Source organism: Macaca fascicularis, chromosome 6 (genome assembly GCF_037993035.2).
Source record: "Macaca fascicularis isolate 582-1 chromosome 6, T2T-MFA8v1.1".
Lineage (NCBI taxonomy): Eukaryota > Metazoa > Chordata > Mammalia > Primates > Cercopithecidae > Macaca > Macaca fascicularis.
In genome coordinates, this window is record NC_088380.1 from 70,739,261 (window position 1) to 71,202,646 (window position 463,386).

Sequence of the window (463,386 nt, forward strand, 5' to 3'; positions counted from 1 at the left end):
GTGCTCTGATCTTTGTTATTTCTTTTCTTCTGCTAATTTGGGGTTGGGTTTGTTCTTGTTTTTCTGGCTGCTTGAGGTGCATTGTTAGACTGTTTATTTGTAATCTTTCTCCTTTTCTGATATAAGCATTTATTGCTATAAACTTCCCTGTTAGCACTGTTTTTGTAACCCACAGGTTTTTGCGTGTTCTGTTTCCATTTTCAGTCATTTTAAGACCTTTTTTGATTTTCATCTTAATTTATTTGTTGACTCAGTGGTCATTCGGTAGTACGTTGTTTAATTTCCGTGTATTTGCGTAGTTTCCAAAGCTCCTCTTGGTATCGATTTCTAGTTCTACTCCATTATGATCTGAGGACATATTTGATATGATTTTGACATTTAAAAAATTGTTGAGGCTTGTTTCGTGGCCTAACATATGGTGTATCTTGGAGAATGATCTATGGGCTGATGAAAAGAATGTATATTCTGCAGTTGTTGGATAGAAATTTCTGTAAATGTCTGTTAGGTTCATTTTGGTCTAAAATGCAGTTTAAATCCAATGTTTCTTTGTTGATTTTCTGTCTATGATCAATCTAATGCTGAGAGTGCAATATACTATAGAAGTTCCCCACTATTATTGCATTGCAGTCAGTCTCCCTATTTAGATCTAGCAATATTTGCTTTATGAATCTGGGTGCTCTGGTGTTGGGTGCATATACATTTAGAATTGTATCTTCTTGCTGGATTGATACCTTTGTCATGATATAATGATCTTCTTTGTTTTTGTTTTTTTTTTTTTAACTGTTATTGATATAAAGTCTGTTTATCTGATATAAGTGTAGCTATTCCTGCTCCCTTTTGGTTTCTGTTTACATGGATTTTTTTTTTTTTTTTTCATTTCTTTACTTTCACTCTAATTGTGTGTTTGCTAGTAAGGTGAGTTACTTGTAAGCAGCATATAATTAGATCATGTGGGTTTTTTTTTTTTTTTTAATTTCATTTAGCTATTCTACATGTTTTTGTTTTGCTGTGTTTTATAACTTTCAATTTAAGGACTACGTGTGCATGTTTGTTATATAGGTAAATTCATGTCACAGGTGTTTGTTGTACAGATTATTTCATCACCCAGGTATTAAGTCTAGTTCCCATTAGTTATTTTTCCTGATCCTCTGCCTCCTTCCACCCTACCTCCTCCAGTAGGCTGCAGTGTTTATTGTTCCCCTCTATGTGTCCATGTGTTCTCATCATTTAGCTCGCACTTACAAGTGAAAACATACAGTATTTGGTTTTCTGTTCCTGTGCTAGTTTCCTAAGGATAATGGCCTCTAGCTCCATCCATGTTCCTTATAGGACATGTTCCTTATAGGGACATGATCTCATTCATTTGACATGTTTTCAGTAGAAATTTTAATTCATGTTTCTGTAATATTGTTCATTGTTTTCTGGTTGTTTTATATATTCTTTGTTCCTTTCCATTTATTTTATTGATTGTTTTTGTGGTTTGGTGAATTTTGGTACTGATACCATTTGAGCCCTTTCCTTTCCTGTTTTGTGTGATTGCTTTACCAGTAAGTTTTGTATTTTCATGTGTTTTCATGATGGTGGAGGGATTCAAGAACCTTTTCACCTTCCCAGCCCACTGTGGTCACTACCAGCATCCATGAAAGCTACCTGGAGGCCCAAAAATTGACCTACCAACATACACCAGCATATACCACCCTAGAACACAAAGATAAGCATACTCCATCCACTGTTGCCACCAATGGGGTCTGAAGAATGGCTGATACAGTTTGGATCTGTGTCCCCCCAAAATCTCATGTTCAATTGTAATCCCCAGTGTTGGAGGTGGGACCTACTTGGGGGATGACTGGATCACGTGGTGGTTTTACATGAATGGTTTAGCACCATTTCCTTGCTGCTGTTCTCATGATAGTGAGTGAATTCTCATGAGATCTGGTTGTTTGAAAGTGTGTGTAGCACCTCCCCCTTCTCTCTTGCTCCCAGTCCCACCATGTGAGATGCCTCACTTCCCTTTGCATTCCACCATGATTGTAAGTTTCCTGAGGCCTCCTCAGAAGCCAAGCAAATGTCAGAGTCATGCTTCCTCTATAGCCTGTGGAACTGTGAGTCAATTAAACCTCTTCTCTTTATAAATTATCCAGTCTCAGGTATTTCTTTATAGCAGTGCAAGAACTGACTAAAACAGAGATTTTGTCTCACAACTGGGGTAGAGCTATAAAGATACCTGAAAATGTGGAAGCAGCTTTGAGATTAGGTAACAGAGGTTGGAAGACTGTAAAATGCTTAGAAGAAGACAGGAGGATGAAAATGTTTGGAACAGCCTAGAAACTTGCTAAATGTTTGTGACCAAAATGCTGATAGAAACGTAAACAGTGAAGTCCAGGCTGAGAAGGTCTCAGGTGGAAATGAGAAATTTATTGGGAACTGGAGCAAAAGTCACTTCTGTTATGTCCTAGCAAAGAACTTGGCTGCATTGTGCCCTTGCCTTAGGGATCTGTGGAACTTTGAACTTGAACATGATGATTTAAGATATCTGGTAGAAGAAATTTCTAAGCAGTAAAGCAGTCAAGATGTAGCCTCGCTGCTACTAATAACATACTTTTCAACATAGTCATATACATGAGCAAAAAAATGACCTAAAGTTGGAGCTTATATTTATATTTATATATATATATATATATATATTTTTTTTTTTTTTTTTTTTTTTTTTTTTGAGAAAGAGTCTCACTCTTGCCCAGACTGCAGTGCATTGGAACAATCTCTGCTCATTGCAACCTCCATCTTCCAGGTTCAAGTGATTCTTGAACCTGAGTAGCTGGGATTACAGGTGCCTGCCATCACACCTGGCTAATTTTTGTATTTTTAGTAGAGATGGGGTTTCACCATGTTGGTCAGGCTGACCAACCCAAACTCCTGATCTCAAGTGATATACTCGCCTCAGCCTCCCAAAGTGCTGGGATAACAGGCATGAACCACCACGCTCAGCCCAGAACTTATATTCAAAGGGAAAGTAAAGCATAAAACTTCGGGAATTTGCAGCTGGCCATGTGGTAGAAAAGAAAAGCCTATTTTCAGGAAAGGAATTCAAGCAGGCTGCAGAAATTTGCATAAATGAAAAGGAGCCAAGTGCTGATAGCCAAGACAATAGAGAAGAGGCCTCCAAGGCATTTCAGAGATCTTTGTGTGGCAGCCCCTCCCATCATAGACCCAGAGGCCTAGTAGGACTGAATGGTTTCATGGGCCAGGCCCATGGCCATGTTGCCCTGCACAGCCTTACTGCATTCTAGACACTTGAGCTCTGCCATGATTGTATGTTTCCTGAGGCCTTTCACGATGCTTCCTGTACAGCCTGTGGAACTGTGAGTCAATTAAACCTCTCTCTTCATAAATTACCCAGTCTCAGGTAGTTCTTTATAGCAGTGTGAGAACAGACTCATACAGAGGGTTTCCTGACGTAAGTCATGTCTAAGATGAGGCCAAAGGCTGGCAGGGAGAATGAGTCTACAATGTTTCACACACAGAAACCACCTGCAGAATAGCCCAGGTTTTGAGAGGAAGGGTCACAAGAGACAAGGCTGGAAGGTGGGCAAGAGAAGACAGGAAAAGCGCTTATCAGTGTCTAAAGATATTGCAATTCTGTTTAGAGTATATTAGGGAGCACTGGAAGTTTTTAAGGAGAGTTTATTTGGAAAAATTGCTCTGGCTACATTATGGGGAATGGATTGCAGGAGGAAATGAGGTAATGGTGGCCTGTGGGGACTGAAAAATATTTAGGAGATAGGGCTTTGAATCCAGACTGCCTGGGTTCCAATCCCAGCTCCATCACTTTTTAGCTGTGTGATTTCAGGCAAATTACTCACCCTCTTTTGCTTCAATTGCCTCATCTGTATACTATGAGAGACTCCACCTTTTGGGTTGTTGTGAGGCTGAAATGAGTTAACACGTACCATATAGTACTTTTCATAATGCCTAAAGCATATTAAGTTCTGAGTCTTATTGTTATTTAAATACACAGGATTCAGTGGATCATTAAATAAAGGAGGCAGGGGAGAGAGAAAAGAGTCAAAGATGGTTGATAGGGTTGAATGATAAAGATGCCAGGTAAAGGCACAGTTAATTTAGTATGAGGAGCCAGTGAAACATCCATGTAGAGATGTCTAATTCACAGCCATATGTCCTCACTTTCTTGTTCACCGAGTATCCCTGAAGCTTAGGACATTAAGAGCTAGAGAATGATGATAAAAAAAATTCAGTCCCTGCTTTTGAGGAGCGAAATAAGCAGAATGGTAAGGGTGCACCAGGTGCACATGGGATGGCTCCTGCCTAAGCTCAGGTTGGCAGGGAAGACCTTCCAGGGGAGAGGTACTGACCTCAGTTGTGAAAGACAAGGAGGAGCTCCTCAGCTGATGGGAGCAGGGAGAGGAATGAAGCAGGAGCTGTGCTGGGAGAGGGGACAGATATGCAAGGGCAGAGCAGCAGGAGAACAGTGTGGTTGGAACGAATGCTGCAGAGAACAGTGGGAGATAGAACAAGGAAAAGGCAGGGGCTGATCTTATAAATGGTGCTTTGGAGTTCAGACTTTACTCCCTCTTCTCAACACAGTGTGAAGTTGACTTTTCTTTTTTTTCTCACTCACTTTTTCTAGGAAATGCTGGCTTTTAAAAATGTCTCCAACACACAAAATGCTCTTGCCTCATTAGGAAAATAGTTCATAGTGGATCTATTTTATCAATGTGGTAGGTCGTTACACAGTCTTTTGTGGTCCTGGACTCCTCTGTAATGCTGCATCTAAGGGTTTGTTCAGGGTGGAGGCCTGGCTACCTTTCTCTCTGCAGGACGCCCAAGGCAATTTGATGACAGTCTGATGGTAACAAGGAAGCTTCTCTGCTCCTCTTCATGTGTTAAGTTCATGGCAAAAAGCCAGCTAGCACCCAGACCTTGTTTCCTGTCAAAGCGCCTGTCTCTCTCAACATGATTTTTTCTTTCTGCCTTTGAGGCTTGGTAAAGCCACCCAAAATTTCAGCCAGAAATGTAGCTGCAGGCAAACGCGACAAAACATCCTTGTGATTTTCCACCATCAGGAGCCCAGGTGTTCCGCTCGTGACTTCATGCCCTTCCCCCTCACACTCCACAGACCTCAGTTACTGTTGACTGCCTGCAGCAGCACAGGCCACCGAATCCGGCCTGAGGAGACACAGGCTGCTGATTTTCCATCCCCAGTGAAATTTCTTGAAATCCTTCACATTCGCCGTGCATGCAGAGCAGCCTTCCAGGAGTGATGGTCAGTACCGGTCACAGCCTTCCCAGAGTGGCTAATGTTTCCCCAAGGCATACTTTCTCCTGGCCCCTGGGGTTCATTGGAGATAGGAGAGGCAGCAGGTTCATTGGAAAGTTCTGTGACTCTGCAGGAAGTCAGATCTGGGTTCAAATCCTGGCTTAGCTATTCACTAGTTGTGTGATCTCAGAAAAGCTAAACGTTTATTTCCTTATCAATAAAATCTTCTGTAAAACATGAGGATAATAATGACTACTTTGAAGAGTTGTTGAATGAATTAGAAACAGTTATATAAAGAGCCTAGTATGAGGTAAGCATTTAGAAACTGACAGCTACCATTAATAGTAGCATTTTGTAGCATTAGAACCTTCGGGTATTGGACTGCAAGATTTCAGTTTCTGAGAGCAGAGGGTGGACATGCACAGTTTCCTGCTAGGTCAGACAATGAAGTAGGTTAGTGGCAGGGAGGTGATCATACCCTGGCCTCCAGGGATTAAGAGCCTGTCCCTGACTATTGACCTGTTCCCCATGAGGCAGTAGGGAGGTTAAAGGGTGTGTCTTTTTCAGTAATTCACCTCTTCTCTGGGCAAGGGCAATAGATTCCCTAGCTTCAGGGGCTCCTCTGTCTTCTTTAGAAACCTCTTTTACAATTTCCCCAGTGCTAATACTTAATACATAATTTTATAATTAGCACTTCCTGGTCACCATCTCCAACTGGTCTACAACACCCTCTGGAACTTCAATGTGATGGAACCTGTAATGCTCCCCTGTCCTCCCTCTGCATTGTTTGCTGCGGGAGTCTCTCTTCTCATTCTTATTAGGTCTATTCCAGGCATATCCTCACTCACTGCAGGTTGGTATCTCAATCCAGATGCATTCTTTGTTCTGGAATCATTCCAGACAAGGAAGGTCAGATATAATGCACATACAACCTACGTTTCAGGCATATAAACTTGAAATCCCCTCTACAACTGTGCCTGAGCTGTAGGCGTGGCAGAAAAAAGCAGAATGCTGCAAGGCTCCTCAAGGCAAATCCTTTGGGATTTGAGCAATCTTCCTAGCCAGACGTTACAATATGCTAACACCCTTGTGAGTCATGAAGTCACTCATGGTCAATTCTGTTTGGAGAACAGGATGAATAATTGAAAGTAACTGGGTGTTTGCCTGAATCCAGGCCTAACCCAGTATTTATTCTGTTTTTTTGTCTCTTTTTGCCGAAAACAAACATGTCTGGTTTCTCATTTTCCCCCACATACCCTGCCTACCCCTTCACTGGATCTTAGAGGAAAGTTCAAAGCCTTTCGCACAGTTAGACCCTATAGGGTGGCCCTATCTCCTTCTCCAGCATTTCTGTGCTTACCTAGAAAGACCAGACGTGAGGGCAGCCACATCCTTGGGGCGCAGGCTGAAAAGCCATAAACTTAATTTTCTTTAACTTTTTCTGTTGGAATAGTTTAAGACTTACAGACAAGTTGGAAAAATAAAACAGACCATTCCTCTATTTCCTTAAACTATCTTCCCTTGTTAACATCTTATGTAACCATAGTACAGTGATCAAAACCAGGAAAATAACATTGGTACAATACTATTAACTACACTACAGTCTTTATTCAAATTTCAGCAGTTTTTTCACTAATATCTTTTTTCTGTTTTAATAGTATCCAATCTGGGTTCCCATGTTGCATTTAATTATCATAGCTTTTTAATTTCCTTCAATCTGTAATCATTTCTTAGTCATTAATTATTGTTCATGACCTTAACATTTTTTTTTTTTGAGACAGAGTCTCTCTCTGTCACCCAGGCTAGAGTGCAGTGGCGTGATCCCTGCTCACTGCAACCTCCACCTCCTGGGTTCAAGCGATTCTCCTGCCTTAGCCTCCTGAGTATCTGGGATTACAGGCATGTGCCACCACGCCCGCCTAATTTTTGTATTTTTAGTAGAGATAGGGTTTCACCATGTTGGTCAGGCTGGTCACAAACTCCTGACCTCAAGTGATCTGCCCCCCTCGGCCTCCCAAAGTGCTGGGATTACTGGCATGAGCCACCAGGCCCAGCAGACCTTGACTCTTTTAAAGAGTACTCGTCAGTTATTTTGTATAACATGCCTACATTTGGGCTTGTCTGATATTTTCTCATGGTTAAATGGAGATTATATGGTATTTTTTAGCAAAATTACCACAGACATAACAGTGTGTCCTTCTCAATGCATCATATCGGGGTGAATGCTGTTGATAGGTCTTATTACTAGTGATGATAACCTTGAACATTATTGATTAGAATAATATTCTTTATGCTCAGCTCCTAAACATTTGTTCCTCTTCTCTAATTATCTTTACTCCCTTGGTGAACTCATCCTTTCTCATGGGTTGTAGTATCTTCTATCTAATCTCCACAGATACCCAAATTTATATGTTTTTTCTGGATCTCTCCTCTGAACTTTAGTCCATATATCCAACAGCCTACTCAATCTTTCCACTTGTTTATCAAATAGGGGCCTCAAGCCTAATTCAAAATCAAACCCATGGCTGGGTACGGTGGCTCACTCCTGTAATCCCAGCACTTTGGGAGGCCAAGGTGGTGGATCACCTGAGGTCAGGAGTTCAAGACCAGCCTGACCAACATGGAAAAACACTGTCTCTACTAAAAATACAAAACTTAGCTGGGTGTGGTGGTGCATGCCTGTAATCCCAGCTACTTGGGAGGCTGAGGCATGAGAGTAGCTTGAACCCAGGAGGCAGAGGTTGCTGTGAGCTGAAATCGCACCACTGCGCTCCATCCTAGGCAGCAGAGAGAGATTCTGTCTCAAATAAATAAATAAATAAATAAAATTAAAATAAAAAAATAAAACCACTGAATTTCCAGGAGTCTTCTACAGTATAGTAAATGGCAATCCATCTTTCCAGTAGCTCAAACCAAAAGTCTTGGTGTCATCCTATTCCTCTCTTTCATTCTCACTACAACAAATTCATCATAACATGCTGCCAGTTCTATATTCAGAATCTATCCAGGACCTAGCCACTTCTCACCACCTTCTCAGCCACCACCTTCATCTAAGCCGCCACCACCGTCTTCTACCTGGATTATGGTAATTGTAACCCAACTGGTCTTGTTGATTTTGCACTTGTCCTCCTAGAGTCTTTTCTTCATAGTGCAACCACAGTAATCTTCAAAAAATGTAAATCAGATCATGTAATTCTTCTACTGAAAATCTTCCAATAGCTCCCCATGTCACTAAGTTAAAAACTAAAACCCTTTTATAGTGACCTGCAAGGTCCTACAGGACAGACTCTGCCTCCCTCTCCAATCATACCTTTGTGACTTTAACACCTACTATGCTCCCCTTGCTCTTCCTTGAAAACATCAAGCATGCTTCTGCTTCAAGGCTTTGCTCATTATTTTCTCCCAAAATTTAGTTCCTTTTTTCAGTATTCCCTTGCTCACTAAATGTGCAAACAATCCAGTTGCACAAATTGGAGTCTTGCAATTCTCCTTGATGATTCCCTCTGCCCTATTCCTCTTGTTCAATCCCATCATCAAACCTTGTGGTTTTTTCCCCGACATAAACAATGCTCAAACTTGTCTACTTCTCATTTCCACTGCTGACACTCAGCTTTGCCATTATCCTCCTATCTGATCTCTTTGGCCCCTGCTAATTGGTCCTCTCCACTGCAGCACAAGTTGTCTTTTCAAAATGCAAATCTGATCAAATCACAGCCCTACTTAAGCACTCTTTAATGGCTCATTTTAATAGTGAATTGAGAATATAGTCCTCAATTCTTAACATGAGCTACATAACCTTCCCAGTGTGGCCCTCGCTGTCTGTACTTCCAGCCACGCCAACAGTCTCTTCATTCCTCGAATGGCATCATACTTCTCCCAGCTGTGGCCTTTCCCCTGATTGGAAAGCACTCTACCCACCCAACCCTGTCTCTCCTCCCCAGCCCCTTTTTTGCCAAGTTGAGACCTGTGCATCTTCACACTGCAACTTAGTTATCATTGCCTTGGTGGAACCTCCCCTGACTCCTCAGTCTAGATGAGATTCCTTTGTTTCACACTACCAAAGAATCTTGCTTCTTTCCTACAGTACACTCTTTTGCAATAATTCGCCCCTTCTCTGGGCAAGGGCATAGACTCCCCAGCTTCAGGGAACTCCTCTGTCTTCTTTGTAAATTCCTTTACAATTTCCCCAATGCTAATACCAAATATATAATTTTATAATTAGCACTTCCCAGTTACTAGCTTCAACTGGTCTGTAACACCCTCTGGAACTCTGATGTGATAGAACCTTTAATACTTTCCCCTTCCCCCTCAGCAGAGTTGGCTGAGAAGGAGGTTGCTGAAGAAGGGGTTGAAAAAGGTGTTGAGGAAGGAGGTGAGTTATTGAAAAAGAGTCTTCTGTAGGCAGGAAGCAAGATTATAATTTCTTATAATTGTATGTCCAGTAGTATGATTATTTGTCAAACATCTGTTTCCTCACTAGACTGTAAATTTTATTTATTACAGCAGAGAGCAAAGTGCTTGATACACAGTTGGCATTCAACAAATATTTGTTGAACAAATGGATACATAAATGGATTGATGAAAATCATGCTTTTGAAAGACAAATCTAGCAAATCAATAGAAGGAAGAGAAAGTGAAGGGAAGGAATTCTGAATAATTAGGAGGCCAGTAGAACAACACAGGCCAAAAAAGAGGACATGAAATCCTAAACTAGGGTGTTAAGAGAGGGAATGGAAAGTAACTGTCTTTGGGGAGACTGTATTGTGCTACTGATATTACCAGGTCAACCACAAATAGCCCAGCAATACCCAAGACTCTGCTCTGTGCCAGTTGCTTACCCCACATGTGGGCAGGGAAATCAACAAACTCTTGGCCTGACCAGCAGTCTCAACACTGAAGGAAGTTCTGTGGCAAGGACAAAAGGCACTTTCTAGGACATCTTGTCTTTTAAAAAGACAAAGCCATTTGAACAACAAAGAAATTCCAGCACTGTTTTCTCATCCTCTGGACCTTGGGGGCTCATAAATAAGCTGGTTCTTGTGCTTTTAACAGCCTCTGATGTATTTGATTACATTTTCAATTCAGATGATTCCATTACTACAAGAAGCAACTTCATTACCAGGAGGGCCCAGAGCCCAGACTATACTAGCTCCCTGTCATATAATTTAGCCTCAGTCATACCTCAGACAATATTTATTCAAGGTCACTTCTTCAAACCATGTCTAGCCTTCCCAAATGACAATATTATTTATGCCAAATGCTTCTCCTAAGGGATGGAAAACTGCCAACTCTGGTTTAATAGGCTATACGGACAGGCTAGAAAAACATCATTTGTAGCACACACAGTTTATGTATTTAGTATATAACTAGGAGTACAGACTGATCATTGGAAACATAGCCGAAAACTGGCCCCAGGAAAAAAAAAAAAAGCCACAAAAGCACTAAGGTTTGGATCTTTCCTCCCTGATATTAGTTTTGGAAGCCCTAGGTTTAGCCAGAATTATGAATGCACAAGAGAGAGCTGCCTCAGACTTTAGTGGCTACCTGAATATCCAAAATAGGGAGAAAACCTGCAAAAGGAAATTTAACTTGGGCATATGTGCCCAGCAGCCATCCTCCTGTGGTTGCAAATTAATGTGACCATCCAGTGGAACAGGCAGCCCAGGGGACTTTGGTAACAAAGAACAGTCTAACCCATTGATATTAATTTACCAAATTATTCACATCCCACAATCTGGAATAGAAATCAGCGGCCAAAAAAATGCCTCCTCTACACCTCAGTCAAAACACCTATAAAAATCTAGATACCAGGAGGCAAAGTCTGGAACATAAACTACTTCATAATGTTGCCAATGAGTTATTAAAGTACAGAGTGATGGAGCTGCCAGAGGCGTCTGGGCTACCCTTGCTTCCAAGCTCCATTCTTGGTGGTGTCTTTAATAAGGCATTTGGTCAAAATATATTGGTGACAACTCCTTTCTCTTAAAATCTAGAGAAAGATACAAGTCATACATTCCACTTAATCCTTTATAGACCACTGGAACTTAAAAATCTCTCTAGTAGAGAATGAAGAAACTTCAAGTACTGAGCTTTCAAATAAAGTGCAGAATGCCTGTTCATACTTGCATGATTTAATGATGATGAATATCACTAATAATTTATATATTAATGTCCTTTAAATAGATGCTTACAATTCCTACATTTGAATACTATACCTACTTTAAATTTTAGGAAGCAAAAATGTCAGATTATAGAGTGGTTTCGAAATTCAAAATTGCTCCATCGTATTGATAAATTTGGTGTGGTTTTTGTTCCTTAAGATGCATTTTTAAAAAAAGCTGTAAGTATCTTTTTGTTTTTAAATGCTCTCTCCAGAGGAACTGCCACCCATTAACCCATATTTAGTAGTACTTGATATCCTTATCATTATTTATTTATAATAATAGCATTTACTTCTTGTAATTAGCATAACCTATGGCCAAGCAATTTCATGCCCAAGGATTTATTTCAGGCCAATAATTTGAGATATATGCAAAGATGTATAAGCAAAGACTTTCACCACAAGGTTATTTTTTATTGGAAATAAATGTACAACAATAGAGGACTGTTTAAACAAATTATCCATGTGATATAAACATAAACAATCATGTTATGGAAAAAATATCTAACTCATTGGAGAAAGTTCATAGTAAACTACAAGTGAAAAAGAAGATGACAAAGCGATATGCATCAAATGTATGTTCATATGGAATGACATCAAAATATTAACCCAGGCTGGACAGTCTTGGGGACACCTGGAAATAATATAGGTAGGCTTTGAGAAGGGGCTAAGGAACTGATACTGATGTGACCTCATTGACAGCTGTAGGCAGGTGATACTTAGGGGCATTTGAATATTATAATTTTTACATGCACGTTTATTATGGAAGTAAGTAGCTTTCTATGTGTTATCACCCAGCTGAGGAAGGGATAGCATTAACATTTTTTGCTGCTCCTAGCCCAGGGGTGGTTTGGACAGGGTCTGTATAAGACTCCGTCTTATCCTCCATTTGAATCTCCTTAAGTCAGGTGAGAGAAACTTGACTTCAGTATCATGCAGTGAGGTCCCTGAGTCCTCAACAGTAAGGCATTGCCATATGCTTCCTAATATTACAATACTCCTGGTTAACCCCTGAAACTGTCTACATGTCCGTACGATCCTGCAACATAGAGATTTATTAGGATACTGTAAATAAAACTTGGATAAACAGAAGCAAGAAATGAGAGACCCCACGGGCAAAAAAAGAAAGAAAGAAAGAAAGAAACAACGTAAGAAAAATAGACCTGCTTCATCAGCTTCTCTGTCAAACAGATATGGCCCATGATTTATTAAAATAGGAGCTTTCTCAAGGCATGATTACAGGCAAGAGAAACCTGAATAAAGCTTTTACTTAACAGTGTCTTTGTGTGCACTGGGGGAAATGTTTCTGTTGGACTTTTCTATTTGGACATCCTGTGGGCTCCCCAAGCTCAATGCTTTTGAAGTAGGGATCATTCACTTCTTTTTCTGAGCATTACTCTTTAGACAGCACCTAAATAGAAGTGACAGGTCAAACAATATGGATGACTAAAATCTTTGCAGTGAGGAGAGACTGGGGAAGAAGACCAAGCATAGACCTTTGGGACAGGCCCACATTTGAGGGAGAGGAAGAAAGAAAGAAAATACAAAGAGATTCCAAGAAGTCAGAGTATGAATGAGTCTTTTCTGTATCAAACAGTATAAACATCATTTGCTTTAAGGTGAAAATTTTAGTCAAAAATATAGTTTGAAGACAACATAGTTTTGTGTGATGCTAATGGATCTTTGCCTAGGGCTAAAATAATCCAGATGTACTAGATAAAACAAAGCAGAACTATACTTAAATATTTCCAAGAGCTCAACTATTTCACTCTCCTGAAAACCTTAAAAAAATCCTTTTCAAGGAGGTAAGTAAATAATTACAGGCATGTAAAAGAGAGCCAAAATCTTGAAAGTATCAAGAAAAATTTACAAATGAGTATACCTTAGAAGGGTCCTACTTGCTTTATAAACCAAAAAATTCTCATTCTTAAAGGTTACATTGATATTTTTGCTTCAAAATACAGTATTAAAAGGTGGGTGCTAATGTGGGTTGACTTTTGTTTCCTAGGACTAAGGGTTTTCTGGCTCACTCTGCACCGAAGTAACCAAAGGGCTGGCTTATTCAGCAGCAATGCTGGGAGCATCCTTGGGACTAGAAGATTGAAAACTGTTACCTCTGTGGTCTCTGAGGCTGGGTTCAGACTAGAGCAATTGTGCAGTGAATTTGGCCCATCTTGGGGACTTTGGCTCTCAAATGGCAGGGACTGTTCAGACTAAACGAGAGGTTATTTTACAAGGACCATCAAAATTCTCATTTGCATGTGTGAAATTCCTGTGGAGAGGCTGGCTTTTTGAATCAAGCTGGTTGGGCCAGATTACAAGTGGAGTCTGCTAGAGTGCATGTGAATAGCATCAGACAGCTCTCAGCCCTTCCAGTTGGTCTTTCCCTTCTCTGGTGCAAATCCCCAACAGTTCAGTGATCCCTAGCACCTTCTCTTCCCAAGTGGAGAAGTGGTCTTCTAGCTAACAGGAACACATCAGGCTTTCTTAAAACAATTTTTATCAGCAGCTACCACCACCACAATGATGTTCATTGAGCATTTACACTGTGCTGAGTGTATTACATCTGTCATCTCTTTAGAGCCTCACAGTCCTCCTGTGAAGTTTGATATTTTATTTATTTATTTAGAGATGGAGTCTTGCTCTGTTGCCCAGGCTGGAGTGCAGTGGCACAATCTCAGCTCACCACAACCTCCGCATCCTGGGTTCACGCGATTCTCATGCCTCAGCCTCCCAAGTAACTGGGATTAGAGTCACCTGCCACCACGCCTAGCTAATTTTTGTATTTTTAGTAGAGACAGGGTTTCACTGTGTTGGCCAGGCTGGTCTCGAACTCCGGACTTCAAGTGATCCACCTGCCTCAGCCACCATGCCTGGCCGATATTTTCATTACTTCTATTTTTTTTTAAGGGGGAAAGCTTAGTCTCCACTAAGGTTAACTTCTCCCAGGTCACACAGGTTGAAGGAAATGGATGTGAATGCAGATAGCTTAACTTGCACATCCATACCTTTTAAGCCTTTTTACATGATGCCATGTTGCTTCTCTATTAGTAGGCTGGCCTCCACTGGCAATTAATAGTGACAGTGAACACTGGGCTCAAACCCAAAAGGCCGGGTGATATGGATCAAACCATAAATTTGATTAGAAATCAGTTACCTGTGTCATTTTTGTCTTATAATGGAGTTGTGTGGCTCACAGGAGCCCTACCACTTCTGGATGGTGTCATAATTCTCACAAAATCTGGACCTCATGGCAGAAGCCCTGCCCCATCCCTTTATTTTGCATGGCATTCCTTTGTTCAATTCCAGCTGCTCTGGGATTCAGCTTTCTCCAAAGAGGCTTGGGAGGGGGAAAGAAAGCAACCTATAAACAAACTCCGAATTCAGGCTGTCGGGGGCAGTGCACATAGCGTTGCAGGTGCACAGTCCACCCCCGACCACTGTTTCTGGTGCAACTCTAGGGATTGTGAAGAAAATAGGCCAATTATTCTTCATCTTGGACAATCTTCTGAGTCATCAGGACACCCTTGGTCTGGGAGCTGTGTGATTCAGATCCCTAATGTCTTTTTCAGGGAGGCATGCAGCACAGTAGTTAAAAATTTCCCAGCTCTCAGTCCCTCCAGATCATCTTCCACATGTGGAGGGGGGCGTGTTCTGTACTCATCACCTGGACAGCAGTCTGGCAACTGCTGGCCAGAGTGGTTTATAACATCTGGATTATTGCTTCCAGATGTGGCATTGAAATACTTGATTAAAAGTTTCACACACAGCATCTTGTAATAACTGACATATGCACACAGAGCTTCTATCATCTGGACCCAGGGTGGAAGCAGCAGGGTCACTCAGAAGATGAGAGAGAGCACGGACAGTTTCTAGGACCTAAGCAGCCTGAGAAAACTGTGAGGCTGAGTTTCTACTGGGTCCTCATTAAAGTCAAACAAATGGAGCTGAGCCTGGTGGAAGTCAAGTAGACTGGGCAGAGCAAGCACTTTGGCCTCAGACAGATGTGCATTCAAACCCCAACTCCACCAATCACCAGCTGGGATTTCTGTGAGATACCTAACCTCCTGCCTCAGATTTCTCCTCTGCACCATGGAAATGGCCACACCTACCTCAGAGGAGGATTGTGAAGGGTCTGGCACATAGCAGGCACTTAAACAGTTGTTTCTCTTTTTTTTTATTATTAGTCAAGTCTATAAACACAATTCACTATTATACTGATTACAAAACTGTTAGCAAAGCACACAGGACTAGAAGTTCCTTTTTATTCTTTATACAGAACAATAACATTTTTAAAGGACAAACAATAGTAGCAGCTGTTTATAATGTACCCCTTTGAGGAAGAGCTCAAACAATTTTCCACCAAGTACAAAAAGCCCTGCATTTGTCTTATAAACAGATTCAGACCAATCCTGACCGTCAGACTAAAATCCTGAAGTCCCTCACATCTTCTGGAGTGAGACATCTTGATGTCACAGGGAAAAGGGAGCTCAGCTACAGCGAATGTTAAGATTCACAAGATCTGAGAGTGGGTCAGACAAAGCAATCCTCATTTAATAGGTGTGGGGAGACTGAAGAATTAATCCAAATGAGTAAACTACTTTTATTTATTCCACAGCATTTTCTTTTTTAGTTTGAAAGTTATTGTCAACATAATAATGGCTATAATTAAGGGAGCATCTGCAATACTCACGGGTGGTGATAGGCACTTTACTTGCACCGTTCCCCTGTCATCTTCTCTATAACTTGCCTGTAAAGCAGACATTATTATCACCCTCATTTTCCACATGAGGAAAGTGTAGCTCAAAGTTAAATAGTTTACCACAAATCATGAAGTCAACCAGCAGCAGACCTGGAGTTTGAACCTATCAATCTAACTCCAAGGGCGTCTCCCAACAGCCCTGAAACAACTTCACCTTACCATTTGGTGAGCAGAAGACTAGTGAAAATGATTTTTCTGCCCATCACCTAAAATCATCATGACAGTTACACCTGTGGTGTCTCTTGTTTAGCATGTCCACAACCAGGACTCTGTCCGTTGTACCACATGGCCTCTAGAACACTTCAGTTTTTCGGTCCTGGTGGCTGGACAGGTGTTCAGTACAATAGCTCCCTTTTCTCCCCATCTGCTTCTGCATGCACGGCGGGACCCCGAGCCGTCACGGGCGGATGCTTCCCACATGTGCTTGCAGCCCCGGTGATGAGAAACGGCAGAAGCAGGTATTAAAGGTGGAGGTTATGGCTTATTACTCTGAATGCATTAAAAACCATTCCCAGACTCCACATAAAGAGTTTTACACACACAGCACATATGATACAAGGGAGACAGAGAAGCAGACATGGGGATAACCACAGTGAGACGTGTAACCACAACAGAAGTCTGGAGAGATGGGCTCAAGGAAAGCTACTTTCACAGACTGGGTGATGGATCGTCTCCTCAGCAGACAGACAGACAGCTAGAGGTACTTATTTTTATAAAAAGTTGACAGAAGGAACTCCAGACATCCAGGCCTGCTGTCTTCTAATTCTCATGTCCAGAGCTGACTCAGCCCTGTCTGTTTCCCTTTGCAGGATGGTGAGTTATTCCATGCGCTCGTGCTAATTATCCACAACCCGCTCCTTTCTTTTCTCACAGGTCGTTTAAATGTCTATTTGTCTGGGTTAGAACTTGGATGGATGTTGAATTCCCCTCTGTAGTCCTCCACAGTGATGAATTTCTCATACCTAGGGTATTGTTTGTAGGGAAATTCTTTCAATTTAAAGGCCCTTGAGATGGTTATCCAAAGAATTTTTTTTACTAGGCTCTTAAAGAAGGTACTTACCATTTATTGAGTACATAGCAAGTGCCAAATATTTCCATAAACTATCTCCTTTAATGCTCCTAGTAACCATAAGAGGTAGGTATTTGTCCCATTGTACAGATCAATAGTATATAGGACACACACAATAAATGAAAGGGAGAATAAAACCAGATTGCATACGAATTTCCTCAGGGTTTCCTTAGTATCCAAGAGGCAGAGTGGCACGGGAAGGAGCTGCACCTAGTCCAGGAGACCTGCATTTCTTTCCTGGCATTACCACCAAACAGCGCTATGATCTGGGCAAGACACTTACCTCTGGGCACTTCTGCCTATCTAAAAAATATGTATAGGTAGCTGGACTCGGTGATTTCCTCTACGAGATCCCTTTCCTCTAACTTGCTATGACTGTTGCCTATTTTCATACCCAGTTAGTGTTAATAATGTCAGACTCTCCAAGAATAAATTACTAGAACATAGCTAATCTATCAGCAATGAATTGGTGTCCACCATCACCCACCTCTGGAGAATAGCACCTCCAAGCCACATCTGGATAGCAAATTAAAGTAGCTACTTTACCCTTTCCAGAGTAATTTAGCATGCCATATCTATTAAAGGCAAGTAGAAACAGAACTTCAAACCCTGTGGCAGAGCCACAGATGACATTGCTTTACTACCTTGGATCTGAAAGGTTTTCTTACAAAAAATAGGTATTTGGTATTCCAGTTATCTATTGCTGTACACCAAACCATACCCAAAAGTAAATGATTTACAGCAATAATTTACTATTATATTTCAGCTGGGTGAGGTGACTCATGCCTGTAATCCCAGCACTTTGGGAGGCTGAGGCGGGCAGATCACCTAAGGTCAGGAGTTTGAGACCAGCCTGACCAACATGGTGAAACCCTGTCTCTACTAAAAATACAAAATTTAGTCATGCATGGTGGCCGGCACCTGTAGTCCCAGCTACACGGGTGGCTGAGTCAGGAGAATTGCTTGAATCTGGGAGGTGGAGGTTGTAGTGAGCCGAGATTGCGCCACTGCACTCCAGCCTGTGCGACAGAGCGAGACTCCGTCTCAAAAAAAAAAAAAAAAAAAAAAAATTATATTTCATGGTTCTGGGGGCTTAGGGGCTCAGCTGGGTGGTTCTTTTCTGAACTCCCTCATGTAATTGCAGTTGGATGGAAGCAGAGGCTGGAGTCTTTAAAGGTTTCTTCCCTTGTATGTCTGGCATGTGGGCTGGGATGGCCGAGGGCTTGTTGGTCATGTTTCTGTTCATGTGGCTTATCCATGTGACCATGTTGGGCTTCTTCACAGCATGGTAGTCTCAGGGAAGTCTGATTTCTTTTATTGTGGCTGGATTTTCCTGGAGTCAGAATTCCAAGAGAGCCATGAAGAAGCTACAAGCTTCTATATTCTGTTTATCATGGTATTCACAGACCAGCCCAGACTCAAAGAAGTGGAGGCATAAATTCTACCCTCGATGGGAGAAGGAATACAATAAAGGAAGGACTCGATGGCTGCCATTTTGGAGACAAGCTACTCTACTTTACCTATCTCAGAGCAAAATGAACTATAGGTAAAGGTCAGCTAGTGTCTCTCTCTCTCTCTCTCTCTCTCTCTCTGTCTCTGTGTCGCTCTGTCTCGCTCTCTTTCCCTGTCACACACACACACACACACACACACTTACACAAACTGTTCCAAATGGTGCTTATTATAGTACCATGCTCAAATACAAAACTTGTCTACCTAAACATAAAGGGCGACTTACAGGTTGAATCCCATATGGAATAATAGGGGAGAGAAAGCACACTTCCATTTCTACATGAGATAGCATTAAACTCTGTCACTGATGGAAAGGAGAGGGCAACTTAATTGGAGAATATCTGTTCAGAAAAAATTGTAAAGGCATGTAGGTAATCTGGTCAAGTCTGTCAGGATGGATACTGATATTCCACCAATTTTAAGACAACCAGATGCCATTTGCAATCATCCCTGAATGAAGGTAAAACCAAAGGGATGAAGTTGCCAGACTCTCTTCCAGACATCCACACAGATAAGCAGGCCTGACATGCAGCAGCTTTGACAGGCAGGCTTAAGAAACACTAAGAAACAAACTGAGGATCTGGACAACATCACTATCAAGAAAGCATATCATAAACTTCAGAATGTGGCATTGTCCCCCACCGAAAAAAAAAACAGCAACTGAGAAGCCAGCTGAAAAACTGGAGATGCTGGAGGAGAAGAGCAGGTCAGCTGTGAAAGCAGCGGGGAGCAGAGAAAAGTCTGGACATGTTGGAACCCAAGGAGAACGGCATAAGCACTGGAATCACAGACCCCTACAGGGCGGAGATTATCTGTGAAAGAAAATATCTGCAGCTCCTAGGGAGGAAAGGAGACTTAGGGAACCATCAAGGAAGCAGCACAGTGATCCTTTGGGTTATAATTGCCAGAACAAAGCTAGAATTACTGTGGCTTGGAAGGTGAATCTAAAGGCCCCCGAAAGAAGCATTTCTTTTTCTTCATGACTCAGAGAAAGTCAGGAATGAATTCCCTAGACATGTAATTTAAGGAGGTTTCTGGCCTGTATCTGGAATATTTAGGAGTTGTCAGCTTTGCAATCTGATGGGCACTGCGAGAAGCTCTGTGAGTCTACAGGGCAGGGAGACGGAACAGAAAGTTATTTTCCTCTCTGTCCGTGCCTCCAGATGAGGCTTGCTCTTCAAATTACAAGACGTTTAAAGGCAGAGGGCCCCAATAGATCAATTATAATTCCCTCTCTACAGGGGGCACTAACTGGACCAATCCTCAGGTTATATAGCCTTTGGCCACACCCACCCCTCTGGCTCTTGAAGTACCCTCCTGAAATTCTGGCAAGCATACAAATCTGCAAATTCTCAGAACTCATAATCTCACTTCTGGGAATGGAATACAACGAAACCATCCCCAAGCAGGGGAAATACATGTGCATGAAGATGTTCACAGCAGTGTAAGTTGTAAGGAGACTCTCATTGCTTCTCAAACTTTGATGTGCATCACTTGCAGATCTTAAAGACAGGTTCAGTAGGTCTGGGGTGGGGCTTACAACTCTGCATTTCTAGCATACTCCCAGGTAATACCCATGCTAGTGGTCTGCAGGCTGTACTTTGAGAAAGAATGGTTTACTTTATATGCTGCAAAAATAAAAATAAAAAATAAAAAAATCAAACACTGGTAAGACATGACTAAATAAATGGTAAAGACATCTCCTTGGAATTATACTGAGATAGATGTTAACATGATCCTAAAGACTAGCCTGAATTCTTTGATGAATTCCATGGCCATGTTAGATAGGACATGTCTGGAGGCCACTTGGGTACTTTCTCTGTCACTTTGAAGCATTTGAGAAGCTGAACTGAAGTGCCTACAGGGAGGGTTCCGGGGTGGGGAGAGGTCATCTGGTGTGCCCGTTGTCTTTTGAAGGTACGTTTGGATTGTGGTATGAGGCCTTAACAGTGTATGCATAGAAAACATCCAACAAGGCCGGGCGCGGTGGCTCACGCCTGTAATCCCAGCACTTTGGGAGGCCGAGACGGGCGGATCACGAGGTCAGGAGATTGAGACCATCCTGGCTAACACGGTGAAACCCCGTCTCTACTAAAAAAATACAAAAAACTAGCCGGGCGAGGTGGCGGGCGCCTATAGTCCCAGCTACTCGGGAGGCTGAGGCAGGAGAATGGTGTAAACCTGGGAGGCGGAGCTTGCAGTGAGCTGAGATCCGGCCACTGCACTCCAGCCTGGGTGACAGAGCGAGACTCCGTCTCAAAAAAAAAAAAAAAAAAAAAAGAAAACATCCAACAAAATCATGAAAGCTAGAAATTCTGAAACGAGGGGAAATCAGGTAAACCTTTGCTATACTTTAAAAACTCTCTTTTTTAGGTAGCCCTTTTTTGACCTTTTCTCATTACTGTATACTACAAATAATCTTGTAAGACAATGTCCCAGACGTTTCAGGGCAACACATTTTTCTTCTACTGCTGCTGATTCTCTAGTAGGGTAATGTTTGCATCAGTTGAATTTTTTTAAGGTATTATTTAAGGGAAAAACTTTAAAACATCAACTGAATTAACTAACTACAAACCAAATTTGTACTTAGTTAATTTTACAAATTCCAAAGCACTATTCCAATTCCTCTTTTGACTTGGAATTTTCTTATATTAAATACTGTTTTAAAAATATGAGCCATAAACTACAACTTGGAAAATCTCTTGCAAATATAACTTCTGCTGTGTTTTATTAAAATTGAATTTAACTTGCAAAGTTATTTCTTTTGTCCATGACATTCATCAATTTTTCTTTGTTCTTACAGAAATTATCTATACACACACACACACACACGCACACACGCATCTTGGTGTGAAACACTTGAGTCCTAGACCTGGGGTGTTGTGCTGAGTCCTTGTTTGCTAATGATTACATAGGTGGGAACCCAGAGAATGAGGGAATCTTTGTTCTTTTGTTCTCCCTGGCATATATTCTATTTCATCTGGACAGAGCTAAGCTTACACCCCAAAGGACAATTGAGCTAGGTGGGTGACAAGAGAAGATTCTAATTTGAGAATAGCTATTCAGTACGAATGTAAATTCTGATTGGTAGTGCTTTTAGAAACAAAAAATTCGGGGCCCTTGGGATGAGTATTGGACTTCACCTTTTGGGTCATTTTAAATAGCAGTGAAAGAAAGACAGGGGAGAGACAGAAAGAGAAAGGGAGAGAAACAATAGTTTGCTATTCCAAGGAAATAGAAAAAGAAAAAAAGGCAGTGGATAGAGCTGAAAAGCCATGCCTTCTTAAAATACATGTGAAAAAAGGAAGAAACAAAATAAGTAAAATGGAGTGTCAACAAATGCAAGGAAAAGTGAAAAAACATTTAGGAGACAAAGTGTTACTAAAGAAAGGAAATCCTAGCTTGTGAGACTTAACTTGAAACAGGAAGATAAGAATCCTTTATACAATCAGCAAACAAAAGCAAGGAAATATAAATTTTCAAATCCCATGGAGAGCCTGGAAGGGAAGTTACCGAGACAATGCAGAGCATACAGTTGAGAAGATAAATCATTTCTTTACCTCACTCTATGCAAAAAGAAGATAACAGACCAGGGATGAGATGCATTTTCCAGCATAAGCATAGGGAATTGTTGAAATGCTTTTCTCTTACCACAAAAAGCTAACAGAACACCCAATTCAAATGAACAGTATTCTCACAGAGAGACAACATTCTTTTCTGTTGTTCACATGGGTGAGGTACTTGAGTATGGAGGAGAAAGAGATGGTCCCCTTTGATACCACATGAAACACTTGTTGATTCACTGTTAAAGGAAGATCAGTGAGGACATTAGAAGTCTCTGGGGCAGCCTCTCTTAAGGGAAGATTTTGGGGCTTCCCAGGGGTGCAATCCTTGAGCGCTTGGAAACTTGGATCATTGAAGCACTAAGACCATGAAATTCTCACCCATACCTACATTTGTGAGAGGGAAATTTTCTTAAACATCTACTTAAAATAACACTTACATGTTTCAATGTTTACTTAAACAACACACACACGCACACATGTGCGCACACACACACACACCCTCCAAGACACTACATTCCAGAAGTAGAAGTCCACTAAGATCTTACAAACTTAAGAAAAAAATGTCTGGCACAAAATCGAACCAAACATATTTTATCTTGGCCAAAAAGCATTTAAAGTTTATTTTGCTGATAAAACACAAGACTGAGGAAGAGTTCAGCACATATATGGAATGTTTGTTTTTGAAAATGCTTGGAAAAATAGGTAACCAAAGCGTGAAACATCAATGAACTTGTATATCAATTGTCTGGGATCGGAGATGGCGGTAGATCAAAACCAGTGACATGAGTGGCATGTGTAATTAGATAAGAGCATGCTTGTAGTTGGATTTTAGAACCACTGGTAATTCTTTTTTTTTTTTTTTTTTTTTTTTGAGACTGAGTCTGGCTCTGTCGCCCAGGCTGGAGTGCAGTGGCCGGATCTCAGCTCACTGCAAGCTCCGCCTCCCGGGTTTACGCCATTCTCCTGCCTCAGCCTCCGGAGTAGCTGGGACCACAGGCGCCCGCCACCTCGCCCGGCTAGTTTTTTGTATTTTTTAGTAGAGACGGGGTTTCACCGTGTTAGCCAGGATGGTCTCGATCTCCTGACCTTGTGATCCGCCCGTCTCAGCCTCCCAAAGTGCTGGGATTACAGGCTTGAGCCACCGTGCCCGGCTCCACTGGTAATTCTTGACTCTGACATACTCTCACGTTCACCTGCAAAAGTGGGCTCTGTGATAATACTGGCTTTTCTCCACACTGGCTTTTTATTAAAACTTCTGTTCAAATCTATTTTTAAACACTCAGGAAAAGATCTAAGCTTCTTTGAGAAGCAGTTTTAAAAACAACTAGTAGCTTAGAAATTCAATACAAATTAATTTTTATACAAAATTGGGCTTCAATGCTGTAGAAAGAGGAGGGAGTTTACAAAAAGAGTGCTTTCTCCTGCGAAATCTTTTCTAGTTAGAAAGAAACCATCATGGAGTTTTTACAGGCTATGGAAAGTCTCATTGACATCTTGATCATCCCGCTTTTCCCCCTTGTTTTCTTATTTAGAAACTTCCAATTTGGAAAGGAAACATACAGTATAGGCAAATATAAGTTACATTTTCTCTAGGAGAATGTAGGTTTCTCTTCCACAGCTTGGAAGCAATCTAGATCCTTTTGGGGCACAAATAGATAGTTAAACCCTTTTGATGTGTACGAGCAGCAAGTTTAAAGGAGATTATTGTGAGAGAATTTCCTGCTCTTTGAAGCACCGTGGGGAAATAGCATTTTCTTTAAATCAAAATACAAAAAATAAGGTTGGTAAAACAGTGGTTAAAAATGACTGAAGTTTAAGAAAGCACTTAATTTGCACCTAGGTAGTCATGTTTCTTTAAGAATTTGCTTAGATTGTGTGAGCATACATCTTACAAAAACATACTTCCTTCCTTTCTTTCCTTCTTCCTTTCTTTTTTCTTTCTTTCTCTTCCTCCTACCCTCCCTCCCTTCCTTTCTTCCTTCTCTTTTCTTTCTGTTAGTACTATTGTTGCCAAAGGAATGGCCTATAATTTTTCTACATGATAAACCAAAGCTAACTATTTTACATTCATAATATTTTATGAAGGCTTTTGCCTAATACATGTGGTTCTGGCTGGTAAGCTGTAGATATCTTTAAACACATATTCTTCTTTGTGTGTTTAGCTCTAACTGCAACATATAAGCCTATTTCATTACTTATAAAAACTTTTTGAAACAAGAAAAAAATTGCACTATTGCAAGAGAATAAAAGGTAAGAAAAGATAAAAGGTAGGAAAAGAAATATTAAAGGAAAGATATGTTTGAAGCACAGTTTTCTTGTTTTTACTAATGATGATTATTTTGTAATGAGAAGCTTCTGTTAAACCAGGAAAGCCTACTAGAACTGAGAAATTTGTTGGATTATCTGAGGTCAATGTACTTTTATTAGGTCGGTGCAAAAGTATTCACAGTTTTTGCCATTAATTACGTTTTTTGTTGTTGTTGTTTGTTTGTTTGTTTTGAGACGGAGTCTCACTGTGTCACGCAGGCTGGACTGCAGTAGTGCAGTCTCGGCTTACCGCAATCTCGGCCTCCCAGGCTCAGGCAATTCTCCTGCCTCAGCCTTCCGAGTAGCTGGGCTTACAGATATGCGCCACCATGGCTAATTTTGTATTTTTATTAGAGACGGGGTTTCACCATGTTGGCCAGGCTGGTCTTGAACTCCTGATCTCAGGTGATTCTCTCACCTTAGCCTCCCAAAGTGATGGGATTAGAGGTGTGAGCCACAACACCTGCCATTACTTTCAATGTAGTGAAAGTACAATAGTTTGTAGTGAATCTATTCTAAGCTACTGGGAATGAAAGCCAGGGTCTAGAAAATAATCTTTATGGTTTGTTTGCATGTTTGAAATAACTAATTTGTGGATATTGATCTCTTTCAAATTCTGGGTTTTTTTTTTAGATGAACAAAAGAGTCATTTGTGAATAATAATAAGGAAGAGGCTGCCTCCAGGCTATGCATTCCATTCATTACCAGGCCTTCCCTGCAGGACCTGTTCTCTGGCCTCCAGCCTGCCTTATGGCATCACTTTGAATTTTGATTTACTTTTTTCCTTTTCATCTTTGCTTGTTCTTCCTTTTTCCCTTTCTCATTTTTCCAAAATGAGAAACTGTAGTATATAATTTTAAAAGTATGGATAAAATTACTCTTCGAGTTTAAACTACTTCCAAAGGTAGAGAAAAATCTTAAATTTTTCTGAAATTGTTTAAATTGTGAAATGTCAAAGGGTCATGGAGATGACTCTTTAGCAGTTAAATATTTTATATGAAAATTATATATATTTGAAATATATGTATGAAAATTAGACTTTACTAATTAGGGATAATTCAACCTGGTGAAGACTAAAGATAAGTTTTTTACTATTTAGAAATGACTTAACAGGGAAGCAATACTATACATATGATTATAGAACTAAGTTTAAATTACTTAAGACAAAGTATTTGAATATATGTTTAGAGCCAAAAGATATTGTTATCTATTAGACAGAATACATCCAACAAGAAGTCTTAGTACATTTTCTTAGCAGATAATTGGAGTCACTTTTTTTATTTTGAAAGTAAGAATCCCAAGGCCCAGTTGGTCTCAAATTCCTGGCCTCAAGCAATCCTCCCGCCTTGGCCTCCCTAAGTGCTAGGATTATAGGCATGAGCCACCATGCCAGGCAAAAATGACTGTAAATGAGATTTTAAAAAATTAATTCAGAATATCTTCTTTTTTGAGTTGTTTCATGTTAGTGAGGTTTTGCTGTAATTAGCTGTTCTGTAGGCAACAGGAACCCTTTAGAGGAGGTAACTATGTGCCTTGTACTGACCTCCAGGAAAAAAGCTAATATACTATATAGCAACATTACACTTTTATAGGGGTCATTTTCCAGATGATCTCAACTTCAGAATATAATGTTCAGAGCCAGGACATGAGCATAAGTCTCTGAGCAGTCAAAAACAACTATTAAAAAGCACAAAATCTCATACCTTAACTCTGAAAAAGATCTCTTAGATGCTCAACTCATATCCTACTCATTTTCACTTTGCATATATTTCTAACAAGCTTCCCTATCAGTTCCCCCCCCCTTGAGAATGAAATTAACACATTAGATGTAACACAATGTTAGACAGCATTGTCTGCTTTCATTGACAGCAGCAAAAAGGAAGAACTGATAGTCTTTAGATTAAAGGAGGAATTGAAAAAGAACTGTAAGAGCAGAAATATTTTCTCAAAAAATCTGAGACCATTTAATGTAGGAACACACAGTTCAATATTTCAATAATACCTGACAATATGAATGAATTTCACCATCATTCTGGAATTGACAATCCATGACAGTGGCCCTGAATCATCAAGAAAAGATAGAACTAATTTAAGGTAGCAAAGTAAGTACACTATATTTTAGAATTCTATCCAGAATTATTATAATAATTTTTAAAATTTAAAGGCAAGAATCATAGTTATCTGGAAAATGTTTATATTAAAGATTATGTTTCTTGAAAATGCCAGAAAAATGAGGCATCTCTGTGACTGTCAGATTTGGAATATTTTAGAGAGCAGCTGGGTAATTGCCTCTGACCTATAATCTCTACTGCTTTTGAATTTTCTACTGGGAGGAAAGAGGAAAGCAGCACAGGTGTCTCAACTGTGTGGCCAGTTAGACCATTAGTCTCTCTTTTTCAACATTCTCTGTGTGATGGAAAGGGCACAGGCATTGACGTTCAATCTGTTTGACTGCTGGTTCTGCCACTCAATAGTTTGATAACATTGGACAAACTACTTTAAACCTCAAATTTCTATCTGCAACTAGGGATTATGTTACCTACTCATGGAGCTGTTTTACATGTACAGTGCCAGAGTCCAATTCTGAGCTTAATCTTGTACATATCTTTCCTGTTGTTTTGCTCTCAGTGACCAGCTTCTGGGCACTTACACAGAGAGTAGAAGTGGAGAAGAGTCAGAGGAAAGAGGTGGCTTTTGCAAGGCAGTGTTAAAGAATTGGTTCAAATACACTTAACACAGAAAGATTAGCCCATTCAGCTTCCTACCATCACTGTGATGTTCCAGAATGTCTTTCTTCAAATGCATGATGTGGAGTTTCTTTTCCTTTCCAAGAAGAATTTTAAATGCATAAAAATGATGAAGCATGGGAAAGCTAAGAGGCCCTTCACAGTGCAATTACTGTATGCCCGATATATCTTGGGAATGATTATGAACCGTTCAATACCAAAGCCATAATCCTAAGAGCATAGATTCATTCATTCCTCATCCATCAACCATTCAACCAACATTTGTTATGTGCCTGTCATGTTCCCAGCACTGCTGCAAGCACTGGGTATTCAAAGGCATAGTCTTTGACCCCAGGCATATTATAGCCTTGTAGGCAGACAAGTGCTCTAAAGTCTTGGCACTCAAAGTGTGACCTTTGGACCAGCAGTATCAGCATCACCTGGTAGCTTGCTAGAAATTCAGAACCTCATGTCACAACTCAGGCCTAATGAATCAGCATCTGCATTGTAACAAGATTACCAGGTAATTCATGTGCATATTATAATTTGAAAACCACAGCTTTATCATATTACACCTGTTGGGATTGGGAGATATTCTTGGGACAAGCTAGGGTTCAACAGTAGGCTATTCATTTTGATGTTATGTGGCTCAAGAAAGGTTGTACACCAAAAGTTACATGTATTAGTTTGCTAGAGCTGCTGTAAGAAAATATTACCAACTTGCTGGCTCAAACAATAGAACGTTATTGTCTCACAGTTCTGAAGGCAGGAAGTCTCAAATCCAGGTGTTGGCAGTGTTGGTTCCCTTTGAAGGCTAGGAGAGAGAATCAGTTCGATGATTCTTTCCCAGCTTCTGGTGGTCTGAGTCATTTCTTGGCTTATGGATGGCCATCTTCTCCCTATGTCTTATTTTCTTCCTTCTATGCATGTCTGTCTCTGTGTCCAAATTTCCCCTTTATGTAAGGACAACAGTCATTTTGGATTAGGGCCTATTTTAATGACCCCATTCTTGACTTGATCATCTGCAAACACCCTATTTCCAAATAAGGTTACATTCACAGGTACTGGGGTTTAGAACTTGAACATATTTCAGGGAGATATATTTCAACCCTTAACATGACCCATGATTTCAACTTGAAAGATGATTAGTAGGCCAGGTGCCGTGGCTCATGCCTATAATCCCAGCATGTTGGGAGGCCGAGGCAGGCTGATCACCTGAGGTCAAGAGTTCGAGACCAGCCTGGACAATATGGTGAAACCCTGTCTCTACTAAAATATACAAAAATTAGCTGGGCGTGGTGGCAGGTGATTAAATCCCAGCTACTTGGGAGGCAGAGGCAGGAGAATCATTTGAACCCGGAAGGCAGAGGTTGCAATGAGCCAAGATGAAGCCATTGCACTCAAACCTGGGGGATAAGAGTGAGATTTCTCTCTCAAAAAAAAAAAAAAAAGAAAGAAAGAAAAAAAGAAAGATAATTAGTAAAGCAAACTGGGGAAAAAGCAAAGGATGGCATTTTAGGAGGTGGTGGGACCAGCATGATGAGTAAAGGCAGGAGTGAAGCAGTCTGCTTAAGAAACTGCCTGCCTCTCAGTAACCATGGCTGAAGGACAAGAGGTGGGGTAAGGAAGGAGGCAGATCTATTAGGGAAGTAGGCCGATCTTAAAATACTGCGGCAGGGTTGAACTTTTATTTTGTAGGCAATGGGGAACCAAAAGAAAGGTTCTAACTTTTGGTGATATGGCTAGGTTTTCAGTTTCCTGGAAATAGGGTGTAGGGTAGACTGAGTTTACTTTGGGGATTAGAGTCATCTCTGAAGAGGTCACCCCTCTGGTCTCAGTGATTGATGACGAGGGCCTGAGTTGGGGTAACATCAAAGAAGAGTAGAGGAAATGATTGAAAGAAATGGTACTGTATGTCAGCCCTGGAGTTTGTTTAAATCCCAGGTTGTCACCCAGTCCGCAGGTGTGGGGGGTGCTTAGCCTCAGGGGGCAGGGATTACCCTACCCACATAAGCCCTGGAATTTGTGTTGGCCCAAAAAGAAAGCAAGACAAAGGATGCTCCCTGCTCCATCTCCCCGACTCTCAGCCCTCTGTAGTCAGCCTAGGGGTACATCAGCACACTGAAGATTTTCCTTCAAGATACCAGCAATATTTAGACAAAGCTGCAGCAGCAGAAACATTCATGACTCTCCTGGGATCCAGATCAAAGAACAAAGAAGAACCTGGACTGAAAGGCAGTCTCTATCTAACTAGAGAATTTAGGAATTAATTTAGAATCTTATCTTTCCAAAACTTTGGAGGGGAGCCAGCTCTTAAAGAAGAGTATTAGAGGAAAAAAACCAAAGTATTAAATGACTCCAAAGATCTGATGAACATATGTACTTGCTGAAAGGCTGGCTGTACTGGAAGCCCTGTTATGGTCTGGGGAATTAGAGGGGATCTTTCTAATTCATGTTCAGTGTAATTTCTGTAAGTCCTTGGTTCTCCATCTAATTACCTGCTGAACACAAACATAAAGCAGTGTTACGTTATATTAAGGCCTACCTGAAAGTGGTGCAGGAAACCCCAAAACTACACGTGGTTCTCATGGAGTCCCTTAAGTCAAAGTCAAAGTCCTCTCCTGGGTCCACTGACAATTCAGGTGGACTCTGAGGAAGACAGAGAAGTGGTATGGCAGCTAGAAATGAGAAACATATCTTCATTATTGCACCCTATTGCTTAGACATTTTTACATGAAAGATCAGATAGTAAATACTTCAGGGTTCGTGGTCCACATACAGTCTCTGTCCCATATTCTCTGCTTTGGGGATTTTTTTTTTTTTTTAAAAAAACAGTGCTTTAAAAACATTTTTAGTTTGTGGGCCATACAAAAACAGGCTAAAGGCCTTCATTAGCAAACCTTGGCTTAGAGCAGGCTCATGATGCCTAGAAAACAATAGATAAGCGACCTGTTTTACTTAATCATTTGGAGACATTTGGGTTTTTCTTTTTTTTTTTTTTTGACAATTGTTACTTAGTTTTTATTTCATAATCATAAACTTAACTCTGCAATCCAGCTAGGCATGGGAGAGAACAAGGAAAACATGGAACCCAAAGGGAACTGCAGCGAGAGCACAAAGATTCTAGGATACTGCGAGCAAATGGGGTGGAGGGGTGCTCTCCTGAGCTACAGAAGGAATGGTCTGGTGGTTAAGATAAAACACAAGTCAAACTTATTCGAGTTGTCCACAGTCAGCAATGGTGATCTTCTTGCTGGTCTTGCCATTCCTGGACCCAAAGCGCTCCATGGCCTCCACAATATTCATGCCTTCTTTCACTTTGCCAAAGACCACATGCTTGCCATCCAACCACTCAGTCTTGGCAGTGCAGATGAAAAACTGGGAACCATTTGTCTTGGGTCCAGCATTTGCCATGGACAAGATGCCAGGACCTGTATGCTTTAGGATGAAGTTCTCATCTTCAAATTTCTCCCCATAGATGGACTTGCCACCAGTGCCATTACGGCGTGTGAAGTCACCACCCTGACACATAAACCCTGGAATAACTCTGTGAAAGCAGGAACCCTTATAACCAAACCCTTTCTCTCCAGTGCTCAGAGCACGAAAATTTTCTGCTGTCTTTGGAAACTTGTTTGCAAACAGCTCGAAGGAGACGCAGCCCAAGGGCTCGCCGTCGACAGCAATGTCGAAGAACACGGTAGGGTTGACCATGGCTAGTAGTACAGGACTTTCCTCGGTGGCAGCGTCTGCAAAGCCGACATTTGGGTTTTTCTTCACACCTCTTCCGACCATAAAGTCTGATTCACTGGAGTCTTGTAGTTAGCTGTCTTGTTTGAATGCTCTCCAAGAATTCAGGAGTGAGGCTGTGTGGCCTGCTTTCTGCTGAACATATCCTGAGGCCTCAGGACCAGAAGTGATTGATTGATGTGCAAGAAGCAAACGGCCTCTTGTCTTCCACTGACTGCAATAAAACCATCAGCACTAATAAGAAAACAAGCTCCCCACTGAGAAGCCAAAGGAATGGGCCTGCTTCTAGGATGGTATGATTTTGCCTTCCCCAGTCATGGATTATACTTCCAATTAGCTCCAACCCTCATGGCATCCTGTACAGCATCTCTTGGGGAGATGTCTGGCCAGTTCACACATGTCAGGTGTTATATTAGTAACACACCTCCTGGTATCAATACAACAGACCTGGTGTTTGCTTTCTGACTCATAGACATGGTTTCCATGGAACTGAAGTACATACCACCAACAATGCCCAGTCTGTTCCACATACAGGCCCTTTCGGGGTGTCTGCCCTAAAGCAGACTAGAAAAAAGGAAATAATCTGAGAAAGAATTTTTTTTTTTTTTTGAGGTGGAGTCTTGCTCTGTCGCCCAGGCTGGAGTGCAGTGGCCGGATCTCAGCTCACTGCAAGCTCCGCCTCCTGGGTTTACGCCATTCTCCTGCCTCAGCCACCCGAGTAGCTGGGACTACAGGCGCCCGCCACCTCGCCCGGCTAATTTTTTGTATTTCTTAGTAGAGACGGGGTTTCACAGTGTTAGCCAGGATGGTCTCGATCTCCTGACCTCGTGATCGGCCGTTTCGGCCTCCCAAAGTGCTGGGATTACAGGCTTGAGCCACTGCACCCGGCGAGAAAGAATTTTTTAAAAACAAACTAACAAACAACTCAATATAGGTGTATCTCAATTGCAAAATCAAATCTCTATTCCAACATCATAAAATGCAGACAACTATGTACAATGATATAGATAAATACCATATACAATGATATACATAGACACAATGGAATGAATTAGCTCTAACATATATGCAAAAACAAAAATATATGATGTGTGTCTGTGACCCCAAACAGTGGTAGTATTTTATTCCAGCAGCATCATTAAAGAAGTTGATTAACATCTACATAAAGATAGTTAGGTACTGACTATAGGGGAAATAAACTTCTGATGTGTACTCCTCATGCTGGGGGAAAGAAGAAAAATTGTTTAGGCACTTTGTTATCTTCTCGTTTCCTTCTTACCCTCCAATTCTACTTAGCATGCAAACTCCTATGGGTTTATAGTGGACAACCTGCCAACAAACAGAAAGAAAAAGATGTGTCTATCATTCAAGTGTGAGTTTTTTGTCACGTGAGTCCAGAAGAAAGTCATTGTCTTCCTAGCAGATAAAGTTGTTCCCTGGCTATATACATGGATGTTTCCCTGTGTGCCTTGAAATCCACACAGAGTGAGCTTGCAACTGTGTTTTCCAGAAAGGTGTAAGGTGAAAAATAAAAGCCCACTTCTCAGCTATTGCATTGCTGGCTTATTTTATGTGCAGAATATTCTATTTAAGTAGAGCACTTGTAGAAAATTTTATATAACTTGAAAAATTCTCACTAGAATTTCTACAATATCAATGTAAATCTCATGTTGGCTTAAGATTTAAACATACACATGAGCTACTATTGAACTGCACAAGTTTAAAACTGTCTACAAAGAAATATAATTGACCAATATGGTAGGAATATACAGCAGTACAAATAATGTAAAGTAAATTGCCCTTTAAATTATATGTACTTTAATAACTCAAAACATTGTAGTGCATATAAGGGATTTTACAAGTCATAGCATTTTAACTGCTGTTTCTTAAGACATCATCCTATCTGTTTCATCTCCTTCTAAAATGCCACAACCCAATGTCCTGCAAATGCTAAGACGTGACAGATTTTGAGTTATAATGTTGGGTTCTGCCATGCACAGCTGCCTTCTTAGAATAGTACAACCCACTGCCAAAATAAATGAACAGCATCTTTTTGTGGGACTTAACTGTCAGAAATGCTCTAGTCTCATGTCTGCAAGTTTGGTAACAGAAGCAACCCAAGGAAAAACGTGTGATGCCTGCACCCTGCTAATGGTGCTGTCTGTGCATTTGTTATTTCGGATCTAGCTTTTCATAGCAACCACTGAATACGCAAAATGAATTTAGGGGTGCCAGAGTTAATTACACCAGCTCTATCTGATGGACAAGTTTTGTAAACAATCAGGATTTTAACTTCTCTAGACTTGAATTTGAGAGCCTGGCCATTTGTATCCCTTTATGGAGCTAGAAATTTTGAATAAAGTATAGACAGATGAGTTCAGGTCACATTTACTTGTCCAAAGATGGAACACAGATTGGTAAAGATGCTTGCACATCTATAGGGTACTGAATGTAAAAGGATTTTCACTTTCTTTCCTTTTTTTTTTTTTTTTTTTGGGACAGGGTCCCGCTCTGTCACCTAGGCTGGAGTGCAGTGGTGCATCACGGCTCACTGCAGCCTCAAATTCCTGGGCTCAAATGATCTTCCCACCTCAGCCTCCTGAGTAGCTGGGGCTAGAGGCCTGTACCATCACATACAGCTATTTTTTTTTTTTTTTCATAGAGATAGGGTCTATCTATGCTGCTCAGGCTGGTCTTGAACTCCTGGGCTCAAGTGGTCCTACCTCTTTGACCTCCTAAAGTGCTGGGATTACAGACATGAGCCACTGCACCCAGCCCAGTTTTCACATTTAATCACTAGCAGTAATATTTTCATTTAAATGTGGAGAGATACCCAGGCTTTCCCTCCATGGAAAGGCAATAATAAAGTTTAGTTCTTGGGCAGGCTTTTCAGAACTCCTAGGTTGTAACTAACTTTTGTTAAATTTTCTTCTACACATCTTCAACAATAACTACCACTTTGTTGTCCTCGAAGTGACAAGGTAGTTAGTTGGATGCAACATAAGAAAGTTTAATTTTTTTCCATGTAATACATAGTACCCTAAATATATTTAGCATCATTGTATCTTGCCAAAACCAAATATTCTTCATATTCCCCTCAAGTTACTTACAACCAGCTCCATACACATCATCCCCCCACACAAATTCATCCATGTTGCCACAAAAATACTCATCTCACACTGGACACCTAGCAATGCACACTCAACACTCAGAAGTTACAAAACCAGGCAGGTGCTCCTCTCCTAGATGACAGTAGACTCCAGTGAGTTTCCATTTTCTAGGAGTCAAATGTCCAGGTTGCCACTCTTCCTTTGGCCACTTGCCTCCTGGCCCTTCATTACCCATTCACACCTTCACCAGAGCCTATGCAAGAGAACTAAGTGAAGTTAAAATTCAGATCTGCCAATCTTGGTTCTTCTTAGATAATGCCTGGTAAAGGAGTTGACCATGAAGAATGCTGAAATGTCTCAATCATTAAAAAATATGTCATCTATGGATTGCAGGCATTTGTGTTAGTGACTACAAAAAGTTACACTTTTTGTAAATGAGCAACTTATTCCTACAACCTAGGAGGAATGTTGCAGTCAGGATTCAAAGACAATTAATCAAGAACCAGAATGTGGAGGAAGTTGAAAACTGTGTTACTGCATCTAGAAAAGAAAAGGCTCAATGTTGTTTCTTGATCTGCAATATGAAGGAGTCGTATTGGATGACAGCCACAGTTCCCTCCAGTTGTGACTTTCTATACTTTTAATGGCTAAATATATGATTGATTATTATTTGTTCTGTTATGGAGTGGTAATTATGAGAAAAGAACCTGGACATCAAGGGCAGGACTATCTTACTGTTTTCCTCTGCCAGGAAACTGCTCTTTCTAAGATTGCCAAAAATATCCTAGTAGTCACTGTGAATCCATCAACCTCTATTTACAGGAGCACCTACTATGTACCAGGCACTATTTCAGGAGTCCAGGATATAAAGATGAATAAGACCCAGTCTCTGCCACCTAGGATCCCAGAATCTGGCAAGGGAGACACATGTAAAACCCATCCCAGTAAGAGCTCTGCTTGAGATGATGTGTGAGATGCTATGAGTTGCATGAGAGTGCAACTAACTCTAAGAGGGATCTGAAAAGGTTTCTCCTGACATTTTTGTCAGGTCTTAAGGAATAAGGTCAGGGTGTTCTAGGCAGAGAAAAGGAAGAAAGGGCCTTCCTGGGAAAAGTGATGAGTGAGGAACAGCAGAAAGAGGGGCAGCTTGTGTGGCTGCCGTTGAGTGAGAAGGTGAGGAGAGCAAAGTGACCAGAAGGTGAGGAGAGAAAAGTGAAACATTGGTTTCAAGAGTTTAAAGCATCTTTCATAGCCCACTAATTAATCTGATGTCATCTCTAAAGCCATGGGTCTCAATTGGTGGTGAGTAGTCATTGCAAGGCATTCACCAATCCACCAATCATTGTCTCCAGATTGAATACATGTTATCTTTCCAAATATATGTCACTATTGATTCAATGTATGTAAATTCCATGCTTATTAATCACAAAAAAATTTTAAATTGTTGCTGGATTCAGAGTAGCTTTTGGTTTACATAATTTCTCAATTAATAGATATGTGGGCATCCACAATGTTTCTTGACGTGAAAAAAAACAATGAACCGTTGTTTTGGGTAACAGCAAATGGTTACACATTTTAAAACAGAGATGTAGAATGATCAAATTGTTATTTTACGATGATCACTCTAAAAAGATGTTGGCGATGGATCTGAGGGGAATGAAAGGAAAAGCAAGGATATTGGTTAGAAAGCTGATCAACATGAACAATAATTAGGACCTCTGACAGTGAAGGGGAGTGAGAGAGGAGACAATCAACACAGGAGGTATGTAGAAAGTAAAAACAAAAAGAGTTTCAACCAATTTAACATGAAAGAGAGAGAAGAAAGGGGGAGTGAGGACCACCCCCAAGTTTCAAGTTTAGACTGTGAAATGGGAATGGAAATAGAATATATAGGAAGTAGGATTGTTGGAGAAGATAATAAATTTGATTTGAGATATATTCATTTAGGGTTCCTGAGGGACAGAGAAGATGAATCCCTAGTAAGAGATAGGAAATGTGAATTGGAACCCCAGGAAAGAGGCAGAGGTCACAGATAAAGATACACTAGAGTAATAGCTGTGATCTGTGGCATATACATGGAAGATGCACGAATCTTTTTTTGAAACAACTAGCACTTTCCTTTTGCTCCCTTTTCTTCACCCCCTTTTCCATTCTACTGCCTAGCATTCTAATGGTTACTTTGGATTCTGATAATGAGTGCCACACCCTAGGGATGTGGAGCAGAAGGCTGGGGAGAGCCTGGGTTCCAAGGACTTTGGGGAACAGAGCTGTCATCCTAACCTTGGATGTCTTTGGACTCTTTTTTGAGAAAGAAAGAAATGTCTCTTTTGTAAGTTGCTGTGATTTTTTTCTTTATTTCATGCATTGAACCAAATCCTAATTAATTCATAGTATGTGCTGGGAATTATATTTTTCATGTATCATATGTTCTCAGAATCAAGGAATCAGAGAGGAGATAAGAGTGTAACATTTCAACATTCTAGAAAACTGGACTACAAAGTATACTGATATGGTTCGGCTCTGTGTCCCCACCCAAACCTCATCTCTAATTGTAATCCCCATAATCCCCATGTGTTGAGGAAGGGACCTAGTGGGAGGTGATTGGATCATGGGGGTGGTTTCCCCCCATGCTCTTCTCTTGATAATGAGTGAGTTCTCACCAGAACTGATGGTTTTATAAGTGTCTGACAGTTCCTCCTTCACATGCTCTCTCTTGCCTGCTGCCATGTAAGACGTGCCATAATTATGTTTCCTGAGGCCTTCCAGCCATACAGACCTGTGAGTCAATTAAACCTCTTTCCTTTATAAATTTTCCAGTCTGAGGTATTTCTTTATAGCAGTATGAGAACAGACTATTCTCCTACTGGAATCCATCTGCTGAAGAAGATAGTGAAAGGGACAAGGCAATCACCACCCAGTCTGTTGGCCAATACTGGATCTGGATCTATCTCTTCCTATTTCAGAATAACTGAAAAGGTAAAATAAATGAAATCAGGCAAAACTAATAGATGGTGACAGCAGTCAGGATATAGTGATTACTTTAGGAGTGGTAACTGGGAGGGTGTGTGAGCTGTGTTTCTCTCATGCTCATACTGTGCTCTTTCATGATTTGAGTGGTAGTTATATTTTGAGAAAATTCATGGAGCAGTCCATTTATATGTTATATAGTTTTATATATGTAAGTTATTAAGCAACACAACATTTATAAAAATAAATATAAAATAAGAGAAAGAATGAGAGAAAATTTTTCGTTGAAACAGACACCTGAAAACAATGAATATTTGATAAAGCTATTTGGCATCATCAATAAGGCATAAGAGGATATGTACTTTATGAAACAAGACCAGAAAACTATGAGTAGCAATCAGGCTGGGATGAAAAGAAAGTTGCTTGAGATTTTAAAACATTTTAAAATAAAAAACATAATAGTAGACGTGACATATGCATCACAGCCCCAAAAGTGTACGATTGACATTCCTGATAACAGAGTGGTGGCAGAGCAAGATGGCAGAATAGGAGACCCCCAGTGATCATCTCCCCTGCAGGAACATCAAATTCAACAACTGTTTACACACAAAAAAAGCACCTTCATTAGAACCAAAAATCAGGTGAGCACTCACAGTACTTGGTTTTAACTTCATATCACTGTAAGAGGCACTGAAGAGGGTAGGAAAGAGAGTCTTCAATCACCAACATCACCCCTCCCCACCCCCTACCCCAACAGTGGCAGCGTTGCATGGAGAGAGGCTCTGCACTTGGGAGAGGGAAGTGCAGTGGATTGTGAGGCTTTGCACTGAACTCAGTGCTGCCCTATTACGGTGGAAAGCAAAACTGGGCTTAACTCTGCTAATACCTGCTCATGGAGGAAGTACTCAGACCAGCCTAAGTCAGAGGAGAATTGCCCATTCCAGTGGTCAGAACTTCAGTTCTGGCAAGCCCTGCCACTGTAGGCTGCAGTGCCCAGGGGCCCTAAGTAAATTTGAAAGGCACTCTAGGTCACAAAGACTGTAAGTCCTGGTGCTGAGCTGGGTTGAGAGCCAGTGGAGTTGGGAGGCATGAGACTTACTGAGACACCAGCTAGAGAAGCTAAGGGAGTACTTGCACCACTCCTCATCCAACCCCGGGCAACACAGCTAGCAGCTCCAAAAGAGACGCATTGCTTCCACCTGAGGAGAGGAGAGGGAAGAGTAAAGAGGACTTTTGACTTACGTCTTGGATACCAGCTCAGCTACACTAGGATAGGGCAACAGTCAGAATCCTGAGGCCCCTATTCCAGGCCCTAGCTCCTGGACAGCATGTCTAGATACACCCTAAACCACAAGGGAAACTGTTGCCTTGAAGGGAAGGACCAAGTTTTAGCAGGATCCATTACCTACTGACTAAAAAGCCCTTGGGCCTGAATAACAAGCAGCAATACTAAGTAGTATGACATAGGCCTTAGGTGAGGCTCTGAGATGTGCTATCTTCAGGCACCAGCTCAGCCATAGTGGGGTAGAGAACCAGGCAGGCTTTTGGGGCCCCTGATCCCAAGACTTGGCTACTGGATGGCATTTCTAGACCTTCCCTGAGCCAAAAGGCAGCCCACTGCACTGAAGGGTGAGTCCCAGGCCTGGCAGCATTTACCACAAGCTGCCTGAAGAGTCCTTGGGCCTTAAGGGAGCATCAGTGGTTACCTGGCATTACTCTCAGTGGGCCTGTGGTGGTAGTGGCCACGGGGTGAGGCTCCTCTGCCTGTGCAACGGGGAGGGAAGAGTGAGAAGGACTGTGTCTAGTGGTTTGAGGGCCAGCTCAGTCACTAAGGTTTTTAACCCCAGTTTCTAGCTCCTGGATAGCATCACTGGACCTGCCTGGGACCTGGGGGAACTTGACATCCTGAAGGGAAGGACACAAGTCTGGCTGGCTTCAATATCTGCTGATTGTAGAGCCCCAGGGCCTTGAACAAACATAGGCAATAGCCAGGTATTGGTTACAGCAGACCTTGGGCAAGACTCAGTGCTGCGCTGGCTTCATGTCTGATCCAACACAGTCCCAGTGGAGGCCACAGGGTGCTTGTGTCACCCCAACCCCTGTCCGAAGCAGCTCAGCACAAAGAAAAAGACTCCATTTGCTTGGAAGAAAGTAAGGGAAAAGAACAAGACTCTGCCTGGTAATCCAGAGAACTCTTCCAGATCTTATCCAAGACCACCAAGACAGTACCTCTGAGTCTGCAAGAACCACAGCATTACTGGTCATGGGGTGCCTCCTAATGTAGTTATGGCTTAGACCACAATGCCCAAGCCCTTTCAAATACCTGGAAAGCCTTTCCAAGGAGGACAGGTACAAACAAGCCCAGACTGCGAAGACTACAATAAATACCTAACTCTTCAATGCTCAGGCACCAGTGAACATCAACAAGCATCAACACCATCCAGGAAAACATGACCTTACCAAATGAACTAAATAAGGAACCAGGGGCCAATCTTGGAGAAACTGAAATATGTGACCTTTCAGAGAAAAGGAAATCTTTATACACTGTTGGTGGGAATTTAAATTAGTACAACCACTATGGAGAACTGAAAACTAAAAAAAGAGCTACCATATTATCCAGCAATCTTTCTGCTAGGTTTATACCCAAAAGAAAAGAAATCATGTTATTGAAGAGATAGCTGCACTCCCATGTTTACTGCACAATAGCTAGTTTGGAAGCAACCTAAGTGTCTACCAACAGATGAATAGATAAAATGAGGTATATATACACAATGGAGTACTATTCAGCTATAAAAAAGAATGAGATCCCATCATTTGCAACAGCCTGGATGGAATTGGAGGTCATTATGTTAAGTGAAATAAGCCAGGCACAGAAAGGAAATCTTCACGTTCTCAGTTATTTGTGGGAGCTAAAAATTAAAATAATTGAACTCACGGAGATAAGAGACTAGAAGGATGTTTACCAGAGGCTGGGAAGGATAGTCGGGGATTGGAGGGAACTGAGGATGGTTAATGGGTACAAAAAGTAGAAAAAATAAATAAGTATTTGCTAGCACAATAGGGTGACTACAGTCAAAAATAATTTAATTGTACACTTAAAAATAACTAAAAGAGTATAATTGGATTGTGTGTAACATAAAGGAGAAATGTTGGAGGTGATGGATACCCCATTTACCCTAATGTGATTACACATTGCATGCCTGTATCAAAATATCTCATGTAACCCATAAATATATGCACCTAGTATGTTTCCACAAAAATTAAAAATAAAAAATTAATTTAAAAAATAAAAACAAGAAAACAGAATGAGAGATATAGAAGATAAAGTTGTAATTTTTTTCAGTTTTGAGAAGGCAAACTAACTAGAAAAAATTTGTTAATTCCTCACCTTATGCCATTTGCTAAAACTCCTTCTAAATATACATTAGGTCAGGCATGGTGGCGCATGCCTGTAATCCCAGCTACTTGGGAGGCTGAGGCAGAATTGCTTGAACCTGGGAGGTGGAGGTTGCGGTGAGCCAAGATCGCACCATTGCACCATTGCACTCCAGCCTGGGCAATAAGAGTGAAACTCTGTTTCAAAAAAAAAAAAAAAAAAAAAAAAAAAAAATTAAAGGGGCAAACTGACAAAAATTAATGATTGATATAAAGGAAGAACCTGGGATCCAATCTCAAAACTAGTCATGTTTCTGAAAATGGATCCAGAACAACTGTACAAAACAGACAAATATATATCAGAAAAAAACTTTCCTGAATTTAAGAGTGACTTAAATTTGTAGATTAAGAATGTCTCATTTTTTTTTTCCAGGTAAAACCAATATAAAGAAACCAAAACATAGACGTATCCTGGCAAAATGTTTAAATGTAAAAAAAAGACTAAATAATTAAGTTTGTTGGAAAAAGAGAGAGACCCAAGACCATTATTCAGGAGTAAAAAGTACATTTATCACAGAAAAAAAAGTCGTGCTTTTATCACAGAACAGAAGGACATTCTATGATGTGCAAAGGCTTAAATTCTTCATTCATGCATTTATTCAGAAAACACTTATTGACTATAAGATACTTTTTTGAAAATAATTACTTGAAGGCATATATCAGTTATCTGAGTGATATAAAAAATAAAGAACTCAAAAACAGGAGAAAGTGACATATGAAAGGATCAGTGATGAGAACAAAGATCAATTTAGCAGAGTTAAGATTAAATCACAGTTACAAAAATGAATACAAAACTATATGTAAAATGAAATTGAAATGGTTAAAAAAAATTAAAGCTGGGACAATGATCTTCAGTAAATTCAGCCACCAAAACCAGGGGTGACAATATTAATTTCAAACACAGTAGAGTCAAAACAAAAAACACTACAATGAACCAGGAGAATCATACTCTTTTACAAGTATCAACAATCCTCAACTGTTACGCGCTAAATAACACAGCATTGAAATACTTAAGATAGAAACTCTTTAAAACTCTGAGGAGAAATTAATAGACATACAACAATGGTAAGCTTTTTGATAAATCAGGTACACTTTTAAAATAATGTGATAAATTTCAGGATTAAATAACTGCATTACAAATTAAATCATTAAAAAAAATCTAGGAGAGTCAGATTCAGTAGTATATGCCTGCTGTCCCAGCTTCTTGGGAGGCTGAGGCAAGAGGATCACTTGTGGCCAGGAGTTTGAGGCTGAAGTGTGCTGTGATCATGCCTGTGAATAGCCACTGCACTCCAACCTGAGCAACATAGTGAGGCCCTGTCTGTAAAAACAAGGGAGGCGAGGGGAGAAAATATAGGTGAAGAATTAACTATCTGGGAATAGGTAGACCTAAAACAATGGAATAGACAAGAAAGGGAAAGAGTGACAGATTCACCTACATTGTTTGAATATAAGTAAATAAAAAGAATAAACAAAATTAAAAGGTTAATGGCATACTGGAAAAACTACAACAAATAGGATAGACAAAAAGCTAAATATATAAAGTTTCCTTATAAAAAAAATCAAAAGCTCTAGCTCCATGCTCATGCTGTCCAGTTGAACTTTCCACTATGATGGAAATGTTCTGAGTCTGCACTAATATGGTAGCCACTGCTCACAAGAGCACTTGAAATGTAGCTAGTGCCAATGTTGAAATGATAATATTTGGGGTGTATTTAGTTAAATATATTTTATTATTAAGATTGTTATTACTAAAATAGTTTTATTATTAAATTTTATTTTACCTGTTTTTTTTACTTGTTTAACGTGGCCACAAGAAAATTTGAAATTACATACATGGTTTGCATTAGGTATCTATGCAGTACTGTTCTAGAATAATGATCAACGAAACAAAGAGAAAATTCACAAAAGAAGAAATACAAACAGCCAATAAACTATGAAAAAAAGTTCCACCTCACTTATAATCCAAGAAATACAAATTAAAACAAGATACTATATTTTCTCTATCAAATAGACAAAGTTAAAAAAAAATACTCATTGTTGGCAAGGTTTCCACAAAATGGGCATTCTCATACACTGCTGGTGGGGGTAGAAATTGCTTCAACCTTTCTGGAAAGGCATTTGGCAATATGAATCAAGAGCCTTAAAACCTCTTATATTCTTTGACCTAGTGTCTCTGTTTCTAGGAATTCAGCCTAAAGAAATAATTTTTTAATGCGGTTAAAGTTTTATATATATATAAAGACATTCATCACAGTGCTATTTCTAATAGTGAAAGATTGGAAACAACCTCAAAAGCCAGTAATAGAGAAATTGTTAAATTACGGTACTTCTACTTTGTTAATAGTCCGTAGCCTTAAAAAGTTTTTTTCTAATATTACCTAGGTATGAGGAAAATGTTCACAACAAAGAGTGAAAAAAGCAGAGCTTATTATACAGTATAATCATACAGAATATTGTAAGCATATATAATGCATATATAAACACTTTATTTTATAAAATTAGGATCATAATTTCATATTTTCTAGCACATGTCATAGAGTTAGGATCAAGGTTAAGTAATACAAAAAAGGTTATGAGTGGTTATCTCTGGGGGGTGGGATTTTTAATTTTCACCTTTATACTTTTCTGGGCTTTTTTCTCCCAAAGTTCTTATGAGTATATTTTTAGTATAAAAATCAGAAAAGTATTAATAATTTTGTTAAAGTATTTAATGCCACATCAATGCTCACCTTCTCTCTTGGGTTTCAGGTCCTGTATAAACTGGGTCCCTTTTCCCTTCCAAACTTACTTCCCACTGCTCCACATCAGTCACGTCCCAGTTCCCTCTATGGGATATCTGTCCTCACCTCCTTTCCCGAATGTGGTGCCGTCTAACTTCCCACTGAGCACCAGGCAGTGGCTCAATGGAAATGTTCACAGACACTCTCATTTATCCTGACTAACAATCCTGAAAGGTGGAGATTATTATCCACACTTCAAAGACAGAGGAAGGCAAGGAAACAGTGTTTGTTCCACTAAACAATTTTCCACCCACCCTTTCTCTTACTTTCTCCTATACAAATGTTTTTGGCTCAGTTCTGCCATTTTCTTGCAGGGTGACCTCGGGCAAGCTCCTTAACTTTTTTAAGGCTCAGGTTCCTTATATGTAAATGGGGGAAACAATGGTACAAATATCATAGAGCTGGTGTGAAGATGAACAGAAATGATCTACTCAGTCCATTTGGCACACACAGTGCCTGGCCTGCCATATTATCACTACTACCTCAGGTCCCTCCTTGCACTCCAGCCCCTCAGACCTAGACCTTCCTTGTACTTGGCACTTGGTTGTTTTGCGTGTATCAGCTTCAAATCCTCAACTATTCAACAAGTTTCCAACAGGAAGAGACAGTGCCTTCTCCTTCTCCATCTACCACCACATCGAGTGCTATGGAATGTTCTGTCTGGAATCAATAAATATCTAATTGTTTGAATAATCAGTAGCATTATTTCTTATGCCAACTCCTGGACAAACTTTTCCATAAATTATCTTATGGAGTGAGCAGCCAACCATGTGGATTTGATGGGGGTCTCCCAGATATGTTCTTATTTGCCAGCCAAAGACAGAGGAGAGGCCGGTCTACTTTATTCAAGCAAACTTAACGTGCGTGTTGTCCTGAGCTGTATATCCACACTGCATTCCTTAGTAGGCTCCCGATGAATACCAATTTTCTAGCTAACTGCTTTCCTTGCCTTCCCATCCTAAGCCCAAACATCACTTGCTAGATTTCAGTGAGATAGAGCATCTCTGTAAGGAACCTTAGATAAGGCATGTCTGACAAAATCCTTAAGGATTTCCCTTATTCCTTATGGATTCCTTAAGGATTCCATAAGGAATAAGGATCTCCACAAGGAAACTTTTATAAGAGATTTCACGAGAAATACCAAGCCTGCCTTTGGGTCAATGCACACTCACTCTCATCTCCTACAACCTCTGGCTGCAGGACTCACTACCGGTCAGTTGCAATCCAAGATCGGAATGTTGAGTCTGACATGCTGTGACATTTATAACCATCCAAGAAGAAAAATAAGATAAACCAAAAAACAGCTTTGTGACCGGGCATGGTGGCTCAAGCCTGTAATCCCTGGGAGGCTGAGGTGGGCGGATCACGAGGTCAGGAGATGGAGACCATCCTGGCTAACACAGTGAAACACCATCTCTACTAAAAATACAAAAAATTAGCCGGGCGTGGGCACAAGTGCTGCCTGTAGTCCCAGCTACTCGGGAGGCTGAGGCAGGAGAATGGCATGAACCTGGGAGGCGGAGCTTGCAGTGAGCCAAGATTATGAAACTGCACTCCAGCCTAGGTGACAGAGCAAGACTCCATCTCAAAAAAACAAAAACCAAACCAAACCAAACAAACAAAAAAACAGCTTTGTTTAGTACACAACATTACTAAAGTAGTATTGTTGCCAGAAGAATGTATCCTGATCCAGGCCCCAAGAGAGGGTTCTTGAATCTCACACAGGAAAGAATTCAAGGCAAGTTGCAGAGTACAGTGAGAAGAGATAGTTTATTGAAAGCTACTCAGATTCAAAGTAGGGCATCCTCAGAAAGCAAGAGGAGGAATACATCATCTTTGTTGTAAATTCTTCTAGAGGGGTCTTATCTATGTAAAGGGTAAGCTAAGTTATATCTATGTGTGGGTGGGCTGACAATGTGACAAAATGTATCACTTTGTTGATATAATGAAAGTTATCCTTGGCATTTTAGTGTGTGGGCACATCAAAGCATGGCTATAATCATCTTAAAAGTATATATTATCCTGTGATATTGGTGCATCTGGGCATTTTGTCGTCATAGGATTTTGTTCTTGCAGGTATTATTAAGCTGCTTCCTTAGCTGTAAACATCTTAGGACCATGGTCATGACTGTGCCTTGTTAGATTTCAGATGGAGTTGATTTTAAAATGGTGTCACCCTGGCTCTCCTATGCACCTGTTTACCTAACAGTATCGATAAAAGATAATAAGTTGGGGAAAAAAAGTTGGCTTAGGGATAACATAAAGTCACCCAGAATATTTCATCCTTAAAGAGATTTAACAAGTATTTCCTGAGGACACCCACCTCTATCTCCTTTTGAAGGAAGAAACACCATTTGCAGTAGAATGCTTCATTTCCTGAGCATCTGCCTTGTGCCAGCCACAGCGCTAGACATGGGCATAGGGCAGCTTTACTGCTCCTGCGTGTCCGTCCTCTCTCCTTGCCCTTCCCCATCCTCATCACTCCCCACGATGACTCGGAATTCCCCCTTCACCCACAAGCCTGCCTCTCTTGATAGCCTGGTGAAGAGTGGTATGGACATAGCAGGTAATCAACAAATACTTGTTGAAGGAGTGAATTGGAGGAGAATACAAATCTTCAGATTCCTCAGGCTCATGACACACAGAGAAACAGTCACTGGTCCCCTGGGAAGCAGGGTCCTCCAAAGCTGTCCACAACACCACCTGGAAAGCGGGAGGAATTCCTTTCTGGATGAGCCGCACACCGACTTGCACCAGGGGGCAGAGTGAGCAGCACTTTTGGAGTTTGACCTGGAGCCAGGGCCTTTTCAAGGGAGTCCTCCCGGAGCCATTTGAGACCTCCCAGTAAAACAATATGTTTTCTGTGCTTCTCAGCACATTCATGTTTCTAGTCAAAGTGCTATTGGGAAATGTTAACTTTTTCTACCCCTGAAGGAACAGTGGCCGCTGAGAGACAGTGTGACAGAATTGTGCTGTCTGAGGGGTCTTCCACTCAGTCTGAAAGGCCAGTTCCAGGAAGCCTACAGTGGGAAGTAAAGGCCAGTTACAGTAATCCCATCAGTGGGAGGTATTCTTAGTTTTGTGTACCAAGAAGACAGTGTAATATTTAGAGGACAGTAAACCCCAGACCCACACTGTTCCACTAGACTCTTCCTCACTTGGTCATAGGCAGCACTCAGGCACTATAAGCCTAGCTTTATCGAAACATAATTCAGAAATGCAAACAGAAGAAATTTTACTGCAAATGGTATTTCTTACTTCAAAAGAGAGAACTGTTTTCCCTTTTACGGTATCTTAGATATCCATTTTTTGAAAATGTTTTCCCAGCACATTACAAATTACTTCAGAGTTGAGAAATGCTCCTGCTAGGAAGAGGTTGAGTGCTCGGAGGGTTGGTCCCGAGTCCCGATCAAAAGATTGTTTATTTGGGCAACTACATTCTTCTGTCAGTAAGGCCTGGGGAGTTTACTATTAATCCCAAAAGTAAACCTCAGTTTGAGTTGCTTACAAAAGGCGACTACTATTTAACTCTTATGTTCACAGCACGTCTTGTTAATTCCTCCAATAAAGGAGAATTCAGCTCTTGCATTTGAAATTTCCAATTTTTGGTTAAGTGACCTTAAACTACTTCACCCCTGATCTCTACTCCCATCTTTATTCTCTCCACTTCTGTTGGGACTTCCCCAGAAAACACCTGAAGGTTTAGCCTGCAGCTGAATGTGTACCAGCTTTAGAGGGGACCGAGGGAGAGGCAGGAAATGGTGCCTGGTGAGAGCACACTCCCTTCCTGTCTCAGAGGGTTGCTGTCTGGACGGGAATTGAAGAAGAACCAGAAATACATACTGAATTAGGATTGCTAGAGTTAATAAAACAAACGAACGCACGCGAATTTTTGTGTGGGACATACTTATGCTCAAAATTTGTCGTTGTCTATCTGATATTCATATGGAACCAAGTGTGCTGTATTTTATCTGGCAAGCCTTTAGTGAATGGATAAGCCAGACTTGGACGAAACAGTGGCTGGAAGGTGGAGGCCCTCAAAGTCTCGAAGAGAGAGGTCCTCAAGATTTCTTTTCTTGGGCATCCTCTAGTACTCAGAGTAGAAACACAGAGTCTGTGGTGGCTTGGGGGGCAAAGACGAACCTCTAAGGCTGGCCCACCATGGGGGAGGAATCCGTGTTGAACGGAGACAAAGAGAAGGTGGAAGGAAGCAGCACTGGCGTCCTGCTTCCTCTCCCTATGGGTTCCCTCTGCCTTTCTCCCTCGTCTCTCTCGGAGGGCTCGCTCGCTCCTCTCCACACGCCTCCTCCCCACACGCCTCCTCCCCAAGAAACCAACATAAGATAACTCTCTTCACTAGTTCTCCTGTGCCTGGGTGTCGATGAGAATAAAGCGATGAACCTACGGGACAAGCGGTGGGCAAAGCTTCCGGTGCATTTGCAGCTCAGCAGTCGAGCGTCAACCCCAAGCTGCATTAACTTGGGTGCCCGCGCCTCCGGCAACCCCGGAGCCTCAGCGCTCCCGACCCTGCTCTGCCGCCCCTCGCCTCGGCGCCCGGCGGGAGCGGCTGTCGGGTGCGTGGGTTGCCCCGGGCCTGAGCCGGAGGAGAGTCCCGCCCCGCCGCGCCCCGCCTCCGGGCGCCCGGACGCTGCCGGCGCGGACGCCATTGCCGCGGCCGCTGTTTGTTATTAAACTGCCCACAGACAGGGCTTCGAGTAAAAATACCAACTTTCCAGTCGGGGCGGCGCACGTCCCGGGGCCCTGGAAAGTTCTGGGACGGCCGAGGTCTCCTCGGACACCCGCACCCACGCCGCCGTCGTGCCCTTTCTGACTTTTGGCTTCCGCTCCTCGACTTCCCTTTTGTGCGGCCCCGGGCAGCTTCCTCAGGCCGCGCGGGCCCCACCTGCCGCCCTGGGAGCTGTTCCTCCCCCAGTAGCAGCAGCATCCAGCTCGGGTTTTATTTCCTCCCGAGACACCCGAGGAAGCCTCAGGTGGGTTTCCATGTCAACCTTCACTGAAATCCAAACATTTGGCTTTCTCAAAGGCAGTTTAACCTCTGCCACCATTTTTTTTTCAAAGCTTAAAAAAAAAACAAACGTAGAGCTTTCAAAAGCCGCAGGCTTCTGGGGGTTTCTAGTCAGAAGGTGATAACACATCTTGAGACAGGATATGTATAATTTGGTTTCGCGTTTATCCTCACAAAGCTAAACAGTAATGGCTGAGAGCTATGAAAACACTTAGGTAAGGAGAGGGGCTACAGCAGAGATAAAAGGGATAATTGGAAACAGAGGCTAAGCCTCCAAGTTGCACCTTCTTGAATGCTGTCACAGCCGGGCAGGCCGGGGAGCTCATGGCAGGCAGCGGCATCTCTTAATTCTGGGCATTCCGCAGCCTCTCCTCTTCCAAGGTTTACTTACGCAATCTTAGCTGCAATTTTCCACAGATACTCGTCCTGGTTCCGGGCCACCTTCCCCAGTAAGAGACCTCCGGAGACGGGAGCTGGGGGTTGAACGTGTGGTGAACACAGGTTCCAAGTTTTGGAGCAGGCCAACTGGAAATGGGAGATAACCTGTTGAGATAAGGGATTTACCGAGGCCAGGGCGTACTGTGGGGAGCGGGGAGCAGAAGGGGTGCGGCTCCACATGTCCAGTCGTGGGATGCAACTGGGAGGTAATATATGAGTCTAGTGAGACCACACGGGGAATACTATGTTCCTCATTGCCTCCCAAGGAAGATGCACATAATGAGCTGGCTGCCGTTCAGAGAAGAGCAATTAGGATGCTTAAGGGGCCAGAGGGAGTGACTTAGGGGGAGAGATTAAAAGAATTAAGTATGTATACCTTGGCTGAGCTCAAAGCACAGGGAATGTGGAAACTCTATAAGCATCCTCCGAATATAAACATAAGGAGAAGTGGAATTGTTTCTCATGCTCCCTGAGGGATGGAACTGGAAGTAATAGGATAGAAGAAAAGAAAACTTAACTACCTGTTAGAGAAAGCTTCTGAATAGTCCCAGATACCCAAAGTGTCAGAGTCACACCTAATATTTTTTAAAATAAAGTCAACAAAGGAAGACACGACATGATAGGAGAGAAATAAGTTTAGATAACAGGGACTGGTCTGACAGGGATGCTTTGAAGTTTCTTTTAGGGAGTATCTGAAACCTTTGAAGGCTTCCTACTAACTAAAGTTTATTACCAGGTGTTTCTGCTTGGCATTCAAGGCCCTCTCCATCTGGCCCAGCTTACCCTCCTAAAATAATCTGTCATCAATCCCCAACATCAGCACATCTCCTGAGTGTTCCTGGTGGAGGAACTAGTGTAGTTCCTCCTTTGTGCATGAAATTGCTCCAACTTGAAATTCCTCTAACCTGAAATTCCTCTCTCCAATCCCAGTGTCCAGCTATTCAAGTCTTACCCACTTTTAAGGGTCTACTTATATCCTACTTCCCCTGGCTACCCAAATCCATAATGCTCCTGCTCTTTTCCTCCTCCTAGAACTCATGTTGGTACCTGTCATACATTACTTGCATTGTTAGCTGATATATTCTGATCTGATCTGGTTTTACAGATTGTGAGCTTCTTAGAAACTAGAGGGCATGTAGTGTCCCACTTCCCACCACTTTTTAATTCTCCGTGCCAGTTCTCATAACCATTATGAACCATCATTCACACAATAATGGGATTCTTTCCTGGTTTCTTCCTCTGTCTTGCTGTTTCGTAGTTTTCTCTGTTCCTCCTTTAGATGTTGGTGCCCCCAGAGTTCCTCCTCTTTTCTCCATTCTTCCTGGAAGATCACATCCAATCTCAGGGCTGCAGTGACCCTTCCAGTGCTGATGATCCCCAAATCTCTGTCCAGCTTGGCTGTTTCTTCTGTGCATCAGGCCTTTATTGGGCATCTCAAATTGGCCGTCCCATCTGCTCTTCAGCATTCCCAGGGTACAAGTCTGAACTCATTTTCTCTTTCAAACTATTGCTTTCTATTCTTGTGTTTCCTGTTTCAGAGAATGGGTCCTACATCCTTCCATTTGCCCGAGGCTAGAAATCTAAGTGTCATCCTTGGCTCATTGCTGCCCTTCCCCAACAATCAGTCACCAAATTCGGTTGATTCTACCACCAGAATATCTGAAGTGCTTTTGTGTCAATTCTATCACCTGAATATCTGGATTGCTTTTGTGTCTGCCTGAGATTGCCGGCATCTTCACAGCCTTCCTGGTATCAGACCTTACTTCCTTGACCATTGGGGTGACCATGTCCCTTAGATAATGCTCTTACCTCTCCAAGGGGAGAGGTACTTTGGCCACAGAATTGAGTCCAGACATTAGCACATGATCTGAGCCCAGCCAATTCCAGCTTTTCCTGGGACCTTATATTCTGAATCTATTCTGAATCGGGAGAAAAGGTCTCCTTTAGTTAGAAGCTGTAGAGATGTGATCTCAGAACCACCAACAGGCCATGTACCCTACCAGGCCTGAAAGATGAACAGCAAACTTTCCAAGATGAGCAGAGATGAGTGCAAAAGTAGAAAAGGTGTCCTGGCAGCACTCCATTCCCCCATCCATCCCTTGCTGGCCAGCAGCTCCCTTGCCTTTCTGTGATTCGGTTACTGAAGCCAAGAAGTTCCTCACTTTTAATTGAACTTTTTGAGGTGGTTTCTGTCTCCTTGAAACAATTCTGATTAATTAATCAAATCTGCTATTTTCTTCATTCCTGCTGCCATCAGTCTCATCTAGGCCACTGAAAGCCTTCTAACTGATTTCTGCAAACAACCTCACACCCTTCTCTGTCATTCTCTGGTGTGGCACCATGACCTTTCTAGAACTCAGTCTTATCAAGATACTCCCAACCCAAACACCCAGATTTATTTCCAAGGCTTATGAGGCCCCTCACACCCTCACTCCTGCTTGTTGCTTTTCCCCATCTCTTGCATTCCCTGCTCTAGTATTCCTGAATGTCCTTCATGTCCTCAGTGGGCAGTGCTCTCTTTTCTTTAGGCCTTTGTACATAGTATTCATTCTGCCTAGTTTCTCTTCTCCAGCTAATTGCAACTTGCCCTTAAAGTCCAAGTGGAAATGTTACATTGTCAGAGAGGCTTCCTCTGACTCCTAATCTGGGTGAGCTATTCTGTATTTCATTGATTACAACACTGCTTTTCACACCTCTTAATGTATCTACTTGTGAAATATCTTACCTATCCCCACTAGTCTATAAACTCCTAAGAGCAAGTCCATGTCATAGCATCACAGAACTTAATACCTTGCTGGACATAATGAATTAATGATACCAGCTACCACCTATTCTCAAATGTGTATCTCCCCATTGGGTTCCAAATATATACAGGTGTCCTTCTGTATCTGTGGGGGATTGGTTCCAGGACCTCCTGTGGATATCAAAATCTGTAAATGCTCAAGTTTCTAATGTAAAATGGTATACCATTTGAATATAACCCACGTACATACTCCCATACGCTTTGAATCATCTCTAGATTACTTATAATACCTAATACAATCTAAATGCTATGTAAGTAGTCGTTATACTATATTGTTTAGGGAATAATGACAAGGAAAAAAGTCTAAACATGTTCAGTACAGATGCAATTTTTTTCTAATATTTTCAACCTATGGTTGGTGAATCCAGGGATGTGGAACCTATGGATACAGAGAGCTGATTATATTTCTGACTGTATCCCAAACTGCTCCTCTTTCTGTGGTCCTTATCCTCCAAGAAGGACAGTCTAGAAGCCTAGAGTCACTTTTTTTAGACAGTCTTGTTCTGTTGCCCAGGCTGAAGTGCAGTGGTGCCATCTCAGCTCACTGCAATCTCCGCCTTCTGGGTTCAAGCAATTCTCCTGCCTCAGCCTCCTGAGTAGCTGGGATTACAGGTGTGTGCCACCACCCCCAGCTAATTTTTGTATTTTTATTAGAGACGGGGCTTCCCCATGTTGGACAGGCTGGTCTCAAACTTCTGACCTCAAATGATCCTCCTGCCTCAGCCTCCCAAAGTGCTAAGATTAGAGGTGTGAGCCACCACGCCCAGCCCTAGAGTTACTTTTTGATGCCTCCTGTCCTCCAATACCCATTCAGTCAACATTTGTGGATTATCACTTCTAGTCTTCATCTATGCCAATCCTGCTGGTATAGAAGAACTGGCCTCCCAACTGTTTACCTTGATGAACTGCCTCTCACTGCATTCCATTCTGCCCATTCAGCCAGTTATCTTTCTAGAAATGCAAAGCTGACTGCATTCCTCTTCTTAAAGTTCTTAAGTGATATACTCAAGATGGAGTACTCTGTAATGACCTGGCCCCAACTAACATTTTCCAGCTCACCTTCTGCCCCTTCTGGACCTGTGCTGCCCAAGTTACCTCAGTGTTGTGTTCCTGATAAAATATTGTGTCATTATCTTCCATATTTTTGTCTCTTTGCATATGTAATTCCTTTTGCACAGAACGTTCTTTTTCCCTTGTCAGCCTAGCCAGCTTAAGACAATTGAGATCTGGGAAATTTGCCATAACTTCCTTTAGGAGGTTTAAGGTAGCTTTCTCTTATTTTCCCATACTGGCTAATCTATAGAAATTATAATAATGTATTACATGTATACTACACGCTAGTCCCTCTGAGGCTAATTATTAGTCTAGGTAGATTGGCATCTCAATAAAGAAATTAGGAATTGAGCTGAAGAGAGGTTAAGTGACTTCCTGAAGTCTTCATGGTTAATCCCTTTCCAGTGTCAGGAATCAAACCTAGGTCTCATCGCCCAATGGTGCGATCTTGGCTCACTGCAACCTCTGCCTCCTGGGTTCAAGCGATTCTCCTGCCTCAGCCTCCTGAGTAGCTGGGATTTCAGGCATGCACTGCCACGCCCAGCTAATTTTGTATTTTTAGTAGAAACAGGGTTTCTCCATGTTGGTCAGGCTTGTCTCGAACTCCCGACCTCAGGTGATCTGCCCGCCTCGGTCTCCCAAAGTGCTGGGATTACAGGCGTGAGCCACCACACCCAGCCTAATCATCTATGTCTTTTTCCCAATTTACCTTCATTCTGGGACACACTTTTAATGAATAGAAAGTCAGGTGGAATAACCAACTGTTGTAATTTTAAGTATACTATTTGTCTAGCCTTTTTTTGTTTACCATATAATGAATCACTTTTATTGAAAATAATACAATTAAGTAAAATCAGATTGTTTCAATAATTTTGGAATACACAGTTTCTATACCTGTGTAAGTCACCCTAATTTGATTTGCAGTAAAATCTTCCTTTAAGTTTGCAAGGTCAATTTTATAATGTATAACAATAGGCATTGAGGTTAAAAATATCATTCTTATCTTTTAATTTCCTTTCTGAATCTGGATTTTAGCTTCCCCTCCCCCCCCCCAAAAAAAATCACCATTTTAACCATTTAAAAGAGTGCAATTCAGTGACTTTTAGTGCATTCACAAGATTTTGTAACTATCATCATGATCTAATTCCGGAATTTTCATCACCCACAAAAGAAACTCTGTACCTATTAATCAGTTACTCCCCATTCTACCCTCCTTCCAGCCTGGCAACCACTAATCTGCTTTCTGTCTCTATTGCTTTGCCTATTCTGAACATTTCATATAAATGGAATCATACAATATGTGGCCCTTGTGTCTGGCTTCTTTCACTTAGCATAATATTTTCAAGTTTCATCCATATTTTATTCTTTTGTATGGCTGAACAATATTCCATCGTATGGATATACTACATTTTGGGTATTCATTCATTTGTTGATGAACACTAAGGTAGTTTCCACTTTGTGGCTATCACGAGTAATGCTGTTATAAACAAGCATGCACAAGTTTTTGTTTCAACACCTGTTTTTAATTATCTTAGGTATGTACCTAGGAGTGGAATTGCTGGGTCATATAATTCCATGTTTAACTTTTTGAGGAACTGCCAAACTATTTTCCATAGCAGCTGTATCATTTTACATTCCCACCAGTGATGTATGAGGATTCCAATTTTTCCACATCTTCATCAACACTCAATTTCCATTTTGTTATTATTGCCATCTTAGTAAGTGTGAAGTGGTGTCTCATTTTGTGTGTGTGCGTTTCATTTCCCTAATGACTAAGAATGTTGAGCATCTTTTCATGTGCTTATTGATCATTTCTATATTTTGTTTGGAGAAATATCTATTAAATCTTTGCCAGTTCTTTAATTGGATCACTTATCTTTTTGTTGTTGAGTTGTAAGTGTTTATATATTCTAAATACTAGACTCTTATCAGATATGTAATTGCATATCAGTAATGGGATGGCTGGGTCATATGGTATTTCTAGTTCTAGATCCTTGAGGAATCACCACACTGTCTTCCACAATGGTTGAACTAGTTTACAGTCCTACTAACAGTGTAAAAGTGTTCCTATTTCTCCACATCCTCTCCAGCACCTGTTGTTTCCTGACTTTTTAATGATCGCCATTCTAACTGGTGTGAGATGGTATCTCATTGTGGTTTTGATTTGCATTTCTCTGATGGCCAGTGATGACGAGCATTTTTTCATGTGTCTGTTGGCTGCATAAATGTCTTCTTTTGCCATTAAGTATGATGTTAGCTGTGGGTTTTTTCCATATGTGGCTTTTATCTTGTTAAGGAAGTTTTCCTTTATTCCTAGTTTTTAAACTGTTTTTATCATAAAAGTGTGTTACATTTTGTGAAATGCTTTTTCTATATCAATTAAGGTAATCATGTGGGTTTTCCCCCTTAATATGGCATAGTACATTGATTTTCATATGTTGAAATACTTCTGCATCCTGGGATAATTAGAAATCAATGTTGATGGGCATAAAATATAGGGAGATGTAATTTGTGATAATAACAGCATAAGCAAGGTGAGAGAGGAGTGGAACTCTATAGGAGCAAAGTTTTTATGTGCTGTTGATATTCATTCAAAGTAGATTTTTATAAATTAAGATGTTAATTGTAATCTTCAGGGCAACTACTAAGAAAATATTTAAGAAATATATAGTAAAAGAAATGAGAAAGAAATCAAAATGGTACACTAGAAAAAATCTAACACAAAGAAGACAGCAGTAGAGGAACTGAGAAACAAAACAAAGTTATAAGACACAGAAAACAAATAGAAAAACAGCAGAAGTAACTCCTTATAAATAACTACATTAGATGTAGATGGATTAAACTCTCCAATTAAGATGCAGAGATTGGTAGAATGGGTGCTGTCTTTTAAATTATATAGAGAAAAAGAAAGTTATGAGCCAAAAGTAATTTAAAACTGAGTCTTCACCTATGTAGTTACCTTCACTGGTATCTTTGATTTCTTTGTGTGGAATAGAGTTTCTTTCTGGTGTCCTTTCATTTCAGCCTGAAGGATTTCTTGTAGGGCAGGTCTACCAGTGATAAACTATCACAGTTTTTGTTAATTTGGGAAAGTCTTGATTTTTCCCTTATTTGTGAAGCATAGTTTTGCCAACTATAGAATTCTTATTGACAGTTTGTTTTCTTTTTTCTTTTGGTACTTTGGGTATGTTGTCCCAAGACCCTTTAGCTTCACTGATTTCTGACTAGAAAGCTGTTTATCTTGTTGAGAATCCCTTGTCCATGATAAGTCACTTCTCTCACACTGCTTTCAGGATTCTCCTATCAAGTTTGGGAAGTTTTCAGCCATTATGTCTTCAAATCAACATTTTCAGTATAGTCAATGTGCTAAAGAAAGCCGTGTACACAGAACTAAAGGAAAGTATCAGAATGATGTCTCACCAAATAAAGAATATCAATAGATAGACTTATAAATTATAGAAAACAGAAATTGTAGTGTTGAAATTTATAATAACCAAAATTTAAAAAAAATTGATTAGAGAGGTTTAACAGCAGAATTGAGCAGGCAAGAGAAAGACATTGAACTTGAAGACAGGTCATTTGAGATGACCCAACTCAAGAAGCAGTAGAAAAGAAAGAATTAAAGAAAAAAATTATCAGAGCCTGAGACTTGTGGACACTATCTCTTCCTTTTTCTCTGTCTCTTTCTGGGACTCCTATTCAACAGAACAAATACTTGAAGAATCAATAGAGCAAGGAGTTGATGGCAAACAATAGGCAAACCAAAACACTTAAGAGGAAAGGCTGGGAGTGAGATGCTTTGAGGAATAAGAGCTTTGCAAAGCTCCCACATATTCCTAGATATCCAGAATGCCATGTATATTGCCAGGGCTTGGCGATCGTGCAGAAAAGACCTGAGAAACTCCTAAGCTCTCACCTCTGATTAACCTTCAGGCTTTGTTACAAACAGGAAGTGAAGGCTAAGACAGTGTTGTAAACTGCCTGGCTGAGTGTTGAAGGCATGCCCCAATATACACGCACAGCCTATTTACAAAGACTGGGAATTTGGTTTTTGTTTTTGGCTCCAGTTATTTGTCCCATCTTCAACAAAAAAAATTATAAGTCAGGAAAAGAAACAAGAAATTATGGCCCATACACAGGGAAAAAATTAATGGAAACTGTTCCCAAGGAAGCCCAAGCATTGGACTTACTAGACAAAGACTTGCTCCAGCTGGCAATGGTTAATACATTTGCCTTTCAGTATTTTCAGCAAATGCCCCCTGGGTAGCCACCTCAGTCCTGGGAGAGTTCCTAGTCCTGGGAGAGTTCCAGATTAGGTTACATAAAGATAAATCCTTTGAACTGGTCCTTCAGAGAACCCTGAGAGAGGTCAAAACAACCACAAATCTTTGAGAATAAGATCTGTTCTGCTTCCTTCAGTATTAGAAACCTATACCAGAAATGTGGGCTGTTGTCTTCAATTTTGCCAACAAGCTGAGGTGTGGTGTCAAGGTTAAGATAAAATGCCACAAAGCTCTCTTATCGAGATTCAGGGCGGGGCACAGTGGCTCACGCCTGTAACCCCAGCACTTTGGAAGGCGGAGGCAGGCGGATCAAGAGGTCAGGAGTTCGTGAACAGTCTGGTCAACATGTCGAAACCCCGTCTCTACTAAAAATACAAAAATTAGCCTGGCGTGGAGGGGTGCTCCTGTAGTCCCAGCTACTCAGGAGGCGGAGACAGGAGAATCACTTGAACCCGGGAGGCGGAGGTTGCAGTGAGCCAAGATCATGCCACTGCACTCCAGCCCGGGCAACAGAGGGAAACTCCGTCTCAAAAAAAAAAAAAAAATTCAGCTGGGATTTTTTTTTCTTAGCATTCAACTGCTTGCTGTAAAATTTTGATTCATTTCCAGAGTTCCAGTAAAGTTGATTCTGACAGTTTTTGCTAGTTTATTTGCTGCTTTTAGGAAGGAACAAAACTTTGACTTTCTCTACTCCACCATTTTCATTGATGTCACTCTCTTATCTAGTCTTTTGATAGCTGAATTCATGGGAATTACATTCAGAATGATGTGACTGCAACAAATTAAGTGCATTTCAAAGGGGAAAAGGAAAGAGTTTACCAAGTTCTCTTTGAGAGTGCCTAAGGAGTGGTTAATAACAGCTTAATTGGGCTGGGCACAGTTGTTCAAGCCTGTAATCCCAGCACTTTGGGAGGCCGAGGCGGGCAGATCACAAGGTCAGGAGATTGAGACCATCCTGGCCAACATGGTGAAACCGGGTCTCTACTAAAATACCAAAAAATTAGCTGGGCGTGGTAGCGCGTGCCTGTAGTCCAGCTACTCGGGAGGCTGAGGCAAGAGAATCGCTTGAACCCGAGAGGCGGAGGTTGCACTGAGCTGAGATCGCGCCACTGCACTGCAGCCTGGCGACAGAGGAACACTCCGTCTAAAAAATAAAAATAAAATAATAATAATAATGGCTTAATTGTTAACAATCTACTGTAGGGCAGTAAGGTAATGGCTACGTAACGGGTGACCCTAGAAGGTTTACAAGGAAAAGTTCTGTGGAAGTTACCAGGAACTGCGTGAAGAAGGGTGAGCTAAGGATTGCTTGCTTATATTGAGGAAACTGCCCTAGGGATCTTACATTTAAGGACTCTGATTCCTACTTAGCATAGTCCCTACGTGTGTTCACTACAGATGCAGGCTGGTCTCTCTGCTGATGGAAGCCAAAAGGCTCAAGAGGCACGGGCCTGTTCTCGAGCATACTAGAGAGGATGATGATTTTCTTGCAGAATGGAAGAAATCTAGAAAGTCAAAAAATAAATAAATTAAATAAAAATAAAAATTAAAAAAAAAGATGAAAAAGACATATAAGAAACAATGTAAAGGAATGAATTAAATAATATGATCTTGTAGAAAACCATAAGGAAAAGAAACTGTGCTTTCGTAGTTACTAGTGGCTAGTCAACTAAAAATAACCTTTGCTTCAGTTTGATTTTGAAGCCTGGAATACTAAGGCTTCCCACATATCATCACATCAGAAAGCTCCTGGCATTTGTTTGGGAAGAGCACAGGGGTAATACTGGCTGATGACTCCCACTCTAAAGATTGTGGAATCAACCTTAGCTGTAAGCTCTGGAACTTGTACTTGAGCCTGTTCATGTCTACTGATTCACATGTATAGAACTAGATAGAGTCAGAAAAAGTGTGGAATGTATTTGTAATGACAGAGACGGTGGGTAGAAGATGGAATGATTTAGGAATCGATTTTTTTTTTTTTTTTTTGAGACAGTCTCACTCTGTCACCCAGGCTAGAGTGCAGTGGCGTGATCTTGGCTCACTGCAACCTCCACCCCCTGAGTTCAAGCAATTCTCCTGCCTCAGCCTCCCAAGTAGTTGGGATTACAGGCACCTGCTACCACGCCCGGCTAATTTTTGTATTTTTAGTAGAGACCGGGTTTCACCATCTTGGCCAGGCTGGTCTTGAACTCCTGACTTCATGATCCACCCACCTTGGCCTCCCAAAGTGCTGGGATTACAGGCATGAGCCATCGTGCCCGGCCAGGAATAGATTTTTGTTTGTTTGTTTGTTTGTTTGTTTTTTGAGACGGGGTCTTGCTCCTCACCCAGGCTGGAGTGTGGTGGCGAGATCTCGGCTCACTGCAAGCTCCGCCTCCCGGGTTCACTCCATTCTCCTGCCTCAGCCTCCCGAGTAGCTGGGACTACAGATGCCCACCACCACGCCCTGCTAATTTTTTTGTATTTTTAGTAGAGACGGGGTTTCACCGTGTTAGCCAGGATGGTCTCAATCTCCTGACCTCGTGATCCGCCTGCCTCAGCCTCCCAAAGTGCTGGGATTACAGGCGTGAGCCACCATGCCCGGCCAGGAATAGATTTTTTTTAAAAAAACTTTTCTGTTATTTTATGATTCTGACTTTGAAAAGTAAACAAACAGCTTTGTCAGTGATGTCAAGAAGTTGTTGAGTTTCCTGGCTGTGAGCCAGAGATCACGGGACAGAATATGCCACAAGAAGTCTTGCAAGAATGTATTTGACAGAAGACTCACCAAAGAAATCAAAAGGGTTATAAATTGAATTTCAAGGGCAAATCATTTTAATAAAAGCTAATTTGTATTAAGCTCTATGTACACTGACCTCAACATTTTAGATGTATTCACTCATTTAATTTTTACAACTTTATCATATAGGTACTATTATCCTTATTTTATAGATGAGGAAACTGAAGCACAGAAAGGTAAAGTACTTGCTCAAGAAAGCAAAGCTCTTAAGAAGTAGAATCAGGGTGAAAATGGACTTTAAAAGGATCTAGGCCAGGCATGGTGCCTCACGCCTGTAATCCTAGGACTTTGGGAGGCTGAGGCGGGTAGATTACCTGAGGTTGGAAGTTCGAGACCAGCCTGGCCAACGTGGTGAAACCCCCTTTCTACAAAAATTAGCTGGCGTGGTGGCGCACATCTGTAATCCCAGCTACTCGGGAGGCTGAGGCAGGAGAATCACTTGAACCCGGGAAGTGGAGGTTGCAGTGAGCCAAGATCGCACCACTGCACTCCAGCCTGGGTAGCAGAGTGAGACTCTGTCTCAAAAAAACAAGTATCTAAATAAAAAATTGTGAAAGTATGTGAGGAATACCAAGGTGCCCGAGGAAGAAGAAACGGTGAAGAAAGTACCAAAAGATTCCCTGTTGAAGAGAAAAATGAAAGGAGGCTGAGAAACAACTTTTGACTTTGTTATTAGTGTACTAATGGACTGCAGGTAGAGACAAACCAGTAAAATACTAACTAAAAATTTTAGAAATGTAAGCTTATACAGATTTACTGAAAGTACAGTGGCTTTATATGAATAAATGGAATACTATACTGAACTAAGAAGATTTGAAAGAGAAGCTTCAGATAGAATAAGGGTTAGGGAAATAGGATTTGAGTAATGAAACTATGTACTTGTATGGGAATCCATAAACCTGAGGGCAGAAGCAAGGCAAAGAACATCTGGATGAAAAATAAAAGTATTCAGAAATGGATATGATAATGTCACAGGAGCATATTGCAGACAGCCTGGCCAGACTGAGCATGTGAGAAATACTTTAGTTTTAAATAATATTTTCTTAATGCAGGTTATTAAACTGATGTAATAGCAATAAAATGTTTTAACCATGTAGACGTGTGTTAGAAGTATTATTCAACCAAAAGCAGAATATTTGATAACATTTTGGCCTTTCCTACCTACAATTTCATCTCTTGAAAGAATGAATAAACAACAGGGAAGCTGCTAGTCTGGACTTCATTTTGGTCAAGAAGAATTTTGTTGACAGTGGGGAAATAAAGTATAAAAACCTTAAAAGAAAGTCATAAAGTCATCTGTGAGGTGATAATACTGAGTATAGTTAAATGTTTCTTTTAGACTTTAGGAAATCAAATTTAAATTTATTATTGATTTCTAATTCTATTGGAGTGTGGTGAGAGGATGGGATCAATGTTATGTCAATTATTTGGCATTTGTTGATGTTTATATTGGGGCTCAGTTTTAAGTATTCCCTTTTTGTCTAAGAAGAGTGTATCTCTATCTTTTGCATGCAGGATTTGATCTATGTCCATTGACATATATTGTGTGGTTAAGTGTGTGGTTCAAATCTTCTCTATCCTACTATTTTTAGTCTGTTTGATCTTATCAGTTTCTAAGTGATAAGATTAATATCTTCCCAATTTCTCCTTGAATGTTTGTCATGTTTTGCTTGTATGTGGTGCTGTTAGGTATGTATATAGGTTCAGGATTGTTATATTGCCCATAGCACTATATTACTCATAGTATTATTGAGTAAAATTTTTATATTTTCTTAAAGCAAGTAAATTATTTATATTCTAATTAAGTAGCTTTTCCATATTATATAGAAGTAAATTATATTATTTGAAAGTTTATATTATTTTGTTCATATAATACTTTTTTCCTTAAAATCTATTTTTTTCAGATAGAATTCTTGCCATACTATCTTTCTTAAATTTAAAATTTGCCTGGTACATAGTTTTTCCATTCTTTTTTTTTTGAAACTTTCTGTGTACCTATGTTTTAATCAGTCTCTTGAAAACATCAAATAGCTGGATTTTGTTATAATAATACAATCTGAGAATTGCTATCTTTCAACAATTAAATTTAAGCTACTTAGTCTTAGATTACCAATATATTTGAACTTATTTTTACCATATGATTTTGTTTCATATTTTCAAAATGCTGTTTCTTTCCTTTGTGACTTCTCTTTTCCTTTCTTTTAGATTGACCCAGATTTGTTTGGTTTTAATTTTTTTATTTATTCCTTTTACTGGTTTCAAAGTGATGATGCCTTTATTACTTTTTTAGTGCTTATCTTCAAATTTTAAATGGATATTATTGAGACTTGTCAACTTCTACAAAAGAGTCTACTGGAATTTTGATTGGGATTATGTTGAATCTCTGGATCAATTTTGGGAGAATTGACAGCTCAACATATTGAGTGTGTAGATTTATACATGTGATATATCTCTCCATGTATTTAGAGTTTTAGTTTATCTCAGCAATCTTTTATAGTTTTAATTAAATAAATTGCACACATATTTTTAAAAATGTATCCCTAGCTGTTTTATTTTTGATGCCATTGTAAATGCTATTGGGTTTTTAAAAATGTTGTTTCAATTTTCTATTGTTTTTGTTAAATGTAAAAATACAAATAATTTGTGTTCATAGACCTTATATCTGGAAACCTTGCTAAATGTATTTTTTTATTCCATTAGCTCTTTTGCTTATTTCTTAGTATTTTCTTTGTAGGCAGTCATGTCATCTACAAATAAACAGTTTACTCCTTTTCAACCTATATAACTTTTATTTCTTTTTCTTGCCTTATTGTACAGGTTAGGACCTCTATTTCTATGTTGAATAAGATTAGGAAAAATGGACACTCTTGTCTTGTTGTTGATATTAAGGGAAAAGCATTCAATCTTTCACCATTAAATATGATGTTAAGTGTAAAGTTTTTTCTCTATTGACTTTATCAGATTGAGGAAGTTCCTTTTTATTCCTTGTTTGCTGAGGGATTTTCTTTGGTTGTTGTGTTTTGTTTTGTTTTCTTCAATCGTGGATGGGTATAGAATTTTGTCAGATGCTTTTTCTGCATCTATTGAAATGATCATGTGATCATCTGGGTTTTCTTTTTTAAGTTTACTAATATAGTGAATTACGCTGATTGGCTTTCAAATATTAAACCAATCTTGCAATCCTGGGATAAACTTCACTTCATCATAATAATGTTTTATCCTTTATATATATAGTTAGATTGGATTTGCTACATTTTTTTCTTCATTATTTCTCTTTCTATGTTCCTGAGAAATATTGGTCTTTAGTTTGCTTTTCTAGTAATATCTTTGTATGATCTAGTATTATAAAATGAGTTAAGAAGTGTATCATTAAATTCTCCTGTTTCTTGATCAACTGAAATGTCTCTTAAGCTTTGATCTTTATGGAAGAGGATCAATTCTGACATGACCAAGGCCATATTTCCTTCCAAAGCCAATAGAGTGTAGCACTGAGGGCCTTTGGGGTGAGTGTCTAGGGTCATTAGAACCTCATTGAAACCCTAGACTCTTACCCCAAAGGGCCCTTAGTGCTACCCTCTGTTGGCTGCCAACACAGCAACTTTTAATTACTGCTATGATACTACATCAATTTTTGATTATCATCTTATAGTTCATATTTCTTTTTATACTGGAAGGGGTCTAATTTATGTCAACTCAATCTGCCATATTGCCTAAAGTTAAGGAAAGAAGATTTCAAAAATGTCAGAGGAAATACAGGCAAGATTTCACAGTTAAGTCCAAAGAAGCCTGTGTATAACTTGAAAAGTATGAGAGGTTATTGAAAATTAAATACACAATCAAAAAGGCCAGGCACAGTGGCTCATGCCTATAATTCCAGCACTTTGGAAGGCCAAGATGGGAGGATCACTTGAGGCTGGCGTTCAAGAACAGTCTGGGCAACATAGCAAGACCCCATCTCTAAAAAAGAAATGTTTTAAAGTAAAATTTTAAAAAAGACTTTTACATAATTGCAAAATCTTGATATTAACTCCTATGGTGACAAGAAAGAAATTGTCCAGCTTCTTGGAGTGCTGTCAGTGGACAGACTTCATTTGAGGGGTCCTGAACTTAATTGATAAGTTCACTGCTAGGGTAGCTCCTAGTAGCATGAAAAAAGTGATGGTTATGCTAAGTGAGGTTGAGATGCCAGAATTGCTGTAGCAGTTGGTGGAGGAGGGATTAAAAGACTTGGAGAGGTGGGCATGCTGAAGTAGATATACTATGTGAGGCTGAAAAACTTACCAATGATTATGTTTCATGGGAAGGTCCAGAGAATTCATCATTGTTATGGTTGGAATGTTTGCATCCCCCCTGAAATTCATTAGTTGAAATCCTGATCCCCAAGATCATAGTATTAGGGGCTGGGGCCTTTGGGAGGTGACTAGGTTATGGGTGCTTTGCCCTCATGAATGGAATTAATATCCTTGTAAAAAAGGTTTGAGGGAGCTTGTTCCCCTCTTCCATCATGTGAGAACACAGCAAAAAGACTGTTGTCTAGAAATGCCTGGCACAGAATCTGTCAGAGCCTTAATCTTGGAATTTCCAGCTTCCAGAACTGTGAGAAACGAATTTGGGTTGTTCATAAGCAACCCAGTTTATGGTATTTTGTTATAGCAGCCCAAATGGATTCAGACAATTGCTATCATTTGGATGTTTGTCCTCTCCAAATCTCGTGTTGAAATATGATACCCATGTTGAAGGTGGAGCCTGGTGGGAGGTATTTGGGTCATGGGGGCAGATCCTTCATTAATGGCTTGGTGTCCTCCCCATGGTAATGAGTGACTTCTCTCTTAGTTCAGGCAAGAGCTCATTGTTTGAAGAGCCTGCCACCTCCTTCCTTCCCTCTTGATTGCCCCCTCACTTGCCATGTGACACGCTGGCTCCCCTTCCCTTCTGCCATGACAAAAACTTCCTGAGGCCTCACCAGAAGCAGATGGTGGCACTGCGCTTTTTGTACAGCCTGCAGAACCCACAGCCAAATCAATCTCCTTTCTCTATAAATTACCCAGCCTTGGCTTTTCCTTTATAATAATGCAAAACGGACTAACACAATAATCATTATTGGCGAGACCAGCAGGGGTGCACTAGTGAGGACGTAGCAACATCATTAATAGACATTTGATAGTGGCCATTACAGAACCAGATTCCCTGATAGCAATGAGGATGCTACAACCTGGAAACAATAGAGTTGAGACAGTTGAGACAATAGAGTAGGGTTGAGTCAGAAGCCAAACAGTAATTATAGATTCAGTTATTTTAATGTGATAAGATGGGAGTGGCAGCCAAGCGGGCCTGACTCTCAGAGTTATGGAGATAGATAATAAAACATGGGTATATTAGTCAGGGTTCCCCAGAGAAACAGAACCAACAGCATGAGTACATATAAAGAAAAATCTGTTTATTTTAGGGAGTTGGTTTACATCATTGTGGAGGCTTGGTCAGAAATCTGCAGGGTAGACTAGCAGGCTGGAGACCCAGGGAAGAGTTGCAGTTTGAGTTCAAAGAACTCTGCAGGAAGAATTTCTTCCTGCTCTGAGGAGGTTAGCTTTGTTCTGTTAAGGCCTTCCCCAGCAGGAGCCAGGGTAGTACACCTCCCCTGAATTCTGAAGGTACTTGATTAAGGAGACTAGAATATACAGTTAGATAAGGGGGAGTTTATTGACTGAGAAAAGAGAGCTTATCAATTAAATCCAGAATGTAATACCTTGGCAAGGACCCCAGGAGGTGAACGTACATCATCATCACCCCTGGGGTCCTTGCCAACATCACCTTCTGGGGTCCTTGCCAAGGTATTAAATGAAGCCTAACCACATTACGAAGGTTAATCTGCTTTACTCAAAGTCCACTGATTCAAATGTTAATCTCATCCAAAAAGACACCTTCATAGAAAAATCCGGAATAATATTTGACCAAATATTTGAGCACTTTGGTCCAGCCAAATTAAAACATAAAATTAACCATCATAGTGGGGCAGAATAGATGAGCAGCCCACAAGAGTAGTGTTCTCCTTGTACTATCAGAAGAACCAAGGATGGATGAATGATCAGGAAGCTGGAGGAAGGTGCCCCAGTAAGAAGCCATTACCTTATCCAATTTCCAGACCTGAGCCAGTTTTTAGGCCTGAAACCACTAAAAGGAAAAATAGAAGGATCCTAAAACACCCTAACAGATGTACATGGTAATGATTCCGCAAATACTCCCTCAAAGGGATCTACAGACACTTAATTGGTTGACTGAACACTGGGGAAAGGGGAATGCCCAATATTTTGAGATTGTTGGACAGAAGGTCTGAGCTGACATTGATTTACCTCATCGATGACATCAAGCCAGAGACCAAAAACATCATCATGACCCCCTATTAGTGTAGGCGTATTTAGGTGTCTTAGACCATTCATGCTGCTGTAACAAAATACCATAGACTGAGTGGCTTATAAACAACAGAAATTTATTTCTTAGAGTTCTGGAGGCTGAGAAGTCCAAGATCAAGTTGGAGGCAGATTTTGGTGTCTGTTGAAGGCCCACATTCTGATTCATTGATGGTGTCTTCTTGCTGGGTCCTCACTTGGCAGAAGGAGCAAGCAAGCTTCTGTGGGCTTCTTTGGTAAGGGCACTAATTTCATTCATGAGGGGTCTGCCCTCATGATCTCATCACCTCCCAAAGGCCCCACCTCTGAATACCATCATTTTGGGGACATAGTTTCAAAACTTGAATTCTGGGGGGACACAAACTTTCCAACCATAGCAATAAGTGAAATAGCAAATAGAATGTAATGGGCCATGGTCCCACTCACAGTGGGTCCACTGAGGCCATGGACATTTCCCCTGTTCCTGAATGCATAATTAGGAAAGATATGCTGGTGATTAGTGTGACCCCAGATTAGCCTGTGGGATAAGGAATTTCATAATGGGGACAGTGAAGTACAAATGTCTGAAACTTCCCCCCAAATAGTGAATCGAAGTCAATATTGAATCCCGAGATGATGGGAGAAATTCCTGGCATGCTGCTGGGCCCTGATCAAGTGTCTGACCGTGGGACCCCATGTGTCCAGAACTGCTCATCATCAGCTTGGTTATGTGACTCACCCAGTCATATGGTCGAGAGGACCCAGCAGCAATCTACCCAGGGTTGAGCACAATTAGGACCAGAATGCACGTGCACACCCATGTGTCATCCACTGCTGTTGCATCAGCTCCCCTCCCACATACCTATTGCTGCATGAGATAGTCCTTAAAACCAGCTCTCAGAGGAGGAGAAAACCCAGGCTTTGTTCACAGGTAGATCTGTTTGGTATGTGAGTGAAAGCTGAACACAGATGCAACTGTACTACAACCTGACTCACAAGTGGTCTAGAAAGAGAATGGTGAAAGAAAATGCTTCCAATAGGCAGGGATTTTAGTGATGTACCTGATCATCTACTTTGTGTAGATAGAGAAGTGGCCTCAAGTTAGAATATAATCTGACTCACAGGCAGTGGTGAATGCCCTGGCCAGCTTGTCGGAAGCTTATCAGAAGAAATATTAGAATGTAGGGACAGGTATTCTGGGATAGAAGCATATGGATAAATATATCGAAGTGGGTGCAAATGGTGAAGATCTTTAATATAGCATGTTTATTCTCACCAGAGAGCATCTTCTACAGTAGAAGCATTAAAAACAGTCAGATACATGCCAATGAGTAAGTGAACAAAGTGGTCTTAGTGGCAGAGATGGACACTGTAAATGGATGCAATACTGTGGGCAACCACTTACCAAGACTGATTTAACTGTGCCTGCTGCTACTGAATGTCCAATCTGACTGCACCAGGGATCAATATTCAGTCATTGATATGGTCCTGTCCATCAAGGAGACCAACCATCTACTTGGTGACAAATTGACTACATTGAGTCCCTTCCACTTAGGAAGGGCTAGTGATTCATTCTGAAAGGAATAGATAGACACATAGTCTGCATATAGATTTGCATCCCATATCCTAAGACCCTTACTCAGCCCCATGACCTGAGAGCTTTTGGGGCATTTGATCTGCTGGCATAAAATCCACATAACATGACATTAGAGCAGGGGCCCACTTTATAGCAAAGGAGATGAGAGAATGGGTTTCTTAATCATGGGATCCACTGGTCATATCACCTACTACAGAAGCTCCCAGCCTGATAGAACATAGAAACTACCTATTTAATACTGAATTGGAGTCCCAGCTCAGGCACTTTAAGAAGATGAGGCCCATCCTCTGTGATGCGATGTTTACTTTGATCAAAGTCTTTTATATGTATGTATTCCCCGAGAGAAAGAATACACGGGTCTGGGAATCAAAGGACGAAAGCAGGAGTTGCCCAGTGGCTCAGTGTTTTTAAAATGTGCCTAGAGGTTGATCTGAAGGTAGCGAATGATCTCAATGAATTGTACAGTTACAGATTGAACTCCTTGTTCTATCCTTTCCCCCTTCTCACTACTGCATTTGACCAGATTTAAAAAATAAAATAGGCTGGGTGTGGTGGCTCACGCCTGTAATCCCAGCACTTTGGGAGGCCGAGGCGGGTGGATCACAAGGTCAGGAGATTGAGACCATCCTGGCTAACACGGTAAAACACTTTCTCTACTAAAAATACAAAAATACCAAAAAAAAAAAAAAAAATAAAATTAGCCGGGCATGGTGGCAGGCACCTGTAGTCCCAGCTACTCAGGAGGCTGAGGCAGGAGAATGGCGTGAACCCAGGAGGCAGAGCTTGCAGTGAGCCAAGATCGCACCACTGCACTCCAGCCTGGGCAACAGAGCAATACTCCATCTCAAAAAATAATAATAATGAAATAAAATAAATTTTGGTGCCTAGAACTGTGCACAATATTCCAGCTCTTGTGTGGAGCACAAGGGACCCCATGTTCTGTACTCCAAACAATAGTTATCTTCACAGAGTCTGCTCTCATGTTGAGCTTGAGGCCAATTTTCTTTCTATGAACTGGTATCAAGACATGTAACCCCATCCTGTACTTATTTTTAATAAAAAAAAAATGTATATTTATCCACAGGAAATTCCTCCTTGATGCTTCAGTCTCTTGTTTGTGACATCTTTTGCGTTTGCTATTCTACTTAGTTTTGTGTTATTCTCGAATGTGACAAACAGGTCTTCCATACATATTTATCAAAAATCATGGCTAATATTGAATAAGATATGAGCAATGCCTAATATTCATGGCATGCCACTGGGGACCCCCCTCCAGAGGTCCCTCTGTGTGCCACAGAACACCTGGAATCTTGTGCTGAGTTTTGACACTCCATTTTAAGAACACTGATCCACTGGAGTAGGTTTGGTAGATGGCAGGTAGGACATGAGGGAACCTGGAAATCACACCATTTAAAGAGAGGTGGAAGGAACAGGGACCAGAACCTAGAGAATACAGAACCAAGGGAAACAGGGTGGTTATCCTTGAATATTTGGAGGCCTTTAGGTAGAAAAGAGAGTAACTTGTATTTTGCTCCAAATGATAGAATTAGGAACAATATCGCTTGGTGATAAAGTGTGATGGAGTACAGTCACATAACCCCAAAATATGGCCCCTTTGCATACTATTTAAAGCTGGAGGAAACTGTAAAAAGCTCAGAAGCAGAAAGGTCTCTCTGAATTTATCCCACTCCCTCTCTTTCAAAGACCCTCATATGACCAGTGTCCTGCCCTATGCACAAAGGGAAGGCATGTTATACAGAGAGGCTGAGAAGCATCTGAACAAACAGACCTGGCTAAGATCCCCCCAGTTTATTACCATTAGGTCAGACCCCCTTTTTTTCCAGTCATACCTCCACATGACTGTCCCTTCCTTGCCAAACCTAAACATAAAAATTCATTATTTTCTTAAGGTCTTTGGGTCTTCGTTTCCAAAGGCTCTTATGTTTTTCATTTTTTAATCTGTCTTTTGTTAAAGGGGTATCAGCCATGAACCTTGTGATGGGCAGGAAAATATATTGCTTTTCTTCCCCTACAAATTCCAAAGAACAACCCTGCCACAGAACTGTCCCATAGACTGGTATTGTTCACAGGCCACTTAGAAAGGTATAATGTAGGAGTAGGACATTGAATTTGATTCCTTCCTTCCTTCCTTCCTTCCTGCCTGCCTGCCTGCCTGCCTGCCTGCCTGCCTGCCTTCCTTCCTTCCTTCCCTCCCTCGCTCCCTCCCTCCCTCCCTCCCTCCCTCCCTCCCTCCCTCCCTCCCTCCTTCCTTCCTTCCTTCCTTCCTTCCTTCCTTCCTTCCTTCCTTCCTTCCTTCCTTCCTTCCTTCCTTCCTTCCACAGAGTCTTGCTGTGTCGCCCAGGCTGGAGTGCAGTCGTGCAATCTTGGCTCACTGCAGCCTTGACTTCCTGGGCTCCAGCAGTCCTCCCACCTCATCCTCCTGTGTAGCTGGAACTGTAGGTGCACACTACCACATCCGGCTAATTTCTCTTATTTATTTATTTATTTATTTTTTGTAGAGACAGAATTTTGCCATGTTTCTCAGGCTGGTCTTGAGCACCTGGGCTCAAGCCATCTGCCTCCCTCAGCCTCCCAAAGTGCTAGACATGAGCCACCGCACCTGGCCTAGATTTGATATTCTTTCTGTAAACTGTTTCCACTCTAACATTCTATGATTTTCTTCTATCAAAATCTGCTCTCAAATCTTTTATTCAGACTCAGGCATAAATAACAGATGATAAATTTGTAGCCTCCCCAGTCCCCTGGTAGCTAAATTTTAAAGAGTTAAAGACATACTGAGGATATAATTTGCTAGCTTGTGGTGTAAGGCATTTTAGCCTATGGTTGGAGTGAGCCTGGGAAGGTCCACAGCCCTTTCCCCTGCCTTGTGTTCACATGGACACAGTGGCTTTCTTTCCCCCATGAAGCTCAGAGCCCTTTGGTTTCCTGGCACAAGGAAAAATTCTGCAAGAATAATGTATTTGTTGTTAAATCCGCTTTTCCGGCAAAGGCTGTCATTGCTTCCCATGGAACATCTTTGCATCACAAAAGCATCAGCCTCCTTTTAAAATGAATGAATGAATGGACCAAAATGTCAATGCTTTCATTTCTTTTGATCAAAAGCCATGCTTACAGTAATAAAAGACAAACCAGGGTAACTGAGTATACATGAAAGAGAAAGGAAGTACCTAGTAAAGCTTACATTATAAAAGCTCCTTTGGCTGACAGATATGCCTGTCTGGATACGAAATTGCCATTTCAGAGCCATACAATTTATGTAAACAGTAGCCACTAACACATTTTATCTTGGTCATGTGCCTAATCTGAAAAGAAAAAACTTGAGATTCTCCTTGAGAAGAACTTCCTGCTGGAGCTTTCTGGAGGATTTCTCATGAGACTGCACATGTGGCCACCTCTTTAGGTGGTGGACACTTTAGATGTAATCATCATGACCACTATCGGAGCGCCACTGGAGTCTGGGTTCAGGACCCCCTCCCTAGCCCCTCGGGCTTGCTGCCACCTCCTGAACAATGGGTCTGACAGCTGTCTCCATGCAGTCTTGCAGCATCCAGCTTGACTGGGAATGATTAGCCCATCCTGACGAAGCTCTTCCCCCACTGAGACACGCTGGCAGTGCTTTCCTTTGGAGACAGCCCGCGTATGCTCCTGGCGTGGCATTTGCTGTTCTCGTAGATGTCTGGGGAGCTTGGCCAGAACCATCCAGGCCAGCAGTTTACAGCAGCGCTTCAGAACAGATGTGTGGTTTTTTGGGAGCTGGGGGGATGGGAGGGGGTTGGGGGTTGTCTATACTTAGTATAATTCCATGCAGGGGTGAGAAAACAGTAGGTGGAGTGAGGAGGTTGGGAAAGAAGTGGGATAAAGATGAATCCCAAGCAGTAAGAGTGTCTGGGGCTCTCTCACTGCTCTCACTGTTCACACCCTCACAGGCCTTCAGAGGACCCGCTAGGGTCAGCTTCACTGCAGTTTCCCAGTGGCCCTTTGACAGTCTACGAGCCAGCTGGAAAGCAAAGACCACCATCAAGAAAAGGCCCTGAGCAGCAAACAGAGCCCCACCATCCATCCAGAGGTCAGCCTGAAGGAAAGCTACTGCCAGAAGCTCCAGCTACCGGGTCTCAGAGCTACAGGCACTTTTACACAGGGGCAGACAGAGATAAGGTGGGAGCTGATGTATTATGCCTGGAAGGTACCAAGGAAATGATAATGATAATGGATGTTTCTATTTGACACTTTGTTGTGTTTTTCTTTTTAAAAGATTTGAAATCATTCGGGACAATTTCTTATTTCTAGCAACAGAGTGATCTGAACCACTGATTTGCTTGGAAATCAAGAGATTCTGTTTATGGATCCGTACTTAGGTCTAACAACTCTGTTTCACACTATGGGCGGGCTTTAGCAGTGCAGTTTCCAGATAGTATCTGAAATTTAAAAAAAAAAAAAAAAGGGAGCAGGGGGAGAGAAAATAATTTGGGAGTAATCTGAGCCTCTCGGAAACAGATAAGATCCAAGAAACCTCAGTCCCAAATGACATGCAGAGCAACTTGTACATTCATTTACTGACTCCAAAATGGTCTCATTCTTACTGAATTGGTTTTTGTACTGTTTCTTTTAAAACCTAACCCCCTTAGCTGTTAGCAATGTATTTTTAAATGACATTAGAGTGCTCTTTTCTAATTGGTAAAAAGCAACCATTATGAGGATGAGTCACACTCCAGGACCCAGACATCCACTCAGTGTCCAGTTTCCTCCAGAAACACTGAGGTACGAAAGTGGGTCAGAAGTGCCCATCATCCCAGGCATATTCCTTCTTGAATGTTTAAACCAACATTGTTTTGTACTTATAAGGAATTGTTATACTAATCATTTTTTTGCCAAATTGGCCATAATATAATCCACCTACCACTGACCAACTACAGAAGAAAAATTAAACAAAAGTTTTGCTGTTGTTATCCTTTTTTTTCCTAGGGGTTGAGCTTCTGAAGCCAGGAGGTCACTTGGATTATGTATACAACCTTGGTAATTGCATTCCTACATTCTACAAAATGCCACAGCTCTCACTACAGTCCAAAATAGCTGTTGCAAACAATGACAATTACTGCCTAGACATTTTCAAACACAGCAGGTTACTGGCTGAAGCTGTGATGGAAACCCTAAAAAATATATAAATATTTTGAAATGCTCTGTAAATCAAACTGATGCCCCAGACACAGAGTGGATTGTCTCGAAGCAAACTGAAGTCATTTGGAGGCTGTGAGGCTTTGTTGAAGGGTGTTGGAAAATGTTGAGCTTGTTAATATTAAGCCCAAATGTCATAATTAAATGATTTTTAAGTTTTCTTTCTCTCCGGAAATAGAGATCTCAGTTTTGTCTGATCACCCTCACCCTATAAAGGCCCTTACTCTATTGGAAAAAAGATGGCAAACCCTTGAATTTCCCCACTGCTTTCATACGTTCAGTAATTCCAGCATCCGATGAGTGCTATTGGGTGACTTTGACAAGTGTTTATGGAAGGGAGATCTGAGGCCACTGCCTGTGGCGATCTGAGAGGCCTTGAGGATAAGCAGCCGGGGCCAGAGAACAGCAATAATGGCTGCCAAGGGGCCAGAGCCACAAGGAATTTCGCTTAAACATTCCAGCAGCTTCTGCCCCTCTAGGCCAGCCTGCAGAGGTTCAGCTTGCAGAGTCACAGGGCTTTCTGTCTGTTCGGGCTGATTTTCCCCTGGTGACTTTTGGAGGGCGGCTTCTGTGTCTATTGGGGTTGAAGGGTAAGGTAAGAAATCTGACACTAATATAATCCCACCGCTAGGGGCCAACCTGCCAGAAGGGCCAGTCTCATCCTGGGACATGAAACAACCTGCTGCAGACACCCACAGAGGGCAGGCCTCCCTCCACTGCCCTAAGCGAATGGGAAATTAGAATTAAATCTGGGACACAGGGCTGTCTCCTCCAGGGAGGAGTGCACCTAGGGTGAGTCTAGGGAGAGTTTCTTGTCCTAATGAGTATACTTGGATTTTAGATAAATCTCTGAATTCAGGTAAGTAATTTCCTTTAAATGCTGCAAATTATTAAAATGAAAACAGTCCACCTATATTCTAATTTATTAAGAAATGTTTGTGCCAGGTGTTGACACAGAGGAGATAGCTATTAAATAAAGATAAGCTGAGTAATAAATTCCCATTGTAATTGAGTATAGCATTAATTTATTTACATGATTTACTGGCTTTTTATTTTTCATATGACAGGTCCAATGCATTGTTTTCAGTTCCCCAGTGAATAAACTGCAGGGAGAATGTCACTATTATGCAGTAATCAGGAGGTGATGGCGGGGTGGGAGGGCACAGTTAGTGCAGATGACATCTTCTTGGTTTTTCACTCTCTTCTTTTTTTTTTTTTTTTTTTTTTGAGATGGAGTCTTGCTCTCTTGCCCAGGCTGGAGTGCAGTGGCACTCCACTCAGCTCACTGCAAGCTCCACCTCCCGGGTTCAAGCGATTCTCCTGCCTCAGCCTCCCAATTAGCTGGGACAACAGCCGTGCACCACCATACCTGGCTATTTTTTTTTTTTTTTTTTTTTTTTGTAGAGATGGGGTTTCACTACGTTGGCCAGGCTGGTCTCAAACTCCTGACCTCAAATGATCTGCCTCCTTGGCCTCCCAAAGTTTGGGAATTACAGGCATGAGCCACTGCCCCAGCCAGTTTTTCAATCTCTGAAGCGACCTCATGAAGCTACTTCTTGGCCCTCTGTGATCATGCCCCATGGTGGGAACTCACTGCTTAGAAACTGCCTGCTTCTTGTCATAGCACTCTTATAAATCCTGGGCAGGACTCTTTCAGTTGCTTGCAACATGGATCCAAGTTGGCTTTGCCAGAAAAATGAAATTCACAGGTCATGTAGCAAACAATAGAAAGGGATAAGGTATACATTCCCTGAGAGGCCCGGCCTCTTGGGTCATAGGCCCACCGTGTGGCACTGCTACTAGAAGAGGTAGAAAACCCATAAGAACTATGTAATGTTGGGCAAAAACAATGTAGTTTGTTTCAGATGAAAAATGTGTCCCTGTGGTTTATCCCTCTGGAATAATATATGACAAGCTTAATTTCTCTCTAACTTGAAAATCTTTAAGATACTTAAAGACAGGTATAAAGATTAAGAAGTTGTCTTAGGACTGCTGTAACAAAATACCATAAACTTGGTGTCTTTAAAGCAACATAAATGTATTTCTCACAGTTCTGGAGGCTGGGAAGTCCAAGATCATCAAGGCACCAACAGATTCTGGCGAGGGCCCTCTTGCTAGATGGCAATCCTTTCTGTGTCCTCACAAGGTGAAAGAGGGCAAATAAACTGCTTCAGGCATTTTTTAAAAGAGCATGAATCCCATCCATGAGAGTGGACCTAATCGCCTCTCAAAGGCTCCACCTCTTAATACCATCACATTGAGGATTAGGTCTCAACACAGGGGCCGGAGCCGTGGATCCATAAGCATTCAGACTGCAGCAAAGACATCTTCATGCCAAATATTCTCTGATCCAAGACCTTATTCTTGAATGTTGTCTCCTTACCATGGTATTTTTATGTGTTCATTCTCTAGTTTATCTGTGTCCATCACTCTGGAGTTTCAAACACAGTCTCCAAATATAGCACAAGGCTGGGCCTGGTGGCTCACACCTATAATCTCAGCACTTTGGGAGGCCAAGGTGGGCAGGTTACTTGAGCTCAGGAGTTCGAAACCAGCCTGGGCAACAATTACAAGACCTTGTCTCTATTAAAAACTAAAAAACAAATTAACCAAGCATGGTGGTACGCACCTGTATTCCCAGCTCCTCAGGAGACTGAGATTGCAGGATTGATTGAACCTGGGAGATCAAGGCTACCGTGAGCTATGATCATGCCATTGCACTCCAGCCTGGCTGACAGAGCAAGACCCTGTTTCAAAACAAACAAGCAAAATCAAATCTAGCATGAGTGAAGAGTCGAGAGGTACTGCATTGCTGGAAAGGAAATGTCTAGGTTTCCTCTCTTAGCATTTTTCTAATATTTATATGTATTTGGAAAATACCTATTCCTGGAAGTATTTTGAAATGTACATCCATCTGTCTGTAATTACCATACAGAAAAAGAAGACCTCATTAACTTTGCCTTTCTTGTGCAATAAACACTATTTTATGACAGAATATATACACATATTCTGAAAAATATACTACTTAGGAGAGATGGAGCCCCCACCATTTCCTGAATAAATAGATTATTTAATTGTCAGTAAGATTAGTGAGAGGTCTCAGCAGTTTGTTTTCATTGTTTTGCTCTCCTTTACTAAACTACAGTATTTGTCCTGCACATGACTTATGACCTATCTTGATTTTTTTTTTTTTTTTTTTGAGACAGAGTCTCGCTCTGTCCCCCAGGCTGGAGTGCAGTGGCCGGATCTCAGTTCACTGCAAGCTCCGCCTCCCGGGTTCCACGCCATTCTCCTGCCTTAGCCTCTCGAGTAGCTGGGACTACAGGCGCCCGCCACCTCACCCGGCTAGTTTTTTTGTATTTTTTTTTTTAGCAGAGACGGGATTTCACCGTGTTTGCCAGGATGGTCTCGATCTCCTGACCTCGTGATCCGCCCGTCTTGGCCTCCCAAAGTGCTGGGATTACAGGCTTGAGCCACCGCGCCTGGCCCTATCTTGATGTTTTAATTCAAGGACCATATACTGAGTGACCACTGTGTGCAAGATATTGTGTCAAACACATTTCAGTGTTGTCTTTAAGTGATAGTTTGAGGAGCTTCTGCTTTACTGGCTGTGAACTGTCCCCACTGCTTATGAAATGAGGGCTAAGATTTTTCATCTGACCTGCAAGGTTCTTGATGGTTAGCTAAGGTTATTAGAATTGCAAATAGAAGTGAACTCAAATCTAGTGTGAGTTTAAAAAAGAGAACGTGGTATAAGAATTTAGGAGGGTCTCATGGAATAGCAGTGAAAGAGCCACGATTCACAAGGGACTGGACTCAGACTCTGATGCTGTCTGCAACAAAGGCAGCCACTCTCTCTGTGGGGTCAGAAAGCCTCTCTTCTTTGGCTGTCTCTCTGTGGCTGCTTTCTTCCTGTTTATTTTTTTATTAATTTTTTTTGAGACAGGGTCTCGCTGTGTTGCTGAGGCTGGAGTGCAGTGGTGTGATCATGCCTCAGTGCAGCCTTGCCCTCCCAGGCTCAAATGATCCTCCCACCTCAGCCTCCCACGTAGCTGGAACCACAGGCACGCACCATCACACCCTGCTAATTTTTTTTTTTTTTTTTTTTTGTAGAGACAGGGTCTTGCTTTGTTGCCTAGGCTGGTCTTGAGCTCCTGGACTCAAGTGATCCTCCCCTCTTGGCCTTCCAAAGTGCTGGGATTACAGGCATGAGCCACTGCATCTGGCCTCCTCTATATTTAGATCAGCATTCTCTGTGCCTCCACACACATGGCAGATGTCCACCCCACAGAGCACAAGTGTATGTGTCCTGCAGGTGCAGCCATACACATAGATGAGCTGCATCCTTGAATCCCAATTCCACATTTCCAGGGAAATTTCACTGGCTCATCTACACCAAGGTTCCACGTGATCAGCTATGGGTGGAGTGGAAGGCCAAGCCCCTACATTGACTAGGATGGTGGGACAGGACCACCTTGAGATCTACAACAAGCCAGGGTAATGGTGGAATAACCCTGGGACACCCACAACCTTACATCTGACACATAGAATGTCATTCGAGCCTCAAGTCAACACACAGGGTAGGGAAGTATGAACTCCACTTTACCTAGAGGGAACTGAAGCCAATGATGTACAGACAGGTTGCAGAAGCAGGGGTGGGACTCAGCTCTTACGATCCCTCATCCAGTGCTCTTTCTGCCAGTTTCACCTTGGCCTTCTGGTTAACCGTGCTTGGAAGATTCTTCTTAAGACAGGGCCATTGTGCTTCCGAGGGGACTGCAGCCAGGTTTCTGAGGCACAGGGCTTGGAATATATTCTTGTGTAATATTCCAAGGAACAGATGTAAACAACTGTGATCATCCCAGAGCAATACCATCCAAACCCATCTCCCTGGAGGACTGTCCCCATCAACAACAATCTTGTCATTTTGGCCAGCTGGTGTGCCACATTCAACATGCCATGTCTCTAAGGACTGGCAACTCCTCCTGGCTTTGTATTTTATCCTCTTTGCTGGCTTCTAGTGAGTTTTTAAAAAACTGAGTATTTTGCCTCTTTGGTTAAACTAGTTGGCTTCCATTTCATTTTTTAAAAAAATAATTCAGCCGGGCGCGGTGGCTCAAGCCTGTAATCCCAGCACTTTGGGAGGCCGAGACAGGCGGATCACTAGGTCAGGAGATCGAGACCATCCTGGCTAACACGGTGAAACCCCGTCTCTACTAAAAAATACAAAAAACTAGCCGGGCGAGGTGGCGGGCGCCTGTAGTCCCAGCTACTCGGGAGGCTGAGGCAGGAGAATGGTGTAAACCTGGGAGGCGGAGCTTGCAGTGAGCTGAGATTCGGCCACTGCACTCCAGCCCGGTCGACAGAGCAAGACTCCATCTCACAAAAAAAAAAAAAAAAAAAAAAAAAAATTCAATGTATCGATTTTTCCTTTTACTGATGATCTCCTTGGCAACCATGCTTGTAGAGAAGCCATTTAGTTTTCTGGTTAAGTTGGACTAGGCGTTTCAAACTGTCCCAGACTAGCAGCCCCTGTGGGCACTTCCAGGGATTCTGAGCCATGCGCTCATTTTCAGAGATTGGGCTGGGCCGAGCCAGCCAAGTGTGGAACCTGTTGTTCACATCTGTGTTAGCCAGTGCCTCAAATGGCCAACAGAGCACTGAGGGGTGAGTCTCTCCCATTGGCAGGCTCGGCATTGTCTGTGGGGCCCACTGGGGACAGCAGAGGTATCTAGTGTCTATCTGCTCCCTCCAGCAGAGGACACTGGGCGAGGGGAGCCACACTCGCCTCCTGCTTGGCTGTTTCCCTGCCCCTTTTTGGAAAGGTCTCCATTTCACATTGCCAATCATTTGCCAACTTAAGTTCCAAGCCAAAGCCATGTTGGGACTTTGAATTTTTTGGATGTTTGGCAGGTGACATTTGTATCAGAAGAATCCTGTGGAAGAGGCAATAGGCCTGAAACATGTGTCCCTTGGTTGCAAGGCAGGAAACCTAGTTCTGGGGCTATTTGCACCCTACAACCATGGAAAAGCTGACTTACACCTCCATAACTCAATCTCTCCTCCTCAAAGATGGGGATGATGTGGTCAGTCGGAACTTTCTGAGGCCACTGGACACATTCAGGAACTGTGTTCAAGAGTACCTTGGCCTGTGGGATAAAAAGCTCTCTGATCATAAACAAGCATGATTACTTATCATTTGGTTACCAGGTTTCTCAACCAGGCCAGACTTGGACTGCTGGCTGAATCCCATTTCTCTCCTCTTGGACCAAGTGTCTGAACTATTGAAATCCAGTGTGTCCTTCCCTCCCAACAGCCTGCCAGGTCTCCAGTGATATTTATTGACCAGCCTGGTGCACGGGGCACACCATTGGCAGCTTAGACTAAAAACTCCCCCAGCACAGATTGTTTCTTACTCTGTGTTCGGCACAGTAACTAGAAATGAGCAATCAAAAATAAGTTGAGATCATCATGTTGGACTGTTTTCTGTCTAGCAAGTGTGTGCATCCTGGTCTCTGCCACAGGCTGTCCTAGGAAAAACCCACTCTCATTCCTCTGTCTGTTCCATAGCCCAGGGGACAGCAGCCTGCATTTTGTGGGTTGCAGCGGCTCTCATGACTGTACCTATTTTGGTCAGACACTGAGGGAACAGGCAAGAATTCCTATAGAGTTACACAGGGGAAGAAGGGATCTGCCCCACATTTAGCAACTTACACATCTCAAGTGAGATGAGGAGAAAAATTCTGAAGATTGGAATAGAAAAGAAAACTAAGAATAATGGAGAATGTATTCACACGAGCTAAAGACAAAAGTTCAGGGACCAGCCTATGGTCAAAGAGTATTCCCCTCCACTCTGAGTCTGGGCACCCTCCCCTATCCGGAGCAATGGCCTGTCCCTTCTGATGCTCTGGCAAGAGTTCCAGGATTTTCCCATAGATTATGGGGATGGACATTTTTCATTTCTCTACACAAATTTGGAAGAAGAAGATTTCACCACAGAATCTCAGAATAGCCACCCTCAGCTAGGACCTTATTCACAAGATAGGGAAGCCAGGCATGTGATGGAAAAGAACACTCTATTTAGGGCAAATGCTTTCCGGAACCATTCCTCCTACGGAGCAAAGTGAGGCTGAGGGTTATGGACAGAAGAGAAGGCAGGGGATGCACTAAAATGAACATCCAAAATGGAAATCATCTAAGCGGTGCCTATTTGGGAGAAGCTGATCTCATGGCAGAGGCAAAAAAGAAAGAGTCAACCACCAATGGCCAGGATACAGAGTATATCACATTTGCTCACATTCCACTGACTGAACACAAGTAGGATGGCCAGGCCAAAGTCAGTGGGGCAGGGAAATAGACTCTTCCATAGCAGGAGCCGCTGTAAAGCACATGGCAATGGGCAAGGATGAGGAAGGCAGGGAGCAGCTGGGAGCAACCATGCATCCCACCGCAGGCCTGTATCATGACTCCATGCCCATATGCAGCTGGGAGATCCCTTTTCTGTGGACATGGAAGCTTTTTCCCAATCTGCACAGTGCCTTTGGAGATGGCAAGTCCTTGTGGCTTGTCTTTCTGTCTTTTTTGTGTGTGGTACCACCTACATAACATAAAATTTACCCTTTTAACCATTTTTTAAAATTTTGAGACAGAGTCTCATTCTGTCACCCAGTCTGGAGGGCAGTGGCTAACCTCCACCCCTTTTCAAGCGATTCTCCTGCCTCAGTCTCCCGAGAAGCTGAGATTACAGGCGTGCACCACCACGCCCAGCTAACTTTTGTATTTTTAATAGAGATGGGGTTTCATGCCATGTTGGCCAGGCTGGTCTTGAACTCCTGACCTCAAGTGACCCACCCGCCTTAGCCTTCCAAAGTGCTGGGATTACAGGTGTGAGCCACCATGACTGGTCATTTTAACCATTTTTAAACATGGAGTTCAGTAACATTAAATACATTCACACTGTTGTACAACCATCATCACCATCCAACACCAGAACTTTTTTATCCTCTCAAACTGTATACCCATTAAGCACTCATGTCCCATTCCCCCTGCCCCCTAGTCCCTGGCAGACACCATTCTACTTTCTGGCTGTATGAATTTGACTGCTCTAGATAGCTCATGTATGTGTTAGCATTTCTTTCCTTTTAAAGACTGAATAACATTCCATTATATATGTTTTATATATATATGCATATTATATATATAATTCTGTTATATATATCACATATATATTATATATACAACATTATGTTTATCCGTTTATCTGTTGATAGACATGGGCTGCCCCACCTTTTGCCCTTGTGAATAATGCTGTGAACACGAACATGTAGATATCTTTTCAGGCCTCTGCTTTCAATTCTCTTGGGTATATACACAGAAGTGGGATTACTGGATCACATGGTAATTCTGTGTTTAATTTTTCATGAGAAAGGCCCTTACTGTTTGTCGTAGATTGTGGCTTTTCTTGTCTCTGAAGCACAGCAGGCAGGGACTTCTGCTTGTGATAATTTTTTCTTGTTTTTGCCAGAGCCACCTATGCAGTCCCTCGGTCTGCTTCTTCCCCCATTTGAGTGCATTAATGAGAATGTTCAGGAATCTGTTGATTCATCTTTCCTAAGTGCCATTTTTTAATACTGACAGCAGAAGGCTATTCTGTGTCTCTTGATTGTTTACTGCTGGTGATTTGGGGTGGGGGGATGTCTTTTTATTCTTTTTGTTTGTTTGTTATATTTTCTTAAGTTGTGGGGAAGATAAATTCTATATTATTGTTTCATTCTGTCATCTTATCCGGGAAATCTGTTTCTTCAGTTTTTGCTTAATATTATAATGTATCTTCTATCCAATTTCAGTGATGGTGCATGTCATGAAAGAGACAGCTACTGAAGGCTAAAATGCCATTATAAAGTCACTGTGGGTTATGGCACTTTCCGCAGCTCTTCAAGATACTAAAAAGTTCCTTTTAATTACACCAATAATTCTAACTAGGAGCTGTTATAATTTCTTTTATGTAGCAAAGGAAGGCTGATACTGAGGGTTTGAATATCTTTGTTTTCATGAATATTCAATAAAACACTTAATAAAGAAAATAATTGTTAATATGCAATTGGGGATGAAATGATAGGAAAATTTTCAAGCTTTTCTCAACAGAGCTGTGATATCATCTGGCTAGGCTTCTTCAGGCTCCCTTGAAATGCAGGAAGACTGATAGTTATTTTTACAAATCTTTGCTCTAAACTTGGATAAGGCTAAATAAAACACGTCTTATGTTGTGGATAGATGCTCAGCAGGCACTGCAGGCCTCCGCATGGGAAGTTCTAATTGATTCACTCCTAAATATTGGGCTTGCTAGCCCCAGATGAGCCTTTTCCAGACCTGATGTGATCTCTTGGTCTCTACTAACAGCCATTCCTGGCTTCTCTTTGCAGAGGCAGCTTCCAGTACAGAGGCAAAAATACTGCAGATCTTCTGAGCCTTCCTCATGCTAGGGTACAGGCATGTGGCTTGGCCCTGGACACTGTGTCCTGAGGGTAAATTTACTGGGGTTTCTGGAAACACTATTTGTCCTGGATAGAAAGTGACACACATGCAGAAACAGCCTCTCATCTTTACTAGCCACAGCCTCTTCTGCATGTGTCCCTGGCATTGCTGCTGCCATTGTGCAGAGGATGGGAGCCAGTGCAGATGAGGGAAACCACACATGGGGGTCAGTGGGGGAGATGGAAGAGGAGCACTTGGCACCTTGCAGAACAGGGACCTGTTTTAGTGTCTAGGTCACTTGTTCAGTCTTCTACTTTTGCAGCTGAAATCCTTATTTGAAAAAGACATTAAATAGAAAAATAAGGGCATTGTAGTAGCTTCTACTAAAACAAAAGTGTATATACTTTGTGATGTTATTATAAGGTACTTTCTTTTAGAAATGTAACTTTTGTGGTAATAATAAACGAAAGATTTTATCTTAAATGCCCTTACTTGGCGGAGCAAAACGTTAGCAACCCTATGTTAGTCTCCAAAGTATTTTTGAAATTTTACTGATCCATGAAATCTGAAAGTCTGGGAACCACTGCTCTAACTCAAGAAAAACTCATTCTTGGACTAGGACTCAGATTGGTTTGTAGCCCAGCAGCTCTCCTGTCTGGCCACTCTTTTACATGAAAAGCTTGTGATTCTGACTCCTGCCCTTCATTCGGTTTCCTGCTTAGAAAGAAGGAAAAAAAGAGGAAAGAGTCGTTCACTGAGCTTTAACTTTTTTGACTGAGATACCAATAAACCCTTGTGTGCCCTCACACACTCTCACACTCTCTCGATACACACAGACACATAGACATGCACACACTTTTCAACTTGCTGACTGTAAGGAAAAATAGAGCTGAGGGCATCTGCATCAACAAAGCAGTTGCACCAAGGCAACACTGTCTTATGTAGCTAAGGCTCCATCCAGCCATGACCCAAAAGGCCAAGGAAGGAAGATTTGTTTTCTTCATGAGCTACTTATTTTTATAACACTCTTCTGGACCCAAGAAGCAGAGGATGATGTTGGATGTTTGTCTTCCTGAGTATGATTTGCGCTGGAAAAACAAGACAGACACTGGTGGTAGAAAGGTTTTCTTGTAAGTCTTGATCCTCTGCAGTCCTGCTGAGCTGGGACTTGCCAGTGGATGAGTGCCTCAATCTCTTAGCCTCAGTTTCCTCTTCTATAAAATAAATAATGATGATGATGATAAGATAATGGACAAAAAGCACCTACTATTCTGCCTGGAATATAGTATATACCAGGTGCTCATTAGGTGGTATATACAACTACTATTACTTTCCCTAAGTTTGGTGACAGTAGTTTAAAAAAGAGCAAACTCAATTCTACAAAAAAATATGAATTAACAGTAGTGTAGTTTAAGAATCCTTAGCTTCTTTGGGAGGCCAAGATGGGCGGATCACGAGGTCAGGAGATTAAGACCATCCTGGCTAACATGGTGAAACGTCGTCTCCACTAAAAAATACAAAAAACTAGCTAGGCAAAGTGGTGGGCGCCTGTAGTCCCAGCTACTCGGGAGGCTGAGGCAGGAGAAAGGTGTGAACCTGGGAGGCAGAACTTGCAGTGAGCTGAGATCCGGCCACTGCACCAAGCCTGGGCGACAGAGCAAGACTCCATCTCAAAAACAAAAAAAAGAATCCTTAGCTTGCAGGAACACATTACAAAGTATTTCATGATGAAATGATATAATGATGGCCTAAATAGTCCAGGGTAAGGCAGTATGGTTGGAAACAAGATTGGTCACGTGTTGATTGCAGACACTGGGTGAAGGAGGAGTAGTCATTAAATGATTCCCTCTATTTTTGCATATGTTTGATAATTTCCAAAATAAATAAAACAAAACAAAAATAAACAAGCAATAGTTGATAAGTTCTTGCCCAAAGCAAAGAACACCAAATTAAATATTTTTGGTGGTGTAGGAAACACCATTTGTTAGCATCCCATTCCCTCATAAAGGATATTGCTTTAATTAAATACATACCCTCTCACTCTTTCCTGCATTAGAACTCCTTGAAGGGACCCCATCTGTCTGTCTCATAGGGCTCTTCTCTTAATCAGTTATTGGCAATTGAATTATTATGAAATTGATGGAAAAGATTGATCTGGGAGGTGGTGCCAAGATGGCCGAATAGGAACAGCTCCAGCCTCCAGCTCCCAGTGTGAGTGACACAGAAGATGGGTGATTTCTGCATTTCCAGCTGAGGTACCAGGTTCATCTTACTGGAGCATGTCAGACAGTGGGTGCAGGACAGTGGGTGCAGTCCAATGAGCGACAGCCAAAGCACCTGGGAAGCGAAAGTGGGAAGGGAATTTCCTTTCCTAGCCAAGGGAAACCATGACACACAACACCTGGAAAATCGGGTCACTCCCACCCTAATACTGCACTTTACCAAGGGTCTTAGCAAATGGCACACCAGGAGATTATATCCCGCAGCTGGCTCAGAGGGTCCCACGCCCACGGAGACTCCCTCATTGCTAGCACAGCAGTCTGAGATCGAACTGCAAGGTGGCAGCGAGGCTGGGGGAGGGGCGCCCGCCATTGCTGAGGCTTAAATAGGTAAACAAAGCAGCTGGGGAGCTCAAACTGGATGGAGCCCACTGCAGCTCAAGGAGGCCTGCCTGCCTCTGTGGACTCCACCTCTGGGGACAGGGCACAGCCAAACAAAAGGCAGCAGAAACCTCTGCGGATGTAAATGTCCCTGTCTGACAGCTTTGAAGAGAGTAGTGGTTCTCCTAGCACAGAGTTTGAGATCTGAGAACAGACAGACTGCCTGTTCAAGTGGGTTCCTGACCCCCAAGTAGCCTAACTGGGAGTCATCCCTCATTAGGGGCAGACTGACACCTCACACTTCACACAGCTGGGTATGCCTCTGAGATGAAGCTTCCAGAAGAACGATCAGACAGCAACATTTGCTGTTCAATAATATTCACTCTTCTGCAGCCTCCACTGCTGATACCCAGGACACAGCATCTGGAATGGACCTCGAGCAAACTCCAACAGACCTGCAGCTGAGCGTCCTGACTGTTAGAAGGAAAACTAACAAACAGAAAGGACATCCACACCAAAACCCCATCTGTATGTCACCATCATCAAAGACCAGAGATAGATAAAACCACAAAGGTGGGGAAAAAGCAGTGCAGAAAAGCTGAAAATTCTAAAAATCAGAGCGCCTCTCCCTCTCCAAAGGAACGCAGCTCCTTGCCAGTAACTGACTCGATCAACTGGAAGAAAGGGTATCAATGATTGAAGATCAAATGAATGAAATGAAGCGAGAAGAGAAGTTTAGAGAAAAAAGAATAAAAAGAAATGAACAAAGCCTCCAAGAAATATGGGACTATGTGAAAAGACTAAATCTACATTTGATTGGTGTACCTGAAAGTGACGGGGAGAATGGACCCAAGTTGGAAAACACTCTGCAGGATATTATCCAGGAGAACTTCCCCAACCTAGCAAGGCAGGCCAACATTCAAATTCAGGAAATACACAAAGATATTCCTTGAGAAGAGCAACTTCAAGACACAAAATTGTCAGATTCACCAAAGTTGAAATGAAGGAAAAAATGTTAAGGGCAGCCAGAGAGAAAGGTCAGGTTACCCACAAAGGGAAGCCCATCAGACTATTAACAGCAGATCTCTCGGCAGAAACTCTCCAAGCGAGAGGAGAGTGGGGCCAATATTCAACATTCTTAAAGAAAATAATTTTCAACCCAGAATTTCATATCCAGCCAAACTAAGCTTCGTAAGTGAAGGAGAAGTAAAATCCTTTACAGACAAGCAAATACTGAGAGATTTTGTCACCACCAGGCCTGCCCTGCAAGAGCTCCTGAAGGAAGCACTAAACATGGAAAGGAACAACCGGTACTAGCCACTGCAAAAACATGCCAAAATGTAAAGACCATCGGTGCTAGGAATAAATTGCATCAACTAATGAGCAAAATAACCAGCTAACATCATAATGACAGGATCAAGTTCACACATAACAATATTAACCTTAAAAGTATATGGGCTAAATGCTCCAATTAAAAGACACCAAAAGATTGCCAAATTGGATAGAGTCAAGACTCATCAGTTTGCTGTATTCAGGAGACCCACCTCATGTGCAGAGACACACATAGGCTCAAAATAAAGGGATGGAGGAAGATCCACCAGCAAATGGAAAACAAAAAAAGGCAGGGGTTGCAATCCTAGTCTCTGATAAAACGGACTATAAACGAACAAAGATCAAAAGACACAAAGAAGGCCATTACATAATGGTAAAGGGATCAATTCAACAAGAAGAGCTAACTATCCTAAATATGTATGCACCCAATACAGGAGCACTCAGATTCATAAAGCAAGTCCTTAGAGACTTACAAAGAGACTTAGATTCCCACACAATAATAATGGGAGACTTTAACACCCCACTGTCAACATCAGACAGATCAACGAGACAGAAAGTTTTAACAAGGATATCCAGAAATTGAACTCAACTCTGCACCAAGCAAACCTAATAGACATCTATAGAACTCTCCACCCCAAATCAACAGAATATACATTCTTTTCAGCACCACATCATACTTATTCAAAATTGACCACATAGTTGGAAGTAAAGCACTCCTCAGCAAATGTAAAAGAACAGAAATTATAACAAACTGTCTCTCAGACCACAGTGCAATCAAACTAGAACTCAGGATTAAGAAACTCACTCAAAACCACTCAACTACATGGAAACCGAACAACTGGCTCCTGAATGACTACTGGGTACATAACGAAATGAAGGTGGAAATAAAGATGTTCTTTGAAACCAATGAGAAGAAAGATACGACATACCAGAATCTCTGGGACACATTTAAAGCAGTGTGTACAGGGAATTTTATAGCACTAAATGCCCACAAGGGAAAGCAGGAAAGATCTAAAATTGACACCCTAACATCACAATTAAAAGAACTAGAGAAGCAAGAGCAAACACATTCAAAAGTTAGCAGAAGGCAAGAAATAACTAAGATCAGAGCAGAATTGAAAGAGAGAGAGACACAAAAAACCCTTCAAAAAATCAGGGAATCCAGGAGCTGGTTTTTTGAAAAGATCAACAAAATTGATAGACTGCTAGCAAGACTAATAAAGAAGAAAAGAGAGAAGAATCAAATAGACACAATAAAAAATGATAAAGGGGATATCACCACTGACCCCACAGAAATATAAACTACCATCAGAGAATACTATAAACACCTCTACGCAAATACACTAGAAAACCTAGAAGAAATGGATAAATTCCTGGACACATACACTCTCCCAAGGCTAAACCAGGAAGAAGTTGAATCCCTGAATAGACCAATAGCAGGCTCTGAAATTGAGGCAATAATTAATAGCCTACAAACCAAAAAAAGTCCAGGACCAGACAGATTCACAGAGGTACAAGGAGGAGCTGGTACCGTTCCATCTGAATTTATTCCAATCAACAGAAAAAGAGGGAATCCCTCCTAACTCATTTTATGAGGCCAGCATCATCCTGATACCAAAGCCTGGCAGAGACACAACAAAAAAGAGAATTTTAGACCAATATCCCTGATGAACATCAATGCAAAATCCTCAATAAAATACTGGCAAACCGAATCCAGCAGCACATCGAAAAGCTTATCCACCACGATCATGTTGGCTTTATCCCTGGGATGCAAGGCTGGTTCGACATATGCAAATCAATAAACATAATCCATCACATAAACGGAACCAATGACAAAAACCACATGATTATCTCAATAGATGCAGAAAAGGCCTTTGACAAAATTCAACAGCCCTTCATGCTAAAAACTCTCAATAAATTCGGTATTGATGGAACATATCTCAAAATAATAAGAGCTGTTTATGACAAACTCACAGCCAATATCATACTGAATGGGCAAAAACTAGAAGCATTCCCCTTGACGACTGGCATAAGACAGGGATGCCCTCTCTCACCACTCCTATTCAACATAGTGTTGGAAGTTCTGGCCAGGGCAATCAAGCAAGAGAAAGAAATAAAGGGTATTCAATTAGGAAAAGAGGAAGTCAAATTGTTCCTGTTTGCAGATGGCATGATTGTATATTTAGAAAACCCCATTGTCTCAGCCCCAAATCTCCTTAAACTGATAAGCAACTTCAGCAAAGTCTCAGGATACAAAATCAATGTGCAAAAAACACAAGCATTCTTTTTTTTTGAGACAGAGTCTCGCTCTGTCGCCCAGGCTGGAGTGCAGTGGCTGGATCTCAGCTCACTGCAAGCTCTGCCTCCCAGGTTCACGCCATTCTCCTGCCTCAGCCTCCTGAGTAGCTGGGACTACAGGCACCCACCACCGCGCCTGGCTAGTTTTTTGTATTTTTTAGTAGAGACGGGGTTTCACTGTGTTAGCCAGGATGGTCTCAATCTCCTGACCTTGTGATCTGCCCGCCTCAGCCTCCCAAAGTGCTGGGATTACAGGCTTGAGCCACCGCACCCGGCCACAAGCATTCTTATACACCAATAACAGACAAACAGAGAGCCAAATCATGAGTGAACTCCCATTCACATTTGTTTCAAAGAGAATAAAATACCTAGGAATCCAAATTACAAGGAATGTGAAGGACCTCTTCAAGGAGAACTACAAACCACTGCTCAGTGAAATAAAAGAGGACACAAACAAATGGAAGAACATTCCATGCTCATGGATAGGAAGAATCAATATCATGAAAATGACCATACTGCCCAAGGTAGTTTATAGATTCAATGCCATCCCCATTAAGCTACCAATGACTTTCTTCACAGAATTGGAAAAAACTACTTTAAAGTTCATATGGAACCAAAAAAGATCCCGCATTGCCAAGACAATCCTAAGCCAAAAGAACAAAGCTGGAGGCATCATGCTACCTGACTTCAAACTATACTACAAGGCTACAGTAACCAAAACAGCATGGTACTGGTACCAAAACAGAGATATAGACCAATGGAACAGAACAGAGTCCTCAGAAATAATACCACACATCTACAGCCATCTGATCTTTGACAAACCTGACAATGGAGAAAGGATTCCCTATTTAATAAATGGTGCTGGGAAAACTGGCTAGCCATAAGTAGAAAGCTGAAACTGGATCCCTTCCTTACACCTTATACAAAAAATTCATGATGGATTAGAGACTTAAATGTTAGACCTACAACCATAAAAACCCTAGAAGAAAGCCTAGGCAATACCATTCAGGACATAGGCATGGGCAAGGATTTCATGTCTAAAACACTAAAAGCAATGGCAACAAAAGCCAGAATTGACAAATGGGATCTAATTAAACTAAAGAGCTTCTGCACAGCAAAAGAAACTACCATCAGAGTGAACAGGCAACCTAGAGAATGGGAGAAAAGTTTTACAATCTACTCATCTGACAAAGGGCTAATATCCAGAACCTACAAAGAACTCAAACACATTTACAAGAAAAATACAAACAACCCCATCAAAAAGTGGGCAAAGGATATGAACAGACACTTCTCAAAAGAAGACATTTATGCAGCCAACAGACACATGAAAAAATGGTCATCATCACTAGCCATCAGAGAAATACAAATCAAAACCACAATGAGATACCATCTCACACCAGTTAGAATGGAGATCATTAAAAAGTCAGGAAAGAACAGGTGCTGGAGAGGATGTGGAGAAACAGGACCACTTTTGCACTGTTGGTGGGACTGTAAACAAGTTCAACCATTGTAGAAGACAATATGGTGATTCCTCAAGGATCTAGAACTAGAAATACCATATGACCCAGCCATCCCATTACTGGGTATAAACCCAAAGGATTATAAATCATGCTGCTATAAAGACACATGCACATGTATGTTTATTGCGGCACTATTCACAATAGCAAAGACTTGGAACCAACCCAAATGGCCATCAATGACAGATTGGATTAAGGAAATGTGGCACATATCCACCATGGAATACTATGCAGTCATAAAAAAGGATGAGTTCATGTCCTTTGTAGGGACATAGATGAATCTGGAAACCATCATTCTCAGCAAACTATCGCAAGAACAAAAAACCAAACACTGCATATTCTCACTCATAGGTGGGAATTGAACAATGAGAACACTTGGACACAGAAAGGGGAACATCACACGCTGGGGCCTGTCGTGGGGTGGGGGGAGTGGGGAGGGATAGCATTAGGAGATATACCTAATGTAAATGACGAGTTAATGGGTGCAGCACACCAACATGGCACATGTATACATATGTAACAAACCTGCATGTTGTGTACATGTACCCTAGAACATAAAGTATAATAAAATAAAAAAATTGATCTGGTTAGAAAATTTTGATGCGGAATTTTTAAAAAAAATTTTTAACTTTCATTTTATTTTATTTTATATTTATTTATTTGTTTATTTATTTGAGCCAGAGTTTTGCTCTTTTCATCCAGGCTGGAGGGCAATGGTGCAATCTCGGGTCACTGCAACTTCTACCTCCCAGGTTCAAGTGATTCTCCTGCTTCAGCCTCCTGAGAAGCTAGGATTATAGGCACCTGCCACCACACCCAGCTAAATTTTGCATTTCTAAAAGAGACAGGATTTCAATATGTTGACCAGGCTGGTCTTGAACTCCTGACCTCAAGTGATCCACCTGCCTTGGCCTCTCAAAGTGCTGGGATTACAGGCATGAGGCACTGTGCCTGGCCCAACTTTCATTTAGATTCCCGGGGCACATGTGCACATGTGTTCCATGGGTGTATTGCATGATGCTGAGGTTTGGGGTATGATTGATCCCATCATCCAGGTAGTGAGCATAATACCCAATATATAGTTTTTCCATTCTTACTCTCCCCTCTCCAGTAGTCCCCAGTGTCTATTGTCCCATCTCTATGGCCATGTATACCCAGTGATTGGCTCCCACTTATGAGACAGGACATGTATTTGGTATTCTGGTTTTGTATTTGGTTTTCTGTTTCTGTGTTAACTCTTTTAGGATAATGGCTTCTAGCTGCAATCATGTTGCTACAAAAGACATGATTTCATTCTTTGTTGTGGCTGGGTAGTATTCCATGGAATATATCTACCACATTTTCTTTCTTTCTTTTTTTTTTTTTTTAAACTTTTAAGTTCACGGGTACATGTGCAGTTTTGTTACATAGGTAAACTTGTGTCATGGGATTTGTTGTATAGATTATTTCATCACCCAGATTAAGCCTAGTACCCATTAGTTATTTTTCCTGATCCTCTCCTTCCTCCCTTCCTCCACCCTTCAGTAGGCCCCACTGTATGTTGTTCCTCACTCTATGTGTCCATGTGTTCTCATCATTTAGCTCCCACTTATGAGTGAGAACATGTGGTAATGGGACTGCTGGGTCAAATGGCATTTCTGTTTTTAGGTCCTTGAGGAATTGCCACACTGCTTTCCGCAATGATTGAACTAAGTTACACTGTCACCAACAGTGTATAAGCATTCCTTTTTCTTCACAACCTTGCCAGCATCTCTTATGTTTTGATTTTTAAATAATAGCTCTTCTGACTGGTGTGAGATGGTATCTCATTGTGGTTTGGATTTGCATTTCTCTAATAGTCAGTGACATTTAGCTTTTTCTCATATGCTTGTTGACTGCATGTATGTCTTTTTTTGAAAAGTGTCTGATCATGTCTTTTGCCTACTTTTTAATTGCGTTATTTGTTTTTTTCTTGTAAATTTGTTTAAGTTCCTTATAGATGCTGGATATTAGACCTTTGTCAGATGCAAATTTTGCAAATATTTTCTCCCATTCTATAGTTTATTTACTCTGTTGATAGTTTCTGTTGCTGTGTAGAAGCTCTTTAGTTTAATTAGATCCCATTTGTCAATTTTTGCTTTAATTGCAATTGCTTTTGGCATCTGCCCATTGCTATGTTCATAATGGCATTGCCTAGATTGTCTTCTAGGGTTTTATAGTTGTGGGTTTTACATTTAAGTCTTTAATCCATCTTGAGTTGATTTTTGTGTATGGTGTAAGGAAGGGGTCCAGTTTCAATCTTCTGCATGTGGTTAGCCAGTTCTCCCAGCACCATTTGTTGAATGGGGAATCATTTCTCCATTGTTTGTTTTTGTCAGCTTTGTTGAAGATCAGATGGGTGTAGGTGTGCGGCCTTATTTTTGGGCTTTTTATTCTGTTCCATTGGTCTTTGTGTCTGTTTTTGTACCAGTACCATGCTGTTTTGGTTACTGTAGCCTTGTGGCATTGTTTGAAGTTGGGTAGTGTGATGCCTCCAGTTTTGTTCTTTTTGCTTGGGATTGCCTTGGCTATTGGGGTCTTTTTTGAATTTTAAAATAGTTTTTTTAAAAACTATTTTAAACATACACATTTTAAAATAGTTTTTTCTAGTTCTGTGAAGAATATCATGGGTAGTTTGATAGGAATAGCATTGAATCTATACATTGCTTTGGGCAACATGTCCATTTTAATGATATTCTTTGTATACATGAGCATGAAGTGTTTTTCCATTTGTTTGTGTCATCTCTGATTTCTGTGAGCAGTATTTTGTAGTTCTCATTCTAGAGATTTTTCACCTCCCCAGTTACTATGTATTAATACCACATTTTCTTTTTCCAGTCCACCATTGATGGGCACCTGGGTTGATTACAAGTCTTTGCTATTGTGAATAGTACTGCAATGAACATATGAGTGCGTATGTCTTTGGCAGAACGATTTATTTTCCTTTGGGTACATACCCTGTTATGGGATTGCTGAGTTGAACGGTAGTTCTATTTTTAGTTCCTTGACAATCTCCAAATTGCTTTCCACAGTGGCTGAACTAATTTACATTCCCACCAGCAGTGTATAATAATTCCCTTTTCTCTGCGGCCTCACAAACACTTGCTATTTTTGTTTATTTTTTAAGAACAGCCATTCTGACTGCTATGAGATGGTATCTCATTGTGATTCTGATTTGCATTTCTGTAATAATCAGTGATGTTGATCTTGTTTTCATATGCTCATCTGCCATTTGTCTGCCTTATTTTGAAAAGTATCTGTTCATGTTCTTTGCCCACTTTCTAATGGGGCTATTGTTTTTTGCTTGTTGAATTGTTTAAATTCCTTATGGATTCTGGATATTAGACCTTTGTCAGATGCATAGTTTGCAAATATTTTCTCTGAGGGTGAGAAATTTAAACATTACTTTTAAGGTTAAGTTTTCATCTTGATTAGGGACATTCTACTCCAACAGTGTCCATAACCATAGCTGTCATTGCTAAATTTGGCAAATAGGAACTCCTGGCCACCCATGGAGCCTTCAAAAGCTGTTTAGAGAGGCTGTGTATTAAAAAGGTTCTTTCAGGGAGAAAAAGATGTAAAGATTGTGGACTTAAAGGCAAGTTTCTGCAGAAATGTTAGGAAAAAATGTTTGTGTCTTGGGATATATATATGTATTTTATTTTTTAAAAAACTCATGATGAGAACTCAAACTTCAAAGTTAAACATAGGAGTAATTATCCTCTCCGAAAGATTCACTCTTGGAATTTCTTAAAATAATAGTGTTCTCCCCATAGGTTTAAGTATTTGTTTACATATCATTAACAACTTCCTTGAAAACTCTGGAAGGAAAGCAGGCTGAGGGAGAAGACACTCAATGCTGGAATGTCAATTGGTGCACACAGTCAATTAAGGTTATCAGTCAAAAGACAGGCTCATTTTGGAATTCTCATATAAGTAAATGGGAAATGATTTGAGCTACGGAAATTGAGCAAACATATAGTAGTGTGAAAAGGGCACATCTGTATGGTCCCATCTCCCTGACTCTGTAGTCAGGAAGCAGAACTCTGGGGCTTGCATGCTCCACAGGGTCTTCATTAACGTTGCTGACAGACTTCCCTTAATTAGTCCCTTGGGAAGGAGACTTTGTACTCTAGGGACTCTGAGAAAGAGAATCCTGTAAGGACAGCTGTTTGCCCATTTCCTGTTTCTGGAGAAGTGGTTTGTTTTCCTGGTTTTAAGGGTTACTCAGTCCTCAAATATGTCAGAGATCTTTCTTTACCCTGACAGACAGATAATGCCATTTAGGTGGTTCAGGTTCCGGCTAATTTTAGAATTGGAAGTAACAGTACATTTAGTGAAATGTATTACATGAATTTTAAGTAGAATAATGAAGACATCCCAATAATTTTTAGAAAAAAAACCAGCATTTTTTTTAATCCAAATGAACAAAATCCTTTAAAGTGGTCACTTATTCAAAGCATATTTGGAATACCTTTCATGGTATCACCTTGGGTCAATTTGTAAGACATATTTGGGGCCAAAATGGTTATATGCAAATTACTTACCAGATTTTATTTTGAATGAGTTTGGGCTTCTATGAAAATCAAATTTATCTTTCCCTGAGAGACAGTCTAAAGAAGCAATTTTAAAACTTTCTTGAATGATGATTTTACTCTTAGAATAAGTATGGAGTGATCTCCAATTGCTACATGGAAGGAGACAACATTCATTTGGATAGTGAAGTACTAATGTGTTGATTTTAGAGGCTGGTATGGGATGGTTTGCACAATTATTTCTGTAATTGGGTTTAAATGTGAGATAAAATGAAACAGTGGGTCCCCCTACTACTTCCCTCTAGTAGGAGCTTTCGACATTGGTGGGGACCTGGACCCTATGTGCATCAGGTGGGGTCCTGGCCCTACCTACGTTGAGATACTCCTCAAAGCTAGATGTGCCTGCAGCTTATTATCTTATTTCGTAGTTTCAACATAGAGTCTCTTTTTTAAATCTCAAAATAAAATATTTAATTTCTCAATTTTGCTTTTTTCCTATTCTAAACTTCATGAATAGAACTATTTCTTATTGCAATTAGCTTGGCTGTGATAACATGGATGTTGCTACCCTTTTTCATTCAGCTCATATTATATTTTAGCCACTCCTGTGGGTGCTTTTTCAGTATATCCAATCGTGCTCCTGTGATAATTATTATCTGGGCACCTAGCATGGTCTCCCAGATAGCATTTTGCTGAAGTTGGGATGTAATCCTTTTTTACCTTCATATTTATTATAGATACATAGCAACAGGAGATTTTTATTCTAACAATAATACAAACAAGAGATGGGAACTAAAGTTCTATTCATTTACATAACATTAATTTGAATTATTAAAAATAAAATACCAAAATTGATGATATTGAAGAAGTAGTCTCTTGTTTATTGCCTTTGGGTCACGAAACAAGTTTATGAATGCATTTAATACACAGTGTATCTACCCTTTGGCTTTCCTACTCCCTAATCCCTGAGTGACCTGGCTCAGGGAGAAGTTGGGGCACAGGGGCAGAAGCACAGGAGGGTCTATCTTGCCAGGCTGAATCAGGCCAACACAGCTGCTGGCCTGGGCACGAGCGTGGGTGGCCACCTGTGTCTCCCCAAACAGCTGTATGGTAGAGGGCCAGCCAAAGCCCTGTTGGTGGGGTGGAGGCAGGCGGCCAGTTGGGCGGCCAATACATTCTGGCATGGGCTGAAAGAACACCTGGTTCCACTCTGTGGACCCACCACAGAAGGTCAAAGAATGTGCTTGCTCGCGGCAACCTGATGGCCCAACTTTTCAAGCCCTGATGGTCTTGCTGTGATTGAAACAGAAAGAAACCCACCTTTACTCCGTATAATGTATCCTAGAGCCAACATGGAAATCATCCGTTCCAGTTATGTTGAAATAGGTCAGCTAGGCCTATTTCCTAGACGTCTGGCACGTCTGGAAATGGTGCAGTAGACTGTCAGGCAGGTATAGGCTCCATGAGTTACGACAAGGTATTTCAGGGGAGATGAGAGCCCCCTACGCTGTGTTTGGCTGCTAACTGCCATTGAGACATCTTCCATCCTAGAATGTTTCTGACCTTTCTTTTCTACCTCTTGCCATTAACTCCTAGAAACCACTTTAGGTCCCCACTTGTAATTCTGTTATCGTTGAGATTCCTGTAGTCAATACCACCACCTACCGAGACGGGAGCCCAAAGTTCCCTGTTCCCTGACTCCTGAGGCCCCTCCCAAGGCCTCAGGACCATTGTTCCTCAGGAAATAGGACGTTATTTCCTGTGGTTTGGTGAATGGGTATCTCTCCAGCCAATGAGCACCCTTCTCAACTTCCCTGCCCCAGATGCAGATCTGGCAGCTGCCCCTCTGTGTGCTGAAGAGGTGATACTTCTCGCATTGGTCCTGTGACCCCTGGCAACTTAACCTCTCTGTGCCTCAGTTTTGGCACTTGTCAATGGGGACTGATAGTACTGTCCTCCTAGTTTTGTTGTAAAACACTCAATGAGACAGCATATGTTAAGTGCTTAGCACAGGACCTGGGTGCAGCAGATGCTCAGCAAATATTAGCTGTATGAATGAATGACCATGGTTGATGCCCCTCTCCATACACAGAGGCTCACACCTGGCCTGGAGTGGCCCTGGACGGGGACTTCCTGCTGCCACCTTCGCTTGGAATTTCAGGGGCCTCATCTCACAATTATTGCTCTGCCAGCAGGAATTTCAAAGTGAGCATAGTTCTGTGGGCCTATAAGGGGACTTGCCACCCCTAACTCCCCTTGCTGGGGGGCACAGACTAGACTCCTCCCAGAATCCTATCCGCCTGGAGCTAGTAGAAGCCACCTAGTGTTGAACCATCGACCTGAGGAAGGCACTCTGACTTCTGGGAGGCCTGAAGTTGGTGGATAACTTGTCCCTCTTACATGCAAACTTTCTGCAATGTAGGGTATCCAAGCCAAGAAGAAATTTTCACAAGCTCTAAGGTCTGGGCAATGAAATCCGATTGGTTAGGCATGATGTCGTGTGCCCCGAGGTGAACGGTAATATTCAGGCTTCCCAGTCCCTGGTGTCAGGGACATCATGTAGTATTGGGCCCTTGTGCAAACCACACGGTGTCATTCTGGTGAAGACAGGACATAGCTGTGGAAATTCACTTCATCACCTATGCAGCTCAAGGCTTTCAATGGGCAAGGGGAGTCATTGATCAAAAGACAACACAGGCATAACCTTGGTTTCCCCACAAAGTGGAGCCAGCTTTTAAACCACAGTTCCATTTCAGGCCTCATATCATCTGTGGATGAAATGGGGGACAATGAATGCTAGAAATAGCCCTCTGAGAAAAAGATGGGAGAAAAGACCATTTTCTTTTTAAGTTCAAGTTTGAGGTTTTGAACTCAGGCACAAAACCATTGTGAACAGCTGTTCTTTTTAAAAATGTATGTTAGTTTATTCCACACATTCTGATGGTATGAATGAGAGAGAATTCCAAACAAAAATTATCTGTGACTTTTTTATTTTTTGAGATAGAGTCTTGCTCTGTTGCCCAGGCTGGAGTGCAGTGAGGTGATCTTGGCTCACTGCAAGCTCTGTCTCCCAGGTTCACGCCATTCTCCTGCCTCAGCCTCCCGAGTAGCTGGGACTACAAGCGCCCACCACCACGCCTGGCTAATGTTTTTGGGTTTTTTTGTTTTTTGTTTTTTGTTTTTTTGTGTATTTTTAGTAGAGACAGGGTTTCACCATGTTAGCCAGGATGGTCTCTATCTCCTGACCTTGTGATCCGCCCACCTTGGCCTCCCAAAGTGCTGGGATTATAGGTGTGAGCCACTGTGCCCGGCCACTTATCTGTCACTTTTAAATGCAGCAACTTTCCTGTGACCACTTAATTAGAATTTTTCAGTTCTCTTGGGCTGTGACTTCTTTTTCTACCTGAACAAGATTTCTTTTTCCTTCTTTAAAAAGTAATGAGTCTTATATTAGCCATGCAAATTCACATGTTTTTGTTCCAAGACCTAACTTTTTCCTGAATTTGCTTGGAAAAACATCGGGCCTTTTGGAGCATAAAGGCTTAAGGATGATCCCCATGCTCCCTGAGGAGTGGCCGAGTCTCCATGGAAGGCAGACTGTCCTTGGAGTCAGTACCCTAAGCAGGATAGTGTCCTTTTGATATGTCAAAGGGAAAAAAGGCATTTAATTGGAAACTTGAAAACAACTGTAGCTGAAAAGATACTAGACTTGATACTTAAGAATCTAAGCTAAAGTAAATCTTGTTTCTTGGTATTCCTCCCTCCCCAACCCCAGCAGAATTATCCTTTGCAACTGCAGTGGGAGGTTAAAATGGTTGGTATCATCCACAGTCTTCTCATGAACTGAGTATTCATAGTTCAGCAGCTTTTGGTTGCTATGGTAACCTTGGAGAAACACTCTTCTAAGACTATCTAATTGTCTCACGTGATGCAACCTGATTTCTTTTAATGAAGAAACAACAGGGTATGGTGTGTATGAGACATCGGAGTGGGTAGAATAAAGCACCATCAAGTCTGAACATTTCACATCTTTTATTTTTGGTGGAGATGATGTCTCACAATGTTGCCCAGGCTGGTCTCCAACTCCTGGCCTCAGGTGATCCACCTGTCTTGGCCTCCTACAGTGTTGAGATTACAGGAATAAGCCACTGCACCCAGCCAGTTCCACTTTTCTTATGTAATTGAAGTTGTCATTATGAAAGTACTCCAATAGCTGGCTGGGAGTGGTGGCTCACGCCTGTAATCCCAGCACATTGTGATGCCGAGGTGGGCAGACCATGAGGCCAAGAGATCGAGACCATCCTGGCCAACATGGTGAAACCCCATCTCTACTAAAAATACAAAAACTAGCTGGGCATGGTAGCGTGCGCCTGTAATCCCAGCTACTCAGGAGGCTGAGGCAGGAGAATCGCTTGAACCTGGGAGGCAGAGGTTGCAGTGAGCCAAGATTGCACCATTGTACTCCAGCCTGGCAACAGAGTGAGACTCCATCTCAACAACAACAAAAAAGAAAAAGAAAAAAAGTACTCAAATAGCTAAGCATGCAAGAGGGTCACCTTCATATTCAAAATTTTTTCTGAGTTCCTTTGCATATCATCGTATTCCTCAACTCAGCAAAGACTGAGTCATTAGTTCATCTTCAGCCCAAAAGGAAATGCTAAAGCTAGAAAGTGAGCTCATCATGTTTCTTTGCCCTGACTAGAAAAATCCCTCAAGTATGAATTCATTTGCTTTAGTGCCCTTGGCACAGTGAACTATCTTGCTATATTAAATAATTTACATGGAAGGCAAGAAAAGGAGAGCAGGGTCGGGTGCGGTGGCTCACACCTGTAATCCCAGCACTTTGGGAGGCCAAGGCAGGTGGATCATGAGGTCAGGAGATCGAGACCATCCTGGCTAACACGGTGAAACCCCGTCTCTACTAAAAACACAAAATATTAGCTGGGCGTGATGACAGGTGCCCGTAGTCCCAGCTACTTGGGAGGCTGAGGCAGTAGAATGGTGTGAACCCGGGTGGTGGAGCTTGCAGTGAGCCAAGATCGCGCCACGGCACTCCAGCCTGGGCGACAGAGCGAGACTCTGTCTCAAAAAAATAAAAAGAAAGAAAGAAAAGAAAAAAGAAAAGGAGAGCAAAAGAGTTGGGCACTAGCAATTGAGGGGGTGTGGCAGCCACCAGTCTGGACTTCTTTGGGGCCTCAGAGGAGTGGCTGATGGTGGCTGGGGATGTAGCCCCACCAGTAATACCTGACACTCTTGCATTTAGACAGGACTAAAACACATAGAAATAGATGCAATCTCTGAGGAGGGTAATAAGGATACAGCAAATCATCCCAATCCTAGATTATACTTGGATAATTTGGATAATGTAAGTGTGGTATCCCAAGGGAATTCATTCTCAGTACTGCAAGTTTAACACAGGCTTTTCAGGGAACAGACAACTTCAATCTGTATCATTATTATAAGCTGAATTTTTATTTTACTAAATTATCTATGTCAAAAAAATTCTGTGCCTGGCGTGGAATTTCACTCCATCAAGTGTTACAATGATTTTTTCATTTTCATTACAAGCAGGAGAATGAATGTAGGACAAGTGTTAGGAAACATGGCAATAAATTAGAATATAATTTACAAAAGCAAAAAAATTAACAGTGTACCACATTATTACTGAGTATAAAATAATAAGCAACAACTAATCACAATAATACAAAGGTAATTTCGTTCTGTGTTACTGAGAATACCTATGTGACATTCATTCAAATAAAAAAGTTCCTAATGAAATGGACTGTTTGGAAATCATATGAATCTCATGGGGTTAATCATTAGGGTACATTTACCTTTCCTTTTTTAGTAGGCCTTTATCCCAGTGGCAGATACTGCTCCCAGGTGTAGGGTACCAGTTTCCCTGGGGTTCCCTAAGTAGTCTACATAGCTCACTACTTTTGAAGGTCTGCCATGGTGGCCCAGCCTCCACTGACAATCGTATTGTTATTATTTAGGAATAGGGCATCATGTAGCCATGGGGGTGGCTACAGAGTAGCAGCAGTATTGTGATGTGCTATGAAATAGAATTGTTTTAACCTACTCAGGTTTAAATTCAAGGCCTACCTGAAACTGCTTCATCCTGTTACATTTTGTGCGTGGCTCCCTCTAGAAAGGCACTCTGATTCTGCCCCTAAGGTGTGCCTGCATTTTGTTCTCACATCCCGGAAGTGACACTGGCTGCCCTCCTCTTCCAGCATCAGCCAAGGTGCTGTGGAGTGCCTGGGGGATGGCCCTCACAATGGTAGTTTCCAGGTGAGGTAAAAAATAGCTTTTATTCGGTAATAAGAAATCTTTTTGAAATAAAAACATGAGCTGATATTTATGTTGGAGAAAATCAGATCTGGATTGCAAACCTATGCCTAAAATGCCACAGAAACCACCCACCTTTTATTTCTTTGTTTTATTTCACTAGGGCACATTAGCACCAAGTTAACTGGTCTTTGAAAAGGCCCAAGGGAATTCAGTGCTCGGGTCATGCTGCCCGTGGGCTGCTTGCCCTTCACTGAATGGCTAAGACGGCACTTGGGCAGGTCTTCTAATGGCATCTTAGACCCGGGCCCTGGTGATTCCTCTTGTATCATCAATAGCTCTTCCTGGAAGGCTCAGGGTTGAGAACTGTGGTGTTGAGACAGAAAGCAGGTAACAAGATACAGGTGGTCATGACTGAGAGTGCAGAAAACATTCCATGCTGATTGTCCACAGCAAATCTGGGAGTTTAGATTGGCTTTTGGTGTCTGAGGGTCTGTCTTTCTTTTGGAAAAAACCTAGTCATCTGCATTAGATCATGATATATGTGATACACTGATATGTAATTTAAGAGCACCATGATGGAATCAAGTCAAACATGCTCTTTAACTGAAAGTGTTAACCTTACAAAATAGTCATTTAGTTTTGAGTTTTAGGTGTTGATGCATGCATGGTGTACACCTGTGTACAATGGGGAGGCATTTTGGACACAAAGCACATTCATCAAGAACCTGCTGCAAGCTACACGTGTTCAAGTAAAAAATATTAATATAAAACAAGTACCCTTTTTCATTCTAAGTCTTGCTGTCAAGTCTTTTGATGAGCAGGATGTGAAACTTGAAGATAGGGAAAATACGAGCTAGTCATTTTAATTTAGGTGGATGTGATTCTAGAATTTGACTTGCCCAAGGAACTGGGTTTCACATTTAATTGCCATTCAGAGAATCCATAAAAAATACAAAATACTTGGTTGAGTGACTATTAATATTATGCTTTATGATGTCTAGTCTTCATGAAATTTTCTTCTTTGGTTATTATCCCTTGCCTACTTTAAAACTCACAGAAATAGCACATTATGTGCAAGCACACTCATCTATCCACACACTTAAAAGCGCCCGCACACACACACACATTTGCTGTCATATAAATAAATGCCCTTCTACCATATCAAAGAAGGGACATCTGGAACCCATCATAATTGTCAGCAAATTGCAAAAGGGTCTGCCTGGTTGTTACCGAGCCAGTCTATCTTTTGCATGGTATCATCTCAGTAAGCTCAACATGCGTGCAGCAATCCAAAGGGCAGAAGCCATGCTGTGGCTGGAGTGGATGTAAACACAAGTGAGTTGGGGGGACTCAAATAAGAACTAAGGCATCCTGTGTGGTGGCAGTAAAGGGCCTGGTCCTTTAGTCTCTACCATACCCCAGGTCTGGTTTCTGCATGAAATTGAAATGTTTTTCTCTTAAAGTTTTAATGGAAATCTCAGCTTTACTTGCACAATGGCAAGTTGGCCACAGTCTTTCAGCACTGAGTTTATAGACTTGCACAGCTGCAGTAACTGATGCACTGCTTTAAACTATGCCCCTCATTATTGTTCAGTTTAATATAGTTTTATATATGGCTCACAGCAGTGTTCAGAACCGGGGGATTATTCCTAAGGAAATTAAGTGGAATGAAGAAAAATAATACAAACTTTCATTACTTTTGATTTATAATTGCTCCTTAAATTATAGTCCAAAGCCCGTTTTATAATTTAAATCGTGGTGCTGTTGTAGTGAGATAAAGTACAGTAAATATTTTTAAGCTATGACTTAAGAATTCTGAACCTTCTTCACTTCCATAGTTGACCAAGTCGTAACAGCTACATTTTAAACAGTTTTAAATACAAATGGATTCAGTGTCATTGCTAAGTCCATAATAAAAATTATCTTAATGGTCCAAGGAGGTAAACAGGCTATTGGATTTACTCGAAAGAACACAAACGCTCCACAGTAAGCAAGTCTCCCTGTGTTGTTTGGATCTCTCCAATCTGGCATTCCCTCCTAATACTGTGTCCAGCACTTTGGATCAATAAATCCCACTTCACAGAAGTTAAAATAATATTGAAATCTTGTCAGCTAGGGCTGACCAGTGGTTACGTTTTCCACAGGGTAATGCATTTGCAAGGACATCAATCCTCTTCCTCTGGGTGTCTCTCTTTGATGGACGCATTTCCATGATGAAATGACAAGGCACTCTCTCTGGCTTTCTGTGGGTCAGTGTCCTTGGCAGGTCTTACAACACATCTGTCTGAAGTATGCTCGACTGCAGAATTTGAACTTCAGCACCAGTGGGCAATAAGCCACTTTATTCACATCTTTGCACTCTAACGAATGGGGGCAGAAAATGGAAAACAATTAGAGGCACATAAACAAGTACATAAACAAGCCGATGCGGCCTGCATGTTCAGCAAGGACCCCCTTTGGGTCAATCCACCTTGGCTTCGACCTCCATGTGGTTTTTGTTTTTGTTTTTAAGCATACCCTGCCTGGTACAGTCTACTAGAAACATTCTTTTGATATATTTTAACACAATTTAAAAAAAATGTTTGCAAGGCTTTCCTTCCAGATTTTTATAAGTATGGTGTATGCCCACTGTGTCTTGAAAGAATTACCATTTGCTGGGATAAGTGATCACTTTAGACAGCTTGGAAACATGAGTCATTTTTCTTACAGAGCTTTTATTGCTTCTTTCTCAAGGGTTATTTTATTCAACAGTGCAAGGTTATCCAAAATCAAACATGAGTTGCACTGTTTGATACCAAAGTACACATGTCTCCAGAGAATCTCTGCATCTGTGAGGCGTGGGGATGGGCCTGGGTGAATCAAAAGGATTGCTGAGAGTGGCCTAGATTCAGCAACTACACTAGACAAAGAAGAAAGCTTTGAGGGGTTGGCCTCAAATGGCAGCAGTCTGTGGGTTATGGAAACATGTAGAAATGTCTTTTTTTAATTTGGAAGTGAGACATGGTCTTCTTTTTTCCTATGTGTATTTTCTCCTCAGTGCTAGAACTGCCACAGTTGCAGTCTGCAGTTCTTGCAGCCAGAAGGTGAATAAATGATTCTTTCTCCATCTCCCCTTGCGGCTGGTTGCAGAAGGTGGGATGAGGGTCCAGTGTAGAGAAAGGGACACGGGCCTTTGATTCTCAGAACTCCCCCTGGCCCCATACAACCCCACCGCTAGTAATAATATTCTTTTCCACTATACTTGTCACTTTTATTTGGAGATTTAGGATACTCTGTAAACCTAGCAACGAAATTTTCACATGCCTGCTAGAACCAAAGTTCCACCCTCATTTTTCCAGGTAGTTATAGTGAAGCATCTGGGTAAATTGTTGAAGGTAATTAGGAATCAGGCTGGGCAGTGGGTAAAGTTCATGTTACAGAACAGTTTTTGTTGTTTGCTTGTTTTTTCCTGGCTTCAAAAACCCACTGAAGTTCTAAGAGATCACATACATTGTAGTTTATCATATGGGCCATATGATAAACATGGAAAATTAAATGCAAAGAAATGGAAAAATTCCCAGTTCTCATTATTGACGATTAAGATAACAGTCTTATTGACCTCACTTTTTAAATGCTCCTTTGGTGAAAGTCTTAAAATTTGAAACTGGAACTCCCAAATCCTCTGAAAACATAACCTCTGCCACCATCTAACTCCCTTACTCAACATTTGACTTACAGAGAGATTTATAGCTAGAAATCTGAATTAAAACTTTTCACGCTAGGATCCTCAGTAAATTTAAGTTTTAGCTGGAAGAAGGTAGAAGGGACAAATCACTTAACCTCTTTGTGCTTAAGTTTTCTCATCTGTAAAATAGAAATGATTAGAGAACCCACACTCACATGTAACATTTAACATGTAACATGTGTATCCTTATGAATGTCAACTAGAGCAGTGCCTGGAACACAGGAAGTATGGGATAAGTGTAGGATACTGAATTGCTATTATTATTACAATTATTAGTTATTAGTATCTTTATTGCCTGACAGAAAGGAAGCAAGGAGCTACACTCCAAATATCTCAATGAGGATGCAATATTTGAATTACTGCTGAGAAAATACTGCCCTAAAGATACGAGTCAGTTTGAAGACAAAACAAACCAGAGTATTTCCTGGGGCACAACTTCATTAGATTTACTACTCCATTTTTGGAAGAGTAGCTGGACCAAGAAAACTCTGGGTTGAGCAAATTATAAGCAAATTCACCAATTTCCCTTTTAGATTTAAACTTTATAATCTGACTAAATTATAATACATAAGAAATGAAATAGAATATTCATAATTGCTTCTCCCTTCACCCGCCTATCCACTCACCAATTAAGGCTATTACAAATATAAATAGTTGGCTGGGCACAGTGGCTCATGTTTGTAATCCCAGCACTTTGGGAGGCTGAGGTGGGTGGATCACGTGAGGTCAGGAGTTCAAGACCAGCCTGGCCAACATGGTGAAACCCCATATCTACTAAAAATACAAAAATTAGCCAGGTGTGGTGGCATGCGCCTGTAGTCACAGCTACTCAGGAGTCTGAGGTACGAGAATCACTTGAATCCGGGAGGTTGCAGTGAGCTAAGATTGTGCCACTTCACTCCAGCCTGGGCCACAGAGCTAGACTCTGTCTCAAAAAACAAACAAACAAAAAACCCAAATATGAACAGTCAGGGATTCTGTTCCTTAGATGAGTGCTAGAAATAAGACTCTTCTCTACATGCAGAGGCCCAGAACACAGCCTTTTGTTCAGAGGCAGCATCTAGCCTGTGGGCAGGCTGGTGGCCGGCTATCAGGATGTTCCTTTCTGAACTTCCCAATACCCTTGTTAAGTTAGTTCCCAACTAACTTGATTGAAAGCAGGAAGTCAGTAGGTCCTGGGAACAGGATCGAGCTTAGGGATGTAGGGATTAGGAGTGTCCCCTGAGTTGCCTTCAGCGGCAACACAACCCAGTAGTTAGGGGCAGGAGATATGGATTCAGGTGGGCCTGGGGGTGAATTCTGGTTCTGCCTCTTCTAGGAGTTGATTGTCCTCTGCCAAGTTACTTCACCTCTCTAAATCTCACTTCATCTCCAAAATAAAGACTATGATAAGGTCTACTCATAGGACGTTGTGAGGTTTGCATGAGGTCATGCAGATAATACATGTGCCATGGCACCTAGCTCAGAGTAAGCACTGTTAATTAGTTCTCATTATTAACAGCAAAACACCTGCCTCTGAGAACAACCATCATGTATTATTTCTCTGGGATCCCTGTCAAAATAAATATAGTATCAGGAAGGGTTACACATTTACACATTTAAGCAAAATAAAAGAAAGCTATTAAACAGAAAGCAAGAAAATTATGATGAGGGCAGGAGTGGGGAAAGACCTGTGGGAGATCTGGAGACTTCCAGGAATCAGACATTAATATGGAGATACCTAGGCTGTATGGAAGATCCAGTTCCTACTTCTTGGTTTTGCCTTCTAGGAACTGGCCTGACTAGAAGAATCAGTTCATTACATCTTTAGATTTGATGAAAATCTATTCACCAACCACGACTCATCTTTTATTCTCTGTCTTTTAACTCCACAAGAGCTTAATTTAGTAGTGACAGCATTAAAAATTATAATTTATCAAGCACATCATTGGTGTAAGGCACAACATAAACATATATATTATAAATATATATATTTTTCAATCCTTGTAAGTTCGGTCATGTGTTGTTCAATGATGGGGATATTCTCTGAGAAATGCATTGTTCGGTGATTTTGTCAATGTGCAAACATCACAGAGTGTACTTTCACAAACCTAGATGGTATAGCCTATTGTACACCTAGGCCACATGGTATAGCCTATTGCTTCCGGGCTACAAACCTGTACAGCATGTTACTGTACTGAATATTGTAGGCAGTTGGAACACAAGTATTTGTGTATACTGGTAAGTATTTGTGTATCTTAATATATCTGAACATAGAAAAGATCCAGTAAAAATATAATATTATAATCTTGTGGGACCACCTTTGTATATTATACAGTGACCGTATATAAAATGTCAGCTTTATATAGACAGTAAAACATAAGCTCAAAAAGATTATGAAACTCATGCTGGGTCTAGTTGGTCTAAGAACAGGTTTATCTGACTCCAGAGCCACTCATATTTCAGCAATATTCTTAGCATCTAAATGCAAGAAGTTTCTACCTGTCTCTGATTCTGTATTCTTGGCTGACACCACTGATAAATCAACTTGGAGCATCTTGGTCAGGTTTTGTTTCTTTAAGAGTTTGCTGTACCACCTTAGAGAAGGGGAAATATGTTTTTTAAAAGGAGATTTCCAGAATAACATCTGAATTATTTAGAATAGACTGAATTATCCATTTATACTTTTTGTCACTATATATTCCTCCTCAAATTTTGTAAAAGTACACAAGTGAAAAGGTGATTTTAGACACATCAAGAAGTTTTAAAGCCCCATTATTAGAGAAAGCTGAATGTAATCTTCAAAATATTAGAACCAGTTTTAAATTATATTGGGGCATTCAACCCATCTACCACTTTTAGCTTAGCCAGAGAGGACTGATTTGTTGTGCTTACTGAAATTATGCTGATGTCATTGACAGGCCTTAATTATAAAACTTATTTCATTAGTCTGCCTCATCCTTAAAGCCCAGTGAAATTATGAAAGCCTTTTCTCTTCTACCCTTGAGCAGTACAACTTACTTTTGTAAAACAAAAACAAAAACAAAAACAAAACAAACAAAAAACAACAACAAAAGCACCAAAAAAACCCAACAACAACAACAAAAATATTCTGGAAAAGTTGTACATAAATTAAATCACATATCCCATTGAAATTAAAATAATAATAAATGTTCTGTTTTAATTTCTGAATGATTTACAGTTGGCATTGCTTTCTAGCTGACACTTAAAATGTTTAAAAATTAAAAATTCCTCTGTACCCAATTAGTGCACAGTGTGCAAATAAATAATACCAAGAGATCCATTAAAAAGAATTACTTAGTTTGAGTTTTTTGGTATTATAATCACTCTGTAGTTAATTTGTTTTGAAGGTTTGAGCTTTACTGTTGTATTTTCTTCATGCAAACACACTTACATCTATCTACTGCTTTCTAAGTAGTGGAATCTGAGCCAGTGGGTCAAGGATTTTCAGATGAAGGAGCCTTATTTTCTCTTCAACTATCATCATGTACCAGTTAAGTACTCTCCTAGGAGAAGAATGACAAGACACTCTTTCTACCCTTTTCTGTGAGGATACTGGAAAGGTAAGAGGTCCTCATCATGTGGTTTCTAGTTAACATTTTGTAAACCCAATTATTCTCCCCTCTTTTTACACCCCACACCACCCTTGAAAGAAAAGTTACACTTTACCCAGGACTAGAGACTTCTGGTGAGAATGGCTTTACGGAGAATCCCCAAATTCTTCTCAGGGAGACTTGGGAATAAATCAAGGGCTGAAAGCCAGCCCCTAGGCCCTGCAATGTGAACTGGATCCATTATTAGAATCTGAAGTAATTTGCCAGGCATGCTGGAGTGGCTCTCATTGGTAATCTGGGTTTTGGTAGAGTTGAATGATAAAATTAGACACCCTGTTTCATAGGTAACACATGAACCTACTTATCATTGATGTGCCAATGGGTTTTCCCCCAGGTGTTTTACATTAATCTTTCAAAACTCTGACCTAAAAGACATGCTTTCAAAATACACTGAACAGAGGTTTATGAATTTAGAATGCAATTAGGTTCAAATTAATTGTTACTTTGAAGGCTTGATTTGGTCCAAGAAATACAAGACCAAGTCCTCAAAGTAGGGCTTTTGCATTTATTTCACTGAATGTTGCAAAGCTTGCCTACTTGTCTCACTGGAGTTGGGAGATATCCTTCATGACCAGGTTGGACCATCAGCATTGCTCTTTGGAGAATGCATGCCCTCTGTTCCTGTAAACTCCTTACGTGGTTCAGAAGAACACAGTAAGTGAAGAATTATGACTTAGGCACCTAAAGGTCTATCTTTTGGATTTAAAAAGTACAAACAGCTGTACTTCTGACAAACTGCCCATGGAAATGCAGGACCTGGTGAGAAGTGAGATAGCAAAGGCTGCGCATGCGTGGCACAGAAGTTGGGGTGGGGAATGTTAACTCAGTATACTTCTCCTAATAAAGTGTACTTGAGCCCTTGACAGTTTAGATATTCAGGCTAGAAAAGGATGAAATGGCAACTTTTGCTTGGGAACCTAACATTATTCATTGTAATAGAACAGTCCACCAGCTTATTTTTATCCTTGAAGCAAGATGGTATCAGCTATTGAACTTTATACTGATTTCAATTTCCCACAGACTAGACCATTCCTTTCTCTCTTTGCTTTCTGTTTCTTTTTATTTAGTCTTATTCCCTAGATGCCACCCACATTCAACCTGGAGGTGGTATAATCTCAACCCAAATCCAGGGTTCCCTCTAGACCAGACAGCCAGGAATGTGAACCCGCATGCTAAGTGACTTATGAACTCTTTGAAGTGGTAAGGAAAAAAACTGGCCTTCCTCACCTCTTTGAAACCAAAGTCTTCAAATGACCTTTATCGTTCCTTTACTGATTTTCATACATCAGGTGCCACATTAAAACCCAAATGCGGTAGCTAGTTTGACCAAAATTCTTGGTTCGAGATTTCTGGAGCTGCCTAAGCTTTCCCAGAGCTATTTACATGAGGGAGTCTGAGAGCCACCAAAGCCACCATTAGACATCCTGGGCTGGTAAACCATTGTACACTAACCACACCTTTCCTGGATTGGTTACCAGCCCCTGGCACACCATGAATCATTACCTGGCAGCAATAAATACTCTGTGACAGAGTGCCTTGTGCTATTGAGAAGCTGAAAAGACTCACTATATAAACTACAAGGGAACTTGAAACTGCATGAAAGATGAATAAAATGGCATTTTGCATAGAATTTCAGGTGAGCTTGAGTAGGTTAGTCCCAACTGACATATGTACTTTTTAAAAAATTACTCTGAGTAGCATTTCAAATTTACTGATACCCAGGGTGTCTATAATTCACTTTTAGCAGCAACATGGTGTTACCCTCATCAGTGGCAGTCTGTCAAGATCATGCCTTTAATCCTTTAACCCTTTGCCAAAGGCTTTCAGAAACAAAAAAACTAAAGCAGATGTTGAACACAGCAAATTGTATCTCCCTTCTTCTTCCTCCCATTTCCCTCTTGCTATTTTAATTTTTTGAAACCCTGCTTCTGATTCCCTTACTATCATTTGTTGCTTGACCTCCCTCCATTTCTTCAATCTCTCTCCATTTATTTTATTTTTAAATCTTATTCAAATTCCATTTCTTATTAAAGCTTCAGGGGACTAATGTGTTTAATTTCCCTACAGATGCCTGAATTCCTTCATGATTAATGATGGTACACAGTTACCTAAATCTGAAATGTAGGAGTCATCCTGAATACCTCCATATCTCTCATCTCCTTGTCTAACTGTTCATCAGGCTCTTTTTATTCTCCTTTCATTTTATTATTTTTCCCCCAGTTCATCACTCTCCTTTTAATCCCTACAATATCTGCCTTAGTTCATGCCTCCATCCTCTCTTGCCTGGACTCTTAGAACAAATCTTTCTCATTCTACTCCCACACAAGGCTGCCCTCCCTCTGCTCCTTTACCCTTCTGTCATCCTGAGCATGTCAAGCCCCAGTTTTTTTTTTTTTTCACTTGTTCCCTAAAACCCAAAGATAGAGTCCTAGCTTCCTTCCACTACATGTGGAGTTTCCAAAACCAAGTCCCTGCTTCTCTCTCTGTAGCCTCATGTGCACTGCCCGCTCATCTGCCAACCCACCGCAGCGATAGTGAACTGCCTCCATGCCCTTGTGACTGTACACACTTGTCCTCTGTCAGGAATGCCCCGCATCTCAATGTCTTCTGGGTAAACTGTTTCCTATCTTCCATGTTCAGCTCAGCTTTCCTTCTCTGTGATGCTTCTGCTGATTACCTGCTCCTCTGTGCACTCATGGTCACTTCTTCCCACCCCTGGAACAGTACTGCTCGTATTGTCAAAATTAATTGTATGTTGCCAACCCTACTAAACCTTTGAGAACAGGGAACCTGTTGTATTGCATTCATAGTCTTGGTGCCTAGTACATGGTAAGTATGTTTGCTAAGTAAATAAATAAATGATTGGATGAATGTAGGATGTTATTGAAAAAATCATAATGGATGGATGGATATATGCACATATATGAAAAAGCATGTTCAGTAAATGATAACACTATGGTTTGGTGCAAAAGTAATTGTAGTTTTTGCCATTAAAAGTAATATAATCTAGATGGTGGATGTTCATTGTAAAATTCTTTCCACTTTGCTGTATGTTTGAAAATTCTAATTTTTTTCATAATGAAATACTGACAGGAGGGAGACCATTACCTAAACCTTGATAGTTAAAACAATTCTCAACATTCTATCTGTGGCCCATTTCATTCATAGAGATTCAACTGAAAAACTCTATTTTAGATCCCAGTACATCTCCCCAAATCCTGCCCTGTCTTGGGGTAGAGCTGAAGTGATTTTTCAGTAGCCTCGTACTATGAGTCATGGCTATTTGACTGTACTGGAGGAAAGGGGATCCTCTTCCGCCTCTTCCACTCTCCTGCATTAACCAGAAACTGCTCCTTCTCCAACTTTCTTCTTAACTTTTCCTTGCTAAAAGGCATTTCTTTCCTCCATTTTTATTTGAGACAGAGTTTTGTTCTTGTTGCCCAGGCTGGAGTGCAATGGCGTGATCTCGGCTCACCACAACCTCCACCTCCCAGGTTCAAGCGATTCTCCTGCCTCAGCCTCCCAAGTAGCTGGGATTACAGGCATTACATACAGGCCCAGATAATTTTGTATTTTTAGTAGAGACAGGGTTTCTCCATGTTGGTCAGGCTGGTCTCGAACTCCTGATCTCAGGTGATCTGCCTGCCTCAGCCTCCCAAACTACTGGGATTACAGGAGTAAGCCACTACGCCCAGCCTCTTTTCTTCCATGATTTGCCTCCTACAAACCATAACAGACCACTTTTGCATTATTTTCACACTAGAACCTCTTCTCTCTCTCTTTTTTTTGAGACAGAGTCTCTACTCTGTCATCCAGGCTGGAGTGCAATGGTGTGATCATGGCTCACTGCAACCTTGACCTCCCAAACTCAAGTGATCTTCCTACCTAAGCCTCCCAAGTAGCTGGACTACAGATGCGTGCCACCATACCCAGCTAGTTTTTAAACTTTTTTGTAGAGAAGGGGTCTCCCTATGTTGTCCAGGCTGGTATCAAACTCCTGGGCTCAAGCAATCCTCTCCCCTTGGCCTCCCAAAATGTTGAGATTGCAGGCGTGAGCCACTGTGCCCGGCCTCCTTGTCTCTTTTGAAATCTATGTTATCTGTCCATTCCATATCTCTATGGATGAAAACTTATAATTCGGTTCATAATGTTTTACTCGCTTTTCCCAAGGTACACACTGGGTTTTTCCAACTATGTGTTATATAGATGGCTTACTGATTCCTTAGTCTATGAAGCCAGCCTTGATGGAAAATGTGAAGTCATTTGTCCTTCATTTGAGCACTTGTGTAAACTGCTCCACATAACACATTCCACCTTCTTTTCTCAAATTTTTTTGAATTAAAAAAATTTTCATTTAAGTATTTGCTCTGAAAGACTATGAACTTATAAATATATTTGAATTTTCCCTAATAAATAGCAGAGGCTGGCCATAGAAAGCATTCAATAATTAGCTGCTGATTAAATGAACAAATAGTTTCAGATATTTAAATGCATTCCATATATGCTATTGGGAAATTAAAGAGAACACAAAACACGTTATGACAGACATATCATTTGTACTTTAAATCTAATTTTGTAAAGAGAGTTATCTTCTTTCTTTTAAATGAGCTGACATCTTTAGATAATAATGATTCTAACATGAATCATACTTAGCAGGATTAATAATTTCCTAAAAATTTCCTCCTTTACTGAGAAGTCTAAATATATTGTTTTTACTGCTTACTTTAGAATAATATTAATAAAAAGCGATTAGCCAGATAGATGAAATAACCATGAGGTGTTTCTCCAAATAACCCAAGAAACCTCAAATTAACACCTATTCATTTTAAGACAATTCCCTTAAGGCAGAAATTAGCACAGGTACAAATGATATTCTGCCTACTCTGAAAATAGTTTTGAAACTTATTATATATAAACTGCAAAGTTTATAATGATTATGCATGATGGAGAAGATTTTAGAGAAATTATTAAAATTGTCTAAAATGAAGCTATGAGCATAACTCCAACAGATACATTGTTTTAGGCATGTCAAAAGGCAGTCTTTCAGCAATGACTTAGGCTTAATCTATTGAATTAGGCTGACAGTCATGCCAGAAATGTTTTACTTCAAAATCAGAAACTCTTGCTTTTATGTCAAAAAACCCTTCTTTAAAGACTAAATTAAGAATAGCCTGCAAATATAGTTGAAATTGACAGGTACTTGGACCCTACCAAATGTGGGTTCAGATCCTGACTCTACTACTTCCTAGTCTTTAAATTGGGCAAATCACTATCTTCCCATGTGCCTCACTTTCCTCATTAGGAATACCAACTCTTAGAAGCTTGTTGTCAGGATTATATAAGATTATATACACACACACACGCATGCACACACACACACAGACTTGCAGAGAGAGATCTATTTGTGTATGTGAGATATATAAGACAGACTATATAAAGGGCCTAACATAATACCCAACATAGACTAATTTAATATGACAGTTATATCCTCTCTCCTACCTTAACCTTGTATCTTCCAATTCTGAAAGAAAAAGAGAACCCTGAATTCATGTGATCTTTTGCTAACTTACAATGGATAAAAGAAATTATTGCTGGAGTCTTACAGAAGAGAGATTTTGTTCCGTTTTGGTTTGGGGAGGTTTTTCTGAGACAGAATCTCAGTCTGTTGCCCTGGCTGGAGTGCAGTGGCATGATCAGGGCTCACTGCAGCCTCAACTTCCTGGGCTCAGGTGATCCTCCTGCCTCAGCCTCCCAAGGAACTACGACTACAGGCACCCACCACCATGCCTAGCTAACTTTTTAATTTTTTTGTAGAGACAGGTTCTCACTATGTTTCCCAGCATGGTCTTGAACTCCTGGGCTCAAGTGATCCTCCCACCTCAACCCTCCCAAAGTGCTGAGATTACAGATGTGAGCCACTGCAGCCGGCTAAGAGATTTTTTTTTTTGAAGATAATTTAAAAGATAATTTTTTTCCAAGAAAAACACTTTATTTGTTATAGATTTTGAGCCCTTCTCAAGAGAGGGAAAGGTAGATTTCCAGAATCCAAAGGGACAAAAAAGAAGTAGCAGTAAAGCCAGAGATTTTGCAAAATTAAAAGTTGTGATTTTGAATTGATGTAGCATAGGGTTATACATTTTGAAAGAGTAATTATGTGTATAATAAGTGCACTGTGTTGAGGCTTAAGTATACAAAACAGACCATCTGCAAAGATGCAAGGTGTCTGGATCTTGCCATACAAGATCACTTTCTTAAAACAAAATTCCCAAGAAAACACTTTTAAATTGTGAATATAATTTTTAAGAATCCTTTGAATTAGACAGAGTTGATCAAAATAAAGCGATCTCTCTTGAAGATGTTTATAAACATACAGTTTTCACTTGAAAAATATTAACAAATTATTTGACTATATATTCATGATAGGTTTTTTTCAGGGCCTTATAATTTAAATTTGTGGCTTTAGATGTTGTTCATGTGCATATATTTGATCCTGCCTGTATTTTCATGTGAGAAGGCAGTCTAAACTTCTGGACTATGCCATGTTTGTCTTCACATTCCTAATAATTTCTGTCACAGTGACTCGCACATAGTAGTATTCGAGAAATTCCTAATGAATGCCTAAATGAATAAAGAAATTACTTTCATTTAAACAACAGATTTTTAAAAGTCAGAATTGTGGTGGGGGGGTGGGGCATCTGCTGTTAATAAAGGGATTTCCCAATGTATAAAAAACAGAAAGAGAAATTCCAGAGCACAAAGACCTTTGTTCTCCTTCATAAACAGCTACATAATTATTTTTCTACTTTTCTACGATAAGAAAATTAGCATTTAAAATGCAAGTAGTTTCAAACATATGCTTTCATTATATGTACAACAATAATGAATTTAAATCTTCAGCATGATAGAGATCCACTGTCATATCCAAAAAGAAACAGAAGTTTGCACTTCAAGAGTAGTTCATTAGGAAACATCTCTAAAGTCTTAATATAAATCAAACATAGAATATGAGGCTGGATGTGATCTTAGAGATTATCTACTCCAATTTCTTATTTCATAGATAAACTCAGCTCCAGAGAGGTTCAGTGACTTAACAAGGTCATAAAGTTAGTTAAAAAGTCAGGAAAAAACTTTGGTTTCCTGATTGCTGTCTGCATAAGCAGCTTTCACAAATGCTCTACTCAAACTACACTACAGTAGTGGGTTTATTGTGCTCTTCAAACCCTGGGAACAGTACAGTAAAGGTGGGTCATTAACAACCACAGGCCCCTCCTCCATGGAAAAACTCACCTTCAGTATTAGAAATGGGGGTACTGTCACATTTGCTTTCACACTGCTGCATTGATGGAGGCCGAACAGTTTCTGGACAGTCACTAGATGCCTGTCCAGTGTAGGAGAGACACTGCACAGTTCTCATCTGCTGTCCAAGGCCACACTGAGCAGAACACTAAATCCAAAGACACAAAGAAACAAAATATTAATCTCAACAATTTTCAGGAGGTAAAAAATATACTATGTCATTTCAAATACAACACAATATGAACTTTTTTTTTTGAGACACAGGGTCTTGCTATATTGGCCAGGCTGGTCTCAAACTCCTGGCCTCAAGCAATCCTCCTGCCTCAGCCTCCCAAAGTGCTGGGAGTACAGGCTTGAGCTACCACACCCAGCCACAATACTAACTTTTAAAGCCCACATGTGGTTCATTTTTGAGAGGTGTATGATTAGGTCATTCTACTATCAAACTGGTTTGGAAAGTCAAACATCATGTTATTACCCTAGCAAATAGACTCAATATACTTCCCAGAAGATAATACATAGAGATTTCTTGCTATCACTGCAACAATTCCCAGCAAGGCTGGTGACCTCTAGCAGGAGTGTCATGAGAAAATCCTTGTGATGAAGTAGAATAATGAGAGATTGTAGGGCTAGGAAATCACTATTGCTCCCTATTTATTATAGGTGTGCAGGTAAATAACCTGGTGGCTTATTGGAGTGTCCTGTATGTGATCAAACTATTAGTTCAATGTAATAGCAGTGACAGCTGTGGAGCCTGGTGATGGGGTCATTAAAAAAAAAAAAAAAACAGCTTAAATAAGTCCCTCAGGTTTTCTAAGGGATTGCAAGCCACACAAACCTGAGAAGCAGTCTTGTGTTCTCAAATGAGCGTGTCTCCCTCTCCTTTTGCATCTACTCTGGGATTCAGTCTCTTCAGGACTGAAGTTACTGTCCGAGGGGCTTAGTTTCATTTGGGACTGATCAGCTGCTGAGGCTGAAGAATGAAGCTGGGTTAGTCTATGGGCCTGCCATCGAGAATACCAGAAAGCCTATGAAATGTGGGATCAAAGGCATGAGGAAGTAACTGGTGCCAACACAGGGGATGGTGATGTTTACAGGGTCAAAAAATTGAAGCCCTGTTGGATTTGTTTGCAAAAACTCTGAAAGTACCCACAGGACTTGTAAGGATATTCATGAAGAGCCTTAAAAAAAATGTTTTCGGACAGGTGTGGATGCTCACACCTGTAATCCCAGCACTTTGGGAGGCTGAGGCGGGCGGATCACGAGGTCAGGATATCGAGACCATCCTGGCTAACACAGTGAAAACCCGTCTCTACTAAAAATACAAAAAATTAGCCGGGCGAGGTGGCGGGCGTCTGCAGTCCCAGCTTCTTGGGAGGCTGAGGCAGGAGAATGGCGTGAACCTGGGAGGTGGAGCTTGCAGTGAGCTGAGATCGTGCCACTGCACTCCAGCCTAGGCGACAGAGTGAGACTCCATCTCAAAAAAAAAAAAAAAAAAACAGTTTTCATACAGAATGAGAAATAAATGTACTCTAATATATTAAAGCATCTTTGAAAATGTATTTTCACTGGTTATTTTGAATTTTAGGAAACTGAATTGAAATTGTAAATGGGAAGAAAAGGACTTGACAACATTTAAAAGAATAATCTCAAATTGACAGTGGTAAATTTGGCAAAATTACTAAAACACAAAAACTTCCAACTGACTTTTATACAGTAGATTGCAACAAAGAATATATAGAGAAGGAAATGCCTGCCTGATTTAAAATAAAAATCATGTAGTAGGTCTGCTCTGATTCTTTAATAGCATCATATCAATCATGTGTTGTGAAGCTGTCACACTTCTATAGTGAAACATAATTTGACACTTAACTGCATACAGTGCTTAACACTGTCATGTGTATTCTACTTGAGCATTTTGTAAATTAAACTAAATACTGCTATAGAGATGCCAAGCATTACTAATTTTATGATTATATTTCTTTTGTCTCCTCAAAGTGCTGAGCACAGAGCAAGTATACTTAATTACCTTCATGGGTACTGAAAATCTTTGCCCTCTCCCAAATGAAATGAAAGAGGTGTCTAGATGTTACTGTACTCTGGCAATACTGAATTTTGGCCAGAGTTTTGGCAGCTACTTATATGAAATGCCATTTTTAATAAGTAAAGGCAGACCCAGAGCACAAACAAAATCATATTGGCATAAATCACAATATGTCATTATGATTTATTTGAGTCTCAAATATTAGAAAATGACTTGCTACAAGGTCAGTTATGAAACTACAGGGTAAGGGCATTGATTGGTTAGATATGTACTTTCTGGGGCATTTTTAAAAATGTAACCTAATAGATTTCCTCTTTGACATTTAGAAGAACAATACTTAATTTTCCTTCTATCTAAATATACCAACTTGGTCTTTTTTATTAAGAATTTTTTTATTTGGCAAAAAAAATTATGTCTGTTTATCATGTATGACATGATATTTTGAAGTATATAACCACTGTGGAGTGACTAAATCTAGCTAATTAACATATTACTTCACAAAATTTTAATATTGTGCTGAGAACCGACTTGTTTTTATAGAATTTAAGGTGGCCTACAGAAAGATAACACAATTTAAAAGCAGATAAGACAGAAAAAAATAAGAATTGGAACTTAAGGTGGAAATGAGTCTAATATAAAAATACATACCAAAATTCCTATATACTTTTTTCCCAATTCATAGCATCCATCAGATAAAAACAAATCAATTAATGAATAAGTATTAATAATATTTCAAGGATTGTCAATCACAGTATCAAACTAATTAAAAACTCCACAACTTTTTTGTGAGTTTAAGAGTAATTATCTCTATTTTGCAAGTGGGAAAATGAAGACACTGGTGTTAACTGATTTATTCCTTTAACAGCTGAGAGAGCCGGGACTAGAATCCAAAGTTTCGGTAGCTTGTTCAAATCTCTACTGGTTATTCTATTTCTCTTTTAATTTTAATCTACAATGGATCTGAAGAATAGAATCTGAAGTTGAAGTGTGTGGGTGTGGGAGAATCACTGGCACACTGTATGTGTCCACATGTGGCGGCTGTGGTTTGTGCAGTTTCACACTCATGCCTCATACCTAGACTTCTACGTGTTAATTCTTACTCATCTCTCAAGCCCTTACAATGATCACACAAGGAACCTCAGGTTTGTGTCTCAAGGTGCTATTTCAGCAGGAGTCCACAGTACAAACGCCTTACCTGGCCCCAGTCTCCTGTGACCCAGCGAGGAGGAGGGCAGCGGCCCAAACTGCAGCGGATGCGGACAGGAGGTTTGCTTTCCTCTGGACATTGTGCAGCTGGGAATGTCTTAGACAGGTCACTGCTCTTGCACAGAACAATCCGATGCTTGAATCCTGGACCACATTTTGGAGTACACTGGAAATAAAATAGTATTGAATCACGACCGTTTAAAGACAGAGGAAAATTTGAGGAAAGTCTTTCTTCAAGTAAATGTGTGTTTTAGTATAGAATATACACATATACTAAGTTCTAGGCAGTCTCTCAGATACAAAGTTCCTTAAAGGTTTTTAAGCAGAGGTACTTTTATCTTTGTCTTAAGGGTTTGAAGAGCTAAATCCAACATTTGCTTTTCTTGGCTAACTCATTTTCTTGCTCTGTTGGGGATAGGTTGATTCCTCTATTCCTCTCTATCCTTGGCCTCATCAGCTGTGATAAGATTCTGCTAATTTTTGGAATGTGGAATCCTTGGTTTCCTACTTGGTGGGTGTGGTCTTCTAAAAGGAATGTGTATGTTATTAGTAGACCACAAGAACTTGTCTCTGTAAAGCAAGTTCAGGGTTGATTTAGATGAACTATTCTTATGCCGAGTCGCTAAGAATACTTGGTCACAGGTGAAGGTTTCTTGCACAGAAAATCTCTTAACTTTTCCCCATACATCAGTTACAAATCTAAGGAAGTTGTTCTTTAGAATTGGTTCTGTTTGTTCTTCATACTGAGGGAAGGATGTTTTTCCCTATGTCACAAATCTTATGTACCTCATCTCCAGGTGTTTCTAGAAGTCACCTATTTAACATAGTAGCTGACTTGAGTCTTCCAGCTTTCTCCCCTGTATATCTGGACCCTTCCTTAAAAATCTGTACTTCAGGCCAGGCACGGTGGCTCAAGCCTGTAATCCCAGCACTTTGGGAGGCTGAGGTGGGCAGATCACGAGGTCAAGAGATCAAGACCATCCTGGCCAACATGGTGAAACCCTGTCTCTACTAAAAATACAAAAATTAGCTGGGTGTGGTGGTGCGTATCTGTAGCCCCAGCTACTTGGGGGGCTGAGGCAGGAGAAGCACTTGAACCAGGAGGTGGAGGTTGCAGTGAGCCAAGATTGCGTCACTGCACTCTAGCCTGCAAACAGAGCAAGACTCTGTCTCAAAAAAAAAAAAAAAAAATCTATACTTCCCCTCAATCAAGGGAGGACCTTCCCCACAACATTTGGAAGCACTGTATATATACCTTTCATGCAAAAAACATTTCCAGATCTCCTACAGGAACTACACTAGACTGGGGAGATACAAAAATGAATGAAACAGGTGCTTGGTTGGAGACGTGAATCTTGCCAAAGGTCCCAGCCGAATAAAGTCCTTCCTTCTTTAACTCCGTGTCTGAGGGGTTTTGTCTGCAGCTTGTTCTGCTACATGTCTTGGTTCCCTGACCAGGAAGTGAGGTGATTAACAGATGGTCAGACGGTTGAGGCAGCCCCTTAAGCAGCTTAGGCCTGCCCTGTGGAGCATCCCTATGGGGGACTCTGGCCAGCTTGAGTGATGCGGATCCTGAGCATGCTCCTGGGTAGGCAATTGCCCGAGTGGAACGCCTCACCAGAGCAGTGTGTGGCAGGCCCCCATGGAGGATCAACACAGTGGCTGAACACCAGGAAGGAACTGGCACTTGGAGTCTGGACATCTGAAACTTGGTAAGACTAGTCTTTGGAAGTTGGCCACTCCATTTGAGGGGAAGCGTGGCCTGATCACCCACAGTGTGCCTGTACTGGCACTTTGGTTTTTGTTTTTGACTTGACTTTGATTGCTTGATACTTTGGTTTTGACCTGGCTTGGATTTCTGGATACTCTGATTTTGGTTTTGATTCTGGTTTTGTGTGAACTATAAAAGTATGTGTGTGCCCTTTTTATCTGTTCTTTGTTTCATGGTGTGCGTGTGGTGTTAGCGTGGTGTTTTGTCTCGAAGAAGCATGGGTCACGCACAAAGTAAGCCCACCCCACTAGGAACTATGTTGAAAAATTTCAAGAAAGGATTTAAGGGAGATTATGGTGTTACTATGACACCAGGAAAACTTAGAACTTTGTGTGAAATACACTGGCCAGCATTAGAGGTGGGTTGGCCATCAGAAGGAAGCCTGGACAGGTCCCTTGTTTCAAGGTATGGCACAAGGTAACCTGTAAGCCAGGGCACCCAGACCAGTTCCCGTACATAAACCCTTGGTTACAGCTGGTTTTAGATCCCACCCCCTGCCCCCCAACCAGTGGTTGAGAGAACAGCAGCATAAGCGGCTGGCAGAGGCAAGGAAAGACCAGCAGAGAGACAGAGAGGAAAGAGAGAGAAAAAGGGGCAAAGAGAGAGAGAGGAAAAGACAGACAGGAAGAGACGGAGAGACAAACAGGGATTCAAGAAGAGAGAGAGAGAGAGAGACAGGCAGACAGAGAGGAAGAGACAAAGGCAAATGCAAAGTCAAAGAGAGAAAGACAGAAAGTCAAAGAGAGAAAGAGAGAAATATACAAGTAGTTAAGAAAAAAAAACCCAGTGTACCCTATTCCTTTAAAAGCCAAGGTAAATTTAAAACCTACAATTGATAATTAAAGGTATTCTCTGTAACCCTGTAACACTCTAATACCACTTTGTTTTCAGTGTAAACAAGGGCTTATCCCGAAAGCACTGAGGCCTTCCTATAAAAAATCCTTAACCCAGTAACCTGTGGATAGCCCAGATGCATTCAATCTCTGGCAGCAACTACTTTGCTAACAGAAGAAAGTAAAAAAAAAAAAAAACTTTTAGAGGAAACCTCATTGTGAGCACACCTCACCAGTTCAGAAGTATCCTAAGGAAAAAAAAAAAGGATGATTTAATATTAACCACTGAAAATTCCCTTAACTCAGCAGGTTTCCTAAGAGGGGATCTAAATCTTAATTACCATACAAAGGTCCGACCAGACCTAGGAGGAACTCCCTTCAGGACAGGAGGATGGATGGTTCCTCCCAGGTAATTGAAGGAGAAAAAAAAAGCCATCTATCCCAATTCTAAGTTAATTTGGATTAAACAAGGTCTTATTAATAGCAAAGGATAATCGAAATCCCAAACTTATAAGGTTTTCAACAAAAGTAAAGTTTGCCAAAAGTTAACAGTGTAACATGTATTATAGTAGCTTCTAATCTTGTGGCCTTAGACAGTCTAGTCCACAGACATAAAAGAAGTTCACTTTGGAAAAGAATGGTTATCATCTTTGAAAAAAAAAGGGGGGGCAGAATTTATGTAAAAAGAGTGTTATATGGTAAATTCTTGTCCTGAAATAAATTAACTGGTTGTTTAAAGAAAGAAATGTTTGTAATAAGTCAGAAAGTTGAGGCATATCGAACAATTGTCTGCGAAAGTCGTGAAAGAAAAAAAGTTATTAAAAAATAGAATTTATGCAAGAAATGTCATATAATTTAAAAGTAACTAGGCCTCCTGAATGTAAAACTATTGGAAAAAAAAACAGTTTATGTGCAAGGTGTATAAGGAAAGTAAAATATACCTTTGGCAAAAGGATTATAAGGAGGCATAAGAATGTAAATTTTTACCTACATTAAAAGGTTAAAAATATATATTGTTTTGAAGGTTTAATCAAGTTTTAAAACATTAATTGTAAATAAAAATCTGTGTGTAAACATACTGGCTAAAGTTAAACGGGTATCAACCAGTTTTTCTGTGAATTGGACATTAAAGTAAAAACATGAGTTTTTCTTAAAGCACTAACCTGCTCTTTAATAAAAATTATAAAAGGTTAAAAAGAGTCTATAAAAATCTTACCTTATGGCCCAACATTAAAAATTGAATAAATGTCTACAAAGTTTTATTAAAACGAAGTTTAACATTAATAGCACACTAATATAAAGGTAAAATTTAGATTATCTGGTATAAAAATCATACAGGAAGCATTGTCAAATATAAAATGGTGTTTGGCTTCTTTTGTCTAAAAACTAATAAAAATAGATGCTAAAGGAAATTTCTCAGTAGAAAGGCACCAAGGACTATAAAGTCCACTGCTGATGTCCCCACATTTAAAACAAAGGTCAGTTTCTTAGAAATTATATACTTGGTTTATCTTCCACTTTCCTTTCCCTCAAAACTAAAAGTCTTTTAGAATAGGTACCACCCCTAGAATTTCCAGTAAACCAGCACCAGCCTGAAGATCACCTTCTCATCAAAGGGTGGAAAGAAGAAAAACTCGAGCCAGCCTAGGAAGGACGCTACCTTGTGCTGCTAACCACCGAGACTGCCATTCATAGAGCAGAAAAGGGATGGACTCATCACACCTGAGACAAAGTGCCACCCCCTACAGAGTCATGGGCCACAGTCCCAGGGGAAAATCCTACCAAATTAAAGCTAAGAAAAATTTAACGCTTTCATCTATTCTATTACTCTTTCTTCTTCCCTTGCTCTATTGCTAACCATTTAGTTATTAACATAACCAAGTCAATTTTGCCTCAAACTATTGCATTTAACGCTTGCCTTGTTATACCCTGTGGGGACTTGCCAAGTCAAAGACAGCGCTCGACTTCAGAAAAGTACCTCTGTCCCTCCTGCCTCTCCTCAGACTGGGCATTAGTAAATTAGGACCATTTAATCTGGGTAAATTTCGATAAAGACTCCAGTGTCAACCAGGAGTCTTGCCCCCCAATGTAGAGCTTTCATGCCATAGTTGGTCCAACGTTCTGTGGACCACTAAAGAGCAAGGATGGACTATCCCAACCAGTTTTTGTAATTTCCTAAAATCATACATTCGTTTTACTAGAGGATCATAAAAGCTAAAGACTTAAAACAAATTTTGGCAATTAAAACAGGATACCAAGATGCAAATGCCTGGTTGGAATGGATCAAATATTCCATCTGCATGTTAAACAAAAGCAATTGTTATGCTTGTGCACATAGCAGGCCAGAGGCCCAGATTGTCCCCTTTCCACTAAGGTGGTCCTTCAGTAGACCAGGCGTGGGCTGCATGGTAGCTCTCTTCCAGGATTCTACAGCCTGGAGTAATAAGTCGTGCCAAGCTCTCTCTGCTATATCCCAAAGTCCGGCACCCTGCGGGTCAGCCCTCGAGGGTCATCCAGCCTCCATCTGCCAACACTAAGTTCACTTCATGTCTCTCACGACAGGGAGGAAACTTAGTGTTCCTTGGAGACCTGAAGGAATGCAGTGAGCTTAAGAATTTTCAAGAGCTTATCAATCAGTCAGCCCTTGTTCATCCTCGAGCAGATGTGTGGTGGTATTGTGGTGGACCTTTACTGGGTGCTCTGCTGAATAACTGGAGTGGCACTTGTACTTTAGTCCAGTTGGCTATCCCTTTCACCCTGGCATTTCATCAACCAGAGGGAGGAAAAATAAGACATTGTAAAGCGAGAGAAGCCTCTTATGGGTCTTTCAACTCTCACGTCTATGGAGTCCCATGGGGAACATCAGATTAATTTAAAGCTTGAAATCAAATAGAGGCAGGATTTGAGTCAATATTTTGGTGGGTGACAGTTAATAAAAATGTAGATTGGATAAACTACATCTATTACAACCAACAGCAACAAGCTTTTCATGAGTTAAAAGAAAAACTCATGTTGGCCCCAGCCCTGGGGCTACCTGACCTGACAAAACCCTTTACACCCTATGTGTCGGAAAGAGAAAAAAATGGCAGTTGGAGTTTTAACCCAGACTGTGGGGCCCTGGCGAAGGCCAGCGGCCTATCTCTCAGAACAACTAGACGGGGTTTCCAAAGGCTGGCCCCCATGTCTAAGGGCCCTGGCAGCAAGGTCCCTGTTAGCACAAGTAAGAAGCAGATAAACGAACCTTTGAGCAAAACCTGAAAACAAAGGCCCCCCATACTGTGGTAACTTTAATGACTACCAAAGGACATCATTGGTTAACAAATGCTAGATTAACCAAGTACCAAAGCTTGCTATGTGAAAATCTCCACATAACCACTGAAGTTTGCAACACCCTAAACCCCACCACCTTGCTCCCAGTATCAGAGAGCCCAGTTGAACATAACTGTGTAGAGGTGTTGAACTCAGTTTATTCTAGCAGGCCCAACCTCTGAGACCATCCTTGAACATCACAGACTGTGAGCTGTACGTGGACGGGAGCACTTTGCCAACCCCTGCAAACTGACTCTGAAAAAGATGACAAGCCCTGCTGCAGTCACACCCGGAAGCTGACTGGTCCACGCATGGCCGAAGCATGAGGAAACTCATCGTGGAACTCATGTTCCTTAAAATTTGGACTTGTAGGGTAAGGACTACAACTGACCTTTCTCAGACTGACGGCTGTTCCCAGAGTATACATCAAGTCACTGAGGTAGGACAAAAAGTTGCTATAGTCCTATTATTTTATGGTTATTATAAGTGTACTGGGATTCTAAAAAGAACTTATTTGTATAATGCTATTCTATACAAGGTATGTAGCCCAGGAAATGACCAACCTGATGTGTGTTATGACCCATCTGAGCCTCCCATGACCACAGTTTTTGAAATAAGATTAAGGACTGAGGACTAGTGGGGGCTCATAAACGATACGAGTAAAATGTTAGCCAAAACAAAAGAAAAAGGGGTGCCCAAACAAGTCACCTTGAAGTTTGATGCCTGTGCTGTCATTAATAGTAATAAGTTAGGAATAGGATGTGGTTCTCTTAATTAGGAAAGAGGCTATACGGCAGAAAACAAGTACATTTGTCATGAATTAGGACTGTGTGGAAATGAATGTGGATACTGGTCTTGTGTCATTTAGGCTACTTGCATAAAAAAGAAAACGAATCCTCTCCATCTTCAGAAAAAAAAATGAATTAAATAGTCTCTACCCTAAAGGAGCTCAGAGTCTTATTTAGGAGACAGACATGGAAACACAAGTTAATGTTAAAAGCATCATATAAGTGGATGTAGAACACATAAATTATCGTGCCCCTAACACCATCAGCCTGCTTTATAATTATGTATTTACATGTCTTTTCATCTCTACTAGACTATAAGCTCCTTAAAATTACTCCATTTGTTTCATCTTTGCATGCTTGTGTGCATGAAAACACACACATGCGTGTGCACACACACATACACACACACCCCAGGAGCCAGCTGAGGGCTCTGAGTAAACGCTTGATAAATATATGCTCTTCTTTATCTGGAAAGGTGACAGTTCTGATTTATCATTAGGTAAATCAAGATGTACTAGTTGTGGATGGGGAGATCTAGGTGAACACCGTACACATGTACACACATGGATTTTGTTAGGGGCAATCTTTGAGCCTGGAATATGTCATAGAAAGAGAGAAAAATATTAATAATTTTTTCAGATGAAAATCAATGATTCAATGCAAACTTTATTACAGTGAATATAATCACAGAATGCATTTCCTCCAACTTAGAAAAGGTTTCATTAAGATGCATTTTTAAGGAGGATAACACAATTTTTTCCAGTGTAGCTCGAGAAGAGGCTTTAGTTAGGGAGGGAAGATCAAGAGAGAAATTCCTGATCCCTTTTATTCCTCTTCACAGCCTAATCAATATCCTCATAACCTGGTGCTGCCTCACTCTACCCTTACAATCCATCACTAGGTCTTATTAATCCAATTCCGAAATCTCTCTCACACCTGTTGATTTCTCTCCATCTCTACTGCCACTAATCTTACTTCAGACAAACATCATTTCCCATATAAAATTTTGTAATGGCTTTCTAGTAGGTCTCCTGTTTCTACCTCTTGCTTCACTCAAATCCACTCCCTAAACTTTAGTCAGAGGGATCTTTCTAAAACACAAATCCAGTTATACTGCATTTTGATTGAAAAAAAATCCCTTAATGGCTTACTATTGCCTTCAAGATAAAAATTCAAACTCTATATATGCTTAGTACACCACAGTAGTAAGGCTCTACTTACCTCTTGAAGTTCATCTCTCTATATGTCAGTCATATAAAATAATTTCCAATATTCTCCAGTACTAGCCCAGTGTCAGGCACAAAGCGAATAGTGTTGCTTTTGCAGCTACAGTAACTACTACTACTACTGCTGCTAATAGCATCTATCATTTAATAAATACTGTATATACCAAGTGTGCTAAATGCTATAATTTATATAGTGCTTACAACTCTCCTATGAGGTGGCAATTATTATTGTTTTTTTTTTTTTTTTTTTTTAAGGTGGAGTCTCGCTCTGTCGCCCAGGCTGGAGTGCAGTGGCCGGATCTTAGCTCACTGCAAGCTCCGCCTCCCGGGTTCACGCCATTCTCCTACCTCAGCCTCCCGAGTAGCTGGGACTACAGGCGCCCGCCACCTCGCCCAGCTAGTTTTTTGTATTTTTTAGTAGAGACAGGGTTTCACCGCGTTAGCCAGGATGGTCTCGATCTCCTGACCTCGTGATCCGCCCGCCTCGGCCTCCCAAAGTGCTGGGATTACAGACTTGAGCCACCGCGCCCGGCCCTATTATTTTGTTTTTAAAATGAGAAAGCAAACTTAGAGTGACTGGTAAAAAGTCACACATATATTAAATGGTGGAGCCATTCTAATACTAATTCTTACTAAGTGTTTTCTGGATGTCAGACACTGTACTATGTGCTTTGTATGTATTGTCTAATTTAATACAACAATCACTTATATTTCAAGAAACCAAGGCATGCAATAATTTCTGTAGAATAAATAAAGCCCTAATCCAAGTCTTTGAGCTTGCCTCACTTGTGTCGAGTCCATTTCTATCTCTTGAACTTGTTCCACTTGTTTTAATCCTCTTCACTTCATGCCAAGTCTCCTCCACTGTTCAAACTGAAGACTTAGAGGATTTCTGCCACTCTCTTAAAGCTTAATATTATCACTGGTAACAGTAACACTACTATACTGCTTTCAATATAATATTAAACATTATTAAACGAATGTTTAGGAATTATTATAGATGAAGAACTTCATTAAGGGTAAACAGCAAATGGTAAAGCTGGAACGAAATCGTAGGCCTTGTGACCTGTACTTTAGGGCCTACTTGTTATCCATTTCTCTGTTATTATTGTATTCACAGGCTGCTCTTAGTGTTGGCAGAAACAAACTCATGACAATACATAGTAAATACAAATTATTATAAGAATAAGTTGAGGTGAGGTATAAGAGGATACAAGGCCACTTCATCCATATGTTATGCAAAAACATACAGGATGTATAGGGAACTCAGTTTTTGTATTTCGAGGCTATGATTAGTTTTCTAATGGGAGCATTCATTGAAAAATGCACTTGTGCCACTCCTCTGACTCCTTCACATTTTAAAATCATGTGTATGTATATTAAATTCTGGGACATACATCTCTTGTTTATTCTAATAACTTTTTCCAGTAGCAAGAAGCTTCTGTTATTAAGAATGTAGTAAAATCTAGCTGCCTTTCCTAAAATCATATGCCAGGTCGTACTTACAATTAGGGGAGACAAAGAATGCGAAGACACACAATTCATTCACCTCCGTCTGAGAAGTCCCAAGGAAACTCAAACCAAAACCAAACCAGATATGATTGATAATAAGAAGGATAAGGCTGGGCGCAGTGCCTTACGCCTGTGAATCCCAGCACTTTGGGAGGCCAAGGTGGGCGGATCATGAGGTCAGGAGTTTGAGACCAGCCTGGCCAACATAGTGAAACTCTGTCTGTACTAAAAATACCAAAAAAAAAAAAAAAAAAATTAGCCAGGTGTGGTGGCACATGCGTGTAGTCCTAGCTATTTGGGAGGAAGAGAACTGCTTGAACCCAGGAGGCAGAGGCTGCAGTGAGCTGAGACTGTGCCACTACACTCCAGCCTGGGTGACAGAGCGAGACTCCGTTTCCAAAAAAAAGGGGAAAAAAGGAGGATAAGAAGACAAAGCAGCACTAATATTTATTGTGTCAAGTAGTGTTCTAAATCCTTGGCATGTAATTACCTAATCCTCATAGAAACTCCATGAATTGAGTACTGTTACAAATCCATTTTATAGGTGAGGAAACTTAAGTGCTAAGAGGTACACACAAATCCTGATGGCAGTTTCCTACTAAAAAGAAAGCTCTGAAAGATACATGCAAAAAGACTAACCTTCTGTAGAACAATGTGCAGTTATGTGTAAAGGTAAACACATAATGACATTTACTTAGGCAAGAAATCATTTTAGAAAAATTACACCTCAAAATTCACTATTTTAGCCAAGGATATTTTATCTTATAGTAACAGAGGTACAGAGATTTTATACAATATTTTCAAGAGAGTGAATGACTGAAAATTAACCAGATTTTCAAGACAGTGAATGACTGAAAACTACATTGCTGTCAAATTTGTTACTCAGTGAATATACCAGGCCTGAACCCTGCAGATCCAGCCACAAATATTACATGTCTACAGCCAGAGTCTCGATTCTGGTCTCTGCAAATATTGTACTTCTTACAGGTGATTATAAAATTAAATGTTGAAAAATTGCTTGTAAAAATAGTAAAGGCACAGGAATGCCACTTAAACCTGGTTCATTTAAGTAGAACCTAGCAAGTCCTTCCGACCTTATGTCAGAGATGTTCAAGCAGAGAAGTCCTCAGTTTGTTTTTATATTTACTTACTCCTTCTGCTTTCTTGAGGCCTAAAAGGCCTCATTTTTCCCTCTTTACCCTACTGATAAATACAGTATCCCTTCCTAATCCGCAGTTTCATTTTCCACAGTTTCAGTTGCCAGTGATCAACTGAAGTCTGAAAATAGATGAGTACAGTACAGTAAGATGTTTAGAAAGAGATGTTACATTCACAGAACTCTTATTACAGTATGCTGTTATAGTATTGTAATTTTATTATTATTGTTAATCTCTTACTGTGCCTAATTTATAAATTTATAAATTAAACTTTATTATAGGTTTGTATAGATAGGAAAAAAGTATATAATATATATAAGGTTCAGTACTATCTGCAGTTTCAGGTATCCACTGGGGGGTCTTGGAACATGTCCCCTGTGGATAAGGGGGGACTACTATCAATGTGTTTGTCCATCTGAAGTCCTCTGTTTTATTTAGCTATGTAAAAAATAAAAATAAAATAAAATAATTAAAAAATAAAATAAAAAAATAAAAATTTCTAGAAAAGCAAGATGAGCCATGGTTATGCATGTATAGACATGTGTGTTATGTAATATATAGACATTAACTTAATTATGAATGCTTTGGAGCATTCTCCAGAGATAATCATTGGCCTATACCCACACAAAGAGTATGTTTTTGCATAACTTTTGAGTGTGCAGTAAAATCTATTAGTAATAATTAGAAATTGGGATACTTAGTTCAATACTATATTTTTCAGATCAAAGAATAGTTATAAATATCAAAATTCATTCTTATAATAAACCTTTAGGTAGCAGGATAGAAGATATTATAAAATTTAGAAGACTAGTGGTCTATTCTTTAGTAAAATTGTTTCTCATTATTTCTCCTTATGTGGGTAAATGCCTATTTTTTCCTCTTTATTCATATAATTAGAATCTCATGATCATTTAAAATCCGACCAGACCTTCTGTTTTTTGTTTTCATCTCAGTGGACTATAAGAGGTGACTTTTATGAGAGATGCATTTGCTTCAGCTTAAGAAGCAAAAATATATTTTGCAGAAAAAGTATTTGAAACTACCCAGGGAAAAAAATTTGGCCCTCACCTGTAAAGGACAGAAACATTAACATTTCGGGGTTACACTGAGTTCTCCCTGGAGAGATGGGTTTAAATTACTTAAGGACTAGAGTAGAACCTAGGAGTATACGAGGTACTGACACAATTGTCTCATCAAACGAAACACAGTCCCTTGTATGTAGATTTTCCCCATCTTTCTTAAGTAATGCTATCTAAACATAAGTACTATAAAGTCAGTTGAGTAAGATGCCAGTTACCCACTTGTCCAAGAGTAAGTACAAGAAATGTATCTTTTTCAATAGGCATTATTCTGTAGGAGTCAAATCAACCATTTTGATACATCAAAAGGATGGGTTAGGGCTGCTGGACCCCATCCACGGTATGCAGCAGTGCTTTCAAGAGCTACTTGCCAAGTGAGGGCAAAAACAGAAAACTATTTGAAGTCCAAATAGCCCAGGTGATCCCAAGCATAGATTATAGGACATGTGAAAGCTGTGGCTTCATTAGTTCTGGAAAAGGCTGCTGATGAGCCATTTTCCACCAAGGTAATTTAACTTTTTTTTTCTTCCTTTTGCCATAAGTACTGGGTGGGTTTCACTGACGCTGGCTTTACAACAATGGAAATTTTATACTAGAAAAGGAAAGGGTCAAAGGGTAAATTCCTCTTGCTGCAATATGTTTTCACCAGTTGAACCTCACCCTTGTGATTAGCAGAGTTCAGACAGCTGAGCGCTGGAAGTGGGGAGGGGGCAGAAAGGGGAGGTTTTCATGGGTGTGTCAAAAAAATTGTGTGAAATATTTGCCAAAGGTTAACTGAAAGAGACTGAATACCGCCTGCTCTTCTGCTGGGACGTTCTCTTTTCATTAGTGGGAGGTGTTCCATTCCTTTGGGAAGAACAGGCTCCTTGTTCTCATTTTGTTCACAATAGCTACTCAGACATCTATTTCATTTAACGTTATTTATTCTTACTTATTGTTAACCCATCTAGGGAAGGGAAGAGGTGGGCTGTCTGGCAAACTAAGGGAATACAAGTGTGAGAGTAAAGACACCCCACATACTCCGCTTGGGGAAATAAATAGGAGAAACAGTATGGGGCAAAAATCATCTTTCCTCTTGAATAAAGGATGACGACAGTGACAAAGATGGTGCACAATTAGAATTTTTGAGACAGTGACAGCAGCAGTTTTCAACCTGTGCTTACCCCAGAATTGTTTCCTGTCTGGGGAAAGACAACAGCAGCTTCCTTGGAGAATGCTTTATCTGAGGTGGTAGTCCCCACATGTGTACTCCAGTCCCTCAGCACCATTTCTTGCCCCTAAGCTTTGACTCAGCCATGTTAAAGAGTATTGCAGAAATGTGATTAAAAGTGTCCTCAGCTTAGATGTACATCTTCAGGCAGCCTCCAAAAATGCCTAAGAGCCTCTTAGAGCCATTTGAGTGAGTCACTTCAAAGAGTGGATAGATAAGAATCAAAATTCTAAGAGAGGGATAAGAGCAACCTATATGAAGTTGAATTCTGAAGGAAACTTTAAAATAGCATTTGGAATGGAAGCATATCAGTTAATATATACAAGCTATCCCTCAAGGTGATTATATCTGGTTGTTTTATTTAAAAACATATAATGATACAGAAGAGTGTAGGTCAGAAGATCAGTTGAAATGAGGCTTACATGAAGTTTTGATATTTTAGTGGTTGGCAGCAATTTCTTCTAGAAATTTCTCAGAAGGCATTCTTTCTGCTTATGAAGGATGATATAGTATAGAGTTCTGTATTCCAACCTTCCTAGTACCTATCACTATCAGTCTTTCATTTACTCTTAAAAACAAACCCTTTTCTCTCACACTGCTTTCATCACCCACTCTGTGTTTCTGTGCAGTCATTTCTCTTTTCAGGCATCCTTTCTCTAACTTCCCTGTTCTCTTCCCTACTCCCAACTCTATACCCCTGAATATTCAGCTTAACTCCCATCAACTAAAAAGCCTTCTGATCATACTCCAGGCTATTCTGCCCTTCTCAGCTCTGAATTTCTATATGAATTTATACATTTATACCTCACAATCCAGTTTTATTACACACTACCTTATATGTAGTATTCTCTAGTTGTTTCATGGGTATTTTTCATTTGCCCATGCTTACAAGATTCTTTCATATTACTCATGGTGCCTATCCCAGTATGTTTAGTAATCACTCAAACTTACTGACTTGACCTGAAGCCCTCAAACTGTGGCAGCCAATCATCAGGTCTCCTATTATGATTTTCCCATAAATTTCTCATACCAATGAATATTTATGGATTTCTATAAGGATCCTGGGCACTAACATGTATACAACTCTCCAGAATGTCTATTCTTTATCAATGGATTTTATCTTTCAAATCAGTTTAGGAGTTAATGCATCCCATTAGGGAATAGAAGAGTCCATACTGTTTTCCATAAACACTGACAGAATAATACCAAGGATATCTCTACATATGACTGAAATATATAACTAAAAAATCTAACTTAGGTAGGCAGAATGTAATTATTGAAGCTGGACTATGGCCAGGAAACTTGGAAGAACACTCCCAATTCCTATCAAAGATTCCATGGATAACCACAACTGGACAGAATCTCTACTTCCATGTACCATCTTAAACACAGTGCTTCTTTTGGTCGTCTGCTCCAGCAAAATAAGGCCACTCAAGCAGTAAGATTCACAGGGGAATAGTTACATCCAAAGGTTCCTAAAGAACAATGTTTAATCTTTTTGTTTGTATTTTGACAAATGTATGAGGTCTACAGGAAATACCCAAAGCAAGTACCACAATGTTTCTGGCAGGATATATTAGAATAGAGTCTGAGATGCATCCTGTTTTGCTAACTTGAAAGAAATGTCTCTGGTTATATAGCAAGGTACTCATTCTTAACACTTAACACACACTATAGAAGGTTTCAGCTCTTCTTCGGGAGATGTGGAAAATGATATAGTATGCAAATGTATATATCTTATGGATACTGAGGAGTCAAAAATTAACTACCTCTTACCTCATTTTTCATAAGGTAATTTTTCTGAGTTGCTCTGGATTTTATTAGGCTATTTTGTATACATCTATGCCAAGAAAACATTATCTTGGTCAGGTCTTCCTCATGTAAGTGAAGGGAATGATCAATTTCAAATTTGACGTTTTCCTATGTTATAACCTTCAGCTCCATATTTCTTCCACAGTTGAAATAGAAGACATAAAATATATAGATATAGATATGTCATAAGTGATAATGAATTGATAACAATTCATACCTAAGAGTTATGTAATTATGCTGCTACATTACTTGAAAAAAGATATTTTAAAAATTGTGCTTTCCAAATGAGATCCTAGAAAAGGTCATTCTAGATCTTCAATAAGTTTTAGGGTAAGAAAGGTTCTTGACTCTCCTTTTGAACTTCAATTTTTAATCACATATCACAAATTCTAAACTTGTGATGTGCTCAATAGTAAGAAGGAGAAAAACCACGTATAAAGAGTACCCACTATAATGTTATTTCAAATTTACTTTAGACTTATTTTTAACCAAATTGATGACAAGTTTCTCGCTGATTTCCCTTACCTACCCAAAAAAACCCTTTACTTCCTGACAAGCAGCAATAAAATATAACATGGTCAAATTCACTATTACGCAGCCCTTACTTGTTGAGTTCTAAGATGCTCAGGTGTCCTTAATATTAACTGATTTGAGATAGATAGTTAAGACTTCAAAACATATACATATGGCCTCAGATTTCCTTACCTCAGACCAGTCCAAAGCCACCCACTGTGGTGGACATGACTGGTTGTTGCAGGGCTCTTTTTCAACAGGCCGGTGTGTTAAACAACCACTGTAGTCCAGTGTCTCCTCCTCAGAAGGTCCAATCTTCCTGATGCAGAGCACTGCCCTTGTGCGCATCCCACCATCACAAGTCTTGCTGCACTCCAACCAATCTCCAATGAACCACCTGCAGCAATACGTGGAAGAAACACAGAAAAGCACTTCCTCAGTGCATCCAGAGATTTTTAGCTAAGTGAAGGCACGTTCACTGATGGACTATGAGCTGACATTTCAGTGTTGGTTGATAAGACAAATAGCAAATGAAAAAGCTGCTAAGGAAAAACCTTTACTGTCATTTGCTTTCTAAAGTGTAGTGTGTGGGCTTTGGAGCAGGCAGAACCCAGATTCAAACAAGTGCACTATGTCTTTAAACCTCTTTTATTTTTCTCCTTTTTAATTACATTCTAAAATGAGGATAACAATGATCAATCTCATAAAATTGTCATGAGGGTTAAATAAGGTCATATATATAAAGCTCCCAGTGGTGTGCTAGTAAATGTTTAACCACTGGCTCCCCATGGCAGCGGGGTCGGGGAGTTCTGATTTGTGGCATTTGCCAATTTTTGTAGCGTAAAAACCTCACTATGGCCAATTTCAAGCTACCAGCTTGATATACTAAAGGTGAACAGGAGAAGATATGCTAATAATAGGGTCCTATGAATCAATACTAGCTAGCTCCAGCACACCACTGAATGCTTCTAACATAGTGTCTGTCATGTAACAAACAAGAAATAGTAGCTATTTTTATTATTATGACATTGAGGCAGGTTCCCCCATAATTAAAAATTTTATGCTAAAACCACTGTAAGGAAATTGGGGATTTGTTTTTCAATTTCCAGAAATAAACCTCTATGAAGATACGACTTGAATGTCCTTACAGGGACAGAGAAGGCCGGTATCCATCCTGAGGACATGGGAGTCTTAAAACACCTTCAGCAAGATCAGAGCTCTGAGCTAGCTCTATGAAAACATGCAGATCTCTTGTTTCAACCTTTTGACTCCTGAAAACAGCTTCTACACAGCTAATGTGGAAAGAAATGCAAATGTCTTAGAAAAAATAACATGTCTCACATTTGTAGGTACACTACACCTTTACCCTAAAGTCATAAACTTTCACATATATAATTTCAGGGGGTTTGTGGTTTGTTTTGTTTTTTTGCAACACTTCTGTAGGACTCACTCTTCTGGACACATTAATTAGTCTAAGGGATGTAACTCATGATCTAAATCAGATCAATGAGAATTCTGGTTTAGAATTTTTATATCTCAACTAGAGCAAAAGGGACCCTTTCCTTTCTGGTCACAAAGGTGCATAAGAAGATGAGTCCAGAGCTGCAATGGCTGGGTTCCCTGTCAAGTGGAATTAGCTGATTTCAAAGAATGCAGAGGAGCTAGAATGTCTGGATGGTGTGTGAGTTCTTGATTCCAGCCATTTCTCAAGCTAGGTCCCCCTTACACTTCCCTCAGCTTTGTTACATAAATCTTATGTGCTGAAGCCAGCTCAAGTTGAAGTTTTGTTATCTGTAACAAGGGTCTTGACTGACATATTGTATTTCATTTATTAAATATTTGCTGAATGTCTACTCTGTTCAAGGCATTGTGCTTTGTTTTATAGAAGAAAGTAAGATCCAGTGTTAGGAAAACAGTTCTCCAAAATCACGAAAAGAGCAATGATGGAACCAGGACTAGATTCCCCATCGACTGCTATTTCAATCAAAATTCATTTTAACATTACTGAATAGTAAAATATAGGTTACAAGCATGGGGTCACAAGGCACTTTCTTCAATCCATAATTATAAATCATGCAGTTATTCTCAATGGACATGCTCATGCTTTTGGGTGGCAGACTCCTGAGAGAGAAGAATATGGAAAGCTTAACAACAAATTTCTCACTATTTCTGTGAGCATAGCACCATTGTGCCAGTTTTGTATATGGAAGATAATACTTTAGTGAAGTCAGAGTACTAGTATCCTAAATTTGAGCCTGCATTAAGCCAATGAAGCAACACTGGCCTTTGTCCATTATTATTCATATTGTCTTTACTTATAAAGAAAACCAGCATTTAGAAATATAGTTAGCCAGTTTTTCAAATTTAAATTGTATTTTATCAACATCTACAAATTTTCAGCCTAAAATTCATTTAAAGAATGATGATTTAATTTTGAATTTTAAAAATCTGACACAAACATTTTTTCTAAGTCATTTTCCAAGGGAGATTTAAAGTAATTTTCATATTCTTTCCTTTCTGTTTTCCACAGATGAACATGATCCCCAGTTGTTAGCACCATTTTTGGTAAGGAAGAAAATGTGTACTGAAAATAATAACTTGCATGCCAACCGTAGTGAAACTCTGATTCAACTTTGCAACAGTGATTTCATCACCAAGATTAGGGGATAAAACAGAAATGTGTATTACAGTCACAAACAGTTCAGTCACACCACCTCCAGCCATGATCTCATTAGTTCTCATAATGTAAGAGGGATGGAGGCCTTCAAATTAAACACAGGTGCCCCGAGTAACCACAATGATTCAGAAGTGTTGCAAAGGGTCAGGGACACCTCTGTCTTTTTATTCTTTGTCCCCTCTTCCATTCCATCTCTCCTCAGAAACTTAACCTAGATGTATCACTCTAGCCTTTAACTTGGAATATATGAAATTAAAAGTATTAATCACCCTCCCAATTTCCTTTCTGACTTTAACTCTGATTTCAGGCTTCACACTCAGTCCCTGTTGCATCTTTATTGCTCATCATACCATCCCGTCCCATGTCTCTCTGAAGGATTAAATCACACTTGAGTTATTTAAATAGTTTTGCAATTCTACCACTGCATCTGCTTGTCTCAGTTTCTCCACTCTGCCACATAGTTTAAGACATACTGCTTCCCTTGTCTTCCTTCTGCATGACCCTTTGATGGCATTTTCTTTCTCTGTCTTCTTTCCCTCCTCTAGATTTGGTGGTAAAAACATGAATACAGAAATTATCTCTGGGAATATAAATTGCTGAATCATTATAGGTGGAACAATTCTGGGGCTATTTCTTTCTGAGCTTTTCCCAATACTCAGTGATCAAATTGTCTTCATCTTCACAAGTCCGTCATAGCCATTAGACTTTACCAATTAGTGGGATTCATGTTCGAGTGTCTGAAATAAGAGTGGCTTGCTGCAGCCTGTGTAATCTGACCTATAGTCCCAATCTTTTATTATTACAAACAATAGTATAATTTGGAGAAGGGAATAAGAGAGATAGTATAAAAAAATTGCCCCAACCATGGTAAACCAGAATATTTTTGAAGAAATAATCATCATAAACCAGAATATTATATTTGCTTTTTAATTTAAAGGAAAATGGCAGAGCATATGAAAATAAAGTGATATTAAATATTTGGATTAAGAGAGAGAGTTCCTAGGCTTTGTCCCGGAGTCAGGGGTCTAATCATCAACGTTTTTATAAACACAACATAGGAAAATTGTAAAAATCTTCAGAACTTGACAATAATATCTTTACTCAAAGAGAGATTCAGTTATATAACCTACTGTCTACTTACAAAGATAAATAACTTTCCTATGTTTTAAAAGAACTTAAAAAAAATTTCACAACAAAAAGTTGGTAAAAATACAAAAAAATTTTTTTCATTTCTCAGCTAATTGGAAAGTGAAACTAATATTAAGCAGAATGCTCTATGCCCTAAACATTATACAGTCAAGGTTTTTGTAAATTTTTAAAAATCAACATGATAAACATCTCTGAAGTTGTAGCAACTGAGAATGCGTCAATGAAGCAAGCAAAATTAGATGTATTAAAGTGCCACCAGACATTTGATTTGTACCTTACAAAGCTGGAGATGTCTGATATAATGGGAAAAACATCATGGATATTAGTATACCTCAGTCTGTGAAATGATGGGAGTTGACCTAAATAATTTCCATGATTCTTCCTAGGTCTTAAATTTTGGAGTTTTATAGATGACTCTGATGAATCTTTTTCTAAACTTAAAATAAGAGATGATAGTTGTCCATGGGTGAGGTCCAATGACTCAAAATAATGGTTATTAAACATTATACTTTAAAATATACCAGTTAAATAAAACCTAGCCACTGGATAAAAATTAATCTCTTCCCACCCTAAGTTTCCTTCAGCACTTTGGCTTATAACTCTCTTATCATACTTAATAGATTTTGTCTTGTACTATAGTTATTTTTATATATATTTGCCCAATTAGATTACCCTCAGGAAAGGGAACCATTTCTCCCCAAAGTACAGTGTCTTCCAACTTGCAGTTGATTAATAAATGTTTTTAAATTCTTGGTCACAATGTTATTAAAATGAATAGTTCTCTTGTTTTCACCTCTCTGATTTTCACAGTTTTAAAAACACGATATCATACAGGAATAATATTTATCACTCAAAGATTCTTCACATGAAGTCATATGCAGAAACACTCTTGCTATTAAAACACGGCATGGTAAAAACTGAACTCAGCCTTTCTCTTTGAACTCCAACTTATTTTTTTTTTCTTATGGTTGGGGACTAGCTTCTTACCCATCATATCCTTTAATATTAATTCCTTTCCTTTCCCGTTCCAGTTATTTAAGGGTATATCATAGATCCCACTACTTTCATTCATAGTCACTTTACTACCTTGACTACTATACTCTTTCTCATAAAAGAGTTGCTGCTATGACCACGCTAACTTTCCTCAGCAAGGCCTCCTCTGGGTCTTCAAAGTCTTCCAAATAAACATATTATTATTTCTCTATCAATTCGTCTTTTGTCTATTCTTCCTAGTCCTCCGTCATTTTCTCTATAAGGACAAATCTTACTGTTCTCCCTTTTTGTACACTGTACTTATAAATTATCTCAATATAATTAAAGACATTTGAAATATTTCATTATTTGAAAAAATACTTTCTGATAAAAAATACCATTTAGAACTTTAAACTAATGGTATAGGGAAAACAATTGTCATTGAAAATAAGTATAGATCCCTTCCTCAAATCAGGCAAAACATTTCAGATAGATCAATGTCTACATTAAAAATAAAAAAAGAAATTTTGAAAGTATAAGAGTGGGGAAGACCTTTCTAAACAGTATACCAATGAAGAAATAAAGGTCTGACAGCTTTCTTAAATAAGATTTTCTAAATTTTATAAGTAAAAATACATCAAAACACTATAAATGACATGGAAAATAGATGACAAACTAGGAAAAAGTATTCAGAACACAGATAAAAGAGTTCATATCCTTAATACATTAAGAGTTCATGCAAATCAATAACAAAATAATAAATACTTCAATAGAAGTATTGATAAAGTAGTTCAATAGGACAGGCCATGTGTAACAAAATAATAAATATTTCAATAGAAGTATTGATAAAGTAGTTCAATAGGACAGGCCATGATGATAAAAGGCAAAAGAGAAGTAGTACAAATGGCCACTAAATATAATTTTTAAGGCCGGGCGCAGTGGCTCAAGCCTGTAATCCCAGCACTCTGGGAGGCCAAGGCGGGCGGATCACGAGGTCAGGAGATCGAGACCATCCTGGCTAACACGGTGAAACCCCGTCTCTACTAAAAAAAATACAAAAAAAAAACTAGCCGGGCGAGGTGGCGGGCGCCTGTAGTCCCAGCTATTCGGGAGGCTGAGGCAGGAGAATGGCGTAAACCCGGGAGGCGGAGCTTGCAGTGAGCTGAGATCCGGCCACTGCACTCCAGCCCGGGCGACAGAGTGAGACTCTGTCTCAAAAAAAAAAAATAAAAGAAAAAAAAAATAAATATAATTTTTAAATGTTCAGCCCCATCAGCAGTCCAATATATGCAAAATAAAACAGCAATTAGATATCAGGGCTTTTCCCCCTATAAAATAATGAAAGATTATTTTTAAAATAATAATACCCATTGTTGTTCACTTCCACGAAATGGCATTCTCATAGACTGTTAATGGGAAAATAGATTCATACAATCTTTCTGGAAAGTCACTGGACAATGTGATAAAGACTAACATGTGCTTCCATTTGAACTATAAATTATTTTCTTCTTTATTTAGCATATATAATTATAAAGAACAGTTTCAGAAGCATAAATGGTTAATGCTGCATTATTGCCAGGGGATCAAAATAAAAAATACAGCCAAAATTGTTCAACAGTGGAATACCAATTTAAATAAACAATCACATATCTCCTAAATGTTGTCAAAGACTTCAAATGTTCAAAATGTTGAGAACTGACTATAAAATGTCATAAATAGTATAGTACAATTTTATTATATATACATGCCTCTGTATACATAGAAAAAATACTGGAAATATATACATCAAAGTATTAACAGTGGTTTATAGGTTTTTTTGTTTTCTTCTTTTTGCTTATCTGCCTATCACATGATCATCTAAAAAAAATCTATCTGCTTTCTTCACACTCATGTAAAGTTTTATTGAATTCAGTGGCCTTTCTATGATTTCTGTCTCTATAATACCAGTGTCATCTGGGAATCTCAGATGATCCCTGATATTTGATGTTTTGACCCAATGATTTTTCAACTTTACAATAGTATGAAAGCAATACACATTTAGTAGAAACTACTTGAATTTTTGAATTTTAACCTTTTCCTACCCTAGCAATATGCAGTACAATAGTCTCTCTAGATGTTGGGCAGCAGCAGCAATCTGCAGCTCCCAGTCAGCTACGCTATCACGAGGGTAAACGTCCAATACTCTACAGCGTACTGTGTTGCCAGATGATTTTGCCCAATGGTAGTGTTCTGAGCACATTTACGGTGCACTGGGCTATGCTATCACGTTCAGCAGGTTAGGTGAAGTAAATGCATTTCAACTTACAATGTTTATCAGGATGTAATCCCACTGCAAGTCAAGAATATACGATAACCATTTTGAAGAATTAAAATTTCCTTTTTCATAGTCTGAATTCAAAAGACTAAAGAAGAAATTAAAAAGCAACTAAGAGAAGTAAGCTAATAATGAGTAATATTTTAAATATCTACATTTAGGTCTTTCAAAAAAAAAAAAAAACCCAGCAGACTAATTTCTATTCTCCCCATATTCTCGGCATCTTTTCTTTCGAATTCCATTATCCATCTCCAAACTTAAATAAGTAACTTCACTTCAGAACTACATAAGGAAAGGAGACAGAAAGCTTAATTTTAATATTGTACATCAATATGTCAATTATCCTTAAACTGTTATAAAAAACAAACCTCCAGTGTAATACTCAAACACACAACATATGGGATGAAATGACCAACAACTGAAATCTCTAAGGACATTGGACATTTAAGCTTTTAAGCTTAAACAAATGAAAAAGCTTAGGCCAAAATGGAATAGGGTGTGACCAGGCTCACTCAGATGCCTTCAAAGGCTGATCAAATGCCAAACGTACTACTTAAGATCCTGAGTGTCAGAGAATTAACGTAACAGGCTGAGACTCACAATGACATGAAAATATGCTGAAGTTACTGGAAACATGGAAAGGGACAAAACTGACCCATGGATTTTGAGCATCCCGTTGCTTTACAGTTTTTCAGTTTCTCTTGAGATAAATTTATAAAAATAATTGGCAGAAAAAAGGAATGTGAAAAAAATTTAATAACTTGTCTTTGTAATACATATGACAGGTCACATTTCCATACTTTCCCATGTCTGGGTTTTAAGAGATTAGTTATATGGTGATAACATTTTGAAAAGAACTCAAAGTAAAATTACAAAAGTCTTAGGACAAAAACTATCATTCTAGATTCCTTGTGCTTCCTATTTGGTTGCCAATACCCTACACCTCTTCAAGGGACTAGTAGTGAGTATCACCTTTAAGATTCAAATGTCCAGGCAGACACTGACTTTAGATAATGGAAGTTCATAAGGCATGATTGCTTTGGAACAAGAAACGCACCTTGAACAAGAAATGCACCTTGGTTTAAACGTTATTTGGTACATGGATTATTCATGTATTGTAAGTTCCATGTTTTTGTAGCTCCACTCTAGTCATTTTTATAAAAGCTTCATTATAAAGTTTTTCTCTCCAGTTGTAGAGAGTTTGGTACATACAAATTAATTTGCTTATTCTCTTTTGCCTTATCAGTTTCCTGTTGGGATAATTAACTAACCAGGCAGGTAACAGTTCATCCAATTTCTCAAACAAGAATGAAATGCCATTCACACGTTTTCTCCTGCAGTTGTCAGTCAGGCAAAATCTCTACAAAGATTACTTTCATCATGATCAACTCAACATCCATTATCTTTTTTCACATAATCATTGCCTTTTGCTCAATCAAGAAACCCTTCTGTTCTTACAGATTATAATGTGTGGCTCATTGAGAGCAGGTCTCATTTCAAACCATCATTAAAATGAATGGGCTCTCTCCTTGTTAATCCCTTTACAGTGAGTTGTAATTGCTGCATTAATCAACAGAAAGAGACTGAAGTATACCTCTATGCCTGTACCCAACACTCAGAAGATAGGATGCCTTACAACAACAGAACTTAAAACTGGGTTAGCAAATTAAAGCCATGATACTCTATTCCAGAGAATTTCTAAACCATTTTAAAAATCCTTAGGGCTTTAGGACAAATATCTAGAAAAGACAGGAGTGTAAATAAATCACTATATTTTATCACATCTAAGACATGTTCTTTTATGTACCATTAAGAAAGGGGGAAAATGTCAATTATTATCATGAGACACCATTCGCTGCATGTTGAATCCTAATTTCAGAGATGTTAAAATGTGAAAAGATGTGTGCTTTAGAATTGATGAAATATGATCATTTCCAGCATTGTATCAGAACAAAATTCATTGAAGTTCCTGCTTTAAAGAAGTTAATAACTGAAATCTGTGGATAAATAGGAACCTTGCTCAGTAAAAGAGACATCAAAATTCCTCCATCTCAGGATGTTTTCTACCTTTTTTCAGTCTAATTTATTCTCATCATATAAATATATTTCCAAACATGAATACATAATGTTTTCCTCTTTGCACCTGAAGAAAATAATTCTCACTTCTTTCCCTTACTTACTCAGGTGGGCAGGGCTCAGTGTTGCAGGCTCTTTGATTTTCAGGTGGCTTACTGTCAGGGTCACAGTAATTGTTCTGGACAATGGAGTTGTCATCCAACCTTTTACAGACCACCTCTTGTCTTTGGACACCTTGAGAAAAGGAGGACATCATTAATTGAAGAGAAGTTTACCTTCCATTAAGTTAGGTATGCATAGCTTTCCTCTGTGGGGAATTGACCTCAGTGGATCGCTGCCGTCTTATCTGTTCCACATTGGACTGCTTCTCTAAAATGGAGAGAAGACCTGGTCATTATACTGAAATTTTAGGCAAAGTTATTGTTCTCATATTTAGAAATATAACTATTTCAGAAAAGAAACTATTGGTAATCTTAAACAATTTTATTCACAATTGTAAATTCTTCTTCGTGCTTCCCTTAAAAAACAAAACAACAGATTACAATTTCCCAAAATAATATTATCAGATAAAATGTACAAATATACATTTCAATGCAAAACAATGATTGTATATTTATTTAAAAATAGAACAATAGGGACAAATTTACTTTTTGATATTTTGTAGAACAAATCCCATCTATTTAGTTTTTGTTAGGAATACATCACATCCACACATTTCATTTTTTCTTCCATTTATGTATTTATCTCTCTAAAAGCCCATTCATTGTTCAGAAATTAGAGATTGCAGTGGGCCTCTTTTGGACTATAGCCAACTAGTCTGTTTATTCCAACAGAGTTGACCCCCTGTTGATTATACCATTGTCAAATAAATACATAGTTCATTCAAATATTAACTTATCTCATTTTTAAAAATTAGTCTATGTGATCTGTTTACCACAGCTAAAAATATTCTCATACAGTTTATAAAATATCAAATATATGTCAATCAATTATTGGCAAAGATATTCACCATAACTTGCTCACATTTCACAAAATACAAAGACACACACAAACACACACTCGTATTTGTAAATGTTCCTGGTGAACAGATTTTATGTATACTCATTTTCTCTTTAGTCAAGGAATCAAAAGAAGCAGATAGGTATATCAAGATATCAAAGAGAAACAAGTCAAACTACAAGACAATGCTAACTGTTTCAGATCATATAGCGGTAACAGGTTATTCCTGGCAACAGAAATAAGAGCACAAACTAAACTATTCCCCCACTCACCCACCCCATCTCTATAAACAGGTAGGCTAAATTACCCAGAAAGAGTTGTAAAAGCAGCATTAGCAGTATCCAGGAAACCACAGCTTCACACCTAGCTAATCCCACACAATCCTTCAGTTGTTTTTCTTCCCTCCCCCCCAGTTGTTTTAAGTAATAATGCCCTAAAAAAACAGTGTGATCACAAATTAGGGAAATATATGTGAAACAGGATCATTCAGTGAAAGAAACTGTCACCTAAAGAGCTAGACACCAAATACTTCCCCCAAGTTCCCCTAAATCATGGCAATTCTGCAGGTGGGAGTGCCTCCGTTATCATGTTATGCACACCTTTAACTAAGCCCTTTAATTTAAAGACTCACAGGGCAAACTATTAAATCCACCAAGCTCATGAGACTTAAATCCTGTAGCTCCATGACAGTGGTGAGCAGTTATAGAAAGTCTTTTTTTATTGCTTGCAGTGATCCCGGGCTCTTGCTGATCACCTTCTGCAGTCATTTTTTATGTTTTCCTAAACTTAGGGGTCTTAAACATAGTCAAACAACTTACTGGCAAAATGTCCTAGAGTATGTATTGTATTCCTTCCCTCCCAACCCCTAAAATAAGCCAAACGACTAAGTTTATGTGACGACAACAGTTTGGAATTTTTTAACTATTAAACTTTAGATTTTTTGAGGGAAGAATGATTCACATCAGGCATAGTTGTGATCCATTCACAGATGTTCCATGATATTCATCGGATATCTCCCCATTGTGTCATTCCAGTGGGCAGATAACTAGGTCCATGTGGTCCACCTAGACAGATACCTCTACCATTAGTCATAGGAGTCAACTACCAACTGCAACTGTGGCTCAGATTATCTATCCATCCTGATTCAATATTTTGCCTCTATCAGGGTAAGCAGGGGACTTTTTTTTATCAGTTTGTGTGATTTTTTTTTTTTAAGTCATTCAAACATGACTGTACTTGAAGCAAGAACATTGGCACTCAATAATATATCTTGGTTATTTCTCAGGAAAGAATAAACATTCTCAACACTACAAAATACAACTGATCTGGTTTTGTTTCAGTGGCAGAAACATTAATTCAGGTTCCTAGGGTTAAGTTAAAGAAAGGAGAAATTTATCTTGACTTGTAGAAACTGAATTAAGTCAAGATAAAATTCTTCTTTCTTTAACTTAACCCTAGAAATGTTGTTTGGCTATAATTACATTTGTTTTCAAAAGTAGCCTTTATTGCAAAATCAGGGACTCTACAGTTTGAATCATAGATGAGATATGAGTTAGTAGAACTGAGATTTATATTTCATTTTAAGGTAAATTCTAACAATGTATGTATCTTGAAAAAAATTTGGTACATAATATTTGTTATCAAAAATTTGGAAAATTACACAAAACCACAAGGAAGAAAATAAAACTGACCCATAGTCCAATATTTTGTTTCAGACCCTTAACTTTCAGGGCTATTTTGCTCTTTAGTGGGATCCAATAATTAGTTTAAAAATTACATATATACCCAAACTAAAACTGTCAGCTAAATGCAGTTGGCAGGTCATTCATTCATTTACTCATTCATTCATTCAACAGAGACAGTTACTAAACCAAAGCGTTGTGTTTATGAGATATAAACACAGTATGTCGTATGAGATACTGGGCTAAGTGCTAAGAATTATGAATTGACTTAATTTTGATTAGGCCTTCCTTCCATACTTCTTAAAAACTGGGAATCAAGAGTACTTGGGGGTTCGTTTTAGCTTCATAATTTCAGAATGCTATTTTTTTATGAAGTAAAAATTAAAGTCCTTGAATAGACAGCTGAAACAGCTCTATATTTTATGAAGATGCATTTTTTTCCTTGCGTTCGTCTTTTATTAATTTTCTTCTAGAATGTTATATTAGACAGTGTGGTATTTCACACTCAAGGGTTGACTATACCAGTAATCTATTCCAAATCTTCCTACAACACTGTACTATCTTCCTCCAACAGCATACAGAGCTCCTTCCAACTATTACTCCCACACTTGGCAGATTTACAGACTTTTTTTTCTTTTTAAGTCAGTAGCAACAGGATAACTCTATAAACCAATGCATCTAAATGAATGGATTCTTAAACACATACTTTTGAATTACAGAAAATGCAGCTTTTAACTTTAGAAAGTAGAAAATACAGATCAACTGGAAATAATCTAAACTAAGTCCACAAGAGAAATGATTGAGTTTAGATTCTTTTTATATGATCAAGCGTCTTGTACATAACTTCTTTTAAAGTAGTCTGTAAAACATTGCTAAGATGTTGATTTTAAACCCGGTTGGGAATAATTACATCCAGTTACACGAAACCACGATGCTTTCAAATCTAAAGACTTATAGTTTATAACAAAAACATAAAATGTCCACATGACCAGTCAGTGTGTACCTAATCAAAAACAAAATTCTAGTGGCTTAGTGTCCAGAGCTCCTGGAGATAAGCAGATGTTCCGCAGAATTTAATAAAAATGCACTAATTATATTTTATTCTTAAACACCTAAAGTTACTGGCATGCAAACTGTATGTATATGTTTTTTAATGCAATCCTTCTTCCATGCTTAAAAAAAGTAATGGCTTCATATTACAAAAGTTAATTATAAAAGATGATATTGCCAATATATATTTACTTAAAACCCTCTACAAAAGGTATATTCTGTTTAAAGACTTTTAATTTGCTTATCTTTTCATTCTTTGATACTAAAGATTCATATATGATGGTCCTTAACATGGAAATGTAACCCTCACTTTTTGTCCATAAGTTTAAATATCAGATCCTATATTTAATTTTCTGCCAATAGTTAAAAGTTAAAGATCTGTCTTCCCATCAAAGGTTCTTTTATACAATGGGAAGAAGGCATACTCCACTTGAATCACTGCTCTAGCTACACATCAAGAAATGGCTTTAATAGTATTTTTATACAGTATATACCAAAGGAAAATGTGCAAGAAGCCCACCAAAGGGCAAGTGAGTCCTGGATGGAAACCATCTGCTGTTCTTACTCTAGGGGGTGGTGATGGTTCAAGTGAGTCCCAGTCTGAGCAAAGATTTCAGAGACCATCGCTCCTCTTCATTTCTTGCCTCCATTCCAATGCCTCTACTCCTCTTATCAGCTGCCCAATGTGTTCCTATCTCTCTCTTCTTTCAGAGAATGAAATAATTTTGTAAACTCATTTGTAACACAGTATTTGGCAATATATTGCTTTTCTCAGGGCAATTTACCATCTTAAAAGTAGAAAGAAGGCACTCAATGCACAGAAATTACAACTTGAATTTAACTTGCAAGGGTGATATGTGTTAAACCGAGAAGGATGGGTCGGGGGTGGTGAAGGGCAGGAGAAAGACCTTCTAAGTCTTCTCAACTCTACTCATCAGTCCCATCATTTCAGTGATAGACCATGTAATGGATAAATGGGCATTCTATAACTACCTGTGAGTGAGTCAATAATAAAAAGAAAGAAGTATAAATGTATTCTTGGAACTGATGGGCTAACCAACATCTAAACAATTTAACTTAGTGGCATAGCACATCATATCTACCCAAGAAACAGTTTTCTGAAGAGAAGGGGGGAACATTAAAAAGTCAGAGTTTGTACTAAAAATGTGTCTGCTGGCTAAGGCAACAATTTGCTTAACCACAGCATCCATAGTAGCTAGCAACCAAGACAACACTATATAACTACAGTATACAGAGCATATGGCCAGCAATATTAATTTAATTTAAATCTTTAATGCAGATAGCATCCAAAGAGTGACAAGTGCCAGGAAAAAAATGTCTCTCTGCTCTGCCTTTCACTGCTGGAATCTGGCTGTTGTGCCGTGTGATTGTTGGCCAGACACAAGCATTTGCAGGGCAGAGCAAAGCCCATCTGCCTTGGATCTAACAGCTGGAACCCAGAGTACCAATCAACTCCACCCATATGGTTCCTTCTTCCGAAGAGCCTCCTGCTAGTTTTTATCTTTCAAAGGCTTCCCTTTTCTTTTCAGTGCCTTACCTTCTGTCCTTTTCAGTGTCTTTCCTTCTGTCCTAAGCAAAACTGGATGTCCTCAGGAAACAGGATGATCAAAAGCAAAATGTAGCTCTAAAATATTGTATTTTTCTAGAACAACTGTGCTTAGTAATGGTAAGGTAGGGTGGAACATACATATACTGAGCTTATCCCTGGAGAGAATTCCTATTACTCCTTAGCTATTAAGAGTAATCTTTTCCATATAAAGTATCTAACTTTTTAACTAATTTAGTTTCTACTATGTCTAATGTATACTTTTTTAGTACTATAAGGGAGAAAGTTACTGAGTAAGACAGTCTTGACCTCAATGGGATTACATTAAAATGGGGATGGGGTGGAATAGGGCAAGTACCATTATAATTATATTACATGATGAAAGATATCTAATAAAATAGTACATTTTCAGGTCTAATATTTTTAGTTTATAGTTTCCCTATGTTGTCTTATTACTGTCTCATTTCTCTTTTCCTGATCCTCACTGATCTGAAGGACTCTTTTCATAGCCAAATTACTATATCATTACTTTTCACTTTATCTTGTTCCTTTGTTTTTCCTCATCCCAAATTCTGCCATGTTTGGTTACCTCTTTTTGACTTCTAAGTGGTTTAGATAAATGACCTAAGGCAAGTTTTCATTCTTCTTTGTAAAATGAGATAATCAAATACATAGAGATAATTTAGAATGTTTCATCCAGATCCAAAATTCTATAAAAGTTGCCTTCTCTTCTCTCCCTCCACATTTCAATTGTTCAACATTTTTTTCCACCAATTCTCTCTCTCTTATGTGTCTGCTTTTCTTCTGTATTCTACAGAGTAAGTCTAGAACACAGGCATGTTTCTTTTCATTTGGTTTTGTAGTCTTGTTTCAGTGCCTAAGTTTGTACCAGTGTAAGGTACATGTCAAAGGGGTTACACATGTCAAGAGGCATAATAGTAACTAGAAATAGGAAATTGTGAAAGGTAAGTTTCCTAATATGAAGAATTAAATCATGCTGGTATACCCAGCATGGGTGTCCATGCTCACGCCTGTAATCTCAGCAACTCGGAAGGCTGAAGCAGGAGGATCACTTGAGGCCAGGAGCTCTAGGCTGCAGTGAGCTATTACTGTGCAACTGCACTCCAGCCTGGGCAACATAGCAAGACCCTGTCTCTAGGAAAAAAAAGGATTAGTTATATTATACTAGAAAGTAATCTCCATGACCTTAAGTAAGAGCTTGTTATTGGTATTTTATTTAAATTTTAGAGGAATATTGTTGAGAGTACAAAGGCCTTGAGCTTCTTCCACACAGTGTGATGTATTTATCATTAATAGACAGGCTTTTCTTTTAAACATATATAAAATCCCTTTCTTGGAACCAAATCTTGAAATATTTCAAATTTGAGTTAAAATAAGGATATAATCATATACTAACTGTATAGCTTTTAAACTAAAATCGTCATTTTCTTCAAGTAAAAATGGAAATAGTAATATCATAAGTTCCCACAAAATCAGGATGATCATGCTTACCAAAATAAAATGCTTTATTTTTAAAAGGCTTTATTTTTTCCAAAAGTATTTTATACATTCAACCTTGTAAAGATGAATAATGTTATGACTGTTAAAAATACTATTTTGGAAAGAATTTTTGTGAAGTGAAACATGACCTGTGATATGTACATCATTAATACAACAGGAATGCACTCAAACTTTGGTTTCACACTCACCCAAGTTTTTCAGTGAGTGAATATGTATCCAAACCCTGCTCATGTTAGGGAAGAATATAATTACTAAAGCAACAGAAATGAAGAAAGAGGACTGATGAAATGATGAAACAGCACTTGGAGAATATTTTGGCTTAGAGATTTCTTGCCTTCAGTTACAAATCTTCACATTAGAGAAAATGCAACCAACAACATGCAGAGGTAAACAGTAAAACATGTCAAGACTATCAAAATAATCCTTCATATGTAAGACTTTAAGCTTAAGTTATATTGAAAATATACAGGAGAATTCAAGGAACTTTTGTAAAAGTAGTTATATAGGGGAAATCATATGCTTAAGGAAAAAAGATAAATGAAAATTATTATAGATAAATAAATGAATACACATATTAGCTTCCAGAAGTGTGAACCAACCACAAACATGAGTTTGTAGAGAAGAGTTACTCTGCAATCTCAAGAGCCAAGTTATACTAGAACTAACTCAACAAGGTTAATGATGACAGAGTCTAGGATCTTGGGGGCTGTGATGTTCACAGGTGCCCTGTTATGATGTCAGGTATAGTTAATCCCAGATTAAAGGACACTCTTCCTTCACAACATTGAAAGTGAACTGAGAGGAGGGAATTGTGGGAGAGATTGAATAGGGGGATGTCATAGTTAATGCAGTGACAGACCATTGTCTAGTCCGATAAATATATTATTTTTCAAAGACGAAAGTGAAAACTAGGGAATAATGATGAACAAAGCTGAATGCAAACCTTTATTCTTTCTAAACTCAAGTCATTTTTTTATAGGGGATTTGTATTATTTTAAAAATCTCAGTGATAGGTTTATATATCTCAGTTTGATATATACAGGACTCAAATGTAAAAAGACCTTCATGATTTCAAAAAATAATAGTACATTGTACAACCCCACACAGAAACTATCTTTCACAGGGAATTTTTCTTTAAAACTAACTGTACAACTATGTTTCTTCAGAGGGAAATGAATGGCATTGAATAAAGTGCTTTTAACTATTTATACTAAAGTTTCTCTCTGTAATCTTTTATTTAACTCTGAAAATAACTTCTGGATTGGTAACTCCTAAGTCAAAGATAAGCACATTTGTTATAGGATTCAACCTTTTTATGTCTTTCACACTTAATTTCAACCAAGTCTATTTTGAATCTTGAAAAAAAACAACTGGACTTTGTTTTCCTATGCTCCATTTGGGGCTCCTCTGCTTTGAGTTTCTGTGAAAGGTACAGTGAATGTGTCCTTTATAAGCTGCAATACAAGTGTTAGTCATTATTTTTGTTATTATGTCTGTAAAACGTAAGTCTCAAAACCCTTGTTTGTTTGAAGCACATTCTGTTAGTTCAATAATAATGTGAATTAACCTCTTAGTGATATTAAATGTGTTAGACATCTTAGAATTGACAAAAAATTAAAAGGACATCTGTGAAAATGTAAAGCATTTGTCTCTGTTTTATCTGGTATTTTGAGAGCTGTTCTCTTTTAATCAGCTATTAGTACTGTCCTAAAGACTGTACTACATATTTTCTAATAATTATTTTTTAAAATAATTTAAAAACTGTCATTTTAGAATGGACTTACTATACTTTTAAGTCTACATTATGCTTGTGTTGTATCATTCCTGAAAACAATAAAATATATAATAGGAACAAACGTTTCCAAGAAACAATGTAGAAATATCCAACTTTTTTAAGGGGCTAAGGCATGATAGATTTGTTAAAAGTAATCTCAAAATTGTGTTATTAATAAATGCAATAGTATAGGTTATCACATAAAATTGTTAGCTGTCAGGAAAGAAGTTGCTAACAATTTCTCCTTTAAATATATAGTTCCTTCTTTCCTTCCTTTCTTTTTTTCCTTTGCTTTAATCACCCACCATTCTTACCCCAAACTAACAGAGATGGAGAAAGGAAACATATTCAGGAGGACACATCAGAAGGAATATAGATATGAGAGAGAAATTTACATATTATGCAAAACCTCTAGTCTCTTAGCTAGAAGTACAGAAGAGTCTCCAGTTTTAAATTCCAAACATCACCAGGGTCCTGAATAATGAGCAGCTTATATGCATTTATTTTCTCTTCTGAAATGAAATTCAACATCTAATGAAAGGAAGTTAGGTGACATTTTTAATCCAAATTTAATAATACTCATTTTACCCTAAATTAGGGGTTCTCAAACTTTTTCAGTTCACAGTATCCTTAGTATCTCCAATTTTTAAAATAACATCCCCAAGACAGAAAAAAATGACTAAGAGTCTTACTTAGTAGTTAGTTCCAAATAACTTATTTATAATGATTTGTATGCTGTAAGATCAATATAGCTATGTTTCCCCTGAAAATGTACAATGTTCTGCAGTGCCCTTGGGCACCTTCGTACACTTTGAAAAACACGGTCCCACATCAGGAAAATTCAAAATAGTAGTTGGAAATCATATAAATCATCTTAAAAATCTCAAAGAGTCGAAACCAGCCACAACATGTATAAGAATCCAGATGACTTGGGGAGGCTGAGGCGGGTGGATTGCCTGAGGTCAGGAGTTTGAGACCAGTCTGGCCAACATGTGAAACCCCGTCTCTACTAAAAATACAAAAAAATCAGCCAGGCATGGTGGCATGTGCCTGTAATTCCAGCTACTCGGGAGGCTGAGGCAGGGGAATTGCTTGAACCAGGAAGGTGGAGGTTGCAGTGAGCCATGATCGTGCCACTGCACTCCAGCCTGGGCAACAGAGCCAGACTTCGTCTCAAAAAAGAAAAAAAAAAAAAAAAGAATCAGGCACAGATTCAAAAAGTAAAATAAAAAGAATTTGTCCTAGCTCAAAAAAAGAAAGACGTAAATATCTTCTATGTTTATATGCTGTTCTCTCTCTCTCTCTCTCTCACACACACACACACACACACGCACATACAAATATACACACACACAGACTCATAAATTAGGCTCAAAATGACATTCAGGGAAGAAAAAGTATAATAAAAGATGCATCAAACACACAAATAAAATTAGACTATGTAAATGTAAAAGAAAAAGTAATAATAGCATTTTAAATAGTCAATGATGACTGATCAGAAACATTCCTGTATAACCATATAGTATACGTAAAATAAAATCTGTGCTCTTTGATCTTCAAACAAAATAAAAAATATCTCTAACAGTAAACCTGTCTCCTTCCTAACTCCTCATTAATCTAAGCATAGCTTTATCTCTTCCTCCAAAGAGCTGCAAAGCAATGTTTAGCAGAGAGATGCTTTTGTGTATTAGCAGAAACTTGACCAAATTAAGTTCTTTGGTATGCAATTTTCATACTTCTATACAAAGAAGAAGAAAGAAAAATCTAGAAAAATATTTGGAGAAAGTAATCAGGAGTGTCAATAGAGCCAATGCAGGACAAAGACTGTATATTTAGAGCATAAATATAAAATTGTAATAAATATAAAATATCATATGTATTTCTGATATTTATTTGTACTGAAAATAAAGTATTCTTAAGGTTTATTTTCTAACAGAACAGGTACAAAGTTAAATACAACACTACAGCATCAATTATCGGTTAATGGGCTTTGGAAGATTTCACTTTAAAGCCTAAGCATTGTATAATATTAAGAAGAGGGGATGGGAGTGAAATGAGAATGGTATGAACAGAAGGAAATGAGAACACACCCAGAAAAGTAGGGTAGAAAATTATCATGAATATTGCTGCATTCCGCAAAGATTCATTCCCTTAAAGAAAGTAATTTCCTAAAAAATAGAAGGCCTTCTCTGATTAGAACTGTAATTTAAAAGAAAACAAATTGTATCAGTGTTCATAATAACTGAGTTCAAACAGGGGCCATATGCCTCTTCTATTCTGACTTGTGCATCTAAATTAAAGTTGGTTGAATACCCAACCATCTACTCATTTTAGCTCTGTTAAGTATCAGATAAACTTGAAATTAGAATAAATTTCTGTTTATTCTAATAAACAGAAATCTGTTTAGCACAATTTCAGTCAGTTTTAAAAGCATTTATTACATTAATTGGATGTTTATATGATCCATCAAGTGAAGGAAGACTGTAAATATATAGGCATGCCCAAGGCCAATGGCCATATTAAACAAAATTATGAAATTAAGTAGCATGCTGCTATCCCTTCTTTCATTCCCTTCTCTGATGCTCCTCTCTACTTTCCCATCCCAGATACCCATTCCTAAGTCTCATAACCTTAGAATTCAACTAGTAGCCACTTAAAAACAGAGATATGTGTTAGTAATGCTCCCAGAAGTATTTGCATCTGAATGTTAATTTTTTGAAGACTAAAACTTTTAATCAGTTTCAAAAGCAGTAAAACTTTTAATCAGTTTCAAAAGCAGTATTTCTCAACCTTGGCTGTACATTAGAATTACCTATGGAACTTTTCAAAATGTGATGCCCAGGCCATACCCCCAGCCAATTAAAGAAGACTCTCTGGGGGTGGGGACAAACTATCATCATTCTTTAAAGTTCTCCTTGGGTATTCCACTGTGCAGCCAAAGTTAAGAATCATTGCTCTAGGGAAAGCATTTGAAAAAATGAAATTTCAAGCTAGTGAAGGAGATCTTTATGGGTGGGGATATATCATATTTCCCTACTGAGGTGGCCAACTGGTGAAAAAGCTCTTTTTATTACAAGAGAATACTGCATTACTAAATTAAAAAGGTCACTAGAGACTAAATTGCTAGGTCTTGATTTCAGCAAATTACTTGAATTCTATCTATAAATTATGACTAATAATTTCAATGCCTATCTTATGTAGCTACTGAGGATGATCAAATGAAATACAGTACCAGAAAATGTTTTAAACTTTACAATTTTATTATTACATAGCTGAGCAGTAGAACCACCTGTCACCAAAAAAGATTAGTGATACTGTGGTTACAACTAAAATATGGATTATTACCTAAAAGACTTGTCAGTCTGTTTAGTGGGCATTTACTTTAGGAAATCTAAGTGTCTACCCTGGAGCCTCAAAGTATAGTTCCTGAGCCAGTGGCACCAGCAACACCTGGAAACTTAGAAATGTAAATTCTTAAAGCTTCCCCTAGACTACTGAATCAGAAATTGTTGGTAGAACATAGCAATCTGTGTCCTAACAAGTCCTTCAGGTAACTCTGATGTGTGCTTAAATTTGAGAACCACACATCTAGCCAAACATCAGTAAAAACAGAATACGTATGAATAAAATCAAAGGATGAATATACAATATTTGTTATTTGAAACTTTAGAAGTTACAGTGCATAAGTATACTGGCATAAATTACTACTTTTAAAAATCTGCTACAGCTTTGTATTTCAAAACAATACAACTTTCCTTACACAGCCAAGATTTATTAATTAGCACCTGATTATAATCACTAATCCAATGGTAGCATATAAATTTGGGAGTCAGTAAATTACAAAGTACAAAATAAGTTTGGGTAAGGAATACAGAAACAAATTCTAGTAGCAATAGTTCTGGAAATAGTCATGATTTTGGGCTTGGATTTCTCTCTGAGGAAGAGTTGCAGCTGTATCTCAAAAATCACACGTATCCTGAAGACAACACCCCATAGCATCTCAATGTTCCTTTTGAGGCAAAGGAAGTGTTTCATCACTGACTCAGAGAAAAGACCATTACTTGGACTGAATCACCAATGTTTCCTGTAGCATTAGATTTGTCACTGGATCTGCTAAGCAACAGAAAAAGTTTCAAGCTCCTTATCTTAAAAGATCTCATAAGATCAAGCTATCATTATTGCTCTCAAACTCAATTAAAGCCCAAAGGTCTGGATATTAATAAAACACATGCAGGACAATAACAAGTGAGAACACTGAAAGATCTTGTGAGACTGCCGCCAAAAGTTCCTTGAGATATTTCTTGTTTTCTCTTTGCCACTTAAAAGAATTTTGACAGCCTCAAGACACGCAGCACCTCCTTGGAGAGATGAACATGGAGTATCCCAGTTAAGAACTGACTTTATCCCTTTTCCCCATCTAGCACTGCTGCGCCTGCAGGTCTCTGTTAAACGGTGGACAATAAATAAATAAAACACACACACACCCAAATATAGGTTGATAGTTCATGTAACAAACAGAGATACCATTTGTCAGATTGCTTATCCCCATATAGAAGGGGATGTGATAGTTTGCACAGCATATGCACATGAACTGCCAAAATATGGTGTGAAGATTGGCCTGACAAATGATGCTGCAGCGTATTATATTGGCCTGCTGCGGGCCCAGGCTTTTCAATAGGTTTGGCATGGATAAGATCTATGAAGGCTAAGCTGAGGTGATTGAAGATGAATGTATAATGTGGAAAGCACTGATGTTCAAAAGGGTGCCTTTATCTGCTATTTGGATGCAGGCCTTGCCAGAACTACCACTGGCAATAAAGTTTTTGGTACCCTGAAGGGAGCTGTGGACGGAGGCTTCTCTATCCCTCACAGTACCAAACAATTCCCTGGTTATGATTCTGGAAGCAAATAATTTAATGTAGAAATACACCAGAAGCACATCATGGGCCAGAATATTTCAGATTACATGTGCTACTTAATGGAGGAAGATGAAGATGCTTACAAGAAACAGTTCTCTCAATACATAAAGAACAGCATAACTCCAGACATGATGGGGAAGATGTGTAAGAAAGCTCATGCTGCCATAGGAGAGAATCCAGTCTATGAGAAGAAGCCCAAGAAAGAAGTTAAAAGGATGAGGTGGAACCATCCCAAAATGTCCCTTATATAGACAATAGACTTATTGACAGCAACAAAAAAACAAACAAACAAACAAAAAATAAAAAACAAAAAAACTGACTTTAGAATTAATCCTTAGTTTCTGAGTGAAAGCTAGGTAGAAATGACTTCTTCTTGAAAGGTTTCTTAACTATAAAATGAAATTTCATTAAGGAGAAGATGACTCTGGCTTTTTCTTGGGTCAAAGTTCCTAAACCCTAAAGGGACTTCACTTCCCTCAATCATAAGCTTCCTATATTTAAAGAACCTGGGGTTAAAAGTGAGGGTATGTGTAAGAAGAGCAACTTCAATAATTGATTCCTGCACTCTATATCCTAGGAAATATTTTCCACCTATTCAAAGTAAGCAAGATGGCTAGGTGTGGTGACTCACGCCTGTAATCCTAGCACTTTGGGAGGCTGACGCAGGTGGATCACTTGAGGTCAGGAGTTCAAGACCACCTGGCCAACATGGTGAAACTCCGTCTCTACCAAAAATACAAAAATTAGCCAGGCGTGGTGGTGTGCACCTGTAGTCCGAGCTACTTGGGAGGCTGAGGTGGGATAGTCGCTTAAACCCGGGAGGCAGAGGTTGCAGTGAGCCAAGATCGCACCACTGCGCTCCAGCCTGGGCGACAGAGTGAGACTGTCTCAAAAAACAAAAAAACTCAAAACAAAACAAAAAACAAAGTAAAAAAGAGAGGAGCTGGGTTTTACTTACCTATGCTAATTAAAATTATACTGTTTTCTCCTTGGCAAAGCTTTGCCCCACTCTATAAGAAAAGTAGCAACTCTAAACTTTCATCTCCCACATTAGAAAGGACAAACACAAATATATAATTGCCAAAATTAATTCCTTTTACTCATTCACTCATCTAGCACTTTGGGAGGCCACCGTTGGCCTCAGTAAGGTGCTCAATAAAGTGCATTTATTGGGTACCTACTATGTTTTGGATATTGTTCTAGGGGCAAAATGAGTCTACAAAGATGCACAGACTTCAGTGATGAGGACATGGATTCCATGTGTCTAGAACACTGGATTTGGTTTCTCTGTCAGCCAAGACCAGTGGTACACAAATTTGAGCGAGCATCCAAATCACCTGCAGGGCTTGTTAAAACACAGATTAATGGGCTCCACTGGAAGAGTTTCTGTTCAGTAGGTCTGAAATGGGGCACTCAAATTAGCATTTCTAACAAGTTTCTAAATGATATTGATGCTGCTGGGGATGGGGGGCAGACTTTAAGAACCACTTACCAAAACAAATGGCAGCTCTTCACACCATGCCCTTCATCTGAAGAAGGCAAGAGCCTCAAGAATGCTCATAATCACCCACAACCAAGCCTAATGTGAGTTCCCAGAACCACCTCCAGTATCTAAGACCAGTAGTTCCAGATCACGGAAAGAAGGATAAATAACAAGGAAGAGAAAGCTCTCCCTCCAGAGGCTTTTCTCTCTCCCTGTCTTTTTTTTTTTTTTAACCCCCTACCACAAGAAATCACTTCTATTTCTCAATACAAGTGTTATGGGAAAAAATGACACTCATCTAGACTTTTTACTTTCCTACTTCAACAAAATTATATTTTTTTCTTCCAAATTCAGTTCTCATGGCCTTTTTCCTCTTCTCCTTCTTTGTTTTTTTGTTGGACTATCTCCTTTCTGAACAAATAAAATCGTAGGATTGAAGGAACATTGAGAATTCATTTAATCCCTTCTTGGTCTCAGACAAGACTGTGTCTAAACCATCCCCAAATATAGCAATTTCAGTACAAAGACGAACCGGCTCTAAGAATTTCCATTCAACCTTCTGTCGCATACTAATACGCATCCCCTTAGCTTTCTTTTCTACAAGCTAATCCACCTCAACTTTAGACTATCCTTATTAGATTTCCTAAACTTTAAATTATTTTAATTCTTCTTTAATAAGTTCATTCCACCTTGCCTCAGGGCCTGAATTACGTACGTACTGTTCTAGAAGACTTTTTGTTGGAATATGCAAAGGGAAAAGTTAATTTATAGAATAAAAAGAATTGAACTGGATAAAAGAAAGATACACGTATAAATGCCACTAAAAAATAATGCAATGGCATATACTTGATCAATTAGTTGCACATATTTATTTATTTAAAAGTGGTAATGCCCTATGGCTTTAAAAACTTTACATTACAAATCACCAGCCATTTTACACATAAAATGGATGGGAACTAGAGATCTTTTAAAATATGTCACAAATTATACATAACCATGTTTCATGATACTTTACACAGTAGAGAACATCAATATATTATTCATCTTTTTTGTTTTTTTCATGTTGTATAGACTTTATATTGAAATTGGAGTTGTAGTTAATCATTGCTTTAATTCTGTATGAGATTAAAAATACTGAATTAGGCTGGGAGTGATGGCCCATGCCTGTAATCCCAGCATTTTGGGACACTGAGGCAGGAGGAATGCTTGAGGCCAGAAGTTCAAGAGAAGCCTAGGCAACACAGTGAGATCCTATCTTTACAAAAATTTTAAAAGTTAGCCAGGTCGTGGTGGCGTGCTCCGGTGGTCCTAGCTACTCAGAAGGCTGAGGTGGGAGGATCACTTGAGCCCCGGAGGTTGAGGTTGCAGTGAACCATGATTGTGCCACTGCACTCCAGCTTGGGCAACAGAGCAAAAATCTATCTCAAAAAAAAAAAATAGTAATAAGTAATAAAATAAAAATACTGACTAGATTGTATGATAATTATTTCTCTAAAAATAACCTCTCCAATTTAAGACTTGAAAATCAGAAGATGCAAATATAAGACAGGATGAAGTCTACATAAAAAGCATATATTTCTGCATAGTTTAAAAAAGGAGTATAGGTAATATATTGGGTGATTTACTTTATTTTAATTTTGCCCATTCTAAATATCACTATTTAAAATTTAATATTTGCTTCTGGAATGGTGAGGTGATATAGTCCAGCCTAGGCCTGAAGGACAGGTTTGTTTCCTTGCCTATCAGGATCAAGGTGTACGGTGGAGGCGATGCATTTAGTCTCCAGAGAGAAGGAAGATGCTGCTTGCACAGCACTTCTACTCACCAGTCCATGCAGCAGCAAGGGTGTTGGCTTTGAAGGAAGCCAACTGTCCTGCTCTCCCAGCCAGAGGTAAAGAATTGCATTGGTGGCCACTAGAGGGAGGAGGATTAGGAATAGAGTAAATTGTAGGGAAAAGGCACCCATGAAAAACGCACATGGGACAACCAACACATCACCAACCACCGCCTAGCAGCTACCTCTGAGGGACTGTAATGGGGTCAGTATACACCATTAACCCAGAACCCAGATACCAGTAATTATTGTAGTATCCCAGTATACAGTCCCTTAACTTTGATGGCAGGAGAAGGGAGTTTGAATAGGATTGTGGCAAACACACAGGCACGCAAACACACACAAGCACATAGCCGTACATTCTCATCTCCCATTACAAGAAGTTGCATCTGTGATGTCTGATTCTTGCTCATTTTCTTTTTTAAAACTTTTGATGTTCTTTACCAAGAATGTGTTCACGAAAGGCAAACAGCCCACCTTCAAGACAGTCTTGGGAGAAGCACCAGCAGAGACACTCATTGTGCCAAGATGTATTTTACCAACAAATCTGCACAAATTACATGAGGTTGAAAACAAATATAATATAATATAATTAAAGCAAAGTTTCTTTTGCTAAATTACAGCTTGAAGCAAACCTGCAAGAAATGTTTCCAATTAGCTTTTTTAACAAACACAAAGCATAGCTCCGAATGTGTTTTGTTCTCCATCTTGCCCTCTGGGTGGGCTGCCTAGTGGGCATCTTACCTCCAGCACAAGTAGCTGAGCATTCTGACCAAGGCTGATGATTCCATGTAAAGCCAACTTCATTATCTCCACTGCCAGTTCGAGTGATGGGAACATTGAACTTATACCTAATTCCCAAATTCTGTTCTTGAAGCAGAACCTGCCATTGAAAACAACTGGTGAAGACAATTAAAATACAATGAGCCTTCATTCAGATATTTATTATTCCTTTTGAAGAAGAAAATTTCAAAACAAGTCTTATAGGAAATTTAAGATAATATAAAACACATGCATTTATATCAAATTTTCACTTCCCATTTTCATGGGTATTTTGGAGCCATTGCTTTCATCTGTCTTGTTTGGTTATAAAAATTCTATTCAAGCAAGAGCACGATGGCCTTAACTTTGTACAGTTCTAACACCCTTCGGTAAATCATTTTACCTTTATTTACCTTAATTTCATCACCTGTAAAACAGAGATAGTAAAACCTGCCCCTTCCTACCTCACAAGGAGGAATTACAAACAGAAGAAATACAATGGCAAAGACGCATTTACCATGATGATGAGATTTTCTGAGGTAGGACCTAGAGCTTCCAAGGATTCTGGTTCATCAGTTGGTCTCTTGTAGTGAAAAGCTGTTCCAGCGACATCAAATTTCCTAGGCCAGTCAATAGTCCAGGCACCATTAATATAGTAATCATCTCCTTCAGATTTTAAAGCTAGAAAACAAATCACAATTCACCTAAAAATGTGAAACTTCATTTACCAAAGTGTCACTGATTAATTACTGCAATAAAGTATACAATGAATGTCGATTTCCACTTAGAGATATGACTCTTGACCATATTCTTAAGTACAAATTAAAATGGTGATTTTTCATGTGAATGGTAAGAAGATATTACTTAAGTATTTATAATGTCATTAATAGAAAGCAATGAAAGGTTAACCTGGAGGAATAAACATGTGGAATTAGCAAGGAAAATTATGAGAAAAGGAATAACTAGAGATGAGAGTTAACATGAGGGTGGGGAGCAGGCTTTCCTTTCCAAATATTGAAATAGTAATTAAATGGATATGGGGTAGGGATGACCTGTTGCACCTGGACACAGACTGATCAACAGAACACAAATCAAACAGATTTAAGAAATATACCCAAGTACATTTGGAATTTTGTTTATGATAAAGGACGTATCTTAAATTAGTAAAGGAAAGATAACAAGAAATGGCGGTAAGGCAAAAGACTATTCTTTTGGCAAAAAAAAATGCTGAATTTATATTTCATTCTTTATATAAGAATAAATGCCACAATTCAACTCCTAGGCACACATCCAGAAGAATTGAAAACAGGTACTCAAATACTTGGACACACATATTCGTAGTAGTACTATTTCCAATAGCCCCAAATCAAAACAATCCAAATGTTCATCAATGGATGAATAAACAAACAAACAGTGGTATTATAATGTAACAGAATGTTATTCAGCCATAACAAGTAATGAAGTATTGATAACAAGCTGTAATGTGATGAACCTCAAAAACATTAAGTGGAAGAGACCAGACAGAAAAGATCACATATAGTATGCTTTCATTTATATAAAATATCCAGAGTAGGTAAAAAGCCACAGAGACAGAATGCAGATGGGCAGTTGCCAGGGGATGGGGAATGGGGAGAATGGGGAGGATGGGGAGTAATCTGCTTAATGGATATGGTTTTTTTTCTGGGGTGATGTAAATGTTTTGGAATGTTCTAAACGCCACTTAATTGTTCACTTCAAATGGTTAATTTTATGTAATGTTAATTTCACCTCAATAAAAACAAAGTTAAAAAAAGAGAGAAAGGATAAATGCCAGATGGGTAAATATTTAAATATAAAAATACTTAAATCTTAAAATGTCAGGAGAAAATATAGAACTTTTTTTTCTCATAATATTAGGGTATGAAAAGTTTTTCTAAGCATGACAAAAAACTCAGAAAAAATGTTAATAGATAAACATGCATACTTTAAAAAAAATCTCTTACAAGAACTATACACACACACACACACACACACACACAGTTTAAAAGTACATGTGGCTGAAAAAGTATTTTTAGTACTAACATACAAAAACTCCTATAAACAAACAAGAAATAAATAAACATGTCAGTTTAATATTTTGTTAGTATGCTAGCTGATTGCAAAAACTGTGATTCATCAGTCCAGATAAACAAGTAGGCCAAAAGGACTAAAGGGTCATGGTACAGAGTCTCTGACTCTCTAGACCTCCAGCTCTTGTCCTTCATACTACAGACCATTGTCATCTCCCAACCCCCATTTGCCTGGCAAAAATATTTGTAGTTTCTTAACTTCAGATATGTTTTCAAGATTCATTTAACTGCCAAAAAATAAATCTAATTAACCTTTTGAGACAGGAACAAGCAAATAGAAGAACTACCTGGCCTTGAACTTTTCCCGAACTTAAAAATTTTTATTTTCAACTCTCACTTGCAGTGGTTTTCTGTCTAGTTTAAAACATTTGGTTTTATAAGGACATCTGAGACTGTCATATATGAAATAGTAAAAATAAAGATAAAAACAACTAAGCACGTTTGAATTCTCCTTCAGGTTGAGCTCTCACTTCCTTGTTTTTTTTTTTTGTTTTTTTTTGTTTTTTTTGTTTTTGTTTTTTTAATACAACTACTAAATGAAGGAATTCTAACACCTCTTGGCTGTTAGGAATATATAACTAATGGTGCCATAATGTAGCTCAGAAAAATGCCAACCATTTAAGAGGCATTAAGTAAGAATGACTAAAGGAAGATGATGTGGCATTATGAAAGAGAATTACCAGAGAGGGAAAAAGCTGAGGCTAGAAATCTTTTTCTTTTGAGTATTATTGATGCAGAAAATAATTCAGAATTATGGTGTAAAAATAAAGGAGTCTTCTTAAATAAAAGAAGAGGCTGATGATACTGGTGTTCTGTCTCAAGACACACTCTGGATGTACCCTTATTTTTAAAAGCTTTCAGAGAAAGGGAATGGTATTTTAACTAAAATAAAAACTCATTTAGGTCTCACTAAGGGTTTCTGGAGAGACTAAAACCATCTCAAAGGATTAAACATCAAATAAATAGAACTTCTACTCACTTTCATGTTGAAATAACTGGTATTAGACTTGCCCTCCCATTGTAAATAATCAGAAAACTCACAAAATATGTGAATCAGCTATTCTCACGCATTGAACAGGACTGTGCAGAGACCATGATCTCCACAACTTTCTGCTTGGAGACACTTTCTTTAGGTGGAGAACCCAAGCAGAACATGGTGGTCTCACCACGTGAAGAGAGGTCAGAAACTGGGAAGGCTGACATAGCTGGAATATGCAGGACCAGAGAACAAGAGCGGAGGGAGAAAATCTGTGGCTGAATATTGATCTGCATATGCATAGGATAAAATTACATAAAGTCAGGCAAAAAACTACTGTGGAGCAGTAAGCAGAACTACTGCATTTCAATCACCAGGCCATTCAATAGACACCCAAGAAGAATCATACTTTTGTAGGAGAGCTGAGCAAGGTCTAGAATAAAGAATATTCTGGATTTACCCAAACAAAGCTCAAAAGCAAGCATCAAAAGGATCAAGCCTATCTACAAGTTACTTAATACCCTTTAAAGAAATAAATCAAAATCCAGGCTCTCAACAAAGAAACATTCACAATGTACAACATCCAATGAGAAATTACTACCAATGTGGAAAAGGAGGAGAATGTGATTCAAACAGGAAGAAGGCAAAGCCAAAGAAACAGACCCAGAAATAACAAAAATTATGGAATTAGCAGAAAATAATTTTCAAGTAGCTATTATATTCAAGAACTTTAAATGAAAACATCAATATAATGAGAAGAAACATGATGACATTACATGTATATACACACATATTTGTAACAGATGGCAACTGAGATCTATACAAAGAAAGGAATAATGGTAAATATGTGGGTAAATGCAAAATAATTTTGCTTGTTTAAAAATTGTTTTTAAAGATAATTGGCTCTTTGAAACAAAAATAATAACCATATATTGTGGGATTTATAACATATAAAGAAGTAAAAAGTATTAAAAAAAAAACAGCACAGAGAATGGAATGGGACAATGGAAGTAAATTGTTGCAAGGGCCTTACACTATATGGTGCAATATTATTTGGAAATGTGCACTTGAGAAGAATGCATATTCTGCTATTTTTGGGTTAGTATACCATTAATGTTCATTAAATTAAAGGATGCAACTATCCTTTGGTTGGATAGTTTTTTCATGTTTTTTATATTCTTACTTGCTGCCTTCTTGTTGAAGAATTACGGAAAGAATTATGTTGATATCTCCCATTAGAATTGTGGATTTGTTTACTGTTCTTATTAATGGCAAAAGCCGCGATTACTTTTGCACCAACCCAATAGTTTGTAAGATTTTTGCTTCATTTATTTTGAAACTATGTTTTAGGTGTGTAGACATTTATGATTGTTACATCTTCTTGATATATTGAGCATTTTATCATTTTCAAACGTTTCTCTATATTCCTGATAATATTCTATGACCTTACAAAATGGTGCAATATTATTTGGAAATGTATTATGATAAATTAAAAATGCATTTTGTAAATCCTAAAGCAACCACTAATTAAACAGAGCAAAGAAGTATAGCTAATAAGCTATTTAGTAGAGATTAAATGGAATACAATAAAACCCATGGTTAATCTAAAAGAAGACATGAAGGGAGAATAAAAGGGAAAAAAACACCCAGGACAAACAGAAAAACAGCAAGATAGTAGGCTTAAACCCAACGATATTGATAATTACATTAAATATAAATGATCTAAACAAGAAGTCACCAAACTTACGACCCACCTCCTGTTTTTGTAGATAAAGTTCTACTGGAACACAGTCACACCCATTTATTTATTACCTATGTCTGCCTACACAGGGCAATGGTAGAAGTGAATAGTTGTAACAGAGACTATAAGATTTACTGTCTGACCCTTAACAGAAATAGTTGCCGACCCCAACCCCCCACCAAACTAAAGACTATAATTTAAAAATGCAATGATTGTTAGACATAATAAAAAACAAAGATCAAACTACATGTGTCCTAAAAGAAACAGATTTTAAAGACAGACGTACCTACATATGAAAAGTGAATAGACAGAAAAAGATTTACCATGCAAACACTGATCAGAAGACAACTGGGGCAGCTAGATTGGTATCAGATAAAACAGACTTTGGGTCAAAGAATACTTTTAAGAGATGGGTATCTCACTATGTTGCCCAGGCTGATCTCAAACTCCTGAGCTCAATGATTCTCTTGCCTCTGCCTCCCGAGTGGCTGGAATTACAGGCATGTGCCACCATGCCAGACTGGTCATAGAATATTATCAGGAATATACAGAAACATTTGAAAATGATAAAATGCTCAATATATCAAGAAGATGTAACAATCACAAATGTCTACACACCTAAAACATAGTATCAAAATAAATGAAGCAAAAATCTTACAAACTATTGGGTTGGTGCAAAAGTAATCACGGCTTTTGCCATTAATAAGAACAGTAAACAAATCCACAATTCTAATGGGAGATATCAACATAATTCTTTCCATAATTCTTCAACAAGAAGGCAGCAAATAATGGTATACTAACCCAAAAATAGTGGAATATGCATTCTTCTCAAGTGCACATGTGCTAGACTATAAAAAAACCTTAACAAAAAAACTAAAATCATATAAGGTGTGTTTTCTGTCCATAATAGAATTAAACTAGAAATCAGTATCAGAAAAGTATTTGTGAGACACCAAAATATTTGGAAATTAAATAATACTTTCTAAGCCATGAGTCACAAGATAAATAAGGAAATATTTAAAACTTCATAAGGAAAATACAATGTATCAAATGTCTGATGAAATTTATAGTAAAAAAATGCTTGTTTTATAGTAGAAAAAAGATTTTTAATCAGTAATTTAAGTTTGTATCTTGAGAAGCTAGAACAAATAAGAACAAATTAAACAAAGTGAATAGAAAAAAGAAACAAACAGAAGAGTGTGAATCAATGTAATGCAAAATAGACAAACAATAGAGAAAATCATTTAAACCATAAGCTTGTTCTTTAAAAAGATCAATACAATTAATAAAGCCCTTGTTAGGATTACCAAGGTAAAGAAAGAAGACACAAATTTTCAATATGGAAAATGAAAAGAAGAGCCATTGTTACAGATCCTACAGATATTAAAAGGATAATAAGAAAATATTATGCATAATTTTATGCCAATAAATTTGAAAACTTTGCTATAAAAATTCCCACATTAAAAACTTCCCACAAAGACAACTCCATTCTAGATGGCTTCACAGTTGAATTCTATCAAGCATTAAAAAATAATAACAATTCTCTCCAGACTCTTCCAGAAAATAGAGGAGAAAGGAACACTTCTCAAGCCATTTCATGAAGCCAGGCTTAACCTAATACAAAAACCAGCAAAGAAATCACAAGAAAAAGACTCTAGAAAAATATCTCTCATGAACATAGGTCCAAATATTCTTAATAAAATATTAGCAAAATTAATTCCAGCAATATATAAGAATAATAATAGATCATGAAAAAGTGGTTTATAGCCCAAGAATATTAGATGGATTTTACATTTGAAAATCAATCAATGCATTTACTGTATTAACAGAAAAAGGGAGGGTAAAACCCAACCTAATCATGTCAATAGATTCAGACATCTTCAATACCTATTCATGACTAAAATCCTTAGAAAACTAGAAATAAAAGGGAACATCCTCAAACTGACAAAGAGTCATTACATAAATCTTCTAGCTAATGTTATATTTAATGGTTAAAAACAACAAGGAATGATTTGCCTTTAAGATTGGTTGAAAACAAAAGGCTACCTAGTTTCCTTATTTATTCAACATTGTACTAAAGGTCATGAACACTACTATAAGGTAAGAAAAAACAAAGGGCATAAAGATTGGAAAGATAGATGTAAAAGTGCCTTTGTTCGAGGATGACATGATAATATATAGAGAAAATCCAAATGAATTTACAAAATAACTGTTAGAAGTAATATGTGAGTGAACCAGGTTTCAGGACATGAGGGCAATATAAAAAGAAATCAACTATATTATTACATAACAACAAAAAACTGGAAATTAAATTAAAATACAGTAGTATTTACAATAGCACCAAAAAGCATGATTAGATTTAACAGAACATGTGTGCAAGACCTATATACTAAAAATGAAACATTGGTGAAAAAATTTTAAAAAGACCTAAATAAATGTAGAGGTAAATCTTTTCACGTATTAGAAAACTTAATATTTTTAAGATGTTAATTCTCCACAATTTAATCTATAGATTCCATATACTCTCTTTTTGTATAAAAAGACTTGTCTCAATTGACAAGTTCATGCTAATATGTATATAGAAATACAAAGACCTAGAAAAGCAAAAGTAATTTTGAGAAAGAGCACATTCAAGGACTAATGCTTCTGGATTTTGAGACCCACTGGGAAGTTTGATTACTCAATACAGTGTGGTGTTGGTTTAAGAACAGAAACCTAGATCAATGGGTGAGAAGAGAAATAGACTCATCCATGTATGCTTAATTGATCTCTCACAAATGTGTCAGGGTAATTCAATGGAAGAAGTGATAGTCTTTTCAACAAACAGTGTTACAGCAATTGAATATTCATATGAAAAAATGGAACATCAACCCTTACTTTATACCTTATATAAAAATTAACTTAAAATGACTACATGTGTTTGTTTTTCAATTTTATTTTTGAATTTCATGCATCTTACATTTCTTATCATAGTTTCAAGTCTTAAGTTCATTACTCTAAGTGTTAAATCAAAGGACAGGGTGTTACTCAAGTAAATAAATAATTGTTCTTCCCCAAATAGATTTGCCTGGTTGTCTCTCCCTCTCGTAGGTATCAGTCGTAGTATGCACAATACATGTCTTTAATGACTGTATTTTGAATTTTATTTTACATTTAATGAATATATTTTATATTTTGTAGACCATATATTTAAACATAAAAATAAAAACTATAGCTTCTTAAATATTGAAAACTATCTTTTCAATCTTGGAGCAGGCAAAATTTCTAAGATAGGACATGAAAGCACAAACTATTAAAAAATTAATAAATTGAATTTCATCAAAATTAAACTACACTTCAAAAAACGAAGAAGCAAGCAGAAACCAGGAGAAAATATCCATAAAATATATCTGACAAAGACTTCTATCCAGAATATATAAAGAACTCATAACTCAAAAAAAGGAAAAAATGTTTAAATGGGTAAAATATTTGTGTAGACACTTCACTAAAAAAATCCATATGGGTAAAATTAAAAAGACTGACAATACCAAGTACTGACAAGGATGTAGAGCAGTGGAACTCTTCTATATTACTGAAGAAATATAAAATAATACATCCATTTTGGGAAACATTTTCATACTTTCTTTTTTCCAGCTTTATTGAGGTATAACTCACAAATAAAATATTGTAAGTTTAAGGTGTGCAATGTGATGATTTGATATACATAAACATTGTGAAATGAATACCACAATCAAGCTAATTTACATATCCATAACTTCCTACAGTTGCCTTTTTTGTATGTGGTGACAATAAGCTCTATTCTCTTAACAAATTTCAAGTATACAATACGTTTTATTAACTTTTAAGTATATTAAGTATATTAGATATGCAGAACTTATTCCTCTTATAACTGAAAGTTTGTACTCTTTGACCAATATCTTCCCATTCCACCTTCTCCCTGCCCCCTCGTAAATACCCTTACACTCTCTGTTTGACTTTTTTAGAATCCACATGTAAGTGAGATCATACAGTATTTGCCTTTCTGTGTCTGGCTTATTTAGCTTAGCATGATGTCCTCCAGGTTCATCCATATTGTTGCAAATGAAAAGTTTCCTTGTTTTTTTAAGGCTGAATAATATTCTATTGCATACGGATAAAACAAGTTTTTGTATCCATTCATCTGTTGACAGATATTTATGTTGCTTCCATATCTTAGCTATTGCGAATAATACTGTAATGATCATGTGAGTGTGGATATCTCTTTGAGATAGTGGTTTATTTTATTTTACTTATTTTTTTGAGACGGAGTCTCGGTCAGTCGCCCAGGCTGGAGTGCAGTGGCGCGATCTCGGCTCACTGCAAGCTGTGCCTCCGGGTTCATGCCATTCTCCTACCTCAGCCCCCCGAGTAGCTGGGACTGCAGATGCCCGCCACCACGCCCAGCTAATTTTTTTGTATTTTTAGTAGAGATGGGGTTTCACTGTGTTAGCCAGGATGGTCTCGATCTCCTGACCTCGTGATCCGCCCACCTTGGCCTCCCAAAGTGCTGGGATTACAGGCATGAGCCACCACACCTGGCCCGATTTTTTTTTTTACATATAAAATAACCCAGTGAAGAATAAGCTATAAATTATAATTTTTCTCTTCAGCATTGTACATGTGGTCCTATAAAACTTGGAGCTTACTTCATTTTTAGCATGAAAGTGATCTACCTCAAAGCAGCATGCATTTTCCTTCATGGTATGGTGCTATTTTTCCTCATCAACTAAAATCTAGCAAACTAACATACCAGTCTAACATACCAATATAGTTCTTTGACATGGCAACTTCTCTGACTTCAATGTGAACAGAGCCTCTTGGTATCTGCACCACTTCCATGTAGCCTGGAACACAGAAGACAGCCAGTATTAAGCAGCCTTGGTCAGGAAATGAGAATTTGGTAACCATTCAATACTAATAGTTTCCTTATTATTCCATTCTTTCTTTGACTTTGCATTTTATGAGTTATGAAATATGGGCAAATTACCCTTTGGGTTCACGAACACATTTTAGAGAAACAGTATTTAACAGTCTTTTTCTCTAAAATCATCTCAAGATATTTTAAAAGCCTCAACACGTATAATAATGGTTCCTTTTCTTCCTCAGCACATGCCCCTCATATCAATGCTCTGTGAGAATGTACACCTTAAAGAAACATGGCTAAATGAAGTTAAGCAGGGAGAATATTTCCTTAAAATATCTTACATGAAGCCACGTTTGACACTAAAATGACTGAAAGCAATTTGGGGAAGAAAATATTGTCTCCCTAAATAAAGAAATTTGAAAAAAGGGGGTAGAGGAAACCAAGGGTTTTGGCTCCTCCCAGTACACCAGAGGTGTGAGGAAGAGTTGTCTCTACATACTCACCTCCCCTGGGCAGTGAATCATTGAAGAACCCTTCAATGGCATCACATGTGCTTCCGTCCCCTCCACAGACTCGACATCTATCTTCCCTAGCGTCAGATCCCAAAATATTATCACAACCTACGTGCTGAAAACACAGAGGAATATTCAGTGTGTCAAGAGAGAAATTATCGGAATCGTAACCAATCAAATACATATAACTTATTTATTTGCTTGTTTTTCCAGTAAAGAAAATAAAAATAAGGTAATCCATGAATAAAAACCATACTTGGGTCTTTGTTATTTGAAAAACTTGGATACTGCCATAAAAATGACTTTTTCTTCAAGAAAATAAAGTACCCCTTGCCCACAGATACATAAACACACACAAATATCATACACAAACTGAATCATTATCAGATATATTTGTAGACAAGTAGCCAGAAGGATAGAAAGTTTTCCAAGAAATTATGAGACTAAGTAAAATGGTGCTTTTTATCTCATCTTTCTCAGTTTGAAGCACTTAATTTGTGCTTCTCTTTAAAGTAAAACAAAACCAGACAAGTAAAAAAATTTATGAAAATAGTGGTTTTTGTGGCTTTTCTTATTATGACACAATCATACACAGATCTAGGAAAATAGCATGGATTTGCTCCTACAATTCCCAACTAGTCTGACTAATTCCCTAAAGCAAATGCTTTAATAAGATAAAGACTAACTCCACAATGAAAACCATTGTAAATGCTTCAAAAGGAGATAAAGTAGGAGAAGCATTACTGTTTCACACTTTGAGGAAAATTTATGCTATGAAATTTATCAAATAATCTTCCAAAAGAACATATGGTAGGCATATGAATAAGAGCTGAATCCTCATTCTCTCTCTTTTTCTATCATTTTGTTTGTAAACAGAACAGAAGAATAACGGAAATTAAAATCCAAAATATTTTCATATTTCTGGCAATTACTGTAAAAATAACTAGAATACCAGAATAAAGCACATTTGTATGGTGCTTGAATATGAATGGGTCATTTTACCTTTATATATTTTATTATTCTTAATGGGAATTGAATTTCTCTAAAATATGGCCCTCTTTTTTTAACAAAATTAAACATAGTGTTAAATAGGAGTTAATGAGAAAAAGACAAAAGTCTCAAAAACCCCAACAGAAAGGAGTAAAATCTGAGCAACCTTGCATTCTCCATTGATGCAGATATCCAGTGAATCCGCATTGCACTGGGTCCCATCGATCACCGCAGGAGCACGTTCAGTGTAGAAATTATAACCTTCAGCCAAGCAGTTTAATGCACAAGGTTTTACCCCACCTGGACAAATACAGTAGAAGATAAATAAGTGGAGTGGTTGTCCTAATGAAGAGTGATTCAGTATTATCCATAGCAAATTTATAATTCACGTAGACATAATTCCCTGCTTACATGCCTGATTGTGTAGGTTTCTTTCCTCCTTTTCTAAAATTTCACCTTTATTTTAATTGGTTGTGCAACTTAAAGGGGGACTTAATCAGCAGTTTTCAGGTTTAAAAGTTTCAGGTATTTCCATTATATATTTGTAATATATATTTAGAATGTATTTTATATTTCTTGTTCCATTATATATTTATAATTTAGGTAAAAAGGGATCATAGTGAAGGTAATTGAATGTTTTTTAAAAAAAAATGAAAGAAAAACAATTTTTTCTGAGATGGAGTCTCCCTCTGTCGCCCAGCCTGGAGTGCAATGGCGCCATCTCGGCTCACTGCAACCTCTGCCTCCTGAATTCAAGAGATTCCCCTGCCTCAGCTTCCTGAGTAGCTGGGATTACAGGCGCCTGCCACTATGCCCATCTAATTTTTGTATTTTTAGTAGAGACAGGGTTTCACCATGTTAGTCAGGCTGGCCTTGAACTCCTAACCTCAGGTGATCCACCTGCTTCAGCCTCCCAAAGTGCTGGAATTATACAGGTGTGAGCCACTGCACCGGCCAAGAAAAACAATTTTTTTAAAAAACCTAAGAAAATAAACTTTAAGGATGCTTGCAAAAAGAACCTTGTCTAACAAATAGAAGTTTCTGCTACATATGTTACTGAAGCTGATACAAAAACTCTGCTACATCAAGCAAGGATGTGGTAGTTATAAAATAAAATAAAACTAAATTTGTACCTGCCTTAAACATATCATAGTCTATGAACCTGGATTTAGCAAGGATATAAATTTTTATGATTAGCAAATCAAAACTAAAATTAACTATAACTTTAAATTTGAATAATTCTCATCAAATTAATCAAAGATAAATATAAAATATAGTATTACATTTGAATAATTAAAACACTAATTTTCTTTGTGAATAAATACATATAGTAATTTGAACATTTTCATTTTGTCATTGAAATTTGTGTTAAGGCTGAAGTTAAAAATAGGCTTAACTAATAGAAATTTTAAAAAAACAGAGTACATATCATAACTACAGGATATTGGAATAATAGCAATAAATGTGGAGTTACTGTATTAAAAGCAGCACATGATAAAGCTACTATTTATAAAAATGTAATTATTGACTAAATCATGACTTAAAATATTTTCTTTTGTACCTCTATTTCATCACTTTGACCATATCTAATTATGCTGCTAAAATTTCTCTTTGAAATAAAGACTACTTTTAATAAAGGAAATAAAGCAGAAAGATGAAATGACGTGCCTGCATCTCAGTGAAGTTTTTAGAAATCATGTTTCTGCAGGTTGACGGTAAGTAAAGAAAAAAAAAATAGACTGGGTGGTAGAGTCAATGATAAATTAGAGAGAGCATATTCCAATAAAGGAGATCACTGCTACAGTTGAATGTTGTTCAACTGTACAGCTGAATGTTGTTATGCAAGAAGATAGTCCAATATTGTCAGTCTGTTTTTTCAAGAAGAGATGAAAACAAGTTTTTTTCCCCATCTAAACTCTTCTTGTTTTTAAATGTAACAACTGATCCAAAGTTTTGTAAAAAAAAAAAAAAATACTGTAGGAGGCTAAAATATGTATGCAGATAAGAACTGGTCGCTAAATTGCCAACTTACAACCTCTGGCCTGAGTCTATATTTTCTTCCATTTTCAATGTTTCTAGGCTATAGAGCTTCTATCTAACTTATAATGTGATTTTTAGCCTTAGGTTAATGATTAATGATTAATTTTGCCATACTGAGCATAGAAATAACAAGTAATAAATAAAATAATTTCTTCCCAAACTGATAACAAAACTACTTATATTTATTTTTATATGATTCTCATGAACTAAATTACCCTAATTGTCCATGAATCTTAACAGAAATTTCTTCATTATTACCTAATACAGTTCTTCTCTTATTTTTTATCGTAATGCTTTGGAATTTAATATGGCATTTTATGCATTAGGCTTTTAAAAGAGAAGCTGAGTCTTCTGTTTATTCCATTTTAACATTAATTATGTAAGGTAATATTTGATAGGCAGGACATATAAATACTACGGTTATAATCCTTAGCCCACTATATTATGTGATGAAAATGGGAATAAGTTTCTTGTTTACTGCTGAAGATGTGTTCAGCTTCTTCTGATATAATGAGCTTTCAGAAAAGGTACTAGAGTGACATCAGCAAGATGGTGGAAGAGGAGCTTTCTATTGTCATCTTCCTGCAGAAAGATCAATTCTGACAGCTACTTATAGACAAGTGTACTTTCATGGGACTCCAGCAGAAAAGTTCCAGCATGCCATTGGAGAAAAAAAAAATCCCCAAACAGATAAATTGAAGAGGTTTAAGACCAGTTTCACTTCACCTGTATCACACCTCCCTCAAGGAAGCACAGCTCAGTGAAAAGAGAGACTCCCTGCCACCCTCCCCAGCCTGTGATTCTCCCACAGGGGAAAGTGAGAGTACAGAGAGTAAGCACCAAGCTCCCCTAGCTGTGTGGGACACTGCCTAAGAGTCCTACTGTTTCCTTGCTTCATCCAGAATACTGAGGTGATCAGCATGGCTAAGTGGTTGGAAGAGCCTGGGAGTAGAGGCGAGAGGCCATAGGCCCAAGTAACCACTCCACGGACTCTGTTGGGAAGCCAACTCATGAGCCATTTAAGATGTTTTGCCTATGGGCCACCTCACAACTAGCCAACAGTTGCGTCAAAAACTCTGCATGCCCCATCCTCCCCAAACTGCTATATGCCAGCTGCCCAAGCATGCTCCCATAGATGAAAGTGTAAGCATTTTATGCAGACAGCCACCACAACTTTGTAGGATTGGGAGAAGTCACGACTTGAGCATTTAGGAAACCACCCTAGAAAAAACAAACAGGAGGCTCTTAGCACCTGGTTCAGCTTTGTGGAATCCAGAGAGGGGAACATTCTTAAGAATTCCTCCCCAAGACAGAATAAGAGGTGTGGAGTAGGCACATCCATAGAAAAGGTCTGAGAGAGCCTCAGAATCTTTAACTGGGCTGTATGGTGAAGATATTTTTCTCTGGAAGCCAATCAGTAAAGACTGCATTCTCCAAATGCAAAGACAGCAACACAATACTTCAAGGAACCAGAATAAAAATCAAGAAAACATGATACCACTGAAGAAACATAGTAATATTCCAATAACCAACCCCAAAGACATGGAGATCAATGAATGGCATGAAAAACAATTCAAAATAATTGTTTCAAGGAAGGGGAGGGAACTATAAGAGAACACAGACAACTTAATGAAATCAGAAAAACAATACATGAACAAAGTGAGAAGTTCAATAAAGAGACACAAATCATTAATCAAAACAGATTCTGGAGGTGAAGAAAACAATGAATAAAATGAAAAAATGCAATAGAGAGCATCAACAGTAGACTTGATCTAGCAGAGGAAAGAATCTATGAACTTGAAGAGGGGTCATTTAAAAATCTGCAGTCAGAGGAAAAAGAATAAAAAGGATTTATGGGACATCACCAAGATAACTACATTTTCACATTATAGGAATCTTACATGGAAAAGAAAGTGGAATAGGCTTATTTAAAGAAATAATGGCTGAAAACTTCCCAAATCTAGAGAGCAATATGGACATTCAAATACATGAAGCTCAAAGATCTCTAATAAGGCTCAACCCAATGAAGACTTCACACACATTATAATTAAACTGTCAAAAATCAAGGACAAAGAATTTTGAAGGCAAGAGAAAAAAGATTCATAACATACAAGGGAACTCCATAGGTCTATCAGCAGATTTCTCAGCAGAATCCCTGCAGGCCAGAAGAGGCTGATAGCTACACTAATTTGTGAATGGACTACAATATAAAAAGATAAGACTATAACATCAAAAATATAAAATAGAAGAGTAAAAGTGTCAAATTTTTGTATATGATTGAAGGTAAGTTGTTAACAGCTTAAAACAGACTATTATAACTATAGATTTTTATATTAGCTTCATGGTAATCACAAAGGAAAATACCTATAGCAGATATATATATATATCTGCTATATATATATATATGAAATCAAAGCATACTACTACAGAAAATCATCAAATTACAAAGGAAGACAGCCAGAGAAAAATAAAGAAACAAAAAAGTCTATAAAACTGCCAGAAACAATTGACAAGATATAAGTAGTAATTATTGAAACATAATTACTATAAATGTAAATGGATTAAATTCTACAATGAAAAACAAAATGAATTTTTTTTAAAAAAACAAGACAACTCTATATTGCCTACAAGTCACTCACTTCAGATTAATAACACACATAGACTAAAAGTGAAGTGATGGGAAAATATATTCCATGGAAACAGAAACCAAAACATAGCTGGGAAAGCTATACTTCTATCAGGCAAAGTAGGCTATTAGTCAAAAACTGTAACAAGAGACAAAGTCAGTATATAATGATAAAGGAGTCAATTCATGAATTCAGTACAATTTACCATTGTAAATATGCACCCAACATTGGAGTACCTAAATATATAATGCAATATTAAAATACAATGAGAGAAATAGACAACAATTCAATAGGAAGATACTTCAGTAGTCTACTTTCAACAATGGATAGATCATCCAGACAGGATCACAATAAGAAAAAGATGCGCTTGAATTATACTTTAGAGCAAACAGAATGAACAGACATACAAAAAATTCCACCCAGAAGCATCAAAATATACTATCTTTTCAAGCCCACACAGAAAATTTTCCAGGATACATATATGTTAGGCCACAAAACAAGTCTTAACAAATTTAAGATTGAAATCATATCAAGCATTTTTCTGACCACAATGGTATAAAACTAGAAATCAGTTACAAAAAGAAAATGGGAAAATTCACAAATATGTGGAAATTAAAGAATGTGCTCCTGAACAATCAATGGGCCAAAGAAGAAATAAAAAAGTAAATTTAAAAGTATCTTATGACAAGCAGCTAGGTGTGGTGGCTCACACCTGTAATCCCAGCACTTTGGGAGGCCAAGGTAGGTGGATCACTTGAGGTCAGAAGTTTGAGATCAGCCAGGTCAACACGTTGAAACCTAGTCTCTACTAAAACTACAAAAAGTTAGCCAGTTATGGTGCTATACATCTGTAATCCCAGGTACTCGGGAGGCTGAGGCAGGAGAATCACGTGACCCTGGGAAGCAGAGGTTGCAGTCAGCCAAGATTGCACCACTGCCCTCCAGCCTGGATGACTAAATGAGATTCTGTCTCAAAAACAAACAAACAACAAAAAAACAAAACCAAAACAAACAAACAAAAAACCTTATGACAGGTAAAAACAGAAACACAACATTCCAAAACTTATGAGATGCTGCAAACGCACTACAAGAAGAAAAGCTTATAGCAATAAATGTCTAACATGAAAAAAGGAGAAAGATTTCAAACAAACAACTTAACTTTACATCTCAAGGAACTAGAAAAGGAAGAATAAACTAACCCCAAAGTTAGAAGAAGGAACAAAATAACAAAGCTCAGGGCAGAAATAAATAGAGAAAAGAAAACGAATTGAAAAGATAAACAAAACTGAGTTGGTTTTTTTGAAGATAAACAAAATTGACATATCTTTAGCTACACTAGGAGAGAAAGAGAAAAGCCTCAAATAAAAATCAGAAATGAAAGAGGAGACATTACAACGGACACCACAGAAATGCAAAGGACCATGAGACTACTATGGACACTTATATGTCAACAATTTAAACTAGAAGAAATGAATAAAGTTCTAGAGACATACAACAAAGACTGAATCATGAAGTCTGAATAGAAAATCTGAACAGAACAATAATAAGAAGAGAGACTGAAACACTAAAAAAAAAAAAAAACAAAACACCTCTCATCAAATAAAAGTGCAATATTATACTTCACCAGTGAATTATACCAAACATTCAAAGAAGAATTAAGACCAATTTTTCTTACACTCTTTCAAAAACATTGCAGAGAAGGAAATACTCCAAATGCATTTTATGAGGGCAGCATTACCCTGATAACAAGCCGGACAATGATACTAACAGAAAAGAAAATTATAGGCCAATATCCCTGATGAACATGGATGTAAAAGTTTTCGACAAAATACTAGCAAATTAAATTAAATAGCAAATTAAAAGGATCATTCAACATGATCAAGCAGGGTTTATCATGATGATGCAAGGATGATTCAACATACACAAATCAGGCACTGTAATACACCATGTTAACAAAATGAAGGAGAAAATCCAAATGATCGTTACAATAGATGCAAAAATAGCATCTGAAAAAATTCAATATTTTTTCATTATAAAAATTAAGGATAGAAAGAATATACCTCAACACAATAAATGTCCTATATGACAAGCCCACAGCTAACATCGTACTCAGTGATGAAAGGCTGACATTTTTTCCTCTAAGATCAGGAACAAGGTAACGATGCCCATTCTCACTATTTCCATTCAATATAGTACTGAAGTCCTAGTCTGAGCAAGTAAGCAAGAAAAAGAAACAAAAGGCATGCAAGATGGAATGGAAGAAGAAAAATTGTCTCTGTTTGCTGACAACATATTCTTATACATAGAAAACCCTAAAGGCTCCACCAAAAGCTGTTAGAACTAATACCAAAATTCAGTAAATACAGACACTAAAATCAACAAACAAAAATCAGTCCATTTCTATAGGCCAACAATGAATTACATAAGACAGAAATTAAGAAAATAATCTTATTTATAATAGCATCAAAAATAGGTATAACACTGATGAAAAAAATTGAAGAACACACAAATAATGGAAAGATGTCATGTGTTCACGGATTGGAAAGATCAATATTGTCAAAATGTCCATACTTCCCAAAGTGATCTATGGATTCAATGCAATCTCTATCAAAATTCCAATGATATTTTTCATAAAAATAGAAAAAAAAATCCTAAAATTCATATGAAACTAAAAAGACTCCAGATAGCCACAGCAATCTTAAGCAAGAACAACAAAGCTAGAGGCATCACAATTCCTGATTTTGAACTATATTACTAACCTGTAGAAATCAGAACAGTATAGTATTTTATTAAAACAGATAAGTAGAGCAATGGAACAAATATTAAGCCTGAAAATAAGCCCATGCATATATAGTCAACTAATCTTTGACAAAGGTGCCAAGAAAATAGAGTGAGGAGAGGATAGTCTCTTCAATAAGTGCTGTTGGGGAAAATAGATGTTCACATGCAAAAAAGGAAAAAAAAAAAGAAAGAAAGAAAAAGAAATTGGATGTTTATACCATACACAAAAATCAACTGAAATGGGATTAAAGAATTAAACATAAGACTACTAGAAGAAAACGTAAGGGCAAAGCTCCAGCACGATGGTCTTGGCAATGATTTCTTGGATATGACACCAAAAGCACAGACAACAAATGCCAAAATAAACAAGCAGGGCTATGTCAAACTAAAAAGTTTCTGCACAGCAAAGGAACCGATCAATATAACGAAAAGGCAATCCACAGAATAGGAGAAAATACCCAAAACATATAAGGAACTCATACAACTCACTAGTTTAAAAAAAACAACTAATTAAAAAATAGGCAAAGAATGTGAATAGACCTTTTTTTTCCCAAAGAAGAGATACAAATGGCCAACAGGTATATGAAAAGGTGTACAAAATCACTAATCATAAGGGAAATGCAAATAAAAACCACCATGAGATATTACCTCACACATGTTAGGATGGCTAGTACAAAAAAGTCACAAGATAATAAGTATAGGTAAGGATGTGGAGAAAAGAAAACTCTTATATACATTATTGGTGGGAATGTAAACTAGCAGTGCCATTATGGAAAATAGTATGCAGGCTTCTCCAAAAATTAAAAATAGAATAACCATATGATCCAGCAATCCCACTTCTGGGTATATATCCAAAGGAAATGAAATCACTATCTTGAAGAGATACCTACACTCCCATGTTCACTGAAGCATTATTCACATTAGTCAAGATATGGAAACAACCCAAGTGTCTGTCAACAGATGAATGGATAAGAAAATTGTTTTATACAGATATATAGAATGAAATATCATTCCATCTTAAATGAGAAAGAAATACAGAAATGCTGGGGCACATCATGCTGAGAGAAATAAGTCAGATACAAATACTGTATGATCTCACTTATATGTGGAATCTAAAAAAGTCAAACTCATAGAGAGAAGGGTGCTTATCAGGGATTAGGTGGAAATAGAGAGATGTTGCTCACAGGGTACAAGCTTTCAGTTATAAGAGGGATCAGTTCTAGAGATCTAATATAGTATAGTTAAGAATAATGTATAGTATATTTTAAATTTGTTGAGAGTAGATCTTAGGTATTCTCATCATACACAGAAAAAAGGTAACTACGTGAGGTGATGGATACATTAGCTTGATTATGGTAATCATTTCACAGTATATATGTATATCAAAACATTACATTATACACCTTAACTGTATACAATTTTTATTTGTCAATTATATGTCAGGGAAACTAGGGAAAAAAAGTAAGGCTGTTGTGATGGTTAATACTGAGTGTCAACTTGATTGGATTGAAGGATACAAAGTACAGATCCTGGGTGTGTCTGTGAGGGTATTGCCAGAGGAGATTAACATCTGAGTCAGTGGGCTGGGAAAGGCAGACCTACCCTTAATCTGGGTGGGCACAATCTACTCAGCTGCTAGCTAGGCTAGAATATAAGCAGGCAGAAAAATGTGAAAAGAGAGACTGGCCTAGCATCCCAGACTACATCTTTCTCCCATGCTGGATGCTTCCTGCCCTCGAACATTTGACTCCAAGCTCTTCAATTTTGAAACTCAGACTGGCTCTCTTTGCTCCTCAGCCTATAGATGGCCTATTGTGGGACCCTGTGATTGTGTGAGCTAATACTTAATGAACTCCCCTTTATATATATTCCATCAGTTCTGTCCCTCTAGAGAACCCTGACTAAGGCCGGGCGCGGTGGCTCAAGCCTGTAATCCCAGCACTTTGGGAGGCCGAGACGGGCAGATCACAAGGTCAGGAGATCGAGATCATCCTGGCTAACGCAATGAAACCCCGTCTCTACTAAAAAAAACAAAAAACAAAAAAACAAAAACAAACTAGCCGGGCGAGGTGGCGGGCGCCTGTAGTCCCAGCTACTCAGGAGGCTCAGGCAGGAGAATGGCCTAAACCTGGGAGGCGGAGCTTGCAGTGAGCTGAGATCCGGCCACTGCACTCCAGCCTGGGCCACAGAGTGAGGCTCCCTCTCAAAAAAAAAAAAAAAAAAAAAAAAGAGAACCCTGACTAATACAGTTGTTAATTCCAGAAAGGAATTAAAATGATTTTCTAAATGAAAGGTCATATTAACCAATTACCTTAATGCTTAGTATGAATTTAGGATTAATTCAATATGCATGAAATTATGTAGATGGTAATTATTAAGTCTGTAAATTATTTCAGACACTTCTCCTATACTATGGTAAAACAATCTCAAAGGTATATGCACCTAATAAAAAAGATTCAAATACATGAAGCAAAATCTTCTTAAAAATGAAAGCAAAGCCATATAATAGTTGGAGATTTTAACACACCACTCTCAATAATTGATACAATAAGGGTAGAAAAAAATCAGAAAGAATATAAAAGATTGAACAACATTCTCAACCAAGTTGATCTCATAGATATCTATAGAACACTATATAGCCAATAACAGAAGAAAACATTACTTTCCAAGTATACATAGAACATTCACCAAGAAAAGAGTATTCTCTAATCTTTTTCTTTCTTTTTTCTAAGACAGGTTCTCACTCTACAGTGGTGTGATCATAGCTCACTGTAGCCTCCACCTCTTGAGCTCAAGTGATTCTCCCACCTCAACCTCCTGAGTAGCTGAGACTACAGGCATGTACCACTACACCCAACTAATTTTTTATTTTTTGTATGGACAAGGTCTCACTATGTTGCCCAGGATGGTCTCCAACTCCTGGGCTAAGGAAATCCTCCCACCTTGGCCTCCCAAAGTGCTGAGATTACAGGCATGATCCACCACACCTGGCCTATTCTCTAATCTTAATGAAATTAAATTATATATGAACAACAAAAAATTCTAGAAAATTTCAAATATTTGGAAATTAAAACAAAATGGTTCTAAGTAACCCAGAGGTCAAAGAACTCACAATGTAAATAAAATAGTTTGAACTAAAAGCTATAAAAATATAACATCAAATTTTGGAAATGTAAAAGAGCAAAAGAAACTGAAAATAAATAAGAAAATAATAACTGTAAGAACAAAAATAAATAAGTTAGAAAAAAAGACAAATTACAGGAAAGAGTACCAAAGCAAAAATGTGGTTCTTTGAAAAGATAAATAAAATTGTTAAATCCCAAACAAGACTGACCAAGAAAAACAGTGAAAACACAAATTATCAATATCAGAAGTGAAAGCATACATCACTACAGATTTTATAAATATTAATATTAAATGGCATAACAAGAGAATGTTATGATCAATTTTATATCAATAAACTGGACCACATGGGTATAACATAAATTTCTTAAAGACACAAAATCAAAAACTGAAAGAAGGCCAGGCATGGTGGCTCACACTATAATCCCAGTACTTTGGCAGGCTGAGATTGAAGAATCCCTTGAGCTTAGGAGTTTGAGACCAGCCTAGACAATATAGCAAGATGTAGTCTCTACTAAAAATAAAAATTAAGTATTAATTAGTCCGGTGTGGTGGCCAGCTACTCAGGAGGCTGAGGAAGAAGGATCTCTTGAGCTCGGGAGATCGAGCCTGCAGTGAGATATGATTGGGCCACTGCACTGCAACCTGGGCGACAGAGGGAGACCTTGTTTCAAAAAAGAAAAAAAAAAAAGCAAGCAAAAAAACCCCACGAGAAATTTTTAAAAAAAGCACACAACAAACCTAAATAGCCCTTTTCTCTTAAGGGAGTTAAATTTTTAATAACAGGTTTTCACAAAGAAAATATCAAGCCTGGCTGGTTTTACTAGTGAAATCTATTCTAAGGAATAAATAATACCAATCCTAAAATTCTTTTGAAAATAAATAAAGATTCTATTTCAGGAAACCAGAATGCATCTGATACCAAAACTTATCAAAGACGTCACAAGAAAAATATTTACAAATTACAAGAAAAATATTTACAAATGTAAACACAGATGCAAATATCCATAATAAAACATTATCAATTAAGTTAAATACAATAATAAATAAAAAATAATACATCATGATTACACGCAGTTTATCCTAGGAATATAAGCTTGGTTTGAGGCTGGGCCCATTGGCTCATGCCTGTAACCCCAGCACTTTGGGAGGCTGAGATGGGTGGATTGCTTGAGCCCAGGCATTGGAGACCAGCCTGGGCAACATGACAAAACCCCATCTGTACAAAAAATACAAAAATTATCCAGGCATGGTGGCACACACCTGCAGTCCCAGCTACTCAGGAGGCTGAGGTGGGAGGATGCTTGAGCCCAGGAGGTTGAGGCTGCAGTGTGCCGTGATCACACCACTGCACTCCAACCTTGGCAACAGAGCAAGACCCTGTCTCAAAAAAAAAAAAAAAAAAAAATCTTGGTTTGAGATTGTCAAATCTATCAGGTCACTCAGCATATTAATAGGATAAAGAATAAAAAATATAATCAGTACATGTAAAAATTATACTCTAGGCCCAATCCAGTGCATTAAGGCAAGAAAATGAAATAAAAGGCATAAAGATTCCAATAGATTGTCTCTATTTCAGGACAACATGACTGTTTATCAAAAAAATCCTGAGCATCTGTAAAACAATTAGAATATGGGAATTTAGGCTGGGTGTGTAATTCCAGCACTTTGGGAGGTTGTGGCATGTGGATCACTTGAGCCCAGGAGTTGGAGACCAACCTGGGCAACATGGCAAAACTCTGTGTCTACAAAAAATACAACTAGCTAGACATGAGAGTGTGCACCTGTAGTCTCAGCTATTCAGGGTGCTGAGGTGGAAGGATCGCTTGAGTCCAGGAGGTGGAGGTTTCAGTGAGCCAACATTGAGCCACTGCTCTCCAGCCTGGACGACAGAACCAGACTCTGTCTCAAAAAAAAAAAAAAAAAAAAAGAAAGAAAAAAATATGAGTATTTAGAAAGGTCACAGAATACAAAGTTAATATACAAATATCAATGGAATTTTCAAAAGTTTAATTAACAATAGTGTCAAAACCATAAATTACTCAGGAATCAATTTAGTAAAGTACATGCAGGACCTTAAACTTAAAAGTACAAGACATAGCTGGGAGAAATTAAAGACATAAATAAATTGAGGGATATACCATGTTCAAAAATTGTAAAATTCAATATGGTTTAATATTCAGTTATCCCTCAATTGATCTATAGATTCAACATAACACCATTCGTAAGTCCAGCAGGTTTCTCTGTGGAGATTAACAATTGAGGCAAAAATTTACATGAAAAAGTAAGTAAGTTAGCATATTGGAAGAACTCTTATAAAAAACATCAAATGTGTTCATGACTATACAGTTACAGTAATCAAGTCAGTATGGTACTGGCACAGGATTGACAGATCAACAAAACAAAACAGAAAATCCATAAATACACTACAGATACAAATCATACCAAAAATTATTTTGAGATAGATCATAGATGTAAATGTAAGGACTAAACAATAAGGCTTTTGGAAGAAAACATAAAAAAATATTTCCTTAAATTGAGGTAGGCGCAAAGAGTTCTTAGGACACAGAACACAATGACCAGAAAGAAAAATTATTTAAAAATTGGAATTAAAAACAGAAAAATTAAAAGCTTATATGCATAAAACCACCATTTAAAAAGCAATGGGAAAGCCACAGAATGTGACAAAACATTTGTAAAACTTATAAATGACTACCACTTGAGAAGGTAAACAACTCAATTAAAAATAGGCAAAAGATTTGAATAGACAGTACAAAAGGAGATATATAATGGCCAATAAATATATGAAAACATGCTTAACATTATCATTAGAAAATGGAAATGGAAATTTCACTGAAATACCACTCTACTCCCTCCAGAAGAAGACTGAAAAGACCAAATATTGACAGAGATGTGCAGCAAATAGAACCCTCAGACATTGTCAGTGGGAGTTAAATATGCTACAATCACTTTGGAAAAACATCTGGCAGTTTCTTTAAAAACTAAACTAAATTCACATCTAATGTATTGCCCAGCAATTCTACTCCTAAGTATTTACCCAAGTAAAATGAAAACATATGCCCACAAAATGACAGTACACAAATGTTCATAGCAGTTTACTCATAATAGCTAAAAACTAGAAACAACCCAGATGTCCATCACAGCAGAATGGAAAAACTGGTTATTATTATGGAATACTGCTCAGCAGTAAAAAAGAATAAACTCCTTTTTTTTTTTTTAAGAGAACTCCTAGACCCAAGTGATTCTCCTGCCTCAGCCTCGCAAGTAGCTGGGCTTACAGGTATCCGCCACTGTGCTTGGCTAGAGTGAGCCACTTCTATGTACAACAATGTAGATAGATCTCAAAAACATTAGGTTTAAAGAAGATTTACAACACAGTATTGTATACAATAGGTTCTGGAACAGGCAAAACTAATCTACGGTGAGAAAAAAAATCAGAATGATGCTTGTCTCTTAGGAGAAGTAGAGAGAGGCAACTATTGACTGCAAAGGACTATAAGGACTTTTACGGACCGAATGTTTGTGTCCCCCCCAAACCCATATGTTGAAATCCTAATCCCCAATTTGAAGATGAGGCCTTTGGAAGGTAACTAGGTCATGACAGTGGAGCCCTCTGAATGGCAGTAGTAGCCTTATAAGAAGGATCCCAGACAGCTCTTTTCCCCACTTTTTCTGCCATGTGAGGATACAATGAGAAAACAACAGTTCACAACCCAGAAGAGGGCCCTCACCAGACTCTAACCTTGCTGACACCTCGATCTCAGATTTCCAGCCTCCAGTACTGAGAAATAATTTTATATTTTAAGATCTCCAGTCTATAGCAACTTGTAATCACAGTCCAAATTGACTAAGGCAAAGACTAGAAGAATTTTGGAGGTAAAGTCAATGTTCCATATTGCAACAGGATTTTTAAAGTGTGTGTATTGGTCAAAAACCAGAGAAAGCATAGTTAAAATTTTGCATGTCACTGTATATAATCTTGCCTTAAGAGAAAAAAGTAAACAAATAACTGAACTGTCGATAATGTTACTATGCTGAAGTACTTAGAGGAAAGTACATTAATGACTGCTATTAAAATTGAAATACATCAAAAAATAAGATGGATTAATAAAGGGATAGAAGAATAGACATGTATGAAGAAAGTATAGTAAAATGTTAATGGTAGAATCTTGGTGGTAAATATAAAGTTGTCACTGTAAAATTCTTTTAATGTAAGATACTGGAAAAGCAAGCAAACAGTAAACTTATCTTAAGAGTATATTTCCTGTTTTTTAAATTTTGAGATGGAGTCTCACTCTGTCGCCTAGGTTGGAGTACAGTGGCGTGATCTTGGCTCTCTGCAACCTCCGCCTCCTGGGTTCAAGTGATTCTCCTGCCTTAGCTTCCCAAATAGCTGGGTCTACAGGTGCACGCCACCACACCTAGCTACTTTTTGTATTTTTAGTAGAGATGGTGTTTTGCCATGTTGCCCAGGCTAGTCTTGAACTCCTGACCTCAGGTGATCCACCTGCCTCGGCCTCCCAAAGTGCTGGGATTACAGGCATGAGCCATTATGCCTGGCCTCCAAGAGAAATTTTCAACAAAATGTAATTTATATTTTGGGAGTGTAAAATACATCTGCTTATTGAACAATCAGTGCTTGATACATGCCCAAATTAAAGAGCAAAAATGTTTCCTAACTCTGAAAAAGAATAACAATAATCTTGGCCTTTGACTAAGCAAGGACACAGTTTCCTGATTTATATTCTTATAACTTGTTTTAGGGTGATAATTGCAAACATTTAAAGATTATAACGTAACTTACATATACCCCAAGGAAGCCTCAAGCAGAACTCAAAAAATACTACATGGTTTTGATATCCAGATATCCTTTCTAGGAATTTTATACCTGTTAAACATAATTAGGTTTTAAAAAATGATTTCTGATCATTTATACTAATATATAAACCTTATTACAGGGCAAATAAACCATGAGACCTTTATAGTACTATAAGCATTTCCCTGCTTTTATTGGCAGACACTAATTTTAACTAGTATGTACATGAATGTATGCATGTTTTTGTTTTTATGTATTTGTATATTCTTTGATATTTGCAAAGTGCTCAAGCATGAATGCTCTGTCAGGTTATACATTACCTCCAGTATAGGGTTTCCAGTTATAATACTTTCCTCGGAAAGGCATATTGTCAAAGTCTGCACACTGTTTCTCTCGAAAATCTCGGGAACCCAAAGGGCATGGCTAAAATAAAATAAAATCATAAATGGTACCATTGTTGGAAAATACCAAAAGCAAGGGACAATGTCCCTAAAATGAACTCCATCAAATTAACTCACTACCTTATTCTGTGGCTATAACTCTGGCATTTGCTTTTCTGTATTACAATCAGTATTCAGAGTGAAATGTGTGAGCTGAAATCTTAGCTATAGAAGATATAACTTAGGTAATTTAAACAAAGTGGTATGCTGTTTCCCTATAAATTTACGGTTGGATACATGTCATAATCCTCTTTGTAGTCCATCAGGTGTCTCCTTATAAAGACACAGAAAACCTAGATGAAGAAATTAAAACACAAAATCCTTTGGGGTAACAGTATTTGAGGTCTAGTTGCCATAGCTACTCCCTGATCTTTATTTTAAAAAAATCAAGAAGCAGGCTTGTAACATGACATTCAGCCCTATTAATTGTGGTTTGGACTCCTACTACTATAGCAATTTACTGTTTAGCCTTGACAAAAACCATATTTTAAATGAGGAATAAAGTAGGCAAAATACTAGACCTCAACTATAAACATCTTGAAATTCAAGGGATTTGGACTTATTAAGATTTACATTTAATTTATTAACATCCCAGAAAATAAAATACAAAATGCCCCAAAACATGTACATTTGTATGAGGTATGGAGAAGGATGTTAAGAGGGTGAAAAAAGGATTATCTGTTTTAAAAGCTGGAAATGTTCCTTCTATTCAGAAACACTTCTGAAGTTTTTTAAAGAGAAAAATCTTGCCAATCCAGCTAGCTCTAGATTCTATATACCACAGGGTCATCCTAAACTCAACCTTTAAGTTCACAAAGAATTATAAAGCTCATCATGTTTGAGTGATATGACTTAATTTGACTTATCTTTTAAAGTTCAACAGCTGTAGTACTTAAAAACTAAAAAATATTGATTTTGAAAGACTGAGAAAACATTCTCCTTAAATATGGAAGAAAAGAATATGTCACTAGAGAAAATTCTGAATTGGGAATAAATGACAAGTGTGTTACAGTCACACTCAGAGATTGTTTTGAGGACTTTTTACTATCCTCCCTTAGATCTCTGTGTTTGCTTTATATAGTTTTCTGAGGACAGTACATTGCAAATGGTCACTCTGAAGCATATGCAGTAATAACAGACCACAATGTGCAAATATTTGCATGGTCATCATTGCTTCCTATATACTACAGTTCAATTTTCACCACATCAAGTCCAAAGCCTCTGATTCTGAAAATAGTGGCAGCAGAGTGTTTTCAGCACATTAAAATATGACATTCCAATGCCAAATCTAGTGATTAATATTGTCAAATTACCTTCTTGCTTGCCTTTAAAAAAAAAAAATGAAAAATATTTACCATAGGCTAAAAGGTGTATCAGGCTGGAAGGATATGGTTTCAGGGTCTTTTGTTTCCTGGTCAGCTAATCTTTGCATCTTCAGAGTGCTCACGGTTAAAGGAATCCTTTACTTTTCAAGCGATTTTTAGTGAATCCCACACAAGGACTAAAGTTGTTAGTGGGTTTTGTCATGCAGCAAGACTACTTTTAAAAGCAAATAACGATTTCAAAAACAAACAATTTGAACTCTAGCTATAAGTTTTCATGCAGCACTTAAGTATTTGTAAAGCACCAATCACCTAAAGTTCATCCAAGCATGACTTTCAACTTTGTTGGAGAAACAAGACACAAATGGAAAAACGACCATGGAAAAAGAACCATCTTGAGCAATACATATAGTATATGACAGCATGTTACAGATTGTCTATATGTGCTGGATACAAGTGAAATATAAATGTGTCCTATGATTAGCTAGGGATATATCAGTTAAGAAAAAAATCTTGAGCATGTACCGAAGTATTACAGAAATTGTTCTAGTTAAGAAAGAAAAAGGACTTGTCAGGGAGCAGGAGACTATTAAGAATGAAGCCAAGAAAAGCCATGGGAATAGGAAGGAAAAGGTCACATATTGGGAATGGTTGGAAAAAGGCCAACCTAGATGAAAGAGATGAACTATATAGAAGCATAAGAGGAAATGATGTTTCACATGTATAAGCACTGGTACATTAAAAAGACCTTGAATTAAGAAACTAAGACATCATGAGGGCCGTTCGCTTAAAGGCAAACAAAACAAAAATGCAATATTTTCGTATCTTCTAACAATTCTCCTAAATAGAAGAAAAGTAAAATGTCCAATATGAGGATATTACTATTTAATGAAGCACTTGATAATGTTTCATGACATTTTTGATCTACTTTTTTCCTGTGATAACCACTCTCAGGGTGAGCATAATAAAAAGATTAACAATAACAAGAGCAAGCTAGTATTTACTAAGTACTTATTATGTGGCACACTGTTCCGGGATCTTTAGATATATTATCTATATACTCCTTCTCAACACTCTTTTGAGGTAGTTATAATTAATAATCCCATTTTACAACGAAGTAAACTGGGGTACAGAAAGGTTGCTCAGTAATAGTTTCAGCGTATAAGGATACTTTCACCATAAGTGTGGGAATCTCCTCTGGACACTCTCCAAATGCTACAATAATAGCATTACAGGTTATAGCTTTCTTAAAATGTACAAAAACCTAATAGGAACAATTTGGGTTCTAGACTTGGCCCTGTCATTAACCAGATGCAAGTTTCTTATCTTTCCATATTACTTTTTTTTCTCATTTGTAAAATAAGAGGGATAAAAGCAAGAGTTTTGGAGTAAGGCAGAACTGGATTATTTCTAACTTAGTCATTTATTTAATTAATGGCCTTGAGCAATTTACTTGTTTAAGCCTCATCTACAATCTGGGGGTAATACTAGTATTTACCTCCTAGTCGACATATTCACGCAAACTGTTTAGCTCTGTACCTGGCCTAAGGTAGCACTTAATAATCATTAGCAGCTATGAAAGGGTCCTTACACTCATTCCTTACCCTTCTGCTCTGCTCTGTATTTTAGGGGAACAAACCCTGAAAGCTCCATTTCCTAGGCTTTTTTGTCAGCTGACTTATGATTGGGTTCAGGTAATGGGAGGCACTAGTTGGAGAAGCTAGAGTATTTTTCTCCTTTCCTCTGTGCCTTGGGCAGCATCTCAGCATAAGGAGAATCTTTTTTGTAGCTCCACCTTCAGGTAACAGTTCCATCCTCCCTACCCTTCTATCCTATGATTCCAGCTTCTGCTGTGTGATTCTAACCTCTGGGCTCTGACAAAACTACCTCCTACGTATCTTTCTGGAAGAAACTAGTCAGACTCTCATCATCCATGTAATCAATTTCCTGCATTAAATTCCCTCTATTTTAATATTCAGACTGGTCTATTATGTTATAGTTAAATCTTAATTGATACAACAGTTATCATCATCATCATCATCATCATCATCATGATGAACGACTTAGAAAACTGAATAAGATAAGTTTCCACACAATATTTTTTCACTTTAGGGCAGAAGTTGTCAAACTTTTACTGTAAAGGTCCACACAGCGAATATTTTAGGCTTTGCAGGCCATGTGTCTCTGTTGCAACTACTCAACTGTGCATTATAGTGTGAGAGAAGCCATAGACAATATGTAAACAAATGGCCATGGCTATGTTCCAATAAAAATACTTAAAAAAGAGTTAACCAATACAATTTGGCCTGAGAGGTACAATTTGTCAACTCCTGGTGTAGGGTGTTAACATAACATAGATATATCTGTTTGCCAGCATTTCACGGAAGAACTCAACTCAACTATTAATTTCTCAGTCAATATAGAACCATACCTTGTAAGAACTCATGTTAGAAGTGATATAATCTAATTTGCATAAGATGCTTGGATTTCCTCTATAATTATCCCCAAAGTGGTCATACAATCTATATAAACATCTACAGAAAAAAAGATCAAACACTTTTCAAACAGCTGCAATTATTAGCAGGTTCTTCCTTACTTTCAGTCAAAACCTGCCTTCCTATAACCCAATTATCTTTCTCCTTTCTTCTGGATCCACACTGAACAAATCTTACCCTCAAGTGAAAGGTATCTGGACCTTGATGGCTTTCCTAGGGGCACATCATAGCTTATCGTTAGTCCTCTTAAAACAAGGCAGCAAGACTGGGCCTTAAGTATCTTTCTTTACATTTTAGCAAGTATTTATAAAATGCTTAATATGTGGCAGATACAATCTAGGCTGCAGGGTTACAGAAAAACAAAACCCAAACAGATTAGAGTTCTGGTTTCATAGAGTTTGCTCTAGTTGGAGACGAGAAAGAAGAAAAATAAAGCAAGATAAGGAGATTGACAGTGAGGTGGGAGGGAAGTTGTTTTAAATACTATGATCAGAGAAATGCTCTCTGATAAGGTGGCATTCAAGCGGAGAGTGAAAAGAAACTGAAGGAATGATTTATGTACATATCCGTGAAAAGAATCCTCCAGAACACAGTAAATCCAAAGGCCCTGAGGCAGGAGTGTATTCAGGGTGTTCACAGAATAGTATAGAGAATGGAAAGGTTTCAGGGAATTGAAGTAGACTTGGGGACTTGATTCCATGCCATTGTTTCTAGAATACATCAGCCAGCATTCTGCTTTCCTGATTTCATTCCATCAGGGAATGCTCTGAATTTGCGCTGATTAAAAATAGGCTCAGTTGCAATTATATATGCTGGTTTGAAAAAATGAGAGCGAAAGAGGATTTCCTTAAGGAAAAATTACGTAAAATACATTTTTGTTTTGTTTAGGAATAGTAGAGAGTTTAAAGAATAATGGTATTGAAATTACTTAAGGATAATAAATGCTGACACTATGCAGAAACCATAACAGAAAGCAGTAATTAAAAAAGCATAAGCAACAGATAATTAAAGTAAAAGCCTGACAGATTTTCAGCCTTCTAGTGCTAACACTCATCAAGCATCTTCTCCTTTAAAAAACAAACTAGTAGGGCCCTACATAAATCTGGATAGCAAAGCCGCAGGTCTCAGCATCTTTAGATCTTAGTATTTTCAAAGAAATAAATTAATATTAGCATCTTTATCACTACTCTCTTCTCCAGAGATCTGTATAAGTTAACAACAGTCTTCCAACTATTTTGTTTAGAAGTTTCTCCTTCTGAGTAAACTTAATACTTTGTATTGGTAGATAAATCTTAAAAAAAAGAATAATTCATTGAGGCCTAAAAGTTGCTACAGAAAGAAATCTAGCTTCTGCTTACAAACTTTTCAGTGGCATTTCTATTACTGGGGTTCTAATCCTGGTTTTGTCCCAAAGAATAGGGTGACATTGGCAAGTCCCCAATCCTTTTTGAGCCTCCTTTTTTTCATTTGCAAAATATACTCCCAAAACTCTTACCTTCAAGAGAAATACACATCAAAATATCTTGCAAATGAGGAAAATTCTAAAAACGATGTATAATTTCTTACTGGTAACATGAAAAAAGAGCCAAGAATGAAAATGCCTTTGTCCCTTTCCCTTTCCTTTCCTCTCCTCTTCTAAAGGAAGATATGCAGGTTGGAAAGATAAAATGACTCCTATGGCCTCAGGGAAAATTGCAAACTAAGCAAAACTGACCTTCTGTTCTTCTGCTTCCTTTCTCTACTCCTTTCCCACCTTCTGCTTCTTCCTTTTTGCTTTCATATCAAATTCACTCTTACATCATCCCTATTACACTACATCAACCTTCAACACTTCCAAAATTTCATTTTCTTTTTCCTCTACAGGAAAACAACATATTCTTAGCAGATTGCACCCTGTTTATTGAGGGAGTTAAAAATCCAACCCCTGCCCTACTTAGCAAGTCATGTACTTCACAAGGGCCTGTGAAGGGATACATTTTTATGTGTTTACCCAGATGGGCATCTTTTTGGAAATTACACAAAGGTACCATACACGCTAACAAAAGCCTTGCTTCTATACCCTCTTTTAAATGTTGCAAACAAATTTCCTGATTCCCTAGTTATCATATACCACTGATAAACTAATTCATTCTAGGGCATTCAAATAAAGTTGAATTTAGTGGTCAATGCCTGTAGTGAAGCATCTCAACCTCAGTTTTTATTCAACTTTCTTCTCTTTTTTCTCCCAAATAGTTTCTGATTTTTTTTCACTATACATTTACTTTTAAAGCAAAAGAAAACAAAAGGCAGATAACCCACATTGTCCAGACAAACTTGAATCCAGTGTCATGCTTGATACCATAATCTTTTATGCAGGTTTTAAAAATTAAAGTTACTTGTGTATGCCTTCAATAGTCTGAATTTAATTAAAACGCCATCTACCTATGGCAAAACTCTTTCCCTGAGCTTATAAACACATTAAATAACAGGTCAGGCATAATGGCTCATTCCTGTAATCCCAGCACTTTGAGAAGCCGAGGCAGGGTGGATCACTCAAGTTCGGGAGTTTGAGAACAGACTGGGCAACATGGCAAAACTCATCTCTACAAAAAATACAAAAATTAGTTGGGTGTGGTGGTGCATGCCTGTAGTCCCAGCTACTTGGGAGGCTGAGGTGGGAGGATTGCTTGAGCCTGGGTAGCAGAGCTTGCAGTGAGTCCAGATCATACCGTTGCACTCCAGCCTGGGCAACAGAGCCTGACCCTGTCTCCAAAAAAAGGTTAAGAAACAAACTTTTACTTTGTAATTTTTAAAAGTATTTTAAAGCACAAAATAAACAAACAAGCTCTACTTTGTGCTTAAAACTTAGTCCTTATTTCTCAAAACATAATACACACTATAAAATTCATATTAACTTAAGAAAGATTACCAAGATATTGTTCCTGTTATTTTTTGCTGTGTGTGTTTTTGTGTGTGTGTGTGTGTGTGTGTGTGTGTGTATGTTACAGGTAGTTAGATAGGCAAGAACAGGGCAGGAAAGGGCTCTCCCCGACCCACTAGGAATGTCAGGTGACAGTTTGGCAATTATCATATTGCCTCTCTAAAAGTGATAAATTGGCAGCTGGCGCCAGGGAGAGGCCATTTCCTGATGGTCCACACCTGTTGCACTAAAGTGTTAATTGAATGCAAGTGCCAGGGAGAAGCAACTTCCTGGGCATGCACATTAAGAGACAAAATGGTGGAGTATGACCTTCCAGGGTCACTCCGCCAGAAAAGGGAAGAAAAGCTTCAGATGGGCATGCGTACAACTTCCTAAACACACTGGGAATGCTCACCTCCCAAGGGCAGGAGGGTACCGCATATGTGGGCAGCCCACCCTAAGGGAAGAATCATGAGAAAGGGGCCAGGCTATTAAGTTCTAGGATGAAAGTTAAACACTGCACTTGACTTCGGTGCCCACTTGAGTCTCTTCCAAGCATCCTTTCCTTTCCTTTCTTTCCTGTTCTAAAACCTTTTAAATAAACTTCTACTCCAGCTCTGAAACTTGCCTCGTTTTCTTTTTCTGCCTTACGCCCCTCAGTTGTATTCTTTCTTCTGAACAGGCAAGAATTGAGGTTGCTGCAGACCTGTAGTGATTTGCCACTGGTAACTCGGCTACCTTCTACCAGTAAAATATATAAAGTATGTTTATAAGAATAAAATGGTTGACACATACTTGTTTTCTAATTATAGTTTAAGACATGATTATAACACTGTTTGTCAATGGATCAACTCTGTCTTCACTTACCCTGCAACTCTCCCTGAGGGCAAGATGTGTAGTTTCAGAATGTTCTCAGCTATCTGGTTCTCAGCTATCTAGTGAGGTTAGACTGGAAGACAATGTCTAAGGTGACCCAATTCTTTCAGAGAAGCTTACCTTGCCACACCCACCTCCCAAGGGCTTCATCTCTTTTAAGAGCACTAGATTAGAAATTCCACACTTTACTGGATCTCTTTCACAGTGCTAGCCAGTTGCTAAGCTTTAGTTTCCTCTTTTTAAAAATACTGGTCTTTCCAAAGACTAAAGATTTGAAGATTTGATGAGGTACTGAATACCAATTAGGTACTAGAAATAGCACCAGATGTTTTATGTATGTTACTTCTTTTAATTGTCAAACAACTCTGTAAGTTTCATAGAGCCTATTTATATAGGAGTCAACTGAAATTTAGAGAGGTTAGGTGATTTGCCAAGGTCAAATAGCAACATGTGTGACATTCACACTCAAGTCAATCAATTTAACTTCCAACTGCATGCTTTTATTTTCACCACAATCCTACTTCCAAATATATAATTTTCCTGTCTGCCACAACCAAAGCAAAAACACTATTTAATGATCTTAAGCAATGCATTGAAAAGGAAAAAAATTGCTGAATAATATACTCCTCTAGCAGAGCTGACTGAGAACACACCCAAGTACTACATAACCTATACTTAAATCTTAGAACAGACCACAGATGACCTGGAAAACCCTTTTCCTCCATACATTTTTTACAGCTTTTACACATAAAGAAGGGAAACCAAATGTTTAAGATGCAAGAATAATGTGCCTTTCCATCCCAGCCAAAGCGGAGCTTATATGGTTCACAAGAAGTTCTATCATAATCGTATTATCAAGTAAACACCAAATCACAAATAATATGGAGTAAGAAAAATACAAAGATAATTTTGGTTTTGGAAAACAACTAAGCACCAGAAAACTCTTTTCAGAAATTTGGGAAAATCCTTTTCATAGTAGCTAATATTTCTTCTTTAGGCTTTGATATAAAATTTGGTTTATAACCTTTATATAGTCATATTTTTGCTCTTTACAAAAATTAAGTTTTCTAGTATTCACAACACTAACCTTGAAATTCTGCTACTTAAAATAGTTATAATACGTACATCAATTTTTATCCTCTTAGAACATTCTGCATGATAGTTTCAAGTCATTTGAATGAAAAATTGTTCAGAAAAACAGAAATGCCTGATTAGTAGTCAGTGTTCTTTATGCCAGTAAAAACAAGATTCCATATACATAATAATCAAAAGTCTACTTTTGAGCAGCTCCTAAGCAAACATTTTTCAGAAGATTGAGCACAGATCTTGGGTCTTCACTTTTCATAACGGCTCTGCCAGAAAATCATGTTAGTTTATACCTTTGCATATTTATAAAATCTGTCAGGACCTAATCAACCATTTATCTCTATGTGCAAAAATGAGAACTGTGTCCTCAACCAATGAACTCTCAAGCATTATGACTTCTATAAAATTCTGCCCTCCAAACCCAGGTTCCACAAGGCCATGTCTATTAGATTAGCTCATGATGCCAAAAACTCTATTGTAGTTCCTGGCTTAACAGAAAGATCAAATTTTATCCATTTCTCCTATATGTCTTTAATAAATGTTCCTGGTTTCTCAGCAGCTTCAAGATGAAAAGTATATTAATTTGTTCCTGCTGCAGCTATTGTCTTTACCTGTTATTCCAGCCTGGAGACCATTATTTGTATATCAAAGAAAGGGTCCTTGTGTAGCTGCTTTTGAAGACTTTCTAGGGCGACAAATGGTGATACAGGAACAAACTGCCCATCCAACACATCCTGATGCAACTAATCAGCCTCAGAGTCTAGTAAACTGAATACCTTTGGCATCTAGGCTGGTTATGTCGTTGTTGAGAGTGGGCAGGCCAATTTTACAGCTTGACATCCTTTTCTGTTCTATTCTTAAATTCTTAGAATGAAAGTTTTGTCTTCATAAGTTTGCTTCTTCTATCTCTGTGGATCTTTTCTTTGAAATCAGGTTAAGAGGGATAGGAGTTAATAGGAACACAGTTCCCTTTCCACCAAAGAGCTCTCTTCTCTTCTTACCATTTCTATACCTTTTAAATGTTTGGGGTAGAAATTAAATCAGCATTAGAAAGAAACTGCAGAGGCCAGGCGCGGTAGATCACGCCTGTAATCCCAGCACTTTGGGAGGCCGAGGCGGGTGGATCAGGAGGTCAGGAGATCGAGACCATCCTGGCTAACACGGTGAAACCCCATCTCTACTAAAAACACAAAAAATTAGCCGGGCGTGGTGGTGGGCGCCTGTAATCCCAGCTGCTCGGGAGACCGAGGCAGGAGAATGGCGTGAACCCGGGAGGCGGAGCTTGTAGTGAGCCGAGATCGCGCCATTGCACTCCAGCCTGGGCGACAGAGCGGGACTCCGTCAAAAAAAAAAAAAAAAGAAAAAAAAAAAGAAAAAAAAGAAACTGCAGATATACTGTTTTTGAGCTTGCTACTTTTTTAGACTACTTGCCCTACGTTGACTCTAGGTTCTAATTTCTCCTCTAACCTAAGCAAAGAGAGTCCTATGAGCCTTGTATGTTTCAATCTGATTCACCAGTGTAGGGCTCCACACAGGAGGAATATCAAAGCTTCAAAATAATAAAGTATTCCTTTTTGGTTGTGGATGTACCTTTTGTCATGACCACAAGACATTATGAATCTTAGAACTGATAATGTTTGTCTCTTTACTTGGGTTACTAGGAAGCTCGGAGCAAAATTTGTGACCCATCTTTTTTTTTTTTTTTTTTGAGATGGAGTTTCGTTGTCGCCCAGGCTGGAGTGCAGTGGCGCGATCTCGGGTCACTGCAACCTCCGCCTCTTGGGTTCACGCCATTCTCCTGCCTCAGTCTCCCGAGTAGCTGGGATTACAGGCGCCCGCCACCACGCCCGGCTAATTTTTTGTATTTTTAGTAGAGACGGGGTCTCACCATCTTGGCCAGGCTAGACTTGAACTCCTGACCTCGTGATCCACCCTCCTTGGCTTCCCAAATGCTGGGATTACAAGCATGAGCCATTGTGCCCGGCCAATTTTATACGTATTTTAAATTATACATATTTATATTATTTTCCTTTTCCTCTGATCTTCTAATGTATTATATTTTTTAGTTTTGATTTTAATGCAGTGCTATAAGCTAACAACTCTAATCAGAGAGTTACAACTAATAACAATTATTATTATTATATGTAAAACCATGAGAACCATGCAGTAAACCATAGTACCAACTACTCAACCACAGAAATGAGAGGATCAAGACTACTATATTACATGGGCTATGTAGAATGGGTTGCAAGGTCCTAAAAGGAATTCAGGTAAAATCTATCAAACACAGTTGAACCAGCCTAATAGTCTGGATTTTCTATTTTCTTTTCTGTTTCTTTTTTTCTATTTTTTTATTTGTTGAGACAGGGTCTCTGTCACCCAGGCTGGAGGGTAGTGAGCATCTCAGCTTACTGTAGCCTCAACCTCCCGGGCTCAGGTGATCCTCTCACTTCAGCCTCCCAAGTAGCTGGGACTACAGGCATGCACCATCATGCCCAGCTAATTTCTGTATTTTTTGTAGAGATGGGCTCTTGCCATGTTGCCCAGGCTGGTCTCAAATTCCTGGGCTCAAGCAATCCACCTGCCCCTGCCTCCCAAAGTGCTGGAATTGATTACAGGCGTGAGCCATGGCACCCAGCCAATTTTCTATTTTCTATTTTAACTTACACTTTGAGCATACTTTAGAAAACATACAGCAAGTCTCAAAGATTCATGGCAATAAATAAAAAACTCTGGTTCTCCAGTTGTTTGACTATCTGACGTTATCTTATTTTTTTGAGCACTGATTAGAAAATTCTTCCAGGATCATTTTAACTTACTCTTTGTATTACTTCTAATTAAGTTTCAAGAAAAGTTTTGGAATTGCAAATGACCAAGCCAAAAACGCTTATGTATTGTTATCTAGTCCTTGACTGTCAAATTAATTTTAACTAATTGGAAAGTTTACTTTCAAATCTTATTTATAAGACCATTCAACGTGATATGTGTAGTATTAAATTATGTAAAATAGGTACTAAGGCAGGAAGCTGGTTTGATAAAAGAAAGGTATATTCTTGTAAATCCTTTAAATTGGGGTGGCTCACACATAACAGACACCTGGGCATCATTGGAAAAAAGAACATTTAAACTATTATACATTTAGAAAAAGCATCAAAGTTAACTTAAAGAACACAGACATAATACCATACTGTTTCAAGAGTAACACCTATTCTTTGTTAACTGGAAAACACTAAACTTTTGCTTACATTACTCAATCTTTTTTTTTTTTTTTTTTTTGAGACAGGATCTCGCTCTATTTCCAGCCCGGGGTGCAGTGATGCAATCTCGGCTCACTGTAACCTCCACCTCCTGGGCTCAAGCGATCCTCCCATGTCAGTCTCCCAAGTAGCTTTGAGCATACTTTAGAAAACATACAGCAACATGCCCAGCTAATTTTTGTATTTTTTCTAGAAAAGGGATTTCGCCATGTTGCCCAGGCTGGTCTCAAACTCCTGACCTCAAGTGATCCGCTCACCTTCCCTCCCAAAGTGCTGGGATTACAGGAGCCAGCCACCACACCCAACCACATTATTCAGTCTTAACTCCGATCACCTCACCTTTTATACTTTATTATTAAATTCTATAGGTTATATAATAGAAGCTCTTAGATTTTTAAAATGTAGACACTTCTGCTCTAATATGACACACGCCTTCATGAAAAATCTCTTTCTGTAAAATTGCACACTAAAAATAGCAGGCATATGGGAAAAATTGGGTTAGAAGCAGACGATTCAAAGACAGGGCATTAAAACAAAAAGAAAAAATTCTAATAAAATACTAGCACAATATTTTAAACACATGGCAAATTCCTAGCAAAGAAATACTGGAGTAAATGTAAGATATTATCTTTTTAAAAACTTGAAAAAGTAAGGAAGGCTTATCAGTTGAGACTGCTGAGTTAGAGAAACAGGAGGCCAGTGTAGGAAGAACAGGCAGAAACACACAATAAGGCTCCTATGATGCTGCATGTGGCCAAACGTTTTGAGCAAAAAGAAGAATGTGGGGTAAATAGTCATCATGTGCAGTACAATTTTCCTTTGTCCCTCAGCTATGCTGATGTTGTTTGACTCTCGCTGCTATATTATTTAATATCACAAAATAACAATCAAATATAAGATAATTAATATTGCAGAAGCAAGCTTGTAACAGAGAAAACTATACCAAAACTTTATATTATAGTTTTTCTAGATTCATGTTGAAAGAATGGAAATGTAAAATACTCCACGAAACCAACTCACTACTGACAAGAAGGAGAACTTCTCTCAGTATGGGAAGAGAATATGATTACAATAATATGTTTGGTACATAGTAGTGCTCAGTAAATGTCAGCAGCAGTTGCTCCTACTACTATCACTACTTCTGTGGCTACTACTTTTACTAGTAAAGATAGAAATTAAAATAGCTCTGAGATAGACACCTGTGGCTTACCCAATATCCGTTACTCTCTGCTTTCTTGCTAATAGAAGTTCAATATTTTGCTTAGGAATCTGTCTTTCAGGAAAGGTGACCCTAACCCCATTTTAGGGGCAAATCACTATTAATCTAAACCAATTCTGGTAATCTCATTCCTTTTGTCAATAGCTGCTTTAAGGGTGTCCACAATGACCTCCTGGCAAATAAAACCTGAGGAAATTTTTTTTTTTAATTTTAATTTTTTTATTTCTATCGATGTTTGGGGAGCAGGTGGTGTTTGGTTACATGCGTAAGTTCTTTAGTGATGATTTCTGAGATTCTACAGTGGACGCTGCACCCAATGTGTAGTATTTTATCCCTCATTCCCTTCCTATCCTTTCCCCTGAGCCCCCAAAGTCCATTGCATCATTCTTATGCCTTTGCATCCTCATAGCTTAGCTCCCACTTATGACTGAGAGCATATGATGTTTGAAAACCTGAAAAAAATTTGCTGAGGATCAGGGAAGGAGATCTGGGAACAACTTTCGTAATACTTAAGAAAACGACAGTGGAGCAGTTTATCTTTTCCTCTCAATATCGTCAGGGCAGAAGTACTTTAGGTGCTTGGATGCTCTACTTATCTTTTTATGTTCCCCTTTCTCACAGAATTTGACCTCCTGACATCCCCTTTGCTATCTTGTCAGTGCCTTGCTAATTTTTAAATGATAAAAAAATCTTACTAATTAAAAAAAAAAATTTTGTCAGAATAACCTAGTCTGTCACGACCAAAAATGGAAGTCTCTCTACATTTATGTTTTTATTTATTTTTAATTTAATTTTTAAAATTTATTTATTTTGAGTCAGGGTCTCACTGTCACCCAGGCTGTAGTGTGGTGGTATGATCATAGCTCACTGCAGCCTCAAACTCCTGGGCTCAAGTGATACTCCGACCTCAACCTCCTGAGTAGTTGGTATTATAGGCGTGAACTCTTTATGAGCTAAGAGTGATTTGTTTGGAGAATTTTACGCATAAAACGTACAATCTTCTTTGTAACAAGAATTTTTCTGTTGCATAGCTAGACTGTCGAGCTCTGTACTGTCCTATATCGTTGCCACCAGCCACATGGGGCTGTTCAAATTAAGATTAATTAAACTCAGAATTTCTGTTCTTCAGCTGCACTAGCAACATTTCAAGTCCTTAATAGCTAATTTGGCTAGTGGCTATTGGTCTGGACAGTGCACACAAAGAATATTTTCATCATTGAAGAAAGTTCTATCGGACAGTGCTAGTGTAGATGAGGTATTTGGGAAATTTTTATATATTAGATTACATTAAAGCAAGCCCCACCTTAAACAAAATTGCATTCAGACAGCTTTATTAACTTGGATAGCATGAAAATATATTTTAGTATGACAGCAGAATTGCCTCAAGTTCTGAGCTAGTAGAGTCAATATTAATGAAGAAAACATAAATATTTATGTATCCATAATATAGTTATGTTTACTGTATCTCCTTATAATTTGCTGAAAGATGAAACAGAAGACAAAGATAGTAATAGAAATCTCAACCCACCAATAGTAAGTTCTACAATCTGAACATCTAACACGTAACTCATGAATAAAATGCAACAAGCTGAGATGTTTGGCACTTTTTTCCTGTTACCATTATTCACATTACAGTATATAATACATACATTATTGGGGCCTGTATGCCCCAACCCTGCGATTATACAATAATGGAATGAGTTGGGAATTGAGAGGAGGGTTTGATTTTCTCACTCCTACCTAAAAGTGTGACATACTGTAGATAGATATTCAGTTCTTCTAACCTTATATAAAACTTCCATTCTTCCGAGATTCATATCATCCAAATCACTATCTGGCTTCACTCCTATCTGGCTTAATAAATAAGGGTCACTTTCGCGCGCGCTCTCTCTCTCTCTCTCTCTCTCTTTTTGTGCTTAAGACAAGTTTTCACCATGTTGCCCAGGCTGGTCTTGAACTCCTGGACTCAAGAGATCTGCCTGCCTCAGCCTCCCAAAGTGCTGGAATTATAGGCCTGAGCCACTGTGCCTCTCTCTCTCATTTATTAAAGAGTCTGATAGCCTGTTCATAGTATGAACTAAATTCTAAGTTTCAGTAGCATCCTAAGTGACTTTCGCATCCCTATGTTAAAGGTCCTCCTCCTCAAGACTTAAGGTTTTTGAACTCCTTTACCTCCAGTCAGGTTAGGCACACACTCCCATGGCCACACTCCAGATTTGTCAGTTTGTCATCATTGAGAATATTCTCACTTGTCATATCTTTAATTGAAATACATGTCATTCTCTGATCTCCTTACCTTCTATCTCTCTCACCCTGTATTTCCCACTACTCTGGTTCTTTGATTTTTATGGCTTTTTAAGTTAGGTCCTTAATTTATTCCCTGTTAGCCCTCTTTGGACTCCACTGTTACTCCTGGCACGGAGCCCATGGCTCAGCACTTCAATCATTCTTACCAATATCCCTACATTTTTCTTGATTTATTGTTCTGTTGTAATCTTGTCTTTCACAAATCCATTCTCATCTAAAGCATCAATCTGAGGCTCTTTCAATGGTTTCTTAATGTCCCAAGATAAAGATCACACTTCTTAACCCTCAGGCCTTACACTTAATTTTCCTTCTGTCTAAGATGCTCTCATTGTCACTTTTTTCTGGTCACCTTAGATTTGCCCTTCATGTCTCTAGCTTCCTGTGGGACAAAGTCCTTAAGTCCCTAATTAGGTTAGGTGCCATTCTATGCACTTTTATAGCATCCCATACTAATCCCATCATATCACTTATCACTCTGTATTATAATTTTCTGTACCTAAGTGATTTCCCAATAAATTTATAAGCTCTTTGGGGGCAGAGATTGTCTTTTCCACCCAAGCAGGGTCTAATATACAACAGGCATTCAATTATTTTTTAAACAAATGAATAAATAACACTGGTAACTCTAAAAGAGCATCATAATTGAAGTTACATGTAATTATTCCAAAATACTCCAAAATACAATTTTAATAGAATTAAATATGACAAATCAATTATATAGGTGATAGAAGGGCAGAAAATAGAGTAGGGTAAGGAAGATTAGGAGTCCTGGAGTTGTATGGAGTGGAGAGGGCTGCAATTTGAAATTCAGTATTCAGAATGATCTCATTGAAAATGTGACAGTTGAGTAAAGGTGATGAGGTGAGAGAGTTAACCACATAGATATTTTGGGAGAAGAGTACACAAGGCAAAGGGAAAAGTTACTGCAAAAGCCCGAAGGTAGAAGCATGTCAGGCACGTTCAAGGAAGGAGGCCTATGTTGCTGGAGTAGAGACAATGATAAAGAAAATAGTAAGAGATGAGTTCAGAGAAGTAATGAAAGCCAGATTGTGTAGACCTTGCAGGTTGTTGTAACGACTTTGGATTTAAGTAAAATGGGGAGCCATTGTGAGGTTTTGAGTAAAAGATAATCTGACTCACTCTGCCTCCTATATTGAGGACTGGATAGTAAAGGGGAATCCTCATAAAAGGCTATTAGAGTAATCCTGTGAAAGATAACAGTAACTTAGACCACAGCAGCAGTAGTGAAGTTAAGAAGCACCTACCATATACTTTGAAGGCAAAACTAATGGGATTTCCTGAGGAATTGGATATAAGCTATGAGACAGAAAAAGGTGTCAAGAAAGACTCCAGTATTTTTGGTGTAAGCAAATGGAGTTGACATCTGAGATGGGAAAACCTGCTGGAAGAACGAGTGGAGAAAATGTTTTGGGGATAACAGTTGGACATGTGAAACATTAAATGTCCATTAAAAGTCTACTCAAATAGTAAGATATGAACCTGAAATTCATGAAAGAAGTACAGGCTGAAGATATAAATTTTTGGGTCAAATGGCAAATAAATGGTACAAAAGCAATGGAACCAGATAAGATCACCAAAGAAAGGAGTACTGGTGAGAGCAGAGACACAGGCCACCGACTAACTCCTGGGTACTCTAACATTGAGGTCAGAGTAAAGAGTAGGAACCGGCCCGGCGCGACGGCTCATGCCTGTAATCTCAGCACTTGGGGAGGCCGAAGCGGGTGGATCACCTGAGGTCAGGAGTTCGAGACCAGCCTGGCCAACATGGTGAAAAAGCCAGTCTCTACTAAAAAGTATATATATATGCTGTCAACTATATGCCAGGCGTGGTGGCACACGCCTGTAATCCCAGCTACTCGGGAGGCTGAGGCAGGAGAATTGCTTGAGTCCAGGAGACAGAGGTTACAGTGAGCCAAGATGGTGCCACCGCACTCCAGCCTGGCCGACAGAGTAAGACTCTTGTCTCAAAAAAATAAAAATAAAATAAAGAGTAGGAACCAGTGAAGGAGGAAGAGGAGTAAGCATTAATGTAAAATAACAACTGCAATGTAGTTTCCTGGAAGCCTATTGAAAGTGAAGTAGTAAGCTGAAGACTCAGAATTGACTATTAGATTTAACAGCATAGAAATCATCTGTGACTTAACAAGAGCATTTCCATAGAATGATCAAGGCAAAAACCTGATAGGAGCCATTTTAGAAAAAAAAAAATGTGAAGAGAGGAAATGGATTCAGTAAGTATAGACAAATCTTTTGAGAAATTTTGTTTCAATGGGAAACAAAGCAATAGGAAAATAACTAGCATGGTTTTTTGGTTTGTTTGTTTACAGATAGGAGCATGTTTGTGTGTTTATGAAAAAATTCAGAAGAGAAGATGTTAGGACAATCATCTGCATATTTATAAAATCACCAAGAATTAAGACAGAAGTAGAGGTGGAGAGCATGAAAATGTTAACAGTCTAATGACATTAATTAAAAGGTATGGTTTTTAGATAGGGGAAGGAAGAGTGATCTGGAGGAGTAATGAGATATAAACACTGTCAATCCACTTTCAGGCTCCGTCATTCAATGGCTAAGAGAGAAAACAAAAGCCTACCAGTTTGAAGACTATAGGAGAAGCATTATCTTCAGAGGAAGAGCTAGTTTTCATTAAAGTAAGAAGGTAAAAGGAAGGAAAATTCAGAGAAGTGATTATTAGGGGTTTTGAATTCCTGAAGGTACAGGAGAAGTTTCAGTAATTGGGCAGGGATAGAAAACAGAACAGAAGAGGAAATATACAGCATCTTGTCTATTGGATGAGGGATGATGTAGGGGTCTGGGACTTCTTGCAGTGGCAAACATAAAATTGAATAAAGGGCATAATAAGATTAATTCTGTGAAGTCAAGAAAGATAGTGGTGTTGAAGTTGTGAGTGTGTGGGACAGGGCAGTTCAGAGTGTGTGGGCCTCTCTTGATATCTCTTGGGGGAAGAATATACTTGTTCCCAGTGCTGGAGCTCCCCCTTGACCCTTATTAATGGAATTGATGGAGCTGAGGCCAGCTCCAATCATTATTAACAATTTAGAAAATTAATGTGACCTTCACACACATGAATTTCTTATCAAATAGTTTAAAATTTAAAAAATTTCCCTACTCTAGGGAAAGAGTAAGCTAATTTTTCATAGAAGAGTTTGGTTTACTTACATCTGTGTTACAGGAGCGATACCGTTTCCTTTCCCCAAGGCAATATTTTCCACCTCCTGAAGGTCTGAAAAAACATTTTGTTTAAAATGTGAATATAATACATCTATCCATACAGAGTATATATATTACTTGATGAAAACATACTAAAGTTTACTTTCAAAAACTGTATCATTTGACATGTTTTAATTATTAATCATGCTGGTGATTGTTAGCAATAATTATGGTTGTTGAACATAAAAATTAAGGCAATTTATTATTAATTTGTATTAATAGTACTATTAATTTTGTATTAATTTACTAGTAATTTATAAGATTTTTAATTGTCATGATTTATATTCTCAAGAAAATCAATTCAGTCAATATACTTTCTAATTATCATAGTAAAAATAACTTATTTATAATTAAAAGATATTTAAATCATATTCAACAAAATCCATAATCTGATGCTACATGTTTACCAACTAGGAAATGGAAAGTTTGTTTTTACTCCTGACAGGAAGCAAGGAAACATGAAATAACTCCCTGGAAATAGCTTTCATTCAAAGTGAATAATGCAAAAACAAATTTCCATCTCATTTCAAAATAGTCCATGAAGTTTAAAAATTTAAATCTAAAAATCAGATGGCATTGCATTATATAAATACTAAATATTTTATATTTCACCAAAATTAATGAAACAGTAAGACATCACATATTTGACCATATAAGTTATCTTTAAAGGATTTAACATTAGGGAAAGCCATTGCTATTATTTGGGCATACTACCATTGAGTGATAAAAACAACTAATTTCTTCTTTTAAAAGAGGTCCAGTTTTTTCCCTTAAGTATCTGCGTATATTATTTATCACAGGGTTTTTAATACTTTTATTAATTTACAGCAGCTTTCAGTTGAACTTAGGTTAGTTAGTCTGTAATTTTAAAAAAATGATCAAGTCTAAATCATAATTTTGGCTCACTGGTATCAATGGGATCATTAAAGCTACCTTTTGAATATATTTTGAATGCCAGTGAATGCTGACTCTAAGTAAGGAAGGGAAATGGCTCAGCTTGAACCAGCTTTGGAGAAATGGGTTGGTCAGATAAAAACAAGATAGTGGGGATGGTGGTAGCATGACTTGTTTATGAATGGGTAACAGGAAGCTCTGTTTAGCAAGAGGGGAATAACTGATAGGAAGTGGCAGAATGGAAACACAGAACTAATATAAAGCAAAACAAGTTAAAAGAGTAAAAGAAAAGACAGTTGGAGATAGGAACCAAAGAGAGGGATCCTGAGTTAAAAATGGAGAAAAACAAAAAATAAAAATAGACCATCTTTTATCTCAGAAGGAGAAAAAAAAGGAAAAGCATTATCATAACATTATTCTCCTTCAAATACTAGCTGGGAAAGAAGGTCCTCAACCAGTGTTCTAGACAAAAATGGGCACTTGACATGTGGCAGCCAAAGAACGGTTTAGTCTTAGGGAGGACAAGAAAATACAACTAGAGGAACCATCCACCTGTAATGGGCATGAAGCACTGGTAGGAGGGAGAAGCAACAGAGCTAGCAAAGAATACTGATGGTGCTGGCCTTGCGCCAGGGGGACTCGGGCTGGAGAAAAGAGTGGTGGGAGAGGAGCAGTCTGACCTGCATAAAACAGTCATGGGGAGAAAAGTGGTGGCAGCTCCGGAAGATGATTAATGGGGGCATATGAATGGAAACTATTTTAACACATGGGCAGTATTCTTTTCATTGTGATTTGTGATGCGAATCAAGGCATTTCAACCCTTGAAGTGCTCTCATTGGTCCTTTTAATACTAATGTAGCAGTAATAATTTTATGTGACATGTGAAAAGACCTTAGGTTTCCTGGGAATAATAGTAATGTAGCTAAGACCAGATTTGGATTCATCCATAATTCAGTAGTTTTTGGAGGAGGAAATCTATCTGATTATTATTAGATTAAAAGTCTGGCTTATCTGGGACAGATATACAATACTTTCTATTTTTTACATTTTATTTTTAGTTACACAATAAGGGGAAAGGAAGAAAAAGAAAGTCTGTTTAACAAAGCTCCTCCACCTTCCTGTGCCTATGGCTTGTTCTGAAGACAAGTACTTGGCTCACTAGTGAAACGTTTTTACAGATAACATGTGAAACCACAGCTTTGAATCATTTCCAACTGTGTCTTTTTGTTGGCTCCGGCTTACTTTAGCTACTTACGCTGGACTGTCACAGTGTCTTAGGGATGAGGAGACGCCTCCCCCGCAGGTCCTGCTGCACTCTCCCCATAGTGACCAGGGACCCCAGCCCCCATCTATGCTCTGGGGCCAAGTGCCAAAAGGAACACAATCTCCCTGATAACACCACTGCAAGATTTCACAGAAAACACAGAATTAGCTGTTAGGCAGATAGAGCTATCAGGACAGAAATACATAAGGGTCAGGTACTGACCAATTATAGGCATTAGCATTCTCCCAATAGATAACAGACAGATTGTTCTCTAACTGTGTTCAGACATTGGTGAAGGTTCATGTGACTTGCAAATGATCTTAGCTAGGCCATGATTTATAAGCCTCTAACATGTATTGGGAGTTCTTAAAAAAAAGTCACATTGCTTCTTTTCCCTTGTTTCTATTCCTCTAGACTTTTAGTGTTTCTCATTATAGAGCTAGCTATAGACCTCAAAGTCTTTTTTAGATATTTTAGTATTTTCTTTAAAATTTTTCTTTATATTCCACTATTATTGGACGCATGGAATGATAACGCAATATGGAAAGTTCCCCAGTAAGGAATTTTTATGATGGTAATTGCTCTTTCTTAAAAAAAAAAAAAAAAAAAAAAAAGATTGGTTGAGGCTACAATAGTAAAAGAATGTGTTGTGGCATTTCATCTACATGAGCACTGCAGACATAATAAAAGTAATGCCAAGACATTAGGGACTGGGTACAAAAAAACCCTTTATACACCGACTAGCAATGTGTATGGCCCCCACATGAACATATGTATTGGAATTCTGCTCAGCTCTACTCTCTGCAATAAACCACACATACTGCACCTAAGTAGAAAGTCAGGAATAATTTATCGAAACACAGATATCACAAAATCAACTCATAACTCTAGCATGATAAATCTTATTTGCAGAATATGGCAAAATGAAAGTCTTTTTTAAACTAAGCATTTGTAGAATTTTATTGATGCATTTTTCAAATTATCAAACTTTGACAAATCAAAATAATGATACTATGAAAGTCATTTGTTTATATGAATAACAGTAAGGAACATGGTTATAAGCAAAGTTGAACAAATGTCATCCATGTTAGGTTGTTTAATAAAAATTCAACCTTATATTAAAATGAAAAGGGATCATGACATGGTACTTAGAAAGTGATCAGTTTATTATACTAATTCTATCACCAAGCTTTGTTGGTTTTATCTCCAGAATATCCCTGGAATTCTTTCACTTTTCACCTTCATCGCTATACTCTAGATCAAACTGGCAAATGGAGTGGCTTCTTACCTGATGATTGTGCTTCTACTTTTTTCTCCTAGAATCTATTTTCCAGAGAGCATTTAGAAAGATCTTTTAAAAACATGTTATCACATTATGTCACCTTTTTGCTTAAAAAACCTCAGTGGTTTCCTACTTCCATAACACCGATAAACAGTAGATTTAGTGATCTAGCCCCTGCCTTCTTCCTCAGCCCCATTCTCTCTCTTACACAGATTACTTCAGACACATTGGATTTCCACCTTCATACACTAAGCTTGTTCCTCCTTAGAGCATCTAAATTTACTGGTCCTTCTAGTAATGCTTTGTTCCCAATTCCTTCTACTGCTGTCTTCTCATCTTTCAGTCTCAGGTCAAGTGTCATTTCAACAGAGAGATCTTTCCTTGACCATCCTTATTCTAAAATGATACCTCAATACCCTTTCCTGCTCCCAGATCGCGCCCCGGCATCCCTCGCCCCATGTAATAGTGATTCTGTCCTACTGCTTTAGTTCCCTCTTACCACTTAACGCTACTTTAAATTGCCCTGTTTACTTATTAGATTATTTCTTTGTTTGTCTCTCCTCCTTTGAATGTAAAAGCCTCAAGAGTCACTTGTGGTTATTTGAATTTAAATTAATTAAAGAATTCAGTTCCTCATACCCACTAGCCACAGGTAGCTAGTGGCTACTGTGTTGGACAGAGCAGATGCAGAATATCTGCATCACCACAAAATATTTTATTGTAAACAATGAATGCCTAGAATAGTACTTGGCATGTATTGTGTATGCAACAAAAATTTATTAAATTAATTAATTGGCACATAGTATATATGCAACAAAAATTTGTTAGATTAATTAGTAAATAAATTAAGGAATTGTGTCCTATTTTGGTTATCACATGTCAGGAAGGAACTGGAGATATGGAAGGTAAAGAAACCAAATTCATATTTGTTTCCTAGTAGGTGGTACTCAATTGACAATCATAATGGACTTTTTAGAGGTGTGCTGAGCAATTATGTGTCTATAAAAAAATTAGGCAAGAGGAAGTTAACATTTCCTTGGCTGTAGGGAAGAATATCTGACCCTAAGTCTGATAAATATTAAAACAGGATATTAAGAAAGATTATTGAGTTTTGAGCAGTAAAAATTATCATGAAGAAAAAAAGATCATCTGTCCAAAATGATGAAGAAGAGGCAGTTGGCTAAACCAATAATATAGTATCAACCCTGTGATCAGGGTTACTGATAATGTATACTTGAGAAGGAGAAAATGTTCCACTTGAAAACTTATGACTTACCTAGTTGGTCTTGAAGAACAATAATTTTTATAGTGATATGTTAATTGTATCAGATCTGTACCTATACAAAAGTCACAGCATCTGGCCAAATAATCTCCAGTTTTGTGGTTCTGTTACTACAAGTAACTGTGTGTGAAAATATTTATGTCTGCACCCAGTTTTCCTATGCAAATAACTGAGCAGTATAGTCCTGGCCAGCAATTAACTGCTCTTTTTCCCCCTGTCTGCAATTAATGAGAACTGACACTTTCAGAAACTTCAAATCTGAAAATATGCCTATTTTTTCAAATTGGAAACTTAGCATTATTGATTTCAAATAAGATTAAAGTTCGATTTTACATTTATTTTATACAATCACAGAGTTGAATCTAAAGCTCAAAGGAACTTTAGAATTCATAAGGCCTAAGCACTTCATTTTTTCAGATGAGGAAACCAGAACCTAAAGGAGTTGAATTGCCCAAGATCACATACTAGTAGAAAAGGGATTATCTGTCTAAAATACACACAAAAAATTAGTGGTTAAAAAAAAAATCCATTGGAGATCTATGATTATGTATTTGAAGACACTAAAGAATAATATGCTTTACTGGATTTTTATAACTACATAAAATACAAAATAATACTAGAGATTTTTTTTTTTTAAACACAGCTGTAGATACGCATGTTATTTCAGACCTCTTTGTATATACCTATGATTTGTAGAGAAAAAATATTCAGGTTTTTTCATTTGTCAGGTGATAAAAGAATTGTAGAATTGTGAGAGCTACAAGAATACTTAAAGATGTAGTTTCCAAAGTATATTAATATTATTACACATTTCTAGAATGCTCACAAAATGTAGGGCAGGAAGAAAAGTCACATGAACTAAAGTCATTCTTCAGGTAAAAGATAAATACAATATTCACTTTGTAAAATGTTGCTCAGTGTTCATCACTACAGTCTACACAGCAGTAGTATTTCATAAATCGTTTGCTAAAAGGCCTCATATTGCACAAATTCATGCTTTGGTTATATCTATTCCATGGAGTTATATCATAATAGGAAATTTTATCAGAAAGTTAAGTAACAAAGATTAATGGGTAAATAAATCATAATATATAATATAAGTATCAGTCACCTAGCGGTTGACAAGTTTAGTCTCTAATTTAAAACTAGTTAACAACTTAGTTAACTAGCTAACAAGTTAACAACTTTGGTCTGTGTAGGACTTCATGTTACAAACTTCAGCTCTAGCAATATCTTTGGTCCAAAGCAAGTCACTTTTCTTTCTTCTCTTTTGTTTCCTTAACTATAAAATGGAAACTAATTTTAGTTCTTTAGATTCCACTATGGTTTAGATTAGGAAAACTTTTAAAATTAGTTCAATGCATACATACCTTCAAAAAAGTTAAAGACCTACCTAACAACTTGTTTGATTTTTATCTCTGCAGAAGTGTTCTTTTGTGTTTTGTTTTCCTCCTTTGTTATTTATAAAAAAGGATCTCTTTATAATTACGGCTACTTTTCTCCTTTGGTAGTAGTAAACATCAATGCAGTATATGATTTTAAAAGAAGAAATTTATTTAACTTAACAAAATGGCTTTAAGAAGCCCATGGAAACTTCATGTGGATCAAGTGATTTGAACGACTCTTCTAGCTGATTGCATTAATCAATATAAATTAAGAGTTTAATGTGTGTAAATCATGAGTAAAATAATTAGATTATACCAAATAAAGCAACTTGGAGTATATAAATCTTATAAGCACATAATAATAAGATTCTGAGTGTTGTGCCATCTGTTTTTATTCTTTCTTTTACCTGAAGTTACCAAACCTGTAAAAGCTCTATTTACAGAGACACAGAATTTTATTTTACATTTTAAACTAGAAAAGTTAAATATGTAGATGCAAACAAGTTTCTAATCTTTATTTTCAAAGGTGATCCAATCTAGTGATTTTGGATTATTCCAAATAACAGTCGTGTTACTTTAGCCTAAATTATCCACATAAATCGGATAAATTTGGCCTTCTTCTTGCTAATCGGGGTATGTTTAACCACATTCATAAAGATGAAAAGTTAAGCCATCATATTTTTTTTCCAAGAATAAAATCTTATATTGTTCATTATTGCTTTTCCCATTCCTTCTAAATTAAATAAATGTTTTCAACACAATCTCGAAAGATGGCATATTCTAGTCAGGCTGTAGGAGCCTTCTTTAGAAATACTACTTATTATTAAACAACATATCTTGCTATTATACTACTAAATACTATGATCTACATCAGGGGACTTCATTTAAGAAAGATACATTTTAAATCAAACAATTTAACTTTGAAAATTTGTCACATTTCCACAAAGGAAAACTTCAAGATAAGTATATGCAGTATTTAAATTTTTTTTTTTTTTTAGATGTGATTATGGTATATCTTGTAATAGCCAGTACTGGGTCCAGGCAGCATCTGAAATAAGAGACCTCTAAGGAAATTCTAAGATTTTGCAGGAAGTAATATTAGTGATTCAGTATAGAACATTCTTCCCAAGTCAGAAGAGCTGAGTGTTGGAGCACAGCATTATTAAAAGCCTTATCTTTCTACTGTGCAGGTGCAGGAATGCTAAAGCTACATTTCAGCCCAAATTCTAAATCAGAATTTGTCATCCCATACTATTTAAATTTCTACAGCAACTGGAAGAACTATTCTTTCTTCACTTCCTGTGTTTATAGTATGGGACCCAGTCAAAACATACTGTATTCTACCCTAAGTAAATTAAGATCTAAGGCTGCAAATGTCCTATTATATATCCAGTGCTTTAGAAGGGCATTTAATAATCCTATTCTAATCCAGCTGTATGTTTCCTATGCAAAGATACTAGGAATCAATGTCACTTACATGTAAACCCAAATGCTGGGCTATATCTCTAACTGGGGCTTGCAGAATCATTAAATCAATCTATTGGCCATAAGCCAGTATTTGAAGCCTTCTTTGTGGTCACCAACAGGGATTACAAGGATTGGGTTTTGATTATCCTTAATATTCTGTTCAGTAACAATGCCAACACTACTATCAAAGTTTTTACAATCTAAATCCTTATTTACTATTTCACCAATTATGGCATCAGTCTGATTCCTGTCCAAAGGGCTATTGCTGATGCTGTATCCAAGGAAAGTTCTCTGGCTGAAAGTTGTATTAATTGATTTGTAGGAGACTGACCCATGGACACGCAGTGCCAGCACACCGTCTGGGCTCATCAAATTTCCTCCTTTGGTTAATGCTACTGTCCCTGAGCACATCCATTCAGACCATATGGTTCTTATTCAATCCTTGAATGGCTTATTCAGGCGAACATCCAATGGCTGTAATAGCGATGTCAGACCCCCCAGGACTCACGCAAAGATCAGTTTTTAATTTTTTGGCCATATTTCTTATTCCATCTGTTAAATGTGCATGGAACAGTTCCCATACTTACATGGAACATTTGTGGAACTGCGCCCCTGGGCAGGGATCCCATATCTTTTGCAGCCAGAGTTTGACGAGATCATCATGGATTCAATCCTTTGGATATGTCTATGCTATCACTTGAGCAGTATTTCTACCCCTTCCCTTTTTAAAATAGATTTATTCAGAAAACTAGGAGCAGCTTTGGTTTTATTCTCCTGGCTAGACTGTGTATAGGTTCTTTCTTATTCCTTCTGGTGAGAGTAGTTTTGAAACTCAGAGTTAAGATCAGAGGTTGTGAATATTTCATCCATTTCTCAGAGACACACAAACTCATGCTTACACTCTCTACTGCCAGCTAAGGCAGTCTGCCAAAGAATTTTCTGCTCACCATCATCTAAGGTTGGCAAATAATAACAAAAAGTATTGATGATACTCATTAGTAATATGTTAGCACCTTCCCTCTGAGGAGGCCCGCAAAAAGCTCACTGAAATATTATCTAATTCTATCCTCATAATATCTCTATGAAATATATAGAAATTGGTTGTCTCTCATTTTAGAGATTCATTATTTTACCAATTGTCACACAATCATATATGCTTAGCTCAATGTTCTACTGACATTGTTTTCTTATTGTGATTCCTAAAACAAGATACCGTTTACAGGTAGAAAATGAAAAATCTATTTAGTATTAAAGGGTGAAATACATTGTCACCACCTAGATTAGGCTTAGTGACCCACTTGATTCCTGTGACAATGAAAAACTGCTTTTTCACTTTGCAAAGTTTCTCATGTGAAGATAAAGTAAAATTAGAGTCAGTATAGAGAGGCAAAGATTTCAACTCTGAAATTAGAAAGACCTGGGCTGAAGCGTCAGCTATGCCATTAAATTACTGTGAAATTTGGAGCTAGTAAGTCTTATTTTTCTCTTCTGTAAAATGGAGTTAAAACTGTACCTACCTCATAGGTTTTTTCTTAATATTAAACAGAAGAATGATTGTAAAGCACTTAGCAATATGTGCCAGGCATAGTGTAAGTACATTTTTTTTTTTTTTTTTTTGAGACGTAATCTTGCTCTGTTGCCCAGGCTAGAGTACAATGGAGTGCAATTTTGGCTCACTGCAACTTCTGCCTCCTGGGTTCAAGTGATTCTCCTGTCTCAGTGTCCTGAGTAGCTGAGACTACAGGTGCCTGCCACCACACCCGGCTAATTTTTGTATTTTCAGTAGAGACAGGGTTTCACCATGTTGGCCAGGCTAGTCTCAAACTCCTGACTGAAGTGATCCGTCCGCCTAAGCCTCCCAAAGTGCTGGGATTGTAGGCGTAAGCCACCACGCCCGGCCGTAAGTACTTCTTAAATATTCATCATCTTTGTCATTATTGTTACTGGGATGTCAATTATTTTTAGATGGCACGTATACAAACTAACCACAGAAAGTTGACCAGATTAATTGAAAATTCCACTCTAATTTTGTCACTAGCTCTTTGCAGGGCTGTTTTGCTTTGGGTCAAAATTCTGAAGTCTGGTTTACTTTCCAAATATTATAGCCCTAAGGGCAAAATCTCCATTTGGCAACAGTAAATATGCTTCCTTCTTAAGGAGAAAAAAATAACAAAAATTAACAACAAAAATTCATACAAGAGATAACATGGTCAATACAGTTGGTAAAAGATAAAAAATAAAGAAGTGTTTGGATCACATGTCTAGTTGTTTTTTGTTTGTTTTTTCTTAAAAATGCAGGCTGATTTAGTTTTCTGAAAGCTTCTTCATAAGTTCAAAGTTAATGATAAGGTTATTCTGAGGGCCATCTACTACTCTATCCTTTTCCTTTCTGGGAGTCTGCATTTGTATTTTTTCATTCATTTATTCATTCTTTTTAAGACTTACTAGTGTTATTCCTAAAACTTTACCTATCTTCCAGGTCTCTGGAAAAACAACAAAGATTTGTTTTGTAGACTAGTTTTAGATAGTGATATCCACTATATTGGCCTTGTGATAGTACACTCTTACATTATGAATATAAATGACCCCTTGACATATAAATTTTGCCATACTTATAAGGTTTTTAAATAGTTTTTCATGGAGGCCATGGGTTCTTTGGAGGTATGTCAGAAGCTGACAAAGGTCCAAAGACAGGGTAAAGGGCAGGCAAGGGGCTTTTAAACCACAGCATTTCCATTTTTTCAAATGTATGTATATTAGAATTCTATAGACTTCTTTATGGATCAAAAAGTTGATGACTAACCTAGATTAAGAATTTGAAACTTTAGAAATCAAATATATTTTGCCCCATTTTATTCACTTTCTCTTGTTTGTGATCATTCTTATTTGTGCTTAGAAGTAATTATATTTGGCCAGGCGCAGTGGCTCACACCTGTAATCCCTGCACTTTGGGAGGCCGAGGTGGGCAGATTATGAGGTCAGGAGATCGAGACCAGCCTGGCCAACGTGGTGAAACCTCATCTCTACTAAAAATACAAAAATTAGCTGGGCATGGTGGTGTGTGCCTGTAATCCCAGCTACTCAGACAGGAGAATTGCTTAAACCCGGGAGGTGAAGGTTGCAGTGAGCCAAAATTGTGCCATTGCTCTCCAGCCTGGTGACAGAGCTAGACTCTGTTTTAAAAAAAAAAAAGAAGTATTACATTTCCCCTCTATTTGCTTATTGAAATTTAAATTCAATTTAAATTCAATACTGTTAGCTTTAAAATTGTCTGAGAGTATTTCTAGTTATCCTTCAAATTGTAATTTCCAAGAAATATATCATCTCTACCATATATATGCACATATATGCTATAAGATATGACATTTGAGGGCCCTGCTATTAAGCACAAAGGATCGGTATTAAATATGTATTTACAGTATAATTTATTGGTGGAGCTGAGCTATTTGTTCTCAGATAGCCACTACTAGTGGTTTACTGTGGACCATGAACTTGATCACGAGAATAATAATAACATGGTAAATAAAGAAATAGATTCTCCCTGTGACTCTCCCTCTTTATGGTTGTGTATTTCTTCTAAGCAGAGATTGAGGTAAATTGACAAGAATTATTGGTTCCGAAATAAATATAGATTGTTGTTTCAAGAATGCATTTCCTAATATTTTCTATTACTTCAGTGAAAAAAAGTAGAAGGAATTTTTGGTAGTGCATGAATTTCTTCATATTTTTATTGGCTACTTACAATATCTAAAAAAAGATTTTAAATCCTTTTTAAATTACCCTATCAATTTATATATTTAGCATAATTTACCAACATTTCCAAACTTAGCATGGAAAAGCCATCAACATGGCACTAGGTGATGGGTCCTGAATGAAGCCGTCAGCAAGGATTAATAAACTGTGACAGCTGCCCAAAAGCTTTCATTCTTTTTTATTTAAACATCAGATTGCAAGCTGAAACTCAGTGTAATCCTTGTTGAAACTAACCCAGCTAACATGGAAGAAGTCAGAACTGAGAACAGATGACAGTGATAGTTATTACAAATTCAGTCTATAGAAATAAACTCTAGAATTTAAATTTACATAGAGAGCAATTCCTAGAAAATTTTAAGAGTAGTACACAAACTGCTACTATCTGTTTCAACAATTGTTGTTGTTGTTTCTTTTTTAGAGACAGGGTCTCTCACTTTGTTGCATAGGATGGACTCGAACTTCTAGGCTTGGGTGATCCTCCCACCCGAGCTTCCCACTTAGCGGGGACTGCAGGGGTGGGCCACTGTGCCAAGCATGTTTAAACAAGTCTTAATAATTATATTTTTGAAAACTAGATTGATGAAACAAATTATTTGCTCTAATTTCTATGGTCAATTAATTAATTAATTATTATTTTTCTACTAGTCCCTTCTCTCATACTGCAATCTAAAAGTGACTTTAAACGGGGTGTGGTGGCTCATGCCTATAGTACCAGCACTTTGGGAGGCTGAGGTGGGCAGATCGCTTGAGCCCAGGAGTTTGAGAACAGCCTGGGCAACATGGCAAAACTCCGTCTCTACCCAAAAATACAAAAGTTAGCTGGGCATGGTGGTGTGTACCTGTAGTCCCAGCTACTAAGGAGGCTGAGGTGGGAGGATCGCTTGAGCCCCAGAGGTGGAAGTTGCAATGAGCTGAGATCACACCACTGCACAACAGCCTGAGCAACCAAATGAGACTCTGTCTCAAAAAAAAAAAAAAAAAAAAAGTGACTTTAGTAATACTATAGTTATAAAGTCTACTTCTGGGTCGCATAATTTTCCGGGGAATTATTTACCAGAAAAACTAGACTATGTCATATAAGTAAACAGACTATATTACATAACAAAAAGATTGCTGTTGCATTACTTTTGGTACAAATGTAACATACATATACCAACAGAAACGTGAAACTGACATAAAAGATAGTTACCAACTGTAATTTCCTAAATAATGCATATTTCAGCTACCAAGGTATGACAATTAACCTATTGTTCTAGGAATTAATTATTTTTAAGTAGATTTTAAATGAATATATAAGACTTCCTAGTGGTTGAATATCAGCACCAGCAATTTATCACTTTTGTATACATGTCAAACAGGTAGTAAATCATTGAGCTTACCCCTTTTTCAATATTCCCAGTTTGACACAGTGTCCCCTCAGCTGCTGGAATACTGTTGGTGACACAGCGGTTGCTTTTGCTGAGGCACCAGAGCTCTCTACACACTTCCTAGGAAAGAAGGCAAAAGCAAGTTGATCAGAAATAGAGTCATGTCCAGTTCTTCCATAAAATACACTTAAAGTCACTCTGCATTACTTTCAAAAGAGACCCTAGGTACCTTTTGCTGCTGAAGCATCAGAGATGAGGATTTTGGAGGAGGTTTTTATGAAACATCTTGCAGTATCATTTAAATATTTGTCTTTATAATTCTTATTTTAGCAGATAAAGTATATCTTAGCTTTTAATATTAGTTAGGATCTTTCCACAATAGTGTATAGAAATTTCATTAATATAGATGAGTAGGGAGAAAACAATGACTATGTAGAAAGGAAATATGTGTTTATTACACTCAAAAATATATAATAATACAAACTTACCAATTACTAATAAAGAGATTCCAGGAAAATGACTTTTTAGATCTACCATAATATTCAAATGAAGACAATTTTAAAACAGGAAAATAGGCCATGGAATGGATAGGAATTTAATGTAGGAATTTTTTAAATTTTGAAGTATATTTTGGAGTAATTTTTAACATTCATATATGCTTAAGTACAATCTAGCAACATTATTTTCAGTACATCAATATAGCCTACCTCCATGAAAAAGAAACTTGGTTTTGAACAAACGCTGCTATTTATAGAATGTTTTGGGTATGCTGTGTGGAGTTGTCTTGTTTCCTTTCTTATGATTTTCCATTATGCTACCTCAGCATAGGAAAATTACAACACTTGTTCTAATATTGACAATATAAAATACTTTTTTGTTAATACCGTATTAACGTATCAGATTTTAAAACAAGCTGTCCAATATTATTCCTATATAAAGCATTTCAACAGCCCCTAAAAAGCTTACTTTTGAAGAAAGTACTCAAATTTTCAGTTCTTTAAATATGTAATCACCAACTAGCATCATTACCAATGTTACAAGTTTTTAATTTAAGCTAAAACAACCTAGTATAATATTTATTTATAATAAAAATATGATTATCTGAAATGCAAAAGTAAACTAACATGACATTTAATCCTTTTGCTTTTATTCCTCAACTGATCTTTTAACTCTCAAAACAAGAACTCACGTTACAAACCCAATCAGAATTAAGGCAATGAAATATCAATGTCACTAGTTAACTGGTCCTACAAATGGAAGTGCCCCACAGAGTATAACGAATTGAGGGGATCTCTTTGGGTTCCTCTTTAGGGTGCCTCCTACCAGGCAGAGAGGAGACATATAGCATCTATTAAGGGTTTTTTTTGTTTTTGTTTTTTGAGACAGACTCGCTGTGTCACCCAGGCTAGAGTGCAGTGTCACTGCAACCTGTCTCCTGGGTTCAAGCAATTCTCTTGCCTTGGCCTCCCAAGTAGCTGGGACTACAGGTGCCCGCCACCATGCCCAGCTAATTTGTGTATTTTTAGTACAGACGGGGTTTCACTATGTTGGCCAGGCTGATCTTGAACTCCTGACCTCGTGATCTGCCCCCCTCTTGGCCTCCCAAAGTGCTGGGATTACAGGCATGAGCCACCGAGCCTGGTCCTATTAGGCTTTTTAATACCTAAAAATGTTTAAACTCCATTTGGAGAACTAGTGGCCTAGAGAGAGAGAAAACATTAGAAAAGAAGATCATGGGCCAGGCGCAGTGGCTCATGTCTGTATTCCCAGAATTTAGGAGGTCGAGGTGGGAGTTAGAGGTTGCAGTGAACTGTGATTGCACCATTGCACTCCAGCCTGGATGACAGAGTGAGGCTCCGTGTCAAAAAAAAAAAAAAAAGAAAAAAGAAAAAGAAAAGGAAAAAGAATAAAAATAAATAAACAATAAGAAGAATATGGTTTTTTAGTTTATATTTATTAATATTTTCTTGTAGTTTAATATTTATAAAGCAGTAGGAGTAACATTTAAGGGCTTTGAAATATTGCTCCATGTATCAAAAATCTATCCAAATTCAAGGAAAAATGTGTCCGTAAAAATAGAGAAGCATTAATAGAGATTAATATAGATTATGAAAAAATTTCAGGCCGGGCGCCGTGGCTCACGCCTGTAATCCCAGCACTTTGGGAGGCGGAGGCGGGCGGATCACGAGGTCAGGAGATCGAGACCATCCTGGCTAACAGTGAAACCCCGTCTCTACTAAAAATGCAAAAAATTAGCCAGGTGTAGTGGCAGGCGCCTGTAGCCCCAGCTACTTGGGAGGCTGAGGCCGGAGAATGGCGTGAACCCGGGAGGCGGAACTTGCAGTGAGCCGAGATCGCCACTGCACTCCAGCCTGGAGGACAGAGCGAGACTCCGCCTCAACAACAACAAAATTTCATCCATAGTCCTGGATGATACTCCTGATCTTTTGTGATCTTTATTAGGTTGCATTCATACTTTAGACAAAGGTAAAAGAAGCCTGAAGTTTACTTCAGACAAAACTTAGCAATGAAAGTTCCAGTATTGAAAAAGACAATACTTATCGTATCTATCAGGAAAACACACTATTTAGTCAGGTTACAGAAACTTTATTTTCCAAAAGTGCCTTGAAAATCTCTACCCAAAGTAGCAGGTGCTTAAGATACTTTTTTCAAAACCTTAATCTCAAGATTCACAATAGAGCCCTCTTAACTTTTAGAGAATGATGCATTTTGAAAACTAGATCCCCACTTCTAATGCATTTTGTTACCTTGGTGGACTCCTGGGGATTCAAATTTCATTAACGCATTAACTTCTCAGAAATCACTGTTTTAATTATGGGAGTGGAATTCTATGTTGAGGAATAGTCCCAAAATGTAGAACTAGTCATGAAGAAGGCTCTGAAGAGTTTTCAGATAGCTCTAGAAATTGGAATCTCAACTTGAATAAGAAAGATACTGATGGCCAATTTAGGAATGTTTCCCAAGATTTTTTACTTTTTTTTTTTTTTTAAAAGGATACTCTCTTGAAAGATAAAAAGAAAATTTCATTTCATACAAAGTAAACAAGAAGTACAGTTCCTGAATGAACTTGAGATCAATTTCACACTTTCAGAAATACACTTCTTTCTCTATACTGCTAAATCCTAGAACATGGATGATATATTTGCATAGGTATGTCAGTTTCATTTGCACATGCACATTAGTTGCTGAATAAGCAGCCTAACATAGGTTCCAGGCTCTAATGAAGTTAAATGCATGCTGAAATTGTTTGCCTCTTGGGGAATTTGCATGGCAACCATCATAGCAGGCAGATTTCCCTAAATAAAATATAGGAGGTGTTGAAGTATAGTGAGAAAGAATGATTTTCTTTTTCTCTCTTTTTTTTTTTTTTTTTTACTATCCACCAGCTTAGCTCTAGTTCTTTTCACATACTCATGAATCCTGATAGAAGTTAAGATTTATTAAGATTAGTTTCATAACCTCTGTGAATTAACAAATCAGCACCTGCGTGTTAGAATCCCCTTGATAATCCTAAATTTTGTTTTGGGAAGACTCTGTAGGGGAAATTCGGGTCTTTGTGCTTGCTCTTGAGTTTAAGGAAGGAGAGAGAAGTTACCCACAGTCGCCACTAAAGGACATTTCCGTTATATGACACTGGAAATCTGAATTGGAATCTCTAACGTTATGGGGTCAACTTCTAATCAGTTAGAAGGAATGCCTGGCAATACAAAAGTAATAGCATTTTCCCAACGCATTCAAGAATATTTATCAAGAATCTGCTATGCACCAGGTATTATATTGGTTTTATAAAAAAATAATAATCACTTAGAATTCACAGGCACTTCAGAGGAAAAGGTAGGTTATAGTCAGACATGTAGCCCAAATGGCACGGATTGGTATTGCTCTATGATAAAGTTTTTAATATTCTTTGACAAAAGTAGAAGGATGATGTCAATGTGAACAGGTGCTTGTTTAGTTTTGAGGTCTCACTGCAACCTCGAACTCCTGGGCTCAAGAGATCCTCCTGCTTTGGCTTTCCAAAGTGTTGGGATCACAGGTGTTAGCCACCATACCAAGCCTGGACAGTTTTTTTTTTTCCACAAAACTTTTTTTTTTAAATTTTAATGGACTGTCCTTATTTGTTAAGTTGTAATCTTTTTATTTTATTGGTGTTACAGTAGACTGTAAAATTCCCAAGGGCAGGGTCTGTATGCTTATGGCAGGCTTTGCAAAATGTTCCTTCCTGGCAAAATTAAGAATTGGCATCTCTATCCTTGTCTGCTAGTTTTTAGAGGGAAATTTTCCTTGCCTACAAAAGTCTAAAAGTTTCTGAATGACCCGCTGCCCAAGACTTTTTAAAAAATTTTTAATTTCAGTAACGCTTGGGGTACAAGTGGTTTTTTGTTACATGGATGAATTATATTGTGGTGAATTTTGAGATTTTAGTGCACCTCTCACCTGAGCAGTGTACACTGTACCTAATGTGTAGTTTATCTCTAGACCCCTCCCACCCTCCCCCTTGAGTCTCTAAAGTCCATTATATCACTCTGTATGCCTCTGTATATACATAGCTTAGCTCCCACTTATAAGTGAGAACATACAATGTTTGGTTTTCCACTCCTGTGTTACTTCACTTAGAATAATGGCCTCCAGCTCCATCCAAGGTGCCGCAAAAGATATACTTTGATCTTTTAATGGCTAAGTAGTATTCCACAAGATGTATATACCACAGTTTCTTTATCTACTCATTAGTCAATGGGCACTTAGGTTGGTTCCACATCTTTGCAATTGTGAATTATGCTGCTATAAATATACGTGTCCAAGAGTCTTTTCCATATAATGACGTATTTTCCTTTGGGTAGATACCCAGTAGTGGGATTGCTAGATCGAATGGCAGACCTACTTTTAACTCTTTAAGGAATCTCCTTTATGTTTTCCATTGAGGTACTAATTTACATTTCCATCAGCAATGTGTAAGTGTTCCCTTCGCCTCACATCCATGCCAACATCTGTTGTTTTTTGACTTTTTAATAATGGCAATTCTTGCAGGAGTAAGGTGGTGTCTCACTGTGGTTTTAATTTGCATTTCCCTGATGATTAGTGATGTTGAGCATTTTTTCCATTGCCCAACACTTGATAATTAATGTTCGTTTAGTTGTATCTGTGTGTTTTGTTTATCAATGCTTTTAATGCCAATTTCTTCTTATATCTTGCCACTATCTTCTGAATCCAATTTCTTTCTTTTTGACATACATCCATTAGCAGTTAATTTAGTAAGTGACACTGTTTCTTATTTTTCTGAACATCTTAATTGTATCCTCATTTTTAATGATATTTAAATTGAATATAGTAGGCTGACATTTATCTTACCTTAGCATTTGAAGGTGTTAAAATTCATTGCCATTTGACTTCTGTGGAGGCTGATGAAAAGTCACTTGTCGGTCTAACTGCTGTTTCTTCTTTATAGTCTTTTTTTTTTTTTTTGAGGCAGGGTCTCACTCTGTAGCCCAGGCTGAAGTGTAGTAGTGTGAACACCGCTCACTGCAGCCTTGACTTCCCAGGCTCAAGTGATTCTTCCACCTCATTCCCCCAAAGTAGCTGCGACTACAAGCACATGCCAACACGCTCAGCTAATTTTTGTATTTTTTGGTAGACACAGAGCTTTGCCATGTTGCTCAAGCTGGTCTTGAACTCTTGTGCTCAAGGAATCCTCCTGCCTCAGTCTCTCAAAACACTGGGATAACAGGCATGAGCCACCGCACCGGATCTTTATAGTCTCTCTTGTTGCTTTCAATATTTTTTTCTGTCTGCTTTAGGACAATTTCATCACCGTATTTTTTTTTTTTTTTTTTTTTTTTGAGACAAAGTCTCGTTCTGTTGCACAGGCTGGAGTGCAGTGGTGCCATCTTGTCTCACTGCAACCCCTGCCTCCTGGGTTCAAGTGATTCTCCTGCCTCAGCCTCCTGAGTAGCTGGGATTATAGGCACCTGCCACCACGCCTGGCTAATTTTTGTATTTTTAGTAGAGACGGGGTTTCACCATGTTGACCAAGCTGGTCTTGAGCTCCTGACCTCAAGTGATCCACCTGCCTTGGCCTCCCAAAGTACTAGGATTACAGGCGTGAGTCACTCTGCCTGGGCTTCATTACTGTATCTAAGTGTTCTTTTTATTTATCTACTTGAGATTCATGCTCTAATTTCTATGTCTTTCTTTGATTCTAAAAAACTATTAGTTATCTCTTTTAATGTGTATCTTTCCTATTTTTTCTTCTAAGGCTCCTATTCAACTTGCATTAGACCTTCTCACTTCAATCACCTATTTCTTAACCTGTCTTTGATATTTCCGTATCTTTTTGTCTTGGGTCATTAATTTTCCTAACCTGTCAACTTCATGGTGGATTGTTTCCTTGTGTTGTATTTTTGTATTCAAGCTTATCTTCAGTGAACATTACTTTTTCTTTGTGTATTCTGTGCCTCTTGAATTGCAGAAGTGCATCTTCATTTATTTCTATCACACATCCCAAGGTTTTCACTGAATCAATTTGTCATGTTGATTTATTTGATCAGCACCATGTAGGCTTTATACGGTTTTACTTTCTTCTTATGTGAGGCACAAGCCTGGGGCTTCAGTTTCTTATGGGTGCCATTTTTTGCCTCATTAAAGCATTTGCACAGTTAAATCTCTGCTGGCATCTGTTCCCAGCATCCCAATCCTTTGCAGCCTTAACCTCTGTGGTTTTTAATGCTTCCTTCTTAGAGACATTGGCTTTGGAGGACATTTGCCTCCAATAGAGACCACTTTCATAAAAATTAAGAATTGGATCCAGACTTTAGCTTTATCAATCATCTTTTAAACTATAACACAAATGATACAAACGATGTGTATCTTCATAGTTTCTTCATCTGCCCTCATGGCTGCAATAGAAAGCTTAGTGTTTTGGAAATAAAGCCAGTAAGTAAACCAACATGTCCAATTAAAAAAAGACCTTTCTGTAGGCCTAAGAGTCTTTAATGCTATCGACTATTTCTTTAAATATGAGAAAGCTTGCCTGATAACTTCAAATCATTAATATTCTAGGAAACAATCACACATGAAAAAAACAAGGCTCATGCATTATACTGGCATCATTCCTCAGTTGTTCCTATGTCCCTTCTTATCACATGTTGTAGCTAAATGAACTAAATTTAGTAGAGTTTATTAGTTTTATTTTATCTAGCATTTTTGTTTTCATACCTGAAGGAATGATTGTGTTTACTGTTTGTCCTGTTGTTGAAACTGGAACTATTTTCCTGCAGTTTAGAAAGTCAATTTTATAAATGACTGGGGAAAAAAATGTGTAGGTCAACCTAGAAAAGAAGTCAGTTCAATCAATGCGTAAAAGCTAGAGGCAGCAGATTTCAGTTCTATATATAGAATAATCTTCCAAAAGTCAGAGTGAACCATGATGAACTACAAAACTGAATCCCTATCACTGTAGCTACTTCAGCACGTATTTCATGATCACTTAGCAGGGATGTTGTAGGCAGGAATAAAAGAAAGGAACTGGCCGGGCGCGGTGGCTCAAGCCTGTAATCCCAGCACTTTGGGAGGCCGAGACGGGTGGATCACGAGGTCAGGAGATCGAGACCATCCTGGCTAACATGGTGAAACCCCGTCTCTACTAAAAAATACAAAAAACTAGCCGGGCGAGATGGCGGGCGCCTGTAGTCCCAGCTACTCGGGAGGATGAGGCAGGAGAATGGCGTAAACCCCGGAGGCGGAGCTTGCAGTGAGCTGAGATCCGGCCACTGCACTCCAGCCCGGGCGACACAGCGAGACTCCGTCTCAAAAAAAAAAAAAAAAGAAAAGAAAGGAACTAATGTTTTTTTTCAGGGTATACTATCAACTAGTATGCCAGGCATATTCATATTTGTGTCTTATTTATTCATCATGGTAATCTCTTTAGAAAATGTGAGAAACTTTAGGTTCAGAAAAATTTAGCAATTTGTTTCAATTCTAACTAGATATAGATTTGAATCAGCTCTGCTCGATAATCAGTGTCCAAGATAATCACCACACACCTAAGCTGCTTTCCCATTTCTCTTAAATGTAATAGAACTGAATAATGGCACTGGCCAATTAAGGCTGATTAGTAATGGTTTGCTTTTGTATTCCAATAAAATATAAAACCTCACTAAACTTAATACCCTCCTATTTTTTACTTTGATTTTAACGTCCAATATCTCCAAATTATAACTATTATGTACTAATTTATAACATATTCACTCAGTATATGAGTTTAGGAGTCAACTTATGCATTATTACTACTGGGACTTCTAAATGTAATATCAACACTTCTGTGTGGATTTTAAAAAGATACTGTTAACATATTTCACGAAAGTGTTTCATGGTCTTCCAAGAAACAAGACATTTAAAAATATTCCTACTTATTTAATATTTTAGTATCAATTCATACAGATTTTCGGTTTACTTGAGTTTTGAAATGAACAACACTATTTGCAAGTATTAATAATAATTTAAAATATTAACAAATATAAGTGGATAATAAAAGTATATTTAGAAAACAGAGTTTTATAGTAATCATCTAATGTAAAATAACTTACCTGATATGCAGAAAATAACCTTGTAAAGAACTAAACCAGGGCTTTTTTGATAATACAATGATTATTTCACAAAGACTCTTTATAATTTCTAAAAAAGTTAGAATTACCTTTTCTAATGTTTTCATTATTTTTAAGAAACTATATATGTTAAAGCAGACTAAAAAATGGGAAGAGAAGGTCTTCTATTTACTGAGGAAAATTAAAATTAGCAGCTTACACAAGGGGAGGAGGTGACATCATAAAAGTACAAAATCATTTTATAATTATTATGTCATTAAGGAAAGCAGTATATGAAGAGAAAATGGTGTCTTTATTGTGTCTGCAAAAAAGAGTCAAACTCCGTAAAATATTTGACAAGATTATTCTAGGTCAAATATGAGTCATCAACGGCCCATGACAGGGCCCCAGGAAATCCTAAGAACATATGCCCAAGGTGGTCAGGCTACAGCTTGGTTTTATATGTTTAAAGGGGTGGGGAATTCCAGGTCATAGGTGGAGCAAAAGATTTTCTGATTGGCAATTGGTTCAAAGAGTTATTATCTAAAGACCTGGAATCAATAGAAGAGAATGTCTGGGTTAGGATAAGGAATTGTGAAAACCAAGGTTCGTATTATGCAGATGAAGCCTCCAGGTAAGCAGGCTTCCAAGAAAGAATAGTTTGTAAATGTTTCTTATTAGACTTAAAAAGGTTAATTCTCTGCTGGATCAGGGAAGATACCTGGAAAGGGAAGGGGATTCTCTGCAGAATGTGGATTCTCCCCACACGAGACAGCTCTACAGGGCCACTTCAACATATGCCAAATAAATAGATTTTAGGGTAAAATTCTTCCATTTTTTTCAGGGCCTGCTATCCGTCATGTGATGCTATACGAGAGTCAGGTTGGAATTTGGTATCTTATTGCTACAGAGAGTCTGTTTCATCAATCTTAAGATCTCTGTTTTAATGATAATGTTGGTCAGTTGTGCCTTCCAAAGAGAGGACGGTATAATGAGGTATGTCTGACCCCACCTTCCCATCGTGGCCTCAACTAGATTTTCAGGTTTACTTTGGAATAACCTTGGCCAAGAAGGAAGGCAGGGGTATATCAGCTGGTTGAGGAGCTTAGGATTTTATTGTTGGTTTACAGTTGCTGGCTGGCTTTAAAATTTTTAAAAAAATAAACTTTAAAGAATAAAAAAGAGACATGCGCACACTTTCGGCCCTTGGAGAACTCTAAATTCTACGCATGTTGGGTCCTTGATTCTAAATATGAAACATCCTCTTTGTCCACATTAGCCTATCAGTAACACCTCTCAACAGCTGCTTGTAATAAAGGATCCTGAAGGTAAAGAGGGAAAGCAAAGCCCTAAAGGTCAGGAAGGAGCATCAGTGCTTAGAAAGGTTACTTATCATTTGATCACACAAAGGAAAATTGAAAACCAACATATGGTGACCTTATGGCCTAGTTCCAGGTGTTTAGTAGCGAACTGAAGAAAGAGGATAATGTACCCTTATTTTTGCCTTAAATAGTTTAATCCTGCTATGTTACGGGTAATAAGAAATTTAAGTGCAACAGATCTTAGAAAGGCAAAAAAACAAAAATTAAACTAAAAAAACCCCCTTAATTCACAAATCCTGTTTATATAACTAATCACCAACTTAAAAGTATTCAAAACTGACTAAATGGTCAAAAAAAAAAAAAAAAAAAAAGAAAAGAAAAGAAAGAAAAAACCTCTAAGAAGCAAATGCAGGGTAAAAACTAGTAATCTTTAAAGATACAAGTGATCATGGACTTATGATTTTAGCTTAGAATTTAAGAAAAAAATCAAATAAACTTCTTGTCAAGTGTATGCCTGATAAATATATGTTTGGATTTCAAAAGAATATTGAGGTGCTAAAATAATTACATACCTTTTATTCCCTAAGCCCGTATCAAACGACACTGTAGAATATTTATACCACCTTAAAATCTTCAAAGAAAGTGTGATTCTATAATCTTTCTCAGTTTGACATTCCAATATTTAATAACTTGAAATTCTTCCTAATACCTAATCTACAACCTTCCAGCTGTAAAAATTAAGACAACTGTGGGATATTTTATGCTCTTGGTAGGGAAGCAGAACAATTTGTTACTAGCAATCAAACTGTGATAAGCGTTCCAAAACCAGAAAATGGTTTCGAGGCCAACATTTAGCTTTCTTTTTTACAGGCTACTCAAACTCATTTTCTCGTTCCCTTATACGTACTTCTCAGTATTTCCTTGCTATCCTCTCCCAAGTTGTCTGTATCTCTTAAAAAAGTTGCATAGGTGGCCAATGATACCCCCAAGACTCGTACAACTAACATACAATTATATGAAAGAATTATTCTCAATAATAATGCAATGACTGAATCTTATTTAATTGGTGGTGATAAAATAATAAACAAAAGGGAGTAAGCATGAGTCTGAGAGACAAAGTATGTTGTTTTTTATTAAATACTCTCCAGGGGAAGGATACCCTGATCAGAGAACTCAACTATCTTGTCTCTAGCAGTTACCCTGACGTCAAAGAGCTACATTCAGGTAGGCATAGCTTGATGGCATTATTATTATAGTTATTAATTAATATGTTAAGGAAATAATCTATGTAGTACCCCATATTTTTATTCAATGCTTACCGAATAAGTTTTCAGTAATAAATTGGCCTACCAGGTAGGTTTGTTTCGGTGAGAAAGTATGCAGATTTCAATAGAATTGAATGACTATAAACTATGTGGCTAGATTTCTTACTATAAATTAATCCGAATTTATATCTATATTTACTCTTTTGATCTTCATTTCTAATAATAAATCCTAAAAGTCTCTTATCACTTAAAATTTGGGACAAATACGGTACTCAACCACTTGTAGATTATTCTATCATTAATCATCTAATTGATGTAAGTAGAAGAGAAAACTTTCAAGTTTGGTGATCTGTAAGTAAAATATAACAATGGCCACAAATACAGTCAAAATTAATGAGAAGTCTTATTATGTCATAATCTCTTTTTACAAGTTCTTTTATGTTTCCACTACAACACACTGGGATTCTTCAATCTTAAATCAAAATTATGGAGCCCACACACCTTTACACATAAACACCTCCATTCATCTAATTTCAGAGTTATGAGCACCCTCTAGTATAAAAAGAATAAATTTATATTTACCTACAAAAGTAAGGACATTGCTACACTGGAGAATCATTAGTGGCAGAGCTGTTTTAGTACTCTGCGTAGGGTGTGTTTGGAGGGCAAGAGAAAAGGGAAAAGAGGACATCATAGATCACTTTACAAAAGCCTTTAATTTTCTAACTTGGGTTTTCCAGATTACAGAATTAAATTTGTTTCTTAAGACATAATATGCCTTAGAAATTCTGTTATTTTCTGTGCATCTCTTGGTCTCATCCATTAAAAATACTTCAATAGTTTCTTGCTGCTTTTAAGATAAAAACTTAACGTAGCCTATAAGGTGCAGTTACACTTGGCTTCTACCTTTTTCTCCTGTTTCTTCTGTGTAGTGTTTATTTGAGAGCACTGGGCACAGTGGCTTTCTCTCAGCTCTTCAAATACACAGGCTCAGGGTCTTCACAACGGTCCTCTCCCCACTCTCTTCACCAGATAACTCTTCTCACTCATTTATTTATCAAATATTTATTGAGTTCCCATATGAGCCAGGCATTGAGCTAGTCACTATACAAATAGCCATAAACAAGTCAGGTGGAATCCTTCCCCTCATGGCAATTACACTCCCATGATAATTATCAGCTTATTCATTCAACAAGTATTAACTGAGCACCTACCATGGGCCAGGCACTGTTCTAGTCACTGGGGATATAGCTGTGAATGAAACAGACAAAATATCTACCCCCAAGAAAAATACTTTCCAGTGGGAAAAACAGTAATAAGCAAGATAAACATGTAAAATAGATAGTGTGTCAGAAATTTATAAATATTAAGGAGAAATATAAGGCAAGGAAAATGATAGAAAGTCTGTGTGTGTGTGCATGTGGATGTACAATATTAAGTAATGTTGTTAGAAAAGGCCTCATTTACATGATCACATTTAATAAGTAACCAAATAAGCAACATGATTATGGATTTTAAAAGTGCTATGAAAGAAATAAACAGTATAATGTGAAACAGAGTAACTGGGGAAAGCCTTTTTAATAGGGAATGATCAGACAGAAGGCCTGTCTGAAGAAAAACTGGCATTTGAGCTGAGACTGAAGAGTGAAATTGAGTCAGTATGTGTGCCTTGGAGTATCTTAACATGCTCCCCAAAGTACAAAAGGTTCAGATTCTCCTAAAGCAGTACCAGCATTATCATCTATACAGAAATGTTATCATAGATTACAGAGGTTCATAGAGGAAATGAAAACATTTACTGAATGTCATGTGCCAGGTAAATAAAAGACAATTTGCATGCTTGTCATACCCTCTTGCTATCTGAAGTTTACAAGAACAACCTGGCTGCTGTTCACTGAAAAAAAGTGCCCAAGACTGAGTAAAATCTATGAATGGTCAGTTCTAGGTCATAGGTAATAGTTTATGGTGAACAGATTTTTTTTATTTAAAATATTCTGATAAAAATATGCTGTTCCATCCATCATGACACCATGTACTAGATCATCCCATTTATGGTTCAGGATATATGATCTACTGATTCTTCAGTTCTACATTTAAAATAAGCAGTAACATGTACAACACACTATTATGCATTTATGTGCTAACTCTTAAGTCTATGTAAACAGTGACAAACTTCATAGACAATAAAAATTTCCCATAAATAAACCAATCTATGATGTCTATAAAATTTCTTTGATTTTGTGGCCTTAAATCTACCTGTAGATGAACAATCAGCTCTTAATAATCAATAGTAAATTATGTACTGGATATTATTAACCTATACTGAACCATTAAGTGTACTGGAAAACAATATTTGAGATATGATTTAAGTGACAGAATAAAGAAATAAAGAGCTAAAGCTGAGGCTGAGCCTTAAATTAATCTATGCCTTCTGGGAAGCAGTCAAAAGATCACCTACGGCCCCTACATTATATAGGTTCATTAGTGACTTCCTTCCTAAGTTTAAACTTATTGTTATTACTGCAATATGCTTTTTGTTAATTCAGTTTTTGTATTCTTTTCTAATAAAAGAGGAGATTAATGGAAAATGGAAGAAAAGTGAGACAACAGATTCTCCAGAGTTTTACAGGAAAGAGCTTGTTACTCTAAAAAGGGAAAGAAATATTTCTTGGACATACTGATACTGCTGTTTTATTTGCAATGTATTTTCATCCAGGAATTATCCAAGTCCCCTTAGAAACCTACAACAGAGCTAGCAGATATTTTTAGATGATCTAGTAAGAATCTAGCTTTTCAGGCTACTTGTCTGTACTTGTATTTTACCTTGAAGACATCCTATTTTTTTTATATAAGGTGAAAGAAAAGAAATTCACTCAAATCCAGGACTCAGAGTTTCAGACATCTGATAACTTATGACCCTAAAAAATGACTTTAGAGAAGATCTCCTGACCAGCTCTCTCCCAAAAAAGACTGGGACAAGATAGGGACTTTCGAGAAGATTTTTAGTAACAGACATTACCTGATAAAAATTTAATAACAAGTGTCTTGTGAAACAAAATACATCTGCTACCTTTGCTTCATTAACATAATTACTACTCCTAATAGAAAAGAGAACTGACATCAATTAGGACTTTATTTATTTTACTTTGGAGTAGGTATATCACATTCTGTATTTTTAGTTTCCTTACCTATAAAATATTATATAATAATTATGATTTGTTTGTTTGTTTTTTGAGATGGAGTTTCACTCTTGTTGCCCAGGCTGGAGTGCAGTGGCACGATCTCAGCTCATTGCAACCCTCGCCTCTCGGGTTCAAGCAATTCTCCAGCCTCAGCCTCCCGAATAACTGGGATTATAGGCATGTGCCACCACGCCTGGCTAATTTTGTATTTTTAGTAGAGACAGGGTTCTCCACATTGGTCAGGCTGGTCTCAAACTCCCAACCTCAGGTGATCCACCTGCTTCGGGCTCCCAAAGTACTGGGATTACAGGTATGAGCCAACGTGCCTGGCCAATAATTACGATTTTTATCAACTCAGTCTGAAGTAGTTCAGAAAAAAGTCACTACATAAATACCAGAAACTATACATCATTTATAGATTACTGCATTATACAACTATATTACTCTGTATATTGTACTGTATGTACAGTTTTGCTCTTTGTATTCATAGCCATTACAACCTCCTCACAACTTCTATTGGAATTTTAATAACACCTGAAAAATAAGAATAGATGATATGCAAGAATAATATGAAAAATGTTGCCATGAGTAAAATAAAACAGAAAAATTTTCATGTAAATTTCCAAACATAACTAACATGTATATTAATGAACCTACTCACTAAGAATTCAGGCAAGATTTTTCTTAACTACAGATGTAATCACTGGTAACCCAGCAATGACTACTTCATGGCCAAGTGGAAGAGATGGAAAGCTGATCACTTCTGCAGTATAGATCCTTCAGTAGTTCTTTTTTTTTTTTTTTTTTTTTTTTTCTTTTAGACGAAGTGTCCCGCTGTAGCCCTGTCTGGATTGGAGTGCAGTGGCACAATCTCGGCTCACTGCAACCTCCACTTCCCAGGTTCAAGTGATTCCCCTGCCTCAGCCTCCTGAGTAGCTGGAAGGCGCGCGTCAACACACCGGCTAATTTTTGTACTTTTAGTAGAGATGAGGTTTCACCATGTTAGCCAGGACGGTCTTGATTTCCTGACCTCGTGATCCACCCACCTCGGCCTCCCAAAGTGCTGGGATTACAGGGTGAGCCACCACGCCCAGCCCATTCTGTAGTTCTTTAAAATCTTTCCTGACATCATGAGAGATCTGCTAGTTGAAAGAGGAATCATTTCATGATTTTTCAATACCAGATGTATCCCCTCTCAAAAATTCTAAAGTGTTCTCCTAAGTCTACAGCAACTGTATTTAGTGTTCATTTCAGCATGCTATACTCAGACAGCTACCTAAATCAGGGCTGGTTTGTTTTTCCCTTCAGCTACCATCTGAAATATGATTTGCTTACCCACTGGACTCTGAACTTTGAAACCACTATTGTTTTCCAAAGTAGTATTTAGAATTGTTTAAAACTTTAGGGATTCACCAGATATAAACCAATGTAGGTTTGTGTAAACTGACACAAGTTCAGAGGTGGGAGTGATTGTAAAGAATCAGTTATGACTCAATATACTTTGTTAGTAACATATAGCACTTAAAAAAATAACACAAGCATTTTCATATGAATCTAGGGAAACCATTATTTTGCTACAAATCAAAGTGAAAAGGATTCATGATAAAATACTTAAAACTGTATAGGTTTGTAAGATGCTAATGTCTTTCTCAGTTTTCCAATTTTATTTTGTACCTATTACAGAAGTATTTATAAACAAAACATATTAAGACACAGTAGCTCACGCCAGTAATCCCAACACTTTGGGAGGCCGAAGCAGGCAGATCACTTGAGGTCAGGAGTTCAAGATCAGCCTGGCCAACATGGTGAAACCCCATCTCTACTAAAAATACAAAACAGCCAGGTGTGGTGGCACATGCCTGTAATCCCAGCTACTCAGAGGCTGAGGTGAGAGACTCTCTTGAACCCAAGAGGTGGAGGTTGTAGTGAGCCAAAATTGTGCCACTGCACTCCAGCTTGGGTGACAGAGCAAAACTCCATCTCAAATAAAAAGAATGTAAAAGCAGAATATCAGGAACATAAAGTAAAAATATGTAATTTTGTATTGTTCATCTCATTTCAAATCAATTAGTCTGAACTGAATTAGATATATAGATATAGCAAGAAGAATTAAGTCAAATTTTTATTAATTTATTTGAGAGAGAAAAAGACTGTATCCTGTAGCCATAGATTCTACAAAACTGATAATATAAATTATCTAATGTAGAAATTTGCAGGTGGAGTTAAAATCCAGTTTCCAATAGAAAACAAAAATATAGATTATTTCACTTGCTAACAAAGAAATGAGAGACATGGATATGAATAATCTAACAGAAATTTTCTAAGTTCATTTGATCATGAATTTCAATGTATTAATCCGTAAGTATATATAGAAAGACTATGGTTAAAGTTTGACTGACTTTTATTGAAACAAACAACCTAAGAACAAAAGAAACTAGAACCATACAAAATAAGATTAAGGATAAGCCAAAGTTTTACACAAGGTTCTACATATCCATATAATCACACACAATCTTTAAATCTAGTGCAGAAATATGCTGCTAAAGCCTAACAAGAATAATAATACACTTGTCACCCAAGAGATATTTAAGAAAACACTTCCCTTTATTCTGTACCCAAAGAGGATACATACAGTACAATGATACAGTACGATACCACCCTAATACTTAATTATTATTATTTCTAAAACAGGATTTAAAAGACTATTTGCATAAAAATAGAAATCAGGTGGGGCATGGTGGCTCACGCCTATAATCCTAGCTCTTTGGGAGGCCAAGGTGGGTGGATCACTTGAGGCCAGGATTTTGAGACCAGCCTGGCCAAAATGGCAAAACCCCGTCTCCACTAAAAATACAAAAATTAGCTAGGCATGATGGTGCACACCTGTATTCCCAGCTACTCAGGAGGCTGAGGCAGGAGAATTGCTTGAACCCAGGAGACAGAGGTTGCAGTGAGCCAAGACTGCACCCCTGAATTTCAGCCTGGGTGACAGAGCAAGACTCTGTCTCAAAAAAAAAAAAAAAGGAAAAAGAAAAAGAAAAAGAAATCAAGCTTTCAACTTATTTTTTAAATCTGAATTTTTTTGGTAAGCAATTTGACATATTAACAACCCATTTTTTCATTCACTATGCTTATATTATGTTCTTAATATGAACATGTCCACTAAAATCTTGCTCTGTGAAACTTAAAAAGAATTTGTATTCATTTTCTGATGTAGACACTGTGACTTCTTTTTAAGGCAGACATGCAGAGTAAATTATGATGCCTACATTTTTTTCTTCCATAGCAATTTTCCTTGTTTCACTACTTGAGCTAATGTCATCTTGTTCCTGCTTGGTTGTGGTGTTGGAATGTGGGCAGTGGATGAAGCAACATGAAGTGACTTAGTACTATCAAGTATGAATAAAAGCAAAGCCGTCTAGCTAATGTAAAAATTTCCTTTAGCTCAATTATAAGAGTATCAGAAAAGTGGCATGTAGAGGGATTTTAAAGCCATAATATTTCAAAAGACGAAATAAAGTCGGCATCATAAATTTAAGATTTAAAGAAAAAACACATTAAGAATTACTAAATTCTACCTGCATCCCTCACAAGAAATCTGTAATGTGCTTAACTTAGGATTATTGAAACATTTAGAAAAAATATTATAAATATGATATCAGAAAAACTGCAGTGTCAAAAGCTATATTTAAATGAAAGATATTGGTAGAGGGAAATGACATTCATCATAATTCTCTCTTAACATCTGTGTCATGGAAGAACACATATAAATGACGAAACATAAGGATGAAGACTTCTTACCCCATATTTACATTGGCGGGAGGTTGCTCCATACTGGAAACGACATTGCTCATCAGCATCATACACCTGACCTGGGGCCACAGCTGGATAAAGAAAGTCACGCTTGGGAGGCTCATTATCAAGGCAAGTACCACGGCCTGAACTGTTCAACATAAAGGATCAAAGGAAATTAGGTACTCTATGGACTATTTCAGGCACAATTATGAAACCATGTGTTGAGCTTTGTTTTAATAACTTGATGCATGAAAAACAATACATTCTCCCAATAAATAATCACATGACAGAACAGAATAGCTTTACTGAAACCTGAATAAGAGCTCCAAATAATTCATTTCAGCACCAAGACACAATAAAATCATTTCAGACAACAATCTGAAAATGTCATGTTGGCCTTGATTTAAACTAATTTCTCAAGGAATCAAAACAGAATTTCATATTGCTCTAAGCTTCTTGTTTGTTTTCATTCAAAATATAACCACATCTGGTAGTAGAATTAAAAACATGAAATGCAGAAAATTTTTAAAAAATAATTATGGTTATAATCCTTAAAGACCTAATTTATATAGTTCCACCTTGAGCAGAACAATAGATGTTGTGTTAAGGCATGTCCATAGGTTCTTGAAATATTTCACTAATAAATGGGTTGAATGACAGATGAGGCCAAGGACCAAAGTTTTCCTCTCAAATATATTAGAAGTGTTTAGTCTCTCAAAAATTTCATATTTCATCTAGGATCATCAGAATTGGAAAAGAGAATGTTCTCTTCTTTGTATAATTTCTACGTTTCAAGCTATGCCTGCACTCAAACATAATATTTTAATTCAGTGGAACAAATAACATAAAGGTCGCCAAAACCCAGACAGAATACCTTAGTTTAAAAAGCTTTAAACTTTGCTAAATATAATTGCTCATTTTTATTTAGTCAGTGTGCATAAAATAGGACAGATGCTTTTTTACTTTCATTTCACATGTGAGTAAGTTAGAATTTTTAAAGAATTCCTATGCCAACATTTAAAAATTTTTTCCAACATTCCTGTCCATTGTGCCAGCACTTGTGTTTTTTTTTTTTTTCCCAAATCTTTTCCATCCACTTTGCCAAAGGAAAATAATTTCACAAGTAGAAGTTCCTCAACTGTTATTTAGGACAGTACAATTTTTCATTTATAGATAACTAAGAAAGAACTATGCATAACAATCACTTTCCTATTCACTTAAAAGTTTCTTATATTCTTAACATGTCAAAGTCAATTTGTTATATAAAAAGGTATGTTCACACACAGCAGCAAATTAATACCTTTTAAAAACTGAACCATACTATTCCTAAGGTGATACAGAGTTAAAGATGAAAGAGACAGACTACTGTCTTCTTTATATCCTTCTCCTTTCTTTCATGCCCTCCTAATTTTTTAATCAATAAGAAATATTTGGATGGAATATTAAGTATGGTACTAATACAGATGGATTTTACCATTGGCTACTACAATCATTTCGTTTGTCACTGCTCAAGGTATCTAACTAAAAAAGAACAATCTTTTTTCACCCAGCTATCCAGTTTTCATAACAGAACACTTTTTTATTTCCTTTTTATTATACTTTTAGAAATTAACATGTACCTCAGCAAGAAAAATTACCTCTAGATGAATTTTTTAAATAGAATGCTTTTTTGGTTTTATTAAGTAATATATCTTTAATCTATATGGATATGCAAACTTTAGGCAAACGTAATGCTACTAGTAAATTTTAAATTATATATTAAGGTTAATGACAAAGAGGTCATATTTGAATAGTATAATGGGAAAAGAACCATTTTGATAATATGGATATTGGTGAGATAACTGAATTAGTAGTTTAATTCCCCAACTTTCTTCTAAAATATCTGTTTCATTTCTATTGACAATAAAATTATAAACATCTTTATGAAAGGAATTAAATATGTAATAAAAATAAAATAACAAGTTAAGCACTACTATAAATATTTTTTATAGAAAATATTTATTTTAAATTGTGTACTGGAGTAGGTATCCAAGAGGCAAAAAATATTTACAATGACATAATCAAAAAAGTGTAGGATATATTCACCTAAGTGACACCAGCTTTTGGTGACACCAACTTATTTTATTTAAATTTTAAAATAATTACTTTTAGTAATACATAAAATTAACCCAGAATCAGAGAAAGAACTGTGTGGACTCCAAAGAAGAGTTTAAGAATAGATATCCTGAGGAAAAAATTCTTTTCTGATGGCAAATTGGAAACTGACTTAACCCAGCAGGAAGCAAGAATAATTGCTTCATCTAAAATTATTGTTTCAATATATTAATATTAGTGGGCTTCTAATCATGGTTCATGTTCTTTAAAAACTACCAAACCAGAGGACAACTGCAATGGCCTTCACACCACCAAGAATGCCATGAACTGCACACACCTGTGGTCAAAACTCTTCTAAGAAAGTTTATCCCAAACGTGTGTTTTTGTTTTAGTTCTTTGGAAGCACCTATTGCTTTGTATTAATGTAGTCTAGACAAGTCTTGTTCTCCTTTTCCAGTATATTTTTACAGAAGAATAAAACACCATATGAAATACAACATAAAGGAAAACCATATGGATCTTTTAAAATGAACCAGTATTTAGAAAAACGGAATAAACAAAGGACTTTTGAAATGGATTTGGTTATATTTGTACAAATTAGCAAGGCTTACAAGTCAAGTGTCTGCCAGTAAAGCAAATGTGGGGATATATCTGCAAGGTGGATTTAAATTGTCTGTACATTTCAATGCATGTTTACTACATGTGTAGTACATTTTCCTTCTAGTAACCATATCTGGTATATACAGTAAAACCTTGATTTAAATATTTGAGGGATGGGATCGTTTTCCTGTTTTAATTCTTTTATTTTGTTTTAAGATGGGGTCTCGCTGTGTCACCCAGGCTGGAGTGAAGTGACATGATCACACCTAACTTCAGCCTTGAACTACTGGGCTCAAGTGATCCTCCCACCTCAGCCTCCCGAGGAGCTAGGACCAGAGGCACGTGCCACCATGCCTGGCTAATTTTTGTATCTTTTGTAGATAGTGAGTCTCACCAGCTTGCCCAGGCTGGTCTAGAACTCCTGGTCTCAAGAGATCCTCCTGCCTTAGCCTCCCAAAGTGCCGGGATTATAGGCATGAACCACTGCATCCGGCCTATATTTGAATTCTTAACTAAGGGTTAAGCAAGAAAAATGCTTTTTGCACTATGTTAACCAAAATTTGTCTGCTACTTTCCTGCTATGTTCAAGTAACTAAAGTCTATAGACAATAATTATTAGTCACTAATTAATTCTTAAAATAATTCTGGATATTTTCATGCCTCTGAGTCATCAATTACCATTATGAAATATTACAGATACAGGTACAGAGGTGGAAGACATAGATGCGAGCAATGTATATTTAACCCTGGGAGTGCTTTTCCTTATTTTTTTTTCCTATGAAAATTCTCAAGTGCTTTATTCCAGTAATAGCCCTCATTTCCCCCCACCCCCAAAGGTAACTACTATTCTGACTTTTTATAATAATAATTTCCTTGCTTTGCTTAATAATTTTACTGTCTAATTATTATTCATCTGCCTGTTTTGAGACTCTATATAAAAGTAGTCATACTGTAGGTAGTCTTTTGTGACTTTATTCTTTTGCTCAATATCGTGAATATGAGATACTTTTATGTTGATGTGTGTAAATGTAATTGTAGCCAGTTCATTTTTATTGTTCTTTAATATTCCATTTATAAGTATGTCACAATTATTTATAATTCCTCTACTAATAAATATCTGGATTATTTCCAATTTCTAAGAATTGCAAATTATGCTGATATGAACACTTTTTGTATGTTTCCTGGTATAAATGTGTAAATCTATTAGGTTGGTGCAAAAGTAATTGTGGCTTTGCAATTACTTTAATGGCAAAAACCACAATTACTTTTGTGCCAACCTAATATCTCCTTTCATAAAATATTAGATATAAGTTGTTGTCTTATATTTTGTAATTATCTCGTTTTTTTAAAAAATTGAAATTTATGGGAAATTTTTATTTAATCTAGGGTTCTAGCTAATGGAGATATAACTATACAATCCTTACAATGTCCAGTGTTATTTATGCTACTATCAAAATTATAATAGTACTGTAGTGATACTATATACAAATCTTCTCATCAAATAATAATTTTAAACATAGATGGTTTGTACGTAGGTGTAATATGCAAATGTTTCCAGTCATAAAACATGAACCTCACTCATTATCAAATGTAGAATAGTCTCCATCTATGATATGTAGTTACAACATTATTAAACATGTACTTGTCAGAGCAAAATTGTACATATAAAAAGTAGACCTGTGATTATTTTCCTAGCAGCATATAATCACAACTAAAAAGCCAAACCCTAGTTAATATCTACAGCAACACAGATAATTATTGAATTCCTAGCCTCTATTTTTGTTTATGCTTCTAAGACCAAGCAAAAAAATGCATTAGTTTCAGAATATACTTCTCCCTTGATTATGAAATTCATAGTAAATCAAAGTATATTTACATTTCCCAAAATGTTTGCAGCATGATGAGAAAGTCATATTTTATGAATTCTACTTCTAATTTAGAGAGGTCTTATTTGCATAGTCCAAAAATTAGCCTTGAATATAGGAATATGAGTTAGAGTTCGGTCTTCAGCAAAAATTTAGATTCCTATGTAAAATATGCATTCATGGCTTTGTTTCCAGAACACATTAGGATATACTCCTAATTGTGATTTTAGATGTATTTTCACTAAAACAGTTATACCATAAAATAGAAACTTTTAGTCCATAATACAGTGGGTCAATCTAAAAACTAAATCTTTCTCTATAACCCTGTACATATCTTAACAGTCTCTTAACAACAACAACAACAAAAAGTTAACACTTAATGCCACCTCCTATTTTTATTCCACTAAGTTGTGCTGATTCATAAATTAAGCAAAACAGAATTGGGTTGATATCATCTATAGTAAGTCAACCATCTTACATACTATATTCTCATAAACTGCTTTGTCAGTCTTCTCAATGAAGCTAACAACGTACTGCCTTGTAAGGCAAATCTTTCTCTCTCACCCTTAATATAACTGAGCTTGAAGCTTTCAAGACACAAATACTGTATTGAGAGTGGTTTACCCTTTTCCCCCTATATATAATTACGACTTATCAAAGTTATTATGATTAGAGCAAGGTTCCCCAAATGTATCAGATAAACAGAAGGAGGAGAAACCTGTTTTGCCAAGCTCTTAGATTCTACATTTATTTAAAAAGGTTTCATCTATAAAGATTGTTTTTTATATAACAGCCTGATGTTGACTTTCGAAGGTCATTGCTAGAGAGGAAATGTGAGTGCTTTGGTCATCTTGCTCATCTTATATCACTTCTCTTGTAGCTCCACAGTCACCTTTCCTCCTAGGTCAACTCTGACCGTAACATTGCTTCTTTTAATACGTTCAGCTTCCATCCTTTCTGTGAAAATGTCTACTCTGTGTTTAATTTGGAACTGTAGGAAATTTTGCTATGGATCTTTGACAGTTCAAACAAGTTAACAGGCTTTAATTTTAATAGAGCAAGAGTTGATTCACAGAGCCCCCATAATTTTTTAATACTATATGAAATTATTCTGTACTATTGCTAAGTGGTGGAAAATGTACGAAAAACTGGCTTAAATTACTTCTGGCTGTCTACCACTGCCTGGTAAATTAGCCCATAGTCATCAATGAGTGTGAGCCATAATACCAGGTTCACCTTTCTCTATATTCTAAATAAATAAATAAATCAGTCCCGCAGGCAGATAGGAAAGACACTACCTGCAAAGCCGTCGCCGGAAAACATCAGAAGCTGGCATAACACGTCCATTTTAACGGAAATGGGTTCTTTATTATTTAATCAGGACGGCTTCTGGGCGATTCATGAACCACTTATTGAATCACCGAGTTTAAGAAATCTGAAAAAAAATATTGGGAGTTGGTAAACTCCTGATTGATCAGTAGCACCTAGTGTTTTAGAATGACACGAGAGACTTTGTATTCTATTGGCCATGGAATCGTTTTCAGTTGAACATAGTGAATAGTGAATCTCTATAAATCATAGAAAGCTCATTGTTAAAATCCACCATCATCTTTGGCCTATACAGCTACTAAGTAGAGAAAGGTATGCGTTTTGTTGGCTGGGCTGCAGTTCCTAAACAATTCATCTTTCAAGATTCTTTTTCTTGAGAAGAGAAGCTAAAATAAAATGTTATGAGCCTTTTTGAGCCAACTATAAAACATAAATGTAACCTCAATCCCTGATCAAAATAGCACTGGATTTTAAAAAATATCACGCATAGCTGTTAAAGCAATTAAGTTCACTGCATTAATAAAAAGGAACAAAGAAATTCAAGAAAGTTACTGTTATGTCTTTGTGCTCTGGTGAACTGACCTTTTTAAAGAGCCTTGTGTTTAAAAACCCTTTATTGCTTGGTCAGATTATAATCAGATTTGTTTAGTTTTATTATTAAAGAGGAGGGAAAGCCAAGTTTTCCCCAAGTCTCTACCCATTGTGCTTCACATCTATCTTTCATTAATAGTTTTAACTTTGTGAGCATTCCCATGAGAATGTACATGGAAATATTTTTATAAAATACAGGATAAATAAGCCCATTAGAACCCTGTCAACACTAATCATGCTTACACATACAAAATGCAAAGAGGCAATAAGGCTTAAATAATGCTTTTTGGATCAATTCTTTTAATTAATTCAATGGAACACTTTATTGAAACTAGTAATACTTTTATGTCCCTCACCAAACCAGTGGTGATTTTTAAACTGTATTTTACCAGCAATTTAAGGATTCCCTTTTGGAGTGTCTTAGCCTCAATATGGTTTCAAGTAGACAAGATCTGACAGGAGATCACAACTGGTCCTTGTATTTAGTATACAGAGATGGTACTAGCAAATGAGCTGTGCAATATAGCCAATGGGACAGAAACAAGATAAAGGAGAAAAGAAAACGGTACAAAAGCAATAACAACAACAGCAACAACAACGAAAACAACAAGATAAGAGCAACCATCAGAAATGCACAAGAATCCTGAGCATGTTACACAGTTTGTCTTTCTGGTGATGGACATTAATACTCCATTATAAAAACATAAGCCAAGTCAAGGGAGAAATTCCAGATCTGACTTGATGTCTAAGGAGAGCAGATCTTCAAAAATGTTTTAGGTAAACGATCTCATTAAAAACATCTTAGAACGTGATATTGCTAGTGCTTTGTATTAAGAACAACCAAAAGATATCTTACAAATGCTCTGTGGTCTACCTTTATAGCACTTCAATCAGTTTTCACTGTAGGCAAGTATAATCTTATACTCTTCTGTTACTAAGATTAAAAGTTATTAGGTTATAATATGGTTATCAGAAGAACCACCTTCTCAAATAAATTTCAAATTCCTTCAACTTTATTATTACATTAATTTAAAATAGCTCATTTTAAACATTTATCTTTTGATTTGTTTTTTAATAAAGCATTGTGCTAGGTAATTTAAAGTCTCTTGTTTGTGACCTTTTAAAAATATCTAATCATAGTTTTCAAAATATATGCTCTGGCTATTAGTAGATATGAAGGAAATTTTAATAAATAATGTTACCGTATGTAACCTGTTTGAATTTTTAAAATTTTACAATATAATTGTTTTAATATAAACTTTGAACAGAGCCAATTTTTAAGAAGAATTTCCATTGCTGGTCTGTACTTTATGTATACCTTACTTTTTCACAGAGTATTTAATTTCTCTTCCACAAGGAAAAAAAAAATGGCACAAAACAGTTAAAAATCATGGTAAAGCAATAAAGCACTGAAATCTTGATATTATTTAAAATAATATTTACCATTTAAAGAATGTCTGTTATATATTTTATACACATTATAGCATGACACATAATTACATATATAACACCTGATGACATAAACAGTATGACTTAACTTCATTTAACAACTTAGGACACTGAAGATTAGAAAAGTTAAGGGACACACACTTAGAAGTGAGACCCAAGTCTATCAGTTTCCAAAGTACAATCTTCAAGCCCTATGCAAGTGAGATGTAGAAGAACATCTGATTTCCTTAACATGCTTATACCTGAGCTAATTTGTATTCTTCACATTTAAATAACCAGACTCTTGGAATATACATTAAAGAACCAAAAAGTTCTCAAACTGCAGAAAAATGGATCGCTTAATACATTTTCAAAAACAAATATTTTTCTCAAAGTGTTCATTTCCTTGGTGTTTGGTTATTTTTTGTTGTTGTTTGTTACTATTAGATACTTTGGCTCTCCTATAGAACTCAGTTTTTTCACCGACAAAATAAAATATGTAATCACTGAACATAAGTTTGGCCTATGTACTATTAAATCATACAAATCTGAATGCTTTCTGAAATTGTGTCCCATTTATTAAACAATTGTAACACTCACACCATCAGTCCCACTTATATCCTTGCTCCACTTCCTCTATTCTATAAATTCTATATGAAGAAAAAAAATTGCCACAATGATATATTAAAGTATTTAAGAAACAGTTGATATATCAGTAGGCCCTATAAAAGTTACTCATTATGCAAAGTTGAAAGCACTACATATTAGGCTTCTACCAGTGGCTTACTTCTGGAGCAATTTATCATCACTCTCCAGAGATTACTTACTCTAGAAAGCTGGTGATGTAGTCTCGACTGCACGCAGACCAGGAAAAAGGATTGGTATTCGCAGTAATGTGAGCTGCCATAAGTTTTGCTGCTTCATGACCTTTCGTCCCACAAGAATTTCCAATTCCATCATGGTTCATACCAAAACTGTTTTAATGAGGAAGAAACATAGAAAAAATAAATTAAAAAAAAAAAAACCAACACATCCCTTATTTCCTTGTTTGGCCATTTATTAGCCTTATCAACATATGCCTTCCATCGGGATAGGCCATATCCTCTAAAGAAATTTAGGATTAAAATTAAAGAGACTAAGGAATAAAGAATACTTCAGTGATACAACACATGTCTAAATCTCTTTAAATGTAGTCACATACTTTCACCTGTTATCACACGTTTCAATTTCTCCTTGAGCCGAATATATTACATATCAATTCTTACTTTATAAATTATAAAACAGATTTAGCAAAGATAAACAACCTGCTAAAGATCACACAGTTTGTCAGTGTTGGAACTGTTAGCAGAACCTACCTTTTAATATGTTAGTGTTCATCCTACCTCACTATGCTGAATCCAAAAGAGAATTATAAGAAGATAGCTATGATCAGTTGAGTTTTAGGTTATAGGCCAAATACAGAAGTCCTTTTTCTTATTAATATTAATAAAAGATAATTTAACACACATATAATTTGTAGTCGTATGTGTGTTTCAAAACGCCTTTTTGAAAACCATAGATATAGTTAAGGATTATGGTTTTTCTTTATTGTGGCCTCCTTCATTTAAAAAATATTTTGTCATTTTTTTCCTGTGTTATATAGCCACGCTTAGTGCTAACAATGTGATCTAAAAACACATTTTTACAATAAAAATGTTTTCCTGAAAAGGATATACCCACTACATACCCTATATGTGTGTGTGTGTTTATACAATGTATGTGTAATACAGATTACATATACGTTTTAACCTTTCTTCACAAGTAACCAGAAGTTTAGGTTGAATATTACTAAGAAAATAAATTTATGTGTCTGTTATGACATATATTCTAGTAAGTGCACCATGATATGTGTCCAAGAAAATGTCACTAGAGTATAAAATAGATGAGGATAGTTGCTGGAGAAAAAATCTGGAAAGGTAGTTGGGAATAGTTAAGTACAAGATAATTAATAAAAGTAAATATTAATATCAGTCCTCTTGGCAGCATAGAAACAGGGAAGATTTGTAAGTAAGAGCAACTGAAGATTTCTGAGTCAGGGAATATGGAATTGATCTGTCTATTAGACAAGTAATTATAGTAACTCCATGGTGGAGATACTGAAGTAGGAAGAGAATGGAGCCAGGGGAGTAGTCAGAAGATCATTACCAACTGAGAACTGATATTGATCTGAACAAGGGTGCTGGATAAACAGGTAGAATTAGGTTTGAGACATGCTTAGGAAGCAGAATTAATTGACTTTCATAAGTACAACATTAAAAGAGTTATAATAAAGACATATAATATGTCCGCATAGGCCGGGCCCAGTGGCTCACACCTGTAATCCCAGCACTTTGTGGGGCTGAGGCGGGAGGATTATCTGAGGTCAGGAGCTCGAGACCAGTCTAGCCAACATGGTGAAACCCTCTACTAAAGATACAGAAAAAATTAGCCGGAGGTGGTGGTGCACACCTGTAGTTCCAGCTACCCAGGAGGCTGAGACATGAGAATCACTTGAACCCAGAAGGCAGAGGTTGCAGTGAGCTGAGATCGTACCACTATACCATAGCCAGGGTGACAGAGCAAGGCTCTGTCTCAAAAAAAAAAAAAAAAAAAAAAAAAAAAAAATATATATATATATATATATAGTATTATATATATATTTTTTCCTCTCAGCCCCATATATGTGCATACACACATATTAGGAAGAGCTAGTAATTCAGGTGGAGGAAAAAAAATAAGCAAAGAAAGAGAAGTGTATGACAGTATCCAGAGCCCTAAATTAAAACATCAAATAACCTTCCAAGAACACCAATATTTAGTATTCTAGGCCGACCTCAACACAGTGGAGTCTCTGTGAATGGTCTTCAAGGAATATGCAGGTGAAGTGTCAAGTGTGTTGAATCAGACGTACATTCTGTCAAAATAATCAACTATGGATTTACATAAAGACCTCAGTAGTGTAAACGGGTAATATTCCTTATTTCTCTGAAATGTTGACGCTACTGTGTTAATAACACTATGATTCTTTTCAAGTAATGATAGCTTTAAAATACTATTTCCTTTTAGCGGCAATTTTATACGTATCTCTATTTCATGTTAACATAGGTATGTAGACAGGCTCAGATGGCTTTAAGAGCATCAATTTCGAGATTCTTGACTCCTTATGCACTCTTTTCTAAAAACAAATCAAGCTCCTACTTTCAAAATTCTATCTCCTGTCTTACAAAGAAAGGCATATCTTTCACCTATCTATAATTTTATAATAGTGCATTGCCTTGGAGTATAAAAACATGATGCCAAGAAAAGAGGCAACTGAACATTTGTGTCAATGTTAAGAGAATAACTTTTGATGATTGATTTTAATTAAACCATATCAGGGAGTTTCCAATTCCTCACTTTTATCAGGTTTGCAGGAGCACATAATCAAATAACCAGCTGATCAATGGTTAAAACTATTCTTTGATGATAGATTCCCATGGTTATATTTTGACAAATAATTCAAAAGGAGTTCAAAGAGTTGAGTGATATTTCTTTTCTTTTTTTTTTTTTGAGACGGAGTCTCGCGCTGTCACCCAGGCTGGAGTGCAGTGGCCGGATCTCAGCTCACTGCAAGCTCCGCCTCCCGGGTTCACGCCATTCTCCTGCCTCCGCCTCCCGAGTAGCTGGGACTACAGGCGTCCGCCACCTCGGCCGGCTAGTTTTTTGTATTTTTTAGTAGAGACGGGGTTTCACCGTGTTAACCAGGATGGTCTCGATCTCCTGACCTCGTGATCTGCCCGCCTCGGCCTCCCAAAGTGCTGGGATTACAGGCTTGAGCCACCGCGCCCAGCCTGAGTGATATTTCTATAATAAACTCCTTTTATCCCTGTCTACTTCTTATGTGGGCAAATTTTCTCAGCATTCACATCTATAGAAATGGAATTGATGCTGAAATCCTGCCTCGTTATAGCACTACATACATAAATGCAATAATTGAAAAAATACATCCAATTAACAATATCTTCTAATAAAAACTTTACTTATATTTAATTATTTATCAGAATTTGTAATATGTATATGTTCTTCCAAACAATCACTGAAACTAATAATTATTGTAATGTAATGAACATCAAATCTGGAAGAAAATTTTTATTTTCTTTCTGATCATAGAAACAAATTAATAAATGTTAATATACATGTTTTTGCTGTAGAGATATATAATACAGTGTATAATTTTAAAATACTCAAGCATAAAATATATTTTAAAATATATTAGGATATATTAAAATATACATTAAGATAAAGTTCTAAAGGGGAATGAGCACATTGAATTAAAAGAGGGGAAAATGATGTAAATTTTGACTACAGAACCTGTTGATGTATTTTTTAAATGCATAATGATAGTTACCTAATTGCTATGGCATTTAGATTAAACTGCATATAATTAAGAGAGGGATATATCAATTCTATTTTTAAATAACAATATTTGCAACACTGGAAATTCTATCCTTTGCAATTACTTAGACATAAAAGGAAAAATTTTAGACATCAACTGAAAAATACACAATAAGGTACATGATTTTTAAAAATCCTTTCAGATGTATGTAAGCCAACAGATTTTAAAACCAATGAACTCAAGTACTGAAGGAGAAAATCCTGAGTTTTATTTCTATTAATAATCTTTATAGTTTAGCTGTCAGCTGTGGATAGTTGTCTCAAGGATTTAGGTTTTAGTCATTTAAGAGAATATATACTTCTGTAACCTATATTTCAAACATAAGAAATCCCAGAAATGATCTGGCAATGTCAAATAGTTCACTTACAGTGACACAAAGTACAATGTAAGTTTACAACTGACATTCATGACATCAGCTTCAAAAGATCCCTTTAATAGGATATTCAGGCTGTAGTATAAAATATATTTCTTTTTTGGCAGATGTATATTGTGGAATACTAAGCAGAAGTTAGAAGTAACAAACAAGATAGATGTCTACACATTAATATGAGTGGATCTTTTTTGGGGCAATGGGGCCGGGTCTGGCTCTGTCACCCGGGCTGGAGTGCAGTGGCACAATCACGGCTCACTGCAGCCTCGACCTCCTGTGCTCAAGCAATCCTCCCACTTCATTCTCCCAAGTCGCTGGGACCACAGGTGTGCAACACCAAACCTGGCAAATTTTTAAATTTTTCATAAAAATGGGGTCTCGGCCGGGCGCGGTGGCTCACGCCTGTAATCCCAGCACTTTGGGAGGCCGAGGCGGGCGGATCACGAGGTCAGGAGATCGAGACCATCCTGGCTAACACGGTGAAACCCCGTCTCTACTAAAAATGCAAAAAATTAGCCGGGCGAGGCGGCGGGCGCCTGTAGTCCCAGCTACTCGGGAGGCTGAGGCAGGAGAACGGCGTGAACCCGGGAGGCGGAGCTTGTAGTGAGCCGAGATCGCGCCATTGCACTCCAGCCTGGGCGACTAAGCGAGACTCTGTCTCAAAAAAAAAAAAAAAAAAAAAAAAATGGGGTCTCACTATGTTACCAAGGCTGATCTCAAACTCTGGGCTCAAGTGATCCTCCCATCTTGGCCTCCCAAAGTGCTGGAATTGTAGGCATGAGCCCTCACATCTGGCCTATATGAGTGGATCTTAAAAAGAGTAAAAAATATATAGTTAAGAAAGGGAGCAAGATCTGTGGCGCTACACCATATAAGTAAACGAAAGTTACATATACAATCTTGAATAACAAAAAAGTCTGAATAATTATTCCAGATTAAATACTCAAAAGATAACAAGTAAATGCAGTGGAAACTGGATTAGGGAGAAAAAAAAATGCTACAGAAAACAAACATTGCTGGCGACAATAAATGAAATTGGAGTATGAACTGTATACTAGATAATAGTAGTGTATCAATATCAAACTTTCTAATTTGACCATTGTATGACAGCTATATAGAGACTATCCTTTGTTCTTAGGAAATACATGCTAAAATGTTTAGGAAAAAAGGATATAATGTCTACAGCTTACTCTCAAAGAGATCAGAAAAATATTTATGGACATATAAATAGAGAAAGATAAAACAAGTGTTGTAAAATCTTTACTATTTTTGAATCTAGGTGACAAACACATGGTAAATCTTTCTACTATAGTAATATTTCTGTAAATATGAAATCATTTCAGACTTAAAAAGTAAAAAGTAAACACACAACAAAACAATCTGCAATATTTTATGAGGATACATAGGGATTCAAATATACATATCAAATTTATCTGAGTAACTGTCTACGAGAGGAGATAAGTGGGACTATAGAAATATAAAAACTAATACAGGCATTAAACAAGAAGGGTCCCTGCTTATACTGATACAGATAATGATGCTGTGCCTTGAACTAAATATAGATAAATAATAGAGAGAAGAAAAACTAACTCAACTCTCTGCTGTTGAGTTTCAAAAATAATAATTTAAAAAAAGAAGAACAAAAACAAGAACAAAGAAGTGTTTGGCAAACCTTGGGCCCACCCCAATGGATGAATAGTGGTAACAAGGGAATATCTCCATTGCCAGTTTTATGTGTTTAGTAAACATTTCAGATTACATTGAGTTAATGATTCTCATTTGTGGAGGGTTTTAGGAACACACACACACAGATAGAGAAAAAGAGTCACAGGGACACACACACACGCACACATATGCACACACAGAGACAGATACATATTGGGAGAGACAGTCATCCTTGGGCCTTCTGTGATCCTCCACATCTTGCTGCATGTGCCTGATCACTTGTTCTTTTACTCAGGCCATTTTTTAGGGTAATTTTGAGAGATGAGGTAACATCTCTCCTCTTGGACAAAGAACAGGTTAACTTAATACTTGCTATAAAAGTGGTAGATTCCTTAAGCTCCATGTTTCTCAGTTGCAATGCAAACTCACTGCGTGTGCAGCATTTATATGGGCCATATGGTGTCACCCTTGTGGAATTTGGGGCCAAGGGGAACCAATGTAAATATATTGATGCTTATGATGCTTGCTGTACTGTAATAACATCTTTTGCCTCTGACCCAGAAATATCATGTAGCCAGCATTCATGTAGCAGTAATGGGTAACATAGAATATTAAGAAGACATGAACTCAAGGATTGTGACTTAATAAAACTAATACTTTTGCTGCTTCATCAAGGACACTCAAGTGAAAATGGCGTGGGTTTTATTGTGAGTGCATAGGAGTTACAAACACACTGAATACTAGTATGGCTGTCTTGATTCAGGCTAAGGTGTCAGCATTTATTCCCACAATTGCTTTTACACAATCAGTGCAAATATCAATATGGTTTTTGTTGTTTTTTTTTTAGGCAAATGAAGTCTTAATATTGTTAAACTAGTTTTGATCTGAAAATGCCTCAGAGATCCCAGGGATCACTGCTCTAGTATAGATGTGCAAAATAAACTGTTGGGTCATAAATTGCATAAAATTTCAAATTTACTAGACAATGCCAAACAGCTTTTCAAAGTGATTGCACCAATTTACATTCTCACCTGCAGTGTGTAATAATCCTAGTTGCACCATATCTTCACCAATATTTAGTATTTTCAGATTTCTTAATTTGTGCCAAACATGGTAGGTATAATTTGCCTTTCTCTGAATATTAATTAGGTTGAACATCTTTTTTATATGCTTATTGACTCCTTGGATGCCTTCTTTTGTAAAGTGTTCAGGTACTTTGCATATTTTCTATTGGGGTATTTGATTTTATTAATTTGTAGTTCTTCATATATTCTTGAAACTGGACTGTATCAGTTAAATGTGTTTAACTGTAACACAGTAGCAAACACCTTTTCCTCCACTGTACCGTTTGTTTTATGGTATCTTTTGATTAAACTCTTAATTTTAATGTGGTTGAACTGGTTAATCACACGTTTCATGTTCTTAAATCTTGTTTAAAAAAATCCTTCTTTACCCTAAGGTCACGGGGATTTACTTCCATATTATCTTCTGAAATCATTAATAGTTTGATTTCCACATTTAAGTATTGCTGGATCCTATGTATGCTTAGTTTTGTAAGAAACTGCCAAAGTGTCTTCCAAAGTGGCTGTTAATAATAAATTTTTAAGCCTATGTGTATAGCTTGACACTGAATTCCATTTTTACTAGTTATCCCACTGAGCAAAAAGTATGGTTTATATTTCATTTTATTCACTGTACCTAGCATATAAACAGTCTAACAATTGGTGATAAAGGCTTAGAGGTTTAGTGAAGTGAACTGAATCTCAGTGGAGGTCGATATTTCATTTGGATAAACTGAGGAGACTCATGAGGTTAAAATGCAGACCTAATAAACAGTCTCTTGTAAAACGTGGGATCCAGAGGATCTGCCATGAGTTCCATTTTCACTATGATGAATTTTGCCCTTTTTTCTGCCCGTTTGTTCCTGCAATTACCACACTGGAGTTATGCAATTCACATATACAGCAAGGCTCCACTCTGCTCATGGGATCAGGGACCAATTGCATTCATTGTTAGAGAGAATTTAAAGAGATGGAAGCCATTAGCTTTGTAGAGCAGCATTAAAATATGGCATATTGTTGGTCCAGTTCTATTCTAGTTTTCCAGTGAATTCTAGTAGTTAGGCTCTGGTCCTGTTTCTTGTGAACAAGACACTATTTTATACCCCAGTCTGAGAAACTAAATCACTTGTCTAGTTCCCCTGCTCCTGAGACTCTGAGATCCTGGCCAGTACTTCATTTCTCTTTAAGCAAGGATCCCATCTGGCTTTGGGGTATTAAAGTCACAGTCTCCCTTGTTCTCCAACCTCTGGGACATACACTTACAGCAATCCACAGGACTTCCATGATGTTGACAATTTCCTGACTGAATCTGTATCTAAGCTCTGATGCCAGACTAAACTAGTAAAGTTCTCATAATGTGAATTGGATATAATGTGCTTAATTCATTAGTTAACATAATTTGCTTTAACTAGACCCATGTTGATTATACAGCAGGGGGTATTGGGAACTAGACCAACTTCGAAGAAAAAAATAAAAAGCCTGTGTCTGTAGCATAGGAACACATGGTTGCTTCAGTCTAGGTACTTCATTGGAGTGTTATTTAGTTATGTGTGCTTCTGTTAAGAACTGCTGGTGCCTATGCATTGTGCTCCATGTAAAAACGCCAGGTCAAGGCGAAAGGAATAGAGAAGACAGTGTTAGTGGAGCGTGGCTTAAAAGGAAAAACTGATGCAATTATATGTGTTTTGTTAGGTTTGATCGAAGCCTTTAATTGTTTAATTTCTGCAGGAAAACTAACTATAAAATTGTGAACTGGAAACTCTGGGTGGTAATCAATTTTTTTCATATGCAAGTAATACTTTTAAACATAATTATAAATAACATAGGATCTTAAGAATTGCAGTTATTGCACTATAGGGGAAAAAAAAGACATTCTATTCATTAGGCCTTATCTCATCACCTGTCCTATCCAAATGTTTCTCTCTTCTCTGGAGCATAACTCTCCCTGGATGGCCCTACTTAGGTTCTTACATTACCTCACATAAGAACGGGTCTTCATTCAGTGCATGAGAAAACACTTAGGAATCATGTAAATTTCCTGCAAACCCATCATCAAGGCTGAATGAATAAGCAGCTTAACTAAAATTCTATTAGTTTTTAAAATAGAAACTGACACTAAGATTCTAAAATTAATATAGGAAAGTAAAGAGTCAGAAAAGGCCAAACTAATTTTGAAGAAGGAGGGGAGAGCTTCAATACCTATTATAAAACTATGGTAATTAAAGCAATATGATATTAGCAGCCTTTTAAAGGAACAGCAATAAAAGCCCTAAAACAGCAATGAGACAATATTAATATTTGTTAAATGTGAATGGTGGACACATGAATGTGTGATAAAACAGTTGTCCCCATCCTATTTGGCACCAGGGACCAGTTTCATGGGAAGACAACTTTTCCACAGACCAGGGTGGGGTTGGGGGTGGTGGTGGTTTCAGGGTGATTCAAGTACATTGCATTTATTGTGCACTTTATTTCTATTGTTATTACTTTGTAATATATAACGAAATAATTACACAACTCACCACAATGTAGAATCAGTAGGAGCTCTGAGCTTGTCTTCCTGCATTTAGACAGTCCCATCTGGGGGTGATGGGAGACAGTGACAGATCATCAGGCATTAGATTCTCCAAAAGAGCTGGCAGTCAAGAACCCTCACATAAGAAGTTCACAAAAGGGTTCTCGCTCCTGTAAGAATGTAATCCTTGTTGATCTGACAGGAGGTGGAGCTCAGGGAGTAATGTGGGCAATGTGGGGTGGCAGGGGGGGCGGGGGGCGGCTGTAAATACAAATGAAGCTTCCCTTGCTTACCCACAGCTGACTTCCTGCTGTGTGGCCCGGTTCCTAACAGGCCACAGTTGGGGACCCCTGTTATAATACACACACACACACACACACACACACACACACACACACACACACAGAGAGAGAGAATATTTTAAAATAAAGTTTCTATATAGTTAAATATACATACCTGAATATACACAGAATACTTTGTTCTACAATTTGGCAATTGATTTCTCCTCTCAGATTAACTACACAAGACAGCAGATTCGGCTTTGTAAATTGATTTTGTTCTCAAGTTTTGAAGCTCATTCTTGGAACCCTGAAAAAATTTACTCTAAATATAATGGTATAGCTGGGCACTGTGACTCATGCCTGTAATCCCAGCACTCTGGGAGGCTGAGTGAGAGGATCACTTGAGCCCAGGAATTCCAGACCAGCCTGGGCAACTGGTATGGTTTGGATCTGTGTCCCTGCCCAGATTTCATATCAAATTGTAATCCCCAGTGTTGGAGGTGGGACATGGTGGGAGGTGATTGGATCATGGAGGTGGTTTGGCACCAACCCCCTTGGTACTGTCTTTGCAACAGTGAGTGAATTCTTGTGAAGTCTGGTCTTTTAAAAGTGTGTGGCACCTCCTCCCTCTCTCTCTTGCTCCTGCTCAGCCATGTGAGATACCTCACTCCCCCTTTGCCTTCCTCCATGATTGTAAGTTCCCAGAGGCCTCCCCAGAAGCCAAGCAGATGCCAGCATCATGCTTTCTGCACAGCCTGAAGAACCGTGAGCCAGTTAAGTTTCTTTCATTTAGAAATTACCCAGTCTTAAGTATTTCTTTACAGCAATGCAAGAGTGGATGAACACAGCAACAAAGTGAGACCCTGTCTCTACAAAAAATAAACAAGTTAGCCAGGTGTGGTAGCACATGCCTATGGTCCCACCTACATGGGAGGTTGAGGCAGAAGGATCACCTGAGCCAAGGAGGTTGAGGCTGCAGTGAGCTGGGTTCATGCCACTGCACTCTAGCCTGAGTGATAGAATGAACCCTGTCTCAAAAAAAATTAAATTAAACTGAATTAAAATAATGGTATAAATTGTTATTATATGTCTGAGAATGGCTCAAATAAGCCTATTTAACATATTTTGCAGACTAAATCAGTGTCTGTGAAATGAGGAATAGTACATTACAATACTGTTGGCATTAGCAATTTAGCAGAATGAAATATATTTTAAAGTTTTCTATAGAACTAGTGGTATTTAAAGAAAAACAGATTTAACAAGGAAAAGGTACATGAAAATAACTGAAGAAGTTCTAAAGGGGACTTTAAAGTATTCCAAAAAGTTCTACAGGTAAATGACTCTGATTCTATTTTAGGTTCAAATTTAAAATTGTGTATTGTTATTTTTCTTCATAACACTACACATCCCTAGCCTAGTAATTTTACGTTTTTGCTCATGAATGCAAGTGGGTTAGAGGAAGATGCTCTCGAAGTAACTGATCAAGAGTTGGAGAAAGAAAAAGAGAAAAGTGAAAAAAAGAGATATCCTTCCAGGATAAGACTTTTGTTTTCATCATCACTATACCCACAATGCACAGTATCCATTGTAACCATCTCAGTAAATCTCTGGATTAGGTGCTCAGTAACTCTCTAAATCCAAATAAATTGTGCATCGATTAGAGACTATCTGCTGACTAACTGTAAACCATGAGAGGCAGAATGTTGGAAGCATCATATGTGTACCTACCTCCCTTAATGGTGGATAATGTAATAAAATATATAATACTATATAATAAGTAATAAAAGGGTAAAAGGGGTGAGTTTTTGGTCAAAACAAGTGGCATCTCAGTCAGAGACAAAGTGGTTACTATACAGAGACTGACAGAAATTGTGCCATAAAGGTTATTCATTAAATTAAGCTTCTGTAACTCAGCATCTATCAGTCCTTTGACATACATGCTTTTCTGAAATATTTTAAATATTAAAGCAGATCATTTTCCATGCAAATGATATTTTTCTTTGAAATGTCATTTAACAAAACAAAATTTCCTTATATAGGGTAAAAGCATACTATTATAAATGACAGAATTTATCATGTCTTTTCATTTTTTAAGATATATGAGGCAGCCCATTTGTGATTATATTTTGTGTCATTTCCTCCTACATTATATGACCTCCCCTTAACAGTGTGAAAATAATATAATGCATTTTGTACCACAAAAAATAATAGCTTACTCTTGATTTAGGTACATAATTCTTATTGGTTCTGTTGGGAGACTTGTAAGAATGGAGAGAGCAAACATAGCGTACTGAGTATAAATTTAATTTGCATTTAGTCTGGAGATTCTTTTAAAAATCATAACAGATGTTTTCAAACCAAACAGAAGATCTATATAGCGAAGGAAAATCTTAAAATGCCTTGTTAAATTTTTCTATCTAAGCAATCTTAATTTTTAAACTGAAGATAATCATGTTGCTAATATATCAACATCATTGTTTTTGTTAGATAATCATGGTACTTTAAACTCTGTCAAGCATTTTGTTAAACAATCACTAGTATATAGAACATGTACTTCTAAAGTCTGCCTCCAAAGGAAAAAATAAATAGATGATCAGTCAGTTCTTCAAAGAGATAACACACATACGATTACCAGATTAAAGAACAGTTTCCTAATGCTTTTTAACATGATTGATTTTTTCTTTAAGAAGCAACTTTTTAAAATGATGAGATAATGATAGTCTAAATTGTGCCAACTGTAAAAATCTCAAAGTTAAGCTTTCCCATTGCAAAAAAAAAAAAAAGGGGGAATAAAATGACATTCTAAATTTAGAATGATTTTCCATTAGAGAACTGTTCTAATACATAACTGAGCTTGGCTACGAATCACTTGTTACAGTAAAGAAAAGACAGAATTTAAGTGATGTACTCGGTCAGAACCTTCTATACCCACATCTGGCAAACATTTTTAGATTTAGTATTTACCCAATAGGATAATTATTACAATTTGCTCATGTGTTTTCTAAAACAGAGCTTGAACGTTAATTCTACTTTTGAACTTTATATACAATCTACTTTAAAAAGTGAATTCAAGATACTGAACTTAGGTAAGAAAATATTTAATAAGGGTGGTGCCTAGCAGAATCCAGGACCTAGACTGTCCCCACATCATACATAATAATGATCACATTTGGTATAAGCATTTCTGAGTTGAAGGTTAAGTTTCCAACAGTCAAAGAAAGTATCATAACATATTTATATATTTTCTACTACTACTTTACACATTTTTCTTTTCATGTCACTGTAAAGATGCCAGTTACCAGAGGAAGCTAGCTATTAGAGCTATACTAACATGTTGGGGTATATGTATGTGTATGTGTGGGTATATAATAGTCATTGCAAAGATAGGGAAGGTAGCTGGAACAAGGAAACTTTGGCCATTGTAGTCTTCCTTAGTACTATGAGAAAAATGTTGCTGAATTAGTTAATGATAGCTAAAATTCTTACCAGTCAATTCGGACAATGGTGTCTGCCTACAAATTAACTTTATTTTTCCAGCAAAATGAAGAAAATCTCCCATCAAAGTTCCAAAATTTGATAGTGACAAAATCTATTTCAGTAGTTTTATTATTTTTGCAGCACACACACACACACACACACACACACACACACACACACACACACAGAGTTTATTCTGAAATTCCAGATACTTAATGCAGTAATCAGCAGACTGACTTACCTATTTTTTGGCATTAGTCCACACTATGGCAAAAGCCTAATTATTGAAATAATTTAATTGTTAGACTTTATTTTAATAACTTTTCTAAAGAATGTCTTTACATTATTGTTTTAGCTACTACGTGAATATGTCTACATATGTGAGTGTCTACAGATGAAAGTTTATATATATTGTATATATAATATATACGTGTGTATATGTATGTGCATTTATTTATGTGTGTGGATACATAGATAGCATAATTTTGGCATCTTACTGGCCCTGACCAAAATTTAATATTTATTAAAAGACAATATGGAGTGCTACTTTAATAATAATAGCAGTATATTCTAATTTGAAAAATATAAAAATTTTATAGTGATTAAAACATATAATGTAAATGCAGAGACATAAGAAAATAATATTATTAAGCATGATTTTACAAGTTTGGATAAAAAAACGATGACACTATATAGCTTTGAAACTTAATCAACTGACAGAGTAAAATGCTTCAGTCATGCTCCATTAACTGAAAATGTTTCCATACCAGAAAAAACTGAGTCCATTTGGTTCTTCCAAAGAGTATAAAGACTTAAAGGACCCACAAGTTTCATTTTAGAGTTACACTTTACAATGCAAACATGCATCATTCATTAGCAATTATTGACAGAATACCTACTACACATTAAAAGACTGTTTACCTCAGTTCCCATTACCCAATACATCATGTCTGGCTTTCAGTAAAAAAAAATATATAAGATATACTGAAACATGGGCAAAGAAGATAAAATCAACCATCAGAACTAGATTAAATATGACACAGATTTTGGAATAAACAGAGAATTTAAAATAACTATAATTAATATGTTAACAGCTTTAAAGGAAAAAGTAGACAACATGCAAGAAGAGATAGATAATTAATGTATGCAGAGTGATGAAAACTCCAAGAAAAAATCTTTTTAATGCTACATATCTGAAATGAAGAATGTCTGAACATGCTAAGGATTGAACTTGCTAAGGAAAGAACCAGTGAATTTAATAGGGTCAATAGAAACTTCCCAAACTGAAATACAGAGAGAAAAAAGAATCACACACATACACACATACATGCACACATGCACACATGCACACGCACACCCCAGAATAGACCATCTAAAAATTCTGAGACAATATCTGAAAGTGTGACTTCCATGTAATTGACATACTAGAAGGCGAAGAAAAAGAGAAGGGAGCAGAAAAGTATTTGAAGTAATAATGGCTAAGAACTTTTCAACATCAATGACAGATACCCAACTACAGATCCAGGAAGTTCAGAAATACTAAATAGGTAGATACCAAAAAATCTGGATGTACGCATATCACATTCAAATGGCAGAAAATAAAAGACAGAGAGAAAATCTTGAAAGAATACAGTGAAAAAAATACACCTTACTCGTGGAGAAACAAGGATAGAAATTTCAGCTATTTCTATCAGAAACCATGTAAATTCTGTATCCAATGAAATTATCTTTCAAAGATTAAAGAGAAACAGAGTTTCTAAGACAAACCTAAACTAAGAGAATTCAGTTTATTGGCAGACCTGCACTCCAAGAAATATATTTTTTAAAGCTCTTCAGGAAAAAGGAAATGACATAGGTCAGGAACTTAGGTCTATATAAAGAAAGGAAGGACATCAAAAAAAGAATATCCCAATCACCCAGATTTGATCATACACGTTGTATCCTTGGATCAAAATATCACACATACCCCATAAATGCATACAACTATTATGTATCTATAAAAACTAAAAATTAAAAAAGACTAATGCTAAAATAAAGTATATTTTTCTTATCCTTAATTGATATAAAAGATAACTATTTAAAGTAATAATAGTAACAATGTATTAGTTATTACAGTAAATGGATAAATAAAATGAAGGACAGCAATGTCATAAGGAACAGGAATGAAGAATTGGACATACATTCTTTAAATAAGCCTGCATTACACATGAGGCAATTTAGTGTTATTTAAAGGCAGACTTAGATTAGCTACAAATTGATATATATGTACACATTAAATATAATTTATATATAAAATTGTTATATTGCAAACTCAAGAGCAGCAACTAAAATGTTTTAAAAGAAGTATAATTGATATGCTAAGAGAAGAGATAAAATAGAATCATAAAGTGCTCCGTTAAAACAAGGCAGAAAAAAGATAAAAAGAAACAAAATACAATAAATAGAAAAGTTACACACATGACAGATATTAATTCAATTATCTTGATGATCACTTTAAATATGAAAGTTTTAAATATACCAATTAAAAGCCCAAGATTGTCAGAGAGGCGAAAAATATAAGACCCAACTACATGTTGAATACCATAGAGACCTGCTATAAATATAAAGACTCAGCTAGGTTAAAAGTAAGGGATGGAAAAAGATATACCATCCTAACACTAATCTAAAGAAAACTGGGGTAGCTATATTAATGTGAGACACAGCATGCTTCAGATAAAGGAAAATTCTCATGGATAAGAATGACATTACATAACAATAAAAGCATCAATTCTCTAAGAAGAAAAAAAACTCTTAGTGTGTATGCACCTAACAACCAAGTGTAAAAAAAAAGTGAGTCAAAAACTTATAGAACTGCAAAGTGAAATACACAAATCCACTATTATAGTTAGAAACTTTTTTTTTCTTTTTGGAGATGGAGACTTGTTTGTCGCTCAGGCTGGAGTGCAGTAGCGTGATCTCGGCTCACACTGCGACCTCCAGCTTTCGGGTTCAAGCAATTCTCCTGCCTCAGCCTCCTGAGTAACTGGGACTACAGGCACCTGCCGCCACAACCGACTAATTTTTTTGTATTTCTCAGTAGAGACGGGGTTTCACCACGTTGGCCAGGCTGGTCTCGAACTCCTGACCTCAAGTGATCTACCCGCCTTGGCCTCCCAAAGTCCTGATATTACAGGTGTGAGCCACTGCACCTGGCTGACATAAAAATCTTAAATGTGAATGCACTTAATTTAAAAACTTAAAATACATGAAGCAAAAATTGACAGAGTGAAAAGGAGAAGTAGACAAATCTACATACGCATTTGGAGTTGTCAACACTCCTCCCTTAGTAATTGATTGATCAACTACAAAGAAAAGATATAACACCAAACACTTGAACAACATTATCAACAAAAGGGAACTAATTGACAACGCTAGAACACCAGGCCCAACAAGGGCAGATATACTTTTCAAGGATGCAAGATACACCCTATCTCTCACCATATACAAAAATCAAATTAAAATGGATTAAACACTTAATTAAACCTAAGACCTCAAACTATGAAATTATTACAAGAAAACATTAGGGAAAATCTCATGGTCTGGGCAAAAATTTATTGAGCAATATCCCACAGGCCAGGCAACCAAAGCAAAAATGGACAAATGGGACCACATTAAGTTAAAAAGCTTCTGCATAGCACAACAAACAATCAACAAAGTGAAGAGACAACCCACAGAATGGGAGAAAATATTTTGAAACTATCCATCTGACAAAAGATTAATAACCAGAATATATAAAGAGCTCAAACAACTATACAGGAAAAAAGTCTAATACCTGGATTAAAAAAATAGGCAAAAGATTTGAATAGACATTTCTGAAAAAGAAGATATACAAATGGCAGCCTGGGCACGATGGCTCACGCTTGTAATCCCAGCACTTTCGGAGGCCAAGGCGGGCGGATCACGAGGTCAGGAGACGGAGACCATCCTGGCTAACACGGTGAAACCCCGTCTCCACTAAAAATACAAAAAATTAGCCAGGCGTGGTGGAGGGTGCCTGTAGTCCCAGCTACTCAGGAGGCTGAGGCAGGAGAATGGCATGAACCTGGGAGGCGGAGCTTGCAGTGAGCCAAGATCGTGCCACTGCACTCCAGCTTGGGCGACAGAGCAAGACTCTGTCTCAAAAAAAAAAAAAAAAAAAAAAAAAGATATACAAATGGCAAACAGGCATATAAAAAGGTGTTCAATATCCCTGATCATCAGAGAAATGCAAATCGAAACTACAATGAGATATCATCTCACCCCAATTAAAATGGCGTTTATTATTACGACAGTAACAAACGCTGGCAAGGATGTGTAGAAAAGGGAATCCTTATACACTGTTGGTGGGATTGTAAATTAGTACAGCTACTATGAAGAACAGTTTAGAATTTCCTCAAAAACCTAAAAATAGAACTACCATATGATCCAGCAATCCCTCTGCTAGGTATATACCCAAAATAAAAGAAATCATGTTATGGAAGAAATAGCTGCACTCCCATGTTTATTGCAGTACTATCCACAGTAGCCAGTTTGGAAGCAACCTAAGTGTCCATCAACAGAAGAATAAATAAAGAAAATCTGGTACATACACATAATGGAGTACTATTCAGCCATAAGAAGAATGAGATCCTGCCATTTGCAACAACGTGGATGGAACTCGAGATCATTATGTTAAGTGAAATAAGTCAGGCACAGAGAGACAAACTTTGCATGTTTTCAATTATTTGCGGGAGCTAAAACTCAACATAACTGAACTTATGGACATAGAGAGTAGGATGGCTGCCAGAGGCTGGTAAGGTAGTTGGGGAGGGTGGGGAATGGGGGTAGGCTGGTTAATGGGTACCAAAAAAATAGAATGAACAAAACCTACTACCTGATAGCACGGCAGGGTGGCTATAATGAATAATAATTTAATTGTACATTTAAAAATAACTAAAATAATTGGATTATTTGTAACACAAAGGATAAATGCTTGAGGAGTTGGATGCCAAAATTCTCCATGATGTGATTATTATGCATTGCACACCTGCATCAAAACATCTCATATATCGCATAAATATATGTATCAACTATGTAAACACAAAAATTAAAAATTAAAAATAAGAATGTGAGGCCGGGCGTGGTGGCTCAAGCCTGTAATCCCAGCACTTTGGGAGGCTGAGGCGGGCGGATCACCAGGTCAGGAGATCGAGACCATCCTGGCTAACATGGTGAAACCCCGTCTCTACTAAAAAAAATACAAAAAACTAGCCGGGCGAGGTGGCGGGCGCCTGTAGTCCCAGCTACTCGGGAGGCTGAGGCAGGAGAATGGCGTAAACCCAGGAGGCGGAGCTTGCAGTGAGCTGAGATCCGGCCACTGCACTCCAGCCCGGGTGACAGAGCGAGACTCCATCTCAAAAAAAAAAAAAAAAAAGGAATGTGAGACACATTCACCAAGATAGAACATATGATAGACCATGAGGCTTTTTTTTTTTTTTTTTTGAGATGGAGTCTCGCTCTGTCGCCCAGGCTGGAGTGCAGTGGCCGGATCTCAGCTCACTGCAAGCTCCGCCTCCCGGGTTTACGCCATTCTCCTGCCTCAGCCTCCCGAGTAGCTGGGACTACAGGCGTCGGCCACCTCGCCAGGCTAGCTTTTTGTATTTTTTAGTAGAGACGGGGTTTCACCGGGTTAGCCAGGATGGTCTCGATCTCCTGACCTCGTGATCCGCCCGTCTCGGCCTCCCAAAATGCTAGGATTACAGGCTTGAGCCACTGCGCCCGGCCTGACCATGAGGCTTTTAATCTACAAGCCACCAGGCTTGTAAATCTTTTAACACCATTTAATCTTTCAATATTAGAAAGATTAAAATAAGAGTATATTATCTAATCACAATCCAAGAAGAAATAACACACAATTTTTAACTGAATGAAAATAAAAATACAGTATAATAAAATTTGTGAAATGCTGGTAAAGGAGGGCCTACAAAGAAATTTATAGCTGTTAAGTGCTAATTTTATGAAAGAAGAGAGGTCCAAAATCAATTATTCAAACTTCTATCTTAAAAATGTTTTTAAATAAAGGACAAATTAAACCCAAAGTAACAACTAGGAAGAAAATAATAAGGAGTAGACAATGAAACAGAAAATGAGCAAACAGGCCAGGTGTGGTGGCTCGGGCCTGTAATCCCAGCACTTTGGGAGGCTGAAGTGGAAGGACTGCTTAAGCTCGGGGTTGGAGACTAGCCTGGGCACCATGGTGAAACCTCACATCTACCTAATAATAATAATAATAATTTTATATATATATATATATATGTGCAAGAATACAAGGAAACAAAACTTAGGTGGGTTTGGTGGCATGAGGCTGCAGTGAGCCAAGATTGTGCCACTGCACTCCAGTCTGGGTGACAGAACAAGACTCTGTCTCAAAAATGAAAAAAAAAGGAAGGAAGGAAGGAAGGAAGGAAGGAAGGAAGGAAGGAAGGAGGGAAGGAAGAGAGGGAAGGAAGGAAGGAAGGAAGGAAGGAAGGAAGGAAGGAAGGAAGGAAGGAAGGAAGGAAGGAAGGAAGGAAAGAAGGAAGGAAGGAAGGAAGGAAGGAAGGAAGGAAGGAAGGAAGGAAGGAAGTGAGCAAACGATAGAGAATATCAATGAAACCAAAAGGTTTTTTTATTTGTTTTTTGAGAAGGAGTTTCACTCTCGTTGCCCAGGATGGAGTGCAATGTTACAATCTCGGCTCACTGCAACCTCTGCCTCCCGGTTCAAGTGATTCTTCTGCCTCAGCCTCCCGAGTAGCTGGGATTACAGGCATGTGCCACCACACCTGGCTTATTTTGTACTTTCAGTAGAGACGGGGTTTCTCCATGTTGGTCAGGCTGGTCTCGAACTCCCGACCTCAGGTGATCCACCCACCTCAGTCTCCAAAAGTGCAGGGATTACAGGTGTAAGCCATTGCGCCTGGCCACCAAAAGATGTTTTTTAAAAAGAGAACAATAAAATCAATAAACCTATAGGTAGACTGATCAAGAAAAAGGGGAAAAAACACAAATTGTACATATCAGGAATAAATGAGGGAATATACTTACAGGCATTAAAAAACAGTAAAAGTATATCACAAATGTTAATTTGGCAATTCAGCTGAAATTGAGTAATACTGGAAAGACATAATTACAAAATAAGGACTCAGAAGATCTAGAAAATGTTATCTTATATCTAACAAGGAAATGAAATTTTTAATTAAAAATCTTCCCACAATAAAAATTCTAAGCTCTGATGACATCATTGATGAATTCTAAAAGCATTTAAAGAAAAAATAACATTAAATATACAAACTATTCCAAAAAATAGAAAACTTAAACCATTTTATTTTATTCTCTCTCTCTCTTTTTTTACTTTTATTTTAAGTTCTGGGGTGCAAGTGCAGGTTTGTTACATAGGTAAATTTGTGTCATAGGGGTCTACTGTATAGGTTATTTCCCTGACTAATACATCCAGGTATTAAGCCTAGTACACATTAGTTGTCTTCCCACCCTCTACCCTCCAAAAGGCCCCAGTGTCTGTTGTCCCCCTTTATGTGTCCATGTGTTCTCATAATTTAGCTCCCACTTATAAATGAGAACATGCAGTATTTGGTTTTCTGTTCCTATGTTAATTTGCTGAGAATAATGGCCTCCAGGTCCATCCAAGTCCCTGCAAAGGACATGATCTCATTCTTTTTTTATGGCTGCATAGTATTCCATGGTGTACATGTACCACATTTTCTTTATCCAGTCTGTTATTGATGGCCACTTAGGTTGACTTCACGTCTTTGCTATTGTGCATAGGGTTGCAATGAACATACATGTGCATTTGTCTTTGAAATGGAGTGATTTATATTCCTTTGGGTATATACCTAGTAATGGGAACGCTGGGTTGAATGGTATTTCTGTCTTTAGATCTTTGAGGAATCGCCACACTGTCTTACACAATGGTCGAACTAATTTACACTCTCACCAACAGTACATAAGCATTCCTTTTTCTCCACAACTTCACCAGCATCTGTTAATTTTGACTTTTTAACAACAGCCATTCTGACTGGTTTGAGATGGTATCTCATTGTGGTTTTGATTTGGATTTCTCTAATTATCAGTGATCTTGAGCGCTTTTTTTCATATATGTATGTATATATGCCTTGTTTGAAGTGTGTGTTCATGTCCTTTGCCCACTTTTTAATGGTTTTTTTCTTGTAAATTTGTTTAAGTTCCTTATATATGCTGTATATTAGAGCTCTGTCAGATGCATAGTCTGAAAAAATTTTCTTCTATTCTGTACACAGTCTGTTTGCTCTGTTGGTAGTTTCTTTTGCTGTACAGAAGTTCTTTAGTTTAATTAAATCCCATTAGTCCCATTAGCTTTTTTTTTTTTTTTTTTTTTTGTAGAGATCTTTCACCTCCCTAGTTAGCTGTATTCCTAGGTATTTTATTCATTTTGGGGCAATTGTGAATGAAAGTTCATTCCTGATTTGGCTCTTGGCTTAACTATTGTTGGTCTATAGGAATGCTAGTGATTTTTACACACTGATTTTGTATCCTGAGTTTGCTGAAGTTGTTTATCAGCTTAAGAAACGTTTGGGCTGAGATGATGGGGTTTTCTAGATATAGTATCATGTCATCTGCAAACAGGGAGTAGTTTGACTTCCTCTCTTCCTATTCGAATGCCCTTTCTTTCTTTCTCTTGCCTGATTGCCCTGGCCAGAACTTCCAATACTATGCTGAGCCCGAGTGGTGAGAGAGGGCACCTATGTGTTATGCCAGTTTTCACGGGGAATGCTTCTAGCTTTAGCCCATTCAGTATAACGTTGGCTGTGACTTAACCCATTTTATAAGACAAACTTTATTCTGATACCAAAACTAGACAAAGGCATTAAAATAAAACCACAAACCAACCAACTTTTTAAAGCAAATTGTGCTGAGGTTACTGGATATTTATATGGAAAAAAGATGAACCTCAACCTGTACCTCCTACTATACATAAAAATTAACTCAAAATGGATTATAGATCTAAATATAAAAGCTAGAAGTATAAATCTTCTACAGGAAAATATCCTCACAATCTTGAAATACACAAAGCTTTCTTAGGACCCAAAAAGCACAAACCACAGAAGAAAAATTTTAAGTTAGACTTCATCAAAATTTTAAATTTCTGCTTTTCATAAGGTGACACAATTTAAAAAGTAAACAGGAAGCAACAGATGAGGAGAAAATGATATACACACAAATATAAACTATACATGCTTTATGTTATATATTATGGATGAATATATGTTATATGTTATATATATTATATATTTTAGATAAAAGTCTTCATCCTATTTATGTGTGTATTATGTGTATACATATACACACCTAAGTGTGTATACATATACACACTTATGTGTGTATTATGTGTATACATATACACACCTATACATATACACACATAAATAGGATGAAGACTTTTATCCATAATACAGCTCAATAAGAAGAAAACGACCCATTTTTTTAAAGTGGGAAAAGGATTTGAACAGACACTTCAAAGATACATGAGTGATGTATATGAAGCACATGAAAATTGCTCACCATCACTAACATCATTAAACTAACACCATGCTACCAACAGTATCACCCAAGAGAAATGAAAGCTTACATCAGTACAAATAGTTATGAACAGATCTGCATTATAATTCTATACATAATAGCACAAAACTAAAAACAACCAGAAAAGTGATGTGATATGGATTACTATTCAGAAAAAAAGTGAACTACTGATATACACAACAACATGGATGGCTCTCCTAAAACCTTATGCTCAGGGGAAAAACCTAGACACAAAAGAGTACCCATTGAGTAATTCCACTTATATGAAACTATAGAAAAGTGAGCCTAATCTATAGTGATAAAAAGGAGATCCACGGTTGTCTGGGGATGAAGGAGTGGGGAAGAGGGTAGAAATTAACTGTAAAGGGGACTTTTTCAGATAATAGAAATGTTCATATCTTGACTGTGGTGGTGGGACATGGTTATACAACTTTGCCAAAGCTCAATGAATCATAAACAGAATGGGTGCATTTTTAATGTATGTAAATTATACCTAAATAATGTTTTAAAATGTACTTATGGGAAAGCAAACTATTCTAGAAAATATTTCCTAATTCATTTTATAAAACTAACATTAAAACCCATCTCCTAACTAATCTACAGGGAGAATTCCTATGGTTAAGACAAAATACTGATATTTACTTCCTAAAGCAAGACCAATATATCCCTACAGCTTTCAATACAGGTTTCTTTTTCTTTTTTCATTCTTTCTTTTTTTTTTTTTTTTTAACAGGGTCTTGGCCTGTCACCCATAATGGAGTGTGGTGGCATGATCATGATCACGGTTCACTTCAGCCTTGATCTTCTGGGCTTATCTATCCTCCCACCTCAGCCTCTCGAGTAGCTGGGACTACAGGTGCATGACACCACACCTGGCTGATTTTTGTATTTTTTGTAGGGACAGGGTTTGGCCATGTTGCCCAGGCTGGTCTCCAATGCCTGGGTTCAAGCAATCCTCCACCTTGGCCTCTCAAAGTGCTGGGATTACAGGCATGAGCCACGGTGTCTGACTACAAATTGTAATACTTTAAAAATTCTCTCAATATTAAAGTTCACTCTGTCATGATTAAGAAATGAGTTAAGCCACACCTGAACAATGTATGATCTTAGAACTCATTTTGTGGAAAAAATCAGACATATACAATAGTAGAAACTGTGGCATAATGAACTTCCATAAACACATCATCAAGATAATAAAATTCAAGATGTTGCTATTCTTGTTTTCTCTTTTTTTCCTTTCTTTTAAAAGAAAATCCTGTACATCATGTCACTTCAGTCTCACATACTTCAGTATGCATTCATAACCAAAAAATGAGTATTTTTAAGATCCCTTATTAAGATTATTTGTTTTTGTACAGTTTAGATACACTAGATAGCTTTCTCAATATACCAGATGTCTGGCTGCATTTTTGCCACCCCTCTTTGACATCATAATCTTTTCAACTTATAAAATTCATGGCAACTACATAATTAATTTTTAAATCTTTCAAAGAACATTCTTTCCTATAAGATTTCATTAAGTGCCTTTGGCTTATAGCCTATATTAAACCTAGACATGTCATTTAAATATAGTAAAAAAACCACAATTTTTCATTTGACAACGAAACTAATTTCTTGTTTTCACAAAAGGATGGAGAGGATGGAGAGAAATAAAAGTGGTCACTAAGGCTTAGCCAAAGAAAATGTTATCTCACAGCTATTTTAAATAGATATTATATCCCTGCACAAGTATACACTGTGTGCAAAACCATATTCTACACAATTTAAAGAAAGGGAGAAAATATTCACACAGTCTAGTTACTCAGTAGGGGGCTCTTCTCAGTAATTTATGGTCAAATATTCTTCACTGTAATTAATCTGCCGATATCATCACATCACTTAACATCCATTCTCGTAAAGGATACGAGTCACAAAAAATCAGTATACTTCATCTGAAAATATATTTGATATATTTACTATGGCTACTGCTTTGGTTCAGGAAAAATAGAGATCACTGTATTTTAATGATAACATGAATTGTGCCAGAGTTGACCTGCTAAGTTCCTGAAGGCTAAACCCTAAGATCTTAAAAGCAAGTAAAGGGATCTTCACATATGAAACAGATTTTCCCTAACTGACCAAATAATAATTTGACATATTAATTGAAAAAAATAGTATGTTGATATAGTTTGGATGTTTGTTCCCTCTAAATATCATATTGAAATGTGATCCCAAATACTGGAGGTGGGGCCTGGTGGGATGTATTTGGGTCATGGGGGCAGATCCCTCATAATTGGCTTGGTGCCTTCCTGGGGGGAATGAATGAATTCTTGCTCTATGAGTTCACATGACAGCTGGTTGTTTAAAAGAGCACAGCATCTCCCTTGCTGCCTCTCTTGCCATGTGGTGCACTGGCTCTTGCTTTGCCTTCCACCATGAGTGGAAGCTTCCTGAGTCCCTCACTAGAAGTAGATGCTGGCATTATGCTTCTCATACAGCCTGCAGAACTGTGAGTCAAATAAACTGCTTTTTAAAATGAGTTATTCAGGCTTAGGTATTCCTTTAGAGCAACACAAAACAGACAATATATGCTAAACACATCTGCCCAGTTGTCTGGGGAAGGGGGACAGTAACATGGTGATAAACTGGACATAGGGAAAAAGCTATTTTTTTTTTTTTGTCTGTCAAACAAGATTTTTAAATGGAAGCATTTTTCTGGCTCTCAATCCAAGGATTTTGTGGATTTTTTTTGCCATTTTTAACACTCATACTTTCAAACAAGAGTTAACTACGGAACAAAGTTACTCCAAGATACATAAAACTTCAGAGGTATATTCTATTTCTGTTTCACAGTTTTTCTACATAAGGTACAAGCCATTCATTGTAGGAAGAATTGAAAAGATTTATCTATAAGGCCAACAACAACAACAACAAAATCTAGGAAGCCTGGGAAGTTGCCCAATCAGAATCTTTATAAAAGATACAAAGAAAGATAAACCCTCACCTCAACTATTTAAGTATGTACACACAAGAAAGGAACATGAAATGTGTGTGTTGACATTGACTAACTTGTGACTACATAAGATAATAGTGTTTTCACATACACAAGTGTTCACCCACTCTATGTTACTTTTCCTAACCTTCCAATTTAACTGAATCTAACAGAACCTATTAAATTCAGTTTGATTGCATAGGAGTATGACAGTCATTAATTAGCCAGATTTTTAAGTGAATTAAAGATAAACTGCTTGGTTAAGAGGGCTTTTTCCTTTTATTCACCTGATGTTTATTACAATGGAAAGTAGAACATCAATATTTTTCAGTCTTCATTAAGAGTATAATATTGACTTTTCCTGTGTCTGAATCAAGCCAGGTTTGAAACTTGCTGTTTATTTAAATTTACACTAAATCAATATCAATTTGATAAAATTTGATTGCAATTTTGAAATAATGCAGCCAACTGACCCAATTTTACTCTCCAACAACAACAAAAAAAAGCTGAACTACAGATTTACCTCAGGAATTACCTGTGAGGCAATTATATAATAAACATTGATTTTTTTTTTAAGAATTTTTAAAAGTTTAATGGAAGAATTGGCATTTTAGATGGGTCTTGAATGTTGGTTAAAAACATTGATTTTTATTTGTTCTTTTTCTCCTAGCTACGTCGCCACCAAAAAAGTAGATTATAAAACTTAAATTATAAATATGTCAGGAGTTCTTGCAAGTAAGCTGCTTGTTTTAGCTAAAAATGCTGGACTAACATTTTAAAGTTTTCTCTCATTTTTTTAAGCAGATATAATTAGTCATTTGCTAAATGTTAACTGTTTCTGTTTTAGAAGAGCTTCCCTGCTTAAAAAAAAATCCTGTTAGTAAATTGGAAGCTCCTTTGTTTAGTTTTTACCTTTATAAGAGCATCAGAATCAGCTTAGAAATTGACTAATTGAGGCAAGTCATCTTTCAGTCAAATTTCAACACAAATGTTGAAATTTTTTAAAAAAGTATTATCAAGCTTCTCTCCTTCCACATGAACAGGCTTTCATATTACTACTGCCTGTTGTTTAAAATTTTAAATGGTATTTTTTGCCATGGGTTGGGGGCAGGGTGCATAAGATAGTTTTTCCTTTGGCACAGGTTCACTTAAAACAAACATTAAAACCTTCAGGTTCTCCTAGGAAGAAAGGAGGATGGTATCGTGTACTTCTTGCAGTTATTTTTTTCAATGACATACAAACGCACCTGAAAATACAAGTTACATAGCAATGTCTGCACAAACTTTATGCATGGAAAAGGGATGCTGACAGCTCTATGAAGAGTGAAAACTAAAACTACATTTTATGGTAGTGGTGTCAATGATTTTAAAATATATATGCATTGTCACTTGAGGAAAAGAAAGATCATTTAAACAACTGGACTTTATAAGGAAACAGGTATCGAGGAGACTGAACAAAAACTTAAACGTGGTGCATTCACCACTGAGGACACTACTCATTGAATAACAAAGATGATCTAACAAGTCTCCAGTTCTTAAGATGATTTATCCCAATACCCAAAATAATAACATCCTCTATTGGAATCAGACAAAAAGGCAGTAAAATAAGGTTCAGCACAGCCTTTCCACACAGTAGTTACAAGTTGCTCAAGAGCGGAGTTCTAAAATTTATTTTGATTTTCTTAAACTCACTCACTTGTGACCAATCTCATGTGCAATGGTAAAAGCTGAACCCAGGCCAATGTCTTCATTAATGCTGCAGCTCCTTTCAGGCTCACACATTCCAGCCACAGAGGCCAAGCCTGAATAAACAGAAAGAGACACAAAGGGTCAAGCCAAGGTGTTTCAGTCTTTAAAAGCCCATACTTATAAATGCCTGGATTCTTTTTAATAACCTCCATGCACAGAAGGAGCCGTTGGCAAAAGGTTAACTTTCTAGTCATTTGCAAAATCACTGGGGGGAATTTCACTTTGCCGGCTAGACATTAATATTTTTTGAACTGCAGTCAGTGCTGGAAAATGTCTAGACTAGGGGTTAGATTTATAAATTTTACTTCTGGTAACTTGGGACCACCTAGTAACTTGAGCCAGAAGAGGGAATTCAAGAAAGCATTTCTATTTTAACATTCTTCAGGCTGTAGAAAGCAAAATATATCCACATTATTTTTCTAAAGAGATCTGTTTAAGTTTAGTGGGTTCATAAAAATATACAAGTAACTTTCTAGTTACCAAAAAAAGGGGAATCCCAAATGATTTTTTAAGTGATATTTTTATTAAAAATAAAAGGAATGATTCAAAAGATGGAAAGGAGAGCCATTAAAGATGGGAGGTTTTTGCATATTTTTTTAATCATCTTAAATTAATCCTGACAGTGATGCAACAATTTCTTTTAGTATATTAATGGGAGGAAAGTCATTCACACATTCAGTGTCACTTTTCCTCTCTCCTATTCCCTACTTCAGTGCATTAGAGTTTTACTAATAAAGCAAATACTATGGTGTTAATTCGCTGATTCCAGTGAAATGTTATGTTACTCAAGGTATTCTCCCCTTGGGGATTTTAGTATGTAAAAGTTTTAATATTTACTTTCAAATGAATATCATGCTGTGTGAAATACTACAGAACTTTAACACAGTGCTCAAAAAAAGAATTTTTGTGCAAAAGCAGAAATGTCATCTCTTATAAGGAAACAGATGCCAAATCATACTTAATGCACATAGAAACAAAAAGTTATTTCAAAGAAGTTGAAGGAGAAGTAGGAAAAACATTTTTTATGGTCAGTAGTCTACTATCGTCACCCAAACATTAACAATTACTTTCCCACCAAAAGTGATTTCAATTCAATTCAATGAATATTTATTGAATGCAATAAGCAATGTTCTGTGCTAGGTATAATTTCCCAGCTGTACTAATTAGAAACAATAAATGATATATAATCCATAATTTTACTGACAAGAAAGCTCTAGAAGTTGTGTTTCTCTGTATTTTCTAATATATGTATCAACAGCTACATTGGAACAGAGATGAGATTAATGCTGGATTTGCTAATAGATTGTTTGCCTTTCCTACTGTTTTATGTGAGAGAGGCAGGAGTTGGGGAGGGAGGTGATTTCTGCCTCACAGAGTTATAAATACTGGTGATACCCCTGGGCTGCCCTTCCATTCATTAGAGGTATTGGGACCTAAAACAGAGAATGTAAAAAGTGGAGCAGGATAACTTATTTTTTTTCATTTAATTTTTGGTTAATATTTAATATTTGTTTAAATATTTAAAATATTTTAATGAATGTCATTTCCAATCTCCACTGAGAGATAGAGAGAGACACACATAGTGAATTTTACTTTTATTTTGAGAAAAATAAAATGAGAAGTAGAATAGGAAAGTACCCGAAATCTTTTTAAAAATTGCATTATATTATCTGGCTTTAAGTTATTTGGTTCAATATGGCCTATTATATGGAAAGAACAAAGCCACTCTGAATACTGTTTCTGTTTTGAGCTTTATGAAATGTATGTTTTTTCAAAAGAAAAGCAGAATTATTAAGAATAATTATTGTTAAATTAAAGTTTCTTACATTTCCCAAAATCTATTATTCCATGGGTTAGCTTTTGGGTTTTGTTGTTGTTGCGTCGTTTTTTGGTACGTGCCATGTGGCTGTATTTTCAATTGAGAATTTTCAGTGACTCCTCAAGGTGTATTTACAAGCATAGGTTTACTTCTGCCATCTTATATAAAATTGTTATCTCCGCTAAAACAACAACTTCAGAAAGAATATACTTGGAAAATTCCTACTCATTAAAATATAAAGCTAAATCTTAACTAAAATGGAAGTATTTTAAATGCAAATGTATTTTCACAACCCCCCACAATGTTCTGTATACCTATAAAATTCAGACTGTCAAAATTCTTATGTGTGATTGTATTAATGGCGATTTGATTACTATTTGGGTCATTTAGGTTTCCTCAGCTTGATGGCCACAGTTTGCACCCTTAAGCCTACTTAGCCATGTTACAATTGGTCATCAGAATTATTAAGCAAGATACTATTGAAAAATCAGTATAAAAGCCAATATGAAAGTGACTAGAATACAAGTCAAAAAGTAATCTGCTCAATTCTTTACTGATAATACATTTTCCATAGATGAAGTTAAAACGTGTGTGTGTAATATATATAAATATATATACAGCTCATTCCATTTTCACAAGAAGTAGTATAAAAACAATATACAAGTTTATAATTTGAAAAATAACTTATATTGAGCTTGAAAAGTGCATTGATACATACCTATTAATGTACTGATTCTATAAATTAATAAACTATCAAAGTTAGAACACATTATTTTCAGAAAAATAAAATAAGAAGTAGAATAGGAAAACACCTCAAATCTTTGCCAATAATGACAAAGTACTAGGCAGTACCAAAATACTTTATATTTCAAAAGAAAAGTAAAAATCACTGTGTGTGTGTCTTACTAATGTCATTAGGTTTGGTGCGAAGTAAATTGCACCAATCTAATACAACGAAGAGCATATCTCAATGTAAATAATCTACCTTCAAAAAGCAGAATATATATATATATATAGGGAGAGTGAGGGTATATATATATATAGGGAGAGTGAGGTTATATATATAGATATACATATAGTGAGGTGTATATATAGATATACATACAGTGAGGGTATATATATAGATATATCTATATAGAGAGAGAGATATATACATAGGGAGAGTGAGGGTATATATATATATAGAGAGAGAATATGTGTGTATATGTATAAATGTGTTTATGTGTATATATACACATTTCCTCAAATATAGATATACTAGAAAAATACTAGCTCTGGCTGTATGTGCACCTGATTTGAGGTCTACTGTCTATTATATCTAAAGTTTAAAAGTATAGGCAATTTCTACATTAAATAATACCAGTTCATTTTTATACTACTTCTTTACTAAATATATCTACATTTTTTTTCCCTAAATAACTTTAACAATGTCCATGTAGCATAAGGGCAGATATTACTCCTACATCATAGATAAGAAAATTGGGGAACAAAGAGCTTAAATACACTGTAAAAGTTAATGTACTGAAACTGTCAAAGCCAGTTGTTAGTTCCCAGTTCAGAGTCCCCTCTGTTGGATTATGTTGGTCTTGTTAGCTTAAAACACTACAAAGTAAATCTTTTTGATGTGAGCTCGCTCAGCAAAGAGAGCTCTGTCTCCATTATGGTTTTTAACTAGCAAGCTTCTCCATAGTTAATACTCAGCACTGGCTATTTGGGATTTCTTCTTCAGCCATAAATCCTGAGGGAAATGGGTAGGAGAAGCCTGGGAAGTCGGGTAAAATTATCAAGAGAAATTTTAGTTTCTGAAGAGATATTTCACTGAACTTCCCAGGAAGTTGGGTTACACTTTTCCTCCTACATCTACTTTAATTTGATCTTCCCAAAATGCTTATGAGGTGCATAGGAATCAATTTCATAACTATTCTTTTACAATTAAGAAAACTGAGACTTGTCATAGAGAAACTAGAGAATTCATCTTCAGTTGTTTACCTTCTGAGTCTGTAAAAAGTCTCTATGACCTTAAAAAATTTATCAGAGAAAAAGAGCCTCTGTCCTTTAAAATAACTCTAGTTGCTTAATATGTTAGACTACTGGAGAGCTACCTTTTTTGCCCATTTGTATTTGCAGTTAACTATGAAATTATGCTCTGTAACAATGTGTAATTTTTAAAATTCTAGAATACTACAGAAATGCTTTTAAAAAGACAAATGACCCTTTGGGAGCACAAGAAAGATAATCCTGTCCCCCTTCTTCACCTGTGGCTATAATATTTTATAAGATTATTTTTTGTTGCTGTTTTTTGGGTAGTATAAAATTTCCAATACTATCTCAACTTATGGGGCTATACTCTTTCCACAAAATTGTACCAAAAGAAGTATTGTTCTTGGTGCCTCCTCATTAAGTATCCTTAGTTCTTTTTTTTTTTTTTTTTCCCATTCCTTTTCTAGCCTGAAATTTCAAGATGTTGACTGCTTTCATTTGCTCTCACAATCTTGGTATTTTTAGAAAATACATTACAGAGATGGATTATATGAACATGAGTGATAACCTCAATTTATAATTCTTTAATGATTTTGAATCATATTCTAAGTTAATTTTAATAATCATTCCAGTTGTCAAAAAAGCCAATGAAATTTATATAATATTTATGATAGTAATAAATATTTGTTTCCTAGTAAATGACATATCTGCAAAGGCTGGGTGTAACAGATTTTAGGGATTTCAGATGTACAGAAAGGAAAATGAGCAAATTAATAATAAAGATTAAAGTCGTTGGTCCAGAAAGACAATCTGAACCATTCTATCTTTATTAAAATTAAAAAAAAAAAAAACTTACCCAGTGTTCCACAAGGCTTATTTTTATAAGTGCAGATATCATATCTATGGAGAAAAAAGAGATGAAATTTGTACTCTGATCAAATTTGTAAAATATTTTTCTATAGTCATCATACTTCTCTCCTGAAGTTGTCAGATCACAATTAATGCAATTATGAGCAATCAACTGGAGTGTCGGCATTTTCAGCACTCTACAGTGCTGAGGAACACCACAGGCAGCACTACACTCACAGCCTCTGGCTGCAAGCCAATAGAACACCTGCCAGTAAGAAAGAAAGGTTAAAGTGGATTTTTGTAATTGCAAGTTCCATTAAACCATCTACCATACTGTTTTGAAGCTAGAGTGGGTTGTCTGCAGATTGCTGCTACTTCTGCAAAGTGCAAATAGGTAGCTTCTTATTTCCAATCTCCTTTGAACCTGTGGGAATAGGGTTTTGTTACAGACACAGACTGTATTTTATACTTCTGAGCTATAGGCACTATTTGGAGTTGCTTTAACACAGGTTCTTGTTAAAGAAGAAAAGATCATGTAATACAACAGTGGGAATAAAATTGATATTACATATTTCTCCAAATTGTATACCAGCAAATTAGCATGGCTAAAATACAAATATTTTTAGATGATTTTACAAAAGGCTAAATGAATCTCTCAATAGAAAGCTTTCCTAATGTTGGTCAGATTTATTCTATACCATGCTGCATTATAACTCAATACAAAAGATTGAGTCCATAATGTTGCATATTTTAAAAATATTACATTTAGAATCCTGTCAATATTGATATAAACATTTATTTTAAGCATTTTTGGTATATCCTTGTAAACATTTTTAAAACCAAAAGTATTTAAAGTTTCTAAAGCGAGAGTAAAAAATAAATGTAAAAGGCTAAAAATTTTTATTTGCTTCTGTTTTATGCTGGAAGCGGAAAGCTTTTCAGTTAAAAAGTAAAGTTTCACAAACTACAGTGAAATCCAAGTTGTAAAAGTTCTCTTTTATTGTATATAACGATTAGTCAATATTAGTAGGGTAGAGGGTTAGTAAATAATCCCATTTTTACTTATCAATCACCAGACCAAAATGTATTTTCATGGAACAAATATTATAACCAGCCATATCACTGGGTTGTTGAACTCATTAAAATTTCTGGAGATACCCTGTGTCTATCTTTAGAATTTCAAACTCTTCATCCTGCTCATTTTACATTTGAGCAAAGGGATTTTCTTTTCCTCTTGCATAAACTTCTCTTCTGACCATTCACACATTCATCCTCTCTGTTTCTTCTTTTGCAATTGGCAAGCCATGGGACTGCAATGCTTGGAACACCCTTGAATGTAAGATATAGAGAGGGTACTAATGTACTCACCAAAGCACCATAAAGTATATTCGTGGTGTCACAGTCAATTTATCTTGCGATCATAGTGTGTTATGCCTATTGTTAAATAGCCACAACCCTTTCTAGCTGTCTTCAAGAAAACGTAAAGGAAGACTTTTCATGGTAATGCAGATACAGATGTTTCAATAGAATCTATTTCTAAATCTCCAAGTTCCACAGTGTCCTTCCTAAAACTGGTCTACCAGTTTGCTGAACACTTATCATATGCCCAGGTATAGTGCCATATACTGGGAATAGAAAGATAAATAAGTTACTTTTGGTCTATTTTGGAAAACAAAAGACGAGTGATAAATTACAGAGAAATCTGGAAAAAAGATTAAATAAAATAAATGTAAAAATAGTTAGATTTACACTATGCAACCAGTATTTGTTAACGACTATCATGATGATTACTGCCATAACCTACTTAAATACAAAATATAGAAATACAGACAAAACAGTGAATACACATAGAAAACTAGGAAACAGCTTCATATAGGACATGCATCTGAAACAGGTCTTAAAGTTTAAGCCAGATTAAAATAAAGAAAAGTAAAAGCATTCCAAGTAGAGAATAGAGTATTCAAAGGAACAAAGTCTAGAAAGAGTATTGCATACTGAAGAACTATGAGAATTTCAGAGAGGCTGAAATATTGAATGTTAAACCAGATTTGTTTTTCTTATAGACAAAAGCAACTTAGAAAATAGTTTGTATAGTAGAAAAGAATTTTTTCAAAGTATGACTATTATACAGATTGCTTATATATACATATAAATCTGGAAGGATAACAGTGGGTATCTAAGGGAGAGGTGAGAGAGTATGGAGAATATACATACATATATAAATTTCTGTACAACCAACTTTAATCAGAAAGTCTTTCAGCTAGGCCTGTCTCTGATGATAAACAAAAGAGAAACTTGATAATTAGCCAATGAATGTCTAATGAATGTTAAAAATGTGTTTTTCATTGCACCGAAGGAAAAAATTAATGGTGTTCCAGATCTGTAGATTGGCCAAAATATTTCAGAAACATTGCCCCACTTTGCATGAACCCATACAAAAACCCAGCAAGCATTGCAGGATGTACACTTAGGTAACACATCTGAGATTTGTCCTGTATGTTCACTCAATGGTTTGGAGTATTAGGGTACCTGATGACAAATATAAGGGTAATAAATTCTGTCCGCCAAATACTTTCATATACATATTGAGTGCACTCTTCATGCAAAGTATTGTCAGAGCACCTAAATAACAGAGTTGGAATGTCGTCAAGCTTATAAAATAAGGAATATGAAATATTTGTGCCTTCTTGCTTATTTTATGAATATTTATATTTATAATGGAATTTGATCTAAAACTTCCCTTCATTATAACTGATAACCTTTATCCACCAAATCCTAAGGTTTTGCCTGAACATAGCTTAGGACAGTTTGCAACAATAAAAATTCCAGATTGATAAATGGAAGACATGACAAGGTAATAAAAAAAAAATTTATATGTGGCTTTATCTACCATGATACCTACTTCTAATAGATTTATCTTCTTTAGGCCATTCCTATAATTGCCTTTCCTTAATGTATACCATGGAATAGTAGAAACAGACTGTGGGCAGAAAAAGACTTCAGTCATGGATTTTAAAATTACACCATCTTATCCATGAATTACATAGAATCAAGTTGTATTTATATTACAAATTGGGAATAATAAATCTGAAACATTAAAGTTTCTACTGAAGGTAATCTTATTCAACTATATTGAATTTCTATTCAAATACAGAATTGATGAATACAAATATTTTTTCACACTTTGTGTATACTTGCTCAATATCATGTTACCTACACGTAACAAAATGTTCAGCAGAAGCGTAAGGTAATCATTTGAGACATTTTTTAAAACTCAAAATTACTTTTAGTCTATTATTTACATATTTTATAAACTTACTATTATCTCATATTTTACCTTTTTCAATTTCTTTTTTGTGGGATATTTCTTATTCTATTCATTCTCTTATCCCTATTTTCCTTCTTCATGTATAAATTCCTGATTCCTTTCCCAGAAACTATTTTCTGTGCTGTCAGCCCCATATTGCTTACAAATGTAAAAAATCTTGAGAAATCACTTAATTCAAGCTGTACTACACTTAAGTCATTGTCTCTTAAAGTAGGCCAAATATGAGCCAGCTTATTTCAGTTCCTCGATATAACTCTCAGTTGTCTCCCATCTTATCTTTAAATAGCATTTTTAAATTTTATGCCATAATAATAATCTTCACTAACTTCACACCCTCTTTCTTTCTTTTACCTTTCTCATTTTTACTTTGCATCACATTCACTCTACATCCCATCAACTCTCTGCCATACTGTAGGTTTGCCTTATTTTCCTCCAGATCTGAACCACTTCAGAAAAATTACAAAGAAAAATAATGCAAGGAGTCTGGCTTTATCCCAAATATATAATTGGTATACTTTTAGGACTTTTACTGCAGCAGTACAAATTGAAAAAGAGAAGATTGAGGAAAAGGAATTCTGATTGCTTACTCTCAACACCCTTTACAAAAATCAGTCACTACTAAATCCTTACCAACCCACAGGTGGCAGGAGCCCCCAAACTTGGGCCTGTGATCCTGTCTTCAGACTAGGCTAAGAAGTACACTGGAATGCTAAGAAGTAAAAGAAAAGCTGAAATAAAATTGGAAAATGTCCATTATTCTGAATTAGGATAGAAAAATAGCACCTTATCCCTATGGTACTTTTTTGGTTTTCTTTTCGTGAAAGTGTAATAAAAGCTTCAGGTCAGATGAAAAAGAATTAAGAAAGATGGTCATAGGGAATCTACATAAAGCCCAGTACTTTAGGGAAATTAGGGTTCCACTTTTGAGTAAGCAGATGAATGCATATGTTGCCATTCTTTTATCCTAAATTCATAATGAGGTTGGACAATTGAGCAAGATCAAAACTAGAGAATTTGGTTGAGACTATAACATAGGATACTTTTCGGGTATGGATACTTTCAACTCTTTAATTTTCTGGTAACTTTTGCCTAGGCATGACTATCAGAGAAACTGACCAAAACACATGATTAAGTTGCATTTTAAGATCTCCAAAATATAGCATTACCTTCCACCACCAGCAGACATGCTTCCAGGGCAGCCAAGCAGCCCTTTGCCTGAATCCTAAGCCTAAAAAGCAGCCCCATGGACTGCCCCTGAAAGACATGCCCTCCCAGCCAGCCAAGCAGCTGTGTGCCTGGGCCCAGAGCCAGGACTACAGCCCCATGGGCCACCTGCAGCAGACACCCACCCAGGCCAGCCAAGAAGTCATGTGACCACATCCCAGGCCTAAGAAACAGCCATGTGGGCCACCCCTGGGAAACATGCCCCTAAGCTAACCAAGGAGCTATGCAGCTGTGTCCTACGCAAGATAAACAGCCTGTAGTCTGCCCCCAGCAGACATGCTACCAGGCCAGCTGAACATCCTTATGCCTGCGTCACAGGCCTGAGAAATAGCCCTGTGGGCCAACCCTGGCAGACACATCCCCATGCCAGCCAAGCAGCTGTGCACTCATGTCCTGGACCTGAGAAATAGCCCTCCAAGCGACTCTTGGCAGGCACACCCCCAGGCTGTCTAAGTAACTGCATGCCTGTGTTTCCAATCAGAGTAATAGCACGATGGCCCTAAACCTAGTGAGTCAGACCGCAAGCTAGCCAACCCACCATGTGAACACATTTCTGACCTAAGAAATAGCCCAGCAAGCCCACCCCTGGCAAAGCTATGCCACCATCAAAGCAAATTCTCTCAGCCTAGGTCACTGAGAAATTCACAAATACCACTAATGTGAATTACAGCTGAAGAAACTACACACAGACAATACTACTGTGTCTATCTAGAACCAAGGCCAACAGACCCTACCAAACTGACACCCCAAGATCTACTTATATGGATTAATCTTTCCCTATGAAACCTACTCCATAAAATTAGAAGAGGTAGCTTTTCTACCAGTTGCACAGAAAGAAATATGGGAACATGTCAATCATAAAAAAAGGGAAAAAAAAAGGTAACCCACAAAGAAAAACAATAATTCTTCAGTAACAGAAACCAAATCATAAGGAAATATATGACATGCCAGAAAAAGAATTCAAAAAAATAATCTTAAGGAAAGTGAGATACAATATAGACAATTTAATGAAATCAGAACAATTAATGATTTGAAAGAGAAGTTCAATAGAGATAAATATCAAATAAAAAATAGAAGAAAAGAGAAATACTAGAACAGAAGAATTAAATGAAGGAAATAAATACAATCAAGAGTTCAGCAACAGACTAGATCAAGCAGAAGAAAGATCTTCCAAACAAAAAGACAGGTATTTTGAAATAACACAGGCAGAAAAAGTAAAGAAAGAAAAAACAATAAAAAAGAATGAAGAAAGCCTATAGAATTTATGAAACATCAATAAGTTAACAAAAGTTGTATTATGAGCTTTCAGAAGGAGAAAAGAAGGAAAAAAGTGAGGAAACCATATTTTATGAAAGAATAACAGAAAACTCCCAAAGACTTGGGAAAGAGATGGACTTCCAAAGTCTTAGGAGAGAGTGCAGAAAGCTCGAATAACTCTAAATGGATTTACTCCAAACAAATCCTTTCCAAGGCACATATAGTCAAATTGTCAAAAGTCAAAGCAAAGAATTTTAAAAGCAACAAGAGAAAAGTGTCAAGTCATATATAAACAAATCACCATTAGACTAACAGCTAATTTCTCTGCAGAAACTTTATAGACCAGGAGAGAATAAGAAGGTGTATTTAAAATACTGAAAGAAAAAAAAAACTATTCCACCAAAGAATATTATACCCAGCAAAGCTATTCTTCAGAAATAAAAAAAAAAAAATTATTTCACAGACAAGCAAAAACTAAGGAACTTTTGTAACACTAGCCTGGCCTTACAAGACATGCTCAGGGAAGTCTCACATCTGGAAATCAAGAAATAATAACCACCATCATGAAAACATGTAGAATTATAAAACTCACTGGTCAAGTAAATACACAAAGAATAAAGAGAAAGGAATCAAACCTCAGCACTACAGAAAACCACCCAATGGCAAAAGTAAACAATAAGAGAGGAAGGAAGGAGGAAATGATAAACAAAGTAACTGGAAAAAGATCAATAAAATGACAGGAATAAATTCTTATCTCTTAATAGTAACCTAGAATGTAAATGGATTAAATTTCCCATTGAAAAGATATAAATTGACTAAATAAGATTTTTTTTTTTAAAAAAAGGACCCAATATAATTTATCTGCAAGAAATGCATCTCACCTGTAAAGATGCATAGAGACTGAAAGTAAAGGGATAAAAACAGGCATTCCATGCAAACAGAAACCAAAAGAGAGCAGGTATACCTTTATATCAGATAAAACAAACTTGAAATTAAAAGCTGTAAAAATAGACAAAATAATATTTAATAAATAATAAAGGGATCAATTCAGCAAGGGAATATAACAATCATAAATATATATGCACCCTACACAGGAACACCCAGATATATAAAGCAAATATTATCAGATCTAAAGAGAGAGATAGGCTGCAATAATATGTCGCTCTCAGCATTGGACAGATCATCTAGACAGAAAATCAACAAGGAAACATCAGATGTTCAAGAAGAACATCCAAAACTATACAAATGTATGAAATTAAACAACATGCTCCTGAATGACCAATGGGTGAAGGAAGAAATTAAGAATAAAATTTAAAAATTCCTTGAAACAAATAAAAATAGAAACACAACATACCAAAACCTATAGGACATAGCAAAAGCAATATAAGAGGAAAACTTATAGCAATAAATGCATAAATCAAAAAACTAGAATGATTTCAAATAAACAACTTAACAATTAATCTCAAGAAACTAGAAAAATAAGAAAAACCCAAACCCCAAATTAGTAGAAGAAATAATGTAATCAGAGCAACAATAAATGAAAATGAAACTAAAAAATATGAGATCGATAAAACAAAAAGGTGGTTTTTTGAAAAGATAACGAAAACTGACAAACCATTTGCTAGACTAAGAAGAAAAGAGAGAAGACCCAAATAAATAATATCTCAGAAATTTAAAAAAGTGATGTCACAACAGATACCACAGAAAAATAAAGGGTCATTAGAGACTACTGTGAACAACTATATTCCAATAAGTGTGAAAACCTAGAAGAAATGGATAAACTCCTGGACACATGCAACTTTCCAAGGTTGACCAAAAAGAAACAGAAAACCTGAACAGACCAATTATAAGCAAAGAGATTGAATCAATAATAAAAAGTCTTCCAAGAAAGAAAAGTCCTAGACCAGACGACTTCACCACTGATTTCTAACAAATCTTCTAAGAAGGATAAGTACCAATTCTTCTCAAACTACTCCAAAAAATTGAAGCAGAGGGAAATCTTTTCTAACTCATTCTAAGAGGCCACCATAACTCTGATACTACCAGACAAGGAGACAACAAGAAAAGGAAACTCCAGGCCAATATCCCTGATAAATATAGACAGAAAAATCCTCAATAAAATACTGGTAAACCAAATACAACAGCACATCAAAAAGATAATACATCACGATCGAGTGAGAAATATCACAGGAATGCAAGGATGGTTCAACATATGCAAATCAATAAATGTCATATATAACATGAATAGAATGAAGGAAAAAACCCATATCATCATCTCAATAGATGCAGAAAAAGCATTTGATAAAATTCAACATTGCCTAATGATAAAACCTCATAATAAATTAGATATAGAAGGTGTATTAGTTCATTTTCACACTACTGACACAGACATACCCAAGACTGGGCAATTTACCAAAGAAAGAGGTATAATGGACTCATAGTTCCATATGGCTGGGAAGGCCTCACAATCATGGTGGAAGGTGAAAGGCATGTCTCACATGGTGGCAGACAAGAGAAGAGGGCTTGTGTGCAGAAACTCCCCTTTATGAAACCATTAGATTTCATGAGACTTACTCACTATCACGAGAATAGCATGGGAAAGACTTGCCCCCATGATTCACTTACCTCCCACCGGGTCCCTCCCATAACATGTGGGAATTGTGGGGGCTAAAATTCAAGATGAGATTTGGGTGGGGACACAGCTAAATCATATGAGAAGGAAAGTACCTCAACATAATAAAGGCCTTATGTGACAAACCCACAGCCAAAATCATATTTAACAGAGAAAAGAAGAAGGCTTTTCCTCTAAAATCTGAAACAAGACAAGCATGCCTATTCTCACAACTCTTGCTCAACATAGTACTAGAAGTCCTAGCCAGAACAATAAAGCAAGAAAGGGAAATGAAGAGCATCCAAATTGGAAAGAGGATGTCAAATTGCCCCTGTTTGTGGATGATATAATCTTTTTTCCCCTTTAAATTATTTTACTTTAAGTTCTAGGGTACATGTGCACAACGTGCGGGTTTGTTACATATGTATACATGTGCCATGTTGGTGTGCTACACCTGTTAACTCATCATTTACATTAGGTATATCTCCTAATACTATCCCTCCCTCTGCCCCTGATGCCCCAGCAGGCCCCAGTGTGTGATGTTCCCCAGCCAGTGTCCATGTGTCCTCATTGTTCAATTCCCACCTATAAGTGAGATCATGCAGTGTTTGGTTTTCTTTTCTTGCGATAGTTTGCTCAGAATGATGGTTTCCAGCTGCATCCATGTCCCTACAAAGGACATGAACTCATCCTTTTTTATGGCTGCATAGTATTCCATGGTGGATATATGCCACATTTTCTTAATCCAGTCTATCATTGATGGACATGTGGGTTGGTTCCAAGTCTTTGCTATTGTGAATAGTGCTGCACTAAACACACGTGTGCATGTGTCTTTATAGCAGCATGATTTATAATCCTTTGGGTATATGCCCAGTAATGGGATGGCTGGGTCAAATGGAATTTCTAGTTAAACATCCCTGAGGAATTGCCACACTGTCTTCCACAATGGTTGAACTAGTTTACGGTCCTACCAACAGTGTAAAACCATTCCTATTTCTCCACATCCTCTCCAGCACCTGTTGTTTCCTGACTTTTTAATGATCGCCATTCTAACTGGTGTGAGAGGGTATCTCCTTGTGGTTTTGATTTGCAGTAATCTGATGGCTAGCGATGATGAGCATTTTGTCATGTGTCTGTTGGTTGCATAAATGTCTTCTTTTGAGAAGTGTCTGTTCATATCCTTCACCCACTTTTTGATGGGGTTGTTTGATTTTTTCTTGTAAATTTGTTTAAGTTCTTTTTGATTCTGGATATTAGCCCTTTGTCAGATTGGTAGATTGTAAAAATTTTCTGCCATTCTGTAGGTTGCCTGTTCACTCTGATGGTAGTTTCTTTTGCAGGTTGTTCAGTTTCCACGGAGTTTAGTGTTTGACTGAATTTCTTAAATCCTTCTCTTCTTTTACATTTGCTGAGGAGTGCTTACTTCCAACTATGTGGCCGATTTTGGAATAAGTGCAATGTGGTGCTGAGAAGAATGTATGTTCTGTTGATTTGGGTTGGAGAGCTCTGTAGCTGTCTATTAAGTCCACTTGGTGCAGAGCTGAGTTCAGTTCCCAGATATCCTTGTTAATTTTCTATTTCATTCATCTGTCTAATATTGATAGTGGGGTATTGAAGTCTCCTGCTATTATTGTGTGGGAGTAAGTCTCTTTTTAGGTCTCTAAGGACTTGTTCTATGAATCTGGGTGCTCCTGTATTGGATGCATATATATTTAGGATAGTTAGCTCTTCCTGTTGAATTGATCCCTTTAGGATTATGTAATGGCCTTCTTTGTCTCTTTTGATCTTTGATGGTTTAAAGTCTGTTTTATCAGAGACTAGGATTGCAACCCCTGCCTTTTTTTGTTTTCCATTTGCTTGGTAGATTTTCCTCCATCCCTTTATTTTGAGCCTATGTGTATCTCTGCATGTGAGATGGGTCTCCTGAATACAGCACACTGATGGGTCTTGACTCTTTATCCAATTTGGCAGTCTGTGTCTTTTAATTGGAGCATTTAGCCCATTTACATTTAAGGTTAATATTGTTAGGTGTGAATTTGATCCTGTCATTAGGATGTTAGCTGCTTATTTTGCTCATTATTTGATGCAGTTTCTTTCTAGTATCGATGGTCTTTACAAGTTCGCATGTTTTTGCAGTGGCTGGTACCAGTTGTTCCTTTCCATGCTTAGTGCCTCCTTATGGAGCTCTTATAAGACAGGCCTGGTGGTGACAAAATCTCTCAGCATTTACCTGTCTGTAAAGGATTTTATTTCTCCATCACTTATGAAGCTTAGTTTTGCTGGATATGAAATTCTGGGTTGAAAATTCTTTTCTTTAAGGATGTTGAATATTGGTCCCCCCTCTCTTCTGGCTTGTAGAGTTTCTACCGAGAGATCTGCTGTTAGTCTGATGGGCTTCCCTTTGTGGGTAACCCGACCTTTCTCTCTGGCTGCCCTTAACATTATTGCCTTCACTTCAACTTTGATGAATCTGACAATTATGTGTCAGACAATATGTGTCTGCAGTTGCTCTTCTCAAGGAGTATCTTTGTGGCGTTCTCTGTATTTCTTGAATTTGAATGTTGGCCTGCCTCACTAGGTTGGGGAAGTTCTCCTGGATGATATCCTGAAGAGTATTTTCCAACTTGGTTCCATTCACCCCGTCACTTTCAGGTACATCAATCAGATGTAGGTTTGGTCTTTTCACATAGTCCCATATTTCTTAGAGGCTTTGTTCATGTCTTTTTACTCTTTTTTCTCTAAACTTCTCTTCTTGTTTCATTTCATTCATTTGATCTTCAATCACTGATACCCTTTCTTCCATTTGATCAAAGCGGCTACTGAAGCTTGTGCATGTATCATGTAGTTCCTATGCATTGGTTTTCAGCTTCATCAGGTTATTTAAGGACTTCTCTACACTGTTTATTCTAGTTAGCCATTCGTCCAATCTTTTTTCAAGGTTTTTAGCTTCTTTGCAATGGTTTCAAACATCCTCCTTTACCTCGGAGAAGTTTGTTATTACCGATCGTCTGAAGCCTTCTTCTCTCGACTTGTCAAAGTCATTCTCTGTCCAGCTTTGTTCCATTGCTGGTGAGGAGCTGCATTCCTTTGGAGGAGAAGAGGGACTGGGATTTTTAGAATTTTCAGCTTTTCTGCTCTGTTTTCTCCCCATCTTTGTGGTTTTATCTACCTTTGGTCTTTGATGATGGTGACGTACAGATAGGGTTTTGGTGTGGATGTCCTTTCTGTTTGTTAGTTTTCCTTCTAACAGTCAGGACTTTCAGCTGCAGGTCTGTTGGAGTTTGTTGGAGGTCCACTCCAGACTCTGTTTGCCTAGGTACCCCCGGTAGAGGCTGCAGAACAGCAAATGTTGCTGTCTAATCCTTACTCTGGAAGCTTCATCTCAGAGGGGCACCTGGCCTTATGAGGTGTCATTTGCCCCCCCTACTGGGAGGTGTCTCCCAGTTAGGCTAATTGGGGGTCAGAGACCCACTTGAGGAAGCAGTCTGTCCGTTCTCAGATCTCAAACTCCATGCTGGGAGAACCACTACTCTCTTCAAAGCTGTCAGACAGCAATATTTAAGTCTGCAGAAGTTTCTGCTGCCTTTTTTTCAGCTATGCTCTGCCCCTAAAGGTGGAGTCTACTGAGGCAGGCAGGGCTCCTTGAGCTGCGGTGGGCTCCACCCAGTTTGAGCTTCTGGGCTGTTTTGTTTACCCACTCAAGCCTCAGCAATGGCAGACGCCCCTCCCCTAGCCTGGCTGCTGCGTTGCAGTTGGATCTCAGACTGCTGTGCTAGCAAGTGAGCAAGGCTCTTTGGGCTTGGGACCTTCCAAACCAGGCGTGGGAGATAATCTCCTGGTGTGCCGTTTGCTAAGGCTGTTGGAAAAGTGCAGTATTAGGGTGGGAGTGTCCTGATTTTCCAGGTGCAGTCTGTCATGGCTTCCCTTTGCTAGGAAAGGGAATTCCCGGATCCCTTGCGCTTCACTGGTGAGGTAATGCCCCGCCCTGCTCTGTGGGCTGCACCCACTTGTTAGGCAAGCCCCAGTGAGATGAACCCAGTACCTCAGTTGGAAATGCAGAAATCACCCTGCTTCTGAGTCGTTCATGCTGGGAGCTGCAGACTGGAGCTGTTCCTATTTGGCCATCTTGGTGCCACCCTCCAAAATAATATTATATATAGAAAACTTAAGGATGCTACCAAAAAAACCTCTTAGATCTGATATACAAATTCAGTAAAGTTACAGAATACAAAATTAATATACAAAAATCAGTAGCATTTCTATACATAAATGAACTAGTTGAAAAAAAATCCAGAAGACAATCCCATTTACAATAGCTACAAATAAAGTAAAATACTTAGGAATAAATGTAACCAAGGAGGCAAAAAACCTCTACAAGGACAACTACAAAACACTGATGAAAGAAACTGAAGAGGATACAAACCAATGGAAAGATACTCTGTGGTCATGAATCAGAAGAATTAATACTGCTAAAATGACCATACTACCCAAATCAATCTACAGATTCAATGTAATTCATTTGAAAACACCAACATTATTCACAGAAAACAAAAACCCTAAAATGTGTAAGAAACCACAAAAGACCCTGAACAGACACAGCAATCATAAGCAAAAAGAACAAAGATGGAGGCATCATACTACCAGACCTCAAAATACATTACAAAGTTGCAATAACCAAAACAACATGGTACTGACATTAAAAACAGACGTATAGACCAATGGAACAGAACGGAGAACACAAAAATTAATCCACATGTATACAGCCAATTGATTTTTGACAAAGGTGCCAAGAACATTCATTGGGCAAAGGACAGTATCTTCAATAAATGGTGCTGGGCGTATGTTTATTGCGGTACTACTCACAATAGCAAAGACTTGGAATCAACCCACATGTCCATCAGTGACAGACTGGATTAAGAAAATGTGGCACATATACACCATGGAATACTACGCAGCCATAAAAAAGGATGAGTTCGTGTCCTTTGTAGGGACATGGATGCAGCTGGAAACCATCATTCTGAGCAAACTATCACAAGAACAGAAAACCAAATACTGCGTGTTCTCACTCATAGGTGGGAATCGAACAATGAGATCACTTGGACACAGGAAGGGGAACATCACACACTGGGTCCTATTGTGGGGAGGGGGGAGGAGGGGTGGATAGCATTAGGAGATATACCTAATGTAAATGACAAGTTAATGGGTGCAGCACACCAATATGGCACGTGTATACATATGTAACAAACCTGCACGTTGTGCACATGTACCCTAGAACTTAAAGTATAATTTAAAAAATAAATAAATAAAATAAAATAAGATAAATAAATAAATAAATGGTGCTGGGAAAACCAGATAACCATATGCAAAAGAATGAAACCAGACCCCCCTTTTATATAGAGTTGATTTCACTCTACATAAAAATCAACTCAAAATTGATCAAAGACCTAAATGTAATATCTGAAACATTAAAACTTCTAGAAGAAAACATAAGGGAAATGCTTCAGGACACTGGTCTGAGAAAAGAATTTTTATAAATAAAACCTGAAAAGCACAGGCCACAAAAGCAAAAATAAACAAATGAAATTATACCAAACTAAAAAGCTTCTGCAGAGCAAAAGAAGCAATCAATAGAATAAAACACCCACCTACACAATGGGAGAAAATATTTGGAGACTACTCATCTGACAGGAGATTAATACCATACCTACAATATATAAGAAATTCAAATATCTCAACAGCAAAAGTACAAACAATCCAATTAAGGAATGGGCAAATAATCTGAACAGACATTTCTCAAAAAAAGACATTCGAGGCAGGGCGCGGTGGCTCAAGCCTGTAATCCCAGCACTTTGGGAGGCCGAGGCGGGTGGATCAGGAGGTTAGGAGATCGAGACCATCCTGGCTAACATGGTGAAACCCCGTCTCTACTAAAAATACAAAAAAAACTAGCCAGGCGTGGTGGCGGGCGCCTGTAGTCCCAGCTACTCGGAGGCTGAGGCAGGAGAATGGCATGAACCCGGGAGGCGGAGCTTGCAGTGAGCCGAGATCACACCACTGCACTCCAGCCTGGGTGACACAGCGAGACTCCGTCTCAAAAAAAAAAAAAAAAGACATTCGAATGGCCAACACTTACATTTTTAAAATGCTCAACATCACTAATCATCATGCTTTTGCTGATAGCCTCAATTAAAGATTTGCTATTTGTAAAATATTTTCCTGGCTAGTCACATCATAATTTGAGTTTTACATTCATTCTAATGCAGGGTATTTTTTATTGGAAAGCATAGAGAGCCAGAAATGTCTTTTTCCCTGGCAAAACTGTCCCCACAGTGTTTTAAAATATTGATTTGTTTAACAAGAGCTCAGTTACAAAAGCCTACAAATAGAGGGCTTTCACTTCTTTGCCATCATCAGTAACCAAAATTCAACAGATTATAACATCTGTCCTCTGGGCCTTTCTTCACTACTATTCCAACCCTTTTCCTTCTCCTGGATAACAAAATAACTTTCTCTTTGATTGTTTTGTTACTAAATTATGTTATATATTTATTTGCAATAAATATTAATATAGTAATAAATTATTACTATACTTCTATACATCCACAAAAATGGGATATTACATCATTTGCATCCTGATTTTTAGTTACCAACATATTTTGAAAATCTTTCTATGTCAGGAAAGACATACGGATATCATTTTAATGACTTTATATTTTACCCTCTGGATGTAGAAAAGTGTAATTGAAGAATTCCCTATTGTTGAAAATTTTGTTTCCAAGTTTTCACTGATACAAAATTAATCACAATGAACATCACTATATTTTTATATATTTGTCTGATTCTTCCATGATAAATTGCAAGGAGTGAAACATATTTAAGGATTATCATTTATATTGTCATGATCTGGCTCCTATCCAATTCTGTTGCCTTATGTCCACTCTGTCCTCTCTTTTCAGTCTCAAGACATATTTGTTGTATTTTCGTTTCCTAAACAAAAATGCTTTCTTCTATTTTATGTCCTCTGACTATGCTATTCATGCTATCTGGCTCACTTTTCTACTGACTACACTTTCTTCTGCTAGTTTATTCCTACTAATCCTTCAGATTCTTTTCAACGGATTTCCTGAAGGAAATGTTTTCTAACTAATTGAGATTCCCCTAATATAATGTAGCTCCTTAAATTTTTCTTACATATCTCTCATCAAACTGGTAATTTTCATGTATGCGTCTTTCACACTAGACTCAAATTCTCTGTAATTAGGGAGTGGTCTCTGTTGCTGTCTATTGTATCCCAGCATCTAAAAAAAATTCCTGGAGCATAGTAAGTGTTTATAATATTTATAGAGTTAAAGCCCTCTACAAAGGTTACATCAGCTTATGATTCCACAAATCCATTCTCAATATCCTTAATTTCCAGTAATTTAATAATCTTCCAATTTCCACTCTCTATTTCTATTTCCCAATTCATAAGAAAAAAATTATTTTTGAAGTATCAAAATACAGATCATGAAGTTGCTGTACATTTGTAAGGGAATCAAAACAATTTTAAAAGGTATATTTAATATAGTATTGCCTTGGTAAATAGATAATGAAATACATTTGATTCACATAAAAATTCACCTAATAAGACATTCTTTCATATTAGTGAATCAAAAAAAAATTGAACCACTTTTTCAATAAATACTAGAGCTTACCACGTATCAGGGAAAGGAAAAAACACACAAGACTGACATAATCTCTCAACTTAGAAAATTTAGAAACTTTTCTATAATCAGGAAAGGTTTGATTATACATTACCAGAAAAAGAAAGGGTTTTCATTTTTTTTACACCACTGGAGTACAATTTATTAGCCTGAACTTTGGTCACTTTGAAGTCGCTTTTTAGTCTTCCCTTTCCTTTCTTCTTTCACACGAATGAAAAATCTTCCCGCAACGTAGCTGTATTTGTCCTTTCAGTTCTGACCCTATTTAAAAATCCCTAATTTATACCTTTAATTGTGTTACGATCAATGCAAACATCTTTTATTAAAATCTATCTTATACAGTACATAGCTTATTATTCCTAAAGAAAGCACAGTTGTGCTCATGCCATTCTGGCACTCAAAAACTCAATTGTCCCCAAAATCTAAACACGTTAGCCTGAAGTTCAAAACCCCTAATAATCTAGCTTAAATTTACCTTTACAAAATTGTCTTTTATTTCTTCCTAAACATATCTTCTGCTGCACGCAATTTTGACTTATCTAAAAAAGAATTTATACCAATCCTTCTCAAAGTTTTCCAAAAGACTGAAGAAGAGGGACTACTTCCAAATTCTTTTTATGAAGCTAGCATTATCATGGTAATAAAGCCAGACAAGAACATTACAAGGAAAGAAAATTGCAGGCAAATAACACTCATTGCTATAGATGTAAAATTCCTCAACAGAAAATCAAATTCAACAGCACATTAAAAGAATCATTCTTCATGATCAAATGGGATTCATTCTGGAGATGTAGGATGGTTCAACATATGTATCAATAAATGTGAGACATCACATTAACAAAATGAAGGACAAAAACCCTGTGATCATCTCAATGGGTAAAGATAAAACATTTGACAAAATTTAATAATCTTTCATGTAAAAATTCTTAATAAATTAGATATAGAAAAAATGTATCTCAACATAGTAAAGATCCTATATGACAAACCCACAGCTAACAACATACTGAATACAAAAAAGGTGAAAGTTTTTGTCTCTTAGAACAAGACAATGATGCCCACTCTTACCACTTCTAGTCAACATAGTACTGGAAGTCCTAGGCAGAGCAATTAGGCAAAAAAGAAAGAAGAAAGAAGGAAAGAAAGAAAGAAAGAAGGAAGGAAGGAAGGAGGGAAGGAGGGAGGGAGGGAGGGAAGGAAGGAAGGAAGGAAAGAAAGAAAGAAAGAAGAAAAAAATAAAAGACACAAAAATTTGAAAGACAAAATTGTCTCTGCTTTCTGATAATATGATCTAACATATAGAAAACTCTGAAAAACTGTTAGAACTAATACATAAATTCAGTAAATACAGAAATAGACTGTACTAAAAAACTGTTAGAACTAATAACATAAATTCAGTAAATACAGAATACCAAATCAACATAAAAAGACTAATAGCGGCCGGGCACGGTGGCTCATGCCTGTAATCTCAGCAAGATTTTTTTGGGAGAGGTCTTTGGGAGACCGAGGTGGGCAGATCACGAGGTCAGGAGATCGAGACCACTCTGGTTAACACAGTGAAACCCCGTCTCCACTAAAAAATACAAAAAAATTAGATGGGCATGGTGGCGGGCACCTGTAGTCCCAGCTACTCAGGAGGCTGAGGCAGGAGAATGGCGTGAACCTGGGAGGAAGAGCTCGCAGTGAGCCAAGATCACGCCACTGCACTCCAGCCTGGGTGACAGAGCGAGACTGTCTCAAAAAAAAAAAAAAAAAAAAAAAAAAAAAAAGACTAGTAGCATTTCTATACACTAACAATGAACTACCCAAAAGAGAAATCAAGAAAATAATCCCATTTACAACAGCATTTAAAAAAAAAAAAAAAAACCTTAGGAATACATTTAGCCAAAAAGGTGAAAGATCTGTACACTGAAAACTATACGACATTGTTTAAAAAAATTAAAGAAGACAGCCCATGAACATGGAAAGATAGCCCATGTTCATGGATCAGAAATATCAATATTGGCAGAGTGTCCACTCTTTCCAAAGCAATCTACAGATTCTATATAATCCCTATCAAATTTCCAATGACATTTTTCACAGAAATAGAAAAAACAATTTCTAAAAGTCATATGAAACCACAAAAGACCTCACAAAAGCACAACAACCTTGAACAAAAAAAAAAAACAAAGCTGGAGGCATCACACTATCTCATTTCAAAAAACAGATACATAGCCCAATGGAACAGAACAGAGAGCCCAGAAATAAATCCATGCTTTATGCTCAATTGATCTTTGATAAAGGTGCCAAGAACAAGTAATGGAGAAAACACAGTTTCTTCAGGAAACAGTGCTGGGAAAAGTGGACAGCCACGTGCAGAAGAATGAGATTGGACCCTTAACTCACACCACATACAAAAATCAACTCAAAACGGGTTAAAAGCTTAAACATAAGACCTGCAACCATAAGACTACTAGAAAAAAACATAGGAGAAAAGCTCCACAACATTGGTCTGGGCAATGATTTTCTGGATATGACTTCAAAAGCACAGATTAAAAAGGCAAAAAAAGACAAATGGGATCATATCAAATGAAAAAGCTTCTGCACAGCAAAGGAACAATTAACACAGTGATAAGACAACCTATAGAGTAGGAGAAAATATTTTAAACCATACATCTCATCGGGGTTAATGTCCAAAATATGTAAACAACTCAATGGCAAGAAAATCAATCACCCTATTAAAAACGTACAAAGAATCTTCTGATCTGTAGAACAAAAAGTGGGCAAATGACATGAACAGACATTTCTCAAAAGAAGGCATACAAATGGCCAAGAAACATATGAAAGAATGTTCAACATCACTAATCAACAGGGAAATGCAAATTAAAACCACAATGAGAAATCATCTCATACTTGTTAGAATGACTATCATCAAAAAGACAAAAGATAACAAGTGTTACAGAGGATGTAGAGAAAGGGAGCCCTGCTACACCGTTAGTGAGAATATAAATTAGTATTATGGAAAACAGTGTGGAGGGCCCTCCAAGTTTTAAAATTATAACTACCATAGGATCCAGCAATCCCATTTATGAGTATATACCCAAAGTCAGTATGTCAAGGAGCTATCTGCACTCCCATGTTCATTGTAGTATAATTCACAGTAGCTAAGACATGAAATCAACCTCTGTCTATCTACAAATGAATGGACAATGAAAATGTGTTATATATATACAATGAAATACTATTCAGCCTTAAAGCAGAAGGAAATCCTGTCATTTAAGACAACATAGATGAACCTGGAGGACATTATGTTAAGTGAAATAAGCCAGGCACAGAGGGACAAATACTGTATGATCTCACTTACATAGGGGATCCAAAAAATCTCTATTCATAGAAGTAGAGAGTTGAACGGTAGTTACCACAGGCTAGGGATGGGAGAGAAGGGAATGGGGAGATATTGGTTACAGGATACAAGGTTTCACTTACGAGGAATAAGTTTTTGAGATCTATTGCACAGCAAGGAGACTATAGTTAAGAATGTAATGTATATGTAAAAATTACTAAGAAAGTAGATTTTTAAATGTTTGTACCACAAAAAAAGTATGTGAGGTGATAATTATATTAATTAGCTTAATTTAATCATTCCAAATGAATATATACATATATCAGAACATAACATTGTACCCCATAAATATACACAATTACTGCCCATTAAAAAAATTTTGTAACTTGTCAATATACAACAAAACAATAAATTTTTAAAATACAAAAAAAATTTAAAAAGGAATTAAAAACTATACTTGATACCAACATATAATGAAAATGCTTTATGAACAATAAAAAAATTGGTCAGTCCATTTAATGTTACTTGTAACATAAAGACAGTTTATACACTGTACTACATCTAAAATTTTTTCTTTCCAAATTTTTACTACAGCATCATTTTAGTTTTACAGAACATGGTAGACCACAACAGCTCTTTGCCTTAAAATAAAGTACACAGCTTATTTTGTCTTCTTCCTCAAAAACCTCAAAACCAAAGAAGCTATTTAAGTCAAGGAAGAAAAAGCATAATATACATGTTACACATTGCTCAATAAAAAGAAAAATTTTTCTATTATTAGTAGGGTCTTTTAAATCTAGTTTCAAGCAGCCAATAGTCTAATTCTGTTAGGCATACCTTGGAAGTTGGTTTGCAAAGATAAAGAATTTTTATTTACAGTCTGGCAAATTATTCAACAACACTGATTTTGAAAACTGGACTTCATCAAAAAATAGAGCACCCTTTAAAAAAATCACCATAGCACTTTAAAATTTTTAAATATGTATATAAAAATTAAAATCTAGAATTAAAATATATTTAAATTTCAACATAATCATTTCTCATTTTTACTGGTATTTATCATCAAACCAACTGATAAGTAACAGCTGTCCTTTGCCTTTTAAAGCATTGTGTAGTTAAAATGGGCTTAAAAAGGACTTTGAGGCCAGGCACAGTGGCTCACACCTGTAATCCCAGTACTTTGGGAGGCTGAGTCAGGTGGATCAGCTGAGGTCAGGAGTTCGAGACCAGCCTGGCCAACATGGTGAAATCGCATCTCCACTAAAAATACAAAAATTAGCTAGAAATGATGGTGGGCATCTGTAATCCCAGCTACTTGGGAGGCTGAGGCAAGCGTATCGCTTGAACCCAGAAGGCGGAGGTTGCAGTGAGCCGAGATCGTGCCAATGCACTCCAGCTATGCAACAGAGTGAGGCTCTGTCTCCAAAAAAAAAAAAAAAAAAAAGACTTTCAGAGGTCAGATTGTCTATCCTGATTTAATGGAGCAGCACACTACAGTGTCTTATAAACAGAATTGATTGTAACTTTAATTACATTACTTCTATGAAATCAACCACATTTTCCATGGAACTGATCATAAGTCAGAATTTCCAGATCAGCTGTTACTTTTCCTTACTCAGAATTCAAAAATGCTAAAATACATGTTTACTAATGAGCTACTAGAATGATAAGTGCATCAAATGAATGCCCTCTGAGCTCTTTGATGTTGTCAGTAAGTATCTATAGTGTTGTAAAGGATGTCATGTGTTCCATAGTGGCCTATTCTAACATTATCAGTGTAAAATTTTCCTCATATTTAACTTAAATCCTTCATGCTGAAGGTGAACTGGATTTCTTTTTTGTCTGACCTTCAGTGAAGATTGAGAACATCTGGCCTCCATCCTTTAGGCATAAGTTAAATACCTCTAAGTCTTCTTTTCTCTGGAATAATAATCCCTGCTACTTTAACTTTTTTTCTTTTAGGTTTCTTTTCCAACCCTTTAATTATCTTTGTGGTCTTCCTCTGAACTTTCTCCAACTTTTCCAAGTCCTTCCTTAGCGGTAGCACAGAGAACTAGAAACAAAGCTCATGCAGGCGTCTGACCAAGTGACAAGAACAATGGGAAAATAATCCCAAGTTTCCTACATTTTTTATTCATATTTATGTCACAATGTATTGTGTTTGCTTTAATCACAACATTATATTGTGAGCTAATGCTAATACTCTACTACTCAGGGAGTTCCTAACTTTTTAGGGGCGGTTGGGGGTTGGGGAGGGTGTCTCACTCTGTCACCCGGGCTGGAGTGCAGTGGTGCGATCTCAGCTTACTGCAACCTCCACCTTCCGGGTTCAAGCAATTCTCCTACCTCAGCCTCCTGAGTAGGTGCGATTATAGGTGTACACCACCAGGCCCAGCTAGTTTTTGTATTTTTAGGAGAGACAGGGTCTCACCATGTTGGCCAAGCTGGTCTCAAACTCCTGACCTCAAATGATCCACCCGCCTTGGCTTCCCAAAGTGCTGGGATTACAAGCATGAGCCACTGCACCTGGCCTCTAACTTTATATATAGTTACTCATCCTCTGGACTTTATGCTATTTTCCCTCTCTAACCATAATGCTTTATGTTCCTCTCCTACTATATTTCATAATTCTAATTTCAAATCAATACTCCAATTTGCAAAATTATTTTAGTCTAACACTAATCTCTTTTATGATATAAAGCTTTGATGGCACCATATTTCTTTCCAACTCCAGTTGCCAGTAATTTAATATTAGAAATCTAACCATCACATATCCGTAAGAGGTGTTTAAGTGTTCTACAAGACTGAGTGCCAGAATTCACAGTCCTCTGGAAAATATATAATTATGAAAGACTTATTAAATTTGCTCCATCTCTTTCAAGTGACTGTCTCAAGTGACATTGACTGTCTCAAGGGCTATAGAGCATAAAGTACAAAAAACCAAAATGTTTTTAAAACTTCACAAAGTCTCAACGAATTAAGTTTAAAATTTCCCAAAATACTGACATTTCTTTTGCAGAAAACAATGAAAATCTTGGAGAATCACAATATGTTATAACTCTTTGGGTTACCTTGGTCTACTAGGCATTTGATTCTGTCATTAATTGAATAAATCTGAATGTTTATGGATAAATATCCAAAAAAGAATTTTTATAATGACCTTATTATATGTGGAGCTATGCCAGATAAAATACTAAGAAAATTAGCCAGGCACAGTGGTGTGAGCCTGTAGTCCTAGCAACTCAGAAAGCTGAGGTGGAAGGATGGCTTGAGGCCAGGAATTTGAAGTTCCTGTGTGCTATAATCACACCTTAGAATAGCCACTGCACTCCAGCCCGGGCAACACAGACAGAACCCATCTTCTTAAAAAAAAAAAAAAGAAAGAAGGAAAAAACATCAACAACAACAAAATTAAACTGACCTAATTCCCACTGGGTAGAAACTCTGACATATAAATGGCTTGCTAACATGGAAGTACACATAGCCAGACAAAATCTATCAAGTCACCCGCTACTATCACAGATCTGAATTATATAGCATACAGAGTTCAGAAGTAATTGTACTTAAGAGATGGAAGACAAAGATCAGTACTCAATTGCCATGGTGAAGCAAAGTAATCTTGATGTTCTATGCTCCATCTGAACAAAGCTGTTCTAGCCAACTTGTCAAAATATCTAGTAGGTACTGATACTGCCCTCTACAAAGCTTAGATGCAAAGATGTTTTGTAAGTGATAAAATAAGAAAAAAGGTGAATTTGTTGCTTAAAGTTAAAATGATAACCAAAAGAGGAATTTAAAATGATTAAATATATCAGGAAGATAGGCATAGAGTCCTTTCTTTAAATCAGTGAAATTCTTACCCATAGAGAAACAAATAAAAAGAATATCTCAAATTGACAAATCAAAAACTTGTGGTAAAAATCGTATTATTTAGAAGTATGGCACCAATTTCCAGAAGTAATGGTTTAAAAAATTAATAGTGGTTTTTGGCTAAGCTGTTCAACTATGAGTGGGAAAGAATGGGGCAAGAAACTGTTGCTTATCACAATTATATACTATAATATTTTGGTAAAAAAAAAATTTTTAACGAAGAAAAATTCTGTCCTACACAAGACTAATCAAAATATAATTCATGGTCAAACGAAATTTAGAATAGATCAGATAACTCTAAAATACATTTAAGGTAAGACAGAGTAATATCATAACCATTACTGTTTTTAGTTAGCCTTATAAATGTGCATGATACCATACAGCATATATATAACTGCTCATCTCTCATAATCCAGTTGTGTATATACATATAAGTTCTCTTATCTTGATTTCTCTTCCAATTAAAAAGTAAGATAACACTGCCATCCTCAGTTGAAAAGTACTATATTTCAAATAAATATGATATATATATATTTACCAATAAATCCACACTACTTATCATGGCCTATAAGACCCTAAATGATACATAAATGATCTAAGACCCTAAACGACATATAAGACCCTCCAGCACTATGTTCCTTCTCATTCACTATTGACCACAATGGCCTACATTCTTCCCTAAATATGAATAACTTCTTTCTACCTGAGGATTCCTCCTTAGATCTTTATATGAATGAATGAATCTTACCCTTTAGGTATATATGTACATACCATAATTAATGCTATAATAATAACAGACTTAACATTATGCTGTTATCTATGAGGTGCGTCTTGGCCAGAAACACTGTTAATATTAAAGAAATGATTCAAAACATGTAACATTTCTACAGTATATTAATGGTTCCCATAGAAACTATCTCATTTGGATCTCACAATAACCTCTGTGGTATAGGAAGCAAAAAGGCTATCTTCATTTCAATTTCAATTTCAATCCATGATGAGCAAACTGAGATTTACAGAAGTTAAGTAACTTACCCAACAGCATAGGGCTAGGAAATAGTGAAACTTGGTGGGATTCAAACTCAGTAAGTTTGAAAACAGTCTAGTGTTCTTATCATTTGTTGAAGGTAACATAATGAAAACTTTTACTTTTGGAAGAGAGGAAATGTGAAGATTCTTGTCCCTAATATTGAATCATTACGGAATGCTGGGTAAACATTAACTCTCACTATTCTTTAGTTTCTAGTTAAATAAAATTACTGTGATATTTATCAATGACTAACATTTGGAAAAAGCTTAAATGTTCTCAGATTTAAAAACTGTGATGTTGCTCACAAATTGTATATATTTATATATTAATTCATTTATTCAACAGATAATTAATGTGAACATAACATGTGTGGGGAGGCACTGTTCTAGATTTTGTGAATACAGCAGTTAACAAGACACACAAGCCTTCTTTCTTTGGCTCATCTAAAGGGAGTTAGTCTCTCCCAACATGTTTAGGCAATGGAAACGTCAGTGAATATTGACACTATAACAAAAATATATGCAAAAAACCCAAAGCTTCTCTCTGGAAGACTATTTAAGCCTTTTCTTCAAATAGATTATTAAATTATTGCAGTAGTAATGACTGACATATTAGTTCATTGTTCTTTTTGGACTGGTATCAAGTGTAATGTTCATGGCTTCTTCCATACGTGTTATTTTCTTTCCCCCTTCCTCGTCTACCATCTTTCTATGTAAATATGAGATATCCAAGATTCACCTCATCCATGAAGCATTTTTTGCCTACTCTTCTGTTGATCTCTCCTTTGAGCTCCAGCTGCTCTTAAATTATGCAATTAATTCTTTATTGCTTTGCATTTTTCATTTAATTTTCTCTCTCCAACTAATTTGCAACCACAACAAGAGCAGAGGCAATTATTTCTACTGCTTCCGTGTCCTCCATAATAGGGTTCTAAAATGGATTCTAGTTTCAGAATTATCTCATCCCTCACCTACTTATGTAACTTCAGTTTTCTTATCTATAAAATGGGGAAAATAATGGTTACTATGGCTCCTTATGATTTCTACAAATAATGCAAATAATGTATATATACATTATCTAAGTCTTCCTTAGATAATGTATATAAACTGTGCATTCATGTAATAAGGCTTAACAAATATTTTTGACATTTTAATTATTGTTGCTTTTGTTAATATGAGTAAATGTTTGTAAGCTAATTTATTAGATTAGCCTAATTCAGTCATTAATAAAATTGTTATTTTGATTTGATATTTGATACTACTACTAACTTTATTCTTCTGTTTCTTTACTAAAACCTAATTACAAATTTCAAATTTCACTCAGTAAACTGCTTTTAATTTAGGAATAATACCTCTTTTACTAAATATTACGAAGCAGCTAACAATATTCTAATTTCTATAGATTCTCACTTAATTGAATTAAAAAAATACACACTGAAAGATGGTATTTGTGGTATTATAATGTAACTAATATCAAGCCTTGTATTTTATTCTGAATCTTCAACAAGGTTTTCCTTGGAGGTTGCCAACCTAAAAACTTATTAGCCCTAATATAGTTAAGATAAATCAAGTGTCGGGAAAGGTATTGTGGCAACTATGAAGGCATAGTTGGTTTGTAAGTTTTCTTCATTTGCCAATTCAAATATTCCTCAACCTTTCTTTCAAAAAGTTAGTATTCTTTTAGCCTCGTAAGTCCTGTAAAAATAGTTAACTTTCATTTTTAAAGAAGTTATAAATCAAATTTGAAATCCCTGAAGCACTGTTGTTGTTTGTTGGCCAAATCTAGTATATCTTCTAATTTCTTCCTCTAGTTCCTTAACACTGATGCTGCTTCCAATCCTAAACATTTTTCTGATAAAATAGTTAAAAGATGTGGATAATGGTATGTTAAAACTGTACCATAAGGAGTTTTCCAAGGTGGTGACTTTTTTAGACAAGAAAGGCAAGATTCAAGAGTTCAGAATGATCCTCCAAAAAACAAATTAGTTGAAAAATTTATCTTCACCTGAGGTTTCAACTTCCATCATCAACTTACTCAATTCCTATGCTATATAGGACATGACTCTCTCACCAAAGAATCATTATGGCAAAAGGGAAATTGAACTGTGACACCCACATCTGGCATTACTGAAACAAGAGAAAAACATTTGACCAAAGTAAAGATAACCTTTCTCTCACTCAAATCACATGCCTTCTCTAAATCCATCTTTAGCCTGTCATGGCACTTAGCCGCTTAGATTTCAAAACAATGACTGCTTGAGAGATAAAACACAAAGCCAATTTGGATAAATAGAATTTACTCTATCTATGGGAAATAATAAACAAGGGAACTAAAGCATCTTATCTAAAGCATGACCAAGAAGTCTAATCTAGAGCCAAAACTATTTTAATTATATTAATATTAACAGCTTCATTTTAATTAATTTATTAGAGTTTGTATATTATAATTGGACTAGGAATTTTTATAAAACTAATAATACACACTTTTCAGGCATAATATTATTTCAGAAAATATGTTCTGGAATTATAATCACTGTCATAAGATTGGTTTATCTACTCTAATTGTTTCTTTATTTTTAAAATTGTTTCCTGTTATCCCCTAATTTTATTGTTTCATTCCTGCACTCCTAGTTCCAATAAAAGCACACACATTTATATAGTAAAGTAATGCTAAGAAACAATTCATGTTCAGACTTTTTTTTTTCTTTTTTAATATCAGGGCTCCTGCATTTAGTAGACATATTGTTAGACTACATTTAAATGATTAAAAATAGTTCTCCACTTCGAATTTTTTCAATGCATTTCATACATTTAATTCATCAATATGGTATTTAGTTTGCAAGCTTGAGAGCCAGAAAAATGTAAACAATCATAAAAAATGTTAGATGAAGACAGACAGATGTAATAATCCACTAAAATAATCTCAGGTGCAAATTCATTATCTTAAAAATAAAACATTTTTGTAGGTCTCTTGAAAACTACCTGTCATCAATAGAAAGATCCCTAATCTTGGCAAACAGGAGAACTCCATTCTGGTTCTGGTTGTGGTGTATCATTGAACCTCTCCACAATTACGTCAAATGACAACTGCCATTCTTTCCCTCTTGTTTATTCAAAAGCATATTTCATAAGAATGGAAGGCATGTAATATAACAGGAACAGCCAAACAACAGGACCAGAGAGCAGCTGTCCAGCTCCAAAGAGCCATGCTTTTCAGTTATTTTCTTGGAAAATATTTTGCAGTTTTTCTTGTTTAGCATTTAGTATCTTTTGTTTATATGCATTATCATTACTGCCAAGGATCCCCTCTGTGTATGTCTCTTCAAATTAATTCAAGCCAATAATACCATACTAACATTTATCACTTTGTTCAAACTCTATCTCGCTGGGAAGGTGGACTCTAGTGGGGATTTTCAGTTCCAATTAAATATTGATGCAGCTGCTCTCTGAAGTTTTAGGATGTCTTAAAATTGTGTGTTTCAAAGAATAAGCATTGAAGGTGTTTAGCTTTCTACCTCTACTTTCCTTCTATACCTCAATTCTGTTTTATTTAGCTTCTTATTATAAATGAAGATATGTATGTTTCAGGGGCAATAATATTATTAACAAAATATCCTCTAGTGCAGACAGGGAAATACTAACTGGGTTTGGTAAAGAGTTTGCTGTGAGGTATAATGGGGGTGAAGACAAAGGAGGAGGGGAGTGTCAAACAAATAATAAAAGCATAAATAATAGAATATACTGGACTCAAAAACTGTATAAAACTACTTCATGTGTATCAATGGTATGAAACTAGAAATAAATAATAGAAAAAAATTGGAAAATTCACAAATATGTGGAAATTAAACAACACACCCCTGAACAACCAATGGGTCAAAAAAGAAATAGAAAGAAAAATCAAAAAATATCCTGAGACAAATGAAAATGAAAACACAACACACCAAAATTTATGGGATGCACAAAAAGCATTTGTAAGAGGAAAGTATATAGCAATAGGTACTTTCATTAAGAATAAAGAAAAATGTCAATAAAATACCCAATTTTGCACCCCAAGGAACTAGAAAAAAAAGAACAAATTAAGCCCAGAGTCGGCAGAAGGAAGAAGATCAAAGCAAAATACATGAAATAGAGACTTAAAAAAACAATAAAAAAGATGAATGAAATTAGGAGTTGGTCTTTTGAAAAGAAAAACAAAATGAATAAATCCTTAGCTAGACTAAAAAATAAGAAAGGTTCAAAAAAAATCATAAATGAAAGAGACGACATTACAATTGATATCGCAGAACTATAAAAAATCCTAAAAGATTACTATGAAAAATTATATGCCAGCAAATTGAATAAGGTAAAAAAATAGATAAATTCTTAGAGATACACGACCTATCATGACTGAATCATAATGAAATATAAACTCTAACAGACACATAATGTATAAGGAGATCAAATCAGTAATCAAAAAAACTGCCAGCAATAAAAACTCCAGACTAATGGCTTCACTAGTGAATTATACTAAATATCTAAAGGCTTTACATCAATCCTTCTCAAAGTTTCCAAAAGACTGAAAAAGAGGAAATACTTCCAAACTAAATTAACAAGGTCAGTATTATGGCACCAAAGCAAAGGAAGGACACCACAAGAAAAGAAAATCGTAGACAAATATCACTGATAAATGCTAACGTAAAATTTCTCAATAAAATACTACCAAAGCAAATTCAACAGCATATTAAAAGGATCATTCGCCATCAGCAAATGGGATTCATCCTGGGGATGCAGGATGGTTCAACAATAAATGTGATACATCATATTAACAGCATAAGGAACTAAAATCAAATGATCATCTGAATGAGTGCATAAAAAGCATTTGACAAAATCAACAACCTTTCTGGGTAAAAATTCTCAACAAATTAGGTACAGAAGAAATGTACCTAAACACAATAAAGATCCTATATGGCAAGCCCACAGGTAACATCATATTGAGTGGGGAAAAGGTGAAGGTTTTTCCTCTAAGATGAGGAACAAGACCAAAATGTCCAATCCATATTGTCAAAATTTCTGTGCTCCTCAAAGCAATATACAGATTCTACAGAATCCTTACCAAACTTCCCATGACATTTTTCACAGATATATAAAAAACAATTCCTAAAATTCATATGGAACCACAAAAGACCTCAAATAGCCACAGCAACCTTGAACAAAAAGAAAAAAGCCGAAGGCATCACACTACCTCATTCAAAATATACTATAAAGCTATAATAATCAAAACACCATGGTACTGACACAAAAACAGATACATAGCCCAATGGAACAGAGCAGACAGCTCAGAAATAAATTCATGCTTTTGCACTCAATTCATCTTTGACAAAGTTGCCAAGGACAAGTAATGGAGAAAACACAGTTTCTTCAATAAATGGTACTGGGAAAAGTGGACAGCCACATGCAGAAGAATGAAATTGGACCCTTAACTCACACCATATACAAAAATCAACTCAAAATGGATTAAAGGCTTAAACATAAGACCTGCAACCGTAAGACTACTAGAAAAATACATAGGAGAAAAACTCCACAACATTGGTCTGAGCAATGATTTTCTGGATATGACTTTAAAAGCACAGATTTAAAAAGCAAAAACAGGCCATGGGACAGTATTAAATGAAAAAGTTTCTGCAGCTGGGCGCGGTGGCTCACACCTGTAATCCCAGAACCTTGGGAGGCCAAGGCGGGCGGATCACCTGAGGTCGGGAGTTCGAGACCAGCCTGACCAACATAGAGAAACCCCGTCCCTACTAAAAATACAAAAAGAATTACCCGAGCATGGTGGCTCATGCTTGTAATCCTAGCTACTCGAGAGGCTGAGGCAGGAGAATCACTCGGAGGCAGGAGAATCGCTTGAACCCAGGAGGCAGAGGTTGTGGTGAGCCGAGATCAAGCCATTGCACTCCAGCCTGGGCAACAAAAGCAAAACTCTATCTCAAAAAAAAAAAAAGAAAGAAAGAAAGAAAAAGCTTCTGCATAGCAAAGGAAACAATTAGCAGAGTGAATAGACAACTTACAGAATATGAGAAAATATTTGTAAACCATACATTTCATTGGGGTTAATGGCCAAAATATATAAGCAACTCCAACAATTCGATAGCAAGAAAACCAATCAGCCAATTAAAAATGTACAAAGAATCTCCTGATCCATAGAACAAAAAGTGGGCAAATGATATGAATGACATTTCTCAAAACAAAGCACACAATGGCCAACAAACATATGAAGGAATATTCAACATCACTAATCATCAGGGACACGCAAATTAAAACCACAATGAGAAATCATATCATACCTGTTAGAATGGCTATCATCAAATAGGCAAAAGATAATAAGTGGTACAGAGGATGCAGAGAAAGGGAGCCCTGCTACACAGTTAGTGAGAATATAAATTAGTATTATGGAAAACAATGTGGAGGGCCCTCCAAATTTTAAAATTGTAACTACCATAGGATCCAGCAATCCCACTTATAGGTATATATCCAAAGTCAATTCACTATGGCATTATTCACAGTAGTGAAAATATGAAATCAGCCTAATTGTCTATCTATGATTAATGGATAATGAAAACATTCTACATAGACATAATAAAATACTATTCAGCCTCAAAACAGAAGGAAATCCTGTGATTTAAGACAACACAGATGAACCTGGAGGACATTATATTGAGTGAAATAAGCCAGGCACAGAGAGACAAATACTGATTCATGTAGAACCTAAAAAAAAAAAGTGAAACTCATAGTAGAGTTGAATACTGGTTATCACAGGGTAGGGAGAGGTGAAGGGGGAAGTTGTTGATTAAAGGATGTAAAGTTTCAGTTAGGATAAATACATTTTCGAGATCTATTTTACAGCATGGTGACTATAGTTGATAATAATGTATACTTAAAAATTGCTAAGAGAGTATATTTTCAGTGTTCTCTACCACAAATAACTGTATGCATGTATATCAGTCTGCTCTTGCACTACTATAAAGAAATACCTGATACTGGGTAATTTATAAAGAAAAGAGGTTGAATTGGCTTATGTTCCACAGGCTGTACAGGAACATGATGCTGGCCATCTGTTCGGCTTCTGAGGAGGCCTCAGGCAACATACAATCATCGCAGAAGGCAAAGGGAGAGTGAGTCACTTCAGATGGCCAGAGCAGGAGGAAGAGAGGGAAGTAGGAGGTGCTACACACTTTTAAACAACTAGATCTCCTGAGAACTCTATCAAGAGAACAGCACTAGGAGATTTGTGTTAAACCATAAGAAATCACCCCCAAGATCCAATCACCCACCAGCTGCCCCTTCCTCCAACAACTGAACATGAGATTTGGGCGGGAATACAGATCCAAACCATATCAGTATGTGAGGTAAAGCATATGTTAAATAGCTTGATGTGATCATGTCACAATGTACATATATAGCAATACATTGTATTGTACACAGTACATATATACTATTTTTATTTGTTGATTATACCTTAATAGAGCTGAGTAAAAAACAAGAAACAAGTCAACGTGTTATAATTCCTTGTTAAAAAAAAAGTAGAAAATGCATGTAACTGTGTAAAAAATTAATGAAATTGTAGATTGAAGGCAAATTGTATTTGTAATCCAAAATTCAAGATCATTTTTCTTACTTCATTCACACATTGGGAACTGACCACTACAAAGCAATGTGATCTGATTCTTTAATCAAACACCTAAGAAAAAGAGTGAATATTATAAGAGTTCAAAAGAAGCCAAATATGTTCTTAAAACAACTCCAAACTTATCTACCTCATGTAAGTTGCTTACTGCTGTGTATCTTATAAAACTTTTTACTGATTTTTAAAAATAGTTTACCATGCTGGTCTAATGCCCTATAACATGGGCTTTTGGCAGGCATTGATCATACCTTCTCTTTGTCATGTCAGGTCTCCTAAGAACTTAATGAATCCTGTGGATCCTCAATATTATTTGTAAATAAGGATTGTAATGGATTTAATGTAACAGAGTAGCATGAACCTCTCTTAGGACCAGTATGGAAGTGATTTAGCAGGCCAACTGAATATAAATCCCATAGTGAAAAAGAAAAAGCTAGCCTTAAACACAAAAATACAGACTACAGAAAGAAATTTTAGTAAGATCAAAATGGTTTAAAATAGTTTAGACAAACATGAAATGAGTTTTGTTTGGATTCTAAATTTACAGTGAATTTACAACCCATCCTGCTCCAAAATTCCACTTTATAAGATGTACAATTATGCTGAATGTCTCAGTATTCCAAAGACACTCAAATAGCCACCACTACTATCCACCTTTAAAAAAATGTTTTAAATATATACATAAATCTGGTACTCAAAGTTCAGTACCAATACCACTTCATAGAAGCAGGCACCTCAGTTTCAACCTACAACTCCCAAATTGTTTCCGCTTCTACACCACTGCAACTAACAATCCTGCCAGACTACACAAAACCATTCAGTGGTTTCGTCTGATGTGGAAAAAAAGTCCATGAGAGACTAGGAGGTGCCACCAAATTCAAGCCAGGATAAAGATCTAAATCAGTTGGGTTACAAATGGTACCTTAGCTGGGTGAGGAAATAGTAACTCAATGCATCACCTTATTTAGTCTCTACCTTTTTGGGTGAAAGTTATTTTTACCATGGTAATTTTTTTTTCTTTTTTTTTGAAACAGGGTCTCACTCTGTCACCCAGGCTGGAGTGCAGTTGCATGATCACAGCTCACTGCAGCCTTGACCTCACAGGCTCAGGCCATCCTTCCACTTCAGCCTCCATTAGTAGCTGGGACAACAGGCATGGGCCATCATGCCATGCTAATTTTTGTATTTTTTGTAGAGAAAACCAGCCCAGGCTGGTCTCAAACTCCTCGGCTCAAGCAATCTGCCCACCTTGGCCTCCCAAAGTGCTGGGATTACAGGCGTGAGCCACTGCACACGGCCTACCATGGTAATTTTTAATTTATCACTCAAGAAAACTGCTTGGTATTAAGTAGTGGTAGTGTGCCTGAAGGAATCATTCTTGTAGATTTTTGAAAGGGCTAATCTCTATAACATTAAAAATTTTCCCTCATAGTGATCAACAGATTATAAAATGAGGCTGTGGTTGGCTGAAGAGAACATGAAGTTAGCCTGTCAGGCGATGTGAATACTAGTCCTGGTGATACCCAGTCAGTGGTAACTAGCTATATATACCATCTGGCAAGCATCTCATTGTGCTGTAATTTTCCCATATCGGCTCTCTCAACTTCACAGCATTGCTAGGAAGGCAGGTGAAATCTTCTACATGACAGAAAAGTACTTAAACTTATTAAACAAACTAATCAAACACCATTTCATTTCATTGTTGTCATTTTTCCTCCAAAAAATTATCCAAGGTTAAGTACTTCTCTGAGACTGTTTCCTTAAAAATCAAATTATAAATCTAGAAAAGTAAACACTGCTCATAATCATATTCTATAAATATTTCGATATTAATTTAACAATGGGAAGTAGAGCTTGAAGAGTACTCTACATGTTTCAGATGTAGTACCATAATGGCAAGAATTTCTGGGCTCAATTCTTTCCATCACATATTTTTCTTCTCCCTTGTTAACCTTTTATTGACTTCAGAAGAGATTTCTGCCTTCAGTGGTGTGAGAGACAAATAGAGCTTAGTCTACAATTTTCACTCCAGTAGAGGAATCATTCATAAATGCAATCAAATGGAGCTATCCTATTTCTGTCAAGAAATTTTTTTAAAAAGCAAACTTGAATATCACTGAATAAAAATAATTTGCTTCTTAAATTTCTGCATCAAAAAATATAGCAGGAATATATAACAAACCCCAGTTTATCCAAAATCCAAAAGGTAAAATGAGAAAAATCAGCATTTTTCCAAGGTACCACATAATATCTAAAATTCATAAAGATGTACCCCAAGATACAGCAGAAGCTTGTCAGGGTTTCACATTCATTGTATATTAAATTATATTCTAAGTAGTGTTTGTATTAAATATTATTGTACTATAGTTCTGTGAAATCATACTAATCCATGGATAAGATATAATTCTCATGTAAATAAAATAGTTAATACTCAACCTTTTGGGGGGAATACTCTGAAAATACCATAGTATGTTACCGATACAATTTCAATGTAAGCTGCTTCAAATATGGTTATTTCTATTTTTCTATTTTTAGGTTCATATGACAACATACTAAAATGGTTTAATCTACGACCAGCAAGGTTGTAACAATAGCTTCACACTCCTTTTGTGCTACAAAAATTACACATCCCTTATGCATAGACTGAAAATAATGCTATCTTGACAAATTTTAAAATTAGCATTAGAAAAGTAAAAGAAAATTTTATCATTAACATAAATTTGAAAAATCTTTACCTTTTCATCCCAAAATGGTACTTTCTGGTATCAAATAAAACGTTTACTTTTAATTCATTTCAGACCAATATTTAATCTTCTCTTTGGCAATGAGTGTTTCAACATCTTGAAAATGCATTTAAGCTTACTCCTTTCATCAGCTCTAAAATGGGGTTATGCATAATCCACTAAATGCAAATAATTTTTGGAAGCATCACTTAGTGGACTTCTATGCTGTGTAACATATTCAATTAAGAATAAGAGACTTTTAAATAATCTTTAGGGAAAACTACCAGCCAAACAACACAATGTTCACGGTAAGAAAATTATCTTTGGGATTTAGAATTTCAAATAAAAATAAATCACCAACTATTCAAAAAGAATGATTTTCTGTATCAAATAGAAATGTTGTTAATGTTGTGAAAAGCTTGTGCCTAACTATAAATCATTTAAAGATAATCCCAGGATATTTAACTTGATCTAAGCCATAACTTAAAATTCTCAGAGCCAACTGAGAACGATCTTCACAATCTATTTTGAATTTAGAAAAACTGAAGCACAAAAATCACATGAAGATTTGTAAGGACTCTAGTGTCCTGAACTCCTGTCACCTGGCCAAACATCCATCTAAAAAGTCAATCACTCTATGTTTGAAGGGGGCATAACTACCCTCAATTTGACTGCAGGATATGGCTCTCTCTTCCAATATTGATTGAAAGGCTTTTGGCTAAGTACAAGGACTATTTTTCCCTGGAGAAACTGCAGCTGTGACAGTTGACCTCAGCCTTCTAAGACGAAAAGATTCTGTCTGGGAAAATGACTTACTGATTATCAGAGTTAGCCAGAATAAAATATCTCAATCTTCAGAGCTCTTCATTAAACAACTACTCTCTTTCAATATTCTTAAAATATCATGGAGTATCATCATGTTGCACAACTCCAGAGGATAACATAGAGAATAAAATATGAGTATGCCCCCTGGAGTTTTGAAACTCAGACAGCGCTGGTAACATCATCATCACTAAAGCTTTCCTGCTGCCTTTTGTTAAGTTATTGACTATGGAATCCTGATTGAATTTCTTTTTTTTTTTTTTGAGACGGAGTCTTGCTCTGTCGTCCAGTCTGGAGTGCAGTGGCGCGATCTCGGCTCACTGCAAGCTCCGCCTCCCAGGTTCACACCATTCTCCTGCCTCAGCCTCCCAAGTAGCTGGGATTACAGGCGCACACCATGGCACCCGGCTAATTTTTTTGTATTTTTAGTAGAGACGGGGTTTAACCGTGTTAGCCAGGCTGGTCTCAATATCCTGACCTCATGATCCGACCTCGGCCCCTCAAAGTGCTGGGATTACAGGCGTGAGTCACCACGCCAGGCCTGCCTGATTTAATTTCTTACAGGCTACTTATCGTAGATATGATGCTCAAATCAAATAAACTTACGAGGTTATAGATCTTGCCAGCCTGATGAAGATCTGCATCATTCATAACCTAACACCACCTATTTCTATCCTTTTAAAAGAGGTTTTGCTTGCTCAAGGCTGAGGCAGAGAGGAACTACTTAACTTGTACTGAAACCAAAACAACTGATCATCCACAGTAAATAGTATGATGTGGCAGAAAGACCACTGGAATCAGGAGATCTACCATTTGTTAATTATATACTCCAGATCACTTATCTGGAATATAAGGACAATACCAAGATTAGGGACAATAATATGTCTTAATAATTCCATAGAATTATGCTAATCAAGTAACAAAAAAACCAAAGTGTTCATAAGCTGAAGCATAGTATTCACATATGATTTTGCAAGTGGGCAAACTTAGAAAATTCTTCTCAATATTAACTGAACAGACTGGGCGCAATGGCTCACACCTGTAATCCAAGCACTTTGGGAGGCCAAGGCAGGCAGATCACCTGAGGTCAGGAGTTTGAGATCAGCTTGTCCAACATGGTGAAACCCCACATCTACTAAAAATACAAAAAATTAGCCAGGCCTGGTGGCACATGCCTGTAATCTCAGCTACTCGGGAGGCTGAGGCAAGAGAATCACTTGAACCTGGGAGGCAGAGGTTGCAGTGAGCCGAGATCACACCATTGCACTCCAGCCTGGGCAACAGAGCGAGACTCAGTCTCAAAAAAAAAAAAAAAAAAATTAACTGAATAAAGCAATATTAAATAAATTATTTGGAACAGAATTTTTAAGGGACTAAGAACCTTGTTATAAGGACCCTATTTAGGATAGCTTTTATTATAGATGGTCATATTTTTATGTAAAATTAGCTCGAATACAAACTATAAAACATCCTATATAAGCTCTTATTTTACAAAGTAAAATGTGTCTTTGCCTGCTAATTGTTTCACTTGAGTACATGCTTTTTAGCACTTTACAGATTTAATACATCTATAGTTCCAGGAAATGAGCAATTCTATATAATCAAATGCTAAGAGATAAGTTTCTTGTTCTGTTTTTGAACTTTATAATCATTAAATAAAACAAAACACATCTCTTTTGGTACCATAGGCACAAAGTCATTGAATAAAATTCCGAAAACAAAAATCCATTTGTTCTGGGTTTAAAACCAATCATTGCATCAGATCTCACAGAAACTTGTTTCTAAAACTAACCTGAAGAAAACACGCCTAACCTGATAAATGCAACCTCCTAAGGGACAAAGGAATGCAATAACTTTAGTTTTAGATAAAGGTAGAAGTAAAAATTATGGCTCAGAGAATCCTATATCGAATATTTTAAGTTATTTACTAATGGTGATGGTAAAAAAATGTTGGCAGGTCTTATAAAAGTACTATCTATAACACTTTCATTCTGATTATGTCTTAAAATAGTCAAAGAAAAAGGACAATGGGAAGGAGAAGAAAATATTTAATACAGAATTCTACCAAAATCTACCAATGATATTTGAATCCAATCAAGACCAGAAACACTTGAACCAAGAAGTTAGTCACAATGCCCCTGGTAGCTGAGTAAAATGGTGCTTAAACTATTACTGATTTTCTCAGCCTTGTAGATTTTCACTCCAAAAATTCTAATTCTGCTACACAAGATGTGTGGGACCATCACATAATTAGTGTGTTCATTATAATCTAGTTTCATAGAAATCAACGTTCCTAAAGATGATAGATCTTGCTGACCCCAGATTCTTACTAACTGTTCATAGATTTAAAGTTCAGATTATTCTAAGTATTAAATCAGTAAAATCTAAATTCAATCCATCTGACTGCTGTTCTTGCAGTAAATACACGCTCCAGAGGATACCCTCCCACCCCCATCCCCTGCCATGTTCAGTAGCAGAGCTGCCCTGTTCTATAAATACTGTTGCTTCTGGATGACTTTCAGGGAAAGGCCAAAAGAAAATAAATTTTAACAGTCTATCCAAGAGGCAAGGATGCATGGATAACAACCAAAACAGACTCTGTGCTTTCTGAGCTCTCATTCCAAGAAAAAGAATGGTTGGGGGAGCCGGGAGACTTTTTAAATAAAAGCCAGTTATTTTATGAGACAGGACAAGGGAATCAAGAATTATGCATTACATCAGAATCCTTCAAAATATTACAGAGATAATCATGGAGCTGTATTGAAATGAATATTCCCATGATCAAATTGAATTAAAAACTAAAAAACAGAATAACAACACACTATTCCTCTTTAGTATTTGGCATACACAGGATGCCGTTACAAATAAGTGACTTAAACAGAATTAACTTAATATTTTTGGACGTGGGAGGAGTCTTAAGTGGAGCTTCCATATTAATCTTAAAAGAGCATTCTTTATCCTGAGCTTGAATAAATCATCTTTAATACTCCAACCCCAGAGCCTTGAGAACACATATGGGTACAATATTGCACTTACCATGGGTAATATTCCTAAAAAGTAAGATGCAAAACTAAAATTTGTAAGTTAAATCTGATTTTCCCAAGATACAATTAAGTTTGAAGAATTTATTTCTCAACTGCTGTCAGCCCTCAGCTATCTAGTCCTCTCTGGGAATTACCCTCAACTGTACAGATTACCTTGCCCAGGATCACACTATCTCCTAGGGGCAATTTGCATCAAATGACTGGTCAATACTGGGGTACAAAGGCTCAGCCTCCTTACTCCAACCTGGAACAACTCCAAACAGCCTTCCCATGCAGTTGGTTGAGGCCTTTCTTCTGACTGCATCCAACTTCTCCTTTTGTCCAATCTTGCTTCCATCCCTTCCTCTACAGGTGCAAATCCCAAGAGTTCCCACTTACAAAGTTACTGCATATTAATCTTGTTTCCTGGGGAACAAACCGGCAACTGTTGGACATAAACCAAACAGTACTACATACACACACACACACACACACACACACACACACACACACACACACACACACATATATGACCAATCGTATAAAATTCTATTTGTGATTGTACCATATCATATCTTACTACAAAAAAATTATCTTTTTTAATTCATTATTTTATTTCACAAAGCAATCGAAGGCTAAAAGTCTACTGTCACTGAGGTCACAAAACTCAGAAGATTTACAGGGCTATATTTTGAAAGGAAAGATTTAATAAAGATAAGACTAAAGGTTACTTAACTTTTATGAGTTGGTCCTAGTATGTCTGTTTTGCCCTCTTATTCTAATTTCACATTTCCCTGTAGCAAGATGGTTATCAGAAATCAATCTGTCTCTCTACATTTAAGAACAGAAACTCCTTTTGCTTATTTAAATTATTTCACCAGCAACAGCATTTCTTTTGGATCCTGATGCTATTCAAAGCATACTTGCCTTTAAAATGCAAAACCAACTCAATTGGCCTGACAATTTATTGGTATTGAATGGCTTACCATTTGTTGCTTCAAAGTGTCCCTCACTTTGCTTTTCAATGCTTTTTTCTGTGCCTTCCTCTACTAAAGAGACATAAAGCTAAAATAGTTAATGGAAATACTCTCAGGCAGAAGCCTGAGGTGGCTCACGCCTGTAATCCCCAAAATTTGGGAGGCCAAGGCAGGTGGATCAATTGGCCTCAGGAATTCAAGACCATTCTGAGCAATGTGACAAAACCCTATATCCACAAAAAATACAAAAATTAGCCAGGCATGGTGACATGTGTATGTGGCCTCAGCTACTCAGGAGGCTGATGTGGGAGGATTACTTGAGCCTGGGAGGTAGAGGCTGCAGTGAGCCATAAACCACCACAGCACTACACTCAAGCCCAGAATACAGAGTGGGAGCCTGTCTCAAAAAAATTAAAAAGCTAAAAAAAATTTAACAAAACAGCTTTACTTTCCAAATTATGTAAAATATTTGGTTTCCAAGTCATGTAAAATATTTGGTAACCTAATTGACCAATCTCTAAAAGTTGTTGATTTAACAGTCGAAAAAGGGGTGAGAGCATCCCCCCTACTTCATGGAAGACATATATATATATAAATATACCCAGTAAGAAAAGCAGATTAAGACAAAAGGGAACAGTGTCTGGAATGGAATATGACTCTGATCTCATTTCAATCATTAAAAATTTTAAAAAATCAGTAAAGACAACATTAATACAAATGCTCAGGTGAGAAATTTTTGGTGGGAGTGACAGAGACAAGCACTTCCTTCTCTCTCCTTTTTTACATTTCCTCTTACTACAGTGGGTCCTCAAGGCATTCGAGCATATGCCTTTGCCCACATGCTCTATGACCCATATTGCCTTGCTTACTTTGTAATCCCCATATTCTTCCCATTTCCACATGGCTAAGTTGTCGCTTCATTCTGACATCTGATATTCTTGAATAAAAAGTTAAGCAATGGAATTCTAGATTGCCAAACAAGCTGGAGAGACATTACTATCTTTAAATACCCCCTAAAAGGAGATGCAGAGCACACACTCCAGTGAGCTATCCCTGCACAATCCAGAGAGATGATTTAGCCCCTTTTAAAATCCCATTTAAGAATGATAAAGAGAATAAAATACCAGTAGATACAAAATATTAAAAAATGTTAACACATTGTTCACTCTAATTTTGATTCTGTGTACCTCATTTGTGTTTTGTATAGTTTTTTGCTTTATTTTGTGTTTATAAATTTTTTCCAGGGAGAAAGTTTCAGTGGGTGGGAGGGATGGCAAGAAAGAAGAATGAAAGAATAGTACCAGCATCTGTAGCTTCTCATGGCAGCCATTAACAAAGTACCAAAAATTGGCTAGCTTAAAATAACACAAATTTATCATGTCACAATTTCTGGAGGGTAGAAGTTTGAAATGAAGGTATCAGCAAAGCCATATTCTCTCTGAAACCTGAAGGGGAGAATCCTTCCTTGCCTTTTCTGGCTACTGTTTTTTGCGGGCAATCATTGGTATTCCTTGACATGCATCATTCCAATATCTGATTTTACCATCATGTGGCCATATTTTCCATGTATGTCTCTGTCTCTGTATCTCTTTTCTTCTTATAAGGACACCAGCCACATCAGAGTAAAGGTCTACCATACTGCAGTAATCTTAACTACTTACATCTGCAAGGACCCTATTTCCACATAAGGTCACATTCTGAGGGACTGGGAGTTAGGACTTCACCATATCTTTTGGGGCGGATACAATCCAACCCACACAGCATCTGACAAATGGACATTTCAAATCAGATGCAGAACTGTTGCTTCAAATATAAAAAGCATTATTTTATCCTACAGATTTTTCTTTCCTTTCATTCTTCTCCCATACCTCTTGGAATAATCTTAACTTATCCTTCTCTATCTTCTCCCAATATCCACTCAACCATCAATGCCTATCAATATTTCTCTTTATTCTCATGGTACTAATTCAGTTTAGTCCTTTGAGTTTCATTTGTTCTCAAAAGTCTCTGAATTGGCCTCTCTACTTCCAGGCTCTCCCCATCAAAGGAATCCATTCTATATACACTGCTTTCTTCACTCCTCTCAATATGCGTGAAATTATATAATTCCCTTAAAAACTCCTCCAGTTTCACTTTTGCCTCCCTGTCTTGTCTTATGATGTTACACTCATCTAAAGGGATTTTCACCCACTTAAAGAAGCAACATCCAAAGCTAACCCCAAACTACTTCTTCTAACTAACCTTTCTTGAACTTAAGAATACCCTGATTTCTTCCTCTGTTTAACTACTACAGCACCATACTACACACTGTAATCCCTGGATATATATCATTTGCTTGTATCATTCACTGCTATTCCATATAAATTAAGCTTCTAATGCTGAATATATTATAAACTCTTGAAGTCAAGGTCATTCTCTGTGCTTCTTTCTGTATTCTCCAGAACAGAAAAGAGAACATAGTAACAAACTTCTGCATACATTAACAATAAAACAATTGGAGATTTTAAAAAGGAATCTCAAGAGAATAAAAAAAAGTCATGATCTTACTGTAAAATCAAGTCTTCAAAATCTGTTTTTAATAACATTTTTTCCTAATTATAAGATATATGTGTTCATTAGAAATATCTGGAAAACACAGGTAATCATTTAAAAATAAAACCAGTCATCAAACAACCACTTTAAAAAATTGTTTTAATCCTCATTTAATCCTTTGTTTTAGTCCTCATTTACAGCTGTGCAAGAGTAAAGACAAATTATTTTCCCTTACAGTGAATCCAAGTCTTTAACCTTTGGAATATTGATAAATGTCTGTAGGGATTGAACCCCATCTTTGCTCCATTTTTATAGTAAAGAGATACATGAAAGTTTGTAAGACCAAATAACTTCTACATATGTAAACACATACTTCCAGAATTAGCCCAGGGCTCTCATGAGATGTACAGACTGTCACAAGGTGATAAAAATTATTGTTCTTTTCTCTGCTTTGCCATATAAATTGTGTGATATTTCATCCTAACTTTGTAGTCTCTAGCAGGCTGTATGTGTGCATATTCTGTTATACTTACTTAACAATAAACTGGTTTTCTTTCTTTTCTACATTGTCACGGAGAAGACTCTGTTGGTAGCACTTTCATTTCCTCAACACCTGGCAAACAATGCCTCCGCTTTCTCCTCCTGCCCCTCCTAAACACACGCACACACATGTACATAACTTTCATGTCCTCAATACCTGGCAAACAATGCCCCCGCTTTCTCCTCCCGCCCTTCCTACTCACATGCACACACATGTACATAACTTTTATGTCCTCAACACCTGGCAAACAATGCCCCTGCTTTCTCCTCCCACTCCTCCTAAACACACACACGCACATGTACACAGCTTTCATGTCAATACCTGGCAAACAATGCCCCTGCTTTCTCCTCCCACACCTCCTACTCACATGCACAAACACGTACATAACTTTCATGTACTCAATACCTGGCAAACAATGCCTCCGGTTTCTCCTCCCGCCCCTGCTAAACACACGCACACACATGTATATAACTTTCATGTCCTCAATACCTGGCAAACAGTGTTCCTGCTTTCTCCTCCCGCCCCTCCTAAACACATGCGCACACACGTACATAACTTTCATGTCTTCAATACCTGGCAAACAATGCCCCTGCTTTCTCCTCCCGCCCCTCCTAAACACATGCACACACATGTACATAACTTTGAAACAAAATTGGGATCACACGTATGCATGCGTGTTTATATAATTATATAAATATTATATATATACACAAAATATTTGATACATACATTTGCCTTTTAAGGTTAAATCAAGAGTAACTTTTATATTTATTTCTTGAATTCCTAATATATATACATTATACTATTTAACAGTGTGCTGGAGTCAGTTCTTACTCATGACGATTGCTTATATGTCTCTTTCCATCTCCACTTTCAGTGACAGCATGTCAGTAATAAAATAGGCCATGGTAGAATTAGTTACACCAAGAAAATACGAAAATACTATAAATCAGAACTTTTTTTTCTCCAGACAGCCATTTCACCAGCATACCACTGACAATGCTGTATAGGTTCTGCACCTTGCTTTTTAAATTTAGTTATATATCTTACAGATTATGCATATCAGTACATACGGAATTAACAACTAGCACTTTATACTACACTACCTTTAAAAATATACTGGAGGCTGGGAGTAGTGGCTCATGCCTGTAATCCCAGCACTTTGGGAGGCCAAGGCAGGCAGATGACTCAAGGTCAGTATTTTGAGGCCAGCCTAGATAACATGGCAAAATCCCATCTCTACTAAAAAAAATACAAAAATTAGCAGGGTGTGGTGGCAGGCACCCATAATCCCAGCTACTTGGGAGGCTGAGGCAGGAGAATTGCTTGAACTTGAAAGGCGGAGGTTGCAGTGAGCCAAGATCACGCCACTGCACTCCAACCTGGGTATAAAAGTGAGACTCTGTCTTAAAAAACAAAAACATATTGGGAATATGACTCATCACTTCTGAAATGCCCCTAAATTGATGGATAAAATTTTTAAAATGTATTTAGGCATTTCTTTGTTTGATGGTGAGATATAACATTTTTTTCATAACTGTATTGGCCACAGATTTTTTTGTGTGTTAAATTATCTACTCATGTCTTCCATTTTGCTTCTGGAATGTATAGCTTTTTCTTGGTTTGTAAGAGTTTTTTACTATTAAAGATATTAAACACTTGTCCAATACATATGATATAAACATTTTTACATTTTGGCCATTTGTCTTATAATTTTTCTAATAATGATTTATGACATATAAAATTCTATATGCAGTAACAGTTCTATAAGTATTCTGATTTGAAATTGTGGAAATGCTGGCTACTGATTGAGGAAAGCTCAACGTAAACTAAGCAAAAATACAGAATTCTTAGAAAATTATTATCTAAATGATAAACATAATTGTAACTTTATAAATACAGTAATTGCACTTGAGATAACTCATGTACTTTACAAATGTTAATTTTCTTTCTTTTCAAAAACAATCTAATGAGGCATATACTAAATGATTCTCTCTGTTTCTCTCTCTTTTTTGTTTTCTCTTCCTCACAAAAAGGTCAGCAAAATGAAAATTTTTAAATGGTCAAGTACAGAAAAAAGCAAATGTGCTAGCTTTATTGTGAGAGTTAAAAAGGCAAACATTGTATTAAACATTAAATTTGGCTATAAGCTTCTAGGTAACCAAAGCAAAATGGAAACTATGAAGGATTATATCTTTTTTTTTTTTTTTTTTTGAGATGGAGTTTCGCTCTGTTGCCTAGGCTGGAGTGCAATGGCACCATCTTGGCTCAATGCAACCTCCACCTCCCAGGTTGAAGCGATTCTCCTGTCTCAGCCTCCCGAGTGCTGGGATTACAGGCATGCATCACTGTGCCTGACTAATTTTTTTTTTTTTTTTTTGTAATTTTAGTAGAGACAGGGTTTCACCATGTTGGTCAGACTGGTCTTGAACTCTGACCTCAGGTGATCCACCCACTGTGGCCTCCCAAAGTGCTGGGATTACAAGTGTGAGCGACTATGCCCGGCCTCCAGATTATACCATTTTTGTTGCTGATAAAAGAAAACATAGCAATCCTTTGAAAGACACAGACTTTTCGTATAGAAATTCTTCATGAAGTTTAAAAAAAAGAAACTAAAGAAAAATTATAGAAAATTCAGGTAACACATATGATATCTTTAACAATAGTTTTATAGATACAGAGTAAAAGCTCACTTGATAAATGCCATTCTGTGAGGAATTAATGTTATTTTCAAATTAGCATTTATGGAATGTGGAAAATGAATCACATTAATATAATTCAAGCATGGTACTATATCATAATGCTAAAAACAGACTTCTGTATATCTAGAAGAGGAGATAGCTAGCAGCTCCCTCGGACTGTTTTTCTTAAAAATTATTTCAGCTAGACTTTTGCTTTTTGGAACACACAATTTGAGGTTGAAGTGTTTAGAAAAAGTCGGGAGCACAGGAGTTCTAAATGAAGGAAACTCCATAACTCTTGGATTTTCCAATATAATAAAAAGCCAAAACAGTATTGTCACCTCAACAGAAAGTAAGGCATATCTGCAGGCAAAGCTAAGATTTTCCTCAAAGATCAACTTTGGATTCACTGATAAAGATTTCTAACAAATGTTTAGATAAGGTATTAATCATTACCTGACTTGGCCATATAAGAAGTCTCAATATTACTCCTGTGAAATATCTGATTTGAGCCCCAGACTGTCCTGAAATACAAGTAATTGAACCAGTTGAACTCCAAATGTACTCATTTGAAATTGGATACTTATATTTTGGGTCATGATTGTTAAACTCAATTTTAATTTCTACGTATTGATGTTGAGCCATCAGGTTGTATCCCTGCATAAAACACTTTGGAGACATTCCATTATACTTATAATAAAATCCAGTTTCCCATGACTCACAAAGAGACTCCCTATACAATTTGCAAGGACCACTAGGTAAAATGAAAATTCTGGGTCCCTTTGTACAAAAATTAAGAATTTCTTTTTTTTTTTTTCTTTCTTTTTTTTTTTTTTTTTGAGACGGAGTCTCACGCTGTTGCCCAGGCTAGAGTGCAGTGGCGCGATCTCGGCTCACTGCAAGCTCCGCCTCCTGGGTTCACGCCATTCTCCTGCCTCAGCCTCCTGAGTAGCTGGGACTACAGGCGCCCGCCACCGCGCCCGGCTAATTTTTTGTATTTTTAGTAGAGACGGGGTTTCACTGTGGTTTCGATCTCCTGACCTTGTGATCCGCCCACCTCGGCCTCCCAAAGTGCTGGGATTACAGGCTTGAGCCACCGCGCCCGGCCAAGAATTTCAAGATAATGACAAGACAGCAGTGCACAAAACACAGAGTGTTTCTAAGAATGGGGACCTGGTACTTTCTTGATCTTCAACCCCACTCCATACTTCATTTTTGCCTCCCCAAAAGGGATTCCCTCCTCCTGCCACAGGGCATATGCTATTTCCAGGCCTGGAGTAGTCTTCTCATTGCCCTTCACAGGTGATGCCTCGTCTTTCAGATATTTGCTTAAGTGTCACTCCTAAAAGAGGTCTTTCCTAACCACCATATCTAAGTATTCCCTCTATTCCTGACCACCATATCTAAGTATGTTCTCTTTCATGTATCTTAGTCCATTCAGTCTGCTATAACAAAATACCTTAGACAGGGTAATTTATAAATAACAGAAATTTATTTCTCACAGTTCTGGAGGCTGGGAAGTCCATGGTCAAGGCACTAGCAGTTTCTATGTCTGGTGAGAGTCCACTTCCTAAATGGCACTTGTTTGCTGTGTTCTCATATGGTGAAAGAAGAAAATAAGCTCTTTTGGATCTGTTTTATAAGGACACTACTTCCATTCATGAAGACTAAGCCCTCAGGACCTAGTCACCTCCCAAAGGCTCAACATCTTAATATCATCACCTTGAGGGTTAGGTTTTAACATATAAATTTTGGGAGGACACATATATCCAGAACATACACTTTTGGTTCTGACCCCACAAAATTCACATCCTTCTCACATACAAAATACATACATTCCATCCCAATAGTCCCAAAAGTCTTAACTCACCCCAATATCAACTCGAAAGTCTAAAGTCATCAAATATTGGTGAGTCTCAAGGTTTGACTCATCCTGAGGCAAACTGCTCTCCAGTTGTGAAATAAAACAAGTTATAAACTTCCAAAACACAATGGTGGGACAGGCACAGGATAGGTGTTCCCAAATCAAAAGAGAGAAATGAGAAGGAAGAAAGGGGTAGCTGGTCCTGAAAGGACACAAAGATAGATGTGTACCCGCCCCCCACCCGCTACACCCTTGTTCTGCTCTCTAATCTTTGCACATACCAGAGATTTCGTAAGTTCTGTGAGTACCTGGTTTTCTGCACGTACCAGAGATTTTGTTTTGCACATACCAGAGATTTTGTAAGTTCTGAGGCAAGGTCACAAGACGTGTTTAAGTAAGATAAACTCTTGCTGCCATAAACCTGCTCTCCCGCCTCAAAGTTTGAACCAAAATATCAGAAATGGCGGGAACCAATCATAGTTAGCCAAATCGCCTTGTTCAAACACTAGCCAATCATATATCTGATTTGTATAATAACTCTATGCCCACTTTTCTTAGACTATATAACATTGTTCGGAGCGGAGTGGGGGAGCTCTCCTGCCCGTCTCGTTTCACGAGCGAGGGAGAGTTCCAGGTTCGAACCTGTAATAAAGATCCTTGCTGCTTAGCTTTGACTCTGGACTCTGGTGGTCTTCTTCGGGGAATAAACGGTCTGGGCATAACAGTCCCAAGTTCAAAATCCAACAGGGCAAACAACATTGAATCTTAAGACTGGAGAACCATCTTTTACTCCATGACTCACCTTCCAGACATACTATGATAGGGATTGGGCCCCCAAGGCTCCAGGCAATCCTACGCTCATGGTTTTGCTTGGTGAAGTCCACACTGCAGCTCTCACCAAATGTAGTCATGTGCCTGTGGCTCTCCCATGCTGGAACTGCACTTTGGTTCCTCTACTGCTCTGGGGTGTTGGGGGCATTCCCACCCTCACAGCTCCACTGGTCATTGCCCTAGTGGAGACTCTCTCCAAAGCTCCACTAGGCATTGTTGTAGTGGGGGCCCTCATAACAATTCTCTGCCTGAGATCCAAGACTCTCTGGGGCATCCTTAGAAATCTAGTTGGAGGTACCCATGCCACCACAGTTCATGCTCTCTACAGTCATGAAGATGGTACTGCATGAACACCAGCATGATCTACCACCCATGCATTTTGGAGAGGCAGCCTGAGCCACAACTAAATCTGTGAAGGACCACTGCATCAGAACTCAGGGAGTAGAGCCTTGAAACGTTCCACCTCCAAGGCTCTGGCATTCTGACCCTGTGATGGGTGGGGCAACCCCAAAGATTACTGAAATGCCTTTAGGGTCATTCTTTCATTGTCTTGATGAATAGCATCTGACTTCCTTCTATCCATACTAATCTCCTTATCAAACGTTTGATTGGCCACACCCTTAGTGTTCTCCCCAAACATTTTTCATTCTTTACCATATAGCCAGGCTGAGCATTTTCCAAGTCTTCAAATTCTGCTTCCTTTTTAATTATAAATTCCACCTTTAATTCATTTCTCTCTCACACATTTTACTATACGCAGTCAAGAGAAACCATGCCACAAGAGAAACCATGCCACATCCTCAACACTTTTCTTGGATATTTCTTCTGCCCAATATCCTATTTCATCACTCAGAAGTTCCATCTTCCATTCTGCCCAATATCCTATTTCATCACTCAGAAGTTCCATCTTCCACAAAGCAGTAGAACACAAACACAATTCAGCCAAGTTCTTTGTCAATTTATAACAAAGATCATCTTTCCTCTAGTTTCCAATAACATATTCCTCATTTCTATGGGAGACCTCATTAAGATGACCTACTTTATCCATATTTGTACCAATATTCTGCTCATAACCACTTAAGTAATCTCTAAGAAGACTTAGGCTTTTTCTACATCTCTCCTCTTCTCCTGAGCACTTGACAGAATTGTCCTTAAGCCTCCTTTCACAGCTGTGTACTACAAAACTTCCAACCTCTACCCATAACTAAGTTCCAAAGTTGCTTCCACTTTTTTAAGTATTTGTTATATGGCAACACCCCACTTCTTGATACCATTGTCTGTTTCAGTCCATTAAGCTTGCTACAACAAAATACCTTAGACTGGGTAATTTATAAGCATCAGGAATTTATTGCTCACCGTTCTAGAGGCAGGGAAGAAGATCAAGGGAGCACCAGATGTGGTGTCTGATGAGGGTTTTCTGCATCATAGATGATACCTTCTTGCTGCATCTTCACATGGTAGAAGGGCAAAAGGGGCTAACAACCTCCCTCAGGCATATTTTATAAGGTCACTCATCCCATTCATGAAGGCTCTGCCCTCACTATTCACTTCCTCAAGTCCCCACCTCTTAATACCATCACCTTGGAGACTGGGTTTCAAGATATGAATTTCAGAGGCAGGAAGGGACATACATTCAGATCATAGCACATTGTATCTTGATTTCTCCTGTACAGAATTTATCACAATTAGCAAATATGTATTTGTTTACTTGTTTATTGCCTATCTTTCCCCTTTAGAATAGAAATTCCAGTAGTACAGACTGTATGAAATTTTTATTCACAAATGTAGAATCACTTCATTGCACAGTAGCATAAAATAAACACTAACAAATACTTGGACAACAATGACTGCAAACTAAACTCAGAGAGACCCAAGTTTGGACTTCAGCTTTGCAATATTTTAACTGGGTGATTGTGATCTTGGGTAATCTCCTTTGAACTTCAGTTCTCTCCACTGTGAAGTGAGATTATATTAGTATGAAATCAATTGTTATGTGTAAAGGGCTTAGCAGAGGACCGATTCATAGTACCACTTAGTAAAAATTATTATCATTTTTAATTTTATTATTTCTATTTTAATTTTTTAAATTATTTACATTTTGAGTGTCTCTATATGAAGATCAATTAATTCTGATTCCCAATAAATTTTTAAAGCATGAGGATAGAAAGATGCTTGTAATTCCTTTGCTGTGGCATGATCTTATCTTAGATTATAGAGTATTTTACAAAGAAAGGGGCAAATACAGCCAATTTTATAATACATGAGATGAAGCAATTGTAGGAATTTTAAATTAACATGAGAAATACATTATGTGAAGTATCTCATAAAGTAAAAGCACTGACCAAATGTAAGGTTCAATGTGGTCATTACAATTTACCACTGCTTATTTTGGCTGAGCACTGGAGAAGGGACTAAGAATTAAGAAGCAGTGATGTCTTCTATGGTTAGAGAAAAGATAAGCTGTTTATGGCAACTAAATTTTATCAGAATCCCTCCAGCCTATTATTGAACATTTTAACAATATGGACTATGTAATTTACTAAATAAGCTATAATTCTACCAGAATTATGAGTCCTCTACAAAGAATACCAATGATTTCTCAACAACATCTTAAATATGTTGTTCTTCTAATTGAATTCCAGGCTATATATTATTATGTCATGTCTAACATTGATAATATCTCACATTTTTCTTTTTTTTAAAAATGTTCCTTTTAAAGTTGGGTGATGAGTACATCTGTCTTATTTTTCATATATTTCAAAATGTATATTGAAACATTCCCCTTTATCAGGTATTATCAGGTATTTAAGTTGCACCTGATTTTTATCTATAATAAATAGTATGGCAATATCCTTGTACACAAATCTTTGATGATACATTTGTTTGTGCCCTTATAAGGAATTTCTAGAAGTGTACCTGACAGATCAAAGGTAAGTATGAAAAATGTTTAACACTGTTGATTTACATTAACAACAAATGCAGAAATATTATGCTAATTTATACTACCAAGCACAGGAGATATGAGGACCTATGATACAATACCTTAACTATTAACTTCTTTTTTGGTTGGTTGGTTGTTTTTGAGATGGAGTCTCACTCTGACACCCAGGCCAGAGTGCAGTGGCCTGACCTTGACTCACTGTAACCTCTGCCTCCCAGGTCCAAGCAATTCTCCTGCCTCAGCCTCCCGAGTAGCTGGAATTATAGGTGCCTGCCACCACATCCAACTAATTTTTGTATTTTTAGTAGAGATGGGGTTTCACCATATTGGCCAGGTTGGTCTCAAACTCCTGACCTCAAGTGATCCACTCGCCTTGGCCTCCCAAAATCCTGGGAATACAGGCATGAGCCACCGTACCCAGTTGAGTATTAACTTCTTTAATCAACATCTTAACAAGCATTGACTGTTTATTTTTTGCCAAAGATAAGCACAAAATGATTATTGAAAAACAAAGATGACTTCACTGTATTTGCTATGGAAAGAAGAACAATAATGCAAGCCAATTTATATTTTAGTCATTTGGAAATTACACAATTTTAAAATTATCTCATGTTGGTCTTCTGTGGTACCTGAAATTCCATGAGTAGAGAGTCATTCTTTGGTTCAAAATATAAGGCAGAATTATAATAATCAACATTTACTGATATCAGCGTAAGTGCTAAGAAACAAAACCTACACTATTTGTCTGAAGTTTAATTTGAAAGCTAGAAAACTAACATTATATATACAATTACCCATGAGTGCAAATATTCACTTCATTTAAAACATATTCAAAATAAGAAATAAAATGTACTTCATAGATTAATTATTCCTTTATTCTTCAAGCATCAAACTATTGTAGCTAAGTGATTAATGTCACATTTTAAAAATTTTATAATTCCATATCTAGCACAGGACTAGGACTTCACATCTTATATATACTTACAATGTGCCTTTTAAATTACAAGTTTAAAATGTCTGACAGGTTGACAGTAAGGTCGTTGTTAACTTCAGATTCATGGTTGGGTCAAATGAGCCTGATGTCTAAAGGATACAACAAGACACCGGATTGCATGAATGAGTTTCTTACTCTCCGAGTAGGTAATAATCAGCAGTTTTATAGCGGTGACATTTTTGGTCTCAGAGGGTGGTAAAGAAGGAGAGCATCAATAACTCCTTTGATGTGCACCTCATGTGGATTTTCATGGGTCACTCTGAAAATTTTCAGAGTGGCATGTGTTGGTTAATCTTCTGGCCAAAAAAAAGAAAAAGCAAGTGGGGGGAGATTACTATGTACTACCACAAATGAAAGACTACTCAGTGAATTGAAACAACAGTGAACTTAAATACCATAGCATTATTATGCCTTAGAATACCTATATAACATAGGAGATTAAAGTAAATAAATAAACAAATAATATAATTTGTACAATAGGCCGAGCACGGTGGCTCACACCTGTAATCCCAGCACTTTGGGAGGCCAAGGCGGGCGGATCACCTGAGGTCAGGAGTTCGAGACCAGCCTGGCCAACGTGGCAACACCCTGTCTCTACTACAAACACAAAAATTAGCCGGGCGTTGTGGCAGGCGCCTGTAATCCCAGCTACTTGGGAGAATGAGACAGAAGAATCGCTTGAACCTGGGAGGCGGAGGTTGCGGTGAGCCAAGATCGCGCCATTGCATTCCAGCCTGGGCTACAGAGTGAGACTCCATCTCAAAATAAATAAATAAATAAATAAATAAATAAATAAATAATTTGTACAATAAATGTTTTCAGATTGTCACACTAAATATATCATGCAACCTGACTGTTACCATTCCTACAACTACTATCCTTCTGTAGTCCACTGCCTCTGAAGGTTCTGATGAGGTGCAGGGGATGAAGTTATAACACTGAAACCCTCAGCCTACACTCAGTTGAGCTCCTAAACTTTTAGCTTAGGCAAGTTGTTTTAACAGAAAGAGCATGATGTTTGGAGCCAGAAAAGCATGGGATTAAAGGTGCTTTCTCACTGCGTGACCTGATGCAAGTTACTAAATTTTCTAGACCTCAATCCCCTCATCTGCAAGATTAGATCTGATAATACAGTGTCATTCATCCTAGAAGTCTATCATATCCTCCTTTTGATAATTTCTTATTTCATATAGATTTAAATCTTGATGACAATCTTTCAAAAAATGAACATGAATATATTCTGATAAAAACAAACATATAATGTGAACATGTTACAACAAAATACTGCTATGTAGTGTCAGTGTCTGCTTTGGCATTTGTGTTCTGGGTGACCCTGTCCCCAAATATTACTACTTTAATTGTCATAGCCAAATGAGAAACAGGGAAATACTTACATAAAGAATGTTTTTGTGTCAAGTGAAGGCTCAACAAAGTCACAATGCTATAGAAATGAAGGTTTCCAATAGTTGGAATAAAGAAAAATGATGGTAGAATAATTATCACACAGTGGTTTACAGGGATACTAAGCCTCAAAGAAACCTGTGTCATACTCACTTTGAGAAAGCAATTTAGTTTCAGTAATGATTTCTGCCTTCCTAGTAAGGAAGAACTTCCTAGTAAGGTGTAACTCCTTTTGGTTTTATACTTTTCTCATTATTAAAATTATAACTTATTATGAGTTTATAATTCTGTAAGAGCTGTAAGTATAAAAACATTTTGTTTTATATTTGTACATATATAAACAAAACAAAAATAATTTAATATTGGAGGATATGAGAGTATATTTTTTTCTTTACAAAGGAATCTGTACATTTCTCTTTTGAAACCGTGATACTAGTTACATAGTGCCTAGCCCAAGACAGCTTTTAGTAAAATTTAGTACCCATCCTTTTTTCCCCATATACATTTATTATCACATAGCTATCTGGCATTTGGCTTTATATGACAAAATTAATCAATGGGCATAAAGATAGACCAATTTAGCAATCACTGCTTATGCAGTGTCATTTGAGTGACAATAAAGAGAAACCTTTAATGGCCATTTTTGGAATTTTGCCATTAGTAATGTTTTTCTTTGATTTAATGAAGAGAACAAGTTGTAGAGTGTTCAAGAGAACTCTCAAAGCCCAAAATCATGGTGTCTTAGAAGCATAAGTAATTAGGGCTTAACAGATTATATAGTAATTCTAACACTCTGGAACAATTCTGAAAGTATAAACAATTCATTGAAAAAAAACTATTTAGTTTTATTCATTTATACATGGCCTGTCGCTTTTCACAATTTGATACAAGCATATTAATATTAATAAAGTCATAAAATATGACAAATTTTAGTATAGACCAGGTCCACTATAGTAAGAGATTTCACCTGGTGTTGTGACTTGCTTAGTCGAGCATTTTAAATTGTCTGAATGTGTCAAGATTCCTCCTGACTAAACAGTTCATAAGAGGAACTTTATCATCCAATCAAAGATGAGAGAAAAAAATAAGTAAAAAAGGCATTGATAGAGTAGGCTGCCAGAGATTTCTGTGAGCTGGTAAAATTAGAGTAGATTAGAGGACTAATGAATCTAATTACAAAGCTTCAGGACAGAAGAGAGCTTTCAAAGCAAGATACAACAGAATGGTTAATATATCAGCAGAGGTCAGGCAACTATTTTCATGAGTAACAGTATAAATTCAGTCATTCAGGCCATTGAAAGTAATGTATGTTATTTCTTCTCTAATTCTGCATATGTTCTAAAAGGAAAGACAATAGTTTAGGTCCTTTTTTCTTACTGTACACATGAATAGTCCAAAATAACAGACACAATAAATTAAGATATTATCAATAAACTCACTACTATTTTGTTTCATCTTTACCTTTCTTTTCTCACATCTTTGGTTACATCAGTTGAAACAGTCACAGAGAGAAATAATTATAGACACCAGAGCTAATTACATCATATTGTTCACTTTGGTGCTCATAAAGAATCTCCTACATGTCTTCACATGATATACTTTCAAATGTCTGCAAGTAACGGATCTTCTACAGTTCATTAAATTATGAAATTGTGCCTTGGGAAGTTGGTTTTGTTTGTTTTTGAGGGTTTTTTTTATTTTTTAAAAGTTCTCGCTTTGCCACCCAGACTAGAGTGCAGTAGCATGATCTCTGTTCGCTGACCTCAGCCCCCCAACTAGTTGGGACTATAGGCACACAGCCAGCTAAGTTTTGCATTTTTTGTAGAGAAAGGGTCTCGTCATGTAGGCCAGTCTCGTCTCGAACTCCTGGGCTCAAGCAATCTGCCCAACTTGTGCCAGGATTACAGGCGTGAGTCACGGAGCCTGGCCTTGTTTGTTTAATTTCAAAATGAGGTAGGTGTTTTCAGGTTCCTTAAAAAAACTTCTTATTGAAAATAATTCAAATTAAAATAAAGTTGCAAAAATGAAAATAGCACAAGGAATACCCATGTTCCTTTTACCCAGACTTATCTATCGATACTGCTAACATTTACTTTATTATTTGCAGCCATGTTCTCTGTCTCTCTACACACACACACACACACACACACACACACATTTTTTTCCTCAACCATTTGAAATCATGGCCCTTTACCCCTAAGTATTTCAGTATGTAAATCCTAAGAAATCCACTTAATGCATACCTTAATGCATAAATTTACATTACAACACTTTTACCTATTCTACCATCCATATTCCAATTTTATCAGTCTTTTATAGTATTTATGTTTTCTCCTCTAGTACAGGACCCAGTTTAGGGTCAGGAATTATATTTAGTTGTCATATCTCTTTAGTCTCTTTTAACATGGAATATTTCAACAGCCTCTTTGTCTTTGCGACATTAACTTTTTTTTTTTTTTTTTTTTGAGACAGAGTCTTACTGTGTCACCCAGCTGGAGTGCAGTGGCATGATCTTGGCTCACTGCAATGTCTGCCTCCCGGGTTCAAGCAATTCTCGTGCCTCAGCCTCCCAAGCAGCTGAGATTACAGGTGCCCACCACCACACCCAGCTAATTTTTGTATTTTTAGCAGAGATAGGATTTTGCCACGTTGGCCAGGCTGGTCTCAAACTCCTGACCTCAAGTGATCCACCCGTCTCGGCCTCCCAAAGTGCTGAGATTATAGGCATGAACCACGGCGCCCAAGCTGACATTAACATTTTTTAAAGGACACCATCTTCCTTCCTTTCTTTTAATAAAAACATTCCTCATTTTGTATTTGTCTGATGTGATTAATTTGAAGTTATACATTCTTGAGCAGAAAATCACATCTGGAGAAATACCAGATCTATCTATCCTTCATTCATTGCATAAACTTTTATCATCTGGTCAAGATGTTACCTATTTCTCCACTACATAAATAGTAGACTTTTTTTCTTTATAGCAATTTAATAAGCAGTCTAACACTTGAAGTTAATCAAATACCCTGTTCCTCATCAAAATCCTCCCCTAGATTTAGCATCCATACATGATCCTTGCCTAATATAATCTTTATCATGATGATTTTTCAACTCCAGGTCTCTATATATATTAATACTAGTCAGCCCTCAGTATTTTACTATAAAGAGGGACCTCTCTTTCTCATCTATTTATAGACCTATCAATTCCTAGTTTTTCAGTGATTTATAAACTATTACCATACTTTATATTTTTGTGCTCTATTGGTCCCAAATTGGCCAGTGAGAATGCCTCCAATAGGATCCCTGTGTCCTTGTTATGTGACCCCATTGTTTTATTTAGCACTGACCCTAACCTATACTCCTGAAATCAGCCATTTCTCTGAGAAGCCTCCTTTTCTTTGCAAAGTTAAATTATCTTTAAATATTAGAATTTAAAGGTCACTTTCAGAAGGTTCTAACACTTTGGAAAAACCAACATTATAAAACTGCCTGGTGTTTAAAATAAAAAATCTCTTCGATTGTTTAAGAGTTTAAATGTCTTAATTATCTGGCAATCTTACAGCCATCTAAGACATGATAATCATAAAATATTAAAATATTATATTTTATATGTCTTTCTAGCTTACCTAGAATCTCAGGATATGAGTAGTATACTCTAAGTACTCCTTGTCAACTCTACCAAATTTTCTCAACATTTGAAGGTTAGCAATGCTTTTATTTTTCCGTTAAAAACAGATTTTCAAAATATGCTCAGTAGATCTCATTTATAGTCATTCATTGCAAGCCAACCTTGACAATTAGTTCAAATATTAAAGCCAAAAACATTATTTACCAAAACTATCCTTTCTCCATAGAACACAAAGGTAGGAAGCTAAAAAGAATGTCTTCTTTATTACTCTCTAGGCTTAAAATATTACATGTATAGAACATATGGAAAGTTGGCCAGTTGAACAATTGCTAAAAAAAGTGTGCAGGAAAAATGTCATTTCAAACTCCTTTTAAAAATGTGTATCCCTAAAACTGTTTTATTCCAATCATATTACTTTAACATAATCCTTCCATGAACATATACCAATTTAATTATATTAATGCAGGTTTGTATCCATACTTATTATGCAAAAGGTAATTTTTATAACCATAATTATAACACTATGACCTAGCTCTCATCATTTCTCCAAATGACTGAATTATCATCTGAAAACTTGTAATTCCTTAAGGTGTATTAGGATATTTCATATGTAAGCAGATCTCTACAATTTTTGAATTTTTTCTTACACAAAGACTCAGCCTATAAAAAATCAGTGCCTTGGGAGATAAAATTAAACATCCTCAATGCCTGTCAGAGCACAAATGATTCTCTGAGCATGAATTTCTGGAGTTTTAATGCCAGTCAGTAGCAATGCTTTTTTTCTATTTAATATGAGCTTTCCAAAACAATATTTAGGAGCATATCTTTTCTTAAGAAAGTAAGATGTCAAGAAAGATTGAGACTTTTTCTTTTTCATTATATGTGTCAAAAATCTTTCCAAAATAACGTTGATTTTAGGTTTAAGAGGACATAAAAAGAGTAGTTCTGTTACTTTTAGTTAGCTTTTATTTCTTTCTTCATTTGTGACAGGAAAACTGTGTAGCTGCAAAATAAAAGGAAGAATAAATTATTCCATACAGTGGCCCTACAGAGGTCAGGTTAATAGGGAGCAAAAGCTATATATGAAGTGACAGAGTTAATCATTCATGTGGCAAATTGTTTTTTCAAAGATGGTCACAATAGCATCTCCCATCCACATATAATGTGACTTTGACATTCTCCACAAGAGGCAGGATCTATGTTTCTTTCCCTTGATTCTTGGCAGGCTTGTAGTGTCAGAGGCTAAGTCTTACATCACAGTTCAGTTCTCTTGTTTCTCTTGCAACACTGGCCTTTGGAGCCTCCAAGTAAGCAGGTTGGTTGCCCTGAAGCCAGCATGCTGGACAAAAGCCCAAACTAGTCCACATGGAAAAACCACATTAAAAGATAAAGATGCCCGGCCATCCCCCAGCTGCTTCAGTCCCCTGCTGTTTCACCTCCAGCCACAGTCTAACTGCAACTGCATTAGAGACCTAGCCAGAACTGACCAGCTGAGCACTTCCCAAACTCCTGACCCAGAGAAACCAAGAGCAATAATAAAAATGATTGCTGTTGTTTTAAGCCACCAAGTTTTGGGGCAACTTATCATGCAGCAATAGAAAACTGGACATGTCAGCATTCCAGACAGTGAAAATTGAATAATAACATGGATTAGGTTGAGGAGGATTGCTCAAGTAGGGAATTAAGGTATGGAAGTCATGCTGAATGTTCCCTTAATTTTCATTCAAGTTTCCACAGGACTCTCAGTTTTCTTCAAATTCTATTCAGTGATATGGATCCAATATAAAATCCAAAGCAACAAATTCATGATGCATATGTGGTAAAGTTAACTTAGGTCTACTAAAAAGAGTTAGCAGCAGCATTAGGTAGAGCTATGTTTCCAATATTTGGGCCTCCAAAGTTACAGAGTCTTAGCTTCTGTCTTATTTATTATAATCTAATAATAATATTATATATAGTAAGTTTAACACTTGATAATTTCCAAAGTGCTTTCATGTACCTGATTTCATGTGATCTTATAAATAATCCTATGAAATAGCAGAGCCTGATAGAGAAAAAAACTGAGTCTCAGAAAAGTTACAAAAATTGCTCAGGATTAAGGAACGAAGGGAAAAAGTATTTAATTCAAGCAAGTAGAAGACTAGACCTGCTACCCTGATCTGGGAGCCAAGATCTAAGTATGTGTATGGAATGTACATGATGCATTATACTCTAATCACTGACCATGTGACCCAGAGTCTGTGTGTGCCACTCTCTAAGGAACCAAGATTCAGGTGTATATTAAACATTATGCTCCTAAGTGTTACACTATTTTGCTTTTTAAATACCCTCTTCTGAAAATCTTGCATTTTTATTATACTCTGGATAATCACTAAAGACTATTCCAAGGACTAGTCTCAGGAGCCTTGTAACTTTTTTAATGTTAAACAAAGTAGGTGCTATTTCAAAGTCCTTTAAGGTTTGATTTAATGAACGCCAAGCATCTCAAATCCACAGGACATTTTTTTTTTTTTAACAAAACACTGTTGGGTATCTTCTGAAAAGGAAAGTTAACACATGCACCAAATGGAATTCTCATTGAGTTCCAAGATACTGCTTGTCAGACAGAGGAGGTTTCTTGTTGCTGTTGTTCAGTGTGCCCAAACATTGAATATTATTTATACAAAAAACAAGCTTTTAAAAATTCTCTGCCCTGTTCTTTGCCACTAACCATGCCTCCCCAACCATTGGAATAGTTCCATCTCCTTTTAACAACTTCCCATTAAACCTCATGAACCATATCCTGTACTTAATGGGCTGTTAATATTTTAAAGCTTCTGTAGTTCTACTGTAAATCCCCAGTCCCATTTGCAACATTGAAAAGATATACCAAAAAATCTTCCCGGCCAATGATACAAAGAAACCATATAACTTAAATTCTGACATTCAACAATAACTTGTACCATTAACAATAGACTCAATCCTAACAGTATAACAGGCGCAGTAACTATGACAGCTATATATCTGAGAACACTAAGTAGGGTTGGGAACATACCAACATTTAACTGGCTTCAAGCCACATACTTGTCACATTAGCCCAGCATAAGTCACAATACACTTGCTTAATCACTAACATGGCACTTCAGTTCTTAAAAAATAAATAAATAAAATTAAGGTAATATAACAATAGAGTTTAACCTGATTATTTATTTCATCATAGGAAATTTACAGAAATTTAAAAAATGAAATAAACTAGTTAATTACCTCAAAAAAAAGCAAACTAGAACTCTACATACATTTTGTACAACCTTCCTTTTGGGTAGAAAGTGAATAAATAGTCCAAAGGATATCATTTCTAATTTCTACTCCTGTTTTTATGCATGCATACAACCCTTTTAATAATTCTTGCCAAAGAATTAGAATGCTGTAACAGTCTTCATCTAAATTCAGAAAGAAACTTTAAAAATAAAGTTTATAGGATTTAAAATGTCTTGATTATGCGATAAGAAAGAAAACAACACTACTATCTGATTGAAACACACAGACATTTTCTGTCAGTGGCCACCCAGTTTCTCTCCTGGTTACTCTTAATCTAACCCATCTCATCTGTGCTGCCAAACCGTCACCTCTTTTCCACTCCAACCCTCCGGCAACCTCTCCAGCCACTAGAGATTTAAAAGCAGAAAGCATCTTATTGCCCATCGGATAAGTACTCAGAAAATTCAGTCTTCACTGATTCTGCCTTTAGAAAACACTAAATACGTCTCCTAATGGCTAGGATGCTGTTACAGTTAGAACAGAAGGCTAAAACGGTGGAGTATTCAGGATTTTTCTCACATGGTCATGATATGTCATTCTTTTTATACGCTGCTGGATTCTATTTGCTAATATTTTGTTAAGAATTTTTGCATCTATGCTCATAAGAGATACTGGTCTGTGGTTTTCTTATAATGTCTCTGTCAGTTCAGGTATGAGGGAGATGCTGGCATCATAAGATGGGTTCAAAAGCATTCTGTCTGCTTCTATCTTCTGAGAGACTGTAGAGAATCAGTATAATATCTTTTGTAAATATTTTGTAGAATTCACCAGTGACTCTATCTGGGCCTAGTGCTTTCTGTTTGGGAAGATTATTAACTGTTGGTCCCATTTCGTTAATAGCTAAAAGGCCTATTCAGATTGTCCATCTCTTCTTGTGCGAGTTTTAGCAGATTGTGTCTTTCAAGGAATTAGTACATTTCTTCTCTGTTATCAAATGTGAGAGAATAGAGTTGTTCATAGCATTCCATTTTAACATTTTTAATGTCCACAGGATCTGTGGATGTTCCCTCTTTCATTTCTAGTATTAGTAATCTGTGTCCTCTGTTTTTTTTCTTAGGTTGGGTAAAGGCTTATCAATTTTATTTATCTTATCAAATTTTGGTTTTGTTGATTTTCTTTACTGATTTCCTGTTTTCGAATGTATTGATTTTTGCTCTAGTTTATATTATTCAATTTCTTCTGCTTACTTTGAGTTTAATTTGCCCTCCTTTATCTAGTTACCTGAAATGGCGCTTAGGTTTTATAAGTCTATTTCCCTTTCTAATATATGCACCCAATGCTATAAATTTCCCTCTATGCACTGCTTTTGCTGCCTTTCACAAATTTGGTAAGTTATGTTTTCATTTCATTTAGTTCAAAGCATTTTTAATTTCTCTTTTGAACCATGTGTTATTTAGAAGTATGTTGTTTACGGCCAGGCGTGGTGGCTCACACCTGTAATCCCAAGATTTTGGGAGGCCCAGGAGATCAAATTGCTTGAGCTCAGGAGTTCAAAGCCAGCCTGGGCAACATGGAGAAACCCTGATTCTACAAAAAATAGAAAAATCAGCCAAGTGTGGTGGCACATGCTTGTAGTCCCAGCTATTTAGGAGGCTGAGGTGGGAGGATTGCTTGAGCCCAGGAAGCAGAAGATGCAATGAGCTATGATTTTGCCACTACACTCCAGCCTCGGTGACAGAGTGAGACCCTGTCTTTAAAAAAAAAAAAAAGTATGTTGTTTAATCTCCACATATTGTTTGGGGCTTTCCAGTTACCTTGCTGTGACTAATTTCTAGATTAATTCCATGTGGTCTGAGAATAGATATTGTATGGTATCTATTCTTTTAAATTTGTTAAGATGGGTTTAATGGCCCAGAATGTGGTCTGTCTTGGTGACTGTTCCATGTGAGCTTGAGAAGAATTCCCTTATATTCTGCTGTTATTGGATAAAGTAGTCTATAGATATCAATCATATCCAGCTGATTGATGGTGTTGTTGAGTTAAACTGTGTCCTTACTGACTTTCCAGTTGCTGAATTTATCCATTTCTGATAGAACGGTGCTGAAGTCTTCAACTATAATAGTAGATTAATTTATTTCTCCCAACAGTTCTTTCAGTTTCTGTCTCATGTATTTTATTGATCTGTTGTTAGGCAAATACACGTTAAGGATTGTTATGTCTCTTGCAGAACTGACTCCTTTATCATTACGTAATACTCTTCTTTATCCCTAACAACTTTCCTTGCTCTACATTCTGCTCTAACAGAAATTAATATAGCTGGCTGGGTGCGGTGGCTCACGCGTGTAACCCCAATACTTTGGGAGGCCACAGCAGGCAGATCACTTGAGGTCAGGAGTTTGAGACCAGCCTGGCCAACATGGCAAAACCTCATCTCTACTAAAAATACAAAACTAGTTAGGCATGGCAGCATGTGCCTGTAGTCCCAGCTACTCAGGAGGCTAAGGCAGGAGAATCTCCTGAACCCGGGAGGCAGAGGTTGCAGTGAGCTGAGATTGCACCACTGCCCTCCAGTCTGAATGACAGAGTGAGACTCTGTCTAAGAAAGAAAGAGAGAGAGAGAGAGAGAGAAAGCAAGCAAGCAAGCAAGAAAGCTAATTCTGCTTTCTTTTGCTTAGGATTGGCATGGTAAATCTTTCTCCATCCAATTACTTTTAATCTATATGTGTCTTTATACTTAAAGTGGATTTCTTGGCCAGGTGCAGTGGCTCATGCCTGTAATACCAGCACTTTGGGAGACCGAGGCGGACGGATCGCCTGAGGTCAGGAGTTCAAGACCAGCCTGGCCAACATGGTGAAACCCCGTCTCCAATAAAAATACAAAAATTAGCTGGGCGTGGTGGTGGGCCCCTGTAAACCCATCTACTTGGGAGGCTGAGGCAGGAGAATCGCCTGAACTTGGGAGGCAGAGGTTGCAGTAAGCCGAGATCGCACCACTGCACTCCAGTCTGAGCCACAGAGACTCTGTCTCAAAAAACAGTGGATTTCTTATAGACAACATATAGTTTCATTGGGTCTTATTTTTCTTATCCATTTTAACAATCTCTGTCTTCCAACTGGTGCATTTGGAGCAATGATATTCACAATGTTTATTAATATAGCTGGATTAATATCTACCGTATTTGTTGCCCTTGTTCTTTGTTCTTATTTTTGTTTTCCACTCTGTCTGCCTTTTGTGGTTTTTAATAAAGCATTGTGTATGACTCCACTTTCTCTCCTATTTTAGTGTATCAATTATGCTTCTTTTTTTTTTACCTTTTTAAGTGATTACCCTAGAGTTTGCAATATACAGTTACAACTAATGCAAGTTCATTTTCAAATAAAACCATACTGTTCCATAGGTAGTGTAACTTATAAAAATGAAATAATCCTAATTCCTTCCTCCTTTCCCTTGTGATATTACTGTCATTTATTTCATTTCTATATGAGCATATACAGATACAGATATACATATGATAGATACATAAGCACACATAATCAAATTGTTGCTAATATCATTTTTAACAAACTGTTATCTGATAGATCAATCACTAATTCCTTCAATGATCCTTTCCATTGTTTACATAGATCCAAGTTTCTCATCTATATTATTTTTCTTCTCTCTATCTTTTAACATTTCTTGCAAGGCAGATCTATTGCCAATAAAATTCCTCAGTTTTTGTTCATCTGAGAAAGTCTTTATTTCCCCTTCACTTTTGAAGGATAATTTCACAGTGTACAGAATTCTAAGTTGGTGTTCTTTTCCTCAACGCTTTAAATATTTCACTCCTCTCACTTCTTGCTTGCATAGTTTCTGATGAGTAGTCAGATGTAATTCCTACCCTTGTTTCTCTATAGGTAAGATGTTTATTTTCTCTGTCCTCTTTCAGGATTTTTTCTTCTTTTTAATTTTTAAATGTACATTTTATTTTATTAGAGATAGGGTCTCACTCTGTGGTTCCGGCTGGAGTGCAGTGTCGTGATCACAACTCACTGTAGCCTCAAATTCCTGAGCTCAGGAGCTCAAGCAATCCTCCCACCTTTGCCTCCCGAGTAGCTGGGATTATAGGTACACACCACTGCATATGGCTTTTTCGTTTTTTGTGTTGTTGTTGTAGAAACCAGGGTGTTGCTTTGTTGCCCAGGCTGTTCTCTAACTCCTTGTTTCAAGCAAGCCTCTTGCATTGGCCTCTCAAAACTGTTGGAATTATAGGCATGATCCACTGCAGCCAGCTAGGTTTTTTCTTATTCTGTGCTTTTCAGTAATTTAAAAGTGATATGCCTAGGAATAGGCATTCTGTGGTTTGGTGTCTGACATTAATTTAGATAAATTATCAGTCATTATTGTTTCAAATATTTCTATTCCTTTCTCTTTTTACTTTCTGGTACTCTCATTGCACATGTATTACATCTTTTATAGTTTTCCCACAGCTCTTGGATGTTCTTTTTTTTTTCAGTCTTTGTTCTTTTAGTTTTTGAAATTTAGAGTCTTCTATTAATATATCTTCTGGTTCAGAAATTCTGTCCTCAGTCATGTCCAGTCTACTAAGAAGCCCATCAAGGCATTCTTCATTTCCATTACAGTGTTTTTGATCTCTAGCACTTTCTTTTTGGCTGTCTTAGAATTTCCATCTTTCTGCTTACAGTTCTCATCTGTGCCTGCATGCTGTTTACATTCTCCATTAATGCTTTTAGCATATTAATCATAGTAGTAAATTCCATCTGATAATTCCACCATCTCAGCCATGTCTGCTTCTGATGCTTGCTCTGTCTTCAAACTGTGTTTTTTGCCTCTCAGTATGCCTTGTAATTTTTTCTTGACAGCCAGACATGATATACTGGGTAAAAGCAATTACTGTAAATAGGCCTTTAATAATGTGGTGATAAGGTGTGGGGAAAGGGGAAACATTCTATAGTCCTACAATTAGGTCTCAGCCTTTCAGTGCGCCTATGCCTCTGAACTCTTGAAAAAGTATTTTGTAGTCTTTTTTCTCCCCTTTTACGTGGGACAGGATGACTAGAGTTGAGTATTTCCATTCCCCTAGAACAGTTAGCTCTGATCAAACCCCACAGATTAGGCTCTTGTTAGCTAGTTTCTCCTGAGATCAGATCTTATTAAAAAGAACAGAGTGCTCTAGCAAATTCCCAGATAGATTCCTTTCCCCTTCTGCTGCTGGAACACAAGGGAGTTTTTCTCCAATATTTACTGTGAGAACCTAGTCGAGCTCCTACAGGTACAATTCTCAAGTGTGGGGGTCCATCTAAAACTAGGTCCTCCTAGAGTTTTTAACTCTTAGACTTGTCCACATAGAGCCTCCAGCAATTTGTCAATTACAGGTCAGGTTTTCCTATCCCAGCACTGATTTCCATGGAGGTTTCTGCTCTGATATGCTGTGATTCTCTGTATTTGTCTGTCACTCCAATTTTGGGAGACGCTGTTTGCCCTGTGACCTCACTTCTCTTACAGATCTAAGAAGAGTTATTGATTTTTCAGTTGTTCAGATTTTCGTGTACTGTTAGGATAGAGTGGCAGCTTCAAAGCTCCTTACCGGTAGAAACTGAAATTCTTTGATTTTTTACTTTCTCCTTCTTCAGTCTCTCCCTTTCTTTCCCTCCCTTTCTCTGTCTCCACTATCACATGTCATAACTCTCAATGATTTCAATTCCAACTTAAATCATCCTAATACACTGGCCTCTCATTTATTTAACATTGTTATTTCCAGTGGTTGTTTCCTCCTTCTGCCTCAGCTATCTACTTCTGTCATCATATCCAAGACTTTGTCATTACTAATTTCAAGCTTTGCACTCTTTACCATTGCTGATCTTCCCAGCTTACCACTTTTCACTGTTCCTCACTGTCTTCACATAATTTTTTTCTCTCTTTACCTGGCTTACACTCCATGGTTAATCATTCTCACCACCTTCTTGCATCTACTCTTATGTCTCTTTCCCTTCTCTCTCTCCAATGAATTCACTTGCAAAAACACATATCTTAGGGAAATCCAAATCTCTACCTATCCTTCACTTCTACCCAACAAGATGAATGTGACTGAAGACAAAATACAACCATGCTGACTGATTTCACTTTAAATTCAACAAGTGACCTCAAATAAGACCTTAGCAATACCCAACAATGCTACTACCTTTCACTAGGGACTTTCTCCTACTTTCATCAATGATTACTTCATACTTCTCTCTCCTCAAATCTCTAACATCACCTTCTTATTATTTATTCTCAGCTAATGACTGCTTTCTATTTCACTGAGAAAACAGAAAGAACCAGGAGGAAACTTCCAGATGCTCACACACCAAATCTTACCAATTACATTTTGATGTACATACTCTGCCCTCCATGGTATCACAATGAATAAATGTCCAGGCTCCTATCTAAGGACACCCCTCCCATATTTGGCACTGGATCTCTTCCCTTTAAGTCTTCTCAAGCACACTGTTACTACTGCTTTCCCCCATCTTCCCTACATCATCACTTTTGGCCTATCTTTAATTATTCTCACTATCATACAATATATGATCCTAAAAGGCAAAATAAGATGAAATGAAAAACCTCCATGAACTCCAAGGACTCTTCAGTCAGATTTCTATGGTTTGCTTTATAACAAAACTCATTGAATAAGTTGTGTATACGCAGTGTCTCTACTTCCTTTTCTTCCTTTTTTTTTCATAAATCCATTCCAATCTATCTTTCCACTTACCCCTCCATTAAAATAACTTTTCAAACTCATCAATAGCTCCAACCCTTTTACAATAATGAATTTTAAGGCCTCATTTTACTCAAACTATCACACTCATCTGATACAGATGATGATGCTTTCCTCCTTGAAACACTTTTTTCACTTGTCTTTCAGAACAACACTTTCTCGTGGTTCTCTTTCTATCTAACTAGCTGCTTTTTCTGTCTCCTTTCTTGATTTTCCCTCTTCTCTCTAATCTTTACACACTGAAGTAATCCAGACTTTACACACAGAAGTAATCCATCTTTGAAACACTTCTTTTCTGAACATACACTTCCTGTATGATTTCATCTAGTCTAATGGCTTTTAATACTATCTATATATTTATGTCTCCCAAAATTTTAACTCCGTTTCCATCTTCCCTTCTGAAATCCAGGCTTATCAACAAGCATCTTTTTTTTTTTTTTTTTTTTTTTGAGACGGAATCTCGCTCTGTCGCCCAGGCTGGAGTGCAGTGGCGAGATCTCGGCTCACTACAAGCTCCACCTCCCAGGTTCATGCTATTCTCCTGCCTCAGCCTCCCGAGTAGCTGGAACTACAGGCGCCCGCCAGCACGCCCGGCTAATTTTTTTTTGTATTTTAGTAGAGACGGGGTTTCACCGTGTTAGCCAGGATGGTCTCCATCTCCTGACCTCGTGATCCACCCATCTCGGCCTCCCAAAGTGCTGGAATTACAGGCGTGAGTCACCACGCCCGGCCAACAAACATCTTAAAATTAGCAAGATCATGATCAAGAATTCTTGATCTTTCTGTATCAACCTGTTCCTCCAGCATGTTTACCGCTATCTTGTAAGAAGCAATTCCAATCAAATAATTTGCGAGTCTAAAATTTTCACATTTTCATTTATTCCTCTTTCTCTCATACTTCTATTCAATAAATTTTCAAAAATCTGTTGGAACTCTCTTCCAAGTGTATATTTAGAATGAGACAAGTTACCATGTAAAAAAGTTACATGTAAAATAGCAATTCCCACACACATAATATAAGTCTCTAGACTCCATTATCTTCATGGATTTATCACTACTTATTCCATATTTCTTTATATTTCTTTACACCAGCGTCCCCTAGTAAAATGTAAGCTCTTCACCTGTGTCCCTAGTAAAATGTAAGCTCTTCAAAAGAGAACAAGAAACTTATATGTTCACTCCTGTATTTCAGTGCACAGAATGCACAGAAAAAAAAATAAGTGCCTGATAAAAATGAGTAACTTCATGAACATTATACTTTCTCCCAATATAAAATCGCTGCTTAAGAATATTTGCCCAAGTTGTCAACTAAATCCAGAGATTATATACCAAATCCTGAAAAAATTCCAATAAACCTCATAAAATTTTAGTATTGTATATCACTAATTCATTAATGAATTAAGAACACATAATTGACAGTTTTTTGTTGCTTTTTTTTGTACTTTAAGTTCTAGCGTACATGTGCACAACATGTAGGTTTGTTACATATGTACACATGTGCCATGTTGGTGTGCTGCACCCATTAACTTGTCATTTACATTAGATATTTCTGCTAATGTTATCCCTCCTCACTCTCCCCACCCCACGACAGGCCCCAGTGTGTGATGCTCCCCATCACGTGTCCAAGTATTCTCATTGTTCAATTACCACATATGAGTGAGAACATGCGATGTTTGGTTTTCTGTCCTTGCAATAGTTTGCTGAGAATGATGGTTTCCAGCTGAATCCATGTCCCTACAAAGGACATGAACTCATACTTTTTTATGGCTACATAGTATTCCATGGTGTATATGTGCCACATTTTCTTTTTTTTTTTTTTTTTTTTTTTTTTGAGACGGAGTCTGGCTCTGTCGTCCAGGCTGGAGTGCAGTGGCGGGATCTCAGCTCACTGCAAGCTCCGCCTCCTGGATTTACACCATTCTCCTGCCTCAGCCTCCCGAGTAGCTGGGACTACAGGCGCCCGCCACCTCGCCCGGCTAGTTTTTTGTATTTTTTAGTAGAGACGGGGTTTCACCGTGTTAGCCAGGATGGTCTCGATCTCCTGACCTTGTGATTCGCCCCTCTCGGCCTCCCAAAGTGCTGGGATTACAGGCTTGAGCCACCACGCCCGGCCATGCCACATTTTCTTAATCCAGTCTGTCACTGATGGACATTTGGGTTGGTTCCAAGTCTTTGATATTGTGAATAGTGCCGCAATAAACATACGTGTGCATGTGTCTTTATAGCAGCATGATTTATGATCCTTTGGGTATATCCCCAGTAATGGGATGGCTGGGTGAAATGGTATTTCTAGTTCTAGATCCTTGAGGAATCGCCACACTGTCTGCCACAATGGCTGAACTAGTTTACAGTCCCACCAATAGTGTAAAAGCGTTCCTATTTCTCTACATCATCTCCAGCACCTACTGTTTCCTGACTTTTTAATGATTGCCATTCTAACTGGTGTAAGATGGTACCTCATTGTGGTTTTGATTTGCATTTCTCTGATGGCCAGTGATGATGAGCATTTTTTCATGTGTCTGTTGGCTGCATAAATGTCTTCATTTGAGAAGTGTCTGTTCATATCCTTTGCCCACTTTTTGATGGGGTTGTTTGATTTTTTCTTGTAAATTTGTTTAAGTTTTTCATAGATTCTGGATATTAGCCCATTGTCAGATGGGTAGATTGTAAAAATTTTCTCCCATTCTGTAGGTTGCCTGTTCACTCTGATGGTAGTTTATTTTGCCGTGCAGAAGCTCTTTAGTTTACTTAGATCCCATTTGTCAATTTTGGCGTTTGTTGCCATTGTTTTTGGTGTTTAAGTCATGAAGTCCTTGCCCATGCCCATGGCCTGAATGGTATTGCCTAGGTTTTCTTCTAGGGTTTTTATGGCTTTAGGTCTAACATTTAAGTCTTTAATCCATTTTGATTTAATTTTTGTATAAGGTGTAAGGAAGGGATCCAGTTTCAGCTTTCTACATACGGCTAACCAGTTTTCCCAGCACCATTTATCAAATAGGGAATCCTTTCCCCATTTCTTTTTTTTGTCAGGTTTGTCAAAGATCAGATGGGTGTAGATGTGTGGTATTATTTCTGAGGGTTCTGTTCTGTTCCATTGGTCTATATCTCTATTTTGATATCAGTACTATGCTGTTTGTCATTGTAGCCTTGTAGTATAGTTTGAAGTCAAGTAGCGTGATGCCTCCAGCTTTGTTCATCTTGCTTAGGATTGTCTTCACAATGCGGGGTCTTTTTTGGTTCCATATGAACTTTAAAGTAGTTTTTTCCAATTCTGTGAAGAAAGTCATTGGTAGCTTAATGGGGATGGCATTGAATCTATAAATTACCTGGGGTAGTATCGCCATTTTCACGATATTGATTCTTCCTATCCATGAGCATGGAATGTTCTTCCATTTGTTTGTGTCCTCTTTTATTTTGTTGAGCAGTGGTTTGTAGTTCCCCTTGAAGAGGTCCTTTACATCCCTTGTAAGTTGGATTCCTAGGTATTTTATTCTCTTTGAAGCAATAGTGAAAGGGAGATCACCCATTATTTGGCTCTCTGTTTCTCTGTTATTGCTGTATAGGAATGCTTGTGATTTTTGCACATTGATTTTGTATCCTGAGACTTTGCTGAAGATGCTTATCAGCTTAAGGAGATGTTGGGCTGAGACGATGGGGTTTTCTAAATATACAATCATGTCATCTGCAAACAGGGACAATTTGATTTCCTCTTTTCCTAATTGAATACCCTTTCTTTCTTTCTCCTGCCTGATTGCCCTGGCCAGAACTTCAAACACTATGTTGAATAGGTGTGGTGAGAGAGGTCATCGCTGTCTTGTGCCAGTTTTCAAAGGGAATGCTTCCAGTTTTTGCCTATTCAGTATGATATTGGCTGTGGGTCTGTCATAAATAGCTCTTATTATTTTGAGATATATCCCATCAATAACTAGTTTATTGAGAGTTTTTAGCATGAAGTGTTGTTGAATTTTGTCAAAGGCCTTTTCTGCATCTATTGAAGATCAAATGAATGAAATGAAGTGAGAAGTTTAGAGAAAAAAGAGTAAAAAGAAACAAACAAAGCCTCCAAGAAATATGGGATTATGTGAAAAGACCAAATCTACATCTCATTGATGGACCTGAAAGTGACGGGGAGAGTGGAACCAAGTTGGAAAACACTCTTCAGGATATTATCCAGGAGAACTTCCCCAACCTAGCAAGGCAGGCCAATATTCAAATTCGGGAAATACAGAGAATGCCACAAAGATACTTCTCAAGAAGAGGAACTCCAAGACACATAATTGTCAGACTCACCAAAGTTGAAATGAAGGAAAAAATGTTAAGGGCAGCCAGAGATAATGGTCGGGTTACCCACAAAGGGAAGCCCATCAGACTAACAGTGGATTTCTCTGCAGAAACTCCAGAAGCCAGAAGAGAGTAGGGGCCAATATTCAACATTCTAAAAGAAAATAATTTTCAACCCAGAATTCCATATCCAACCAAACTAAGCTTCATAAGTGAAGGAGAAATAAAATCCTTTACAGACAAGCAAATGCTGAGAGATTTTGTCACCACCAGGCCTGCCTTACAAGAGCTCCTGAAGGAAGCACTAAACATGGAAAGGAACAACCGGTACCAGTCACTGCAAAAACATGACAAATTGTAAAGACCATCGATGCTAGGAAGAAACTGCATCAACTAACGAGCAGAATAACCAGCTAACATCCTAATGACAGGATCAAATTCACACATAACAATATTAACCTTAAATGTAAGTGGGCTAAATGTTCTAATTAAAAGACACACACTGCCAAATTGGATAAAGAGTCAAAATCCATCAGTGTGCTGTATTCAGGAGACCCATCTCACGTGCAGAGACACACACAGGCTCAAAATGAAGGGATGGAGGAAGATCTACCAAGCAAATGGAAAACAAAAAAAGGCAGGGGTTGCAAACTTAGTCTCTGAATAAACAGACTTTAAACCAGCAAAGATCAAAAGAGACAAAGAAGGCCATTACATAATGGTAAACGGATCAATTCAACAAGAAGAGCTAACTATCCTAAATATATATGCACCTAATACAGGGGCACCCAGATGCATAAAGCAAGTCCTTAGAGACCTACAAAGAGACTTAAACTCCCACACAATAATAATGGGAGACTTTAACACCCCATTGTCATCATTAGACAGATCAACGAGACAGAAAGTTTTAACAAGGATATCAAGGATTTGAACTCAGCTCTGGACCAAGCAGACCTAACAGATATTAACAGAACTCTCTACCCCAAACCAACAGAATATACATTCTTCTCAGCACCACATCACACTTACTCCAAAACTGACCACATAGGTGGAAGTAAAGCACTCCTCAGCAAATAGAAAAGAACACACATTATAACAAACTGTCTCACATACCACAGTGCAATCAAACTAGAACTCAGGATTAAGAAACTCACTCAAAACCACTCAACTACATGGAAACTGAACAACCTGCTCCTGAATGACTACTGGGTACATAACGAAATGAAGGTGGAAATAAAGATGTTCTTTGAAACCAATGAGAACAAAGACACAACATACCAGAATCTCTGGGACACATTTAAAGTAGTGTGTACAGGGAAATTTATAGCACTAAATGCCCACAAGAGAAAGCAGGAAAGATCTAAAATTGACACCCTAACATCACAATTAAAAGAACTATAGAAGCAAGAGCAAAAACATTCAAAAGCTAGCAGAAGGCAAGAAATAACTAAGATCAGAGCAGAACTGAAGGATATGGAGACACAAAAAACCTTTCAAAAAAATCAGTGAACTCAGGAGCTGCTTTTTTGAAAACATCAACAAAATTGATAGACCGCTGGCAAGACTAATAAAGCAGAAATGACAGAAACATCAAATAGACGCAATAAAAAATGATAAAGGGAATATCAGCACCGATCCTACAGAAATACAAACTGCCATCAGAGAATACTATAAACACCTCTATGCAAATAAACTAGAAAATCTAGAAGAAATTGATAAATTCCCAACACATACACCCTCCCAAGACTAAATCAGGAAGAAGTTGAATCCCTGAATAGACCAATAACAGGCTCTGATATTGAGGCAATAATTAATAGTCTACCAAGGAAAACAAGTCCAGCACCAGACAGATTCACAGCTGAATTCTACCAGAGGCACAAAGAGGAGCTGGTACCATTCCTTCTAAAACTATTCCAATCAGTAGAAAAATAGTGAATCCTCCCTAACTCATTTTATGATGCCAGCATCATCCTGATACCAAAGCCTGGTAGAGACACAACAAAAAAAGAGAATGTTAGACAAATATCCCTGATGAACATCGATGCAGAAATCCTCAATGAAATACTGGGAAACCGAATCCAGCAGCACATCAAAAAACTTATCCACCACAATCAAGTTGGCTTCATCCGTGGCATGCAAGGCTGGTTCAACTATGCAAATCAATAAACGTAATCCATCATATAAACAGAACCAAAGACAAAAACCACATGATTATCTCAATAGATGCAGACTTAGTTTTTTATCATATGCAATATAAGTTACTTAAAAGGTTTGACCGCTATTAAAATCACCTACTCTAGAAAGAAAAAACACAGTATTTGTAACTTCATAAAATTATTTCCAACTTCATTTGATTGAATTCATCATATTGTTTCCTAAAAACACTTGTGCTTGAGAGAAAAGAAGACGGGCAATACTGAGAGCAGAGAAAAAGTGGGAAAAGGCATCAAAAGGAGAAGTTGGGACTTCCAATGACAAACTTAACTCATGTCATAAATGCTCAAGTCCCAGAACTTGCAGATAACCAACTATACAACAAAAGTGAATATATTATGAAAAATAACATTTCTTCATATATAAATTATTGTTAGATATAAATTCAATCATGTTATACTTAACACTTTACATTGAGCTACTCATAACTCAATCAGTTGAATAAATTATGGGTAAAAGTTACAGCCAACAAGAGTTAACATTCTTTCTTTAATTGGCAAGTAAAAATTGTATATATTTATAACATACAGTTTGATGTTTTGATATATGTATACATTATGGAACAGCTAAATCAAAATAATATATGCATTACCTCAAATATTTATTTTCCTATGGAGAGAACATTTAATATCTACTCTTTCCTATACCATTGCAGTTTTCAAGAATGCAGCATATTAATATTATCATTAACTATAGTCACCATGATATACAATAGATCTCATGAACTTATTCCTCCTAATTGAAATTTTGTGTCCTATGATCAACATCTCCTAACCCCCACAACTTCTGGCAACCACCATTTAACTCTGTTTCTATGACTCTGACTTTTTTTATATACTCCACATAGAAGTGAGATCATACAGTATTTGTCTTTCTCTGCCTGGCTGACTTACTATAATATCCTCCAGGTTCATTCATGCCATCACAAATGACAGGATTTCCTTTTCTTTTAGGATCTCATTCTGTCACCCAGGCTAGATGGCAGTGGTGCAATCATAGCGCACTGCAGTCTTGAGCTCTTGAAGTCAAGCAATCCTCCTGCTTCAGGCTCCTGAGTAGCTGGGACCATAGCCACACACCACTATGCCCAGCTAATTTTTTGCATTTTTTGTAGAAAGGGGGTCTTTCCATCTATCCCAAACTGGTCTTGAACTCATGGGCTCAAATGATCCTCCCACCTCAGCTTCCCAAAGTGCTGAAATTACAGGTGTGAGCCACTGAGCGTGGCCTGCTTCTTTTTTAAGGGTAAATAGTGTTCTATTACGTGTATATATCATATTTTAAAAATCTATTTATCCATCAGTGAACAGTGAGTTTGATTCGCTATGCTGCAAAGAACATGGGATGGGAGTGCAGATCTCTCTTCAACATACTGATTTCATATCCTTTGAATATATACTTAGCAGTGGGATTGCTGAAGCCTATGACAGTTCTATTTTTTATTATTTGAGGAACCTTCACACTGTTTTCCATAGTGCCTATACAGCTTTGTTTCTCTTAATAATTTTTGAATAAAAAGTCTTTATTTAGAAATGGAAAAGTTTAAGAGCCAAATTTCTATAAATGACTGTAATCTAATGGAATCCTATTATCTCCTTCATCAGCATTTTCTTCCTACTCCAGCTGTCTTCCATCTTTTGTGTCAGTCCTTCCCCATAGTCTATCTGGTCCCTGTATGTCTCAAACCGGAGTATGAGTGACCTAGGGAGTTTGAGAGGTTGTCACAGGTAGGGAAAAACATAAGTTAAAACATGCTGCATCTTCTTGCTGATAAAACTTTATTCAAAGATAAGTGTATAAAGGGAAGGAGGAAGAGAGAAAAACAATTTAGTCACCGAAAACATTTATATTAAATAATATTATGTAGTAACATTTAAATATAAGTCTTTGAAAAATTATGCTGGCACAAACTAAACTTCTAGAGTGCTCTTTAGTTCCCTTTACTATATCCTTAAGTATAAAGAAGTAGGGAATTAGAAATGCCATACTATGTATCCCATTAAGTCTTCTACCAAGTCAATTAGTCCCACTACGGTACTAATGTTAATAATAGCTATCATTTATTGAGTGCTAATTTAAACCAGGCACCATTCTAAGACATTTACATGAATCATTTCATCTTCACAACCATCCTATAAGGTAGGTTATTATTATACTGTCCATTTTATGGGTAAAGAAATTTAAGCACAAAGTAAAGTAACTTGCCTCAAGATCACACAGTAAAGTCGCAAAATGCAAGAAAAGATCTTTAATGCTATAAATGCTTAATATGTGATGTATTCTGGAAGAATATACATTTTTAAAATGAAAATGGGAATGCTGAATACTAAAAGCCTTTAAAAACCAAGAAATTAAATTGTAATAGTGGAATGACACACTAATGCAAAGTCTCACCTGTTGATAGTTAGTCCTCGGAAGAGAGGATTAGGATTACAGAGTTATATAGAAGTAATTTTTTAGTGAAAACACATACACACATACACACATGCACACAGGCGCGCACACACACACATACATGCACACACAATACTGATAACCAAAAACACATGATTTGATATCAAAACAATGCCCTTTAAGTATTTCTAAATCCGTAATCTTATTACTCTTACCTTGACAGTGTATTATAAGCTATTTTCACATTCATAGGCACACATCACCGATAATATGTCATTACATAAATAAATTTGGAGAAGAGGGCATTTTGTATACATCTGCATTAGCAATAAAATGATCCATATAGGAAATATAATATATGACAATCTGGTTATTAGAAAATTTTGGTCAAAAACAAAAAAAATGCTTATGCAAAATACATATTTGATCAAATAACAACTAAAACCAAAATAAATGATGAAGCTAAATTAAAAGTAATAATATAATTGAAAATTAGCAGTTGAAATAATTGAAAACCATAATTCAAATAATACTGATACAAAGAGTTTTTTAATCCAACTATTTATAGTTGAAAATGTTAATATTAGTTTACAATTCTCTAATTATATGCACTTCATTACTCTTTGTGATACTATTTAATCTTATGAATATCAAGATTTAGCAACCCTCTATAGCTTGCTTAATAGTTTGCTAACAAACAGCTCTAACCTACATATTAAAAATCAAAGTTCATGAAACTGCATTTACTTATCTGTAACACCAAAGGAAGAACTTGTCTTTTTGATCAATGTCTAGCCTCTCAGAATGGCCTTATAAGACCTAGCAATAGGCCTCCATATCTTAAAGAATCACAGACTAAAACAGGCTCAGTGGGGCGTCTTCTCACATGAAAATAGTTTCTGTAAAGGAACTCTGTGGTAAGCCTATGTTTTTCTAAATTTCTTTCCACTTTCAAGAAAGTGAATAAATGAAAACTTGGCATGATACCTATGCAAGATTGCAAACCTTACCATAAGCTGTCAATAACAGTTTTCCCAGGCAATTTTCTTCAGTAGGACAATGTAATACTCACATTTTCAAAAAACATTTCTCATAACAAACATGGCAGGGATTTTTTTAAGTAAAATTCTTTTAATAATATTATAAACATCTAATTGTAAAAAGATTCAATATTTAGGCTGGGCGCGGTGGCTCACGCCTGTAATCCCAGCACTTTGGGAGGCCGAGGCGGGTGGATCACGAGGTCAGCAGATCGAGACCATCCTGGCTAACACGGTGAAACCCCGTCTCTACTAAAAATGCAAAAAATTAGCTGGGCATGGTGGCGGGCGCCTGTAGTCCCAGCTACTTGGGAGGCTGAGGCAGGAGAATGGCGTGAACCCAGAAGGCAGAGCTTGCAGTGAGCCGAGATCACTCCACTGCACTCCAGCCTGGGCGACTGAGCAAGACTCCGTCTCAAAAAAAAAAAAAAAAAAAGATTCAATATTTAAAATATGACTTAAAATGTAAGAAATATTATTGATTACTCCCAATTGGCCAATTAAATTATATAACGCAGAATTCCTCTCTATCCCTAAAGAATGCTTTTATCTAATGTCTGCCACTTCAAATCCCATCAAAAATTGCATTTGTAACCTGATGCCATAATGTTAACATCATTTTACAATAAAAATATATATCCTGTTCTTACAGGTTTAGAGCAATTAAATTAATAAAATATAATGTACATTAATAAAATAAAATATACATGTTATATATTCACAGTGGTCACTGAATATTGCTATTCTACTGGTGTTTTAGACTAAACTTACTCTGTCTCTAAACAATTATAATTTCCTTTTGCCTTCACTACACCAGAAATCTATTAACATAATTAAATCAACAGACATATACTAACTGCTAATGATGGGGTTCAGGACACATTGCTCCAAAATATGATCCTTTGGCATACTGAATATGTTAAACTGAAGGAATCTGAGAAACAGCAGGTGCATGAAGTACTCTCTGACCACTCCCTTTTCCTAGGAAGGAAGTCATAAAACTCTCATGTACAAAGTGCCCTCCCTATATCCAGAGGGAAAAAGCCTCCTTATCTCTGAAGAAAGAGGGAGGGAATCCACGAGGAGTCTGAATGAATAGGCCTTGCTAAGTTTTCCCCAGTTTACTACTCTTAGCTCATATCCCTTTGTCTATCACATTTTTCTACAACTTTCCATTCTTCATCAAACCTAGTATAAAAACACTCAGGCTTTTAAAATTATTTTGTATTATTTTCATTTGTCTATTTTTTATTTACTTTTGTTATTTCTTTGTGTCTTCATTTCCTTATGAAGACTCCTGTGTCACATAAAACTTATAAAATTTGGCTGGGCGCGGTGGCTCACACCTGTAATCACAGCACTTTGGGAGGCTGAGGCAGGTGGATCACGAGGTCAGGAGATCGAGACCATCCTGGCTAACACGGTGAAACCCTGTCTCTACTAAAAATACAAAACATTAGCCGAGTGTGGTGGCAGGCACCTGTAGTCCCAGCTACTCAGGAGGTTGAGGCAGGAGAATGGCATGAATCTGGGAGGTAGAGCTTGCAGTGAGCCGAGATCGGGCCACTGCACTTCAGTCTGGGTGACAGAGCGAGACTCTGTCTCGGAAAAGAAAAAAACAAACAAACAAACAAACAAACAAAAAAACCTTATAAAATTTGTGTGCTTTTCACTTGTTAACATGTCTTATTATTCCATTTAATTTTCAGACTCAGCTGGGGACTCTAAGAAGGTCAAGGGAAAGATTTTCCTCCCCTACACTAAATGATGAAAACAAATAAAACTATTAACTTTACCTTAGGAAAAAATGCTAATATATTGACATAAACAACTATAATATTAGATGGAAAGTGACAAAAGTGTTGTAAGAAGGATATAGATAAAGCCATATGAGAGGTAAGATTATTCTTGGTTTCTTGGCAGTAAAGGAAAGAAGTTTTAAAAGAATTTCTGGGTATTTGAGCTACAATATAAAAAAATAGAATTTGGTGATGATTTAGAATAGGGGAAGACTAGCGGAAGTGCAGGAACACTTTTAAGTAACAGGACAAATTGTGAAAACATGTTTTGTGTACAGAAAGGACAAGAAGTACTCTTTGTCTCTATCTCACATCATATGCAAACATTAATTCAAAATGAACACAAAGACCTAAATGCAAGAGCTAAAACTACAAAAATCTTAGAAGAAAACATAGGAGTAAATCTTTACGACCTTGTATTAAGCAATGATTTCTTAGATATGACACCAAAGGCACAAGTAACGAAAGAAAAAAATAGGTAAATTGGAATTCGTTGAAAATAAAACCTTTCATGCTTCAAAACACATTATCAACAGAGTAAAAAGTCAATATAGAGTATGAGGAAAAATATGTGCAAATCATATATGTGATAAGTCTAATATTCAAATTTATTTTAAAAACTATTACAAATGAACAATAAAAAGGCAAATAACTCAATCAAGAAATGAGTAATGGCTCTTAATAGACATTTCTCCAAAAAAGATATATACATGGCCAATAAACACATAAAAAGATGGTCAACATCATTAGTCATTTGGGAAAATCAAATAAAATCCACAGTAAAATACCACTTCAAACCCACTAGGATGCCTACAATAAAAAAGGTACAATAACCTTCTCTGAGAAAACACCAAATGGCGGATGATGCCGGTGCAAGGGAGTATCCCAGGGGTCCAAGGATGGGAAACCACAGTGGCTTCCATGGAGGCTTCGGCAGTGGCATCTGGTGCCAGGGTTGTGGCCATGGTCGGGGCCACAGCCCAAGTCGCAAAGCTCACAGAGGCAAGGCCTTGGACTAGGAGTGGATGCCCATCACCAAGCTGGACCACCCGGTCAAGGACATGAAGATGAAGTCCCTAGAGGAGATCCATCTCTTCTTCCTGCCCATCAAGGAGTCTGAGATCATTGACTTTTTTCTGGGGGCTCTCTCAAGGATGAGGTTTTGAAGATTATGTCAGTGCAGAAGCAGACCTATGCTGGCCAGCACACCAAGTTTAAGGCATTTGTTGCCATCAGGGACTACAATGGCCAGGTAGGTCTGTGTAATAAGCACTTCAAGAAGGTGGACACTGCCATCCACGAGGCCATCATCCTGGCCAAGCTCTCCCTTGTCCCCGTGTGCACAGGCTACTGGGAGAACAAGATCGGCAAGCCCCACATGGTCCCTTGCAAGGTGACAGGCCACTGCAGCTCTGTGCTGGTGACCTCATCCCTGTGCCCAGGGGCACTGGGATCATCTCAGCCCCCATGCCCAAGAAGCTGCTGATGACGGCTGGTATCAATGACTGCTACATTTCAGCCAGGGGCTGCATGGACGCCCTGGGCAATTTCACCAAGGCCACCTTCAATGCCATCTCTAAGACCTATAGCTACCTGACCCCTGACCTCTGGAAGGAGATTGTACTCACCAAGTCTCCCTATCAGTAATTCACTGACCACCCCATCAAGACCCACACCAGAGTCTCCACGCCGAAGACCCAGTCTCCAGCTGTGGGTACAAGATAGGGTTTTATACAAGAAAAATAAAGAGAATCAAGCCTGTTTTTTTTTGTTTTTAAGACACAATAACAAATGTTGGTGATAATGTGAAAAAACTGGAACACTTAAACACTGAAGATGGAAATGTAAAATAATGCAATCACTTTGGAAAATAACTTTTAAGTTCTTCAAAAGATTAAACATAGGCCAGGCGCAGTGGCTCATGCCTATAATACCAGCACTTTTGGGGGCTGAGGTGGGCAGATCACAATGTCAGGAGATTGAGACCATCCTCACTAACACGGTGAAACCCCCTCTCTACTAAAAATACAAAAAATTAGCCAGGTGTGGTGGCACGCGCCTGTGGTCCCAGCCACTTGGGAGGCCGAGGCAGGAGAATGGCATGAACCCAGGAGACAGAGCTTACAGTGAGCCGAGATCGCGCCACTGCACTCCAGCCTGGGCAAGACAGCGAAACTCTGTCTCAAAAAAAAAAAAAAAAAAAAAAAAGATTAAACATAGAATTATGATATGACTCAGCAATTCCATTCCTAAGTATATATTCATGAAAATTGAAAATATACGTTCACACAAAAACTTGTATGACTATTAATAGCAGCATTATTCATAATGGCCCAAAGGAGGCATTGATCCAAAAATCTGTCAAGAGATGAAGGAATAACTAACATGTGCTATATCCCCCAAAATTAGCCAGGCATGGTGGCGGGCACCTGTAATCTCAGCCTGTTGGGAGGCTGTGGCAGGAGAATCACTTGAGCCCAGGAAGAGGTTGCAGTGAGCCAAGATCACACCACTGCACTGGGCAACAGAGCAAGACTCAATTTCAAAAAACAAAACAAAACAACAACAAAACCAAATAAATAAAATAAAATAAAATGTGGTATATCCCATTTCTACTGAAATTATTCCAAAAACTCAAGAAGGAGGAACCCCTCCCTAACTGTACAAAGCCAGCATCACTGTAATACCAAAACCTGGTAAAGATACAACAAAAAAAAAGAAAACTACAGATCAACATCCCTGATTAACACAGGAGCAAAAATCCTCAACAAAATACTAGAAAACTGAACTCAACAGTGTAACAAAAAGTTAATTCACCATGATAAAGGAGGTTTTGGTCTTAGGATGCACGGTTGGCTCAACATACACAAATCAATAAACATGATTCACCACATAAACAGAATTAAAAACAAAAACCATATGATTATATCAATAGACACAGAAAAAGCTTTCTATAAAATCCAACAACCCTTTATGACAAAAACCTTCAAAAAACCAGGCACTGAAGGAACAAATCTCAAAATAGTAAGAGCCATCTATGACAAACCCACACCCAATATCATACTGAATGGGCAAAAACTGGAAGCATTCCCCTTGAGAACTGGAATAAGACAAGGATGGCCACTCTCACCTTTCCTATTCAACATAGTATTGGAAGAGCTAGCCAGAGCAATCAGGCAAGAAAAATAAATAAAAGGCATCCAAATAGCAAAAGAATCAGGCAAACTATCTCTGTGCATAGGATGATATAATCCTATACCTAGAAAACTCTGAAGACTGCCAAAAGGTTTCTGGAACCAATAAACAACTTCAGTAAAGCTTCAGGATACAAAATCAATATACAAAAACCCATAGCATTTTTAGACAACAGTAACAATCAAGCTGAGAGCCAAATCAAGAATGCGTTCCCACTTACAACAGCCACACGCACAAAAATAAAATACCTAGGAATACATCTAAACAAGGAGGTAAAAGACCTTTACAAGGACAACTATAAAACACCATTAAATAAATCATAGATGACACAAATGGGAAATATTCTATAATCATAAATTGGAAGAATCAATATTGTTAAAATGGCCATACTGCCCAAAGCAATCTACGGATTCAATGCTATTCCTATCAAACTACCAATGCCATTTTTCACAGAACGAGAAAAAACTATTCTAAAATTCATATGGATCCAAAAAAGGGCCCAAATAGCCAAAGCAATCCTAAGCAAAAAGAACAAAGCCAGAGTCATCACATTACCTAACTTCAAACTATACTATAAGGCTACAGTAACCAAACAGTATGGTACTGGTACAGAAACACCTAGACCAACGGAATAGAATAGAGAACCTAGAAATAAAGCTGCACACCTACAACCATCGGATCATCAACAAAATCAATGAAAATAAGCAATGGGAAAAGGACTCTCTATTCCATAAATGGTGGTAGGACAGCTGGCTAGCTATATAAAAATGAAACTGGACACCTAGCTTTTACCATAAATAAAAATTAACTCAAGATGGATTAAAATTTTAAATGAAAGACCTCAAATTATAAGAATCCTAGTAGAAAACCTGGGAAACATCATTCTGGACATTGGCCTTGGGAAATAATTTATGATTAAGTCCTCAGAAGCAATTGCAACAAAAACAAAAATTGTCAGTTAGGACCTAGTTAAACTAAAGAGCTTTCACACAGCAAAAGAAACTATCAACAGATTTAAAACACTCCTCTGCCAAATAGGGGCTTTTCCCCTATTGTTTACAGAGTCACATGAATTAAAAGATGTGGAAATAGGCAGCTGTAGAACTTGATCTTCCAATTACCCCATATACATTTACTGAGCTCAATAATTGTCTAGGTTTTTTTGTAAATGCAGTACAATAAACAATTTAATAACTTCAAAAAATGAGAGAATGGGAGAAAATATTTGCAAACTACGCATCCAAGACAGGTCTAACATCCACAATCTATCAAGAACTTAAACAATTCAACAAGAAAAAAAAACAAGTAACAGCATTTAAATATGGGCAAAACCACGAACAGACACTTCTCAAAAGAGGGCATATAAGTGGCCAACAAACAATACGAAAAAATGCTAAATGTCACTAATCATCAGAAAAATGCAAATCAAAACCACAATGAAATACCATCTCACACTAGTCAGATGGCTATTATTTTAAAAACCCAAAACAACAAATGCTGGCACACTGTGGAGAAATGAGAATACTTCTACTCTGATGGTGAGAATGTGAATTTGTTCAGCCAGTGTGGAAAGCAGTTTGGAGATTTCTCAAAGAACTTGAAACCAAACTACCATTTGACCCAGCAATCCCACTTATAGGTATATATCGAAAAGAAAACAAACCTTTTTTCCAAAAAGACACACGCGATCTCCTGTTCATCACCGTGCTATTCACAATAGCAAAGACATGTTATCAACTAGGTGCCCATCAATGGGGGACTGGATAAAGAAAATGTGGTAAATATACACTACAGGATACTACACTGCCATAACAAAAGAATAAAATCATGTCCTTTGCAGCAACATGAATGCAACTAGAGGTCAGTATCCTAAGCAAATTAATGCAGGAACACAAAACTAAATACCACATGTTCTCACTCATAGGTGGGAGCTAAATATTGGGTATTTATAGACATAAAGATGGCAACAATAGAAACTGAGAACCACTACAGGGCAGAAGGAAGGAGGGGGAAAAGGGTAGAAAAACTTAACTATTGGATACTATGCTCACTACTTGGGTGACAGAATCATTTGTACCCCAAACCTCAGCATCACACAATATACTTGGGCAACAAATCTGCACACGTAACTCCTGAATCTAAAATAAACGTAGAAAAAATTTTTAAAAAGAAAAATATTTTTGAATGAATGAATAAATCAATGAATAAAATAAAATAAAATGTGGTATATCCATACAATGGGATATTATTCAGCCATAAAAAGGGATGAAGTACTGATTTATACTACCATATGGATGAACCTTGAAAACATTATGCTACAAGATGTCAAACACAAAAGGTCACATATTGTGTGGTTCCATTTAAAGGAAATGTCTACAATATGAAAATCGATAGAGAAGTAATGTAAATTAGTGGTTACCTAGGGCTGGAGAGAATGGGGAATGACAACAAATGGGCACATGGTTTCTTTTTGGGGTAATGGAAATGTTCCGAAATTTAGATAGTGGTGATGGTTGTACATCTTTGTGAATATACTTATACTAGTCCAGTCTCACATTGATATAAGGAAATACCCAATACTGGGAAATTTATAACAGAAAGAGGTTTAATTGACTCAGAGTTCAGAATGGTTGGGGAGGCCTCAGGAAACTTACAATTATGACAGAAGGTGAAGGGGAAGCAAGGTACCTTTTTCTCAAGGCAGCAGGAAGAAGTGACAAGCATAGGGTGAAAAGTCCCTTATATGTAATAAAACCAGCAGATCTTGTGAGAACTCACTATCATGAGAACAGTATGGGGGAAACCATTCCCATGATTCAATTACCTCCACCTAGTCTCTCCCTTGACACATGGGGATTATAGGGATTACAATTTAAGATGACACTTGGGTGGGGACACAGAGCCTAACCATATCAATACTAAAACCACTGAGCTGTACACTTTTGAAAGGTGAATTTTATGGTATATAAATTAGATCTGAATTTTTTTTTCAATGTGGAGTTTTGCTCTTGTTGCCCAGGCTGGAGTACAATAGCACGATCTCAGATCACCACAACCTCCATCTCCTGGGTTCAAGTGATTCTCCTGCCTCAGCCTCTTGAGTAGCCTGGGTTACAGGCATGCATCACCACACTAGGCTGATTTTGTATTTTTAGTAGAGACAGGGTTTCTCCATGTTGGTCAGGCTGGTCTCAAACTCCCAACCTCAGGTGATCCACCCACCTTGGCCTCCCAAAGTGCAGGGATTGCAGGCGTGAGCCACTGCACCCAGCTTCTGAATTTCTTAAAATGGAAAATAAAGAAAAAGGAATGCCTTTTGAAGACAATATAAAGTATTAGATGTAGCTGGAAAAAAAGCTAGAAAGGTAGACTTAGGGTCAAATGGTAAAGTTTTTTTGAATTCTAGTCTAAAGTTTGAACATTATTTAAAGGACAAAAGAGCATACTGACAATAATAGTAAGGAAGATGGATAATTATAGGAAGAAAACAATCAATAGGCCATTTAAAGAAAAAAAAACTTTTTCTACCCCTTTACCTTGAGTCTGTAAGAATTCTTATGTCTTAGATGAGTCTGTGAAAAAAGCAGATGTTTGCTTTGTGATTTTTAATTCATTCTGCCAATCTGTGTATCTTTTAAGTGGAGCCTTTAGACCACTTACATTCAATGTTAATATTGAGATATGAGGTACTGTATTAGTCATCACGTTGACTGTTATCAAGATACTCTGTGTTTTTTTTTATTTATTGTGTTATTGTTTTATAGTCTCTGTGAGTTTTATGCTTTCAAGAGGTTCCATTCTCTTGCATATCAACCTTTTGCTTCAAGATTTAGAACTCCTTTTAGTATTTCTTATAGGTCTGATCTGATAGTGACAAATTCCCTCAGCATTTGCTTGTCTGAGAGTTTATTTCTCCTTCATTTATGAAACTTAGTTTTGCTGGATACAAAATGCGTGGCTGACAGTTATTCTATTTAATGAGGCTAAAGATAGGACCGTAATCCCTTCTGGGTTGTAAGGTTTCTGCTGAGAAGTCTGCTGTTAGTCTGATAGGTTTTCCTTTATAGTTTACCTTGATGCTTTGGTCTCACTGCTCTTAGAATTTTTTCCTTCACATTTACTTAAGATAGCCTGAATAAAGGCTCTTCAATAAACAAATCTGGAAGCATCATATTACCCAGCTTCAAATTATACTACAAGGCTACTGTAACAAAAACAGGATGGTATTGATATAAAAGTAGATATGTAGACCAACGGAACAGAATAGAGAACCCAGAAATAAAGCCAAATACTTAAAACCAACTGCTCTTCAACAAAGCATATGATAACACAAATTGAGGAAAGAACATCCTGTTCAATAACTGGTGCTTGGAAAACTGGATAGCCACATGTACAAGAATGAAACTGGATCCATATTGCTCACTACATAAAAAGATCAAATCAAGAGATAAAAGACTTAAATCTAAGACTTGAAACTGTAAAATTTCTAGAAAAAAACTTAGGAAAAACTCTTCTGAAAATTGGTGTAGGCAAATAATTTATGAAGAAGACCACAAAAGCTAATGCAACAAAAACAAAACTAAATAAATGGGGCCTTGTTAAAAAGCTTCTGCACAGCAAAAGAAGCAATTATTAGAGCAAACAGACAACCCACAAAATGGGAGAAAGTATTTGCAAACTACGCATTCCATAAAGAACTAATATCCAGAATCTACAAGGAACTCAAACAAAAAAGCAAGAAAAAAGTAATCCCATAAAAAGTGGGCAAATGACATGAACAGGTAGTTCTCAAAAAAAGATAAACAAATGGCCAACATAAATATATTAAAAAGTACTCAACATCACTAATCATCAGGAAATTAAAGATCAGCCAATTAAAATAACAATGAGATAACACCTTACCCCAGCCAGAATGGTCATTATTAAAGAGTCAAGAAACAATAGATGTTGGTGTGGGCATGATAAAAAGGGAACACTTCACCAGGCTCGGTGGCTCACGCCTGTAATCCCAGCACTTTGGGAGGCCAAAGTGGGTGGATCACGAGGTCAGGAGATGGAGACCATACTGGCCAACATGGTGAAACCCTGTCGCTACTAAAAATACAAAAATTAGTTGGGTGTTGTGGCACATGCCCATAATCCCAGCTACTCGGGAGGCTAAGGCAGGAGAATCGCTTGAATCCAGGAGGCAGAGGCTGCAGTGAGCTGAGATTGTGCCACTGCACTCCAGCCTGGCAACAGAGTGAGACTATGTCTCCAGAAAAAAAAAAAAAAAAAAAAGAACAAGAAAAGGGAACACTTATACACTGCTGGTGAGAATGTAAATTACTACAAACTCTATGGAAAGCAGTATGGAGATTTCTCAAATAACTAAAAATAGATCTATTATTTGATCCAGCAATCATACTACTGGGTATCTACCCAAAGGAAAAGAAGTCATGATATCGAAAATACACCTGCATTCATATGCTTATTACAGCACAATTCAGAATTGCAAAGATATGGAACAAGCCTAAGTTTCCATCAACTGATGAATGGATTAAGAAAATGTGATATATATATATGTATATATACATACACGTTGGAATACTATTCAGCCATAACAAAGAACAAAATAATGTCTTTTGCATCAACCTGGTTGGAGCTGGAGGCCACTGTTCTACGTTAAGTAACTCAGGAATGGAAAACCAAATACTGTATATTCTCACTTATAAATGGGAGCTAAGCAATGGATATGCAAAGGCATACAAAGAGGTATAATGGACACTGGAGATTCAGAAGGGGGAAGGATAGGAGGAGGGTGAAGAATAAAGAAGGACGTATTGGGTAGAATATATACTCTTCAGGTGGTGGGTGCACTAAAATCTCAGACATCATCACTATACAATTCATCCATGTAACCAAAAACCACTTGTACTTCAAAAGCTATTGAAATAAAAGGTATATATACACTTTAAAAATTCCTTTAAGTATAAAATAAATTGAGTGACTTACTGGACTAAGAATAAAGTTCAGCTTAGTTCCCCAATTTTCATTTATAGTAATAATGTAACATAATTTGGATAAAACCCAACTAATGTAGTGGATGGTAACTTACTTAATGTTAACAAAATTATTCTATTCCCCTTTAATACCTATAATTTAGCATTTTAGATCTAAATCTTCAATACCATCAGCTGATAATCAATAGCAATTAAAAGCAAAAGCCTGTGTAAAAGCTATTGTGTAAGATAAAATATTTTCTTCTTCTTTTTTTTAAAGCCAGTAAAACTAATCTCAAATTCATACTAGGATGAAAAACATTAAAGAATAAGCAAAAGTATGACATGAATGTACTTGAAGTTATATATCTTTTTGGATTGCTGTCTAATTTTAATCACAAAATACAGAATGTAAACTATCAACACCATTTTGCCTACTATGCATTTTGCACATTTTGCACAAATAGCTGCTACTTCAAAAAACAGAGCTAAAAGCCCATTCTTTGGAACCATTTCACATTTTACAATTAAGAAGCAATACCAAGAATAAACAAATTCATATAACTCATCAACATGTATTGACTAGTTATCTTGATTTTTTTCTTTCCTAAATACCACGATTAAAAAAAAATATTGGCAGCATTTAGAAGAAATAAGTAGTTATAAGTAGTTCACTAGGAATGACCTCATCACAGGTTTTAGCTGAAACAATATAAAACTAAAGAGGTCAAATTTATTCTCCAGGCTGCGACTACTTTTTCTTTTCTTTTTTTCTTAAAGCATAGCTTACTTTGATTTTACCCGTTCCTCACCACCCCTCTTCCTCTAAGTGTAATCAAGCAAGAAAAATTCCACTTTGAAGTACAGATCATGAAAAGAGAATAAATCAAAGCTTTTCTGAAACCCTCTGTTCCCCAAAAGAGTTCTACTACAGAACTCATGAAGTAGGCAATTAAATGGGCAGTTTTAGTTAGAAAATCAAATTTATACATAAAGATTAAGTGTGCTCAACCTCATCCACCTATGAACCAAATGTACTGTTGGTAAATTGGGACTTTAAAAAACGGTTTTATTGTATTGTCAATGGACATTGGAAAACGAGTGCACAAAGTTAACAAAGTCTCTTGATCTTACTACATCAAGACTCTTGGAAGTAAATGGATTGTACCTTTAAAGGCTAAATGAGCACAGTTGTGGGGCGGCAGGGGGGTCATTTCCATTACTGCTGCATTTCAGATTAAAGCTCTGAGAACATCTCACTAATGATCCTATGACAGTATATTCTGAAACATAGTAATGGATCAAAGAAGCATTAAAGTTGCATCTATAAGGCAAAAATGGTCTGCTTAGAAAAAAAAAGCACACACAGACAAAAACCTCGTTAATTCTATTTTAAAAATAATAAAACTTACCATTTCAATAAATTTAGCCATTGTTTCACTGATCTTATTTATCCTGCCTTTTTAATTATACTGTTTGCCTTCATCAGTGGACTCTACATCAATTTCTAGGACCTAATTTTGATTATATCTCAGTCTTACAGCCTCAGATTGTCTTTTCCTTTTTGAATTTAATTCCTCTAAATAATTTTTTACTCCCTTGGTTTCAACTCTCCTTCTCCTAGTGATACACACAGACTTTTTTTTTTTTCTGAGATGGATTTTCACTCTTGTCGCCCAGGCTGGAGTGCAATGGTGCAATCTCAGCTCGCTCCAACCTCTACCTCCCAGGTTCAAGTGATTCTCCTGCTTCAACCTTCCAAGCAGCTGGGAATACAGGCACACGGCACAACGCACAGATAATTTTTGTATTTTCAGTGTATTTAAAAATTTTGTATTTTAGTGTATTTAGAGATGGGGTTTTGCTACGTTGGCAAGGCTGGTCTTGAACTCCTGACTTCAGGTGATCCGCCCATCTCAGCCTCCCAAACTGCTCGGATTACAGGCGTGAGCCACCGCGCCCAGCCAATATATAAAGTTTTACTTTTTGAATGATAGACCTGCACTTTTTCCTACCTAATGGATTTTTCTATCCTAACATCCTACCATCACTCTCATATTCTGAAGCCAATAACCTCATCTTTTCCATACCTGTAAATGCAAAAGATCATTCTCATCCAACAAGTTGAAACTCAGTGTTATTTTTGACTGCTCCCTCTTGGCTTTCACGTAGAACAGTCCAGACTTGTCTTTGTGATGTTCCTGCTTAAGGTAAATTTCCCACTCTCAGAAGTATGGTATTTATGTCATATAGATACTTCCTAACTGATCTTTCTGTCCTTAGTGCAATTTACCCATTATTAGTTATACCTTCCTAGGACATTATTATCTTATTATTAAGAACAAATAAACTAAACCTAAAAGAAGAAAGACAAATGTATTGCATGAGTTCAAGTAGTGCTTCTTTTTTTTTTTGAGACTGAGTTTTGCTCTTGTCTCCCAGACTAGAGAGCAATTGCGCAATCTTGGCTCACTGCAACCTCCGCCTCCCAAGTTCAAGGGATTCTCTGGCCTCAGCCTCCCAAGTAGCTAGGATTACAGGCACCTGCCAACATGCCTGGTTAATTTTTTTTTTCTTTAATTTTTAGTAGAGACTGGGTTTCACCATGTTGGCCAGGCTGGTCTCAAACTCCTGACCTCAGGTGACCCACCCACCTTGGCCTCCCAAAGTGCTGGGATTACAGGTGTGAGCCACTGTGTCTGGCCTAAGTAGTGCGTCTAAATTAACCTACTTTAATCACTTCTCAGCCTTTTGGCTAAAATCAAGTTTAGATTTATCTTCTTTTTATTTTACATAGGGGAACTGGACACTTGGGAAAAAAACGAAAAAAGGCAAAATATAAAAAATGTATAAATACATGAAATATTTTAAAAACAAAACAAAAAAAGATTGTTAAAAATGGATAGGAAGATAAAAACAATACTTTCAAAAAATGTATAATTTTAAAACAAAAATTTAGTGGAGTTAAGTGGCAGATTAATCACAGCTAAAGAGATACTTAGGAACTTGTAGATATGAAAAAATTACCCAGACTACTGCATAGAGTGACAAGTAAGTGAAGTTTATTAAAAACAAAACAAAAATTTAAGAGACCTGGAGGATAAATGAGAAGGTCAAACATATGTCAAAAGAGATCCAGGAGAAAACACAAACAACTAAGAAGCTATATTTGTAAATCTAATGCTGCAAAACAATCAGTATTGATGAAACATATGAGCCCACAGATAAAGAAGGCACATTATATATTAAACAGGATAAACAGCTCTACACACGATTACAGAAGCCTACTCAAATACATCAAAAATCACACTAAATGGAAACAGAACAAACTTTGCAGCTAAAAGACTGAGGCTGTCAAAAAGGATGAAGAAATAAGCCTCCTAGTGATGGCTATTTCATAGAGGCACACCTGCAATAAATAATAGAAAAGGGTTAGAAGTAAAACGATAGAAAAAATACCAACACTACCTAAAAGAAACTTGAAGTATAAAAATGCCACTTCAAAATATTAGCAACTTCTTGTGGTTATATAAATGTACTGAATAGCAACATAATTTAATAAATTTTCTATTTTTCTATATTTTTATTCTATCATTTCACATCAAATTAGGAAGTTGAATCAATTATTTTATTTTATTTTATTTTATTTTATTTTTTAGAGACTGGGTCTCACTCTGTCACCCAGGCTGGAGTGCCAAGGCATGATCATTACTCATTGCACCCTCAAACTCCTGGCCTCAAGGGATCCTCCCACCTCAGCCCCCCAAATGGCTAGGATTACAAATATATTATCTGGTATACATATAAACTCAAATTTAGAATAAAGGTAGATAAACAAATTCAGCTAAATGCAAGTATGAGTCAAAATGCCAGGATGACTCAAAACAGTATTTGAAAAAAAAAAAAAAAAAATTATTTAATTTAAAGCCAAACTTGTACGAAAAAAAGGTAAGTTTGGAAAATAAAAAAACATAATCAGAAGTCTAATCATGATTAACTCAATAAAGAAGGCCAGGCACGGCTCACGCCTGTAATCCCAGCACTTTCGGAGGCCGAGACAGGTGGATCACCTGAGGTCAACAGTTTGAGACCAACCTGGCCAACATGGTGAAAGCCTGTCTCTACTAAAAATACAAAAATTAGCCAGATGTGGTGGTGTGTGCCTATAGTCTCAGCTACTCAAGAGGCTGAGGCAGGAGAATCACTCGAACTTGGGGGGCAGCAGTTGCAGTGAGCCAAGATCGTACCATTGCACTCCAGCCTGGGTGACAAAGTGAGACTCCATCTAAAAAAAAAAAGTTAAAGAAAGTTTTATTACATTTTCCTTGTTTTAAGAAATCATTTGTGAAACAGGAGAAGTAATACAACAGGTTCAATTTAAAAGCTCAAAAACCATTATTTCAGCATGGATTCAATTGTTGCCTCTGTTTCCAACAAAAAAGGTTCACTAAGAAAGTGTTGCCATTTTTAGTCTTTTTTTTTTTATTTAATAAACATTCAAACTCATGAATATAATCATTATTCTTCTACAACTCTATTGAAAAGTAAAAGTACTTACATGCCAAAGGATCGGATTTAAAAGACTTCAAGGAAAAAACAGGGGGAACTTCAAGAAGTACTTAACTGCCAATCACCAAAATGGCTCCTCAATTTACATGCTACACTCAAGTTGCTTACTTTTCTCTGCAAACCATTTAAGAACTTATTTTACATATTTGAATTTTCCTGGAGACCCTGATACACAACAAAGTACCTTGCTGTCTGGCAATGATAATGACTTTCTGGAGCATTTATCTGGGAGAAGACCAAAGGGCATGTTCAGTCTGTATTAACTCAACCCTTGTATGGAAATCAAGGCTTGCTTTCTGACTAGACTTAATTAAGGACCACACAAAAAAACTACAGAAAAAAGTTGAGGAAATGAGGAACTGCCATTGGGAGAAAAAGGATCAACAGGAAAAAATAATCAAACATGAAATTGAAAATAAATTTACATTGATGGGGTTCCGGACATGCTATCCCAAAATACAGTACCTAGGCACAATGAGTATTTATACTTGAAAGAAACTGAGAAAACTGCAGAAACAGGAAGATCTCTCTGACCTCCTCTCTCCTAAACCAGTCCATAGAAACTAGAAAGAATTTCCCTTGCCCCTTCTCTACCAAAGCAAGGGTCATAAAACCTGACTGACCTTCCCCTGAAAATCAGCTATCAGATCCTCCTTCCAGAGGGTCCTCCTTATACTCAGAGTAAAGGAATGTCCTTATCTATGAAGACAGACACAAAGAAGAATCCGGATAAATAGGCCTTGCTGAGTTCCCCCCAGTTTATTACCATTGGATCACTCCCCTTTTGTCCAATCATGTTTCTCCACAACTATCCACTTCTTCATCAAACTTAACATAAAATGTACAGTTTTCCTGTTGCTTTGGGTCATCATTTCTAATGGGTCCAGTGTTGCATAAAACTTACATTAATGATGTGATTAATATGCATTGCCTGGCTGTATCAAAACATCTCATGTACCCCATAAATATATATACCTACTGTGTACCTATGAAAATAAAAAATAAATAAAAATTTTAAAAATATATTAAATTTGTATGCTTTCTTTTGTTAATCAGTCTTTTGTTATTAGGGGTGTCAGCCATGAACCCTTAGACGGGTGAGAAAACAAATCCTTTCTCCCCTATGCTTTGTATACGATATTGTTTACCATCATACTACTGAACAATTTAATCAGAAGCAGCCAGTACTAAATAACAGTACAGCATTAAAATTAACTAATTAAATTGGAGAAGTTTTAAAAGAAAGTCAATAAAATACAGAGCTAGTAACATACCTGACATAGAAAATATGCATAATAGTTATATTTGAATAATCAAGAGTTCATAAACAAAATTAGAAACTATTACATACTATGTACCTCTATCTTTTCTGTTTTATAGGTAGTATTTTAAGAAAGTAGGCATTCTAACAACTGTCACTTAACAATTAAGGTGTTACCAGGGTATATTCCATGAAGTTGTTAAAATTATATTTACTAATCTGTCTTAAATTTAATAAAATTTTGTCTAATAAAATAAAATTTAATAAAATTATAAAATAATAACTTTATTATCATTTCAGCAGATAACTTCAGTTATTATAATAGCTGATAATTGCAACTATTATTATCAACATTAGTTTTCTATTTCTGAATGAAGGTAAAGTTAATTTAAATAACTTAATAAAATTATCTTTGTTATTTAAAAAAAGACAGAAATTCAAGAACTAACCACCTTTGAAGGGACTGAGATATAAGACTGAAAACAGAGATTGGTTCAAGGACTATATACAAAAGACTTGGTACTCCTACAAACCTAGACAACTGTTCTCTCTCCCAGCCCTGACCCCAGTTTTATTCTCTGGAAAAACAGAATTAGAGAGGCTGAGTTTCAAGGACACCTAACCCAGTATAAGGCAAAGGTGAAGCCCAAGGCTGAAAACGACGACAATGTGCCTACTTGGAACACTCGCACACTCCTTTCCCATCTTACTTTCAGAACACTTAAAACCAAGCAGGACACTACTGGATTATTCTTTGGAGAAACTGAATGGTCTCACAGACAAGACCTATAAACTTTTTTGCTCCCTCAGGAAAAAAGTAAACCAATATCCAATCACTCTAATGGAAGTCCTCCATAACCAATCTTACCCAAGTAAATAAAGCTCCCAGTTAGCAGTTTTTCCAAAATGAACAGACAGGCAAGGGGATTCAAAGAATAAGACAGCCAAAATAAACAGGGGCAAAAAAGAGCATGTTCTCAGACTCTTGTAGCAAATATTCTCAAATAAGCCAAGCTCTGTCCCATCTCATTTACACATGCTTTTTTCTTTGCTTAGAACACATGCCATTGTTATTCTTTGTTGACTCCTCATTCTTCAGAATGTTTTAAAAAGTTATCTCAACAGACTTTTCTACTACTTGATGTAATTACTGTTTCTCTCTACTCCTAGATACATATCACACATTAAAATTGTGTACTTATTTGTTGTTTACTTATTCATAATCAAGTTTCTCTTCAGTGAAAGTTAAGAGGTGAGATTTTTATCAGTCTTATTCACGGTTGTATAATCCCAACAACTTACAAGTAGAAAGCACTCAGTAAATGTTCGTTGAGTGTCTCAGTGAATCAATAAATGAAGTTTTAAGGTATTTCTTGGAGGCGATAACTATTTCTACGGCCTCAAAATTATTTTTTAATAATTTCCCTATTACTTTTTCCAGTCTTTCCACTGCAGCCATATAAACATTGTATGTCTCATAGCCTTTGGTTTCTCAATAGCCTTTATAATTGGTAAAATGAAGGAATAAATGTTAGTTTTTCAAGGGAACTTTTGACACCATATTGTGTCATTTTAAGTATGTCTTTAAGGCTCTCCAAACCTATATGGACACTTAAATTGATAACTCCAGAGAAATACGCTGGTAGACAGAATCCCCTAATACTTCATTTCATATGCCTTTTCAAAAACTATAATTCGTCTTCTTCCATTTTAATTGTACTTTTAAGTATGTGTGTTTTGCTAATTTAGCCCATGATATGTGTAAACTAACCATAAGACAGGACCAAAGACACGAGACAAAGGCAAACAAAAAATACCAATGTAAAACAAGGTAACAGAGGAAATGATTAAATATTCTGTGAGAGCTCAACCTTATATACATTAATTTCCCAGTGTCAACTTCCTGATATTAGTTTTTAAATTGAAACCATTTTTGCATTTTCTATAACAGGCAAACATAATTGCCACATAGAGAAAACCTGAAATGAGAAAAACTGCAGAAAGAGCAGGTTAGAGGGAAAAATTGGGAATTTCGTTTTGGACATGTTAAGGTTGAGATGCATGGAGATGTCAATTAAGCAAATGGATATACAAATAGAGAATTTAGGGGAGGTGTCAGGGCAAGAGATGTATATTTGGATATAGATAATTCTTTTTTTTTTTTTTTTTTTTTTTTTTGAGACGGAGTCTCGCTCTGTCGCCCAGGCTGGAGTGCAGTGGCCGGATCTCAGCTCACTGCAAGCTCCGCCTCCCGGGTTTACGCCATTCTCCTGCCTCAGCCTCCCGAGTAGCTGGGACTACAGGCGCCCGCCACCTCGCCCGGCTAGTTTTTTTGTATTTTTAGTAGAGACGGGGTTTCACCATGTTAGCCAGGATGGTCTCGATCTCCTGACCTTGTGATCCGCCCGTCTCGGCCTCCCAAAGTGCTGGGATTACAGGCTTGAGCCACCGCGCCCGGCCTTAGATAATTCTTAAAGCTGCATATACTTAACTATAGATGGTACTTAAAACCATGAAAATGAATGAGATCACTAAAACGGAATGAAAGTTGAGAAGAGATTTTGAGAGAGGCGGGTAAAATACTCAAACATTGTTTTTTCTTAGTCTAGAAAGACTTTTTAGAATTACTTCTGTCAGCATTGCTTTAACATTGGCCTATTATTAAGGTGTAGAGAACTTATGAAATAAGAATAAAATTTGTAAAGATGCTAGTTTTTGATAAATTTGTAGTGGGGTAGGGTAGGAAAGATAGCTGATTTAGTAGATATCATCTCAAAATAATCCAGCATGAAATTTTAACCAAAAAAGAGGAAGAACTTCTAATAAATAAGTTTCTAAATGGAGTTTTTACTCTCTTTATTCCCCAAATCTCCTCTCTCTCTCCTTTACCGTTCTACTTCACTCATCAAAAACTCCCCATCTCCCAACATCAGAACTCAACAATTTTTGCCTGGCATCCAATTCTTTGGGATAAAAGAAAAAAGAAAGTGAAATGTTAATTCAAATGGCTCTTAAAAGCCTTTCTGAACTAGAAAGAAAAGAGCCATTCAATTTTTTCCACCCATTTTTCACTGCTTTGCATACATTAGCACTTAATCACACACACACAAAATCTATTCTCCACACCCCTGCCAGGAACATTTTTCGAATCTGATCATGTCACTTTTCTGCTTAAATTTATCCAATGCCATCCATTATGTAAACTAATTAGAAGCTAAATTTCTTTTCTTATTAGTTTTGTTGAGTTTGTTTTAACATAAAAGAAATGTTGTATGATTTATTCTATAACTTTGTTTGCTTGTTTTACTTTATATTATGTCATGTACTGGCCTCTGCAACCTCTCTAACATTATTGCATATCATCCTCCTCTTTGTTCACTACATGTCACTTGTTTTCCTCAAACCCACTAAGCTCATTCTTTAACTTACTTCATACTGGTACCTAGAAGATAACAGCACCATGACATATTATCAGTACAATAAATATGGGCTGAATGAATGAATCAATTTCTACTGTCCAATCATATATCCTATAATTCCTTACCCACTCTTTCCCCTCTAAAAATACTAACCATTTAGTTCCCCAAATGAGGCCATTTTTTTTCTCACCTTTTCCATATCATTATACATGCACTGCCTTCTTCTTGAGCAGGCATCTGTCATTTATCCAAATCCCTATTCAACTTTCAGATCCTTGATAAAACATCACACCCTAATGAAGTTATGCTTGGATGCTTCTCCATGCAAAATTGGGTGCTGCTTCTATGATTCCACCATATTTTTTCTTCTCAAAACCTGGTATGTGACTAACATACAGTTAATAATAGCTCCAAATTATTAATATGCCTCCTTACTAGGTGCTAAGCACTGTACCAAAAACCTCACACATGATGTCGTAACATTATAACCATTCAACAAACTCAAAGAGTTTTGGTGTTCAGCTTCAAATACCAACAAACAGATGGCAAGAGCAGGATTCAAGGTTTGCGTGACTACCAAATCCACTTCTTTTCCATTATGCAGCATATCTATTGAATAAATCTTTGAATAATTAATATAGTCCAAGTGACTATTTGATTTTTCATAAAGTTGTGTTCATTTTATATAACTTTTTATATAAATGTAATACAAGAAATACAATCTAATCAAGTAAAAGTAACTTACATATTTCTCCAAAAATGATACACAAATAGACAATGAGTAAATTTTAAAATGCTCAATATAACTAGCTATCAATGAGCTGCAAGTCAAAACCACAGTTAGATATCACATTACACCCACTAGAAAGACTATAACTAACAAGACAGACAATAAAAATTGTTGGCCATGACACAGAGAAATTGCTGGTGGCCATGATGTGGAGAAATTGCTGGTGGTAATGTAAACTAGTGAAGCCACTTTGGAAAACAGCCTGGCAGTTTCTCAAAGGTTAACCCAGGGTTACCATATGGGCCAGCAATTCTACCCCTAGGTATATACCCAAGAGAAATGAAAACACGCATCCACACAAAAACTCACACATGAATGTCCACCATAGCATTTTTCACAATAGTTGAAAAGGAGAAACAGCCCAGTCCATCAACTGATGAAAGAACAAATAAAATGTATATCCACATAATAGAATATTATTTGGCCATAAAAAGTAACGAAATACTGATATATGCTATAACATGGATGAACTTTGAAAACAAGTAAAGAGAAGCCAGTTACAAAAGATCTCATATTTTATGATTCCATTTATATAAAATGTCCAGAATAGGCAAATCTATACAGACAGAAAATAGGTTTGTGGTTTCCTAGAACTGGGGAAATGGAGAATGACAACTAATGAGTATAAAGTTTCATTTTGGGGTGAGGAAAATGTTCTAAAATTAATTGTGGTGATGGTTGCCCAAGTCTGCGAATAAACTAAAAACAGTTTAAGTATATTCAACTAAAAACCATTGAATAAATGAAAATTTGTGAGTTACACAATTCACTCAGGCTACATGAGTGAATTGTATGGTGTGTAAATTGTAGGGTATGAATTGTATGGGTGAATTGTATGGTGTGTAAATTGTATGGTGTGTAAAGCTGTTATAGAAGAAAGAAATAAATATAACTGGAACTACCCTTGATTTTATTCATCTACGACATGAGGAGGGAAAAGTACATTACAGTAAGACAGTAAAGCTAGAAGACAATGACAAACTAAGTTCATAACAGATAAATACACAAATTACTTCTCTAAGTCTTCCCTTATTGTTTACTAGTAAAATTTTTCAGATAGTAAAATAACATCAACTTGGGTCCCATAATAATAAAACAACTAATTACTACTTATTGACTATTTACAAGGTATTAAGCACTACAAAACAAGCTGGGACAAACTGGAACTCTCCTACACTGCTTTGGGGTATGTGAATTGGTAATATCACATTGTAGAGCATTTAGTCAGTGCTTAGTAGAGATAAAATGATTATCCCTTATGACCCATCAGCTCTACTTCTAGGTATTTGCCCTAGAGAACTCCTAAGGAGACAGATACAAAGATGCAGATTGCAGCATCATTTAAAATTGTTTATAATAATGGAAAAATGATAATCTAAATGTTCATCAGTAAAAATCTGAATATATATCCATATTACACAGCAACTAGTTAAATAGACCTATGTCCATCAGATAGATAAATCTTGAAAATAAAGATGAATTTAAAAAATCAAATTAGAAAGCATAACTGCAGTTTTTTAGATAGTGTAAAAGACAAAATTAAACACAAAGTTAATTTTAAAAATAAAACACAAAATAAAAACATATTCTATGTATTGTTATTCCTTAAGCTTTGGGTATATATGCTGATAGAGCAAAAGAATACAAACGTGGATATAGAGGATACATACAAATTCAGGATAGTGATTATCTCAGAGCAAGGAATTAGGGGAAAAAAGTTGAGTGCAGGAAAGCTTTCAACTATATGAGTAATTTTTTATTTTTTCAAATAATTCAAAGCAAATAGAAAAATGTTTACTTCTGCTAAACTACATGGGTTTCTTATATTTTCTCTGTATTTTCTTTCAGTTTGGAACGTTTTAAGTTAGTTAATAATACTATATGAATGTTAATTTCCTGTTCCTGATAACTGCATTACTGTTACACAAGATGTTAACATTAGGAGAGGCAAGGTGAGGATCATAAGAGAACTCTGCACTTTTTTTTGTAATTCTAAAATAAGTTAAAAATTATATTTTAATTTTTTTTTTTTTTTTTTTTGAGACAGAGTCTTGCTCCATTACTCAGGCTGGAGTACACTGGCGTGATACCAGCTCACTGCAACCTCCGCCTTCTGGGTTCAGGTGATTCTCCTGCCTCAGCCTCGCAAGTAGCTGGGATTACAGGCACGTGCCATCACCATACACTAATTTTTGTATTTTTAGTAGAGACTGGGTTTCACTGTATTGGCCAAGCTGGTCTTGAACTCCTAACCTCAAGTGATCCACCCACCTCAGCCTCCCAAAGTGCTGGGATTACAGGTGTGAGCCAATGCACCCGGCCTTAAAATTTTTTAAATAAAAATAATAAATATTTAAAAAAATAAAATGCACTTTAGAGGTCAAATAAATGGTGGTGGTAATCCTGATTGTCTAGTATTCCTAAAAACCATTATAATTTAAAACACTTTGACAAACTTTTTCTAAAGGTTAATTAGGGGACCGGGCACTGCAGCTCACACCTATAATCCCAGCACTTGGGGAGAGGCCGAAGAATTGCTTGAGCTGAAGAGCTCGAGACCAACCTAAGCAACATAACCTAAACAACATACACCTCCATCTCTCTACACACACACACGTATGCACACACTCACAAAGCCAGCATAGTGGCATGACTGCACTCCCGCCTGGGTGACAGAGTGAGACCTTGTCTCAAAACAACAAAAAGCCCAATTAAAGGATTGAAGGCCACCGATTTATTTCTTATCAAATTTGCTTCTTCTTCAACAAATTGTGGCATTATTTTAAGACATACTTTATTTTATCTTAGAATGGAATCATAAGATTAAAAGAACCTTGAAAATTAGTCATTGCGCCCACCTCAAGGCCAGGCTTCATTCAAATCATTTAAGAAAAACAGCTGCAAGCTGCATCCCTTTATTTAAAAAAAAAATCTTGGCCGGGCACAGTGGCTCATGCCTGTAATCCCAACACTTTGGGAGGCCAAGATGGGTGGATCACCTGAGGTCAGGAGTTCGAGACCAGCCTAGCCAACATGGTGAAACCTGTCTCTACTAAAAATATTACTTAAAAAAAAAAAAAGAAAAAAAAAAGAAAAAAACTAGTCGTGTTTGGTGGTGGGCGCCTGTAATCCCAGCTACTCAGGAGGCTGAGGCAGGAGAATTGCTTGAACCCAGGAGATGGAGATTGCAGTGAGCCAACACAGTGACACTGCACTCCAGCCTTGGCGACAGAGTAAGACTCCGCCTCAAAAAAAAAAAAAAAACTTTCAAAATGTAAATACCACTATCTTTATTAACAAGATGTATTAGTCAATTTTCACGCTGCTGATATAGACATGCTTGAGACTGGGCAATTTACAAAAGAAAGAAGTTTAATCAACTTACAGTTCCACATGGCCGGGGAGGCCTCACAATCCATAGCAAAAGGTGAGAGGCACGTCTCACATGGCGGCAGACAAGAGAAGAGAAAGCTTGTGCAGGGAAACTCCCATTTTAAAACCATCAGATATCATGAGATGTGTTGACTATCACAAGAATTGCAAGGGAAAGACCCACCCCCATGATTCAATTACCTCCCACCAGCCCCCTCCCACAAAAGGTGGGAATTTTGGAGTTACAATTCAAGATGACGTTTGGGTGGGGACACAGCCAAACCATATCACAAGGTATAGTCATCCTTTGGTATCCTCTCAAGATTGGTTCCAGGACTCCTGCACATACTAAAATCCAAAGATGTTCCAGTCTGATACAAAATAGAGTAGTATTTGCATATGACCAAATAGTATAGTATTTGCACATCTTCTTGTATACACTAAATCATCTCTAAATTACCTATAATACCTAGTATAGTGTAAATGTTACGAAAATAGTTGTTACATTTTTATTGTTGTATTGTTATTTTTTATTGGGGGTTTTTCCATGGAATATTTTCAATCCATGATTGGTTGAATCTGCAAATATGGAACCTGCAAATCTAAAGGGCCAACTGTATTTCAAACTTCTCAGTCAAAAAAGTATTTTTAATATTCAAGTGAGTGCTTTCTTACTATAATTTAAATGTTACCCCTTTGAGAGAGTGATGTTATTAAAGGGCAAGAATATTAACTGAATTTTCAAAAATAGTTCCTTGACAATTTGAAGACTATTCAGAACTAATTGGTTTTGTCACCTCCAAAGGTAAGTAAGCCTAGATGGATTAGCCTCTCAACACAAAACCTATTTCCAAAGTTTTATTCATTTTGCTGTTCACCTCAAACTGACTTTCAAAATGGAATATAGTATTTTACGAGAGGCTTCACCAATGCCCAGTATAAAAAAAAGGATTCCAGCCGGGCACAGTGGCTCATGCCTATAATCCCAGCACTTTGGGAGGCCAAGGCAGGTGGATCATTTGAGGTCAGGAGTTTGAGACCAGCCTGGCCAACATGGTAAAACCCATCTCTACTAAAAACACAAAAAATTAGCCAGGCATGGTGTCAGGTGCCTGTAAACCCAGCTACTTGGGAGGCTGAAGCATGAGAATTGCTTGAACCAGGAGGCGGAGTGTGCAGTGAGCCAAGATCACACCACCACACTCCACCTGGGTAACAGAGTGAGACTCTGTCAAATAAATAAATAAATAAATAAATAAATAAATAAAATAAAATAAAAAACAGATTCCTACATCATACCTATATATTTTAACGGGCAGTGTCAGAAAACTATAGTTGAATCCATCTCTGACACAAGAAAATATCTGCCATTATATCTTGGAATACTTGTCTTTGCTATTGGCCATCTTCTCCCTTGGACAGTGCTGCAGATATAGTATGTACTTTGGGGTTCACTTAATTTGCCTTCACGTTACTACTTCCCTTCATTTAATACATTTTTTATTCAGAACATAAAAATATATTTGAAAAGATTTTATAACTATTTATTAGACCAAAGGTCACAAAGATTTGGCAGAAATAAACTATCAAACAAACAAAAACACAAGGTGCGAACTCTAGAATTTCTGTACAAGAAAGTTTAAGAGAAGACAATCTGTTTCATTTAGCTCCCTCCTCTCTTCCCTATCCTCAGTTTATTGAAGCTATTTACTGGCAGGGTGGTAAAATATAAAGCAGAAGATGGCAGTCTTCTGATATGAGGAGTCAAAAGACAGAAAACTACAGAAATGGGAGGGTTGCTGGAAAGTGGGGGGAAATCCCAAAAACTAGGGAGCCCTAGAAAGGAAACCTCCAAATCTGTATTTTTTTAAAAGTGTGAGTCTATATTTAAAGAAAGAAAGAAAAAAATATTTGATTTATGGAGAATGCCAACTACCTAATATCGAAGGAATAATGAGAGTTAGACTATCATCACTGGATGCCAAAATTGGAGGGTAAAATTTTCATAAAAAGTAGATATTTACAGTCTTGAGGTAACTTGCCAAAAATTACTTATTAATTAAAATGGGAAAAATTACAAAAGAGAAACATGGTGGACATTAGATGACCCAAGTGATCAAAATCAACTTTTCCAATATTTGGAAAAACCAGTATCAAATGTCTTATGATACAAAGCATTTAAAAGGACATAATGAATAATCCAAATTTAATCCTGAGGAAACATCAGAAAACCCAAATGAAGACATGCTTAAAATAAAAAATTGCTATGTACTCTTTTAAAATGTCAAAGTCAAGCTAAAAAAAGGCTGAGGAACTGTTCCAAATCAAAAGAGACTCTTGAACAAGACAAGTAAATAAAACATGTGATCCTAGGTTAGCTAGTGGCATGAGGGGGAAATAGCTATAAAGAATATTATTAAGACAACTGATAAAATTTGAATATGAACTGAAGATTAAATAATAGTACTGTATCAACACTAAATATCTTGATTTTGACAACTATACTGGGATTATATAAGAGAATGTCTACGTTCATTTTTTTGAAACAATGTCTCGCTTTGTCACTCAGGCAGCAGTGTAGTGGGCATGATCTCAGCTCACTGCAACCTCCACCTCCCGTGTTCAAGCAATTCTTGTGCCTCAGCCTACAAGTAGCTGGAACTACAGGCATGCGCCACCATACTCAGCTAATTTTTGTATTTTTAGTAGTAGAGATAGGGTTTTGCCATGTTGCCTAGGGTGGTATTGAACTCCTGACCTCAAGTGATCCACCCGCCTCGGCATCCCAAAGTGCTGGGATAACAGGCGTGAGCCACCGTGCCCAGCTGAGAATGTTTTTGTTCTTAGAAAGCACAAACTGAAGTATTTAGGGGTAAAGAAGAATGATGTCTACAATTACTCTAGAAAGTAGTACAGAAATATTAAAATGTTTGCCTGGGACTTCTGCTTCCAGACAAAATGAATTAATAGAGATCAAATTTATCCTGATTTCTCATACAATTTTTAAAATGAACAAATTATATGGAATATCAATTTGCAACACACTAGACATCAGGAAGAAAAGGACAGTGATCCCTGAGAAATGGGAAAGTAAACAAAGTGAGTCTTAAGATTGCCCCCAGCTTACTACCTTGAGAAATTGGATGCCATGAAACAGAGTAGGGAAAACAAAGCAGAGCCCAATGGACTCTCTGAGTTGAAGAGACAGAATAGAAAATACAGGAGATGAAGACGGCTAAAATTTACAGGACTAAGTACAGCAGCAGAGGCAGCTACACAAAGAGATAATTGTGGAGATTTGCAAAGGATTCCCCTTAACTATTCATCTGAGTGTGAATCTGGCTCATATGACATAAGAGAAGCACTTAAGGCCAGGCAAAGAATCACCCAAAAGGATTAGAGGTAATAATGCCTAGCACTTACCACAACATTAAATATAGGGCATCTATCCACCAAGACAAACTGGAAAACCACAAGATTCACAGGGCAATTGGGTAGAGTACCCAGAAGGGACTTGCCTCAGTACTGGGGAATAATTAGCGCTAGACTGAACACTGAATTGGTTCAACAAAACAAATTTTAAAAGCAAGAATCAGTTTCCAAGGAACTTAACTGCACCCCAAGGAAAAGTTCAAGAGTAATTACAGAAATACAAAAATATCTGGCACCCAACAAGGTAAATAACACAATGTCAGGCACCCAATCAAAGATCACCAAATATGCAAAAAAGCAATAAAATACAGTACATAATAAAGAAATAGTCAATTGAAACCAATCCAAAACTGACACATATAATAAAATTAGTAGAGAAAATCTTTAAAACAGTTTTTGTATTTTCTAAAGCATAGAGATCTGAAAATTTTTTTAAAAGACCCAAATTAGGGGGCGATTCCAAGATGGCTGAATAGGAACAGCTCCATTCTACAGCTCGCAGTGTGGGCAACGCAGAAGATGGGTGATTTCTGCTTTTCCAATTGAGGTAGCTGGCTCATCTCACTGGGGCTTGTCAGACACTGGGTGCAGGACAGTGGGTGCAGCCCACCGAGTGAGAGCCGAAGCAGGGCGAGGTATCACCTCACCTGGGAAGAGCAAGGGGTCAGGGAATTCCATTTCCTAGCCAAGGGAAGCTGTGACAGATGGCACCTGGAAAATTGGGTCACTCCCACCCTAATACTGCACTTTTCCAATGGTCTTAGCAAACAGCACACCAGGAGATTATATCCCACACCTGGCTTGGAGGGTCCCAAGCACATGGAGCCTCAGTCATTGCTAGGACGGCAGTCTGAGATCGAACTGCAAGGTGGCAGTGAGGCTGGGGGAGGGGCGTCTGCCATTGCTGAGGCTTGATTGGGTAAACAAAGAGACCAGGAAGCCCAAACTGGGTGGAGCCCACCACAGTTCAAGGAGGCCTGCCTGCCTCTGTTGACTCCACCTCTGGGGGCAGGGCATAGCCAAACAAAAGGCAGCAGAAACCTCTGCACACTTAAATGTCCCTGTCTGACAGCTTTGAAGAGAGTAATGGTTCTCCCAGCACAGAGTTTGAGATCTGAGAACGGACAGACTGCCTCCTCAAGTGGGTCCCTGATCCCCAAGTAGCCTAACTGGGAGGCACCCCCCAGTAGGGGTAGACTGATACCGCACACTGCCAGGTACCCCTCTGAGACGAAGCATCCAGAGGAACGATTGGGCAGCAACATTTGCTGTTCAGCAATATTCGCTGTTCTGCAGCCTCCGCAGCTGATACCCAGGCAAACAGTGTCTGGGGTGGAATTCCAGCAAACTCCAGCAAACCTGGAGCTGAGGGTCCTGACTGTTAGAAGGAAAACTAACAAACAGAAAGGACATCCACACCAAAATCCCATGTATATATCATCATGATCAAAGACCAAAGGTAAATAAAACCACAAAGATGGTGAAAAAACAGAGCAGAAAAGCTGATTCTAAGAATCAGAGCGCCTCTCCCCCTCCACAGGAACACAGCTCCTCGCCAGCAACAGAACAAAGCTGGATGGAGAATGACTTTAATGAGTTGAGAAAAGAAGGCTTCAGACAATCGCTAATAACAAACATCTCCGAGCTAAAGGTTGAAGTTCGAACCCATCGCAAAGAAGCTAAAAACCTTGAAAAAACATTACACAAATGGCTAACTAGAATAACCAGTGTAGAGAAGTCCTTAAAATGACCTGAGGGAGCTGAAAACCATGACACGAGAACTATGTGACAAATGCACAAACTTCAATAGCCAATTCAATCAACTGGAAGAAAGGGTGTCAGTGATTGAAGTTCAAATGAATGAAATGAAGCGAGAAGTTTAGAGAAAAAAGAGTAAAAAGAAATGAACAAACCCTCCAAGAAATATGGGACTATATGAAAAGACCAAATCTACATCTGATTGGTGTACCTGAAAGTGACAGGGAGAATGGAACCAAGTTGGAAAACACTCTTCAGGATATTAACCAGGAGAACCTCCCCAACCTAGCAAGGCAGGCCAACATTCAAATTCGGGAAATACAAAGAACACTACAAAGATACTCCTTGAGAGGAGCAACTCCAAGACACATAATTGTCAGATTCACCAAAGTTGAAATGAAGGAAAAAATGCTAAGGGCAGTCAGAGAGAAAGGTCGGGTTACCCACAAAAGGAAGCCCATCAGACTAACAGCAGATCTCTCAGCAGAAACTCTACAAGCAAGAAGAGAGTGGGGTCCAATATTCAACATTCTGAAAGAAAAAAATTTTCAACCCAGAATTTCATATCCAGCCAAACTAAGCTTCATAAGTGAAGGAGAAATAAAATCCTTTACAGACAAGCAAATGCTGAGAGATTTTCTAACCACCAGGCCTGCCTTACAAGAGCTGCTGAAGGAAGCACTAAACATGGAAAGGAGCAACCAGTGCCAGTCACTGCAAAAACATGCCAAATAGTAAAGATCATTGATGCTAGGAAGAAACTGCATCAACTAACAAGCAAAATAACCAGCTAACATCCTAATGACAGGATCAAATTTCACACATAACAATATTAACCTTAAATGTAAATGGGTTAAATGCTCCAATTAAAAGACACAGACTGCCAAATTGGATAAAGAGTCAAGACCCATCAGTGTGCTATATTCAGGAGACCCAATTCATGTGCAGAGACACACACAGGCTCAAAATAAAGGGATGAAGGAAGATCTACCAAGCAAATGGAAAACAAAAAAAAAGCAGGGGTTGCAATCCTAATCTCTGATAAAAAAGACTTTAAATCAACGAAGATCAAAAGAGACAAAGAAGGCCATCACATAATGCTAAAGGGATCAATTCAACAAGAAGAGTTAACTATCCTAAATATATATGCACCCAATACAGGGGCACCCAGATTCATAAAGCAAGTCCTTAGAGACCTACAAAGAGACTTAAACTCCCACACAATAATAATGGGAGACTTCAACACCCCACTAATCTGTTGATTAGACAGATAAACAAGTCAGAAAGTTAACAAGGATATCCAGGAATATGAACTCAGCTCTGCATCAAGCGGACGTAATAGATATCTACAGAACTCTCCACCCCAAATCAATAGAATATACATTCTTCTCAGCACCACATCACACTTATCCCAAAATTGACCACACAGTTCGAAGTAAAGCAATTCTTAGCAAACGTAAAAGATCACAGATTATAACAAACTGTCTCTCGGACCACAGTGCAATCAAACTAGAACTCAGGATTAAGAGACTCACTCAAAACCGCTCAACTACATGGAAATTGAACAACCTGCTCCTGAATGACTACTGGGTACATATAGAAATGAAGGCAGAAATAAAGATGTTCTTTGAAACCAATGAGAACAAAGACACAACATAGCAGAATCTCTGGGACACATTTAAAGCAGTGTGTACAGGGAAATTTATAGCACTGAATGCCCACAAGAGAAAGCAGGAAAGATCTAAAATTGACACTCTAACATCACAATTAAAAGAATGAGAGAAGCAAGAGCAAACACATTCAAAAGCTAGCAGAAGGCAAGAAATAGCTAAGATCAGAGCAGAACTGAAGGAGATAGAGACACATAAAACCCTTCAAAAAATCAATGAATTCAGGAGCTGCTCTTTTGAAAAGATCAACAAAATTGATAGACCACTAACAAGACTAATAAAGAAGAAAAGAGAGAAGAATCAAATAGATGCAATAAAAAATGATAAAGGGGATATCACCATTGATCCCACAGAAATACAAACTACCATCAGAGAATACTATAAACACTTCTATGCAAATAAACTACAAAATCTAGAAGAAATGGACAAATTCCTGGACACATATACCCTACCAAGACTAAACCAGGAAGAAGTTGAATCCCTGAGTAGACCAATAACAGGCTCTGAAATTGAGGCAATAATTAATAGCCTACAAACCAAAAAAAGTCCACGACCATACAGATTCACAGCTGAATTCTACCAGAGGCACAAGGAGGAGCTGGTACCATTCCTTCTGAAACTATTCCAATCAATAGAAAAAGAGGGAATCCTCCCTAACTCATTTTATGAGGCCAACATCATCCTGATACCAAAGCCTGGCAGAGACACAACAAAAAAAGAGAATGTTAGACCAATATCCCTGATGAACAGCGATGCAAAAGTCCTCAATAAAATACTGGCAACCCGAATCCAGCAGCACATCAAAAAGCTTATCCACCATGATCAAGTGGGCTTCATCCCTGGGATGCAAGGCTGGTTCAACATACGCAAATCAATAAACATAATCCAGCATATAAAAAGAACAAAAGACAAAAACCATATGATTATCTCAACAGATGCAGAAAAGGCCTTTGACAAAATACAACAGCCGTTCATACTAAAAACTCTCAATAAACTAGGTATTAAATGGATCGTATCTCAAAATAAGAAGAGCTATTTATGACAAACCCACAGCCAATATCATACTGAATGGGTAAAACCTGGAAGCATTCCCTTTGAAAACTGGCACAAGACAGCGATGCCCTCTCTCACCACTCCTATTCAATATAGCGTTGGAAGTTCTGGCCAGGGCAATCAGGTGGGAGAAAGAAATAAAGGGTATTCAATTAGAAAAAGAGGGAGTCAAATCGTACCTGTTTGCAGATGACATGATTGTATATTTAGAAAACCCCGTCGTCTCAGCCCAAAATCTCCTTAACTGGATAAGCAACTTCAGCAAAGTCTCAGGATACAAAATCAATGCACCAAAATCACAGACATTTTTATACACCGATAGCAGACAAACAGAGAGCCAAATCATGAGTGAACTCCCATTCACAATTGCTTCAAAGAGAATAAAATACCTAGGAATCCAACTTACAAGGGATGTGAAGGACCTCTTCAAGGAGAACTACAAACCACTCCTCAGCAAAATAAAAGAGGACACAAACAAATGGAAGAACATTTCATGCTCATGGATAGGAAGAATCAATATCGTGAAAATGGTCATACTGCCCAAGATAATTTATAGATTCAATGCCATCCCCATCGAGCTACCAATGACTTTCTTCACAGAATTGGAAAAAAACTACTTTAAAGTTCATATGGAACCAAAAAAGAGCCCACATTGCCAAGTCAATCCTAAGCCAAAAGAACAACGCTGGAGGCATCACGCTACCTGACTTCAAACTATTCTACAAGGCTATAGTAACCAAAACAGCATGGTACTGGTAACAAAACAGAGATATAGACCAATGGAACAGAACAGAGCCCTTAGAAATAATACCACACATCTACGACCATCTGGTCTTTGACAAACCTGACAAAAACATGCAATTGGGAAAGGGTTCCCTATTTAATAAATGTTGCTGGGAAAACTGGCTAGCCATATGTAGAAAGCTGAAACTGGATCCCTTCCTTACACCTTATACAAAAATTAATTCACGATGGATTAAAGACTTAAATGTTAGACCTAAAACCATAAAAACCCTAGAAGAAAACCTAGGTAATACCATTCAGGACATAGGCATGGGCAAGGACTTCATGCCTAAAACACCAAAAGCAATGGCAACAAAAGCCAAAATTGACAAATGGGATCTAATTAAACTAAAGAGCTTCTGCACAGCAAAAGAAACTACCATCAGAGTGAACAGGCAACCTACAGAATGGGAGAAAATTTTTACAATCTGCTCATCTGACAAAGGGCTAATATCCAGAATTTACAAAGAACTCAAACAAATTTACAAGAAAAAATCAAACAACCCCATCAAAAAGTGGGTAAAAGATATGAACAGACACTTCTCAAAAGAAGATATTTATGCAGCCAACAGACACATGAAAAAATGCACATCACTGGCCATCAGAGAAATGCAAATCAAAACCACAATGAGACACCATCTCACACCAGTTAGAATGACGATCATTAAAAAGTCAGGAAACAACAGGTGCTGGAGATGATGTAGAGAAATAGGAACACTTTTACACTGTTGGTGGGACTGTAAAGTAGTTCAACCATTATAGAAGACAGTGTGGCGATTCCTCAAGGATGTGGAACTAGAAATTCCATTTTACCCACTGATCCCATTACTGGGTACATACTCAAAGGATTATAAATCATGCTGCTATAAAGACACATGCACATATATGTTTATTGCAGCACTATTCACAATAGCAAAGACTTGGAACCAACCCAAATGTCCATCAATGACAGACTGGATTTAAGAAAACATGGCACATATCCACCATAGAATACTATGCAGCCGTAAAAAAGGATGAGTTCATGTCCTTTGTAGGGACATGGATGAAGCTGGAAACCATCATTCTGAGCAAACTATCACAAGAAAAGAATACCAAACACTGCATGTTTTCACTCACAGATGGGAACTGAACAATGAGAACACTTGGACACAGGAAGGGGAACATTACACACCAGGGCCTGTCGTCGGGTTGGGGGGAAGGTGGAGGGATAGCATTACATGATATACCTAATGTAAATGGCAAGTTAATGGATGCAGCACAACAACATGGCACATGTATACATATGTAACAAACCTGCATGATGTGCACATGTACCCTAGAACTTAAAGTACAGTAATTAAAAAAAACAAATTAAACCACTAGAAATGAAAAAAATTATACTACATAAGATGAAAATACATAGTAGATCAGACTGTGGGATTAGTAATTGTAGAAAAAAGTCAACTTGAAGACACAGCAATAGAAACTACCCAAAATTGAATACACAGAGAAGAGAGAATTTAAAATAATAAACAGACCATATGTGAGTTGTCTTCAAGTAACCAAATATATCTGGAATTAAAGTCACCAAAGCAAGGCAAGAAGGGCAAAACCAAAAAAAATATTGAGACAATATTGGCCAAAATCATCAAAATTTGATTAAATTAGATCTAAGAAGCTCAATGACCCCAAACATGAAAACTACTCCAAAACATTTCGTAATCAAATTGTTCAACTCAGTAAGGGTAAAGAATAATTAAACACCATGACCACCCAAATTAACCTAATTGATAATATATAGACGTTTCCATCCAACAATAGCAGAATGCCCATTCTTTTCAAGCGCAACCACCTGGAACATTTACCAAGAAAGACAATATTCTGGGCCATAAAGCAAGTCTCAATAAATTGAAATGCATTCAAGTCATGCAAACTATATTATCTGACCATAGTGGAAATAAATTACGAATTAATAACAGAAGAATTTCTGCAGTGGTGGGGGGGGATTTGGAACTAAATAACACAATTCTAAATAAGCCATGGGTCAAAAAAAAAAAAAAAAAGAAAGAAAGAAAGAAAGAAAGAAAGAAAGAAATACTCTAAAGGAACATTAGTATTTTGAACTGAATGGAACTGAAACTCAGCATATCCAAATTTGTGAGATGCGATAAAGCTATACAGAGGGGGGATTTTCTAACATTAAACACATATATTAGAAAAGCAGAAAGGTCTCAAATTAATGACCACAACTTCTGCCATAAGGAACCACAAACAGAAGAATAAACCTGAAGCAAGTAGACGAATGGAAAGAAATCAATGAAACAGAAAACAGAAAAATGAAAAAAAATAACTGAAACCAAATTTGAGAAGATGATTAAAATGTCTGGCCAGAGTGATTAGAAAAAGACAAAAGACAAGAAAAAGACATAAAAGACAAAAGACAAAAACTACCAATACCATAAAGAGAGGTGATTTTACTATATATTCTATAGATATTAAAAGGATAACAAGATATTATGAACAATTATGCCAATACATTTCACCACTTGGAAAAAATAAACATACTCCTTGAAATACTCAAACTACCAAAGCTCACTGAATAAGATAACCTAATTAGCCCTATATTATTAAACAATTTTAACTGGTAGTTTTAAAAAAAATCACTCCACAAAGAAAACTCCCAGGGCAGATGGCTTCTTGTGAATTCTAAAAAAATCACTCCACAAAGAAAACTCCCAGTGCAGATGGCTTCTTGTGAATTCTACAAAACATCTGAGGAGAAAATAATACCAATTCTAGACAAACTGTTCCAGAAAATTGAAAAGGAGGAACTATCTCGTAACGCATTCTGTGAGGGCAACATTACCCTAATACCAAAATCAGGCAAAGACAGTCTAAGAAAAAACTACAGAACAACATCCCTCATAAATATAAATCTAAAAAAAAACCCATAATTTTAGAAAATAATATCTAATTATATAGAAAATGATATCTAACTATATGTATATATATATTTTAATTAAGTTCCAGGGTACATGTGCAGGATGTGCAGATTTGTTCCACAGGTAGATATGTGCCTTGGTGGTTTGTTGCACCTATCAATCCATCAGCTAGGTAATAAGCCCGGCATGCATCAGCTCTTTCCCCAAATGCTCTCCTTCCTCTTCCTCTACCCTCAACAGGCCCCAGTGTGTGTTGTTCCCCTCTGTGTGTCCATGTGTTCTCATTTTTCAACTCCCACTTTTGAGTGAGAACATGCAGTGTCTGGTTTTCTGTTCCTGTGTTAGTCTGCTAAGGATGATGGCTTCCATCTTCATCCATGTCCCTGCAAAAGACATGATCTCATTCCTTTTTATGGCTGCATAGTATTCCATGGTATATAAGTACCACATTTTCTTTATCCAGTCTATCATTGATGAACATTTGGGTTGATTCTATGTCTTTGCTATTGTGAATAGTGCTGCATTGAACATACATGTACACGTATCTTTAGAATAGAATGGTTTATATTCCTTTGGGATAACTAGGCCACACCGTCTTCCACAATGGTTGAAATAGAAACACTTTTACACTGTTGGTGGGAATGTAAATTAGATATCTAACTATATTAAAAGAATAAGGCCGGGCGCGGTGGCTCAAGCCTGTAATCCCAGCACTTTGGGAGGCCGAGACGGGCGGATCACAAGGTCAGGAGATCGAGACCATCCTGGCTAACATGGTGAAACCCCGTCTCTACTAAAAATACAAAAAACTAGCCGGGCGAGGTGGCGGGCGCCTGTAGTCCCAGCTACTCGGGAGGCTGAGGCAGGAGAATGGCGTAAACCCGGGAAGCGGAGCTTGCAGTGAGCTGAGATCAGGCCACTGCACTCCAGCCTGGGCGACAGAGCGAGACTCCGTCTCAAAAAAAAAAAAAAAAAAAAAAAAAAAAAAAAAAAAAAGAATAATACATTGATGACCAAATTGAGTTCATCTTAAGAATGAAAAGCTGGTTTGGCCGGGCACAGTGTGGCTCATGCCTGTAATCCCAGCACTTTGGGAGACCAAGGTGGGAGGATCACTTGAGCCCAAGAGTTTAAGACCAGCTTAAGCAACACAGTGAAACCCCATCTCTATAAAATATACAAAAAATTAGCTGGGCATCGTGGTGCACGCCTGTAGTACCAGCTACTCAGGAGGCTGAGGTGGGAGGACTGCTCGAGCCTGGGAGGCAGAGGTTGCAGTGAGCTAAGATCACAACACTGCACTCCAGCCTAGGCAACAGAGTGAGACCCTGTCTCAAAAAAAAAAAAAGTAGGTTTAACATTGTAAATCAATCATTGCAATTCACTGTATTAATCCACTTTTAAAAAGATAAACTATATAATTATCTCAAACAATTCAGAAAAGGCATTTGGTAATATTCCAACACCCATTACTGATTAAAAAAAAAAAAAAAACTCTCAGCAAACTATGAACAGAAGGAAACTTTCTCAACCAGACAAAGGGAATCAACAAAGAAACCTATAGCTAACATCATATTTAATGGTGAAAGATGGAATTCTTTCCTCACTGAGGTCAGGAACAAAACAAGGATCTTTGCTCTTACCGCCTTTATTACGCACTGTATTAGAAGTTCTAGACATTCCAATAAGGCAATAAATAAATAAATAAAAGTCATTCATTATTAAAAGGAAGAAGCATAATGTCTTTCATCTCAGACAATGCGATCATCTTTATATATGGAATCTTTTAAAAAGCTATTAAAACCAGGCCAGGCTCAGTGGCTCATGCCTCTAATCCCAGCACTTTGGGAGGCCGAGGCAGGCGGAACACCTGAGGTCAGGAGTTTGAGACCAGCCTGGCTAACATGATGAAACCCCATCTCTACTAAAAATACAAAAATTAGTTGGGCATGGTGGCGGGCACCTGTATTCCCAGCTATCTGGGAGGCAGAGGTAGGAGAATCACAAAGCCGAGATCGTGCCATTGCTCTCCAGACTGGGAGATAAGAGAGACTCTGACACACACAAGAAAAGCTATTAAAACCAATAAATGAACTTAGCAAGATTACAGGATACAAAATCCACATACATATCTATTGCATTTTTATATACCAGTGAAAAACTATTAATATGGAAAATGAAATTTTAAAAAGAGTATCATGGACAATAATATCAAAACATATGACCAAATGTATAAAAACACTGAAAACCACAAAACACTGCTGAGACAAAGTAATGAAAACCTAAATAAATGGAGAGACAGACTTTGTTCATGAGTTGGAAGACTCCATATTGTTAAGATGGCAATTTGCTAGACCACACTCCAGAGGAGATTACATAAAGTCATGAATACCAGGAGACAGAGATCACTGAGGGCCATCTTAGAAGCCTGCCTACCACAGACTTCTAAGATGCTGTGTGACCTTGCCAATCAGTTAACTTTCCTGTGCTTCAGCTCTCTCTTCTGCAATATGGAGAAAACAGCAGTACCTATCTCATGCAGTTATTTAAGGTTTAAATGATTAAGTGTCTGTAAAGCACTTAAGTATCTGGTACTTGGTTATATACATACATCAATACATCCATAAAACCAATATAAATACTTAAGTTACTATTCCTTAGAGCTTAGAACAATACATCCTTCTTTAACTATTTAATGGTGCCTACTACAAATAAGGTCCAGTATTTATTCAAGGTGTGCATAAAGATAACTGATTAAATTTGGGTACTGAGGAAAAAGTATCTTCTTGTTTTCATTTTTATTTGAACTTCAACAAATACACACAGGTAATGCCTGAGATAACCATAATCCTGTTTCACCAGGTCCTAATTTGTGCCTATTTTCCAGACATAACTGTCAATGGCACGCTCTTTCAGTTTTTTTTGTGGTTTGTTTTTTGTTTTTTAAGATGGAGTCTCACTCTATTGCCCAGGCTAGAGTGCAGTGGTGCAATCTCAGTTCACTGTAATCTCTGCCTCTCGGGTTCAAGAGATTCTCCTACCTCAGTCTCCTGAGTATCTGGGATTACAGGTGCATGTCACCATGCCTGACTAATGTTTTTGTGTATTTTTAGTAGAGACAAGTTTCACCATGTTGGCCAGGCTGGTCTTGAACTCCTGACCTCAAGTATTCCTCCCACCTCAGCCTCCCAAAGTGCTGGCATTACAGGCATGACCCATTGCATACAGCCCCCCTCTTTCACTCTTAAAAGTGTCCCAGTGTACACAAGAAATTAGAGTCACTCCAGTTTGTCACAGTCCTAGACTGAAATGGAAACTGAATCTAGATAAAGACTTTTGAGTAAGAAACCAACAAGGCATGGACAAAAGGAAGGGAAACTGAAGAGGAGGAATATGGGCAATGGGGGTGGGTAGATATAGTGGGCAATAGAGTGAGACTCTGTCTCAAGAAAAAAAAGAACAAAAGGTTGGTTTAATATTCTAAACCAATCATTGCAATTCACTGTGTTAATACACTTTTAGAAAGATGAACTATATGATCGTCTCAAACAATTCAGAAAAAGCAGCATGGTAAGAGAAAAATAAATGCTTCAAAATGCCCACATAACAAAATTAATTCACCCACAATCTGAATTCACACTTCCTATAAACCTAATATATTCTTTAAAAGCTTAATGAAATAAAATATTTAACTGTTTATAAAACAGGTAACTGGCATTTCTTTAAAGATTTTTAAAAATCCATAAATGAATACCAAATAAATGTTAATGTATCACATTTAACTTCCCTTTCCTCTATCTGTTCTAATACATTACCATGGAACCAATATATAATCCTGATAAACACATTATTTAAAAAATAAGAAAACTTGTTTAAATGCATAGACTGCAGGCCAAATTTTAACAATAAACCACTTTTATAGCTATTTTTGTACTCCCAACTGAAAACATTAGGTGACTTTGGAAATTCTAATTCCTTTATAATCCAGCAGCACCAAAGCAAACAGTCATGACCCCTTAAGAGGATAAATATGCCCATTTTAATTAAAGACTAAATTATTTGACTTGGTGTGCAATTTTTGCATCTGTATTTTGAGACGTATTTATAAATCCTGTGCTTTTCATTAATGAAAAACTGTAAAAGTATAATAATTGACAAATAGCCTACAGAGGCAGTCTTAAAAGGTGTCTTGAATTCTCAAGAATTTAGGCTAATAAGAGGAATGAAGTATTGATACATGCCACATTATAGATGAACCTTGAAAACACTGTGCTAAGTAAAAGAGGCAAGTTACAAAAGACCACATATTGTATTATTTCATTTATATGTATGGTCTAGAGGTAAATCTATACAGACAAAAAGTACATTAGCAGTTGCCTATGACTAGGGTAGGAGTGGGGACTGAGGGGAATGTGGGGAATGGAGGATGACTTCCTTTGGGAGTGATGGAATGTTCTAAAATTGATGATAATGACGATTGCACAACTCTGTGAATATACTAAAAACCAATGAACTGTATACTTTAAATGGATAAATTGTATGGTCTGTGAATTATATCTCAATAAAGCTGTTACCATAAAAAGAACTTAGGCTATAATTCCTACCCTAAATATAAACTGTTATGTATTATTATCTTAAAAATGGAAAAACCTGATTCCAATACTTTATACGAGAGAAAGCCAAGAAATGCATGCATTAGTCTGTTCATGCTAATTGCTAAACATTGATGCAAATATACTCTACGTCTTTGAATTCCTACTGAATTTCAGACAACAAATAGATTTCTTGAGTATTTTACCACAAAATAGATTTAGATATTGGCTTGACTTTAAACTTGTGGTGGATATTTCCTGACTTCATTTGAAAATTTAATTAAATTAAATAACCTGTCAACTTGCAGGTTTTTATTCCTAAGTAGCTATTAATTTGGGTTATCAATAAAAACCTTAATAAAGTATGGGAGGCAACACATATCAAGCCACTGCTAGATTTAGCCATTTTACAATGTTTAGATATATCTAAATATCATTTGAATACCATAAAGACACACAATTTTTGTCAATTTAATAATTTTAAAACAACAAAATACAAAGCTTAATAAAGATAATTTGCAAGTTTTATAGCAAGTTAGCTTTTTAACTATGTGTGTACAGTCTTATTTTGCCTTCAAAAATTCTGCTTCTAGAGTTTCAAGTAAGGAATATTAATCATTTCTTGACCTAGGTATATAATGTTATATTTCACCACTGATGTATTGTGAATTTCATTCACTAATTTAGGTGAATATTAATCATCATCAAATAATTCTAATAGATCTTAGTCTATGAAAGCAATCAATACCAGTTACTAATACTGATATTTTAACTAAAAATATAGATCACAAAAATGAAAGATCAGTTTTATTATTCTATTAATGCATATTTATAATATATGAAATATAATAAACTATAGAAATATTGCTATATTTCTACAAATGTATACATTTTAGCCCTAACTTTGGTATTCAGAGCTAAGATGTCAGGTACTTAATACAACATAGAGAGGTAATCATCATTTTAGGAAGTGGCTTAAAGCTGCTCTTTGGTATAGCATAAAGTTAAGATTTGATAAATCTAGGTAGTGATAACAGGTATTCATTATATTATATATTATTTATTATGAACAATTATATAGAACATAGTATATGCACACATATGTACATATAAAATAAACATATATAATACATATAAATAATTTTAATATGTTCTTTGGTGTTCATTCAATATTATTGATATCAGAAAAAACAACATGCAAAAGTCCTTTATTTTCTTTCTCTCTAGTCAGAGTGATCTGATAGCTTTGCACAGCACAGTACATTTTAAATGTAAATCAACAAAATAAAACAATAAGATACAATTTTTAAAGAAAGGGATAACATTTTGAGTTTTTAAAAGTAACTACTGTTACTTAAGTGATTGCAATCTCAAATGGCTTTTGAATAAAACCTTTGAGTCCCTGGGACAAAATTTGGCCCAGTGGAAATAAACGTATCAATCATTTTTCCTCTGGCATTCTTTTTTTTCTTTTTTTTTTTTTTTTTTTTTGCTCACTCTGTCACCCAGGCTAGAGTACAGTGGCGCAATCTTGGCTCACTGCAAGCTCCACCTTGCAGGTTCACGCCATTCTCCTGCCTCAGCCTCTCAAGTAGCTGGGACTACAGGTGCCCACCACCACGTCTGGCTAATTTTTTTGTATTTTTAGTAGAAACAGGGTTTCACCATGTTAGCCAGATGTTCTTGATCTCCTGACCTTGTGATCTGCCTTCCTCAGCCTCCCAAAGTGCTGGGATTATAGGCATTAGCCACCGTGCCCAGCCCTGGCATTCTTGATACACACATTATACATTCTCCCTAGTGAGTTGACATTTCAAGCAAACATACAACATGATCTCACTCATAAACAGTCGGGTCAAACCCCTGAACATGTTAATAAGTGAGTTATATCAACCAATTTTCAACAGTAATATAAAATCATCTGTGGAATTCTCAAAAATATTTTTACAAAAATTAGTAGTATGATTTAAACACATGTTGGATTTCAAAACAAGAAATATATAAGAGAGTCCAACACTGGTACCTCTCTTCTGATCCTCAAAAACTAACCATTTTAAAAAATATTTTTACAAAAATTAGCAGTATGATTTAAACACATGTTGGATTTCAAAATAAAAAATATACAAGAGAGTCCAACACTGGTACCTCTCTTCTGATCCTCAAAAACTAACCATTTTTAAATATTAAAGATGATACTCCTCTCATTTTGATAAGTCACTCTGTGGCCCTAGCAATCCAAAAATAATTATAGACTTTTAAATAGGCTAGAAGTTACTTTGAAACTTTAATAAGAATTCAAAAAAGAATTATACACTGCTCCAAAAAGCATTTTTCTAACCTCTGTTACATTAGCCAATCTAAAATAATATGATATGAACTCTTTGAACTACTACTCTATTAAATCCTGAGATCATTTCTAGTACTAGTCTGATCATTAGGAGACAAGTTTAAAAAGAAAATTTTCGGCCAGGCACGGTGGCTCATGCCTGTAATCCCCAGTACTTTGGGAGGCCAAGGTGGGAGGATCACGAGGTCAGGAGATTGAGACCATCCTGGCTAACACGGTGAAACCTCGTCTCTACTAAAAACACAAAAAATTAGCTGTGCATGGTGGCACGCACCTGTAATCCCAGCTACTCAGGAGGCTGAGGCAGGAGAATCACTTGAACCTGGGATGTAGAGGTTGCAGTGCCGAGATCGCACCACTGCGCTCCAGCCTGGACGACAGAGCGGGACTCATCTCAAAAAAATAAAATAAAATAAAATAAATAAAATAAAATAAAAAATAAAATTTTATGTTTAAATCTCAAACTTCAAAAAGGTACTTGAAGTAGCTTACAAAAGCAAACAAGAGCCCTGCAGAGAATCAGGAAAATATCCAAGCGAATTCAGAGTAAAAAGTTGGACAGCTGAATGTTGTAGCCAGTGCAAAGAAAAGTGGGCTAACTGCCCAGATGTACTCTACTACTTGAATACCTATATACGTGCTTGGTGTAACTTCTGTCATTTGAGGCAAAAGGTAAAAATCCAATGGAGATAGAATAATGCAAATGTGAAGTATTGGGAGCCCACTGTGTGTCACATTTGGGAAGAGAGAAAGAGCTTTACAAATATAAATACAAAAGTCATGTAAATATTTATGATCATTTTGTAAGCTATATACAACAACATTTTCTTCTAGTAATTTCATTGACACTAATCAACGTCCATATTTTTTAACAGAAAGGTTTCTACATTTGCACAATTCCCAGTATATTTTTAATTCCTTAAGTATATTTAAGAATATTCCAGACCACAAGACTCTAAGGGGTTGCAAATTTTATCAGACTAAAATGTCAACGTGTATTTATATAGAACCATATGATGTTTTTATTCAGCAGGCATGTCATAAACCAAATTTTCTCACTTATGATGCCAGGTAGATAAAGTCAATTAAAGTGACTATAACTATAAAAAAAATTCAGAAATTTCACTGTACGACTCAGTTACTCAAGAAATTTTTCTAAAGTTTACATTATCTTACAGGATCTCAAGATTCTAACTCATATACTTTGTATTCCCTCCCTAGAACCTAATGTAGGGTCAATGAACATACCACAGATGAAGCGTATGTTAAATACTGTCTTGCAAATTGAAATAATCATCATACCAAAGACTATAATGCTTCCATTTTGCTTATTGTTTATTGTTACTTTTTATTTTAAAATATTGATAAGAAGTCAAAAGGCACACTTATCTTAAAATAATTTAAGTATAATATTTCTAACCAATTATAATTAAGAGTATTAAAAACTAAAACAGATAGCATCATATAATCAAAGACAGAATCACCAGGATCTGAGCCGTATTCTTTCACTTATTAGCTGAGTAATCTTGAGAAACTTACCTACCAGTTCCCTCATTCCTAACATAATAACACTCTCTACAGAATTGTTGCTGGAGAGTAAAGAATAAAATGGATCTGAAAACAGTTTTGTAAAATTGGAAAGCAATATAAAAATTCAATGGGTTATCATCAAAAAAATAATTTTGCTTGAGAGACAAGCTGTTCAACACATAGTGTAATCAATCTGCTTCTTTATGTTTATATATCTTAATTAAAGTATTTTAAATTAGATAGACATTCAAGTAAGTTGTATAACTGCCAGTGTCCTCCTCTCTTTTAATAAACTTTAACACAACTGGAAGGTAAAAATAGTTAATATATTTTATAACCAATAATGGTCACTTTATTTTTATGATATATATTTTCTCATATGTTTTAATCTTGTTTTAGTGTGTATTTTGTTCAGTTAACAAATCATCTACATGCTTTCTATTAAACATTATGAATAGAACTTATCAGTAGAAGGAAAGTCATTTATTAAATTTCTAAGTCAAATTTTAATATTTTCTTTTTTCTTATTTGGTTCATTTGATGCAAACACAATAATAGTGTAATACATTCTTTCCCAGTAGTGAAAAATAAATTACCATTTTGCTTTCTCTATACTCATTATCTGAATGAGGCTTTAGATAGAACCAAATTTATTACAATAGTGATAAACACAATAATCAATGGAAAAATACTTGCAACAAACCATACCTAGTAATAAGAACTGCATTATCGTGGTGGGCAATCCCATTTTCTGGAATGGTGTTTCCATCACTTTGGTGGGAGAGAATGGACTTCTGCCATTTACAGAAGCTATCGAGGGACTTGTCTGCATGGTGGTTTATCTCCAAGTTTGGCTGCAATACAACATGCATACCAGAAATGTTCCAAACAAACTACTAAGGTCAGTTGTTAAAACTTTTGAAGACTAAAGTGGGAGTATAATTAGAAGCAGTGGTTTCTAGGAATAATCTCTTGCCAATTTTTATTTCTGTAATATCTGACCTAGAGCTCATTTGGTATATTATTGAACAGATATTTTTTTCCAGTTCCAGCTGTAATGATAACGTGAACATATGTGAGATTATCAACATAAAAACTAAAGAAAACCATTATTATAAGATATGCCATGCAAATGCTCACCCTTATACTGAAACATAGCTAATCTATATAGCTTTAACATAAAAGGCATATTCTTGTAATGTATTTAAAATTTGCTTAAGATATTAAATGTGTAGAGCTAAAACTCATATCCAACTAGAACTTCCTAATAGGAGCAATAATAAAACATATTATTTAATAATAAGTAATTCTATAGCTCTATAGCCTGTCTGTTAAGAATCTTAGACTTATAAACTAACACATTCTTACCTGATCTTCTGTGAGAACAATTAAGCGGGCCACTATAATATTCACAACGTTTCCTAGGCTGGAATCACGGTAAAGTTTGGCAACCTGACCTCCAGAAAATAAGAAAAGACACAAAGTCAGACAAAAATCATAGGGTGATAGTTTGATTTGATTTTTTTAAGTGCTAAAACAAGTTTTTATAAATTTAACCACTGTATACATTACTCTGTATCACTTAGAACTCTACCCTCAAGGTGCCTTGGTAAAAGGTTTTTATACCAGTCTACCTCAATAAATATTTTCTCCTAGACATGAACTACAGCATGGAAATTAGAGGGTGAGCTGATGTTTCAAGTTAAAAAAGAAAAACAAAACCCTCAAACAAGATTTAACGATCCACTAAAACTGTCGTATTATCTAAAAATGAATGATAAGGTCATCTTTAAATGTATTTCTATGGAACTGAAACAATACTAGACCAATCTTTTACCATTTTAGACAGGTAAATTCTTATCATTATTAACTTCACGGCAAAAATTTGTGACCTTAGTCAAAAACACAACAAATATGAAATAAAATATTATATAGAGGGATCAAACTTACAATATTCATCACACTCAAAATGTAATGTTCAATGTCTTTGCGGCCATGGTAGCCCACCATCATTTTATCTGCCACTACCAATGTCTCCACAAACCGTTCAATGCTCACTGATCTCTTCTGTCTGTGGTGGTTATGTGTGTTGTTAATTGGTAGTGAATAAGAAAAAGTGGATGTATCATTCAGCCACCAAGGTTTGCCACTTCTTGTGAAATCTACAATAAAAGCAACCAATTCAGGTAAGTTCACTAATTAAACATATTTATTTATAAATCTTTCATGTAGACATGCTTCTCATAAATTATCTAATATATTAAGATTTTTCAAAGGGAAGAGAATGAGAAAATGCAGTAGTGAGAAATAAGTCTGTAAATTTTTGAAAATAATGTTATCTGAAAAAAAACATTCAACTGCTCATGAAAACAAAAAAAACTAATAAATGAATTAATAAAAAATAATTTTCAAATAATCATTTCATATTATTCCAGTAATTATATCTTGATACATTTAAATTTAGGATATATACTTTAAAGAATCATTTAAAGTTATTTAAAAAGCATCTAGAGTACGAACTTTTGAATCAGTCTAAGACAGCTCTGATAGAGAACCCTGATTCTGCAAAAATCTATTTCAAAGATACTTTGAGCATTCATTTTAAAACGAGATGCTTCCATTAAGCTATTTTAATTAGAATCAATTCTACTGCTCTAGAAATCTCAATTCTAAAAGGCAATGAATTACTTTTTTCACTTAGGTCGGCAGTCTACAACTATTTATTCTGACAGAGTACTCAAAATACTTCTTTTCCAAAGCCTAGAAGTAAGAGACATTCAATTAGAGTTGAAAGATCACGATTCCAGCATAATTTGCTTTGAACCACATTTAGCACGCATTGCAATGTATCCTTTGTTTTCTACACATTTGGTTCTTCAGTATAGAAGCAGCCTTTTAGTGCTACGGCATTTGTAAACACCTGCCTCACTGATTATCATCTTCATTAAATAAACTTGAGCATGTAGAGGGCCTCTGTATATCTTCCACATCCTTATATTGAATAGGAAATCTTTCTCATCCCCACTATTGAAAAATTTAGTGAGGAATAATTAGATTAATATATATGATACACTTGACAGAAAGTGTAACTATTCTCATTTCTCCAACTTCTTTAGCCTTTCTCTTTAAAAAATTGCATTGGTAGGTGCTATGGTTTGAATATCTCCTCCAAAACTCATGTTGAAACTTAATTGCCATTGAAACAGTATTAACATCTGGGGCCTCTAAGAGATGATTAGAACTTGAGGGCTCCACCCTCATGAAGGAATTAAAAGCGTTATTGTAGGAGTGGGTTGGTTATTGTGGGAGTGGGTTCCTGATAAAAAATAATGAGTTCAGGCCAATTTCCTCTCTCTGTTGTGTGCACTCACTTCCTCCTCTTGCCTTCCTCCATTAGATGACCCTCACCAGATGCTGGAGCCATGCTCTTGGACTTCCCAGCATCCAGAACCATATGCTTAGTAAACTTTTACTGTTCTTAAATTATCCAGTCTCAGGTATTCTGTTACAGCAGCAGGAAACGTGCTAAGACAGTAGGATGAATAAATTTTAGGAAATAAGGCGGAAATGATCATAAGACCCATCAGTTAAATACTCCTGAAACTCCTAAAGTCAAGAGAAGCAAAGACATAAACACCACTTCTTATTTCAATAGTATATCCTCCAGATAGTAAGTGTTTCTCTATATCCATTTGTGGCAGACAGACTCTCCAGATGGCCTCCATGACCTCTGTCTCCTGATGTTCACATCCTTTTGTGATTTCCTCCTTTTGAATATGGGTAGGACCTGTGACTTGCTTCTAACTAACAGAACACAGCAAAGATGATGAGATGCATGTGATTTTGAGTATATTAGTACATGATTATGTTACATAATATTGTAGCATTTACCTAGAGTCTCTCCCTTGCTGACTTAGAGAAAGCAAGCAATCACATTGGTGAACTGACGCTGGCATCTGAAGACAATCATCCAAAAACTAAAGCTATCTGTAACCACAAAGAACTGAATGCTGCCAACAACTATGGGGGTAGAGAAGTGGATTCTTCCCCAGTCAAGATTCCAGATGAGAATTCAGCCCTAGCTGAGGCTAAGCAGATGACCCATCCATGCACAGACTCCTGACCAACAGAAACTGTGAAATACTAAAAGTATACTGAGTAAGCCACTAGGTTTTATTGGCTAATATTATTACAAAACAGCTGAAAGCTTTTCCACATCAATATAACTCCAATTTCTCCTGCTCAGTCCTCTGTGATCATAAAACCACTCATGTATTCAAGTCATGCCTAGTCTCTTACTCTGGCTAAACAGCTTAAATGTCCAAATATAGGATTTTATTTTCATTCTTTTGATCATTTCCCCTTCTCTGACCCATTCAATTTCTCCTTATTTTTATTTAAAATATTGTGAAAACAATTAGACATTATTGTGCAATAAACACAAAGCAATGGTAGTTCTCACTTAAAATGTATTCAGGTCGGGTGTGATGGCTCACGCCTATAATCCCAACACTTTGGGAGGCTGAGGTGGGTGGATCACCTGAGGTCAGACCTTGAGGCCAGCCTGGCCAACATGGTGAAACCCCATCTGTACTAAAAATACAGATATTAGCCAGATGTGGGGAGGGCGCCTGTAATCCCAGCTACTCGGAAGGCTGAGGCAGGACAATTGCTTGAACCTGGGAGGCGGAGGTTGCAGTGAGCTGAGATGGCACCTCTGCACTCCAGTCTGGGCAACAAGAGCAAAACTCCATCTCAAAAATAATGATAATAAAACTAAAAATGTATTCAGTGTAAGGTAATTGGTGTTATCATCATCTTTGTTATTGTCCTAATTATTTCAAATTTTTAGTTGGCTTGGCTATCACTCTAACAAACTACAAATTATTTGAACATTAAAACTATATATTTTTATTTATGAATGTCCATCAAAGGTATTTTATATATAGCATATATAATTATATATTCAATATTTTATACATATACACGTATACTGAATGAATAAAATCAAGAGAGAACATCTTCAGTTTCACTTTAAAAATTAAATTAATCCAGCATAATTAGCTCATTATAAAACTATGCATTCTATAATTGCCAATTGACTTCTTAATGTTAAGCTTAGTGATCTGTAAGTACTATCTTTCTTAGTCTAAAATAGAAAACGAGATTAACTTGCTTTGTTTCAAAATAAAGATAGTAGTTCTTCAAATGATACCTGTTACAGATGCTTTGCTTAATTTAATTTTGATTAGATTATAGCATGTTAGGAAAATATTGCTCATAAACACATACAACACGGTAACTTTTTCCCAAAATCAATATATGGATTTCATTGCCATTTGAAATAAGATTTTAACTTTTTGATCAATATCAAAGTGTTTGAATATATACAGCCATTCACTATTATTTCATTAACCTGCTTTATTTTAGTATTTACATAGTACTTACTACTTCTGGACAGTTGGCCATATATTTGTTTGTTTGTTTGTTTGCTTATTTAGTTAACTGTCTTTCCTCACTAGAATATAAACTCCATGAGAGCAGGGACTTTTTCTGCTTTATTTATCGCTGCATCCCCAGCACCTAGAATAGCCTTGCATACAGGAACTAAATGAATATTTACTTAATGAATATATAAGTAGATAATGAAGATATAGAGACGTAATAACATCTATTTCAATGGACTAGAAGAATACTTAGTTATCTCTGGGTGTTGGAATAAGTAATTTTCAGTTTCTTTTTTTCCTTTTTGTCCTGTATTTTCTAAAAAGAACATTTATTACTTCTATAAAATTTTTAAAAATTCAGAGTTTGAATCTAATTAGAATGGAAAAAATTAGTATCTGAATGTAAGATAAATATATCCAGTGTCAAGGGGGTTTTCATATCTTATATTTTGACATAAACCTGAATTCCAGGTAATAGGCTAACTGGCAGTGTATGCCTCTAAATTCACATCTCTCACTTGACCTATGCTGTTGAAACAGTATTACAATTAAGATGTTAGCCAGACATTTCCCAAATTTACTACTAAACACAAAACATTTTTTTTTTCCAATTAAGTCTAGTAACACTTGCCCAGAACATAGGGAAATACTATTTTATATTCCCAGTAATAGGAAGCCAGTGAAGTTTTTCAAGGTGTGTGATACAGCCAGATTTAGGGGACAGATTTTACTGAAAACAAAAACACAAACCTGGAGGCAGATAGCATAATTAGAAAGTCAGTATAGTGGTCTCGTCAAGAGATAATGAGGGTCTAAAACAGACTAGAGTTCGGGGTAGTAGAAATGGCAAGTGAATTGAAAACATTGAAATGGAACACTGTTTAGGAAATTCTCACAGTAATCCAAATGAGAGATGGTAGAAGAATCTTTCCCCAAAAGGACAGAATTTTATGACAGCCATAAGAATGGATTTGGAGAAGTGTTTCACTAATGCGTAAACCATTAAAAAATAAGGATCTGCCTTTCTTAAAATAATGTGATACGTACTTCAAAAAAGGATAATTTAAATATGAAAGGATTAAGAGATAGGCTTTTCAGAATATGATAAAATCTTTAAAGATTTTTACAAAAGGTGATCTTCTTTACCATCATACAGTGAAGGTTGGCATATTATGGAAAAATGATAGAATAATTACATTATAATAAACAACTGAATATTTAAATCCTAGTTTTTTTTCTTTCTTTTTTTTTGAGAAGGAGTTTCGCACTCGGAGTGATCTTGGCTCACTGCAACCGCTGCCTCCAAGGTTCAAGCAATTCTCCTGCCTCAGCCTGAGTAGCTGGGACTACAGGAGCGTGCCACAATGCCCGGCTCATTTTTGTATCTTTAGTAGAGACGGGGTTTCACCATGTTGGCCAGGATGGTCTCGATCTCCTGACCTCGTGATCCGCCTGCCTTGGCTTCCCAAAGTGCTGGGATTATAGGCGTGAGCCACTGTGCCCAGACTGAATTCTAGTTTTTAAAGAATTTACATATAGTTATACTTACAGTCTAAATGTTATTAAATATAAGATAAACTTGTTTCCATAATGTTTCATTTCATTACTCAATACAAAGACCCAACAAATCTTCTGTTTTCATTATTAACTATGGAATTTTATTTCAAGTTTTAAGTAGATTCACTGTAAGTTGTCTTTTTCTGGTACCAACAAGGACCTAATTAACAGCCTCAGAGATTACTCAAGAAGAAAGTGTGCAGAATGAGAACAGTAGGTTAAGAAAAGAAGACTTAATACTTAAGAAGAAAACAAGCCCATGAAGAATATGGAGAAGAAACAAAAGGATGATGCATATCATACACTAACTCACAAGGCAATCCTTTCTTTCTTTTTTTTTTTTTTTTGAGATGGAGTCTCGCTCTGTTACCCTGGCTGGAGTGCAGTGGCATGATCTGGGCTCACTGCAACCTCCGCCTCCCGGGTTTAAGCGATTCTTCTGCCTCAGCCTCCCAAGTGGCTGGGACTACAGGCAAGCGCCACCACGCCTGGCTTATTTAATAGAGACGGGGTTTCACCATATTGGCCAGGCTGGTCTCGAAATCCTGACCTTATGATCTGCCTGCCTCGGCCTCCCAAAGTGCTGGGATTACAGGCATGAGCCACCACGTCTGGCTAACCCTTTCTATTTTTTACTAAATGTATTCGTTGGTGACTTTACCTTTGCATTAAGCTGAAATCTCTCTCTGAAACATTCTGCCCCTGGTTCTAGCTACTGGAACTATATAGAACAAATCTTTAAAAAAAATTTAATATAATAACACTTTAGTGTACTAGAAACAGTCATTTTAATGATAGCTACAGTTTGATTGGGTAACTAGTATGTGCTGAGATGAGCACTCAGAGAGGTTGGGTAATTAATTGGTCCTATGCTATACCAAAGCGCATGTTCTTTTTGCTATGCTATGTTATATCCACTGTTTCTCTACATTTTCTCACCTTTAGACTAACATCCTCCTAACTCCTTAGCTCTAGTCTTGCTCTTCTCTAATTCCATCTCCATATTGCTGCCAGAGTAGTCTTTGTAAAACACAAATCTGATTATGTTATTCTTCCTGTTTAAATCCTGTCCGTGGGTTTCTAGTGTACTTAGGATAAACAAACCCCTTAACATGGTTTATAAGCTCTTCATGATGTGGCCTCTGCTAATCTTTCCAGTTTCATCTCTCACAGCCACTTCCCCCAACCACTATGAACCTCACCTTTATCCCTCCAGCCCACATTCTAATATCCAGTTACATGAACTGTCTGTCAATTTATATAACATGACATTCTCCCTTTTGGTTTAGGAGCTTCATAAACGCTGTTTTCTCTATGTGAAACACTATAGCCACTGCTTTCTCCACTTCTACACAGCTACTTTTACTTTTCCCCCAGGCCTCAGCTTAGAAGTCACTTCTTCCATGAAGCTCTCCTTGACCACTGAAGTCTAGGTTTGTTGTCTGTACTACATATTTTTATAGTATCCTCACTCAGTGCTAACACTACTTTTGAATACTACCTTAAGATTCTTCAAGTCTTAAAGTGTCTAGATTCCTGCCACTAGCATAAAAATATCAGGCTAAACAAATACTCTATTTGCACAAATAGAGTACTACAGTACCTGTGCAAAAAAGCTATAGCTATTACCTAAAATAAGATGGTTATTTTTTTCCCTTCAACCAAAAAAAGAAAATGAATTTTATACAAATTTAAAGACTTCTCAAAGAGCTCCCAGATGGATTTAATACTACTGGTAGGTGGCATTGGGAATTACACCTGATGTAAATGACAAGTTGATGGGTGCTGACTAGTTGATGGGTGCAGCACACCAACATGGCACATGTATACATATGTAACAAACCTTCACGTTGTGCACATGTACCCTAGAACTTAAAGTATAATAAAAAAAAAAAAAAATTAAAAAAAAAAAAAAAAAAGAAACCCAACCTAAAAAGCAGAGAGAAAAAATGTTTAAAAAAAAAAAAAAACTACTGGTAGGTGACATCCATTAAAAGGGCTCTGGACATTATAATCCTAGTCAAATTCCTACTTACTTTTATTGCTAACCTTACTACACTTGCCATAAGAAAGAAAAAGCAGCAATCCAATACAATATGCTTTCTAAAAGCTGCACACTCACTCACCCGAAACCCCACAATGAGAGTGATCATACAGATGTCGTTGTTGAAGGGCAGACTTTTTGTAAATAACATGAGGGTGGCCATTTTCATAACTAAAATGCTTGGAATCCTCTGTGGTATTCTTTAAAGGTTCAATAAAATATTCTTCATCTTCTGTAGCAATAACACCATGCTAAAAGAAAAATAAACAAAGAACTTACCAAGGAGAATAATTTTAAATATTAGTTATCATTATTAACAAGAGCTAAAAATAAATAGACACTTCTCTAAAGACAGGGTTAAAACACGTTAATAAAAAAAAAATTAGCGAATTATCTGTACTCAGTAAAACATTATATAAATGTTCCTATTCTTTAAAAAGAATATTTAAATACCTCCATATGCTATGCACTGTACTCAGCATGTCACATACATGATTTCCTCCAATTTCACAATGACTCTGTGAGGTAACAGAGGTTTTATGTGAACACTAAAACTTATTTCAGTTCCACATTATGCATGTAACTATATCCTCTGTGTTTAGATATAGCTTTGTGATTGAGTTTTGGACAATAAAAATATGGGCAGAGGGTTATATAACACTTTCAGCCCGACCTCTGAATACCTCTGCAGTGGAATCTTCTACTCTCTTTCCTCACTGAATGAAGACAACTCCAAATACCTAGGGTAGGTAGAAACCAAAAAAGAAGGAACCTGGGTCCCTGCGTGACCTCTTAGAAAGCTGTCTGATGTAGACACAGACACACACAAGAAATAAACTTCTACTGTGATAAATCACTGACATTTTGAGGTTTATGTTGCATCAATTAATAAGTTGTTAATTAACACACATCCCATACATCCCCATTCTGCAGATGAAGTAACAGGCTCAGAAGACTTGCCCAATATTATACAGAGGTAAGTGAAGGTACTGGAATTCAAAGTTCTGCCCTTACTTACAGTATTTTATCACCTTATCCCTATCTACTTAGCCAAGTGCTACTCAGTTTAGTTATCTCTCCTCTTTAAAAACCTTCTCGGCCGGGCGCCGTGGCTCAAGCCTGTAATCCCAGCACTTTGGGAGGCCAAGACGGGCGGATCACGAGGTCAGGAGATTGAGATCATCCTGGCTAACACGGTGAAACCCCGTCTCTACCAAAAAATACAAAAAAAAAAAAAAAAAAAAAAAAAAAAAAGCCGGGCGAGGTGGTGGGCGCCTGTCGTCCCAGCTACTCGGGAGGCTGAGGCAGGAGAACGGCGTGAACCCAGGAGGCGGAGCTTGCAGTGAGCTGAGATCCGGCCACAGCACTCCAGCCTGGGCGACAGAGCAAGACTCCGTCTCAAAAAAAAAAAAAACAAAACAAACAAACAAAAAAAAAAACTTTCTCTAGTCCCTAGTCCAAATGGAGTAGCTTCACCCTCCACTGAGCTTCAATAGAGCTAATTCTCAGTATCACTTATTTTCAATTAATTCCACACTGCTTTGTTACATCTCAAGTCTTGAAGTCTTATTTAGAGTTGGTATAAGTTTTCAACTTCATATTTTAGCTTCCCAATTAGATTATTTGCTTTTTAAGGCAAAGGGTTATGTCTCATATTTCTTTGTATCAGTTACAACCACAGAAAGTGTCCCACATGTAATAGGTATAAATAAAACTTTGTTGATGAAAAAGAATGAGATGGTAAAAGTTATCTGAAATAAGAATTTCCACCCTTGTCTAATAATGTTTTCCTAAGTATGGCACATGTGAGGACTGCTCTTAATCCAACTAATTTACCCTGTAACACCAGATAAAATAAAAACTCTCTGGGTGTATTTCCTCAGCTGGAAAAATGAAAGAGTTGGTCTAAATTAGTGGTTTTAAAACAGCACTCTGGGGAGCCCTAAGGGTTCCATGGAAGTGCCCTCAGGGGATTGCCCCAGACAACAAAGGGAGACCTACATGGCTTGGATTCCTCGGTTTAGGAATCAGTTGTGCTTTTATTAATCTATACATTAAGTTTCCACATAACATTTCATTTGAAAAAGGAGTTTTGCTGCTTTAAAAAGAAAGTTGAAAACCTCTAGTCCAGATAATCTCTAAGGTCCCTTTGAATTCTAAACCTCTATGATTCTGTTTAGGGAAATTCATGTTAAGTACCTCATGCTTGGAAGGAATGATAAGACATAATCAGAGTTGCTCTAATTTATAGATTAAGTTGGCAGTCACCTACATGAAATGAGCTGAGAAATGCAAACAAAAAAAGCAGCCCTGAGTCACTTCATATAATTTTCACCATTGTTTGCTTTAATTTAAGGAAAATAGTCCCTATATTAAATGCAAATACTAGCAAAAATAACATAATATGCCATTAACATATTCTAATACCTCAGTATGAAGTACTTTACCAGGTAGATCAACAATGTGCTAAAAAATGAACACAGTTCCTGCAGAATAGCAGGCAAGTATAAGTTTTGATAAGAGGGATATGTAGGAAGCAGGGTCTAGGCTACAGTCCAGAAAGGCTAGAGACTAAAATCATGCTGGTCTGTGGGCACAAGAAAATTGAAAGTTACCAGACAAGAAATTTGATTTGCTGGGGAAAAATGAAGTCAGAAGCCTGGTAAGTAAACATAATCTCTAATTTCAAGAATGAAAAGACTCTGGAAGGACAATCCAGAGATTTTATATGTTAGGTACTTTGTAAAATGTTTATAACATTATCTCTTCTTAATAACTCTTTGACGTACCACTATCTGTTCCACTTTGTAGATGAGAAACTGAGATGCAGCAAAGTTAAACAATGAACTCCTGTGACTGACTTTGGAGCCAGAACTCTTAACCACTATACTATAATTCTCTTATCCTCTAAGGGCTGTTTCTGTATTTATTTATTTTTTCACAAAATATGCTTTCACAAGTGCCTATCACAAGGCAGATACTATGCTACGTGGTGGGGATACAACAGTGAACCAAAGTTCCAGCTCTATCATGGTACTTACATTTTGGTGGGAGGAGCTAGAAAAAGCTAATTATGCTGGTGCGGTGGCTCATACCTGTAATCCCAGCACTTTGGGAGGCTGAGGCAGGTCAATCACGAGGTCAGGAGTTTGAGACTAGCCTGACCAACGTGGTGAAACCCTGCCTCTACTAAAAATACAAAAATTAGCCGGGCGTGGTGGCGCATGCCTGTAATCCCAGCTACTCGGGAGGCTGAGGAAGGAGAATCGCTTGAACCCAGGAGGCAGAGTAAGCTGAGATCACGCCACTGCACTCCAGAGCCTGGGCAACAGAGCAAGACTCTGTCTAAAAAAAATAAAATAAAATAAAAATTTTTTAAAAAGCTAATTGATTAAACAAATAAATGATGAAGCAGGTAGTGATAAACATTAAGAGGAGAGATAAAAGCAATCAAAAAGGACAGAGAATAATTAGAGGTGAGAGAATTATAGAAACTATATTGGATAGTTGCAACCATCCTCCCTAATAAGGTGGTATTTAAGCAGAAACCTGAATAAAATGAGGGAGCAAGCTAAACATTTATCTTGGGAAAGGGCAGACCAGATACTAGCAACAGCAAATGCAAAGGCAATGAGGTAGGAGCATGCTTACAGTATTTCAGAAACAATCAGGAGCTACAGTGACTGAAGGGAGGGAAGGGAACAGTGATTATGAGATTAAAAAGGGTCTGAAAACCAGATGATGGAGGGCCTGAAGTTAGTGGGAGTACCAGAAATCTATGCATGCCTGGCAAGAGCCCTGCTCTCACTTACCTCAGTATCCCCATTCACCTTTACACTATCTGCCTCAGGACCATCAGGGTTAATCTCACCATGCGTCCTCTTTCCTGGCAGTATAAATTCCTATGAGAAGCCCAAACCTCACCCCCTGGATTCTAATTCTCATATGATTACGTACATCATGTTTTCTGATCCCATCTCCTACCCCTCCCTATTATTTGAAACACTTCCACTGTGTTCTCGCAAACTCAAGGTCAATCACCAAAAAAATCTCCTCTATCCCCAGCTTCATCTGTGAATATTCACTTCATCTTGCTCTAACAAAAACCTGAAGCTCCCTAAATGATACTCTTTTCCTGTAGTCCTCTGGAACAGTGGCTGCTTTCTCTTCTACATGCCTCCTATTGGACCTGAAGGTAGCGTCAGATGTTCTTGCAACTCACTGCCATTTCCAAACAATTCTTTCTCCCTCCTCAACAAACAAACACCAGCATTGAACCTCGTGCCACGATCTTCTCTCTCCTTTCCCAGTTGCATTTATCTATTGATCCCAAGTCAGTCCCCTCATTCCTTAAAAATAACAGATTCTGGATTACTGTCATTCTCTGCAACATCATTCCTGAAATAGTTGATTTCAATATCTTCTTATATCACAGATTCTTAAAAAACATGTATGTGCATATGCATATACTCTGAATCCCTTTGGAAGTCTAAGGGTGAAACCTAAGGACTCCTCCTCAGAATATTTTAAATGCAGAAAAATATATAGGAAATATATATATTTACTAAATAAAACCAATTTAGTAAAATACAGTTATCAAAATATTTTTTAAAAAGAATACATATAACTTGCATAACACTTTAAATAAGATCTTCAGTGGCTCAAATAACTTCCACAATTTCACAACAGTGATGAATAAAAATATTTTGAAAAGAATGCAAAAACTGTAACGATATGAAAATATCTGTGGTTTCTATTGGAGGCAAAGTCACATGTACTGCTATCATCCCATATGGTTACCATATAATCCCATCCATGGACCTAGTTTAAAAACTAATGACATAGATGGTCTCTTCATTCCCTGTCCTCTCAATTTCTTGACCTCCTCTCCCTCAAATATCTTGTCCCTCACCTTACCTTTTACACTATGCCCATGGTCAAACCCTAGACTTTGAGCATTATCAATATTTGGAGACTTCTATAATCTTGATTTCAAGTATCCCATTCTTCTATCTTTCTAAAACTGTCCCTCTAATATACCAACTCCAAGGGATAGTCCTTTTATCCCCATGAGGTCCCATAATCCATTGATCCTACCACATTTTCACTGTCCTTTACCCACCTCATGTCCTCACTTCCCTCATAACCCAGCTTCAATTCCACCTTCAATTCCCTCACCTCTTTCTCACTTCATGGAATCCAGCTGGCTAAACCACAACCTTGATAAGATTCAACTTTGCTGAGCTTGCACCTTTGCAGCTGCATTTGGCCAGAGGAAAATATACCAGAATGCTGACTGGTCTCACTTTAAATTCATTAATAATTTTAACTGTAACTGTAATGCTTCACAGAAATTGTATATTTATCAAGTTCATTCAGTATTCCATTCTCCTGGATAACTCTTTCATGTTTTCTCATCTCTACTTAATCCTCTAAAACCTTCATATTCCCCTCCAATAGACATCGCAAAACCTCCTACAAATTCCTACAATCACAAATACTCACCTACCTGCATCTTATGTCCATAAAATCTATTTTTCCCTATTATAATGGATGAAGTATCTATTCCCCTAGCTAAAGATAATTATTCTATTTGTGTGGAAAATTCTATCATTTCTCACCTATCAAGACCTTCATTCCAGCACCTCTCACTCTACCTAATCATTCCCATCTTCAAACAAAACAAAACCTCCTGTGACCATACTTCTGCCTGCTACTAAAAATTTTTTTTGCTTTTCCAGAAGTCCTGAAATAACAGTCTATATACTCTTTTTCTCTCCTCCCACTCCATTTTAAACCTACTCTAATCATGTCATTGCCTCTTCTCCAAACTCTTCTTCACTGAAACTGCTTTTGTCAAGGTCACCAATAACTTCCTCAATGATAAATTCAATGCAATTTGCAGTGCTACTCTTATTTGGACTCATCAGCAGCATTTTCCTCTTGAAATATTTCCTTCTGGCTGCCAGAACATTTTCCTGATATTCCTTCAACTTTATTACTCTGTTCTCTGTTGTTTCTTCTATGTCTCTCTGACCTCCCTGACCTCTCGGAATGCCCAAGGGCTCAGTCCTTAGACCTCTTCTCTATTCAACCTATGCTCCCTTCAAAGCAATTTCATATAATCTCTTGGCTTTAAATGGCATCTATACATTGATGACTCCCAAATTTATAACTTTCTAATTCATATCTCTCCTCTGAACTCCAGACTGACATATTCAATATCCTATACAACATCTCACGTTTAATACCTCCAACTGAATTCATGATATACATCCCCCTACCTACTCTTCAAACAGCTTTTTCATCTCAGTTGATTCCTGAGTCTTTCTCACCTTAATTGATGGCTGTTAGATTATGTTACTTGCTCAGGCCTCGAACTTGTAGTTATCATTGATTTTATTCTGCATCCCCTAAAGTCTTTACGTCTGGCTCCCAGTTTCCTTTCTGACCTCAACTTCCATTACTCTCCCTCACTTTCTCTTGGCTACAGCCATGTAGCCTCCATGCTGTTCCTCAAACACTCTCAGATCATATCTTTGTACTTGAAAATTTCTACCTGAAAATCTTATCCCTCAGATGCCAGCACTTCCTTCCTCCTTTCCCTTAGGGTCTCTGCTCAATACTTTTTCCTCCTGAGCATTTATCACTACCCAATATATTACAGTTTTTATTTATTTATCTTATTGTGTGTATGCCCTACTAGAATGCAAGCTATATGATAATAGAGATTTTTATTTTTGACTATTGTAATCCCAGCACCTAGAACAGTGCTCATTATATGGAAGGTACTTATAAGTATTAGTGAAATGAATGAATAATGAAAAGGGGAGAATGACAACTGTGGACATGACTAAATGAACAGAAAGTCTAATGGGGTCATTGAGCTTTTCTAACTAGTTATATAGTCTTTATAATCTTCAGAGGGACTGAAGATAATCAGTTTTCATGAAATAACAGAATGTAAGAAAATCCAAGAAAAAAGAGAAAGAACTTTTGAAAATTAGAAATATGACTGCTATAATTTTTTAATCAACTGAAGGAAAAGAAGATGAAATCAGGGAAATCTCATAGAACTTAGAACAAAAAAGAAAACAATGGAAAAAGAGAAAACGATAAGAGAAGCAGAGAACCAATTCCAGAAAGAGAGAACATGGAGGAAGAAAGAAATAAGAAGATAAAATTATTAAGAAAATAATTTTTTTAATTTCTCTAAGCTGAAGGAGGGTTTTTATTAAAAGCACCCATCAAATACTAAGCAGAAATTAGGAAAGAAAACCCATAGTTAGATGTGTTATAAATTCCTGAAACAGGAAGGATAAAAGGAACATGCTTTCACTGAGGGAAATTTTTTTTTAACTAAAAAAATTTTTTAAAGAAAAAAGGACAAGAATCTGACTAGCAGCAGACATTTACCTGTGAATCAATGCTAACTCTTAAGACCATTAAGTATTTTTCCTTTTTTAAAGCTATAAAACCATATAAATAAATTTTATGCCCTATATATTCCCTTTCCCAGTACTACCATCCATCATCATTAAGGAAGATGATTATTTGAACCCAGAATTTCACATTCAGCTAAATTATCAATCAAACATGAGGGCTGCACAAGGTCCCTTTCAAACAGACACAGACTCAGAAACTTTACTTCCCAGTTGCCTGTTCTGAGGTAATTATTTGAAGATATTCTCCAACAAAACCAGGATGTAAACTCAGAAAGAGAAAGATGTGGAACTAATTTAGGAAAGAAGAAGCCCCAAAATGAGAGATGTTACAGAAACTAACATCAAGAAATTAGCCCAAGAAATTAATTAAATGGCTCCATGAAAAATGCCTCCAAAGAAGAATGGAATGTATTTCAAGCAATAGATACAAGGACTAAGGAACTGGAAAATATTATATCACTTGATAAAGAAACTATGCTTTTTTCTCAATAAGAAAAAGTAAAAGTAAATAGAAACTCCAGAAAAAAATAAAACCTGAGTAAGAAACCGTGGTCCAAATACAAAGCAAATTAAAATATGACATGATATGAAACTGACAGACTATAATGTTAGGAATTTTGTCCTTTGAATGGTGCAAGAGTCCCAGCACTAAAACTATGGGTGAGGAGATAGGAGTAGAAAACACTAATGATCTCTACATTAACAACTATTTTATATAGAATGATTAAAAACACAGAATTTATTAAAAGTGGTGGCCTTTGAAAAGTAGCATTAAAAAAAAAAAACACTTGTTTACATATTCCATTTGATTAAAAATGTAACATCCATAGGAGGTGGAGGTTGCAGCGAGCCAAGATCACGCTACTGCACTCCAGCCTGGGCAAGAGTTAGTAAGACCCTGTCTCAAAAAAAAAAAAAAAAAAAAAGTAACATTATACAGAATAAGAATGAAGGTAAAGTTTACTAAAACTGGTGTGTAAAAGTGTGAAATATCTGCTCACAAATTCCTTAGGAACTATCAAGGGAAAAAATAGTAACTTCAGAGGACAAACCTGGCAGATCACCCCTTAATCAAATAAGCAAACTTAGTTAACATGGACCATACAGTGTCAATAAGGGATGAAGTAAAATAGAAAGGTGTTAACAGAGGGAAAGAACAAGAGACAAAGTCTCAATAAGGATGAATAGGTGACATTTTGTCATCTCCTTCATTGTAGAAAAGGTTCCATTTTCAACTTTATTCTCACTTTTGAGTCATCAAAGAGCATGTTTCACAATTTCATAAAGTCACCTATATGAAGTTACTTGCTCTGAAGTTACTTGTTTCCAGAATTGAATTCTTTTCTAAACTTCAGAGCTATATTTCTCAAATACCATTAGACATCTTTAACCTTTATTTATTCAGATTCCTCATATTTGCTATATCAAAGGCATTCTCTTCAAATTACTCTCCAATCCAGCTCTCCTCTGACATTCGTTCTCAACTCATAACATTCATATATACTTTCATCCAAAAGAGATATTTCAGCCATCTTCAATTGCTTTCTCTCCTGTTTCTCACAAGTTCAATTCTATTTCAATTTTAAAAATATTATTAACTACCTACTATTCTCTGTCTTATTATATGTCAGGAAAGAAAAAATAGGATGCAAATATTTTAAATTTTGTCCTAAAATGTGGTTCAAATTCATTCTATCTTCTTTATTCTCAATGCCATAGTCTTTGAATAGGCCCTTATTGTCTCCTACATGTTCTAAATTATCTTCATATCTACAATCACTCTTCTCTCAAATCCCACAATGGAATTAGTTTTGTTTTGCTTTTTTCTAAATCTTGAATTTGCTCATTTCATCACCCTGTTAAAACTAGCAATAGCATAATTAATGTTAATGCCAAATGTAAATAACTTAGTCAATGACTAGAAATAGCATTTTTCTATGATAATTAATAGTGTGTCATTTTAACATATGAGAAGTTTTAGAATACATTTTGGATAATCTTATTCAAAAAGATAAGTCTGTTTTATAGATAAGGTCCTAACACTGCTTATAGAGAAACTAGTAATGAGTGTACTCAATTTGTCTATAGAAATTAAACCTAAATCTTATAAGCTAAGTAAACATTTTGGCTCATTTTTACTTAACAGTGATAGAAAGCAGACAATTGGAGCACATTCCTATATACATCTACAGTGAAATGTTTTCTCCATTATGTAGTTCTTGATAGTTCTTTCAAATTTAAAACTTATTTAAACCCAACTCGAATTATAGTTATTTTATATTGAAACAGAGAATATGGGTATGTTACAATAAAAAAGAAAAACAGTTTCTGAAAATATTCCTTGAGCATCAAAATGTCTGTACCCTTTTCACAGACACAGCTTTAATGGAACATCTACATTAGCCTGAACAGGGTAAACACAGAAGAGAAAGTATGGAAATTTGCTTTGTTTTGCAATTATTACTATGTGCAACTTTGAACTGTGTATTTACCATTAGACTAGAATGGATTCAAATGCCCAGGATAAACTCTGTAGTCTTGAACCCATTTTCTTTTCTTTTTTCTATTCTTTCTTTAAAATATATTTTTAGAAATGGGAGTCTCGCCATGTTGCCCAGGCTGGTCTTGATCTCCCAGCCTCAAGTAATCCGCCCATCACGGCCTCCTAAAACACTGGGATTACAGACATGAGCCACCTCACGCAGCCTAGAACCCAGTTTCTAAGTAAAGTAAGATTTACATCAATCTTCATATAAATACATAAAAAATTATCTCATAGACACTGGTATAAAAGATTCTACTTCGAGAACTCGTAACTATAAGTAGGTCATAAGTAATTTTAAGATATGTTACCTACCAAAGAAAAAGATTATAAAAAGAATGTCAGCGTCATGGCTTCCTGCCATAATACACACATACATACAAACATACCCTAAAATTCTTCAAAAATGATTGAGTTTTGTTTATGCATAAAAGATATCTTATCTGAACAGAAAAACTTAAGTCAAAGGGAAACTTGAAGTTTTGTTCATTCCTCTTCTAATAATAGAGTTTTAAAAGCTGCCATTTGAAAAGTCAATACATTATTAAAAAGAAAATCAAAATCAAAGGCAGCAGAAATAGCAAAAAAAATGTAAACTATTACCTTCCTACTTAAACTACACATATATATAATATATATATTTTTAATCTGAGGAAAGACATTTATATTGCGAACTTATTTTCCCATCAGAAGTTTAAAATTATAGCATCTACTTACCAACCCAACACAGTTGCTTAAAGCCACTTTAGTTGTACTACGTTGATCTTGCAAATATCCTGTGTAATGACAGTTGTCTAAAAAATCATGTTTCCACTGGGGTCCATCTTTCCCCCAATATTCTACTGTAAAATGTTTGGACACAAAATCTGTATTGAGAGTCAAGTTTAGATGAAAGTGCTTGCCATAGGCTGAAAGTTTAAAAAATAACTTAGATACTGCCTGCTGTGGATCAATAGGGTCCATACTCCGTCTTCTCCTTGAGTGTTTATCATTTTTCACAGTAAAGCTGAGAAATGCTCCATTTTGATCAACCCTTATTGGAATAGTTAGCTGGTAGTGTTCAAGGTAAGTCAGGAATTCCTCTTTGTAATCACAAGGCAGAGAATCCAGAAAAAAAACACATGGAAGAAAAGAAAATTTAACAGAACAAAGAAGCAGCAATATAAACAACAACCATGTCAGTTAAAACTATGAATCGTTATATGTGAGGTATGTACAAAAAAAGTTATATTAAACAAAAATGAAAGAAAAATTTAAAATCTGAAGGTTAAGTTGCAATTATTTTAATATTACTTGTGAAAGACTATTTTACTTTTTTAATTTTTAAAACATGGATCCTAAGAGCTAAATTCTGTAAGAAATATGAAAATTTTACATTGAAATAAAAAATAATGAAAAGCACACACATGTAAAAGAAAAGAGTTTAGCTCAGATAGAATCTGTTTTTGAAAGTTATCCAAAAAAGAATCTCTATAGCCTTATAGAAATTATTATTTTTTAAGAAATCATCACACGGTGAAACCCCGTCTCTACTAAAAATACAAAAAATTATCTGGGCGTTGTGGCACACGCCTGTAGTCCCAGCTACTCTGGAGGCTGAGGCAGGAGAATCGCCTGAACCTGAGAGGCAGAGGTTGCAGTGAGCCGAGATTGTGCCACTGCACTCCAGCCTGGACGACAGAGCGAGACTCCGTCTCAAAAAAAAAAAAAAAAAAAATCGTCAATAGGAATGTAAAATGCTGTAGCCACTTTGAAAAACAGCCTGACAATTCCTCAAAATTTTAAACATGGAGGTAATCATATGATCCAGCAATTCTCCTATCAGGTATGTACACAATAGAAATGAAAATGCATATTCATATAAAAATTTAGATGTGAATGCTCTTACCAGCATTATTCATCATACTCAAAAAGGGGAATTAAACCAAATTTCCATCAACTGATGAATAAACAAAATGTAGTATATACACACAATGGAATATTATTTTACAATAAAAAGGAATGCAGTACTGGTACATGCTATGACATGAATGAACCTTCATAACAACTGTCTTCATAATCAAACATTTTATGTCTTCATTATCTAACATTTAAAACATTATGCTAAGTAAAACAGCAAGTCACAAAATGCCACATATCACTACATTTATATGAAATATCCAGAATAGGAAAATCTCTACAGACAGAAGGCTTAGAGGTTGCCTACAGCTGGGGGTGAAAGCTGGTTTGGAGAGAATTTGGGAGTGACCACTAAGAAGTATAGGCTTCTTTTTGGAGTGATGAAAATGTTCTAAAATTGATTATGTTGGCGATGACACTAGTGCCAAAAAATAAAATAAGATAAAATAAAATAAAATAGGTTATTGTGATGGCTGTACAATGCTGAAAATACTAAAAACCACTGAATTTATATACCTTAAATGGGTGAATTACATGGTACGTGTAGTAATATCTCAATAAAGCTATTTTAAAAACAGCTTGACTAAAATTTCAGATAACTTTTAGACATATTTTCCTCATTTAGATGTACTAAATATTATCCACCTACCTTCTTAGCCATACCTTCTTTCAGCTAGATTTACCACTAAGGGAAACCAAATGTCTGCTTATTTGCCTCAGTATCTACACATGGAGTTTACCCACTAATATAAACTCCCATAAAACCATAACCAAATGGTAAATAAATTAAAAGACAGTGTTTATTTCACTTCTTATAAATAGAGTTCATACTAAATGTCACGGCTTCATTGATTTACTCTGAAAGCCACACTTTTTAACATGGACTTCTAGACACATACATCAATCTGTAATAGTCTTGAAAATCTGGCTCATCGGCACCAAAAAATTATCTGTTACTATGTATTCATGGGAGGGAAATCCAAAAGGTATGCCTTTCAATAATTCTATACAGACTGGACTGGTCCATGGAAAGCAAAATGACATTTACTCCTGGGCCTGCTTTATTAAGATCATTTCTATGATATAAGGCTCAATTCTATAGATTAAAATTATAAACATTAGAACATGAAGAGCTGCACTTCTTACAGTTCTCACTCTTATACTCAGATTCTAGTCTTTAGATCAGAATTCTTAGGTTTGGAAAAGTATTTTTTCACAAAGGGTCCATATTAAAAGGGTCCTGTATCATAATTTATCTGGTTTCTTCTTCCACAGTATAAATGTTTGGATTTTTTTGAACATGTCCTTGCCCAAAAACTCTAGTCATGAACAAGCTTATTAAAGTTTAAGTCTCAGAAGAACAAGGCCTGGGGTCTATCATTTTCCAAGAAAGACCAGTCAACTCTAAAATCTACTGGATGTTAAATACTAGTAGGACAAGTTAAACGACGCATAGCCCTTAACATTTATGAAACGAGCACCGAATTGACACAGTGGGACTCTATTCCTATCACTACATATCCCAAAAAAAACTATCCACCCAAACTAAATATGCAGAATCTTTTCTTGTCCAATTAATAGCAATATTTTGTGTCAGTTTCAAAAGCAAGAATCCTACCTTGAGAACTGTATGAAAGCCTGTGGTCACTATGAAATTCCGATGAAGCCATGATGAGGCTCAAAATCCAGGTCAACGTCTTCCACAAAATTTCCATAATTTAGAAAACTGGATGATTTTTTTGAGGGCTACCTATGTGCTAAAGAGTCAATACCATACCAAAATCGAAGCATAACAATTTTATTTCTTTAAAACTTCTTGTAAATTAGTTATTGGATGTTCCACTGTTTAAGAGGCACTTTTATCCAACATCCTGCACTTTCTTCTATATCTGGATTCATTTTCTCAATCCAAAATGAAAAAATAATGATGGTAAAAGTTTTCATAAGCAAAGCATTAGGCTGATTAGTTACTAAAGTATGGCCATTTTTTAACCTAGAAAAAAAAAAATTTAAGTTAACTGAAAAATATCCAGAATGGAAAAATCCAAGTCCTATATAGTACTGAATCCTTGCCAAAAGACGTAACTACAAAATAATATAGTTAAATTAGACCATTGTTACTCTTTGTAGTCTAAATAAACATTCACAAGATTAGACACAGAATTAGAGACCTCAATGGTTATCAGCATAATGCCAGAGCTACTTAATAATCAAATAAGGAATCTAAAGAGAAATCATAATTCTTTTTTAAAAACTTTAAAGATAACAATGATGGGCAGTGAGTTAACTTCCTTTTGATAAAATAAAGTCAGCTGACTTCACTACCTCAGTTCATTATATGTAAGTGACAAACAATATGTGATCCCATTCCATAACATGCCTTTTAAACACACTCATATCCAGATATTGTGTTGCTTTATAAGGCACCTATCATTTTTTTTCTGACAAAGTAGATCTACAAATACAGTGACATTTAGCAGCCATCTGTGAACACTAAGACAGTATCAGAAACTAAACTTCTAAAAAGTTGAACTATATGTACCATAACCCTTGACTTTACTTGGAAGTCTTATGTGACTTACAAGGCAACTCATGAGTCAATTTCAACTCTCTGGAATGTAACGTAATAGAAATTTTAAAAACTTCATTTCAAGTATTACAACAGATTTCAAGTCCTATCTCATGTACTTTACTTTCAACTAACAACCTCACTCAGAGTCTTCATTCACACTTGATACAGAATAGCATATTTGGCTGCCTGATTTCCCAAGATACAGCAGATCAGAAGAAGAAAATAACTAAGAGACTAAAAACTAGCCATAAACAGCAAAACTGTGACCCAAAAAAAGGATAAAAAACTAAAATGTAGTTTAAGAACCCCAAAGTAATATAGTTTGGGGTAGAGGCAAATGGGTCTTATATAGTTTAACAGTTCCTATTGTTTGTATAACTGTGTTATATAGTTCAATATCTGACATTCATAATACTATGCCTGAGTCCAAAATAAGAAGATAAATGCTTTTAATAAGATACGTTACTGTTAATAAGTTAGGAAAGTACACAAAAGATATTAGAAAGATTTTCATTCCAAATCCCTAATATATAAAATTTTCACATACTAAATACTTAATATATATTTGTTGGTTGAAAAAAATGGATGAGTAAAAGAATGAATAAATGAATAGTGGTTAAAATAAAATCACTTTAGGCATATAAAAAGTATTTGTAGTTACCTGTAAAATTAACTTATGTGAAACACTTCATTCCCTGCGGTGCTAGAAATATTGGTACATACAACATATAAAACAACAACAGCCATTTAAAATTCCTTACATCTGTCTCTACAAGTTATTAAACTGCTAAGCCTTGGAAAAGCTAATTCATTAATCAATAAATATTGTCCTACTATGTTAAAAAGATGATGTTATAACAACATCAGAATACAGAAAAGGATTAAGGGAAACAGAAAAGATTAAGATTCAATCCTTGCCCTTGGGGAGCTCATAATCTAAACAACAAGGAAAAGTGTAAGGCAGACTGACAAATGCCATGACAAGGTTGTGCAAAGTTGTTGTGGGAGATCAGATGAGGGAGATGACTTCTGGGTCAGAGAAGAATTGATCAAGGAATGTTTATGGAAAAAGCAGCATTTCAGACAGATCCTGGAAGACGAATATAATTTTACAAATCAAATTGCTGAAGGTAATCATTACAAATAGAAGAAATGCATTCCACAAAGTCTAGATAACCAGAAAAAAAATGGGAAATAGTAAACAATATTAGTAATAATAGCAATAGCAAATTTTGTTCCTGTGGAAAAAAAAAAATAACAGGTAATAACCAGAAAGGTAGTTTAAGATCAGACCAAAAATAAAAAACTTTAAATATATATTGCTTCTTTTAATCTCCAAAACAATCTTGTGAAGTAAATATACTCTGCCCCTGTGGTAGAGTAGACTCTGATGAGCCCATAATAATAATCTGGCTTCCTCATATCCATTCCCTTGTTCCCCTCCTCTTAATTTGATTCTAACCAATAGAATATCTCAACTTTGAGGGGATATCACTTCATTATTACATACAAAAGATTCTGACTTCCATCCTGCCAGCCACATCTTTCCCTAATTGGTTTAGATGAAGCAAGCTGTCATTTGGTGAGGCCTACATTGAAGAAACTGAGAGCAGCCTCTGATATCACTAACAAGGAACTAAGGCCCTCAGTCCAACAGTATGCAAGAAACTAAATCCTATTCAGTAATAAGTGAGCTTAGAAACAGGTTCTTCCCCAGTCAAGCCTTCTGTAAAGACCCTAGTCCTTGGCAACACTTTGTAGCCTCGTGAGATACACTAAAGCTGAGGACACAACCCCTAGATTCCTGACCCAGAGAAACTGTGTGATAATAAATGTGTATTGTTTTAACTCACTAAGTTTGTGGTAATTTGTTACACAGCAATTGATTACTAATACAGCCACCAATTCACAAATAAACTGAAGCTCACTAGTCAGATAGGTATAAAACAGTAGAGCCCAGATTCACACAAGGCTGTCTGATTCTAAAGTCTAAATTATTTGTATTACATCACACTTTCAGTTTAAGGCACTCAAATTTAAACAGTCAATAGCAGTTAATAACAACCAATGTCAAATAAGATTTTTTTTTATTATTCGAGATGGAGTCTCACTCTTGTTGCCCAGGCTAGAGTGCAGTGGCACGATCTTGGCTCACTGCAACCTCCGCCTCCCAGGTTCAAGTGATTCTCCTGCCTCAGCCTCCTGAGTAGCTGGGATTATAGGTGCGTGCCACCATGCCCAGCTGATTTTTTGTATTTTTTTTTTTTTAGTAGAGGCGGGGATTCACCGTGTTAGCCAGGATGGTCTTGATCTCCTGACCTCCTGATCCGCCCGCCTTGGCCTCCCAAAGTGCTGGGATTACAGGCATGAGCCATTGCGCCCGGCCAAGATATTTATAAATGGTATTGTTTAGTTAATGTGAATAGTTTTTAACAACTTCACATACAGTCATTGTTTCTTCTCGAAATCACTTCTACACTAATTTAGGCAAGATACCAGGTACTATATATCCTTTCTCAGGTAAAAATTTTTAGAGAGATTAAGTTATACCATTATTCAATAACAGCAATAAAAAGAATTCCATTATCTTGGTTTCCAACCTACTTAAATACAGTTTCCATACTCTAAACCTTCCCATGTAATTTTAAAATTATAATTGTTGCCTCATGAACAACATTCATTCTCATTGTTTTAATTTTTTTAAATCACTGGAGTGTTCTGAGTAATAAAATCTGACATTAAATGAGTCCCTCATATAGTTTAGGTTATAATCTTCCTTTAAAGCACATATACTTAACACATTTGAGTTAATTTTCTAGCAATGGAGATAGATTTGATTGAATCATTCATCCCTATTTTTCTGGGTTTTGAAACTACTGAGAAACTTACAATACATTTGACTGGATTTAGGGAGTAACTATTTTTCCCTCTTGAGAAATGTCCTGCTCTTTTTGTAAATTGTTACAGTTTCATAACCTTCACTCTTACTTATTCTCCTGTAAATGCCCAAGTTAACTAAGCCAGTAGCATTGAGAAAAAAAAGTAATACCTATTTGGCCAGAAGTAGACTACCGTATGATTTAAAGATTTGCAGTAAAAAAGGCATTGGTGCATAGTTGAAAAAGCAGGAGCTTTGAAGTTAAACAAACCAGTTATAGTCTTGGTTCCAACACTAGTTACAATAGCTGGCATGTGAGTTTCTTTTTCCTTTATCGCTCCCTTGCTCCCTCTTTTTTTTTTTTTTTGGCCTCCAGTGCTCAGTGAAGAAACTTAACATTAAGTAAATTAGTCTAGATAGAATTCAACTAGAATTGGCCAGGCATGGTGGCTCATACCTATAATCCCAGCACTTTGGGAGGCTGAGACAGGCAGATCACCCATGGTCAGGAGTTTGAGACCAGCCTGGCCCACATTTCAAAACCTTGAATATACTAAAAATACAAAATTAGCCAGGCGTGGTGGTGCGTACCTGTAATCCCAGCTACTCAGGGGGCTGAGGCAAGAGAATCACCTGATCATGGGAGGTGGAGGCTGCAGTGAGCCAAGATTGCACCACTGCACTCCAGCCTGGGTGACAGAGTGAGGCTCGGTCTCAAAAACAAAAAACAAAAAAAAAGAATTTAACTAAAATCAACACAACTAACAAATCTAATGACTCTTAGTCCCCTACAAAATAAAAGTGAATGAGTTAACCCACTTTCTGACACCTGGTGGGGAGGTTAATCTGGACACCATAAATATGTAGAGCCTGTGACTTTTCCAGATATAGTTTACAAAGTTCAAACTAACATTAAAATACTAAAGAGTTGTCCAAAAATTACAATGCATTGACCTTTTAAATTGTATAGCAGAAACATCATTATGTTGTGGAAAGCACAAAGGCTTTGAGTCCTGGCCTGACCCCTAGTTACTTAACCTCTCTGTATCTGCTTTCTCATCTATAAAACCATGATACTGATGTCTATCTCACAAAGACTTGTTAAGAGATTAGATTACATATGATGTAAAGTGTCTCTGTACTTCACTTTAAGCTAAATAATATTAGCCCTCCTTCATTATCTAACATCACTTTTCAAAGGCCTTCCTTCAAAAATAGTTTCATGTTCCTCTTTCCCTCATAAATGTGAAATAAATTAGATATGATGATGGAGTCAATCAACTAGTTACATCGTCTTTTACAGCAAGGAATAAAGAACTTCGGTCTTGATAATGATACTTATAACTACTTTAAATTTGAAAACAGAACCAAAACATCCATTTCACTTTGATTTCACGTATGCTTTTTTCCCTAACACAAATGCACCAGGCAGTAAAGTGATCATTTACCTGCTTCCATGGATCAAAGCTACACTACCTAAGAAGAAAAAAGATCACACAACTTGCACCATAGTGATTTCCTCAGTAGTCTGCCCTGGTTGGAGGGTATTACTTGTCTTTTTTCCTCTATCATCTTTACTTCCCACTCAAGTGATCTGGGAGTAGCCAAGGTAATAATTTCTTCTTGTGAACTATTATTATGAAGCTAAAGAACATGTATAACGTTCTTCTCAACTTCTTTCATCCATCTTAACTCTGGTTATTTATTTAAGGCTGATTTGATCTCCATGGAAGAAACAACAATACCATGCTCATTTCAGGTATTTAATTTTTATATATGAAAATTAACTTCTTTCATTTTCCATTTATTCTCTCAACAAATATTTATTATCACCTACTGTATGCTAAGGACACAATTAGGCTCTAAGTATAAAGGTTTCTAGGTCATTTATAAAATTTGTGAGATTGGTTTCCAAGAAAAGATGAAACTAAACACATAAATTACCCAAAACATATCTATCAAGAAAAGCAAACGAGCTAAAAGCAAAAACACAATCCATGATTTATAAAACTCAAGCCCTAAATTACATGTAGTCTCACACTTTTTTCCAGATAGCAAGTAAATACACATTATCTGTATTAGAAGTTTTTTCTCTTGAGGTTAGCTTGATAATCAACCATGTTTTTTGGCAGAAGCAAGAGAGCTATCCACCTCTTGCCCTCTTTTTCTCCCCACTACCCCCAACACATATTCCAAATATGTTGTTAACTAACTCTCAATATGGTAACTCCCTTCATTCAATCACTAAAGTCACAAACTTGATAAGATTTGGCATAAAGACCCATCCTAGTAACTACTAGTGGTTACTAAGGAAAGAAAAAGGAAGTGCTAAGAGTAGACCAGAGTAGGAATTAATCTTACAGGTATTGGAATCAGACATGAGGAATATTACAGTATTTTAAGTCTTGAGGCTAGAAGATTTTCTTCTTGGGAATCACAAAAATATTAAGACCACTACACAGATTTCATTTGCAGCCATTTGTGGCAAATGTTGTGGCAAATGAATGAATTTGACTTGTTTGAAATCAACGTATTTGCCTCTAAATGCTATTCTTCAAAAATTCAAAACACTAATGATCACATTTAAGCACAAAATTAACATAAACTAGACTGCAGCTACCACTTTGCTGCAACACAAGAAAACAATTATCTCCAAAATTAATTTTCTTAATTTCTTTCAACTACACCAAGTTTGTGTTACATTTCTTTTCCTGTCATGAATTCTGAAAACTGTCATTCCCACATCTAAACAGTCTAATTAACAAAAACTAAAAAAGAAAGAAAAAAGAACAGAAAATTAGTCCACGACATCTGAACATAAAAAGAATATGTTGAAAATCACACTCAAGTGTCTTTTTTAAAGTTCCAAGCAATGGTTCAGTTTCCCTTTTTCTCTCTGCTCTGCACACCCTCACCTCCCCCCGTCTCCACCATTCCACTTCGCCCAGACAGAGGGTAACAGTCTGAGCTGCCCTGGTTGAGTTGATCCTAAAGTTAACATTCAGCAGCCCATTTCCAGACAGCAGCGCTAAATCTATTTGGATAAAACGCGTGTGACCCAGACAGTTGGCATCTGGCCCAAACGCGTTGCACCGGCAGCTCAAATAAAAACAAGAGTAAGAAACTCACTCTCTTGTTCCCTCTCAGTGCGCTTTCTCAATCTCTCGCTCACTTTTCCTCTAGTACAAGGAAAGAAAGCATCAAAGACAGGAATTGCAGCACATATTATCAGAAAGAGGCTTTCCAATACCCCATTCTCGCACTCTCGCTCTCCCTCCTCAATCCCTGAACTTTGGTCCCATACACCATATATACAGACATACCCCGATAAACAAGGCTCCGGAGGGTTATGAGTCTAGCACGTCCCAAGTGGCCAAAAGTAAATCAAAAACACACGCTTCCATCTCTTTGATTAGCCTATTAAGAGCTTAACATGTCCTAGAGCATCGGGGCTACAGCTAGCACATTAATGCTACCCTCTGAGTCCAAGCATAAAATATGCACTTGTCTGAAGACTTACGACACTGACATGAAACTACAAAATGCAGAAGACTTTTCTTTAAGAAAACTGGAAATCAATTTAAAACACACACATCATTATTACCTTCCGGATTACTATTTGGTGATCAGTTAAAAGATTACAATAATCATAATCAAGTCCACTTCACAAAACATGTATTGTATATTCATAAAATAAACGTATTTTTTGCATCATAAAATAATTGCAAGTCCCAGAATTCTACAACCCCCGACAAGTCTGGAGTTAAAAAGATATCTATTTGTAAAATGAGTTCAGTCAAGCTCACTCATTGCCATTTAAAAAAAAAAAGAAAAAGAAAAAGAAAAAAACCCAAAACACACACACAGAAAAAAAGTTTTCTAAGCGTTATTCGGAAGACAAGCAAAGCACAAGTTGTTGGTTTAAAAAGGAAAAAAAAAAAAAAAAAAAAAAAAGCTTCATTGAATATTGTTAAGTCTTCCTTACCGTTTTCATCTTCAAATTCTGATAAAAAGTAAGTTTCAGACAATAGAGATTGCACTGGACGACTCACGTACTCCCTCTCTTCTCTAACTTTTTTTAATTTTTTTTTTTTTTTTTAATTTTTTGCCCCCCTTTGCAAAGCCACACCAGCCAGTTATTCTGCAGCCAGAATAAAACCCTATGGTCTGGCTAACCCGGGCTTTAGAGAACTGACTTTCCGATTTGGCAGAATAAGAGATGCCTTCAATACATCTAGGCTATCACTCTGAGATGCTGCCTTTGCAAACCCCCTTTCTCTCCCTCCCCACCCCCCAAAAAAGGAAAGGAAAAGAAAGAAAAGACGGGAAAAAAGACTTATTGGGGGTGGAAGTGGTGCCCTCTCTTCCTGGAAAGCTTAGTGCCTTTGCTATGCAAATAACATGTGCAGAGCATCAAAAGGTATCAGGAGAAAAGAAGACAAGAGGAGCAGGAAGGGCAGCAAAGTTTTGTTGAAGTAGCCCTAGATCTCACTACCGGCCCCCAGCCAACTTGAATTGCAGCAGGAGAAAATTTTGGCAGCTTTTCCTCGGAGGCAGAGCACACTGACGTCAGTCTGCAGATGTGCCTGGGCTGCGTCGGGTGCGCATGTGTCCTGGGTCGTCACGTGGAGGGGGAGGGGAGGTAGAGGTACAATCGGGGTAACCAACTACCAGCCATTCAGAAGGGCTTAGACAATGTCAACTTTTCCACACTGTGAATGAGAGAAATTCTGGCCTCTCTAACCTCTCTCCTATCTCACTCCGCCTCTTTTCCTCCTCCTCCTCTAAACTCTTAGAAATTCTAGCCTGGTTTGCTATTAGTTGTTTCTTGGAAAAAGGAAGGGGGAGGGAGAAGGATGAATGACTTTAGATGGACTAATGTCACTGTTAAGATCTCTGGTGTCATTCTCTGTGTAATTTTATTTTTGAACTCCACACAATCAAAATGTTAAAACTTGCACGTAAACAGTGCCTGTGAGGAAACTTAAAGCTTAGATTCGTGGAGCAGGCAGACATCAAGCCTCAGTAGCTACAAGTGTACAAAATGCCTGTGTTTTATACATACTTCAGCAAGTAAGGTTAGCACCAAAAGGAAAAGTAAACTAAAGTAAACTAATACCAGCACATTTTCCATCTGATTATCGACTTCAGGTTATGTGGAGCTTTAAAAGAAAAAAAAAAAAAAGTAGGGGAGGAGGGAGCGGGGGAAGAGAGAAGCTTGCATTATTTCCAGATGAGGGTGAGACTGGATGGTGTTTTAAAGTGCAACCGGGAAAAACCACAAGTGGAGTGTATTTTTTTAAAGTCAGTCCATTGAATGAAACTTCAATGATGCCCAAATGAAAATAAATCCGAAATAGGACCTCCCTCCCACCACCCCCCACCAAAAAAAAAAAGGAGGGGGAAACAGGAACCCTGCTGCGATCTCAAGATAAACAAACAAAACCTCAAAACTGGTTCTTCAAGCTTCCCAAGCCCACCCTCCCTCCCCGCTACACACCAGCTGCCAGTCCAGACTTTAAGGATAAAATACCGCTACAATGTAGCACTTTCACTTTCATTTGCTGAGAGAAACCTGCCACTGGGGAGAAAATGCCCAATGTTTTCCATGTCCTAAGCAAGCAAACAAAGTCTGGCACATACATCGGAAACAGGAAAAAATGTGAAAATAGCTCAGGACAAATGTTGCCTTTCAACGGTGTAATCTGCTGCATCATTTATCTGTCTCTACCATTGAGTGTAGAATAGGGAGCTGTTTAAGAGTTTCCGAGGTTGGGGGCAGGGGAAAATTGACGCCTTGAAATTCCAGTCCTTAGTTAATGCCAAGTCGATTTCCGATGGCCAGAACCAGAAAGGAGAATTGGACCAGGGGGAAGGGAGTAGGATGATCTTTCCGAACACCGGCTCTTAAATTTCAAGCTTCTGCTAACATTATTGCCCATTTGATTTTTTTTTTTTTTTTTCTTCCTACGCCGGAGGTAGTAGGTGTAATTCTTCTGGTGAATCTATGAATAGTTGGCTAAAAGGAGGCATGAATCAGACCGAGAACGTCCAAGAATACAGTTATTTCAATTCTTCTTCAAGGGTTGAAAGTGTCCGGAAAGCATCTGTCCACAGTCAATAGTCCTCATCCTGACGTTAATCAGTAGTATTTGGCTAAATGCCATTTAAAATGTAGAAATCTGTTCAATAGTTAGCCTTGAGTTTTAAATAAAGATGATTCATATGTATGTATGTATGTGTGTGTATTTGTATGTGTACATATGTGTGTACATATATGTGAAATACATGAGGCAGCAAAATATAGCAAGAATTGTAAACACCAAAAATAAGAAAAGTAGGCATCAAATGACTATTTAAATAGTTTTGAACCTTAACCTTCCTTAATTTTTCCAGTACTGGCAGTAAATAGGGACAGCCAGTACACACACAAAAAATAAAGGTATGAGCAGTAAACATCTATATATGCTCTCTGAAAAGATTTTACCCTCAACTAAGATAAACTGCCCTACAAAGTAGCAGCTTGTAGAGGAGCTTACTTAGTGGGAGTGGACTTTGGCTAATTACTTATTCAAAGAGTGCCATCCTGTGTCTAAACAGAGTAATGAAACTTTTCCAGCAGATTCTGTCTCCAAGTGATTGGGTCAAGAATACTGTGAAAAACTGGTGAAAATTGATTAGGGTGGGAAATGGCGAATTGTCAGTTTAACTTTATATATGTGTATATATATATGTGTTTGTGTAAATATTTTAACTGCATTGCAGAAAATTTCAAACATATACCAAAAAAAAAAAACATCAACAGTATAATGAACACTCATGCAGCCATCATCCAGTTTCAAGTGTTCAAGTGTGACCAACTTTGTTTCATCTATTATGTATTCCCATTAGTTGTTCCATCAACCCTACTGTATGAAGTCAACCTCGGATATCATTTCATTGCATCCATTAAGTATTTCCCTGTATTTCTAAAATAAAAGGACTAAAAAATAAATACACACCACTATTATTCTTAAAACATCAGTAACTCTTTTCTTAAAACATCAGTTACTCTTTCATGTCATCAAATATTGTACTCAGCTGTCCCAATTGCAAAAAGGGCTTTAAAAAATGCCTCTTTTATTAGAATCAAGATCCATACATTGCAATGGCTTGATCTCTTTTTAAATAAACTTTTAATTGAAGTAAAATATTCATGCAGAAAAATGCATAAATAATTATATAGTTTGATGACAAGTGTTCAGTCTAATGAATTTTCACAAGTGAACTGTCCCGTGTAACCGCCATTCTCTTAAGTCTCTTTTAAATTTTTATTTTATTATCTATTTACTTACTTAAATTGACTAATAAATATATATATATATATATAAGCTGAGACTACAGGCATGAACCACCATCCCCAGCTAAGTTTTTGTTGTTGTTGTTGTTGTTGTTTTGAGACGGAGTCTCGCTCTGTCGCCCAGGCTGGAGTGCAGTGGCATGATCTCGGCTCACTACAAGCTCTGCCTCCCGGGTTGACCCCGTTCTCCCGCCTCAGCCTCCAGAGTAGCTGGGACTTCAGGCGCCTGCCACCACGCCCGGCTAATTTTTTGTATTTTTAGTAGAGACAGGGTTTCACTGTGTTAGCCAGGATGGTCTCAATCTCCTGACCTCGTGATCCGCCTGTCTGGGCCTCCCAAAGTGCTGGGATTACAGGTATATCTTACCATTTTAATACAAGATATTTAAATTAATAAGATATTTAAATACAAGATATTTAAATACAAATATCTTGTATTTAACACTTCTGTTACCATGGAAATGTATGTACTATACCCATCCATTTTTTTCTTCATAAACTAAACACTGAAAGAATTTTAGTTGCAATAAAAATTCTTGAAAATTATTATAGAGACCAATTTTTTTCTCTTTCAAAACTTTTCCCTCCAGCTTTTCTTTTCCTTCTTCGTTTAATTAAGAAATGAAGATTGGGCCGGGTGCGGTGGCTCACGCCTGTAATCCCAGCACTTTGGGAGGCCGAGGAGGGCGGATCATGAGGTCAGGAGATCGAGACCACGGTGAAACCCCATCTCTACTAAAAATACAAAAACTTAGCCGGGCGTGGTGGCAGGCGCCTGAAGTCCCAGCTACTCGGGAGGCTGAGGCAGGAGAATGGCGTGAACCTGGGAGGTGGAGCTTGCAGTGAGCCAAGATTGCGCCACTGCACTCCAGCCTGGGTGACAGAGCGAGACTCCCTCTCAAAAAAAAAAAAGAAGAAGAAAGAAATGAAGATTATGGGCAGAATAGAGTTGACAGGAAACTCCTTAGTCACATCTTAAAAAAAAAAAAAGCTAGCAGTCTTTAGAAAACTAATATACTTAAGTGAACCCCATTCAGGAAACCAGAGATGAAATAAATGGAAACTGGGGAGGGAAGAAATTTGTTTATATGTATATATTTCAAAAACCAAAAAACAGAAGCTGTATTAGTCAGGTTTCTCTAGAGGGACAGAACTAATAGGATAGATGTATATATGAAGGGGAGTTTATTAAGGAGTATTGACTCACACGATCATAAGGTGAAGTTCCACAATAGGCCATCTGCGAGCTGAGAAGCAAGGACACCAGTCCAAGTCCCAAAACCTCAAAAATAGAGAAGCTGACAGTGTAGTCTTCAGTCTATGACCAAAGGCCCAAGGGCCCCTGGCAAACTACTGATATAGGTCCAAGAGTCCAAAAGCTGAAGAACTTGGAGTCCGATGTTTGAGGGCAGGAAGCATCCAGCACGGGAGAAAGATGAGGCTGGAAGACTCAGTCAGTCTAGTACTTCCACGTTCTTTTGCCTGCTTTTATTCTAGCCATGCTGGCAGCTGATTAGATTGTGCCCACCCAGCTTGAGGGTGGGTCCTCCTCTCCCAGTCCGCTGACTCAAATGTTAATCTCCTTTGGCAACACCTTCACAGACACATCCAGGAACAATACTTTGCATCCTTCAATCCAATCAAGTTGACACTCAACATTAACCATCAGAAGTCTACCTTTTGCCAACTTGAACTCATACACATCTCCTGAAATCATACATAATCTTCAAATAAAGACAATAATAATAAGGTCATAATTATGCCTAACATAATACAGCTATCTCTATCCTTTGTAAAACCGGAAGCACACTAATCCTTTAACTGCTATTACATAAAGTTGCCACTTAAATGCTGATATGAAGTCAATAAATTTTATGCCACACGATAAAGGAAAAAGGAAAATGAAGATATTTTCTTAGTACAACTGTATACATGTATAAACATGTTCTTAATAAAATAAGGAGGAAATACTCATGAGAACTATAGTCCTTGTTTCTGCAACTGGTAACGGTGGTCATAGCTGGTACTGATGACAACCTTCTTCTACTACTCATTCTGTATTCCGTGTGCCTTCAGCAAGCACCTCAGCAGGTCGTGGTTTTCTTCCTGGTAGAGTAACCCACACCTTCATTCTGGAAGGGTCTGGGTCATTTTTAGTCCTGCTTAGATTGGGTTGTTGTAGTTTCCCATTGACCTTAATCACAGGGCATGGTAATACTAAGAGAGGTCCTAAGGGATCTCCTGTATTCCACACATACTCTTCCTTACCTCCATTAGGTAAGGAAGAGTAGACTGATTTCAAGATGAGTAGTAGACTGATTTCATCTTGATAGTCTGGGTCAATCACCCCAGGCAACACTGTAACTCCCTTCTTAGCCTGTTGACTTAAAGGTAGGAGGAGCCCAAAGTGTCTGGTTGGTAATATTAACTTCCAGTTTAATGGAATCATTGTTGTGTCTCCTGGTGGCAGCACCCTCCACTCTGGACCTTTAGGTCTTACCTTTAGGCCAGCAAAATGTAATGTCGCGGGAATAGGAAGCAAAAATTTTTCTAATGGGCCCCTAGGGGTGATGGTGAGTGGTGCCACTTCCACTTCCTTGATTCCTGCACCCGTGAATCCCGGCTATGGGAGAAACTGTACCTTATATTGGACACTGATTCAGAGCATACACAGCCTTCTGGAGAACTCTGCACCAGCCCTGCGAAGTACTGTCACCTAGTTGGTGTTGTAATTGTGACTTCAAAAGGCCATTCCACTGTTCTATCAATTCAGCTGCTTCAAAATGATAAGGAGAAGACCAGTGAATTCCAAGAGCATGAACATACTGCCGCACTTTAGCCGTAAAGTATGTGCCTTGGTCAGAGGCAATGCTATACAGAATACCATGATGGTGGACAAGGCATTCCATGCAGGATAGGCAAACCCATATTTGGAGTAAGTGTCTATTCTGCTAAGGACAAACTGCTGCCCTTTCCATGATGGAAGAGGTCTAATATAATCAACCTGCCACCAAGTAGCTGGCTGATCACCCCAAGGAATGGTGCCATATCAAGGGCTCAGTGTTGGTCTCTGCTGCTGGCAAATCAGGCACTCAGCAGTGGTCACAGCCAGGTCAGCCTTGGTGAGTGGAAGTCCATGTTCCCAAGCCCATGCGTAACCTCCATCCCTGCCACCATGGGCACTTTGTTCATGGGCCCATTGGGTGATGACAGGGGTGGCTGGGGAAAGGGGCTGAGTGATGCCCAGAGAATAAGTCATCCTATCCACTTATTAAAATCCTCCTTTGCTGAGGTCACCTTTGATGAGCACTCACAAGAGATACAAATATAGTTTTTGACCACTCAGAGAGGTCCATCCACATACATCTTCCCCAAATTTCTTCATCACTAATTTTCCAATCATGCTTCTTCCAAGTCCCTGACCATCCAGCCAAACCATTTGCTACAGCCCATGAATCAGTATATAATCGCACATCTGGCCATTTCTCATTCCATGCAAACTGCACAAGCAGGTGCACTGCTTGAAGTTCTGCCCACTGGGAAAATTTCCCTTCACCACTGTCTGTCAGTGATGTTCTAGAAAGCAGCTGTAGTGCTGCAGCTGTCCACTTTTGGGTGGTGCTTGCATATCGTGCAGAACCATCTGTAAACCAGACCGTTGTCTTCTCTTCCTCTTTCAACTGTTCAAAGAGAGCTCCCCATGAGGCCATTGGTGCAGGCTGGGGGAAAGAGAGCTAGGTGGCAAGAGCAGGGACCATTGGCATTTGAGCCACTTTCTCACATAACTTACTTGTGCCCTCAGGACCTGCTCAAGCCTGATCACATATATACACTTCCATTTGATGATGGAATGCTGCTGTGCATGCCCCCACTTTATGGTTAGATGGATCAGAAAGCACGAGTTTATGACAGTTTAGGTTGCGTGGTGACTTGATGACCCACAGTCAAACATTTAGTTTCTACCAGCCAAGAACTGTCTCTCAAAAGGAGAGTACTTATCTGCAGAAGATGACAGGTCCTTGCTCCAAAATCCTAGAGGCCTCTGCTGTGATTCACCTATGGGGGCCTGGTAAAGGCTCCAAATAGCATCCCTATCTGCCACTGACATCTCAAGCACCATTGGATCTGCTAGGTCATATGGCCCAAGTGGCAGAGCAGCTTTCACAACAGCCTAGACCTGTTGCAGAGCCTTCTCCTGTTCTGGACCCTACTCAAAACTGGCAGCCTTTTGGGTCACTCGATAAATGGGCTGGAGTAATACACCAAAATGAGGAATGTGTTGCCTCCAAAATCCAAATAGACCCACTAGGTGTTGTCCCTCTTTCTTGGTTGTAGGATGGGGCAAATGCAGCAACTTATCCTTCACCTTAGAAGGAATATCTCGAGAGGCCCCACACCACTGGACCACTAGAAATTTTACTGAGGTAGAAGATCCCTGAATTTTAGTTAGATTTATTTCCCATCCCCTGGCATGCAAATGTATCTCCAATAAGTCCAGTGTGTTGGCTACTTCTTGCTCACTAGATCCAGTCACATACTGTCATCAATGTAATGAACCGGTGTGATGTCCTGCGGAAGGGAAAAGTGATCAAGATCTCTGCAAACAAGATTATGACACAAAGCCGGAGAGCTGATATACCCCTGAGGTACGACAGTGAAGGTATATTGCTGGTCTTGCCAGCTGAAGGCAAATTGCTTCTGATGGGTCTTACAAACAGGAATGGAGGAAAAGCCACTTGCCAAATCAATGGCTGCACACTAGGTACCAGGAGATGTATTAATTTGTTGAAGCAATGAAACCACCTCTGGCACAGCAGCTGCAATTGTAGTCACGACTTGGTTAAGCTTATGATAATACACTGTCATTCTCCAAGATTCATCTCTCTTCTGTACAGGTCAAATAGGAGAGCTGAATGGAGATGTGGTGGGAATCACCACCCCTGCATCTTTCAAGTCCTTGATGGTGGCACTAATCTCTGCACTCCCTTCAGGGATGTGATACTCGTTTTTGTTGTTGTTTTTGTTTGTTTTTACAATATTGTTTTTGATGTACTATTTTTCTAGGTAGAGGCAGCTCTAATGGCTTCCATTTGGCCTTTCCCACCATAATAGCCTTCATCCTACTGGTCAGGGAGCCAATGTGGGGATTCTGCCAGCTGCTAAGTATGTCTATGCCAATTATGCATTCTGACACTGGGGAAATGACCATAGGATGAGTACAGGGACCCACTGGACTCCTGGGGACTTGAGCTAAAACTCCATTAAGTACCTGACCTCCATAAGCCCCTACTTTAACTGGAGGACCACAATGATGTTTTGGGTCCCCTGGAATCAATGTCAGCTCAGAGCCAGTATCCAGTAAGTCCCTGAAAAGTCTGATCATTCCCCTTTCCCCAGTGCAGTTACTCTGGTAAAAGGCCAGAGGTCTCCTTGGGGAAAGATGGGAGAAAGATTAACAGCATAAATTGTCGGTAGTGTAGTGGGGTCCTTCCTCAGGGGACCCAGGTTTCCCATCATTCATTCCCTCCAGCTTTTCTTTCTTCATTTAATTAAGAAATGAAGATTATGGGCAGAACAGAGTTGACAGCAAACTCCCTAGTCACACCCTCCCAAAAAAGTTAGAGGAGTCTTTAGAAAACTAATAAATTAAAGTGAACCCTGTTCAGGAAACCAAAGATGGAATAAATGGAAATTGGGGAGAGGAAGAAATTTGTTTATATATAGTTATATATTTCAGAAACTGAAAACTAGAAGCAAAGGCAGAAGAATTTGACAGCCAAAGAAAAGGGATTGAGGAATTTATAGAGGTAAGAACAAACCCTTAAAAATGTTAATACATTAACCTATAAATTAAACTTAAATGTTTAAGTTGAAAACCGCGTCATTTCTTAAAATTAGACTGCTTGTGTTTTCAGAAAAATGACATGAAGAATTCTGATTGTATACTTGCTGGGAATTAATTGCTGCATTGAAGCAGGTGACTCTCTCTAAAGATGATGAATTATTAATTCAACTTCTGAGATATTAAAACTAGATGTAACACATTAAAACCAAACTCTCATGGTGACTCATACCTGAAATCTCTTGCTTTGGGAAGCTGAAATGGGAATTCCTGGCTTGAGGCCAGGAATTTGAGACGAGAGTGGGCAACATAGCAAGACACTGACTCTACAAAAATTTTTTTTAAAAATTAGCTGGGTATAGTGGTGCACACCTGTAGTCCTAGCTACTTGAGAGGTTGAGATAGGAGGATTGCCTGAGCCCAGGAGTTTGAGGTTACAATGAGTTATGATGCTGCCACTATACTCTAGCCTAGGTGACAGAGCAAGAACTTGTTTCTAAAAAAAAAAAAATGTTAAAACCAAATTCCATATACTTTCTTTTTTTTTGAGACAGAGTCGCACTCTGTCGCCCAGGGTGTGATCTCAGCTCACTGCAATCTCTGCCTCCCAGGTTCAAGCAATTCTTGGGCCTCAGCCTCCCAAGTAACTGGGATTACAGGCTCATGCCACCATGCCCGGCTAATTTTTGTATTTCTAGTAGAGATGGGGTTTTACCATGTTGGCCAGTTTGGTCTCATACTCCTGACCTCAGGTGATCCACCTCCCTCTGCCTCCCAAAGTGCCAGGATTACAGGCGTGAGCCACCACACCTGGCCAAATTGCATATACTTTCAATATGATACATTTTACTCCTTCAATACGATGGGATTTGAATCTCATATAGTAAAAATAAATATTTTCTAATTATCGTAGAATTTCTTAAGTGCAAAGACTCAAAGCATAAAGGAAAAGACTGATGAGTTTTACTTTATTAAATGAAAATTAAAAGATCATTAAAAAGTGAAAAATATAAACCAGAGATTGGGAGGATTTGCAATACATATAATTGAAACAGAATAAATATCTCTCATTAAATAACTCTCACAAATCTATGAGAGGCAGACCAAAAAAACTGGAAAATGCCTTAAATAGGCAAGTCACGGGAGAAAACAAGCTAAGACCAATAAATAAATAACGAAGTGTTCAACTTCACTAGCAATCATAACTATGTGGTATGCAATGGAATACTCTACAATGAAGTTACTCTTCAGCCATAAAAAAGAATGAGATCCTATCACTGGCACCAACATAAATGGAACAGGAGGTCATTATGTCAAGTGAAATAAGCCAGGCACAGAAAGACAAACTTCAAACATTCTCACTTATTTGTGGAAGGTAAAAATTAAAACAATTGAACTCATGGAGACAGAGAGTAGAAATATGGTTATCAGAGGCTGGGAAGGATAGTGGGGGGCAGGGCGTTGAAGAGAAGTGGGGATGGTTAATGGGTACAAAATAATAAAGAAATGCATGGCTGGGCATAGTGGCTATAATCCCAGCACTTTGGGAGCCCAAGGTAGAGGACTGCTTAAGCCCAGGAGTTCAAGACCAGCCTGGGCAACATATGGGGACCCTGTGTCTACAAAAAATAATTTAAAATAAAAATTTTTAAAAAGAATGCATAAGACCTAGTATTTGCTAGTTCAACAGGGTGACTACAGTCAAATACAATTTAATGGTACATTTTAAAATAACTAAAAAAGTATAATTAGATTGTTTGTGAAACAAAAGAGAAATGCTGGAAGTGATGGATATCACATTTACCCTGATGTGATTATTACACATTGCATGCCGGTATCAGAATGTCTCATGTGCCCTATAAATATATACACCTACTATGTGCCCATAAAAATAAAAAATAAAAAATTAATTAAAAAATAAAAACAGAATGAAAGATATAGAAAATAAACATTTTTTTTTTCAGTTTTGAGGAGGCAAGCTAGTTAGAAAAAAAAGACTTAATTCCTCACCTTATGTCATTTGCCAAAAATCCTTCTAAATATACATAAAATGAGCAAACAGATGAAAACTAATTATTGATATGAGGGCTAGAACCTGGGGATCCAATCTCAAAATTAGTCATATTCCTGAAAATGGATTCAGAACAACTGTACAAAAACAGACAAATACATATCAGAAGAAAACTTTCCTGAATTTAAGAATGACTTAAATTGGAAGATTAAAAGTCTCATTCTTTTCCAGGTAAAATCAATGTAAAGAAACCAAAACCTAGACATATTCTGGCAAAATGTTTAAATGTTTAAAAGAAAATAAAAGCTAAAAAATTAAGTTTGTTGAAAAAAAAGAGAGAGACATGAGACCATCATTCAAGAGTAAAAAGTAGATTTATCATAAAAAAGACATATGCTTTTTACCACAGAACAAAGACATTCTATGATGTGTAAAGGCTTAACATCCTTCCTTCTTTCCTTCCTTCCTTCATTTATTATTTTATTCAGGAAATATTTATTGAGTACTGACTATAAGTTATGTTTTTGAAAATAATTACCGAAGGCATATATCAGTAGTCTAAGTGATATAAAAAATAACAACTCAAAAATGGGAGAAACTGACATATAAAAGGACCAGCAATAAGAAAAAAATCAATTTAACAGAGTTAAGATTAAATCACAGTTACAAAAATAATTACAAAAGGATGGGTGCAGTAGCTTACATCTGTAATCCCAGCACTTTGGGAGGCTGAGGTGGGTGAATCACTTGAGGCCAGGAATTCAACACCAGCCTGGCCAACATGGTAAAACTCCATCTCTACTAAAATTGTAAAACTTAGCTTGGCATGGTAGTAGATGTCTGTAATCCCAGCTACCTCGGGAGGATGAGACAGGAGAATCACTTGAACTTGGGAGGTGGAGGTTACAATGAGCCAAGATAACGCCACTGGCACTCCAGCCTGGGAGACAGAGTGAGACTCTGTCTCAAAATAATAATAATAATAATAATAATAATAATTCCAAAAGTATATGCAAAATAAAATTGGAAGATTAAAAATTAAAGCTTGGGCAATGATTTCTTAGGAAAATGCTGCCACCCAAACCAGGGGTGACAATGAATTTCAAATAAAGTAGAGTAAAAACAAAAACTGCTACAAAGGACCAGGAGAATCATAGTCGTTTACAATGATCAACAATCCCAAACTGTTATGTACTAAATAACACAGCGTCAAAATACTTGACTTAGAAACTCTTAGAAACTCCACGGAGAAATTGATAGACATGCAACCATAGTAAGCTTCTTGATAAACCAGGTACACTTTTAAAATAATGTGATAAATTTCAGGATTAAATAATTGCATTACAAATGAAGCCATTAAAAAATCTAGGGTAGCCTGGTTCAGTAGGGTGTCCCTGTAGTCCTAGCTTCTTGGGAGGTCAAGGCAGAAGGATCACTTGTGGCCAGGAGTTTGAGGCTGTAGTGTGCTATGATCATGCCTGCGAATAGCTACTGCACTCCAGCCTGAGCAACATAGTGAGGCCCTGTCTGTAAAAACAAGGGAGGCGAGGGGAGAAAATATAGGTGAAGAATTAACTATCTGGGAATAGGTAAACCTAAAACAATGGAAGAGACAACAAAGGGAATGACAGATCCACCTATATTGTTTGAATATAAGTAAATAAAAAGAATAAACAAAATTAAAAGGTTAATGGCATACTGGAAAAAACTACAACAAATAGGATAGACAAAAAACTAAATATATAAAGTTTCCTTATAAAAAAAAAATCAAAAGCTGTAGCTCCATGCTAGTGCTGTCCAGTTGAACTTTCCAGAACATTCAGAAATGTTCTGAATCTGCACTGTCTAATATGGTAGCCACTGCTCACAAGAGCACTTGAAATGTAGCCAGTGCCAATGTTGAAATGATAATAGTTGGGGTGTATTTAGTTAAATAAATTTTATTATTAAGATTGCTATTACTAAAATAATTTTATCATTAAAATTTATTTCACCTGTTTCTTTTTACTTGTTTAACGAGGCCATAAGAAAATTTATTATAAAATTACATACATAGTTCGCATTAGGTGCCTATTCAGTATTGTTCTAGAATAATGATCAAGGAAACAAAGAGAAAATTCACAAAATAAGAAATACAAACAGCCAGTAATCTATAAAAAAAGTTCCATTTCACTTATAATCCTAGAAATATAAATTAAAACAAGAATTTTTTATCAAATAGACAAAATTTTTAAAAATGCTCATTGTTGGCAAGGGTTCCATAAAATGGGCACTCTCATACACTGCTGGTGGGGGGTAGAAATTGCTTCAACCTTTCTGGAAAGGCATTTGGCAATGAATCAAGAGCCTTAGTGGCCAGGCAAGGTGGCTCACATCTGTAATTCCAGCACTCTGGGAGGTCAAGGTGAGTGGATTTGCTTGAGCCCAGAAGTTTTAGACCAGTCTGGGCAACAGGACAAAACCCCGTCTCTACAAAAAATACAAAAACTTAACCAGGCGTGGTGGGGCACACCTGTAGTCTCAGCTACTTAGGAGGTTAAGGTGGGAGGATCACTTGAGCCAGGGAGGTTGAGGCTGCAGTGAGCCATAATTTCACCACTGCATTTCAGCCTGGGCTAAAATCTCAAACAAAACAAAACAAAACAAAACAAAACACTTACACTCTTTGACCTAGTGTCTCTATTTCTAGGAATTTATATAAAGACATTGATCATGGTGCTGTTTTTAAGAGTGAAAGACTGGAAACAACCTCAATAGCCAATAACAGAAAAATTGTTAAATAAATGATGGTACTCCTTCTTTGTTAATAGTCCAGTAGCCTTGAAAATGTTTTTTCTAATATTACCTAGTTATGAGAAAAATACAACGAAGAGTAAAACAAGCAGAGCTCATTATATAGTATAATCATAAAGAACATTATAAGCATATATGTAAAATGTATAAACACTTCATAAAATTAGGATCATAATTTCATATTTTCTAGCACATGTCATAGAGTTAGGATCAAGGTTAAGTAATACAAAAAAGGTTACAAGTGGTTATCTCTGGGTGGTGGGGTTTTAAATTTTCATTTTAATACTTTCCTTTTTTTTTTTTCTAAGTACTTATATTTTTACTATAAAAATAAAAAGGCCGGGTGCGATGGCTCACGCCTGTAATCCCAGCACTTTGGGAGGCCGAGGCAGGTAGATCACAAGGTCAGGAGTTCAAGACCAGCCTGGCCAAGATGGTGAAACCCCATCTCTACAAAAAAAAAAAAAAAAAATAGCCGGGCACGGTGGCAGGCGCCTGTAATCCCGGGTACTCGGGAGGCTGAGGTAGAGAACTGACTGATCCCAGGAGGCGGAGGTTGCAGTGAGCTGAGATCGCGCCACTGCACTCCAGCCTGGGTGACTAGAGCGAGATTCCGTCTCCAAAAAATAAAAATAAAATTTAAAAAGTGGCCAAGTGCGGTGGCTCAAGCCTGTAATCCCAGCACTTTGGGAGGCCAAGGCAGGCAGACTACCTGAGGTCAGGAGTTCAAGACCAGCCTGGCAAACATGGTGAAACCCCATGTCTACTAAAAATACAAAAATTAGCCAGGCATGGTGGCACATGCTTGTAATCCAAGCTACTCGGGAGGCTAAGACAGGAGAATCGCTTGAACCCGGGAGGTGGAGGTTGCAGTGAGCCAAGACTGGCCCACTGCACTCCACTCTGGGTGACAGACTGGGACTCCATCTCAAAAAACAATAATAATTATTTAGTTCCTCACGGGCTGTTAGAAGCAGTCACCCTTAGTGATAAGAAACTACAATATGGACAATCACAACATAGCAGTTGACCTCGTCAAAGTAAGCAAAGGAGAAAGAGCAACAGAATGACAGCAAGATAGGAGTCACAGTCTTTTGTAACCTAGTCTCAGAAGTCATGTCCCTTTGTTCTACTGATTCATTACAAACAAGTCATAAGTTCCCTGGTCCACACCTAATGGGAAGGGGATAACACAAAGCCAGGGATACCAGGAGGTGAAAATTATTGAACAGGGTTTTAGAAGTCTGTCTACTGTAAACACAAATGAACTAAATATTCCAATAAAAAGGCAGGCCGGTGGCTCACGCCTGTAATTCCAGCACTTTTTGAGGGTGAGGTGGGAGGATCACTTGAGACCAGGAGTTCAAGGCTGCAATGAGCTATGACTGTGCCGTTGCACTGCAGCCTGGGCAACAGGGCAAGACCCTATTTCAAACAAACAAACAAACAAATAAATAAAATATACACATATATATATTCAAAAGTCTATTTAAGTTAGAATAAAAACAATATAGTGTGGAGTTTGTAACATTTGTCAAAATAAAAGACCTGACAATAACACAAATGCCAAGAGGGAAGAAATTGAATTTCAGTATTGTAAATTTCTTATACTATATGTATAAGTGGTATGAATTGTTTTTCTAGTATTTTCTGTTGGATTTTGCATCTATGTTCATAAGACTAGGCTACAATTTCCTTACATTATCATTTGCTACCCTAGCCTAGAAAGATTTTACTTTTAAAATATCTTTAATGTTTTCTGAAACATTTTTATATATTATATATCTCTAATGTTACGTAAATGTTTATCAATATACAAATATAGATATATTCCCAACCTTCAAGGAATACATCTAGGGATTGACGGCATATCTCTTTATATACGTTTTTTGTATGTGATTGCTTTATTACATTTACATAACACTTACATAACTTACCAGTCTACTGGTATTAACATTTTATCAGTTTGAATGAAGTAAAACCCTACCTTCCTTTAAATATCTTTACCTTTTCCCATTTATAATTGTCTTAAATATTTCCTCTGCATCACTGAGAATCAAATCATACATCGTTATACGTTTTGCTTCAATCATGGACACATAACTTAGAAAATTCAAGAAGGAAACTATTGTATTTGGTCACATATCTTCCTTTTCTTTCTTTTCTTTTCTTTTTTTTTTAAAGACAGGGTCTGATTCTGTCTCTTTTTTGAGACAGGGTCTCACTCCACCCTGGGTGGAGTGCAGTGGCATTGATCATGGCTCACCATAACCTCAAATTCCTGGGTCAAGCAATCTTCCTGCCTTAGGCTCCTTAGTAACTAGGACTACAGGCGCATGACACCACGCCTGGCTAATTTATTTTTTGTAGAGACAGGGTCTCGCCATGTTGCCCAGACTGGTCTCAAACTCCTGGCTTCAAGCAGTCCTCTCACCTCAACCTCCTTAAGTGTTGGGATTACGGGTGTGAGTCAACATACCCAGTCTTGTATTTGGTCACATTTTTGCTCCTTCCTGTTGTCCTTCTTTCGTAATGTTCCAAGATTCCTTCTTTTATGATTCCCTTTACGTTTCAGGACTTTCTTTTTTTAAATAGAGAATGTGGCCTCACTTTATTGCCCAGGCTTATCTTGAACTCCAGGTTTCAAGCTGTCCTCCTGGCCTCAGCTTGGCAGGCCTCAGTCTCCCAAAGTGTTGGGATTACAGGAGTGAGACTGCACCCAGCCAGGAACTTTCTTTAGCCTTCTTTTAGGGTAGGTCTGCTAGCAACAAACTCTCTTAGTTTTCCTTCATCTAGTATGTATTTATTTCCCCCTCGTTCCTAAGGGGTAATTTTACCAGATAAATGGTATCTGACAGGGCTGACAGTTCGTTGAGCAACTGAAAAATGTTGAGCTACTTCCTTCCGGCCTCCTTGATACTTCATGAAAATCTACTGTCCTCCCAACTGTTTTTTCCCGTAGGTAAGGTATCCTTTCTCTCACAATGCTTTTAAGACTTTTTCTTTGCCTTCTGTTTTCAGTTTACTTACAATGTGTCTTGGTGTAGGCTTATTTAGGTGTATCCTTTCCCGAGCTGGGGTTCTCTCAGCTTCTCGAACCTGTAGGTTTATGCTTTTTACCAAATTTGGGAAATGTTCAGCCACTATTTTAAAACCCACCCTCTTTCTCCTCTCTTTCTGGGACTTTGATGACACAAATATAGATCTTTTATTACAGAACCATAGGTCTTTGAGGCTCTGTTCATTTGATTTCATCATATTTTGTCTCTGTTAATCAGATTAGGGAATATCTATTGTTCTTTGTTTTTCTGGTTTTTGTTTGTTTGGTCTTTTTTTTTTTTTTTTTTTTTTTTTTTTTTTGAGACTGAGTCTCACTCTGTCTCCAGGCTAGAGTGCAATGGCACGATCTTGGCTCACTGCAACTTCCGCCTCCTGTGTTCAAGCGATTCTCCTGCCTCAGCTTCCCGAGTAGCTGAGACTACAGGTGCACACCACCACGCCCAGCTAATTTTTGTATTTTTTGTATTTTTAGTAGAGACAGGGTTTCACCATGTTGGCCAGGATGTTCTCGATCTCTTGACCTCATGATCCATCCACCTCAGCCTCCCAAAGTGCTGGGATTACAGGCGTGAACCACTGTGCCTGGCCGTATCTATTGTTCTATCTGCAAGTTCGCTGATTCTTTCCTCTGCCCTCTTCATTTTGCTATTGAGCCCATCACCGAATCTTGAATCTGGTTATTGTGCTTCTTATTTTAAACTTTTCAATATGATTCTTCTTTATATTTTCTATTTATTTGCTGAGACTATTTTCATTTGTTTTAGGCATGTTTGCAATTGCTGAGTTAAACATTGTCTTGCTTGTCACCCAGGCAGAGTGCAATGGCACAATCTTGCTCACTGCCACATTTGGCGCTCTTGTTCCAGCGATTCTCCTACCTCTGCCTCCCTAGTAGCTGGGATTACAGGCACCTGCCACCACCCCCAGCTAATTTTTGTATTTTTAGTAGAGATGGGGTTTCACCATGTTAGCCAGGCTGGTCTCGAACTCTTGACCTCATATGATCCACCTGCTTTGGCCTCCTAAGATGCTGGGATTATAGGCATGAGCCACTGCTCCTGGCCCTGTTTTATCTTGATGTTGCTGTGTGTTGTCTTTTTTCATTAAAGTTCAGATTTTTCTAGTTCTTGGTGGGGCATGTATTGTACCCCAGACACTTTGGTTATTATAACACTCTAGATCTTACTCAAATCTTCTGTTTTAGCAGGCCACCTTGGACACCATTCTGATGGAAGGAAAATGGGGCACAGTCTCATTACTACCACAGGTAGTGGTGAAAGTCCACATTTCCTGCTCAGCCTTTTTGACACCCAGGGGTAGGGAAACAGAAGTGCTTTGTGACATCTGGGCAGCTGGGGAATTTCAGCCTCTTCAAAGGCCTCCACTGACATCAGTCTGGCTAAGAAAGGAAGGAGCACCTTGTTACTGATTGCCAGGTGGCCTCCACTGATTCTACAGTCAAGAGTAGGAGGCCTCCTTACCCCTGGATGGTGGTGAAAGTTCTGACGTGGCTTCCTCTAATGAACAGGGTTGCCTCTTTACCACTGGGTGGGTATGTAAGTTCAGAGCCACCACATGGCCTTCTTACTGCTGGCAGGGAAGAAAGTCCTGACTCCCAACTCAGTCTTCTCTGATCACCCCAGGGGCAGGACACCATGTTATAGCTCAACAAGGGTAGAACCTGAGGTCTACCACTTTTGGCCTTTTTGGACAGCAGTAGTGGTAGGGTGGTACTTTTCCCATTGTGTTAAGGTGCAGTAGGGTGGTTATAGTTGAAAAGTTTTCTGTCTTACAGTGTTGCCTCTTTCCTCATCCTTTTGATAGAGCCAAGTTTTGGGAGACTTGCCTTCCATTGGTGTTTTCAAGGTTACAAGCTTCTCTAGCATCCAGTCTGGTATATACAAGGCAAAAAGAAAACTGCTGTGTCCCTCTTTGCGTCCCAAAGTCCCTAGGCAGTCTGCTGCCTTCGCTCCACTTTTCAGACATTTCCTAACACGTGTATCACATATAATGTGCAAAGTTTTGAGCTACAATTAACAGAAGGAATAGAGAGAAGTATGTCTATTCTTAGTCTGCAACTAGAAGTTCTCTCCTTCCTTTAAAACATTTTCAAGATATTTATTCTCTAATATGAAGAGATATTTAAAACATTTTCAAGATATTTATTCTCTAACATGAAGAGCCTTCTTTTTTTTGTTTGTTTGGTTTGATTTTTTAAGAAATAGGGTCTCACTCTGTCACCCAGGCTAGAGTGCAGTGGTGGGATCACTGCAGCCTCAAATTATTGGGCTCTAACAATCCTCCCACATCACTGGGATTACAGGCATCACCCACTGCGCCTGGGTTCTGAAGTCTTCTAACCAATATAATTTTTAAATTTTTATTTATTTATTTATTTATATATTATTTTTTGAGACAGAGTCTTGCTCTGTCACACAGGCTGGAGTGCAGTGGTGCAAGCTCGGCTCACAGCAACCTTCACCTCCCAGGCTCAAGTGATTCTCCTGCTTCAGCCTCCCAAGTAGCTGGAGCTACAGGCACCACGCCTGGCTAATTTTTGTATTTTTAGGACAGACAGGGTTTCACCATATTGGCCAGGTTGGTCTTAAACTCCTGACCTCAACTGATCCACCCGTCTCAGCCTCCCAAAGTGCTGGGATTACAGGTGCGAGCCACAGCGCCTGCCCACCAATGTAATTTTTTTTTTTCTTTTTTTTTTTGAGATGGAGTCTCACTCTGGCTCCCAGGGTGTATGCAATGGCTCGATCTCGGCTCACTGCAAAATCTGCCTCCTGGGTTTAAGCGATTCTGCCTCAGCTGCCCGAGTAGCTGGGATTAGAGGCACACACCGCCATGCCCAGCTAATTTTTGTATTTTCAGTAGAGGCGGGATTTCGCCATGTTGGCCAGGCTAGTCTCGAAATCCTGACCTCAGGTGATCTGCCTGCCTCAGCCTCCCAGAGTGCTGGTATTACAGGCATGAGCCACTGCGCCCGGCCTATAATTTTAAATTAGGATGAATGTCTTCTAATTGTTGATTTAAGGAGAGCTCTTTATGCATTTGAGATGTGAATTCTTTGTTGGATAGTTACCATAAATACTTTCTCCCACTCTATGGGTTGCCTTCTAATAGACTCTGTCTAAAGATGTCTTCTTTTTCTATAGACAGAAATTTATAATTTAAATTGGCACATTTAAAATTAAAAAATATTTAGAACTCTATTATCTTTAAGATACTTTTTGTTTTTGTCTACTTGCTAAACCTCTTTTTTTTTTTTTTTTTTTGAGATGGAGTCTCACTCTGTCACCCAGGCTGGAGTGCAGTAGCTTGATCTCAGCTCACTGCAACCTTCGCCTCCTGGGTTCAAGCAATTCTCTACCTCACCCTCCAGAGTAGGTGGGACTACAGGCACGTGCCACCACACCCGGCTAATTTTTGTATTTTTTAGTAGAGATGGGGTTTCACCATATTGGCCAGGCTGATCTAGAACTCCTGACCTTGTGATCTGACTGCCTTGGCCTCCCAAAGTGCTGGGATTACAGGCATGAGCCACCATGCCTGGCCTGCTAAACTTTTTTTTTTTTTTTGGAAAAGCAAAAAACATTGGCTTCTTTGTAATATGCAACTGTCCTGAAGCAAACACAACCCTTTGCTATCATTATACTAAGTATGAATATCATGTTCCACAGTCAAAGAACAAACCAACCAGAAAACACTTTGACCCAGATATAAGCTAAAAATAAGGGAAATCTTGTCTTATATTTAAAAAATTAAAAAAAAAAAAAAAAAAAACCTGGCCCAGTGCAGTGGATCATGCCTGTAATCTCAGCACTTTGGGAGGCCAAGGTAGGTAGATTACCTGAGGTAATCTACCTGAGACAGGATGTGGTGGCACATGCCTGTAATCCCAGATACACAGAAGGCCTAGGTGGGAGAATCACTTGAAACTGGGATGCGGAGATTATAGTGAGCCAAGATCGTGCCATTGCACTTAAGCCTGGGAAAGAAGAGCAAATTTCCGTCTCAAAAAACAAACAACAAAAAAAAGAGTATTTCTCAAAAGTTAACTTTCTACAAAATGTCTATTACTTACTTATGTAATACAACTGTCTGAACATATGCACTTTTGTGCATGATATCAATGTGAAAAAATTGCTTTTTTGTCCCCACTATCAATAGGCTAATACAAACTTTGTAACCTTGCAGGTAATTTTCCTTTAAACATATATTGCATTTTTTAATTGAATAGCCAGTTGTTCTGAAGTATGACACCCCTGTGACATCTCTTCAAGAAACACTTTTTCTTTCTAAATGTCTTTACATTCTTCTTTCCACAACTGATTTTAAATAAATTTATGTGCTCATGGCTGATTCCTTAACCCCATCCTCCCCTGGATTAACTTTTCTTCTGGTTGAAGTTATATCTGTTAACTCTTATTTTAGGGAAAGTGTGTAAGTGGGAAAGATTTTTAGTTTTTATATGTCAGAAAGTTTATTTATTTATTTAAAGATGGTCACTCACTGTCACCCAGGCTTGATTGAATATAGTGAATAGTTAGCTGCAACCTTGAACTCCAGGTATAAGCAATCCTCTGCCTTAGCCTCTCAAGTTGCTGGTACTACAGGCATGTCCCACCATACTCAGCTGGTTTTTTTTTTTTATTTTTATTTTTGTAGAGATGGGTTCTCACTTTGCTGCCCAGGCTACAACATTTATTTTGTCCTCATTCTTGAGTAATACTTTAGCTGGTTATGTCATTCAAGATTGATGATCCCTTTTACCCCTCAGCACCAATGTCTACTGTTTCTGATGATATATATAATTACTGTCCTTAGGTTACTATCCTTTCTCTTGGTATCTTTGAATATTTTCTCTTTAATGTGTTGTAGTTTCACTAAACTATATATGCTGAGCATAGTGACTTATGCCTGTAATCCTAGGATTTTTGGAGGCCAAGGCAAGAGGATTGCTTGAGGCCAGGAGTCTGAGAGCAGCCTGGACAACATGGTAATACCTTGTTTCTACAAAAATAAAAATAAAAAATACATTAGCTGGGCATGGTGGTGCACACCTGTAGTCCAAGCTACTTGGGAGGCTGAGGTGGAAAGATTACTTGAGCTCAAGAAGTTGAGGCTACAGTGAGCCATGACACTGCCACTGCACTCCAGCCTGGGTGACAGAGTGAGAGCTCATCTCAAAAACAAAACAAATCAAAAACTTATGTCGTGTTGTGGATTTAGCACATTTAGCTTTTTTATCCTGCACAGCATTTAGTGTACATGCTTTTCCAAAGACTTCTGTTTTTCTCCATTCTGGAGATTTTTCAGCTATAATCTATTCAGATATTACTTACTTACATTCCTTCATTCTTTTTATCACAAACTTCTATGTGACATATGGTAGGGTCCTTCAATCTCTCCTCTACATTTCTTATCCATGCTTCATTATTTTTACCTCTTAATCTTTCTGGGTAAATTTTTCAACTGTCTTTCAGTTCATTCTCTCTGACTGTTGCCAGTCAAAACTTATCCTAATTGTAGAAATTGTGTTGAAATTATTATATTTAATCCTATATGGAATCTGTAATTAATTCAATTTCATAACCAAATGTTGGTTCATTTGTTCCTATTTTTGTTTTAAAGGTCCTTGCTCTTTTTAACCAGGCATGGTGGCCCACACCTGTAATCCCAGTGCTTTGGGAGGCCCAGGCAGGAGAATGTCTTGAGACCAAGACTTCAAGACCAGCCTGGGCAACATAGCAAAATTCCATTTCTAAAAAAAAAAAAAAAAAAATTAGTCGGCATGGTGGCAGGCACCTGTAGTCCTAGCTATTCGTGAGACAGAAAGATGGCTTAAGCCCAGGAGTTCAAAGCCACTGAACTCCAGCCTTTGCAAAAGTGAGACCTTATCTCAAAAAAAAAAAAAAAAAAAAAAAGGCCGGGTGAGGTGGTTGTCTCCTGTAATCCCAGCACTTTGGGAGGCTGAGGCTGTGGATTGCTTGAGCCCAGGAGTTCAGGGCCAGGCTGGACAACATGGTGAAACATGGTCTCTACTAAAAACACAAAAATTGGTAAGGCATGGTGGCTCACACCTGTAATCCCAGCACTTTGGGAGGCCAAAGCAGGTGGATCACTTGAGGTCAGGAGTTCAAGACCAGACTGGCCAACATGGCAAAAACCCGTCTCTACTAAAAATACAAAAAGTAGCCAGGTGTGTTGGTGGGTGTCTGTAATCCCAGCTGCTCAGGAGGCTAAGGCAACAGAATCTCTTGAGTCCGGGAAGAGCAGATTGCAGTGAGCCAAGATCACGCCACCGTACTCCAACCTGGGCAACAGAGCGACACTTGGTTTCAAAACACAAACAAATAAAAAGTCTTTTAAAAGAAATTTGTTTTTTCAAACATCTTCAAAATACCCATTTTATTTTATTTTATTTTATTTTTTTATTATACTTTAAGTTCTAGGGTACATGTGCACAACGTGCAGGTTTGTTACATATGTATACATGTGCCATGTTGGTGTGCTGCACCCATTAACTCGTCATTTACATTAGGTATATCTCCTAACGCTATCCCTACCCCCATTCCCCACAATAGGACCCGGTGTGTGATGATCCCCTTATTGTGTCCAAGTGATCTCATTGTTCAATTCCCACCTATGAGTGAGAACATGTGGTATTTGGTTTTCTGTTCTTGTGATAGTTTGCTGAGAATGATGGTTTCCAGCTGCATCCATGTCCCTACAAAAGCCTCTGTCACACTATTCTATAAAACTAATTTGATCAAGACTAAATAAATGTTCCACTTCATGATTTTGTTAGGTGTTGCTAACCAGCTAGGATGCTTTCAGTTTCAAGCAACATAAAACCTGTCTCAATCAGCTTAAACCAGAAGGAAAATTTACTATCTTACATATTATGTTCCCAAGTAGGAAAGCTCTAGAATAAATTAATTCACTTGCTCAATAACATTATCAGAATTTGCTCTTTTTCTTTTGTGTTTCTGCCATATTAAACATCCCAGATTTGTCCATGGCAAGCTCTCCTTATGGTTACAAAATGGCTAAGCAGTTCCAGATGTCCCATGCAGACCAAGTAATATCCACCAGAACAAGAGAAGCCACTTCTTCCTGGCATTTTTTTAATCAGTGAAAAAAACATTTCCCCAAAGTTCCTCAGAAGATACATAATAAGTAAATACGGCATCAAATATATTATTTAATAAATCACTAAAGAGGATTCAGATAAGCATGTTTGGTTTAGCTAAATGCATGGCTGTGTAGCCAAGAGTGGATTACCAAAACAAAAATTAATTCTGTTAGAAAGCAAGAAGGGGAGAGCCAAAAAACAAAATCTGCTTGCCTTGGCTATCTTTGCATTAGATTCCTTCATTTTGATTTGCACAGTCATATTACTAGAAAAGTGTTATGTTTACGGTTTGTCATTTTTATTCTCTTACTCCCACTCTGTTTTCGCCCCTCCCCACCTAAAGGTTTTAAATTGTTTCAGTCTGCCTCATCTACAAGCTCCGAGTCAGTTATCATGATACCATTATGTGTAACATTTTATAATAATTATATTAAAATTATTGAAACCAGTAAACTAACATTGATATAATGGCATTAACTAAACTGTATACCCTATTCAAATTTCACCAATTTTTCCAGTATTGTTCTTTTTCAGTTAAAGGAACTTATGTAGGATCCCACCTTACAAGTAGTTATTATTTCTTTTTAGTTTCCTCCAATTTGAGTTTCTCGGACTTTCCTTGTATTTCATAACCTTGACACATTTGAAAAGTACTGACAAGTTATTTCATCGGATAAACTTCATTTACATTTGTCTGACATTTTCTCATGATTAGAATGAGGTTATGCATTTTTGGCAATACTACTACAGAAACAATGTTGTGTCTTTCTAATTATATCATATAAAGAGATTTTCATTATTGAGACCTTTTATCTGATTACCTGTGATATTAACCTTGACCACATGAATAAGGTGGTGTCTGCTGGGTTTCTCCACTATAAAGTTACTGTATTTCCCTGTGTAAGTAATAAATACAAAATATAATTTTAGATGATGCAAAGATCCTATTTCATTCTGAATTTTCACCCACTAATTTTAGCATCCTTCAGAAGATGCTAAATTATTACTGTGTGTCTACAAAATTATTACTAGGGTATTTGCCTAAAGACAACTTTTCTTCTACATTTATTAGTTGTAATACTTCCATAAGGAAGAATTATCCATTCTCTCACATTTAGTTGATTGTAATTTTATATCACTATGGATTTGGATATTTATTTTATTCTGCATATTAAAATCAAAACTATCTCCTTATATCATATTCTACACAAAATTTAACTCAAAATAGTTCACATACATAAACATAAAAGCTAAAACTATGAGCCAGGTGTGGTGGTCCACGCCTGTAATCCCAGCACTTTGGGAGGACAAGGCGGGTGGATCACCTGAGGTCGGGAGTTCGAGACCAGCCTGGCCAATATAGCGAAACCTCATCTCTACTAAAAATACAAAAAAATTAGCCAGGCATGGTGGCAGGCGCCTGTAATCCCAGCTACTTGGGAGACTGAGGTGGGAGAATCGCTTGAACCCAACAGGCAGAGGTTGCAGTGAGCGGAGATCACACCACTGCACTCCAGCCTGGGTGTGACAGAGCAAGGCTCCATCTCAAAACAACAACAACAACAAAAAAAAGTTAAAACTGTGAAACTTCTAGAAGAAAATTTTTTGTGCTTTGGTTTGGCAAAGAGTTTTTAGATATGGCATCAAAAACACAATCCATGAAAGAAATCGTTAATAAATAGAATGCCATTAAAATTTCAAATTTTTGTGCTTTAAGATGCCATTAAGAAAATAAAAACAGACAAGCCATAGACTGAAACTATTTGTAAACATACGTTTAAGAAAGGACTTGTATTCAGAACATACAAAAACTCTTAAAACTTAATAAGACCACCCACTCTAAACATGGGCAAAAGAATTCCATTTAATACACTTTTTCCCATCCCTTTGTTTACCCTTTCTGAATCATCTTGTATTGGTGTATCTCCTGTATAGTGCATTTGGGTTTTGCTTTGTGAGTTGGGCAGATTCTCAGTTATAAACAATATGCTTGGTCTCACCTCTATGTTAAGAAAGTCAGTCCTCATTGGGCAACCTATGCATTGCTTCCATTCTCCCTTCTCAGTCTCAACCTCTGGCAACCACTGATATTTTTACCACCTCCGTAGTTTTGCCTTTTCCAGAATTCATATAGTTAGAATCATATAGCATATAGCATTTTCAGACTGGCTTCTCCAACTGAGTAACTGGCATTACGGTTCTTCCATGTCTTTTCATAGCTTCATCGCTCCAAATATTTTTGCAAAATATTATTCCATTGTACGAATGTACCTCATTTTGTTTATCCATTTATTTACTGAAGAATATCTGTGTTGCTCCCAATTTTGGGCAATTATACATAATGCTGCTATAAGCATTCATATGCAGGATTTTGTATAGACATATTTTCAACACATTTGGGCCAATACCTAGGAGTGTAATGCTAGATCATATAAAAGCATGCTTTATTTTAATGAGTTTCCCTTTATCGTGTTTTATAGATATTGTCTGTTGTACAAATGGAAGGTCTTTGGTAACCTTGTGTTGAGCAAGTCTACCACTACAATTTCTCCAACAGCTCATGCTCACTTTGTGTCCCTAAATCACATTTTGATAATTTTCACATTTCAAAACTTTTCATTATGTCTGTCTGTTATGTTGATGTGTAATCAGCGATCAGTCTAATTGTTTAGAGGAATCAAGAACTACATCCATATAAAACAGCAAACTTAAGTAATACATGTTTTGTGTATTCTGACTGCTCCACCAACCAGCTATTCCCTTGTCTCCCTCTTCTTAAGCCTCCCTAGTCCCTGAGACACAACAATATTGAAATAGGCCAACTACTAACCCTACGATGACCTCTAAGTGTTCAGATGAAAGAAGAATCACATATTTCTCACTTTAAATCAAAAGCTCAGAAAGAATTAAATTTCGTGAAAAAAGTCATGTCAAAAGTCAAAATAGGACAAAAGTTGGGAGTCTGGCACCAATAGTTACCCAAATAATGAATACAAAGAAAAATCTTGAAAAAAATTAAAAATGCTGCTCTAGCAAACATATAAATGGTAAGAAAGGGAAACAGCCTTATTGCTGATCAATGGAGAAAGTTTTAGTTTTCTGGTGAGAAGATCAAACCAGCCTGCTATGGTTTGAATGAGTGTCCTCCAAAATCCATGTTGAAACTCAATCCACAAAACATGGCAGTATTGAGAGGCAAGGATTTTAAGAGATGATTGGGTCACGAGGACTGTGCACTAATGAATGAAAAATGGCGTCTGGGCGTGATGGCTCACGCCTGTAATCCTAGCACTTTGGGAGGCCGAGATGGGGAGATCACATGAGGTCAGGAGTTAAAGACCAGCTGGGCTAACATGGTGAAACCCCGTGTCTACTAAAAATACAAACAATTAGGCGGGCATGGTGGCGCACACCTGTAATCCCAGCTACTCGGGAGGCTGAGGTGGGAGAATCGCTTGAACCCAGGAGGTGGAGGTTGCAGTGAGCCAAGATTGTGCCACTGCACTCCAGCTTGGACAACAAGAGTGAAACTCCATCTTTAAAAAAAAAAAAAAAAAAAAAAAGGAAAGAAAAATGGCTTACTCCATTCATTAATTAATGGAGTATTGGGTTATCATTGGAATGGGACTGGTGAATTTATAAGAGGAAGAGAGATCTTCCTCTCAGACCCTTCACCATGTGATGGCCTGTGACACTTTGGAATTCTTCAGAGTCACCAGCAGCAAGAGGGCCCTCACAAGATGCAGCTTCTCAATCTTGGAATACCTGGCTCAATAACTGTAGAAAGATATTCGTCTTCTTTATAAATTACAGAGTTTTAGTTATTCTGTTATAAGAACGGAAAATGGACTAAGACACAACCACAACATTCCTCTAAGCCAAAGGCTAATCCCCAAGGCTTTAACTCTTTTCAATTCTATGAACGCTGACAGAGGTGAGGAAGCTGCAAAAGAAAAGTGTGAAGCTAGCAGAGGTTGGTTCATGAGGTTTAAGGAAAGAAGTTATCTCCATAACATAAAAGTGCAAGGGGAAGCAATAAGTGCTGAGGCAGAAGCTGCAACAAGTTATCCAGATCTACCTAAGATATTGATAAAGGTGACAATGCTAAACAGCAAATTTTCAATGTAGACTAAACAGCCTTCTATTGGAAGAAAGGCCATCTAGGGACTTTCATAGCTAGAGAAGTCAATGCCTGGCTTCAAAGCTTCGAAGGACAGAAAGACTGTCTTGTTAAGGGCTAATGCAGCTGGTGACCTTAAGTTAAAACCAGTGCTCATTTACCATTCCAGCAATCCTAGGGTCCTTATCATACTAAAATCTGCTCTGCCTGTGCTCTGGTACCAGTCCATGGCCTGTTAGGAAGTGGGTCACACCACAGGAGGTGAACAGCAGGCCAGTGAGCATTACGGCCCGAGCTCTGCCTCCTGTCAGATCAGCAGCATTAGATTCTCACAGGAGCACAAACATTTTTGTGAACTGCACATGGGAGGGATCTAGGTTTCATGCTCCTTATGAGAAGCTAATGCCTGATGATCTGAGGTAGGACAGTTTCATCCCAAAACCATCCCCCTAGCCATGGCGTGGGTCGATGGAAAAATTATCTTCCACAAAACTGGTCCCTGGTGACAAAAAGATCAGAGATGGCTGCTCTGATGGATTTGGGATTTCAAGTACATTGAAAACCTTCTGGAAATTATTCACCACTCTAGATGCCATTAAGAACATGTGTGATTCATGGGAGGAGGTCAAAATATCAACATTAACAGGAGTGTGCAAGGATTTGATTCTAAACCTCTTGGATGACTCTGAGGGGGGTTCAAGTAACCACACAGGTGGTAGAAATATCAAGAGAACTAGGGGTGAAGCCTGAAGATGTGACTGAATCGATACAATCTCATGATACAACTTGAACAGATGAGGAGTTACTTCCCATGGATGAGAAAAAAATGGTTTCTTGAGATGGAATCTTCTTCCAGTGAAGATGCAGTGAACATGGTTGAAATGAAAAGATTGAGAATATTACATAAACATTTTTGACATAGCAGTGGCAGGGTTTGAGAGCAGTAACTCCTATTTTGAAAGAAGTTCTACTGTGGGTAGAAAGCTATCAAACAGCATCTTACCATGCTACTGAGAAATCGACTGGTGAAAGTAAGAGTCAATCGATGTGGCAAACTTCACTGTCTTATTTTAAGAAATGGCCACAGCTGCAAGAACCTCGAACAATCACTACCCCGATCAGTCAGCAGTCATTAACACTGACAAGACCTTCCACCAGCAAAAAATTACAAATTGCTGACGGCTCAGATTAGGCATCTCAGCATTTTTTAGTAATAAGGTTTGTTTTAAATCAGGTATGTACATTTTTAGAATTAATGCTATTTAGTTACTAGACTATAGTGTAAACAAAACTTTTACATGTACTGGGAAATCAAAAAACTTCTGTGACTCACTTGGGATATTTGTTTTATTGCAATTGTCTGGAACCAAACCCACAGTATCCTCAAGGTATGCCTGTAGTAGGGCTATATTTAGCTTTGCAAAAAGCTGTCAAACTGTAACACAAAGCAGCTATATGTTCCTTTTGCTCCACGTCCTCATCAGCTTTTGGTATTATATTTTAATTTCAGCCATTGTGGTAGACACATAGTGATATCTCTTCATTTAAACTTGAAATAATCTAATGACAAATGATAATGAACTTTTTCATGCTTATTTGCTATCTATATATCTTCTTTTGTGAGATGCCTGCTCAGATCTTGTACCTAACTTTTTTATTATTATTATAATACGTTAAGCTCTAGGGTACATGTGCACAATGTGCAGGTTTGTGACATGTGTATACATGTGCCATGTTGGTGTGCTGCACCCATTAACTCGTCATTTACATTAGGTATATCTCCTAATGCTATCCCTACCCCCCCTTCCCCACAATAGGACCCGGTGTGTGATGATCCCCTTACTGTGTCCAAGTGATCTCATTGTTCAATTCCCACCTATGAGTGAGAAGAGTGGTGTTTGGTTTCCTGCTCTGGTGATAGTTTGCTGAGAATGATGGTTTCCAGCTGCATCCATGTCCCTACAAAGGACACAAACTCATCCTTTTTTATGGCTGCATAGTATTCCACGGTGTATGTGTGCCACATTTTCTTAATCCAGTCGGTCACTGATGGACATTTGGGCTGATTCCAAGTCTTTGCTATTGTCAATAGTGCTGCAGTAAACATACGTGTGCATGTGTCTTTATAGCAGCATGATTTATAATCCTTTGGGTATATCCCTAGTAATGGGATGGCTGGGTCAAATGGTATTTCTAGTTCTAGATCCTTGAGGAATCGCCACACTGTTTTCCACAATGGCTGAACAAGTTTACAGTCCCACCAACACTGTAAAAGTGTTCCTATTTCTCCACATCCTCTCCAGCACCTGTTGTTTCCTGATTTTTTAATGATTGCCATTCTAACTGCTGTGAGATGGTATCTCATCGTGGTTTTAATTTGCATTTTTCTGATGGCCAGTGATGATAAGCATTTTTTCATGGGTCTGTTGGCTGTATGAATGTCTTCTTTTGAGAAGTGTCTGTTCATATCGTTTGCCCACTTTTTGATGGGGTTGTTTGTTTTTTTCTTGTAAATTTGTTTGAGTTCTTTGTAGCTTCTAATAGCCCTTTGTCAGATGAGTAGATTGCAAAAATTTTCTCCCATTCTGTAGGTTGCCTGTTCACTCTGATGGTAGTTTCTTTTACTGTGCAGAAGCTCTTTAGTTTAATTAGATCGCATTTGTCAATTTTGGCTTTTGTTGCCATTGCTTTTGGTGTTTTAGACATGAAGCCCTTGCCCATGCCTATGTCCTGAATGGTATTACCTAGGTTTTCTTCTAGGGTTTTTATGGTTTTAGGTCTAACATTTAAGTCTGTAATTCATCGTGAATAAACTTTTGTATAAGGAGTAAGGAAAGGATCCAGTTTCAGCTTTCTACTTATGGCTAGCCAATTTTCCCAGCACCATTTATTAAATAGGGAATGCTTTCCCCGTTTCTTGTTTTTGTCAGGTTTGTCAAAGATCAGATGGCTGTAGATGTGTGGTATTATTTCTGAGGGCTCTGTTCTGTTCCATTGGTCTATATCTCTGTTTTGGTACCAGTACCATGCTGTTTTGGTTACTGTAGCCTTGCGGTATAGTTTGAAGTCAGGTAGTGTGATGCCTCCAGCTTTGTTCTTTTGGCTTAGGATTCTCTTGGCAATGCGGGGTCTTTTTTGGTTCCATATGAACTTTAAAGCAGTTTTTTCCAATTCTGTGAAGAAACTCATTGGTAGCTTAATGGGGATGGCACTGAATCTATAAATTACCTTGGGCAGTATGGCCATTTCACAATATTTCTTCTTCCTATCCATGAGCATGGTATGTTCTTCCATTTGTTTGTGTCCTCTTTTATTTCACTGAGCAGTGGTTTGTAGTTCTCCTTGAAGAGGTTCTTTACATCACTTGTCAGTTGGATTCCTAGGTATTTTATTCTCTTTGAAGCTATTGTGAATGGGAGTTCATTCATGATTTGGATCTCTGTCTGTTACTGGTGTTTAAGAATGCTTGTGATTTTTGCACATTGATTTTGCATCCTGAGACAGTGCTGAAGTTGCTTATCAGCTTAAGGAGATTTTGGGCTGAGACAATGGGGTTTTCTAAATATACAATCATGTCATCTGCAAACAGGGACAATTTGACTTCTTCTTTTCCTAACTGAATACCCTTGATTTCTTTCTCTTGCCTGATTGCCCTAGCCAGAACTTCCAACACTATGTTGAATAGGAGTGGTGAGAGAGGGCATCCCTGTCTTGTGCCAGTTTTCAAAGGGAATGCTTCCAGTTTTGGCCCATTCACTATGATATTGGCTGTGGGTTTGTCATAAATAGCTCTTACTATTTTGAGATACATTCCATCAATACCGAATTTATTGAGAGTTTTTAGCATGAAGGGCTGCTGAATTTTGTCAAAGGCCTTTTCTGCATCTGTTGAGATAATCATCTGGTTTTTGTCTTTGGTTCTGTTTATATGCTGGATTACGTTTATTGATTTGCATATGTTGAAGCAGCCTTTCATCCCAGGGATGAAGCCCACTTGATCATGGTGGATAGGCTTTTTGATGTGCTGCTGGATTTGGTTTGCCAGTATTTTATTGAGGATTTTTGCATCGATGTTCATCAGGGATATTGGTCTAAAATTCTTTTTTTGTTGTGTCTCTGCCAGGCTTTGGTATCAGGATGATGTTGGCCTCATAAAATGAGTTAGGGAGGATTCCCTCTTTTTCTATTGATTGGAATAGTTTCAGAAGGAATGGTACCAGCTCCTCCTTTTCCCTCTGGTAGAATTTGACTGTGAATCGGTCTGGTCCTGGACTTTTTCTGGTTGGTAGGCTATTAAATATTGCCTCAATTTCAGAGCCTGTTATTGGTCTACTGAGAGATTCAATTTCTTCCTGGTTTAGTCTTGGGAGAATGTAAGCATTCAGGAAATTATCCATTTCTTCTAGGTTTTCCAGTTTATTTGCGTAGAGGTGTTTATAGTATTCTCTAACGGTAGTTTGTATTTCTGTGGGGTCGGTGGTGATATCCCCTTTATCATTTTTTATTGCCTCTATTTGATTCTTCTCTCTTTTCTTCTTTAATATTAGTCTTGCTAGTGGTCTATCAATTTCGTTGAACTTTTCCAAAAACCAGCTACTGGATTCATTGATTTTTTTGGAGGGTTTTTTGTGTCTCAATCTCCTTCAGTTTTGCTCTGATCTTAGTTATTTCTTGCCTTCTGCTAGCTTTTGAATGTGTTTGCTCTTGCTTCTCTAGTTCTTTTAATTGTGATGTTAGGGTGTCAATTTTAGATCTTTCCTGCTTTCTCTTGTGGGCATTCAGTGCTATAAATTTCCCTCTACACACTGCTTTAAATGTGTCCCAGAGATTCTGCTATGTTGTGTCTTTGTTCTCATTGGTTTCAAAGAACATCTTTATTTCTGCCTTCATTTCGTTATGTACCCAGTAGTCATTCAGGAGCAGGTTGTTCAGTTTCCATGTAGTTGAGTGGTTTTGATTGAGTTTCTTAGTCCTGAGTTCTAGTTTGATTGCACTGTGGTCAGAGAGACAGTTTGTTTTAATTTCTTTTCTTTCACATTTGCTAAGGAGTGCTTTACTTCCAACTATGTGGTCAATTTTAGAATAAGTGCG

General features: G+C 37.4%; 1 protein-coding gene, 1 long non-coding RNA gene and 1 pseudogene across 19 annotated transcripts; 1 reads left to right on the forward strand and 2 right to left on the reverse strand.

Annotated features, from left to right (window-relative positions):
- Positions 1-30,358: 30,358 nt before the first annotated feature.
- LOC102126007 (peptidyl-prolyl cis-trans isomerase A pseudogene) lies at positions 30,359-49,067 on the reverse strand (annotated as a pseudogene).
- Positions 48,055-73,144, forward strand: LOC141407005 (uncharacterized). Its single transcript, XR_012413696.1, has 2 exons — positions 48,055-48,410; positions 71,729-73,144. It is a non-coding gene; the product is annotated as an uncharacterized lncRNA (long non-coding RNA).
- Positions 73,145-100,194: 27,050 nt separating this feature from the next.
- Positions 100,195-430,551, reverse strand: ADAMTS6 (ADAM metallopeptidase with thrombospondin type 1 motif 6). Of its 18 annotated transcripts, XR_012413697.1 has the most exons (26): positions 429,969-430,551; positions 422,152-422,526; positions 419,352-419,716; positions 408,730-408,898; positions 401,550-401,761; positions 400,968-401,051; positions 400,308-400,453; positions 278,257-278,300; positions 273,549-273,654; positions 246,278-246,424; positions 237,550-237,691; positions 219,392-219,499; positions 208,835-208,980; positions 206,635-206,698; positions 187,853-187,955; positions 172,291-172,424; positions 171,126-171,249; positions 170,522-170,602; positions 161,433-161,596; positions 160,898-161,036; positions 160,145-160,233; positions 143,429-143,558; positions 134,329-134,533; positions 118,916-119,092; positions 115,668-115,824; positions 100,195-103,402 (listed from the first exon to the last, which is right to left on the reverse strand). XR_012413697.1 is itself a non-coding variant. In XM_065546319.2 (25 exons), the coding sequence occupies exons 2-25, from the start codon at positions 422,246-422,248 to the stop codon at positions 103,293-103,295; spliced, it is 3,354 nt and encodes a 1,117-aa protein (XP_065402391.1). In that variant the 5' UTR covers positions 422,249-422,526; positions 429,969-430,551; the 3' UTR covers positions 100,195-103,292. The 18 variants fall into 18 exon arrangements, 11 of the variants coding, with proteins under 11 accessions (XP_065402391.1, XP_065402392.1, XP_065402393.1 ...); XM_065546319.2 differs by lacking the exon at positions 160,145-160,233; XM_065546320.2 differs by lacking the exon at positions 160,145-160,233 and having other exon boundaries at positions 423,767-430,551.
- Between the last annotated feature and the right edge of the window lie 32,835 nt (positions 430,552-463,386).

Excerpts from the sequence above, each read along its gene's own strand:
- ADAMTS6 (XM_065546319.2), bottom strand. The coding sequence starts at position 422,248 with ATGGAAATTTTGTGGAAGACGTTGACCTGGATTTTGAGCCTCATCATG. Across the intron at positions 400,454-400,967 it reads TTGTTCTCACAGAAGATCAG|CCAAACTTGGAGATAAACCA; the intron begins GTAAGAATGTGT and ends GTTGTATTGCAG. Across the intron at positions 172,425-187,852 it reads CTGGAAACCCTATACTGGAG|GTGGGGTAAAACCTTGTGCA; the intron begins GTAATGTATAAC and ends GTATTTGTCCAG.